This window comes from Podarcis pityusensis (genome assembly GCF_964106645.2).
Source record: "Podarcis pityusensis genome assembly, chromosome: 2".
Taxonomy (NCBI): Eukaryota; Metazoa; Chordata; class Lepidosauria; order Squamata; family Lacertidae; genus Podarcis; species Podarcis pityusensis.
The window spans coordinates 23,406,304-23,846,693 of record NC_138029.1 but is presented as its reverse complement, the minus strand read 5'-3'; the positions used below and the strand labels follow the sequence as shown (position 1 = coordinate 23,846,693).

General features: G+C 43.4%; 5 protein-coding genes and 1 long non-coding RNA gene across 11 annotated transcripts; 3 read left to right on the top strand and 3 right to left on the bottom strand.

Annotated features, from left to right (window-relative positions):
• Nucleotides 1-11,278: 11,278 nt before the first annotated feature.
• Nucleotides 11,279-72,483, top strand: CACNG5 (calcium voltage-gated channel auxiliary subunit gamma 5). Of its 2 annotated transcripts, none has more exons than XM_080995007.1 (6): nt 11,279-11,379; nt 56,044-56,279; nt 58,167-58,253; nt 63,332-63,472; nt 65,865-66,010; nt 70,946-72,483. In XM_080995007.1, the coding sequence occupies exons 1-6, from the start codon at nt 11,369-11,371 to the stop codon at nt 71,201-71,203; spliced, it is 879 nt and encodes a 292-aa protein (XP_080851133.1). In that variant the 5' UTR covers nt 11,279-11,368; the 3' UTR covers nt 71,204-72,483. The 2 variants fall into 2 exon arrangements, with proteins under 2 accessions (XP_080851133.1, XP_080851134.1); XM_080995008.1 differs by lacking the exon at nt 11,279-11,379 and adding an exon at nt 23,876-24,608.
• On the bottom strand, nt 71,439-272,700 carry LOC308471165. 2 transcript variants are annotated; one of them, XR_013982736.1, is made up of 4 exons: nt 271,558-272,700; nt 266,189-266,284; nt 161,504-161,612; nt 71,439-71,548 (listed from the first exon to the last, which is right to left on the bottom strand). It is a non-coding gene; the product is annotated as an uncharacterized lncRNA (long non-coding RNA). The 2 variants fall into 2 exon arrangements; XR_013982737.1 differs by lacking the exon at nt 271,558-272,700 and having other exon boundaries at nt 266,189-267,074.
• CACNG4 (calcium voltage-gated channel auxiliary subunit gamma 4) lies at nt 134,952-228,800 on the top strand. Its single transcript, XM_080994938.1, has 4 exons — nt 134,952-136,142; nt 211,975-212,058; nt 220,923-221,063; nt 226,027-228,800. Exons 1-4 carry the CDS (start codon nt 135,917-135,919, stop codon nt 226,566-226,568), a joined length of 993 nt encoding a protein of 330 aa, XP_080851064.1. The 5' UTR covers nt 134,952-135,916; the 3' UTR covers nt 226,569-228,800.
• On the top strand, nt 251,705-281,308 carry CACNG1 (calcium voltage-gated channel auxiliary subunit gamma 1). Its single transcript, XM_080995078.1, has 4 exons — nt 251,705-252,074; nt 273,216-273,290; nt 277,753-277,890; nt 279,633-281,308. Exons 1-4 carry the CDS (start codon nt 251,831-251,833, stop codon nt 279,857-279,859), a joined length of 684 nt encoding a protein of 227 aa, XP_080851204.1. The 5' UTR covers nt 251,705-251,830; the 3' UTR covers nt 279,860-281,308.
• A 6,440-nt stretch (nt 281,309-287,748) lies between these two features.
• On the bottom strand, nt 287,749-403,091 carry HELZ (helicase with zinc finger). Of its 4 annotated transcripts, XM_080994338.1 has the most exons (32): nt 402,982-403,062; nt 399,674-399,837; nt 376,617-376,844; nt 375,641-375,677; nt 372,400-372,524; nt 369,401-369,457; nt 366,807-366,858; nt 365,691-365,766; nt 363,021-363,219; nt 362,095-362,202; nt 360,430-360,727; nt 355,296-355,563; nt 351,533-351,866; nt 343,930-344,060; nt 342,996-343,175; nt 342,386-342,490; nt 339,192-339,370; nt 337,200-337,318; nt 333,841-333,986; nt 331,469-331,616; nt 330,167-330,350; nt 328,626-328,854; nt 326,008-326,212; nt 320,878-320,929; nt 319,643-319,845; nt 315,095-315,302; nt 310,920-310,996; nt 308,687-309,257; nt 306,847-307,081; nt 304,386-304,896; nt 297,507-297,759; nt 287,749-295,481 (listed from the first exon to the last, which is right to left on the bottom strand). In XM_080994338.1, the coding sequence occupies exons 3-32, from the start codon at nt 376,824-376,826 to the stop codon at nt 295,150-295,152; spliced, it is 5,832 nt and encodes a 1,943-aa protein (XP_080850464.1). In that variant the 5' UTR covers nt 376,827-376,844; nt 399,674-399,837; nt 402,982-403,062; the 3' UTR covers nt 287,749-295,149. The 4 variants fall into 4 exon arrangements, with proteins under 4 accessions (XP_080850464.1, XP_080850463.1, XP_080850465.1 ...); XM_080994337.1 differs by lacking the exon at nt 399,674-399,837 and having other exon boundaries at nt 402,982-403,091; XM_080994339.1 differs by lacking the exon at nt 399,674-399,837 and having other exon boundaries at nt 342,386-342,487; nt 402,982-403,091.
• Nucleotides 403,092-421,885: 18,794 nt separating this feature from the next.
• PSMD12 (proteasome 26S subunit, non-ATPase 12) lies at nt 421,886-435,831 on the bottom strand. The gene is made up of 11 exons (XM_080994789.1): nt 435,612-435,831; nt 432,713-432,772; nt 431,544-431,672; nt 429,554-429,661; nt 428,649-428,753; nt 426,511-426,660; nt 426,239-426,373; nt 424,879-424,991; nt 424,143-424,317; nt 423,459-423,536; nt 421,886-422,332 (listed from the first exon to the last, which is right to left on the bottom strand). The coding sequence occupies exons 1-11, from the start codon at nt 435,717-435,719 to the stop codon at nt 422,123-422,125; spliced, it is 1,371 nt and encodes a 456-aa protein (XP_080850915.1). The 5' UTR covers nt 435,720-435,831; the 3' UTR covers nt 421,886-422,122.
• Nucleotides 435,832-440,390: the final 4,559 nt, after the last annotated feature.

The window sequence follows — 440,390 nt, the reverse complement described above, 5'->3', positions numbered from 1 at the left end:
AAATACCCTGGTGGATTAAATCCTCCTCGAGGGAACTGTTAGTGCTTTTAGACTGAGATGCATGCAGAGGGATTGTTATTTTGGACCTTGGCTCAGCAGCGTAGCGTGGGTTGTCAGCACCCGGGGCAAGGCAAGTAATTTGCGCCCCCTAACCCCTAACCTGCCGCCGCTGCCAGCTTCTTCTTGCTGCTGCCTGGTCTGGTCTGGTGTGGTTCTCTCCCGCACTCAGCGCTGCGCTGGGCGGCCGCTGCACTGTCCCTCCCCCATATAGTCCCTCGCTCTCTCTCTGCACCGCACGCCTGGCACCCACCCCCTCCACAGTGGGCGGCGACCCAGCGGCTCCGATTGGATTTGCACAGCCAGCACTGCAGTGAGAGAGTGAGTGAGCCAGGTAGGGGCAGAGAGCTGCGAGTGCGAGCGCCGCCCCCCCTATGTTGCGCCCGGTGCGGCCGGCCCCCCCCTGCACCCCCCACGCTACGCCACTGCCTTGGCTTATGTAGAAGATAAACTGTCAGATCCATAAACAGATATATGAAAACTCTTAATAGTCATGTTGACCTGACACGCTCAGCAAGCTGCATTTATATAAAAAAAATTGTAAATGGCCAATACAAAATATATCCTTCAGAACCCCCAGAACAGTAGCCTGGGGGCAATTCCTTGTCCATGGAAGGACCACACACTTGTGACACAAATCTCACAAGGAATATAAATAAACACAACTAAGGGCACCTAATCATATTTACCATGTGGCAGTGGTAAAGAAGGGATATTATTTCTCTGCCACCTTTGCATTCTCGGTGTCGAACCAGCATCCCAGTCACTGAGAGGAAGTTCTTCATACTGTGTTGATAACTATATTAGACATGATCCCTCTATTCGACCAACTAAAATAAATTAACTTCAGCAAATACTTTTATAGGACCTCAACAGTGTACAAATAAAACCATATCATCATTCTAATCTAGTCATTACAGTGGTACCTCAGGTTACATATGCTTCAGGTTACATACGCTTCAAGTTACAGACTCCGCTAACCCAGAAATAGTGATTCAGGTTAAGAACTTCGCTTCAGGATGAGAACAGAAATTGTGCTCCGGCGGCACGGCAGCAGCAGGAGGCCCCATTAGCTAAAGTGGTGCTTCAGGTTAAGAACAGTTTCAGGTTAAGAACGGACCTCCAGAACGAATTAAGTACTTAACCCGAGGTACCACTGTACATACATATACACATATTGACTTCCTTTGTTCTAAGACCTCAAATTTTTTACTCTTACTAAGTTGTGTCTAATGTAGATTACTTCTATCTTTATACTTTTTAATATAAAATATAAATATAAAAAAGAAGAAAAAGTACAGTTAGGTTGTTTAAATCCCACTGAAGTCAGTGCAATGTAAGCAACCTAACTGAGTTCAGGCTTTACAGTCTATGACTCTAATCTGAAGTTAATTTATGAGCAATTTATTTTTAGGATTGGGCAGCTTTCCTGAGACACGCTCCTCTGCTGTTCACCATTCCTCACATTTTTGCAGTCTTTGAAATAATACCATATTGCCGGCAATATTCTAGGAAAAGCCATGTGTGCCAGAGGATTTTGTGCTTCCACACACCTGTGACACCAACCTGATTTCAGAAAGCAAAACTCTGGCGGCTTAGAGGTGTTTTCAGCCCACTTCTCTTGCTTCTCACAGCCAGCAAAAATGAAGAAGAAAAGAACTTCTCGCTACTGTGAGGGAATGTCGTGAAGCGAGCCAACCAACCCCAATATGTTTTGATTCCAGCCTGCCACCTGTGAGCAACATTTCACAGAGTCTGATAATATTTATTTGTTAAAACTATTTATATACTGCCTACAATACAATATAAAGGTGGTTTCAACGAAACAAAAACGTAAAATCTCTTAAAATACAACAGCAATAAAATAAAATGTGTACTGACAATGCTCCTTGGTTTAGCAAAAACGTTATGACAAATGGCCGGCAATCAACAGCCAGCAAAAGCCTCAGCATAAACAGGTAAGTTCTCCTATTTTTCCTAACACTTGTACCCCAATATCCTGGAATGTTTTTGCAATTTCAGATCTTTTAATTGGGAGTGGGTGGGTTGGATAGCCTTCCAATCCTCGCTGAGAGAAATGAAGTTACAGGGAACCAGGTAGAGGGCCTTCTCGGTAGTGGCACCCACCCTGAGGGACACCCTCCCATCAGATGTCAAGATTAGTAACTTTGTTGTTGTTTAGTCATTTAGTCATGTCCGACTCTTCGTGACCCCATGGACCAGAGCACGCCAGGCACTCCTGTCTTCCACTGCTTCTCGCAGTTTGGTCAGACTCATGTTTGTAGCTTTGAGAACATGTCCAACCATCTTGTCCTCTGTCGTCCCCTTCTCCTTGTGCCCTCAATCTTTCCCAACATCAGGGTCTTTTCCAGGGAGTCTTCTCATGAGGTGGCCAAAGTACTGGAGCCTCAGCTTCACGATCTGTCCTTCCAGTGAGCACTCAGGGCTAATTTCCTTAAGAATGGATGTGTTTGATCTTCTTGCAGTCCATGGGGCTCTCAAGAGTCTCCCCCAGCACCATAATTCAAAAGCATCAATTCTTTGGCGATCAGCCTTCTTTATGGTCCAGCTCTCACTTCCATACATCACTACTGGGAAAACCATGGCTTTAACTATATGGACCTTTGTTGGCAGGGTGATGTCTCTGCTTTTTAAGATGCTGTCTAAGTTTGCCATCGCCTTTCTCCCAAGGAGCAGGCGTCTTTTAATTTCGTGACTGCTGTCACCATCTGCAGTGATCATGGAGCCCAAGAAAGTAAAATCTCTCACTGCCTCCATTTCTTCCCCTTCTATTTGCCAGGAGGTGATGGGCCCAGTGGCCATGATCTTCGTTTTTTTTGATGTTGAGCTTCAGACCATATTTTGTGCTCTCCTCTTTCACCGTCATTAAAAGGTTCTTTAATTCCTCCTCACTTTCTGCCATCAAGGTTGTGTCATCTGCATATCTGAGGTTGCTGATTTTTCTTCCGGCGATCTTAATTCCAGCTTGGGATTCATCCAGCCCAGCCTTTCGCATGATGAATTCTGCATATAAGTTAAATAAGCAGGGTAACTATACAACCTTTAGAAGACATCTGAAAGCATCCCTGCATAGGGAAGTTTTTAATCTTTATAATGTTTCATTATGTTTTTATATGTGCTGGAAGCCACCCAGAGTGGCTGGGGCAACCCAGTCAGATAGGCAGGGTACAAATTATTATTATTATTATTATTATTATTATTATTATTATTATTACCAGCAGGACCACTATCCTGTCCATTTCACCCAGATCTCTTGTACTTCTGATCACACTTCTAATTTTGTTAGGTACATTCTACAATGAGCAATATTTGTACCCTACATCATCTGCATCTGTGAAATCCGGCCTTTCCTGTTTCTGCCAGCAGCTATGAATAATGTTCCATTTATCTTTTGGATCTTGATATTGGAATAATTTCAGTCAGTAATTGGTGTGTGTGTGTGAATGTGTGTCCTACAATGGCCATGTCCAATATCTCCCTCTTTCCCTCTCTCTCCCTTTTTGATAGAGCCATGTCTGGAAGCATTCTTCCTCTAATCACTGATGTAGCAACCCTGCTTTTTCCTTGTGAGGGAGGGGGTGAATTATCATTACTATTTTTAAAAAAACGGTCCTCCAGTTTCTTGCCATAATTGGCTGCAAAGTACAGTACTTCAAAACCCCACCTTGTTTGCCTAACTAAATTGGTGCAGGTGCCACCAGCCCGGAGAGCTTTTCAGCCACCGATTGCTATGGCAACCCTTCGTTTCAGCTGTTGCCTTTGCCAGGAGCACAGCTATTTATCTCCCCCTAAAGAAAAAGAGGCATGAAGTGTATTGAACTCTCCGTTTACCGTGGGATGTAGCTCAGGTCTAAATTGGGAACAGCCTGCATCTCAGGAAGGCTGTCTCGCTGCCCATGTTCAAAGGACGATGAGCTCCATAGTGGTTCATCAACTGAACGGTGCCACCTTAACTGCTGTGGGAATAATACTGTAAATATCTAGGGATCCATGTTGTGTGTGTGTGTGTGTGTGTGTGCGCGCTTTCTTGTTGTCCCTGCTTCTTTAAACATCAGCCTGAAGCTCAAATAAAACGTGGCATGCAACCATGGGTGATAGTTTCCTTGCAGAGCAAGGGAAGTCACCTCTGATGGGGGCAGTTGGAAGCAGAGGAGACAACACTCCGGTCTTATGCTGCTCCGCAATGTACTCTCTTGCCCACACCCCTTGGGATTTCAAATAAGCACGTGCTGTGGGGAATTTCAGCTGGACGATTTGGAATGGGGAAATGGCACAAAGGGAAAGGGCTTCATGCACACCCACTTTTTGACATGCAGAAGTGACTTCGTTTAATTTCTATACCAGCCTTCATCCGAGGATCACAGGGCTGTTTAGAACATGGGTAGGCAAACTAAGGCCTGGGGGCCAGATCCGGCCCAATTGCCTTCTCAATCCGGCCCGCGGACGGTCCAGAATTCAGCGTGTTTTTACATGAGTAGAATATGCCCTTTTATTTAAAATGCATCTCTGGGTTATTTGTGGGGCCCGCCTGGTGTTTTTACATGAGTAGAATGTGTGCTTTTATTTAAAATGCATCTCTGCTTTATTCGTGGGGCATAGGAATTCATTCATTCCCCCCCCCAATATAGTCCGGCCCCCCACAAGGTCTGAGGCACAGTGGACCGGCCCCCTGTTGAAAAGGTTTGCTGACCCCTGGTTTAGAATATAAAAAACACAAAAATGTGTACCATAGAAACAAAAAGAACCCCAATTACCCCAGTTTAAAAGGATATTGAATGTTTAATTAGCCAAAGGCCTGGGAGAAGAGGAATATTTTTGTCTTGGGCTTAAAGAGATGTAACGAAGGCGCCAGGCAAGCTTTCCTGAGGAGAGCTTTCCATAAGTGGGAAGCCGCCATAGAAAAGGCCCGTTCTCATGTTGCCACTCGCCGGACCTCTTGCAGAGACAGCACTTGAGGAAGGGCCTCAGGTGATGATGGCAAGGGCTGGCTCAGTTTATATGGGGAGAGGCAGACCTTGAGGTATTGAGGTCCTGAGCTGTTTCATGCTTTATAGGTCAAACCAGCACTTTGAACTGGACCTGGAAACTAATTGGCAGCCAATGCAGTTGGGCCAGGATGTTCAAACCATCTTTTCCTGGTGAGCAACCTGAAGTTTCTAAACCATCAGAGGCAGCCCCACATATAACACATTGCAGTAATCTAACTTAGAAGTTATCAAAGCATAGGTGACAAAAGTTAGGCTATCCATGTCCAGATAGGGGCACTTGCTATCAACATGTCTCTGAGTCAAGCAGGCTTCTGTCAGTCACAGAAATAGGACCAGTAAGGAAGTGCCAATTCTATAGGGATGCCATTAACAGATATGGTGGGCAGGATATTTCTCAACCTGTAGCAGGAGACTTCGGAGAGCATAGCCCAAGGGGCCTTGAGCCCCACCTTAAAAAACCACCTGGACCTCCTTTTTTTGAACAACTTGTTTTCCTTTGCTTATAGGGCGGCTTTCCCTTTAAAAGTTGGCCTAAATTTGCATCTACGCCTATATACAGTGGTACCTCTGGTTACATACGCTTCAGGTTACATACACTTCAGGTTACAGACTCTGCTAACCCAGAAATAGTGCTTCAGGTTAAGAACTTTGCTTCAGGATGAGAACAGAAATCGTGTGGCGGTGGTGCGGCAGCAGCGGGAGGCCCCATTAGCTAAAGTGGTGCTTCAGGTTAAGAACAGACCTCTGGTACGAATTAAGCACTTAACCTGAGGTACCACTGTATTAGCATATGCACATTTATGTCACGGTCCTGTGCCCTGAGTGTTTTAGGGTCTAGCAAAGCTCCTGGGCTACCAGCAAGCTTCACCACACCAACTTAGAAGAAGGAAAAGCTTCCCCCCCCCCCTCTATCTTGTGGCTTCCTTCTCAATAGAAGATAAAGCTTGAGGTATTATGGAAAGGACCCCTCAAAACGATGAGGGTCAAGGTATTATGGATGCTTCAGATTTGCACCAGCACAGGATACATATGTAGTGCTAGGAAACTCTGAGTGGCCTTGGTAAGTTCCAGTATTTCACCTCCATCAAAGCAAAATTGCAACTTGGTTCCAAATAGATGCTAGCTGCCAGGTACTTATAGATGCCACCTCCTCACACAGCTGTCTAAAATTAGGCAATTTCCGGAAATGCTGAGGCACCAACCCTTAATTTAGCATTCTGGTGCCTTTGTTATGAGAGTGAAGCACAGGAGAGTGAAAAGTGTTCTATTTTAACAGGGCATAGTATGACTTCCTGTCACACGTTTGCCTTTGTTATCTTTGTGACTCAGGCCCAAACCAGATGTGATGGCTGCAGGCCCATCTCTGTAAATGCAGGTTTGTCCCCGTTACGTATAAAGCAAAGGGCATGAGCTCAATTTATATGTGTAAAAGGCTGTGCATGGTTATGAAGTGCAAGGCCACCCCATAATTCACCTCCCTGTAGTCTCTCCATCCAAGCACTTCCCTCACAACCAGGACACCTTTGTGAGAAGGTACCGTGTGGGCTGTGGGTTAAACCACAGAGCCTAGGACTTGCCGATCAGAAGGTTGGCGGTTCGAATCCCCGCGATGGGGTGAGCTCCCGTTGCTTGGTCCCTGCTCCTGCCAACCTAGCAGTTCGAAAGCACAAAGTGCAAGTAGATAAAGAGGTACTGCTCTGGTGGGAAGGTAAACAGCGTTTCTGTGCGCTGCTCTGGTTCGCCAGAAGCGGCTTAGTCATGCTGGCCACATGACCTGGAAGCTGTACACCAGCTCCCTCGGCCAGTAAAGCAAGATGAGCGCCGCAACCCCAGAGTCGGCCACGACTGGACCTAATGGTCAGGGGTCCCTTTACCTTTACCGTGTGGGCAAAGAGAAGGTTCAGAACCTCTGAGGCCCAAGTCCCTTTTGTCCTTGAAACAGGACCTTCCACCTTTTCATCTGATGTGAATGAGCCTTGCTTTTTCCTTGGCCAATTAAATAAATGCTCATTTATTAACTATATAAGTTCTGGTTGGTTAACCCATTAACTTGCCCATTAAATTTGCATCTGAGTAACAACAATGGGTGGCGTCCAAAAAAATACCAAAAAAATCCATTAGCAGAAGGACTGCTGTCTGTACAACAGAACTCCCCCTCCTTCTCCTCTGACCTGAGGGTTCCCACTACCTCCTCGAGCAGATTTGGGGAGGGTGCAGAGCCACAAAGAGAAAAGATAAGAGCATAGCTGTCAACTTTCCCCCTTTTTTAAGGGAAATTCCCTTATTCCGAATAGGATTCCTCACAAGAAAAGGGAAAAGTTGACAGCTATGGACAAGAGGATGTTCCATTGCATGGAAATCCTTGAGCTAATGGAACCTGCCTGATATTTCTGAGGCAAGGCACCTATTTGATTAAACATTTCCCCTAAATAAGAATGGGTGAGGTATATGCAGCCTGTGAACAAAATAAGGCCCACCAGATTCCCTAATTTGCCCTGTGAAGCAATTTTCCCAGCCACACCTACCTCTCACTCGCCTGCTATCCTGTGCTCAGCTGTGAGACTGGTAAAGCCATGACTCTGGCCCTCTAGATGTGGCTGAACTACAACTCCCATCAGCCCTTGCAATCACGGCCATTGGCCAGGGATGATGGGAAATCAACAACACCTGGAGAGCCAGCAATTCCCCGCACCTGCTGTGGAGGAACAACTACATTCCTGACCGTTGGTTTGGAAGTGCAGCTTGCATCTGGCCTTGTTCGCATTTGGTGCTAAATGTAAACGGTGCTGCTTTTGGCTCAAGGCAGATCCACTCCATGTTGTTGATATGTCAACATAGAAAGATCTCTTCAGCAACAGGTACTTTTCACTCCTGTTGGCTTCCATCTTTGCTCCTCAATCTCACTCTGTTGCGTTCTCACATCCCTTTTCCCTGAGTCCAGTGTAGTTATTTGTGTTTGTCAGCTGGTCCAGGCAACTTTGCTTAGACCTTGCTATGTCTGCTGCCGCATGCTTCCCAGTGCCCTTGGTATTTTTGGGAACTGGCAGCAGGCCCAGCCAGTTATTGGCTCTCATTAATTCCACTCAGAATCATATGGTTGACTTGGGACTCCTTCAAACGTGCAGTTTAGGCCCATGTAGTTTAGCCAACTTTTTGTCCACTTCTTACCAGCCATTTTGATTTTTCTCCCTACTCAAGCTGTTATCCAGTCATACAAATGGCACTCAGCTGCAACCATTTGAAGAGCTGCTGTTGCATTTTAGTGCCAGAATCTAAAGAGCCTTCAGGTCAGAATGTGGTGGCTGGTACTAACTTAGGTGTGTTTTGAGGCTACCATGACGAAAAACCACATCCTCTGTGAGCTGCTTGAGGCTGAGATTCATTTTCATAGACCTTTCCTGCTTTAAACAAACTTGTTTCTATGCAGACAGTGATGGACAAATCAATCAGTTTTGGACAAATCTCTCAGTTCCTTATTTTTCCAGAGGTTCAGTTTTCCACATTTTTGTACACCAGTTTCCAATATATATTGTCCTCATGAAAATTCATTATTATTTTAAGGCATTCCCCCCCCCCCAATCCACCCATGTTCATATGCAATATGATAGTGCATGAAATGTGTTGATTTTACTAATATTTGCATTTTATGAACCCTTTCTCTGAGAGTGTGTGCGTGTTATCTGGTAAGACAGCTGTGTCACAAAATTTAAAGAAGTGTGAATTTCCAAGGATAGCTGCAAGTTGGTTCTCGGGTTGTTTCAAGAAAGTGTGAATTGGGTAGGTTTACATTAACACAATGTATTGTTGCCATGGTCTCAGGGAAGTACAAGATCAGAGTCTTCAACTCAAATGAAAGCATTTCTTACGCTTTCCCCCCAACCATTTTTGTTTTCAACTCGAGTATTTGGGTATAAAGTACACAGAGTGGATCTGAGTCACCGTTAGCCTTTCCTACCCTCAAGTATATATATATACTGCATATATCTTAGATCCATTTTACACCTTCCACAGGGCAAAGCTAGGTTTGGCACCAATCCCGGCTCCCTGATAAGTGTACCTGGCATGATACAAGGGTTTGCAAATTTGTCTTCATTGCATTCACACTTCAGAACATTTCTAGATGTACACTCTAAAACCCAATATGTGAAGAGGCCCTGAGTGACCTGACTTCAGTTTCCAATTTGCACTCATGTTCTGACTCCCCTCTCCACATGCACTCCAAGTTAACAGACTCTTTGTGGGTTATTGAATTTTGTCTGCTGGGCAGATTTTATGTATGGGAAGGAGAAGAATATAGCCAATGCAGTTCCTTCTTTTCCCAAACATCCTCTGCTAAATGGGCTCTCAACAGAGAAAAATCCAGCTGTTTTCCACCACAGGGCCTGCAGAAATCTCTGCAATTAATGATTCTGAGACTGTTTAAGTGTCCTTTCTTTATATGCAGTCAGGTGGGATTAATGTAATTTATTTTTTGCGCGCAAGTGGTACCCCCCAACCAGCCTCCCCCAGGAGAGGAGTCTGAAGTGGAGCTATTACTGCATAAATGTGCAAAGACACAATGCCACTGATGTCCTCCCTGGCTTTCCTCTCGCCCCCTTTTTTTGAACGCAATGCAGCAAGGGACAGAACTGAAAGACGTCGGATGGCAATGTTCTTTTTGCTGGCAATAATGCAGCATCCCTTAGGAAAGCTGGCATCTGCTGACAGCTGCTCTGAAATGCTTATGCTGCAAACCTATCTGACCTGAGCTGCGTGGAGAACCTCCAGCTTAGCTCGGATGGGTACATTCCCAGACGTGCGCCTCGTGGCACGCTGACTTCAGAAAACCCCACGCAAGCACGCACCTTGGAACTGAGCACCGCTTTAACATAAGCCACCTCAGGCAAATGTGGGGGTGGGGGACAGAGAGTTGAATATGTATTGGCAGGGATTGTGGAGAGAGGGAAAGCCCGTTCCAGACAGTTATTGGGAGGAGAGGGAGAGTTCCCAGGGAATGTCTTCAGAGAGGGCAAGGACAGGAGAGGTTCTCACCAGTGGATGCACGAAAGCCCTGCTGCATGGAGGAACTTGAACCTCTTTGAACCTGGTGACCCCATGCCTGTACAATACCCTGGGATCACCACATAACAGCTTATGTACTGACCATGCAATAGGAATTCTGGATAGCATTTGTGCTGCTGCTGCTGCCTTCTGTAGTTTTCTGGTTCAGCAGCCAGGCAGACCACTGAATTGCTGCGGATTTGACATGCCAGCAGGTCACAAACTGCTAATATTGAAGTTGTTTTATAGGTTACAGTGGTACCTCAGGTTACATACGCTTCAGGTTACATACTCCGCTAACCCAGAAATAGTGCTTCAGGTTGAGAACAGAAATTGTGCTCCGGCGGTGCAGCAGCAGCAGGAGGCCCCATTAGCTAAAGTGGTGCTTCAGGTTAAGAACAGTTTCAGGTTAAGTACAGATCTCCGGAACAAATTAAGTACTTAGCCCGAGGTACCACTGTATTGTTTTCTTAACTTCTGATTCTCTTAAATAACCCCCCACCCCCATACAGCAGGCAGGCAGGCTGTTGAGAGGTTGTTTTTTTGTATTGCTTTTTTAAAAAGTTAATTATTCATTGTCCTTTTTTGTGCGTGGGTGGGGTGGGGGGAGAAACTCCAAGTTTGGGTCCTGCTCCACGGTGAATCAGAAAATCATTTCTGCTGACTTAAGTTGCAGCTTCAGAGTTGCGTAACACAACTTTGTGGGTGTGCAGGCAGAAATGTGCCGGCGTGCTTTGAGAGTGACAAAAGCCCAGCCCTCCCACCTCCCACTGAAGTCAGATGAGATCTTTATTAGTTAGTGTTGCTAAATACCATAAATCAATATTTATGTTAGCCTGCAAGAGTCCCCCTGGGAAGGATGAATTAGCATTAAAGCTTTTTGCAATGCAAGGGGGAGAGAAAACATGGTTGCATCAAAGCTCAAAGTGGGACAGTTCATCTTGTCTCCAAGGTGTTCAAACGGCCCCTTTCCAGCCCAGGTCCCTAGGTACTCTTTCGTGTTTGGATTTCAACCCGGCCCCAAGCAGCGACTGCAGTATTTTCCCCTTTTTTGATGCTTTGTGTAGCCATGTCTCCTGTGCTTTGAAGTCTCCTCTTCCATTTGACATGCTTTTCTCCATGTTTCATTGTGGAGAGCTGATTCCAGCAAATGCCCTTTCTCTTTTCAGAACAAACCCAGTTCTTAGACAATGAAAAGGCCTGCTTCTATTAGATTCCTCACCCAACATACGCACAAACAACCATTCGTTTGAGGTAGATACATGTCCACAAGGTAAGTTCTCTATGATATCCACAGCGGAATGCCTTGCTGTCAGGAGTGTACATCAGATTTGGAGGAAAGGCAAATCCTTAAGTGGTTTCTGGCCAGTTTTGGAGATACTCTGGACTTGTTGGGGTCAAACTGTGCTCCCTCTGTAATCATGTGGCTGATCAAAATCAGGGGCCTCTCAAAGTCCTGGGAGCGATTTGGAGATCAAAACAAAAACCTGCAGGCACTGTATCTGCAAAACCTAAAACGTGTCTCTTTCCCCAGGCTTGAAAAGAAGGGTCTGTAGTTTTGAGCCTAGCTTTCAATCAGAGGGAATGATTATCTGAGGGCTCTCTAATCACACTGCTGATATGGAGGGATGTTAAAGTGATGTTGTCACCTTCTTCTTGTGTGCTCTGTGCTCCTTGTTAATTCCGACACAACCACTCCTGTCAAATCAGCCTCGCAGCTGTTGCTTTCTGCAACTCAGACTGGGTTTGGTATGCCTGCAAATGGAATCCACTTCTGTCAAAAACAAAACAGATGTCGCCATTTGTTGATTTCCCCATTATAATCAGGTGGTGGTGGTGGGGAGACATGAAATTCGGTGCTCCGGAATTGGGATTCCGATTCAGACCCAAGCCAAATCTCTGCAACAGTCTGAGCTGAATCAGGCTCTTTTCCGAAGCACTGAATTGCAGTCTGTGCTGAATCGTGTGGTCGGTGCTCAATCCTGGTAGCTGTCTTCCTGCCCTTTATAGAACACATATTATTATTATTATTATTTATTCCACTTATACACCACCCTATACCCGGAGGTCTCAGGGCAGTTCACAACAAGACCACAAAATATAAAATCAAACCAAAAGCAGTAACCCAATAACTCCCGCCCCCAAAAAGCCACATTTTAAAAGGGTGTTGGATGTCAATAAGATCAACCTAAGGCCTGGTTAAAAAGGAATGTTTTTGCCTGGTGCCTAAAGGCAGAACAACTGTAATGTAGTAGTGTACAGTGGTACCTCGGGTTACAGATGCTTCAGGTTACAGACGTTTCAGGTTACAGATGCTTCAGGTTAACAACTCCACTAACCCAGAAATAGTACCTTGGGTTAAGAACTTTGCTTCAGGATGAGAACAGAAATTGTGTGGCAGTGGTGCAGCAGCAGCAGGAGGAGACCCCATTAACTAAAGTGGTGCTTCAGGTTAAGAACGGTTTCAGGTTAAGAATGGACCTCCGGAACGAATTAAGTTCTTTACCCGAGGTACCACTGTACTAGTGAGCTCAGTATGTTTTTTGCCCATCCTAGATTCTAAGGGCAGGGGGAAATGGAATATTTCTGTAAGCCAGCCCAGTTCCCAGTGTTCTCGACAGCTCTCAACGCCAGTCAAGCTATTGTGATGAAGAATCAAAATCCTGAATGGGGCTATGCAAAGAGAAGTAGGCTTGCTGCTTAGTAGCAAGAGATCAGGTTTAGCCCCACCCTGTGGTGTATCGCTTACCTTCCCCCATATAAAGCACTGCCAGGGCCGGCCAGCCCATGAGGCAGACTGAGACAGCTACCTCAGGCGGTAGAATCCAAGGGGCAGCACTGCAAAAGGCACCCTGCCTGCTGTCCCACCACTGCTGGATAAGTCAAGAGAAGCGGCAGTTGTGGGTTCCATCAAGAACTTGCCGGAAGCAGCAGCTGCTTCTTGCTTCTCCAGTGCTACTTTGGATGTCCTGCCCACCTGCTGTGGCTGTGGCAGCGGCTTTGGGGTTTTGATGAGATCTGGCAAGAGCCCTGTAAAAACTCACAAGAGCCCTGCAAGATCTTGCTGGGCTCTCACGAGATCTTGACAGAACATGGAAGCTACACCTCAGCGTGACTTCAGTAAGCAAGGCTTCAGTGCGTGTGTGTGTGTGTGCTCATGTTTCCCATTTTGCCTCAGGTGGTGAAATGGGATGAGCCACCCCTGAGTGCTGCCCTTAGGAACGCAGTTGTGTTGAGGGCAAAACCTGCTGACAAAAAATTCTGCAGCCCCACAGGGTAGAATATCTAAGCAGCCCCTGCAAGCATAGACAGGCACACAGCAAATTACCTATAAGACATGGCTTCCGTGTGGCATGCCCTGTTGTGTCTTGCATCATGAACTTAATCTCCCCACCAGCCTTTGGTGGATTTAACAAAACTGAGCTACTTTGCAGGGTGGTTGAAAAACACCGTCTCTGCTCAAGCGCCATCTCTGCACTATTAACAGTGGGCTACACGGGTGGCGCTGTGGGTTAAACCACAGAGCCTAGGACTTGCTGATCAGAAGGTCGGCAGTTCGAATCCCCACGACGGGGTGAGCTCCTGTTGCTCGGTCCCTGCTCCTGCCCACCTAGCAGTTCGAAAACACGTCAAAGTGCAAGTAGATAAATAGGTACCGCTCTGGCGGGAAGGCAAACGGCGTTTCCGTGCACTGCTCTGGTTCGCCAGAAGCAGCTTAGTCATGCTGGCCACATGACCCGAAAGCTGTACACCGGCTCCCTTGGCCAGTAAAGCGAGATGAGCGCCGCAACCCCAGAGTCAGCCACGACTGGACCTAATGGTCAGGGGTCCCTTTACCTTTACTTACTTTGAAGATCAAACCTATCCATTCTTAAGGAAATCAGGCCTGAGTGCTCACTGGAAGGACAGATCCTGAAGCTGAGGCTCCAATACTTTGGCCACCTCATGGGAAGAGAAGACTTCCTGGAAAAGACCCTGATGTTGGGAAAGATTGAAGACACAAGGAGAAGTGGACAACAGAGGACAAGATGGTTGGACAATGTTCTCAAAGCTCCCAGCATGAGTTTGACCAAACTGCGGGAGGCAGTGGAAGACAGGAGTGCCTGGCGTGCTCTGGTCCATGAGGTCACAAAGAGTCAGACACGACTAAATGACTAAACAACAACAACAACTTTGCAGAGCTGTTGTAAGCCATAGTCTTTTGACAACAGCTCGCATCTCCACCCCAATAATACAGAGGTCACCATGAAGGGTTGTAATTGCATTGTTGTTGGTAAGGCTTTTAAATATATAATTTTATTACCTTTTCTGGAATAAGGTTGAGAGTGCCTGCAAATTAAAACTCATGTAGGCCAGCTCCTCATTGGTGGGGAACCTGTGGCTTGTATTTCCAAAACTTTTTGTGTGTGTACACACACCAGCTGTGGCTTTGTTACCTACGGGGTTCAAATCCATCGTGTCAAATTGCAGCAGTGACGTTAAGACGCAGCATTTCGCTTCTCCAGGCAAGTCGCTGGGTAGCTTGTCAGCCACGGCAAGGGCAGATCATGAATAATGAAGCCAATGCATTTTGAGCCATTGTTTTATTAAAAAGACTTGGAGCGACTAATTTGTCAGATCCGAGGAAACTGCTCATTACCGCACATTTTTGGATGAGTTTCCCCTTTTTTATTTTTGTCCTGGGAAATCTCTGCTCTGCTGACTGGTATTGAAAGCTACAAAACTATATATTTATCTTCTGCGCGGCCTCTCCATTGCTGTTTAATAAATAAAGGCTCTTGCCTACATCCCTCGTGCAGTTGCCAAGGCTGCTGAACTATCCGCCTCTGTAGCCTCAGCTATTCAGACTCTGGAAATGGGAGTGCTTTCAAATGAACAAGACTCTTAATTCCAGAATAACCAGAGACTCAGTCCCTCAAAATTGAATACATAAGCCCCCACAGCTTATCAAAAGCCGGATCCTGGCCTCCATCCTGCTTTGGCAAATGGGCATGCAGGCTGGGACTTGGGCTGTGCCAGGGGGCAGAGCTGACAGAGTGGGAAGGCTTCCATTGGGTCCGCCCCCTGACCATTTAAGCAGCCCACACCTGGGGCACTACGTGTTTGTTCCTTCGTCGGATTTCTCCACCCACTCGCCCTCGGTTTAAGCTGATAGTCAAGGACCTTGCTGTGGCTAGGGTGGTCGCTGTTTTTATGGGGCCAGGTAGGAATTTGTCCACCGGGCAAATTGGCTCTGACCTGGTGGTTTTTTGCCTACCTCACAGCAATCGTCACAACTGGGTTGGGCATTAGGGCAATCCTTTGTCTTGGATGGAGGGGAGGTTGTAGTCTCCACGTGCCCCTCCAAACACTGGGGTATCTCATCAAAGGGATCCGGGGGGAGTGGCCATGTCCGCATGCCCAGGCGGGGCCAGGGCCAAAGGCACTCTCTGTCAGGAGCTCGTCCTACACTCGAGTAGGACCCTGGCAGAGACACATGCCCGACTGGCATGTTCTCTCCCTCCTGGTCATTTGTTTGGGAGCTTCAAAAGCTTTCTTCTGCCCGAACATCACAGCAACCGATGCCAACAGACACCGGCACACTTAGGGATCCGCAGAGTCACCGCAGCTTGCATAACAGACCTCAGCAACTCAGCATTTTAGCTAATCTACTTTATTTACATATAAACACACACAGAGCACTGCAACATGGCTCCCCCTCTCTCTAGCATCAGACAGCAAAGAGAAAGAACAAAGGACAATAGCCCCACTTCATGGAACACAGTAACACAAACATCCTGTCTCCGTCACTTCCCACTTTGTGGAGTTAAAACATACACCGTCATGTGATAGACAAAAATCCCATGACTGCAATCATGGAGCAGGAATTCTAACATCCTCCCAGTCGACGGTCCCTGCGGGGGTCACCCTATTTGATGTAAATCTTAGCGACCCCTGCCTGGATTGACCTACATGTCACTTCCGGTGGGCGGGCCAGAAATATTTCAATTGCTCCAGGCCCAAGCCAAACCCCCTAGTGCTGATGTCGATATGCTTGCAAGTGAAAATATTGCACTGAAAAGTAAGAGCAGGACCCAATTAACTCTCAGGAAGTTTCAGTCAAAAGGTATATGGTTTTTCAATATGGTTTAGGCAGTTTGTTGTAGGTATGGAAGCTAAGCACATTCTAGCCTGATATAATTTGTGTATATGCTATCCCTGACGTTTCCTGTCATCAGAGCTATAGAGGTTCCGGAACTCGCCATGAACTCCTCCCTCATTCTCTTAGAATGGAAAATTCTAAGAAGTTCTGGAACTGAGTTCCGGCAAGTTCCAGCTGGAAAAAAAGCCCTGCCTGCCATTTAAGCGCTCAATAAGCACATAAACGGGACAAGTTTCCCTCATTTTTCCCACTGCACATTCTCTGCTTTCCAACTGCACAATTTTCCCCCAGCTGCATATATTTTTTAATTCAACTGCACACTCAGCCATCCTACCACATGACTCAAATAACACTCCACATGCCAGTTTGACTCCAGGACGAGGGTCAAGTGTACCCTTGGCACAAAATCCACTTCTGAAGGAGAAAAAGGGGGCAGTGTTGAAGGGAAGAAGCCAAGGGAGAAGGGGGAGCTGAAACTCATGGTTAAATTTATTTTGAAATGAAAAAATGGGGGGAAAGGAATTCATCAATATGCAAGTTTTATATCCAATGTATTCATCCTGGGATAATTCCTTTTTACGGAAGCTCTCGGATTTTACCTCTCGCTTCTGCATTCAGATAATTGGAAACCTGAATCGCTCTGAAAAGTTGGGAGCTTCAAAACATGCCAGTCCAGATGGCAGGCTACTATGCCTGTAAGCTAAAGTGAGAGAGAGCAGGGAATCTTTTTTTAACCACCACCACAATACCGAAATGCAAATATATCTACTTCAGTACACAAATTGCCCTTTAAAAATGTGGGTGATTTGGGGGGGGATTATTGGGTGGTGGTTGTTGTTGTTGTTGTTGCTTTGATTGCGCATTTTGTGGTTTTATTCTGTAAACCACCCTGAGACCTCTGGGTAAAAAAAAGGTAAAGGACCCCTGACAGTTAAGTCCAGTCACGAACGACTCTGGGGTTGCGGTGCTCATCTTGCTTTACTGGCCGAGGGAGCCGACGTTTGTCCGCAGTTTTTCCGGGTCATGTGGCCAGCATGACTAAGCCGCTTCTGGCGAAACCAGAGCAGCACATGGAAATGCCGTTTACCTTCCCGTCAGAGTGGTACCTATTTATCTACTTGCACTCTGGGTATAGGGTGGTATATAAATTCAATAAAATAAATAAATAAATTGTGACAAAGGTTACCATGAAATACTGTGATGTCCTCCAACTTGGACAGCTTTAGCAGGGGATTAGACAAACTCATGGAGGATAAGGCTAGTCATGAATGCTGTATCAGGTGGGCCTTTGGCGTGATCCAGAAGGGCTTTCCTATGTCCTTATGACAAAATAAATGTAAGCCAACTTGGATCAGAGAACAGTTAACAGATATGGAGTCATAACCCCAAAGACCTATGAAGTAGAGGACAATATGGTTACTTTTCTAACTCAGGAAGCATGCCCTCCCAAGAATCATAGGATTTCTTCTTAGGTGTATATTTCAAAAATGGTAGATTACAGAGCGGAAATCTCCATTTAGCGGTGCCACTAGGGAATTTTAGATTCTAGAATTAATGGTCTAACTGAAATTGTTAAACAAGCAATTAACATTCCCGCCCCAAACAATTGTAATCCCTTTTTTCATAACTGCTTTGACATTCCTAATATGTCAGAGCAAAGAAGAAACCAAGTGTTTTGCCAGCCAAGTGCATTTTTGCAACGTAGACCGCCATTTTGCTTTTCTCTGCCTTCATCCTCTCCATTGCTTTCAGCAACTTATTCTTACAAATCTGCTTCCCACCCAAGGGTTAAATCAGTCACAGTGATCTGGATCTCAGTCTGCCTGGCTTCATGTTGCATGCTAATCTTGATATTCAAAAGCTCCACAAATTCAGAAGTTCGTGGGAACAGCTTTAAACTTAGTTGGTCACAGATGGGTTAGTGTGCTTTCTCCCTCACTTGGAGTTCTAGTGAAGAACTTGTGGCTTTCATGTGCAATCATTCTTCTGGGTGCGCAGGGTGTTTCAAATTTATTATCAAAACTTAAACATTCACTTATTATCAGGTTGTATTCAAGCTGAACTGTTTCTTGATGTGAGGAGGAAGCTTCATTCCAAACCAGAACCACTTCAGCTCCTGTTGGCTCCCCCCACCCACCATCATTTTAGGTTTTTATTTTAAGTGCCAGCAATCTGGTTCCATCCCAGTTCAAGCAGAGCACATCCCTTTTGTACAGACCCAGCCTGTCCTAAATTGCTCCCCAGGGCCTATCTGCTCCAAACTCTGCCTCCCAACATTATTGGCTCTCCAAACATTGAGACTACGTAATGGCACCCGTCCAGCTGGCCCTAATAATAATAATAATAATAATAATAATAATAATAATAATAATAATAAATTTATACCCCGCCCTTCTCGGTTCAGAAAACCGGGCTCAGGGCGGCTAACAACAAATTTAAAGCACTTAATTGATGCAACAAAAAACAGCTTAAAATACAGTATAAAACGTGCATAACAATAAATTCAGAATTCAGAAATCAATTTGGGGTGGGGGAAATCCATCCAATAAACATTAGATGATCACCAGGGCTAGCTGGCTAAATTAGTCCTATTTGGGCCGGTGAGGAGGAATTCCTCTTTCAGAGGAAGCTACCTTGGAGGTTCTAGCTTTTAGCACCCTACCTGGCAACCTAAATTTTGCTTCCAGGACCATCCACTCTAAGCTTCCTTGATGCCTGGGAGGCAGGGGTTTGTTTTTTTCAGCCGGAAGTCGCTGGAACTCAGTTCCATCACCTCTCAGCCAGTGTGGTGTAGTGGTTAAGAGCGGTAGTCTCGTAATCTGGGGAACTGGGTTCGCGTCTCCGCTCCTCCACATGCAGCTGCTGGGTGACCTTGGGCTAATCACACTTCTCTGAAGTCTCTCAGACCCACTCACCTCACAGAGTGTTTGTTGTGGGGGAGGAATGGAAAGGGGAATGTTAACCGCTTTGAGACTCCCTTGGGTAGTAATATAGCGGGATATCAGATCCAAACTCCTCCTCCTCTTCTTCTTCTTCTTCTCAGGTGGGTGCCATTCCCATTGTAGGAGAACAAGTTCATGATGAGTCCTGGAACCTCTTTTTCTAGAAAAATAGCACTGCTGGGTGGTCAGGAGGAGGTTGAAGTAAGGACCGCAGGAAGTGAGTGGCATAATCTCCCTAAAAACCCTAGTACTTCAAGACTCCCATAAAAGTGCCTGGCTTAAAACCGTCTATCAAAAACTTCACTCTTGTGGCCTATCCCCACAACACCTACTCACTATGGGCCCTACTAAAGCAAACAGTCTAATTGGTCAACGTCTAAAAGATATCGAGCATCAGAACAACCTGGCCACTATAAGGAAATTCTGCCCTTGGTAGGTTCATTTTCCACCTCTCCATTTTGATTCTCTGGTCCCATATCTGCACAAACTTATTATCCCAAAATACAGATGTGCTTTTACACTTGCAAGACTGGATGTTTTGCCATCTGCAGTACTTGAGGGTCGATTCCAAAAAATCCTGCCTGAGAAACGTCTTTGCCCCCTGTGGAGACGGTAGCACCAAAACAGCAGCACACGTCCTCCTGTCTTGCACTCTCTACAAAGACCTGAGGAACGAGAGCTTCACCCCACTCGTACTAACCATCCCAGGGCGCTCAACCACTGCCACAATGTCCTTTCTTCTGTCAGATCAAAATAAGCAGATAACAGCAAAGGTTGCTAGGTTCATAGCAGGGGCAATCAGAATAAGGGCCACTAATTGACGGCTGATTCAGGACTTTAAATTGTGCTCTTATATCAAATTTCCTTTCCTGCGTATACTGTAATGTTTTGCTGTTGCTATAGTTTTATCTTTATCTTTAATCTCCCTAGAAAAGGGACCCCCTGGACACAAAACTCTATGGTGTGAAAGAGTGCGTCGCTCACATCATTTCTTTAAGGTGCAGCCTCAAACTCACTGAAGGACTCTTGCCCCAGATAGAGAGCTGAAATATCTAGAGCTCTCCCTGGACACAACTCCTGATCTTGGATGTAGCTAATATTGTACGCTGATAGTGAAGTTCCCTGGACTGGTTGATGTATGCTTGAATGGCATTTGTTTCTCTTCATCACTGCATTATTCAACACTGCATGATTCACTATTGTTTGCATGTTTGTTTGTTTCATTGATGCATCACCTCCCATGAGGCATCCTGGAGAAAATATACAAAGTCATAAAACATATATAGAATAGCTGCATATATAAAATCAATTAAAACATCGAGTCAGTACTTTGAAGTTCTTTTAGAGCTGTGCTGTATTTTTGTCCTTCCAGGCTGTGATATTTTACGTTTTACACTTTCTATTCTTTTTTCCAAGTTTGTACCTCTTAACAAAATCAATTTAAAAAATATTAAAATTAGCTTGGGGCAATTAAAACACTTGCATCTATAAAAAACTTTCTTTTTAAAAGCCATAAAAACAACAATGGCACACAGAGAAAATCAATACGGATACCAATTAAGATAAAGATTTCCATTTAAAAGACTTGTTGAAAGAGGAACATCGTTGTTGTTTAATTGTTTAGTCGTGTCCGTCTCTTCGTAACCCATGGACCAGAGCACGCCAGGCACTCCTGTCTTCCACTGCCTCCCGCAGATTGGTCAAACTCATGCTGATAGCTTCGAGAACACTGTCCCACCATCTCGTCCTCTCTCATCCCCTTCTCCTTGGGCCCTCCATCTTTCCCAACATCAGGGTCTTTTCAAGGGAGTCTTCTCTTCTCATGAGGTGGCCAAAGTATTGGAGCCTCAGCTTCAGGATCTGTCCTTCCAGTGAGCACTCAGGGCTGATTTCCCTTAGGAATGGATAGGTTTGATCTTCTTGCAGTCCATGGGACTCTCAAGAGTCTCCTCCAGCACCATAATTCAAAAGCATCAATTCTTCGGCAATCAGCCTTCTTTATGGTCCAGCTCTCACTTCCAGGAACGTCCTTAGCAGGCACCAAAAATCAAACAAAAAGGCTGTGCCTGTCCAATATATAGGGGTTCCAATGAGCAGGTATCGCCACACTAAAGGCCTGATTCTAGCATCATGAAGAATTGACATACAATGGTACCTCTGGTTACAAACTTAATTCGTTAAAGAGGTCCGTTCTTAAGCTGAAACCGTTCTTATCCTGAGGCGCGCTTTCGCTAATGGGGCCTCCCGCTGAGCACACACCTTCGTCACACATTTTCCGTTCACATCCTGGGGCAAAATTCGCAACCAGGAGCAGCTACTTTTGGGTTAGCGGAGCTTGTAACCTGAAGTCTTCATAACCAGAGGTACCACTGTATTGACAGAATGGTATCTGCAGCATGCTCACTCCTGCAGAATGCAGGGACTGGTTGGCTATGTAAGGGCTGAGGCGATCCAAGTCCCAAGCTACCGTATTTTTCGCACTATAGGACGCACTTTTTCCCCTCCAAAAATGAAGGGGAAATGTGTGTGCGTCCTATGGTGCGAATGCAGGCTTTCACTGAAGCCTGGAGAGCGAGAGGGGTCGGTGCGCACCGACCCCTCTCGCTCTCCAGGCTTCAGGAGAGCCCCAGCGCCAGCCCCACAAGGTCGGGGGACAGAGGGAGGTGGAACGCTGCCATCCCGCTGTCTCCCGAAGTGGTTTGGAGGCTGACGGCGGGGAGACCCCGCCGCCGGCCCCGCAAGCTCCGGGGACAGCAGGGAGACGCAGTGCGTCTCCCCGCTGTCCCCGGACCTGATCGCAAGGCGGGCGGCAGGGAGAAGAGCGCTTCTCCCTGCTGCCTGCCCCCAAGCTCCGGGGACAGCTGGGAGACGCAGCGCGTCTTCCCGCTGTCCCCGGACCTGATCGCAAGGCGGGCGGCAGGGAGAAGAGCGCTTCTCCCCGCTGCCTGCCCCCAAGCTCCGGGGACAGCTGGGAGACGCAGCGCGTCTTCCCGCTGTCCCCGGACTTGATGTCAAGGTGGGCGGCAGGGAGAAGAGCGCTTGTCCCCGCTGCCTGCCCCCAAGCTCCAGGGACAGCGGGGAGACGCAGCGCGTCTTCCCGCTGTCCCCGGACTTGATGTCAAGGTGGGCGGCAGGGAGAAGAGCGCTTCTCCCCGCTGCCTGCCCCCAAGCTCCGGGGACAGCTGGGAGACGCAGCACGTCTTCCCGCTGTCCCCGGACTTGATGTCAAGGTGGGCGGCAGGGAGAAGAGCGCTTCTTCCCGCTGCCTGCCCCCAAGCTCCGGGGACAGCTGGGAGACGCAGCGCGTCTTCCCGCTGTCCCCGGACTTGATGTCAAGGTGGGCGGCAGGGAGAAGAGCGCTTCTCCCCGCTGCCTGCCCCCAAGCTCCGGGGACAGCTGGGAGACGCAGCGCGTCTTCCCGCTGTCCCCGGACCTGATCTGAAGGCGGACTGCGGGGAGAAGAGCGCTTCTCCCCGCTGCCGGCCCCACAAGCGCCTGGGGGGGAAATAATTTTTTTTTCTTTATTTCCCCCCAAAAAAACTTGATGCGTCCTATGGGCCGGTGCGTCCTATGGTGCGAAAAATACGGCATATAGGACTTCGTACAGCAATACCAACACCTTTAAGCTACCCTGGTAGTTAATTGACAGGCAGTGCAATCAACGTGTCAATTGCTGCCGTTGAAAAGTGTTGTGTATAAGGTGTGGCACGCGGTGTTTTGTCTCTGTCTGTTTACTCACATGTGCAAATCATCACTTGACAACACAGTCTCAAATGATGGACATGCAAGCAGAAAGGTTGTAAAAGGTAAAGGGACCCCTGACCATTAGGTCCAGTTGTGGCCGACTCTGGGTTTGCGGCGCTCATCTCGCTTTATTGGCCGAGGGAGCCGGCATACAGCTTCTGGGTCATGTGGCCAGCATGACTAAGCTGCTTCTGGCGAACCAGAGCAGTGCACGGAAACGCCGTTTACCTTCCCACCGGAGCGGTACCTATTTATCTACTTGCACTTTGACGTGCTTTCGAACTGCTAGGTTGGCAGGAGCTGGGACCGAGCAACGGGAGCTCACCCCATCGCGGGGATTCGAACCGCCAAACTTCTGATTGGCAAGTCCTAGGCTCTGTGGTTTAACCCACAGCGCCACCCGTGTCCCAGAAAGGTTGTAATCCCTGCTTAATTACTACCACCCCAAGCTTTAGTAATGTCCCAAAGTTGCAAAGGACCTGGATAGATTTTGGAAGCTGATTATGCCTTGTAACGAATTTTCAGCCATTTGTGTAAGCCTTCAACTGCGGAGCACGACCATAATTCTAGCATATTTTTGATTATCATAATCACACACACACACAGGGCATGTTTCATCCAAGGTTAGAGAGAGCTAGTTCTCATTCCCTTAACTTCTACAAGAGAGTTAAACATGTGCTTTGAGTATCCTATTGAAATGAAAGGGATTTCTAACTGGCATGAATCATACCTTCGATTCTGTTATTTATTTTTTAAATATGTCTATAGTTTAAATTTTATTTGTTTGTTTGGTATACTGCCCCACTTGCTAGATCTCAGAGTGGTTCCCTGTCGTTTTTTCTTAAAGAGCTTTCACAGATGGGGGCAGGGGCGGGATTTAAAAATGGAAATGTACTCATTTCTTAACAACAACAAACAGAGAGCTCCAGCGGTGGTTGGTTAGGTTAGGATCTCCCATTAAGGACCCTGCTGGTTCCGACCTTGTTGACCTTCAGTGAGGCACTTCCTGGATCTGATGGGGCGGGCGGCAGATGACTTTTAGATGTTGCAGGGCATTCTCCATCAGCCTGCCGGTTATTCCAGGGGGTGGCAAGAGGAGGAGACCAGGGGGGGTCTCCCCGCCCCGTCCGACATCCTTGAGCCTGTTCCAGCCTCCGTCTTCTCCTCCCCTCCGTTCTCTCTGCGTGGAAGCGAGCCCTCGAGCTTTCTGGCTGCTGTAACTCAGCAGCGATGCCCAGGACTCCCCTCCCCTCCGCGTCCTGGGTGCAGCTGCCAAAGAGGCTGCCCAGCCGAGGGAAGCCTTTGTGATTTGGGGAGCGGGGGTCTCTGCAGCAACACTCCCCGCTGCCACCAGCTCCTCCTGCCGGCACGCCGCCTTCGCGCCTCTTCTCCTCTAGGGGGCCCCCCTCCCTCCCGCGCTGGCCGCCCCTCGAAGCAACGCCCCGAGGGGAGGCGGGCGAGCGAGGGATAAAAAGCGCGGCGCTGGAGCAGCGCGGAACTCTGCGCGCCCTTCCAGCGCTCCAGTTAGAGACCCTCGCAGCCGCGCGCCCCAGTTCCACTGCCTCGGATCGGAGCGTCGCTATCCCACAACCTAGGGGGAAAGGGGAGCGTCTAAACTGTGGGGAGCTCGGGTCCTTTGCAAAGGGGAGCTCCGGAGTCACCTGGCGCCCAAAGGTAAGAGCTACTCCCTCTTTGAATCGGCGAGGAAGGGAGGAGGGTGGCAGCCGATGCGTCCTAGGGAGAGCGCGGGGTGCAGGGCGAAGAAAGCTCGGGGCTCTGCTGCTTTGGAGGTGGGGGTCGCAAGACGTTTGTGGGGAGGTGTTCATTGCGCCTTGGCCATGTGCCGATCAGCAAAGAGGACTCTGCGTTTTGTGTGTGAGAAAGAGAGCGATTCTGGACTCCTGGGCTCGTGCGCAACTTTGACTCCCGCTTTGGGTGCCCTCGGTGTTCCCTTGGATGTGGGGATATTCCAGACAACCACAGTTCCCCTTGGAGGCTGTAGGCGGTCCTGGGGTGAGACCTGGCGGGAGTGGAGCGGCGCGGCGTGTCACGGGGACCCCGACGACTCGATGCAGGCGGTTGTCGCTTTTATTGGAGCATCTGCGGAAGGACAGGGTAGCCGAGAACCTCTCTCTCTCTCCTCTCTGGTCCACACACGCATCTCACCCTGTAACGCTTGGCGACTCTGGGGTTTAGCTGAACGTGTGCGCGGTCTCCACTGACCTGCACTTGTGAAAGTTCTGCCTGCGCTTGTGAACCTGGGAGGCTGGTTCAGGTGCGCAAGCCACTGCCTGCTGTTGCAGTTCTTGGGTGACCGCGACTTAGCTGTGGGTAGTAGTGGGGGCTGTGGAATGGTGGTCCCCGGAAGGCAGAGGCAAAGCTGTTTCTTCTCCCACTCCGTCTGCGGCACTCCAATAAGAAAAGCTGCGCTCCACTCACTAGCAGGACACTACCGGTCTCTGAATAGGGATGGAGTCTGGAATCCCTGCAGTTTTTCACAAGTGGTGGCCTTTGAACCTTGACCTCAGCTGGGTCCCTTGCATGGGTGTAGCCAGGGGTGCAGGGAGGAGCAGCTGCCCCTCCCCCAGAATCAAGTAATATAAATACTTAACTGACTAATTAGGTCGGTTCTGCACCCCCCCCCAAAGTCCTACCCCCCCCCCCAAATCCTGGCTATGCCCATGGTCCCTTGGAAAGCTCTCGCCACGTGGCAGGGGTGACGGACTGCTAATAAACAACAACAGGAGAAGCTTCTATACATAAGTTTGTTTCAGGTGAGATGGCAAAAGCAGCACTTGCATTTAGCATCAGCCGTCCTGGGAATGAATGCAGAGTTATTCCACTTTCACAGGAGCCATGCCTGAGAAGGAGACTTCCCAAGAGTAGTTTTGTTTGCTTGTTTGATAGTTTACTAGATTTATGTCCCGCCTTTTAGGCAGCTTGCTACCTAAGCCATATTCCAGTTTATTCCAGTCATTGAAATAATAACATTGCATTAAGTGTAGCAGCGGCAGATCAGCGTCTACAACAGCTCAGCTCCATAACACCAGCTGAATGCAGACCACCAGAAGAAAAAGTCTTTATGGTTTTCCAAACGGTCATGTAGAACATCCCCTGGGTAGGACTGAGAGAGACGCCTGCTTGAGACTCTGGAGACCGTGTAGACCAGGGTTTCCCAAACTTGGGTCTCCTGCTGTTTTTGGAATACAACTCGTATCATCCCTAGCCAGTAGGACCAGTGTTCAGGGATGATGGGAACTGTAGTCCGAAAACAGCTGGAGACCCAACTTTGAGAAACCCTGGTGTAGACAATACTGAATGAGATGCACCAATGTAACGCAGCTTGCTGTGTTCCAAAACAAGGTATCTCCCTGGATATGGTGTTCAAGAAATGCGGGGCCACCACAAGAAAGACTCTGTCCCTGGTGCTCACCAGTTTAACAACTCTCACCAGTGGAACACAAAGCAGGGGCCTCAGATGCCAATCTTACAAGTAGGGCAGGGTGCAGATACAGTCATACCTCGTGTTGCGTTAGGTTCATGTTGGAAGTGTATATTTCCAGGTTTCGCCGCACGCGCAGAAGCGTTCTGCACACTTCGCACATGTGCAGAAGCGCTCTATCACACACTGCTCATACACAGAAGCGCCACTCTAGTTGCGGACTTTTCAGGGTGCGAACAGCACCCCGGAACGGATCGTGTCTGCAATTCGAGGTACCACTGTAGCTTCCTCAGATAGCCAAGCCAGGCTTTAAATCAGCACCTTGTGCTGGGCCCAGAAATAAACAGGCAGTCGATCTAACTGGTGTATAATAGCATGTGATCCAAACACCTGTTTCCTAAAAGCGTGCTAACTGCCATATTCTGTAAGTTTCCAAACCGTTGTTGTGAAGGTGCTTCCAAAGGAAAGCAGAGAGGATCTCCACCGGCCCAGACTGTGCCTCGTATGGGGCCAACTGGTAGAGTAGAACAGTCCTGAGTTCAACAGGACTCTTCTCCTTGCCCTGCCTCAAATAGCATTCCTGCTCCCCATTATTAGGAGTTTTGCTTATGAAGGCTGCTTCAAACTTCTTATGTTTATGTGAATGTGGGCAACTCACCATTTACGCAGGTTCAATGGATGCACGCCCTGCACACGTGCATTGTGCCCAAACTAGGGGAAAAATGGCAAAACAGCCCTAAAAGAGTCCAGAAAGGGCAAAAAACAAAACAAAAATACACAGAAACAGTGCCTAGCAATCCCACAAGCCTTTGCAAGTTCAATCCCAGGAGCCCTTGCACTGACCATTGAAGCCTGTGGAGAATTGGAATTTTGAGCTTGGAAGTTTGGAGGGTAGTGATTGTGGTGGAGTTTGGCATCTCATAAGTTCTGCTGGTTTCTTAAAGAGTTTTTCCAGGGTTTCCAGAGGTTTGGAGGGTGTTTGCAGGCTTTTCCAATGATGTTTCAGATATACAGTGGTACCTTGGGTTACAGACGCTTCAGGGTACAGACTCCGCTAACCCAGAAATAGTACCTCGGGTTAAGAACTTTGCTTCAGGATGAGAATAGAAATCGTGCGGCGGTGGTAGCGAGAGGCCCCATTAGCTTAAATGGTACCTCAGGCTAAGAACAGTTTCAGGTTAAGAACAGACCTCCAGAACAAATTAAGTTCTTAACCCGAAGTACCACTGTTTGTGATTTCATTTAAACACGCGGGGCTTCGGAACGTAACCCCCGCGTAAATTGGGAACTGCCTGTCTCTAGTTGCCACATTGTTTGCTCCATTTATATACCAAAAATTTATTCCTTGAATATCAAAGGTTTTCTTAGTATTAGCATATGGGTTGCTGGGGTGGGTGGCAGTGAACTACTCCTGACACATTTTTGTTACACCAAACACGAGAAAATGTACTTTCACATGTAGGAGAATGATATTTTGGATTATAAATCTGCTAAGAGCCATAAAAATAAACTACCACTGGTACGTGACTAGTTTAGAGGAATGAAGCATATATATTTTTTATCCCCAGAAAGGATAAAATTAGCATAGTACAAGTTTAGGAACATTGGCAATTAGCTGATTGTTTTTTGAATAATGGCCCTTAAATCAATGTAATGTTGGAATGAAAAGTTTTGTGATCTAATATTCTGACCCAAACAGAGGCATGATCCATCCAGTTAAGTACTTCAGAGTGGAAGGTGTGCTCAATGGGGCTTACTCCTCGGTAAGCCAGCATAGGATTTCAACTTTAAACTCCCATTGAGTTTGATGGGGAAATTGAGCTTAAATTTCTCCTACTTACAACCTGCATTTGAGGTTCATTAAGACTGCAGCTGGGACGCGGGTGGTGCTCTGGGTTAAACCACAGAGCCTAGGGCTTGCCAATCAGAAGGTCGGCAGTTCGTATCCCCGCGATGGGGTGAGCTCCCATTGCTCGGTCCCTGCTCCTGCCAACCTAGCAATTCGAAAGCATGTCAAAGAGCAAGTAGATAAATAGGTACCACTCTGGCGGGAAGGTAAACGGCATTTCCGTGCACTGCTCTGGTTCGCCAGAAGCAGCTTAGTCACGCTGGCCACATGACCCGGAAGCTGTACGCCGGCTCCCTCGGCCAATAAAGCGAGATGAGCGCCGCAACCCCAGAGTCGTCCATGACTGGACCTAATGGTCAGGGGTCCCTTTACCTTTACCTTTAAGGCTGCAGCTCTCTACACGCTTACCTGGAAGGAACTCTCATTGAATTCAATAGACCTTACATCTGAGTAGGCTCACTTTTCTCGGCATAATCCCCGTTAACTATTGAATTACTCACTTCCGTGTGAACATACATAGGATTATGTTGTTTTTGGATGAGGAAATTTAAAATATTTCTGTACCTTTAGATCTCACCTCTCTTCCTTCGTGGGACCCAAGCTGTATTGGGAATAACAACTCTCAGCACCATTAACAAGCTCCATCTCCCAGAATTCTTTGGGGGAAGCCATGGATGTCAAAAGTGTACCATAGTGCTTTAATGAAGTGGTAGCCAAACTTGGCCCTCCAGCCGTTTTGGGACTACAACTCCCATCATCCCTAGCTAACAGGACCAGTGGTCAGGGATGATGGGCATTGTAGTCCCAAAACAGCTGGAGGGCCAACTGTGGCCATGGCTGGCTTTAATGTATGCTATGAGCGGCCTTAGCCTTAGACAGGTGTAGACGAATACTAACCAGTAAGCAGTGGCCTCGTGTAGGGAGGGCCAGAGGGGTGGTGGCCCCAGATGCATGGGGGTGCATTTGCTCCTCCCCACCCTGCCAGCCCCATGTTGCTGGGCCCCTACCTGCCTGCAGCCCTTGGCAGGTGCAACACACATGTGTCCAAGGAGCACATGTGAGGATGCAACAGGGACGCACCCTTCCTGTTCATGGCGCATGCCTGTTGCATGGAACTCATGCAGCCCTGCAGCATGGCAAAGCAGTGCGGGGCTGGCGGGGCTGTGTGAGTGCGCCCTTCAGGTGTGTATGCCTGTTTGTGCCCGCCAAGGGTAGGGGCACAGCGCAGCCCTGCACCTGGGCACACGCCAGGCACAAGCCAGGCACGCTACGCCTCTGACAATACGGTAGTCGAAAGGTTGGTTGCTAGTCATTGCTGCCAGTACAGTGGTACCTCGGGTTAAGAACTTAATTTGTTCCGGAGGTCCGTTCTTAACCTGAAACTGTTCTTAACCTGAAGCACCACTTTAGCTAATGGGGCCTCCTGCTGCCGCCACACAATTTCTGTTCTCATTCTGAAGCAAAGTTCTTAACCCGAGGTAATATTTCTGGGTTAGCGGAGTCTGTAACCTGAAGCATATGTAACCTGAAGCGTATGTAACCTGAGGTACCACTGTAGTCACTTAGCGCTGTTTCTGCCACCGGCAAGGTTTGCTGTGATTGCTTCTACGTTCCTTGCTTACACAGGTGTGTGTACATGTGCAGTTGTAAATATCTGCTCATCTTTATACAGAATAATAGGAAAAGCTGTACTGAGGCACGAGCAGCTGGGCGCGGGGGGGCGGGGGAGCGCCCCGCCCCCAGCACCATCGGGGAGGGGGTACTATCACGGCCATCCCCCCAGACACGCACCTGCCACCATGCCGGGTGCCACAGCCCCGCAGGCAGCACGCCAGGTCCCTGCGGGCGGCACTGTTGGGATACTGCTGGGGAGACGGGGGCATCAGGCAGGCCCCCAGCTGGCTCCAGCCACCGGCCGGCAGCCGGATGATCACTGGTCTCCCTTGGAACAGCATCAGTCAATCAGCGACACGAGCCTCAGATACGTTTAGAGACCCATGCACGCTCTATCAGCAGAGTGAATAAATCTTCTCACAGCAGAAGAGGCGGACAGAGCCATGTGTAAGCAGTATTTTACAGCTTTTTATTCAGCAGCAGGAACAAAGGAAAAAACATGTCTGCTTCCCTTTGTCTCCAGCAAAACAGCAGAAAGCAAAAGCAATATACAAACAGAAGTTCCCAGCAGACCGTGCTGGAAGTAAACAGGCATGTGACACACAACAGTCATGCCTGTACCCTTTTAAGGTGGAACGGAACTATATCCTAACAGGCACGCCATGCCCCCAGGACGCACGCCAGCCATGCCCGTGGGTTGCTGGAACTGCTTGGTGGGCTGTAGGTGTGGGGACACTTGGTCCAGCTGCCTGGGAAGAAAAGCTTGGGCAGCACTGGGACATCTGTCAAGGGCCTCTTGCCCATTGCTTTCGCTGCACACTTAGACTAGTATCCCACCCTTCCCAGCCCACCATTGCTTCAGATTCAGAACCTCTACGAAACGTTCCTCCTGGATAAGGCTCTTCAAACTGCTTGGGCAACTTCTCCGATGATATCAGCTTGCAAAATGGATGAGTTTGCTTTCTTTCCCAGAACAAAACAAAACAAAACCCCATTCATCATACTTGGCACTCCTTGGCGCTCTATCGCAACGCCGGTTTGTACGTGCTGGTGTTGCAAGGCGCAAGGTGTCCGCTTATGTGTTTGCCATTCCCCACCCCTCCCAGAGAGAAAAGCATTTTCAGCTGCATTCACAAGGTTAGCAGGCTGACTTCTCCCACATCAGTTCCACTGCTTTTTAAAAATTTATTATTATTATTATTATTATTATTATTATTATTACTGATTTTATAATATCAGCATTCACAAAGCAAAACCTAGCACATGTGTCATTTCAAATATGTTAGATGTGCAGGTTGTTGGAGGTTTTGTCCATTGCAGACCTATGCCCTTCCTCTATAATAGGGTTTCCAAAACTTGGGTCTCCTGCTGTTTTGGACTACAATTCCCATCATCCCTGACCAATGGTCCTGCTAGCTAGAGATGATAGGAGTTGTAGTCCAAAAAGAGCTGGAGTTCAAAAACAGCTCTATAATTTATTTATTCATTTATTCCATTTGTTTCATTTCTATACCGCTTTATATTTTTAAGAAAAATCTCAATGCGGTTTATGGCATATTAAAACATCAACAAAACAAGCCAGAATCAAACATTTCTGAAGAAAGTCAAATATAGAGTATACAGTCAAAGCAACATATAGTCATACCTCATGTTACGTCCGCTTCATGTTACGTCCTTTCAGGCTACGTCCCGTGGCGACCCAGAAGTACCGGTAAGGGTTCCTTCTGGGTTTCGCCGCTCGCGCATGCGCAGAAGCGCAAAATGACATCACGCGCATGCACAGAAGCAGCGAATCGCAACCCGCACAGACGCGCTGCTGCGGGTTGTTCTCTTTTCATGTTGCGGGTACCACTGTAATTAACAGAAAACTGAAATATTATCTTAGATTTCAAAATAAAACATTACAAAGGAGGTCAACTACAGAATGCATATTTAAAACAAAGCTAACCAAAAAGAAATCTTAAACATTTCAGAAAGAAAAAAAAACATTACTAAATGAAGTCAAATATAAAATACACATTTAAAACAGCATAATTAACAAAAGAATAAAACATTGTCATAAGGTGACACGGCTGTTTGGCAGGCACAAAAAGATGGGGCAAAAGAATCCCATAGTTAGGGTTTATTGTCAGGCATAGCGATGTTCCCCTGGTCTCACCAAGAGCCCCTTTAGTAGAGCTGGCGAGTCTGGGCCTCACCCCCTAGGCCAGGTGGAAAGGGCCTTGCATGGAGTGGCCTTCACGACTCACAGCCAGGCGATACAAGAACATAAGAAGACCCCTGGTGGATCAGGCCACTGAACCATGTAGTCCAGCTTCTTGGTTTCACAGTGGCCAACCAGATGCCTATGGGGAAACTTACAAACAGGACCCAAGCACCAGAGCACTCTCCCCTCCTGTGGTTTCTGCCAGCTGGTCTGCAGAAGCATCGCCATTGTTGGCGAGTAGTCTTTTGTGGCCCTCTCCTCCATGAAATGGGACGCGGGTGGCGCTGTGGGTTAAACCACAAGAGCCTAGGACTTGCCGATCAGAAGGTCGGTGGTTCAAATCCCTGCGAGGGAGTGAGCTCCCGTTGCTCAGTCCCTGCTCCTGCCAACCTAGCAGTTCAAAAGCACGCCAATGCAAGTAGATAAATAGGTACCACTCCAGCGGGAAGGTAAACGGCGTTTCCGTGCGCAGCTCTGGTTTGCCAGAAGCGGCTTAGTCATGCTGGCCACATGACCCAGAAGCTGTACGCTGGCTCCCTTGGCCAATAAAGCGAGATGAGTGCCATAAACTCAGAGTCCGCCACGATTGGACCTAATGGTCAGGGGTCCCTTTACCTTTACCTCCATGAAATGGTTCCTTTTAGACGTGCCTTAGTCCTTAATTCCACTGCTTCTAACAAACGGTATCTAAAAGAAATGTGTTAAATGAGATTTCTTGCAGTACAGGTTGGAATTGTTTTTCTTTTATTTCTGTTCATTCTGTTAAGTGCCCTGGGCTCCTTTGGGAGGGAAGAGTCCTTGAGAAATGTAATAACAATAAAATGATAAATCTTGTACAGAACAGATGCTCATTGGGAGCACAGTGGTTTTCACCTCTGTCTGCCTCCCACGATATATACTTGCATATCTATGTGCAGAGACCCTCCAAGTGCCCCTATTTTCCAGGGACAGTCCCGGTTTTACAAAAGCCGTCCCAGTTTCTGATTTGATTCCGGAGTATCCCACTTTTCCTTAGGATTTCCCCATTTTCACTGGAGAAATGGAGTCATGTGAACCCCAAGTAAAGGAGATAAACTATACAACCTTTAGAAGACATATAAAGGCAGCCCTGTACAGTGGTACCTCGGGTTACATACGTTTCAGGTTACACACGCTTCAGGTTACAGACTCCGCTAACCCAGAAATAGTACCTTGGGTTAAGAACTTTGCTTCAGGATGAGAACAGAAATTGTGCTCTGGCGATGTGGCAGCAGCAGGAGGCCCCATTAGCTAAAGTGGTGCTTCAGGTTAAGAACGGACCTCTGGAACGAATTAAGTACTTAACCCGAGGTACCACTGTATAGGGAAGTGTTTTGAGGGAGTTTTTTAAATATTAAATGTTCTATATATATTTTGGAAGCCACCCAGAGAGGCTGGGACAACCCAGTTACATGGGTGGGGTATAAATAAATTATTATTATAATTATCATTATGGACTAGAATGTCCCTATTTTCTTTTTTTTAAGAATAATTTTTTATTAACCGACCAATCACATCAAATCAAACCAAATTACATAAATTCCAAATTACACAGCCGAATTTTAAATTTATGTTGGGGGTACCCATATTTCAAGTTCCGAAGGAGATCCAAATCAACTTCTTGCTCCTTACTGCTGTTTTAATGTCCACAAATCTAACCTTATGATGTTCACAGTACAATCCAGTCCTTTCTTATTGTTTTTCCACATCTCTTGTTGTTATTTTCATATATTTTTCCTTTCTTTTTGTAACCTCTGATAGTCTCCACAAGCTGGTTAGAACAGTTTGTAATCCTGCGTGGATATTATTATTTTTATCCAGTAGCCATATCCAGACGTTTTCCATATAACATCACTTCCATACATCAAAACAGTCTTAGTGTCATTAATCTTCACCAATCTGCCTCCTTTCTCAAAACCTCTGAAGAGATTCACCAGGAATGCAGTCTGAAAATGAGTCCGTTCCTCCTCCTGGCTATAAATCCTTTGGCAAGATGGCGACTCCGAATTAATTGCTGCGCCATTCCAAAAGCTCTTATTGCTTCTCGATCTCCATAAAGCATACTTTTGGTTAAAGTTTATCTCCACACAGACCTTAATCATCCTGCTTGGGTCAGTTCAACCGACGATTCTAATGAGGAGGGGTTCTTGTAAATCACATAGAAGGAAAGTAAAAAAGGTTCCCCCCCATTCAGTCCTGTTGTCAACAAACCCAGCCTTTGGTGTATCTTCATCGTAAAATATTCCTGTTTCTCCAACCCGTCGTCTTCTTTCGCAGATGTCACTTAAATTAGCAGACTTCACTCACCTTCTTCACTTGAAATATGTGCATTTGCTTCTTTTGTAATTAATTATTCCAAATTGCTGCAGCTAGTGCGCGATCAGAGACAGCGTCCAGGAGAGCCGAGGTCCACACGCCTAGGGCCCTCACCCCCTTCTTTTGAATTAGGGGGTGATTTATGGGCACAACAGGCAAGGGCAGTGTTCCCCATTTCCTTGGGGCAACAAGGGAGGCTGCCTACTCCCATAACAGCCTCTTAATTACCCCGTGTGGGTCGGAGAGATGGTATTGTCGACCATCTTCCAATGCGCCCCTAGTGGCCCCCAGGATGTCCCTATTTTCATTGGAGAAATGTTGGAGGGAAAGTGTACTTGCTCTGTCACACATGTGCACAGGTGTGCACTCCCTCTGACACGATTACTGCGTCAGATTATTCGTTGTTTCAACCACCACCATCTTGAGCTAGGGGAACATTTGCCCTACTTCAAAGAGGACAGGCCTCTCTTTGAAGGAGTGTCCAGTTGAAGCATCTATTAAAGATAAAGAACCACTGCAAGGGAGAGCAAGAAAAGCCTTGAAGTGGACACATGGGTAATCTGGAAGCTACACACACACAAATTATTATTATTATTGTTGTTGTTGTTTTTATTTGTATCCTGCCCATCTGGCTGGGTTTCCCCAGCCACTCTGGGCGGCTTCCAACAAAGCTTAAAAATACATTAAAATGTCACACATTTAAAACATTTTCAAAAAACGCTGTGAAAATGCTTTTCAAAAAAAATCATTTTAAAAAATACATTGAATTTTGCATAGCTCATTGTCGCCATCTATTGTCACATTTGTATATCGCACAACACATTTAAAACGTATAATTTGCAGCTGTGTAGCAGAGTCCCAGGTCACAGTCATCTTCCCCATTCTTGGTAAGATTTATTATGCTTCTGTTTAAATCACAGCAATTATTTCTGCATTGGTGTATAGCCATATGAATTAGCATGCACAACATGTAACTAGTCACCCTACTCCTTGCCGTATTTACCCACATTTTAAACCACAAATAGAGGAAAATAAAGTGGGTGGGGATGAGAAATCTGTAGGCTAGCCTTTGAATTGGCATTCTGGCAGGCGTTTGCCTGCTAAGGTCTTATGGTCTTGCTCATTGCGGCTTCTAAATGGATGTTTGCTGTTGGATTCTTTCCATCTCTGATATATATATATTAGTGTACTGTGGTTTTAAAATGTTGCTAAAGAGCCCTGAGTAGTACATTGACTTTAGAAGGGCAGGGATAGTTATTTCTAGATAAACAAAATAAAATAAACAAGGGGTATTCCGTTCAGTCAGCCTTACCAACAAATGTGTGGCCTGGATGTTAAATGAAGTATAAGTAAAATAATGCCATGCCAGGCCATGTGTTTTTAGGCTGGAATCGGCAAACTGCAGCAAGGAGCATTGCAAATGTTGATTTTTGACAAAGGGTAAAAATGGCTTAGAGTTTGGTGCCCACCAGAACTGGCAGGGCTGCTAGGAAGTCAAGGGGGTGTGACTGTGAGGTCACAGGGGTGTGACTGTGAGGTCACAGAGGTGTGGGGAATTGTTCTGGTTTTCTCTCCATCCTCTTCCCTTGCGAAGATGTGGATATGTAAGCATTGCAGTTGTACAATATACCTAGCATCCAACTAAGCGTTTTGTGAAGTGTTTTGCTTTGGTTGAGAGAGGGTTTTGGCTGCCACAATTGCTTCTCTGATTGGAGAAAAATTCTGCCCTTTCCTTACCTAAGACACTTGGTTGTGAGAATTTCTGTCACAATTGCAAGCACAGATTCATGCCACAATAACTGTACAGTGGTACCTTGGATTACAGACACTTCAGGTTACATACGCTTCAGGTTACAGACTCCGCTAACCCAGAAATAGTACCTCAGGTTAAGAACTTTGCTTCAGGATGAGAACAGAAATCACGTGGCAGCAGTGGGAGACCCCATTAGCTAAAGTAGTACCTCAGGTTAAGAACAGTTTCAGGTTAAGAACGGACCTCCAAAATGAATTAAGCTCTTCTTCTTCCTCCTCCTCTTCTGCTCTCCCTTGCCTCTCCTTACCATCACATCCAAGCCATTCTCCAGTGAACAGGTGGAAAATGGCTTGCCTTAGAGAAAGCTCTTGTCAGCTTGACAAAGCTTGTCCCTTCCCTAGCTGTTTGGGCAACCCCCAGAACCAAGTCCTTGCTGGGAATTGCTTCCTTTAAGTAGAGTTTGCTGTGATTACAGGGCCCAGTGAGGAGCTGCATTGACAGAGAGGAAGGAGCTGCCTTCTTGGCAGGGTGCCTTTTGTAAAGGCAGCGCTTTAGACATTGTAAAGGTAACAAAAAACGGAGCTAATGATTTCATCCTACCGCAGGGACATTAACACACAAGGTGCTTGTTCCGCCAAAGCCTCTTTTGTTTCCGTGTTTTCTTTTCCTTTTGAATTCGCAAAATGACACATGTTCCGGCTAATTTTAGTGGCAAATGTGACTCTTTTGTAGGTGGGAATGCTTTGCACTGTTGCAGCAAGGTTTAAATTAAGGCACAGGACTTAACAGAGAGTTGCTGCATACAAGACTAGGTTAGGAGAGTGAGGGAATAATTTATCGCTCAAGAGCTTCCGTTGCAGGCAAGGTGTGGCGTCTGTGCAAGAGACTCTTGAAGCCCAGAGTAGCTTAGGTATTGTTCTTCCTTTGTTTGTTTGTTTCTTCAAAGTAGGATCTTTACAAAGGAAGACAGCATCCTCAAAAGTGGAAGCAAGTAGAAGCTGTAGGGGCTGTAGAACGTGTTCTTCACAGAAAGAAGTGTGTGTATTGCGGACCCAACATACTTGAATATAACCACTCCTTCTGAAAGGCAAACTGTATCCCGAGACAGCTCACTCAATGTAACTTCTTCACAAGCATCTCTTATGAGCAATTATCCCATGCCGTAGAGTGACAGTTCTCAAAATATATGGGGTTCCATTTCCCCAGAGCATGTTGAAGCCGCATGCTTCAGTTCCATTGCACAAGCTAAGCAGATCCGTGCCTTGATGAGAGGCCTTTTGGCAGACCCATTTCAGCTGCTACAAGGACCTCTTCATCTATCAGCAAGAATACATGTGGGCTTTATAGGTACACTTGTCCAGGAGCTGGGATTGGCTGCAGTTCCCTGGCTGACCTTGACAGTCAATGTAGGTGGATGCTTGTCAAGAGTTGCCCATGGCCCACCACCAACCAACTGGAGATACTTGACAGTATCCCATCCCCCAGATAGAGGGGTGCCTGCTTGACATCTGGACGTTTTTGAAGGAGGGGGCCAAAAGGAGTGCAAGAAGTTGTGATTCATCTCTCCAGCTCCTTTCAAGACAGAAGAGTGCTCAGAGACTCCTGGGGTGGTGTCTTTGTTTCCATCTGTGGAGCCACAACCCCCTTCTGCTCCTCTTGGGCCTCACCAGCATCAGACATCTTGATGCTTGTCAGATAAGGAGAAGGAGTAGCTGCTGCAGTAGAAGCTACAATGGCTTGGGATGTGATGGCAAGACTCTTGGAATCTCGAGGGTTGTAGAGTTCACCACTGAATGGCAAATCTGACTTTGCTGTTGTGTGACATAGTGATAGCTTCAGAGGGAGAACATGGTGTAATTATTATAGGTCCAAGTCATGTATAACACATAGTGCTTTCTAACAAATACACTCTTCTTCCATTGTACAGCCACTGATCAAAGCTATATTCCCTCCTGGTAGACACCTCCTCTTGAGCTATCAGCAGGGGGAGTGAGGCAGGGATGGCATGGGGCAATGACTTTCTAACAGTGTGCTAGGAGGACACATGTGGCAAACGTGCCAGCTACTGAGGCAGGACACAGTGAGGATAGACAGCAGATGGTTGCTTGGCTTAGGGCACTTGTGACAAATGCTTCCTTTTCCAGGTCGATCCTGCCAGGGTGACCAGTAGGTCACGGGTCAGTGTCACAAGAGAGGTGGCTTCTGGACACAGCCAAAATTCCCAGGAAAACACCTCTTTGGGTTGTTGCTGTTTTTTTAAAAAAGGAGCAAGCTCCTTACACACGGACCCCTTTCCTGGCTCCCTGCCATTAGGAATTCCCTCTGCAAGCATGCAGAACTGCTGCGGTGAAATGCTGTTGTTTCTGGGTTAAATTCTGCCCTCCTTTTCCACATGCCTAGTTGGCTTCAGTGAGATTAATTTTAAGTCTTGGCCTTTAAATAAGCCATTTCGTTATAAGTAGAGGCATTTCTTGCAAAGGCTTCCTCCATCTGCCAGCTCTTGGAAGTGCCTCTGTTAAATGTGAAGGCCAGAAGCAGGGCTATTTCTGCTCTGTCCCAGTTCCTTGCAAGTTCCCATGTAGCCGTTTGATATATTCACTGAGTTGAACTAATCTCCATCTGGCACAATGTCCTTGCTGCAAAAAGTAGCAACTCCAGCTTTGCTTTTGGCACAAAAAGGTATTTAATCTACCGACATGCTAAGTTTGGCATAAGGCGGGGATAGCTTTGTGATGCAGTATCTTCTTAAAAAGAAGTAAAAGATCGACAACAAAAGAGGCAGAGCAGGGATGGGGGACCTGTGACCCTCCAGGTATTCCGACTCCCAGTAGCCCCAGACAACACGGCAAATGGCAAGAAATGATGGGAGTTGTGGTCTAATAACATATGGAGGACCAAAGGCTCCCGAGATGCCAGAACACAAGAGTCAGCATGAAGCTGATGTTGCAGGAATGATGCGGAAGGAGGTCTCTGAGTGTTAAATTTCACACGGCTCACTAGCTCCTGTACTATTTTCAGAAGAAGCTTAGCAGGTCTCTCCACCCCCTGCCGCCCCTTCCATGGTTGGTAAATATTACTCAAATTTAAGGAATCTGCATTTGCAGATCCGCATGGCTGTTGGTTATGGTTATGGGCTCGTAAACTTATGGTTACAAAAATGTACCGCCGATGTCAAAGCTGAACTTTGTGTAGCAGATGGTATCCATCGAAGCACACTGATTTAGTCATTTTCCCATTCAGTGGATCTCTCTATACCCAGCATGGGGAAACACCTGTCCACAGAGGAGCAAATTTCAGATCTGTTGAGAAAGGAAAAGGCTGTTTCTGCTGCCCCTATGTGGGCCCTATCTAGTTCCACAATACAGTCATACACTGGTACCTCGGGTTACAGACACTTCGGGTTACATACGCTTCAGGTTACAGACTCCGCTAACCCAGAAATAGTACCTTGGGTTAAGAACTTTGGTTCAGGATGAGAACACAAATCGTGCAGCGGCGGCACTGCAGTAGCAGGAGGCCCCATTAGCTAAAGTGGTGCTTCAGGTTAAGAACAGTTTCAGGTTAAGAACAGACCTCCAGAACAAATTAAGTTCTTAACCCGAGGTACCACTGTACCTTGGAAGTCGAACAGAATCCGTTCCGGAAATCCGTTCCACTTCAAAAATGTCAGAAAAACTGAACGACTTCCAGGGTGGCGCCATCGGCAATGGCGGACTCCCTCCGAACTGGAGGGACCAGCTCCGCATGAAACGGGTCTTTTCCACTGCGGCGAAGCGGGGACCCTTCTGGAAATCACAGGCGGATGAAGCCTGTGACCGTGGGACTCGGCGGGCACCCTTAGCGCCCCCCCAACCTGCAAAGGAACCCACCCAGGAACTAAAACAGGAGCGTGCCATGACAGAACAGCTGAGAGATGAGGATTCTGCTGAATCTTGGGCGCCAGAGACGGAAGGAGCTGCGGCCCAGCAGGAATATAAATTTTTGGATTGGACAAATGAACTTGGAAAAGACCAGACTTGGAAAGATAAAATTTGGTTTGGTTTGGAAATGGGGGGTTGGATAGACCCCCCTATACAGGGAGATTTGGACTTTTCGAGTCTGGAAAGGGGCTGTCAGATGTCTGGAGCAGTGGGGGCTCTCAACTTTGAAGGGAATCTGGAACATGTTTTTAAATACTACATCGAGTCTAGTCTGGACTATGGAAAAGGGACTGTTTTGTTGAAAAGGGTCAAAAACATTACCAAGCTGGAGTTCCCACGAATAAAAGGAAAACATGAAGAAGAGCTGTGGAAGGGACATGGAAGAGACTTGAGGGCCTCGGATATAAGATTGCCAGGTTAATATGCTAGATTAATAGGACAAAAAGGACTGACAAAACCCGGGACCAGGAGGAAGGGACGCTGGATGAAGATTGGATTGCTTAAGTTTCTATTTCTATCATTAGGACTGTTTTACAAAATTGATGAATGTTAGGAAAATGTTGAAATGAAATTATTTGGCTCTTATAAAAATGTCTAAAGAATTAGGTAAGAATGTTATGGTTAGGAGAAGTTGGTTAAAATTAAGATTTAAGTTCTAAACTTTTTTATATATAAGATAAGATGAAAATAGATTAAGGTAATGTGAGGACAGAATATTATGAATTATGGAAAGGATTTGCTGTGATTATTATAAATCAGGATACAGGAAAAGGGAGGAGGAGGAGGTCAAGGAAAGAAGGTATTGAAAGTGGAGAATTGGAGAATGATGGTTTTACTTTTTCTTTTCTTTTTTTGTCTTGTTTCTTTTTTTGTGTAATTTAAAAAAAAATTCTCAATAAATATCATTTAAAAAAAAAAATGTCAGAAAATCAAAGTGCGGCTTCTGATTGACTGCAGGAAGCTCCTGCAGCCAACTGGAAGCCACAGAAGCCCTGTCAGATGTTCGGCTTCCAAAAATAGTTGGCAAACTGGAACACTCACTTTCCAGTTTGTGGCGTTCGGGAGCCAAAATGTTCGAGAACTAAGCTGTTCAATAACCAAGGTACAACTGTACTTTTTTCGAGGAGTGCCCAGATTACAGAGAATACAGTCATTACAGAGGGTGGAACTTTGATCTTGTGCAGAATCTCTTCTATCTGTTCTCAATAATATCACAGAGTTCTTAAACAGGACTGTCCCCATCATATGGTAGAGTCAGGCAGTCAATGCAAGGAGGAGCAGCAGTAGGAAGGACTTTGTGTTTTCCCTGTGGCTTCTCCTCTGTCTTCAGGTGCAATGGAGAACATTGTCCTTTTGTCAGTAACAATCAGTAAAATTATTGTTAAATTTATCCTACCTTTCCTCCAAAGAGCTCAAAGTGGCCTACATGGTGACTGGCCCAAAGTCACCCAGTGAGCTTTTTGGCAGAGTGGGAATTTGAACCCTGGTCTCCCAGGTCCTGGTCCAACACTCTAACCACTAGACTACAGTGGATCTAACATTATTTGCTGACCATGAGGATCACGGATGTAATGTGCAAACGTTGCTACTCAGCACTCAGTAAAGAAACAAAAAAGAAGGAAATCTATGGGAGAAAGCAATATCTCTGTTCCTTCTTAGCTGAGTCTTGCCACCGCGGAGGCAACCAGCACACCATGAACTCAAGCAATATTTTTGCCTGCAAAGCAATCCGACCATTCTTCTTGCCGAGAAAAGCAGCAAGGAAGATCAAGCTTGCCAACTGTCTGCTTCCCAGCTGGTGCCAAAGGCTCTTGCTCACAAAGATGACAGATGTGTAGATGAGATTTGCAATGCCAGCTCCAAAGTGTACTTGGGAAATGTAACAAACTGTAAGAAAGCCTTGCCTCTAGATCATTTACACTCAACTCAGGGGGTTTTCCCCCGTGTTCTCAGAGCACTGGTTCTTTGTCAATGTGTAACCTTTTATATAAGGGATGTGGGTGGCGCTGTGGGTTAAACCACAGAGCCTAGGGCTTGCCAATCAGAAGGTCGGCGGTTCGAATCCCCGCGACGGGGTGAGCTCCCGTTGCTCGGTCCCTGCTCCTGCCAACCTAGCAGTTCGAAAGCACGTCAAAGTGCAAGTAGATAAATAGGGACCGCTCCGGCGGGAAGGTAAATGGCGTTTCCATGCGCTGCTCTGGTTCGCCAGAAGTGGCTTAGTCACGCTGACCACATGAGCTGGATGCTGTACGCCGGCTCCCTCAGCCAATAAAGCGAGATGAGCGCCTCAAGCCCAGAGTCGGTCACGACTGGACCTAATGGTCAGGGTTACCTTTACCTTTACCTTAACCTTTTATACAAATATTAAAGTGGGAGCTCTCCTCCCCCCAAGTCCTTGCTAATTTCTATGGCACTTGTCAATGCACAAAGTGCTTTCCAGAGCTTACCCTGATATTACCTTGATTGTCTTTAAAACAGTCCCATTGGATAAAAGTGTGATGGCCTGGGATTCCGATTCTGAGAGTGAACCGGAGGAATCCCAGCCGGCACAGGAGTCCCCGCCTCCAGGGCCGGCTGAACTGGGGCAAGGCCTAGATTCTGAGGAGCCTGCACCTGTGCCAGATCCTCAGGAGCAGGCACCAGGTGAAACCATTCTGGCCCCAGAGGTGCTTGAGGACTCAGTGTCTACAGGTGAGCCTTCCCCGGGGCCCAGTAACCCTTCGGCCTCTCCTGAACTGCAGAGGCTTAGGGCAGAGAGGCGAAGGGAACTGGTTTCTCCCAGGAGGAGTGCTCGCCTTAAGGCCAGGAGAGGCGGGGCTCCTGGGGGCCGGGACCGCCCCTGGCCTTAGAGAAGATAAAGGGCAGTCAGCCCGGTCCCAGGTTGCGGGAGCAACGTCGTCATTGAAGAGCTGTTTTGGCCAGCATCCAGTCCTGTTCCTCCAGTGTTCCTGTTCCCCGCCCGGCTACCTGCTTCTGATCTTCGAGTGTTCCTGTCCCCGCCCGGCTCCCTGTTTCAGACCTCACCTCGCACTTTGTGGACTATCTCCAGGCTAGTGACTTAGGACTGAACTTTGACTACGGTAACAGTAACCTTCCCCCCGGGACCAGCACAAAAAGTAGGCCAGCTGGCCATATTGTCCAAGACCACCTAATAAATGTTATTCTTTAGCGCATAGATTGGTTGAGTCTGGTTTTCCGTATTTGAGTCCACCCTGCTATTTGCTATACCATACTCATTCTCTGTGTATTCAGCAACCCTCCAAATGAGGGACTGCTCACCTTGAGAGACAGTGTGACCCCGAAAATGTTTGTAGATCCAGTGACCCACCCTACCTTTCATCAGATTATATTAGTGTACTAGCTGTGTCTCCTCCTGGACAGAGATATAGCTAAACCAAAGTTACTTATGCTCAGGGGCACCAACTTGCCCCCCACATTGGGGGGGGGGGTGCCTCACGTGACATGTTGCGTCCTGACCCTGCCTAGTTCACCGGTGGGGAATGAGGAGTGTGGAGCTGAGCCTCCTTATGCCTGAGCAATATCAGGTGGGGAGGAGGAGGCAGAGTGGAGCACAGGGTTTGGGGGGGGCAGCCCCTTCCTTGAAAATTTCTGGGGGGGCTGAAGACCCCTCAGCCCCCACTACTCGGTACCACAATATGTGGTAACATATTGGGTTACCACAACATGTTGAATGTGGGGAAGCCTTTGGCCACAATTCAAGAAACTGCAGCTAGGTCAAAATACCAGGCTGTTAACTGGGACCAGATGCTGGGACCGTATCTCACCTGTACTGAAGCATCTTCACTGTCTCCTGGTCCATTTCCAAGCTCAACTCGATTCAGCTGAGTTTTACTCGGAGTGAACCTATTAAAATTAAGGGGCCTAACATTGTCATGTTCAGTAATTGAAATTGGTCTACTCTTAGTTAAACACCACCCCAAAGTGCTGGTGCTTGCTTTTAAAGTCCCATGTGCTTTATTGCCCAAGGACTTGTTAGGTTGTCATGCCCATGTTGTTCATCTGATCACTGAGATTTCAGAATCTCTTCCATGTGCCTCCGCCATGTAAAGGTAAAGGGACCCCTAACCATTAGGGACAGTCGTGGATGACTCTGGGGTTGTGGCGCTCATCTCCCTTTACTGGCCGAGGGAGCCAGCATACAGCTTCCGGGTCATGTGGCCAGCATGACTAAGCTGCTTCTGGTGAACCAGAACAGTGCACGGAAACACTATTTACTTTCCCGCCAGAGCAGTCACTATTTATCTACTTGCACTTTGACGTGCTTTCAAACTGCTAGGTTGGGAGTAGCAGGGACCGAGCAATGGGAGCTCACCCCGCCGCAGGGATTCAAACCGCCAACCTTCTGATTGGCAAGTCCTAGGCTCTGTGGTTTAGCGCCACCCGCATCCCTCCTCCACCATGTAAGGTAAGGCAAATGAGTACCTGGTCAGGTGTGGCGCCCCCTTTCTGGAATGCTGTCCCTAGGGAATCTCTCCTGGGACTTAATATGTTGTCATAGCACCAAGGAAAGATATCTGTATTCTTCCATGTTTGTTGTAACCATTTGACTACTCGGCTACTGTGATAATTTTATCATCTCTCTCTTATTTCCTTATTAGGTTTTATATGATGTTTGTTCTTGGTGCTTTAATGATTTGAAGGCTGAATGTACTGTGTTTTTCTTTTTCTTTTTAAGGTTGGCAGTCCTCAGGGGAATTGGGTGCTGAAGGTACAGGGATAAAAATTTAACGGAAAAATCATGCCTGTGTAAAATTAAATAAAGATTGGGAAAGCTATTGTTGCTTTTGCATGGAACTAGAACATGCAAATGGGATAGTATATTTAAAATAAAGCAGAAATTTATGCTACACAAATTTTATTTACCTCTAGAAAATCTTGTTTCCATATATGGTACACATCAATCCTATTCACTTAACACAGATATAGTCTGTTTTGAGATGGGCAGCTTTTTCAGAAGACGGAAGACATCTTCATGAGCCAAGGGAGGGAGATCTTTAAAAGTTGTCTTTGATGTGAGAATAAGCAGTGTGCATGGATTTGACCGGCACATTCTATGTTCTGCCTTTTGTGAGCAGAGATGTTGCTGAACCAAAGCTAGCTTCCTTCTACCAAGTCTTTTAATAATAGTAACGAATAAGTCTGTTGTATTGAGTTAGCCTTACTCTTTGCTTCCTAGCTCTTTGACCTAGATAAGGTGGCATAGCACAGAGAATAATTTAAGTCAAGGCTCATCTGAGGTGCAGTTGGCTTGATGGAAGCCAGGAGTTGTTCATTTCTATAACTTGTTAAATATATTATGAGCCTAAGAGCAGAAATTATGTCCAGAGGGTTTTGATCTGCCATATTTCATTCTGCTGATTAACTTGAAGAACATGAAAAAAGCAGCCTTTCCCTTTCCCTTTTTACCTTTGAAAAATTTAAAGTTTCGGGGAGGAGGGAACCCAACAAGGTAACAGATGTAATTTGCACTCCCCAGAAGCTTACCTGGGCCTTTGCTTATTGTGAAATTCAAAATTAGATAAGACACTTTCATGTTGCAATTTGTAAACATGTGTGAATAAACACCTAGGAGTTGCCCAGTGAATTGCACATAGCATTTGGGTGTTCACATGAGAATGCTTTCAAAACCAGATTCCTTTTTCAGTCCTGCCTGTATTCATTGGGTAGCCTTAAGCAAGAACATTCTGGTTTCCATTGGCATGCATCTATCTACTAAGGAGCACGAGAGGATATTAGAATTTCAGTTCCAGAATCATTGGATTTTTGAATGACTCTGCTGCTTCCCACTCTGTGCCTCATCATAGTTGACTGGTTTCTAGCACCTTGTGTGTCTAGCACCCAGAACAAATCATTATCTTTATGATGGAGTGACTGGCTCTATTTTATTTCATTTGCTTTAAACAAAAATCTATAGGTGAGGTGCTCACCACTTCATAGAGAGATACAAGCTCCAAGTTCTAGATACTAATTTATTAGAATCATAGACTTGGAGAGTAGGAAAGGGACCCTGAGGATCATCTAGTCTAACCCCCTGCAATGCAGGAATATGCAGTTGCCCCATACGGGAATCGAACCTGCCACCTTGGCATTATAAGCACCATGCTCTAACCAACTGAGCTATCCTGTGCAGGAGAGACAGAGACCCTGGGAGAAAAATAAAAGTTTGTATCTTCAGTGCTCTGACTGCCAATCACTTGGGACTGTTTCACAGCCATTTTTATAGATATATTTTAATCTAATTCTATACATTAAAAAAATATACTTTTTTGTACTTGAAGACATAAATACAAAGGAATAAGACTGTAGCATGACCTCTGACGACACAACCAGAAACGTAGGAAAACATGACTTCATAAAAGATAGCATCTAATAACAATGTTAGTTCTTTATTTACATCTATAAATAGAATATAAACACAATTTGAAAGGAATAAATTAACTGGTATTTTCTGAAAGAGCCTCCGTTTTTAGGATAAGAAAGGACAACGAATCTAAGTAAATAAAATGTGGTGGTCTTGGTGGCTAATAGAGTCTTTGGAAGCAGACTGAGCTGTGGAAATAAATGGAATAAATTAGGAGAGGCAGTTCAGACGCAGGGAGCAAACGTTGATCCTGGAATGTGGGAGTGAAATGATGTATCACTTAGCGAGGACAAAAAACAACAACACTGCAGAAACATTATTGGAAAGTATCTGGGCCATTGCAGATGGTAATTCTTTCACCCTCCAACTATGTGATCTTGGGATGAAGACTGCTTTCAGATGATTAGCTGACAGCCAGTCTGCTCCCCATCTCTCTCCCACTTGACTCTTGGTGTGTTTTTCATGCGAGTTTAGGGCTTTCAGCTTTCTTTCCTGCATCAATGCTTCTCTTAAAGCCTTTGCGTAAAGCTAGCACTTCCAGGCTTGGGTTAGCCAAAGCACTGAAGGCAAAGTATCATTGCTGAATCTCTGTAAGCATTTAGAATGTAAATGAAAATGCCATCCTGACAGTGGGATAGAAAAATCAGTGGATGTGTTCCCTAATTGGTAACTGGAGCACTGGGCACGCTAACATGATATTTCTCTCTTAGGACCCACTTTTTCTTCACACTTAAAGTAGATTTGCGTGGGGCAACGTGGAACTTAACTCTCCCCTAAGTGAGGAGCACCTCAACGGCAGGTTAATGGGAAGGTGTTAAAAATGAGTGTGGAGTAACATGTCCCCCAACACCACAAAAAGCCCACTAGTGCATGCACAAATGCATCTGTTGACAAAGACATTTCATGCAATAGTTCAGGGACCCCTGACCATTAGGTCCAGTCGTGGCCAACTCTGGGGATGCGGCGCTCATCTCGCTTTACTGGCCGAAGGAGCCGGTGTACAGCTTCTGGGTCATGTGGCCAGCATGACTAAGCCGCTTCTGGCGAACCAGAGCAGCGCACAGAAACGCCGTTTACCTTCCCACCAGAGCAGTACCTATTTATCTACTTGCACTTTGACGTGCTTTCGAACTGCTAGGTTGGCAAGAGCAGGGACTGAGCAACGGGAGCTCACCCCGTCGCAAGGATTCGAACCACCAACCTTCTGATCGGCAAGCCCTAGGCTCTGTGGTTTAACCCACAGCACCACCCACATCCCAGTTCAGGGGTAGTCAACCTTTTTATACCTACCGCCCACTAATGCATCTTTCTTGATGGTAAAATTTCCTTACCGCTCACCAGTGCTCAATGGAAGGAGGATTCAGCTTGTGCCGTAGAACCCCCTACTGCCCACCTAGAATCCTGAAACGCCCACTAGTGGGCGGTAGGGACCAGGTTGACAACCCCTGCACTAGTTTCATATTCCTTCTGATTTGCAAACCCTTTTTCCTGACACTTTTGTGTGCTTCTATGGCTATCCCTTTTTTTTGCCTTTGCTGCATTATTTTATCATCAGTAACTGATAAGCAGAATACATAAATATTGTATGTGTGCAGCCTTGCAGATGCACATAGCATTTAAGGAATCTACAAAGAGAAAAGTCACAGCCAGTAACATATTTTTTGTTGCAAGGGGATTGGGCAATAGAACGTGTGGGTATGATTCCACTGGAAGAGCAAACTTTTATGTCATTTGCTTCTTACTTAAAGGGTTATTTTAAGATTTTAAAATACAGACTATAGAAAACAAGAAAGTGTTCTTCTTCTTCACACACTTCCACTTTTTAGCCTGTAATCTTAATCACACCAATGTGATCTTATAAAGCCTCAATTGATCTACTCCTGTCTCTTGTCGTGTGCATGCCCCCTATTGTATTGCCCTTGTTCCCATAATCTGGAGCAGAGGTCAGCAAACTTTTTCAGCAGGGGGCCAGTCTACTGTCCCTCAGACAGCAAACTTTTTCAGCAGGGGGCCGGACTATATGGGGGGAATGAATGAATTCCTATGCCCCACAAATAACCCAGAGATGCATTTTAAATAAAAGGACACATTCTACTCATGTAAAAACATCCGCGGGCCGGATTTAGAAGGCGATTGGGCCAGATCCAGCCCCTGGGCCTTAGTTTGCCTACCCATGATCTGGGAGCCTATGGGGCATAGCATTGCAGGCACCTGAGGGCAGCTTACCTATGTAGCTGATAAAATGCTGCATTTTCAGGACCCTGGATAGCTCCAATCAGACAGTTTCCTCTGTTGAGGGTCTGGAGCTCAAGGGAGACCTTTTATTCCTCTTGGGCCAGACAACCCTTCCCAGATTCTGTCCACCTTCTGAAGAAGTCCCCTGGTCTAGCACTTCATCATCTCTCACTCAGCTCCTACCTTGTGCATGGATTGTGCTGGTGAGCAGGCACTGGGAAGCCCGAGGCCCCTTGGTGCATGATCTCTTAGGAGAATCTGGCTGAATCTTAGGGTTCCAGGTTGGGGTTCTCTAGCTCAAGGGGTTCCTGTTGAGAAGTCCTGGCTTAGGCTTGGTGTCAGGGTCTGAGACTGGGTTTAGCCCCCTCTGTAGTTTGTGTCAATGGCATTCCGTATCTCGCTGGTGCATTCTCCTCTGTGTCAGAGTCCCAGGTTCTGCTCTGATCTCTTGAATTTCTGGTTCCCAGAAGTGGCCTCTATGAAGAACCATTCTGGAGATTCAATTATCCCTTTCCCCCCTCCCAAGAGAGGGTTTTAGATCTGGATGGGGAACAGCAACCATTGTAAGAGACTATGGAGAGAACTGACTCAAATAGATGACATGCACATCAAATAAGACTGCTTAGACAGGGTCTGGTTGCATTGGTCACAGCAGTCAGGGAGTGTTTCTATTGAGGTTTAAGGTTCTAGATTCTTGAATACATGGGTCTACAAAGCAGATGGCTCTGAACACATGGCATTCCGATCACTGACCACTCAATGCACAGATTCTCACAGAAACTCATTTCACATTCTGAGCCATAAACATTTGGGGGGGGGTGATGCCACATGATTCATGATGAGCAGCATGGTGCTGGAAAAACACATTCAGAACTAGGTAGAGCAAACTTCAATGACATCAGTACTATTTGTATACATTAATACTGTACATGTTGTGCTCTCTAGCTCACAGGCAATTTAGATTTGCCTGTACCTGACTTGAGCAAACTACCAAGAAAATTCCTTTTTTTGGCCAAATATTTTGCTTAGGAGAGTTTAAAAAGTGATAGGCAAATCAAGTGGGATGTGCTGAAGGAACTCCCCAAGGAGAAAATCCTCCAGCTACTATTTTGATGGCATTTTAGGCCATTATGCAAATTACACACAAATAAATGGTTATTGTGTTGTTTGATCTCAGATTATGTAGCAGAATGATTGCTGGCTTACCTTAATCCAAGTTTGAGCATTTCACATGCAGCCAGTTCCACTCTCCCTCAAAGTCTAAAAATTGGTGTCTTCCCTGACTGATCTAAGTGGGGCTCATATTGAAGCTATTTTTTATTTATTTATTGCATTTGTCTTAATCAGAGTGGGTCCTTTTAAAGAGCTTAGCTTGAACAATCTTGTATCTGGGCTTCATTGTACTATATTTGTCTATCATGCTCTTGGATCTTTCTGTCTAGCCTAAAAACTATGTAATGAAAGTTACTTACAGTGAAAGCCATAAAGTGCTTAAGCTAGTTTTCTTGCACTTAAGCACCATAAGGGCAAGCCCTATGTGTTAATTATATTCTCCTGTTCTTCTACCACACTCCAGGGCTTATAGGAACCTATGGAAGTTGCACAAACCAGTACCAGCCATATTTGTTTTGAAGAAAAGTTTTTTATTGATTGACATGTGGGGGTGTGCTGAATGGCCTTGCCACCCTCCAACATTCATAGGTACTTGCTTGAAAATTACATCCCTGAAATTGGGCCAGCTGTGCTAAGCAGAAGGAACTGGCACCTCACTATTCAACTCAACTCTTTTGAAATAAGTCTCACTGGTGTCCATGGAAATTGCCTCTTGGGAGAAGGGAACGTGCTTAAGAACTTCGTCGGGTTTATTTTTGAGTGAACACAGATGGGGCTTTGGGGGTGGGGTGCTCCAAAGCTATCAATTATGAGCATACATTTGCAAGTGATTAATTTCAAAAAAAAGTCATCCAGGGTGCATTGACTGTCGCAATTAGCAGATTTGCCAACTGTGAACTTGAAACTTCCCTCTTGGCTTGATTCCAGCTTGCACATGCCAGAACTGAAGAACAGGTCTCTCTGCTAAAAAGCAGCATAGAAATACTTGAAATAAAGAAAATGCTAGAAATGAGGAAAATAGAAGGGTTGGGTCGTAAAAGGAAAGTAGTTTCTAAAGAGCTTACCGCTGAGTGCTGAAACCTTGGGAAATAATATAGAAAAATGTGCTCACTGCCATAATTTGTGTGGGTTGCCCAGTGGTTGCTGAGATCTGTTGAAACTAAGAACATAAGATCATAAGAAGAACTGACTGGATCAGGCCAGTGGTCCATCTAATCCTGCATCCTGTTCTCATTGTGGCCAGTCAGCGCATGGGATTGAACTCTGGTCCTTGAGAGATTAGATCTGTTCGTTACTGCCATAAATGATGAATTTCATAAACAAGGTGTTTGGCAGCATATGTTCTGACTCCTCCTGCTCTGTACTTTCAAAATTAGTCATTTCCCTCCTCTGTTTAGGAACCAGCTCCACGTTTTTTCAACTGTCAGTCCCTCCTCTGTTTTGTTTTTGTGCTCAGCTGTGATTCAATGATATCTTATGTAATGGTATCCCAGAGTAATATCTTCTTTGCCCTAGATGATGTGAAAGTGCCTAAAAGTTAGGTCTAGAGTCATTCCTGAACCATGGTCATCTTCCCAGTTGTGTAATGGTTGCACCCACTGTCAAATATGGTACCCTCCCAATGGTTTGGACTACAGCTCCTGTCAGCCCCAGCCAGCATGACCAAAGCTCAGGTTTGATGGAAGTTGTAGTACAAAATATCTGAGGGGCAAAGGTTTGGGAAAGGCTGATCCATTAGACCAAATGTTGTGGCTTTTGGATCAAGCTCACTGAAGAAGCACGACAACTTGCAACAGTACAGCATGTAGATCCATGTTGGGGTTGACTGACTATTATGATAGATAGATATTACGTTTGTAACAGCCCTATTTGAGACCATTCCTGTTTCCAATCCCCCAGCTCTACCTATAACTGAGGTTGTGAAAAGGAGTTAACGACATGCCTTGACCTACTTACTGCTCCCAGTACATATGGCTTGAATTTTGACCTGTAGAAGAGCTTCTGGCATTTGGAAAGTTCCTTGTTTTTCTCTGCTAAAAAGCCTTCACTATACCTTTGTAGCCTGGAACATATTACAAGGTGCATTCTCATGACAGGGGGCACCCAACAGGCTAAAAGGTGTCCATTCCTCTTCTGAGACTGAATATTGCAGAGGAAAGTCGGTCATGCTGGACAGGCACTTCTTTTAGGAAAGAAACTTGTCTGCCATTACTGATCTTTCGGTTGAGCTCCTCCATCCCAATATGCTCCCAGGGAATCTACAGTTCCTAAGGGATACAGTGGTGAATTGCCACCAACTGAAGGTGCTTTTCAGATGTCCATGACTCGACCTCGTCATGTCTCATTCAGCTAGGTTGCTGTTGATGTGGGCGTGCAACAGGGGTGTGTGCAAGGCCAGGCCTTCCTCAGAGTGCCACCTGTTTGTTCCCTATTGTGGCTTGGTTGTTATTGGGTCAGCTGCATGCAACTGAATTGCAAGTGGGTTGTCAACATCGGACCCAGAAACAACTTGGATCAGCCAGTGCTGAAAATAATAATAATAATAATAATAATAATAATTTTTATTTATACCCCACCCTCCCCAGCAAGACCAGGCTCAGGGTGGCTAACACCAGGTATAAAACAATTGATTAAAATACAACTTAAAAACAAGATTAAAATACCACATTAAAATGCAGCCTCATTTCAGTAGAAACTCAAATCAAAAACTTTTTGGAGATGAAAATGTCAAATCTTCACCAGGCCAACTATCCAGACTGATCCTACATGGGCCAGAAAAAAAGCCAAGGAAGTCCCCAAATAGGAGTGCCATCACAGAAGGAGAAAGGAAAAAGGATAGAGGGGAAGGGGATCAAGTTGATTCCAAGCCAAAGGCCAGGCGGAACAACTCTGTCTTACAAGCCCTGCGGAAAGAAATCAGATCCCGCAGGGCCCTCGTCTCATGAGACAGAGTATTCCACCAGGCCGGAGCCAGTGTTGAAAAGACCCTGGCTCTGGTTGAGGCTAATCTGACTTCCTTAGGGCCCGGGACATAGGTATGCCCTGGTATCCGCGGGGCATACCAGGAGAGGCGGTCCCGTAGGTATGAGGGTTCTAGGCCATGAAGGGCTTTAAAGGTCAAAACCAGCACCTTAAATCTGACCCTGTACTCCACTGGGAGCCAGTGCAGCTGGAAAAGCACTGGGTGAATATGCTCCCATGGCAGGGACCCTGTGAGACGCCTCGTTGCAGCATTCTGCAGCCACTGGAGTTTCTGGGACACCTTCAAGGGCAGCCCAGCATAGAGTGAATTACAATAGTCAAGCCTGGAGGTGACCGTCGCATGGATCAGGTGCCCTGTTTTTCATATTGATAGCAAGTGCCCCTAATGAGCCCCCTCGCTGTTTCACACAGCTCTGTCCTTTAGCAGACAAGCCCTCTGCATCTCCATATAGTCAGAGACACTTAGTCCTGATGAATGTACTGACTGTGGAAACCTTGAGACCTCTGTAGGAATTTCAAGCAGGTGATGTCCGATATGAGGTGAGCTCTGCATTACATCAGCATCAATTTTCTGACTTTCAAAGCTTCCTGGTCAGAGAAGGCCTCTGGTAACTTGGGTTCTACATTGGACCATACGCCCTGCAGGGTGAGGGCTGCCTTCTTGTGTGTTTAAGTACAGCTTCGTAAGTAACTGACGTGACATTGTGATGATTGCTTCTCTAAAGGACTTGTGTGGCTGCTTCCTATTATTTAGGAGAGTTATGTGTTTGTTCCGGCAGAGAAAGGACAGAGGTGCAGCTCACAAACTGCACGTTACACATGCCGGAGTATCGAGACTTTGTGTGCTTTTCCCTGAACCAGTGCCAAAAAGGGCTAATTAACGGGAAGCCAAATGGCAGTGCTAGGAATATATATATTGAGGGGGGGGGACACTACCACAGTAATTTGTCGTTCTACACTGCATTGCTGAGCCCCACACCTTCATAATATCCACGTCAAGAATCCGCCGAGGGAGAGATTTGTCAGAGTCGAAGGCAGCGGGATTTCGAATCTTGTGTGAGAGTTGGCTGTCTCACTGTGCACGTATCACCAGTCCAGTGATGATAAAAGGACTCTGAGCATCTTGAAAGCTTGCAGTGTGGCCTGGCAAACGGCTTCTCTCTCTCTCTCTCTCTCTGATGTAATGGATGAGTGTTCAGTCTCGCCTCAAATCCACAAATTCGCTAGGGACCCAGGCAGCACAATTCTGTGCAGTAAGTCACACTACATTCAACAGGGCTTGCTCCCTAGTAAGTGCCTGTAGAACTGCAGCCTTAGGCAAGCCTCTCAGTACTGCTAGTGCAGGGGTCAGCAAACTTACCGCACCTCAGGCAGGTGTCTCCAGCACTGATTGCATGGCGGGCTGGAGGGCGGGGGAGCACGTGCCCATACACGTGCCCACACACTACAGTGGTACTCAGGTTACATACGCTTCAGGTTACATACGCTTCAGGTTACAGACTCCGCTAACCCAGAAATAGTACTTCAGGTTAAGAACTTTGCTTCAGGATGAGAACAGCGCGGCAGCAGCAGGAGGCCCCATTAGCTAAAGTGGTGCTTCAGGTTAAGAACAGTTTCAGGTTAAGTACGGACCTCCGGAACGAATTAAGTACTTAACCCGAGGTACCACTGTATTTCCGGCACACTTCCGGGTCGGAGGAGCACCGGAAATAGCTTGTGCGCATGTGCACGGGCCTCCTCCGACCTGGATGTGCACCAGAAATAACGCTTGCGCATGCACACAAGCTATTTCCGGTGCTCCTCTGACCCGGAAGTGGGCAGCCATGCAGTACAGCGCCGGTAAGAGTGGGCGGTGGGGGTTGCTGCGGGCCGGATAAATGAATCCCTTGGGCCTTATCTGGCCCATGGGCCTTAGTTTGGGGACCCCTGTGCTAGTGGAAGCCCCTTACAAGGAATTCCACTCACACCATGAGACTTCTTCCCTCTCTAAGCCCCCTGAGTGCATCGTCTAAATTGGCCGGGGGTGGGGAGAGTGTGAGAAAAAACCCCAGAACAAGATAGAAGGGGAAGAGTGGGTAGATTGTTCCAACAGGCAAGCAGAGATACTTGAACTGATGGAGCAATCGGCTTATTACTCTGTCAAATTCCTCCTGATGTAAAGTCCCACCCCTCTTATATTTATATCCTGCCTTTATTCCAGGCAGCTCAAGGCAGTGTATGTGGTTCCCTGCCCCCACTTTTTTAAAAAAATCCTCACCCCAGCCCTGTAAATTAAATTGCAAAGAATCTGTAATCCAGTATTTGTTGGGGGATGATGTTCCCCAAACTACTGAGATTGTATCAGGATATTTAGCCAAGATTTTTAAAGTCAAATCTAAAATTACTTAATTTTATTTAATGGTGGCTATTGAGTCTTTTGTATGTTTTATGTCTTTACTATGTCTGGTTTACCATTATTTTCATGGATGGTTTTCCTCCTATGGTTTTATTGTCTAAATTATGCCAATAAAGGCTGAACAAATGAATGAATGGGGGGGGGGGGGGGAAATAGGCCGAGAGATGACTGGGCTGAGAGTGTTGCCTAGTGGCTACAGCGTAAGCTCTAGTCTTATCCTCTTTCCACCATGCCACACTGGGATACTATTGTAATACTATGACTATACTATGTTACTATATGTAATACTATGACTCCATATGGACCCAGATGTCCAGGCTGAACGATGGGGGTGGAGATGCTCCTTCAGGTATACAGGACCGAGGCCGTTTAAAGGTCAGCATCAACACTTTGAATTGTGCCTGGAAATGTGCTGGGAGCCAATGTAGGTTTTTCAGGACCGGTGTTATATGGTCTCAGCGGCCACTCCCAGTCTCCAGTCTCATTGCCGCATTCTGGGTTAGTTGTAGTTTCCGGGTCACCTTCAAAGGTAGCCCCACCTAGAGCTCATTGCATTGAGCAGGCATAGGCAAGCTCAGCCCTCCATATGTTTTGGGACTACAACTCCCATCATCCCTAGCTAACAGGACCAGTGGTCAGGGATGATGGGAACTGTAGTCCCAAAACATCTGGAGGGCCAAGTTTGCCTATGCCTGGACATGAAGGGACATGACAATGGTGTGCCACATTGATTTTCAACTTATATGGGGCTTTTGTGCTGTTTCCCCACCGATAACTCTGATATCAAAGCGTGCACAGAAGGAGGGAAATTTCTGTTTCATTCAGTGCATGTAATGTCCCCAATTCACTGCTAACAGTTCTTGTATTCTTCTCTGCCCGTGCAGGAGTTCTCTTTTGTCCCGTCGGACCCTGATGCTTTTGGGAATGAGCACCTGTGGCAGAAAGGCCCTGACTCTGCTTAGCAGCGTGTTTGCCGTGTGCGGATTGGGACTCCTGGGGATTGCTGTGAGCACAGACTACTGGCTGTACCTGGAGGAAGGGATTATCCTGCCCCAAAACCAGAGTGCTGAAATCAAGATGTCTCTGCACTCTGGGCTCTGGAGGGTTTGCTTTTTGGCAGGTACTGCGCTTTATTGAAAAGTGAATCTGTTTTTGCTCGCTGTCCCTGTGGCTAGTCATGTCTAGCAACTAATGTTTCTGAGTCCTGTGAGTTGTGCATTTTGATTAAATTTAGAATTAAGGTCTGTGAAATATTCCAGTTATATCATGCATAGATATGTGCACAGTTTTAATTTCCACCACCTTGGGGTGGGGGTGGGGAGAATGGACAGGTGGCCCATTTTGAAGTTGTTGGAATATTCCAGTGAGTCACTGGATTGGTTCACATGTGCAATTCACTATGTGGATTTGCGTAGGCTCAAATATATATATATATATATATATATATATATATATATATACACACACACATATACTGCATGTCTTAATGCAACCTCAGTCCGCAGCCACTCCATTATTATAATAATAATTTATTATTTATACCCCGGCTACTCTGGGCTGCTCCCAACCGAATATTAAAAAGACAATACAGCATTAAACATTGTAAACTTCCCTAAACAAGGCTGCCTTCAGATGTCTTTTAAAAGTCAAATAGTTGATTATTTCCTTGACATCTGATGGGAGGGTGTTCCACAGGGCGGGTGCCACTACCAAGAAGGCCCTCTGCCTGGTTCCCTGTAACCTCGCTTCTTGCAATGAGGGAACTGCCAGAAGGCCCTCGGTGCTGGATCTCAGTGTCCGGGTAGAATGATGGGGGTGGAGATGCTCCTTCAGATATACTGGGCTGAGGCCATTTAGGGCTTTAAAGGTCTGCACCAACACTTTGAACTGTGCTTGGAAACATACTGGGAGCCATTGTAGGTCTCTCAGGACCGGTGTTATGTGGTCTCAGTGACCACATTATCCACTGCCAATGGCTAATGGAGTTCTCCTGCAAGGACATATCTTTGTGTAGTGAAATTTTCCCTCCCTCTCTTCTGCCTGTATGCCCCCAGATCTGATTTTGGGGTTCTCCCAATGCTCTGGAGCAGTTTGGGGGCAAGGATGTACAAAGAAAGGGATGCAAGTGAAAGTCCTTTAGCAAACAGGACAACCCTTAAGCTAACCACACTTGCCTGCAAGTAAGCCCCATTGAATCCAATAGGACTTACTTCTGAGTAGATCTTATTAGGATTGCACTGTAAATCCACCAACAATCAAACCATGGCAGGCTTCGGAAGAGAAATGAGGTGCATACATTGACCTCTGAGCACAATCCATTCATTATACCAGGGGTCCCCAAACTAAGGCTTGCGGGCAGATAAGGCCTGAGGGACTTGTTTATCCAACCCACAGCGCCCCCTGCTGCCCACTGCCTGCTCTTACCGGTACTGCGCTGCGTGGCTGCCCACTTCTGGGTCAGAGAAGCCCTGGAAATAGCTTGTGCGCTTGTGGAAGCGTTATTTGCGCATGCACAAGCCTTATTTCCAGTGCACATCCGGGTCGGAGGAGGCCTGTGCACATGCGTGCAAGCTATTTCTGGTGCTCCTCCGACCCGGAAGTGCGCCAGAAAAAGCATGTAGGCATGCGTATGGGCACACACTCCCCCGCTCTCCAGCCCGTCGCACGATCGGCGCTGGAGACACCGGCCCGAGGCGCGGTAAGTTTGCTGACCCCTGCATTATACTCTTGTCATGAAGATGAAACCTGTGCTATTGCTATATCAGTGGAGTTTACATATTTCTAAGCAATATTTAAAATCGGGCTGCTTGGTTTCTGTTCTTTTACTTGTGATATTTTAAAGGGCCCTTAGCCAAGCTAGACAAGTAAATACACCAATTACACAATTTGCAATTGTATGAATGGTTTAAAAGAAGCAAATAACCATCGCAGGGGATCCTGGTGGGAAGTATGGGGCTTGATGCCTTTGCTCCCCCGAAAAGTGTAAAATGGGCTTTTCCCATTCCAGGTGAAGAACGTGGGAGGTGCTTCACGATAGAATACGTCATGCCAATGAATGTCCAGCTGACATCTGAATCAACAGTGAATGTTTTAAGTAGGTGGTTATCTTTTCTTATTGCGGGAGCAGTGTTTATGTGTGTTCATTCTAACACCGGCTTTTCAGAGACAAGAAAAGAGGTCATGTGTTTTATCTTCAGAAAAGGACTGCATCAAAACATTGTGTATGGGAGAAGCCTTTGTTGTTTGCGTTGCTTCCTGGGTTTCTTTGTCAAAGGAAAGTCAAGAGTTCATGAGCACATGTGGAAGGGAGACAGGAAGCCATTCCAATAGTCCTGCTAGGCTGGGCAGCTGTTTACATCAGCATCACAGTGTGACGTAGTTGTAGATCAATCCTTTCCACTTCAAGCAGCAAAGAGGATAGCAGAATGGTGCTCCTTTAAATTAGAGGGGGCAATAGCATTTTTTTTTAAATTTATTAAAGAATTTCAACATACCAAATTATCAAACCATATTATCACATACATTATTTCTCCCCCTTTCTCCCCCTCCCAACCCTCTCCCCCCCCCCCGACCACGGACTTCCCTCAACTCCTCTCTCTGATTTCTCTGCACATATTATTCTCTGCATGTTATAAAATTGTACTCATCCTTACATTATCTATCCATCATATTATCAACCAATGAATTTGTGTATGTTTATTCAAAACCTGCCAGGGAGTCCAATTCATTTTGTTGTCTTTTTAAATAATTTGTTAAAAGTTCCCATTCCTACTTGAAGTCACAGTTGTCCTTCTCACAATTTATAAGTCAATTTGGCCAGTTCTGCATAATCCATCAATTTCTCTTGCCACTGTTCTTTCGTCAGGATTTCCTCATTCTTCCATCCTTATTCTATCAAGACTCTTGCCGCTGTTGTAGCATACATAAATAAATTCTTTATTTTCCTTGGCGGGTCTTGTCCTACAATCCCTAACAAAAATGCTTCTGGTTTTTTTACAAATGTTGTTTTAAACATTTTTTTCAATTCATTGTATATCATTTCCCATTTTTTTTTCAACTTCTCTACACTCCCACCACATATGATAAAAAGTGCCTTCCTCATTCTTCCATCCTTATTCTATCAAGACTCTTGCCGCTGTTGTAGCATACATAAATGAATTCTTTATTTTCCTTGGCAGGTCTTGTCCTACAATCCCTAACAAAAATGCTTCTGGTTTTTTTTACACATGTTGTTTTAAACATTTTTTTCAATTCATTGTATATCATTTCCCATTTTTTTTTCAACTTCTCTACACTCCCACCACATATGATAAAAAGTGCCTTCCTCATTCTTCCATCCTTATTCTATCAAGACTCTTGCCGCTGTTGTAGCATACATAAATGAATTCTTTATTTTCCTTGGCAGGTCTTGTCCTACAATCCCTAACAAAAATGCTTCTGGTTTTTTTTACACATGTTGTTTTAAACATTTTTTTCAATTCATTGTATATCATTTCCCATTTTTTTTTCAACTTCTCTACACTCCCACCACATATGATAAAAAGTGCCTTCTTTTTCTTTACATTTCCAACAAGTGTTTGAGCCGGTTTTGTACATTTTTGCTATCTGTACTAGTGTTATATACCATCTATACATCATTTTCATGTAATTTTCTTTCAGGAGGGAACAGTCTGTAAATTTTAAATCTATTTTCCAGTTTTTCCCAGTCCTCAAATTGTATATTATGTCCTGTTGGGCAATAGCAATTCTGACACACACACCCATTCTCTAGAAACTCCCGCCACTGCCCACCAATCATGGCTTTGTGTACCAATCACATGCCCCACATTAGCCATGCATGGTAATGGCAGAATGATGCTAACCTAGCCAGCAAACATACAATAGACAATTGCTGTAAACTGATCTCTACGCTGCAGACCACCATGGCAAAGCGAGAAGGAATCTACTGGTAACAGACACTGATAACTGTTCCCTACAGACAGGTGTTTGAATCTCCTTGTAGCACAGAGATAATCTGGAACAACCCCCTTTTTCCATGGAAGCAAGGCACGACCTTTCTATCACAACGTTCAGCTAACTCTGTAACTTAACTGGAAATAAGTATCCATAGAGATAGGGGTAGATGAAAACATCACTTTTAAGCAAACGGATATATTTTTGCATCTTTCCAATTATGATATGGATCAGAATGTAATTAGCTGACAGATTTGGCTGCATAAACATACCAAACTGCATCCTTTAAATGTGTGTTTAAACATAGAATGTGTTTAGAAATGTGTTCCATGTTGAGATAAAGCACAATATTTGTGTACTTTAGGATCACAGATGTGTTTGAGTACATACTGAAATAGGAATTTTCATATGGCTTTTAAAAACAGGGCAGAAATAGATTTCTGTGCACAGAGAACTTGCAGGCACCCCAGGAGAAGGTTCAATAAGTGGTACATAACTCAGGAATATGTGAAGGGCTGTAGGCTATCGGAGGAGGTGGGTGAGATTATGCTCCCATAGGGTCCCACAGACACTGCAAACAATAGAGTTGTATCAGGGTTACTGGGAGGGAAGCAAACATTTTGTAAAGTTGAGGACTGTATGTAGCGATGTTCACACTGGAGCCACAGAAGCTGTTCAGTCTTAAGTTTCTAAGGCAATTTTTTTTCTGTGTTCCAAATGCTTCATTGTGCTTGGGAGCTAATCTCCCCTCTGATGAGTTACAGATTTGATGTAACACATTTAATTATTGGCTTCGGCTAAATTTTAACCCCACCGGTCTACTACCTTTAGTATCACAAGATTGTCTTGAGAGCACTTGGACAGTGCCTCAACTTCCATCAGCCCCAGCCAGCATGGCCAATGGTCAGAGATGATGGGAGGAGTAGTTCGCCAATGTCTGGCAAGCCAAAGGTTCCAGCCACTGTAGGTGGCTCCCAACAGAATATTAAAAGCACGATAGAACATCAAACATTAAAAACTTCCCTAAACAGGGCTGCCTTCAGGTGTCTTCTAAAAGTCAGATTGTTGTTTATTTCCTTGACATCTGGTGGGAGGGCACCACTACCGAGAAGGCCCTTTGCCTGGTTCCTGTAAACTCGCTTCTCGCAGTGAGGGAACTGCCAGAAGGCCCTCGGAGCTGGACCTCACAACAACTCTCTGTGGTAGGTTAGTGTGATGGGACGATGAGCTGCTTGTGTGTAAAATCCAAGTCCCTCAGAGTTTGGTCAAGTTTGCAAACCTCTGTCTGTAATGGAGCCCCTTAAACATGGCTCCGTCAGTCGCTGGCAGATTCCGACAGTGGTTGCTTTCGGAATCGCTTCCAACATAAAAGCTCCTTAACGGAAACACGTCTTCTGGACTCTCTGCGTGACAGTTTCCGACGAGGAGTGGGTGTCCCTACAGGAGGTCCTGAAACCTCCCCACTGTTTTCGCTGGAAGTGTCTCGGAGCCATCCCTCCAGCTCACTTTCCCTCAGCTCACCTCCTCTCCCCCTACTGGTTCCCTCTTCAGCTGCTGAGTCTCTCCCAACCTGTGTGAGCCCTTTCACCTCCCTTCCTTCCGATGGCAGTTCCCTGACAGTTAGGCTGAGAGGCAGTGACTGGCCCAAGGTCAGCCTTCATGGCCAAATGGGGATTTAGACTTTAGTCTCCCAGGTCCTAGTCTGACTCCTTATCCACTACACCACACAAGTTTCTAAGGTCAGACTGTTTGTAACATGGGCATTCCATGTTTGGAAATATCCCACCGGGCGTGGGGTGAATTGGAGTCTAACCGTTTGCTCCCATACCATGGTAGTGATCCAAGTCTACCCCCTGCAAAAAAGGAATCCTATTAGCTAAGAGGAGAAAATATCCTGCACTGTAAGTTCTCCAGGACTTTGTTGGATGAGGTGGAAGAATAGAGCACTGCAAATCTCAAAACTGAAAAGGATATTTTGTTTACTTGTGGGGTGGGGATAACATCTGCATTGTAAATGTTTCAGTGTTGACAGATGAGAAATGATATTTTAAAATGATCTTAGGTTTATCCCATTCCACAAAGTAAGCAAGCAACAGCAGCCAATGCTTCTTCTGAGATCTTTGCTTTGGCCAAAGTATTTGAAATTATTTTTTTAGGAGGAATTCACATAGGCCATCTACCCTTCATCTTTTTTTTAAGCATCTTCTGTTGCTATAGCAATCCATATCTCTGTTTCTGGAACAGATGGTTTTGTATTTTGTGCTCACAAGAGACAAGTAAATAATTTGCAGCAATTAATATTACATTCTACCACCATCTATTTTACAGCTCTTTGAAGAGAGACGTTATAAAGATCAAAAGGTGGTATCCAACTAAGTTTTACTCAAAGTAGAGCCAGTGAAACGAATAGTCCTAAGTTAGTCATGTCTTTAAATTTTAGTGTGCCTACTCTGAGCAGCATCCATTACACCCCAGAGTGCAACTGCTGTCAACATGCATTCATTTGTTTTTGACCATTAGGCATGAGCTAAAGCCACAGGGGGTGATATTTTGCTACAAGTGAGTGAACATTCATCCTGCAATGTCATAAAAATACAGTATAACAGTGCAATCCTATGTAAGTCTACCCAGAAGTACATTCAAAGTGCCTTTCTCCCAGGTAAGCGGCTATAGAACTTGATGGGACTTGCTTCTGAGTGGACATGCCCGGCCCTGTGTTGTTAGTTATTTAGTGGAACACTAGGATATCAGAGAATAAGATGCTTTCAGACTAACAACAGCTAAGAAAAGAAAGGGTGTAAAGTCCACAGAAAGTAGGGGTTTTCAAATTGACAGGTATGTGTGGCCATATTTCACAGAGCTTCAGTTCTCAGTGTGGTATAAAAGTCAGTCCTTCTTCCCAGGGGATTCTGGGAATTATTGTCTCTTGGCAACTCTCAGCACCCTTAAACTACAATTCCCAGCATTCTTGGGGGGGGGGTGAGAGCCATGGCTGTCAAAGTGGTACAATTTAAATATGTGGTGTTGCAGATATGGCACTTATTTCTATTCATATGTGAGGAGCATGCAAATTTAAAATAAAAAGAAAAACAAAGCAAATTATCAGTCACAAGTGCAGAAAACGTTCTTATACACATGGTGTTATTTTACTAATTTTTATAGGGATGCATTGGCCATATTAACCTTTCTCTTGTTATTTCTGCCCATTATATTTTACAGAGATGATTCGTTCTGCCACCCCATTTCCCTTGGTCAGCCTATTCTTCATGTTTATCGGGTTCATTCTCAGCAACATAGGGCATATTCGACCTCACAGAACCATCCTGGCCTTCGTATCTGGGATCTTTTTCATTCTGTCCGGTGAGTTTTAAGAATCTGACATTCTTATTTGCCAACTCCTTAGTCTGCATCTGAAATCCAGTCTTTTGTGTTCACATCTAAGAAGGACGATGGAATCGGGGGGAAAACCAATTAAGAAAGTCAGTGTGTGACAGATTTTGATGTTGTATTCTGTCAGCCTGCTCAGCCCCAGCATATGTCACAGTTCTGCATTTGCCTCAGTAGGGTTCATTCCAAGTATCAAACAGATGATGATGATGATGATGATGATGATGATAATAATAATAATAATAATAATAATAATAATAATAATAATAATAATTTGTATACCACCCTATATCTGCAGGTCTCGGGGCGGTTATAACACAAAAGCACAATATAAAAGCACAAAATGCATAATAAAAGTAAAACATCTCAGGAAAGTGTCATGGCTAGTGTGTCAGACTAGGCCTGAAGAAATCCCCGTTCAAATCCCCACACAACCAAGAAGGTTACTGGGTGGCGTTGAGTCAGTCACTATTTCTCAGCCAAACCTGCCTCACAGTGTTGTTAGAAGGATTAAATGAGCGTGAGGAGAACTGCCTTGAGCTCCCTGGATGAAAGGGAGGACATAAAACGCAGTAAATAAATCAGCTCCCTTCCCCAACTAAGTAAATTGGCTAAAATTGATGAGATGCAGCACTTTGGCTAAGTAGATGACTGTCACAAAAAATGTAAAAGGGTGGGTGTCAGTGCATTAGAGTTACCCTTGTTGTGACGTTCCCTGAGGAAACGCTCTTTACTGAAGCGTGCCTCTGTGTGAGCTCTTTTCCCAAAGGTTTGCAGCCATTCCATGGAGATCCACTTTTCTCCATGGCCCTGTGGCAGTCGTGCCAGATATTCCAGATAGTAGCACGATTGCTGGAATGGACACACTGCAGAAGATGCTTCTGAAAGGCGATGATTTCACTACAGTCTGTCTCATAGTCCCATTTCTCAGCATTGTTGACAGGCCCTTTGTTTTATTTACTTCCTTTCTTGCGTTTGGAGCCCCCTCCACCTTGAAGGTTCATGGCAGCTTATAAAGACAAAATGGGCAATCATGGCTGCATTGCATTGAACACAGTGGGGCTTACTTCTGAGTAAACATATAGAGATGTGCCCTGGGAATCAATGCAATTTCACCATCCTTTCACCAAACCTGCAAACCCAGCTGGTTTTACCATGTTTCCTAAAAGTGCTCAGGCTTAGATTTCGAAGGACAATTGGAGTCTAGCTCTTGCTAACTGAACCCGATAAAATGAGGTGTGTGCATGTACAATGCACGCATGCAAAATATTCTGTGGTGTTTGAACATTTTGCTGAAGCTCCAGACACGGTTTTTTTAAAATCTGGCACAATTCTTTCATCTTATGGTGGCTGGAGTTAACAGGGGATTGCTGGAACTTAGAAATAACCAGCCATCGTGTTTCCATTTGAGAGGAGAAGCTGATGGTTTATTTATAGCATTAAGCGAGTGTTAAACCAGCAGCTGTGAAGGCAGATCTTAAAAGCTTTCTCTCGTATCAAGAGCTTGTAGTTCAGAAGAGCCATGTCTGAGAACATAAATATGTTGTTTAATTCAGCATAGGGTGCTCATTTCTCAGTGAGTGACTGCGGTTGCAGCCTCAGGGTATTGGCCAAGATTGTTACCTCAGGTTGCATGTTTCATCTTAGACCAGCGATGGAGTGTAGGGAAGCTGAGAGGGGATATGTTTATTAGATAATCTTCCTTCCTCACTTTTGTGAGTATAGCAAAGTGCATCCCTTTGCATCTTAAAAAGGCTAGTTTTAGCCTTATAATTTAACTAATCCATGGTCCTTTAAGGCATACATACTGGATCCTCCTGGTATCTCACCCTTAAAACAATAACTACACAGACAATCTTGTGAAAGGTAAAAAATAACATTTACTCCGAATACTTGTTGAAGAGCGACAGATACAGCAGCTTTGTTCAGGCAGGCTTAAAATGGTAATCTGGTTACAAATACATGCTTTAGTCCAGTTTAAAATGGATGGCTCAGACTTAGCATATATTCTCACGTTGCTGGAGTGATGATGAGACATCGAGCAAAGAGGAAGTGCCCTGTCCAGGTGAGATTATATGTATGGCTACAGCCTCCCCCTGACAGGCACAGTGGGAGTATCTCAGAGTTCTTTCTACAGGAAGAACTCTGAGCTCCTATCTAGCAAACATGCATTGTTGGTTTGACTGCATTTGTAAATATCCTATTGTGGCCTTCCCAGTATTATTGGACTCCCCCAGGCAGCATTGCCAATGGGCTGCAGGTTCCCTGATCCCCATCCTTGCCATTGAGGAAACTGATTGGGTGCTTTGGAGTCTTACCCTGTGTGTGTGTATTTGTTCTAATCTCAAACTTTTCTCCACCCCAGGTTTATCTCTGGTTGTGGGGCTCGTTCTGTACATTTCCAGCATCAACGATGAGATGCTCAACAGAACCAAGGACTCCGAGACGTACTTCACTTATAGATATGGATGGTCGTTTGCTTTTTCTGCCATCTCTTTTCTCCTGACAGAGGTAAAGCTTGGCTGCGAGATCATTAGAAAGCCCTGTGCTAAAGATTCTCTGTGTATTTTGATAGAGAATAATCTCAGAGTTTTATCTTGATGTGTCAATAGTCGATGCTCAACATCAGTGTTTGATATCCAGGGATATTTATCATTCTCTGGCACGGGGGTGTAGTCAGAGTGGCCCTGGTGTGAAACAGGCACCCCCAGCATGGTCTGGCCCAGCACTCCTCTCCTGGTGTCTGAGGAACCAATGCTCACAGAGAGAAGCACAAGCCAAGCCACGCTGGCATGGGAGCACCTCCAAGTGCCGCGTCAGCTGGCCAGGCAGCACACAGTTCTTGCATCCTCCAGACTGTTGTCACTCCAACATGGAGACAGGCTTTGCTGCTGATCTGACTTGCAGTAGAATTTAGTAAATGATGTATAACCCTCATTCATCAGCCCCTCCGGAGGTGAAGTGGGGCCATGTTGCTGGTTCCACCCCCAGACATCCATGGGCGGTAGGCTTTGGCTATACATTCATACCTTGGGTTACAGATGCTTCAGGTTGCGCGTTTTCGGGTTATGGATGCACTGAAACTTGGAATTGGTTACTTCCGGGTTTCAGCGCCGAATCACAATCCACACATGCGCAGACGTGGCACTGCGGGTTGCGAACGTGCCTCCCACATGGATCACGTTCGCAACCTGAGCATCCACGGTTTATCAGTAAATCACCCAGGACTGTTATGAGGGGCAGACCGCAATGACGGCTTCAGTCAGCAGTATATCACTGATGAAACTGCCTCTGCCTCAAGTGCACTGAGGGACAAACCAGCTGCAGCCGGGCACTGGAGGCAGAGGACTCAGGAGCGGTGGCGGTTTCATCAGCAACATACCGCTGAGTGAAGCCATCATCACTGTCTGCCCCTCATAGCAGCAGAGGAAGAAACAAGCTGCATCAGTGAGGCACAATAGAGCATGTTCCTCCCGCTGCTTAGCTGAGGAGTGTGCCAAAAGTTTTAGGGAGCTGTCAGGGGCTCCCCAGCTGAGAGAGTCCAGCTCCTGCTTGCACCCGAGCTGCTCAGCTGGGGACGTGTGGGTCTGTCACACTGTTCCCTGGAGGGGGAGGGGGTAGGTGGCTGCGTGCCCCCTCAAGGGAGAAGTTTAAAAGAGCCCCCACCTCACCTCCTGCTGGTGGCAGGGTGTGGGCCTCATTAGACTCCCGTCCTGCCAAGGCGGCCGTGGCTCTCTGATGCTGCCAGGCTCTTGCAGACCCAGCAGCTGCATGTGGAGGAGTGGGGAATCAAACCTGGTTCACCAGATTACGAGTCCACCGCTCTTAACCACTACACCACACTGGCTCTCAGAAAGGAGTCTGGAGGGTGGCTGCCATTCAGGCCATGGTGGTCTGAGCCTGTGACGAGGGGAGGGAGAAAGAGGCTCAAAGCCGCCCCATTCCCAAAGGAGGGGGCAGCTGCCAAAGCCTCATGCCTCTCCTTGGTGGGCAGTGGCAGCACTCTCCTCGCCCATCCTCTCAGCTGCCCCAGAGGCGGACATCCCTTCACCAACCAAGAGCAGAAGGAGGCACCACCGCAGCCGCAGCCCTGAAGGCTCAGTGCGGCTTGGTAAGTGAGGGAGCTTGTTGTGATGGTAGCTTGTGCCGTTTCAAAAATCTGCCCAGGGTGATGGCCCCACCCTGCTTGGGGTGGGCACATGGGGCAGGACACAGGGCACCTCCTGCATGCCACAGTCTGGGCGGGGAAGCTGCCACCAACTCACCTCCCACTCTCCACTCCTGGGTCAATCCTTGTGCAGCTCCTTCATATGCCCCAGTGCAGGAGCCATCGTGGGGGTGCCTGGTCATGCCGCTGCACTTATGTCCTGCTTGTGGGCTTTCTAGAGACATCTGGTTGGCCTCTGTGAAAACAGAATGCTATACTAGTTGGGCTTTTCTTTAGGAGCCAGCACCAGTCAGTGACATAACCAGTAAATTCCAGATTCCTCCCATCCTCTCCCTGCCAAGTTTTACAAAAGCAACACAGAGAAGGAAGCTGACAGCCAGCGCCACCTCCTAGACTGGTTGTAAGGAAGTACACAGGTGAGGGCAGGCCGAGGGAATGTCAAGCTCGATGGAGTAGTGCCCTAATGGACCAACCTCCCCTGTGTTTGCACATGTAGGAAATAACAGATCAGTTGTTCCCTCTGCTCAAAGGTGATGCTCCCCTCTTGCCTACACTGTCACTTGCTTGGATTCTAACCCACCCTCCAAAAACAAGAATGCCTTACCTGTAAACTTGAGGGGGCTGTGGAGCTGCAAGCATCCCTGCTGCAAAGCAGCCCTTCATGCATTTAGAAATCGGAAGTACCTATCTGTTACGGGACACATAAAAAGAATGGGTTTGTCAGGTCAAAATACGAACAGGCTTGGTTTTTCATAGATTGCTTTTCTTCCAGTTATAAATTCATTGCTTCTTTAAATTACATTTAAATCACAAAGTAGTTGGTGGCAAAACACTGGAATAGGTCTGTCCCTTTCACTGGAAAGAAGTGGAACAGGACCACAGGGTGTGAGAAGGGACATTCAGTGTATAGAAACGAGCATGTCCTCCTCAAAGGTGGGTACATTTGCTCAGGCAGGCATCAGCATCCCCATAATCAATTAACCATGTCTCTTAAGTAAAGGTAAAGGGACCCCTGACCATTAGGTCTAGTTGCAGACGACTCTGGGGTTGTGGCGCTCATCTCGCTTTATTGGCCGAGGGAGCTGGTGTACAGCTTCTGGGTCATGTGGCCAGCATGACTAAGCCGCTTCTGGCGAACCAGAGCAGCGCACAGAAACACCGTTTACCTTCCTGCCAGAGCGGTACCTATTTATCTACTTGCACTTTGATGTGCTTTCGAACTGCTAGGTTGGCAGGAGCAGGGACCGAGCAACAGGAGCTCACCCCATCGCGGCAATTTGAACTGCCGACCTTCTGATCAGCAAGCCCTAGGCTCTGTGGTTTAACCCGCAGCGCCACCTGCGTCCCCATGTCTCTTTAGAGCATCCCATTTTGTTTCCCTTTTAGCCCAAACTCCATACATTCCTCCACTGCCTGGTGCAATTAACAGGAGGAGGATGTGGTCTCACAGTACATTTCTGGACTGTAGGCTTACCACCTTCAAGTCACAAGCAGAACCACAGAGAAATCATGTGAGCTAGGCCTACTTATTTATGCTAAGAAGCATTAGCATTATGCATAGAACACAGCAGCAGAAATCCTGTTCCTGTGAAGTCCTGTGTTGCATATAATTCTGCACAATGGCTTAAGTAACACCAGGATAACAGGAAGCGAAACATGTGCTTTTCTTTCACCAACTCAAAGACTCCTGATCCCAGTGCAGCAGCTTCCATTGGCACTGTTGTCCCAGTGGTTTCTTCCAGCTCCTCTTTGGAGCAGTTTTGCTTGATAAGAGTGGCTTGAGTGCTCTGGTAGTGGAGGAAAGAGCCACTCAGATTATGTTCCCCACAGAGCGTGCTGTGATGTCCTTTCACTGTTGGCAAATGAGTACAGTGGTACCTCGGGTTAAGAGCTTAATTCATTTTGGAGGTCCGTTCTTAACCTGAAACTGTTCTTAGCCTAAAGCACCACTTTGGCTAATGGGGCCTCCCGCTGCACCACCGGAGCACGATTTCTGTTCTCATCCTGAAGCAAAGTTCTTAACCCGAGGTACTATTTCTGGGTTAGCGGAGTCTGTAACCTGAAGCGTCTGTAACCTGAAGCGGATGTAACCCGAGGTACCACTGTATTGGCCATAATGTATAGTCAAGGGGGAGGATTGCACATTCCCAGAGAGAAGATGAAGACCATTTGACTTACCAGCCAATGAAAATCCGCCTGCACTACAGACTGAAATAATACGTTGGGACAAGATGTTCAGTTATAACAACTGCAGCTGGGAGCGATATTTCTGAAGTATTAATGCATGCAAAAATTCTACATGTCAAATCCCCCAGCAGCCTCACAACCAAAACACACTCCTACCCTCAGAGGCACATCATATGATATAAGGAAGCTAACTTATATCACTGCTGCCTTGAATCCCATCAGGGAAAAAGGAGGGGAATCAAAGAACCATAGACTTATGGAGTTGGGATCATTCTCGTCCAACCCCCTGCAATGCAAGAATGTGCGGGTGTCCCATAGGGGGATTGAACTTGCAACCTTGGTGTTATCAGCACCATACCCTAACCAACTGAGCTATCTTGATAATAATAATACATTGAGTCAGACTATTGGACCATCTAGCCCAGTCTTGTCTATGCTCTCCAGGGTTCCTAACAGGGGACATTCCCAGCCTTACCGGGAGTGGCCAGAGACTGAATATAGACCCTTCTACCTGCAAAGCAAAGGGACGCGGGTGGTGCTGTGGTTTAAACCACAGAGCCTAGGACTTGCCAATCAGAAGGTCAGCGGTTCAAATCCCCACGACGGGGTGAGCTCCCGTTGCTCGGTCCCTGCTCCTGCCAACCTAGCAGTTCGAAAGCACGTCAAAGTGCAAGTAGATAAATAGATACCGCTCCGGCGGGAAGGTAAACGGCGTTTCCGTGCACTGCTCTGGTTTGCCAGAAGCAGCTTAGTCATGCTGGCCACATGACCCGGAAGCTGTACGCCGGCTCCCTCGGCCAATAAAGCGAGATGAGCGCCACAACCCCAGAGTCCGTCACGACTGGACCTAATGGTCAGGGGTCCCTTTACCTTTACCTTTTTATCTGCAGAGCAGTTTCTGTACCACGGAGCTATAGACCTCCCTCAAAGGCAAAGGCAGCAGCATCCCACAAGGTCCAGAGCGGGGATATTTCATGGTTGGTTTGCCTGCCTTGCTCATCAGCATGTCACATCCTATCAGAACATTAGAACGGTAACACCAGTCCTTCCGACAACTCGAGCAATGCTTTTGTTTTTGCTCTCCTTTCCAGAGCGCAGGTGTCATGTCTGTCTACCTGTTCATGAAGAGATATACCGCAGAGGAGATGTACAGGCCTCATCCTGGCTTCTACCGCCCACGGCTTAGCAACTGCTCTGACTACTCTGGCCAGTTCCTCCACCCGGATGCCTGGGTTCGTGGACGCAGCCCTTCCGACATCTCCAGCGATGCATCTCTCCAGATGAACAGTAGTTACCCTGCTCTACTGAAATGTCCAGATTATGACCAGATGTCATCCTCTCCGTGTTGAATCGAAAGTAACTCCTTCGCCTTTTAGGAATGAAAACCTGGTGGAGGCTGTTGTGTCCTCAGTATGTACTTTTTAAAAAATAAATAAAAAGCCCACTCTTACAGGACAAACCCTCTCCATTTATACAATTAGTGAATAATATTAATTCTTACCTAGAGTTTAAACGGGTTCCCGCAGCGATGCACCTATGCATATCCAGAAAACTACAGTGGAGGTTTTGATCCTGCAGCTGGTCCATATGCCCAGATCTCTTGGAGTCACGAGAGAGTGTGGAAAAGATACAGGATCGTACCCAGCAGAAGCTTGAGACCAGAAAGATACTTGTAGGGTTTTCATAAAGGCAACCTGTGATAAGCAACAAAGGTTTGCGGATTACAATATGTTCACTGTTAAACTTTACCAGAATAAGATGTAAATGTCCATTCCTAGTGAATGATTGTAAGAAAACTGCAGATTGGTACCATTGTCTTCAAGCTGGAAGGTAGAATTTTAGAATTAACTAAAAGTACTTCCTCTTGGCAGTATTTCATTATGAAGTGAGGTTGGGGTTTTCATTAGGAATCAGACAATTAGCCCTCACCAATTATCCCTTTCCATTCCGGTGAGGCTAGTCCTCAATCCAATTTGATAACTTCACGACAAACCCTCTGACATTGCGGTTCAACACGTTGAAATACGGTGCCTGGTCCTCTGCACATGTAAACACAATCTGTTTTTCTGATATCAGACTGAAAATATAGGCTTTGAAGTAATAATGGATCCAAATATAATTTGGCTCATAATACGTGGTCTTAGAGCTGAGTGAATAGGGGATATGATAATTTATGCCCTACAAAAACCAAGCCCAAAGGCTCCATTCCATCAATCAGCTTTAGTTTATTTGCTATTTTCCTTTCTTTAGGAAACCCACTGCAATGGAAGTGCTTGTATTATAACTGGCGCCTCAGGGGATTGATTGGGTCATGTTGGCATTCAGCTCTGCCTGTAAATAAAGTATACAGAAAAGAAAAGTTCATATCTGTATGTTGTATCATGTGTATATTATGGCTAGATTGTTCAGAGAACTGCAGTCAAATGTACAGAATACAGTAAGCTGATTGGCTGCTCTGAAAAATGTAAGTGTACAAAATTCTATGTACATGCCAGTTTTTGTTTCCACTCTGAAGTTATCCTGAGTTGTAATCAAAAAGAATCCAGACGTTCAGTCTGTTTGCAACATATTTGTAAGAATTAATTATGGTAAAAAATAAAATAATGACAAAGATTCCGAAAACACTCAAGCCGTTGCAGCTGGGATGACTGTTCTCATTGAATAACACAGGACCGTGAACAAATACACATATTGGAGCTGGTATATACTTTTTGATCTTACATGTCCAGTATTTCCTTCCTTACTAGATGTGTCAGTTGCTGGTGTTAAATTTGTCTCTGTATGTAATAATGAAATATCCACCAATTTTACTTCCAAGATTCCAAGTTTTCCATCTCAGATTGTGGAATTGAAATGTGAAATTAATTATTCTGTCTTAAAGGTAAAGGGGCCCCTGACCATTAGGTCTAGTCATGACCGGCTCTGGGGTTGCGGCGCTGATCTCATTTTATTGGCCGAGGGAGCCGGCGTACAGCTTCCGGGTCATGTGGCCAGCATGACTAAGCTGCTTCTGGCGAACCAGAGCAGTGTACGGAAACGCCGTTTACCTTCCCACCGGAGTGGTACCTATTTATCTACTTGCACTTTGACATGCTTTTGAACTGCTAGGTTGGCAGGAGCAGGGACCAAGCAACGGGAGCTCACCCCGTCGTGGGGATTCGAACCGCCAACCTTCTGATTGGCAAGTCCTAGGCTCTGTGGTTTAACCCACAGCGCCACCCGCATCCCTCTAAACTCATGCGCAATGGAGCCCCGCCCCCTCCCCCAAAGCTAAAATCCCACTGATCAGATATTTGGTGGGGAAGCGTGAGCAGGGGGATTAATTCGCCACACACACACCCTTCCTCCAAACAGCCAGATTTTACCTTTTAGAAAGGAGCTCTGTACATGCATTTCTGACTACTGAATTGGCGAGTGGAACACTGTGCACAGTACATGTCTGCCCATCCAGCTCTTAATACAAATGCAGAAGCTTCCTGCTAGGAGCATGCACAGAGCTCCTAGACCAAGGGTAGGCAAACTAAGGCCCGAGGGACGGATCCGGCCCAATCGCCTTCTAAATCCGGCCTGCAGACGGTCCGGGAATCAGCATGCTTTTACGTGAGTAGAATGTGTCCTTTTATTTAAAATGCATCTCTGGGTTATTTGTGGGGCATAGGAATTCATTCATTTTTTATTTTTATTTTTCAAAATATAGTCTGGCCCCGCACAAGGTCTGAGGGACAGTGGACCGGTTTGCTGACCCCTGTCCTAGACGGATTGGAACCCTAGTGTAAAATACACTTCTAACTTAGTTTTTTAAAAAATGGGGTTCAAGCCATGAGAATGAAGGAAGGTAACTTATGCTACTTCTTTCTCTCTGGTATGTGGTGCTATACTCCCCTACATCTCTCCCTCTCTTCATGTTAAGAAAAGGGCACCAGCGTTCATCTGGCAACTTAATTATGTGGAAGGACATACACTAGCATTTCCTGGTATGGCAACGCAATATGCCAGTTCTAGCTGTTATCTTCATTTCAAGTCAAGCGCTCGTATATAAACTGAAAGGTCAAGTCACTCCAGCCCAGACTGAAGAAACAGGAGCTATATAGGGCTCCATCAATATACAGGTTGAAATCATTTTGGAATTCACTTTGTTTCAAAATCCAGAGTGTGATTTTGGGCCTTCTAATGTGTGTAAATGTTTTTGACATTATCTCCTTGAAGCTATTCTACTTCTTCCACAGAAAACACATGCTTATTGAGTATTTTTAGGAATGTTCAAGGATTAAGCAGAAAACTCTTAAATAAATTTTATAACTATGATGGAAGCAGGGAACATTTTAATCGGGTACCAGGGCGTTCTTGTACCTCAGTACTAGTACTTTTATTTACCAGCCTTTATTTAAGACAGAGGTGGCCCTCCAGATGTTGTTGGATTGCAGCTTCCATTATACTTGACAATGTTAGCTGAGGCTATTGGAGTTGAGAAACATCTGGAAGGCCACAGGTTCCCCACTCAAGAGTTTAAGAGTTAATTCAAACCTAGCTTGATCCACTACAGATCCTGAAGCTGAGGCTCCAATACTTCGGCCACCTCAAGAGAAGAGAAGACTCCCTGGAAAAGACCCTGATGTTGGGAAAGATGGAGGGCACAAGGAGAAGGGGACGAGAGAGGATGAGATGGTTGGACAGTGTTCTCGAAGCTACCAGCATGAGTTTGACCAAACTGTGGGAGGCAGTAGAAGACAGGAGTGCCTGGCATGCTCTGGTCCACAGGGTCACGAAGAGTCGGACACGACTAAATAACAACAACAACAACAGCTTGATCCACTAGCATGGGGACAAACAAAAGAGGATGCCTTCACCCCAGTGTAGCTTCCCTTTATGACATACACAAGACAACAACAAGAACCCACCAAAAGCATAACTTGTCCTAGCAACCCCCTCCCTCACACACATGCAAACAAAACTCACTGCGGTGAACTGACAGAAACCAATGGGGCCCTGGGCCCCCAAATCTCTCTCACAACCAAAAAAACCCCTAATAAATGAATAGAAATAGAACTTACCCACGTGACACTGACACAAAAGCCTTGATCATACACTGTGTAAAAGAATGAAAGTTTACTACCCCCCTTCTCTCCCCACCTTGGAAAGCCCTGCTCTAGTGTCTCATATCAAAAATAACTGAACTGTAGAAAGGACTCTACGAATTGAAAGCAGAGATGCTGTATGTACTTTTGTAACCCAAAAAAATCTTTAATAGAAGCAATTTAAAAGACAACAACCCTAATTTGATCCATTTCACCATGATTCAGTCCCAGACATCAGAGTTCAGCTCTTCAACATATAAAATTATACTAAAAAAAGAAGACAACTGTGGCTTAGTAGGATGCACAATATTCTTTGTTTGTCAAATGTATATTCCACCTTTCCTCCAAGGAGCTCAGGGTGGTGAAAATGGTCCCCTCCCACCCCACCCTATTTTATCCTCTGTAGGTACGTTAGGTTGAGAAAGAAGGACTTTTCCAAGGTCACCAAGTGGACTTCATGAATGAGTGGGGATGAATCAACATGGATCTACCTAGTCTTAGTACAATCAATACTCTCACTTCTGATAACTGCCAGGTAAGATGGTCTCTGGGTGTTCTGAAACTCCATAATTCCCACACACACACCGCCAAAATCATCATTGGAAGTAAGAACATGAAAACAAGAAGCTGCAAGAGATCCCTTTGGATTCTACACTCAAAATAGCCAGTATGGTGGCTAAATATATGCAAACATCATTATTGTTTTTGAAATGTAAGACATGTGTTAGAAAATATTATTTTCAATCTACTCAGTTTGTTGAATCTGTAAATATGTTAATATCTCAGCAATATGCCTCTCAAAAACATACATGCCCAGCAGTTTGGTTTGCTACTCGGGTCAAGGAAAACAATGGCTTGGGATTTTTGTTGTAAAGGTTTCCTATGTTCTTTGGAGCTACTAAATATTGCATCAGGCTGAAAGTCACTTGCAACCGACACCTTTCTCTCTCTCTCTCTTTTACACACGCACAGAGACAAAAATGAATTCTAACCATTTGGATGACATACGGAGTTCATGACACCAGAAAACTGTTCAGAAGATCAGGAAGGAGTGAAGAAATAGCATGTGGGGGAGACAGATAAGCCCCCAGTTTGAAAAGAAGCTGAGAAGTCTCATGATGAATTGGAGTTTCATGATGAATGCTCTTCTCAGGCTAATGCTACGTGTCATGGCTTTCCACACTGTCATTTTAAAAAAAATACTAATCTTATTTTGAGAGTTTTCAAAACAATATTTTTTTTTCTAGCATGCAATGATCTAACGGAGAAGGCAAGTGGGTGTGGAGTGGCAGAGTACAGATACACACTTGGATTTATTTATTTTTCTCATGCAACAACCCCCCCCCCAGGCCAATGTAAATTATTGCAAAGGTACCAGATAAAATCCTTTTTGTTGTGGAAACAAGGGAATAAGGGCAATTGTTCTTTTGCTCAGTTTGTTAGTTTGTTTGGGGAGGGGGGGGAAACAACCCATGAAATAGCAGGAAAGCAAAACGAATTGTTGAAATGAAGACAGCTCTGTCATTCCCATTGAAATGGGTCTTAAAGTCACAGTAAACTTGCTCATTTGGTTTCAGTGAGGCATCTTCTGCTACATTACTACAACTGAAATCCCGTGTTCCCATGTGAAACTGCTTGGCCTCAGAAGCTCAAAATTCTCAGGAATTCCCAACCTATCCCATTGGCTATTCCACATTTCCTTCATACAGTTGTCTGTGCTTATCTTGGACCAGCATGTCTGAAGTGGCAGATGTCTGTAAGAAGATGCAAGCAAAACAAGCACTCTCTCCTCATCACTGCTCTCTTGGACCCCTGTGCATGGAGATTGTCCGGGTGGAAACAGGGGGGGGCAAGTAAAGTCCTTGATAATAATCTTTGCCCATGGTCCTTTCGATGAATTCAACTTTTGTCAAATCTGAGCAATCTGCCAAGCACCCTTGTGACAACAATGCTTTATTTAGGTTATTTCAGGATTTTACTGTTGCTTACCAGTAATCTAAGCAGTCATGATTATGCTAATGAAATGTCCACCAAAATGGTAGAGCTGCGTATGGAAATGAGGCCTAACTTTCAATAAAGAGCAGCAAATTTGATTTTTTTTTGCCCCAAACTGGACAATGTGGTCCTGCAGTTTGTTGTGTTTCTAGACATTAAGTATGCTAATTTTCTACAACTCAAATTTGCCCTCATTCATTCTTGATCATTTGTTTCCAGGCCTATTATGCATGGCAGTCTTTATTCATTTGTGTGTGTGTGTCTTGATTGCTTGTAGACATGCAAGCAAGTCTGGTCTTTCCTGCAATGCAAGTTCATTTTTTTCGTATGATATTTCCTTAATACGCACACACTTCTTGTTCCCATACGATTTCCCATATCTTTTGTTCTACGCCACAGTCTTAAAGCACAAAACGCTGAGGTAGGCAATAGATCATCCAATGTAGCACACGTTGCAAGTTTCTCCGTACACAGTCATTTACAGGAAAAGGCATTTAACAGGGTGCCAATTCACCAGTGGTACAAAATGGTTACAGCAGTATATATATTTTAAGGGCATTTTATCAGTGCTGAAGCAAAGGCTAGGATAAAAAATGGCAAGAAAACAAGGAAGACTGACAAGAAAAACACCCAACCTCACTATCTTGGCTAAATATCAAACCCAAGTATTTGTAAGAGTTATAGGGTGATCATAACCATGCCTACTCAGAAGTAAGCCCCATTGAATTCAGTGTGAATTACCCCCAGGTAACTGGGGTTTAGGGTTGCCGCCTTAGTTTGTTAAAACTTTATGGAATTCACTTGAAAGCGGAATTGCTTTTTTCTGAAGATAATCCTAGGGGAGCAAACTGTGCCATGTGAAGGGAATAATCCTGTTGGGTTATATCCAACACTGTGTTGCACAAGTGGAACAGATATCCTAAGTTAGTATGCTTTTAACACATCTTGACAACACTGCTGCTCCGCTTCTATAGTATTTTGCTAAGTGTGCGCGTGTGTGCATTTTTGCTGCAACAGCCTCCACCCCGGGTGTTTACTCTGGAATAAGGGCAAGAAAAGAAAAAGAAAGAAAGACCCAAAATGGTGATAAAATATATTGGAAGCTTTAAGAGATATAACACGCCCGATGCATTTTGTTTCACATTGTCCTTGTGGGCAATGAAAGATGCAAACTCTATTTCTATTTTTTTTTTTTAATGATATTTATTGGGGGGGGGAATTAGAGTTACAAAAGAAAACAAAGTAGAAAAAGAACAAAGAAAAACACAAACCACATCCAACAATACAAATTCAAAAAACAAAACAAAAATACACCACAAACATTTAAAAACAAATCCATTATTCTCAACTGTCATTACCTTCTTTCTTTGACCTCCTCCTCCTCTCTTTTTTTGTATCCTAGTTGTTAATTGTTGCAGCAAATCCTTTCCTTATTTCATAAAATTCTGTCATTACATTACCTTAAACTATTTTAAACTTATCTTACTATAAAAAACCTTGAAACTTAAAACTTAAATCTTATTTTTACCAACTTCTCATAACCATAATATTCTTACATAATTCTTTAAACATTTTTACTAAAGCCAAGTAATTTCATTCCAACATTTTTCTAACATTCATAAATTTTATAAAACAATCCTAGTAGTAGAAAAAGAAATAAAAACAATCCCATCTTCATCCAGCGTCCCTTCCTCCTGGTCCCGGGTTTTGTCAGTCCTTATTATCCCATCGATCTAGCGCATTAACCTGGTAACCTTATATCCGAGGCCCTTAAGTCTCTTCCATGTCCCTTCCGCAGCTCTTCTTCATATTTGTAACTGTATTTTCCCTTGTCTCCTGCTCGTTTCACTCGTGGGAACTCCAGCTTAACAATATTTTTGACCCTTCTCGACAGATCAGCCCCTTTTCCATAATCCACACTAAATTCCATGTGGTATTTAAGAACATGTTTCAAAATCCCTCCAAAATTAGGAGCCCCCACAATCCCAGACATCTCACGGCCCATTGCCAGACTTGAAAAGTCCAAACATCCCTGCATAGGGGGGTCTATCCAGCCCCCCATTTCCAAACCAAACCAAACTTTTTCTTTCCAAATCTGGCTTTTTCCAAGTTCATTTGTCAAATCCAAAAGCTCATGTTCCTGTTGGGCCTGTTCTGTCAGGGCACACTCCTGATTTAATTCCTGGGTGGGCTCCACATATTTTCCCACTGCCTATTCAAAATTTCCCACTGCCTGTTCAAAATTTCTAATCGAATCAGCCATTAAATTCGTCTTCTCATGTAGCTGTTCCAGTAGGGCATTTGTTTTATAGAAAGCACACAACAGAGCTTCTGAATACATTGTCCTGCAAGGTCAGATGTCTGTTCCCACGATTGTAATCTAACAGCTGCCAGCTCCCCAAAGTTGGTTACAGTTTCACAGTCTCCCTCTAGGGGGGAAACTTCTGTTTGTTCTTTCTTTTAAAGACAAGTCTAGCAACAAAAGTTTCCTTTTTCAGATATTTTGTCAATATTTGTTCCTTTAAGAAGCGAAGGGGAACAATGGAGTCAAAGTTTCTCTTCTTATAGCTATCTGTCAAAAACGTTGTCTCTGGTCAATGAGCTTCAAAAAAACGTCAGTCCTAACACCCCGCTCCAGGATCAGGACAGTGGAAAGTTACTTTACCCTCACTTCTGCAGGTTTAAACAGTCCAAAAAGATCCCCCCTCTTCTCCTGCTTCCGAAGGGGGGTTCAACAATTTTAAATGATGAAAGTTAATCTTTTACAGGCGATTTTCTGAGCTCTAGTTTGCCATGTCTTTGCTTTAATCTATCTACAAAGAAACGGTAGGCTGACTTCCTGTTTAGACCTTCCCGTTTCAGCGCCAAATTAAGGTAAACTTTTAAGTCCAATTTTCCTTTCTGCTCACAAGTCCTTATTTAGAGTCCAATTGTCCGAGTTTAGGTACTCACGGGTGATTATTTTAGAAGCCAGATTGTCCCAGGAAAAAGGCAGCGCTCTCCGGCAGCGGCTGTGCGGTTTCGCTCCACGGAAGAAGCAGTTGACTCTCAGCACCGCGCCACTTCCCCCTCTTCGCTCCGGAGCCCGTTAATGGGTTCTTTTGCGGGTTGGGGGGGCGCTAAGGGTGCCCGCTGAGTCCCATGGTCACAGGCTTCATCCGCCTGTGATTTCTGAATGGGTCCCCGCTTCGCCGTAGCGGAAAAGACCCGATTCCCGTGGAGCTGGTCCCTCCAGTTCAGAGGGAATCCACCATTGCCGATGGCGCCACCCCGGAAGTCTGCAAACTCTATTTCTAAAACACTCCCTACAAAAGTATTTGTTAACTCAAATTAAATACAGCATCCATAATCATAAAAACATGGCATATCATTTATATGAGCTTAATTTCATGTGAGACTGATCATCCACTTTTCTAGAATGAATCTATGAATAAGACCCAAGTAGCACACTGTTCATTAATCCACCGGGGGAAATTTTACAGTCTCTGCATAACATTTCTACATGAAGGTACATTTCCTGTGATCGTTTTAAAAACTAATCCGTGCCTCATCAGAGTCCCCAAGAAACAGTCTAGAAATATGGTTGTTTGTTGCTTGATACCTTGATTAATATTTATGGTTAGAAAGAGAAGTGCCTTACTCCTTTCAATTTAGCTTTTACGATTCCAATTTAGGCAATAACATGTAAGTAAACGCAAGTTAAATATTTGTTTCTCTACATTAAGAAGACCTATGAAAGAATGATGAGAAGTACTTGGCAGGGCTTTAAAAGTGTGATTTACTGCAAATGTGATCAATACACAGACTGAAAGGAGCTAGCTGGCGTGTGTTTCCATTACCCTGGGTTAGGTTTGCACAAGTTTTCCACAAAAACATCAGCCATATTTATGCAGAACAATAGCATATTCCATATTATTATTCATTATCTAGATAAATAGAAAGAGGCATTTCTAAGTAGGGCACAGCTAATTTGGTGAAACCCTTGTGAAATTATGTAAATTACACACCATCCAACATGCTTCTTGTCTGCACTGGGAAGTCAAACCCTCGGCTTCTAAGGGTGCCATGGTAATGCAAAATGTAGAATTAAGTGTGGTCACCCTATATGAGTCATTGTGACATATATCACTGTTCCTTGTATGACTCCAAAGAACAAAAAACAACACAGTATAGTTACACAACTGGAGGAATGAAAACGAGGGAAATGAATATCATTATTAAGTGCTCCCTATTTTCTCTGAGATCCAAGGGCTATGCTAAAGAGCTTGGCTTTCTTTTGGATGATAGAAAACTGGAGATTTAGGGTTCCTTTGTAGCATTTGCTTTATTTACATACCAAGGTGCCAACACGAATAAAATATTGGGGAGGGGCCAGGGAAACTTCTCCCTGCATAATCAATCACAAGACACAGCACACGCATACCATTTGGATGGCAACATCCATCAACTTTGGGAGGGGCCCTCAAATATTTTATGGGGGAGTGAGGTTGAAGAGACCCCAGCCCCTAGGAGTTGGCTCCTAAGTTTACAGAGACAAATGCACACCCCACCCCACTTTCTGCAACCTCCAGAGTGAAAACTCACACTATCTTTCCCAAATTCAAATTGCAATCTTCCTGCTTCTCCAACACAGTTGCATTGTACAGGTGCCAAACCTTTCTCTTAGCTCTGGGAGGTGTTGCCATCTGAAGGCTGGATTCCTGTCCATCAACAGAACATCTCCAGTCTAAGAAGACATTTAGATTCTTCTGTTTCAAAGTCCTAGCACACATCAGACACCCACCCATTCACCACAATCAAGACTGCCAACTCACAACAATATGGATTTTTTTTTTTTAGATATACACTTTTTTTTTTTGCAAGAAGAAAGTAGGTCACCTTCTCCCCTGGCAAGCTGTGTTCTTTTCATGTAAACACATTTATTGCAATTAAAAATGCAACAGAATCTTGTTTGTATCAAGAGAGAAAACGAGGCCAGAGAAACTAGGTCAAGGCAGATTGAGTAATCTAAAATGCTGGGCTTGTCCATTTGAAAAACTGTTTTCTGCAACTTATGTTAGCCGACATTTTTTTTTTCCAGAAGGAAAGTTGCCACTCCTTTTGGACTGTGACCTCTGTATCTTCCCCAGTCACAAACAGAAAAAACTCTCCATCCTACTACAAAACCGTTGGATCTTGCCAATTTTTCTAAGCCAAGGTGATACTAATGGCAGCTTTAAATATGGATATACACAAGGTTCAAGATAAAGCATATTTAGAACCACACTTAAATTTATTTATTCAAAATATTTAGCTATAAGGAACATAGGACTTGTCAGCCCCACCATTACTCCTTACACACACTACAGTCACATGCCTCTTTTTCCTTCCTCCCCTGTTGATCCGCAATATCATAGCCCGGTTTAGCTGGAGCCACTACTGTGACTTGCCAACAAGCTGGACTTTCTAGGGATTCTCAGAATTATGACGTAATGGAAATTCCGAAACCTTGGCAGACTTCTGAGTAAGGAGATTACTCGCCTTTCCTGTGCTCCAGCTGTGCTGTCAGTCTGCAGCAAAGGTTTTAGATAAAATATTCATGATCTCAATAGATTGCAAAGTCCCGACTCCTACCCATTCTTCAAAAGATTGTTTTGCTATATTGCCAAGAGGTGACATTTATGAATCAAGGGTTCCTTAGTAGTCTTTGGAAAAAATGGGGATAAGCAATTAAAAACCAAATGATTGACACCATGAGAGAGAGAGAGAGAGAGAGAGAGAGAGAGAGAGCGCTATGGGAGAGAATCCTGTTAGTGCTATGGGAGAGAATCCTGCTTTTCCAACAAGAAGGGTATAGCAATAAGGGCTTTTTGACCTTCAGAATATGTGGCAGATGCCAACAGTTTCTTTCCCCATACTGCTTGCACTTACTCCCTGCTCTTTCTCTGGAAGGCTCTTTTCTCTAGAACTGGTGATGCTACTTTTAGGAGACTGGGAACACGTACTAGAGGACCATAGGGTCAATGGTAAGCACCTGCTCTCAATCCTTGCCATCCCCAGGAAGGACTGGTAAAGACTGCCAATCAGTGTAGCCAATACTGAGTTAAATGGGCAAATGATCTGACTCACTACAAGGCATCTTCTTCTTTTCCTTCCATCATTGTGTGATCAAATCTACATGCATGACATAACTCCTTCTCAAATCAGTGTTGCTCCAGTTTCTTTATGAATAAACCTTTAATGGGATTGTGCCACAGTCCATGCATAATCCAAAAGCAGGGAGTAATAACAAGTTATTGTCCTGTTCAGGTCTGATGTCAGAACCCATGGGGCAAGGCAGGTCAAAAGGTTCAGGACCATGGACAGCTCTAAGCAAGCAACTTGCTCCAGCAATGGTTGGGAACAGACCGAACTTTATTAAAGTCTCTGCCCAGGCAATGTGAGGTTCTTCTGGGGAGTCCTGTCTGTCTGTCGCAGGCTCAGTGTCAATGATCTCCTAATGTCCAGCAGCAGACTTGGAGCCATGCACCTGGTCTGGCTTCTTAGAGACTCTGCAGCCTCTGACTCTGAGCCTTGATTGCTAATGGACTCTGGGGTCAGGGCCAATATAGAACAACTCTATTTATTCCAATTTGAAAGCATGGTTCTGTTGTTTTCTTACGAGACAATCTTTTAAATACCTTTCAACCCAAATTCATTGACAATATGAAAGATCTGGTCCAAAGACCATAAGTTGCCCTTCACTGATCTCTACGATTTTTGGTGGTGGTGGTGGGGAGTTCCTCACCAGATTCCTCCCACTGATAGAATTAGTCATGGCTCATCTTAGGGCTAACTCCAGGTTTGAAGAGGTATTTGGTAAAAGATGCTGACTGATCGGCCCCCTCATACCATGGTGGTCCTCCCTCGTGGACTCATCTGGTGACAGCAGCAACAGTAGACAACGACGACACTCCAATTAAGTGACCATTTACAATGACTTGGAACAATGCCAATTGGGTGACAGAGGGTGATGGTGATGGTCCCTGGGAAACAATGGGGTTGTCCAAAGATGTGTGTACTATCACCAGGCCTTCTTCATACCAGACTCATTGCTGGGAATTTATAGGACTCGGGGTATAAAGCCCGCACGCAAATTTGCATGTGCAAATTTAGACCTCTGAGCAAAACTAATATGGCGGATGGCTGTTTTTCACCAGCACTGGGTTTTATAGCCTTCCCTGCCACACTGTAAACATAGTTTTAAAAGGGGTGGTTATGAGCTGAGAGGACCACTGCAAAATACCTGATAGCATATGGAGTTCATATGCATCAGCAGAGGCCTGAACTTTTGTGAGAGCTGGACCATAAAGAAAGATGATCGCCGAAGAATTGATGCTTTTGAATTATGGTGCTGGAGGAGACTCTTGAGAGGCCCATGGACTGCAAGAAGATCAAACCTATCCATTCTGAAGGAAATCAGCCCTGAGTGCTCACTGGAAGGACAGATCCTGAAGCTGAGACTCCAATACTTTGGCCACCTCATGAGAAGAGAAGACTCCCTGGAAAAGAACCTGATATTGGGAAAGATGGAGGGCACAAGGAGAAGGGGACGGCAGAGGATAAGATGGTTGGATAGTGTTCTCGAAGCTACCGGCATGAGTTTGACCAAACTGCGGGAGGCAGTGGAAGACAGGAGTGTCTGGCGTGCTCTGGTCCATGGGGTCACGAAGAGTCGGACACAACTAAACAACAACAACACCTTGGAAGCAACCACACTGTGATTTTCAGTCTGCAAAAATACAAAAACTAAGTTTATTATAGGAAATACATGCTTGATAGTAAAGAGATCCTAGCTGCATCTAACGAAGCTGTAGGTGCAGAGAAAAGCCAGATGATTCTTCTCTCATGGTGGGATGAAGAAGAAGGGAGGAGCAGGAAATGAGGTCAGCAACCCTAAGAAGTCTCAATCTAACATCTGAAGGAAGATCAGCCCAGGCAAAGGGCAGTGAAACAGTTTAGGAAGCTTAGAGGTTCCCCTCTCTATTCTTCTTTCCTCTCAGAGCAATACAAGCCAAGTTGCACTCCAACACTTCCAACAAGACCCAAGACTTGGGCTCCCTGGCCCACCCGCTAATAAATGCCCCTGCTTCATACAGTGTTGTCTGATCATGAATGAACTATCATATTTAGAGTCCACTGTGTCATCCTCTGAAAACCTTCCATGCCTTGCCCTCTGTTGCATGAAGCCAGATTTCCCATATTGCCTGACAGTGTTTTTACAAAAGGTCTAATGTCAACTCAAACATCCACAACTCTTTCTGTTTTTAAATGGAACATTTTGCCCAGCAGCCATCTGACTCCTCACTGACACAGGACTAGCAGCTTGGAGGAAGAAAAATAGATGAGATGCTTTCTTAACACACACAAAAGCAACGCTCCACTAATTTCACTCATCTTATAGTCCCCTTTGATTTGTGTGGATGGCAGAAATGGCTGTAAAAGGCAACTTGTGCAGCAATCTGTGAAGGGCACTGAGGGAAAGCAATTATCTTAAATGACACAATCCTTTTCTTGAAGAATTTTTTTTCTTCATTCTTTTCCATTTGCCTTTTCTATTTCTTCTATGCGTCTCTTGGAAGTAGTTTTTCCTTGTGCTTGTTTTATAGCACCCCCACCTGTGCCTGAAGAGAAACAGCACATCCAAGCCTTTAAAATTCATTCTGAAAGCTGCATTCCAAAAATATTTGTCTTTTCCCACAGCTCTGCTACTTTGTAAGCCAATGCTTTTTCTAAAAAAAAACCATAGAAGCATTTTTTTTAAAACATAGAAGCAATACGTCATATTCAGTTGGACTTACTCCCAGGAAACTATGCACAGGTTTCCAACCTAAACCTTCATAACATGAGAGAACAGACAATCTTCCAAGACCTTAGGCACTACAACCGACTAACACAAGAGTAAAAAAAAAAATTCAAATTGTTTGCGGTGGCAGGGGGTGGGGGTAGCAATGGGTATAATATATGCGTCAGAAGACAAGAGAGTGGGTACAGTCAACTGACTTGGTAAATCACACAGCTGCACCCTATATTTCTTGATTGGAATTTGTGACCCCTTTTCACTTTTAAACTAAATTTTTCTTCATTTGCTTCCCCACCCCCCGTAACCTGCTTGTCATAATTCAGTATATATTTTTGGAAAACAATCCATAAGTAACACTCAGGCAGACATTTCCAAAGGTCCAATGATAATGGCAAATGCACACAATTATCAGAAATATAAAGAAAGATGTCCCTGTGGACTCATAACATATGGGGAGGAAAATACATGTCAGGACCCTTTTGAGTAAAAACCATACATGAGTAAACAATAAAGAAAAGCAGGGATCCAGGTAAAATGTACCCTTCCCAAATGAATGCAGGTCTGCCCGGCTGCCTCCTGTTTTGTATTTTGCTGGGGGGTGTTTAAAAGGTGAATAATTCAGCATGCACCCTTTCTCCACTCATCATGAACCAAGCATACACAGTGCAATGGGAAGCTCTGGGTGACATTTTGATTGCAGGTGTTGGAATCTTGCTGTCAGATGCGATTACTTAGGGCTCTATTGGACCCTGACGCCCACAGAACAAGAATCCTATTTTTATGCCATTCAGATGCAGCAATGCACTCAGTCAACAAAGAACCAGGTTGTTTTCTTTCTTAGTGGGGAGAGGATTTTCTCTCCTCACCATAATATTTATTTGAGGATTAAAATGACCCTACCACCACAAATCTATTTTTTTGGCCAAGAGCATATAGCCTGTCCTATTAGCAAAACAATTCTTGGAGCGGTGAAGCAGTTGACTTTTCTACACAATTTTGGCACGGTGAAATGATCTCCTAGGTGCTGCAACCTATGAGATTGCAGCTCATTACATTCCAGAAAAGCTTCAAATGGTTTGTTGTGTCGGCACATTGGGAGCTTGGTCTTTCGTGACCCGAAAACAAAAAAAATTCGCTGGAAACATGATTCCAAGGCAAGTTCACCATGAGGATAAATGACTCAACCACACCTTGAGCTTGCTCCCAAATATCCAGAAAGCTTATGGTTAGAGGTGAGATCACACAAAAACCTTCCATAAGGCAAGCCCAACCCACCTATTTCAGGATGATGTGGAAAGTAAACCATGGAGATACCATGCTGGAAGCAAAGGTTTTTATCTGGTATTTACAAGTGGGGCCGGCAAAAAAGTGTTGTGGGTTGGCTTGCTTCTGTGTAGGGTTCTAGCCAGACAGCCTTGCCAGCTTCCAAGATTCTTAATTCCCTTTGCCCCACTCTCTGGTTTTGTATTTTCCCATCTCCAGAAGTTAGCATTCTATGGCCACTGAGAATGCCCAGTTGCATCAGGCTGCTTTGGGTCTCCTGCCCTGTGTTTTTTGTACTTCTGAAAACCATGGACTGCCCACAAGACTGTTGATGCCTCCTGCTTGTGCACAGATAGTGCTGCTTTGGCTACACAAAGAATGGACTTCCCTGTTAGACTGCATATGTAGAATTATTATTTTTATTATTAAAATATTTTTATTAGGAATTTCAACATAACATTTTATCAAAAGACATATCATCCATAATTCCCCCCTATTTTTCCCTCCCCCTCCCCAAAATATAACCCCCCTCCCCTCCCCACCCCTCAGACTTCCCTCAGTGCCTCTCTCTGGTTTGTCAGCATTTGTCTCTGCATGTTACAAAATTGTACAGATCCTTAATTTATCTATCTAGATGTTATCAATAAAAAGTTTGTGAATGTTTATTCAAAACCTGCCAAGGAGTCCAGATCATTCTGTTGTTTCTTTAAGTACTTTGTAAAGGGTTCCCATTCATCTTGAAAGTCACAGTTATCCTTGTCAGGTAGTTTATGTGTCAGTTTTGCCAATTCTGCGTAGTCCATCAGTTCCTCTTGCCACAGTTCTTTGGTCGGGATTTCCTCGTTCTTCCATCCTTGTGCTATTAAGACTCTTGCCGCCGTTGTCGCATACATAAAGATATTTTTCATTTTCCTTGGCAGGTTTTTTCCTACAATCCCAGTTTGCATATTTAGAATTACAGTGGTACCTCAGGTTACATACGCTTCAGGTTACATACACTTCAGGTTACATACGCTTCAGGTTACAGACTCCGCTAACCCAGAAATAGTGCTTCAGGTTAAGAACTTTGCTTCAGAATGAGAACAGAAATCATGCTCCGGAGGCGCGGCAGTAGCAGGAGGCCCCATTAGCTAAAGTGGTGCTTCAGGTTAAGAACAGTTTCAGGTTAAGAACTGACCTCCGGAACGAATTAAGTACTTAACCCGAGGTACCACTGTAAAAGCATTTGTTTGCCACCTCATGAAGTTGGCTTTTAGCTCAAAAGTGTTTACCTTCATGCCCAATAGGCATTATGTGTGGAGTTAACAGAGAGACTGTTGTGCTGGAACTGAACACTAACTTTCCCCCTACTTCCCATCTCCTTGCTTAGCTCCACCTAGTGGTAAATCTGGTGTTTATACAGCTACCACTGATGGTGCCAGCTAAAGTATGGAGGTTGTCCAAATAGAGGTACAGTGGTACCTCTGATTAAGAACTTAATTCGTTCCTGAGGTCCGTTCTTAACCTGAAACTGTTCTTAACCTGAGGTACCACTTTAGCTAATGGGGCCTTCTGCTGCTGCTGCCGTGCCGCCATCGCGCGATTTCTGTTCTCATCCTGAGGTAAAGTTCTTAACCCGAGGTACTACTTCCAGGTTAGCGGAGTCTGTAACCTGAAGCGTTTGTAACCCCAAGCATTTGTAACCCAAGGTACCACTGTAATAGCAGTGGTCAAGCCCAATGAACTTTTACGCTTGCCTCAGAATTCAACTTGTCACCACCATCATGCAACCAATGGAAGGCCCATTCAAGTCTTGCAAATTCAACTTCAGAAATACAGGGGATCCTTCCCAAAGCCGCTCCCAGGTTTTTCAACGATAGAGATGCCAGGAAAAAAAGAGGGCTAGAAATGAGGGGCTAAATCCATTTGTTTCACATTTTAATGAATATCTATCTAATCTGCACCTTCCAAAACAACACACACACACATCCAAAATATAGCCAACCATTGAAATTCACAGTTCCTTGAATTTTGCAACATGGTTCTCCAACCAAACAATGTGCAAAAAAAGTGGATTTCAGGTGCACGTGTACATTATGACACATATATTAGTGAAAATAACATACAAACTGCATTCTATTAGGAAAACATGCTGACAGAACTGTGTGATAATAGGAGAGGTACACATAGAAATGCTGGTGAATTTTCACGGGAATTTATTTTTAATGGCAAAGTGATGTGGAATTGTGAAGTACCGGATTTAAGATTGCAAAAATGAGAAACTGTCAATTTCAGACTTGCTCATCCCTAGTGAGAGTTTGCTATGTCCTGAAAAACATGGGCTTATAAGCAAGATCTTCACACCAGGCCTCTTTTAGTCCTTTTTGCTTTGCAACCTTTGCAAAGTCTGCCCTCTGTGCCACTGTGGTCTGCTTATTTATCAGCCAGTAAAAATGACACATAAAATGCCTTTTTAAATGCCACCTTGTTTATCTTTTGCTGGTGTGCCCGTGTTTGGATGAACAACTCTATCCACTGTGAAACAAACATTGTGATTCACCCATTTAGCTAAGAGCAACAGAGTCTCCTAGTCAGATAGCGACATACATATGTCATTTTCTATTGCTGCGATGGATGTGCTTGTAGATTACTGTCTCCATTTTTTCCCCTTGGAGGAAACGCCTCTCTTCGTCAGCAGACCAAGAATATAATGATTCTTAGCACATTCACAGCTTGTTTGTTACACTTGAAACCGCATGCCACAAAGTAGATCACTTATCTGTCTAGTTGGGTTTACAAACTGCAACTGAAATGTGACCGTTCTCCACATCGGAGCAAGTTATTCTAGTGGTGGGCTTCACTGGTTTGCGGGAGGACACAAAGCTGGAAATCCGACCATATCCTCATGCTCTATTTTGTAGTAAATAGCCACATATTTTATGAAAGAGATAAAGAGATTGGGGGGGGGGATTTTTTTTCTGAAAGGCAATAACTCCTCATGAACATAAGGTGGCAGAAGAGTTGTAATTGAAAGGCTCGACTACAGGCAAGCCAGTTTCTAAGGTTTTACAAACGTATTCCCCCCACTCCAAAGAGAATGCATGTAGTATCTTTGTACTGACAGTTCGGTGCTTTCTCTTCAGAAAGCATTAATCTCTGGGGTTTATGAGTTTTTGTTCTCGCGTCTCCAGCAGTAACGGTGAAAAGATAATCTAGGCAGTTGACGCACTGCTCTTCTCTATAAAATATTCCAAACTTCTCCTCACAGCCTATGAAGCAACTGATTAAGCTGTTTAACTGGCATTCATTGGAATGTATCTGTGGATCAATGCTACTCAGCAGTGGAATTATTTGTACATGCTTACAAGCTGGAGCCAGTGCTAGCAAGGAAACATCAACCACCCTACCATTCCCATTTCAGAACACATTGCATTACTTCTCGTAAATATTCCCATATCTGACCAGCTCACCAGTTCCATACCTTCCACGACTATCATTGCAGGCAAATCCAGTGGGTTATTTACCAGGTAGACCTACTGAAGGTACAATACTTGGGTTGGTGATATTGCACTGAGTTATTCCAGGCTATGGTCTGAAGAGACATGAGACCGCCATCTTGCTGAAGCTAAGAAGATCTAGTTCTGGTTGATTCATTGGATGAGTGCCTGTCTGAATGACATAGACACTTTGTCGGGTGCCAAGGAAGAAAGGTGGCATATAAATGTAATAATAAATAATAAATAAAATAAAAACTTTTCCTTAAGAGAAAGGCTTTAACCCTTCTGTTGATAACATCACTATGGATGCTTATATAATAAATAAATATCTACACCTATACTAGGTGCAACTGCCCCTGCTTGCATCACTTGCAAACCCTGTTGTTGTTGTTTAGGTGTTTAGTTGTGTCCAACTCTTCGTGACCCCATGGACCAGAGCACGCCAGGCACTCCTGTCTTCCACTGCCTCCCGCAGTTTGGTTAAACTCATGCTGGTAGCTTCGAGAACACTGTCCAACCATCTCGTCCTCTGTCATCCCCTTCTCCTTGTGCCCTCCATCTTTCCCAACATCAGGGTCTTTTCCAGTGAGTCTTCTCTTCTCATGAGGTGGCCAAAATATTGGAGCCTCAGCTTCAGGATCTGTCCTTCCAGTGAGCACTCAGGGCTGATTTCTTTCAGAATGGAGAGGTTTGATCTTCTTTCAGTCCATGGGCCTCTCAAGAGTCTCCTCCAGCACCATAATTCAAAAGCATCAGTTCTTCGGCCATCAGCCTTCTTTATGGTCCAGCTCTCACTTCCATACATCACTACTGGAAAAACCATAGCTTTCACTATATGGAGCTTTGTTGGCCAGGTGATGTCTCTGCTTTTTTTGCCAAACTCTTGCCAACCTGCTATCCCCTCACACCTCCTTCAAAGCCCTATCCCCCCCCCCCAAAAAACCACATACCTGTCTAACTGCTATCACAAGCTGCCAATCCCCACCCTGCAATTCACCACAAATTGCCCTCTCCCACACAGTGCAACGCTAAATTCCCCTTCCTCGTCGTTTGCACCCAAACTCTTCCTTCCCCCTCACCATGCAGATTGACCAAATCCCAAGATAGTGCAGCCACTTGCAGAGGACAGAAGAGGAGGAAAAGACTGTCTCCCCTTCATTCTTCACTGCTGTCGGACAGAAGTGGGCAGTGGGGCAGGAAGGAATACTTTCATTCCCCTCTGCTTTGTGAGTGGGAGGGGCAGCAAGATCTTGGGCGTGTGCTGAGGTATGAGGGAAGCAGGAGTTGGTTTTTTTAGTGAGCTGTAGGCAGCAGCGGAAGGGACGCATGTGGTGCTGTGGGTTAAACCACAGAGCCTAGGACTTGCCGATCAGAAGGTCGGCAGTTCGAATCCCCGCGACGGGGTGAGCTCCCATTGCTCGGTTCCTGCTCTTGCCAACCTAGCAGTTCAAAAGCACATCAAAGTGCAAGTAGATAAATAGCTACCACTCTGGCAGGAAGGTAAACAGTGTTTCTGTGCGCTGCTCTGGTTTGCCAAAAGCGGCTTAGTCATGCTGGCCACGTGACCCAGAAGCTGTACGCCAGCTCCCTCGGCCAGTAAAGCGAGATGAGCGCCGCAACCCCAGAGTTGGTCACGACTGGACCTAATGGTCAGGGGTCCCATTACCTTTAGGCAGCAGCGGCAATGGAAATCATGGCAGGGAGCATTGAAGGCCTGCCTGGGCCAGCTGCCTGGCTGTCAGCTCATTTGTTGCACCCAACCTCTCAGTCCCCAACTGCCCATTTGCTCACAGCTTACACAGAATAGCCATTCCTCAATCAGGGACTCCCAGATGCTTTGGATTCCCAACTCCCATCAGTCCCTGATAGCAGGGGGAAAGGGCTCAAGGGCACTATGGCGCCCACGGGCACCATAGGAATCAACACCTTCTAGAAGTATTTTAAGGCACGGAAAGCAATCGCTCCAAAAGAATCTGGGCTATAGTTCTGGCTTTAAAATCACGGGTGGCTCCTGGAACAAATTTCGCACCCTTTGTACAACTGTGCCCCCCCCCATAAGTAATGGTACTCGCACTCTGTTCTACCTTAGCCTGATTCCCTTGGGTTCTGCAGCTGGAAGATTCATGAAACCAAAAACCCAAAGATTTATACAAATCAGCCTGATGAATAGGAAGGTTCATGTAGGAGAAAGTGGGCCTTTACCTACAGGAGAGCCAATCCAGTTAGTGCTTTAAGGGCAAACAAAAACCCCAGCATTCTGAATTGTGCTTGGAAACAGACTGTGAACATGTCATAGGCACCCAGCTCCTAGGGGCCCAGATTCCTTTGCCCCCCCCCCAAAAAAAATTGACGGGGGAATAAACCTTCACCAGTACTATGTATGTCCATTGCTAGGATTGGAGGTGGGGCTTATCTGCTCCCCCCAATATTTTATTCAAGTTGGCACCCCTGGAACATGTACGACCATTTCAGAAGTGGTGAGACATGTTCCACAGGCCCAGTCCACCTGCTGTATTTTGATATACAGTGGTACCTCGGGTTAAGTACTTAATTTGTTCCGGAGGTCCGTTCTTAACCTGAAACTGTTCTTAACCTGAAGCACCACTTTAGCTAATGGGGCCTCCTGCTGCCGCCGTGCTGCCAGAGCACGATTTCTGTTCTCATCCTGAAGCAAAGTTCTTAACCCGAGGTACTACAGTGGTGCCCCGCAAGACGAATGCCTCGCAAGACGGAAAACTCGCTAGACGAAAGAGTTTTCCGTTTTGGAGGTGCTTCGCAAAACGAAGCTCCTATGGGCTTGCTTCGCAAGACGAAAATGTCTTGCGAGTTCCTGCGGGGTTTTTTTCCTCCCCCCCCTTTTTCTAAGCCGCTAAGCCGCTTATCTGCTTATCCGATAAGCTGATAAGCCGCTAAAAGCCGCTAAAAGCCGCTAATAGCGCTAATAGCGCTAATCCGCTAATCCGTCAATGGGCTTGCTTCGCAAGACGAAAAAACCACTAGACGAAGAGACTCACAGAACGGATTCTTTTCGTCTTGCGAGGCACCACTGTATTTCTGGGTTAGCGCAGTCTGTAACCTGAAGCGTATGTAACCTGAGGTACCATTGTAACTTCAGTTTCCAGACAACTTTCAGAGGCACTTCCCTGCGGGACACACTGCAGTATTTCAGGCAGGGTATTACTATAATGGGATGTCGGTGGCGCTGTGGGTTAAACCACAGAGCCTAGAACCTGCCAATCAGAAGGTCGGGGGTTCGAATCCCCGTGACGGGGTGAGCTCCCGTTGCTCGGTCACTGCTCCTGCCAACTTAGCAGTTCGAAAGCATGTGAAAGTGCAAGTAGATAAATAGGTACTGCTCCGGTGGGAAGGTAAACGGCGTTTTTGTGCGCTGCTCTGGTTCGCCAAAAGCGGCTTAGTCATGCTGGCCACATGACCCAGAAGCTGTACGCCAGCTCCCTCGGCCAATAAAGCAAGATGAGTGCCGCAACCCCAGAGTCTGTCACGACTGGACCTAATGGTCAGGGGTCCCTTTACCTTTACATTACTATAATGGTGGCCTGGCTATTTCTGTCTCTGCAGAGGCCACCTGATGAAATCCTGGACCCTGATGTTACCTGGGATCTGGCAACGACAAGGGGAAAGAATATCTCTGTGGCACAGTCAGATGAATTGCGCTGTTCCTCTTCCAGTGAGGAGCAAAGACCCATTTCCCTCGTCCTCTCCACCTCGTTGTCAAAATAACATTAGATATAGACAGCAGCAAAAAGAACAGGCAACCCCTAGGAGGCACCTAATTAAAGCCCCTTGAGGTACTTTTATTTCCCATGCCTTTTAATAGGTGATTAGGAGCTGCTGCTTTTCTTCCCTTGCTCTCTGTTTTATATGAGTTGCTGCTGGCTTTTTAAATAGTCTGAATCTGACACAGACTCGTTTCATGCCGAATTTGTTGGGAGCAGCTTTCAACATTTTAAAAGAAAAGCGACCTATTTATATTTTAAACATGCAAACAAAGAAAACAGCCTCACGTCGTCCATCGCGACTTAAAAGGGTCAAATGCTCCCCAATTTCTCCTTCACTCTATCCGATTCTTTTAAAAATAAAATAAAAGCAAGAGTCAAAGCCTAAAAGGGGAAGAAGAAGAAAAAGATACTGAGACTGGAACGGTAGCATCTACCATTTTCTCTATTTACTACACAGTTAGACATACAAGCTAAATGACACTCCCTGAAGTCTGGTCGCATTCAGGTGGAAAGGTTTCCTTCTCCCACTTTTATTCTGCTAGTTGACAACCAATTGATGTGTATTTATATCAGGAAATTGCAGTCCCCGGGCTGTGAGCACAGTGGGAGCAAAATCCTGCCATGGTTCATTATAGTGCTTTCAACGTTTAAAAGATGTTATGCAACAAAAGAAGCCAAACTGGCAATCATGCTACCGTTTCAAGAGACCTCTCTGCTCTATAATTTTTTATATATATTATGAGAGATTGGGCTTGCAGGGGTTTTTCTCCCCCTTCGTGACCTGTCTGGGCACACTATCAGAGAAAGCATTAGAGATATTTTTCTTTTCATGCACTTGTCTGGTGTGTCTGTGTGCCATTGCTTTTCCTTAATATGAACAGATAATTTCTCTCTTTACGAGTAAGTAGAGCACAGGAGGCAGGGGTTTATTTTGTTTTCTCCTTTTGACACTATCAGGTCAGATCTCAGGAAGATGCAGTATGCTGTATATTTATTACCGAATCAAATTTCCTTTGCTTCTGCCTGCAAAAATTTGCCTCCGAAATAATGTGTTCTCTTTTTTTTCTGTACCAACTGTATTCTACATCCCTTGGTAGGCCATTTAAAATAATAATAATAATAAAGCTTGCTTTACAAGGAATTGAAAATGTTTCATAGTTCTGCATTTCCATATGTACTTGTCAAATATTATAAACAGGCAGAAGACCTGTCCTGCTGGGTCACTCAGAGGCCCATCTTATTGAGGCAATAGCCTCCAGTGCTGTTTGTTCCTAGCATCCAGTATCCAGATATACTGCTCCTGCCCATGGAGTCTCCATTTAGTTGACAGAGCTAATAGACAATGAAATACTCATATTCCCTAATGCTGCCTAATCATTAAAAAAAAAACTATACACATTTTCATTTTTTTAAAGGAAAACAATGTCAAAAATAAAAAATCAGTTGAGTAAAAAGTTCCATTTTTGTCATGTGTAACGTTTTTGTGGGATTTAGTACTTTCATGTGTGTAATGTCCATAGGATTCTGGTTCTAAAGCAGCGTTTCCCAAACTTGGTTCTCCAGCTGCTTTCGGACTACAACTCCCATCATCCCTAGCTAGCAAGGTAAGCGGTCAAGGATGATGGGGATTGTAGTCCAAAAGCAGCTGGAGATCTAAGTTTGGGAAACACTGTTCGAGTGTCTCTTTTCAGAACAGCACCTGAAATTATGGAAGTCTGGGAATACAGATATCTATTCATGTGGGGGAAAGAAGGATACATCCATGTTGTTTCTGGTCATATTTTGGGGAACTTTAATTCATGAGCCCAATTTTCTAATGCTGCCCCATCGGATACACAAGTGTATCTAAAGACCTCAGGGTCCTTTTCAGTGCTGTGCAACATTCTCTGTGGGCTAAGCAACCTTCCAAAAGCATTGGAAGCACAAAAACAGAAGGAAAGGGAAGCAATACTGAAGAAGAAGAAGAAGAAGAAGAAGAAGAAGAAGAAGAAGAAGAAGGAGAAGAAGAAGAAGAAGAGTTTGAATTTGATATCTGGCTTTATCACTAGCCGAAGGAGTCTCAAAGTGGCTAACACCCTTTTCCTGCTGGCCATTATTATTTCTCTGCTTCAAAATGCTCCCTGCACTGCAGGGCTGCTGCTTTTGATGTTCAGAAATACCTGGAGCCAAATAGTAGTGACCCTCTGTTTGCCACATCGTTTACAAAATGCCTATACAAGTGACCATGGGATCCTGCAACTCCCAGTTCTGTTCAAGCGCTACTTGGGTGTTAATATTAATATTGCAACCCTCAAGAGTTTGCTGCACTGAGCAAGTAGAATTTGCATCCAAGTGCTGCCCAAAAACTAAAAGCCAGACTAGAAATGGGAGCATAAATAACTTGTTCTGTAGGGCTCAGCACACCCAGCAGGGAAGGCTGCTTACTGAAGAGGCTGGCTAGAAAATGAGTGCAAAAGGCCTTGGTGGATTGAGGGGATGATTATCTCAGAACAGACAGATGACTAATATTGCTAATTCTGCAAGGCTATGTTATGGGCCTAATGTAATTGCCTTGCTGGATTGTGAAGCCACACAAAAAAACAACCACAACCCTATTTCTAAATTCTAGCTATGTTCTTCATCCTGAAATAGTTGGATAAGCATCAAGAACATTAAAGCCAGGAATCCCCAGGAATTTTGATGTGAACCTGTATGCTTGTGAAAATTTTTAACTATTACACACACACACACTTTGGATCAGCTGAAATAGCATTGTCCTTGTGAGTTTTGGGGTGAGTAGGGAATAGGGATGAGAGTGGTGCTGTGGTCTAAACCACTGAGCCTAGGGCTTGCCGATCAGAAGGTCAGAGGTTTGAACCCATGCGATGGGGTGAGCTCCCGTTGCTCAGTCCCAGCTCCTGCCAACCTAGCAGTTCGAAAGCACGTCAATGTGCAAGTAGATAAATAGGTACCACTCCAGCGGGAAGGTAAACAGTGTTTCCGTGCGCTGTTCTGGTTCGCCAGAAGCAGCTTAGTCATGCTGGCCACATGACCCAGAAGCTGTACGCCAGCTCCCTCGGCCAGTAAAGCGAGATGAGCGCCGCAACCCCACAGTTGTTCGCAACTGGGGATCCCTTTAGCTTTACCTTTCGGGAACTGAAGCTCAAACAGTTACACAAATGTGTTTTCACAGGGTACAAAAGCAGCTTTGGAGACTTTGGAGAAGGTTTCATGTTATGGATAGCATATATTGTTAGAACTGAGCGGTGCAGTGCCACCCCAAGACATTTTGCCGCTTGAGGCAAAATAGAAAATGGCGCCCCCTGCCTCCTCCACCACTGCTGCTTGAGGCGACCTGAGGTGGTGGGGGAGAAAAAAGTAGTCTGGAAAGGAGCAGGAGTTGGTGAGGTAAGCAGTGTGCTCCTCAGGGACATTGAGAGCTGTTTTTGACTCCAGTTTAAAGGTGCTGAAGGCAGCAGGGAGACGTTTCCTCTCAGAGGGAGACTGGAATGGCGGCGGCAGCTCCTATCTGCAGCTAGAGCAGGAGCAGCAAATGTGCACAAGGATGGCCCCTCACCTTCCTTTCCAGATCTGCAATGCCTCCCAGCTGTCCCCAGCCTGTCACCTGAGGTGACTACCTTAGGAAGGCTAATGGGCAGGCCAGCTGGCCCTGGAGTAGCAGTTCATATTCTGCAACCATTTTGGAAACACTTTTCAGTGTCTGGCCACTATGTTTGCTTCTCCTTTCAAACTTAAGGAATACGCCACAAAAACAGGTCCATACTGAACTGATTCTGGGACACGCATTAGTTTAACTTCATTACACTAACCAATATTATAATAAATTTATTCTACTTTCCCATTGGTTACTGCTTATGCTGCTGACTCTACTGAAATCTAGGCTGCTTAAAGTACAGTGGTACCTCGGGTTACATACGTTTCAGGTTACAGACTCTGCTAACCCAGAAATAGTACCTCGGGTTAAGAACTTTGCTTCAGGATGAGAACAGAAATTGTGCTCCAGCGGCGCGGCGGCAGCGGGAGGCCCCATTAGCTAAAGTGGTGCTTCAGGTTAAGAACAGTTTCAGGTTAAGAACGGACCTCCAGAACAAATTAAGTACTTAACCCGAGGTACCACTGTATTTCTAATTTTATGTCAATACATATATAAAAAACCATACACAAATACTGTACAAATTCTTGCCTCTGCTTCCCCCCTGGTGCAAATCATCTTTTTGGCAATGCATAACTGGCCATGAGATCTACATGGACACAATGAGGCAATATCAGGGCAGAATTATTTCCCCGTGCTTTTGAGGCATTTGATGTCCCATAGCCATATCGTTCCGCTGCACTTCTTTTTGGCTTGAGAAGACGTATGAAGAAACTAGTCACATCTAATGCACAGTGACTGCCTTATCCGTTGATGGAGCTAGAAGGTAAATGCATATGATTGATGTACAGATGCAGACACCCTCCTAGCAGCCTGATCTCTTTGGGTTGTGCTAAATTATAAATCAAGGCAGAGACCTCTTCTGTCTTGTAAATTTGTTTTGCACAGATGGAGGCAACTCTGAGATCAAGGTGCGTTTGTGTGAGAAGTATGAAGGGAAGGCTGAATCACTCACACCCAGAACGTAGCAAATTGTTTCTAATTCTTAAATGAATAAGAATGGCAAAAGGCTGCAGAGAAATAGAGAACCTCTGCCTCAATATGGCAGCACCAACGTCAACTGTAAACTTGTGAGCAAAGGATCCTAATTTATATATCGTTTTATCTCACTGTGTCCTCTCTCTTTTTGTGAGCCACCTTGAGCATTTTAATGAAAAGGTGGGGTAGACATGTATCATAGAAATAATAAACACATAAATAAATATTTTGCTGATCAAAATATTACTGCAGAGTAGAAAATACTCTTGTTTTAATCATTGGCACCAGCTTTTAGATGGCAAATCTTTCTGATGTAGGATCAAACTGGGTTGTAAATGATGCTCTGATGTGCCGGTGAGTTGAGCCCCATTAGTTGAATGGTTTACACTGAGCCAACTTGAATCTGTTTTGATTCCCTGACATTCAGGCAGATTTGCCACATCTAGATGCAGCACTGAAAACATGCACCCCTTGACATTTACAGACACCGTTGATTTTTAATAGGATCTTTCACTTGTGTGAGCAAATTTTGCATCCTTTTTAAATAATAGATTTTTGGCCCTTGTCTGGCTGCTGCTAATTATTCACGTGCTGGCTCATTTTGAACCTTGCTGAGAAAAGCCTGTGAAGCTGCATTAAAAATGCCTAATGTTGATTTTATCATTTTTGTACAAGCCCACAATTGCTGTCCAGTAAAACAAAACGAAAACCCTAAGCTGATAATGCAATAATTTTTCACTGAGCTAATTACTGGAGTGGAAGATGCAAAGCTTTCTGCCAACTGTGCCTCCTCTGCTGGCAAGCAGGAAGGTCACAAACTGTTCACAGAGGTTTTGCTTCCCTGTCAGCAGAAAGAGGGCAGATCTGTACTTCACTAGCCCATATTTATTCTTTCTTGCAATATAGCTAATGACCTCCTGCTAAGCTAACTTTGCCTATGTTGTGGGTTCTGATTTCTTGTTTTGTGGGGCAGAGGGGTGGGGTAGGGGAGTATTTGGTTCATCACATGATTATTTTTTAATTAAATAAATATTGCCAGCATCCAGTACACTCATCTATTAAATCAGAGTTTCACAAAATAGGCCACCTAAAATTCTAGATAAATATAGACAATTTAGGCACTGGAAATCCAAAGACAATTTATAGAATTTGGGGTATTTTGGTGAGAGGGCAGCCTATTTCTGAAGGGACATTCTGGGAGAAGTTGCAGAATATCCCCTCCAACTAGTTCCAGGCTTCTCAGGTGCATCCCTTTGCAGGTCAGCTGATTTTGAATCACTCCAACATGGAACTCAAGGGTGCCGCATCAACCATCTACAAGCCATTAATTGCCAAAACTATGGGTAGCTGACATAGTTTGATTTTGGTATGGGAAGGGGACCCGGGTATGCAACTTGAGGAATACAAGTGTGATTGCATTTGGTTCCAGAACCCTTTGAAATCTATTTGGGCCAGAATCCAGGAGGCCACAGTTAAAGCTCTCTTGGGGTGGCATGGAGCTCCATGTTGTCTCTTCAAGATTAACCACTCTTCATCCACACAATGCTGGTATGAATGTGGGGTTGAGGGCACATTCCTCCATATGTGGAGGAAATGCAGTGTAACCCAGTGTGTGTGTGTGTGTGTGTGTGTGTGTGTGTGCGTGTGTGCGTGTGTGTGTGTGTGTGTGTGTTTTCACTACCATTTCCATCATAATTGGTCAGAAATTACTCCCCAACCCTGCCTTTGCCTTCCTACCCATAGAAAGTAATGCCAGTCCAACCTTACTGTTCCTGATTTTCAAAGTGGTTAAGGTGTCAGCAGTGAGACATAGGAAATCCTCCTCTCCCCCTTCCCAAGAATCCTGATTTTGTAAAGTTTGGGATATAATTCTCTTGGAGCACCTCACTTATCAGCACTTATCAAACTGACAATTTCAATAAGATTTGGTCTTCAAAAGGGAAGAAATGGAGGCGGTGAGAGATTTTACTTTCTTGGGCTCCATGATCACTGCAGATGGTGACAACAGTCACAAAATTAAAAGACGCCTGCTTCATGGGAGAAAGGCAATGACAAACCTAGACAGCATCTTAAAAAGCAGAGACACCACCTTGCCAACAAAGGTCCGTATAGTTAAAGCTATGGTTTTCCCAGTAGTGATGTATGGAAGTGAGAGCTGGACCATAAAGAAGGCTGATCGCCAAAGAATTGATGCTTTTGAATTATGGTGCTGGAGGAGACTCTTGAGAGTCCCATGGACTGCAAGAAGGTCAAACCTATCCATTCTGAAGGAAATCAGCCCTGAGTGCTCACTGGAAGGACAGATCCTGAAGCTGAGGCTCCAATACTTTGGCCATCTCATGAGAAGAGAAGATTCCCTGGAAAAGACCCTGATGTTGGGAAAGATGGAGGGCACAAGGAGAAGGGGATGACAGAGGACAAGATGGTTGGACAGTGTTCTCGAAGCTACCAGCATGAGTTTGACCAAACTGCGGAAGGCGGTGGAAGACAGGAGTGCCTGGTGTGCTCTGGTCCATGGTGTCACGAAGAGTCGGACACGACTAAACAACTAAACAAACAACAACAGTCTCTTATGTCTTACGTAATGCAGGAGCAGGTCATGCTCCAGCTACACATTCATCCTTATGGAAAGGCTACGTCAGAGAATTCCGACACGGAGACAGGAGCAGAAATTGACAATTTTTGCTTATTTGTCTCTTGTCTGGAATGGAAATCAATCCAGTGAGTAGGACTAGAATTCACGGTAGTTGCTTTCGGTCCACAAACGATTTATTTACATCCCTCCCCCCTCCTGCTGCATTTGTATTGTGTTGCCTTTGCATTGTAAGGAATGACAGGGAATAATGTAATTGTAACACAAGTTATGCAATTGTTTATGTAAGGTACACGAGTTACATAACCTACATGTGTCATTTTGCCACAGTGGACAGTGACAAGGCAGACTGCAGTGGAATGGAAACAGCGCTGCTTTCAACAGCTAAAGTAAGGAATAGAAAGCAATGCCCTCTTAGATCACTACTTCTAGGTCACACCTTCTGACTACATGTCCCCTTCTCATCCTTTTCTTTTTTTTTAAGGGATAAGATGCATTAGTAAGAGTAACAGCGTAATGGCAATAGAAAACTCAGTCTTTTTATAGGCATTGGTATATTGCAAAGAGGATGCGGGTGGTGGTGGTGGTTAAACCACAGAGCCCAGGGCTTGCCGATCAGAAGGTCGGTGGTTCGAATCCCCACAACGGGGTGAGCTCCCATTGCTTGGTCCCTGCTCCTGCCAACCTAGCACTTCAAAAGCACGTCAAAGTGCAAGTAGATAAATAGGTACCGCTCCGGCGGGAAGGTAAACAGTGTTTCCGTGCACTGCTCTGGTTCGCCAGAAGCGGCTTAGTCATGCTGGCCACATGACCTGGAAGCTGTACGCCAGCTCCCTCGGCCAATAAAGCGAGATGAGCGCCGCAACCCCAGAGTCGGCCACGACTGGACCTAATGGTCAGGGTCCCTTTACCTTTTTATATTATACTATTCTTAACACAGAGTTTGGACGTAGGCTTTATGTAGCCTTCTGGTGGACTCTTTGGAGGTAGCCAAAGAGTAGCCTCAGCACACTATTACCTGAAAAGCATACTATATTCCCCGCTCATTAAAATGAGGAGGAGGAGGCAGAGGAATAATAGAATCGAAGAGTTTGAAAGGACCGTGAGGAGACCCAACTCTTTTTGAATGTGAAGCTCAAAAAAAGCAGGGGATAGAAAATGCCATCCTCCAGATGCAATAGTATTATCTGAACATAAGCGAAGCAACTGAGTTTTTTATATGTATAAACTTGCTTTGTGCAGGTCAATTTCATAATAAGACGTGGTATTTCTGGAGCCCAAAAAGTGCATTGACTGAGAGTACAAGATCTATTGACTTTTTAGATAATTAAATGGGAATTTATCTTTTAGGAATAGGAGCTTCTGCTTCTTCTTCTTCTAACTAAAATGGGAGAACTGTAGCATAATTTCCATGAGTGAAGCACACAATGGTATGCCTTGCAATCCACACCATAGATCTGCAGCCAAGGTAATAGTTATAATAGTAGAGAAATGCTCACTCATTTCCATGTCTCTGTTTCAAGGTAAAAAAAAAAAAAATCGACACAAATCAGCTCATGTTACTACATTCAAACAGAACTCACACAGCAGAAAGCAATCTATTTTCTAATGTATTCCATTACCTAAATAGCTGATTAGACCAACAGAAAAGCCACATGCATAATTCTGAGAGAGAGAGAGAGAGAGAGAGAGAGAGAGAGAGAGAGAGAGAGAGAGAATGAATATGTGCAGAACAGCTTAAACTAAAGCTGGAGATTTGATGTGGAAAAGACCACACACATTGCCTTTTTAAAAAGCAAGAAAATGTGGGTTCCCTGCTTATATGTCATAAACCCCTTTTTGAAGATGATAGAATATAAATCCGGATGAGTGTTCATCACACAACTTATCTCACTGAGCAACCATATCAATATACACTCACTGGAATACTATAGCAAACTCCATTTTCTAAGAACTAGTCACAGAACATGAAAAATGCGAGCCTTTGCATAAAATCCCTCTGAATATTAATAAGGAACAGAGTAGAATTTCTCACATACCATCAGGGTTCACAGCAGCTTAGCAGTTATATACTGTTTGCCAATGATGTGCTGTTGAATCACCACATACTGTATGGAAAAGGTGGGCGCCCGACACAGTTTTTAAACAGTGGAATGCAAAAGTCCGGTACATTTCTGCTTTTCCATTCTAAATGGAAATACAAGAACTTTGCTATTCACACACTCTCTTCACAACTGATTAGTATCTATCCAACCGCAAAACAGAAGGTAAGAACAAGTCCTCAAGTTGCAAATTTGATCTTTGGGCTTTAATATTATGTAAAATTACACAAGCATTTACCCAATGATGGGAAGCAACACTCTAACACTGCCCATTATAGCGGTACTTTGGCCAAGAGTTGCCTGCTCTGATAAAGCAGGGAAGAGCCAAACCTGGGAGCAGGACTGTGTATGTGTAACTGGAGTGAATGTAGGTGTCCCTCTGGTTGTTGGGACCGCAGTGCTCACCTGGGCTCCAATGAGCAGGTGGGATATGCCTTCTGGAGTCCATAAAGGAACACAGAGATGTAGGAAGCAGTAGCAGCCAATGAGGCGGCATGGGTGGGGCATTCTTGCTCTCCCAGCTTCTTACCTAAGAGGGTCAAGGCACGGGGAGCTTGGGGCCAATGCAGCACATGGTGCTAGGAATGTTCGATTGGCTCTGCCCTCAAGCGCCTACTAGGTCAACCTCCCCATGCCTCTCCCTTCCCCTCTCCGTTTCAGTAAGTGCCAGTGAGCCACTGTGTTGGGAAGCTGGGAGAACAACAGTACCCCAATACAATGCCTCAAGGGCCACTACTGATGAAAAGATGCCTTATACCGAGTCAGTCTACCAAAATGCAAATGCAACACGCTGGCTAATAACTGTTAGTAAATATGTAATCGGTATGATGTCATTCAAAATATACTAATAAGCCACTTCAAAATCATATATATACCATATAACACATCTCACAAATTATACAAGTAACTGCAAGTTGTTATATGTATCTCAAACAGCCAATGAATAGCGAGGAACGCCAAACCGTCTCTCAAAGAAAGATGTCTCACAAAAGTCTCAAAGAAAGACGTCTCTCCGAAGTCTCAGAAGGACAGTGCATCTGGAATAGTTCAACTGTTTCAGAATAATAGCTGATGAAGACTTTATTCCAAGACAGTTGAACTATTCCGGATGCACTGTCCTTTTGAGACTTTGGAGAGATGTCTTTGAGACTTTTGTGAGACATCTTTCTTTGAGAGATGGTTTGGCATTTGGAGTTCCTCGCTATTCATTGGTTGTTTAAGACACATATAACAACTTGCAGTTACTTGTATATTTTGTGAGATGTGTTATATGATATATATATATTATTTTGAAGTGACTTATTAGTATATTTTGAATGACATCATACCGATTACATATTTACTAACAGTTATTAGCCAGCGTGTTGCATTTGCATTTTTGTAGATTGTCACATTTTGCAACACAGGGGGTTGTGTTTGTTCAGATTATTATACTGAGTCAGAGCATTAGTTCAGCTAATTCAGCATTGTCTATACCAGACATGTCCAACCGGTCAATAGAGATCTACTGGTCAATTGTGGGGCATCCCTGGTCGATCCTGGTTGATCTCATGATCCTGATTGATCTCCCCCCCCCAAAAAAAGAAAAAAAAAGCTCAACAACTTTGGTTCTTCCCCCCAAAAAAGCTCAGCAACCTTGGTCAATCCAATGGGTAGATCACTGCTTTATTTTTTATAGGGAGAGTAGATCGCAGTCTCTTGGGAGTTGGACATGCCTGGTCTATACCTACTGGCAGCATCTCTCCAGGATTTCTGACCGGTAGTCTCTCCCAGCCTTACTTGGAGATGCTGGGAACTTAATTGGGGACCTTTTACATGCAAAGCAGATGCTCTAACCCTGAGCCTCAGCCCTTCCCCTAGGGTTGGACTTGCATGCCTTCTGCAACTTGCATAGGCATCTCTGCATGTTGAAATGAATCGGAGCCTTCAACACCAATATGTGTAATTGTGCATTCTTTCGGCTAGTCTCCATAGACTCTTAGTACAAAAAAAAGAGGAGGAACTTGGTCCTGCACTGTAGGGCTTTCAGACAGCGAATCCACAAGAAACATTTGCAAGTTTCATCTATGACAGACAGTGTCATCAAACAGGATGCATGAAAGATGTAGAGTCGCAATAATACAACAGAAGCCCAGCATGCCTTTATATTAATTTCATAATGTTCCTCACTGCCACCGGTTAACTATTAAGCACAAAGAAGAAGAATCCAACTTGCAGTTCTACAGCCAACACTCTCCCATAGCGCTAGATTTGTTTTTTGGATTTGGGTATATTCTGCCACATTGTATTAGATCAACTGACATACTATGATAGAGGCTAATGCACCGTGCTAGAAATGTGAATTTAAAACAATAAACCATTTCTCATTTGGTTCATTAATCACTGTGGCTGCCTCCAAGAATAGAAATGACATTTTGGGAAATGAGGATCTGTATTAGGTAGAGTGCCATAGAATATTTTTCAAGTACTCAGCATTCATTCATTCAATCCATCCATCCATCCATCCATCGCCCTTTTGCAAAGCTGGGGAAACTGTGGTACTATAGATGGTATTGGACTCCAATTCCCATCAGCTCCAGCCACACTGACCAATGGTCAAGGATGCTGGGAGTTGTAATCCAACAAGTTGAGTGGTACAGGTTTCTCATCCCTGCCCTATAGCAATTCCCAGTATCCAAGACCAGCCAACAAATTGTGGACTTTTCCTTCTCTGCTACTCTGACCAGTGTCATGAATCTTGATATTGGAAACTGATATCTTGGCTCCATTCTTGTCTAACGCAAATGACGACAAGTAGGAAGATGTTGGCTAGTCCCTAACACCAGGGTTTGCAACTGTACTTGAGACTTCTAAGTTTAACCAGTCTATTAAAATATCTGAACACAATACCCACAGATTTGCTCAGATTTGCTTCTGCGGTCTCATCGTAGGTTTCATTCCCAGTTACTGTTGAAGACTACTGACCATGCATAAGGGACAGGACCTGGACAAAGTTTTTAATGCAGAAATATGCAGATAGGACTAGTGTCAGACTTTAGGGGGGCCTTGGCATAGAAGAGCTAATGACACCCCCCCCACTCAACAAGGGCAGGATCCATGCCCACTGTTGCACTTCTCCCCAGGATGCTCCCACCACCTCTCCCCAATCAAGATAGTGTTGGAGTTGTTCATCAAAATCCCTGATCTGGACCTTGTGTAAAAATAAGTGAGCTTTCAGCCCAAAGAATGCGTTTCAAAGCTTTACTGCAGAACAGTCTTGAATCTAGTTACAAGAACAAAATACGAAGTACCACAATTGCACTCAAGCAATGTGGTTTAGTCCTTTATGCAGTTCAGTGAACTTTCCTCTCTCTGGTCCCAGAGAGAGCCTAAGCTTGTTCATCATTGCAGAGCTTTTCAGCAACAACTGCTGCTGCTGCTGCTAACTATCACCGACACCTCAAGTTTGCTCTCCTGCTGCAAAAGCTGCAGCTCAGGTTTCCAGACGTGAGCCATAAGGTAGTGTAACTTATTGAAATGGAAAAACACCAGCCTTCCGCTTTCACCTAGAGTTGAACCTCTTGTTAAGGTAAACTTCTCTTCACAGCATTCCAAATAGAACACAGCATTAAACTTTTAACTTTAACATGCAGGACACCTGCCTTGCTTGCTGCTGTGCATGAGAATGACCACAATACCAACCCCCCTCTTCTCATGGGCTGCCATGCACCACCTTCCCCACTGGGCTCCCAGAACTGTTTCTGTGCCAGGTGGGCAGGATAGCTGCTTTTGAATGGGACCTCAGCTCAGCTCCCATCTGTGGCAATTGACTACCAAAGTCAATTGCCCAAGGTGCAATGCCAGACCTACAGATCTATAAAACAACAGATCTATATAGATTTGTACATCTACAGAGTCTACAGACTCAGTAGGACCAGGGTTCTTGTAAGCCAACTTAGCAATTACTCTGTAAAAAACAGACAGACAAGCTACACTCATTATAACTATAGCCAAACAGCTCCCCTTTTCTGCTTCTTTTTTTAGCCTGAAAAGGCCCATTGGGATGATGCAATTAACAGCAGGGGAGTCCACTCCACCATTATCCCATTCCAAATTGTTTCCCCAAGCAGACAAGGTTTCAAATGATTGTTTCTCCAGTTGCCTATGTGAGAAGGCAATGGAAGCAATCAACAGAGTCTCCTCCCCACCCAACCCCAGAAAATGGGCTGCATAGCCATTTTAAAGCACATCTGCACATTCTTTCTCTCAAAGAATTCTGGGCACTGTAGTGTACTCCTTGAGTAACAATTCCAAGCAATCCTTAAATGATAGTTCCCAGAATTCTTTGAGGGGAAAACATGCTTTGAATGTGCTTTAAAAGTATACTGTGCATGCACGCTAAGTCTCTCCTCCCCCTCCTCCCCCCCCGCAGTGGTTTTTCAAGGGGTGGGAGATTAGAGAAATATTGCTACTACAGTTACATTTGCATATAATGTGAAATTTGTCTCTCAGACATATATCTGCCATAATCAGACTTTGTACAGAACAACAAACCCCTGTGTTGCAAACTTAACACAACAAACAATACAAGCAACACGTAGACCAGTATACTAGATAGCACTGTATGTTTAAGACCATTCACCCTGAAGGACTCAATTCTGAACTGGATTTAAATTGTTTCATTTGATGTTTTTCTATTGTTGTTGTATTGCTTTGTAGCTTTAAATTGAATTACTGCAATTCATTCTCCCTGTAATGAGCGCCACCTGGGAATGGTTACTTATGCTTCAGGTATCATGCAACTGGTAGCAGTGGTTACATATCCACATGACCACTACTCCTTGTGCATTTTTCTAATCTATGGGGTATGTACCTTTGTTGTTCTTATTGTAGTTGTAGCAAATGGATTTTAATGTGTGAAGTTGATATAGTTTTCATGTACACAGGTCATTGTTTCATATTTGAATTCTTTGCAGTTGTGCTGAAGAAGATTCCAGCGAAACAGTCAGATTATCTGGGATCACTGTCTGTTGTTATTCACCTACTACTTCGGCACCATGAACGCCTAAAAAAAGTTTTACCGCTTAGCCCACAGGATAGCATCTATTACTTTGTTTCAACTATAGACTTATTATACTTCTGTGGACTTTCAAAGATTGACAGACATGTGTTCAATTGATTTCAAATATATTAGAGAATTTACAAGTGCACACATCTTGTTTTTGTTACTAAATCATGTATATTATGCTATAAGAATTACAGTGCTATCTAGTATACTGGTCTCCATGTTGCTTGTACTGTTTGTTATGATCAGACTTTGTGCCAGGGAAACCCAATAGGGCTTCTGTGGAACATAGTTTAGTGGTATCCAAAGTCTCCACATATAAAGCTGTTGGCAATCACATGGATATAGCTCTCCACCTCAATAGCTGTACCTGCAGAGGCTTTGTGGGGTGCCTCAGGGTTCTGTCCTCTCCCCCATGCTTTTCAACATCTACATGAAGCCGCTGGGAGAGATCATCAGGGGATTTGGGCTGGGTGTTCATCAGTATGCAGATGATACCCAGCTCTACCTCTCTTTCAAATCAGAACCAGTGAAGGCAGTGAAGGTCCTGTGTGAGTGCCTGGAGGCGGTTGGAGGTTGGATGGCGGCTAACAGATTGAGGTTGAATCCTGACAAGACAGAAGTACTGTTTTTGGGGGACAGGAGGCGGGCAGGTGTGGAGGATTCCCTGGTCCTGAATGGGGTAACTGTGCCCCTGAAGGACCAGGTGCGCAGCCTGGGAGTCATTTTGGACTCACAGCTGTCCATGGAGGCACAGGTCAAATCTATGTCCAGGGCAGCTGTTTACCAGCTCCATCTGGTACGCAGGCTGAGACCCTTTCTGCCTGCGGACTGCCTCGCCAGAGTGGTGCATGCTCTGGTTATCTCCCGCTTGGATTACTGCAATGCGCTCTACGTGGGGCTACCTTTGAAGGTGACCCGGAAACTACAACTAATCCAGAACGCGGCAGCTAGACTGGTGACTGGGAGCGGCCGCAGAGACCACATAACACCGGTCTTGAAAGACCTACATTGGCTCCCAGTACGTTTCCGAGCACAATTCAAAGTGTTGGTGCTGACCTTTAAAGCCCTAAACGGCCTTGGTCCAGTATATCTGAAGGAGCATCTCCACCCCCATCGTTCTACCCGGACACTGAGGTCCAGCACTGAGGGCCTTCTGGCGGTTCCCTCACTGCGAGAAGCCAAGTTACAGGGAACCAGGCAGAGGGCCTTCTCGGTAGTGGCGCCTTCCCTGTGGAACACCCTCCCACCAGATGTCAAAAAGAACAACAACTACCAGGCTTTTAGAAGACATCTGAAGGCAGCCCTGTTTCGGGAAGCTTTTAATGTTTGATGTATTATAGTATTTTAATATTCTTTTGGAAGCCACCCAGAGTGGCCGGGGAAGCCCAGCCAGATGGGCGGGATATAAATAATAAATTATTATTATTATTATTATTATTATTATTATTATTGCTCAAACTTAGGAACTACGGCTACTGCTACCCAGGAAGTGCCTCCAAACCATGATTTAAAACACAGCTTGAATTCAGCTTGCAAATAATTATTTGGTGGATTTATTGGTTGCCAGTAACCACAGTTTGTCCAATTCAGCCAACATGACAAACCATGGTTTGACAAACCAGGAAAGGGAAGAGAAAATATTGTGACTTAGAGGGAAAGATGGAAGCACCTGCCTTAATATTTGAATGGAGATGCTTTCCTAGGAATAAACTTCCTTAACTTTGACATGCCGAACTTTAATTCACCTGCATCCAGGGACGGTGCATCCCGTTTCACTACTTGAAATGAAATAGGAAGTGCGGCCTTCCTCTGCTGCTGCCACTGCTGCCATCGCCACATGCCCTGCCACAGCCGTCATGGGCAGAGTACCACTGCCAATTTCAGGCAAGACTGTGCCAATTTTGGGGGAGATCTTCCTGAAAAGAGTGTGCAAGTTCTTCTGTGATTTCCGGTGAGATCTCGCCCAAATTCTCTGCCACCTGAGGCCGTGGCCTCACTCTGCCTGCATTTCTCAGACAAACCAATTAAACAGGTTCCAGCTGGCTCAGAAACATTTCTGTTTACACATTTCTGTTACACAGCCAGTTTACAAATGACTGCTATTATTTGTGTTCTTCCACCTCCCAAGGCCTACATGTGTGTTTGAAAAGGGGGGCTCGATCTTTAATTAATATTGACTAACTTACTTAGCAACTTGCATAGCAACAGCTAGCACCAATTAGTGGGTTTTAACAGATACACCACATTAAGCTGAGATGGCCAGCTGTGTGATAAAATGAGACACAAGGTGGAATAGCCTTTTCAGTACACTTCCCCCCCATTTTGATATCATAGAAATGCCAACACACATTCAGGATGGAAGCATAAGAGCAGCAAGCTGAATTTTCACAACTTGTAAACATGTAAATTTACCAAAGAAGTGCCCAGGGGAGCGGGTGGTGGCATAGAGGGATAAAAAATTTTCAGCGTTTGGGTTTAGAACATTATGTAGTTTGGAGAGCAGTAAGTTCTCTGTCCCTAGTTATATATAGAAATTATGTGACTGCCAAGAGGGCATTTATTTCTATATTCATGCTTATATTGCTTTAATTCTATTACAGTTTAATTACTTTTTAACTGATTTTATAAGTTTCTAGCCTTCTGTATTTTGTCTGTGTTTTTTGAATTTGTATAAACCACCTTGATTCCCAGTGTAGGAAATAGGTGGGATGATATGATGATGATGATAAAATAAAATAACAACAACATCATCACTAAAGAATTTAGTAGGGACAGAGGAGTTGCCAGCACCCCATCTCAATAATAAAGGTAAAGATAAAGGGACCCCTGACCATTAGGTCCAGTCATTGACGACTCTGGGGTTGTGGCGCTCATCTCGCTTTATTGGCCGAGGGAGCCAGCGTACAGCTTCCAGGTCATGTGGCCAGCATGACTAAGCCGCTTCTGGCGAATCAGAGCAGTGCACGGAAACGCCGTTTACCTTCCCACCGGAGCGGTACCTATTTATTTACTGGTATTTTGCCGTGCTTTCGAACTGCTAGGTTGACAGGAGAAGGGACCGAGCAATGGGAGCTCACCCTGTTGTGGGGATTCGAACCGCCGACCTTCCGATCGGCAAGTCCTAGGCTCTGTGGTTTAACCCACAGCGCCACCTGCGTCCCTTAATAGTCTTCCCCAAAAACATTGAGAGTGATCCTTGTGTTCTCCATTCCCCATCAGTCCATTAGCCTCTGAACCTCCCAGCAATGGCCTCATAACCTCCCCATCAGGGACACAGTCATCTCATAAGCAATCCCCATGATCAACCAACCACTGAATTAATGATCCTTCCCCCTCCAATCCTATTGCAACTTTTCATTGAGCAGAGCAGTGGAATAGTGTAGACATAACAATACTTAAAAGCAAGGGGGGCTGAACAGAAGACCGCCCCTACAGCCTGTCAGGTTATTTGGGGGTCCCCCCAGCATAGCCCATACTACCCCACCGCGAAATTCAAACATTTTCAGTGCTGATGCCGTAATACGATAAAGGAACATATGCCAATGGTTTCTATGACAAGCCACAGCTTCAACCTGCCCCTCCCTCCTTGCGCTCCTTTTACATTTGCCATGCAGAGTGGAAGTATGGAAGGCAAACTCCAGAGCAAATCAGCATCCGATGTGCTGTAGCCTGCAGCCAAACTGAATACCAAACTACACGCCATTTCTGGAAATCCAGCATGGGCTCCTAACAATGTTTTTGTTTTGTTTTTTACTTAAAAACAGGAGGGATGAGGGGATTCCAAAAAATGAGACTAGAACTGTGGCGCTGTGTGATGAGGCAATTAACGCATTCACCCACCCACGGCTGCTATTTGCAAGGCGCAAATACAAGGAACTGTGCTTTTAATACTATAGGGCCAGCTTGGACGGGAGGGTATATTTGGATAAGGAAAAACACCCTCTTCCCAAGCACTGCTGCTCCAATCCAATTCAATACCCCCAAACAGCTGCTGCTTTTAAGTAAAACTAAAAACATTGGGAGATCTTCTGCATCACCTATGGTTTGGCCTTACAGCTATGTCCTCAAGGCAGCTCCTGTTTTCATTTTTGTCTCCCCACCCCCCCCACCCCATTTCCTTGCTCCTTCTTGGCGTTGTCTGTTCCTGTGCTAGTCTTTGTATATTTGTAGTCTTCATATGAAAAAGCAGCACAGGAATCATTTGTGGGTAAATGCCCTAGCCTGGGATATAGTCAGGGCTGCAAAACATTTACATCTGCTGGTGGAAATATAATCAACTCAAGAAAATACATTTTGCACTTTATGAAATGTTGAAATCCTACATTTTTGTTCTACTCTGAGGAGGAAGTGCAGAAAACATGTCCAACATGCTTGCATTTTATTGATTTCAATGGGGGTGTTAATTTGTCTGCTTACATCTTCCCCAGCAAAATCACTGAGGCTTAAAAGATCTTAGCTTTGGCTGAATCTTGCCATAAATAGACATAAACATCAGACATGGGTAATTTATAGTGGGTCTTACTCCCACAACTTGTGTGTCCCTGCCCCCTCCAATGAAGAAAATTATACACATAAAATACTTGCAGGATGAGGGTAATAATGGGTAAATATGTTAATGACACTGATACATTTTTAATGTTCACGGTGTGAAAAGAGAAGATTGTAATCAAGAGTTATGAAAAGCCATGCATCATACTGTCAACCTCATCAGTCAGTGTGTCTTTATGAGGTTGCACAGATTGCATAGTCTTAAAATCTCAATTCATCCCCGTCTCACGAAAGCATAATAAATTAGCATTAAAGTCTAATTGACAAAGTAAAAGATAAACTCATGTGGAATCTACTGAGTAACTTCCCCGTCTCTCTCTCTCTCTCTCTCTCTCTCGCTCCTTTTCTCCAAGAAGGCATAAAAAGCATTCTGCATTCTAATTCCTCCCATGTCAGAATTGTCAGGAACTGGAGAAACCAGTCAGAGGATTTCTTCTGGCTAATGCCACGACCTGCAGGGAAATTTATTTACTTTCTATTTCACTATCCTACTCACGGGAAAAGGTCAGGTGTGTCAGAGCTGGTTAAGGCTTTAAAGGAGATGGGCATTTGTGTCCTGGAAGATAACACAGGGAGGAAAAGACACAGGGTTCTGCACAAAGCCACAACCCCCGCCTTCCTGAGAGCCTTCGCGTCTACCTTAAGTTTCATTTCACTGCCAGAACTTGATTTTGGCAGCCCTATGGTTCCTTTGCTATCCTCATGGTCCCTGTTCTACATACCTCTGTGTCCAGCCAAAACATTCCAGAACATTATAGGCATTCTCCAGCATCTTTAATTCAACATTTTGAACTCTTGCGTTCTGCACTAGTGTCTGGTTTTAGGAGCAACATTTAGTTTTGTATCTTTTATACATTGCCATGTACTCTTAGCATTTTTAGTCCTCGGTTAACAACAGTCCTGTGCTGGAGCCAGAAGCTACTACAAGCTAAGTGCTGTCTTACTCTACAAAGTTTTGCAATTTGCTGTGATGAGGTGCCCAGTTCTGCCTCTACGGTCTCACAGATACAAAACATCGTAAATAAAAACAGCACAGTCTGTCTAAACACAAAGCACACACACAATTAGTGTCTTTCAGAATAAAAAACAGTTTCTGGCAATCTTTTCGGCAAACTTACAGCTGTGTAATTGGTAGACTCATAGCGTCAGCCAATACTCATTAAAATAAGCTTTCCTACCTATCAGCCCTATTTGGTTTGCCTAACTAAGCTGTGTTCCATGATTCTGGAGACTGGGAAGCTCAAATGTGTTACCAATTTTGGAATTTGTCCTCTGGGACAGGATTTTAATCCATTTTGTACTGTTTTCGCTGCACCACAACCACCTTTCATGTTTAAGTCATGCCTTAATGCTTGCGAAACTTGAATGAGCATTAGCATAGTAAGAAACAACCAGTGAACAGCGAGAATAAAGTTAGTGTTATCAGTTGCTGTAACCCATGAAAAATCATAGTTATGTTTTTGCCAATGTTGGCAGACTTTGGCCTTCTCAATCTCAAGATCCAACAATGTTTCACCTGAATTAAAGGGACATTACCATTGCTTCATTATTTCTATAACATGTTTACTTGGGAACAAGATGAACAATACTTGTTTCTTCCATACCTTATGAAGTAGGTACAGTTGACTCCATCATGTGTAAAGGGAACAGACCATTGTGGAGTTCATTTTTTGAGATATATGTTATTAACCCACTGAAGCATGGATGGCTAGGAGTCTCTGGGGATCACTTGCCTGAGAGCGGAAGCCACATATGAAGTCAAACAGTCCAAAGGTCAGGGAATCCAGATGGTGAGAGAGTCAAGGGTCCAGATGGAAAGCAGGAAACAGCAAGACAGGACCAGGAACCACAGGTGTTGTTTCCAGCATCTGATTTCTGCTGAGAGCTTTGTTTAAGAAGCCCAGAGTCAGCTGGTTCTCATCAGTGCCTTCTGCTCTGTGTCCTGGAAGGCTGATCAGCTGCAGCTGGAGTAACTCCACCTTCTCCCTCCTTCAGGCTGCTGTTCAGCAGGTGAAGCTGACTCCTGGCCCATGGCAGCCACAGGTTCTGCCACCCCTGCACAAAAAATCTTCAGTATGACACATCCTGGCTAGGTCCCTTCACAAACTCTGGATTTTCATCAACAATCCTTTGAGTTTCAATCAATCAGCCAACCAAATACTTCTGTCCTATTCTTCTGCTTTCGCACCCAGAGGGACAGAAAACAAACATATGAAAACAGAAGCCCGCACCAGCTTCATAAAATGTTGTTGGCATCCGTCTGTCTCGCGAGGCAACGAAGTGCGCCTCCGGGGGTGAAGTCAAATTGTTGCATTAGCGGCACCGAAGTGACCTCCCCAAAGCACAAGCCTGGACAGTGTGTATGGAGCTCCAGGGCTGCCCAGATGACAAGACTCTGCCCTCTTGGCCTCGCTGATGTGGTCCAACGGAAAGCAGAGCAATGCGTTTGGCACCAGCTTGGCTGCAGGAGTTGCCAGGAGAAGGTGTACAAGGCAGCAGCCAACCATGTTAGGCTCTTCACTTTGGATTTGTGTAGGGTTTGCTCCTTAGCCTTTTCCTCTTAGCCAGTTTGGTGTAGTGGTTAAGAGCAGTAGACTTGTAATCTGGTGAACCGGTTCGCATCCCCGCTCCTCCACATGCAGCTGCTGGGTGACCTTGGGCCAGTCACACTTCTCTCAGCCCCACTCACCTCACAGAGTGTTTGTTGTGGGGGAGGAAGGGAAAGGAGAATGTTAGGCACTTTGAGACTCCTTCAGGTAGTGATAAAGCAGGATATCAAATCCAAACTACTCCTCCTCCTCTTCTTCTTCTTCTTCTTCTTCTTCTTCTTCTTCTTCTTCCAAAGGTATCCCTCTAGGTAGCAGAGGTTTAGGACCAGAGTTTTCCCTCTCCTCGATGGCCTACCTTCCCAGGCTGATGAGTCCCATCTGCTCCTCCTACAGCATGTGCAGAAACCTGCTTCTTGACCATTGGATCCACTATTGGTCTTGTCTGCTCAATGTGCCAGTGCTTGTCTTCTCATGCAGGGGAAGTCCCTACCCTCAGCTGGTTTAGCCAGCCAGTTGAAGCTGCTCCCAGGGTGTGGCCACTGTCACATGCTGACAGCTTCTAGGAGCCACAGGTGCGAGCTGAGTGCAGGATAGGGGCCAAAGGTGAACAAACTATGGTGGTGGGGGGGAACATATCATAAAATACCATCTTTGAAAAAGCAAAATAACCAACAGCGATATAAAGCATTAAATATAGCCAACATCAGAATAGGAAGCAGTGAAAACCTACACAATTAAAAGCCTGCCAAAGCAGAAATGTGTTTGTTTTCAAAGGCGTGTGTGTGTGACAAATATCATTGTATGTGTGCTCAGAGGCACTATGTCCTTTTAAAAAATAATACCAGAAGCCAGTTTCTTCATTCATGCTTCATGATTCAGCACCTCAATGTGCATTTTACTTGCTCTGCTGAGCACCCAGTTTGCTTTTTGCAAAGGAGGACCACTCCCTCCTGACCTGGATAGTACATGTGGTTTGTGGGTTTCTGATGAGACAGATAGTACACAAAAGCCTTTAGTAAAAGCATCTGCTTCTTTCATGAAAATGTTACTGATGATGCATGTTTTTCTTTGCAATGTATAATGCAGCTGAATACTGTGTTTGAATGCGTATCTCCTTCATTGTTTCCCTCAGCAAGCCCATTCACGTACAAAAATAAGAAAATAGTATGGCTTCTTCTTTCCTTTTGGGCTCTGTTCCCCAAAGAACATTCAGATAATTTTAAAGTGCAAGGCTTCTAAGTATGCATTTGTATAGACTACGCTACCCTTCACATTTACAGCACATTGTTTGCAGCGCTGGTTCCTTCGGCATATTCATTTTCATGGGTCTAAGGACCGTGGTAGAAACAATATTCGGGAATGTATCTTTTCATGACCTAAGGCACAGGAAATGAGTAAGCACATTAAAGTCCATGAACCACAACCGTTTTTACTCTGCTGGGTTAGGCAAACCCAGTTCAGCTTCTGTAATTTTGCAAAGTTCCTGCGCGACACAGAATGTGCCGTTTCTGGTTTGTTCCCACTTGGCAGGCTTTCGCAACAGCGCACCTAAATGTATTAAGTTAATCATTCTACTATTCAGAAGCCATATTTGGATGTGGAATTAATCCATCAGTTGTGTTTATTTGTTTCCTTAGGATTGGACATGAATAACCAGAGATTCTGACAGTCGAATCAAACAGCTACATATTTACATAGTCAGGTGGAAACAGTCTATGTGTGGTGGAAAAGCAGTTGCCAAGAAGCATTTTGACAAAGCATTATATCCAGTGCTAGTCCTACTCAGAGTAGACCCGTTGAAATAAATGGGCATGACTACCGTATTTTTTGCTCCATAAGACGCACCCAACCATAAGATGCACCTAGTTTTTGGAGGAGGAAAACAAGAAAAAAAATATTCTGAATCCCAGAAGCCAGAACAGCAAGAGGGATTGCTGGTAACTTACTTTCTTCTTTCCTAATGTAATGGGCAAAGAGTTTATACAGCTTTTCAGAAAGAATATGCAAGGCAGTTCCTTCCAGAGAGCTTACCGCTGCCGGAAAAGGAAATTTGTGGAAGTTCTAATCTAAAGCACCTTGGCTTCTCTGGAATTGCAGCAGAATATCCGTTCAAATCTTGCTTTACACAGCACACCCTTTGCAAGAGCACAAGTTACATCCCCTGTTACTCTTGGGGGATTAATTCAAAGAAGATTAAAAGATAAAAATGTGATTTAGAATTATATCATGAATGATTGAATTATTGAATCATTGAATTTTTGAAGATACATCTTAAATAGGTCTCTCTTTAGCCCCTTGCCCGCGCACAGATTTTGAAGTGCTTTTAGAATAGCCGTCCGTTAACATATCTAAACATTTTAGCACAGATTTAGGTGAATTCTGTCTTCTCCGTGCCAATGGCACACTAGTTGCTTTTTAAAGGTGAGAAGCTGTTCAGCAAACTTGTTGGTTTTACACATTATATGATTCTAGTAGTTTCCTTAGATCTAGGGAAGAAAAACATTTCTTCTGTACAGAAATGGATTTTTTATGTGAATAAAAACAAATGTACTCTAATTCTGCTTTGTTCAGACTTACAAAAGAAAATTCAGTGGGGTGCTTAGGGTCTTGGAGATAAGCAGATCCCACTCCCCAAAACACCCCTTCAGTACTAATTGTCCCCAGTACAGGCAGCTTACACATGTTCAATAAGTGCACAACTGTGTATACATGCATCGCACTGAACCCGGAAGTGACTTGGAAACATCATAAAGACATCACTGAAATGTCACTAAAAGAGTGGAACAGGGGCAGGGCAGGGCGGAATGAAGTGCTTGCAGGATTTTTCAATGGGTTTCATTGACATGTGTGGGGCCTCAGAACATAATCCCCATGTAAATGAGGGGGCTGCTTGTATCTAGTATTTGGAGATATCTGGCACCTGGCAGTTTCCTTTAGCTATACAGTCATACCTTGGTTTCTGAACAAACAGCTTAGTTCTCGAACGCCGCAAACCCAGAAGTGATTGTTCCAGTTTGTAAACTATTTTTGGAAGTCGAACGTCTGATGGGGCTTCTGCGGCTTCTGATTGGCTGCAGGAGCTTCCTGCAGCCAATCAGAAGCCACGTTTTGGTTTCCGAACGTTTTGGAAGTCGAACGGACTTCAGGAACGGATTCCATTCAACTTCCAAGGTACGACTGTAGCTACAAATAGATTGCTACCACCACTACTATAGTTTTTCTCAGAGTAGACCTATTGAAATTAATAGACCTAACCTTAATCATAAAAATGTTGGGCTGGATTCAATCAGCGTAGCACCCTTGCAGAAGCCAGCATAAGGGCTCCTGCTAACACAACAGGGCTTTCATACCTCTCCTCCCTGAATGAGCCCCACATGCCTCTCCCATATCTACTGTGAGGGTTTAAAGGAACCCCTAGAAGAGTGTACAGGGAGAGGAGAGGAGGAATCAATCTGTCTGGCAAGCAGAAATGTATGCACTGACACAATCAGATGAGTGCAAGGTTGAAATCCTCCCAATATTACTGAGTTGCCTTTCATCTATTATCTCAGGGTGATTTATATACAGTGGTATCTCTGGTTACGTACTTAATTCGTTCTGGAGGTCTGTTCTTAACCTGAAACTGTTCTTAACCCGAAGCACCACTTTAGCTAATGGGGCCTCCTGCTGCTGCTGCACCACCGCCGCACGATTTCTGTTCTCGTCCTGAAGCAAAGTTCTTAACCCGAGGTACTATTTCTGGGTTAGCGGAGTCTGTAACCTGAAGCGTATGTGACCCGAGGTACCACTGTAAACACTATTGCATGCCACCCCACTTCCCTAGCAGTGTGAGATTTCAGGGGTTCCAGGCACTTACCTGGGGTTTGGTTTCCTCAGAATGCAGGACTATGGAGACTCTGGCGTCTTTAGGAAATATGGTTTATTTCAGGGGTCGGCAAACTTTTTCAGCAGGGGGCCAGTCCACTGTCCCTCAGACGATGTGGTGGGCCGGACTATTTTTTTTGGGGGGGGGGGAATGAATTCCTATGCCCCACAAATAACCCAGTGATGCATTTTAAATAAAAGCACACATTCTACTCATGTAAAAACACGCTGATTCCTGGACCGGATTTAGAAGGCGATTGGGCTGAATCCAGCCCCTGAGCCTTAGTTTGCCTACCCATGGTTTATTTACACGTATCCGATGGCGGGGCTCATGGCATGAACACCCCAATAAGGTATTGCTTCTCCCATAGCCACAACCTTGGATTCAAGCAGAAATCAAGCATGTCTCTCACTCTTAGGCTTCTGCCTGCTTCTAGCCCAGTTCTCTCTCACACTGCTGGCCTTTGTCTACCAGCCAGGTGAGGGAAGGGGCCCACGCATTTGCCCTCTAGCACAAGGCCACTTCCTTTGTTACTCTAAGGACCCATACTTAGCGGCTATTAACCAAGAAGCTGGCCTAGCAATAATAATAATAATAATAATAATAATAATAATAATAATAATAGGTTTTATTTATACCCTGCCCTCCCCATTCAAGACGGGGCTCAGGGCGGCTAACACCAGGTATAAAACAATTGATTAAAATACAACATAAAAACAAGATTAAAATACATTGAAATGCAGCCTCATTTCAGTAGAAACTCAAATCAAAAACTTTTGGGGGATGAAAACGTCAAATCTTCACCAATGCCAATTATCCAGACTGGTCCTACGTGGGCCAGAAAAAAGCCAGCATTTGAATCCTTGCTGGATCCAGGAATTAGAAGGGATTCAGGCATACAGCCTAACTATCGTCCCCCCCTCAAAGAAACTCACACCAATACCGTAAAACACTAATACTGATATTACTGATCGGCTGTTGTAGGGAGGGCCGGAGGAAGGGTCTATGATTAGAGAACATACCATTCACTCTCCCAAACTAAGCTAAGACATGCTATAATTTTCTGACCAGGGTTATGTTTGCAAAGCTATAGCAACTGGCCTGCAGTACACATGGGTTCACGCACCTCCTCAATTAGGTAGGGATCACATTCAGATGCCTTCTTCTATGCCCCCTTGACAGGATGAAGCCAATTGTATTTGAGGCAATGAGACTGTTGGGGCAGGGATATCTGTAGCTGCTTATTCACCCGTGCAAGTACATAAGTACAATTTCTCCATTCAGTGCATTTAGTGTTTCTTTTAACCTGATCGTTTTTTAAAAATCTTCCTCCTTGCAATATACTTTTTCAGCCATTAGTAAGCTGGATCAAATGGAGGCTTAAATAAAGAGTGAGCTTCTTTTAAGTACAGTCATTAGAGTTAGGAGGGAAAGCAATTATGCATAATGGGGGGAAAGACGCCAAGAATCTTAAACTCACTGACTTGTGAAATGTATGTGGTTTAATGGTTTTTAAAGACATGTTCCATATATAATATGTTAATTGACAGGCCAATTAACTTCATCCATCATTTTTTCCCAATGACAAAGAAGTAAACAGATGGATATTTTACCTCAGAGTGAACAGGATACATCAACTTCTTCAATATTCAGAACCATTCTGTACCTTTTTATAGAACAGTTTATATATCCCTCTGAAAAAACATACGAACGCCATTTGCAACCTTAAAATCTTAAAACAATCATGCCAAAGTAAAGCCACTATAAAATTTCACCGAGAAATGTTTCCAATTTCCCTTTGAATAGCTATTGGTTTAGTGTTGCTGCAGGCATGAGGCACAAACTCCTTTTCCTTCCCCTCCCTTCATGTTAAAAAATGTCAGTTTCTGGCTTTACAGCAAACAGTAGTTTGCCAAGCTTGGACAAAAGGCCTACCATGGTTTACCCCCAAACCAGGAACAAAAGTATTCAACTCCCAGTCATGAGGTGGAGGGAATGAGATTGAAGGCTTGTATCTGCTTGTAATGCTAAACCAGTTTAACACAGCCTTCCCCAACCAGGTGCCCTCCTGATGTTTTTGGACTCCATCTCTCATCAGCCCCAAAAAATATGGCCTGGGATGAAGGGAGTGACAGAGTCCAACAACATCTACAGGGCAGCAGGTTGGAGAAAACTCCTCTAGTTCTCACCTGATTTGTGTGGAATGCAAATGCCTCCCTTTAAAACAAAATTTTATACTTGCATAGTGTTATGCTGAAGAGCAATAGAGACAATATTTTTTTCTGGCCATTTTTGTTTCCTTTTTTTTTTTAAAAAAGGCGGGAAACGGTTTTCAGCCCATGAGCCACATTTCCTTCTCTTTTATGAGGGCTGCATTCCAGTGTTTTTCCCCCAAAAAATTTATTGATTTTCCACATCTATAACGCATATAACATATAAAACATACAAAACAAAACACATTACAATACTACAAGAAACAAAGAAGAATAAAAACACATACTCTTTCTTATATTCATTTTAAATTCCATTGTTGTGTGACTTCCTCAAATCCCCCCTAACCGAATTCCCTTGTAACAGTTCTCCCAGTCATCTTTCTTATTACAATCAGTTCCTTCAATTTACTATCTTCATCTCTTTTCTTATTGTCTTAAATCCATCTTACTATACAACATTCTTATTACAATCCAAGGCCTGTTTAATACTTTCAAGTAATGATAATAATAATAATAATAATAATAATAATAATAATTTATTATTTATACCCCACCCATCTGGCACACACCTTCCTTAGATGTACAGTCATACCTCGGGATAAATACGCTTCAGGATAAGTATTTTCAGGCTGTGCTCCACGGCGACCTGGAAGTAACGGAGCGTGTTACTTCCAGGTTTCGCCGCTCGCGCATGCACAGACGGTCAAAATGCCGTCATGCGCATGCGCGGAAGCAGCAAAACGCGACCCGTGCACACGCAGATGCGCTGTCGCGTCTTACGTTCTGTTCAGGATGTGAACAGGGCTCCGGAACAGATCCTGTTCGCATCCTGAGGTACCACTGTACTGCCGGATGAGTGTTTAATGGTTATTGTATTTATTTAAAAACTAATAAAAATATTTTTTATATATAAAAAAGGGGGTCAGTGAGGCATGTGGCCTAGAGAGCAGCAGTTGGCCTGGGGAGAGTTCTGAGGGGGAGATAAAGGGGCCTGGAAGATTGAACTTGGTCCCTGGGCTGAGGTTCCGCAGCCTTGTTTTCAGAGGATGCACTCAGCATTATTTTCAAGGAACGACATGGCACATGAAAGAGATAATACTGTAGTTCACTTCCACAAATGCTGTGGAAATTAGTAAAGCAAGTTAATTAGAAAAGTAAATTAGCAACGAAGACATGTAATTACCCCTCTGAAATGGAAACAGTTTCTAGATATGAGAAATGACTGTACCCTAAAAAACAATTTGCCTTGGAGCCAGCTAGTGGAGAGGTGATTCTCAGCTGAATACTGAGTTGTGCCCCGGTTCTGGTGTGTGATCTAAGCCTTGTTAAACCTCCCAGGAATAGTTGACAACAGTGCTGTCAATTCCAACATATACGTGTGAATGGTTAAGTTGTCAAAAGGTACAACAGGGTCACGTTTACTTTCAAATGAGGAATCTTTTTTAAAGATGAGCAGATTTGCTAAAAGGCAAGTTGAACAGGAGAGCTAAGAGGGCCAAAGCTCTTCAAGATGGGTGGAAGTTATTTAAAACCATGTCAAGATAGAATGTATACCTAAGATTAGAAAATGTAGCAAAAAGTACTGAAGGGATGCTGGTGTGGTTAACGAGCAGAGTTAAGGAAGCTTCAGAGAATTAGACTTCTTTTTAAAAAGAATAAAATATAATCTGATCCGCTCACCAAATGAGGAATAAATGGAAGAGCACAAATTCTGGCAAAACAGATGTTGGTAATAATGCAAACAAGACTTCAAGGAGCAAACAGCAAATAAACATGAAAACAGACAAGAGAAACTTATTTTACTATATCAGAAGCAGAAAACCAGCTAGGGCAGGCTTCCTCAACCTCAGCCCTCCAGATGTTTTTGGCCTACAACTCCCATGATCCCTAGCTAGCATGACCAGTGGTCAGGGATGATAGGAATTGTAGTCTCAAAACATCTGGAGGGCCGAGGTTGAGGAAGCCTGAGCTAGGGAGACTCTTGTGCCACTAGATGACACTTGAGTGAAACTATTACTGAAGGGAGATTGCGGAGAAGCTGAATGAATTCTTTGTGGCAGCTTTGGCAGCAGAAGATCTCGGACAGATACTTCCGCCTCAGCGACTTATTCCTTTGCGCCTCCCCTCAGGAAGGCACTCAAAGAACCCGTCAAATAGAAGCAATGAGAGATGGCAAACCAACAAATTAAAAACGAACAAGCCAACAGGTCCAGCCAGGGCATCCAGCCTGAAAATTCAAATATGAAATGGTTGGGTCTTCCCACATGAATACAGTGGTACCTCAGGTTAAGTATTTAATTCGTTCCGGAGGTCCGTACTTAACCTGAAACTGTTCTTAACCTGAAGCACCACTTTAGCTAATGGGGCTTCCTGCTGCCGCCGCACTGCCGGAGCACGATTTCTGTTCTCATCCTGAAGCAAAGTTCTTAACCTGAAGCACTATTTCTGGGTTAGCGGACTCTGTAACCTGAAGCATATGTAACCTGAGGTACCACTGTATACGAAACTTGTCACTAAAATCAGCTTCTGTCAGTGCAGGTAGTCAGTGCAACAGATCATCTTTTTGAAAGGGTTTAGGGATGAGCTGTGAAGTTACAGGTTTGATGCTAGAATTCTTACACATATGGACCCTATTCAACTTAGGTCCAAGGTGTCAAAGGGACTGCTAAACACTTATATCCAGCTCGATCACTGAGGTCATCTGTAGGAGTGCTATTGGTTGTCCCCCGTGTTGGTAAGGTTCATCTGACATCATTATAAAATAAAGCCTTTAGTGTAATTGGCCCAGAAGTATGGGGAAAGCGCATGAGAATGGAGGAAAGTGGCTCCTGCACAGATGTGCATGGGAGATGGTGCTTGCTGCCCTGTCCATCCACTGGAACTACTGAATTGAGTTGGCCCCATCCCAAACCAGGGACATGGGTGGCGCTGTGGTCTAAACCACAGAGCCTTGGGCTTGCTGATCAGAAGTTCAGCGGTTCAAATCCCTGCGACGGGGTGAGCTCCCGTTGCTCGGTCCCTGCTCCTGCCAACCCAGCAGTTTGAAAGCACATCAAGGTGCAAGTAGATAAATAGGTACCACTCTGGCGGGAAGGTAAACGGTGTTTCCATGCGCTGCTTTGGTTCGCCAGAAGCGGTTTAGTCATGCTGGCCACATGACCTGGAAGCTGTACGCCAGCTCCCTCAGCCAATAAAGCAAGATGAGCGCCGCAACCCCAGAGTCGTCCGCGACTGGACCTAATGGTCAGGGGTCCCTTTACCTTTACCTTTACATCCCAAACCAAGTACACTGGGAGATTCAAGAAGGTGGGATCCACCCCCTTCAACATGTTGTTGCCAGCCTCATTTGACTTGGGCTACCTGTATGAAAAGGAAGAAGAAGAAGGCCTCCCCTATCCTTGGAGAACCATGGGGGAAGAAGAGAGGAAGCAGTTGGTTCTTCCATATATTTTGTAGGAATTAGGAATGGGCAGATCTGTCCATTTTGGTTTCTCTCAGCGTCTCATTTTTTGCAAATTTAGTTCGCTTCTCTGCATTTCTATATCTATACTTTTTTTTTTTTTTTTTTTAAAGGTCCTCATGGAAACTTGTTAGCATTCTTGTGAACATTTCTCCTACTATACACATCTGGATATGCAATTTCCCCTAATATACGTATTTTAACATTACAATTTCCCTAAATATATACACATTTATTTGCACCCTTTACCCTAATGTATTCATTTTGGTACACATTACTTGGCTGGAGAACTGCATTACGAAGTTTGGATAAGGGTGAATTTCAAAGGATAGCTGCCATTTGGTTTGCTTATTGTAAGTTCGCCTTTAAATGTGAACTGAATCTAATTTCTTCCCCCATCCCTACGCACAACTAAGTCTTATGTGTTTGTAAACCACATACACTGCACAGAAACAGCAGTGGAGCAAGAAAAGATTAGTTGCTCCTCCTCCTAGAAAAAAACAAACCAACTGTGACATATGAACTCACCTGTGGCTGCATTAGGCATTGCCCATACTATTTGAAACCCATGGCATGGTTTGCTTTTTCGACAAAAGTTGAGGTTGTCAGGTAGCTGAACGTTACAAGCAGTAGCCAATTCCAACCAATTTTTAGGCGGCATACGAATAACTAGAATAATCTTTCATCTCTTCCATTCATATCCTTACTGGAAATGTGCTGAAATTGTTAATTTGCTAACTGCTTCGGAATAGCTTATTTATGTCATTACAGAAGTAAAAGTAGTCGAGTCTAATACTGTAGTATGTGAGACATAAGACACATTTTTCATCTCTTTATGCTCACTATAATTATAATAAAGTGTTTAAGGATGATTTATTTCCTAATAAGTGGCATAAAATTAGATAGGAAAGATATCAAAGCCCATAGGAGATGACAATCATCAATTACACTGATGTGCTTACAGCTTCGGGGCATTCTTAGATGTTTAATTCACACATGCACACAGCAGGGACATACAGCTAAAAGCTTGGAAAGGGCACGCTAGGAAGGGGTGGGGGAAAGCAGTGAGACATTACAATCTTAGCCTTTGATGATGGCCAGACTATATCTACATCAAAAGCTTTATTTGAGGAAGGAATGGTTTCTATTCAGGTGGAGGGAGGGGAGGAAAGAGAAGTCCGTTCTTTATTCTAGCAATGCCTTGCACAAAAGTATATTTCAGGAAATTTTCTGGACATATCCCCTTTAAGCTCTGAGAGAAAAGCTGTATATAATATCTTGTTGGGAGATAATTCCACCAATTAATGTGTGACAAATGGCTGAGAGTAGGAGACAGTTATTCTGAATATTTGAAAGTATTTTTTTGCTCTCCTTTCAATACCATAGCCATCTCATCTCTTCTCACACACAGAAAACACTCAGGTGAACAGCAGCAGTCAATGAAGATGAGGCTGCCAGGAAGCCCCCCCCCCCCAAAAAACTAACCAGTGGTCCCATGATCCAGACAAAATGTCCATGTTTGCATGTCATGGTAAGCCATACAGTATGGCAGGCAATTAAGAAAACTTCTTTCCATAGTCGATGGTCTCAGATTTTTTATGTGTTTTTATTATAGATATTATTGCAAGCCACTTTGATATTTTTTAATGACATACTGATGTATACATATTGTTATAAATACAGAAATTGTATAACTTCCCTACATACAAATCAGAATGACTTTTCAATAAACAGCTGCCATCATGTAACTTCCCTGCAAACTTTGTCCAAACAAATCAGGACGAATGCTCAGTAGACAAGTCATCTGCATGTGACCCTAGTTAATTAGAATGAGCTTCTCATTGCCTGCAAAGTTCTGTGCCCATCCTTCTTACTGGCAGAATTAGCAAATACATGCATATTTGCTTAATGTGGATAATTTATATACAGGTCACAAAATTTCACTTCCATTGGCGCAAGCTTAAGCTGCTCTGGCACAGATTTCTGACTCTTTCCCCCCCAGCACAGAGTACACAAAGCCCTAGAGTATGTGCCAAAACGATGAATCCAAATCTCTAAATTAGAGGGTTGTGGGTATATCCTGCAATAAAAGCAGTGCAACCGGTTAATCCAGAACAAATTTGAGGAACATGGCCAGCAGCATTCCTCAAGTCAATGGTCTTCAGATATCTATGGTCTTAAAAAGTATAAGCTTCCTAAGAAAATACATCGATCAGTACAGTATTATCAATCTTCTTATTGCTTCAACATATTGAGATGCCTTGATAGGTCTGGGTTTGGAAAGAACTAGCTGTTTGTAAAGGGACGCGGGTGGCGCTGTGGGTTAAACCACAGAGCCTAGGACTTGCCCCACGACGGGGGGAGCTCCCGTTGCTCGGTCCCTGCTCCTGCCAACCTAGCAGTTCAAAAGCACGTCAAAGTGCAAGTAGATAAATAGGTACTGCTCTGGCGGAAAGGTAAACGGCGTTTCCGTGTGCTGCTCTGGTTCGCCAGAAGCGGCTTAGTCATGCTGGCCACATGACCCGGAAGCTGTACACCAGCACCCTCAGCCAATAAAGCGAGATGAGGGCCGCAACCCCAGAGTCGGCCATGAGTGGACCTAATGGTCAGGGATCCCTTTACCCTTTACCTTTAGCTGTTTGTAAAACGACAAGTCTTAATCTATGACATTATTAAGAATATCAGTGCAGAACTCTGGTTTGGTAAGAATTTTTCACATTTGAGATGGGCCCATTGGTAGAGCACATGCTCTGCATGCAAAATATCCCAGGTTCAATCCTTGCGGCATCGCCAGGTAAGGTTTGTGGGTACTCTTTGGTGAGAGAATGCCAGCAGGGATTTAAAATCACAAAATAGGCAATGTCTTAATGAGTGATATCTTACGTGGCTGTCGTGCTCCTTTGAGATGGACATGTGAAAAGTGTGTTTTATTTCGGGGTTAGGGGTGTACTTACTACTGCTGTTTTTCATTGAAGTTTTTGGTTTTATTTTTAAGTTTTTGCCTTGTATTCTATTTTATAATTGTTAGGAATTGTATATTTATTTCTTACTGCATAAGCCCAGACACTGAGGTCCAGCTCTAAGGGCCTTCTGCCGATTCCCTCACTAAGAGAAGTGAGGTTACAGGAAACCCAGCAAAGGGCCTTCTCAGTAGTGGTGCCAGCCTTGTGGAAGGCCCTCCAATCAGTTGCCATGGAAATAAACAACTATCTGACATTTAGAAGACATCTGAAGGCAGCCCAGTTCAGGGAAGTTTTCAATTTTTGATGTCGTATTGAGTTTTTATTTGTTGGAAGCCGCCCACAGTGGCTGGGGGAACCCAGTCAGATGGGCGGCATATAAATAATAAATTTGTTGTTGTTGTTGTTAGTTAGTTTTATTCATATATGTTGTTGTTGTTTAGTCGTTTAGTCGTGTCTGATTCTTCATGAACCCATGGACCAGAGCACGCCAGGCACTCCTGTCTTCCACTGCCTCCCACAGTTTAGTCAAACTCATGCTGGTAGTTTCGAGAACACTGTCCAACCATCTCATCCTCTGTCGTCCCCTTCTCCTTGTGCCTTCCATCTTTCCCAACATCAGAGTCTTTTCCAGGGAGTCTTCTCTTCTCATGAGGTGGCCAAAGTATTGGAGCCTCAGCTTCAGGATCTGTCCTCCCAGTGAGCACTCAGGGCTGATTTCCTTCAGAATGGATAGGTCTGATCTTCTTGCAGTCCATGGGACTCTCAAGAGTAGGTGGCCTAAAAATATTTTAATTTTTTTTTTTTTAATCTGCTCCAGAGGATTGAACAGTACATGAGGGGAGAAGAAAGGAAATCATTGTCTCTGGCAAGCAGGAATGCTTGTGCTGATGGAACCATCTCCTTGAATTGCACCCAATGACTGCACGAAGATTCTTTTTGGTATGGTGTTTTACCAATGTTTGTGGGAACCTGGGTGCACTGATGCTTTGCTCGAACTCACGGGGGCTTATCTGAGCAGTGCTAAACCTTTGTTTAACCTTATGTGTGGCCACAGCCTTTGTGTTATTTCTGCATATTTCCCTGTGGTGATCTGCAAGTTACTGCATATGAGATGGTGTCGAGAAATAAGGCTGAAGTCAAATTCAAAGGCATGTTTTGAATCAAAAGTGCCGCACATTGAACGAGATAAATGTTAATCAAAGGTCAACCACTTCAACAAGAGGAAAGACTATTATCAAGCTGAAACGTGGAGTATCTGTGTTTGTAAAAACCTGTTACAGATTCTGTCTGCTCTATGGAGACAGTATCATTATAATTTCTAACGGAGCTCCACTGCTAACACTCCTGCTCTCTGATTCAGACTCAGATATGGCACGTTGCCATAGTCACTCAATCTAAATGCGTTTGCCAAACTGCAATACCTTTCATTCATATTATTTGTAACTCAGAGTAAAGCCCTGATTGACGTATGACTTCACTGCGCTCAGACCTCAGAAAAGAAAGATGAACAACACTTGAAAATTTCTTCCACGGGGCTCTGCCGCATGACAGACCTTTTCCTGACACTCCCCCACCTCACCCCCCAAAATATACAGCTTCATTAATGTGTGACTCCAAAATTCCAGATCCCCCCCCCCAACTGATGCCAAAGTTTTGCGGTAGCTTTGTGCTGCGACTCTGCATTTTGGGCCACCACCACCCCAGACTGAATAATTGACAAAGCAATTAGGAGTCACAAGTTAATGCCAGAAGTTCCAATGTTGCCTGATTGACTCCAGAAGTGGTGTGCTGATTTTGTGCCGTTTTATGCCGCAAGCCCCACTTTCTGCGCAGCCCCCCAAACTGAGTAATTGACACACAAACTGTGGGCCATAGAGACACCCCAAAACCCAGTGTTGTCTGATTGACTACAAACTGGTGCAGCTGGGGTGAACTGGGATCAGCTAAGATGAACTAGAGAACTAGAGAGCTGGGATGAACTGAGATGAGCTGGCAAGATGGCTAGAGAGCTGGGATGAGCTGGCTAAAGTGCTAGATGTCTGGGGGCCCATCTATCTCGACATCTGGGGGCCTATCTGGGCCCAGCCAACTAGATGTCTTGGGGCCCAGCTGCCTAGACATCTGGGAGACTGTCAGGGGCCTGGCCAGCAAGATGACTGGGGGCCCAGTTGTCTAAACATCTGAGAGATCATCAGGGGGCCCGGCCGTCTAGACAACTGGGGGTCCAGCCATCTAGATGCCTGGGTGCCTGTCTGGGGCCCACCAGGGGAGCTGGTCATCTAGACATCTGGGGGCCCAGCAATCTAGATGTCTGGGGCCCCAGCTGGGGGCCCACCTGTCTAGACATCTGGGAGTCCGGCCATCAAGACATATGCGGGGCTGTCTGGGGATGCTCTGTCTAGACATCTGGGGGCCAGCTTTGGGGCCCTTCTGGGGGCCTAGCCGTCTAGATGTCTGGGGGCCAGTCTGAAAGTCAGTATGGGGGCCCGGCCGTCTAGACATTAAGCACATCAGGCTATATTGTTCCAGCAATTCTGTGAATGATTCCTGACCCCCTTAGCCCACCTCCACCCCCATATCACAAAACACCTGGCGGCAAGAGTGCGTTTACAAATTCTTCCTTCCCAAGTGTAAGGTTCTCGTTTGGCCCTTGGGACTTTCCGCAATACACAGCGCCCTTCCCGCTCAATACACAACTTTGGCCTGGCTGTGATGTTTCTTTCAAGCATGACTATGCTTTCCACTTAACTGGCAGGAGACAGGGGGGTTTAGTGTAGGAACCTCTGAAATGGAGCACCCTGTATCAAACACAAGAGTCACATTTGATGCTCAATTCCTTTCTCCCCCTGCCTGCCCCCACTACCCTGAAAGTGGCCTCTGGAACTTTGCCCAGAGGCAAGAACAGCCATCAGGGTGAAAATGGTTCTCTATTCCCTGGGATTATGGTGTGCCTTTCTCTGGTATGAGTACAGATGAAGAGTGGCCCCTAATCTTTGTAATAACAGCCCAGCAAAGGGACAAATTACCACTGAGCTGCACCCACCATTGTGAGGGCTGAGGCAGTTGATGATGATGCCTCCCCAGCTGTTGCCATTGGCTGTGGGCTGCCTGTGATGTCACAAAAGCCAGTGGCAGTTGAGCGGACCCAAAGGGTAAGCCAAGGCAGAAGGCTTTCTCTTTCCCAAAGAGAAGACAGTGGGCAACAGCTATGGCATTAAGCTCTGGGTGGTCTCCTTCCACATCAGACAAGGTGAGGTGACCATCTATAGCAGCAAGATGCTATGGAACAATGAGAAGGTACGTTCATTTGCTTTGTGGGATTGTGGCTTGAAGGTAGCTGATCTACGCAGTCTGAAGCTAGCTGGTGCCTGATGGCGGAAAGTGGCAGATACTGGTGGGTGGAAGCCCGTGGAGTTCGCATTTGGATGCTGCTGGATGCTGCAAGGCTGATATCTGTGGGTGGAAGCTGGATTAAATTCACCTTTGGAATCCTGTTGATAGAAGCTGTGTGGATATTTGTGCGTTGAAGCTGGGGCTTGTATGTAAGCGAACGAGAGTGGCTGATGAGTGGAATGTGTCTGCGTGCGCATGAATGGGGAGTTTCAAATGTGCTTGAGGTGACTCATGTGTCTGGGTGCATTCAGTAGCAAGTGGAGGTGCCTGTGTGATTCTGTCAGATGGTAGATACCCCAACCACTGAGCCTGTGGTTGGCCTTCAATGATCTCTGAAGTCTGCAAGGTTTCTCTTGAGAACACACATGGAAATACGGAAGAGAATGGCACCTGCAATATTCACCTTTCAGTGATTGCTGAAGAGGCACCTCATTACTCTGGCTATTGAGACGCAAGTTGTGTTTTCATAGAATCATAGAGTTGGAAGGGACTCAATGGTCATCTAGTCCAACCCCCTGCAATGCAAAAAACCTAAACTAAAGCATCTATGACAGATGGCCATCCAACCTCAATAGGCCCACCATATTCCTGTGACTGGGGACGTGGGTGGAGCTGTGGGTTAAACCACAGAGCCTAGGACTTGCTGATCAGAAGGTCGGCAGTTCGAATCCCCACGATGGGGTGAGCTCCCGTTGCTCAGTCCCTGCTCTTGCCAACCTAGCAGTTCAAAAGTACATCAAAGTGCAAGTAGAGAAATAGGTACCACTCGGGCGGGAAGGTAAACAGTGTTTCCATGCGCTGCTCTGGTTCACCAGAAGCAGCTTAGTCATGCTGGCCACATGAGCCGGAAGCTGTACTCTGGCTTCCTCAGCCAATAAAGCGAGATGAGTGCTGCAACCCCAGAGTTGGCCACGACTAGACCTAATGTTCAGGGGTCCCTTTACCTTTTATTCCTGTGACTGTAATCTAACTGCTTTTAATACTTGGTTTTAAATTGTTGCGAACAACTTTGGGATCTGATAGTTAATAAATTTAATCACCATCATCAAATGGAAGGTCAAAGACACCAATGAAATACAGCTAACTCATACTCAGTTACTGGATTCCAGACGTCACAGGTCAGACAACACCGTCTTCTTCCCTTGTTGCAATTTTTTACAGCTTCACTGCTTCCTGACACATGGCACACTTTACGAACTAGTTCAGTGGATTCTCTTCCTCTTCCTCTCCCTCTCTGCTCATTTACCAAAGAGATTTCAAAAAATTAGACTCTACCGCTTTTGCATCCCCTTTCTTCCAGGACTGAGCAGCTGGAGGTCATCTTTCAGCTAGATTTTCATAATCCTCAAGTACAGTTATGTGTGGGGAGCAAGGAAGCGTCATTATCATTTCCACTCATTTTCTGCAATTGCTCCACTTCTCCAGTTGTCTTGGTAAGGCACCGCTTGTCCCTTAGAAAACAGGCATTTGCAAAATGTAAATGAAGCTATCCCGTCTCTTCACATGCAGGGCACTCTCACCTCAACTTGGAAAGCATCCAGTCCACAAAAGTTTGCATAGGAAGACCTTTGCAAAGTTTCCAGAAGCAAGCACGTAAAGGGTGTGCTATGCTGAAGGCAAGGTCATCCAGCATTAGGCATCTCATTCAAATGTGGAGTATGGCAGCTGCCCTTAGTTGTGAAGCACATTACAGTGGTACCTTGGTTCTCAAACGCCTTGGTACTGAAACACCGAAAACCCAGAAGTAAGTGTTACGGTTTTCGAACATTTTTTGGAAGCTGAACATCTGATGCAGCTGTTGTTTCCAGGGTGCCTGCACCAGTCAGAAGCTGTGCCTTGGTTTTCAAACATTTTGGAAGACAAACAGATTTCCAGAACGGATTAAGTTTGGTGCTTTTGTTTTTGCTATTTATTTTGCGTTTTTTGTTTTTGAGGCTCTTTTGATTAATTTGTTTTTGTGAATGTGTGGAAACTAGTTCAGCTACTGATTGATTGATTGATTGATTGATTGTGTGACTGCAGAAATGGATAAAAGCCCCTCATCCAAACAATGACTATCATCGGTGCAGGTAAGAATTTATTTATTTTTTTAATTTTTATCATCTACAATACTGTCTTGTTTATTTTATAGTACAGTACATTAATTATTGCTTTCATTTTATGGATCAATGGTCTTGTTATATAGTAAAAATCATGTTAAATTGCTGTTTTATGGGTTGTTTTTAAAAGTCTGGAACGGATTAATCCATTTTGCATTACTTTCTATGGGAAAGCACGGCTTGGTTTTGGAACGGACTTCTGGAACGGACTAAGTTTGGAGGAGAACTCAACTACCTGTAGTTTCTTTCGCTATGTAAGCTATGGGGAATGTTGCTTCTCAACGTCCTGATTTCAGACTAGCAGTATTCCTTGTTTCCTTATGTTGCATTTAGTAAAAGAATTTCTCTTGCCGACACCCAACTTGCCTCTTGCTGTATACATACCATGCATCTAAAGCACAGCACTCACCCTGCAAAGAATCCTGGGAACTGTTGTTCACTGCTCCCGGAGGTACAATTCCCAGCACCCTTAACAAACTACAACCCGCAAAAAGTCTTTGGAAGAAGTCGTGCATGATACCAGTCCTAAAGGATCTGCGCTGGCTCCTGATACGTTCCTGAGCACAATTCAAAGTGTTGGCGTTGACTTTTACAGCCCTAAATGGCCTTGGAGCATCTCCACCCCCATCATTCAGCCCAGACACTGAGGTCTCCCTCCAAGGGTCTTCTGGCAGCCCCCCACTTCTCGAAGTGAAGTTACAGGGAACCAGGCACAGGGCCTTCTCAGCAATGGTGCCCTCCCTGTGGAACGCCCTCCCATCAGATGTCAAGGAGATAAAGAACTACAGTGGTACCTCAGGTTACATATGCTTCAGGTTACAGACCCTGCTAACCCAGAAATATTACCTCGGGTTAAGAACTTTGCTTCAGGATGAGAACAGAAATTGTGCAGCAGCGGCAGCAGGACACCCCATTAGCTAAAGTGGTGCTTCAGGTTAAGAACAGTTTCAGGTTAAGAACAGACCTCCAGAACGAATTAAGTTCTTAACCCGAGGTACCACTGTATATAACTTTTAGAAGACATCTGAGGGCAGCATAGGAAAGCCTTTTAATGTGTCATGTTTTATCATTTCTTTATATGTGTTGGAAGCTGCTCAGAGTGGCAGGGGCAACCCAGCAAGATAGGCAGGGTATAAATATTATTATTATTATTATTATTATTATTATTATTATTATTATTATTATTGGTGTATACACAGTGGGTGTTATATGTATACAGTGCACTGTTTTGAAAATGAAAACAGTGTACCAAATTGGCCACTAAGTGCCAACAGCCAAGCACACCTGCTTCCTCTCAAACTTTTAGCGCAATTGTCTTTCAGTTGGAAATGAGCAGTGCCCAGGCACGGTCTAGGAGCGCGTCAAGTCCCGCGCCTGAAGGAGAGTACCCTTTCCAAATTTCGGAGTCACAACGGCGCAGTCCTGAAACAGTTTCCTCGAACTCGCCGAAACTAGGCTGCCACCTGTTTCCTGAAAAACTCCCTCCCTTTCGCAGGGGGGAAAAAATCCTTCCTCTTACTTGCCCTCTCCCTTTATGTCTCCTCCGCCTAGAAAGATTTCCTTCCGTCGACTCACCCTTAGAGGCGAGCGCCTCGAGGGCTGCTCTTTGGAGAGGTGTTGACGCGCGCGTAGCCAAACTCGCGCTCGCTTCTCACCCCTCCAGTCGCGCGTGGGGGGCTTTTTGCCCAGCGCCTGTGGGGCGGGGGGGGGGAGGCGGAGCCTGAGCCGGGGAGGGGACGCCTCCCGAGAGCCCTCGGAGACGCCCCACCTCCTCCTTGGCGGAGTTGAGGCGGCGGGAAGAGGCGATTTGTGGCGGGTGCCGCCGTGCGCGCAGCACGCTGGAGAGAGCGCCCGCGGCCAGGCGAGGGAGCGCCCCGACCCCGCGCCGCCCGAGGGGGCTTGGCGGAGCAGCCGCTGTTCCTCGCGCCCCCGGAGGCGGAGACCTTTTGGAGGAGCACTTTCTTTCTTTTCTTTTTTTCTTCTTTCCTCTTTTTCCTTTCGGGCCCCTGGGCGCGCCTTTCGCCTGTCTCCTCGCCCCCTCCCCTCCGCCCATGTCTTGGCTTCCTAGCTGCGATCTGCGTCGATGGAAGGAGGGAGGCGAGGGGGAGCCGGAGGAGGGGGAAGAAGGAGGGGAAGCCGCCGCTCGGGCGCGGTGGGGGGAAGGCAGTGCTCGGCTGCGTCTGTCTCTTGCCGCTGCCCCCTGAGCCCGTCGGGGGGAGTATGAAGCACCATGGTGTGGTGCGACCGTGGGGTCCAGTTGCTGCTGACCACGGTGGGTGCCTTCGCCGCCTTCAGCCTCATGACCATCGCCATCGGCACCGACTACTGGCTGTACTCGAGCGCCAACATCTGCAACGGGACCAACATCACCACGGACGAGACGTCGCCAAGCCAACCCAAGAAACTCAAGGGGGACCTCACCCACTCCGGGCTCTGGAGGATCTGCTGTATTGAAGGTAGCAAGCCGGGGTTGGGAAGGCTTGAGCTGTGTGGGGCGTGGTGGACGGAGGGTGGAGAGGGCTCTCGGCTGCTGGTGTGCGTGCGCGAGCGCGCGAGCGCGCGTCGCTGGGAAAGAGCAGGCGTCGCGAAACAAAGAAAAGATTCGGGGAAAGTGTCCAACTTCCGCGGCTTGGAGTGGCGGGCGAGAAACAATGGAACGCTTTCACTCGAAACAGGAGGCTGTGCGGACGGTTCCTGGGAGCGTTCGCCGTTTGCCAGGCGAGGGTTTGGTGCCGGCAGTTCCCCAGCCACATCCTTCTCCTCTTTCTATCTCTCCCCCCCCCCCCGACGCCGCGCGCCCTAGTACACACCCTCCTCTCCTCCACACACCCTCCCCTCCAGATGCAGCCGGCCGCAGCCGAGTTGGTACCTCTGATCTGATACTGTCTGGGAGGGAGGACGTTGTTGCCTTGGCAACCGGTGTCTCTCTGATTGCTATGGGAACCGGACATAGGGAGGTGATGCTTAGCCCTGGGTGTCTGCTTCTCTCCAACCCAGCGCTGCCGAGTCGTTACCCTTTCCTGGGGCACTTCAGCTCACCCGGGGAGGGAAAGAAAGGCAGGAGGAGGAGATCGGGGTTTTTCGAGGGGAAAGTGCCTGTGTGTGTGTGGCGGGGGCGGGGAGGAGGAAAGTATTCCGGTAGCACTATTTTCTGGGGTTGTGAAAGCAGAACTGTCACTTTATTTGTACATGCGTGCCTGTGAACTAGACGGAGGGAGAGCGGTTCCTCCCGCCCTTCTAGAGTACATATCTGGGACTTACAACAGGGCTTTCTTAAGATGCCTGCTTTCTTTAACAGGTCGATGTTTTAAAGATGAGAGTAAATAAATACAAAACAATCGTTTTAACTTAATGCCGGGCTAGTTCCAGGTTATGGGGGTCTCTTTATCAATATGCCTTTCGGGGGTCCCCTGTCTTCCCTGCTACCTTCCAATCAGTACGAATTCCCCCACCTTCCTGCCAAGTGCAGGTGGCAGAGAGGTGCCCATTCTCTCTCTCTGGGTTGCATGATGGACAGGAGAGGATTGGGCCCATGGCACTGCCCAGAGAGAGAGAGAGAAAGTGGAACTTGCTGTTTCAAACCCACCCACCCCACTGCCACACACACACTCTCACACACACACACGGTGCAACAACACCCACCATTATAAAGCCCAGAAAGAGAGATCAGATAATAAGCCAATGGGCAGATGGAGACGATCACTCACAGAGCTGCCACCTTCAGCTTCTCCCTCTGAGTGGCATGTTGGTTGGGATGGGCCAGCCTCTGAGTCAGTCCGCCAGACTGTGCTGCCCAGAAAGGGGGGGGGGTGAGTGAAGAAGAGGAGGCTGCCGCCACAACTGCTCCTCTCACTTGCCTGAGGAGCACCCCTTCTGGGCAGGGCAGCAGCGAGGATTGGGCTAACTTCTGCCTCTCCCAGGTACACGGTGAAGGCAAAGTGAGAGGTCGAGGAAGCAAGATGTCCTTTGCAGCTGGCTCTCATCCTCACCCTCTCTCTCTCTCTCTTCGGGTGGCACAGAGGGGAGGAATGGGCCCTGTGGCACCACCCATAGTGTGTGAGGGGAGCAGAAGCTGCGGCTGGTTTGGTTCTGCTTTTTCACCCTATTCCCTCTCCCCCCCCCCCGGCAACATGGGGAGGGGGGGTGCAGCTTGGTGCTGGTGGACCCAGTCCCTACTTCCTCTTGCCCAGAGGGAGGGTGCCAGTGAGTGAGCAAGATGGCTGCCCACAGCCAATGAACGAGTGAGTGGAAGCCATGGCTACACCATCGCATACTCCCCTGCCTTTACTCCCTGGGTGCCACAGTTGGGAGAGTTGGGTTCGCTGGATCAGCCCTCACCAACCTGAGAGAGCAGGAAAGTGCAGGTCAGCTGGCAAGAGGGTGGGGCACGAACCGCTCCTCTCCCTTTTATACCCACACAATCTGCCTCTAGGCAAAGCGTGGTGTGGTGGGGGGCTGTGGCCAGGAGGTCCAGTTGTCTGTGTTTCAACATGGAGATAGAGGGCAGGGTGAGCAAGGAAGAGGCACTGACAGAGCAGCCACATTTTTCTTTGGCTTTTGTGTGCTTTCTGGACAGCCCTATGGGCTCCCAGGCTCCCTGCTAGGCTGCCCAGAAGTGGGCAAGCAGCAGAAAAAGCCCATATCCCTCTTGATCATATGTTCAACACCAGTGCTCTCTTAGCTCCCTCTGCGCACTGAGGCAAATCCAATCCATACCATTGTACTTCCCAGAGGAAGAAGCTAACCGTAGCTCTTCCTTCCATCCTTCCCTCTTTTATGGACACTGGGGTCCCAACTTGAATAAAATAATGGACGGCCCAGGTAAGCCCCACCCTGCATAATCAATCACGTAACGTAGCGCATGCACAACATTTATCAAATATTACATTGGTACTTTGGGTTACAGACGCTTCAGGTTACAAACTCCGCTAACCCAGAAATAGTACCTCAGGTTAAGAACTTTACCTCAGGATGAGAACAGAAATCATGAAGCGGCAGCAGGAGGCCCCATTAGCTAAAGTGGTACCTCAGGTTAAGAACAGTTTCAGGTTAAGAATGGACCTCCAGAACGAATTAAGTTCTTAACCCGAGCTACCACTGTATATCAGAGGGACTGATGCGACCTCGACCCCTAGGAGTTGGCTCCTATGATGAGCACGTGAACAGCAGAAACCTGCCTCCTGAATCTGAGCAGGAGGAGAAGGAAATGGGGAGGAGGGTGTGCGTTGCTGCTGCAGTTGGCACAGAGACTCTTCCCCACCACCATCACCACCACCCTTTGGGTCCCATATTTCCCAGGGACAGCTGGTCCAGCGGCCAACACAAGTTGGGTTCTCTTGAGAACCTGGAGCCTTCAGCAGCCACCCAGCAGTGCCTACTACTCCTAGATGCCACCACCATTGACTTATAACACAGAGTGGAGAAGCCTGGAATCTCAAACACTCAAATCCAGGAGAAGCCTGGAATCTCAAAAACCTTGCAATGAGGCTCTCCAGGTTTGCTTGCACAGAGATAACCCCCGGATGGTCAGGAGATGCTTCTTACAAGGAAACACATGGCATGTTGAGGAAATACAGCATTGACAACCCGTGCAAGCCTCACAGAAGCAGCATCTGCTAGCCAGATGCACAAGCCAAGCACCTGACTCTCTGGAAATACGACACATATCCATCCATACTGCGTGAAAGGGTTCCTTCTTGAGGAGACGCCACACCCCAGCAGCCCTTAATATTTCTCCCCTGTTAAGAGAGGGATGACAGATAAGAGAGAAGCTTAGAAGGGAAAGCTGTTGACTTTTCACTTGACTTTAGCTCATGGAGTGGAGTGCGCTGGGGGGGGCAGCTTTCCTTTCCACGCGAACGCACTTGCCATATCAGCTTCGGTGCACCTAATTCAGTCGTTGCAACTTAGCGCACACAAACTTTGCAAGCCAGGTCCCCCAGCTTATTCTAAATGACAGACGGGTAACACAGTAGCACAAACAAAGCTAGGAATAGTTCAGAGACCTTTGTTCATTTCGGGAGGAGGCTAAGTTGGGCTTCTAAAGCGCTATTCATGCTGTGTGTTTTTCTGCAGTGATTTAGAGGCATCATTGATTCCTGAGCTTATTTATTCAGAAGCGACATTTGCTTCAGCTGAACTTTATACCTAGGAAGCATGCAGTAGGGTAGTAGCCTTAGTCTACAGGATAAATGATTATTCAGGCTGCATAAAACCGAAAGCTTGTGATTTATTCAAGAATGCTGCATTCTATATATATACAAGTTTTGATTTAAAGTAGAGATGGGTGTATTTCTGCATGCTTACCTTCTTAAGTAGCCCGGTTTTCCCTTGCACTTTTTGTGAAAATTCAGGGAGACCTACCCCAAAGGAAATTCCCCCCAACTCTCCCTGCTAGTACCCTCCTCTCCCCAGTCATACCCCGTCAACAATGAGGGAGGGTGGTGTGGGGCGATTAAGCAGTGGAGAGATAATTTATAAGACCTGAGCACAGGAGCGGAGGAAGGGGGTGCGGTGGGGGTGGACTGCCCCGGGTGTCTTCGCTGAGGGGGGGTGACATTTGGCGCGACACCCGCCCGCAACTCCCAAGTCTACCCTGAGCCGTCGGGGGAAGGGGGGAGTGGCGCTGCTTTGCCAATGGCATTCCCCCTTCATTTTGACAGCTGGGAGAGACTTCAGATTCACAGGCGGGTGGCGTGCCAAATGTCTGCCTTTGGCAGCTTGCGCCGCCCCTGGCTGCAGGGCGCGCAGGCCGCTCCATGCACTCAAGCGTCTAACCTGCACCTGGGAGGGCACCCTCTGCCCCCCGCCCCCCTCAGAGCGCGCCCACCTTGGGCAGTGCGGGCATATGCTCTGCCACTGCCTGAGCACACTTGCACTGCATCAGTTGTGACTCCGGAGTCTGGGAGTTTCTTGTGTCCAGTATACCTGAAGGAGCGTCTCTACCCCCATTGTTCTGCCCGGACACTGAGGTCCAGCGTCAAGGGCCTTCTGGCAGTTCCCTCACTGTGAGAAGCGAAGTTACAGGGAACCAGGCAGAGGGCCTTCTCGCTAGTGGCACCCGCCCTATGGAACACCCTCCCATCAGATGTCAAAGGAAAAAACAACTACCAGACTCTATTTCCCAGCTCCTAGTTGCAACTGATGCTCCTAAGGAGCACCCAAGTCTTGAAGAGACCCTCTGCTTCTACAGAAACTCTCCACACTTGCCCTTTCTGAGGCCACATCAGCTTTGCTGGGATAAGTTCTGGGAGAGGGCAGGCAATGGAAGTGGAGAGCACCTGGCGATGTGGAATGCTGGTGCTAGGGCCAGTCGTTATCTGCGATATCCAGATTCAAGGGAATTTGAGTTTGGCTCATTGTTTTCACAGTTGGCAGGTGCCATTTCTTAACAACCCCCCCTGCCCGCCAGTCCCAAATTTCAGTGAAATCACACAGCTGGAAGATAACTTGAAATTCCAGTCTGGAGAGGGAGGAAGAGAGATTTTGACTGGATATGATCGAATCTCAAGGAACCTTGACTGTTGAGTGAAATGGAAATGTGGCGTCGTTTCTGTGAATTCTTGCCTTTATGGTAAAATGAGAAGTTATCCAATGGGAGTCAGCTTTGTCCTGGGTCTTGCCAGGTTGGAAACAGCCAGGGCACGAAACCAGTTCTAAGCTTCAGCTGCAGTCACTCAATAGCAGCCAACAGATTGTACAGAGTCAGGGTACAGGTTCTAGTGAAACAGACAGGCTCTGTGTTAGAAACTCATATATATACAGTAATCTAATCACCAAATGGCGCCTGACTCTTTTAAGGTCATATGGTGTGTGGTGTTTTGTTTTTTGGTCACAATATTTTCCCCCAGTAATGGGTAAATATGACATCAACAGTAGAAATTCAGTCTCCACAAACATCTAAACAAGTTAGACTTCATTCAATTTCAGAAATGTCTTATTTGCAATTCAGATTTGGCAAACACTAGATTATTATTTTTAATGCTGCAATTCTGTGTGTGCCTTCTCAGAAGTAAGTCCCATTGAGTTAACTGGGGCATACTCATGGGTATGTCAGTAAAGGATTGCAACCTGATTTATGGATTTGGTAATGACTTACTGCAAATCCGTTATATTTCTGTGTATGGGGTTGTTAGTTTTGCAGCCTGGTCCTAGCCATGTTTCTCAGAACCAAGACTCATTGATTTCGATGGGACTTCGCTTCTAAGTATGTATACTTAGGATTCTGCCATGCACTTATTTTCACCTGCAGATCCATCTAAAAGATAAAAATACTGCTTAACGGCTGAACATTTCTCAGACTACATGATAAACTGATATTGACCTGGATAACAGCAGGAAATGCAAGTTCATTTCAGGCCAACTGACATTTTCTGTTTAAGTGCTTCTTATCCTCATTTATAAAATATTGGTTCGAAAACTGTTGCATAAAAAAAAAATTAACCAAAGGATTCCCAAATGTTTTAGTAAAAAAGATGATATAACAGCATTATAGAATGGTCTCTGTTTTCAAATGCCCAACCTGGTTGGTTTTCCTTAGATGTTAAAATTTAAATAATCAGATTTCCTTTCTGTTGGGGTTGATTTGCTCTAGTTAGTGCTACAAAGCCTCAGCTATAGCTACACCTGGATATTAGTAGCCTGTTCCCTAGCCTGTCTAGTACTGAGTTCCCAAAGATGGAAATAAGAAACTTAGAGGGCTGCTGATAAATGATTTTTACTTATAATTTGGCAGTGGTGTTTCTCTTAATAACTAAGAAAAATGCACTTGCCACTGCCGTCTATTCCACTAAACATATCTACTTTATGAGTAAACTTGAGCAGTAAGAAATTTGCTCTAAGGGCCAAGGATCCAACCTGCCAGATGAGATACTTCCGTCAGTCCAACAGGCTACCAAAAATCTGACCAGCAAACCAAAGAAAACATGCGTTCAGATGTTTCATTCAAATTAGTATTACTATGAATGTAGTGAAATACAGGTCCATCCTTTCTCCTCAGCCAAAGATGCATTCTGCTGTCTCAAAGGCGCAGTGTCCTCTTGAAGGATATTTCCGGACAAGTGTTTCCCAAATTTGGGTCTCCAGCTGTTTTTGAACTACAACTCGCATCATCCCTGACCACTGGTCCTGCTAGCTATGGTTGATGGGTGTTGTAGTCCAAAAACAGCTGGAAACTCAAGTTTGGGAAACACTGTTTTAGGAGAAGGTAGAAGTAGCTGCTGTCCATGGTATCTCCAAACATATTGAGATCTAACATGCTTTCTTCATTGTCTCCTCCCCAGCCAATCTGAACCCTGACTGAGTAGACTTAATGCTAACTTACAGCATTAATTACCAGCTAGTTTGGGACTAAATACGGGTGTTTGGGGCCTGTGCAGTCCTTGGGGCACATTGTTCTGGGCTTCAGTCTGCTTCCCAGGTTTTCTAGCAAACTTGACACAGCTAAATCAGCATGGCTCCTCTAACAGAAGTGTATTTAAGAATGTGATGTTTACATTTAAGAACCACATTTTAGCCATGATGGTTGTGTACTGCCTAATGCTTCTGAATACCAATTGCTGGGAAAAACAGGAGCAGGGAGTGCTCTTGCGCAAAGGTCCTGATAGTGGGTTTTCCCACATGCATCTGCTTGGCCACTGTGACAGCAGGATGCAGGATTAGACCTGATCCAGCATTGGCCTGATCCAGCAGGCTCTTCTTGTGTTCTTAAATTCTCGCACCTAGTCACGCTGCAAAATCTTCACAAAACAAACCCGCAGTTGTAATTCCTCCCTAATATTAGCTAGGCCTATCAAGAGTGGACAGGAGAGGGGAAATTAAATTTTCCTATTGAGATTTTGTTCCTACTCCCCCCCCCCTTTACATTTTATGTCAAACCACCTAAGAAGCATCTACAGTTGAAAAGCAGCTCATGTATAAACTGTGCTCCTAGCCCGGGAAAAAATTATTTTTAAGCCAGAGCTAAAATAACCCTAAAATAAGTAGGTGTTGACAGTATACATTCATGTAACCTTAACAAGGGGTGATGAACTTTTGGTCCTCTGGATCAGGCATCCCGAAAATCGGCCCTCCAGCTGTTTTGGGACTGCAATTCCCATCATCCCTGACCACTGGTCCTGTTAGCTAGGGATGATGGGAGATGTAGTCCCAAAACAGCTGGAGGGCCGAGTTTGGGGGTGCCTGCTCTAGATGATGTTGGATTTGGCCTTCTGTGGCCTGGTAGCTACTGGGCACTGGCTACCATCCTCTTCAGAGATGTTTTCAAGGCGTTCCATCTTGGAGTTTAGATCAAGCAGATTTAGGGATCCTGACATCTCTTGACCAAACAATCTACCTCATAGGCAAGGTCTAAAAAAGTGCTGAGAAAAAGCTTGGAGTTCTGAATTTCCTTCTCAAACCTCATCCGTCCACTGGGTGACAGTAGGCTACCAAGGTATCTTTAAAGTCCAGCCCCTCTCCACCTTTAGGATGCCCCATTTAAGGGACTCCCCCTGGCCTCTGCTGGGTACCCTACCACCAGCCAGCGCTTCCACTCCTTTGGTGAGCTGAGTGAAGCTGAGGCCAGCTTAGATGGCAGATATGGGCAAGAGGTCTCCCTTGCTCAGTCCACCACCACCAACCCTCAGCTTGACACTAAGGATATTTGGACTGCTCTGTAAAGTCCTAAACAGTCTGGGGCCTTTGTACTTAAAATGTCGCTTCATTTCTTATACCTCTGCCTGATCTTTGCGACTGAGATAGGTCTGCCTGTGCCTGCCAGCGCCACTTTCCTCAAGAAGAAATTGTGCTTTTAGTTTGTGTGGCACCAGAGTTATGAAACTCCCTGCCTAGTGAAATCAAGCTGCAATGAGTTTTAGGTGCCAACTTCAGACTATTGGCTATTTCGGCAGGCTTTCTTATGAAAATGATTTACTGCTTTTATAATCTTCTTGTCAGGTGACCCTTTCTATACTTTGTTTTCTTTCTTGTATTTTTGCTTTCATTTAATTGTTTGTTTGTTTGTTTGTTTGTTTGTGTTGGGATTTTGTACACTGCAGATATATGTTTTTTACATGAGTTTGCAGTCTTGAAATGAATAAAATTATGATGATGGGACTTGTATTCCAGCAACATCAAGTTCCCCACTGCAGCACTGCTGTCGAGACTGTCACCATCAGGAAATGGGTTCCTAAACAACATGCAAACCTGTTGTTTATTTGTTTCTTATATATCCCGCCTTTCCTCTAAGGAGCTCAAAGCAGTACCTATGTTTTGACCCCTGTGTTTTGAATAACATCCTCACAGCTACCCTGTATGGTACTTTAAGCTGAGATAGGATGGCTGGCTGAAGGTCACACAATGAATTTCATGGTTGAGTAGTGATTTGAACTTGGGTATCCCCAGTCTACAAAGGCCTAACTAGGGTCCCTTGCACCCTTGGCCACTTGTGACCAAGTGAAGATGCCCAGGTACCAGGTTGACATGTGGCATCTCAACCATCTGGAGGTGAACGCCTAGGGATCCTTGGATCTGGCCTGCTTTCACACACCAGCAACACATCTTGCAGAATTCTGTTAGTTATATTTTATCTGCACAGTCACAACAAATTTCAGGAACCAAAATTCCGCGTCAAAAAATACGACTTTTGAACCGCCTGTTCCCCAATTGGCAACTAGACATTCCATTTTGGCGACTAACCCTGGTTTAAGGAGCCATTTGGTGCTTAGCTTATATACCTGAGTTTCTAACACTGCTGATAGGAGATTTTTGCACATATCCCTGGGCCTGGGCCCCCCGACAGAGGCTGGTTTCACCAACCCTTAGGTTTGCCTCTGCCAGTCTGACCCTTCTGACCATTACACCACACTTGCACTCATGAATCCATGCTGACATCATTTATTTATTCCATTACTCACTTTCCATGAGGCATCCCAGAGCTGACATGCAACTTCGATGAGACAGAACACCCTTAATTACGCCACATATTAAACTGTATTGGTTGTGCTAGCAAATACAGTGGTGCCTCGCAAGACGAAAAGAATCCGTTCTGTGAGTCTCTTCGTCTAGCGGTTTTTTCGTCTTGCGAAGCAAGCCCATTGACGGATTAGCGGATTAGCGCTATTAGCGCTATTAGTGGCTTTTAGCGGCTTTTAGCGGCTTATCGGATAAGCGGATAAGCGGCTTAGAAAAAGGGGGGGGAGGGAAAAAAACCCGCAGGAACTCGCAAGACATTTTCGTCTTGCAAAGCAAGCCCATAGGAGATTCGTTTTGCGAAGCACCTCCAAAACGGAAAACTCTTTCGTCTAGCGAGTTTTCCGTCTTGCGAGGCATTCGTCTTGCGGGGCACCACTGTAGTGCCTTTACAGTGACATCCTATGCAAATAAGCCTCAGTGAGATCAAGTGGCTTACTCCCAGGTAAGTATGTATAGGATTGCAGCCATAATATATCATTCAGTACATCCCTTTAGAATCAGGGTGCAAACTGCAGGTTTGGAATGCTTAATGGGATGCTTATGAAGCACATTTAAAACTAGGAATCGGCCATTAACAATTTTCTATATTATTTTTGATCAATCACTGCATAGACCTTTGCATACTACGCTGGCAGAAAAAAACAATGTTCAATATGAAATTGACCAGAGGAAAGGCAAAAACCTTTTACTTTTTTGCTACCTGGGAGCCCACTCATGGAATACATTAAGCAGCATATACAAGGTCTTCATCTTTCATCTAACTTCCATGAGAATGTGGAATGTTACCTGAAGTGGCTTGTGCCCTCTGCCATTTGGACTCTTAAATTCTCCTACTTTGGATATCCACAAAAGCTTTTCAAGTGCTTGTTTTTCTGTGCATGGATGGGAGGGACTTGCCTGTTTCTCTATAGTTGCTTTCTCATGAAAATCATTTGCTTTTAATAATTGCTGGGTCGCAATTAGCCATTTGAACTGTCACTTGTTTGGCTTCCTTACCGTGCCTTGATCAGAACATCTCTGACCAGACGATGTGAAGCATAAATGGACAACAGGAAAGCTTATGTAAATTGTTTGCTGATAACAGTTGCAAAATATGTCTGACACTTGCAAAATTAATGCCTTGCCGCTTGTTTATGTTGCCGAGAAGTGGTGCAAATTAGTTTACGTAAGCAGAATTCTGGTGTATGTAGAATGTCTGTAAAAATGCTGCCAAATTTGCATCTGTGCTGGACAATTGTCAACACAAGTGCAAAGTAGTTAGTAGTCACAGTTCAAAGTACTATATTGGCACAAGGGTGTGTTTGGCTTGATGTGGTTCTTATGCACTTATGAGGAATTATGCCTTGAGACAGTCAAATAGGCCTTGGCACAACATTCGGTTTCCACAGATGTTCTAGTTAACTAAAAGTAATTGCTTGAACAAATGTTTGTGACAAGCTAATGAAATGGAATTAGCAGTAAAGGTGATCCCGTCAAGCCATGCTTGTAGATCTGCTCAGCCAAATAAATTCCAGGGAGCTTCTCAAGTATTTACTCGGCAGCAGTTATAAAGTCATAGCTGCCCACAATAAAATTTCAAAGAAAAGAGCAGCTCCCAATGAAATTCTGTTTTGGCTAGATTAGGGATGTGACTTGACCATTAACAAGTATTTATTTCTTACATTTATATCCCACCTTTCCTGCCAAGGTGCCCAAGGTGGAGTTCATCCCTCCCACCATGGTATTCATACAACTGCCCTGCAAAGTAGGTTAGGCTGAGAGACAACGATTGGCCCAAGGTCACCTAGTTGAACTTTATATTAGAGGGGAGGGGGGAATTGCTTTGATGCTTTGGATAGCTGGTCGGTTCACCTTGGTCCACTTTGGGCAAGATCCAGTTTAATTCAGACCAATGTGGGGGCCTTGATTTCTGCTCTCCCCCCCCCCCAAAAAGACCCAAATATCTCCCTCGTATGTAAGTGCAGATTTGAAATGTGCTGTGTCCCTTGGCTTCCATAAGGCTAAACAGAGGCTGTACCTCAGCAGTGGGGTGGTGTGTGAGAAAGCCCATCTTTCACCAGTGATCCTGCTGCCCAAAATATAATTCCCATGTGTCGTTGTGGCAAGGGATGCTCCTGAACAAGGGTAGGCAATGTGGTGCCCTGCTTTGTGTTCAAAGGGATTTTTATCCAGGTACGTCTGTATAGGTTTCCAGCCTAGAAGTCCAGACCAGAATCAGCAAGTAAGGACCACCACTGAAAAGAGTCTGTCTCTTCTGCCCTCCAGATTAATTCACTCTGATGGCAGGACTGTGAGCCGAGCCTCTGTGACTGATCTTAAGGACCGGGCAGGTTAATTACAGGTGCAGATAACCTGGTCCAAACCATTTGAGACTTTAAATTGGGCCCAGAAATGCAACCAGTGTGATAGCAGATGGGTTGCCATCACAGTGGTACCTCGGTTTTTGAACAGCTTAGTTCATGAACAACTTGCAACCCGAACGCTGCAAAACTGGAAGTAGGTGTTCCGGTTTTCGAACTTTTTTTCGGAAGCCGAACATGCTCCGTTTTGAGTCCCCCCGTATTTCCTGTTGCGCTGCTAATTTGTGTCCCCCCCTATTGTAATTCAAGCCTTCCTTTTCCGTGTTTCCTGTTGCGCTGCTAATTTGCATACCCCTTGTTTCCTGTTGCGCTACTAATTTGCATCCCCCCCATTGTAATTCAAGCCTTCCATTTCCGATTGCAATGTTCTGAGGTGATATTTGGAGCTTATATTTGGTGCTTTTGTTTTTGCTATTTATTTTGCGTTTTTTGTTTTAAGGGTTTTTCAGTTAATTTGTTTTTGTTACTGTGTGGATCCAATCAGCTACTGATTGATTGATTGATTGATTGATTGTGTGACTGCGGAAATGGATAAAAGCTCCCCATCCAAACAATGACTATCATCAGTGCAGGTAAGAAAAGAAATTAATTTTAATTTTTATCATCTACAATACTCTTTTATTTATTTTATAGTACAGTACATTGATTATTGCTTTCATTTTATGGATCAGTGGTCTCGTTAGATAGAAAAATTCATGTTAAATTGCTGTTTTGGGGGTTATTTTTAAAAGTATGGAACGGATTAATCCATTTTGCATTACTTTGTATGGGAAAGCGTGCCTTGGTTTTGGAACGCTTTGGTTTTGAAACGGACTTCCGGAACGGATTAAGTTTGAGAACCAAGGTACCACTGTATCACTCTTCAATGTGTAGGCTCCAGAGAGCATATTGCATAGGATAGGGAAGGAAACACACAACAGGAAGGGAGGCTGAAGAACAAAAGAAAACATAGAAGCAGCAAACGATGCGGAGACAGGGCGGGGAAATGCACAATGTGCAGACATCATGACAAGAGGTAAGTGATAATGAATTGGAGAATATGTTTTCGAGGGCAGCCTTTTGCCCAGCATAATAATAATAATACGAGATTCTGCCCTAATTCCATGAAAATGGAAGTCACAAGCAGGATCCGAGGAATCCAGCCAAATGCAAAGTACACTGGCAGTGGGCGTCCCACAGTTTCTGCTCTTTGTACACATGCTGCTGATCACGCCAGCTGTGCCAGTTTAAGCCGTAGATCATAAGAAAGAAAATGCTAATCTGACAAAATATTACATCTAAAAGTCACCAATAAGGCATTTTGCATACATATGTGTGAGCTACTGTTCTAAAACAAAAATCACTTTTTTAAAAAAATCCCCTACCCCTAGGCCTTACTTTACTAAGGGGTCCTGAGAACCCCAAGCTATTTGAAAGTCTCAAGAATAAAGCTGAAGAGGCAAGGAACGTCCCACCTTAGAAGTGAAGACAGGCCCCAAAATCCAGTTATTCTGGACAACAGCCATAAGAGAAATACAGTGGTACCTCGGGTTAAGAACTTTATTCGTTCTGGAGGTCCGTTCTTAACCTGAAACTGTTCTTTACCTGAGGTACCACTTTAGCTAATGGGGCCTCCCGCGCTGCCGCCACGCGATTTCTGTTCTCACCCTGAAGCAAAGTTCTTAACCCAAGGTACTATTTCTGGGTTAGCAGAGTCTGTAACCTGAAGCGTCTATAACCCGAGGTACCACTGTATGCAAAGTAACTAAGCAAGTATTAGTAATCACCCCAGAACTGGCCCTACTAAACATCTTCCAAGACAATAATGCCCACTCACGTCACAAAGAACTGATAACCCACCGACTCTCAGCAGCCAGAAACATCATAACCAGACACTGCAGAGACCTGTCAGGAGTAAGCATGGACGAATGGTACCAAATAGTATGGGAAACAGCCCTACTAGAAAAATTAACCAATAAACTGAAACTGACACAGGGACAAATGGAAGAAGACGCTTTCACCCAGGTATGGCTCCCCTTTATCACATACACAGCCCAAAAAGACAACGACAAGAATCCACCAACAGCATACGAATCAATATCATAGAATCATAGAGTTGGAAGAGACCACAAGGGCCATCGAGTCCAACCCCCTGCCAAGCAGGAAACACCATCAGAGCACTCCTGACATATGGTTGTCAAGCCTCTGCTTAAAGACCTCCAAAGAAGGAGACTCCACCACACTCCTTGGCAGCAAATTCCACTGTCGAACAGCTCTTACTGTCATGTATGGCTAACCTGATCCAAAAACACGCACCCACCCCACTCACACAGCCAATCACAACCAACCAACCACACCCTAGGCCAACCCGAACCTCTCTCACAACCAAAGGAACACAAGCGAATAGCAAAGAGAACCTGCACAAGCGATGCTGACACAAAACCCCATTTTATTATGCTGACCCCAACCCCACTCACCATTCCCCCCTCCACCTCTTCCCCCGTTTTCTTCCTAATGTAACACTAATGTCTTAACAGATCTGTAGGAAATGTAACTTGAAGAAAGAGACATTGCACGTACTTTTGTAAACCAATAAATCTTTAATAAAAAATACAAAAAGAAGTGAAGACGGGCGTAACCCCTCACACACTCCCTCCTGCTTTATGCTGCCTTTATCGTAATGCCCTCCAAGCTCTCTGCAGCCAATGGTTGTTTCCCAATACTCCTCAGAGCATTTAAGCAGGAAAAGCTGCAGGCATACCAAAAGGGGATGGTGTAGACATTTTTAAAAAGCAAAGGAATTGTCTACAGCATTGTCGGCAGCAGCACAGAGTTGGAACTCTGGGGGCGTCTGTTCCTTTGCAGAAACAAAGGAACGTTGGGTCGTTGGGTCGATGACTGTTGTGCCCATGTAACATCGTCATACAGCATAACAGGGTGAGTGATAATGTGACAACAGGAGCAGCTAACACACACCTGATGCAGGTGAGGCCTTGGCTGAGATAACTTGTTATTCCATGGCAGTGGGTTGCATCCAACTTAAGTTCTGTTCAGAGCAGACCCCCTGAAACGAATGTAGCCAAGTTACTTTGTTGTTGTTGTTTAGTCGTGTCCGACTCTTTGTGACCCCATGGACCAGAGCACGCCAGGCACTCCTGTCTTCCACTGCCTAGCCAAGTTACTTACGTCCATTAATTTAAATGGGATTAATGTTAGATTACAATCTCAGTGTCTAGGTAAGGGAACCTCATGCGTGTGGTTCACAACATGGTTCCTTTCCAAGCAGATTCTCCCTGCTGTGAAGATGCCATCCAGACTGACCATGGGGAAAACTGCTGCTGTGGTGATGTGTGGATCGAATATGGGTGCAATGGATTTGAAGTGCAGGGGCTTTTTGGACCAGTGGACACATTTCAAATTCTGGGAGTGCTAGAGTACCAGTCAATAAACAGGTGCTGTGTGAGGGCATGGCATAATACAAAATTAAGAGACAGCCACCCCTGGCAACCTTATCTATGTTCTGCTATTCTGGATTGTAGAGATGATGCAATATTGATTTCAAACACACAAACATTGTTACTGTTGCAGTCTAACAGCAGCACAGAGCATTCCACGGTATACAAGGTGGCCACGCTCACTCTCATTGAACATAAATCATTTAGAAAGTATTTTGCATATTTTGCCACATAACTGTCTTTCTAGGAGGGCTAGAGATTTACTTTAAAAGAAAAAAAGAAACCTCAGAGTTTAGGATACCTGCCTGGGACACCAATGAAAACCTTTGCAGATGCTGGATTGGCAACCCAAATTGTAATGCAATGGTTATAAAATCTTGTCATGTTGATCTTTTTGCTGTAGACCCCTGGACATCTGTTCTTCAATACCTGCAGACTGCAGAGAATTCTGGGGCATGTTCTTGGGTGCATTCTAAGTTGACATGGGGTGGTAGGTAGGCTTGGGCTTTGGGCATTGCTCTTGTTGTTTAATCGTTTAGTTGTGTCCGACTCTTCATGACCTCAGGCACTCCTGTCTTCCACTGCCTCCCACAGTTTGATCAAACTCATGCTGGTAGCTTCAAGAACACTGTCCAACCATCTCGTCCTCTGTCATCCCCTTCTCCTTGTGCCCTCCATCTTTCCCAACATCAGGGTCTTTTCCAGGGAGCCTTCTCTTCTCATGAGGTGGCCAAAGTATTGGAGCCTCAGCTTCAGGATCTGTCCTTCCAGTGAGCACTCAGGGCTGATTTCCTTCAGAATAGAGAGGTTTGATCTTCTTGCAGTCCATGGGATTCTCAAGAGTCTCCTCCAGCACCATAATTCAAAAGCATCAATTCTTCGACGATCAGCCTTCTTTATGGTCCAGCTCTCACATCCATACATCACTACTGGGAAAACCATAGCTTTAACTATACGGACCTTTGTTGGCAAGGTGATGTCTCTGCTTTTTAGGATGCTGTCTAGGTTTGTCATTGCTTTTCTCCCAAGAAGCAGGCGTCTTTTAATTTCGTGCTCTTAGGTCTTCATAATAAAGCACAAGCCTTGGAAGACACCGAGGGTGTAGTGATCAGGTGGGCTTAGTTACAATTGCATATATTGCAATGATTATTATTTTTTAACATACTGTTTGGAAACTCCCAACAATACAAATCTGCTCTGTCGCAGAACTATACAAAAGGTATTAGATGACAGAAGATGTAAAGCCCCAAACTGCCAAATGGCAATTGAAGGATATGATTGTGTGCCACTATACACAGCTGATTAAGGAGGAATATAATATTGCAAAGAAAAAGACTAAGCCCCTGCTAAACCCACTAAGGCATATGGGAAGGAAAGAAAGCAGCTTTTTGCTCTCTGCTGTTTTATTTATTTTATTTTGTTTGTTATTTAAAAAAAGTTTTTCATCTTCCATAAAAAAAAATTATTGCCTTGCTTGGTTTTTTTAATTGTATTGTTCAGTTGCACTCCACCATCCAGCCTTGGAAACAGGTGCCAAGAAGGGATACAAGGAAATGATAAGAGTAAACAAAAGAAGCAAAACATTCCTGTTGTGTCTTAGAATTAGCGCTTTGCATCTGAACCATAGCTCTTTAAGTCTAGGCAAGATTCTATTGGTAGGAAAAGAAAAATGCTCCAATTGTTCTGCTGCTCTCAATAAACAAAGCTGAGCTGAAAACTATTGGGAAAATGCAGCTGCCTCATACTGAAGCAGTGGGACAAACTAGTTGGGGTTTTATGGGCACACATGACTAAAATCTCCTTTGAACATGTATCTACATGGACATTAGGGTTCCTAGAGCCCAGCTTAGATGCAAGGTGTCTAAACACCTGGTGTAGTCCCAGACAAGCAATGCTGGTGTTCCCTGCCTCCATTGTACTTCTGCACCATAAAAACATAATAGCTTTGCTGGATCAGACCAAAGGCCCATCTAGTCCAGCATCTGGTTCTCACAGTGGCCATGCCTATGGATAGTGCACAAGAAGGACCTGAGCACAAGAGCATTCTCTAAACTTGCAAACCCTAGTAAATGGTTTTCAGATGTTCACTACTTCCAGTACAGCTGTCATGACTGTTGTATGGCAAGTACTGTACAGTGGTACATCTGGTGATGAACTTAATTCATTCTGGAGGTCCGTTCTTAACCTGAGGTACCACTTTAGCTAATGGGGCCTCCCGCTGCCGCTGTGCCACCACCACGCGATTTCTGTTCTCATCCTGAAGCAAAGTTCTTAACCTGAGGTACTATTCTTGGTTAGCAGAGTCTGTAACCTGAAGCGTCTGTAACCTGAAACGTCTGTAACCCAAGGTACCACTGTACAAAGTTTTCCAAGTGTGGCCACGCTGCAGATTTGTACAGCGGCATTCTGTTAGTGGCTGTTTTATTATAAATCCCTTTCCGAATGACCCCTCACATGGAATTCACGTTTTTCCCACTTGGCTGGCATTTTCATTGAGCTACCCACCATGGTCCTAAGTTCATCCCTATTAAAGTATAGGTGAGGACAAGGGTTTTTTTTTAATTTTTTGGGGTTTTTTTGCTCCAGTATGCATTCTTCACACTTGTTTACATTAAACTGCATTTGCCATTTCAATGTCCATTAATGTAATGCCCAGTGTGAGTATATCCTTGGGGAGCCCCTCACAAATCCCCTTTTTGTTCCCTGAACAACTTGGAGTCATCAGCAAAGCTGGCCTTCTCCCTGCTCACTCCTAGCTCCGGATAATTTAGAAACGAGTTAAAAAGCATCAGTCCCTTAGGGGACCCAACTCTTTGGGGATCCTCCTTTATTAGAACAGTCCGTTTATTTCAGTGGTTCCCAAAGTGGGTGGTGCCGCCCTTTGGGGGGCAGTGGGACTCCCTCAGAGGGGTGCTAAGAGGCAAGTAGATGGAAGGGGCCATTGGAGGCATAAAGGACTATCAGACTTTGAAAAGCTGGTATCGCCAGATCAAGTTCATCCATTTTGTTAAATTGATTAAACTAAATAGTTTTAATTGGATTTTGAATAGATGTGCCTTTAATTGTTACTGTTTTGTGTTCTTATCTTCCTAGTGAGTCATTCAAACCACTCTTATGAATAATACTTTTTTTTATAGAGCAAAGGGGCACTGGGGATGAGTTTGTGGAACCAAGGGAGCAGTGACCAAAAAAAGTTTGGGAGCCACTGGTTTGTTCCAACACTCTGCTTCCTGTTTTTGATTCCTAAAGGGATCTGTCTTGCTATCCCAATGTAGCTAAGCTTACTGGGGAGTCTTTGATGAGGGACTTTATCAAGAGTTTCTTGAAAGTCCAGGTGCACATCAACTCTGTTCAAACAACTTTCCCAACCTATGTCATGGTTAGAAAGATGCTCGTTCTATATGTTACTTTATATTTAAGAACCATGTTGCCAGGATTGCTAAACTTTTGCTGTTATTAGCCTTTAATATAAGAATTTTCAAACAGAAATCTAGTTATGTAAAAAAGGCAAAGGACCCCTGACAGTTAAGTCCTGTCGCAAACGACTGGGGTTGCGGCGCTCATCTCTCTTTACAGGCTGAGGGAGCCAACGTTTGTCCACAGTCAGTTTTTCCAGGTCATGTGGCCAGCATGACTAAGCCGCTTCTGGCGAAACCAGAGCAGCGCACAGAAACGCCGTTTACCTTCCCACCGGAGCAGTATCTATTGATCTACTTGCACTTTTTGGCATGATTTTGAACTGCTAGGTTGGCAGGAGCAGAGACCAAGCAACAGGTGCTCACCCTGTCACGGGGGTTTGAACCACGACCTTCTGATCGGCAAGCCCAAGAGGCTCAGTGGATTAGACCACAGCGCCACCCACGTCTCATGGTTATGTAGCCCTTGGTAGAACATGCAATGGTGGTGCTATGAGAGAGAAATGCTCATTCAGCGCAGTCACGGGCCCATAGGAAGCGAACGAGCCCCCCGTCCCAACTACTGAGGGTGGGGACTTCGGTCTTTTGCCCAGTTTTTCATATGTAGTCGTGCTACTGCCAATCCACTTACTCATGTGGACTAATGCACATTTGTCTTCAATCAGATCGCAGTCCTTCACGCTCTCTCTACAAGACTGCTCATGCTTAATGTATATTTTTGTTTGTCCTGGTGTTCTTTCTGTAGTCTGCTATCTTGATTTCCCATGTCTCCTGAACTGCCATGTACGTTGCCCAGCATTTGGTCCTGTTTTCTCAAAATACGCTTGTTTGCTTCTGCTTTACAAAAGCATACAAAGCAAACAGATGGTTGTAGTCTGTGTTTTCATTCAGAATGGCATTCTGAATTATATCAAAGTGACTATTGCTGGTCTGCACTGGATCTGAGGAGTCTATGAATAGAAATGCTTTGTTCTTTCCCAATATGACCACCGCTTGATTTCTTGCCAGCTGTAGCAGCCCCTGGATGAAATTAACGGATGTTAATGAAGTAGCACGTGATTTCTGTAACTTAATTTGGCCCTAATTCTCTTACATCAAGTTACTAGAATGAGCAGGCCAGTTTTGTATTTTCTCTTGTTGCTTCTTGTCGACATTATTCCCCATCCCACCACCCGTGTCAGCAGTAAGATTTGTGTATCTTTAAGGTGTAGACTTAGGGTTGCATCGACATAGCTGTCTTCACTATGGCCAAAAACCTGGAGGGTGGTTGGCAGAAATCCTTGTTCAGACTTAGTGGAACCCACTGTATCCAGCTCTAGTGTTGTTGTTGTTGTGGAGATTTGTGCATGTAGACTCTGTGTAGAGAGATCACTCTGCAATAAGCATTTATATGGCAAAGTGAGGGGGTGCATGTACCAGCATCCCTGAAAGGAATATGTGTTACTTTTTGCTTGTCCTATGTGCAATTGCTATTCACACAGACACCACAGGTACCGTGCTTGCAGTGTATGTAAACCTGACAGAACAGACAAGATGTGGCTATAGGCTGATGCCAGCAGCAGCAGCAGCAGCAGTTCCTTCCATTTTGAGTCTTCTTCTTTTTTGGCGATCACTCATAGCCGAGTAAGATTGTCTTCCATGAACATGGTCTTAACACTGAGTCCGTAAGTGACTGTGGAGGCCAATTCTGGATCCACACATTCTTCCACAGTGGGGATCATGGTGAGGGTTTGCCAAACGTGCCTTCCTCTTAGCACATTTCTCCCTTTTGTCCTGAGTTCAAGCGTCTTCAAAGTCCATGATGCCTTTGATAAAGGCTGTTCTCCAATTGGATTACTCTCAGGCCAGTGTTTCCCAATTGTCAGTGTTTATACTACTTTTTTTTTAGTTTTGCCTTGAGAGAGTCTTTAAACCTCTTTTGTTGACCACCAGAATTACGCTTTCCATTTTTAAGTTCAGAATAGAGTAGTTGCTTTCGAAGACAACAGTCAAGCATCTGAACAACATGACCAGTCTAACGAAGTTGATGTTGAGGAATCATCTCTTAAACACTGGTGATATTTGCTTCTTCCAGTACACTGGCATTAGTTCGCCTGTCTTCCCAAGTGATATGTAGAATTTTTTGGAGACACCATTGATGGAATCTCTTGAGGAGTTGGAGATGGCGTTTATAAGTTGTCCATGTTTCACAAGCATACAGTAAGGTTAGTAGTACAATAGCTTTGTAATGTCCTGGTCCTCTAACACTCTGCACTTCAATCAGGAGAAAGCTGCACTCACAGAGCTCAGGTAATGCTGGATTTTGGCATCGATGTCATCCCTTGTGGAAAGGTAACTGCCCAGGTAGGAGAAGTGATCGACACTTTCCAACGTTACACCAGGAGACAGAGTTCAGAGGAAATGTTGAAGGAAAGTAGCAAATGAGATAAAAGAGTAATTAATAATAAAAAGAAAGCTCTTATAGGATGGAGAATTGATAAGGCACAAGTTGAGTGTGAAAGGAGAAGGAGGGAAGTAATTACAGGAGATGAGTAATAATACTTGGAGAGGCATGTGGGGTTGCGAAGGGACAAGATATAAAAGAAAAAGGTTTTCTCCCTTAAAGCCTCTTGATTAGTAAATTCTGCCTGAAATGGGGAGGCTGACTCGCAGTATTTCCAGTGCAAATGTCCATAGTTAGCCTGGTGAAGGCAGAGCTGTGAAACTCCTCGCCACAAAGAAAATGCAGCACGAAAGCGTTCGGCATTCTCCAAAGATGGAATAGCTATCAGGAGAAAGTGATGTCAGTAATTACCCAGCTGATTATACCAAACTCTGCCTCAGCCTGCTATCTATTCTGTGACTGGCTTTGTCCCTACACCACCATTTTGTGGCTGGTGAGCCTCAGTAATTTTCAGACGTCTCAAGTGAGCCCAGGGGGTAGGAAGTTTTGGAACCCCTGCATTATCTGACATTTAGCCTGCATTTGCTAATGGCATGGCATTATTGTCTTTAATCTTAATGACAGCTCTGTCCTTCCAGATGTTTTTGTAAAATGAACTTATCTCTCCAGCCTCAAGCTGACACCTTCTAACCTAAGTAGGCCCCATTCTTTTCAAATTTTGCCCATAAAATGAACTTTCCAGTACAGTGGTACCTCAGGTTAAGAACTTAATTCGTTCCGGAGGTCCGTTCTTAACCTGAAACTGCTCTTAACCTGAGGTACCACTTTAGCTAATGGGGCCTCTCGCGCCGTCGTCACGCGATTTCTGTTCTCATCATGAAGCAAAGTTCTTAACCTGAGGTACTATTTCTGGGCTAGCTGAGTCTGTAACCTGAAGCATCTGTAACCTGAGGTACCACTGTACTGCATAATCATCACCACTGCCTTCTTTTTTGTGCCTTCATCCCAAAGAAAGCCCAAAGCAGTTAACATACTGCCAATTTTTTTTTTTTTTAAAATCCTATGGCATAATGCAAACAGCGCTAAGCATTATTTGACAATTCTGTTAATACCACAGCCATAAAACAATCAACAAGGGGAGAATGAAACAGCCACCCCTATCTTAGCTAAAACGCACATTTACACCCTCACTCCAGCAGCCAATACATGAAACTGTTCAGCTTTAACGTCAGAGATGACAAATCCACCCCCAAGCCAATGGATTAATCAATAAAGGTAATCACACAGAAACACCATACCCAGTTGGTGTGGTCATCCTGAACTTGCCAGAACTCAGTTCCAGCCTCTCTCAAGTGGGGACCATTGCCATTCTAAGAGAATGAGGGAGGTGTTTGTGGTGAGTTCTCTTTTTCTAGAAAAACAGCATTGACCATACTCTACTGACAGGGACCGTGCTGAGAAGGACTGTACTGAGGAAGAATGGTGGGAGCCCCCCCTCCCCCTGATCCTGATCCTGACCCTGAATCTTCCCAGGAGCAGGAGAGCAGTATAGATTTGGAACAGTGGTTTGCAGAGGGGCATAGTTCAGAAGGGAGAAGCTGGGAAATATTGGGTGGGGAACAGCTAGCAGAAGAAACACTAGAAGAGAGAGAGTTAACAGATTCGCAGACTCTAGATAGTTCCACCCTCCTTCTCCAAGGACAAGGAGAGCTCAGAAAGTGTCAGAACAGAAAACACAGAGGCCCCAAGCTCAGATGACTAGATGTAGGAGTGACGTACATTAAGAGAGATGGAGGGGGAAGTGAACTTAATTGGGAGCACCGCCATTCTAGTTAGATGCTTTCTTTGGTCCTTCACTGTGTATATTAAAGAAACTAACAGGTAAGAATTCCCTTTTGCATGATCTGCTCATTTATGGCCACAGGGGAGGAAGCCGATTCACTGAAGTCTGACATCAACCCCCCACCCTGATAGGAAATATGTTCTCTCAGCCACAGATTGATAAAGGCAGAAAAAGAGGAGGCTGCTCAGAAAGAGAGCCCTCCTGGATCAGGCCCATCCAGCCCAGCTGTCTGTTCTCAGAGTGGCCAACTAGAGGGAACCCACAAGCAGGACATGGGCACAACAGCACCTTCCTCACTTGTGTTCCCCAACAACTGGCACTGAGAGGCACAAAGAGGAGTCAATGATAGTTTGCACTATCCTCATGCCAGTCTCATAGATCACGGGTGTTAGAGGCAGCGGCTCACCAGAGCCCAGGCACGAAAGTCTTAGCCGCTCCCCAAAGCCGATGTTTCAGATGGCAGAGGCAGCTTCTCCTACAGGCATTCTAGTTGTGCCTTGTTTCTATTCCGGCTTAAATGCCTCCACACTGGACATATACGTCCACCAGAATCGTTTCCCAAGGATTTATGATTCAAGGACTTGTGATTGAAATATCAGTTGAAGTTTTCCCCCTCTCCTTGCCTTGTCTGATCAGGATGATCTTGAGGCAGGGTGAGAAAGAGAAGGAATGTTATTCTAATCTTATTAATGAGTATGACTTTCCTCCCACCCTTCTCCCAAGATTAAATAATTAAGGCTAAATCCTATGCACATCAAACTACCTTCTGAGGACATTTGCATAGGGGTTGTTGGAGTAGGAACTTGACTTTGGGCATGCATCCTTAGAGCTAAATGAGTTTCATCTATCTGTGCCTTGTAGTATGAAAGCAACTTACAGGACAAGGATGACAAAGGCATAGGAAGGAAGGAAGGAAGGAAGGAAGGAAGGAAGGAAGGAAGGAAGGGAACGTTCCCTTTTCCTGAAGACTGCTGATTCGCTTTTTAAATTTTGACGGTTTTCTTAACTTGGTTCCCGTATTTGCACATGCCACTCCGTTATGCCCTTTGAATTGCTCTTATTTAACTGATCTCATTGGATTTGAGATGAGGAGCATTTTCAAAAGAGGGAGCCAGCTTTGGAATTATGTTCCTTCTTCCCATCAACTTCTCCACAGTTGACCAATAATGAAGATTTCAGATCAGCTCTTTTTCTGCTCACAAGCCTTAAATAAAACGTTTTGCTAAGGATACGGATGGTTGAACATTTACTCTTGTCCCAAATTGTAACGTTCAATACCGTTAAGATAGCAATTCTGTTGTCTTTGCTTCCCAAAGGCATAGTCTGTGAATTATTGCATTGAGATATTAGATAAAAACTGTGCCGGGTAACAATTAAAACACAAAACAGAATATTGCTCAGGGGTGTCATGCTTAAGTGAAATCAAATCTAAAATGAAACATATCACATGCAAGTTTTATGGCTCAATGAAAGACGCTAATTACCGTCGCCAGCAAATTTCTGGACTATTTTAGTGTGCGATTTTTCTTTCTGCATCAATTCCTGCTATTTAAACTGATGCTCCTATTGAAATTATTTGTTTCATTTATGAACTGCTTTCCACGAGGCATTCTGAAGCAATTCTCAGTGCAACAAGATATATACAACAAAATTTATTTTAAAAAAACAGTTCAAACAATTGCATATATCAAAGCAATTATAACTATAAAAACAGGTTAAAACGACACATGTTGTTGTTGTTTAGTCATTTAGTCATGTCTGACTCTTCATGACCCCATGGACCAGAGCACGCCAGGCACTTCTGTCTTCCACTGCCTCCTGCAGTTAGTCAAATTCATGCTGGTAGCTTCAAGAACACTATCCAATCATCTTGTCCTCTGTCATCCCCTTCTCCTTGTGCCCTCCATCTTTCCCAGCATCAGGGTCTTTTCCAGGGAGTTTTCTCTTCTCATGAGGTGGCCAAAGTACTGGAGCCTCAGCTTCAGGATCTGTCTTTCCAGTGAGCACTCAGGGCTTGTTTCCTTAAGAATGGATAGGTTTGATCTTCTTGCAGTCCATGGGACTCTCAAGAGTCTCCTCCAGCACCATAATTCAAAAGCATCAATTCTTCGGCAATCAGCCTTCTTTATGGTCCAGCTTTCACTTCCATACATCAAAACGACACATACATAAAATCAATTCAAATCCAAAACAGGTACCAACTAAGATAAATATTTTAGAACCGTAGAACTGTAGAGTTGGAAGGAATCATGAGGATCATCTAGTAAAACTTCTCTGACACACAGGAATATGCAGCTGGCCCATGTAGGGATTGAACTCACGACCTTGGCATTATGAGCGCCACACTCTAACCAACTGAGCTAACTGAAGCTTGGTGAAAGAGGGATGTCTTTAGCAGGTGCTGAAAAGATAACAGAGAAGGTACCTACCTGGTGTGTTATGTGAAGGAGATCCAAAGGGTAGATGCCACCAAACTAAAGTTCTGACATTGTGCAGAGTAGACCTCATCGTTGGATGTTGTCTGCATGATGCCCTCCCCTGCAAAACACAATGATGGATTGGGTACATAAGGAATGAGATTATCCTTTAGTTAGCCTGGTCCTAAACTGTATACAGTGGTATCTCGGGTTACATACGCTTCAGGTTACAGACTCCGCTAACCCAGAAATAGTACCTCAGGTTAAGAACTTTGCTTCAGGATGAGAACAGAAATTGTGCTCCGGCGGTGCAGTGGCAGTGGGAGGCCCCATTAGCTAAATTGGTGCTTCAGGTTAAGAACAGTTACAGGTTAAGAACGGACCTCCAGAATGAATTAAGTTCTTAACCCGTACCACTGTATGGCTTTCTACACCAACACCTTGGGCGGGGGGGGGGGGGGAGAGCCCCTGAAGATTGCATTAATCCTTGGCGGTGAGGTTAAATTCTTACAATTTTCATAGAGGCAGGGGGCTTACCATTACAATTGAGGTGGCTGGTTTTTTAAAACTTGCCAGTGCTTTCTTTTCTGGCAAGGTTTTCAGCATATGCTTAACTGTTAAGCGTGCAAGATTTGAACGTGGACAGGTTTGGCATCAGATGACATCAGTGGAAAAGACAATGTCATATATGTAGGAGGACTGGCAATACTGCCCTGGGGCTGTTTTGCACCTGGAGGTGCAAACAATGTGTGCACATAACAAAGTTATTAGATTTGCAGCACAATTTATGACCGCCAATCATTTCAAATCGTGGCATGCATAGGAAATATACGCAGCTACAACTGAGTGGAATATGCATACACAAGGAAGTGGTGTGTGTGTGTGTGTGTGTGTGTGTGTGTGGTTGGTGTTGTTGTTGTTGTTGTTGTTGCTGCTGCTGCTGCTGCTGTTGCTTTTCAAGCACTGATGCACACCTGTTTTGGCATAGAACTTAACCAAGAAGTGTTTTTTTTTAAGCCCTCTGTTAAAATAGGCACTAAATTCAACAGACATCAAACATGCCATTAAGCACCTGCCTGACAGATGCAATACAGGATAATGAACGTGATGGCTCCCAATAGTAAGCTTCTTCTTCTCTCTCTTTTTTACAAATATTCTTGCTTGAAATGGACTAAGAACCAAGTGAGACTGTTGTATGTCACCAGTTTATAATTAAAATGTAGCGCTTGAATCTCAATGTATTGTAACCTTCAATTAGCCAGCACGACCCAGCTTCCGGCTTTACTTCCCACTGAAAAGCAATGATAACAAGCTCACATTTATTATCAGAGTGGGTTCCCCCCCCTTCCTTGAGCAGTGCATTGAAACATGCTCACATCTGAGCCCTTTCACTGAAGACATTTTTTCGCTTCAGCAGCTTGGCATGCCGTACAAAGGCTTCTCTGATTTTTAGCGATGTTCACCTCCTCCAGCATAAAAATGATTTCTGTTTCACTATACAGGCATATTCATTCAGTGCCCAGGTGCATGAACTACCCAAACACTAAATGGGTCATTAACTGTTTTTATTACAGCCTAATAACCAGGGGTTTCTTACCAAATTGGGCATTAGGTTATAATCAACAAAGACAGAAGATACCTGCAGCGTGAAGGAACCGCCTGCCAAAATGCAAGGAAATTCCCTGCAAAGTTCTTTCGTGCCACCATTTCGTTAAGAGAGAATGACAAAGGGAGCCTGCAACAAAATGTTGCAGTGTGGTTTAGGATTCCATCCAGTCTCTTCCATTCCCCCAACACCGATTTTCCATTCTCCACACTGCCCACCCACCAGTCAACCCATACCCATTGAGCATCCTCAATCTTCATTGAGCTGTTTGGGCAATCTCCATCTTTAGGGTTTCTTTCTAAACATTTTGGTACCTCTGCAGACCTTGGGGCCTCCTCAGGGCTGCTGATACCTCTGCGTATCTGGTGCCCTATTGGCTATGTCAGCGATCATTCACAGCCTGAACACTGAAAATACAGGGATCGGTTATTCCTACTTAAAATGAATTCCTAATATCAGTATTTCTGTTCTAGCTAGTGGATCAACTAAGGCTGCAGTTCTAAACCCAACTTACATGAGCATGCCAACTTGAATAAAATCAGGGCCGTCTTTAGCAAAGATCCACCCAGCGCCCCCAATATTTTTAGTGGGGCCGCTCAAAGTTGTTGAGCTATTGGGGCAGCTCAAGGTTGTTGCGCTTTTAAGGAGGGGAACAGCGAAAACCGCTAACATGAAGAAATAAAAAAGCGGCAGCAATAACTCAGTTTTCCCGTTTTTGCGATCATGTGGAAATGAAAGACACCACTAGGGGATGGCGCCGGATACATTGATTCTGCAGCTCTTCCGCAAAAGAGAACAGAAATGACCCATCGACCGAAATCAGCCAGGGATTTCGGTTAAGAGCTTAGGCGGCTTCAGTGGCGGGTGCTCCCCCTGAATTCAACGCCCGGGTGCACCGCACCCCTTGCACCCCCGGGTAAAGACGGCCCGGAATAAAATACCGGGGAACCCAGGTAATTCTTCATTTGGCAACACTGCATGAATTAAAAGAAACTCTTAAGCAATAAACCCTTATGGTCCCTAAATGTGGCACTTGCTGCTGGAAAGAGCTGGGTGGAGACTTGCCACGCCTGCCCCTTGATCTTCACCCCAAATGACTCTGATTTTAAGGCTGCAGGCTGCTCTTTAAAGCAGGGGATGTGAGGGGGGCAGAAATCATTTTGACCTTTAAGATTTAAAAACAGAAAAAACCTGACTTGTGCTCTCCTTTTTGGTTCAGTGAGTGATGAATGGAGTGGGTTAAAGTTATGGATATGCTGGGTTTCATTCGATGTTAGATTTGCAGAGGATAGGAGAATGACCTCTACAGCACATGCCAAGCGGCAGCCATCTCTCTTAATTGCATTTAATAACTAACCATGGAGAAAATTACACTTTACTGAAAAGGCCAAATTCACTCTTGGCTTAACCCCATTGATACTGGGGAAAATTATACACAAGGAAGAACTCAGCCTGAAACTCTTCCTTCCTTATGCTGATGGCCAGCAGGTGACCTATAGTAATCTGCCTCGGAAACAATATATAGGGAGGAGTGGGGCGGGTGGGTGGGATCACACATGCTTTTAATGGCAAGACATTTTTATTACCATCTCCCATGCAATGTGGAATTTCAGCTCTCTAGTGCTGTGAGATGATCAGTCAATATTTATACAGCAGCAGTGTCGAGACCGTGTTAGCACATTTCGAACCCTACCTTTCTATTATTCCAAAGGAGAATTTTAATTTTCCTCCCTGTGTTGCCTCGTATCATGTACTCTGTATTTATGCTATCTGGAGAACTACCCTCCCTCCCTCATATATGTAGCATGGAACAATGAAGATGTCAAAATGATGCTCGGGGCATTGGGGAAATCTAATTCTTGAAACACCACTCTTGTTGCCATGGAGGAAATGCGCTCAATGGTGCACTGTGCTTCTTTGCTAGCCAACAGGGTTAAAGGGCACACTGCCTCCTCTCCACTGCACCCTTGGTTTCTCTGAACATGCTTTGTCAATGCATCAGGGCATAGTAAGAACATGTGCTATTAATTTAATTAACAGGGGGTCCATATTTTCCTAGGGTGGGGTGTTTTATGGTAACTGGATGGAAACTGCAAAGTAGAGATTCTCGTTCAGGATAGTTATTATGGAAAGGAGCACCAAAGGGGATGCTTATTTAGATTAGTGCAAACAATACACAACACACATCTTTTGATATCTTTCGTGTTTTTGTTGTTGTGTGGAAAATACTAATAAAATTCATTTTAAAAAAATAGATTAATGCAAACAGTGTTAATGTGGAACCTACGTGGGCATTGATTTGGGATGGATACGTTGACCCCACAGCATTCCTGCAATAAGATTTGGGTTTTTAATACCCTCACTTATCAAAATGGAAACCTATCATTTTTGTTTGTTTATTTAAGTTTTTGTTTGTTTGCTTACTATTTTTAATACCGGTGTGTGCAAAATAAACAGAACCTTTTTTCATATCTGGGATGCTTTTGAAACATGACCCTAATCGAAAGAGAGAGAAGGGTGTTAGGAGTGGAGAGGGAGGAAAAGGGAAAAGTAACCTTTCTAATCTTTTAAAAACCGTTTTTAAAATGTTGCTTTCTTGAATTATTTATATGTAAAGTATCCAGTTCATCGTTTCACAGGGAAAACAGCGAGGAGAGGTGCTCCATTTTGCACGGGGCATGAAGGAATTCTTGAAGCATAAAGCCTGTTGTGAATTTGTATATGTATATATATTTTAAAATGCAGAGTGGAAGGCTAATAGATTGTAAAGGCTTTTTACACTGTTTTGAAATCAATCTTTTAATGGCTGATATTCACAATATAGGCTTGTGAATATATGTGGGGTTTTTTTTCAATTTAAACACTATAGGTGAGAAATAATTTCCATATTCCCATGCACTGTTAAAAAAAAAGTGAATTTTGGAGCTTCAGAATCTTGTAGCTGGAGGTTATTGCTGGCTGCTTGGGCTCCAGAGAGCAATCTGCAAGGCATTCTCAGATGTCAAGAACTGAAAAGGATGTGGAAAGGAGGAATTTCCATCCAATCAGCGGAAGACTTTTATCTGTATCATTGGGCAGCCTCTCTGTCCAGCCTGATGTGGATGATCCTTGGGGTGCTGCCTTATTACTCCCATGCTAGTGATGCCCTAATATGGCATCAAGGGATGGGGGTGGCGCTGTGGTCTAATCCACTGAGCCTCTTGGGCTTGCCGATCGGAAGGTCAGTGGTTCGAATCCCCGCGACGGATTAAGCTCCCGTTGCTCTGTCCCAGCTCCTGCCAACCTAGCAGTTCGAACGCACGCCAGTGCAAGTAGATAAATAGGTACCACTGTGGCAGAAAGGTAAACTGTGTTTCCGTGCACTCTGGCTTCCATCACGGTGTTCCATTGTGCCAGAAGCTTAGTCATGCTGGCCACATGACCCAGAAAGCTGTCTGTGGACAAACGCCAGTTCCCTCAGCCTGAAAGCGAGATGAGCAGCGCAACCCCATAGTCACCTTTGACTGGACTTAACCATCCAGGGGTCCTTTATCTTTTTTTTTTTTTACTTTTAGTATGGCATCAAGTGCACTTTTTATTTTAAATGGCCCTCTGCAGACTCTTAGCATTCCCAACGCAGGTTCACACATGCTAAGAAGACATGACTTCAGATTCTCATTGAGCCACAAAACTCTGCGGCCCTGGACAAATCTCACAGGGTTGATGTACTGTAAGAGGTAAACAGGAAAATCCATATATGACCTCCCACCCTGCTCTCCTCAAAGGAAGAGTAAGATACAAATGGGACTAGGACAAATTATCCCAAGTTCTGATGCTGAACATATGTGGGTTTTAAAGCCATTGAAGTCTAAGCACAGACCAAGAGCTGCATGCATGGTTTATCGCTATTTATCGTGCATATGTAATATGTTCAGCACATCACAGCATTTATGGTTTGTTGTTCGTTAACAGTTTTGTGGTGCATGCTGTTAATTGTTCACTTTATGCAGCAGTGAATTTGAGGTGGTTGTCCAAGTAGCGAGGTTTGGATTTAAACCCAGGTTTGGTACTTCAGCTTGCATGCCTACTTTCGAAGACATTGGGTGGTAGTCAACTAAATTTTACTCAGATTAAGCCTGTTAACATGATGAACATGACTAAGTTAAGTTAATTTCAGTGTGCCTGCTCTGAGTAAAACCTAGCTGATCATGACTCATTATTTAGTGAAAATGGAAACCTGCCAAGTCTAAACACAGTTACTTCGATTTGTGTATGTATATGTTGCAATGCTTGATATGCTCAGCACTAGCTAGTCTAGTCAGTGCTACATTGAGTAAAAATCCTTGTGAATTAGGTCCATGCACACATCAGCTCTGATCATGTGTGTTGGGGTTAGAAGGATTTCCATTCTCTTCTTCAGCAGATTAATGCACTGCCAGAGCTGATTCACACTTGCATTATTTAGGCCTAAATTATATATTGTGTAGGTGGTACAGTGGCTGCTAAGAAATAAAACTGCATTGGTTGTAATGCTCTGCATATAAAAGGTAAAGGGACCCCTGACCATTAGGTACAGTTGTGGCCGACTCTGGGGTTGCGGCGCTCATCTTGCTTTATTAGCCGAGGGAGCCGGCGTACAGCTTCCAGGTCATGTGGCCAGCATGACTAAGACGCTTCTGGCGAACCAGAGCAGCGCACGGAAACACCGTTTACCTTCCCACCAGAGCGGTACCTATTTATCTACTTGCACTTTGACGTGCTTTTGAACTGCTAGGTTGGCAGGAGCAGGGACTGAGCAACGGGAGCTCACCCCGTCACGGGGATTCGAACCGCTGACCTTCTGATCGGCCAGTCCTAGGCTTCTGTGGTTTAACCCACAGCGCCATCCGCGTCTGCATATACTAGCTTCATTAATCCATAAACTAATCTGCCATCCCTTGAGTCCAAATTTATTAAGAGTGAATCATATCTACTCACAGGTTTTTATCAACATTTTCCAGAACATAAAAAAAGAAGTCTCCTTCCCCCACCCCAACCATTTTTTCTACCTGCTGCCCTCTCTTGCTCTCGCTTTCAGTTGCCTTCACTTGTCCTCAATAAGGTCATCTTTTAGCCAAATTTGATTGGCTCTGTAGAATCATGAAATCATCCTTTTAACTATGTGATTGGTTGAGATCACTCCTGCTACGGATCAAGGAAGCAGAAAGAAGAAGCCTGAGAGTGGAGCAGAGCACCAAAAGGGCTGAAAAGGGGGGAATATTAAGATAAAAGTGGTTTTCGGTGTTTTCCCTAGCTTTAAGTAACATCATCTTTTTAAACAAAGGAACTAGTAAATTGCAATGTTTAAGAGGCTTCACTTTGGATATCACATTGCACTTTCCTCAGCCAGTTAATAAATAAATCACCACTTATTTTGCTAGAGGGGTCAGTGCCCATGGTTTTTAATAAGCAAAACAAACAAGAGAATAGGGCAGGGGAACATTGTCATCCTGGCATAATCATGTTTTATACATTTTCATTTTTCTTTCTTCCCCTGAATATTGCAAAATCACCAGTGTCCAACTGTACTATGTCCCACAAAAGCCTGTAAATGCATAATTAAGGCTGCCACTTAAACATTTGCCTTGTTGTGCTTCTAAATATTAACACTATATTCTTCTAATAATAGGCTCTGGGCACCACTCCAGCCACATCATTGCAAAAACATTTCAAAGCATTTGCATGCTGCTGTTGCTCAGATCAGCGTCTGGTGCTACATGTGCAAATTCCTGAATTTGCCGCAGATCTTTTGGAAGGAATTCAACACCATGCCAAGGTGGTTGTTCATCAGGATAAGCGTTTCAGCATTCTGGGTGGAGTGTTCTTCCCTCTTCTCCCACCCCTGTTCTGTTCCACAGATTCTCCTGACACACAGACACCCGAGCCAGTGGCCTGGGAGGAGGGGAGGAGGAAAGCCCCGTTTTGTAAACAGATGTCTTTGCAGAGGGCTTCCACTGGTGGGACTCTTTAGCTGAAACCTGCCCTGTGTCCTATGTCAGTGGATTGTCCTGAAAATAATATGTGCTTCTATAGAAACATAGCTTGTGCAGAGCAGCTTAGTGGGCCTTCCTATAAAGAGATACAGCTTTAGCTGTGAAATGCAACGTGAATTGTTAGAAGCTCAGAATATGCCTCATCACAAGGACCCTATGCAAGTATTCTGGAACGCCCTTCCATCAGATGTCAAGAAGATAAAGAACTACAGTGGTACCTCGGGCTACAGACGATTCAGGTTACAGCTGCTTCAGGTTACAGACTCCGCTAACCCAGAAATAGTACCTTGGGTTAAGAACTTTGCTTCAGGATGAGAACAGAAATTGCACAGCTGCGCGGCGGCAGCAGGAGGCCCCATTAGCTAAAGTGGTACCTCAAGTTAAGAACAGTTTCAGGTTAAGAATGGACCTCTGGAACGAATTAAGTTCTTAACCCGAGATACCACTGTACACAGCTTTTAGAAGACATCTGTATCAGAAAGTTTTCAATTTTTGACGTTTAATTATGTTTTTTATATGTGTTGGAAGCTGCCCAGAGTGGCTGGGGCAACCCAGCCAGATGGATGGAGTATAAATAAATTATTATTATTATTCATTTAAAGGTAAAGGTTCCCCTGACCATTAGGTCCAGTCGTGGACGACTCTGGGGTTGCGCGCTCATCTCACTCTATAAGAGCCTCTAAGCCGCTTACAGAAAACTATAAGACAAAGGCACAGCATGAAAAACACGTCCATTATAGTAAAACCATTGCAATGATCCATAAACACACCTAGAAAAACTTCGGCAGTGAAAAACTAGTTAGCAATAAACAGCAGTACATGCATCTCAGTCTGTCAAATGCCTGGCACTGAAAATATATTAACAATGGCCTACTGGTATATTACACTTTTAAGTGTTTAAAAACATCTCTTGGGAAGCTGCCTTGGATTAAATAAGACCATTAGTCCATCTAGTTCAGGACTTTGGACAGGAATCTTTCCAAAACATACCCGGAAATGCCAGGAATTGGACCCAGGACTTTCTGTGTAGAAAGTATGTGTTCTGTCATCAAGCCATGACCCCTCCCAATCTCACAGACTGTAATTATTTTGGTGAGGTCTTCTCCTCGGTGGCCTTGACCTCGTACATTCTACCCTGGTTGCTCAGCCTGTTCTCTAGTGTGGCCTCAAACCAGTCTCTGGCTTCCATATCATATCATTATCCACAACTTTCCTATTGGACTATCTTAGACTGACGACTTCAGCATGCTTTCAGCACAGCCTCCTCCTGCTTTCTGTTTCTGCTAGATCCTGCTCACCATCCGTTACAAAGCTGTAGCTGAAATAAAAGCATGAGCACCATCTCACCACAAAAGAGAATCCACCCAGCACTCATGGGAAAATGTGGTGTGATCTCTTAGAGCAATCAAATGAAATGTTAACACACAGCATGGTAAAAGTCTGTGATTCCTATCAGGACAAGTGGCTTGTTGTTTACTGTCGTAACAATGGTTTTCTCAAAACTGTATCATGAAAATAAATAAAAACAGTATCAAGAAGAAGAAGAAGAAGTAGTAGTAGTAGAAGAAGAAGTCCTGTATACCTGAAGGAGCGTCTCCACCCCCATCCTTCAGCCCGGACACTGAGATCCAGCACCAAGGCCCTTTTGGAGGTTCCCTCATTGCAAGAAGTGAGGTTACAGGGAACCAGACAGAGGCCCTTCTTGGTAGTGGCGCCCGCCCTGTGGAATGCCCGCCCTTCAGATGTGAAGGAAGTAAGCAGCTATCTTATCTTTAAAAGACATCTGAAGGCAGCCCTGTTTAGGGAACTTTTTAATATTTAATGCTGTATTGTTTTTAACACTCGATTGGGAGCTACCCAGAGTGGCTGAGGAAACGCAGCCAGATGGGCGGGGTATAAATAAATTATTATTATTATTATTATTATTATTAAGAAGAAGAAGAAGAAGTGCAGCATCTGTGTTGCTTATACTGTTTTTGTTTTGGTTGCTGTGCTGTATAGGAAGACAGACATATACATATGAAACAGACAATATTAAGAGGAAAGCATTCCATCCTACTTGTTCATCTACATGGATTTTTAAACATAAGTGGAGGCTGGTTCAGTAGGGGAAATGAGACAGTGCCCCACCCTATGTCAGCCTGTCTTCAGCCATCTTCCCACCTGCCTACCGTCTCACAACCAATCCAAGGCATGGCACCGCCTGCCAGCTTCCTACTGCTTAGTGTCAATGCTGGATGAGGAGAATACCAGAGATAGTTGGCTCTGCTTGCCATTGGTTCTGCCTTAGGGTTGCCACCATTGTTCTGGCAAAATACAGGATAGGGCAGGGCAGGGCAGTTTCCCCCCTCACTTGGTGTTGAAGTGACTCCAAAACAATCCAGTAACATCTATTGCAGCCTAACAGGATGGTCCCTCTGGAATTTGTCACACACACATGTGCACGTGCACACACACACATGCACATGAATTTGCAAATCTGTCTATGCTTGGCTTCCTGGAGCTTAAATACATGACCTTTCAAGCATCCTTTTGAACAGATTCATTTGGAGAGGATCCGTAACTTGGCAGAAATGGAGAGAGACAGAGAGAGAACCTGAAATACAGGACAAAACCGTATCAATACAGGACGTAGCATTCTACATTGTAATGCGTGACAATCCAGTCTTCCAATGGGTGCCAGCCACCACTGGGATACATATGGGTGAGTGGGTGTTCATATATGGTATGAAAGAGCATTGAGTCACATAAGCTCCACCAGTAATTTGAAATGGCACAGCCTAAACATAGGTTTAGTACCCCAGTGAGTATTAAGCCTTCAGACCTTCCCTTTCCTTGTCAAAACTGCTAGGTAGTAGATGATCCTTCAGGATGCTGGGAGCGTTGCTCAAGACAAGCCTGATTTTGCATCTCAGCACAAATTCCTCCAGACAGCTGATTCAAAACGTCAGTAATCACCCACCATCCCTAATTGTGGCCACGGGTACAGAGAAGAGGCGGCCATGTCAGTCAATGTTGTTTGATGGCCGTGTGCATGAGGTGTCCAAGGCCCAGCAATGACATTTTCCATGCAGCATTGAATCACGAAACGGGACATCCTGCCCGCATTTCCCTCATCTCATTTATTTACTCCGCATCTTTTCTAATACTCATTAGTTGAACTGCACCTCATTAGACTGTGAATTATAGATACTTGCTAAACCCTCACCAGCAGGATCAGCTCTATGGGATCAATTAATTGGGAATATGCTTAGTTTCCTGATTAACTTAAACCCATGGGCATATTTATTTGCTGTTCAAGGAGCAGTTTCCTAAGGCATCATATTTGGGAAATGGGATAATGTTTGTTTTAATAATTGTAATGAGGGAAGGACCACCATAAGGGGAAGGAAACAGGGGCTTTGCTTCCAGCACCCTTGCACTCTGTGTGTGTGTGTGTGTGTGTGAGAGAGAGAGAGAGAGAGAGAGAGAGAGAGAACACAAACCAGAGAGTGAGAGAACCACTCTATCACTGTGAGGCAATGTTTTTGCACAGTCCTCACAGTGAGTTCCTGATGGAACTAGGTCATCAGCAGGTATCAACATGAGACAAGCAGTTTTCAAAACTGATGGCTTCCCACCCCATGTTGGATAACGACTGAAACATTTTGGAAGATTTTCACAGCTGAGAGAGAGAGAGAGGGAGAGAGGGAGAAATAACCTTGCTGCTGAAGAACTGATAGTCTTAATCACACTTAATTACATCTTTTAAACAAAAGGTTGTCGGCATAAGGTGTTTGGGATGCATTTATTTACAGCTTCATATGATATGGGATTCTCCTGGTTGCCTTAACTTTCTCAGAGGTCAAGCTGTTTCCAGGAGAGTGAGCTAAGCTCCCTTTTGCTGGTGCAAATCCAAGCTAGTTTCTTGGGGTTTCAATAAATCAGCCTGTGTACTTTAATGGCAGGATGCAACTGTTTCCTTACATATGCAGCTGTAAACAGAAAGCTACTCCGAGTTGTCAAAAAACATGACGAAAAATGGAATAAAATGAATGTTAAAGCTGAGCAGCAACCTAGAATATATTCATCCATTTATCATTTCTGAAGTTCCTGTCTCTCCTGTTTCTGTGCCACAAGGCTTAAACTGAAGATTTCCACCCCCACCCCCTTTATATTATGTTTACTTTTCTAAGAATAGATCTCAATTTGTGTGCATGCAGAAGGACAATACCGCTGAAAGAGCATTTCTTTTAGCACACTGACTTATAGTCCAGTGTGCTTCTTAGACCAACTTTTAAACTTTTAAAACACACTTTGTTGAACTGGTAACACACACACACAAAATTGCAGCTTGCAGGTTGGGATTCCTTTGGAAAATCTCCCAAGGAAATATATTTATAGTTCAAGCCTCAATCTTAAATAGTCTCTTGTATCTCCATCTTCTGGGTTGATATACTAAGGAATTTAATGCAGATAGGAATCCAGAAAGTAGTATGGGATATGGAAAGTTACTGGCTGAGCAGAGCCTAGGGTTGAATAGGCAAGTGAGACCAACTGAATATTAAATACAACAGACCCTTTATGCCTGAAGACTGCAAGGACAGAGACTATAACTTTAGAGAAAAGTCTTGACACATGCGGTATTTCCTGTGTCTGTTGACTGGCTCAGAAATAATGGCATCAGCTTGATTCATTGCATTGGATTCAAAGGGGAATTGGACTTGTCTGAGAGGGTGCAAGGCGTTTTAATTAGAACAAGTTAAAATGGGGTAGGCAACCTAAGGCCCACGGGCCAGATGCGGCCCAATCGCCTTCTCAATCCGGCCCGCAGATGGTCTGGGAATCAGCGTGTATTCACATGAGTAGAATGTGTGCTTTGATTTAAAATGGATCTCTGGGTTATTTGTGGGGCCTGCCTGGTGTTTTTACATGAGTAGAAGGTGTCCTTTTATTTAAAATGCATCTTTGGGTTATTTGTGGGGCCTTCCTGGTGTTTTTAAATGAGTAGAATGTGTGCTTTTATTTAAAATGCATCTCTGGGTTATTTGTGGGGCATAGGAATTCATTCATATTTTTTTTCCAAAATATAGTCCGGGCCCCCACAAGGTCTGAGGGACGGTGGACCGGCCCACGGCTGAGAAAGGTTGCTGACTCCTGAGTTAACCCACCCTGTGGTAACTTATCCAAGCTTTGTAATGCAAGCCAAGCACTGCCATCTCTGTTGACACTGTTGCTGGAGTTAAGAGAAGCATGGCAGGATGTTCAAAAGCATTGCTGTAACAAGGGTAACATGTGCAGAGATGCAGCTGTCATACGGAGTGGGTGTGAAAGACAGGCCTTCCTAGATCTAAGCTGCACTCTAAGAAGGCCCAGCACAAAGTTGCACTCTTAGGTGTGGTGCTAAGATTTTTCAGTACCGACAACTGAATGCATATTGAACAGGGATGTGTTTACTTACATGTGAGCACACTGCTACAAAGGATCATAAAATCCACTCTTCCTTTGTTGGTATGTCCTGAGATTTCCATTTAGTAGCAATAGGAGTGGATTTGTAAATTAAGTGAGTATATAGAATTGGCAAAATTAACTTCAATTATAAGATATCAATCAAATCAAAAGTTAAGAATGGGGTGGAAGTATTTTGAAGATTATATGTCAAAATATTGATCTAAAAATGACATGTTAATAGGCTTAGAATAAAAAATGTAAGCAATAACAAAACAAAGAAAGAAAGAAGGAAAAATCAGAATTTAACAAAAATAATTTATTATAGAATGCAAGGAGGAAAAGGTAGAAAGAAATATAAAGAAGTTGAATTGCTGTGGAGGGAAGTAGAGGGTGGGTGGTGGGTTTTATAATTAGGTGTATAATTATGCAGCTGTTGTAATTTAGATATTATATTTTAAATGAGGGAATCGTTGGGAATTTTGGTTATTATGTATATTTGTTAAGTTTCAATAAAGATCTTTGAAAATTAAAAAAAAAAATTATAGAATTGTAGAGTTAAAAAATTGTAGAGTTGAAAGGTGCCCCAAAGGTCACCAAGGTCCAACCGCCTGCAATGCAGGAATCTCAGCTAAAGGATCCACGACAGCTGGCCATCCAACCTCTGCCTAAAAACCTACAGCCTTCCAAGGGAGACCGTTCCACTGTCAAACAACTCTCGCTGTCAGAAAGTTCTGCCTGATGTTTAGTTGGAATCTCCTTTCTTGCAATTTGAAGCCATTGGTTCGAGTCCTACCCCCTAGAGCAGGAGAAAACAAGCTTGCTCCCTCTTCCATGCGACAGCCCTTGAGATATTAGAAGATGGCTTTCATATATCCTCTCAATCTCCTCTTTTCCAGGCTAAACATACCCAGCTCCTTCAACCTTTCTTCATAAGGCTTGGTTTCCAGACCCTTGATCAACTTGGTTGCCCTCCTCTGCACATGTTCCAGCTTGTCAATATCCTTCTTAAATTGTGGTGCCCAAAATTGGACATAGTATTCCAGGTGTGGTCTGACCAAGGCAGAATAGAGTGGTACTTTTATGGTATTATTACTTCCCTTGATCTGGACACTATATGTCTGTTGGTGCAGCCTAGAATAGCATCAACTTCTTCTTTTGCTGCTGCTGCTTCATCACACTGTTGACTCATATTAAGGTTGTGGTCCACTAAGACCCCAAGATCCTTTTCACATGTACAGCTAGCAAGAGAGGTGTCCCAGATCTTATATAGGTGCATCTGATTCTTCTTGCCTAAGTGCAGAACCTTACATTTGCCTGTATTGAATTAAATTTTGAAAATAAGCAGATATGAATATGGTCAGCAAGCTGTAAGGGAAGCCAGCAGGATCTCTGCATAAGATACAATCTTGCTTTTAAAAAGAGAATTGAAGGTGCTAATCTTACAGTCTTTTACACAGAGGCAGGTTAGGAATCAAGAAGCGGTGGCTACCTGAAGCTGTGGATTCACATCTCTCCCTGTTGCAGGTGATTACAATGGAGCTAAATTCTAGTTTCTTACTAGAACAATAGCAAAGGAACAAGGGACCATTCTTCAGAAGAAGGAATAATAATTTGGATAAAGACACATATTTCCAGGTGGCATTCCAAAGAAGCTGGTACTAACCAAATCAGGCACATTCAATTATTTGCTGGCAGGTTAAGATTGTCGGTGCAGAACAGAATTATATTTCGAAGAATATGCAAGATTCCAGCCCAGTATGTTACCCACTTTCTACCGAAGAATAGTTACTTATTCATGAATACATGCCTGTTGCAGTGGCTGGAGAGTTAAAAATTCCTGCAGAAATTCTGCCTTTCCTTTGCCTACGTAATGGCCAGTTTCATACATATGGTTTGCATACTTGATAGGATACTGCTCTCAGAATAACTTCATTTATATCTTATGTTTTCAATCACACTGCAAACCATCTCATGGGGAGAAGGTGATCAGCAGCACAGTCTGGCCAGCATACTTTCCTGTAAATACCTGTGTTATTCTGGGGAAAGATGACAGGCCATACTCGCATCAACCATGTTCAAGAGGCAAATTATCCCTACACTGATGCTGGACCCCGTGGTGAGAGAGTAACGGCCTCTGTGAGTCACTGCAGTAAGTGGCCACACGCCATAATCTCTGACCGCAACTTTTAGAAAAGGCACCATGACTTTGGAAAAGTTGGGTAGACTTGATTGTTATGAAGATTTAAGGCCAAAGTCTGGCCTACTCCTCACTTTCATTTTTCTACATGGAGAGCTGGTTGTGGGAATTACAGCTAGAAATCCACAGATGCTCACCTCTGGCGTGTGCAACTTTTAGTCTAGGAAAATAAGATAGATCAGAGAAGCCTGGGAAAACTTGTGCCATTTTCCAGGCTTAGGAGATCTTACTGAAACATCATACTAGGCCTCCCAGGCATTGTACTGGACCTCAGGGAGAACTGAAAAACAATGAGGCTGCTTCTAGCGCACCAAACTAGATGTGATGTTATAAACTTCTTTTCATTCATTGTGCACATTTTTTTTAAAAATGCAAACAGCGTTTTAAAGGGCTGGTGACAATCAGGATCACAGCAGGAGTGAATGAGAACTTTAAGGGGGAAACTTCCTCTGAAGCTGCTGTTTGTGTTGTGAATAAATCCCCTTTTAAAAAGGTAAAGGACCCCTGACAGTTAAGTCCAGTCGCAGACAACTCTGGGGTTGCGGCGCTCATCTCGCTTTACAGGCCGAGGGAGCCGGCGTTTGTCTGCAGACAGTTTTTCCGGGTCATGTCGCCAGCATGACTAAGCCGCTTCTGGTGCAATGGAACACCGAAACCAGAGCAGTGCACAGAAACGCCGTTTACCTTCCCGCCAGAGCGGTACCTATTTATCTACTTGCACTTTTTGGCGTGCTTTCAAACTGCTAGGTTGGCAGGAGCAGGGACCGAGCAATGGGAGCTCACACCGTCACGGGGATTCGAACCGCCGACCTGATCGGCAAGCCCAAGAGGCTCAGTGGTTTAGATCACAGTGCCACTCGCATCCCTAAAAATCCGCTATACGTACTGCATTTTGATGCTTTCAGGGTGTTTCTGATTTCAGATCAACTTGAGGGCCATGTCCCCACTTCTCATTAAACCAGCGAAAGAGCAGAAGGGTAGATACTGGTCATCACAGTACCTAATTATATATGAAAACGTAATGCAAGAACCATATGACAGAAGGCTGTGAGGACCGCTTCTTGCAGTGTTTTTCCTACCTGGTTACCGCTGTTGTTTTTTACTCGCCCTTCTCCCCAAGGTCCCAGGGTAGGTTACAACATCAAAGCACAATATTGAAACAGTTTGGAAATAGTTTAAGACAACTCACAAACACAGAAACAAGGTGTGTCCTAAAAACACATACATCTCAAGTGTCAAAAGCCGGGGTAAAGAGTAATGCCCTCTCCTGGGCCGCCACCACCCTTGAACTTCTGAGGATGGTGGAACAATCAAGAGGGCTCCCTTTGATGATGCTAACACCCAAGATGTAGGGAAGCAGGTGTTATTTCAAGTATTTGGGTCCTGAGTCATTCATGCTTTAAGCACTAATGAAATCACCTTAAAACAGGCCCGAAATAAACTGGGAAGTAATGTATCTGTTTTAAAACAGGGGTTAGTTGAGATCTAATGGAACCCCATCCAATAATCTGGCTGCTGCATTTGGGACCAGTTGAAGTTTCTGAGATGTCTTCAAGGGCAGCCCAACATGGCGTGCATTATAATAATCCCAGACTTTGCCAATAGTGCATTGCTTGTGCCCTCAAGGAATCTTCATTCCCAAAACTGGGTTCATCCACTGGATGAACTTATAATCTTATATCTGGATGAATTTATACTTATATCACCTATAGAAGGAGATCTGAGGCTGCTCAGTTACATTGAATTACTGTACCCGTCTTCTGGGAGATTCTGACCTGAATAGCATTAGAGATCCTAGCAATAGCACGAAAGATTTTTCACAAGCTTGTTCTTCAGAGACAAGAGATGAAGTCTTTATAACTCAGCAGGTGATGTGGCATAGGGACCTTTGTGGCTTAAACAACTTTATATATCTTTATAGCTCAACGTTTTTAAAGCCACCCTATGGTGTAGGATTTAAAAAAAAAAACAAAACTTGCATTTTCACTGACCTTTGGACCTGGTTTTTTTGTTGTTCCCATTTGATATCTGGATATCACATGTGGCAGATAGGAAAGACTTTGAAGGTGGAGAGTAGAGAGAAAAGCACTTCCAAGTGCTTTCTCTGTCTACTAAAAGCATCTTTGAGGGTCACAACTCAACATGAAGCTACAAGAATCAGCAGGTTTATCGAAGGTATTATTTTCCCAGCATAGGTGACATTTTGATTCACACAAGCATTCACAGAACCTCTCCCTAATACCAAAACCCCAGAATTTATAAGTTCTGGCATTTTTATAATCACAGGTTGCAACTACCGTATCCTTGGAGGGGGGTGGATGGATCCTGCATTCCCTAGGCAGTGGTCTGTGGGGCTGAAAGCATTTGTCCCACAGATTAACACCCTCGCAAATGGCCAGGTCCTGTAATAACGCTGGAGCCATCTAGCACCAGTGTAAGGAACAGATGCACTCAGAAGCGGAACCACTTTACGTGCCAATATTTACATATGGAAAACAAAATGCAACATTTCAAGATGGAGCACCTTCTTTCGTACAACCTGGCAACATTTTTAGTGAGCCGTCCCAGGGGAGCACAAGCTGGACTTGGTTTTCTTTGGTGGGGAGATGATGGGAGACTTTACTGCAGCATGTGTGCGTCCTATTTATTTACCAGTGTGCCAGCGTAAGCAGAAAAAACAGCACACATTCCTACAAGGCAGCAGATCTGGTAGCCAGCAGTAGATTCCTAGGCAGAGGCATTCAATGCCTTCAGCCAACCCTTTCCAACTCTGCTTCTATCTTCATGTCACCTTGCCAAACTCTGAATATGGGTCTTTCTCTACACACACACAGCTGCTCCCCCTCCACTCCTTAGTTGAAGAGAGCAGGGTGTAAGCCCTTCCAACTGCTCTGGTGATTTTCCTGTTCGAACTCACAAACTGCACACACTCTTCTTAAAAATGTGACCCCTTGAAGGGTTTCATCTCTTAAAGTTACCCTGTCATTGGGCGATCGATCCACTAAGATCACTGGAATAGGGAAGAGAAGCAATGCCCAAACAGTTTCGAATCTCACCTTCTATTTCAATTCGTGTGGCAAGCTTTACATTTTAAATTTTCTCTTCCGGTCTAATGTTTCTTATCTCATGCTAATGCAAGGAGGAGGGCAGCCCCATTTGTAGCTTTTTAGTCTTTTCGTCCTTTTGGTGGTGGTGGTATTTCTTCGCTTGGGTGGGGAATTGATGCCAGCCAGTGTTTCCTCAACCTTTCAGTCCTGTTGTTCTGTTTCCCCTCCAGACCCTAAACGTTAGGCAAACTTTAGAACAGTGTTTTCTGTTATCTGGGCCTCTGAGCTGCAAGACTTCTCTTTCCAGCAGTTCTCAAGTGGCAGCCTTATCTCTTTCAATTTCCATTCTCACCATTGTCCTCTTCTGGGGCCTCTAACATCTCCCACTAGCATCTCCTTAAGAAGTCTTGGCATAGCATTATGCTTGTTTAACTCCTTACCTTCAGCTCCTTTCGGGGGGGGGACCCCCTTACCTACTCTAGATCAGGTGTCAGCAAACTTTTTCAGCAGGGGACCGGTCCACTGTCCCTCAGACCTTGTGGGGGGCCGGACTATATTGGGGGGGGATGAACGAATTCCTATGCCCCACAAATAACCCAGAGATGCATTTTAAATAAAAGCACACATTCTACTCATGTAAAAACATGCTGAATCCCAGACCGTCTGCGGGCCGGATTGAGAAGGCGATTGGGCCGCATCTGGCCCCTGGGCCTTAGGTTGCCTACCCCTGCTCTAGACCCATTCTATCTTTATTATTTTACACTATAATCCTTTTTGAATGTGTCCTTCTCACAAACATTAACTCTCATGAACAGACATCAACAGACCATTCTGTAATGAACCAGCAGAACACTCAACAAAACAAATCCTAGTATTTTCAAAAGATAGCTCTACTGTAGTTGAAAGCACAGAGATACTTGTGCTCTTTGTTTCTCTCCACCAGTACCCAGCTTGCATGGCCTTGGACCAGTCAATTCTCCATTGTTTCCATTTCCTTCTTGATTGTTTATTTCCTTTGTTTTCAACCTTGCGTTCTTTGGGCAAGATACCTTTTACCCAGTGCTTTTTTCTTGGGGGAAAAGGTCTGATACCCTCTTCCCCCCCTTTTTTTTGTCTCACACACTCTCCTGTCCCCCCTCAATTAATTCAAGCCCCACTTTGCGTACCCCTCTCCCTTCTCCAACCTCTCCCCCCTCACCTTGCCCTGCTTGCTCTTCACCCCCCCCCAGCATCCTGCCCTCCCCTTGTCCTCCCTTCCCCTCCTCCCAGCCGCACCGTCTGTGCTCGCCTCTACAGCTTGCCCCAGCCACAAAATGGAGGACGGCTGTGCTTACAGCAGAGGCTGCTGCCTCCTCTCCCTTCTCTCTCTCCCTCCCTCCCTCTCCCCTGACCCACAGACATGGAAAGAGCGAGCAGAGATGAAAGGGAAGTGGCACTTGGGGTTTGCCCAGCCGCTCCCGGCGCAGCGAGGCAGTGGCATAGCAGCTCCTCCAGCAGGAGCGAGTGCTTTGCGGGGCAGCCGATGGGGAATGGTGCAACCTGTTGGGTGAGAGCAGCAACTACAGTGGTACCTCTGGATGTGAACGGGATCCGTTCCGGAGCCCCATTCGCATCCTGAACAGAACGCAACCCACGTCTGCGCGGGTCGCGATTCACCGCTTCTGCGCATGACGTCATTTTGTGCGTCTGTGTATGCGCAAGCGGCGAAACCCGGAAGTAATCTGTTCCGTTACTTCCGGGTCGCCGTGGAACACAACCTGAAAATGCTCAACCTGAAGCTACTTTAACCCTAGGTATGACTGTATAGTCCCTTTTCCTTGCCACTGTCGCCTCAGCCTCCTGCTTTTTGCAGTCCCCTTTTTAGCCACAGTTGCTTGCTTGCTTGCTCTCTCTGCACCACTGTCCATTTACCTAATCGCAAGATTTGTGTATCGTTGAGCACTACCAGGGGTTAATTCTGTTGGGGGTTTGGAAGCTTCCACAAACGCCTTCATTGAATCAAGTTTTCTTATAAACAATGGAAGGAATAACTTTTCTCTAGCATATAATATCTTTACAAGACTGCATCCTTTCTTTCTTTTTTTCAATATATTTTTATTAGTTTTAAAATATAAAATTATAAAACATACCACACAGTTCATCACAAATACCCTCTTATTTGACTTTCATCAGCACCTCTGACAATCCTCCGTCTTAATCACTTCTTACGCATTTCCTAACTTAATATTGCCTTTACATTTTTAACACAACTCATCTCCTTCATTTTTGCAATATTTCTAAAATTAATCCTCACAGAGCTTCTTGCAAACCTACAAATGTCGTCTGGTCATCACAAATACTTTTCAAATAATCCGTAAATTTACTCCAGTCCTCGGTAAACTTCTGGTCCCGCCGGTTTCGCATCCTTCCCGTTAGTTTATCAAGTTCCACATAGTCCATTAATTTCATCCTCCATTCTTCAATCATTTGTAGTTCTTCTTGCTTCCATTTTTGGGCCAATAGTATTCTTGCTGCTGTTACTACAAGACTGCATCCTTTCTTAAACAATACAGTGGTACCTCTGGTTACATACTTAATTCGTTCCGGAGGTCCGTTCTTAACCTGAAACTCTGAAGCACCACTTTAGCTAATGGGGCCTCCCGCTGCTGACACGTCGCTGCTGCGCAATTTCTGTTCTCATTCTGAAGCAAAGTTCTTAACCTGAGGTACTATTTCTGGGTTAGCGGAGTCTGTAACCTGAAGCGTATATAACCCGAGGTACCACTGTACTGCTATCTCGTCCCATCCATTGACTCCCTTACCATGCCCCACTGTTATCTGGGTGTTCTGTGAGGAGTCACTGGTTCAATTCACACCATGCATTTAAAGCACTATGATGTCGCTTTGAATGGTCACAGAGTTTGCTAAGGGCGCTGAGAGTTGTTACAAGATTCCTATTCCTCTCGGACAACTACAGTTTCCAGAGATCCTCGAGAAGAGAGATTAATTGTTAAACTTGCTCTGGGAATTATGGCTTTGTGGTGGGAGCAGAGTGTTTCATAGCAACTCTCAGCACCCTTAACATACACCTCCCAGAATTCTTTGGAGGAAGCAAGGAATGTTTAGAGTGGTATCACAGTGTATTTAAACGCATTGCGATAGAAGAAATATTGGGACTCTGGGTGCATTGACTACCACACAGGAAAGAGCAAGCTTACCTATGTTAATGGGGAACAGCCGTGGTGTCTGATTCTGAGGGGTGTTTGTTCCCTTGTGCCTTTTGTTACTGCCTTCTAAGCTGCTTGGCAACCTATACTTTCTCTACTCTGTGGTTTCAGCATAATAGTGGATGAAAAAGCATTGAAAATAATAGGTTAACGTGGCAAATTCATCTGGATTTTGAAAGAGATCCGTATGCAGCATATTAAATTCCTGCAGAATCCAGCACACTGATCTTTTCTGAAAGACCATATGGGAATTTTACCCCCAACATAATGGTTCTATGCAAGGTTTCTTTTCCCCCTTATGTTTTCTTTCACGCTGTTATGTCCTAATATAGCTCTGCTATGCAATTGTCTTCATCTCTCATTTTCATATGGGTCTGCACTTCAACTCAGCAATAGCCACACTGAAGACAGAACCAGCATGTTTCTCGGGAACTTAGGGATAGAGTATTACACCTTTCCCTCAGTAGTGTAGTAGGAAATTCAGAACTGCAAGGTCCCTTCATTATAGTCACAGCCACACCGTCTGACAGCCATGCAAAATTGTACAACCTTCTAAGATAATCTTACAATTATACAATAACAATAATTAGGGAGGCATTGCAACAATTAATGCAGACCTCCATGTGTTGCCCTTCAGCTATAGTGGGGTAGGAGAACTGGGGGGGGGGGCGGGGAAATCACATCTGGCAACCAATGCACCCCTTTGGTTTCAGGTAGAACATGGGTAGCTGAGTCTAAAAAGCCCAGGAGACAAATTTTCACGGCCCTCTAGCGGCTATGGTGGCTCATTTACCAGAAGTAATGTATTTAGTATTAACACCAAACAAAGCTTTCTAGAGCAAAATGCACACAGGTGGCACGGTGGTCTAAACCACTGAGCCTCTTGGGCTTGCCGATCAGAAGGTCGGTGGTTCGAATCCTGCAACAGGGTGAGCTCCTGTTGCTGTGTCCCAGCTCCTGCCAACCTAGCAGTTTGAAAGCACACCAGTGCAAGGAGACAAATATGTACCGCTGCGGTGGGAAAGTAAACGGCGTTTCCGTGTGCTCTGGCTTCCGTCACAGTGTTCCGTTGCGCCAGAAGCGGTTTAGTCATGCTGGCCACATGACCTGGAAAGCTGTCTGTGGACAAACGCTGGCTCCTTTGGCCTGAAAGCAAGATGAGCGCCGCAACCCCATAGTCACATTTGACTGGACTCAAACTGTCCAGGAGTCCTTTACCTTTACCTTTACACATCAGGAGGCTTAGTTTGATCAGAATTGAGGATACCCTTCCAGAGTTAACACTAAACACATTAATTAAGCCACCATAGCTGCTAGAGGGCCCTGAAAATTTGTGTCCCAAGCTTTTAAGACTTGTCTACCCATGTACTATCTGAAACCAAAGGGGCACTTTGGTTGCCAGATGTGAAATATATTGGCATTATTTTCAGCTTTCCTACCCCACTAAGGGATCTATTTTTCTGTGCACATACTTGGGAAATGATTTGGAATGCTCCAGTATCTTCTTCTGGAGTGAATTAAGTTGTGTCTCTCACGAAGTTCCATTGCATGTAACACAATTCTCTCGCCAATCTCTTGAAACCGAGGCACCTTGCATTTTCAGTGTTCCTAACGGCTTAGCATTGGAGCACACTGCGGCTAAATACCTCCTGTTTCATGCTGATTGAGCGCTTCTAGGAAGCTGGAGGCAGGGACCATGCGACAGAAAAAATAGCAAGTCTTTGACACCCCGCCCCGCAACTATTGCATGACAACTCCCCCCGTTTTCATGGTGAAACAGTGGCTATACTTATTTCAGAATCAAAATAATTTACAGCACCAGCTCTTTATTCTGGGGCAGTAGCCACAACTGTTAATGTGACAAACTTGAGTGTGTGACTGCCTTTGTGCCCTCCTTGTAAGCACATATAACAAGAGGCCTTCTGGATCAGACCACAGAGCTGCCATTGCCAACATGGCAACCTCCCAAGTGTTTTGGACTACAAGTCCCATCATCCCTGACCACCGGCCATGCCAGCTGGGGCCGATGGCACTTGATGTCCAACATATCTGATTGGAGAAGACTGTCATACATCAAGCCCAGCATCCTATACTAAGGTCGCCAGAGACCACTTCTGGTTGGCTACTGTTGGTAACAAAATATTGGGCTAGATAGAAGCTGGCTTCACCTAGCAAGTTCTTTTCTGTTAAGCTGTGCTTGATTATATTCTTGCAAATGAATTAGTTATCTGTATCAACATCTAGTAATGTAGCAAATGCATGCAAGTGATCGCTCAAACTCGCAGTATTCTGTGTCAATGAAAAACTGATCTGGTGCGTGTGCTTTGAATTCCAATAGCTCTGCACCCTGATAAACATGCCTTTTTTGAGTGGGCTGGGAATTTGGAAGTCTGCTCTTCTGCTGACTGATCCCAGTAAGTCTGTCTGTCAAGACAATTAGGAAGCAACAGAGTGAGGGGGATGTGCCCTGAAAGAGTATATGTGCTGCTGTTAGTCTCAGCATGTGGAAACCTGAGCATTTCATGTGCAGCCTTTCTATGGAGAAAGGAAATCTGTTATACGTTGAAACTACAGTTGCTGCAAACTTGGAGAAAAGTTTGGAGGAAGAACTTTTATTACCCGTACATCCTTGCATGTATATTTATTTGTATGTTCCCCCCACTCCAGTCTACCTGACCATCTCTTACTAACACAAGCCAAGCTAAATAAGATTTGTCTGAGAAAATAAAATGGGGCGCATGGTCTAAGCAAGCTATGGGGAGGAATATTTGTTGATTTTAAAATGACATTCTTTTTAGATTGTGAGGTGTTAAGCATTTGGTTAAATGTTATACACTTAATTATATGTTCTTTCAAATACAAGAAAAGGGGTTTTTACGAATTCTGCACAAATTTAGGTGGACCACAAACTATCTTAACAGGAAGCTGTCCACAATACGCCAGCAGAGAGAGATGTATGAATGGGATTTTCTTTCAAAATGGATAGATCATTCTGCTCTTTCCGAAGGAGCCAAGCACACACAATATACATTAAGTGAAAAAAGCACTACATGATGGCAAGAGGGTTGTGGCTGGGATTGCCCACTTCTTATGCAGGAATCCAAAGCCGTTATCCAATATCCCATAGGCACTGTGCTGCATATTTGCAGGAGATCAATAAATTCACATAACAAAACTAGGCAGTGACCATTAAAAACTAGGTTGATTCCAACTATATGTAAGTATACTTTACCTTCCAATATACAATATGGAATCCTGCTACTCTGAATTAATTCATCAGGAATAACTACTCCCTCTGACTGTTCAAGCAATCATTATCATGGACTCCAATCACTGCATGGTGATTGGAAGGAAATCCATCATCCATAATCTTACCACTCTCAAAAAAACACAATCACACATGCCTAGAAATGAGAACTGTCAGATACTGTAAGAAATCTCAGTCAAGTCATCATTTCAGGTCAACTGATTTATTATATCTGCATACTTTTGCCCATAAGAAAATCAATTAATTGAGTCCAACTGCAGTCCTGTAAGCCCCATTGAACTCATGAGTGGACACGCGTCTAAATGCACTGCAAGTGACAATGTGACAGCTCTAATTGAAGAATAAATACTGTACCCTGTGGTAATTTTGTTATGAAGGGTGGGATAGAAATGTATTAAATAAAGACAAGGATAATTTGCCACTCTTCCAACTTCATTTATTTGAGTTCAGCGCTGTTGTTGTTTAGCTGTGCTGATGCCTCACAAAAAAGTCATGGAACATTCCGGAATGGTGAAACCTGGCTTTAGGAAAAGCACACCACAGATCTCCACACGGCAATCCTATGTTGATGAGCCCCATCTGCCCTTCATTTCCCTCTACAGCATGTTCAGAAACCACCTTGACCATTAGACCTGTTGTTGTTGTAGTTTAGTCGTTTAGTTGTGTCCGACTCTTTGTGACCCCATGGACCAGAGCACGCCAAGCACTCCTGTCTTCCACTGCCTCCCCCAGTTTGGTCAAACTCATGCTGGTGGCTTCAACAACACTGTCCAACCATCTCGTCCTCTGTCGTCCCCTTCTCCTTGTGCCCTCAATCTTTCCCAACATCAGGGTCTTTTCCAGGGAGTCTTCTCTTCTCATGAGGTGGCCAGAGTATTGGAGCCTCAGCTTCAGGATCTGTCTTTCCAGTGAGCACTCAGGGCTGATTTCCTTAAGAATGGATATGTTTGATCTTCTTGCAGTCCATGGGACTCTCAAGAGTCTCCTCCAGCACCCTAATTCAAAAGCATCAATTCTTTAGCAATCAGCCTTCTTTATGGTCCAGCTCTCACTTCCTATTGGCCATACATCAAGCCCAGCATCCTACACTAAGGTAACCAGAAACTTCTGGCTCAATCCGACAGAACCTGTCTTCACATGCAGGGGAGGTATCTCACTCAACAAGGGTTTGAGACCCCTTGGCTACTCTCACCTGGTTTAGCCAGCCAGTTGAAGGTGTTACTTGGATGTGGCCGCTATCACATGCTGACAGTTTCTAGGAGCCACATGTGAGAGCTGAGAGCAGAATGGGCACCAAAGGTGGTCAAGCTACCCCAGAAGGAGCACAAGAGTTAAGACCCCCTGCCCTAACATGCCATACGCCCCAAAGTCTCTCCATAATATATCATCCTTGTTACTTTTATCAAATATGAAAGCATTTGCTAGTTGATTCTGGCACAAAAGAATGCAAGAGGAGGGACTCTTTATAAACACTTTGTTTTGAACTTGCAAGTGTTTCTTTCCGTGCATTACTAATTTGCGGCTAAAATAGACTGATTCCATTGATTAGTTATATTTATTTGTCATCTCATAATACAGGTTCTCTGGGTGGTAAGTACAATCAGTTCTCATTTCAGAGGCATTAATGATGATTGGGGGGACTGCTCCAGATTAATCTAATAACTGTGGAGCATTGCATTTCTTAGTTTGTTAGCAAACAACATGCAGACCCAGGAACAGCATGCTTAAAAGCAATGCTCTGAATCTGTAAAGGGGGGGAGGGAATGCATCCAATGAATAATTAAAACTAAAAGGGCACATGCTGCCTTTTTGCTGCCTTTTGTTCATATTTGGAGCACCAGAGCTTGCAATAAAAGTCAGCAAGGACTTCAATAAGTGCTGTTCCTTAAAAGGAGGAGGGGGAGAGAGAGAACTTATTGGCCATGTGCGGTCAACTGTTGTTTCACTTGTTAGCTTTCATGGTTTAATTTAACTGTCAGGCTTGGGGAATTAAATGCTTCAGCTGCAGATTGTTAATTAGCATAGGCCAGGAACACCTAGTGATTCACGACGCTATGAAAAAAAAGCACGGGGGGGGTCATCACAGAACAGTGGGATATGGCATATTCACGCACATTTCTGTACACACGTTCAGATCGCAAGAGGCAGCCAGATAAAAGGAAAAACCCGAGATCAAAGGCTGCCATCTGGTTGCTCCTTCTCCACAGGCTCTGCCAATCTGCCACATTGTCTTGAGCTTTCCTCTTTCTTATAGCTATTAACAACTTCCTCCTTCTCCCCAAACATCAGTGAAATATGGCCGATGTGGATTTCATAACGTGGTAAATGAATGATGAGCAACTACTGTCACAGCCACACCTATACCCAATGCCCTGGATAGTATCCCCATCATGCAGAATTCCTAACTAGATGGAAGTCTAGAACAATCTGCTTATAAAAGGTTTTTTTTTTAAAAAAAACTTGTTTAACAATAATAATAATTTATTATTTATACCCCGCCCATCTTGAAAAGCAGAGACATCACCTTGCCAACAAAGGTCCATATAGTTAAAGCTATGGTTTTCCTCTCCCCCATGCTTTTCAACATTTACATGCAGCCACTGGGAGAGATCATCAGGAGGTTTGGGCTGGGTGTTCATCAGTATGCGGATGATACCCAGCTCTACCTCTCTTTTAAATCAGAACCAGTGAAGGCGGTGAAGGTCCTGTTTGAGTGTCTGGAGGCGGTAGGAGGATGGATGGCGGCTAACAGATTGAGGTTGAATCCTGACAAGACAGAAGTACTGTTTTTGGGGGACAGGAAGCGGGCAGGTGTGGAGGATTCCCTGTTCCTGAATGGGGTAACTGTGCCCCGAAGGACCAGGTGCGCAGCCTGGGAGTCATTTTGGACTCACAGCTGTCCATGGAGGCACAGGTCAAATCTGCATCCAGGGCAGCTGTTTACCAGCTCCATCTGGTACGTAGGCTGAGACCGTATCTGCCTGCAGACTATCTCGCCAGAGTGGTGCATGCTCTGGTTATCTCCCGCTTGGACTACTGCAATGCGCTCTACGTGGGGCTACCTTTGAAGGTGACCCGGAAACTACAACTAATCCAGAACGCGGCAGCTAGACTGGTGACTGGGAGCGGCCGCCGAGACCATATAACACCGGTCTTGAAAGACCTACATTGGCTCCCAGTACGTTTCCGAGCACACTTCAAAGTGTTGGTGCTGACCTTTAAAGCCCTAAATGGCCTCGGCCCAGTATACCTGAAGGAGCGTCTCCACCCCCATCGTTCTGCCCGGACACTGAGGTCCAGCTCCGAGGGCCTTCTGGTGGTTCCCTCACTGCGAGAGGCCAAGTTACAGGGGACCAGGCAGAGGGCCTTCTCGGTAGTGGTGCCCGCCCTGTGGAACGCCCTCCCATCAGATGTCAAAGCGATAAACAACTACCTGACATTCAGAAGACATCTGAAGGCAGCCCTGTTCAGGGAAGGTTTTAATATGTGACATTTTAGTGTATTTTTCATCTTTGTTGGAAGCCACCCAGAGTGGCTGGGGAAACCCAGCCAGATGGGTGGGGTACAAATAATAAATTATTATTATTATTATTATTATTATTATTATTATTATTATTATAGTAGTGATGTATGGAAGTGAAAGCTGGACCATAAAGAAGGCTGAAGAATTGATGCTTTTGAACTATGATGCTGGAGGAGACTCTTGAGAGTCCCATGGACTGCAAGAAGATCAAACCTATCCATTCTGAAGGAAATCAGCCCTGAGTGCTCACTGGAAGGACAGATCCTGAAGCTGAGGCTCCAATACTCTGGCCACCTCATGAGAAGAGAAGACTCCCTGGAAAAGACCCTGATGTTGGGAAAGATGGAGGGCACAAGGAGAAGGGGACGACAGAGGACGAGATGGTTGGACAGTGTTCTCGAAGCATGAGTTTGACCAAACTGGGGGAGGCAGTGGAAGACAGGAGTGCCTGGCGTGCTCTGGTCCATGGGGTCATGAAGAGTCGGACACGACTAAACGACGAGAACAACAACATCTGGCTGGGCTTCCCCAACCACTCTGGGCAGCTTCCAACAAAATATTAAAATTCCGTTATGCATCAAACATTAAAAGTCTCCCTAAACAGGGCTGCCTTCAGATGTCTTCTAAAAGTCTGGTAGTTGTTGTTCTCTTTGACATCTGGTGGGAGGGCGTTCCACAGGGCAGGTGCCACTACCAAGAAGGCCCTCTGCCTGGTTCCCTGTAACTTGACTTCTTGCAGTGAGGGAACCACCAGAAGGCCCTCGGTGCTGGATCTCAGTGTCCGGGTAGAACGATGTGGGTGGAGACGCTCCTTCAGATAAACTGGGCCGAGGCTGTTTAGGGCTTTAAAGTCAACACCAACACTTTGAATTGTGCTCAGAAACGTACTGGAATAAGTAAGTCCTGCTAAGAACTTAACTTTAGTGCCTTTGTTGCGCTTCATCCTTGAGAATCGGAATTAGGGCAAAAGCCGCAATTCAAGGCATTACATAACATGGGTTGCCATGTTGCCTACAGATGTTGGACCATAACTCCCAAGTATTTGTCACGCTGGATGGAGTTGGTGGAGATGTAGGTTGCGATCCTAGACATCTCTATTCAGAAGCATGACCAACTGAATTCAAAGGAGTTTAGGATGGCAGGTGCAGTCCAGAAACATCTGAAGGGTGCTACCCTTGTGGTATAGAGTGAGTCCTGGAAAAGAACATTCTTGACCTCATCTTTTATGTTAGCACTTGGCAAGGAAAGTTGTTAGAAGGGAAAGGCATGTGAGTGAGGGAGAACATGTCATTCTACCTGGTGTTCTTCAGAAGCTGACTGTCCCTTGAGACATGTCAATTTGGACTGGGTGTTTTCTGGGTGTTCTTTGCAGTGCGTCCAGTCCTTACAAGCCACATACAGGACAAAAGTAGGTGGAACACATCTGCTCAGCTCAAGAACTAATCAATGTTAAAGATCAATAATTCTGCCACCGCATGCCGCATCATTATCTTAATTTTCATATCCTTATTGAGCACTACCAGTTTATGGAAGCAGGAGCACAGAAATATCAACACGCTTTGACTATATTTTAGTAACTGCCTCCGATTATTAGCTACTGTTAATGTATCAACTGTAATCCTGTGACAAATCAGAGGACCACTTTACATCTTTCTCTCGTCCACAGTCCCTTTTTAATGCTTGTGTGTGTATTGAACTTTCAGGAGCTATTTGATCCCTGTTTTCTTTTTTCCTGCACAAGAGTAATCCAATTGCTGCTGCAGAAGAGGGCAGATTTGGCATAGATTCCCATGAGCTAGGCCAGTAAGGAGATTTAAATCCCAGGCTGCCACATTGGTTGGTTGGTGCCGTTTCACAACGTTGTTTTCCCTCGCAGAATATCTTGTGTCATTTCTAAGACTATGCCCCTTTTCGGTGAAAACGTGTTTTGTTGTGCATTACGTCAATTTCTACTTAAGCCCTCTTGTGTGCCCCAATAAGTAGGTGGAGTATAAATTGAATAATAATATTAATCTACAGAAAAGGCACTAGTGAACTACCTGATTATGATATTTGTGTGGGGGGGTTGTGCGCTTAGCACAGCTCTCCAAGGGTTTGCAAACTTTTAGCTCCCTAGTTCTGACTATCAGCATCAAGCTGGAAGCTTGAAAACCATTAGTTTCTTCCTGCCCCTTCCTCTAACTTTAACCCACCTCTCTTCATCCGCATTGTGCCATCAATCCCCAGGGATTTTGCCAACAGGAACATAAGACAATGCCTTAGATCCAAAATGAATGGAGGCCCCAAATCAAGGTCATTGCATTATGAATCCAGACTGCATATTGAAAGTGTTCCTTTCAATTAAAATGATTTATGGTATGACAGCTTCCTCTGACTTCTTGAATGAAATAAACCTTTCAGAAAGGGCTGGTATCTGGTGATGGATTGCTTAGGGCTGGGGAAGTTTTATAGGAATCCAGAAGGATCCAACCCCTTCCTAATCCAATGATGAATGTCCTTCTACATGTTCTTAAATTTAGCATCCCCACGGTAGTCTGTTACAAACTGCAAGCATATATATATATATATATATATATATATATATATATATATATTTGCATTTTTTGCCAGAAGATGCAATCCTTGTAACTTGAAACTGTAACCAACCCTTTCAGTAGGTCATGCATTTTTTAAGCCTCATTTTCTAGAGTTCTATTGAATATATTAAATAACTTTCCCCCCCTTGCATATTTTCCCCTTTGCATGTTTTTACCATTTGCTGTTTCCTTATTCTGACTACATGTCGTGATGCTGGATCTTAGTCAGGGAAAGCAAGAGGCCCAATGGCCCTGGGACCAGGCACTGAGGGAAATCCAGCAAGTAGGTAAGCAGAGAAGGCAGCAAGTCCACAGAAGAGCCAAGTCTAGCAGCTGCAGTCAAGACTGACAAGCAAAGGCCAAGCTTGAACTAGGAAGCATTGTTTATCCCTGTATTGCCAAGGAAATTCAAGAAGCTGCTAGGGAACAGGGGGCTGAGCATCTATGGAAGCAAGAGATGGCATCTTAGACTGAGAAACCTTCAGCTCTGTAGCTTATGATGGCACATCACACAGAGCATAAGAGAACACAACCAGAGGTTCCAAAATCTAGCATCAATAATTCCCCAAACTATACTTCACCAAGTCTAAAGGCTCTAAAACTATGTATTTGTTTAGGGGGGAAATTATAAGCCCCTTTTAATGACCCATCCTCCCTCACACTACCTCTTGAGTACAGTGATACCTCGGGTTAAGTACTTAATTCATTCCGGAGGTCGGTTCTTAACCTGAAACTGTTCTTAACCTGAAGCACCACTTTAGCTAATGGGACCTCCTGCTGCTGCCGTTCCGCTGGAGCACGATTTCTGTTCTCATCCTGAAGCAAAGTTCTTAACCTGAAGCACTATTTCTGGGTTAGCAGAGTGTGTAACCTGAAGCGTATGTAACCTGAAGCGTATGTAACCCGAGGTACCACTGTATATTTCCGTGTATAATATGATGCATTTTTACTGGAGTGAAATGATAAAATTTTGGGGTCGTCTTCTACACAGATAGTGCAGGGGGGGAATGGGCGACTGGTGGCAGCTGCCAGCTGGAGATTGTCAGTGGTGATTGAGTGATTGGTGTCTGAGGCAAGGCGTGCGATTGGCAGCGGCGGTCAGGTGAGTGAGCCATTGTCTGCAATTCCCCCCCAAAAAGCTCAGCAACTCTGGACAACCCCCCCCCCCTTTCCTTATTTTCGAGTCCCAAAAAATAGGGGTCGTCTTATACACGGGGGCGTGTTATACACGGAAAACTACAGTAAGTCTGGAAGCAAAGTGCATACACTCATTTATTTCAGTAAGCCTAAGCATGCCTAACTCTACATAGGATCTGTCTGTGACTTGCTTTGGGGAGACCCATGATGACCTCATTAGCAAAGTCTGCAAAAGGATTTCATAAGAAGACTGAACCTCTAGGATTTTAGGGAGCGGTTCCTGGAAAAGGTATACAGTCATACCTCGGTTTAAGTACTTAATTCGTTCTGGAGGTCCGTTCTTAACCTGAACCTGTTCTTAACCTGAAGCACCACTTTAGCTAATGGGGCCTCCTGCTGCTGCCACGCCGCCGGAGCACGATTTCTGTTCTCATCCTGAAGCAAAGTTCTTAACCCGAGGTACTATTTCTGGGTTAGTGGAGTCTGTAACCTGAAGCGTATGTAACCCGAGGCACCACTGTACTAGCTACTTGAAAGAATGATAGTTGTAGCATTGCAGCATAGACAGAGGGAAGACCTATGACTACTGCCTCCCATTGCATTCTGAGTTCACCCACCAGACGGCTGTTGCTTCCAATGGTGGCAATGCGCAGGTGTGGCTTGTGTACTCTGAGCTCAGTACATCCTGGCAGGCAGCAGTTGCATAATCCCACTCAGAATGTGCTGCTGGGCAGGGTGGACGGAGTATCGTCTACAAGCACCCATGTATGGAAGGAGACATTTTGCTTGGCTCTGAGCTGCAAAGCAGGAGGTGGAGGCAGATGGCTTCAAGACATGTATGAAAACAAAAGAAAACAAGGAAATGCGAAAGTAACAGTGCGCACTGTGCATTTCAGAAGGTGGCAAGCCATGACGGGTGCCTGAATAGAGAAAACAACGATGACTTCTGGAACGACACAGCTGTCAATTCATTTATCTTTTCTTCTGAAGAAATGATGGGCCTTGATGCGGGCTATAGAGACAAGCCCATCAGATCATGGGTGATCACCATATTAATGAGAGAGAAGGGATGAGAGTCTGGAGGACATGAAACCAAATGGATGACAGCCCATCCCAAAGGGAGGGAGAACTCCAGTACTGCTGTCTCAGTGGGTTCGGGACACAGTTTGACAGCATGGAAATAAACACGGATTGTCACTCGAAGGATATGGATGCTTCATCAAGCAAGGAGACTACCACTCGTGGCTTCATCAGACAAAGTTTGATATTTCAGGGTTTTCTTATACGTATCTGGTAGACTTGCAGAAGGAGCAGCTTCTACACAAAATAATAATGTGGATGCAATCAGACATAAAACAAATCCGCCTTCAGATACTAGTGAGAGCATGTTTCAGTCTCCCAGGACTCTCTGTTGAGGACATAATATAAAAAGAGTGCTGATGGATCACCCCAAAGGCTTAACTTAATCCAGCTTTCTGTTCTCTCAGTGGCCAACCAGATGCCTACAGGAAGCCTTCAAGCAGAGGCCAATGCCACACCATTCTCCCCACTTGCGCTCCCCAGCCGCTAGTATTGAGAAGCATTCAGCCTCTGATACCAGAGGCAGTATGCAGTCATCTTGTTATTGCTCTTTAACAGCACCTGTTAAATTAGCACAGCAAGGCTACGAATACTGCATTGCATTTTACTGCCATTGTGAATTTGCTTTCCATACACATCAAAGGATTGCACAGCATTGTGAGAGGCTGCACATCTTTCATTTCATGGTCATTTGAAAGCACCGGTTACTATTTTTCTCTTTGCCTACGTGTGCATAAATAGTATTTGTAAACCATAATTTGATCATGCTTTTTACTTAATGGATTTTTAAAACTGGAAAGTTCTTGGTTTTTTGTTTTTTTTTAGAAAAAGCATTTTTAGTTGTTCTGAAAATATTTTCCAGTAGACAGGTGAAGCCACACCAAGCTCCTTTTACTTTTTATCCTATGTAACAAAGAATTTTAGCAGATTTGACAGTGGTTTTATTGCATACTGAGTGACTGTCGATGTTTTTGGCTGGTGCCATGGCCTTTGGCTAGTGCAATAAAGTTTGGTGATGGTACCAAGCTCCTTCATTTTTCCAAATTCATGGAGCACGTGCCCTCCTTTGCAGGAGGCGCCATTCTCATGTACCTGGAACTGTGATGAAAGGATATGTTCATCCCAGGTCTGCTTTCTCAAGTACTGGAAGCCACACAGTCATAAGGCTCTGCTTAGTGTCAGAATGCAACGCTGAAATCAAGTTCAATCCATTCCTGGGTCTAAGAACATAGATATATCTTTTCCATCCAAGCAGTGAAGAGTTACAGGTCCCTTCCAATGCTTACTAGGAAGATCAAGTGATGAAGACTCCAGGTGACAGGGACTGGGCAGAGGAGGAATGGTAGAGACCGCCTCCCCAGCCTGACCCTTCCAGAGAAGAAGAAGACAGTTCAGAATTGTTGTTGTTTAGTCGTGTCTGACTCTTCGTGACCCCATGGACCAGAGCACCCCAGGCACTCCTGTCTTCCACTGCCTCCCGCAGTTTGGTCAAACTCATGCTGGTAGCTTCGAGAACACTGTCCAACCATCTCGTCCTCTGTCATCCCCTTCTCCTTGTACCCTCCATCTTTCCCAACATCAGGGTCTTTTCCAGGGAGTCTTCTCTTCTCATGAGGTGGCCAAAGTATTGGAGCCTCAGCTTCAGGATCTGTCCTTCCAGTGAGCACTCAGGGCTGATTTCCTTAAGAATGGATAGGTTTGATCTTCTTGCAGACCATGGGACTCTCAAAAGTCTCCTCCAGCACCATAATTCAAAAGCATCAATTCTTCGGCGATCAGCCTTCTTTATTGTCCAGCTCTCACTTCCATACATCACTACTGGGAAAACCATAGTTTCATTCATGGATCACTGCCTTGCCATGACGAAGGGGCTTGAATAACTCAGAGAAGCTATGAGCTATGCCGTGCAGGGCCACCCAAGATGGACAGGTCATAGTGGAGAGTTTTGATGAAACGTGATCCTCCTGGAGCAGGAACCGGCAAGCCACTCCAGTATCCCTGCCAAGAAAACTCCGTGGACAAAGTTCAGAATTACAACAGGGGTTTGAGGGAGATCACAGCTCAGAGGAAGATGAGGGGGAAAGCCGGGAAATAATGGGAGAGGAGAAGGAGGCAGAAGAAGCACCAAGAGGGCAACAGCTGATGGACACAGTGGCTTTAGAAAGCATTCCAGACCCAACCCCACTCCCAGAACCCAGCAAGCCTTGAAAGTAGTAGAGCAAAAAGCTCAGAAGCAAAGGGCCCTCAACGCCACCCATAGGGGAGATGATGACGAATGAGGAAGTGGGAGGAAAAGCAGGTGGGGAGTCACTCAGGACACGCCATTATTCTAAGAGGTATTATTCCAAGCCTCTCTCTGTAAATATTGACTAAAAAGCAGGTGGTAAGGACTTTTCCTTGTCTTATCTGCTCCTGGCAACCTGCGGCGGGGATTGTTTCCTCTGCCGCCTGACACCAGGAATATTATGGGGAATAGAGTGTTTCCTCCATCAACAAAAAGCTGTTGTATCAACAGTTCCTATCAAGTTATAGACATGGAGGGAGCACAAAAAGATGTTGAATCAGAAGGGGGAGGAAAGACCCATTAAAATGGTGATATGATAACAAAAGATCCTGAAGGCAATCTTTGAAGAATGAAAGCATAGAAGGAATAAACCAAACGTATCCATTAGAGAAGGTTGGCCCACGCATAACATGGCAAGCCAATAGGATGCTCTCATCACATTTTGGGTGTTGTCACATATTACAAACATCTTTCTAAGTGTGAAGCTGCTTTGAACGTATATCAATTACATTGCCAGTCCCTGTTAAGCAAGAGAATATCCTTCTGCAATCATGCTTATGGCAACATTGGTCCAACTCTGAACCAATGCTGCCCATGGCACAATTGCAGAAAGAATAATCTTTCGATAAAGCATGCATTAGCAGTGTAATGTGATTTGTGTTTTTAGGCCAAAGAAGCAAGTACGGATCAGCCCAAAGCTATTCCATTTTTAGTAAAGGAATGACTTCACTGCCCAACCATAAATATGTTTACTTGGGGGATTGCCTCACTTAATCCAATAGGACTCAGGTCCCCAAAGCCCCCAGCTTTTATTGATGGAATGGTATTAATATCAGTTGCAAACAGTACATTTTTTTAAAAAAAGGATGTGCCAATCAAGAAAAGGACTGGGTCTTTCCCATGGAGTTCATTAACAAGAAACTTGAAAATTTAGACATACATGTGCTTCTTTCTTTTTTTTACAATTGATGGTGCAATTTATGTTTTCCTACTTAAACTCAAGCATCCTTCCAATATAAAAATTCAAAGTGTGAAGTGGCTCTTAATTGCAGGTTAGTATGGGCAAGGCTGTAGCCATATTGTTTTTGCACTATTTAAGTGACTGTTACTTACGGTCAATTGAATCAAACAGTGTTAATTTTAATTTAGTGTGTTTTCTTTTTGTATTGAGGGGGATAGAAATCAAAGGGGTTGCCATGCTTCAACTACATAAGCTGGTAGAGCATTAAAGAGAACAGGGAACTCATGAGCAGAACACATTATGTATCGCTTTTATTGTGTTTTATTGTTATTGCTGTTGGCCTTATTGTACACTGTCCTGGGATCTGCTTGGACAAAGGGCAGTGTAGGAATGTAAATAAGCAATGGATCTGCGGCCCAGAAAGTTTACTCAGAAATGAGCCCTATTTACATCAGTTGGACTTTCCCCAAGAACAAACAACAGAGGCTGCTGGCAGCTTAAAAACTAACAGATTTATTATGGCATAAGATTTCAAGCTCCTGCCATAACAAATATGTTTGTCTATAAGGTGCTACAAGCCTCTTCATTGTTTTGATAACACAGACTAAGGCGGCTACCTTTGTGGAAGTTATTCTCAAGTGTCTGTTGGATTTCAGCTGTAGCCTGTTGCTCTTTATGTCTGTGAGAGTTGTGCGTCCGAGATAGGTAAAGGACCCCTGGATGGTTAAGTCCAGTCAAAGGCAACTATGGGGTTGCGGCACTCATCTTGCTTTCAGGCCAAGGGAGCCAGTGTTTGTCCACAAACAGCTTTCCAGGTCATGTGGCCAGCGTGACTAAACCAATTCTGGTGCAACGGAAGACCGTGATGGAAGCCAGAGTGCATGGAAACGCCGTTTACCTTCCCGCCGCAGCAGTACCTATTTATCCACTTGCACTGGTGTGCTTTCGAACTGCTAAGGTTGGCAGGAGCTGGGACAGAACACCCCATCGCAGGGATTCAAACCGCTGACCTTCTGATCGGCAAGCCCAAGAGGCTCAGTGGTTTAGACCACAGCGCCACTCACATGCAGCAGACGTGCATCCGAGATAGCAGGCACAGCACTTGTGAAATATGGAGTTACGATCTTAGTCCAGAGAAAGTAACAACAGTAACTGAGTTTTTCAGATTTTTTATTTTTTTTAAATGGACTATAAACTCAAAACTACTTTAAGCTCTGCCAGAAGCCTTAGATTCTTAATTGGAAATACATAAACCAGTGTGATATACAGTCATACCTCGGGTTGAAGTAGCTTCGGGATGAATATTTTCGGGTTGTGCTCCACGGCAGCCGGAAGTAACGGAGCGCATTACTTCCGGGTTTCGCCGCTCACGCCTGCGCAGACGCTCAAAATGACATCATGCACATGCGCAGAAGCGGCGAAACACGATCTGCGCAGATGCACAGACGTGTGTTACGTTTACTTCAGGATGCAAACGGGGCTCCGGAACGGATCCTGTTCACATCCAGAAGTATCACTGTAGTGGTTAGCCCAGGACTTAGAAGACCAGGGTTCAAATTCCCACTAGCTAAGAAGCTCACTTGGTGATCCTGCGTCAGTCACTGTCTCTCAGTGAGGACAGAATGGGAAGGAGGTGAACTATGTTTGCCACCTTGAGCTCCTTGGAAGAAAGGCAGGATATAAATATAATTAATACATTTAATTTTATTTTAATTTCATTAAGAGGTGACATTTGCCTTGCCAGGATATGGAAGTGTGAGTAAGTCGACCAGTTTCCAAGGGATCATTTAGTCAGGTGCTAGCTGGTAAAGCCTGGTGAGGAGAATTTTACACTTCATGCAAAGAAAGTGCAGCAAATAGTTAATAAGCATTTGATCCAAACCATGCAAATAATTGTCCTGAACAAACAGAAAAACCAATGGAGGAGAACAATGCATTCAAGCAGAGCAGGTAGGCCTCGGCTGTGCACACACCATAGGTTTAAAGCACATGACTTCCCCAAAAAATAAATAAATCCTGGGGTCTGTAGTTTGTTAATGGTGCTGGGAATTGTAGCTCTGTAAGGGGTAAACCACAGTTCCCATGTTTTTTTTTGGGGGGGGGTTGTTTCATGTGCTTTTAAGTGTATGGCCTTTAGGTAACCTAACAGATAATGACTCCTAAAGGTAAAGGGACCCCTGACCATTAGGTCCAGTCGTGACCGACTCTGGGGTTGCTGCGCTCATCTCACTTTATTGGCCGAGGGAGCCAGCATACAGCTTCCGGGTCATGTGACTAAGCCGCTTCTGGCGAACCAGAGCAGCGCACAGAAACACCGTTTACCTTCCCGCCGGAGCGGTACCTATTTATCTACTTGCACTTTGACGTGCTTTCCAACTGCTAGGTTGGCAAGAGCAGGGACAGAGCAACGGGAGCTCACCCCGTCGCGGGGATTCGAACCGCTGACCTTCTGATCGGCAAGTCCTAGGCTCTGTGGTTTAACCCACAGCGCCACCCATGTCCCTCAATGACTCCCAGGGCTGAACAAAATTTATGAAAAAAGTAGATATACACAGTGCTGTTTTTCTAGAAAAAGAGCTGCCGGAACTCACCATGAACCCCTCTCTTGTTCTCTTAGAATGGAAATGGTGCCCATCTGAGAGGTGCCAGAACTAAGTTCCGGTGAGTTCCGGCTAGAAAAAAAGCCCAAGGTGTACATATGTAAAAGAGATTCGCCCTCCTTGTCAGCATGAGCCAATTTACAACTTTGGGAGTCAGAAATGACAAAGCAATCATATCCAGTAAATGAGGCAAGAGATATCTCTAAGTTCCATCCCACTGTGCTACAATGCAGCCAGGCTGGACAAAGTGAGGTGTTAAAGAGCATTTGAAGTAAACATTTTTTATATACATAAAAAGAAAAGAAAGATGTGAAGGGGAAGATAACAGGGGTAAAGATATAATAGCTTCTGACAGTGAGCCCTTGTGGCAGAAAAGGCTCACAAGGAAACATTCAGCTGAAATGAGAGGAGGCAAGCTTCTCAACCCCTTCTCAAAGACCCGATAGATCTGGGAGAAAAAGATTATTTCAGAATGGAATGTATCAGAATTAGAAATGGATGTACAACGGAGGTCAGAATTCCAACATGGAATGCATTTTCTAATAAATGGGGCAACGGAAGAGACGAGATACAGCTGAATTCTGAGCTTTGGTGAATCTGGTTTAGTGTAGTATAACTGGGATTTTATGAGATCAGAATAAAGCACTGCAACTCGATTGCTGGCGCCCAGGGTGGGGATGCGCATGCACACACACTGGGGGTGCCAGGTGAGTGTTAACCCAGCCCTCACCCCCACTGGAGCAAAGTGGGGCTGTGCTGAGCCGCTTGCCTACCCACACGGAGTGGGGAGCCCAGCCGGCCAACACAGCCCTGTGCCAAGCCACATTGGGGGCGCCTGGGAGCACCTGGTTTGTGTCCCCTCAAAAATTGTGCACCCAGGGCCATGGCTCCCTGGCACCCCTCATGCCACACCCCTGACAGAATGAATTTTGTTTGCACCACAAAACTTTCCATCCCTTTAAAGCCCTAAACGGCCTCGGTCCAGTATATCTGAAGGAGCATCTCCACCCCCATCGTTCTACCTGGACACTGAGGTCCAGCTCCGAGGGCCTTCTGGCGGTTCCCTCACTGCGAGAAGCCAAGTTACAGGGAACCAGGCAGAGGGCCTTCTTGGTAGTGGCACCCGCCCTGTGGAACACCCTCCCACCAGAAGTCAAAGAGAACAACTACCAGACTTTTAGAAGACATCTGAAGGTAGCCCTGTTTAGGGAAGCTTTTAATGTTTGATGTATTACGGTATTTTAATATTTTTTTGGAAGCCATCCAGAGTGGCTGGGGAAGCCCAGCCAGATGGGCGGGGTATAAATAATAAATTATACTATTATTATTACTATTATTATTATTATTACTACTACTATTATTATATATTATTTATTGTTGTTATATTATATCACAAATCTTATATATTATATTATATCCCATATATATATATATATATATATATATATATATATATATATCCCAAATCTGCTCTGGAATATGGTTGGATTCCACCCACCACCAATGCTGGCACACTTTTTCCTTCCACGAATTTTCCTTTCTGTGATATCATTCTACCAAACCCCAGGACTAGCTTTTTTATATATAAAAAAAAAAAAGTTGTGCAGATGAATTTTAAAAGTCAGGGGTGACAAGGAAGCTACTGAGAGGAATTATCGCAGGATAATCATTGTGCGTGTGCTCACTTTTAGACTGAGGCTAAAATCAATAATCTCATTACATGCAATGAGCCATGACGGGTTTCTGCATAGGCTGTCTCTTGATGTGTCTTCAGTAAATGGAAAGCAAGGTTCCAACATGCTAGGTGGGCAATGAAGTATCTACTGCAAACACCCCCAGTAAACGCCGCTCCATTTACAGAAGTTCCAGCAAAGATAATGAAGGTCTCAGAAAGACCCTGCTGTTCATGCTGCCTGGAATCAACCCAAGACAATGATGAATGCAAAATGAAGTAGGTCACATATAAAAAGGATTTAGTTCATATGCAGCAGATCACACTCTCAACTTGAGGTTTTTAAGACAAGCAAATGCTAGGCAGATGAAATGATCCTCTGTCCCTTTTAGGTGCAAAGAAATAGCAGTAATATATAGGAGGACATGACAAGTGTAATTGGTTTTACTAGTGAAAAACCAATTAACACCTCAAGACAACCAACAGACACAATGCCCTTCCCACAATCTACTGTAATATTGTAAGTGTTTGTTGGGTTGCAGTCAACCAGCAGTTAAGGTAAACCATCATAGAATCACAGAACTGTAAAGTTGGAAGGGACCACGACAAACATCTCGTTCTACCCCCTGCAATGCAGGAATCTTCTGCCCAACATGTTTCGAACCCATATATAAATGACTCCTTTACCATAGGTATTATTGAAAGTTCTGAAACTTGTGGGTTTGTGTCATCATCATCATAATTTGTATGCCGCCTTTCCATATCTTTCCACCACACCCACAACATGAAAAGAGTTACATAATTAAAACCATGTCGTCATAAGCAATAAATAAAATATACCAAAATTCAAAGTGTTGGTGCTGACCTTTAAAGCCCTAAACGGCCTCAGCCCAGTATACCTGAAGGAGCGTCTCCACCCCCATTGTCCAGCCCGGACGCTGAGGTCCAGCACTGAGGGCCTTCGGGCGGTTCCCTCATTGCAAGAAGTAAGGTTACAGGGAACCAGGCAGAGGGCCTTCTCGGTATTGGCACCTGCCCTGTGGAACGCCCTCCCATCAGATGTCAAGGAAATAAGCCGCTATCTTGTTTTTAAAAGACATCTGAAGGCAGCCCTGTTTAGGGAAGTTTTTAATATTTAATGCTGTCTTATTTTTTTAACACTCGATTGGGAGCCGCCCAGAGTGGCTGGGGAAACTCAGCCAGATGGGCGGGGTATAAATACATTATTATTATTATTATTATTATTATTATTATTATTAAAAGCACACAACTGTAATTGAACAATTCCCACATAAATCATTATAAGATCTAAAAATAAAGATACAGAAAACTAATATCAATTAACAACAACAAAACTCCCAACAAAAACCCCAAAAGCACATGTGCATTTAGGTTGTTCTTTACTATCAAGAAGACGAAGTCATAAAGGTAAAGGTAAAGGGACCCCTGACCATTAGGTCCAGTCGTGGCCGACTCTGGGGTTGCAGCGCTCATCTCACTTTATTGGCCGAGGGAGCCGGTGTACAGCTTCCAGGTCATGTGGCCAGCATGACTAAGCCGCTTCTGGTGAGCCAGAGCAGCGCACGGAAACGCCGTTTACCTTGCCGCTGGAGCGGTACCTATTTATCTACTTGCACTTTGACGTGCTTTCGAACTGCTAGGTTGGCAGGAGCAGGGACCGAGCAACGGGAGCTCACCCCGTCGCAGGGATTCGAACCGCCAACCTTATGATCAGCAAGTCCTAGGCTCTGTGGTTTAACCCACAGCGCCACCCATGTCCCTTTAGACAAAGGCATAATTCCCTCTTATTTCTAATATTTAGAGGAAGTTGGTGTGTATGCAGCCCAATGGCACTGTCCGAATATGAGGGATGTATTGGAAGGTTCAGGGAAACATCAAGAATTGCAGGAGAATGGTTTGTTTTAAAGAGTGGGAAACCCACAAACATTCTAGCAAGCAGCAAGTGACCTCAGAAGGCTAGGAAACCCGGGGGGGGGGGGAGGAAATTGAATTGTCTATTCTGGAGCAGGGCACAACCAACTAGGGCAATATACAGGAGCTCTCGGTGCTGCAATATTTTATTGCAGCTCTGACCTGTCAAATAAATCCATCATTCAGGATTAATTTGAAGTTGTGTTTGATGCACTTTTAGGAGAGGGTGTGTAAACAGTTTTTGCTTTCACCAGGAATGAGTTTGATTTCCGTAAGGCTAGAAGATTGTTTTTAGTCATAATAAGACTTTACAGTTTTCAACTTTCATCAATCGGTTTACGGAACTAATATGCACGGCTGCGTATGAGCTCAGGACAGCGTGGAAATATTATGCCACCTCTACAATCTAACAGCAGGAGGGTTTTCTGTGCAAAGGGGTATTTGTGCAGGTGTGTGTTTACATGTACACAGACAATATAAGCTAAATTGGTTGGAGAATGGTATGCTTTTTCAGAGAAATGATGAGGTAGAAATACTGAGGGTGTGTTTTAGGAGTTGCTAGACACATTAACTGACCTAGCAGAACCTTTGTGTAGTCGAAAAAATAATAATACAATGCTTTGTGACAGGTAAGTGTTGCTTTGGTAATGTTATGAAAAAGCATTACATAACATTATGAATGGGGAGGAAATTCAGTCTGTTTTGCCTTTTAATGTGAATCGACCTAATTACAGCTTCCTGAAACAATGTGTGAACTGAAAAACAGCTTTGAAATTCACACTTCTCAGGATTTCTTGCGATACAGTTCTCCAACCAAAAACTATACCAAAATATAATGAATTGAAAGAGATGTTTAAAATAACATTTGTAAAACAAAAAAACCCAGAAGCTTTTTTTCTAGGAATTATAGGGATAAAACTACCTAAACAGTATAGAAATTTATTCATGTATGCGACTACAGCGGCAAGAATGTTATTTGCCCAAAAATTGAAAGACGTAGTCCCAGCGACAGAAGAATGGATACAGAAACTTATGGACTATGCAGAAATGGCAAGACTTGCTGGAAAAATAAGAAATCAAGATAACAATTTTTTTTAATAAAAGAATGGAAATGGTTTACTGAATATGCACAAATAAATTGTAAACAGATAAGGACATTGACAGGATTATTGTAGTAACCTCCAGTTTCATAAGAGTAAACAATTAAAGTAGATGAATAAAGTAGATGAATAAGTTGAGTTAATTTAGAATATGCAGGAAATGATAAAATAAACTTAAGGAACCACAGAAAGAGGAGGAAGGAAGTCGAGTTTTGAAATGTTCAAATGACTGTAAAACTATTGAAATGTATATAACTGAAAACCATAACTATTTTTAAAAAAAAAAAAAAAAAGATGGGGCGTACTGTATACCAAAATGCATATGTTCATAAATATGAACTGCATTATGTTAGGGGGAATTACATACAAAATGTGTTAGAGGGGGGAATTCACATTAAAATGCTGATGAATTTTCAGGAGGACTTAAATTAAAAAATCACAAACTGATGCAGAAATGTGGTGAATCGGACGTAAAAATGGAAAAAATGGGAACTAGATAAACTATGACTGACAGATTCAAAATGGTTTGTCCAATTCCCACATAGTGCTGTAGCACTTACTTAAATGTTATTATTTTTGATGAATGGAACAGCCACCAAAAAACTTTAGTCCTAACAAAAAACAACAACCACAAAGTCTCAGATCAGATAGGAAGTATTAAAAAAACACGATTAAGCTAAACAAAATTGCCATATACTTTTTCGTTGTGTAAACTGTGCCTGGAGGGGCTATTATATGCAAGCCACCGTGTGTATGCAAGAGATTTGTTACTCCAGAGGGAACGAACCACTTCAAGCAGCAAAGACTCATAATGTTGAATCTGGTGTCTGCCAGTATATTTTCTGTTGCTACCTGGTGGCAGTCTGCTTCATTTTAATTAGGCAAAAAACCCAACACATAGTAGCAGATATCTTGTTTCACATGGAGCTTCATGCTTCAGAGAAGAAGCAAAGCCCACCCACTAGGAAAATGTATAATATATCTTTCAGAAGGTCTCATCCTAATTCAGACCCATAAGCAATAAATAAAATATATCAAAATTCTAAGTGTTGGTGCTGACCTTTAAAGCCCTAAACGGCCTCAGCCCAGTATACCTGAAGGGGCGTCTCCACCCCCATCGTTCAGACTGAGATCCAGCGCCGAGGGCCTTCTGGCGGTTCCCTAATTGCGAGAAGTGAGGTTACAGGGAACCAGGCAGAGGGCCTTCTCGGTAGTGGCGCCCTCCCATCAGATGTCAAGGAAATAAACAACTACTGTATCTGACTTTTAGAAGACATCTGAAGGCAGACAAGTTTAAGGAAGTTTTTAATATTTGATGTTTTACTGTGTTTTTAATATTCTGTTGGGAACCGCCAAGAGTGGCTGGGGAAACCCAGCCAAATGGTCGGGGCTATAAATTAATAATAATAATAATAATAATAATAATAATAATAATAATTAGCAATGTTTTGTGCCACTGCAAGCCCCATGTGTCTTTAACAACAGCTGCCACCCAGTACCTTTCTTTGGCACTAAGGAGAAAAGGCTGTTGGCCATTACAATGGCAGTCACTGCTGCCAGCGGTCAGGGAATTGGGAAGAATTCCAGCACCATAGGAAGGAGCCAAAAGGTTGCCTTGCATGTTTCTGGTCACCTCTCCAATCAAAATGGGAAGCGTCAGCCTCAAATCCTGCCCTCAGTCAAATATTAGAATGACAAACACATCAAGAACAGACAGTCTGTAACTCCCAAACACTTGTCGTTCTTCTCACTGCTGCGCTCTGTTCACCCCCTGACGATTTCCACAATCATGTCACCAGCATCTGCAGGCTGCACATGTACATTGTCTGCAAGCCCTCTTCCTTCAGCACCGATTGATCAACCCACTAATCTCAGAGCCCAAGGGACGGGCTAACCGGGGGAGCAGCAAGCAAGCTTGTAACAGCACAGGGCTGTATATCTTGTCTCGTGAGGATCAGATGCAAAGGAATCCCAGCATTTTTGCATCCACATAAGCGAGACCTCTTTCAAGTTAGCCTTCTTGGTGAATCACCAGAATGAAGGCACATGCTCAGTTTTAAGCTTCAGCTTGTATGGTATCTGACATAACAACAGAAAGAAAATTAGCAGATCAAAATCTAATGACTGCAAGAGTAGAAGGCAGCTTGCCCAACCAAATTTTCTCTTGCCCTCCTCCCTCTCCCACTCCTTGAGAAGCTCCTCCAGTAGGTTGGAGACGGTCTTCCTGAATGGTGTGGACTGTACTGTTATGTGGCTTGCAATGAGAAGGGGAAATCGCCTGAAATTGGGTAGGAAAATCCTGTACAAGCAGAGCTCTGCAGCTGCAAGATTCCTTTGCCTGATTTCAGGGGATCTTCCCCCTCTCATTCAGCCCCAACAAGACAGCCCACACTGTTCAGGTGGACTCCCAATTCTCTGGATAGGCTCTATGAGGGCATCTCTCCTAGGAGCTGCAGATGGGGAAGATATTGATTTCAATAAAACATTGATTGTGTGAGGTGCCTTCTGCTTGCAAAGCCATAGGAATCAATCCAAGGTGCTTAAATATTTCAATCCAACTCTGTAATTGCAAGAAAGTGCCAGGGGCTCCATTTAGACAGGGCCATCTTACCCATAGCCGCTAGGGGTGCGGGGCACCCGGGTGCCAGGCTCTCAGGGTGCCAGGCTGAGAGTCCAGGGCCCGAGAGTTGAGTCCGGGGAAGAGCCTGCCCGTCGGTCGGAGCACCGTGATGGGCTCTTCTGCTGTGCTGCAAGTTCGGGGGCGACCGAGGCAGCAAGACGCTGAGGCAGCCAGCCAGCTCCGCCCTCCTGCGCACCTGGGACTGGACAACCAAGGGGGGCGCCAGGCGGATATTTGCACCCTGGCACCACATATGCTTAAGATAGCCCTGCATTTAGACATGATAAAGACCTACAGTTTATAGTTACATGAACAAGCCTCAGGCTCATCAGACGCTTTCCTAAATTGTGTTCACTCTGAACTGTGGTTTACCGAAAAAAGCCAGCTGCAAAACATTGCTTATGAAGATGCCTTTCAATAAACCATAGTTATAATTAACCACAGTTTAGGGTTTGGACTCAGTGCTAACTGCAGTTAATTGAAAATGGCTTCCAGTCGCCTCGCAGTTGCTCCATAGGCATCCAAGGAAGGGGCGGAGCCTCCTGTTTCACCGCGTGAGGTGAAACTTTCTGGTAAAATGCTACTTTGTAAAGCTAGGCCTCAAAGACAGAACATGTGCAGATAAGCAGCATGTGGACAGGCACTTGAGTAAGTTTCACAACTCACAGGGTGCCAGACAGCAACTGGCTGATGGCAACCACTTATCCTCTGTGTATTTTTCCTCAAGAAAGCTTAATTTCCTGCCCTACGCAGCAACTGCCTGCTTTGAGAGCCTCAGGACCAAATCAATGTGTGTTTTGCCTCCTGATGTTCTCTCCCCTTCTCCTTTCCACCTCTGGCAGCTGCCTTCACCCTGACCACCTACGTTATTAAAGCCGCCATGCGATGCTTCCAATTTGTTCACGGCACGTTCTATGGACAGCTTGAATCACCTGGCGCATGGCTTACGTTGTAATGACAGCATTAAATGTCTTCTGACAGAGTCTCACAAAACTGGCACTCAAATCTAGACGCTTAAATTAGAGCCCATCTTAAATAACAGCGGGAAAGGAGCAGTCTTCCTCCGCATGAGATCAGCAAGGAGGAGAGCTGCCCAAAGGAGGTCTGCTTTGTTACGAGCTGAAAATGCACAATTGTAGCACAAGATTGTGGTGGAAAGGTGAATAAGGACTCTGAAGACCGTAGCAGAAAGTGGAGAAGATGGATGTTATCATGGACTGAATGTCTTAAATAGTGTTTTTTTTTGGGGGGGGGGGGTTGTAACCAACAGATGGAAAATTGGAAGTCCTTTTATCTTTTTTAAAGGTTTCTTTTATTTTGTCTCTTTATTTCCCCCCACCCTTTCTCTCTCTTTCCTTTCTTCCTCTCGTTTCTTTCTTCTGGTCTTTAATTTGAATTCAGCCTGATCTTTTATTTCCCTTCTCTTCCCTCCCCCTCCCCTTTTATGAAGATCACCCGCTCTGAGACCCCACAGCTAATTCTCCCCTGGCCTCCTCGCTGGCCCAAGTAGGACTAATTCAGCCAGCTAGTCCTGGTGATTATCTAATGCTTATTTCCCCTAAATTGATTTCTGAACTTTGAATTTTATTGTTATTCATGTTTTTATACAGCATTTTATGCTGCTTTTACAATTAAGTGTTTTAAATTTGTTGTTAGCCGCCCTGAGCCCGGTTTTTGAACTGGGAAGGGTGGGGTATAAATAAAAAATTCTTCTTCTTCTTCTTCTTCTTCTTCTTCTTCTTCTTCTTCTTCCTCTTCCTCTTCCTCTTCCTCTCCCCCCTCCTTCTGTTTGTTTCCCCTCTTTGTATCTTCCTCCCCCCCCAGGGGTCCTATGCTTTGGTCCTTTTTTAAGGTCCAGGAATTGTATACTCATGGGGGGTGGTAGATGGTTGATGGAGGGACCCTAAGTTGGTAGCAGCCTTGTCTCTCTCTCTCTCTCTCTCTCTCTCTCTCTCTCTCTCTCTCTCTCCGAACTGTGCTTCGTGTCCTCTCCCGTGACACCTCTCCTTTTTCCTGACATGATTTTGCTGATGGGTGATGGAGGACAATGACCGCTCCCCACTTAAAACGGGGGGCGCCCTTTGCGTGGATGCGCGCAGCCCCTAGATCTGGAGCGGCTCCAACAGCATAGGCTTGGTTTGCCTTCCCTCAGGTGGGATACCTGGAGGTCTCCGCCTACCTCAGTCAGTTGTCCAATCCCACCTGGGGGAAGCGTTGCCAAGGAGACCAGGCCAGGTAGGGGAGGGATTACCTGCCCACACAATAGAGGGAGGATCTTACCTGGGAATCCTCACTTGGCTCCAGAGCTTCTCCCACCCTACCCACCCTCAGTTAATGTCTTATTTGCAGGTTAACTTTTCTTCACAGGTTTTGCAGGTTAACTTTTCTTCGCAGGTATGCGGGCGCTGCTACGTTAAGGTCGCTGTTAAAGGGCCGGAAATGAATTTCCCTGCATTGGCAGGTTTCGCCTTTCCCGTAGCAAAACGTCACAACTTTGGCGGTATCAGGCCTTGGGCGGAATCCTTTAGTCCATCTTCCTCTTTGCGGCGGCGATACCAGGGTTCCCCGTTAAAGGGGTTTCTGAAGGGAGGCTTTGACCGTACGCCGAAAGGTAGTCATTGCTCTCCCCTGTGGCGGCGGCGTAACGGGGGCGGCTATCTCTGCTTGAACATATGTTCTCCAGAGCCGGCCCATCCCCCCCCACACACACACACTGGATAACCCTGATGCTCCCAAGGTCCCCGGCTGGGGACTGGGGAGGGAGAACGCCCAATGCCTGAGCCAAGGTCTACCCACATTTGAAATTTAATAAAGTTGTGGCCAATTTAATCCCATAGCACGTTGTCATGAGGCGTTATTCCACATGACGGGGGGACCGCGCGGGATCTGGGGACTCCGCCTGTCCACGCAAAAATGGGAAGAGGTGCACTGAAGGGGCTCCATAAGTAGGAAGGAAGCAGGTGCTGCTAGCTGCGCCCCTGAGGTGGCATCCTCCTTTGGGCTCCAGCCCCTCAGGGTCCCAGGCTTGTGGCACACCTGTACACCTGTCATGTGCATAGACCTGGGCCTACACATCCCTTTTGCAGATGTCCATACTAAACATGTGGATATCAAGAGAGTGTGGCTAGCAAGCAGGAGTGTCTTGGTGTCAGGCAGGGGCAGGGTATGGCAAGGGACTCGATTTCATATATACAGTGGTACCTCAGGTTAAGTACTTAATTCGTTCCGGAGGTCCGTTCTTAACCTGAAACAGTTCTTAACCTGAAGCACCACTTTAGCTAATGGGGCCTCCTGCTGCCACCGTGCCACCAGAGCACGATTTCTGTTCTCATCCTGAAGCAAAGTTCTAAACCTGAGGTAATATTTCTGGGTTAACGGAGTCTGTAACCTGAAGTGTATGTAACCTGAAGCGTATGTAACCTGAGGTCCCACTGTAATACACAAAGGAGGCTGCAGTCTTCCAGAAAGACACATGAAACATGTCTCTGCGCAACTTGGGAGAGACAACTTTCCATAGTACCATAGTGTAGGGGGAAAGTATCGCCCACCCCTATGGCTGTTGGCATGCAATGGGGAGGGTGAACAGGTCACTTTGGGGTTCTCTCATTCTTCCAGCCTTAGGTTCGCCTCTCCACATTTCTACATCAGTTTTGTTTTGTTTTATAAAGGCTCCTGAAAATTCAGCAGCATTTTGGTATGCAATCTTGCCTAAGGTACAGTTTCACAAAGCCTTTCACCCTTACGTAACATGTTTTTGTATGTTGTTTTCACTAATATATGCATTTATTTATTTTTTGCACGCTTTACGCTAAATTCAAAGGTTGGCGGTCCTTGAGTTCCCGTATTGCTTTGGAAAATGCAGATCCTGTAACTTTGCATTTAAATGTGAACTGAATTCAACTTCCCCTCTCTCCCTAGTCATGCAAATCCAAGTGATGCAGTTAACAATGTGAAAGCAGGAGCGTAAAAAGGAAAGGAAAGGAAATGTGAAAGCAGAACTAGATCTGGATGAAAAAGACAGAGCTACTCTCAGAAATTGCATCCTCCCTTCCCCCATGGAATATGTAGGTGTCATGATGGACTAATTCAGCCCAAGATCCCAGCCTTACAGAAACCATTTTATGCAAGCTTTAACTCCCCTTGGTTTGTTTAGCAGGGGACAGGGAAGGCATGAGTCAGGCCTCTTCCAAGCAAGCTCCAATCTGTTTCTTTTGTGTTTTTCTTCTTTTCCAGGGATATATAAAGGACACTGTTTTCGAATTAACCACTTCCCTGAAGACAATGATTATGATCATGACAGCTCTGAATACCTTCTCCGTAAGTGAAATATCCAGCATCTTAATCATTGCCATTCTAACTCCATCTTAAATCAGTTTTATACACTGAAAATGCATAAAGGAACAAACCTAAGTTGTTGGACTTTTCCCAGATGCCCGCAGCACTGAATGGGAATAGGATTCCAATAACTTGGAGTAAAGGTAAAGGGACCCCTGACCATTAGGTCCAGTCGTGGCCGACTCTGGGGTTGCGGCGCTCAACTCGCTTTATTGGCTGAGGGAGCCGGTATACAGCTTCCAGGTCATGTGGCCAGCATGACTAAGCCGCTTCTGGCGAACCAGAGCAGCACACGGAAACGCCGTTTATCTTCCCGCCGGAGCGGTACCTATTTATCTACTTGCACTTTGACGTGCTTTCGAACTGCTAGGTTGGCAGGAGCTGGGACAGAGCAACAGGAGCTCACCCCGTCGCAGGGATTCGAACCGCCGACCTTCTGATCGGCAAGTCCTAGGCTCTGTGGTTTAACCCACAGCGCCACCCGCATCCCTTTAATAACTTGGAAACATGCGACCAAATATTTGCCTGGCTACTTTTAAACAAGGGGCAAATGGGGCTCGTCAACCTGGGAAGGTAGGTCATCTAGGAGAAGGAAAACGGGCCCTAAATCTCCTCTGTGTTGTGGCACATCTTCAGGTAAAGAAAAGGCTAAGAAGTAAACCCTACACAAATCCAGAGTGGAGTCCCTAAGACGGTTGGATGGTGTCTGATATGTCTCCTTCCAGCAACTCCTGCAGCCAAGCTGCTGCCAAACGTATTGCTCTGCTTTCCTTTGAAGTGAGGCCGAGACGGAGGTCTTGTTATCTGGGCAGCCTAGGAGCTCCATAAACACTGCCCAGGCTTGCGCCCCAGGGAGGTCACTTAGGGCTTCACCCCTGGAGGTGCACTCCATTGTTTCTCGAGACAGATGGAGGGCAACAGATTTAGAACAATACGCATCATTCACCCATCACTACTACCTCTGTCTCTCCTCACATAATGTTGTCTGTTTAGTCTGGTCCCCAGATTTCCCTCCTGCCCTTGTATGAAGTTTCCCCCTCCCCGAAATATCTCCCTGAGTTCATAGTAGCATTCTTTGCGCCTACTATTTCCTCCCAAGTTTCTGCTCCCACCATCCTTCTTTCCCTCAAATCCTTGCTTCCACATGGCAAGTTATTTCCCGGGCCAAACAGATTTTTCACTTCCCGCACAGATTTGTTAAATATTTTTTCAGCATTCTGCCACTGACAGCTTCTGCTGGAGGAGATAGAATGTTTGTGAACATTCCACAACACCCTAGAAGCTCGACTTTTTATAAATAAGGTAGGAGGAAAGGAAGTGGCACTTAACAGTTGATAGCAGATGTCATTTTTAAGCTAATTGTATACAATAGTTACAGCTCCCATAATACCGATGCCCCAAGAGAGCACCAAAGGCGCTTGGAAGGAGGGGGATAATAAACAATGAAACTGAAAGATGTCCAGATAAATTCTAACAACTCTAATTGTGTATCCAAGTTAGGACAGTTACCAAATAATCTATTCCATCTCCTTAGCTGCTTAAACTTGTGTGAATGGTGAAATGCAGTCCCGTTTATTTGTTGCCTTCTAATTCAAGTTTAATAATGAGAGTAAGATGCTAATTAACAAAAAATATATAATGGTCATTTTCTGTCTTGCTTGGATCTGAGGCTATAAGTGTATGGGCAATGATATGAAGGGAATAACATGCTGTGTCATAAAATTGAGGATATTGAGGGGAAGAGACATATAGCACACAGATCAGCAACCAGTTTGGCCTTGGGCCACTAGTCCTTATGAATGCTGAAAAACAGAACCACGTGCTTTCATTATGCTTTCAAATCACTCTTCCGAATTCAAGATGAAAGGATAGGACAAAAACTGAATTTTAAAGCGGAAAAAGAACAAACTCTCCTGCCTGCAGATATCCTATTAAATTCCACATGTTCCAGTCAATAACTGCAGTAAAAACTGCCACTTAAGTACAACCAGAAAGATTATTCTTTTGAAACAGGGGAAAAATACGTTTAGAAAATTAGAGATTCCCTAACTCTAATATTCTCCCTTTTCCATGCCAATTGATATAGTGCACATGTTGAGCAATGGGAGAACATTTGCCTTTCCTACAAAACATCCAGACTCAGCTCAAGTTGATACCAGGTCAGCTGAGAGTAAATTTTAATTTTAATAATAGGAGCAAAAAGCTATCAAATTTTGATATGTGCTAGAGAAAGATGGTCGTTTCTTCAGAAAGCTTAAAAGCAGTAAGATAAGAGGCATTAAGAGACTAATTTTCCTGTTCGTTAAAAGTCTTCCAACGTCCTCTTTCATCTATCTACAAAACAATTCAAGATGAATCACAACTGCAACGCCTAGCTGATTCTCTTTTCGGGCACACAATGGCCACCATAGATTCTAACAATTTATTCTCTTCAGTGTACTGGAATAGACATTCATTATGCACAGTACCTAAAAGCAGCAAGTTCTGTACTGTAAAAGGCAGGAGCAGGTCCTTTTAGTTTAGCTAGGCCATATATTAAAACGAAAACAGAATAATCAAAGTACAGTTTTATGAAATTATTATTTTCTACAGCATAGTCATTCCGCTATTATCTCTGAGGACCAAACTGGGTATGACATCTGTCTCACATACTTAAACTTATGCTGCATACAATCGATCTTTACTTTTTATACACTGAATAGCTAAATGAGGGGAGGCGACCATGTTGTGGGGCAGAGAATCAGAATGCTCCCGCCCCATGGACTTGTCTATTTGTGATGGGAGAAGAGCTCCTATTGGCCCTAGACCAGGCATAGGCAAACTCGGCCCTCCAGATGTTTTGAGGCTACAATTCCCATCATCCCTGACCACTGGTCCTGTTAGCTAGGGATGATGGGAGTTGTAGTCCCAAAACATCTGGAGGACCGAGTTTGCCTATCCCTGCCCTGGACACTGATCAGTGGATTACAGTCTCCTTATAATGTCAGACCTGGCACTAGGCACTTGAATCCAGAGCACAAAATTGCTATGTAAAGGCCTTGACGCAGTTTTCCATTTACTATTTCTTGTATTAGTTTACAAGGTCCTTAACAATTTGGGTCCAGGATACTTTAAGGACCACCTGACTCATTACATCCCTGCCGGATCACTGAGGTATTTGGGGGAGTCACTGTTGGGGATCCCCCCCCCCCCACGGCTCAGTCATAGCTGTTCAGGTTTGCATGAGTCATAGCTGTTCAGGTTTATGGAACTCCCTTCCAGCTGAGGTCAAATAGCCCCTCTCCTCGCTGAACTTCACTTATTTTATTGCAGCGGGCAGTATAACGGAATTCTGATTTTCTAGTTTTAACCAATTTTTATCTGTGGACTCAGCTACATTAGCCATGCTACAACGCTATAACTGCATTATAAGCATGCTACACCAGATGGTGCCGTAGAGCACAAAACTTTGTCTACGCAGTTTTACAAAGAGGTGGTTCCCCCCCCCCCCCTTTTGTTATAATGGTTTAATTCGTGACTTATTTATAGTGGGGCTTTCCCTGAGTGTAGATCCAGCCTGTATTGCATTGAGTAACTCAAACACTTCTTGGGGACAACTGCAATTAAATGCCGTGTCAAGATCCATCAATAATGCTGGAATAATGCACAGGTGGAACATTCTTTCATTTTTATAAATCCATATTATTTGTAAAATGATTGTTTCTATGAGTTAATACTTTACTATCCCTTTGGAGCTGTCCTGTTTCTTTGCATTTTTGTTCTTCTAGGCGCTGACCCTTTGTGGTTTAAAAATCTGATTCTTTGCTTTCTTTCTTGGCACTTTTTGGGGGTTAACAAATCAATAAAATCTTAAGCAAAAATCAATCAATGCTTCTAGCTAAATAAAACCACCAGTGGCAGGTGGAGCTGTGGTTCATATGTGCACAGGAGCATAAGGAAGATATTTTCGTGCCCAAAATACATCTGGTGATGGGTTTGTTTCCAAGCAAATGGCTCTCCGTTCCCTTGCCTGCAGAAAGATTCGGCCAACGTTATTGCAATGTTGCACTGTGCTTATTAGACTGCAGCGTGATATCTGAAGGAGCCTGAGTAGAAGTGATGATAGTGGACATCATGGAGACTGAGGCCAATTGCTTCTTTGTGGTATACAGCAGGTGCAGCTACACTGAAAACAATCTTCTTTCAATTGTGACCAGCCTATCACTAGCTTTAAAGAGCTACCTTAGCAAGCCTTGATCGCTAATCTTGCCTTTTCGTTGTAGCCTGGAAGCAGAGTGGAATGTGCAGCTGCCACATTCTGCCACAGATGTGTAATGTACACCATAAGCTTTACTGGGACATTTACTGGAGTGTGATTTGCACACACACACACACCATGTCATTGGCCATCGATACATACCAAAATATCTGCCCTGCAGCTGTTTTTAGAAGATGTTAGCCGGTAATATGCAACACACACACACACCATGCGCACACAAGCAAGAACTGCAAACCAGGATGGGGAACCCCAGTTGTGGTTGTGGCCCTCATCATCCCCATGGAAAACTGGAGCATTTAAACTGCAGGAGTTATGGGTTGCTTGCAGAACAGGAACACGGCTCCATGTTTCTGTACCCTCTTCCCAAGAGGCATAATGAATAAGTGATTCTAAAATGTTTGCAAGAAGGAGGAATGGAGGAGGAAGGGCTCTCTTTACATATTCTGATGTTTTGACGTTTTATTACCAGTAAGGAGAAACATGTCAGTGCCACACATCTGAGTTACTTGTGAGCTGATGTAGACAGACTCAAAAGATTGAATTACTATAAGATTCAGTCAGGATCGGGGTTCAGAATTTTGCATCAGCGCTCACAAATGCTTTGTCCCCACTCACTCCTGGTACTTGGACACACTCCTGTTGCATCCTGGACTTTATTTTTCTCGTAATTATGTATGTGCCGCACGCAGAGTCACAACCAGAAAGCAATCACTACTATTATTATATTTATTAAGTACCTAAAACCTCCAGGTGCTGCACAAAGATTAAAACAGTTAAGCAGGATTGCCCGGAGGCTCACAATTCTGATTTCCATCTCTTGCACAAACGTTTTGACAGCCGTTATAATACTTCGGGGGCCCTTAACTCCATCCTTCAGGACAATTTTGATATGACGGGAATATTAAACATGGTTGAACATCCCAACAGTTATTAGTAGCAGAAAGCAATGGTGTCTCTCTCACACTATCCGTAGGAAGGTTTACCCCAGCCAATGCAATTGTCTAATACCACTGGGTGATAAGAAAACCGCAGCCAACAGACTTGTTTCAAATGAAATCTCCACCACTGTTAATCCGTTTATGCAAGCGACACGTAGGGTATTTGCTTTGGGTCATGAATATGAGCCCTAAGGGCTCTCTGGTTGACAGACAACCTGATTATAATGCAATATTCAGACACAAAACCAATGTACAGCGCATCACCGGGCTGCTTCCTCTTAGGATGTTTGACCATTTACAATATTTAAATATAGCCATGCTGTATTTAGAAAATATATCACCTGTGGAATCTTAATTCTGGTGGCCCTTTGTAGATTTCAGCCTCTGTGTCCCTCGCCATGACAGGTGTAACTAAATATCTATGATATTCCTTAGCATGCATATCCTGCTGTGTTGCTACCAGAAGGTCAACAGAATTATCGTTGGTATTATCACACACAGCAGTTGCCATCTTTCTACATAACGATCGAGGCATAAAATAGCCCTGTAGCCAAACTAGCCCAAGGCCATTTTCAGCCATTTTATGGTACCCTTGGGCCTTGTGTGCCCAATACATTTCCACCCTGGTTGCAGAGCCAAGATGTGAGTGTGGCTTAGCCTCCGGGTAGTTGTGCGCCTTCCACTGATGTACTTCACCTGAAAACCAGTGAGCATTTACCGGGGTAAGTACAGCTTGCCCTTTAGGATAATAGACACAAAGACTCCAATTGCCCCATGGTAAAATCCACCCAAAAGAACGCTGTGAAAAAGCGGCAGAATATCCTCAGGAGTATTGATCCCTCTTGTTATGGTCCCATTCCTAGGCTTGAGATATATTTTCTCTCATCCTTCAAAGGATGCTGTCTTGCCCTCTGCCACCTTTTCCCGTATCATGAATCCTCACTGCAATTCATTCTCTCTGGCTTTCTCTCTCACACAAATGCATTCTCATTCTCCTTCCCTCTTTCTTTGCCTCCTCTTTGGTCATCTCCAGTTCCTTTTGCTTTCAGCCTTTGAGCAGGTAAAGGACCCCTAGACAGTCAAAGGTGATTATGGGCTGTGGCACACATCTCGCTTTTCAGGCCAAGGGAGCCGGCATTTGTCCACAGACAGTTTTCTGGGGTCATGTGGCCAGCCTGACTAAACTGCTTCTGGCACACAGAAGACCATGACAAGTGCCAGAGTGCACCAAAATGCCTCTAAGCACACACACCATCCTCATGCTTCCATGCCCTCCAACATGCCTCAGATGAAAATAATAATAATAATAATAATAATAATAATAATAATAATAATAATTTTATTTATACCCCGCCCTTCCCAGTTCAGAAAACCGGACTTAGGGCGGCTAACAACAAATTTAAAACACTTAATTGATGCAACAAAAATATCATAAAATACAGTATAAAACATGAATAACAATAAATTCAGAATTCAAAAATCAATTTAGGGGGGGAAATCCATCCAATAAACATCAGATGATCACCAGGGCTAGCTGGCTAAATTAGTCCTATTTGGGCCAGCGAGGAGACCATCGGAGAATTAGCTGTGGGATCCCAGAGTGGGTAATCTTCATAAAAGGGGAGGGGGAGGGAAGGAAGGGGAATAAAAGATGAGGCTAAGTTCAAATTGAAAGCCAGGCGGAATAGCTCTGTCTTACAGGCCCTGCGGAAGGAGGTTAAATCCTGCAGGGCCCTGGTCTCATGGGACAGAGCATTCCACCAGGTCGGAGCCATCACTGAGAAGGCCTTGGCCCTGGTGGAGGATAATCTGACTTCCTTAGGGCCTGGGACCTCTAAACTATGATTATTCATGGATCTTAAGGTCCTCTACGGGGCCCTAAGCCACAGGGACATTTCTCACTCCCCTGCAACCGATCCCCCTCAACCTCCCATTCTTTGTGGTCCCACCTCCCCTGCTGCCACCGCAGAGCAATTTCCTATCAAAAGAAGGGCGAGTGCCACCACCATTTCACCAACAGGACCCAGCACACATGCCCTCCGCTGTCCTGACAAATAGAAAGGGGCAATATGCAATGCGAACGCACAAAGCATTTTTTAAAAATCAAGACTCCTTATGCTCCACTCCTCCTTTCTTCCTGCCAATGGCGATCCTGCCCCTCAGAGCCAGCGTGTCATGTGGGGCTGGGCCTCAGCGGCAGCGGCCTTTGCTGCTGTTTGCCCGCTCTCTAGTAGCCAAGGGAGGAGGCCAGCAGCAGTGGCCAAGGAGAGGCAATGGGGATCTTCCCTCACAGCGCCAGGTCATCCCTTTTCCTGAGCTCGGCGGAGGCAACACTGGCGGGGAAAATAGGGGCATTGCGGGATCAAATCCAAAGCCAGGACGGCTTTCGTAATTCCAAGGCTGCCCCTGGAAAATCAGGGCATTTGTTCTGTTCACTGAGGCAGAAAGGATCTGGCCTTAAAAATAAAACACCGAAATAAGAGACTGGATAGAATTACCGTATATTTTGCTCTATAAGACTCACTTTTTCCCTCCTAAAAAGTAAGGGGAAATGTGTGTGTGCGTTATGGAGTGAATGCAGGCTGCGCAGCTATCCCAGAAGCCAGAACAGCAAGAGGGATTGCTGCTTTCACTGCGCAGCGATCCCTCTTGCTGTTCTGGCTTCTGAGATTCAGATTTTTTTTCTTGTTTTCCTCCTCCAAAAACTAGGTGCGTCTTGTGGTCTGGTGCATCTTATAGAGCGAAAAATACAGTAAAAAATAGAGAACAAAACGAATCTGTGTAAGTATGGACCTAGCAACAACTGAGGAACAGATGATCCCAGTTACGGTTCAGAAAGGAATTGGAGCAGCGTGGGGCACACACAAAAGACGCACATGCACCAAATGCTCTTTTTGCATCTTCAAGCCCAAGGTGTTCTGGCTTTGTTACTTTTGCAGAGGAGATGAATAGAGAGGGTGCAGGGAGATTCCAGGACAGCTGTCATATAGTCAGCGAGCTTGATTATCTACATTCACATGTATCAAGTGGCAGCTCACAGTCAGTAGCCCTGCTCATACATTTTTCATGCCTCTTCCCTGCATTAATTTGTGGGTTATTCTTTATAACCTCTCTAGCTGGTAGCTTGCCAGAATATGTTTCCACACAAGGCGGCTTTGGAAAGCTGATTATGGTAATGACCCCAAATTTTCCGGCAGAAATGGCAGAGTGCATTAGAAAAACTAAACGGGAGGCGCATTTCCCCTTGTGGAGACTCTCCAATTATAACCCTGGTCGTTCCCCTCAAAAGACCATGTTTATCCAAAAACTGTATCAGACTTTTAAACTTCTGTTGATGCGTCTACCGTGAATTCTTTCAACATCCTCTCTAACGCTTCTTTTGCAGATTTGCCATTTGCAGCTCATTTTAAGGTAGTCAGTGTTTCAAGGTGTGTTTAATACATTGTCTTTGGTTGCCTTGGCAATACGTTTTAAAGGATGGGGTATAAATCTTAATTATAAATAAATGGTCCACAGGGATAGCTGTTAACATTTCCAATTGCCACAAAAGCGCTTCTGCTGCTTCTTCCTCCTTTTTCCCCCGTAAGGAAACAACAAAGTTGATAAATCATCTCTTGTGCTTTTTCATTTCTCTCCTCCCCGGGTTTCAGGTATTGTCCGGGCCTCTAGCGTGTTTCCGATTCTAAGCACAGTATTACTGTTGCTGGGAGGTCTCTGCATCGGAGCTGGGAGGATTTATAGCAGCAAGAACAACATTATCCTCAGCGCTGGGATTCTTTTTGTTGCAGCAGGTAGGTCATCATTTATTCATTTTATTGATGAATCGCTTCCCACGAAACGCCTCAAAGCGAGTTAACAATAGAAGAAAGCACGATTTCTGTAGGCCAATGAAGATTAAAAGCTAGGAACGGAAATCTCCAGTTAAAAGGCTTGTTGGAAGAGGAAGGTATTCGATACACTTCAAGAAAAGGCAACAAAGATGGTGCCTGTCTCATAAGTAATGGGGGGCGGAGGTCCCAAAGGGCAGGTGCCGCCACACTAAAAATCCTCTCCCTGTAGCAAAGGATCCCTGAGGAGATTGTATCTTCAGACAGCCCTTTCCTGCATCAGTTGGGTGATCATCCCTCAGTGATCAGCTGGGTTTGTAGGGAGTGAGGGGATCTTTTGGGTATCCTGGTCTCAAGCTGCATAAGGCTTTGCATACCATCACTAATGCACTGAATTCAGTCCAGGAACTAACTGGCAGAAATAATAATAATTATTATTATTATTAATGTTATTATTTATACCCTGCCCATCTGGCTGGGATGTCCCAAACACACTGAGCGGCTTCCAGCACATACAAGAACATAATAAAACATTACACATTAAAAAGCTTCCCTATACAGGGCTGCCTTCAGATGTCATCTAAGGGTTGTCTAGTTACTCATCTCCTTGACATCTGGTGGGAGGGCGTTCCACAGAGAGGGCGCCACAGCCGAGAAGGTCCTCTGCTTGGTTCCCTGTAACCTCATTTCTTGCAGTGCGGGAACTGCCAGAAGGCCCTCGGAGCTAGAGCTCAGTATCAGGGCTGGATGACGGGGTGGAGACGCTCCTTCAGGTATACAGGGCCAAAGCTGTTTAGGGCTTTGAAGGTCAGCACCAACCCTCTGAATTGTGCTTGGAAATGTACTGGAAGCCAATGTAGGTCTTTCAGGACTGGTGTGATATGATCCCAGACTGGCAGTCACATTCTGGATTAGTTGTAGGTTCCGAGTCACCTTCAAAGGTAGCCCCATGTAGAGAGCTTTGCAGTAGTCCAAGCAGAAGATAGCCAGGGCATGTACAACTCTGGCAAGACAGTGCACAGGTAGAGGCATACCAGATGGAGCTGGTAGACAGCCGCCCTGGATACAGAATTAACCTGTGTCTTCATGGACAGCTGTGAGTCCAAAATGACCCCCAGGCTGTGCATCTGGTCCTTCAGGGGCACAATTACAAGTCTTTCTGCAGTGGCATTGCATGGTGGTGATATTCTGGCCCACGCAGAGTGCATTGCTGTAGCCCAACCTGAAGCTTACCAGAACATGGACCAAGGAGGACCTAAAATACATATTTTGCCTTCCTTTTAATCAAAGGTGTTAGAGAAGAGAATGCAGCAGAGAAGACCAATAACAAGTGTCTTGCAATTACTTACCTTTTTTCCCCCTTCCCTGTTTCTTATTATTATGATGTGAGTCCCCAAGAGAATGGAGCATTCAGTGCAAGTCTCAATCTCTTTTGTCTTAACAAGCAGACCACCGCAGCTCCTCATTAGGCGAGAGCTCAGAGATTAGAACATCTCCCGCTCGTGCTAGAAGTGACCCTAAATATCAGGGTGCTTATTATTCTAGGAACACATCGCTAGATTTTTTCAGAGCACAGGGCTTTTAACATACACCGCGTGGGTGTACGAGCTTCGCCTCCAGTTGCCGGGGGCTTGAGAAATCTCCCTGGATAATTACGTAACAGCAGTGACTGACACACATAAAAGAGAGGATGTTATTCCTCACCGTCCCCAACAAGGTGCTTGTGCATCTGGGCTTGGCTGTCTCCTCCGTGATTTGCCGTGTGACACACTTTCCAAACGCAGCAGATGGGTCACTGTTTATCAGACGATCTGACTGTGCCCGTTTCATGGATTTTCTTCGCACGGTAGTATGGGCAGGGAGGGGCTGGGGGCTGCTTTCTGCATTTGTATTTACTATGGAAAGGCAGCACGTGTCTTTGCAAAGTTTCTACAGTGAAACATCCTCTTGGGGCCAAATTTCTATCCATCCTTCCCCAGGCCATGCTCTGACAGATGGAGTGAGTAACAAGAATGCAGCTCTTGCAATATATGCAGAGAAAGAAAGCAGTCGAGAGTTTCTCCTGTGCAAAAGCATCACCTTATTTTTGAGAAGAATTTAAGAAGCACTTTAAACATCTGCTGTGACAGATTCAAGATACAGGGTTCATTTGGGCAGCTCAATAGCCCACAAGCCTGATAACACCAAGATTGCAAGTTCGATTCCCATACAGGGCCACCTGCTTATTCTTGCAATGTAGGGGACTGGACTAGATGGCCCTTGTGGTCGCTTCCAACTCTACAATTCTATGATTCCAAGCCACACATTATCCTCCACTAGCTTCTACATATCCTGCAGCCCAGTCAAATCAGGTGGGCAGTGGCTAGAGTTGCTGGACTACAATTTCCATCATCCCTAGCTAGCAGAACCACAGGGGTGATGAGAGTTGTAGTCCAACAACAGCTGGGGACCCAAGTTTGAGAAACACTGCCTTATAGCTTGGTCAGGCTACCTTTGAAGGTGACTCGGAAACTACAACTAATCTAGAATGCGGCAGCTAGACTGGTGATTGGGAGCGGCCGCTGAGACCACATAACACCAGTCTTGAAAGACCTACATTGGCTCCCAGCAGGTTTCTGAGCACAATTCAAGGTGTTGGTGCTGACCTTTAAAGCCCTAAATGGCCTTGGTCCAGTATATCTGAAGGAGCGTCTCCACCCCCATCATTCTACCCGGAAACAGGTCCAGCACCGAGGGCCTTCTGGCGGTTCCCTCACTGCAAGAAGTCAAGTTACATGGAACCAGGCAGAGGGCCTTCTTGGTAGTGGCACCCGCCCTGTGGAACACCCTCCCATCAGATGTCAAAGGAAAAAACAACTACCAGGCTTTTAGAAGACATCTGAAGGCAGCCCTCTTTAGGGAAGCTTTTAATATCTGAAGGGCTATTGTATTTTAATATTTTGTTGGAAGCCGCCCAGAGTGGCTGGGGAAACCCAGCCAGATGGGTGGGGTATAAATAATAAATTATCATCATCATCAAGTGCAGGGCATCAGTCAAGGTCTTCTTACGAAGTAGGCAGCAGGTCCTGGGAGTTGTGGGGGGAGCAGAAGTGGCAGCTCCCCAGCCTAGCCATTCCCCTCCATTGTGGAACAGGTGTGTATGTGTCGTATTCAGCCTGAGGCATAAAGCCAACTCTTAGGAGCCGATTAGGCAAATGATTAGGCAGGGCAAGGCTTACCTGGCTCCCCCATATTTTGTTCAAGTTGGCACCCCTGAATGTAGGGTGCTGTCCCATTGCCAGTGATACAGTGAGGCTGAACGGTCAGCCTGATTGTCTTCTGTATGTGGAATTGGTGTGGGGGCAACCCAGTCTACCAAAACTCAGTGTTGTCTACCCTGACATGCTGTAGCTCTCCAGGGTTTTTTCAAGCGAGGAGTCTTTTCCAGTGCTACCTGTAGATAATTATTATTATTATTATTATTATTATTATTATCTGTACCCCACCCATCTGGCTGGGTTTCCCCAGCCACTCTGGGCGGCTTCCACAAAGACCAAAAATACACCAAGATGTCACACATTAAAAACTTCCCTGAACAGGGCTGCCTTAAGATGTCTTCTGAATGTCAGGTAGTTGTTTATCTCTTTGATATCTGGTGGGAGGGCGTTCCACAGGGCGGGTGCCACTACCGAGAAGGCCCTCTGCCTGGTTCCCTGTAGCTTTGCTTCTCGCAATGAGGGAACCGCCAGAAGGCCCTTGGCGCTGGACCTCAGCGTCCGGGCAGGACGATGGGGGGGTGGAGACGCTCCTTTAGGTATACTGGGCCAAGGCCATTTAGGGCTTTAAGGGCTGTTTAGGGACTGGGACGTTTCGCATGCAAAGCAGGTGCTCTACCGCTGAGCTGCAGCTCTTCCCCCTGGCCTACACCTTTGCCTCGGGAACCAAAACAAACCCAGCCAAAGATCCAGGAAAGACAGAGGCTCTCAGCTGACGTTTTGGGATCATCGCTGCTCTGAGGGACTATGGTGAAAAGCAGAGAGTGTGGGAGAAGAGGAAGGGACATAAAGGCCCTTTGCTGGATGTTGGAAGCATCTGGGTCACCAACTTAAGAGAAACAGCCCAGTGGGGGAATGTGGGAAGGTTCGCTTGCGAGATGAAATCCTTTCAGTGAGCGGACAATGGATGGTTGGAGTAGATATCGGCAGTGCAAGAATCAGCAGTGAAAAGACATGTGGAGTTCTCTGGAGGATGACTTGCAATGTGCTTGGGAGAAGGTGTAAGCTCACTGAGTGAAAAGCCGTGTTTTACTGCCATTATGTTTTGATTACCGTATTTTTCCGTGTATAACACGCCCCCGTGTATAAGACGACCCCCAGAGTTGTTGGGCTTTGGGGGAGGGGAATTGCCGGCAATCGCTCACCTCGCAGAAGCAACCAGTCGTCTGCCCAATCGCCCGCCCAATCGCCACAGTAGCAGCCAATCATCAGCAGGCCTTGCCGCAGCCACCAATCACCCGCCCAATCGCCGATGACAATCTCCTGCTCGCAGATGCCACAAATCACCCGTCTCCCCTCTGTGTATAAGACATGTATAAGATGACCCCCAATTTTTAACATTTTTAACAATAAAAAAATCATCTTATACACGAAAAAATACGGTAATTTTAGTATGTATTCTGTGCTTTGATTGTTTTTAATATGTATTTTGTGCTTTGTATGCTGTAACTTTGTGCTGTTAACAAGGTATAGGCGGTATATACAAAATAAAATAATAATAATAATAATAATAATAATAATGGGCCACCCATGCAACAGATTGCTGGTCGTATATTGCTTCACTCTGGTTAAATCGTATCCTTACCAACCCAAGGGCTTGTGATGAGGATAATTTTGTTATGGAAGTATTCTCTCGAGCTGGCTAATTTCCCTCTTTCTTTCTCCCTCTCCAGGATTAAGTAACATAATAGGAATCATTGTCTACATATCCAGCAATGCAGGTGATCCTAGTGACAAGCGGGATGAGGACAAAAAGAACCAATACAATTACGGCTGGTCTTTTTATTTTGGAGCCTTGTCTTTCATTGTGGCAGAAACAGTTGGCGTCCTAGCTGTGAACATCTATATTGAAAAGAACAAAGAGCTAAGGTTTAAGACCAAGAGGGAGTTCCTTAAGACCACTTCTTCTTCTTCCCCTTATGCCAGGATGCCAAGCTATAGGTACAGGAGAAGGCGGTCCAGATCTAGCTCTCGATCTACAGAGCCTTCTCCATCCAGGGATGTTTCGCCCGTTGGCCTGAAAATGGCAGGTTCCATTCCCATGAACGAAATCTCCATGTACACGCTCTCCAGGGAGCCCTTGAAGATCACCACGGCCGCAAGCTACAACATGGAGCAAGACGCAGGTTTTCTTCAAGTTCACAATTTCCTTCAAAAGGAATACAACGAAGGACTTCATATCAACATGGTCAACAGGAGAACAACGCCTGTTTGAAGAGGGGACCGTTTGCTTTTCTTTAAAACTACAACGCGAAGCAAAATCCAGACCTTTTTATACGTGAAAAGCGTGTATTTTTTAAACAAAAGCTCTTGCATACCTCAAGAGAAAAATCATACGGAGAGGTTGAAGAGATTCTGAAATGACCTGAAGATACGGAACTATACATTTCTAGCTGATTTTTATAATAAGCTCTTTCGAAAAAACAAAATTTGTTTAAAGTTCTCAGTGTCACCAAAAGGGAAGAAAAAAAAAATTAAAATCAGCAGCTTCTTTCCCTGCACTTTTGTAGTATGTGTAGTATAACTTGTGAAACGGAAAACATTTTAGCTATTGTAAGGTTCTGAATTTTTCAGTGTGGGCTCCCCCCCCCCAATAATGTTGTCTCTTAGTATAAACCCAGAACCATCACAAACGCTGCCTAGTGCTCTTGTTTCCTTTAAGCTGACAAAAGAGGGAGGGTTCCCCCCCCCTCTCTCCTAGAAAAAAAAAAAAGGCAGGGTACCTGAAACGAGCATGAGCTGTGAAACTGTAGCATATCATTTTTGCTCTGGACGGATTCGAACATTGCAGAACTCTTGACAGGGAACCAAATACCACAAAAGTCATTTTGAATCACAGTTCTGCTATTTAGCCGGGGGGGGGGGATAAGTCCGGGCTCTTAATTAAGCTGTTTCTCTCCATATCAAATCCCTGTGGAGAGTGAGTGGCTGAAGTAAGATTTGCCTGAAATTGGCCTGGTAATGTGAACTTTATTTCCCTTACTTCTCCCCCTGCCCACCAGACTGTTAAAACACCCTTTTGGATTTTGTACAACTTTTTGGCCTATTCACACTTGAGGAAATATTATTTTTTAGATGAGGAAGCTCTTTTTAAAATTATTAATCGTAATAATAATACTGTGCATCGCCCACCCCATCCGTTAATGCGCACGTGGTTGAAACCGATGGCTACCTAAATCCAGCTTCACAAACAAGCAGGCATAGGAGAATCAAACTAGAATCCCATATAGTCAAGGGAAGAAGAAAAAAAACTGCCTTTACTGAATCAGATATTGAGCCTATCCAGTCCTTTCTAGGGTCTTCTAGATTCCTCCAGCTCAGCTTCTAAAATTCCCAGCTGTTAACATACTGAATCATGTAACAAGGCATCTAGCATCATTGAGCTGTAGCCCCACTTCAGTCATCAGTGAAGTGCTTAGAGACCGCAATCAGAAAACCCTCTCGGAAATTACATCAGTGGCTTAAGCAGTTAACACAGACTAGTACCGCTGCAGCTTTACTGAGGGAAAGTAGACTCTTCCCCATTCAGTTACTGGGCTCCCATGCAAGGCCTTTTAAGATCACTCTTGAATCCTTTTGTGCTGAGTTCTGTCTCCACTTTGTAGTAATATAAGCTGACTCGGAACGAGGCAGTTTTAGAAACATTCACAGAGCTATGCTTGTTTTTTCTATATTGAGCTACTTTGACAGCTCAGAGATGCCTTTTTTAAAAATAAAAAAAATGAAACAAACTATGACTGAAATGAATGTCAGGGTGGCGGTGCATCTGAAGAGCATAAAAATGCCCCACCGGATCAGGCCAAGGTCTGTTGACTTTAGAGTTCTGTTTATCACAGGCTGGCAATGCCAAAACTAAGGCACGGTGAAGCTATCCCAGGTGGCTAGTCCTCAGCACTTAATAAATCAGAGAGGTTTCTTGCCTCTGACCATGGAGATTCCATCTAGATATCATGGCTGAAAGTCATTGATAAGACTGATCTGCCGTGAATTTATCTAATCCTTTAAAAACGAAAGCCATCTAAACGAGTCGCTGACACCACATTTTCTGGAAAAGGATTCCCTGTGTCAGTTTTCCTGTCTGTCAAGAAGTGCTCTCTCTTGTCTGTCCTTATCTATTTTCATGTTTAAAACAAAAAGGAAAAAAAAAGTCTCTTTGCAGGAGGGGAGAAGTAGGTTTCATGGTTTGTTAAAAATGCTAGAGATCTGTTTGTATACATGTCTATGCTTTCAAATGATAAATTATTACTTTCTTTGGGAGGCTTCTCTAAAAAATTAAATAAGGCTTATGATAAGGGTAGACAAGTACGTACAGAAGCAATTTGTGTCACTCGTGTGTCATACTTAAGTGCTTACTATTTTATACCTCTTCTAGTCATTGTATTTTCAAGTGCGAGTTCCCTGAACTTCCCCACCCCCATTGTGTTAATAAACTAACAAGTAGAATTTAGTCCTCATTTGTATTTGCTGTAATTACAATATCCATGTTTATAGATATTATTTCCTTTCCAAGAAAGAGGCTGACGTAGGCTTGTCTTTCTAAAGTTTTTCTGCATTGAAATGAAAACTCACAGTGTGAAATTCAATGGATTTTTTTTTAAAGAGAGAAAAGAAAGAAATATACAAAACATATCCTGCCAGTGGGAGTGTTTCTGTTAACGTTTTAGTAGAATCTGCAAAATCACACACACACATATATTTATATCTGTCCCCTTTCTTTTTCTCTATTGTCTAGTGAAAATCTTGCCCGGGTACTCCAGAATTCATTTGTTGACCACTGTGTGTCTAACACGAGCAGTTATTTGTCTATGCTGTTGTTATTATTTATTGTATTTTTGAACTGCCCTTCCTCAAACAGAGACTAGAGTGATGTGCCGCACAAGAGAAACAACAAAATTAACATCAGTGATTAAAACAGATGCAAAACTAAAATACTCATAGAGTAAGACACAGGGTAAAGGTAAAGGTAAAGGTAAAGGGACCGCTGACCATTAGGTCCAGTTGTGGCCGACTCTGGGGTTGCGGCGCTCATCTCGCTTTATTGGCCGAGGGAGCCGGCATACAGCTTCCGGGTCATGTGGCCAGCATGACTAAGCCGCTTCTGGAGAACCAGAGCAGCACACGGAAACGCCGTTTACCTTCCCGCTGGAGCGGTACCTATTTATCAACTTGCACTTTGACGTGCTTTCGAACTGCTAGGTTGGCAGGAGCAGGGACCGAGCAACAGGAGATCACCCCGTCGTGGGGATCCGAACAGCCGACCTTCTGATCGGCAAGTCCTAGGCTCTGTGGTTTAACCCACAGCACCACCTGCGTCCCATGTCCATTAATATATGTGAGTAAAACTTAGCTGAACATCACCGACACTTTACAATGGTGTTCAGGGCAAATATTACCATACCAGACTGAAATGACATGGGTGAATAGAAACGTCTTTAGCTGACATCTAAATCCCAACAACAAATTACATAACCTTCTTAAATTCAAAAGATTTCAATCCTAAATATCGCTCAAGATGTCATGAAACGCAACACACCCAAAACAGTCATTGCCTGATTTCCTTTTACTAGAAGGTCATTCAAATGATCAAAGGAATGTGGGTGTTTTTTTCCCAAATGGAGAAATTCTCAAAAATCCCCAAAGTTTGAACCAATGCCAATGTTTCTGGCTAAATGCTATTGTGTTGGAATTCTGGGAAACACAAAAGATTTGGCTGGTGCATGCTTCCCTTTGGGGAGAAATTGTACAATTGCAACCTTTCTGTTTCATTTGCAACAGCGCCTTTCCAATCCAATACTTGAAATAAGAGCCATTTGGGAAACCCACTTTGGTCAATCAGGGAGGTTTTAAATGATCAGCCTTGCTCCTATCTCAAAATTGCCCAACGGTGACACCGGATGGACAGGAACATTTGAAAAGTTGACTTTTACATCTTTACTTTTTGTCACATGTTGGGGCGGCATTTTCTGTTCCTGACTGCATCCTGATTGTTAACTATTGCCTACAAAGGAAGGTCACAATAGTTAAAGCAAAGAGAGCAATTGCCAGGTGTTAAAATAATCTTCTGTATATTGTTAACCTGTTTACAGTATCTTCCAGTACAGTGGTACCTCGGGTTAAGAACTTAATTCGTTCTGGAGGTCCGTTCTTAACCTGAAACTGTTCTTAACCTGAAGCATCACTTTAGCTAATGGGGCCTCCTGCTGCTGCTGTGCCGCCGGAGCACGATTTCTGTTCTCATCCTGAAGCAAAGTTCTTAACCCGAGGTAATATTTCTGGGTTAGCGGAGTCTATAACCTGAAGCGTCTGTAATCTGAAGCTTATGTAACCTGAGGTACCACTTATAGATAATGTATTGTTGAAAACCCTCAGGGTTGTGAGGTTAGCAGCTGACCAATATCAAAAGAAAGGAGGAGGGGAGGAAGGCTAATTGGAAATATTATTATTATTATTATTATTTATTTATTTATTTATTTATACCCTGCCTATCTGGCTGAGTTTCCCCAGCCACTCTGGGCAGCTCCAGCCACTCTAGGCGACATCTGAAGGCAGCCTTGTATAAGGAAGTTTTAAACATTTCATGTTTTATTATGGTTTTATAATTGTGGGAAGCTGTCTAGAGTGGCTGGGAAACCCAGTAAGATGATGATGATGATGATGATGATGATGATTTATTGAATTTATATACTGCCCTATACCCAGGGGTCTCAGGGTGGTTCACAGAATAAAATCAAGATATAAAACCACAAAATAGCTAATAAAAATAAAAACAACAACCCAATATCCCCCACATTTTAAAGAACACATTTTAAAAGGGCATAGGATGTAAATCAGATCAACCAAAGGCCTGGTTTAAAAAGAACGTTTTTGCCTGGTGCCTAAAGGTGTGTAATGAAGGCGCCAGGCAAACTTCCCTGGGGAGAGCATTCCACAGCCGGGGGGCCACTGCAGAGAAGGCCCGTTCTCATGTTGCGGCATATAAAATTATTATTATTAACCACAAAATCCGATAAATTCTATCCTTTTTAGGGAGATATTTCTCATTTGGGCAAGCTATGGGTGATTAGCTTGATATTTGATCAAAGGACTTATGATTAACCAATATACATTTGTGTGAGTGTAGAAGACTTCAACCTCTTCTGGTAATCCTGTTACTGAAGATTGTCAGCACAGTGGCAAAACCTGGCATATAGCCTGTCACTGTCAAGTGGTCCTGCAGGACTGCACAGATAAAGTGCAGCTCTTTGGTGGTTTTGCTTGATAATTAATTGATCAGCCTCAAGTGAATCCTGTGGTCCTTGGATTGCATCTGCAGCGACAGGCAATGACATTTTTTTAATTAAAAAAAATACAACATGTGATGTTTTTTTGAAGAAGGTTGTCAGTATTTTCCCTTTCTGCACTTTGTTTTGAAATGACTTGATTCCTGGTTTGGTTTGGTTTTTCTTTTTTTGGGTTGCGAAATATTAGGTTTGTTTGAGAGGTCTATATGAAGTTGGCGTTCTTTCTCTTTAGAACATTCAGCCCAGTGCGCAATGTTTACAATGGTACCTCGGGTTAAGTACTTAATTCGTTCCGGAGGTCCGTACTTAACCTGAAACTGCTCTTAACCTGAAGCACCACTTTAGCTAATGGGGCCTCCCGCTGCTGCCGCATCGCCGGAGCACAATTTCTGTTCTCATCCTGAAGCAAAGTTCTTAACCTGAAGCACTATTTCTGGGTTAGCGGAGTCTGTAACCTGAAGGGTATGTAACCTGAAGCATATGTAACCTGAGGTACCACTGTATTTGTTATCAGGCCTTTGCAAATGGGAGAGAAACTACAAATGGCTCTTTTATTGATAATCTTTTCATGGTGGCTCACATTGACTTTACAAACCCTTTCAAAAGCGGTAAGGAACTAACTGCCAGGTGTGTGATTGTATGAGGATTGGTGTAGGAAATATGTTGATCCCACAGGGTAGTCCCATAATGCATTGCAGCACCTTCTTTGTGCTGCTGGTACGAAACAAAGAAAAGGGCAGCGTATTTTCAGACCTGCTCTAGCCTTTCCAAGACCTCGGTGGCATCCGAACAGAAGTAATAGTAATAATAATAATAATAATAATTTTTTATTTATACCCCGCTCTTCCCGGTTCAAAAAACCGGGCTCAGGGCGGCTAACAACAAATTTAAAACACTTAATTGATGCAACAAAAAACAGCATAAAATACAGTATAAAATGTGAATAACAATAAATTTGGAATTCAAAAATCAATTTAGGGAGGAAATCCATCCAATAAACATTAGAAGATCACCAGGGCTAGCTGGCTAAATTAGTCCTATTTGGGCCAGCGAGACGACCAGGGGAGAATTAGCTGTGGGATCCCAGAATGGGTAATCTTCATAAAAAGGGGAGGGGGAGGGAAGGAAGGGGAATAAAAGATCAGGCTAAGTTCAAATTGAAAGCCAGGCGGAATAGCTCTCTCTTACAGGCCCTGCAGAAGGAAGTTAGATCCTGCAGGGCCCTGGTTTCATGGGAGTGAGCATTCCACCAGGTTGGAGCCATCACTGAGAAGGCCCTGGCCCTGGTGGAGGATAATCTGACTTCTTTAGGGCCTGGGACCTCTAAACTATGATTATTCATGGACCTTAAGGTCCTCTGCGGGGCATACCAGGAGAGGCGGTCCTGTAAATACGAGGGCCCTAAGGACACACAAGCCAAATAGTGGTCGGACTTTCAGAGACAGATTAATGTTGTGAAAGCATGTATGTATACCGTTATTATACAGGGGAATCAGATGTTCTTCAGCAGCATGCCCAATCCCCCAAAATCACATGAGCCTCCAGCCCACAGTACTGGCAATGCAGTTTTCAAAACTTCTTACTCCTGGCAAGAGAGCATCTCACCTAGGAAGACCCATGCCTCTCAAACAACTGTGAGAAAGATCGGGAACACAGGAATGGAAAGCCAGGGGGAGCTGGCTCATCATTCCTCAAAAATGTTCTATGCTCAAAAGCCAGCGCTTCCAGTACAACCAAAGTTAGCTGTGAGCGACTAAGTTGAGAACAAGGGAACCTGCATTAGGCACTATGACTTGTTTGTTTTGCTGGTTGGAAAGGAAACTGGTCACAACAATGAACTTTGGCTGAGCCAGGGCAACGTACATATTAACTAAAGTGATCAACATCTCACACGTCCACACTCATGTAAGCATCCTTCCACCATGTTAGCAACATGGCTTGATATTGCAGACACCTTAGAAACCCCAAGCTCCAGGGTTCCACACTGTCTGAAAGCTTCACCCTCTCTACCTTCCATCCGCGCTCATCTCCAAATGGAACAGCATAGCCATTAATTCCAGCACATGCACATACAGCTAATGTGCCATAAAACCACGATTCATTTTGTTTTTCATTTCGTAAGGATATTTGTCTTTTTCTTGTGGTATTGTAATTGCCAGTAGTCAACTTTAAATATACAGTGGTACCTTGGTTTAAGAACAGCTTAGTTTATGAACAACTTGGATTAAGAACGCTGCAAGCCCGGAAGTAGGTGTTTTGGTTTGTGAACTTTGCCTTGGAATAAGAACATGTTTCGCTTCTTTTTGAGTGTGTTCCATTTGTAAATTGAGTACCCCGCTGCTATGGGAAAGCACGCCTTGGTTTAAGAATGCTTTGGTTTAAGAATGGACTTCCGGAACAGATTAAGTTTGTAAGGTACCACTGTATATGATTTGCATCAGATATCAGGACAAACAGAACTTTAAGTGGGCACAATTTTTACTCCATGTCTCTTATTGCGACCAGGATTTTAATAGTATTGGTTCCCTTGGAAAGTGTACATTGCTACTGTCGCAGCTCTGCTGCTACTACAGTCATACCTCGGGATAAATATGCTTCAGGATAAGTGCATTACTTCTGGTACTTCTGGAGCACGTTACTGCTCACGCATGTGCAGATGGTCAAAATGACATCACGCGCATGTGCGGAAGCGGCGAAACATGACCCGCGCACGCGCAGAAGCGTCTTACGTTCTATTTAGGATGCGAACGGGGCTCCAGAATGGATCCCGTTTGCATCCCAAGGTACCACTGTACTACTATTGAGAAAGCACCTGTGATTCGAGTGAGGTTCTTGGTATTGGTCCCCTTTGCTACCAATGCTGTTGTGACATAGCGTCTCTGTAGAGATTTTGACCCAGAGAAGAGCTTTTAGATAACAGCTTCAATGCAAAAAAAGCAAGAGCCTCACAACTAGTTCCGTGTACTCAGATGAGCTTTGGATGTGATTTTCAGAGGCAGGAATGCACACCCACACACCCAATCACCGGGTTCCACAGAGCAAACCATAAGCAGTTTCCAAAGCAATCTTTGTAATGGCAACCACTGCTCAAAGGAAAGAAGTCAAAAATTCCACAGGGTATTCCTAAACCTTGACTAAACCTTTGATCCGGCATTAAAGATACGAGCAACAATTTCCTATGCATCCTATTTCAGTAACTGGCTTGGGGGCAGGAGCTACATATCATTCCTTGAGATGCTCAAAAGCATCCAAATCTTTTGCTGGACCAACCCTACCATCAGCCAGAGTGAGGTGGCCAATTCAAGCGAAAGAAGCTGGGGAGTGGAGAAGTGGTAGTGAAGTGTTAGGAGGACAGAGCTTTGTGTGTCATGCATAACATGTCCTGTGCTCCCTAAACTAGCCTATGACCCTCAGATGAAGTGGAAGACGTTGTCCTGCCGCTGGTGATAAACTCAAATTCCACTAAGAATCCAGCTGGCTTCTGTATGTGGAACCAGAGAGACACGCTATAGTGTCTGCCTCAGACGACGAGATATCTTGGGCTGCAGCCCATGTTAGGTGGCCAAGAGAAAGCGTGGTCTTGGTTAAACACGCTGAATAATTTCATTTCGGTCCTTAGATTTACATTCGTTAAAAGCAAGATGATTTGTTGTCTGCTAGCCAAATCCTCTTATTTATTCCCTACCCCAGCATATGAATGATTGGATGAACCACGTTTTTTTATTCACAGCAACATCTCACACCATATTGTTGCATCAACACTCTGGGGATGTGACTCTTGATTGCAGACAGGAATGCCAGCCAGCACAAACATTTAGGGCCAGACTCCTACATGTTTGCAGTTGGTTGGCAGTGTTTCTTTCCTTTTTTATTTCTAAAGATGTAAGGTGAAATTAGAAGGTCGGGGCTGGTTGGAGTTATGTCAAATTTTAGGTAGTGTGCCAGTCACACTGTGTGGACTTCAAAAAATTGTTACTTATTGTCATTATTAATCATTGTAAGAATCTTGCCATTTCCTATTACAGTGGTACCTCGGGTTAAGAACTTAATTCCTTCCGGAGGTCCGTTCTTAACCTGAAACTGTTCTTAATCTGAAGCACCACTTTAGCTAATGGGGCCTCCCACTGCCGCCACACGATTTCTGTTCTCATCCTGAAGCAAAGTTCTTAACCCAAGGTACTATTTCTGGGTTAGCGGAGTCTGTAACCTGAAGTGTCTGTAACCTGAAGTGTCTGTAACCCGAGGTACCACTGTATTATGAAGTACTCGAGATCACAGAGAAAAAGAACACTCTATAGAGTTTGGTCACCCATTGGCTCTCATTGTAGGCAGAGCAGGAAGGAATGAAAATGTGCCACATGTAAGGTTAGAATCCAAAGTGAGCCAGACTTCATTTCCATTTAAAATCAGTGCAAAGTGGTTAGAATATGCTAGGGCTGGACTAGAACACCCTCAGGGGTCCTTCCAGCTCTGCAATTCTATGGTTCTATGACTGGTGCAGTCCTGGTTCAAATCCTCACTCTACCATGAAATTCACTGAGTGATGCTGGGCCCATCTGTCATCCTAGCATAACGGTAGTGAAGATAAAATGGTGGCTGGAGGACTCTGTACTCCCACCACTCCTTGGCAGAAAGGTGGGACACAAATAAGTAATAGTCATAACCAGTGCTATTTTTCTAGAAAAAGAGGTGCCAGAACTCACCACGAACGCCTCCCATGTTCTCTTAGAATGGGCAATGGCGTTCACCTGAGAGGTGCCAGAACTGAGTTCCAACTGGTCATTACTATATTAAGGCCCATTTACTTTGTTGGGACCTGTGACCAATTCAGGACAATATTCAACTAAATTCTTGCACTAGTCCAAGGATTAGTGTGCCAGCACCTCTGTGCACAGGCTCTGTGCCATCCAAAACTGCTCCAGAGAGTTGGGTGAAATGCCCAGAACAGGTTTAGGGAGTTCACAGGGAGGAGAATGGGAGAATGTTCTATTGCAGAAGTGGAAACCATTGTGCTGACAGAACGCTCAGCATAGTGCTACGTTGACTACAACCCTTAATCCTGACAGAAATTACATTTCCTATACAGTGGTACCTCGGGTTAAGTACTTAATTCGTTCCGGAGGTCCGTTCTTAACCTGAAGCACCACTTTAGCTAATGGGGCCTATTGCTGCTGCCACGCCGCTGCTGCACGATTTCTGTTCTCATCCTGAAGCAAATTTCTTAACCCAAGGTACTATTTCTGGGTTAGCGGAGTCTGTCACCTGAAGCGTATGTAACCTGAAGTGTATGTAACCCGAGGTACCACTATATAAAGGTAATTTCTAGGCAGGAATGTGTATTTGCCAAGATGCCTGGAGTATCATCCACTATGAAAACAAGCTGTTGTTGAGACCGTATGATAACGTATACAGTGGTACCTCAGGTTAAGAACTTAATTCGTTCTGGAGGTCCGTTCTTAACCTGAAACTGTTCTTAACCTGAGGTACCACTTTAGCTAATGGGGCCTCCCGCTGCTGCCGCCAGTGCGTGATTTCTGTTCTCATCCTGAAGCAAAGTTCTTAACCTGAGGTACTATTTCTGGGTTAGCGGAGTCTGTAACCTGAAGCGTATGTAACCTGACGTGCCTGTAACCCGAGGTACCACTGTACATTTGCCTAAGCGGAAAATTGCATCGGGGTGGGGCAGGGGTTGATGCCATGTGTGAAGCAGTCCTAAGGACAATTGTACACCATGATCCATTTTGTGAACCCAATGCTCTCGTACAGCACATCTGGCACCAAGGTGCCGGGGACAACTGCAACATTGATGGAAACAGGCTGGGCACATCTTTCTACTGCTAGCATGTGGATGTCCCAGGAGAAAGGGCATTTGCTTATTTATACCACACATTTCAGTCTGTGCCACATGGCAGTCAAAACCAGCAGCAAGCGCATCAGCCACATAGGTGTGGTCGAAAGGAGCACCAAATTGCATTGCGTTCCGCATTTTTCTGTTGCATCAGATTATTGGGGAGATTCCTCTATTGTTCTTCCTGTCATGTTATCCACAAGGGCTAATCTGTTGTTTCCCCAAAGGCTACAGTTTCCTTTCCAAGTTCTGGTGTGTTGTTTTCAATGTGCTTCGGGGATTCCCCCCCCCCATATCCCCAATATAACCACAATGTGTGTACTGTGATTATTTTTTAAATAAACGTATTTTAAAATGTATTTTTGTCTCTGTGTGTGTGTGTGTGTGTGAAAGATCAAATATTTAAATAGCAAAATTGTTTGAAGCTGGGCAACTCTGTGTGGCAAATTTCTGGCAAAGAAAGTGTTTACTCTCTCCCCCACCCCCACCCCATTTCACTTTTCCAGGGTCCCTTTAAGAAGGGACATTTTAAAGCAGTTGATTTTTCATCCCGAAGTAACCTTCGCTCTTACCCGATCAGTTCCAGTCAGCATGGCTGTCCAGAACGAATCTGATTTTCAGCTTGTCGGGTCATGAAAATTAAGACAAAGTATCTCCATATCTCAGCACCCACCCATTTTCCCCTCACAGTTTGTTGCTTGGACTATTTTTAGCTTCAGCATGTGTCTATGAGACAGGATGGATGGAGGTTTAGCCTCAGTGGCACTCAGTAGGCACATGAAACCTTTTTAATCCAGTTGTTTGCTTCCCTGAGCAGCCTGCCACCACTAATTCACAGAACAAATCACAGAGGTGGAAAATTCAAAGGTCATGGAGTAGAAGCACCTCACAGTCACGCAGGAAGAACCAATCACCAGTCTCAGCTCACTTCTTCCTTCCAGACCATAAGTTGCATGGATCTAAGATCAGCCCAGACCCTTCAAGTGTCCCTATTTTCCAGGGACAGTCCCGGATTTACAGAAGCCGTCCCAGTTTATGATTTGATCCCAGAATGTCCCACTTTTCCTCAAGACGTCCCTATTTTCATCGTAGAAATGTCAGAGGGTGTGGAGTTACGCAACCCCTGAGCCAAAGAGATAAGTAACTACACAACCTTTAGAAGACATCTGAAGGCAGCCCTTTTATCGGGAAGTTTTCAATGCTTAATGTTTTAGTATGTTTTTATATATGTTGGAAGCCACCCAAAGTGGCTGGAGCAACCCAGTCAGATGGGTGGCGTACAAACAATACTATTATTATTATTATTATTATTATTATTATTATTATACAGGACGTCCCTATTTACATCAGAGAAATGTTGGCAGTGTGGGATGTAATCCACTGGGAGCAGTCAAATACAACATTCACTGTTTTCCTAGACTGGACATGCAAGGGAATGTTTGGTCCAGCCAGTTGAAACTTCCTGTTCCTCTTGGCCTGGAGCATCTTTCCTTGCATGTGACTAGTGGGTAGGGATGACCTTTCCAGACCTGGTAAAAGGACAAGGCATGCTGCCACTCTCTCTCTTTTCCATCTTCCTTTCGTCCTGTGAACTGCTGGACTGCTAGTCACTAGGTAAATCTCCCTTATGGGGTAAACCTGTTTGTATATGTTTGAAACTTTAAGCCTAAAGCCTGACTTCAAGGATCATCACACTGTGCTCTGCCTGATTGTGAGTAAACTTCCTTTTTATTGCTTATGAATAAGACTGCGGTCTCTTTATTCATTTAGGAGGCATTCAAGGGGTCTTACCAGGAAAATATTAGAACACATTTCAATCTGGACAAGCCAGATTGAATTGCGTATTGTCTTAAGAAACTCACACAAGTTTGCAACTAGTTTGCTGTTGTGTAAAGGGGAATGCACTCTGCTAAGAAAAAGAACTTGCTAACGCAAGTTAGGAAAGATATTAATAAACCATGCATCTTCTCCTGCCACATTGAAAATTCCCACAGGAGGGTGTGTCAGTCTGCTTAGATTCTAAGCACCAGCATGCTTTCTGAATGGGGTCGGTAGGTGGAATTCAAAATCACACTATGATGGATTTTCCACCTGCGCAAGCACTGCAGCTTGCCAGACGGAAGTATCCTGCCTCTCTGCCCACACACCCTTCCGGCAGTTCTTCCAACTCCCCTCCCCAAGTCAAGGAAAGCCCTTGCATAGGGCTTCTGCTGGCAGAGCTCATTAGATGAATCCCCCCCCCCAGTAAATTCAGTAGGTATTAATCCCAGGTAAATATGGAAGGGAATGTTGCCATGCAGCCTCTAAATTATTTACTCCGGTCTCAAAGTCAGCAGGAGTGGAGCGATTCCAGAGTAAGTGGATTGCTGATTGCTCTCTTGGACATGCACTTACCTTTCGGCATGTGTTTAAACCATTTAATGAATTGGACTTGCCCAGAAGAATATTTGCAAATACTGAGAGAATTCACAGCGGGTCATTAATTTCCTGCGAGACGGAGCAAAGGGCGGGGATTTGGCCTAAGACATCTCATTTAGCATTTTCTTCAGGAGAGAAACATAATTGCATGTCACACGCACAGCTGTTAAAGTTCAACTAATTATATCCCCCCTCCATGCTTCCCAACAGGTACTCATTAACCGTATGTTTATATTTGACGAGGTATTGATTTTTAAGTGCAAGCACTTGCCAATAAGAAAAAGGCAGCCGCCGGAACATTAAACTGTCATTTGCTAGTGAAAGCTTTCCAAGAGATCAGCAGCTGCCATTTTCTTCCTTCTCTTGGCTTGTTTACACTTCAGAATAGTACAGTGGTACCTCAGGTTACATACGCTTCAGGTTACAGACTCCGCTAACCCAGAAATAGTACCTCGGATTAAGAACTTTGTTTCAGGATGAGAACAGAAATCGCGCCGCGGTGGCACAGCGGCAGCGGGAGGCACCATTAGTTAAAGTGGTACCTCAGGTTAAGAACAGTTTCTAGTTAAGAATGGACCTCCAGAATGAATTACATTATTAACCCAAGGTACCACTGTAAAAGCAGAGACATCACCTTGCCAACAAAGGTCCGTATAGTTAAAGCCATGGTTTTCCCAGTAGTGATGTATGGAAGTGAGAGCTGGACCATAAAGAAGGCTGATCGCCGAAGAATTGATGCTTTTGAATTATGGTGCTGGAGGAGACTCTTGAGAGTCCCATGGTCTGCAAGAAGATCAAACCTATCCATTCTGAAGGAAATCAGCCCTGAGTGCTCACTGGAAGGACAGATCCTGAAGCTGAGGCTCCAATACTTTGGCCACCTCATGAGAAGAGAAGACTCCCTGGAAAAGACCCTGATGTTGGGAAAGATGGAGGGCACAAGGAGAAGGGGACAACAGAGGAGGAGATGGTTGGACAGTGTTCTCGAAGCTACAAACATGAGTCTGACCAAACTGCGGGAGGCAGTGGAAGACAGGAGTGCCTGGTGTGCTCTGGTCCGTGGGGTCACAAAGAGTCGGACATGACTAAACGACTAAACAACAACCACTGTAAAGTTGTTTTGTTTGTTTGTTTTTGCTTCTGTTACAGGGTGGGAACCTTTTCTTTCCCTCGAGAGCCATATTAAGTGTTAAGTTGTGGGCGAACATAGCAGACACAGCGATTTCTCCAAAGCAGCTCTTTATTTGTAAGCTGGACAGAACTGAACAGCAAACAGCTCAGCCGGCCTGTTTTTATAGGCAGCCGGCTGTTGACAGTGTAGCAACAACAACCCAGGGTTTCCCGCCTAAAATAACTGACGTGGACCTGAGTGAAAACTACATACACAATACTCCTGGTGGCCAGGGCGAGAACTTCAGTACATAACATTAAGTTTTTTGGGTAGGGCAGAAGCTAGCAGTGGGGAGTGGGAGCAAAGCCAAAAGTGGATGGGGCCATGTCCATTTCTCTCTCTTTCCGGCATCCCCATCTCCATCCCTCACTCCCCCTCTCCGCCTCTGCAATATGCAAGGAGTTACAAAAGCAAAAACTGAGGATCTGGCTAGAAGAAAGCAACTTGTTTTCGAAAAGGCAAGCTCTCCACTTTCCATCTTTCATATACGGACCATCCTGTTGTACAAATGGCTGTCCCAAGAACAGTCTTCAAATGACAGCAGAGAGCCTCCACCAGGAATGTGGACAGGTAGCGCATAGTTTACATGTGATGGTGGTGCTCCATGTGGAACAATGGTACAGTTGGTGGAAAACCTGTAGAAGGACAGATGACATCTTGGGACAGCCCCATGGCTGTCATGGCAGCCATGAAGTCCTGAACTCCTCCAGACAAGGTGGCCTCAGCAGGAATGCTGACTTCCCCTACAAACCAGCATCATGGTGAAATAAAAAAATTAAGGTCTTATATATATAATAAATGTTCATAAATGTACCAAGCAAGCACGTACATAAATATATAAACCGCATGTCTGAAGCAGCACAGGAAAACAGCCATGAAGCCATTTTGGCTCCCAAACTGACCAAATGTTTTCTCTGCAACGTCAAAGGAAAATGGAAAAGCCTCCCCATTGTCTTTTCCTTCACAGATCCTGTCCTAAGGGTATGTCTGTGTGTGAATAGGGTGAGCCTGTGACCTGGCTCAGGAACTAAGTATTTATCATTACAAAAGACTGGCCAGGCTCCTCAGGGTATCCATTCAAGTAAGCATTAACAGGTAACCCGTCAGACAGGAGGTAAACAACGCGCTCAGATTTTTGTTGTAGACCACCCCTTTTTGAGATGTATGTATGATGTTTCTAGGGGTGGTCTGGGACTCCAGGGTGGGCAATTTAAAATGTCTATATAAGGGCGGGCACACCTGGGTTCTGGGTCATCCTCCTTCTCCTGCGTGTGAAGGGGGCACCCTGTTGCAACAGTTCAATAAAGATCAGACTTACGAGCTGCTTTGCTTCTCAATATTCTCTGGTTGGCCTCTGTTCTCTTCTCTGACCGATGGACTCTATACGGGCTCTTGTGTCCCCCATAAGGGAATAAGGGCAGATTTTCATTTATTACAATGGGAATAGTTAGGACTAGGTGACAGGCCACATCTTATCAGCTCAGGAAGGGAGACTACTGTGCAGCAGAGCAAGGAACATGGAAGTATGGCGGCCACAAATTAAATAAATCCCCTTCCCACTTCACACCAATTGTCTCTTTCATGAAATATTATTATATGATGAATACAGGAACTATGAGCAACAGGAGAACTTAAAGATTATAGTAGTGTTGTTATAAGAGATAGCAGATAGGGTTCAGCAGAAAGAGAAATATAAACCCCGCGGAAAAGAGGGTGGGAAGTCAACAAAAATAACAAAGAAAAAATGTATTGAAATGTATGTGTTGCATTTTTGGAAAACTTAATAAAAATACGATTTAAAAAATGTGTCTTCCATGGAGGTGAGATCTCTGGAGTTTGCTGCGTAATTATATACACTACGCAGATGCATCATTTGAGGGAAAACATTTATTAACTTTAATAACAAGTGATGCCCACTAAAGACTGGCAGAAGAAGAAAATTACTCAGAACTCTGTGGCTTAGAACTGCGGCAGTACAAAGCACAGTATTACAGCCGTTTGCATTAATTCCAAAAGGATGGAAGTCCCAGAAAGCAACACTTAAAAGAACTCAGCGCATCTGAAATTGAATTAATTTCACACGTACCCCAGGTAATTTATTCCGATACAGAAGGAAATCTTGGGCGGGATTCCTGCATTGTTTGGGGCCCTCATTCTGCCGTACCAAATAATGTAGTCAAGCCCATTGAGACGGCAAGAGCTGATCAGGAACTGCTAGCGTGATTGTTTGCGAGTAATGGAGAAGGCGCTGACACCAGCCACAGCTGGAAGGAATAACTTACAGTGTAACTGGTAAGACGTAATTAAACTAAAAGCAGATTCACTGGCAGCCTATTTTTCAAATGCTGAAAGCTTGCTTGAGAGCAGGCGCGCTGTGCCTGCAATTGCAACACACATTAACACTGGTGTGCCTTGACTTGCAAGGAACCTGAGCGTTTCCAGCATCAAGGACCGTTAAAGCAGAATGAGCAGGAATGTGGCTCATAAAACCGACTGATGTCTAGAAAAATTTAACAAGAGGCTAGTTCAAAAGGAAATATCATTAAATCTTTAATGCGTTCTTGTTCTGCTTCAGACTCTACTCCCTTTAGGGTTCCCCCACCCTCCGCTTCAGCTTCCATGAAAACTCTTAGCTGCAGTTAAGAAAAAGAAAAAACAGGAATGTAAGCTGCCATAATCTCTCTCCGTGTTTATCTGACATGATTCCATTTTTATGCCTCGAAAGGCAAGGGGATGTTCAGCCACTGGAAACATCAGTTTTTTTAGCTAGGGGGCAACAGATTGTATATGCATTCATGGCCATCAAGAGAAAGGCCTAAGCAAGATATAATATAGGCTACACCAAGCCCTGGTAGAACTGGCACGTCACCACAGCGGAAGTGGGCAAGGCCCATTTGCAGCATGAGCTAATTGGGATCAGAGTTTTGGGGCTACAGTGCAAGTTACACAGCAGCAGAGGGTCATAAGAACTGGGCAAATAAAAGCCCCTACAAATAGGCTAAAAAACAAACAAAAGAAACTATAATCCCAATTTACAAATTGAGATATCTAGCAAATAAACATTTTGCCTAGGGACAACACATAAATACATATAACTGTCAAATTAATCTAGGAACTTGCATGGCAAGAGGCAGGGAAAAAATCATTTTCATTAGCTGTGTCGCAAAGGCCAGGACCATCCCCACCCCTCACATGGAGAAGAAACATTCTGCACTTAGAACTTTTATGTAAATATGCATTGAAAAGCACTGGGGAAATGTGAATTTCACAAGTGCACACAATTGTAATCTGGACTTTTCATGCTTCCATGAAGAAAAAAAATCCACACCAAACAGGACAGGGCAGAGCTCATATTAAGAAACAGGATGGAACTGGGCTGCTCACCCAACCTCTGCTCAAAAGGAGAAGTGCTAAGAAGTTTAGAACTCTTCAACATAGAAATCAGATGGGTGGAAAAGGGACTACAGTGGTACCTCGGGTTACATACGCTTCAGGTTACATACGCTTCAGGTTACAGACTCCGCTAACCCAGAAATAGTACCTCGGGTTAAGAACTTTGCTTCAGGATGAGAACAGAAATCGTGCAGCCGCGGCGCGGCAGCAGCAGGAGGCCCCATTAGCTAAAGTGGTGCTTCAAGTTAAGAACAGTTTCAGGTTAAAAACAGACCTCCAGAACGAATTAAATATGTAACCAGAGGTACCACTATATTACATATTTCCTGAGATCATAATAAAAACTATGCGACAGCATTCCTTATGAAGCATCTGTCGGTCGTTCATTCTAACTTTCATTTGAAATACTTACGGGGAGGAAATAGATACTTGAAACAGAGTGTTTCCAGGAATCCTCTGAGAGCTGGCATTCCCATTTCCACTGACTGTGATGGGAATGAGTATCCGCTGCCAAACTATGCTAGGGTTCTTCTGATATTTGAAACTGGACTTTTCAAGACCCCATGGTGCAATCAAAATGGCTTAGTCTCCAGCTTGGCTTTGCAAACTCCAACACAACTTGGTACCCATTGAAGACCATCATGTATATAGAATACTTATTTATATATATAAAGGCTGGGGAATATTAAACTTAGCGATTTATTTTGAGGCACTCCAGCTATGCTATTTGGCTCACTTCATCTTGAAGGATGAAGGCGTCCAATAAACTCACCTAGAAAGTGCCCGATGGATTCACCTAGGAAATCACATCTCCATTGTTCAGAAGCAGGCCTAATTGGCTGCATAAAGTAGATAAGAGATTCACTAGAACAATGTTAAAAATCTGGGTAATAAGGAAAGAGAAGCTGGCTCCAGCAATATCTCTTCTGATGCCCTTAAAACATCTTTCTGATTTTTATAACGCATGCAGAATCCATGGCTTTGAAGGCTGGAGGAGCCAGGGTCTCTGTAGGTTGGTAGACTTCTGCATAGTGGCAGTCCTCTAATGGAATTACAGCAGAAAACAAAATTACAAGGTATCTCCATGCTTTTGTTATTGCGGAGAAAGCTTGTTTCTTTCTTAAATAAAGACACTACTGAACAACTGGTCTTAAGAGATCTAACAATTTGGGGAAATAACCTGCTAATGAAGATAGTAAATGATAAGGGACAATATCTTTATTATACAATGTTGTATTGGACATAGTTAAAAATGTTTGGGGAAAGGACATTGAGTGTGAAACAAAGGAGAAACAATAGGGGCTGTGGGTCAAACCCCCATTTAAGAAGACTCAAAAGCAAAGTGTGCATTCGCCCTCTTAGTTTTTAGTGTTGTATTTGCAGGGGTTTGCAGGGGTTATTTTTGTAGAGCGGGGAGAATCTTGGTTGTTCCATGAAGCCAGTCTCATTCAGTTTAACAAGAGGGCTTAAAATATTGAACAAACCTGTCTGGAATGGCAGGCAAGCTGAAAATCAGATTTCAGCCAAGTGTGAATGGAAAATATCTAAATTATTTAATCTCTAGAAAATTAGGATTGATGAAAGATGTGCCAACTCAACCTTGGCAAAGGAAACGCTGCTGGGACCACTGTCAGAAAAGTGAAGCTCTGACAGATTGTGGAGGTGCTGTCTTTTCAGGTGCCTTTAAAAAACAGGGGGCTTGCTTCAGTTGCAAACTTGTGCTAACCCTTAGACAATATGCCGTGGAAAGAAGAAAGAGAGACGAAACTAAATATTTCTGGCACCTTGTGCTAAGCTTCATGTGTTTACCAAGTTTCACTAATGCAGAAAGTGAAGGTGGATTTTTGCTCTGTATAACAGTGACAAATCCTGACTCCTAAACTTAGATTGAGTGTCTTGGAGGGATTTGATACTTGCCCCAAAAGAAACAGGGTCTGTACAAGGCTACACAAGTGAAAGCAGGAGTCTGAAATGCTTTGTGGCGCCTGGGTGATTCAGACATCAAAGAGATACTGCAGACAGGTGTCTACTAAAAGCAAAAATGTGTCTCCAAGCACAAGCAGTGCAGTGTGCAGGGGAAGACAGAGCAACGACAGCTCTAGCTTGTGATAAGAGGGAAAGAATTTACAAAGCCCTCCAATCCCTGTGTTTTGGGAACAAAAGCAGTTTTACAAGAGCAAAACATATGTCTCTAAGGTTAAGGAAGATACCAAGATGGGAAGGGTAGAGGTTGGATGGAGAGCTCTATTGGTCAAGCTTCTAAACAGAAGGTATGGTTTTACCCAGCAAGTGAATCCATTTTAGTTCTCCCCAGCTCAAAATCAACTTTAAATATGCCTGGTACAAACATCCCTAGACTTATTTGTCTGCAATTTGGCAGGTTTCTTATGCAGAGGCACCTCTCTCATGCCTCCAATTTCCAGACCAATTATCCATGAAACACTAGGGCAGATTCAGCAATTGCTTTTTACACCCCATAAAACTGTAAAGGCTGCCCTCGTGAGAAAATCATTCTAGCTATCCTTCTGCAATTTGGCAGGATGCATGCGGTCAGAAGGAGTGACCTTGCATGGAAATTTCATTCAGTTCTACCCCAAAATTTAAAAAAATAAATAAAAAGTTATAGATGTTTCCCCTTTACAAAAACAGCTTTTGAAGATCCCCAACACAAAAGCCCCTGGACCTATCTGCCTGCAACTTGGCAGGCTTTATCCAGTCTGGAGGGGCCACCTGTCACCACAAGTGAGAGATAAACAGCTCACTTCAAGAAAGAGATGTGCACTCCTGGGAATGGGCCAATGTACACATTCCATACATGAATCACATGAATCCCATAGTACAGATGACAGTGCCAATTAGCTGATTTGTCACAGGGAGCACATGGCAAAACAAATATCCCTAAATGATGCTAGTTAGTAAACCAAAAGAACGTGGAAATCTCTCAATTGTTGCAGGCCAATCTGGTCAGTGTGGAAATGATTTGTTGTTGTTGTTGCTGTTGTTTAGTCGTTTAGTCGTGTCCAACTCTTCGTAACCCCATGGACCAGAGCACGCCAGGCACTTCTGTCTTCCACTGCCTCCCGCAGTTTGGTCAAACTCATGCTGGTAGCTTCAAGAACACTGTCCAACCATCTCGTCCTCTGTCGTCCCCTTCTCCTTGTGCCCTCCATCTTTCCCAACATCAGGGTCTTTTCCAGGGAGTCTTCTCTTCTCATGAGGTGGCCAAAGTATTGGAGCCTCAGCTTCAGGATCTGTCCTTCCAGTGAGCACTCAGGGCTGATTTCCTTAAGAATGGATGCGTTTGATCTTCTTGCAGTCCATGGGACTCTCAAGAGTCTCCTCCAGCACCATAGTTCAAAAGCATCAATTCTTCAGCGATCAGCCTTCTTTATGGTCCAGCTCTTAAAATGATTTAATTGTTTTCAAATCAATCATAGTCTAGAGTCAGCAAAATCCACCCATTGAGTTGTCCTACGGGAATTTTTATTAAGTCTTTGTGGCTTCAGTAATGAAGGAAAAATCACAAATTCCAACAGCTCACAACTAAAGCATCAGATTAAAACCTGGATAATCTCACACATGAACGTAACTCTGCCTTTAAACCAGTTTCCCCCAAAAACTGTACCTAGGAAACTTGCAGAGTGTATACCCTTACTGTTTTGGATTGTATTGTTACAAAACTCCAGGTGATTCCTTCTGGAATAAGTTAAAATGAACTGAACAATTTGTAATGAGTTATTTTACACAGTTTGGGAATATAAACAAATATTTTGAGCAAGCACAATTGGTACAATTGGAAAATACAAACATATCCCTTCTTGGCCTCCAAACCGTACCCGAGATGTTCTCTTAATCTCTGCTCATCAGCTAAAGTTTTCTGTTGATATAATCATTCTAGCATATCTCAGTGCCTCCTGTGTGACATTTTTAGATTTAAGAACGACTTCTGAGAGCATACTGGGTGTTGTAAGAGGGAAAGCTACCACCCTAAGTAGGGCAGAATGCCTTTCCAAGACAGAGTATGGGAAATTGCAGTCAAATATAACTAGCAAGCTTAGGGCTAGTTAATGCATGAAGGGGTTAAGACCACAGCATGATATTCCTAGACTCAGTTAGGTCATACCCTCTCACCTCCAGGGAAGAAGGAAGTGAAGCTTCCTTTGCTCATTCTCTTCCAGCAGGTGAAGCTGACCTGGCAACATGTCTGGGCTTGATCACTTCAAGCCCAGACCACACGTTCAGAAACATTTTTCTGTATTTTGTAAGCCCAATATTTCTGCCTGTGTTCTTTTTGCTGCTGCATGGAATAACACATGAATCTGACCTTTGGAGTTTGTAAGTAAAGCATTTTACCTTACTAATGACGTGGTCTGTTCACTGTGAGAGAGATAAAGAGGAAAAGTGCTGTAAGCAGACGAAACAGAATATAAAAGGTTTATATTTAAAAGCTTATAATTCCCATGCTTCACTGTCACTACATATTTTGTAATTTTAAAGCTCTGTTGGGGCTCTCTTACTGGAGAATGTGTTCAGCCCCACACCTTGGATCTAGGAATCCAGCCAATTCTTTTATTAATGAACTCGCATGGGATATCTATTTTCCACCGCACACAGAGCCCACCTTGTGACTCATAGCAGGAGTTTGAGTTATGAAATGGGAACAGTTTTCCCTGTCTTGTGGAAAGCTCTTAGATCATCAAGGCAATTTCTCACAATTTGCGTGACATCTTTTCTGTGAGTGAGATGTGGGGGGGGAGATTAAGCTTTTTCTTCTTCTTTGTACCTTTTCCTTCCTTTTATCTAAAATCACAGTCACCTCAGCCAACACTTCATGCTTTCTTATGTGTACTGAAAGCATAATCCAACTGAAATGAAAGAGCTGAGTCATAGGCATTGTTGCTTTCTACAGCAGTCTTGGTGGTGAGGGAATGGTGGGGTCCTGTCCCCCCCCCCCCCGGTTACTAGTTCTCCTGCACTAGATGGAGATGGAAATTAACTGTCTTATTTGATGTTTAATTGTGGTGATAATTATATACAGTGGTACCTCAGGTTAACTACTTAATTCGTTCCAGAGGTCTGTTCTTAACCTGAAACTGTTCTTAACCTGAAGTACCACTTTAGCCAATGGGGCCTCCTGCTGCAGCCGCGCCGCCGGAGCACGATTTCTGTTCTCATCCTGAAGCAGAGTTCTTAACCCGAGGTACTATTTCTGGGTTAGCGGAGTCTGTAACCGGAAGCGTATGTAACCCGAGGTACCACTGTATTTCATTTACTTACTTACTTACTTACTTACTTACTTACTACATTTATATACCACCTTTCATCCAAGGCAGTTTACAATTTGTACTACTAAAACAAACAAAAGAGTACAAACTATCGGACAATAGAGTTTTCTCACGAATGATATGCACTCTCTGGTTTGGGCTTCTCCTCTACTGCCTCCCCTCAGGGTCTTAAGAAGGTGAGGGTGGGATCACCCAAGCAATTCCTTCAGGACACTGACTGTAACTTTAGGAGGTACCATATTTTTCGCTCTATAGGACGCACTTTTTCCCCTTCAAAAATGAAGGGGAAATGTGTGTGCATCCTATGGAGCGAAGACGCCATAGCCCCGCGACCCTCTCCCGGCTGGAGAGGTGACGCGCGGCTATGGCAGGAGCCTCTTTAGCCGCGCGCCACCTCTCCAGCCGGGAGAGTGCGCACGGGGCTAAAGAAGCCCCCCGCGACCCTCTCCTGGCTGGAGAGGTGACGCGCAGCTATGGCAGGAGCCTCTTTAGCAGCGTGCCACCTCTCCAGCCGGGAGAGCGCGTGCAGGGCTAAAGAAGCCATAGAAGCTTTCCGCTGCTCCCCGACCTGCTCTTTGGGGCTGGTGGTGGGCTTCCCCCCGCCAGCCCCAAAGAGCAGGTCGAAAGGAACCTGAAGCCTGGAGAGCGAGAGGGGTCGGTGCGCACCGACCCCTCTCGCTGTCCAGGCTTCCAAGGTAGCCGCCTAAAGGCGACTGAACGCACCTTAAACGGCACCTTGTTTTAGAGGGGGAAAACAAAAGGGGAAAAATTCTCCCCCTCTCTGCGCAGCGCCTCCTGCCGCTTCGCTGAAGGGGCGCTGGGCAGAGAGGGGGAGAAATTTTTTTCCTTGTTCTCCCCCCTCTAAAACAAGGTGTGTCCTATTGTCCAGTGCGTCCTATGGTGCGAAAAATACGGTAATTGTATCTATGCTACCTGGTTCCTCTTATGCATTCCTTTAAAAAGGTAAAGGACCCCTGACAGTTAAGTCCAGTCGCGAACAACTGGGGTTGCGCGCTCATCTTGCTCTATAGGCCGAGGGAGCTGGCGTTTGTCCGCAGACAGTTTTTCCGGGTCGTGTGGCCAGCATGACTAAGCCGCTTCTGGCAAAACCAGAGCATCGCATGGAAACGCCGTTTACCTTCCCGCTGGAGTGGTACCTATTTATCTACTTGCACTTTGACGTGCTTTCGAACTGCTAGGCTGGCTGGTTTTTATTAACTCATTCTTCTTCTTCTTTGAAGAACTGGAAGCAGAGGGAGCATGAAGATGGATTTGAAGGCTGGATTGCCACGTGACTGACATTTGTGGCAACCCCTAAAGAGAAGGAGACCTGAGTAGGGCGGGCGGGGCCTGAGCACAACCCCACATTTTGCACAACGTCTTCGGGAAGGGCAATGGAGCTATGCAGACTTGCAGCAGTTAGGGGATTTCCAATATCTTTCATGACTCACTGCTGCTCCCTAGGAATACCAGAAGCACAATAAACTGCGCAAAAATTAGCATGCGTGCACACACACACACACACACACACACACACAAAAAACACACAAGAGTCCACCATTTGAATGCAGGTTCCTAGTGCTGAATATGAATTAAATTGACCGAGAAGCATTATATGATATAAATCTTAGTCGTAGTAGTAATACATTAGCACAGAGTGTATGCGTCATCCTGGCACAGAGCTACAGAGGTGGCTATTCATTGCACAAGTCAGCTTCAAGTCAGCCTGTAGAATTCGCAACACAAATCCCAGCAGGCATGGGGCCGTAACCTGAGCAGAGCCACTTACTTCACTCATTCTGTGCATTAATAGAAGCCTCACTCACACCAGCCAGTCTAGGCATCTAACCCCCTGATATATCTCAACAGCTGTAGGTATGGCTGGCAGCCTGTCTTTCCCAGCCCCCAACTTGCTCCACTTTGGCATCGCAGGGCTGACATTTCAAAATGCTTTCAGACACCAAGACTTTGGAACACTCCTCAGATATAACTCACAGTCTTCCTTGCCACTGGCAGCTGACCATCCAGAAGTAAGCAGTAGCCACAGCATTAACTAAGCATCTAGGCATAAGTTTTCCAAGCATGGCTGAAGGCAAGACTTGCAAAGTCCGGGTGACTTTTGCTATTATTTTGATAGGCGTCGCTTTAATGTTTACAGCCGTGGTGACAGATCACTGGGCTGTCCTGAGTCCTAAGGTGGAGGAGTACAATGCTACTTGCGAGGCGGCTCACTTTGGACTATGGCGGATCTGTACAAAGCGGATCTTCATGAAAGAAAATGAGACGGACAAGGAGAAGGGTTGTGGGCCAATAAGCCTGCCAGGAGGTATGTGTCTCTGTTCACTAAATAACCACCTTGACAAAGCATTGTAGACTACTGTATATTACAACATCGAACCAGATACGTTTTAGAAAGTTAAACAGCGTTCTGGGGAAATGGAATCAGAACCACCTCTTTTCTTTCCAAATTAGCCCAGTCGTTTTCTTCATGCTTCCTTGAAATTCAGTCTGTTGCTTTGGCATATATTGTATAAATCCTCACTCCCATGCTCATCAACTAGCCTTTATTTTTGTAAACTACTTTGAGGTTATTTACAATCTAGCGGTGTATAAATTTTATTAAACAAACAAACAAACAAATTGCAGGGGAGGCAGAAGATGAGAGATATTTTCTCCTGGTTCTTTGGTAGTATGAGTTCAGTGAATCTAGTCTTACAAAGCTGGCATAAATCCTTATTCAAGAGATTATAACAAGGGCTTGGTCTCCATAAAAACTCCAGTATATCAAACCCAGCACGGGAGTCGAAGAACGATGTCAAAGGTACAAAGTTAACCTATACTTAGAAGTTAACATCAATAAGTTTGATTACATAGCAGGAAAACACAGGACCATAAGCCATGGATCATTTCACTGCAGGATAACCATTCAATTTAACAAGCAAAACTTAACCGCATCGCTGGAAATAACTGCAGTGAACTCCATACATGCTTCTGAATGCATGACAGTAGAGAGCATCATGGATGCAAAACATAAACAGTAGTATAGCCATCAACTTTTAGTGATGATTTTAATGTTTTGAATTTTTTGGAAACCGCTTAGAGGTTTTAGAACCAGCAAGTGGTATACACATTTTGTTAAAGAAATAAAAAGTTCATATATTGCTACTCTTGACTTGCCTTCTCAAGACGGACAACAAGCTTGGTCAATGCATTCATGTGGAAGGGGAAATTGCGGAAGCAGGCTCTTCTCCCTGCTCCCACATGCATTTGTCCATGTTCTGAATAGTTTCTACATATGTTCAGTGGTTACGTGCATAGAAATGTTGTGTGGTCATATGTAGAAGCTGGTGTCTGCATTCCTTTGTTGTGTGGGTTCTGTCTGAATCTTTTATGTTTGGCTTGTGGTGGACTTCAGGAGACAGAAGAGCAACGTCCAGCCACTTTTGATTGATGGGGTCTGTGTGGAGAGGGTAACAACGTTCAGATTTTTGGGCATTGAATTACAAGAGGATCTGTCCTGGAGTGTCAACACAAGGGGGCTTGTGAAGAAGGCGCAGCAGAGACTGTACTTTTTGAGAATACTAAGGAAAAACCATCTTCCGCAGAAACTGCTGCTTGCCTTCTATCACTGTGCCATTGAGAGCGTGCTCACTTATGGCTTATGAGTGTGGTACGGAAGCTGTACTACCCAGGACAGGATGGGGTTGTGCAGGGTTGTTAAGGCAGCAGAGAGCATTGTTGGCTGCCCACTCTCCACCTTAGAGCAGATTTATGCCACAAGGTGCCATAGGAAGGCACTGGACATAGTAAAAGATCCATCACATCCTGGTCACTGTCTCTTCGAGCTCTTGCCGTCGGGACGGAGATACAGGACGATGAAGACAAGAACGAGCCGTCTTAAGAACAGCTTCTTCTCCAGAGCGATCTCGGCCCTGAATGGGAAGCCCGGACTTTGAATGTCATCTAATCTCCCTTGCTGTATTATACTGTATTGTTTAATTAGTGTTTTTATGGAGCAGTCAAGTAATTTCGTTGTCCCCGAAGGGGGCAATGACAATAAAGATATTATTATTATTATTATTATTATTATTATTATTATTATGTAAAGGATGGAGCCGTTTCATATAGGTTTCAAGGCTGACATTGGACCCTTTACTGAATGTCTTTTGTTGAAAGAAAACACGGGCATGCAGTCCTGTTAGTTCTCCTGGAGCTCTCAGTTGCTTTTAACATCATCTGCCCTAGTATCCCCTTCTGGAGGGGGTGGAAGGGACTGCTTGAAAGTGATTCCACTCCTACTCAGGTAGCCATTTTCCAGAAGATGATCCTGGGAGATCACTGCTCAACCCTTTCGCAGTTGCTACGTCCTATTCTTTCTTTTTAACATCTATATGCAACCAGAGGGAGAAGTCATCCAGAGTCTTAGCCTAGATGTCACCAGTGCGTGGAGGTCACCCATTCTTATCTCTTTTTCACAAGGTATGGCTGTGCATGAGTGTGGTAATGGACTGGATGAGGACCAACAAACCAAGACTCAATCCAGGTTGATGCTTTACCCACCCAGGTGAACAATGTTCAGCCTTTTCTAGATGGGAGTTGTGCTTCCTCTAAAGAAGGGTTTCCTAAACTTGGGTCTCCAGCGGTTCTTGGACTACAGCTCCCATCTTCCCTAGCTAGCAGGACCAGTGGTCAGGGATGATGGGAACTGTAGTCCAAAAACCGCTGAAGATCCATGTTTGGGAAACCCAGCTCTAAAGCACAGGTAGGGAACCTCCACTCCACAGTCCAAACTTGGTCCACCAATTTTGCTTCTGAGGCCATTTTCTCCAAACTATGTCCACCTATTCCACCCCTGACATCGTATGTTGGGCAGGTAGATATGGAGTCCCCAAAGAAAGCTGGATTGGACATCAGCTGCAAACTTTGACAGGCCAATCACCTGACATCATTATGACATCAAGGTGCTGCCCACATGTCAAATTTGGCCCATGAGGTGGGGTGCGGAGATAAATATCTAGCTCACTGGGCCAAAAGTGTTCCCCACTCTTGCCATTAATAGTTTGATACCAGGTTACCCGAAAGACCTCCTTCTCCTGTAGGTAGAAGTTTAAATATCTTCTTTGAAAGCCCTGCTCTGGGTGTCCTCACTGAATTAAGTCCTCACTTAATTAATTAAGTGGTTTTGTTGGTTATTGTTGGAACAGCCTTGCCAGGGAAGCTCACCTAGCCATACTTCAGTGGTCTTTTCAGCAACTTCCTAGTCACCCACACATTGTAAATAACTTGCAACCTCTGCTTTTGCTTTTAAATTATGGGGTTATGGTGAATTCCATCTTGTTGCGTTTATGTACCCCCTCGCCATTCTAAAAGTTTTATGTTTTACTTTACTTTTTTATTATTATTCATTGTAAGTCACCCAGAGAACTGGGCAACATACAAATGCCATTGATAAATAAGGCTTCCACTCCCTTTGTGCCTTTGTGAATTCATTTTCTCAATTCGCTGTCTGGAAGGAATGAAGGGCTCTCTAAAGTTCAGCTGCATCTGACCAGCAGTGTCAAAGCAGAATGAATATAGATGCTATGGTTTCTGGAAACAGGGGCCAAGGAAGCATTGCCCCTGTGGCAGTCTGTGCATGATGGGAAACGATACCATGCTATGGGAAAATATTGTGAAAAGAGAAGCCTAGAGATTTGGGAGTGAATCAGGAAGTGGGGTTTTCAAGCACTGGGCAAAGCAATGGCATGCAAGGAAAAGCTTCCTTTTCCTTTCATGGAAGTGTAGGAAAGATTATTTCAGCAGGTGTGTGTATCTTTTACCCATGCATCACAAGCTGCTACACCTGCCAAGACTCCCTCTCCTACACAACTATAAAAGGTGCCAAAGCTCTGTCTTCCTTCTGCATCAGGAATTGTAAAGTGTTTTGCTCAGGGCCACGACAACGTAGATGCAGGCCTTTACTTAGCCTCTTGAAAGCTGGAACCTGTGATCCAATGCTCCTTTTGAAACTGAACAGCACCTTGCGGAGATAGCTGTGACAAAAACAAGAAGCAAAACTCTGGCAGGGATCGCCACGCTGCTCCCTCTGCCCTGCCTGCCTGCCTGCCTTCTTTGGAGCCCAGCCATAGACATTGATATGTTAGCCTTTCAGTAAAATGCCATATTTTTTGCTCTATAAGACTCACTTTTTCCCTCCTAAAAAGTAAGGGGAAATGTGTGTGCGTTTTATGGGGCGAATGCAGGCTGCGCAGCTATCCCAGAAGCCAGAACAGCAAGAGGGATTGCTGCTTTCACTGCGCAGCTCTTGCTGTTTTGGCTTCTGAGATTCAGAATATATTTTTCTTGTTTTCCTCCTCCTCCAAAAACTAGGCGCGTCTTGTAGTCTGGTGCATATTATAGAGCGAAAAATACGGTAACCATCATTACACAGAGTACCTATCATCTTGTTTCGTTCAGTAATTCTGACCACGGTTTGCATTGCCTTGGGAGGCAGGTAACGCACATCCTATCAATGCAAGATGTTTATAATTCTGGCAAAATGTATAGATCCAAGGCACACTCTCCTTTGAAATGTTGTGGCATTCATCATATGAAATTTATTGGTGGGTTTATTATTTATTGCTTTTTATAACCTGCTTTCGTGAAAGGGCCCCAAGAAACAACCATTTTGCGTGCATTCAAAGCATGCGTGTCTGTGCATGCGCAGGCTGTTTTCAGAAATGGAAGAGGGCGGAACAGGCGTGGAACAGGGCAGGGCGCAGTGGGCTTATGTGCACTCTGCCAACACACGCAATGACCCAGAACGCAACCCCTGTGCAAATCGAGGGTTGCCTGTCCATATAACATTAAAACAATAGCTAACAATATCCTTGAAGGCTAAAACATGTAAAACACAACCCATATATCTCAATAGCAGTCGAGATGGCTGCAGGTAAGCAAGCAAAACAAACCCTACCATTTCAACACCAAACCTCGGCCCTCCCAAAAGCCTGCTAAGAGATGCATTTTAATTAGTCAACAAAATGCCATTAATGTTGCTGAATGATTCACCTGAGACGCAAGGTAATGCTACAGGCAAGGGGCCACCACAGAGAAGGCCCTATCACGCCCCCTAGTCCTTACTTACTAGCAGGGTGAGGTCATCTGCTGATCTTAATGCCTGGGCGGGTTGATTCAGGGGGAGGCATTCATTCAAGTATTTTGGACCAAGTAAGTCATCATACTTACATTGAACCAGACCCAGAAGGTAATTGCCAACTGGCACAATTCCTTTAAAACAGACTTCTCTTTCCCTACTAGTGCAGGCATAGTCAGCTGATTCAAAACTTCCGGCTCAACTTTCTGCTCCATCAACTGACACACCCTCCTTCCCAGCTTATATCTGATGCCTTTTATGGTTTTTCTTGCCAGGTTTAGAACTGGTCTGGGTGTTGCTGTTTTTTATTATTACTACCGTTACCATTACGGACCCAGCATCTGACTCAGGCTCCAGTCCTGTGGTGTGATTTCTGAAACCTAGAAATTTGCGCCTGAGACTGAGCTAGAGATGCTGGCTTAAGGGAATATCCCACAGCACCTCTTCCTTCTTCTATCGAACTTACGGAGACTACAGCTGGCCTCCAGGAACAAAAGTTCCTACACAGAAATTGACTAATCCATTATTTGCTTAGAATCTGAAGGAGACGGCAGCACCTTACATGCCAGAAGAAAAAGGGACAGTCAAACAAAACAGCCCCTTGCAAGTTGCCCATGTTACCCACTGGCCTGCCAACCATGCTAATTCATAGCACTCATCAACATGTACCGAGTGGAGGATTAAATATCACACACCCTAAGAGTGCTCCTTTATAAACTAGATCCCGCCTTCATACTATTCTGGAACACTACAGTCGCATGGTATTGTATAGCAACGCAATGATTTTTTTAAAAAAGTTATTGTTACTATTTTACAGTTACAAATATTCAACACAGCCTAGGACCCTCATACCTGGTATGCCCCGCGGATGACCTTAAGGTCCACAAATAACAACACTTTGGAGGTCCCGAGCCACAAAGTGGTTAGATTGGTCTCAACTAGGGCCAGGGCCTTTTCAGTACTGGCCCCGACTTGGTGGAATGCTCTGTCACAAGGGACTATGGCTCTGCAGGACTTGACATCTTTCCGCAGGGCCTGCAAGACAGAGCTGGTCCGCCTGGCCTTTGGTTTGGACTCAGTCTGACCCTTATGTTTCCCTCCCCTTATGGTTTTGATTTATGGGCTACTATTAAAATGAGGCTGCATTTTAAATTGTATTTTAACCTGTATTTTAATAAACTGGTTGTTTGTTAGTTTGTTTGTGTGTCCTCCCCCCCCATTATGCTTTATTGTAACTTTATTGGTGTTAGCCGCCCTGAGCCCGGCTCTGGCCAGGGACGGCGGGGTATAAATAAAAATTATTATTATTATTAACACAAATTCCAGACACCAAGATCTTCATAGATGAGGCGGAATCTCACAGGGCGGGTGCCCCGCCTACTCCTGCCACAAGAGAAAGAGAAGCCGTAGCGGCGGCTTGTGGCGAGAGCTCACAAGTGCTCTGAAAGATCACACTGGAAGCCGCTGCTTCTGCACGACCACAGTTAGCAAGGCTTAGGCAGGGGGGCAGTGCCACAGGGGTCGGGCAGAGGGGTGGAGGCAGGGGCAGCACATTCCTGTTCTGCCTCTGGTGAAGTGGGATGGGCCACACCCAATATAAGAGCACAGCAGTTCCTTTCAGACTATTTCGATTGTTAGTTCCACGGAAGGGGAAAGAGAGCTGCAGTAAAACATATTTTGTCAAAGCTGAGCACGTTACTGAAGCTGGCATTGCATTACGAAATAAATCAAAGTAGAGACAACTGTTTCATTAGGATCTAATAACCTAGCAACAACAAGCACAAAACACACAACCTTGTTTCAAACAACCAACCTTTTGCCTGGAATTATGTGGCCTATCTAATGTGACCAGGGACTGGTAGGAACTTAAAAAAAAAAAAAAAACTGTTAAGATAATTGCATGGTTTCCTATTCATGTTTTAACATTGCCTTTTCCATTGTTTGTACGCCTCTGATTAGCGAGAGAAAGCTAGTCAGAAGACAAATTGAAAGCTTGCAATTTGCTGGCTGGAGAGCTAACAGATGATTGCAAAGCTTTCAGCACTTTAATTTAATTTTGCAAAGCACTAGATGCCTTGATAGCACTATAAAAATAATAAAAGATAATCATTGGGAGTAATAAATTACTGCGTCTGCCATTCAGAAGAAATGCGAGAATTTCTGAGAGTCTCAGATGGCAGGAAGCGGGGGGGGGGGGGACCCAGAGTGGTTATTTACAACCCAGTTTAGTAAAATCCCAAGAATGCCCATCAAATCTCTCTACAGACATGCCTCCACCCCCCAGTCTCAGTTAGACACCATAAATTCTAGTCACACTGCTCTGACTTAACTCACAATCTCTATAATTGTCTATTTGTTTGCTGTGCACATTTGAAAGGAAGCAGAGGGGTGTGTATAGCTCAGCTATGTTCTATCTGTGCTGGCATATGCTGACATCCATCACAGGCAGCAAATACACTTGGGCTGCACTGGTTATGAATCTGTTTTATTAAGACAGCTGGTTATTTATGGGCTTTAAATTTAACCAGCAATGTGCAGCGGAGGTAGGTCCATGTGCTTTACCCAAGCTCGCTTTTTGCAGAAAGGAAAAAGAAAGGACCTATATTTCAGGTAGGCTTTAAGCAAGCGGGTAGCGCTGTGGGTTAAACCACAGAGCCTAGGACTTGCCGATCAGAAGGTCGGTGGTTCGAATCCCCGTGACAGGGTGAGCTCCCATTGCTCGGTCCCTACTCCTGCCAACCTAGCAGTTCGAAAGCACGTCAAAGTGCAAGTAGATAAATAGGTACCGCTTCGGCAGGAAGGTAAACGGCGTTTCCATACGCTGCTCTGGTTCGCCAGAAGCGGCTTAGTCAGGCAGGCCACATGATGAGCTGTACGCCGGCTCCCTCAGCCAATAAAGCGAGATATGCACCGCAACCCCAGAGTCGGTCACAACTGGACCTAATGGTCAGGGGTCCCTTTAGCTTTACTTTTATGCTGAAATGTGATGGCAAACCAAACCACTAACAGTACAGTGGTACCTCTGGTTATGAACGCTTCAGGTTACCAGCTCCGCTAACCCGGAAGTAGCTGCTCCTGGTTGCGAACATTGCCCCAGGAAGCGATCGGAAATCACGCGCTGGAGCTGTACGGACAGCGGGAGGCCTCATTAGCGAAAGCGCGCTTCAGGATAAGAACGGTTTCAGCTTAAGAATGTACCTCCAGAACGAATTAAGTTTGTAACCAGAGGTACCACTGTATATTGTAAACATGCTCTAACAGTAACTTAACCAAGGTCCATCAATATGCATTTTAATAGCAAAGCAAGCCACTTGACAGGAAAGAAGAGTGTCTTTTAAGAAGGCAATACTCCTTCTCATAAAGTGAAGGTAAAGGGACCCCTGACCATTAGGTCCAGTTGTGACCGACTCTGGGGTTGTGGTGTTCATCTCGCTTTATTGGTCGAGGGAGCCGGCATACAGCTCATGTGGCCAGCATGACTAAGCCGCTTCTGGCAAACCAAAGCAGCGCATAGAAACACCGTTTACCTTCCCGCCGGAGCAGTACCTTTTTATCTACTTGCACTTTGACATGTTTTCGAACTGCTAGGTTGGCAGGAGCAGGGACCGAGCAACGGGAGCTCACCCCATTGCGGGGATTCGAACCACCGACCTTCTGATCGGCAAGCCCTAGGCTCTGTGGTTTAACCCACAGCACCACCCGCGTCCCACTCCTTCTCATAGAGAACCTTAATTAAGAAACAATGCCGTTTGTCATCTTGAAATTGCTAGGACATCCCTATTTTCATCAGAGAAATATTGGGATGTGCCTATTTTCATCAGACAAACATTGGAGGGTTTGCTACTACAGTATTACTACCGGTAGTAATACAGCATTGCCCTATTTTCACTTAGCAAATGTTCCTTCGATATCAACCCCTTCAATAATGTATTAATCAATACTCAGTTCTATTGACTATTTGTGAACTTTTCTGTTATTGGGGGTTGGGGGAATGGGTGACTACAGCACTGGCCGTTTGTTCCTTTCCAAGGAAGCAATTTTCCAAATCTCAACTCAAAAGTAAATATTTTGGATGTTCATTTCCCCTCCCCTCAAAAACTTAGGAAACAAGTGAAGTTGAGTTGGATACAACCCATTTGATCTTAACATGGGATCCAGCCTCCCCTTTCCAATTAGAAGTGAGCTGGTAAAATTTCAGGATGCTTCTGGTGGGCTGTTTATTGGCACAATACTGAGTTGCTGAATAACTGAGTTGTTGAACAGCAGAATTATCCCATCACTTTTCTAACTGCAAAAGTGATGGGAAATTGCCCTGGAAAGTGTGGAATAATAACCACTAGCTGGCAATGCAAACTTCCATGCGAACATTATCAAAATGATTGCTCAATAAACAGGTGATGTTGTATATCCTCAGTGTACATTTTGTGCATACATATCAATATGAATACTCAATGAACAGCCGGTCTGGAAGCTCCTTTCAGCAAATCAAAATATGCTCTTTCCAAATGACGCTCTTTCTTTCTCCTATTTTCCAGTGGCAATAGCAATTTGCATTCCAACAAATAAAGAGCTCAATAGATACAACCCAGGCTTTTCTGTCATCAGCCTAGATGCTGTGTAGAAGCTTTAATAGGATGAGCCCCAGCAACAGGAAACCAAGGTGCAGTTTTAGTTCTGTATTCTGACCAGCTTTTATTTCATTAACATGGATGTGTTTTTGTTTTAAAGATTTTGCAACTCGTCCCGAGATCCGCAGATAATAGGCAAGCTAAAAATACTCTAAAATAAATGAATAAATAAAATTTGCTCCCGGGGAAATGAGAAAGGAGGTTTGCACATAGCCATGACTCAGAAATCATCAGCAGTCAATTCTGAAAGAGTCCATGGCTCTACAGCCATAACCTGGGGAACTTTACACAAACAATTCCGCCTGGGCCCCTTGTTTTTCAAACGGCAGCCCCCTCTGTCCAGCACAAGTTGAAAAATAGATTTTGGTGTGGCAAATAATGTAAGCAAGGTGCATAGAAAGACCCGGTTAATATGTGCAAACCCCTAGAGCTGTTATAGCATAGTGGCTACGAATCACAGAACTGGAAGGAACCCTGAGGATCATCTGGTCCAAGCAGGGATCGAACTTGCAGCCTTGGCATTATCAGCACCACACTCTAACCAACTGAGCTATCCAGAAGGTCACAGACTAAACAACACGTCAGGAAGCCTTCCAGTCTCATCTCTGCTGTGAACTCACTATGTGGCCACTTTTTCTCAGCTTCAGTTTCTGCATCTACAATATGGGCGATGCACACTTACCTTACATGGTTGTTGTGAGAACTGCAGCTAGAAAATGCATGTAAATCGCTTTGATCACTTGAGAGCACTATAGCGAGATTAAGCATTAAGGAGTGCTTCAAGTTATGATCCATGCATGCCAAGGTGATGCGCGATTAGAATTCCATGCCTTGAATGGGCTTTGGTATTAATTAATTAATTAATTTTATAATGAATGATTTTAGAGTGTTGTTTGTGCTGTACATTTGTACTGCTTTATTGTTGTTAGCCGCCCTGAGCCCGGCTTCGGCTGGGGAGGGCGGGATATAAATAAATTTTTTTATTATTTATTATTATTATTAGCTGAGATGGGAAACAGTGGACTTTTTACAATGCTAAAACCACCTCCAGAGTCACCAGCTATGTAGCTTTTTTGTGCCATTTTCAAATCATGGCCAGCATATATATACAAACACACACACACCCTACCTATCTACAGACAGAAGTTGTCTCAGTATTGGTGACTGATCTACAAGTGTCCTGCTCATGTGGATCTTTCTCTGAGACCCAGCTTGCCAATTTCCATGCATACACCAAGGCCCTGTACAACTACGAACCACAGTCCTGTGCGCTAACTAAATTGGCAATAAAACAAGTGACAAGGTACCAGCCCAGTATAAAAGGATTTGCACAACTGGTTCAGATCACTGCAGAGATCGTACTCTGTCTGCCTTTCATCCTCTGACAACTCGCTGCACAAAATAGGATCAGTATAGGCTTGTGGTGATCCAGCTCTGTGATTCGTTTAGCCATGTAAACTTGGATAATATTCCTAGTGGCAACAAAGAACAACAGTGTATGGAAAGTTTTCATCCATTAAGAAATATATTCCCTATCGGGGGCATAACACAACAAGCATTTTTTTAAAACATCATTTTTAGCACTGGTAGAAACTGAAGTGTCTTCATTCTGATGAGCGATAAGCGATTCTGTTCAAGAAGATAGTATTCCCAAGTGCAGTGAGTCACACTGAAAGTGTCTTCATAACAAAAGCAGGTTTATTCTACGACTATTTTTCTAAACCAATCAGTCAGGCATTCAGGACTGTTCTGCTCATTTTGCCAGAACAAATGCAAATGCATAATGACCCTGTTAATGCTCATGATGGAGCAATGTTTGCCTGTCCTAGTCTTAAACTGTAGGCTTCACTCTTTAACTTCAGAATGTGGGAACCTGGCCCTGATACATTGCAGCTTCCAGTGAACTATAATATTATTGACTGGTAAGATTAAGAGATTGCATGCTAATGTAAGTAAAAGGTAAAGGGACCCCTGACCATTAGGTCTAGTCGTGGACGACTCTGGGGTTGAATGCTCATCTCGCTTTATAGGCCGAGGGAGCCAGCATACAGCTTCCAGGTCATGTGGCCAGCATGACTAAGCCGCTTCTGGCGAACCAGAGCAGCACACGGAAATCCCATTTACCTTTCCGTTGCAGTGGTACCTATTTATCTACATGCACTGGCGTGCTTTCAAACTGCTAGGTTGGCAGCAGGAGGGACCGATCAATGGGAGCAGGGATTTGAACCGCCGACCTTCTGATCGGCAAGCCCTAGGCTCTGTGGTTTAGACCACAGCGCCACCTGTGTCCCGGTAATGTAAGTACGTGCTCTAATTCGAAGTGTGTAGAATAATACTTATTCCCCCTTATAACTACCTTGGTCCAACGATCAGTAAACTTAGAATCATAGAGTTGGAAGGGACCCCAAGAATCATCTATTCCAAACCCCTGCCCTGCAGAAATCTCAACTAAACTTGGTAAACAAGTAAACAAGCATGTAATTTAATATTAAAATAGAGGAGAGTAAATACTATTGAGGGACGTGGGTGGCGCTGTGGGTTAAACCACAGAGCCTAGGACTTGCTGATCAGAAGGTTGGCAGTTCAAATCCCCGTGATGGGGTGAGCTCCCGTTGCTCGGTCCCTGCTCCTGCCAACCTAGCAGTTCAAAAGCACATCAAAGTGCAAGTAGATAAATAGGTACCGCTCTGGTGGGAAGGTAAACGGCGTTTTCCGTGCACTGCTCTGGTTCACCAGAAGCGGCTTAGCCATGCTGGCCACATGACCTGGAAGCTGTACGCCGGCTCCCTCGGCCAATAAAGCGAGATGAGCGCCACAACCCCAGAGTCAGCCACGACTGGACCTAATGGTCAGGGGTCCCTTTAAGTACTATTGAACCCAATGGGGCTTAAATCTGAGTAGATATGTATAGGATTGCACTGAGCAGATACATGTAGGATTGCACTTAGGTTGGTTTCTCCAACAACACACATACCAATAAAAATCTAATTATGATCCTAATTTTGGGACAGTCTCTGTTCCTGAGACTGTAGAGGATGCCTTTGGGGTTTTGAAATGCTAGTGAAGATAATATGTCATGATGCTTTGCTTAGTCTGATAACTAAATGCTATTCATCATAATCATCGTCAATTTATTATGGTCAACAGGACCAGAAATAAAATATTTTTTCAACTAAGCCCTCTTAAGCAAAGGAAATGGATTTCTGATTTGTGCCATTAAATCCACAATATGATTTTTATTTTATTTTTTTTGCACTTAGGTATATTGATTTGTTTGCAATCCATCTTCCTAAAAACACAGGAGATTAACCATACAATAGGCAACTGAATTTCACTTCCTTTGTGTATGAATTGGCTTTCAAAATGGCTATGCTATTTTAGTAAGCTAAGCAAAGCGTTGCAAAAGTAATGTCATGATAATCAGTCATGATTTCTACAGGCACGAGCTGAAATCCAAATGGCTGTTTTCAGTGCTGTCCTAGGCATGTCTACTCACCGAGTCCCGTGGAACTTACTCCCAAGAAAAGCAACAGAGGATCACAGCCTTAAGCTCACACAAGGTCCTTTGCTCAAATGCAGTGGAATTTCACAAGCAGCACTCGCACCCGCTGCCATGCCATACTACAAGCTACTTTTGAAACTCCACTCCGTTTCAGAAGCAGCAGGTTGTACAAGACAGACATACTGTTCTTAGGGGACAGAGGGCGGGCTGGTGTGGAGGACTCCCTGGTCCTGAACGGGGTAACTGTGCCCCGAAGGACCAGGTATGCAGCCTGGGAGTCATTTTGGACTCACAACTGTCCATGGAGGCGCAGGTCAATTCTGTGTCCAGGGCAGCTGTTTACCACCTCCATCTGGTACCCAGGCTGTCTTGCCAGAGTGGTGCATGCTCTAGTTATCTCCCACTTGGACTACTGCAATGCGCTCTACGTGGGGCTACCTTTGAAGGTGACTCGGAAACTGCAATTAATCCAGAATGCGGCAGCTAGGCTGGTGACTAGGAGTGGCCGCCAAGACCACATAACACCAGTCCTGAGAGACCGGCATTGGCTCCCAGTACATTTCCGAGCACAATTCAAAGTGTTGGTGCTGACCTTTAAAGCCCAAACGACCTCGGTCCTGTATACCTGAAGTAGCGTCTCCACCTCCATCATTCAGCCTGGACACGAAGGTCAAGTGCCCAGGGCCTTCTGGCAGTTCCCTCCCTGTGAGAAGTGAGGTTACAGGGAACCAGGCAGAGGATCTTCTCAGTAGTGGTCCCTGCCCTGTGGAACGCCCTCCCAACAGATGTCAAGGCAATAAGCAACTATCTTACTTCTAAAAGACATCTGAAGGCAGCCCTGTTTAGGGAAGTTTTTAAATATTTAATGCTTTATTGTGTTTTTAATATTCGGTTGGAAGCCGCCCAGAGTGGCCGGGGAAAACCAGCCAGATGGGCGGGGTATAAATAGATGATGATGGTGGTAGTGGTGGTGGTGGTGGTGGTGGTGGTGCACAGGGAAATAAATGCATCCTAAGAAAAAACAATAGCATCCTTATTGTTTGACAGAACTAGGAGAATAGGAAGCCAGAACATTAATCCATCTAGCTCAGTTGGATCCTGGCCATTTTACACACATAACACCCCCAAATCAAATATTTTCACTTGTCTACAGCCACAGTCTCATCGTATTTTACCTTCGTGTGTGAAGAACTGGTCTGCTTCTTACCACCGCAAAATCAGTGTCGTTTCCCTTGTTGTAATTGGAAAAGACGATCAAGAAGGGCAACTGTCTAAACCGAAGCAGAATGCTTTGTGTTAAGAAATTAAAACCACACGTCTGTTTTGCAAACAGTACTGCTTATTCAGTTACCATAAATCAACCGAAGTACAGAAGATTAAATGTTGTGCTAAAGAACTGCATTGTCTCTAAACCATAATTATTGTACCCACACGAGCAGTAATGCACATGGTAGAGTGCCATCTTGCACTGAATAATTTCCATGTTATTCCATATTAGCAATTAATTACAGTGCTTAAAATGCCATTGCTCCATAAGCTAGCTGAAAGAGTATTTCTGATGTAAGACACCCAAGAGGATCTTTCCAATCACTTGGAGTTGCCTGAAACAGATGTTGCGCTCTCCTCCTCATAACTTTGTTCTTGTCACACAACAACCACTGTTCCCCTAGTCTGACTCATGGGTGCCCAGAACCCAAAACTGGCACAATACTGTCCCATGGTGGAGGAGCACCAGTGTATTCATGAGGGATGATATAACGGTAAAGGACCCCTGGATGGGGTTGTGGCGCTCATCTCGTTATGAGGCTGAGGGAGCTGGCGTTTGTCCACAGACAGCTTTCTGGGTCATGTGGCCAGCATGACTAAACCGCTTCTGGTGCAACAGAACACCGTGACGGAAACCAGAGCGCACAGAAACGCTGTTTACTTTCCCATTGCAGTGGTACCTATTTATATATTTGTACTGGCGTGCTTTCAAACTGCTAGGTTGTCAGGAGCTGGGACAGAGCAATGGGAGCTCACCCTGTTGTGGGGATTCGAACCACCGGCCTTCTGATCAGAAAGCCCAAGAGGCTCAGTGGTTTAGACCACAGCGCCACCGACATCCCAGGAGGAATGATGTACCAATAGTTCTCAGGAAAGCCTGGCACTCAAAGGCTCTGCAGGGTGATTATAGCATGTTAAGCCATCATGTAGAAAAGCGAGGGAGGCAGGGAGAAAAATATCCATCCAAACATGCCTTTTGGTGCAGTTAGGTAAAGGTAAAGGGGCCCCTGACCATTAGGTCCAGTCGTGGCTGACTCTGGGGTTGCGGCGCTCATCTCGCTTTATTGGCCGAGGGCGCCGGTGTACAGCTTCTGGGTCATGTGGCCAGCATGACTAAGCCGCTTCTGGCGAACCAGAGCAGCACACGGAAATGCCGTTTACCTTCCTACTGGAGCGGTACCTATTTATGTACTTGCACTTTGATGTGCTTTCGAACTGCTAGGTTGGCAGGAGCAGGGACCGATCAACGGGAGCTCACCCCGTCGCGGGGATTCGAACCGCCAACCTTCTGATTGGCAAGTCCTAGGCTCTGTGATTTAACCCACAGCGCCACCCACGTCCCTCTTTGGTGCAGTTAGGGACCACAAAATTTAGAGCTGCCTAGCCTACAAGTAGGAATGGAAGAAGCAGTCAGTTTCAGATCTCTCAGTTTCTGATTGTTCAAATCTTAAACTCTCCACATTTCTGCAGCAATTTGCATTAAAATGGAATCTCATTAAAATTCATAAGCATCTGTCCAAATACACACATTTTTGTATGCAATTCTGACTAATGTACACCTTTTCTTGCAATTTCCCCATATATTATACAGTTTTGTATGTTATTTTCACTATTATATCAATTTTTATGCACCCCCCCCCCCAATATTCTGTAAACATTGTTTGTATCTGAACTGTATCACAAAATTTGGTTAAGTTTCAAAGGCTGGCTGTGTTTCAGTTCTCATGTGGTTTCAGAAAGAGCAAATTTGATAATTACCTTTAAATGCAAACTGAGTTGAATTTCCCACCCACCTCCATCCTTACCTGCAAGCAAGAAATCCTGGACAATAATCCAAAGGACACCTGTTTGCTGCAAGCTTCATGCATTATTGTAGTGGAATTAAAAGACAGAAAACATGGTAATGCCACCTGTAGTCATTTTCTATGTAATGAAGGTATTACAGAGAACCTGCCTTATTTGTTGCAGCTGTGTGCAAACAAGTCATTGGCCTATTAACAAACAAAATTACTTATTTAAAAAGTGATAGAGCTGTTGTTGAAAAGCTTTCCTCCTTTGCCTCCCTGGTAGCAAGCATGCACTGCAAATGTTTAGCTGTCCGTGCAGCGGATTTTTATTATAAGGGAATAATTCGTTTCTGAATTTAATTAGATGCGGAAGTTTTATCTCGCCCAAGGACTGAACAAATAAAACTGCTACTACGTTTTAAGAAGCGCAGCATGACAGAACACACACTCCACAAATCATGGGAACACAGGAGCTTCCCATCCCTGTTCTTCTTGCAATTTAGGCACAGAATGAACCACTTCTCATTGCGTGACCACAGTGTAACCCTGCCTGCTCCACAGCAAAATTCCCTAGGCAGGTATACTACATGGTCTCTGGCATGCATTCCACAAATTAGGACATATACCAGTAAGAGCACATACTATAAATATTTAAAAATAATTAAATAATGAAAAGAATGCACAACACGCACGCTCAGAAGACCATGCTACAACAACCAGTTAGTTGCTAACTGAAAAAAGTTTTTGCCTGCTGGCGAAACGAAAGCAGATAGTGGGGGCAGCCCAGTTTCCCGTGGAAGGGTGGAAGCAGTTTGGGAGCAGCCACCAAGAAGGCCCTGCCTCACATCCTCACCAAACATGCCTGCGAATGTGGCATGATCAAGAGAAAGGCCTCTGCAGAAGATCTCCGAGGCCAGGCAGGCTCATACTGTATAAGGAGATGTGTTTCTTCAGAACGTTCCACTACAATTTATCGGTGTTAAGACTCTGCCTTCCTCTTCAGCCCTATCTTTGTCAGAGGGGAAAGTGCTTAGAAGTTGGATTAGTTCTTGCAGGTTTATGAGGATTTGGTTTTGGGGCTCACTAGCTTGGGGAGGAGGTGTGCGATTCCTCAGGCTCAGGACAGGTGGGGGTCACATGCCTCGTCAAAACCAGAAGGTATAACAGGCCTGCACGTCCTGGCCAGGCCTACACATCCTGCGTCCTGACTAGGTCTCTGCATCTTGGCCAGGCCTCTGCATCTTGGCCAAGCCCCTGCGTCCTGGCCCAGATGACTGTGTTCTAGCCAGGATGCAGGACTTGAAGATGAACTAAAAACAGGGACAATCGGACCAGAAATTATTAAAAGAATGGGAATGCGCTAAAGAGTATATGAAAAAACATTGTTCTGGAGTAAGCATATCGGTATGTAATGAATGATGCTTTGCAGGGTTAAGGAAAAAGAAAAATGATGTAAAAAGTATAAAGACAGAGGTAATCTACATTAGACACAACAATTTAGAAAGAGTAAAACTTTTGAGGTCTTAGAACAAAGGAAGGAAGTCAATATATGTATATGTATGTAATGACTAGATTAGAATGAAGATATGGTTTTATTTGTAGGTGTGTGTTTTTTCTTTTTTTCGTTTTTTCTTTCTTGTTTGTATAGTTTTATTTTGGATTCGATGTTTATAATTTTTGTTGTAATTCTGCATTGAAAGTTTAAAAAAAAGAAGAAGGATTAAAAACAGAATGTAGCTCCAGAACCGTGAGAACCGTTTCTTGTTGCAGAAGCAGATTGTTACACCCCGTGCCAGATTTATGTATAGGCTAAATAAGCTATAGCTTAGGGCCCCACTCTCTTGGGGGGCCTCCAAAAAAATTTAAAGGAAAAAAACCTGGATGTACATTTCCAAAATATAAGATAAAAAAAAATAAAACCTACATACAGCAACAGTGTTTTGTGATGTGTAGGCTCCTGTGATGTAAGTAATCAAAATGTAAGTAAACAAAAAACAGCGACAATTTGTTGTTGACGAAGGACAGCTGGACATAAAAGGGGCCCCATTACGTTCAGGGCCTCATCAAATCTAAATCCGGCCCTGGTTACGCCAAGGTATGAGAAACTGAATTTCTCTCTTCTATGCAGCCCTAAAAAGCACAGGGCCCCAGCCTCTTTCTGCCACTTTATACATTTCCATCTTCTCTAGAGCAGGAAGAAAAGAAAGCAATAAATGAAGACCCACCAGCGGTAAAAGCCCAAAACTTTCATTACAGGTTACAGGGAACCAGACAGAGGGCCTTCTCGGTAGTGGCGCCCACCCTGTGGAACGCCCTCCCTTCAGATGTGAAGGAAATAAGCAGCTATCCTATCTTTAAAAGGCATCTGAAGGCAGCCCTGTATTGGGACGTTTTTAATATTTAATGCTGTATTGTTTTTAACACTCGATTGGGAGCTGCCCAGAGTGGCTGGGGAAACTCAGCCAGATGGGCGGGGTATAAATAATATATTATTATTATTATTATTATTATTATTATTATTATTATACAAAAAGCAGCTCCCGTGTTCAAAGGCCTAGTTCTTGGCCTTTCCTAAAAGCTTTGCCAACTCCTTTAACTGATTGTGGGTTCTATCCAATTACAGTGGTACCTCGGGTTAAGTACTTAATTCGTTCCGGAGGTCCGTACTTAACCTGAAACTGTTCTTAACCTGAAGCACCACTTTAACCAATGGGGCCTCCCGCTGCTGCCGCGCCGCCGGAGCACGATTTCTGTTCTCATCCTGAAGCAAAGTTCTTAACCTGAAGCACGATTTCTGGGTTAGCGGAGTCTGTAACCTGAAGCGTATGTAACCTGAGGTACCACTATAAGTCACTTCTGCTCACACATTAGAACTTTCTCTCCACACACACACACACCCCAAATTTGCTCAGGGGTTTCCTGCAACCCTCTGGGGCCAGTTGAGGGCAGTGTAGGGGGCACATAGAGGCCGAACAACAACAACTTCATTAGATCCAATCTATTATGTCTGTTAAAATTGTAATCACAGTTTCGTAAGTTCGTACTTGCCCACAGACTTCCCCAAAAGGCCTTAAACGAGTTAGTGTGTACTTAGCTGTGTCATCTGTAAAACAGGACCCTGGAGGACTGTTTCAAAGATGAAGGACAGCAGGCCTGCAAAATATTATTAAAATCTTTATACTTTGTACCATGGCCTCTCAAGCAATAGATCATAAGGTTACCTTTACAATACTATTAAATATTTGTCACTTCCCTAAGATCTAGAGGTGGTGCTGCCCAGATCTGGATTGCTTTGGAAGGAGAGATCTCTTGAGGATTATGGCATTTTGTAACATATAGGGAAATGTTTAAGGTTTTGTTATGTTTTTGTATATGTTGGAAGCCGTCCAGAGTGACTGGGGCAATCCAATCTGATGGGTGGGGGTACAAATAAAATAATAATAATAATAATAATAGTTGTTGTTGTTTTGTTGTTGTTGTTGTTTACTTACATACATACCATTAGAGGATAACTGGAGGCAAGTGGCATAAGGACTTCTAGCTGATAGGAGACCTGCTTCCCCCCAGCAGATCCCTAGAAAGATACAGGCTTCTTCTAAAACAGGGGTAGGCAACCTAAGGCCTGGGGGCCGGATGCGGCCCAATCGCCTTCTCAATCCGGCCAGCAGACAGTCTGGGAATCAGTGTGTTTTTACCAGAATAGAAAGTGTCCTTTTATTTAAAATGCATCTCTGGGTTATTTGTGGGGCATAGGAATTCGTTCATTTTTTTTTTCAAAATATAGTCCGGCCCACCACATGGTCTGAGGGACGGTGGACCAACCCACAGCTGAAAAAGGTTGCTGACCCCTGTTCTAAAAGCTCTCCTCCTTTCAAGATTCTGCCGTTCCTTCTCCACAGAGATATTAAACTCCCAAGGCAGGGAAGGATGAGTAATCTTCCACAAACAGTTCTCACATTCCAGGGCGATCTTTCAACCCTTAGCTTCTGCTGAGGAAATACCAACCACTCATTCATCCCAAACCTTTGACTGAAATTTTCCAAACAAAGATATGGCTGGCACGGTTTGGCCAACATTCGTAACTATACTTCCTGTTATGTTAGCACCAGCCAACTGTTGCTTGCTGCAGTCTTGTGATCTTGCACAAAAGGAGCAAAAAATTCAGAATAGGTAACATAGTTTTGCTATACTTGGCACCTATAAAGCCTCAAATTAAATTCTTGATGTCTATGATATCGTGTAGAGAAGGTCTAGGAAATATCTTTGCCTGACATCTTAGAGCAGTGGTCCTGTTAGTTAGGGATGAGGATGAGAATTGTAGTCCAAAAATAGCTGGAGACCCAAGTTTGGGAAACACTGTCTTAGAGCACGGGTAGCCAAACTGGTGCCCTCCAGGTGCTGCTGGACTACAACTCCCATCATCCCTCACCATTAGCCATGTTGGCTGAGGCTGATGGGACTTGGAGTCCAAAAAATCTTGATGGGCATCATGCTGCATAAAACCTGTGATAGAGAGCTGCTACAAGTCGGAGTAGGTGGGGAAGTACTTAATGAAATAGCATGCCTCATTAAAAGGCCCTTTCCAAGAAGAAGAAAGAGAAAATAAAGGAAGCTGCCACTGTATACATACTTACCTTGAAGTAAGTTACTTATGAGAAAATGTAATATGACTGCACATTGCGTTATTTAAATCCTTTGACTGCTTCAGCAGACCCTCCAAGTGACCCTCCAGACACAGTCCCAGATTTACAGAAACCATCCCAGTTTCTGATTTGATCCCAGAATGTCCCACTTTTCCTCAAGACGTCCCTATTTTCACTAGAGAAATATTGGAGGGTATGCGACCCCAAAGCCAAGGAGATAAGTAACTATACAACCTTTAGAAGACATCTGAAGGCAGCCCTCTATAGGGAAGTTTTTAATGTTTAATATTTTATTATGTTTTTATATCTGTTGGAAGCCACCCAGAGTGGCTGTAGCAACCTAGTCAGATGGGTGGCGTACAAATAATAAAATTATTGTGGTGGTGATGATGATGGAACAGGATGTCCTATTTTCATCGAAGAAATGTTGGAGGGTATGCTTCAGCATTCAAGGGGGGGGGGGAATGTGCCTTTATCCATTTGCCTTTTCTTTTGTTTCCCTCCAGAACGCAACTGTTCCTATTTCACACACTTTGTCTCAGGAGAGAGCACAGAGATTTTTGAAGTGTCAACACAAAGAGGTAAGGAAAAACCGGTAAGGCGGCCATCTTGTTCTCACTACAATATGCCTCACACAATAAATGTCCAATTCAGGAGGCATGGAATGTGACTCCTCCTAAATACAGAAAGACAAAATGGGCTGCAATGGGAGGCTTTCCAGGGATACGATTGGATAACACAGTTCTGTGGAGTTAGTTGAAAATTCATATGGTGTAGCTACATAAAGGTTTAAGCTGCAATCTTATGCATCCTTACGTGGCAGCAAGCCCTATCGACTCCATGTGGCTTCCTCTTGAGTCGACATGCAGAGGATTGTGCTGCTAACTGGACTTTCTAGAGCTGGGGACAGGGTTCATAGTCACAAGTAAAATTTTGTTCTTAATAGTACTGGAAAGCCTTTCCCCCTCCTATACCTGTGTTCTTACTACACAACATATTTTGTCTCACTGTATCTATAGTGTTTAGCTATCTTACTGCTGTTATTTTGGATTTTTAAGGTCTTTTCTTGCAATAAAATTATTTTTAAAAAATTAAAAATGTTCCTCTTCTTTCTATCAGCAGCCAATATAGCTCACTCAGTCTTGAGAATGGGGAAGGGACCCTCCACAGTTTGTTGATGGGGATCAACCTGTTGACCTTCATTATCTTTTTCAGTAGTAATATGGCATCATTACTGCTAAATTCAAGTACTTTTACTATGGCTATCTGATAAAAACTGCCTTAACTATACACATGGGTAACTTTTATTATGTTTCAGAATAACAATATTTTAGGGTGGTATTCTTCTCTTTTTATATTTTATTTTATTTTATCTTATCTTATCAGATCTGTGCTTCTTCCTCCACGCCAGCCCAACATCTTATTTCTTAATTCTTCAATACTATATATGTTAGCATGATGCAAGCAAAAAAATGTTTGCAATTTTTATACAAATCACTGTTTTAAACCCCATGAAAGCTTGTTGCTGCTGCTGCTGTTGATAGTAATAATAATCTTAATAATTACTATAAAAATACTAATAATAATCTGAAGAGTTTCCTTCAACCTTTATGCTTTAAATCATAAACATTCTATGCATAAAATCTGGATTTCTGCACACATTTATTAGCTGTTTGCACACTATTAGAGGCATCCATTTGATCTCAAAAGCATGTCTATCCCATCATTATTCACTTCAGAGGAAATCCTCAGAGTGCACTGCTAAAAAAGTTTTGTTTTTTTAAGTGCACAAACCATCTCAAATTCATTTTTCAAAGATGTTCAAAAGCATTTCAAATGTATGTCAGCCTATCCCAAGTGGAATCAACCTGTATCAGGGCCAAACTAGATATGATGGCAGCAGTTTAAACTGGAGGGTTACGGAGGAGAAATGTGCTCAGTTCACATTTTAATGCAAACCTACCTTATTTGCCCACCCCAAGCCAACGCATGAAACAAAACACAGTTGTCCTGTTGTCAGGCCTCGGGGAAATGGCTTCCTCCCTCCCTTTGGCCATGGATGAGAAGAACAAAGCAAAAATAGTCTCCTCCGAGTTAAAGAGATTTTAATGTTCACAGCGAAAGAACAAGAAGTCCATTCTTGGGGGAAAGGTGCTTCCAATTAAAGTTTCCACCCACTTCACCGCGAGCCACTCCCGTCACTTTCTCATCTGGCAAGCCTTATCTGCTCTCCATGACCTTGGACTGATCGGTTGGACACCTTCCAGCGAAAGGGAGTCTGTTAATTCTCTCTCCCCCTGTTCTTCTTCTCCTAGCTGTTTCCCACTCAGTTCTGCCCAGCTGTTGTCTTCCGAACTATGCCCCTCTGCAAACCACTGCTCCAAATCTATACTGCTCCTGGGCAGCTTCAGGATCCTGGTCAGAAGCAGGGGGAAGGCGAGGTCCCCACCATTCCTCATCAGAGTAGCTCCCCTCAGCCTGGTCGCTGACACCTGTGTAATGTGCATGTCTCAAAATTTTGCAGTGCAGTTCTTCTAACCCCCCGCCCCCCCACTACTTGACAAAAATACATCTTATAATGTATGTTAGGGGAAGGTATTCACAAAAATGCATATATCTAGTGAAAACAATGTACAAAATGCGTTGTATTGGGGAAACCTTGTTTGCAAAACTATGTGCATATTTACAGGATAACAGATACAGTCATACCTCGGGTTGAAGTTGCTTCAGGATGAGCGCTTTCGGTTTGTGGTGACTTCCAGGTTTCGCCACTTGCGCATGCGCAGACGCTAAAAATGACATCACGTGCATGCACGGAAGCGGCAAATCGCGACCCGTGCACGCGCAGACGTGGGTTGTGTTCACTTCAGGATGCGAATGGGGTTCCAGAACAGATCCCGTTCACATCCTGAGGTACCACTGTATGTGCAAAATAAAAATGCATAAGGGTTTTTGGGCAGACTCTTATTAGGAAACTGATGTGGGGCAAGCTGAACTTTTGGGGAAATGAGTAACGGACATGGACAAACTTGCTTGGTGCTTATTTAACACACAGGACTGCCCAGGTAAGGGGACTCCGGCTGCAATTGCAAAAGTGGTCGCCAAGTGGGGAGGGCAGAAACCGCCCACTGTCAAAGGTCTGCCTCCCTCAACTTCTTTGCCTCCTACAGCTCCTCTCCCGTGGTGCTTTTCTCCAAACTTAGGTGACTTCCAGTCCCGGAGTTCCTCTCAAGCCCTTGAGGAGAAAACTGGGGCTGTAAACTGAGGCAGATGGCTGGGTTCTGCACCTTTCACTGGGGTGCCATTTTTGCTGTTAAAATCAGACGCTGCCCTTTTTCCCCCTATGTGATATGGGACAGAAAAACATGAAGGAAAATATGTAATCAGAAAACAACAGATTAAAGTGAAACATGTTTGCCATTTTGCAAAAATCAGTGTACTTATATTGGAGCCAATTAGCAGGAAAATAACCTTCAAGATTTCTCCTAGATTGAACAAACGGGGAGTGGGGCATTGCAACACTTAAAAACAACATAGAAGGCAAATATCAGCCACTGTAATATTAATGCATGGCTGTGCGTGTTAAATATTAAATATATCTGCAAACTAATGCAATATGTAAACAAACCTCTGAATTATTAAATTAACATATCCATCCTTTCCTTGCTCAGACATTGGCTTGTTTGTTTGGCTTCATAACATAAAACATACTTAGCTTAGCTATGCAGCGCAAGAGTGCTGACCTAAAGCCTTGGCTCAAAGAAAACAGAGCTGTAAGTGAGATCGGAAGGAAATGTCCCAATCCTGAGCAATATGAGCTTCTCAAACTGCAGATAACTCCAGTCCTGGTCGGACTGCACTGCCAATAAGTTTCCAGGCTCAATAGACCTATACAACATTGTTGTTGTTTAGTCGTTTAGTCGTTTAGTCTGACTCTTCGTGACCCCATGGACCAGAGCACGCCAGGCACTCCTGTCTTCCACTGCCTCCCGCAGTTTGGTCAAACTCAGAACACTGTCCAACCATCTGGTCCTCTGTCGTCCCCTTCTCCTTGTGCCCTTCATCTTTCCCAACATCAGGGTCTTTTCCAGGGAGTCTTCTCTTCTCATGAGGTAGCCAAAGTATTGGAGCCTCAGCTTCACGATCTGTCCTTCCAGTGAGCACTCAGGGCTTATTTCCTTCAGAATGGAGAGGTTTGATCTTCTTGCAGTCCATGGGACTCTCAAGAGTCTCCTCCAGCACCATAATTCAAAAGCATCAATTCTTCGGCGATCAGCCTTCTTTATGGTCCAGCTCTCACTTCCATACATCACTACTGGGAAAACCATGGCTTTAACTATACGGACCTTTGTTGGCAAGGTGATGTCTCTGCTTTTACAGTGGTACCTCGGGTTAATAATGTAATTCATTCTGGAGGTCCATTCTTACACAACCTTAAACGGCTCAAGAGGAGGGAGGCCAAGAGGCAGAGATTAATCCGGCTGGGAAAGCGGCATGGGTGTCTCCCCCTACTGTTGTGACAAGCTCCCCTCCCCCCGTCTCCCAGAACCAGGAGAGGGATAAAAAGGGCAGAGGAGAAGTTAGATTCATGCTGATTTTGTCTCAGATTGCTTTAGGAAAACCTGGAGAGAAGGGGACTTAGGCAGCTGTTAGGAGGCAGGGACCTTCAGTCTGAGCGACTGCCTCACTGGGGCAAGACCTCCCGGAGGTAAGTTGCTATGCTCATTAGGCCTGACACTCCTGTGCAGATCCTATTTTTGCTAATAAGGAGTTAACTCCAACTTTCTTGGTGTGATATGCTGCTGGCTTGCTCTTGTCAGATAGACATGAAATGTCAAAACATAAACTATCAATTAATGAATGAAATAATAAATGAGATAACAACTGCACATGGAAAGCCTTGGACTGTCATAAGCCTTCACCACCACCACCACATATTCTTAATGATTTTTATTTGCTTTAAAGGAATTCTGCAGGACCAATGCGGCTGGAAGAGTTGTCTGAAGAGAGTCATCATTTTTTCCCTCTGTTTTGTCTTGACAGAATACAGCATTTCTGCAGCTGCCATTGCCATCTTCAGCGTTGGCTTTTCCATCATCGGAACTATTTGTGTCCTCTTATCCTTCAGGAAAAAGATGGATTATCTCCTAAGGCCAGCTGCTATGTTTTACACCTTTTCAGGTAGATCATCACACAAGGGGGTAAATGGATGCAGATTTCATGGTGTGATTCAAATTCAGGGGAAGATAGGGGGAGCAGAATGTTGATAAAGATTGAAATAACGGAGGGGGGCAGATTTGAGTGGCATGCCAAAGAAGGAAACAATTACTTTCACCTGGGAAAGAAACATACTGAGCTAGTTCATTGCTCTTAATTTCCTCTTGGTGTAAAACAGAGACCACATATTGGGCTCCATTTGTAAATCTGCCTTGTCATTGCATGCTGGTTCTGCTAAGCGTACTCAAACTTCTCAGGATATGTTGTGATTGTTTATTCAAGCCTCTTGAAGTCCTTAGTTATGTGCCTTTCACTTCCCTGAGCAGCTAAAAGTTACCAAAGTTTGCCTTCTTTCTTGGGAGGAGAGCTTGGTCTTGTCGTAATATTTCACTTATTTGCAAATATAGAAGTGGAGCACAGGTAGAGACAAGCAGCTTAAGACAACCAGCAAATCCACTAATCTTCATCAGATCCCCAGAGAGCCACTCCAGCATCCCAAGATACCTGCCAGCCTCCAGCTAGCTCTCTGTCACCATCTCTCCTCTTGTCTTAAATGACAGCTTCTTGTGTTCCTTTTCTCTCTTGCACAGATGCTCTCTCTCTCTCTCTCTCTCTCTCTCTCTCTCTCACACACACACACACACTTCTCTTAGCTCAGTGATGGCCAAACTTGGCCCTCCAGCTGTTTCGAGACTACAACTCCCATCATCCCTAGCTAACAGGACCAGTGGTCAGGGATGATGTGAATTGTAGTCTCAAAACAGCTGGAGGGCCAAGTTTGGCCATCACTGTCTTAGCTGATGGGCGGGGAACACCTTCCTCGGACTCTGATGGGTCTCTCACACAATCCTCCATTCCTTTAAGGAATTTTTTTCCTGGCCTTCCTGAAGAAAGAAAGAAAATTTTGCTGGCAAAGGCTATGGCCAGGCCAGCCTTCACAGCTTTTGTTGTGTGCATGCATACACATACACATGTGGCCTGTGTGCATGAGCACACCCAGACTCACAAACGCACAGAACATGGAGGATAAGGCTGTTGAAGGCAACAAATCATATTGGCTGTATCCCACTGATCAGAGGTAAAGGTAAAGGTAAAGGGACCCCCTGACTATTAGGTCCAGTCGTGACCGACTCTGGGGTTGCAGTGCTCATCTCGCTTTATTGGCCGAGGGAGCCAGCGTACAGCTTCCGGGTCATGTGGCCAGCATGACTAAACCGCTTCTGGCGAACCAGAGCAACGCACGGAAACACCGTTTACCTTCCAACCAGAGCGGTTCCTATTTATCTGCTTGCACTTTGAGGTGCTTTCGAACTCTAGGTTGGCAGGAGCAGGGACCGAGCAACGGGAGCTCACCCCGTCACGGGGATTTGAACTGCCGACCTTCTGATCGGCAAGTCCTAGGCTCTGTGGTTTAACCCACAGCGCCACCCGCATCCTGATCAGAGGTAGCATGCCTCAAAATGCCAGGTGCTGGGGAACAACAGCGAGATGATGCTATTGCCTTTATGTCTTGCTTACGGGCTTCCCATAGGCATCTCTGTGACAAGCAAGTGGTGCTGGACTGGACATTCTATTCTATATTCCAGCAACGGTGGGCAATCAGAAAGAAGACGTTGGATTCAGCTAAGCCCAAAACCAATTAAGATCACGACAGCGAACCCTGTTTGTCAGCTGTTTACAGCTTTTCCTTTCTTCCCTCCCTCCAGGCTTGTGCATTATCATATCCGTGGAAGTCATGAGGCAGTCTGTCAAAAGGATGATTGACAGCGATTACACGGTCTGGATAGAGTACCACTACTCGTGGTCCTTCGCCTGTGCCTGCGCCTCCTTTGTCCTGCTCTTCATCTGTGGGATTGCTCTGCTGCTCATCTCCTTGCCTCGCATGCCCCAGAATCCCTGGGAGACTTGTATGGATGCCGAGCCAGAGCATTAAGCCACTCCGGGCTCGGATTGCCACTTAAGTAACATCCTATCCCCCTGCTCTGAGCATGCATACGGAAAGGTCAGCTATATATATAGATATTATAAGAGGCCTCCAGGAGACAGTGTAGGATGACTGAAGAATCTGTGGAGAACACTTGTTTGTGGAATCGAAGGGGGAGGTTAAATACAAAGCATCGTTCATTTAAAACAAAAAATAAAAGTGTTAAGATTACTGGCTCCGGAATCGTGTACAAATAATTGTGCTCTGCGGCACTATCAGTTTGTAATATGCCCAATGTAGATGAGGAACGGATAGCATTAATCCACTTGAATGGAAATGTGCATTTAAGAGAGCGCTTTTGTCCATTTTTTTACCCCACCCAGCTTCCATAAAATATGAGGGGGAAGCAAAAAAATACAAGGCATATTCTTGCCTTCCTCTGTGAGTTAACCATATTCTCCATCTCTATCACTGGATGAGGACTTGATTGGCGAATGACTGTAAATAATGTTACAACTAATCTGTGGAATGTACGACATCATTAAGCGCATAACAATAAAAAAAAGATTTTGGATAATGTCAGGGTGGAAGAGTCTTCCTAACCACATTACAAGCACCTTGCTGTTTAATGTCAGCTTTTGTGATTTTATTTGAGCTCAGTGAGACATCTTGACTGGGGGAAATGGTGAAATCACGTTTAAAATTGTATTCTTAGGATTGGAGGGCTGCAAGCGATCTCCTCCAAATCTAACTTTTTCTAACAAACTGACCCCATATACTCCACATCATGCAGTGTAACAAAGCAGATCACCACGTTTCACCAAGGAAGAGGTGCCACTGAGAAGACAGAGAATAAATGTAGGAGGCACTGAAGAAATGACTCTTTCAAAAAGAAAAAGAAACACACACTTTTAGGTTGATGTTCCTTGAACATCATCAGAACAAAATGTTCAGGGCATTATTCTTTATTTAAGCTCTGAAAATATCTCAAGCCCTGCCTGCCCCCATTTTCAAGGGACATAGAACACAAACCCGGTTTTAGTTTTGACATACAAAGTCCCAAACAATTTAGGTGCAAGCTATCTGAGGGAGAACTTTCCTCCATACTGACTGTTATGTACTGAGTTGAATAGGATCCAAACTGCAGCAGTCTGATTGGTCCTAGAACAATAGGATCCAAATTGCAGCAGTCTGATTGGTCCTAGAACAATAGGATTCAGAATGCAGCAGTCTGATTGGTCCTAGAACAATGCAGCAGTATGATTGGTTGGCAGGAACCACCCAATCATGCTCCAGATATAAGTGAATCCACAACCTGATTGGCTTACAGTAGAATTCCAGAATTAGCCAATCATGTGCAGCCCATTGTGTAAATAATGTATATAAAGCAGATACTTTGAGGGGACTTTCATTCATTCCTCCTCACCACTATGAGCTGAATAAAGAGCATGAAATCACTTTGTGACTCTGAGTATATTTCACTGACCTACCCAATCACCGAGGTTTTCCAGTGAGGCCTTCCTGGTTGCCTTACTACCTTGAGAGAACTGTTTGGTGGTAATGCAGTAGAGGGCCTTTTCGGTAGTGGTGCCCTTGTCAGAATGGCCACTCCATTGAGTTAAGGCAGGCACCAACTTGGATCACATTTCAGTGTCTGCTAAAAAATAAATAATGTATTCCCTCAGGCCTTTGATGGATATTAATGCCAGTTTAACTTATTAATATATTTGCTTTGGCCTAATGTTGGCTGCTTTGTTTTTTTCAGTAACTAAATGTTGAGGTAATATTACTGACTTTTTTGTACATCACCATATCCTCCAACATTTCTCCGATGAACACAGGGGCGTCCCATTCCATAAGGATAATTTTATTATTTATACCCAGCACATTTTACTGGGTTGTCCCAACACTCTGGGCAGCTTCCAACATATATAAAAACATAAAACATTTTTTTAAAAAACTTCTCTATACAGGATTGCCTTTAGACGGCTCGGGGGTCAGAAAACTCCATACCCTCTAGCATTTCTCCAATGAAAATAGGAATGTCCTAAGGAAAAGCGGGACATTCCAGGATCAAATTAGAAACTGGGACGGCTTCTCTAAATCAAGGATGTCTCTAGAAAATAGGGACACTTGGAAGGTCTGCATCACTACTACCACCTTGTGATGTTTACATGAATAGTGGTATGGAAATAGTTTTAATAAGTAAATGTAAAGGTTGGGATGTTAGTAAAGAGGTTTCTAAATCTGAGCCCTACCATTGTTCTACTGGGCCACACAACTTCTACAAACAGCAATATTCAACAATCCTTTATCAGGCTTAGCTGCTTTCCTCATTTTCCCAAAGGCTACCTCACGACATAACGAAGCTGCCTGTCACAATTTGTAAAGGGATTTTTCGCACATATCTATTTATACTGTTGGAAATTTAATTTAATTGCTACTATATCTAATTATATGGAAGCTGAACATTTATCCTGACTTGATTGAGAGAGACACAAAACTTTCCCTAAAAGGTAAACACAGTATCTTTAGCTAGAAGCTCAGTAGCTGTATGCAATATGAAATCCAATTTAAAGTGGGTTCCCTAATGTCCCTCTATCACTTGTCCTGGCAGAAAACCAGAGATTCTGACATAGTCAATATATGCATATAGTCATTTATATGTTGCGTCTCTGCCCAACTTCAAATTGTGTCACACTTCATTTTCATTAGTATAGCTATGTGTCAGCTGAGGTAAAAGAAGGTTGTGTGTTTGTTCCTCTCTACCTATATTTTTCTAAGCAACTATCTTGGCTTGGATTTAGTACTTTAAAGAGAGATTCAATGTAGAGTATACATGATGCATACCCTCCAACATTTCTCCGATGATGATAATAAGATTATTATGAAATAGGAACGTCCCTATTATCTATACCCCTCCCATCTGACTGGGTCACCCCAGCCACTCTGGGCAGCTTCCAACATATAGAAAAATATAATAAAACTTTTTTTAAAAAAAAAAAACTTTCCTATACAGGGCTGCCTTGTCTTCTAAAGGTCATATAGTGTTCTAAAGGTTGTATAGTTATTTACCTCCTTGGCTCATGGGTCACATAACTTCAAACCCTCCAACATTTCTCTGATGAAAGTAAGGACATCCTACCGTTTTCTCTGATGGAAATATGGATGTCCTAAGGAAAAGTGGAAGGGATGCGGGTGGCGCTGTAGGTTAAACCACAGAGCCTAGGACTTGCCGATCAGAAGGTCGGCGGTTCGAATCCTTGCGACGAGGTGAGCTCCCGTTGCTCGGTCCCTGCTCCTGCCAACCTAGCAGTTCGAAAGCACCTCAAAGTGCAAGTAGATAAATAGGTACCGCTCCAGTGGGAAGGTAAACGGCGTTTCCATGCGCTGCTCTGGTTCGCCAGAAGCAGCCTAGTCATGCTGGCCACATGACCCGGAAGCTGTACGCCGGCTCCCTCGGCCAATAAAGCGAGATGAGCGCCGCAACCCCAGTCGGCCACAACTGTACCTAATGGTCAGGGGTCCCTTTACCTTTACCTTTTAAGGAAAAGTGGGACATTCCAAGATCAAATCAGAAACTGGGACGGCTTCTGTAAATCTGGGACTGTCCCTGGAAAATAGGGATACAGTGGTACCTTGGGTTACCAACACCTCAGGTTACAAACACTCCGGGTTACAGACTCCGCTAACCCAGAAGTAGTACCTCGGGTTAAGAACTTTACCTCAGGATGAGAACAGAAATCGTGTGTCGGTGGTGCGGCAGCAGCGGGAGGCCCCATTAGCTAAAGTGGTGCCTCAGGTTAAGAACGGTTTCAGGTTAAGAACGGACCTCCGGAACGAATTAAGTTCATAACCAGAGGTACCACTGTACTTGGAGGGTCTGCATGGTGATGCCAGGTGACTTAATAGGCGGGTGGTCTTGCCCACTTGTAAAGGTTGGCCTGTGGGGGGGGGCAATAGCCAAGGAGGGCGGAACTCCTTGTGCATCAGCTGATTTGCAGGAAGTTCAATCCTGCTTTCTATAGGGTTCAGTGCTCCTGCCAGTTCCCTGTGGGGAACTCATTCAAGCATCCAAAGCAAACAGAACTGAATTCCCCACCCATCTGCTGATGCACAGGGAGTTCAATCCAGCTATATTCCTATCTGTCAGACGTGGGCAAGATGGGTGTGAATTGGGGGAACAGTCTCACTGGTCAAATGCGGAGGCCTGGTGAGCCAAATTTGGCTCGCACGCTGGAGATCCCCCACCCCTGAAGTAGATATAAACTCCTATCATCTCACATACTGCTCTAGTAACTTCACCTGTTCCCTGGTAGACCTTGGCTACTTCAGAGGAAGGAATGAGATAGCTCACATTTTGAAGTTTAAGAGAATAGAGAAAAGAAAGTAGGGGAAAGAGAACGAGGAAGAGAGTCTTCAAAATTCCCAACACACAATACTTAAACTGCTGCAGATATGGGGCGTAAACATAAAGAAAATTTTGGGGGAGAAAGCAAGGAAATGGCAGCTGGGAGTCTACTGTTATAGTTAATTGCTCACTTGAGATGTTGTGAGCCATTTTGGGCATGATTTTGTGGGAAAGTGACATACAGATAAACAGATGATGATGATGAAGCTGCCAACAAGTTCGAGTAAAAGCTGTAGCAGCTCAAAAATTATGAGAATATAGGAAGCATCTATTGTTTTGTATTGGTTGAGAAAATGGTGGAAAGCAAGACCCCATGTATATCAATGGATTCTGCCCTTTTTGCCTAGCCCTCCTTATTGATTTCCATCAGCCAACAACTGCTTTCTAAAATTCCATATGGGATTTGGTTTCCTTGAACGGGAAATTAATCGTCTCAACTAGCACAATTATACACTTTATAGGACAGCAACTCTTAGTATCTGACAGGCAACGCTACTAGATAGACTTGTTTGTATGCCCAAGGCATGCTGGGGCACTAAAAATAAGAACTAATGAACATGTTGACTGAATATCTATGCAGCCTTTGGCTGCGGTCGGGTCTAATTTTAAAATCACTTGAACACTGAGAATTTCTTAAGTACAGCTGTTTACAGGCAAAAGAATGAGGCGAGGAGAAAAATTCTAATGGCAATAGTGTGATATCTCAGAGCATATTACGTACTTGAATTGTGTGCTGCAAAAATTCCAAGCCTTTCCCTCTCGTAGTCCTTTTTAATGACTGCTCCAGTCATGTGATCAGTCATGTGCTTTGTCATCAGCCAGTTTTACTTTTGGTGACTCTGATACTTTGTCCCTCCAGCGAGGTACACGGAACCATCACAGAGATATATCAGGAAAACTTTTATATTTTTATATACCGGCAAATCTGCTTTTGCTACCAATGCACACTTGTCAGGGAGGCCAAGCCCAATCCCAACTCACAGGTGAGAGAATCTGGGAAAGCTATGTTTGCAAATACATTTGTCATGTGTGTACATGTACACATAAAGCATTTGATCAGGATACCCTTTGAAAACAGAATTGTGTGAAGTAGTTCTCAACATCTTTCATCTCTCAGTTCAACAGGCCATTATAATTATAATAATGATGATAATAATAATAATAATTTTATTATTTATACCCCGCCCATCTGGCTGGGTTTCCCCAGCCACTCTGTGCAGCTTACAGCACATAAAAATGGTGAAACATTAGACATTAAAATTTTCCAAATACAGGGTTGCCTTCAGGTATCTTCTAAAAGTCAGATACAGTGGTACCTCGGGTTAAGTACTTAATTTGTTCTGGAGGTCCGTTCTTAACCTGAAACTGTTCTTAACCTGAAGCACCACTTTAGCTAATGGGGCCTCCTGCTGCCGCCATGCCACCGACACACGATTTCTGTTCTCATCCTGAAGCAAAGTTCTTAACCCGAGGTACTATTTCTGGGTTAGAGGAGTCTGTAACCTGAAGCGTATGTAACCTGAAGCATATGTAACCCAAGGTACCACTGTATTTGTTTAGTTCCTTAGCATCTGATGGGAGGGCGTTCCACAGGGTGGGCGCCACTACCGAGAAGGCCCTATGCCTGGTTCCCTGTAACTTCAACTTCAACTTGCCACAAATTGTTCTACTTATACCTATCCATCCCCAGACTAGTTATTGTTGCCCTTCTGCCTATGACAATGTAGTGTGTGTGTTGATTCTATTTTATTACTTTCTATTTTATTATTTTATTATTGCTCTACATCAGCTAGAATAAAGGTTTAGCAGTAAGGAATTTCAGGCTTACCCCCTTTAAGAGGCACTATTCTGTCCCAAGACTAAGGCGCACAAAATCTGGCATACTTCCTTGTTCTTCGTTCAGTTTCCCCATCTCACATCATCCAGGTTAAATGTGGCCATGCTGAACCGGGAAAGTCTGTGCTCAAAATGTTAAGGGGGAAAACAGTAAGGCTTTCTTGGAGAGGGGACGTGTATCATTCAAAATGGCTATGTGGAGGAGCAATTTCCTCCAAATAAATGAGAATTAGGCCTACCCAAAGCAATTATCTTACTGAGAAATTCATGCTCATCTCCCATACACAACAAAGAACGGCCATTCCTTTAGGATATTCCTAATGACTGCTTGGCTGCTCCAGTCCATACCCACACAGAAGGATCATCCTTGAGGTGAACCACAAAATTCCATTGCCACCATCGCTCCAAACATTATCTTTATTGTTATTATTAATAATAATATACCATTTATACCCCGCCCATCTGGCTGGGTTTCCCCAGCTACTCTGGGCAGCTCCCAACCAAATATTAAAACACAATACAGCATTAAACATTAAAACTTCCCTAAACAGCGCAGCCTTCACATGTCTTTTAAAAGTAAGATAGTTATTTATTGCCCTGACATCTGATGGGACTCAAGCACCACTACCGAGTAAGCCCTCTGTCTGGTTCCCTGTAACTTCACTTCTCGCAGTGAGGGAACCGCCAGTGTGCCCTCGGAGCTGGACCTCAGTGTCTGGGCTGAACGATGGGGGTGAAGACGCTCTGTCAGGTATATAGGACCAAGGCCATTTAGGGCTTTAAAAGTCACTTTGGAGTCACTCACTTCTTAGCCGTGATGGCTGATCTATTAAAACAAACGGGGCACTGCAATCTTAAGTCTGCCCTCACACAGTATCTGCTTCTCCTGCCTTCTTACTTATATCCAGTCCAGGGGAGTATCACTGGCTCTCAGGTGCCTCCTTAACCTGTTGTTGCCCTTGCACAACCAGGAGGAGGATGGGAACCAAACTAAAACTGGTTTAGCTCTGTCCTTGGCTCCTACACTTGGCCACCCCACCTTCTCCCATTGCTCAACATGCAATTATTTTGTTCCCAGGCCTGCCATAGACAGGGATACGGCACAGGGCACAGAAGAACCAGAACATTATTGTTCCCATCAGGCTGATCTATACTTAGACAAGCAGTACTCAGTGAAACAGATGCCCTTCTAAGTCACGGAAGAAAAAGCAATGGGTTCAGGGACCTCTGCACAATTTGTAGTCAATGCTATTTGGGAGTGCCTATATACAGTTCTGTTTAACAGCTGTGATATGTTTCTTGGCAGTGAAGCGAATGCTTGTAACATTATTAAGTACTAGAGCAGATGTTAAGGCATGGTTCTGCATGTCAGTGCCATGTTGAAAGATGCATGAAATGGGTTTATTTTATTGTGAACACCCCAGAGGTTGATAAGACCTCTCATAACAGAGAACAGCTGGACCAACTGCTTGCAAACATAGCTTCACTTTGCCTCTTCTTCCACTTAAAAGCAAACAGCAAAAAAAAATCATCTCCCCACAAATATTTAGGTCTCAATTCAAACAACTGCTCAATTCAAACAACATGTATTATCGCTGGGAGTTTTTTCTGAGACAATCCATCAGCATGTACAGCAAACATGATGCACTGGTAAATTTCAATATTATTTATTAAAAAGGCATTTTTATTATAAATACATTTTAAATGTAGCAGTAAAATACATTTTTGTGTTACCATTAATCTTTAAAAATAAAGAGTGCACCAAGACAATCATTACACTTGAAGATACTGTAAGACCCAGTCCTCCACGCAGTTTACAAGGAATCGCAAAAAAACAAAACAAAACAAAAACTTGGTGAAACCATTTCAAAAGCACCTTCTGGATTTAGCAGTCTTGACCACTGGTGGACAGTTAATGCAATTTGTGTTCTGAAAGGTTTAGAACATTATTGGTGCTTTGCAACTCTTCTGAGCTACGTCTGAGGTTTCCGCTAATACTAGATAGTACTAACTTTTTAATATAAGGCCATATTCTTTGCTAAAGTAAGCCACGTTGAGTATCATTTGCAACACAACCACCTCAGTTATTTCACCGAAGATATTTATCTTGCCTCTCAGAGAATGGGATTAAATTGGAGATAATCTGTATTCAAAAGAGATCGTTTTTCTAACTCCCTTTTACTAACAGACCCACATGAAAGGGGAATTTATCCACAGAACCACAATGGCATCCCAGTTACAGAGCCTCAGGTACACCATTATCTCATTAAAATCAACAGGGTTTAAATTGGCATAATCGTACATTGTGGCTGCACAAAAAATCTTCTCATTAGTCCTAAATACCTGGCCGTAACAGCAGTAGTGAACCTATAGGCATCCAGATGTTGTTGAACAGCAACTCCCATCATCCCTGAGCACTGGTCATGCTGGCTGGGCTGACAGAGGTTGGAGCCCAACCACATCTGGAGGGACTCAGGTTCTCCACGTCAGGGCTACCTTAACAGTTTGTGGGTGGCAGCATTTTGCCAGTGGCAGCAAATGAAGAGGGTAATGAGCAGCAGCTCTTGTCATCTCGGGCGTATTATGAGGGCAAGAATGGAGCCAGGGACCCAAATGGAGAGAATCATGATTGCAGGGCCACTACCGTGTGAATGGGATACAGATTAGCAAGGGCTAGGTAAGAAATACAAGGGCAATGGTGTATTTCTTTCGAGAAATGCACCGGAGACCCAACCGAAAGGTAGCTTCTTCCAGAAGGAGGGTTTTTAGTTAGCTGTGCTGATCTAGAACAAGAACAAGCAGGGTCTGCCTGTGTTGCATAGTCCAATCTAGAGACTGTTGCACACACACAAAAAACCTGAGCTAGCTGGTATCTTTCATGGTAGCTTCCCTCCCATTTCCAAGGCATGACAGAATTGCAGGCACGTGCACCTCGCAGAGGTGCTTCAGGAGTTTTGACAGATGCTTGTGCCAACATCTGCATCCAACTTTTCCAGCAGGATGAAGATATGTGCTCCCAGACGTTCCATTTCACCATATAATCACCCGTAGGAATGGGTGATGAGCTCAAACCTGGTGAGGAATGTATGGCAGTACCCATTACGTGGTGCTTCCATATAGAACATATACATGTTCTGCTCCAACCACTATATGCCCCTTTGAAGCCACCATCATGGCCAAGTGCATAGGCTATGCTGACTAAATCCTTCAGCAGCCGTCAGGTGATCACCTTAAAGCCTGCCGGTTGCTTAAACTGGGCTGTTGTCTTGCAAATGAGCCTCCCGGTTACTTCTTTACTTAATTCTCAAATGGCTTTTATACGATGACTGCATTTACTAAAGGCAAAAGTGACCGGCCTAACCATGAGGCAATGTATTTGCTTCCAAAAGCAAAATTGATTTCCCCCCGCTCAGCCTCCCATCTCCATCTCTATACGCCGTTAAACATTACCTCAGTTTTAGCTAAGGCCGGCCTTGAAGGTAGAACTTTTTTGTTTTTAGTGTGTAGATTAAAGAGGGTTTATTATTTAATACCGGGTTTAAAAGCCCAGAGTGCACTATAGGAAAACGAAGAATTTACTTATTAGACTTGAGCAGGGCAACTGGCAGTGACATACTGCAGAGGAGGGCATGGCGGTGGGGGGAAAGGTATCTAGAAAAATATATAATAAAGAATAGGTTGAAAGAGATTTATGATGACGTCATGTGGTGTTACACTGCAGTGTATCAGAGCATGAGCAAAACAAAACAAAAAAACAAAACAAAATGGACGTATGAGCAACTCCACATCTCAGACTAATGGCTGCTGTCAAATTCAATGTCAATGGCTAAGTAGGTAGTATGCATACTGCAAGAAAAAAAGAGGGTAAATATCTGCAGCAAACACTAATAAAATATAAGTGGAAGGATATTCAATCTTACATCGGGAGAGAAATGCAATGCCCACTCCGCGAAGATGGCCTGCCTAAATAGGTACATTTCTACTGATATGGATGGGACAGGAAGCAGATTCAGAATTCACCATGAGTTGACTCCAATGAAATTGCCTGTGCAACAGGGCTTTTTCTTTTTCTCTCATTCTTTCTCTATTCCCCCACCCCCACCCCCCAAACTGTTCTGGGTGTTCCCTCAACCCTCCAGAGCAGTTCTGTGAGAGGGGAGAAAAGAAGTCCTGTTGTGCAGGTGGAAAGTCCTATTTTAATAGGACAACTTCATTGGATACAATCTTCACCACACACATTTTATCCTTCACATTTAATTTAAAGCTGAATCCTAATAGAAACCATTTTGCATTATCTTGGAGCAGCAAGACAAGCAGCTCCACTTAAAACTGCAGTGCAATGCCAGTAAACCTTATTTTTCACCATGTTCTCAAATACACAAACACACCTTTTGAGGGATACACTACTAGATTCAGAACTGTTAGCACAAATCCTCACAAATCCACATTTTAAGCTACTTTTGGGGTCTTCGTGACAAGGAAACTTGAGTACAAAATGCTTGGGCTGCAAGTCTACAAACAAGACAGATGTTCCCAAATGTAACTTGTCTAATTCGTATTTGTCTAGTAAATGTTGCAATTTGATAAGGATCAGATTTTGATCAAATAGAACAAACCACATCAGCTCTGTCCTCACAGCATTATGGGGGGGGGGGGGATTAAGGTTTGAGGCTCTAGTGCAGTAACTCAGTCTGGTAGTGTTGAGCATAACATGAGCTGGAAGACAGGCAGTCAGAAGAGTCATAGGTAGGGGTGTTTGAACACTGATAATTTTCCTGGAGGAATTCGGGAAGATGAACAGATTGCGTAGACAAATGCTAAAGGTGAAGGAGGCAGGAATATTTGGGTGTTATAACCATTAAATATTAGAATGAAAACTCCAGCTATAACTTTGGAAGTTTGGATTTCTTCCAGAGGAAGGTTTGGACAAGTATAACAAACAAAACCTCATTTTTTTCTTACTTTTATCATCGGCTCTCATGGGACCTATTCTCACACAAATGCACTTATTTAGCAAAAATAATGATGCAAGAAGTGGGTCTTTTGCTAAATTTGGGGTGTCCATCAGGAAGAACAGGAGACCTAAGGTGGACATTTAATACAGAGATCACCGATCACTCAGGCAGATCCTGCACTGGGATTCTCAGTGACAAATATGATGCAGTAGTATATGAAGATTGGGGCAGGATCAGGTCGATTAATATAGAGTAGGTGGCAGAATCAGGGTAGCTGGCCATTTAGATGAACCAAGGGGAAATTATAATAACTAAGTAGTAAAATGGCTTCTGGGCATGGAAGAAGAAATAAAATAAGAGACTGAGGATCTAGGATTTATCCAATACCATAATGCAATTAAATGAGACTGATAAGTTAAATTGCCGTAACATCAGGAACCCTTCAAGATGCTTCCTGAAAAATGAATTCTCCAGCAAGAAGAAAAATACTTACTTTACCTAATGTATCAAATATAATGTTGACCAGCAGCTTTTCCTTTTAAATATTACCAAGCCTAAGTGGGTTACATTTGTAGTTCCACTAATGTATTCTAAAATTCTCTTTAAGTGCAGCAATATATGGCATGCTCCTATTAAAATAAAAGATGCTCGTTCCCATGACACTAGTATATTTTGTTTCTGAAAATGTGAAATGAAATAATGGTGGAAAGCACTATTCCTTTTTGGGGGGTGGGCAGGGGGAGAAGGGACTATGAAAATTATATAAGCTTTTATGTACTTAGGTACAGACCTAACTACACAAGAGCTGTAAACTGTAAAAACACCAGGATCGTTAGAAATTTTATTTCACAGTAATTGACAACATGTATGCCTTTACTAATGGCCTACTCCTGACAAAAGACTGGCAATTCCATGAGAACTAAAATCAGTGAGAATGCTTTTAAGCAGAATTTGTCCAGTGGTAAAACTAAACACCAGCAATCTGAGTATATCAGATCACTGGAATGGTCTGGAGCTTTCCTACCTTTGCAAAGCCAGTTCTATTTTCGAAACTGCTATAGCTCTGAATCTCTGGAGAAAACTGTATTTAACAACTCAGAAACATCAGTCTCACCAAGGTCCCCGTATATGCCAAGTCTGACCGAAATCCACAATCTGTAAAAAAAAAAAATCTGATGCGGAGTAAATGGATTCATTTTGTAGCCTCTTACTCATTTTAATCTCTGGAGTCTGAAAAGATAAAATATCAGTCTTCCAAACGCAGGTATACGCTTCCGACAAATGTTTAACAATAAGGCTGGGGTGGGGGGGTGAAATAAAAGAAAGAAAAAGAAAGCATGTGTGTTTTTAGAAAGTTGCTGTGATGAAAATACCAGTGTATGACAGTTTAAAAATGAGGCCATCAGATGTCAACAACTGTTCCTCAGCTAACTCACAGATTGAAGTAAACGAACAAGCAAAATTTATTAGTTTAATATTTCAGGTAAGGTGAACAGAATAATAAAACTCTATATAAATGTGTGATTTTGAAACCCCTGAAGATATAGTGCTGACTTGAGTGAGTGCATTTGAGCTCTAACTAACCTGCTATCATCATCGACAGGGGTAGGCATCTTGGGACCACCACATGTTCTGGAACACAACTCCCATCAGCCCCACCTAGTATGGCCAAAGATGATGGATTCAGTTCAAAACATCTGGAGTACATCAGGTTGCCTATCCCTGGTTTTGTACGTATCACCAACAACTCTTTATTGTGTCCACATTAAGTGGGATAAAAAGACAACAGTCCTGCCTTGGGTTGTGAGTGGGTAAATGTCATTGCCTTCAATAGAATTTGCCACGAGTAACCAGGGGCAGAGTTGGAACTCAGAACTTTAGGAGGTGACATCAGATATAGCGTCGTTTATTTCAAAGGGGCTAACCCTGGTTTATACCAACTGAGATACTATCATTATCAATCTAATTTCATTAGGGCCATTGTCTGCAGTACTCAGCAGACCAAAAATACTAATGATAATGATGAAAGCTCTCTTTAAGATGCAGAGAACTTAGCCTCTGGAACTTCCTGATACTGTGAGCTCAAAGTGTGAAGCAAAATTGAGCAGGGACATTCTCCTTCACTTTTTTGTTTGTTTCTATACCGTTAAGAAATACAAGTTACATAGCCATGCAGCTTTTATCCTGCATTTCTGAACCACAAACCCGGTAACCATTCAGATATTGCAATGCATTAACTCAGTATGCAGATCTCTTATAGAAAGACCCTTTGGTGAAATCCCAACTTACCTGAAATCAGTAAGAAAGGTGATATTGATTTCAAGCCAAGCTGAGATTTCACCACAACGATTTACAAAAAAAACCCAACAGGGACAAATGGATTGTAACAAGAGCAAATATCAGATTGAATACAGCAGCAAGTACAGTAGCTCAGCAAAAAGGCTCCGGGTTAATTCCCAATGTTTTCAAAGCTGTGGGGAGCTGTGCCACCTCAAAGAGAACACACACTTTTAAAAATGATACTATTGAAAATATTACTCTCGCGTCTCACAATGGGAAATTAAAATAAATTAAAATATTGATAAAAATTAACGTCCCCGATCAGAGAGATCTTTTCAAGTGTAAAGGAGGACAAGGGCCTCTGTAGAAGCTATAAAAGATACATCCCTTACTTCAAAAGTATGAACAGTGTACAAGACCACAACCTGAAAGGTAAACATTACCCTAAAATGTTTTTTTTTCTCCAAAATTTTGTTACATATTGCTGTATAATTCTTTATAGATTTCACTTTCAATATATAGTGGTAAAAGACCAAGATTGTGGAAAACCTCAGCAGAACATACAAAGATAAAAACAACCATATGGATTCACAAGTCCTCCCCCCTCCTCCCCCCTCACAACTTGACTACCCAAAATTTTGGATTAATTTGGATACAGCTTTGACAAACATAAAAATCTTCTTTAATGATGTTCCTCAAACAAAACAGTTAGCAAAATATCTGAAGATCCGTTGTATAATGTCACATTTAATGTAAACATCAAATAATGTACCAAAAGGTTTTACTGAGGTGGGGGCAAGGAGAAATAAAAACTTAAAGCGGCACAATTCTTTATACCACTAGAGAAGCCAAGAGTAGGAGAAACCAGATTACAAGCATTTACACATGCATAGTTGGGAGGGGGACCCAAATATTTTACTAAATTCACTCAATTTTTTTTAATAGTTATTAAACTACGAAGCACCCAACATAGCAAAAAAAAAAATTGTTTTTAATTTCATGATTCTTTTTTTTAAAAAAATCTATCAAATTAATCTTTCCAACAAGCTAAATTTAGCAGCCTGTCCAAAAATAAAATGTGCAGGATTTTTTTTGTTTATTTTTTTTTTTTTAATCGACAACTGCTTTACTCTGAAAAGTTAAAAACGGTGGTGTGCGGGTCTGCAAAGAAGGTCTTCACTTTATCCTACAGTCAAAGGAGATTACTATACCACATCATACAGGTTCTAAAACTATAAAAGTTTTAGAATGCAGCATCCGTTCACAGAAAGTTGATAAAACTGAAAGTAATTATAAGATGCTGCACCTTTATTTTAAAAAAAAAATAAACAATTTAAGCAGACATAACATACATTTGTACATTAACTGGCCATTTCTGGTACAGAAACCCAGCATAGTATGCTAAATGTTATTGAATAAATGTAAATGCTACTTACAATTCTTTTTTAAATACAATTTAGACAACTTCTTTTTAAAAAAATTATATATATATTTTTAAGTTGCACAGTTAACTTTTCAGCTGCTAGCTTTAATGCAACACATATATAATGTTACATTTTTTTTCTATTTTTTTTAAGTGTGTGTTTTTCTAGGGAAATTTTTTCAAACTTCTGACCCACATGGGGGGGCAGGGGGAGAGAGAGAACGGAATATAATTTAAAAAGGTTAGCTTCAAGTCTAGCAGCAAAGCAATTAAACCAAGATATATTTACTAATATAAACAAAGAGAAATGGTGGCAACTGCATAGGAAGCCCCAACTATCTTAAGTCTACTGACACAAATAGAAATTAAAATGTTCTCTACAAAAATATTCTGATTATTTAAAATAGGAGTAAAAGCCATTGCTACCTGATGAACTACCTAGACTAAGTTCCTGAAACAAAGACAAAGGATCGCTATTCTTTTTTGCCTGCTCAGGGGGCGCTTTGGGCTTTGGTGGCGCCCTCAGAGCACTTGCGTAAGACATGGCCGGCTTGTTCGCACCAGAGCTGGGCTGGCTGTTGCTGTTGGATTCCACGATCTGCTTGTTGGGCATGAGGGGAGGGAACTGGCCAAGATGCTGGAGCATATTGTAATTAAAAGAATTGGACAGCTGGATGTTCTCAACTTTCATCGGTTCCTCGGGCGGCTTGGCGGTCTTTGAAGGAACTGGAAACAGAAAGCAAAAAAAAGAAGAAGGTAGCCCCTTTTAACATCTCATAGACTTTTTGCGCAAAAAAGAAGCAATGGCATCTGGATTTGAGGATTGAAGATAATGTCTGTTTATAGAAAACAGATATGTGGCGTGTTATATTGGAGTAGACGAAGTGAATACTGTTTTTATACAATAACAATAATAATAATTTATTATTTATACCCCACCCATCTGGCTGGGTTTCCCAGCCACTCTGGGCGGCTTTCAACAGAATATTAAAATACAATAGTCTATTAAACATTAAAAGCTTCCTTAAACAGGACTGCCTTCAGATGTCTTCTAAAAGTCTGGTAGTTGTTTTTCTCTTGAACATCTGGTGGGAAGGCGTTCCACAGGGCGAGTGCCACTACTGAGAAGGCCCTCTGCCTGGTTCCCTGTAACTTGGCTTCTTGCAGCAAGGGAACCGCCAGAAGGCCCTCAGCGCTGGACCTCAGTGTCCGGACTCAGTGATGGGGGTGGAGACGCTCCTTCAGGTACACTGGACTGAGGCCATTTAGGGCTTTAAAGGTCAGCACCAAGACTATGAATTGTGCTCGGAAATGTACTGGGAGCCAGTGTAGGTCTTTCAAGATCAGTGTTATGTGGTCTCGGCGGCTGCTGCCAGTCACCAGTCTAGCTGCCACATTCTGGATTAGTTGTAGTTTCCAGGTCACCTTCAAAGGTAGCCCCACAGTAGTAGTCCAAGCAGGAAATAACCAGAGCATGTACTATGGCGAGACAGTCCGCAGGCAGATAGGGTCTCAGCCTGCATACCAGATGGAGCTGGTAGACAGCTGCCCTGGACACAGAATAGACCTGCGCCTCCATGGACAGCTGTGAGTCCAGAATGACTCCCAGGCTGTGCATTTGGTCCTACAGGGGCACAGTTACCCCATTCAGGACCAGGGAGTCCTCCACACCTGCCCACCTCCTGTCCCCCAAAAACAAACAGATGAAGAATCAGATGTTTCTGAATCTTATTTTCTATCTTTCTCTTTTAACCTTTCTTTCTTTCTTTCTTTCTTTCTTTCTTTCTTTCTTTCTTTCTTTCTTACTCTCTCCTCCCGCTCTTTTGTGTTTTTATTGTATGTATATAAAAGTGTGTATACAACATACAAAATAGTTTTAAAAGCACAGAAGAGAATGGACCATGTTTAGGCATTATGAGGATGAGCAGGCATGAACTATGCACACACGCGCTCCTGCTTTCACTCCTCCTTTGCGCACAAGGTGAATACGTTGAAAGCTTCTGTTCAGTTTTAAACAAACAGCAGTTTCCAGTAACATCTGAATATGGGAAACTGTTGCTTGTCCAAACAACAGTTAGGTTGCAAACCAGGGTATTAAACCATGGTTTGACTGAACCGACGAGTCAACTGAAGGGGAGACCTCATGAGCCCAAAGTTTGTGCCTGCTTATCTTTTTAATGCTAACCCATGTTTTGGCATTAGGTCTAAGCCAGGCCTGAATTGTGTGCATCACTGCCTTATTTCTGTACTGGAATGCACAATATTTAATCCACTTCAGTAAGCAGCAAATTATCTTACAAAAGAGCAAATGACAGGATACTATATTTGTAATATGAAATTGGTCCCAAAGATAAAACATCTGTTTTCAATGCAGAGAAAAAGTTGATGCATTTTATTCTGAGAATATATTTTGCTAGCCAGAAATAGTACAGCAACTTCTTAATGAGTTGGCTTAATAAAATGATTATTATTTCAGGAGAGAGCCTTCTCGGTAGCCGCACCTGCCTTGTGGAATGCACTCCCTTCAGATATCAAGGGGAAAACAACTATCTGACTTTTAGAAGACATCTGAAGGCAGCCCTGTTTAGGGAAGTTTTAAATGTTTGATGTTTCATCGTGTTTTTAATATTCTGTTGGGAGCCGCCGAGAGTGGCTGGGGAAACCTAGCCAGATGGGCAGGGTATAAATAATACAATTATTGCAATTAATATTATTAATAATACTTTAAAATGATGAGAAAGCATCACTTACCCAAGAGTTCTCTTGGTGGGACTGCTCTATTGGAACCATTGCATGGAATGTTCTGATATGGGGCTGATGAGGTGGAGTTTACCCACAATTCAGGGGATGAATAATTGAAAGAAGATGTGTTACTATGGTCCTGAAGCTCTTTACACTGTCCAAGGCTATCTTGAGGAGCATTTATATCTTCAGAACAAGCCTGGGCTGAACTAGATGAAATTCTTCTTTGGTACAACGGCCTGCCTGGTCCTCTTGGTTCATACTGCGTAGAAGAAAAGCAAAGAGGAGAAGAGAGGTCACTTGCATGGAACCTGTGGCAAATACCCTCTCTGATTCTCAGAGAGCCACTGTGGTGTAGTGGTTAAGAGCGGTGGACTCGTAATCTGGTGAACCGGGTTCGCGTCTCTGCACCTCCACATGCAGCTGCTGGGTGACCTTGGGCTAGTCACACTTCTCTGAAGTCTCTCAGCCTCACTCACCTCACAGAGTGTTTGTTGTGGGGGAGGAAGGGAAAGGAGAATGTTAGCCGCTTTGAGACGCCTTTGGGTAGTGATAAAGTGGGATATCAAATCCAAAAACTCAAAAACTCTCTCACTCAGTACTTACATTCTGAAATCACTTTAACGGGAATACCATGAGAGTAGTGCTAGTTTAAATATATGGTTTTGTGACAGTACAAAAACAGACAGAATGCAAGTAAATACCACTGAAATGTCTCAAGGTTAAATATTAATGGTGGCAGAAATAAAATATTTATTTAAATCCCAAGGTATCACCTTGCAGTGTTCATCTCCACCCCACAACCTTGACAATGACTTATTGATTCCTAATCTCTCACTTTGTCTTGCAACCATTCTTTTTTGCTACTTCCAAGCTTGCCTTTTACAACTTCCCTCCAGGGTGCAATTGCGTGGAAGTATCTGCCAGTGGCAATTTCCTTCTACTTTCTTGGCAGTTTTGGCTCATCCATACTGGTTTAATTTATCCCATGAAAATAATTTCTAGGTAGCACAAAGCACACAACGTAACAAAACACATTATTTTGTTTTGCGCACGCTTTTCATTTCCACACAGGGCTTCTTTCTCTGCCATTTCTCTGTTCTACAGGAGAAGGTAAAGGAAGCAAAAGGAACATAGAAATAAAATGTGATTTTGCTTTGATGTCGTTTGTGGGTAAGATAGCAGCTGAGGGCACAGGGGAATATTTTTGCTCAAAATATACTTAGCTAATTTTCAGTGACATTTCATGAACTTGTGACGCCTTGTTTTTCAAGTAACATGGGTTGATGTACTTGATTGCATAGCATTTTCATCTCCTTTGTGGTTTTGTCAGTTTAGAGCAGCATGAAACAAATCATCTTTTTTTTTTTTTTTTTTTAGTAATTCCTCTTTAAGGTTTACCTGAAGATTGATGATTTGGCAATTATGAGGTCTTGTGTCTGGTGGTAGTTTCCATATGTAAATGTTACCCAGCACATTGTTCAAGAGGGTACCTACCCTCCAAAATGGCTTTTGGAGAGGTAGCTGCAGAGGGGAGAAGATTATGGGAAACTTTCCTTCCATGGATTTCCTTACATTAATTTATCTTAGAATCCAAGACAATATTGCCAGTTTTCAAATGTGTCCCGTCACATATTCAGGGAAATTTGGCTGTCTTGAAAACAGTCCAAAAATTCCATCTGGCCCAAAATAAGGGTGTGATGATATTAATGGAAACTGGCCGATAACAGCACATTCCACAAGGCCTTTGTTATCTCCATTGGCTTTCAGTCAATTGGCAAGTACACTTCAAAGTGCTTTTAAGCCCTTGTTGCTAGAATGCCTGAAGGATGGTCTGCTCTCATATATACCTACTTGGCCCTTAAGATCTTCACTGGAGGCCTTCTCCAGATTCCCCGTCTAGTTAGCTGAAGCAAGAAGTTGCAAGGAAGAGGGCCTTTTTCATGGTGACCCCCTAGTTATGGAACACTCTCCAAAGAGAGACTACCTCATGGTTGTGGTGGGATCTTTCTAACCCAAGGTGAGCACCTTCTTGTTCTTTCCTTTTAGTTATTACTATCAAGGCCCCCCCCCCTTTATTGGGTTATTGTAGTGTACTGATTGATTTTATGCCAAATGAATCCGATAGGCTTTGATAAGGTTAAAGAGAACTATGGATTCAAGACCAGGTTTACAAATCAGCTGCACATGCAGACTGAATTCAGATTTACCGTATTTTTCGCCCCATAGGGCGCACCGGCCCATAGGGCGCACCTAGGTTTTTTTTGGGGGGGGAAATAAAGGGGGGGAATTATTTTCCCCCCCCAGGTGTGGGGCTGGGGCGGGGGAAGCCCGAGCTTCCCCTGACCCCAGCCCCCAGAACAGGCTGCTATCCGCAAGCCGTGGGAGAGCTGCGCGAAGTCTTGCACCGACCCCTCTCACTCTCCAGGCTTCAGCGAAAGCCTGCATTCGCCCCATAGGACGCACACACATTTACCCTTCATTTTTGGAGGGGGAAAGTGTGTCCTATAGGGCGAAAAATACGGTAACTGTTTTAAATGTAAATGCCATCAACACTTCAGTACTGGGTTCTTTATCGAGAGAGATAAGAGAAAAAACTAGACACAGACACAGGCCATGTTTACATGTGATGCTAAACTGCTGTTTAGTGTTCCTTGGATGAGCCCCAGCAAGTCTGAGTGACGCATCAGACTAGCACGATGCCCATTCCAGCTGCTGCACAGCAGGACTTCACCAAAGTTTATTTTCAGTTTTAAAGAATCTTGGCTTAATATTACATCCAAACAAGGAATCCAAGCTTAGAACAACTCTTCTAAGTTTCATTACAAGCCAATAATAAATTATGCAGCTGGCTTGTTAAACTAACCATTGTTTTATCTGTGCCAGGATCCATGTTTTGGATATAGCAGTTAGTCAATATCCTTTAAAAGTAGATGTAAGCTCAGCTGAAGTGAAGAGGGGAGGAATGCAAGAATCAGTGCATTTAAAGATACAGTGGTGCCTCGCAAGACGAAAAGAATCCGTTCCGCGAGTCTCTTCGTCTTGCGGATTTTTTCGTCTTGCGAAGCAAGCCCATTAGAGGTTTAGCGCTTAGCGCTACAGTATTAGCTGATAAGCGGCTTAGTATCAGCTGTTAAGCGGCTTAAAGATCAGCTGATAAGCGGCTTAGCATCAGCTGTTAAGCGGCTTAAAGATCAGCTGATAAGCGGCTTAGCATCAGCTGTTAAGCGGCTTAAAGATCAGCTGATAAGCGGCTTAGCATCAGCTGTTAAGCGGCTTAAAGATCAGTTGATAAGCGGCTTAGCATCAGCTGTTAAGCAGCTTAAAGATCAGCTGATAAGCGGCTTAGCCATCAGCTGATAAGCGGTTTAGCAGCTTGGGAAAAAGGGGGGGGGAAGGGAAAAAACCCTGCAGGAACTCGCAAGACATTTTCGTCTTGCGAAGCAAGCACATAGGAAATTCGTTTTGCGAAGCACCTCCAAAACGGAAAACCCTTTCGTCTAGCGGGTTTTCCGTCTTGCGAGGCATTCGTCTTGCGGGGCACCACTGTACTCTTATACCATACCATACCACACTATACTATACTATACTATACTATACTATACTATACTATACTATACCAAACGCCTATAGGAAAAGGATATCATAAGCGTTTTAAAAACAAGTGCCAGAGGAATAGAAATGCTGCATATCTTTTTAATGGAAATTTAGTTAACTGGGGCCTGTTCTGTAAAATCCGAAAAGCTAGCAATGACACCAGTAGTTTCCCAAACTTCGTTCAAGGGCATCACACTTACAACTTGCAATGTGCAAGTGTACAATTAGCATCTTTTCTTCAAAGAGTCTTTTCATTGCAAACTATGTGAGATCTGCACATTAATCTGTTAAAATAAGTTAGAATGTGACCGAAAGCCTTCAGCTAAAAAGTTTAATAAGTGCAAGGCAGCTAGCATTTCAGGACTAGAGGATTCTTTTAACACAGATTTCTACAGACCTATCTTGCCAAGGGTTTATTCACATAAATAGTTTCCTAAAAATGTATACTCATTTGACTATCTCAACATGGGAAGGGACACGGGATTTTCATCTCTAGCAATATCTCCATTCAAATCCCAAACTTTTTTTTGCTTTCCCTCCCAGCACAAGGTGACAATGCCCTAGGGAAAGAAGTGAACTGAACGAGAAAGGATAGGAACTTCCAAACCCTTCATTTCTTAGATAGGAGAATTTCTGTATATTTCATCCAAGACATGAAGAACAAGCTGATAAAGGGCAATAAAACATATTAGGGATGTTCCAGAAGAAACAACTATAGACATGGTAGCACATTTGGTGGGTATGGGCAGCTGGGGTATAACAAATGGGCCTCACAGGATTGGAAGGAGGGGGGAGCTGCATGTGGCCCATAGGCTGGTCATCTATAGATTAGGAAGAAGGGACTTATGCACCTTGACTTGGTGAGGAAGGATGCCACTTTCTGTTCTATCACTGGCAGTAAGATGCCCTTCTAATGTGACTTCAGTCTCTGTCAAAAGTGATCTTTTATTAAGAATCAAAATACCTATGCTTTTGAGTACAGTCATACCTCGGGTTGAATGTGCTTCAGGTTGAGCGCTTTCGGGTTGCGCGCCACAGCAACCTGGAAGTAACGGAGCATGTTACTTCCGGGTTTTGCCGCTCGCGCATGTGCAGACGCTCAAAATGACATCACGCGCATGCGCGGAAGTGGCAAAACGCAACCCGCGCACACGCAGTTGCATCTTACATTCTATTCAGAATGCGAACGGGGCTCCAGAATGGATCCTGTTCGCATCCCGAGGTACCACTGTATTAGAAGGCAAAAAAACCAAAAGAGAACAGTAATATCTTATTTCGAAGAGCCTGATTCTAAACATAAAAGCAAATATTTATGTGCAGAAGATTTGTTCCTATGTCTGTCAATCAGCAATTTCCTGGTCCCCAACTGTGTTTCTGAAAGAGCCCGAAATTAATAGGATTTGTAGCAGTTATTTTCCTAGTTCGCCCAGATCAGTATGTATCTTAAATGTTTTTCCCCTTTATGGCTGATGCGGAGTCCCCAGATGAGGTGCAAAACAGAGATTTAAGGTTATTATAATAATAACTCGGCATCAAAACAGCACAGAGATGTTCTGGCATTCATGATCACAAGCTGTGGTCCTGATAATTTTCTTTGGTTCTAATCAGCACAATTAGAATTCATCATAATGGCACAGCATCTTATTCTACAGTGTATGCCAAGTCCATGAAAAACCTCCGCAACCTTCATTAGCACATAGTTCCTAGATACTAAACACTAAACACTAAACACATGCTGCAATTCATCACCCTCAAACTAAGCAAGTGCAATGGGAAGAGTATAGAGTACAGTCATACCTTGGTTCTCGAACGGCTTAGTTGACGAACAAAACAGCTCCCGAACACCAACAACCCGGAAGTAAGTCTTACGGTTTCCAAACGTTTTTTGGAAGCCAAGCATCCAACACTGCTTCCGCTGGAGTGCAGGAAGCTCTTGCAGCCAATCAGAAGCCGCGCCTTGGTTTGCAAATGGTTTCAGGAGTCGAACAGACTTACAGAATAGATTAAGTTCGAGAGCCAAGGTACCACTGTACTAGAGGCTCCCATAATCTTCCAGTGGTGGCAATATCACTGCATAGAACTGGTACATTAATTTTACCGAACCTGAACAATAAGGATAATACTGGGGAATCTAGTTGAACTGGTCATCATTGGCATGCACCTAGATATAATTATGTAGTCATAACCAGCTTCCATTCAGTTATCAATCTCTTGCCTTGCTCATGACCCTTGGAATCTTGACTTCTAGGCCTTGTTGGCTGCTGAGCCTCTAAGGCTGCCGGCCTGAATAAAAGACCTTTTCCTTGCTTTCAAGTAAGAGTCACTGTCATTGTGTTTTGGGATGGGAGCCTGTCAATAATAAAACAACCACACTGGGGGGTTGGATACAAAGAAGGCAAGAGGAAAAGAAAACAGCTATCAGTATTCTTCTACCACTAGAAGCAGATTGCTATAATGGGCAAGTTCTGCCACAGTTCTCAAGCTTCCTCAAGCCTTATGTGACCAAAAGAATATATTTGAATTTAATTTCACTTTTCTACACAGAGCTCCAGTGAAATGGTCCTTCCATGACCCAAAGATCTTTCACATGCAGAAGTACATCTTTGAACCTAACCTCACTTTTATTTGTTAATCATACATTATCCAAACAAATGTGTTTTATATTGCTGCCAGGACATGCTCAATTAGGGCTTGAATGCACAGATCAAAGGGATGTGCTTTATGATTCCAACTGGGGGCTGATCCTCACTAATAAGATATTGACCCAAGTAACATGTCCTGATGGTATTCTTTTCTGATTTGTTTTGTTTTAGCTTAATGGTTTGAACTATATTAAATCTGGATATTCTTTTGAAATAGTAAATTGCTTTGAAATAATGTACGATGCATATACTCTTAATAAATAAGATATTAGTTTGCTAATTTCTACAAGTTTCATTCAGCCGGACACATATCCAAAATCAAAATTGGAAAAAGAAATTAAATTGTATACGTGAGGGTAGCTTTTCATATCCTGAAAACAATAATCACTATCCAGCAATCCTAGGAGACGTGTATTAAAGATAAAAATATAGTAACTGTTCATAATGAAATTAAAGTGACAGCAGCTGGTATAAAACCCTCAACAGTGGAATCCAGAAAATGATACAAGACCTTGCCTGAAGCCATCTATTACGCTAACTCCCTTTTTTTTAATCAGCTTGCATTTGCTACTATTAAATCTATTCACTATTCATTCTAAACAGACCTCTAAACAGGAAGCAAGCATGACCAGCATCGCAGCCCACGTACCTCTTCTAAGCTGTGCAGCGAAGAAGCAGACACTGCTCGCGAAGTGAGGGAGTTGAATGGTTCCTGACCAACTGTGTGCTGATGGTTCTGTATTTGGATAAAAGGGTTCTGCTGCGATCTATGAGGCAATGGAGGTATACCGTAATGAAAGCCTTGCCCCATTAGATGACTCTGGTGTAGATTAGCGTAAGTCCATGATCCATCAGGCTGCAGGTATTTTAGGGAAGGCGGGTTTATGTGTTCCGATGGCATTGAGAAAGGGGGATTGTACATTTGAGGCAGATGCTGCTGAAATGCTGGGTTGTTAGATACTTCAATGTCTCTGTTCTCTGAGAAGTTAGGAAAGTGGCCACTGTGGTTTGAATTGCACGAAGGGGAAGGGAGCGCTGGTGGGCTTCTGGATTGTACTTGTCTATATTGCAAAAGTCTCGACTGAGGTGGCGGCATTTCAACTAGGTCCCTGCTTTCATGTTGATCGCGGTGTGATATTTCTCGGAGAAAATCCTGGAGCCTACGTTAAGAAAATAATTATTGTTCAGATAAGAAATGAAAGGAGTGTAAAATGTTATCGCATTCAAGAGAAATGGCAGCATTACAGTGGTACCTCGGTTCCAGAACGCCTCCGTTGTCATACGTTTCAGTTCTCGAACGACAAAAACCCAGAAGTAAATGCTTCCGTTTTTGAGCGTTTTTCGGAACCCAAATGTGTGACATGGCTTCCGCTGACTGCAAGAAGCTCTTGCAACCAATGGGAAGCCACGCCTCAGTTTTCGAACGTTTCGGAAGCCAAACGGGCTTCTGGAACAGATTACGTTCGAGAACCGAGGTACCACTGTACAAGAATCACAATACAATCTACATTTAAATGTAGTTATCAAAAAATCTGGACCCGGATCTGGGGGCGTGCATAGGTTTTTTAAAGCTTTTTTTCAGAAATTCTGAACAATGAAAAAGAAAAACAGTATCAAAAGCAGAAAAACAGTCTTAAAGCAGTGGGTGGAACCATTAGAAATCTAGACAATAACTTGTAAGGCATTTCTTGTTTAACTGAAAAACTGCAATATGTTTAGGCCAATACAAACTGTCTGTGCTGGGGTTATACAACACTTCTACGAAGTAGCACAACCTCCACTTTCACATGAGAAACCACATGTTTGAAAGTGCCCCCACAAAACATATCCTGCTGCTAAATCCAACCTTTCATTGGAGGTAGTGATTTTCACACGAAGCATGAAACAACTCACTCTGTGAAAACTCCCAAGGATGTTACCAAAACCAAAATTAGAACCATAACATGATTTTTAAAATAAAAAGGGGTGAGCACATAGTGCAGTTGCTTTATGGGAAGAAAAGTACAGACTCTGCCGTGGTAATCCAAATACAGATTGTAGCTGAGTATGAATGGTAAGAGACTGGCTGGCTTTATATGTATACAAATGCATAACAAGTATTCCCTTTCTCTTTGTTTATCCTTTTTTTTGCTTCCAAAGGTTCAATTTGCAAACCCTCTATGGATTGTCAACCCATCTGTTTGATATTACCTGGCCTAAGCTCTTGAGACATAAAGGCTACGAACAAAAAAATTATTCTAGTAAATTTCAACAACGCTCCTTTTCACAGGGCAAGTGAAGTTGATGCTTTCTTTAATGACCCGCAAAGTTGTTGTAGTTGGCATCTGCCTGCAAAGCTATCTCAATCTTATCTTATCTACTATTTATAATGTGCAAATGGCAGAAATTCTGATATATCTCAGCAATATATTGTTTTCAGTGCCAGGAGACTTTTAACATGTTACTACTGTACTGTAGTATCCAACGCCATAAAAGAACCACCATTATTCTTAATGTGAACATTTGGGATGCTACTATAAAGAATGACAGGCTTGATGCTGTGTACAGTGGTACCTTGGTTTTTGAATGCCTCTGTAGCAGAACATTTCAGAACTCTAACGTCTCGGTTTTTGAATGTGCCTAGGAACTCGAACAGAAAATGCGGCTTCCATTTTGAATTTTCTGTATTGAGGCTTCTGTTCTGAGAATTCCGCTTTCGGTTTTTGAATGTTTCGGAATTGGAATGGACTTCCGAAATGGATTATGTTCAAAAACCGAGGTACCACTGTACTGAGACATCACTCTTCTCCCTGTCTGGTTCTTATTTAATCCTTGCCCCTCCCCAGTGCTCATGGTTCAAGTGCTCACTGTCAAAACCATGTTTGTGAAGAGAGCCACAGCACTCTCAGCCCTTTTTTGAAGTCAATCCCATTCAAGCTAGGCACCTGAAATGAGCCTCCTAGAACTGGACCCTAAGAATTAAGAGTTTCTGGATTCCAGGAACAACTTGGATACCTCCTTGTAGCATGGGATGGGCTAGGCGGAGCCTTTCACCTCTAGGGCAGAATGAAAAGTGCCCATGTCCCATTTCCACCTAAATGCTACACTTTGAGAATTCTTTCCACAATTACCTTGAATACGTTGCCTCAGTTTCATCTTCTACATTGTTGGCAAGTTTCCAGTTTGCCCTAACTGGCTGCTGATGCAATCCAATTGGCTGCTGAGAAAGGTGGGATAAGTGAGGATGGTGATGGTGAGAATAAGGAATATTGCCCTGACTGAGATAGGCGTTATGCTCATTCCATTGCTGTAGTCTTGCTTGCTGTTGCCTTAAGGTTTCCAAAGCTAAATTTCCATGAATACGATCTGCAAAACATTTTTGGGGGGAAAATTACCCAGCTTCTGTACTGAAGATGCTTATGTCAGAAAACTTCATTTCACAATATCATATGGCAATTGCACAAACAATATCAAAACACCTTTGGTACCAAGTTTGCTTCTTGTTGTACCTTTGACATAGTACTACACTGAAATATATCTTACCTGCCCTGTGTCTTGTTAGGGCAAGGCAATATCTGGTTTTCAGCATTGTGATACATCACCAGCATTGTGATATGCCAATATATCACAGTGTCTGAAATAAGAATGGAGCTATGTAGAGGCATTGGCCGGCTTCACGGTTTTTCCCACATTGTGATGTTTGCATAGCACACACACACGCATCATGATTTGCGATATATTGCCAGGTCAAAAATTACGTAACCGATACGATGTGGACTTCAAGCCAGTTTGGGACAATATATCAATATATCACCGAACCCGTGTGTGTGTTTACATAAATGAAATCCTACACATCTGATATACAGTAGTAATCTAAAATATAATATTACAAACATGGTGTACAAAAGGGGTCTCAGCATCTCTTTATTTTACAGTAACCTCTCACAGGGCCAGTTCAAAATGAGCATACTCTCTCCCACCCTTCCCTGGTGTATGTGTTAGCTTAAGCACTTTGACTGCAGTCTATTTTATTCATGGATTATTTAAAAGCAGTACATTTTTAAACCACTTGCTATATTTGAAATGTGGAAATGTGGTTTAATTAGTGGGTGGAGCAATAAATGTCAATTTCCCCTTTGCACAGTAGGCTAGATTCTACACACAGACACAAACCCCTCTCTAGCCTCCATCTAGGCAAGCAACAGGCATGAGCAGAGTAGAAGGACACATTTCAGACAGGCAAAGACACTCAAGGGGGATGGAGACCAGAACCAGCAGGAGGTGTGGCCTGGGGAGGTCCATATATAGAGGCTTGGCACGTGAGGTCCAGGGCCTAAGGTTCTCCACCCATGATTTGAAGCATTTATAATCCACCTTTCCTCAGTGAGCTCAAGGCAGCTAGCACAGCAAGTTCAAACAATAACTCAGCCATTTTAAAGAAGAGTAGGCTAATAATGATAACTACAACAAAGTACTCGAAAACTGTAGAACAGTTAAGATTTAAAAATACACCCACATATACACAAAGCTCATAAAAAATAGGGTAACCACAGCAACTGAAATCACTTGAGAATGAGAGGAACCATTTATGGCCCATTTATGGCCAGTAGTGAGGGGATAAGGTCATTCTCCTTCAGGAATGAGTCCCAGGACCTGAGTGCAGCTGCTGATAAGGCCCACTTGTCTTCCCATGGCTTGGCATCAATGTGCCTAGCACAACAGGAAAACACAATCAGGAGTTTCAAATGCAAACACCACAGAACTCTTCAAGCAAAGGCTCCGCAAGCATGGCTGATTTTCCTGTCTTTTGCCCTCTGGACAGAAAGGGAGGTAACTCAGTACTGAACGACACTGAAATTCACAGTGCTACCGAAAACAACAAATGAAGCCCAAACCCAAACATAAGCATAGTGTTCAGTTTAGAACAACTGTGTCCCGTTTGGGTCTATGAAACGTGGTGGCGATACCTACCTAATTGCTCTCCTATAGGCATCCCTGGAGGATTCTCTTCAATGAAGTGGTTCAAGTGAGGCGGCAACATTGGGTTGTGCTGCGCAATGGGTCTCAGAGGGTTACCGACTTCTTGTAACAGAGATGGAGGGTGCTGCTCTGAAATCACAGTGTCTACACCAGGGGAGTGAGGTCTGTGTGGGACTGGGTTTTTAAAGAATGACTGGTTGGGGCCCGTTTGATAGGCTGGGGAAAGCTGTGAGGGTGTCTGCAGTGGCTGCTGATTTAAATGATTATGCTGTTGGGCTATCTGGTTCTGCTGTGGATCCATTTGGTTTTGCTGCTCAGACAAATGATTTTGCTGTTGACTCAAAGGGTTCTGCGGTTGTTGTAAAGGGTATGGCTGCCTTGGAATCTGGGGCAGGTGCTGGAAGTGGCGATTAGGAACAGCGTACTGAGCATGTGGAGGGGTGAGGTGAAGATTCAGCTGCCGGGGGTTAAGATTATCTTTGCGGTGAAATTTAGAATTAGGATAAGCAGCGGTGGGACGCAACTCCGGGCTTCTATTTTGGGAATTTGCTTCTAAGTCAACCTGGAGAAAATGACAGAAATTACTTTGAGTTAAAAATCATTTAAGAAAACATAGCCAACAAAATCCCTGCAAGCTGTATGACTGTACCAAGCAAATTACTTTTAACACTTTAATTACTTTCACACTGAATTAGGCATGTGAAATCTAACGAAGGTGGGAAGAACAAGGTCGTAAGTGAAGAAAGAGCACCGTAAAACTTATATATTCTCTTCTTTATTGTGTAACTAAAAACACATTTCACTGATAATTCTACTTGACTTGAAACTGCCTACATGTATTTTATGAATCTGAACATTTTTCTATGCTAATTTTTTTTTTATATAGCTACTTTGGTAATTATATGTTACAAAGACCAGCGGCAGTTGTGTCCTTCTAGTTTTAAACTATGGGCGGTATTCAGCTAACTAGTCCCACTAGCAGAATCCTTCACTGAAAAGTTTGCACTGAGTGGAGAATTGCCATAGTGCTATATTGAATTCCTTCCTTAACATCCAGACCTTCTCATCACTGAAATCCACCCCAGCAACTACTTTTTGTAATATAAATGAATAACCAGCTGCTTGCTTGTGATCATATTTAACTTAGTTAAAGACAAACAACTCTCAGGTTCCATGCTTTTTACCTGTGCTTCTAGACAAAAGCACCAAATATATAACCAAAAGGCAATTATTTATCTGCAAAGCTTAAGCAATTTGCTTTAGGTCATCCCACTCAGTTAATGACTTTGTTCCTAAGAGTCTATTCTCCCACCATTTCCATCTGACAATATTCTTCTGGGGGCTGGGGAAGCTGAGGCTTATTTGAATTACTCATACAAGTGTGAGTATTTACTTGCTCTATAAGTTGAAAGGTTAATTAAAATACTGAAATGTATTAGGTTGGATAGAGACCAAATGAATGGGCGCTTTCTCTTTGAGGAAGTGAGTTGGATCCATCAGAGGCACCTTGTGCTCAGGGCACTCGACTGTTCTAGAGGATCCCTCAAACTTTCAGAGCAAATTGGGAGCAGAGCTGCAGGAGCATTCGCCAATTACTTCTAAAATCAGCAAATCTCATGGTTGGGCAAGCACAAATATTTTGGACATGATTTAGTGTTGTTTTTTAATTTAAAAAAATCAGCACTAAGTAATAGGGAACTAAAACATAGATAAAAAATAACAGCACAGAAAAGTTAAAGAATAGCATCTGTCAAAATTCTTGCTAACCTTTTTTTAATGCTAGCAAGTTTTAAAGAGTGGCCTACAAAGCCTTTCTAGTCTGGACTCATTATATATCTGATGTAAATTCTGTAAGGCACGGAAGGCCAATTTTGTAAGGGAGAGAATCCTGAAATATTCCACTTTTTCAAACATAGATCAGCCAATTAAGTAGGCTGTATTATATGTAATGTTGAAGTTCTTCGTAGAAAAAGGGAGTCACCTGCCCATTCTCCATGCAAGAATTCCTCTGCTGAATCAAAAGTCTTCCATGGATGGAAAGAACCTTATGGCCATCAAAAGTGAAGTCTACACTCAACACATTACTGATTTGTTATCCCTAGTGTCCCACCTCTTCTGTGTATTGATTCATCTGGGATGACCTCCTTTCTGTCACTTCATGTGTTATGGGAAATGACTAGTAGCCCATATAAGAAGACAAGAAAGAAAAATAAAGACCACACACCTGTTTGGCTTCCATGGGTTTCTTCTCAGGCGTCCGGATTTTATTGAGTTCAGGTCCAGCACTAGGTTCATTTTTACCTAAATATATAAAATACTTACTTACCAAAAACAAAATTAAAGCATTTTCATAGCTCAGATGGGATGATACCCACCCATGGACGCATTAAGGAATGATGGTATTTTATCTTCTCTTGTTGCTGAAGCTGATAATCATTAAAGAACTCCGGTGTTTTATATTCTTCTCCTGCTGCTATTAATCATATACAGTATTTCGTATTCCAGAACATAATTATCCTTACACAAATAGGGCACTTGCATTTTATAAGACAACACATAGGTGACAATTCAGAAAAGCTAAGAAAGCTTTTGGGGTCATATGCTTGACCCATTTCAGTACATGAATCCCTGAAGAAGACCATCTGTGGTCCCTGTTTCATCCATATACACGTGGTTCCTGTTAATATCCCTAGCCACTACATAGCTGAGGATTTGAGAAACTGAAGAAAAGTTCAGGTCAATTTTTCCCCCCCATTTCTCCATGAGCTGGAACAGAGATGACTATCTCATTCTCCTAATTATATAGCAATTACTCATTAGCATAAGCCTCTGGCTTTTGTAACTTTAATACAGAGAGATAGGAAAGACAAAATGTTTTCACATTCTCTTACTGCTTGAAGATTTCCATGCTTTGTAAGATCATATTAAGAAAACAGATTAATTTCTTAGCATGGTTTGAAATTAGGAGGCTGGAATTCTAGTTGTTTGTAGATTTAGGAGCAAAAAATATTATTAGTATGAGTTGTTCAAGACGAGTTTTTGTAGATGCTTTCCCTTTAAAATCTTTTTGATTTTAAGATTTTCAGAAATCCTTTTATCAGTGAGCAAACAAAGCTGTACTTTCCTGCCCTCTCCCTGCCAGGCAATACTCTAAACATACCCTGCATGCCATGATAAATTGGTCAATTGCCTGCCCTAGATAGAGCTGAAATCCTGCTGAAAAGGAAGGTCCTGAATCTGGGGGTACTTCTAGATTCTAGATTATTACTGGAGGCAGAGGCCACAGCAGCCAGAAGGGTGTTTTATCAGCTTCAGCTGCAGCCGCTTCCGGACCAGGATATGCCAACTAGAGAGGTCCATGCATTAGTGAATTCATGAAAGTGCACAATTTCAGCTCCTTTCTCTGTATGAAAATCTGCTGCAAGATGATCATAAGTATATTTTGGGATCAGGCAAAGGACTCATCTAGGCAGCATCCTGTTCTCACAGTGGCCAAGGAGATGCATATTCGAAGGCTGCAAGCAGGACCTGAGTGCAACAGCCCCATTCTGAAACCTTTAACTCTTTTAAACTAGCTGCTTACCTTTTATTCAGGACTTCAAACATTATTTTTAAAAGTTCACAATGCTAAGTTTCATCTGCAGGAAAAACCAGCCTTGAAGTTTAATTGCTCGTTCTTTGGTGCTTGGTGATATATTGAGTAAATAAAGAATTAAATCTGACTTGTGTGAAAATAAAGGCCTCTTGTGCTTCTTAATTTATAATAAATTGGTGGTATTTAGCACCTTTCACAGACAAACCCAAATCAGAGTTCAGGGACAGACATTTTCTTCAGAGAGACAGAAGATTGTGTTCAGTGAATTTTCACAATATTTCCTTTATCCTCCCCCAGCTGCACTATTAAAAGTTCAGGAAATTTAACTTCCCTGTTCAAATATATTTTTCCAGTGTATTCTGTCCTCTTCCACTATGGAGATTACTATGGAAGAAATTAAGGATGGCACGTCATATTTGCTTCTGGAATTATCCTTGCTTTCATGAATCTAAATTAAGTTTCTTCTCTTGACTATATCCATGAACTAGTTAGTGTCCAATTAACTTTTGAATAACATCTTTGCCAGGCATAACACTGTGACAGCTCATATGTCTACGATATTGGGGAATACAAGAAGCTTTTCAGTTATGCACCTCAGTACCCTGAGCTCTCAACACATGGATAACTCTGCTTTTCAGAGATTTAATGAGGCAGATTTTTGAACTGCATAGCTTTAAGGGAAGTCATCCTAACAGCACAAATGGAATCAGAGCAATTTCAATTTCGATACAGCTCTCAGTCCTTCAGCATTAAAAAGCTGTCTTGCTCTGAAATAGATTTTATGCTAATGATATTATGGAGTTTTGTGCTTATTGTTTCATAATGGATATGTCAGATTTGTTTTTCCAGTTTGAGCCAAAGCCTGCATTTTGGAAGGCAATGGAGCTACCAACACGGGCACGGCAAGCCCTATTTGTCATTTTTATTTAGAAGTGGTTACTTTATGCAATTTTCATAATAATGTATCTATTGTAATCCAGTGGCGCTGGTGTGCACATGGCACCTCTGATGCCCCAACAAATGGCTGATGCACACATGCAGGGATCAGGGAACATTATGCAACAACAACAGAGAATCCCACTGCTCATGTAGTTTATTTTCCAACTTACAGAACAGGGCAGCAGCGCCTGTGCATGCAGACGTCTATGTGCACATCATAGCCCCAGTGATCATTCATGGTCATTATCTGACATTTGGGGACATTTTTATACCATTGTCCTTAAAAAAAAAAAGCCTCTGAAAAGATACTTAGGTTACAATTCTGAGAATGATATGCATTGCTAAATTAATTACTGCTCTAATGGTGCTGATGGATCCTGTCCGTAAGAAAAGATTGAGTATACTGCAGCAGCTATACTTCTGCTGAAGGCCTGCTACAGGATTTCAAGGCTCACCCTGTATATCATGGGACACCTTCCTGCAACATGCCACCATTTGCTGATTTTTCCTTTCCCTGTTGTATTGCAGGGGAACGTAGAGCCACTAAATTTATTTCATGTTGCAACTTGGAAAATAATAAAAAAAGATGATCCATCTCATACCACCTTGATGCTGCTGAAAGAGTACATTGGTACCTTGGTTGTCAAACTTAATCTGTTCAAAAACCAAGGCGTGGCTTCCAATTGGCTGCAGGAGCTTCCTGCACTCAATCGGAAGCCGAGGAGCCACATCGGATGTTCGGCTTCTGAAAAATGTTCACAAACCAAAACACTCACTTCCAGGTTTGCGGCATTCGGGAGCTGATTTGTTTGGGAGCCAAGACATTCAACAAGCAAGCTACCACTGTAGTGTTCTTTCTGGACAAAAGGATAAAGGTAAAGGGACCCCTGACCATTAGGTCCAGTCGTGGCTGACTCTGGGGTTGCGGTGCTCATCTCGCTTTATTGGCCGCGGAAGCCGGCGTACAGCTTCCGGGTCATGTGGCCAGCATGACTAAGCCGCTTCTGGCGAACCAGAGCAGCACACAGAAATGCCATTTACCTTCCCGCCGGAGCGGTACCTAGTTATCTACTTGCACTTTGATGTGCTTTCGAACTGCTAGGTTGGCAGAAGCAGGGACCGAGCAACAGGAGCTCACCCCGTCGCGTGGATTCGAACCGCCAACCTTCTGATCGGCAAGTCCTAGGCTCTGTGGTTTAACCCACAGCACCACCCGCGTCCCTTTACAAAAGGATAGCAGCTGCTTAAACTTGAACAGGGGTGGGGAACCCATGGTCTGCAAGCCAGAGATGGTCCACTTCAACAGACTCCCTGGGTTCCCTCCAGTAGGGAGCAGCTAACAGAGGAAAGGGCACTGATGTTGTACAGAGAATGTGAATGCAGCTTCCAGCTTTGCGATAAGACCATAGAAACACTGCTGGGTGAGGCCAAATGGCCGCTAGTCGGCATCCTGTTCTCACAGTGGCCAATCAGATGCCTAGGGGAAACTCACAAGCGGCACCTGAGCACAACAGCACTCTCCTCTCTGCTGTGATTTCCAGCAACTGGCATTCAGAAGCATACTGCTTCTGACTGTGCAGGTAGAACATATCCATGGGGGTTAATGGCCACTGATAGCCTTATCCTTCATCAATTTGTCTAATCCCCCTTTAAAGCCTGCCACACTAATTCATTAGACAGCCATCCTCCCATAAACTATAAGATATGACACCGTATTATATGCCAGTCTTCACTGGAGTATATTTAAGTAAAGCTGAAAATTCCACGTCCCCCAGAATTAGCAAAGTATTTAAGAATGAAGTGTACCAAGGTGGAAGCACGTTGCCCCGCTTTAAGAATTTGAAAAACAAAAAACAAAAACTTACTGCTTCGATTTTGTTCAAGTTGCTCTTTATCTGAATGTTGAAGCTGCTGTTGCCCTATACTAACGGGTGAGTGATGTCCAAGACCATAGGGTATAGGAGACCCACGTCCATGTGCTTGTAACATATTCACATTATATGCCATGGCTGCTTGATGAGTAATGATTCGAGGGTCAACTGCAAACCTACTCTGATATCCTGTCCATGGTACCTATGTGATAAATAAATATGAACAGTATTGTTTACATCTTTGTAAGCATGCACACTTGGAAAAATATACAGTACCAGGGAAAACAGAAGATCCATTTAATCTCCCAAAATAACTAGCACAAAGAAATGAGGGGGGGTGTACTTTCAAAAGTCAAAGGGCACATTTTGAAATGGCAAACTCATTTGGTAACCTAATATAGTAGTACCTTGGTTCCCGAACAGCTTGGCTCCTGAACAAATCGGCTCCTAGACATCGCAAACCCAGAAGTAAGTGTTCCAATTTGTGAATGTTTTTTGGAAGCCGAACGTCTGTTTCAGCTGTCGGCATTGTTTCCGGGGCCAATCAGCCAATCAGAAGCCGCGCCTTGGTTTGCGAATGTCAAACAGACTTCCAGAACAGATTGAGTTCGGGAACCAATGTACCACTGCACAAGCAAGCATTCTTCAAATCAACAAACCTCAATAGTGGATGAGTGGCAAGTCTAGAGGCCCTGACCTACCTCAGTTACCTCTGAGGGCATTTACCCCAGCCTAGCTGCCACTCACATTTACAAGCCTGCACCCACTTCTTCCAATATGGCAGGTTTGGGAACTGCTCCCTCACTGGCATTTTCCCTGCCTCTCAAAACTGTTGATCCTGGTCTGGTTGTTTCTCTGGGAGATGTATCCTTGGTTCACTGGCCCTCACTGCCCTTGCTAATAAAGGAAAGGTAAAAGGACCCCTGACTGTTAGGTCCAGTCGTGGCCAACTCTGGGGTTGCAGCGCTCATCTCGCTTTATTGGCCGAGGGAGCCGGCGTACAGCTTCCGGGTCATGTGGCCAGCATGACTAAGCCGCTTCTGGCGAACCAGAGCAGCGCACGGAAATGCCGTTTATCTTCCCACTGGAGTGGTACCTATTTATCAACTTGCACTCTGACGTGCTTTGGAACTGCTAGGTTGGCAGGGGAAGGGACCGAGTAACGGGAGCTCACCCCATCGCAGGGATTTGAACTGCTGACCTTCTGATCGGCAAGTCCTAGGCTCTGTGGTTTAGACCACAGCACCAACTGAGTGCTAATAAAGGTGCCTTAATATTGAGTCAGACCGCTGGGCCCATCTAACTCAGTCTTCACTGACCAGCAGTGGCTTTCCAGGGTTTCTGGAAGAGTTCTCTCCCAGCCCTACTTGGAGATGCCAGGGATTGAAGATGGAGTTTCCAGTATGCAAATCATGCACTCTGCCACCAGCCTGTGCAGCTCTTCCCTTCCTACACATCCGAGCAACCTTAAGGGATATTTTTTTACCACTGTGTGCCATTTGCCGCCGCTGTTTTACTTCTGGCTAGGTCAGTCATAGCCCAAGTAGCGCAGCCCCTAACAGAATCCAAATTACAGTTTTATTTAATCAATTGAAATAATTTTACCCCACTCTTCAGTCAAACAAAGGCTCTTGGAGCAGGTTGCAGATCAACAAAAGCAAGGCAATCCCTGCTCTCAGGCTTAAAGTCAAAAAGGTGAAGTTGTCCACTTCTGAACCAGATGATGTATGGGCTGATATATATGGCAGTGAAGTGGTACAGCTGTAAACAATCTGGTTAGTATATAGGGAAGCCAGGATTTGGAACTCATGCTCTCTCTTCCCACAGCCTAAAATGGGTTTCAGATCCTGGTCTAAGGATACTTTTAGTCAGTGCTTTTTTTCTGGGGGAACACAGGGGAATGCATACCCCTAAACGTTTTGTGAATCTAAGTTTGGCCTCATTGAGGGGCAGTATTTCAATATGAGTAGGAAAATGAGAGTACCCCTACACACTGTTTTTAGGAAAAAAACACAGCTTTTAGTTAGCCTTGACTTTGGTTCATATTGTTGAAGAGCAACTATCCCAGTGGGAGGTTACATACCAGAGGGTAGCTTACTGTCTTTTAACCACGGTTAACAAACCAACAGCATTACATCTACATTGGCCCCTAATGATAGTAGACAAAAACGTTCACTGAAGATTTGCTTTAAAATATTCTTTCAATCTTATTAAACGGTGGTTTAAAAATCTTTTGAAACCTTCACAGATGGTTTGAATCATCTGTTCCTTAAAATTAAAATCAGAAGAACCACAAATAATTGTGAATATATTTCTTTGTGTGATATCTCGCCAAATATAAAGACACAGGTAGTAATAATGTATAAGCCCATCCACCTAACAGCCTTTTAACATCGCATTTAAATAAATACAAATATTTGATTATTTTTGTTTGATATTAATAGAAAGCAAGATTGCATTACAAAGATGCAGCTGCTAAGCTGCATATTTCATTTAACTGTAACCATTAAATGCTGCCTTCTGGTAACCTAGTGGGGGGGGGGAACTGCCTCTAAAATGAATGGAAGCCAATGGTCTTGCTATGCTAAAGAAAAATGGTACCAGATGGACTGAGCAGGAGTATCTCCAAATAGAAGTTCATAGCAAGCCCCAAAATAGAAGTCATGAACAGGATTTCACAAACAGAGATCAAATGGAGTGTGCATTTTATATAAACACAGAGCAATCTTGATTTATTTATCCTTGCTGAGTTTAGCATTTTGAAAACCGGGAGTGTCAGACCTCTCCCTATGCGGGCATGGGGGCACCAAAGCAAGTGAAGAAACAGGAAAATATTATAGGTGCTTGGCCTCAAGTATACAGAGGGAACAGGAACAGAAATGTTTAAGGCATGCCCTTCAGATGTTTTGTAATACAACAATGCCCATCACACCAGCCAGTTCAGGGATCAACGGTGGCAAAACTGAGTGCTATTGATTCAATCAACACACGCAGAACTAATTCAGGTGGCTGACCTGCCAATAGTGACACTCCAGGGTTCTGTTCAGTTCCTGTTTTTAAGTGACCCCCCAAGACTTAACTGCGGGTTGAAAAGCAGTTATTCTTTGGCTTATGCACTCCTCCCAATTTTGTCAAGCATACACCAAAGTTTTGAAGTTGACAGCATCGTGGGCATAGTCCATATTACGCCTTACCCTAGTCTTGTTCAAATGCAAGTGTAGAAGAGGAGGCTGGGGGTGGGTGTTATATGCGAGCCTAAAGCCTGCTTCAAATCTATTCTGTATGCAGTGTTACATCTGCAATAGCTCAGAAAAGGATAATAGGTTTTTATTTCTCAAGTAAAGAAGTAGAAAGAAACCCCAGGGACAGACCTAAGTAATATATCCAAATTTTCTATCACATCCCCAGGAGGCAAATTGGGCGCAGCCCATTTGATGCCATTTTTCGACTCCTGAAACAGTCCAGGGAAGGGGTTGACCATGGCAGGGGCTTCTGTTTTCTCTTCCTCTAAAAGCTGCTGTCTCTGCCACTGGCTCCCAGAGGGCTGATGAGAAAGTCTCAGAACAAAAAGTTAACATGGCTCTGTTTTCGTTAACAAAAAATATTATAAAGGATCATCTAGTCTGAACCATGGGTAGGCAAACTAAGGCCTGGGGGCCGGATCCGGCCGAATCACCTTCTCAATCCAGCCCGCGGACGGTCCTGGAATCAGCGTGTTTTTACATGAGTAGAATGTGTGCTTTTATTTAAAATGCATCTCTGGGTTATATGTGGGGCCTGCCTGGTGTTTTTACATGAGTAGAATGTGTGCTTTTATTTAAAACGCATCTCTGGGTTATTAGTGGGGCATAGGAATTCGTACATCCCCCCCCCCAAAAAAAATATAGTCCGGCCCCCCACAAGGTCTGAGGGACAGTGGACTGGCCCCCTGCTGAAAAAGTTTGCTGACCCCTGGTCTGAACAGAATGAGCTCCTAAATGTTAAAGTTACTGATATATCAAAACAATATATCAAAACTGATACAGTGGTACCTCGGGTTACATACGCTTCAGGTTAGAGACTCCGCTAACCCAGAAATAGTGCTTCAGGTTAAGAACTTTGCTTCAGGATAAGAAGAGAAATCGGGCTCCGGCGTCGCGGCACAACAGGAGGCCCCATTAGCTAAAGTGGTGCTTCAGGTTAAGAACAGTTTCAGGTTAAGTACGGACCTCTGGAACGAATTAAGTACTTAACCCGAGGTACCACTGTATATCAAAAGTTACTGATATATCAAAACAAAGTAAAATTTACTGGTTAAACAATTGGCCTTAGAAGGATTTTGCTATGAGCACAGCCCTGAGCTGAAAACCTGGCACCTCCGTTTGCAGCTTGTAGCCTCATTGTGCCTTGGGCACTACCTAAGTAGTTCTAACTTTGAAGAATGTGGTGGTTAATTAACACTTTCTATGAATATATATGTGCACTGTAATATTTTCCCCAAAAGCCCCGAACAAGCATTTTCAAATGGAAGAGGATGTCATCAACATGAAAGGGTATACTTACGGGCAAAGGCACAGGCATGAGCATATTTCCTCCATAAACAGCAGGTACATAAAGAATGCTTGTCCCAGTGTGAGGATCTATCCTTTGAACTGGACTAGGAGATTTCCCAAGGTTGGGATGAGGCCCAGAGGGAGGGGGAGGAGGGGGAGGAGGAGTATAGGCTCTGATAGGATTTCCAATTAAAACAGAAGGATTGGGCTGAACTGGAAAATAAACAAACAAACAAAAATCCAACATGGATGTGAAGGTTATGAACTCTCCCCAATACTTCATCAATATTTTGCCCAATACTTTGTAGAAAAAGTAGGTTCCTGTTGAAAATATAGCTAGCATTTCAGCGAGGTCTTTATTTTCTCTACAGAGTTTATAGAATTATCTCAACTATTATGTGGACTTTAATAATCAAGCTAGATTTGAAACCCTGTTTTTTCCATCAAAGCCTTCTGGTCTTCTGTTGTCATATTCTTTGATAGTATTTTCATTTTCTGCTGGTTAATCTTAAAACCTGCTAATATACCAAGCTCTTTTCTATCTCTTTTTTTCTTCTCTCTCTCTCTCTCTCTCTCATTTTCGTCATGTTTTTATCTAACTTAAATTAATGTTAGACAAAAAAGATATGAGATTAAGTTTTGTATTTCTTTTTATAAAGTCTAATAAAATTATTATTAATGATGATAACAATAATAATAAAGATAACTGGGCCACGCTAGTAACCACCAGGTTTAAACAAGGCCATAAATCAATATGCTTGACATAAACACTAAAACATACTGATAGGCTATTCAGATTTTATCCTTCCTCACTAGAAGGATTTCTGAGAAAGACAGAAAGGGTCTTGATCCCACTCATTCCCCACTCCTCCCTCTGTAAACACATTGCAAGAGGAAACAAATTGAGGGGTTCCTCTATTATCTGTGTTCTGGATCTCCACCCATCCTGTGAAATTAAAATTCCTTCAGTTTTCTTTCTGAGAATCAGGGAAGATGCCTCAAATGCTATGGGATATTTCATTTGGTCACTAATTCCTTATCCCCACAGGGAGGGAGGGAGGGAGTATGGAAGCACAACGCTTCCTTATGACAATCCATGCGGAACATTCCAAACAGGTCCATAGATCCTTATTCTAAGATCCCTCCCTTTCACCACCCAAAAACATTGATTTCCACTGAGAAAATAAGCAGATCTGAAACCAATCAGCAATGATCCCCACCAACAATAGTTCACCAGGTGCTTACCAATTCCATCACTTTGAAAATGGTCGTTCTGATTATGATGGTGGCCTTTCACCTTAAAAAAAAAAATAGCGATAAAGTCATTCTAGCTATATAGCTTAGTTATAAAGATTGTATCCAGCTGTATCTCCCTGCTTATGGAGAGTTGTGGACTTGAGATATCAATATTAATTTATATAAAGCACACAGAGGCTCAATAAGTGATAGAAGCTATACGTATTACACAAAAATGAAAGAATAAAAATGAAATAGGTTACAAGCTTGCAACTGAGAAATTGGTATTTTCTAAATAAACTAGAAACTAGTGTGATAAATTAGAAAATTTAGCCTTTTGAATGCACAAGTGATTAAGCGAACTCGAAGGTGAAACTAGTATATCATGAAACATTTAGTTCTGCTTCATAATAATAATAATAATAATTTATTATTTATACCCCGCCCATCTGGCTGGGTTTCCCCAGCCACTCTGGGCGGCTTCCAAAAGAATATTAAAATACAATGATACATCAAACATTAAAAGCTTCCCTAAACAGGGCTGCCTTCAGATGTCTTCTAAAAGTCTGGTAGTTGTTGTTCTCTTTGACATCTGGTGGGAGGGCGTTCCACAGGGAGGGCGCCACTACCGAGAAGGCCCTCTGCCTGGTTCCCTGTAACTTGGCTTCTCACAGTGAGGGAACCGCCAGAAGGCCCTCGGTGCTGGACCTCAGTGTCCGGGTAGAACGATGGAGGTGGAGACGCTCCTTCAGGTATACTGGACCGAGGCCGTTTAGGGCTTTAAAGGTCAGCACCAACACTTTGAATTGTGCTCGGAAACGTACTTCAGTAAGAACTAGATAACTATAACACTATACAAGAAATAATACTGACTTGGGCTTTCCTCCAAAGTGAATTAATTAGATTTTATTAATTAAATGAGATAATTATATTATTCAGGAAGCACCTCAAAAGACAAAACTTTAAGTTCTGATAAATATTTAGAATCTACCCAAGGGTAGATTAGAGATAACTGTACAAAATTTTATTTATTGTCCTTATATGTTGCGATTTGGTTCAAGTTCCTGCTATGCCACAATGCTTGTTAGGTGATCTCAGTCCAGACACTATATTTTAACCTAACATTTCATAGGATTGTGGGGTGCCCTGAGGATTATACAAAAATATCATAAATATATAAGTAAATCCATACAAACTCATGCAATCATTTTAGAAACTGAAGAGAAAATTCCATGTGATCAATTTAATATCTCAGAGACAACAGAGAGCACAGCCACCCCAATCTCTCAGATGATACATGAAAGAACAATAACAGGTATCTAACTGAACACTGTTGTAAAATATTCTCCCTATTATATGAGCAGATTTTGTCAAGTCAGAAATATCTAATATTACTCACTTTCTGAGCATATTTACACACTACAGCTGAATATGTGCAGATGGCAAGACAAACCAATGGCCAAATGGTATAATCTAGGGTGCCTATGTCAGAGGCGACTCAAACATAAAAGTCAGAGGTCATGATGCAAATAACCTCAGATCCATAGCCATCTTCTAAATAAGCAATATATCTGCTGTTCATAGATAACAGTGTAGAAGTTACTGACGCCTGCTTATCAATATGTGGCCAAGCATCAAATGTGAAAACTCACTGACACTTAAGAACATGAATTTCCCAGGGAAAGGGCAAATTCTAACCAATTTTGCAGCAATCTGAACAAATTAATCAGTACTCTGTCTATAGACAGGTGAACTACAAATAAAACGGATTAAGAAAAGATTATAAACTGTTTCACTACCTATTAAACGAAAATAATGGTTTGTTAGTGTTCATAAACTAAGAAAGCAAATGATATTTTCAAAGACCAGACACTAAAACATTATTTAATCTGGTATTGTGATTTCTTTACACATGTATGGTTTATTTAACAACTTTTGCCATAAGAGAGACTTTGACATTTGTTTTGCCACGTTTATCACAGTCACTTTAAAATAGCTTTATTTCCAAATGTAAACAGCAAGTCTGTGAACAAATGGATTTGAAAGCCTGTCTTGTTTCATTGTTTTATCTGCATCTAACACTGCACCACCTGGTGATTTTTTTTAATGCAGTTTTGCTCTTCAAAATAGCCTTGCAGAGTTCTATGCCTGTGGTCACGCAGCGATTTCTGGATCAAACAGACTTATTTTAAAAGTGAGTAAAAGTGTTTTTATTTTTAACCCACCATGCTCTGACTTTTATCTACATTCAGCTTGATTCTTTCTGATTTGCTGGCTGCAGCTACAAAGAAGGGCATTTTGGGATTAATTATTCTACAATTCATATTACAAATATTTCACTGTGTTTAGATTTGCTACACATTTATAAATAGGTCACTACTACCTGGGCCAAGATAGTCTCTTTTGATTGTATATTACTACCTGGCACACATCTTTCACTTCTTTGGTACCTGAGTGCAGCAACATTTAAAGTAGGATTTTGCAAACTTGGGTCTCCAGCTATTTTTGGACTACAATTCCAATCATCCCTGACCACTGGCCCTGCTAGTTAGGGATGATAGGAACTATAGTCCAACAATAGCTGGAGACCCAAGTTTGGAAAACCCTGGTTTAAAGTATTGGCTTGCCTTTCCAGTAATTAGAACAGTAATTAGAACTAAAGCCCTATTCTGACTCTTATGATAGTGACACCCTGGCAGGTTATCTGGTTAATGTAGGATTGGAGATTTATATATAAGACTGGACACCACAAGATGGTTTCTATGAATACCTTCCATTTAAACACAGACTTATTCTTTCACTACTCTGGCTCTAAGCTTTTCTTCTTGTTTCCTCAAAACTAAAATATATTACATTATACAGTAACAGAATGGCTTTTACACAAACCCAGAAGGCTAGTTAACAGACTTAATTAACCTACTGCAAGTTTCCCACTTGTAACGCAAGTCTAGATATGGGAAGGGGCATTCATGGGTATAGGAGAACTAAACCATGCATCTCGCCAATCCTATTAATACCCCTGCTCTGCATTCTCTGTTATCGCAAAAAACATAGGATGAAACCCACATTTTTGTGTAGATAACATCCAAGTTTGGCTCTCAGGTTCTATGTTACAATTCAGGTATACTAGCAACTTGAAAGTTTATCATTTAGCATGTACTTTTTATGTACTGTTTCTCTGTCAATGAGAAAAGAAAGAAAATAGGTCTGTGGGAAGATTGTAGGTTTCAGCAGCTAATTTCATGACTAACTGTACCCTTTAAAATAATTTTCTTTGTGTCTCAGAAAACCAGTTTTTATTATGTTACAATGCATGTCAGAAATATTATGAGATTTTATCTTCTAATTAAAAACCAACATGACAAAGTTCCAACTTGTACACCTTACTGAAACTTCTGCAGAAATGGAAATTGTATTAATATGGACCTTGAAAATGAAGAGCAATCTTTGGACATGCAGTTTCCTAAAAGGCTAACATTTCAAAGCATTATTAATAGGTTTTAAAAGCTTCATTATATTACAGAAAATAATGAATTTTGATAAATGAGTATTTCTAAATATTCCTTTCTGCGCTATCAAATAAAATCTAAAAAATGTAAATGAAAAACAGTATGAATTTGAAGTTTTCATGTAGATGTTAACTTGTGACAAAAACATAACATTTTGAGAAGCCTTCTTGTAAAATGGGATTGTTTTCCAAGGATCTAATACAACTCGTTTTAATTATGCCAGCAAACATGGTCAAGTAATAAGTCTTATTAATACCCTTGACAACTAAATATAGAATATAATATTATTCTTCATAAACACAAGGAAGGGCAATTGTATGGTTTTCACAATTCCTGCCACTACCAATTCTCATAGGAGCATTTTATTGTTACAGCCTTTTAGATAAATATGTTTGGCTTCCCGAAGAACACTATACCAGTGCAATAATGAGTAAATGGTAAGTGAATTCTGCACTGTAACAGTTTTCTAGGCTGCAAGTAACCATTGTTATTAGTATCATCTCCTGCAAAGTGTAAAGTACTGAATTATACTTTTCACATCAGTTCTAACAGCTTTTGGCTGACTTATTGTCCATACATTTTAGATAGCTGCTTTATATCTGGAGCAAAAAACTATTATGTAGTAACAACTTTATTTTAACACACAGGGTGTGTATGTGATGTTAAGGGAGGGGCAGTACTGAGAAGAGGCAGGAACGAAGATTTGGAGATATGCTTCAGAGGTCCAGACAATTTGGAATGCAATTTGGTCGTTTTTTTATTTTAGTTTATTGTTTTTAATAAGATTATGATGCGGATATGTTGATTGGCTGTTTTTATTGGAAAATCAATAAATATTTTTATTTTTTTTTAAAAGGGAGGGGTAGTACCTCTTGTGGGGGAGGCTCCTAGAAGCTGTCAGCATGCAACAGCAGCCACACCCGGGAACGGCTTTGACTGGCTGGCTAAACCAAATGAGGGTAGCCGATGGGTCTCAAACCCTTGCATGCAAAAACAGGCTCTGCCGGAATGAGCCGTTAAGACCAGTAGTGGGTCCAATGGTCAAGAAGGTAGTTTCTGTACATGCTGTAGAGGGAAGTGATGCGGATGCAGATCGTCAACCTGGGAGAGTAGCCCATCTAGGGAAAGGAATACTCTGATCCTAAACCTCCACTGCCTTGTGGGATATCTTTGGAAGAAGAAAAGGCTAAGGAGTGGACCCTACACAAAGCCGGAGTAGAGACCCTTGTACATCTCTTTCCAGCAACTCCTGCAACCCAACTGGTGCCAAACTTATTGCTCTGCTTTCCTTGGAACCACATCAGTAAGGCCTTGTAATCCGTGCAGTCCAGGAGCTCCATAAACAATGCCCAGGCTTCCGCCCTGGGGAGGTCAGTCAAGTGCTGTTAATACAGCAGTTTTGACTTCATCCCTGGCGGCGCACTCCATTGCCTCTCAAGGCAGGTACATGCCAACAATTTTAACACATCCGGTCATATTAGGAACTCCTCAGCCCAGTATCATTTCTACTCTTTGCTCACATAGGGAAACAGAACTACCAGTTTTGCCCATGCAGCCATACAACTTCTCAACAAGTACCCCTATTGAGCCTTGCAAGCTCTTAATAGCTTTCTTCCAGGTAAAACTTTACCTTTGGTGGCGACTGTTGTGGTTTGTTAGCGTGTGATGAATGCTGCTGTCGCAACGCCCGTGGGATAAATTCAGGAGCCAGCGGATTCAATACATAGGTTTTCTTTAACTCCAAAGCTTCCAGCTGAGCCTTGATCTGATCAAATGTGATACCATGAAGACTTTCATTTTCATGACAAAGGGCAATAAACCTTTCCCAAAATTTCCTAAAGAAGCCAAAAGAAAAAGAATACCTAAGTTGCTTGTTTGCTACATACAAATTTTACAAATTAAGCCTTGAACCCAGTACTATGCTACGCTTCCATTAGTCACTTTGAATCCAGTACTATTTGATTATGAGACAACCTAGTATTGCATGCTTCTAAAATAATAAACATCAGCATTCAGCCATTAGGAAGGTTTACTGACAGCGTTTCTCAAAACATATTATGTCACAGAAGACTTAGTGCCAGAACTCCTCTAAGGTTTTTGCCTTTGCTAATAGACACTTCAGAAATTGCATGCTTGTACTAGGACTGTAACAACTGAAACATGCTCCTTATCTTAAAAGAAACAAGTGCCAAACAGACCCATCTAAGCTGTTTTTAGCATTTAAAAAATCTAATGAATATACAGACATATTTTATTTTTATAGCTATTACAACAGATTTGTGCCTCACTTTCAATGTAGCCCTAGCCATGCCTACTCAGAATTAAGCGCTACTGAACTCAATAGGGTTTATTCCCAAGTAAGTGGCGACAGGCTTGTAGCCTGTGGTGGCTAATTCTGTTTTAACAAAAAAAGTCATTTCCTTTATAATCCTGTTTAGCTTAATGAAAAGTATGCCTGAATCCTCCAGCAATACTTTTCAACAGGATGTTATCTACAACTGACAGAAAGAAAAGAGAGGCATGCTAAAAACATTTTTTTTGTGATGGAGAAATAATCTAAAACTGAGGTTCACTTAAATATATATGCTTTTTAAAATATGCAACCCATCTAAATGACATTATTTTAGTAAAAATGACATAACTTGAATAGAATCTGCTTATAATAGATGGACAAAGTAGGTAAACATAAAGCCTCTATTTCATGACGTCACTGTGCATATGTATTTGGTATGAAATGAAAGCACATTCCCAGTTTTTACCCTACAATGAAGATCTCATGTGAGGAAAGAGAGATTACCGAATTCTCTTCCATTTGTGTTTTCCCAGTAAATTCTCACTGACCACAGTTTATCCCTTCAATGGAGGCCACAGTTTTCTATTGATGATAATTTAAATTTCTGCCACAAACAAAACCTTAGGCTAGTGTATAAAAGATTTTAAAATGTAAATATATATATTAAGAAACTAAGTATATGGAAGCATATTTTTGCTTCCATGAGACCAAGAAAAAGATCCCCTTGCTCTCACATACAAATCTCCCATACTCTATCGCTCATGTTCTTCCCCTCACAAAGGAGAAACAGCTGGTGATTAACCCAGTCCTGCTCCTGGTTCTTACTCGAATGTCGCAGCTCTGAAACAGTAAGCTGAGATATGCATGAGCCTTTTTCTCACACATGGAGCCCAGCACCTCATACAAGGGAGAAGCTGCAAGACTCCACTTGTGAGCAAATGCCTCATGTGTATCTCAAGATACAATCTTCTGAATTGGGCCATTCAGTTCGGGAGGGGAGGGGAGAGAATGCGGAGGTAGTCAGTGAACAGATTAATCTTTTCAAATGTTGTGCACATACCCCTGCCTATGATTTGTTAGTTTGTGAAACTGTTACTAAAGAGTAAAATCCCTGCTACTTTCTCCCGGCGTGCTCCTGTCCCTAAGAGAGGAGAGATGAACCTGCAAGCCATTACTTCGTTTGCAGGCTCCATCCTAGGCACTGGACTTCACCCTTTGGGGACAAAACAGCACCATATAGCTTCCTGGTTGCCATGAATGAACAGAACCAAAAGTATTTCAGTTGCTCTGATGTCATTTGGGCTCTTTTGCTACTGTTCTGGCTTATGGAAATCAGAAAGTAAAAAGATGGGGTTTAACTCAGTCTAGCTCTGCAGATTATCAACTAGGGTGTAGTGTTACAAAGGTATGCCCCTTTGTTTTTTAGACCAGATTGGGAAATTATAGTTATTAAGCTTTGGAACAAGGCAGGTTCAAACTATTTTACCTCCATCTGAAGTCTGAAGCTGTACAGTTCAGGAAGAGCTTCATGATGTGTATTATCTATAATGTGTATAGATCAGTTCTGCCTTTCACTTACTGCTGCTAATTAAATTTAATCAGCAAAACGCTGCTGACTTAGATCTCATTGCCAGGAATCTATGTACAGTATTAGGCCCAGAGTGCGTTGTTGGAGCATATACACTGGTAGAAGAGATGGCAATCCCTTAGTTATTAATGATAGGCCCTAAACTACAGGCCAGGAGAGATAGAGGGTCAAGGATGCTGCTTTCTCTAAGCCTCAAAATATCTGAGTAGGTTTGGAAAGTCAGCAAAAACCAGCCTAGTGGGGAACAGCACACATATAAGCATGGCAATGGATTTATTAACTACAGGCCAACTGTCCATTACCAAATACACAGTAAAGTTTTCATCGGTCCTATTCACTGTTTGTTCACAGCCCACATTTGGTGTACCTGCATCTTCCAATGGAACACAGAGCAATAGGGTCTCCCACCACAGCTACTAGGGACTGCGCTCTTGTTATGGCTGTGTTGAGAAGTTTGTAATTGGACAAAAAACCATAATCCAAGTCTTCAGTTGAATCTTCCAATAAATGCTCCTTCCGTTTTATTGGTGTTTGCTTGTGTTTGCATGTGTGCCGTGTTCGTACCGTGCTGAGAAACAACACTCGAAACTGCTTTCCTGAAGAAGAGGGAAAAGTCTGAGATAATTTTAGCCAATTTCTTTGCTGGACATACAACCATGTAATTCTGGCAATTGGATGATCAGTGCTCAACTAAAAGGCTTTGTACTAAAAAAAAAAAAAGAGTTTAAACGATTTGAAAATGCATTAGTAATATCCAGAATCGTTTACAGGTCAAAGTCTTCATTTTTTACTCTAGCAGTAATTATGCTTGATCTTTTTTGGCTTTATACCCTTTATGCTTCACCAGTAACATCTATTAAATGTATGTGACATTAAGTTCACAGGTCTTTTTTTAAAAAAAACATCCCCATTATTAATCTTAGCCATTAAGCCCCTCTAAGTTGGTAAAAGACAGGCCATAATAGGGCAGTTAACAGTGATAATTTGGCTGCGGCTGTTATTTCTACTGCCCATCAATTAATCTTCACAATAATTAGTTAGTCTGTGAAACTGCAAAGGAATATACTAATTTAGAGTTCAACCATAGGACTCCATATAGGAATACAGGGCTATGTCTGTCAATCCATTTTCAGGAAAAGGCTAAAACTATTATGAAGCTGCAGCCCAAGAAATAACAGGGGTTGCTAATCTGTGGCCCCCAAATGTTGCTGAACTATAATCCCCCTCACCTGCAGCCACCATGGCCAATAGTCAGGGAAGGTGATATCTGGGTGGCCACATGTCAGTCACCCTGTTCTAGTATATTTTTTATTTATAAAAATATTTATAAACCACCCACTCATAAAATACCATGTCAATGCACAACAATATATGCAGAATATGATGCATGCATGGAGCATCAGACATGTAGAGGCTTCCAAATTTTCTTCTTTTAGCAGAGGAACAATCTACACATTAAATGGGAATCTGTGTGTGTGTTTGTGTGTGCCCTTGTAGGGGAGAATAGAAAAGCCCTCTACAGATAGGACTGGGGAGCATGTCCCATGCAGTTACGCAAAAAAATGAGTTACTGATTTGGTATTCAGCGACAGGGAACTATCTGGCAATAAATTGTGAACCCTGCTTAACACTGACACTATACAGCAGTTACAACTTGCAGACCATGTTGGAATAGTACTTCCTATATATTTAGCTATGCGTTAACTGTAACTACGATCTAAATTACCTAAATTCTTTTATTATCGCCAGGTACAAACATGAAGTAAAAGCTGCTTTATGTTCAACAGCTATTAGGGTTGCAACTTAAATAAAACATCAGATAAAGTAATGTAAGCTGCTGACAACTTTGAGGTCATTTCAGATTCTCTGCCAAGTTCACAGATCCTTAGATATACAGGTGCTACTTACCCTGAACATTTAGCACTCTTTCAACACTGACATCAGACAATCTTTTTTTCCGAAGCTCTGCCCGAATTCTGAACACTTGATCAGCATATGGTGTTACAACACCTATGCTGCCGTCATCCAGTTTTCCCCAGGCTACAGGCCACTTTCTCCTCAGTTCTTCGACACGTTCTACAACTTCAAACACCTTGAAGGGGAGGGGGAAATCATGCTAAGTACTGGCTTTTTCTGGTCTGGTATAAATAATTTGGATAAAATCTAATACTGTACTTCAAAACAGGTTTTAACAGAAGCATATATATTTTCATGATCCTCCCCCATGATCTTAACACGATAGTTTGTAGGTGTCTCACCGCAATGATGGATACTGTATCCATGATTGCTTTACATAAGCTATTAGAAGGGCTCATGAAATTAGTAAGTAACCTAAGCTACTTAAAGCTAACAGTCACTTGTTGAATTAGATAATGCTAATGCCTATTTATGGATTTTTCATTTTTCACTACAGATTTGTTTTCATTCATACAGTACTTTGAAATGTGAAATAGCACACACCAAACACTGCATATTAATGGGTCACAGGACACTGCAGGTGGCCTCTTTATGGGTCAATACAACTGTCTTTATTTCAAAATCACTGAAAGAACATTGCACAAATGTTCCGGGTAACAAAGCTGCACACATTTGTCACAGATTGTTTTTGTAACACGCAGTGGCGTAGCGTGGGGGGTGCAGGGGGGGCCGGCCGCACCGGCCGCAACATCTGGGGGGGCGCGCTCGCACTCGCAGCTCTCTGCCCCTACCTGGCTCACTCACTCACTCTCACTGCAGTGCTGGCTGTGCGAATCCGATCCGAGCCGCCGGGTCGCCGGCCACTATGAAGGGGGTGGGTGCCAGGCGTGCGGTGCGGAGAGAGAGCGAGGGACTATCTGGGGGAGGGACAGTGCAGCGGCCGCCCAGCGCAGCGCTGAGCGCGGGAGAGAACCACACCAGACCAGACCAGGCAGCAGCAAGAAGAAGCTGGCAGCGGCGGCAGGTTAGGGGTTAGGGGGCGCAAATTACTTGCCTTGCCCTGGGTTAGGGGGCGCAAATTACTTGCCTTGCCCCGGGTGCTGACAACCCACGCTATGCCGCTGGTAACACGACACTACAGCAAGCACTCTCTATTTTTTGGGTCTTAGACTAAGACAAGGAACAAGTCATTATTTACAAAAAAAAAAAAAAAAAACACTTTCTAGAACAGATTAAGTGGAGTGAAAATTATGATTATCGAGAAAGCAATTAAAGGTGAAACCAAAGTGCTACCTCTGCATTGTTGTAAAAAGCAGTGCTGTTTTTTTCTTGTACATCTTCTCCTCGTGCCGTGAAGAAAGTCAGCGGGTAGAAATCCTTGTGCGCTGGCTGCTTTCCACTTGCCATCAATTTGCCCTCATAGAAAAGTTCAGATGTGTAACTGCAATGAAGTAAAACGTAAAGTAAAATATGGAAGCTATGTGCTGCTTTAAAAACTCAACACCAAACAAATGGATAAATAAATAGAAGAAGGTTTACAATGAAAAACGGCTCCTTCCCAAGAATGGTATGGGGATGGCAAAAGAGGAGGGAGAAATGACCTATAGGTCGTTGTGCACTTCCATGCCTCTCCCACAAAAAGACTGAATGAGGCTGAAGAGGAGGCAGGCAAAGCTTATTTCCCAGTTTGCACTCCTTTTTCCCTGTCCCTGTGGGAAGAGAACTCTGTTCCTTCATTCTCCTGCCCCACGAAGCAGGGTGTTGTTCCTAGGTAGCAACCAAGCCATTTTACAGAAGCAGAAGTAAAGCATACAGTGTCACAGAAAGGGAACATCCTCATGTGCCTAAATTTCCTTTTCCTACCCTGGAAGATAAATGCAAAAACAAGAAGGTGGGGTTTCTGTAAAACTTGTTTCTGATCAGGGCTGCGGAGTGCCGACTTTTTAAAATAATCATTGGACAGATTAATTTAACTTCTACATATAAATTAGGATGAACAATCTATTCCTATCCAGTGAGAATGCGTCTACTGTCTATGATACAATATTCAAACGTATTTTAAACAAAGAGCACCTAAGACAAGAGTCTGATATATTACAAAGGGCAAGAGACAAAAGACACTGATAACTAAATTTGTATTAAAGGGTATTTAAAATGTACACATTAATAAGGCATGATGTTTAAGATAAGAAAAATCGAACATGACGGGTGATGTGGAACACATGCGCATCTTTTTAGCTTTTAAGCGCACCATGAATCTTGTGCAGAATTCTCTGGAGCTTTCCAGATTCTTTATGGCATTGCAACATCAAAATTAATTAATTATCATACGGCCCATTATGATTGCTAAGAGCTTTGACCTCCCCACACACACAACACACTCATTTAAAGACGTTTATAGTTGAATTGCCGAAGCATTTCTCTGCTCATATTTTTAACTGAGAAATAAATGTCTTTATCAATAAGGCCGTTAGAATTCACATAAATGGTGAAAGCAACTGCTTTACAGCGAGTAGCAGCCAGTGGGGCAGCACAGGTGCTGCTCACCTGCCTTTCGAACACTGAGCGTGGGGGAGAGGGGGAGCCAAGCACAGGGGATGAGGCGTGTTTTGAGTGTGGGGTGTGGGTAGCCCAATGGTACCCTTCTGCCACCACATCCAGACCAAACTTCACTCTGCATGTTCCCCCCCAAGAACCAATGGTGATGCTTGGTGTTTGGAATGCCCGTGAGCATTGTCACACCACCTGTGCCACCCCACCAACTGCAACTCTTTTCTGTGTCACCCTGTGCATGACTACTCATTGAACTTAACAAGGTTTACTTTGCGGTGGGCATAGGACCGCAGCCTCTTGTGCAGGCATCAGCAAACTTTTTCAGCAGGGGGCCGGTCCAATGTCCCTCAGACCTTGTGGGGGGCCGGACTATATTTTGAAGGGGGGGAAATGAATGAATTTCTATGCCCCACAAATAACCCAGAGATGCATTTTAAATAAAAGGGCACATTCTACTCATGTAAAAACACGCTGGTTCCTGGACTGCCCACAGGCTGGATTGAGAAGGCGATTGGGCCGGATCCAGCCCCCGGGCCTTAGTTTGCCTACCCATGCTCTTGTGTCTTCACTTTATCCATGGAACAAATAGAGCCCAAATAGTGGATTATAAACATAGTCTCACTGATGCTTACACTCTCACTTTCACTTGTGAGTTGGATACACTCCAAACTGATTTGTCCAAAATCAACACATAAGTAATATAAAACAAAACCACATACTGTACAAGCCATTAAATTTTTTTTTTTAATAAATCTCTTCCACACATCAAATGATTATCAGCCAACCAAGTCTGAACTTTTTTGGAAGCTTAGTGCATTTTCTTTAGCTGCATCAGCTAGACCGGTTTTTGTCAACTTTCTCAAAATTTGGCTGCAGCTTTGGTAGTACCAACCACAATTAAGGAAGCCCTGATAAGTCATTCTAAGCTTCACAAAATAATGTTCTTATGTTCATTTTAACATAAAAACTAGTGTTTTATTATAATGGAAGTTCTAGAAGAGTGTTTTCAATTTGCGACTGCAATGGCAAAGGACTTTAAAAAAAAAGTTTTCTATTAGACACTTGCATCAGCCACGCAAAAAGTGTGATACAGTGAAAAAGTTCACACCTACTTGATGATAGCTTCATGGGAGCGATAGTTCTCACACAGCAAGATCCTGCAAGGAAATTCTGCAGGGTAGTGTTCATAGAGACGGTCAAGTAGCGAGACGTGAAGATTTCTCTCTCTGGCAAACTCACTGTAGACAAAAGGACTAAGCTGCATCAGAGAAAGAACGAAAAGAAAATGTTATTTATGAGCTTTATAACTGAATGATCGTGTCTGTGCACAACATGATCTCATGCTGTGTTGCAAAAGATCAGGGAAAAACTAACTGCAAATCCATAGAAATGGCATTAAGTGTCTTAAACTAAAGTGAAGAAACAACTAAGATGACACTTTATTCATAGCTTGCTCCCTGTACCCACAGGCAGCAAAATAACATGATTATCAACGTCTGCAGCTCTCGTAGCCCCAAAGCAAAGACCTGTCTCAGTCCAAATCTAAAAACCTGAGAATCGGGTGCCTGTATTTGGTTACTATATATATTTCATGACAAGACAAGGCAGCCCAGTCCTAAAGCTACAAGAGGAACAAGCTGAGCACATGCACACTCTTCCTTGTTTAAAACAACAACTAATTTCCTCATTTCCTGTGGCCAAGAGAGAAGTACTGGATAGATGAGGGCATGTTGGGGGCTCCTATTTATAATCTAGCAGCACACCAGAGAGGGAACGCTCTCTCCCAGGTATGCCCCAAGGCTCAACCCACAAAAGCCAGCCAGCGAAGCTGATTCATCCCACTGGGCCAACGCCAGTCTGTAGAAGGCCAGGCAGCCACTAGGATCATGCATCCACTAGCTTCCTGCCACAGATGAGGTTCTCTACCGAAGCCAACCTCACAACATAGCCTCATCCTATGCGACGGCATCGGGCTATTACTCTGACCCTTCTCTGTCTTTAATAATCATTTTCACCTTTCCAATTGCCCTCTTTTTGAGTTCCGATTCTGTTGCAATTTTTTATTCTACGTGTGATATGACTGCTCTTTCCCTCTGAAATATATTACTTTTATTGAAATTAAGCTAACCTTCTGCAGTTCTGTGATTCCTGCCTATTTTATTTTTCTTATAGTAGCTTAGCAATTCTGTCTCCCTCAAAGACCACACCATAGAATTTTATGCTTTTGTCCTTTTCACATGTGAGCTTTCGCATCTTCACATTATTTTTTTCATGTGGGATTTGTGCTCCATGCTTTCTTTCCTATTCATCTTTGCCTGGTGATTGCCTATTTGCCACCGTTTCCTCTCTTTTTATTATTCACATGCACTTAACATCTCTTCTTTCTTCATTTCCTACTCTCAGAGTAATTTTAACATTTATGTCAATTCCACTTCTAATATAGCTATTTAGCATTCTGGTGGGGCTACCTTTTGATTCATCACTAGTGATCATACTCTGAATCTTGTTCAGAGTTACCACTTCGTGCTTTTTTCTGTTGTTGTTAAAAAAAGTGGTGGTAGTACTCATATATCGATAAATTGTAAAATCTGTTTCCCACACTCCCCTCTTCCCGTACTTCCTCCCCACTTCTTTACTAAACTTGTAACAAACTTATAATAATTTATTCGTAATTATTTAAGGTCCTCTTTTGAAACTGCAAAAAGGTCACAGGCAAAGTGTTCAATCACCATGAATGAGATACCTACGTACTTTGTCTTTCTTCCTAAACGAGGAGAGAAATATATTTATACAGTGGTACCTCTGGTTATGTACTTAATTCGTTCCAGAGGTCCATTCTTAACCTGAAACTGTACTTAACCTGAAGCACCACTTTAGCTAATGGGGCTTCCCGCTGCCGCTGCGCTGCCACCACATGATTTCTGTTCTCATCCTGATGCAAAGTTCTTAACCCGAGGTACTATTTCTGGGTTAGCGGAGTATGTAACCTGAAGCGTATGTAACCTGAAGCGTATGTAACCCGAGGTACCGCTGTATTTAACTGCACAAAATGCCACAGCTCATCAGCTCAGAGTTTTTCTTTTCCTAGTTCACACATCCTGACAGAGTAAATGGAGGAAAGTCAGCTAAGTTCTGATGATTCCCATTGTGGAGATCACACACACAACATGATGCTGTTGCTATCTAGCAACAAGGAACATTCCCAATTTTAGGGAAATAATATACAATGGCTTGTATACATGCACATTGAATACACACACCATACACAAGGCAGACCACAGACACAGATGCATTCCTCTCTCAAACACACAACACATATACAAAACCAAACATCTCTCTTTCTGCCCAAATGCATCTCTCTCTCACAGCCCACATGCATACTTCCTCCTTCCCCTTCTCTCTCTCTCTAACTCTCTTTGTTCCTTGACATGACATTGCTGTAAAAAAAGTTGTTGGTATGGAGTAACAGGGCGTGCCAGGAGAAAAAAGCCCTGGTTACACTGTACTGCTTATTTCCAAACGGCTTACTCTGCCTTAATTCATCAATTTTTTTGTTTTTTTTTTAATTTGTTCTCCTCCATTTCCCTTCTTTCGTTTTCTATTCTTTCCTTCCAGCCATCTGATTCTGCTGTTGCTATTGTTTCTTCCACCATTTATTTTCAATCTATTTGTCCTGCTAACCCGCAGCCATGATTTTGATCTTCTCCCTAACAAGCACAGGTGTATGCTTTCTTGCTTCATTCTCTGCTAAAGATCATTCTTTTCTCCTCTTTGATTGATTCATGCTTGATGTCTGAAACCTTCCATTTACTTTCAGTTCACTTCTTTGGTCCACTCCTCTTCCTATTCTAGCATCTCTCCCCCTGTCAAGGGTTTTGTTTCCTTATCGGTGAAAAGCAAGCAATAAATATTGCTTCTTTTTGAGTCTGACACCGTATCAACTTTGATAATTTTTCTCATCCTGTCGCCTTTTTACAACAGAAAAACTTCAACCGTTGTCAACAGTTGGTTTGTAAAGGCACGTATGTACAATTGAGAAGTCCTACTCCCCATCTCAAGAGCTCAGTGTTAGAGTCTGACAAGTATTATTACATTTTAGTATAGAGAGTTGCTTTGACCAAACTGCGGGAGGCAGTGGAAGACAGAAGTGCCTGGCGTGCTCTGGTCCGTGAGGTCACGAAGAGTCGGACACGACTAAACGACTAAACAACAACAACAACAACATCATAGAGAGTTGCTAAGGCTGAAAGGAAGTGGCTTGCCGAAGGCCAACCAGTAAATTCATGGCCAATGTAAGATTTAAAACTGAGACTTTAAGACAAATACTTTAATTTTTTTATCGCACCACACTACCTGTTGGAGTGTTTGATGCAAGAGCTGCTTTGTAATCTGCAAATATACTTTGTTGGTAATTTTCATTTCCCTGAAGAAAAGATTTATATGAGGTAAGTTCAAGAATACAGTGTCTTACTTGCATATGGTCTCCAGCCAAGACAATTCTTGTATTTTTACTTGCTAATGCTAGAGGCATTATAGTCTCGCACTCCATTGCCTGTGCAGCTTCATCTAACAGAATATGTGTAAAAAACCCTATAAAACAGAAACAGACAAAATGTTAAGTAGCAAGTGATAAAAATGGTGCTAATACTATCAAAACATTTAGATTCAGGACTGTGAACAGACTGAAACCTAATCAACACAATTGATGTATCTTGTAAGATGGCTGATTTCGGCAAGTTATTCTCAGTAAACAGAAATCTCCTCCAAATCTATCCCACCAAAGTTGAGATCAAAGGTAAAGAGGTAGAATAATTTAGACCAGTGTTTCCCAAACTTGGGTCTCCTGCTGTTTTCGGGCTACAATTCCCATCATCCCTGGCCTCTGGTCTTGCTAGCTTAGGATGATGGGAGTTGTAGGCCAAAAACAACTGGAGCCTCAAGTTTGGGAAACACTGCTTTAAACAATCAAGAGTGATCTTCTGGCAGAATTTTATCCATGAGGATTTCCTGGACTGTGTTAGAATATGTTTCTTATAATAAACTATTCATCCTTATCTATGGTAAAATCTGCTCATAATGTTATCTCTTCTACCAGAAACACCTTGTCCAACAAAGGACATTTTCAGAGTAGAAGGAAAGTATCTTTCACCTGTGAAGGAAATACAGTTGGCACTTACCTGAAGAGTAGTTTTCCATTGATAGCACAAGGTCATCAGGTTGGTTGGGCACTGGCTCTCACTGAAGGAGGGAACTAACTGGATTATGAAAAATGCCTACTTTCCAAAATGTTCATCCTGCCTTCAACCAAAATGTAGTGCCAATACTCAACCAACCTGGTAACCTTGCTCTGCCAATAGAAAAACGTGGTTCAGGCATAAAACATTTGTTTGTTTATTAGTTTTTGAGAAATCACACAACAGGGATGAGTACAATAGTATAAGTTTCTATCCAGTGTTTCAACACTTATGATTATGCAATGAGCTTTCATTAACTAAGACAGAAGAAAAAAACTGTAGACTATTCTTTTTAATTGAAGCCTCATACATTTTTATCTCTTGTGAACAGTTGTATGCAAGTACTCACACTAGCTTTGGAAATACAGTGGTGCCCCGCAAGACGAATGCCTCGCAAGACGAAAAACCCACTAGACGAAAGGGTTTTCCGTTTTTCGATGCGTTTCGCAAGACGAATTTCCCTATGGGCTTGCTTCGCTAGACGAAAAAGTCTTGCAAGTCTTGCGATGTTTTTCGCTTCACGCCCCCCTTTTTCTTAGCCGCTAAGCCGCTAATAGCCTTTTAGCCGCTAAGCCGCTAAGCCTTTAATAGCCGCTAAACCGCTAAACTGCTAATAGCGCTAATCCGCTAATAGGGTTGCTTCACAAGACGAAAAAACCGCTAGACGAAGAGACTCGCGGAACGGATTATTTTCGTCTTGCGAGGCACCACTGTAGTTAAATGGGCTTTATATTTGTCTGTTTTGTCACGTGCATATATGAAGTAATAAAAAGAGGTCCTTGCTCTCCATACCATTGAGTACAGGCAACTCCCGGTTTAGGCACATCCAAATTACGCATGATTGCACATACGCGCAATGCGCCAAACCCGGAAGTAGCCCAAAATGTCACAGAAACATCACAAAAAGGGGCAGAGAGGGCTTACGCCATAGCTGTCAACTTTTCTATTTTCTTGCGAGGAATCCTATACGGAATAAGGGAATTTCCCTTTAAAAAAGGGAAACATTGGCAGCTATGGCTTACGCATGCCCTGCCGATGCATGTGGGGGTCCAGAACAGAACCCCTGTGCAAAACAAGGCTTTATACAGATAAGAGACACGGAACAGTCTGGGCCCAACATTAGTTTCCCACTTCCTCCAATTTGCACAGAAAGTCACACAAACAAATACATGATTTTTAAATCACAAAGAGAGGAATACTAAAATACTTTTTCATGTACATTTCCTCACCAGGTTTAAGATCCAGCTGACATAAATATTGTGAAGTATTCAAAGTAACCACTACTACTCGTTGTTTAAGAACATCTTCTTTCTGGGGCATCTGAAAGGTGGAATGTGTGCTTGAAATCAAACAGTATTGATGCACAACTGGGTGAACAGTCTTTACCCAGCGATTTCTGAAATACACCCTGTAATAGAAGAAAATATCTTAATTTTTGCCCAAAATTTTGTTTTGGAGGAAACAAAGTAATTTTTTCAAGAGTAAAACAGCCATAACTTTCTTGTTTTTTCATATGTGTGTGTGAACGATTGTAAAATCAGCTGAGTGCTTTGGTGTATCATGTCACACAACTGACTGTATGCTAAAAAATGCTTCAACTCCATTCTTTTAGCATGCCAATACCACAATCCTCTAATAAATCTGTTTTTCAAATACAAGTGGGTAATCCCTTTGCCTGTAATATATCAACATGTTTTGAACTACTGTAAACAGAAAATAATTGGCTTGTTTACGTGACCTTAAAATAGTAACCAGCTACTCTTTAGCTTCAATCCAATTCCCACTTACCTGACAGTAAGATCCACTGAACTAATGAGTGTTATTGCTGAATGGACATGTGTATGATTGCAGTGTTCTACACTTAAATGCACAGCAATCTGTATTTGATTCAGTCAGAAGCAGTGTTGTCAGCCATCTCCTGTCTAGTTTTTCCTCATCTACTCCACCTTTTGCTCCTTCATTCATTCTCCTTCTTCCATCCCTCAAGCCCACTTTACTTCCTCCACCTCCATTCACCTCCTCTTTCTGCTCCTTGGTTACTGTAGTTAGTTCACTCCTTTCTACACCTGATCTTCTCCCTCCTCGCCTTCTCTTGCCACTTGTTTTTCTCACTTCCACCTATTTTTTCATTGAAGGATGCACTCTATATACAGAATAACTAGGTCCAATAATGCCCACAGCCACCTTCAACTAAGATAACTGGCATTCTACAAGCCAGGGTATCTGATGATCACCCTCAAAAGAGCAGGCAAATGTTCTTATAGGCGAGGTGATTAAACCGGACCCAGAAGAATCCAGAGAACCAGTAGGTTCAAGGACTAAAACTGGGGTGACCCGGATTCAAATCCTCACTCAACCAATGAGTGAATGGTGATCTTGGGCCACTCACTCTCTCTCAGTCTAAACCTACCTCACAGGCTTGTTAGGAAGATAAAGTGAATGAGAAAGAACCAGTATGCTACAGAGCTAAAGGGGAGATGGGATATAAATCTATAATCCTTCCAACATGGGATTACAAACATTCAAAAGCAGCTGTCAGACTCTGTGGATCACTGATTAACAGGGACAATTGGCTGGATATTCCAAATCCAGCAACTCCTGTATGTTTCAAATTGAGGGGGAGCTTATTGGTCCTGAGATATGGTTAATTATGCTCTGGAGACATGGCGGGCCATGATGTGCAACAAAGGAGTCTATGATTCTCAACAAAGGGCCACACGACCATTAGACTTGGGTGCCTAGAAGCCTAAGTGATCAGAGAGAGTAATGGAGAACAGAACATTGAGCTAGGAGGCTTTTGGAGTTGACAGGGTGGAAGAGAAAGGAGGAACTGAATGTAACATGAGGTGGTTAGATTGGTTGCAAAATGGATCTCTAGGTGTATCTCTATTAGAAAAAGCACAGTGTGGCACAAGCAGCGTACATGAAGTTTCACTGGACCGTTGGCCCATCTTGCCCAGTGCTGTTTCTTTCAAGTGGCAGCAGCTCTCCAGAGTCTCAGCTATTTCTAGTCCTGCTATAGGAGAACACTTGAACTAGAAATGTCAAAAACTGAACCTGTGACCACCTGCATACGGAAACATGTGCTCTCCCGCGGAGCTCTGGACTCTCACAGAGAGCAGGTGTGCATCGAACAGCATGAATTTGCACAAACAAATGAGCCAAACCAAATGCTAAAGAGGAAATAAAAAAAGAATCTCAGGAGTGACTAGCCAATGGGACTTCATGAAACTGCTCATCTAGCCCCCCAGTTCAGCTGAGTAGAACAAAACAGGTTTCCCCAGGGTTATCTTTAGGAATGTATGTAGATCAACATCTTGTTACAAAAATCCAATTCTTGGCGCATGTGCTCTGTTCAATCCCCATTCTTGATGCAGAGGGAGAAGATGCCAAGATTTCTTTTTCTAAAGTACTCCCCACCTATGGCAGTCAGAATGTCAATTTTCAGCTGTATTATCTAAACATATCCAATTGTTTGATAAGGATCACTAAGTGGGATTTCTGCTCTTGGGAAGGGTTTGGATTTAAAGTCTCAGGACAGCTCTGCCCCCTCTACTTTCCTATGGAGTTGTAGAGGAAGATAGTATTGTAATTCCAAGGTAGTGTCAAAGCAGGAGATGAAAATGTGTGCCAGGAGCCTAGAGCTGGTATTAAGGTAGCAACAGGACTAGAGCAATGTTGTCATTTCAGATGAAATTTTGTCTAATTTTATATACGAAGCATTTCCTTCCATGACAGACTATTGCCTTGACTACATGCAGAGGTCAATCACATTTTAATAGCAGGATTTGCAGCCTAAATGAACTCTCGGCTTAAATTAAATCTAGTCTTAAGCAAATTTCTAGGTATTCCAGATACAAATATACACAAAGTCTTCCAAGGGGTCATTTTTGACTCCACAGGAAGGAATAAAATTATCTTGTGTGATTTTTCTTCTGCTCATTCTCCTAATATCTATGACAAGTTCATTTAACACACAAACGGCTTGATACTGAACTAATTTTGTATGATGTTAAAAAATATATTGCTTCTTGTCTCAGCCATTTGCTCGAAATGTTGCTCTGATTTTAAAAACACCATTAACCCCCAAACAAAATCCAATTAGTACCTAATTTTCTTTAACATTACGCCTTAAAATTACACCTTAGTAGCTTTTTAGAAGACCATATCAAAATTTGTTCAGTTAGAAAAGCACATATATCCACATATGTAAAGCTTAAAAAAGGATGTCTTTATCTTTAATGGACGAAACAAAAACATGTTGACTTTGCTCCAATTTGCATTTTAGTTACTGTATCAAAGTTACGCAATATTGTTTTTAAATGCCAATAAACTTAAAAGCATTGAGGTTTTTAAAACTATTTCGAATAGACACCTTTTCTTAAGATATTGTACAGATACGTAATAAGCCTTAAAAAAATACCTGAGAGGTCTCGCCTGGGGATTGCCTGCTTCTACATATGGATGTAAATAATCCTTTATGTAGAGATCAGCAGCACTATTAGAATGGGTGCAAATGAGAATCCTGCTGGAATAAATGGTGCAAATAAAAAAGCAATGAAGAAACAGAAAATCATTCAAAAGCAGTACAAAAAAAAATAGTGGCCATCTTCCTCACACATTTCTTTCAGTGAAATTAGTCTGCAAATTTTATGGCTTAATGATGCTTCTAACTAATTTCTGTGGGAAGATTTAAACTTTCAACATAGGGTTTTTTTATAAAAAAAAACATTGTACACAATCCTAATGTAGCTTTAAAATAAAGACAGCTATTAAATTCTACACAGTGCACAGCTTTCTAAATATACGGCAATGCATTTGTTCCACATGATGCCAATTTTAATTCATTCTTCTAAGGGGAGACTACACTTTTTACTGTTGAGTTCTTTCCTGAATATATATATACATATATATACAAAACAATGATGGATGGGGGTTTTTTTAAGCTGGATGGAGATTCTATACTATTAAACCTCCTCTTAAAGTTTGGCATTTGCATTCCAATTAAATATCTATATATCGGGCCACCTCACCTAGTATCCTGCTGTTGGAGTATGTGCTTGACTGCCTGAGCCAAAGTGAAGGTTTTGCCTGTCCCATAGGGACCGATGATAAGAACAGGAGGCAACTGTATTGAGAGTGGTGTTGTGATAGCCAGAACAGCCTCTTTCTGCTTTGCATTGAGCCTAGGATCCAACTGCTCATCCCACTGTCTGTACAATAGAAAGCAGACATTTAGCATCGCCAAAGCATCGTGGTTTAGAAAGAAATTACTACTCAAAGACATGCCTGAAAGAAAAATTACCGTATTTTTCGCTCTATAAGACGCACATTTTCCGCTCCGAAAATGAAGGGGAAATGTGTGTGCGTCTTATGGAGCGAATGCAGGCTCCTTGGCTTCAGCGATAGCAACACGAAGCCTCCGAAGCGCAGTGGGAGTGCTGCACTCCGGAGGCTTTGGGTTCCTTTTGCTGAAGGGTAGGTGCCCCTTCAGCTAAGTGGGAGGCGAAATGGAAGGGGCTCCGTTTCTCCTGCCGCTTCGCTGAAGGGGCGCTGCGCAGAGAGGGGGAGAATTTTTTTCCTTGTTCTCCCCCTCTGAAACAAGGTGTGTCCTATGGTCGGGTGCGTCCTAGAGAGCGAAAAATACGGTAAATCAACCCCACATTATTATACCGTTTACACACTCTCCTAACATTCAGGATAAATAGCAAAGGTAAGCTGCTTCTGCCGTAAGAATGCAATTCATTACAACTGACTTTTGATATTAGAGAGAACAAAGAAAGTTTCCTGTTTCTAAGGTTTCTAGGATAAGTTTACTTTCCTGCTATATCACTTCATGTCCTGTTCCTGCACCTACAGAAGGTAGGTATTTCTAGTGTAGATGCATGTATGAGGCACCTGCTACAAATAATGCAATATAATTTAAATATACCAGAGACCGGTATGAAACTGTTTGCATTTTTGTACCTGTTGGGGCTCCAAGGTATTGTGGGCGTCATGCCGACATCTGGAAAGAGAATACTGTTGTCCTTGATCCTGTCCAAGGCATAATGCATTTCACAGAGGGGTAAGCGGTTTAACTGAAACTGAAGTTCAACCTACAGTACATACAAAATTAATAAATGAAAAGGTATGCCAGAAAACAGGCAACTGAAATAAATAGTTTTAGACTTGGGCTAAACAGAACTACTGCAATCACATATTCCAACAAATTCACAACACCTAATCCTACAGATTAGATCAAAACCTTTCCTAAATGCTTTTATGTAAACTTAAAAAAATGGAAAGCCCAAGAGAAACATTTTTGTAATAGTAATACAATTTGTGGTTTTGGCTACTATCCTGTATACATAGTTGTACAAGTGGTGTTTTTTTTAAAAAAAAAAAATAACTCAGACCGTGCATTGGTAAATGAAATACAGTGTTCTCATAGAAGAACTATAGCAAAGGTCAGTAGCAAAGGTCGTCAGTCAAATTTTGGCAGGTGGCAAGGCAAGGAGTGGAGAAATGGAGAAATGGGGGTGGAAAAGAAAAGAGTGGCAGAAAGTGAGAAAGAAAAGGGGTGGCCTCACCGACCTTTGTCTCTGGCCCCATCCCTGATGGATTACCTTTGAGCAATGTCCACCCCTGGGTCTACAAAAACATATACAGTGGTACCTCGGGTTAAGTACTTAATTCGTTCCGGAGGTCCGTTCTTAATCTGAAACTGGTCTTAACCTGAAGCACCACTTTAGCTAATGGGGCCTCCTGCTGCCGCCACGCCGCCAGAGCACAATTTCTGTTCTCATCCTGAAGCAAAGTTCTTAACCTGAGGTAATATTTCTGGGTTAGCGGAGTCTGTAACCTGAAGCGTCTGTAACCCGAGGTACCACTGTACTGACTACTGACAGAGTCAGAATATCCTTTTAAAAATACAAAGAACATGACACATAATACAGCATGGTCCACTGATAGCAAAACTGCAACATAAGCCATCATATACACAACTAACCCTCCAAGGAGGATAAGTCAGCAATAAGCTGCGGAAATGCTATGGAAAGGTTGGGAACAGAGTGAATTAACCATTCACGTTCAACACCACAGAAGTGATTTCTGGCTGAGCACTAGCTAAAATTTATTTTCTTCTCAATTACTGTATACTCATAGCAAATAACAAACCCCCCCAAAATATTACTAGACTTCAGCAATGTTTCAGCACAGAACACAGCATCTTAACCAGAACCTATGTCTGAAAATGAACAATAAAATTAGTTCAAACAATTGTCTTACTAACTAAGCAAATAATGACAGACATTTTCATTGAAAAAAATGGATTAATGCAGCTCAAAGCCTTGGGCAGGGAGTTAGTCATGAAAGCTAGAAATGTGCACAGCTTTAATTTAACATTTGTGCTTATGACCAAAAACAAAAAAAAATCTTCCAAATCAAAGTGCTGAAAGAAAGGTTGATTCTTATGCAAACACTACAATCTAAAATCTCTTTAATTACAGATTTCTTATTAATTGCTATACCCAATACTTCAATATACAGCAACCATACTCAAATTGTCAAAAAAATAACAGTGAAAACTCTAGCCCATGTTTGAGATAGTGTATTAGGCGACTTCCAGAGGGATGTCATTACAGTTGCAACATGAAACAAGAGGCTTGTGACATCTTAAAGGCTAGCAGATTTATTGTGGTACAGGTTAACTTTATCAGTATTTTCCTCTGCAGGCAAACAGATTAGAGGAGATAAGAGAGAAAGTATAAAGGGAAAAAATGCAAATAGTGGAGGCCAAATGGTCATGAAATACAAGAGGTACAAGTCTGACAATTTAACGCAAATAAATAAAATAAACACAGTGGTAATTTATAAACAGCAGTAAGAGATGATAACACATGACTTAGAAGCAGTTCTCAAACTAGTAAGGTACCATGCAAGTGGTTCCCAATATTATCTCTACTCTGCCTTCCCCCCCCCCCCAAAAAGAAAAGAAAAGACAGAGACGGAAACTCTTTGATGAGGACCAACTTTATGAAAAAGGTTAACAGGGTCCTGGGCAGCAATTTTCATAATACAATACTGGTTATACAACTCCAGCATTGAATGAAAACTGGCCTGCATTTTTCAGGTGGTCCATAGGGGCAGGGAGAGTTTGAGAACCATTAAGCTAAATCCAATTTATTTTTGTCCCTTCTCACACCGTTTCTCATCTGGATCAGGTTGGCATAGTTTTCCTTCACTGATCCTGTATTTAAGAATCAGTGCTCAAGGAGATTGCGAACCAAAGAAGCATGCCCACATATAGTTTGTTGTTTATTTGTGGGATATCTCTTCTAAGTCTGAATTACAGACTTACTGAATTACAGCATTCATCAATGTCTTCTTGTTAACCACGGAAGTATCCCCCATAACTATTAGAATGACAATAGTTAATCTATTGATTAAAGTTGAAACATAAAATATGTTAAGGGACCAAGAAAGATAAAACTCTATTTTATTAACCCAAAAGAAATCAAGAATTGTTGTTAACCGTTAGTAAGGCTCAAATATTTGATAAATGCACTAAACCAAACATTAAAAACTACCACACAATACCAAAGCAGACTGTGAAAAGGAATAATGAAAAGGCAGTGTGTGAGGTTGTCAAACCACACAATGTACTTAGCAAAAATAAAAAGAACATGCTATGCACCACAATTCCCAAGAAATATAGTCAGAGTAATAGAGTGTGCGGATAAAAGCCTTGGCTTTGTTAGAAAAGAAACCCTTTTTTCCCAAAACTATTATCCTAACATTAAAAAAGAAAGAATAAAGGTCTTTCCTTGGTTAACTACACCTGCAGACAAGTACAATTTGACACCATAAAAAGGGTATGGCTGCAATTTAAACAAAAAACAAAAAACCTTTATACCGTATTTTTCGCCCCGTAGGACGCATCTAGATTTTTTTTGGGGGGGAGGAAAAAAATTATCCCCCCCACAGGCGCGGGGCTGGGGCGAGGGAAGCCCGAGCTTCCCCCGACCCCATCCCCCAGAACGGGTCCCAGAGCACGCCAGGGAGCGCAGGCAGCTCTACGCAACCTTCGGGAGCGCGGCGCAAAGCTGCGCCGGGCTCCCGAGGGTTGCGCAGAGCTTCCTGAAGCCTGGAGAGCAAGAGGGGTTGGTGCACACCAACCCCTCTCGCTCTCCAGGCTTCAGCAAAAGCCTGTATTCGCCCCATAGGACGCACACACATTTCCCCTTCATTTTTGGAGGGGGAAAAGTGCGTCCTATAGGGCGAAAAATACGGTATTTATTTAATTCTTTTTTCACTTTCTCCCACTGGCTTTGCAAAGTCCTGCCTGCCTCTAAATAAATACAAAGTTGACACAACTTCTTAACATAGAACCAATAAGACTTGTATGGGAAGGTCCACACAATGAGGACCAAAGGAAATATATGTAAGAAACCATATTTGCCCCCCTCCAGTTGCCCATCCCTACTGTAAAACATAATGCTCACTGAAATATGTTGGTGTCTAATAAAATGGAAGAAAGCTATGAAGAAGTTAAGCTTCACAATAACTTGTAAGAGAAAACTGACTTGACAGGATAAATGGCCCATCTAATTTTGTATTCCAGTAGCATTTCCTGATATAGTCAATTAGTGGTCTTGATTATTGTTTTTAGAAAATAAACACAACCCAAGTGCCCAGTGGCATAATCAGCATTTAGGCTAATTATGCACCTTAAATGAAAACATTATGATTCTTGCATAATTTTTCGGCAGACTGATTGGAACGTGACATTGGTGATATCTATTAGTGAGAATGAATTTATTTCCACCTGCACTTGTGGCCTTCATTTGAAATTATTTCTACTAGACAGCCAACGTCAGCCACTTTACACCTACAGAAGCTATATGATGAAGAAAGCATTTAATTCAGTTGACTGAGACTAATTCTTTAATGGTTAACCACAGGATGTATTAAATTAAAGGCATCAAATGGAACTATCCTTGCCAGGAAAACAGAAAATAGCACAAGGTTTTGACTTCAACCAATGCCAGACTGACACTAAAATGTACAGAGAGCTGAACGTTTATCATATTCCCAGTGCTTATCTGCAGCTAGTATCAGCACTCTGCAGTTCTATGAAAGATAGGTTAAATAATATTAATAATAATAATAATAATAATAATAATAATAATAATTTATTATTTATACCCCGCCCATCTGGCTGGGCTTCCCCAGCCACTCTGGGAGGCTTTCAAAAAAATATTAAAATACTGTAATACATCAAACATTAAAAGCTTCCCTAAACAGGGCTGCCTGCAGATGTCTTCTAAAAGTCTGGTAGTTGTTGTTCTCTTTGACATCTGGTGGGAGGGCGTTCCACAGGGAGGGCGCCACTACCGAGAAGGCCCTCTGCCTGGTTCCCTGTAACTTGGCTTCTCGCAGTGAGGGAACCGCCAGAAGGCCCTCGGTGCTGGACCTCAGTGTCCGGGTAAAACGATGGGGGTGGAGACGCTCCTTCAGATATACTGGACCGAGGCCGTTTAGGGCTTTAAAGGTCAGCACCAACACTTTGAATTGTGCTCGGAACCGTACTGGGAGCCTATGTAGGTCTTTCAAGTCCGACCGCTCCCAGTCACCAGTCTGGCTGTCGTGTTCTGGATTAGTTGTAGTTTCCGGGTCACCTTCAAAGGTAGCCCCATGTAGAGCGCATTGCAGTAGTCCAAGTGGGAGATAACCAGAGCATGCACCACTCTGGCGAGGCAGTCCGCAGGCAGATAGGGTCTCAAATTGTCAAATCTAATTTTACACCAAAGGTGAATAGTGTCATTCAGCAACATCTGGAGGTCCACATAAGTCACATACACCCTTACCACTGGCCTTGCTCGCTGAGGGTGATGGGAGTTGTCATTCAGCACCATCTAGAGCACCATCATTCAGCACCATCTTGAGGGGGACACTTAACCACTCCTGTTTTACACAGACTGCATTTCTATCTTCTATGCATTCTCTAGTTTATCATTACCATCTAAACAAACAGTTTTTGTTTTAGAAGAACTATGCTATCCCAATTGAGTGAACTGGTTAATACATGAAGCATTAGTAAATAGTTTATACTGAAACACGTATCACGGACCGCAGTCCCTAAGGAAGCAACTTTATTGATATTTTTTATACATCACCTACTTATTTATTTAATCAATTTTGTTTTCTAGCACATACCCAGCAAAGAATCCTGGCATGGTTTTACAAAAAGTTTGAAAACAAGCAGATAAATAAATAGGATATACCAATTAGTTTTAAACAGTCGTCAGAATGATAAAGCAGTGAAAGCCACAGAGCAGACAGTTTAAAAAATCATCTACCCTACTTTCCCAAGTTTAGGATCTTCACTAACTTCTGAAAGTTGAGGACAGAGAAGGGATGGGGGAAAGAACATAAACGGAAGAAGTTATAAAGAGAGGTGATATATCTGCTTCTCATTTCCATTAATTCAATGGATGGAGCAAGACATCTTCTACTGATCATAGAGGTACAGACAAGATGAGTGTAAAAGGCATTGTCTTGTTTAATTTGCACCAAGTCCATTTAGGGTTTTAAAAATCAAAACCAACGCTCTAAGTTTTGCTCAGAAACAGATTGGGAGCCAGTATAGTTGTTCTTGGACCAGAGCATGTTCCTTTCATCTCACTCTCAAAATTAAGTTAATGTTCTGATGTTGAATTAACCGAAGTTTCCAAATATACAGCACAAGCTCACATGGAATAAGTAACTGGTGGTTTATGAAGATGTTGCACAGGGAAAGAATCTCAAAGAACATGTTTTGAGGGGACGTCTTCAATCAGTTTAGTGTGGTGTCTCTACAGATGCCCCCCAAGATGAATCTTCACTTTATTTATTTTTTTAAAGTCTCAATTTATGATCTCATAAAAGGAGTTTGTGGGCCAGTGAAAGTCAAAACTGCTTAGAACCAGGGGCTATGCTATAAAGCACCAGGGGCTCCAACTAAATTGCAGAGTCTCAATTTTATGTCATTTATATGATGAGCATAAAAATGGCCCCGTTAGAAGCAAAGTTGAAAGACACGGGTGTGATAAAGATCAAACATTTAGGATAGAAAAGTAGTGATTATTTTGAGATGTGAGCGTGAGATAACCACAGGCAAAGTGTGTGTCCACAATTCTTCAGTGTGAGTGACACGTCCTGCAGCTGTGACAAGGGAAGCTATTTCGCAAAGGAACCGCACCACTGGCAACAGGTGACTGGAGTCTATTGGACTATGCTCTCTATTTTTGTCATGAGCAAAGTTGGTCACACCACCATCCATCATCATTGCACAATAATGTCCACCTTCTGAGGTGGGGTGGAAGTTAGGATGCAATAATTAGGAGGATAATGGTGAATGCTCCCTTAAGTTAGGTTGTGATAAATGCCCTCCAGTGAACTCACCCTTAGCATAGAAGAGGCTGTTAGACACATTGGTTAGAGCAGTTTCAATCAGTGGAGATGACTGAAGCCAGATTTGTGGGGGTCAAAAAGAGTTGGTGAGGATAGGTCACAGCCACAGGAACAGACAGCATGTTTAGTGATTTGGGAAATAAAAAGGAAAGAGGGAAACAGAAAGAGTTTGGCTTTAAAAAGAGCCCAGAATACATGCTACTTCACAGATGTATATCTACAAACAACGTAGCCGGTGGCTCCACAGTCCATAAGCATTCTTCTATGAGCATTAAGAATTCAAAGGGAATAAAACAAAAACAAAAAACCTCTGCCTTTGTTGGCAAATACTGATGCTGAAACCTTGAGGAAACAGAAGCGCCCAACACATCAATTTTAGAGTAAGAAATTTAGATTCATTTAGAATTAAAACTAAATAAAATGCACAATTTAGACCTTTTTAAAAAAAAAACACTGCACTGTGTTCAATTTAGAAAATCAGGCATAAATACTAAATGAATTTTTTATATTATTCCCAGTATAATAAGATAATTTCAAAATTCTGCCAGTCCTATCCCAATGAACTGCAGAAGATGAAACACTGTTCGTAATGGCTGGCATCAGAAGTGTTGTTGCAAAATCCCCGGCTAGGCATAATACAGTTTTCTAGATGGGCCCACAACCAGGTGTTTTCAGCTAAAGTTGGAAGAGAGGTGTTCCAAGCCCTCGTGGCTATCATGTTGGCAGTTCTGCCTTGCTCTCTATTCCTGGCCACAGAAACTGCAGGCGTGGCTTTCACAGGTGCCCTTCCTGTTTACACTGAACTGCACCAAGTGTAGTCAAGGAAAATGGATCCTGTACCCCATTCTGTAATGCTTAATTGCACCAGTAGAAGAATCATAGAGTAGGATCCTACACATTTCTGCCCCCAGTGCATAGAATAAGCCCTATGGCAAGTGACCATAACAATGTAATTCCTTTGTTGTGTCACAAACTCCTGGTGCAAAATTAGACGAGGCATTGACTTGCTCCTCAGTTACGCTTATAAATTAGTATGAGAGTCAGGTATGTCATGGCTGAGGTTGCTGAGATACCTACAGTTATGAAAGGCAAATGCAGCTGAAAGAATACATCAGAAATTTCCCATCACACATACCTGCATTTCACAATCTGCTCGAAGATTAAGTTCTTCACAGCATTCCCTGGATATTCTCAAAAATATATACTCCTTTGTTTTTTCTTCAATAGCTGCTTCATACACCTTTTCTTTGGTTCCTTGGGTCAGTATTGACTTCTCTTTAGTGACTGGCAATAAATAAACAGCATTGACTTTGGTCATCACCAGTCGTCCTGCCAAAGTGTCTTCAGAAAGTGTTTCAGTGAGTTTAAATCGTCCAAAAAGCTGTCCATTTTGGGCATACTTTGCACCTCCAGAAACACCGGTGAGCATGAAGTTTTCTACAATCTGCAATTGCACTTTTATGTTGAACCTAAACCAGAAAGCGTACAGTTAGTTCTGAGGGTGAAATGGTACCCAGCAGAGAAAACAAAATGAAAACTGAAGGCCAAACCAGGGCTGAAGTGGAAGGTCCATGTTCAGGATCTCAAAGAAGTTTTAAAAGATGTTAAATGGGTGTGGAATGTCGACAGGGGCTGTGACACTGAGGGATGACAGGCAACAGCCCCCTGCAACTCTTTCCTATAGGCTATTTTCCTGATTGAAAGCATATATATCCCAGAAGGGCTATCCCACCAAGATGCTCCAATGCATGAGGTGTGCAACAAAATGATGCCTCCCTCATTCCATGTACAGTGGTCCCTTGGTTCTCAAATGCCTTGGTACTCAAACAACTTGAAACCCAAACACTGCAAACCCGGAAGTAAGTGTTCCGGTTTGTGAACTTTTTTCAGAAGCCGAACGTGCTCTGTTTTGAGGGTTATGCTTCCAATTTGAGTGCCACACTTCCGTTTTGAGTGTTACGCTGAGGTCTGTCTGTTTTTGCTATTTATTTTGCGTTTTTGTGACTTTTTTTGTTTTTGTGACTGTGTGGAACCCAGTTCAGCTACTGATTGACTGTGTGACTGCAGTACATTGTTTATTGCTTTCATTTTATGGACCAATGGTCTCATTAGACAGTAAAATTCACATGAAATTGCTGTTTTATGGGTTGTTTTTAAAAGTCTGGCACAGATTAATCCATTTTGCATTACTTTCTATGGGAAAGTGCGCCTTGGTTTTGGAACGCTTTGGTTTTGGAACAGACTTGCGCAAACAGATTAAGTTTGAGAACCGAGGTACAAAAGCCAACCAGGCTGGCAGATGAATCTAACAGTTGCTGGCCAGTCTTAATATTAGGCAGAGTAAAGTGTGTTTAGGGATGGACAGAAGCAGCAGACACTGGATGGCAGACAAAGCCCCACCCAAATTAACCCATGGAGAAAACTTATAGGTACAAATATGTACCTCTAAGCTTTCCTTTAGAATACAGTGGAACCTCGGTTCTCGAACGTCTCCCTTAACGAACGTTTTGGAACCCGAATGCTGAAATCCCAGAAGTAACTGCTTAGGTTTTCGAATGATTTTTGGAAGCCGAACATGCTACGCAGCTTTCATTTTGAGTTTCCCTATTGAATTGAGGCTTCCACTTTCAGTTTTCGGTTTTCAGAAGTTTCAGAAGTCGAACGGTCTTCTGGAACAGATTACATTCGAAAACTGAGGTTCCGCTGTACAATACAACTCAGGAATGCTAGAAATAAGAACAGGAAAGTAGCAGAGGGTACATTGTTTTTAAAGCCCTCAGATTTGTCTGCCTGAGTGAATGAAACATGCTATATAAGCTATAAACATATAATTTTGGCATTTTCAGAACTGCGGGTGCTCCCTCTTCGTAGATAATTTTTAAATACAGTGATCAACTGGGGAAGGGAAACAAGGGAGTGAATACTGGAAACTGAGCACACTGGCGCTGAAACTAAATGGCACCACCTTATTAAACAAAATGCACAATTAGTTTACAATAATTCCAATACTGTATCCATCAGTGGCTCCAACTATACTGCATAAATATGTCTTAGATTAAGCCAGTTGAGGACTGTATCCAACAGTCATACCATTCACACAAGAGCATCTGTGTGACAGAAGTTCTGGGCAACAGAGCTTCTTCTCCCTCTCCTCTTTCTGTGAACCCTCCTGAAAAAAAATTCTCCGAAGTTGGGGTGAAACCCAGAACAGATTGGGAGGGTGCAAGGAGTAAGTTCTGTTGCATAAGCAGAAGTCCTTGAGCAAATGGGACTGCTTCACTGGATGCAAACCTTAGCTTCTCTCCCAAATATTTGATCAGAAATCCTCTATGTTCTGTATTACTCATATTTTGAATCGTTTGGTTGAATTTTAGAGTAGCTGCTTTCACTCTAACACTTAAGGGTCTGTTGCTCAACTACTCAGAAATGCAATCCTAACTGGCACACTTTCATGCCTGCTCATAAAATCACATTAACAAAAAAACACAACAATTAATTCTGAGGCCTTCATCCTATAAATTTAAGCTCAATATAATTTATTCTTTACTGAGATATAATCCGCAGATAGTGAGACGAAGAAATGGCCTCTGTGTTCCTTAAAATATTTGGCTTGCTTCTTGTGTGAACTGTGATAAAATGTTTTTCTAGATGATAGAAAAAATGTACAGTGAGCACAAGTCAGTAACTGAGTCAGTGAAGCAAATTAGGGAAATGCTCCGGCACATCACATCTGAGAGAATGCAGTGGTTACATTTTTAATCATGGGGCTAGAGAGACGGTAAAAAAACTTTCTCCATTTATTTGGATAGGTTATCGTTCTAACATAATGCTCTATGCAATAATACTGGAATTTTCCCCCACAACTTAATTGTATTTAGGCATTGGAACATAAATAGTACCAGTAGCCAGTAAAATGCAGAATGAATGAGAACTCGTCGTCCTGGACCACATACTAAATGACTGATTAACCAGATTGACTTCATGTGAAGATTCCCATTCATGAATGATCTTTGGAAGTATGTCATTCTGACTGAACAGGCTAATCAAAATGTTCCCTAAGCAAGTCCAGTGCATTATAATACACGCAGAGAGACAGAAGTGTGACTGCAGTTCTGAATCCCATTTTTCCATGTAAAAGAAATCAAAGAAAATGCCATGTTAATGTGTCGTATTTGATAAGATATAGGGACACAGGTGGCGCTGTGGTCTAAACCACTGAGCCTTTCGGGCTTGCCGATCGGAAGGTAGGCAGTTCAAATCTGCACGACGGGGTGAGCTCCTCTTGCTTTGTCCCAGCTTCTGCCAACCTAGCAGCTCGAAAGCATACCAGTGCAAGTAGATAAATAGGTATGGCTGCAGTGGGAAGGTAAATGGTGTTTCTGTGCACTCTGGTTTCTGTCACGGTGTTCCATTGCACCAGAAACTGTTTAGTCATGCTGGCCCCATGACCCAGAAAGCTGTCTGTGGACAAATGCCGGCTCCTTCGGCCTGAAGCGAGATGAGCACCGCACCCCATAGACTGGACTTAACTCTCTAGGTGTCCTTTGCCATTTACCTTTATTTCATAAGATAATGATATATATATATTTAATGGCACCATTTGATCTTCCAGAAAGCTCAATGCACTGCTCAGATATTTGGAGTCATGTAGCAGGTGTGGGAAAAGTTTACTCAATGAGGATAACCTACCTCCAAACAACATCTTAAACATATTTTTTCATATGAAGTCATTATACAGCCAATAGCTGTATAATAAAATGCAATTTTCTTGACTATGGGAAAATTTCCCCAAGCTCCAATACTCAATAGTTAGAAGGAGTAAGAAAGCAATGATCTGTAATGTCAAATAAAGTAGCAGTATTGATCAATTGACAAGTTTTAGTAGAAACATTACTTACTTGCTGACTTCTTTATATTGTGCTATTTCTTCAATATAAAGGAGATCATGCAATCGTGACTGATAGTTACTCTTGGTCAATGATTTATCCAAGACAGACTGTGTAAATAACTGGTCAGCAGACAGAGGAATTTGGTATCTAATCAGAAGGCTCTTATCCAATTCAGTAGTATCATTTGGCTCAAATTCTACAATAGTCTTAGAAGTGGAATCCCAACGTTTGGCTGTAGTTAGTAATTGTTGTCGTGCATTCATCCGGTATTCAAGATCTAGATGCAGAGGGATAAATTGAGAAAGATAATAACTGGATACTTTTGTCTCACATAAATAGGTAAATGGGTACTATTATGAAGTTTGTGACACCTCATGAATATGTCACAAAAACATACACATGTAAGATGGGAGAGACAACATACATGATTTCTGCTAGATGCCTAAGTGACATGATTTGTCCCTTCAAGAAAATTTCACAGCTCGTACCCACTGGTAACATCATTTGCATCTTAGACATGGTAGTGGATGCTCTTTGTTTATTAAAGGAGAATACGATTAATATAGAAGATACATTCTTTAAAATGAGCTTTCAAAAGTAAAGATATTCAAAAAAGTTCAGCCAGCACCAGAGGAGTAGCAGAAAATTTAGGTCTGTAAGCTGTATGTATGTACCCATTTCTGCTTTGTTAATCTCTTACCCCTTCCTTAAGAAAAAAGTAGATCCCACTCCATTGTCACAGGCAAGGAAGACTGCAATATGCCTATTTTGTGGGCTTTTTATATATTCCTATGCTTTTGTGCTGTAGTTGTTGCTCCTTGATCTGTTTTAAAATTAACTAGTATTGAGAATTCTTGCCAGCTGAAATTAAGATGGACAGGGAACTTTTAGAAGATAAATTGATTCAACCTTGGGGGAAATTGTGGGTTACATTTTGTGTTTGAAGATTTTGTTTTGTTTGTTTGTTTAAAGACAGTAAAGGCAAACATACACAGTTTACTGGCATGATGGCTGTGGTTAGGCACCTTTTTACATGAAGATCAAATAACAGTTCCTAAAAGACCACAGTGATTCACTCTGAAAACAATTTAATTCACACTGAATAGTTATTTGCATTGCAACAACTATACAGTGTATTCAGTCTTCCTGCTTTGGGCTGTAAGTATTCAGATAATCTAGAAAGAGCAATTCATGAACTATGGCATTTGCTTCACATCTTTGCTCCAGCGATGCTGGAGATTTAAATCTATTGTACATAAATAAAGAACAGGATGAGCAAGAAAACACCTGCAGCTCTAGCCAACCCAGATTCAGAATACACAAAGGTTTCACTTAGCTGAATAATTAGTGCTGCTCATCACAATGATTTTAAAGGCCATGCCTCAGTGCAGGTCAAGGGTAGTTTGACATGCCACACAATTCATGGTACATAAGCCATGAATAAGATGACAAAAATTAAGGAATCAAGAACAAAACATTGTGCTCTAAACAGAGAGGAAAGAGAACAATATTCAAAAACTGAAACAAAATCAAGCATACAATCAACATTGTGTGCAGCTTTTATTTTCCTTCAGCATTCTGCAGGAAACGATTTCCACTATGAAACTAGCCAGCTCTGAAGCTCTTGAAGAATGTAAAATTAACAAGTTATCCTGAAAAACATACCAGACTAGGTCTGTAAAACAAGGATTGATGGTTCATTTCTCCTCCCCTTTATGTTTCAACTCAACTCAAATAACTCAAATTGGAATTTACAACTAAGCAAACTACTTGGGAGGTGGAGACTTAAATATTCCTGTTGCCTGGATTCAACATACAGTAAAGAAGTGATGATCTCATTCATCCACAACATGCAAAGAACATATTCTTCAGTTATCTGTCTCCAACTTAAGAAAATGAGTTTTGCTCTGGGATTTTCTACATAATATCTTGGTCTTATCTAGGCGGCGACACTACCATATTTTGGAGCAGCAAAGAGATGGGAAAAATAATTAAGATGGTATGATATGGACAGGAAGCTAGACATATACAGTAAAGGTAAAAAAGGCAGGATAACAATTTAATATGAGTTCCAAGCAAACAGCTCCCATATCTGGAAAACATTTGCTGCAGCATCCTAACGTCTTTGAAATACGCATCAGAGAAAGAAGGTTAGAAATCTCTGAGCCAACCTGTAACATAAACACTCGTTATTTAAATATATCTGGGATCAGCATGATCCTCTAAGAATTGAGCTGCTGGAGCTCTAAGAAAGGCAATATGGTTACCTATAAAGAAATTTATAAGGAGAAGAAAATGTTCTCAAGCAAAGAAGGCTAGCAGTGCAATCCTAACAATGTCTACTCCGAAGTCCTACCAAATTCACTGGGGCTTACTCTGGTTGAGTTAGAATTGCAGTGTAACACACTACCGAACATTCATGATTAAAACTGATTGATTTCAAATACTTGGTTGTTTTCAAATGTCACAAACAAAAATGGCTAACTAGGGGTGATGGGGGTTGTAGTTCAACAACATCTGGGGACCCACAGGTTGAGAAAGGCTGGGACTCTAGACATTAAGCTATGATATTAACATAGATTTGAGTTAGTAAATGCTAAGTGTATGTACGCAAAAAAAGGAGAAGAATGTGCCTAATCCAGTTAACATGAAAAGAACTGCAACTAGCGTTGTCATTGCTCCATTCTGCCCTTGCCATGCAATTCCTTTGTCCACACATGATTCATGCAAGACCTTGTACAGCACACCACTATCTGGAATTGTTGCAGCAGTACTGCACCTTGACCCAGAGAACTACACTGGCACAATGATCCTAGCACTTGATCCTCTTAGTCTTTCTTTTGCTAGATCTTTATCACTGTTCACACTAGATAAAAAAAAAATCTGCCTGCATCTCTTGCCTGGTATTTGTTTTTTTAGATCTCTGTCAATAACATACTCCCCCACCTTTACTGGTAGTTTTTTTTACTAAGCAGCAGACAGATACTTCTTTTCATCTTTCCTCATAAATCAAACAAATTCAGTCCCCACTCACTTTTTCGTTTTTCCTATACACATGAAAAATTGTTGACATCCTTTCTAAGGAAGAATATGAAACCTTGCTTTGCCATTTGCAACCAAGGTGCACACAGACCCATAGTATATGAAGAACGCTATAGTCATGGCAACATGCAGTTCAACCGTAATGTGGCATGAGAAACTAATAATGACTTCTCTATTTTTTGCATTAGTTTTGCACAATTAGTGACTAGCTGAGATCTGAGCCTTCTGTTTTGTCCATTGCCTCCATTTCACCAGCAAAAGATGCTACTTGCCAACACACTTTTCAAAATAATCAATACTTTTTGGGTTACATGGATAAACCTTTGGGTTTTTAAACATCCTTATACTTTTAATCCCTTTCTAAACATGTAGCAAGATAAGTGTGTTCAAGGCACAAGTCAAATGTCACTGAAGTCAAAGGACATCTATGATTGAAATATGCTTTGAAAGATCACCAATGTTATATAGATTTCTGTCAAAAAAACTTTACTAGCTACATTTTTTTCCTAGCAGTCCAAGAAAGATACTGCAGCAGTCCAACCATTTTCTTAAAGGTTCAAGACCTTTAAGTAGCATAAAGCTCAAATTGCTTTGCATCTACGTACCAGAAAATGCAGGTTCTTGTCTAAACTGTCTCACTCCATGGCTTAATCCAGAAAGGCCTTATTGTATGTGCCTTCCTTAACTTCTACCAGACTGATGAAGAAGGAGGGTCAAACTAATGTGCAGGCATTTTTTATGATAGCCCAGTGATCATTTTACTATTACAATTTTTATTTTAAACAGCCAAGAGTTGATAATGATGATGGAGGTGGAATGATGAAGGAGGAAGAGGAAGAAGTCATAGTAGTACTTGAGGAAAAGTGATTTGACATGGAGAAATAGTGAGGGGTCACAGCCTTTCTGCTCCCCATCGAAGCTTTCCTCCATCCTGCCACTTTTACCTGCATCTCAGGCCCATGTTAATCACGCAGACAGGTATGAAAAACCAAAGGGTTGGGGGACTTTCAGGGTAAATGCAGCAGATGGATACAAATTTAAACACACCTCTTCTCTACTTTAAAAAAATGCTTTCTAAATACATTTTACAGTGGGTTAGCAGCTGTTAGGCTAACATTACATGAGGCTCCACTGTAACATGTACTTTGGCCCACATACCAGGCCCTTTTCCATGATGACAGCACACTTGTGGAACTCTTATCTCCAAAGAAGTCTGCTATGCATAACCCCTATGGACGTTCAGGAAAACTGCTAAATACTTTGTTGTACTCTGCCAGGTATTCAGCTCTGACCAGTTACTAACACTGATGTTACTGACTGCTGATGGTTATATGATGTGGTTTCATTTTATAATTAATTTGGGGGTATTTATTGCGACTTTACAATAAAGTTGGCCTGTGCTGTTTTGCCCTGTGGTTGTTTTTTCTCTGACATGGCTGAAGGCCACATCTGCCTGAAAGTGTTTCCTCAAGAGATTTGCCTGGCTCTTTCTTACAATGCGAACCTCTGCTTGCCAACTTAAGAGCCCCACTGAGTTCCTTACTATCATTTAGGCAGCTGATAAAAGGTTTAGTATTCTTAAAGGGCATTTCCCTCTAGCTCACTGTATAGTGCTCAGTGTTTTTAGCTACTGCTGCTTAGTTTATCTGGCTATGGCTTTTGGATTATTTTTAAGTTTTAGTTCAATAAGTTCTCATTTTTTTCTGTGCTTTGTACTCTGTTTTTAGTGCTATTTTGACGAGACACACACACACTTTTAATGGCTTAAACAAATAACCTAAAGATCATTATTTCAATCCCACTATATAGTTCTCTACACATTAGAGACAGCTAAAAGGAAAATGTTTTTTATTTCTCTGCCCTAATGATATGGTAAAATATAACAGGCATCTGAAAGAGAAGATTACAACAAGATCACAGCTTTGGATAAAAGAGAGAGCTACATATCTGGAGAAGGAAAGTTCTGAGACTTTTCAGAGTTAGGAATGTGCGTGTAACAATACTACAGCCACATATATCATCCAGGCAATTTACAACAACAAAAAATATGTAGCAAATTTTCCAACAAATGAGTTTGTTAACAAAACCATGCAAACAATACCTTCTGTTGAAGCAGCATCAATCATCACTCGTTGCATCAAAACTGGTTCGGTTCCAAAATCAAATACCACAGTTTGGCGAAATGTCCCAAAGATTTCTGTGCTAAAGGCTATGCTGATTTTGTACACCGAGTGATCTATTCCATTCTGGGCCATCTTTCCTCCTATCCATTCCTGGCAGTTTTCTGGGACTGCTTGCGATACCTGGGTAGTGCTATCTCCTGCAGATATTGCTGTGATACTGAAATGAGGACGATGCGCATCATAAAGCAATGCCACCCGATACAGCATTCTTGCAGGCTATGGGAGAACAACAAAAGCGTATAAATAACTGGTGTTGTTGTGCTTTTTAAAGTATGAAGATTGGATGAACTTTGATAAGACAAAGGACAGAATGTGGCGTCCCAAACCCTTGCCATCACTTTTTAATATTTATTTATTTATCAAACTTATATGCCACCTCTATCTTCCAAGGATTATCAAGGTGGTGTACGTGGTTCTCCTTCTCCCCGTTTCATCTTCACAACAGCCCTGTGAAGTAGGTTAGGCTAAGAGATTGTGACCAGCCCAAGGGCACCCAATGAGCTTCATGGCGGAGTATGGATTTGAACCCTGATCTCCCAGGTCCAACGCTCTAACCATTATGCCACACCAGCTCTCACTTCTGCCAATTTTAAAAAAACCAAACTTTTCTTTTTTAAAAAACAAAACAAAACAGGAATTAAAGACCAAAAGAACTAAAGTTTGGATACTTTTTATTTATTAATTGGGGTGGGAGATAAATGCTTAGAACGACTGCCTTTAATAATACATCCCATTTGTATAGCATTTTCTACTGTTCTTAAGTGCTTGACATACAATAGTCAAGTAAGCCTTGTAACACTAATCCTGTGGGATAGGCCACGGGCCATTATAACAATCTCTATATTAGAAATGTGGAACAGAGGCTAAGAAACAAGTTTGTCCAAGACTACCTTCTCAGTTCATTGCTAATGTGAGGCACTGCATTGAACCAGCTCTCAACCCTCATCTCTGCTTTGTTCCTACAATATCGACAAAGTTCCACTACTCCACAAAACCTAAGTTTCCTTTCCAAACCTTATCTGACTCAGTGGCAGAAACAACAAAATGATAAATGTTAAGGCTGAGGAAAAGGTGGGATCAGCACATTTTGCAACCAGCACAGATAATGTTATCACCAATATATACATAGTTGCATATTTGCATACTTAAAGTAAAAGTAAAGGGACCCCTGACCCTTAGGTCCAGTCATGGCCGACTCTGGGGTTGCGGCGCTCATCTCGCTTTATTGGCCGAGGGAGCCGGCGTACAGCTTTCAGGTCATGTGGCCAGCATGACTAAGCCGCTTCTGGCGAACCAGAGCAGCACACCGAAACGCCGTTTACCTTCCCGCTGGAGTGGTACCTATTTATCTACTTGCACTTTGACGTGCTTTCGAACTGCTGGGTTGGCAGGAATCTGCATACTTACGTACATGCTTTTAGCACTACAACAGTCACAGAATGTGCAGATTCTTCATTAACATGGCATACCCCCCCCCTCCATGTGAGTGTGTGCATTACAACAAGAGAAGGTGCTGAAATTTTTAAATGCAAACTTATTAAGGGCAAGCGATACTTTCAAAGTACAAAAAAAAAAGATCCTACCTTACATGTCAGAGCAAACGTCCACATCTGTTGTGATTTTTTGGTGGTGACAGTAACTGACAGTTCAGGGCTATGTTCAACTCTCACGCCATCTAGGCACTCACTAAGCTAAAGAAAGGAAAAGGCATCACATAGGGTAACAACACTAGGGTTGAAAAATAACTCTTTAATTAAGGACCATTCCACAAAAGGAATGGCCCACCTGTGAATGACCATTTTAACCAAAAGTTGAAGTCATAAATTGCAATACCTATTGCTTTGTTTATATTTAAACACACATACACCCCGAGGAAGAACTCAGTTCTCATCACCATGAATTTAAAACAAACCACAAAGACAGCAGGAACTTCCTCCAGCTTACCTTGAAGTAGGCATAGGATTGCAGCCATAAACTCTTCTTAATTGCAGAACTGAAGATCGCTTGGTATTGTTGTTTTTTAATTAACAGAAAAATAGTTACATATTTTTGCTTGGTACTGTGCGAGTGAATTAATTAACCAAGCAGGTCTAGTAGAGAGCGCCAAAATCAGGCTCTTCTATTCATTTGAAATAAGAATATTGAGATAGAGCTGCCAGTGACAAGCTTGCCCATCACTTTGGGGATAAAAATCATCTGCCACCATGGTGAGTTGAGTCACTCTTTTCATACACTCTTACACAGGCAACTCCCCGTTTGCGTGGGGGTTGCATTCTGGGTAATAGCGCACGTCAGTGGTCACACGTAAGTCCATTCTATCCCCATCCCCTTCCATGGCCGAAATGATGCACGTGTCAGCAGTTGCACATCAACTGGACGTGTGCAAAACGGTTGTCACCTGTACTATTGTTTTACTGGTTTTATGTAGTATTTTTGTTTTAATTATATTGTTTTTATGTTGAGGGTTTTATAAACGCTTTACAAAATAACCTTTGTCCCGCCCCCTTACCACTTTCTCAGGAGATAATGAGTTCATCCATTTCTCGATCAGGGATTCCATGTAACTGCCTAAACATTGCTTGTTTTCCTTCTGCTGTTTCAACCTTATCAAGCGGGATGCGTATCGCTTCTGCCATTCTGTTAGCTCTTCCTGGGAATGTGCTGAAGTACACTGTGCACCATACCTGCAGATTCCTTGCTCTAAAAACCTACACAAAATAGAAAGGACAATCAACCCTTAAAATTTAAAATAAAAGGTTGTTTTTTGTTTGTTTTCCCCATTCGTAACTAGTTCCATGTACCCAAGAAGGGTCTGAGCCAAGGTTCCTTGAACAGCACCTGCCACCAACGTTTCGTGGCTTTCGAAACAGAGGGACATTCAAAAGTAATTACTGTCTAAAATGTATAGACTGCTTTTGGAATGGTATACAAAAGATGAACAGGTTAAATCTGTAATGATAGACTGGGCAAGGGATCTGGGGCATAATATTCAGCTTTCAGATTGGGAAAGGTTATGGAAAACTGATTTGAAATTCTTGGCATGTTGTACACTGAAAAAATTATATGAAAATGATGTACTGGTGGTATTTGACTCTTAGTAAGTTAGCAAGAATGTTTAAGACAAGTACAAATACACGCTGGAAATGTAAACGTACATGTGGTGGACATGTAAGGTTATAAAAGCATTTTGGGAAATGATATATAATGAATTGGAAAAAATGTTAAAAAAAACAAACCAGAAGCTGTTTTACTAGGAATTGTAGGTGCCAACATCCCAAATGAAGAGAAAAGACTTTTCATGTATGCAACAACAGCCCCACAGATGCTACTAGCCCAGAGACGGAAAGAAGACAAAGTCCCTACCAGAGAGAAATGGCAAACCAAGCTGTTGGACTATGCCGAAATGGCAAAACTGACTGGAACAAGAAGAACAAAACTTCAACAAAGAATGTGGGAAATGTATAATCTATCTAGGAGACCACGGTAAGCATATGAAAACATTAAAGGTAAAGGGACCCCTGACAAAAGTCCAGGCGTGGATGATGCTGGGGTTGCAGCGCTCATCTCGCTTTACAGGCCGAGGGAGCCAGAGTTAGCAGGATTTTAATAACACTTGTAATGTAGAGAATATCATGGACAATATGGAAAGATATAAAATATGGATTATGAAATAATATGCAGTTGAGAGGGTGTACAATCTGACCCGAAGACAGGGGTGCCTGGCGTGCTCTGGTCCATGGGGTCACGAAGAGTCGGACACGACTAAACGACTAAACAACAACAACAACAATCTGACCCATGGAGGTGAAGGTGGGAAATCCAGAGATTTGGAGAAATCTCAAAATATGGATATGTAATTTGGATTGTTATACATTTATATTTGTAAAAGCAAATAAAAAATATTATAAAAAACACAAAAAAGTAATTTGTGGCATGGCATAAGGGCCTGCTGGTTAAAGCAAATGAAGGCATGCCCAAACCAATAGGCATACTTAAAAAAGGCATCTGGACATTTAAGGAGAGTTCTAAAGGAGCCAGATAACAGGTAAGCATGTTGAACAAAATCATTTCTTGCATCAGCTCTCCGACAATTGCAAAGAACTATGCAACATCACTATTCAAATAACATTCTGAGTAGATTTGCTAAGCAAGTAGCACAATAGGTATTTCTTTAAAGGACATTATCTCTCCTGTTTTCTTGAATGATAGTGACACCAAGTGGTCCTTTCTGTTTACTTCAGGTTCATGTTAGTACAACAGAAACATCTGGCAAGGCACAAATCAAACATTTACATCCTTGCCACTCACTACCAATGGGTTTCTCTGCATTTTTTACATGACTACTTTTCTCAACAGAAAGTAAAAGTAAAGGGACCCCTGACCATTAGGTCCAGTCGTGGCCAACTCTGGGGTTGCAGCGCTCGTCTTGCTTTATTGGCCTAGGGAGCCGGTGTACAGCTTCCAGGTCATGTGGCCAGCATGACTAAGCCGCTTCTGGCAAACCAGACCAGCACACGGAAACACCGTTTACCTTCCCGCCAGAGCGGTACCTATTTATCTACTTGCACTTTGATGTGCTTTCGAACTACTAGGTTGGCAGGAGCAGGGACCAAGCAACGGGAGCTCACCCCGTCGTGGGGATTCGAACCACCAACCTTCTGATTGGCAAGTCCCAGGCTCTGTGGTTTAACCCACAGCGCCACCAGCGTCCTATGTTTCTCAACATAGGAATTTCTTTATCATTGCCTACCATCTGGATGCACATTTTATAAACCATTTATTTTGGAGCAGCCCCATTGGGGTCACACCCTATGTCTCTAGGTGGCACTGCAATGCTGCTGATTGCTTAGCCCTTGCATTCAAACATTTGGGCTGACCAATTAAAAGCCCTTTTAAACCATTTACCAATAAAGTATTTAAAGGGAGTAGCATTGTCTATTCAGTTGTTTTGAAAATGTCAAAATGAAAACAATTTCTCCTATAAATCATATAAAATATTAATTACCTGTCAAATCATCTTAGATATACTGCCAAAATAGTAATGGAAATAGTAATGACGAAGTTACAATAGGTGTCACCCTTTTAACCGTGTGTTTCTATTCTATATGTTTCTCTAGTTTTTATATCTTTTAACTATGCTGATAAATACTGAGAGATGTTGAAACAAGTATCACTTTACCTTCTGCATAGTGTGTACTCCTCACTACTTGTGACTCCCCTGGGCGGGGGTCGAAATTGCCAGCCATCCTGAGATCCTGTCACATAAATACAATATCTACGTTATTTTTCTGGTTGTGTCAGGAAACACACTTGGGCTATTAAGGTATCAGTCTCATAACCGATTTTGTGCTGAGCCAAACGACAGGCAGCCTAATGCAATTCATATACAGTGGTACCTCGGGTTACATATGCTTCAGGTTACATACGCTTCAGGTTACATACTCCACTAACCCAGAAATAGTGCTTCAGGTTGAGAACAGAAATTGTGCTCCGGCGGTGCAGCAGCAGCAGGAGGCCCCATTAGCTAAAGTGGTGATTCAGGTTAAGAACAGTTTCAGGTTAAGAACAGACCTCCGGAACGAATTAAGTACTTAACCTGAGGTACCGCTGTAATTACATTCCTTTGCAAGCAGGAAAAGCCAATGGCCCCTTGTTCAACAGCAGAAACATATGAAATGTGGAATCTAGTGGCAGGTGGGTCAGAGGGAGCTTCTAATAACAGGAGTCCTTGTGCTGGATCACTTTCCATCTCTCTCCTTCTACAGGAGAATCTCTGACTTTGCTGCCACCACTTTCCCCTGCTATCACTGAAAACTCTGTCAAAATGCTTTGCTGAGGATTCAGGGACAATGCTGAATGGGGCGGGATACAACATGGGGTCTCAGGGCTAATGGGGAGACGATAGAAAATCAGTTGTCACTACTTGATTTTTGGTGACCTCCCCCTTCTCCATAGCCCCCACCCTCCCATCTCACAGTCCACCCACATAGCAGTGCCCTCGGAGCATTTTCTGGGGGCTCTCCCTTACAGGGAGAGAACAAAGCAGGGAGAGAACTGAGCAGGGAAGTCAGCATCTGCCTTTCCCATTTGGTGGGAGGATCTCTGGATCCAACCTATTACAATCCAGGGCCTCTTGATTACAACCTCATGCTTAGTTTAAAAAATCACATTAGAGGCCACTTCCTAGTCTTTTATAATAATTGATCCCAAATTGTGAGATAGCCACGGTTTAGCCATCAGTTGACAGACAATTGTAATCCCTCATTCGGTAGTTTCAAAAGCTATTTTTATTTACCTTCCTCCAATTCTTCTACATGGTATACTGAGGGCACTTTACCAACTGCTGCCTGAAATCATAAAAAGAAAAAAAAATGCTGAGCACATTAAGTCAATCAATAAAGAAATCAAAATTAATTTCAAGTATCATTCTGAGTAAGGTAAAGGTAAAGGAACCCCTGACCATTAGGTCCAGTCGCGGACAACTCTGGGGTTGCGGCGCTCATCTCGCTTTACTGGCCGAGGGAGAAGGAGTACAGCTTCCGGTTCAAGTGGCCAGCATGACTAAGCTGCTTCTGGTGAAACAGAGCAGCGCACGGAAACGCCGTTTACCTTCCCGCCAGAGCGGTACCTATTTATCTACTTGCACTTTGACGTGCTTTCGAACTGCTAGGTGGGCAGGAGCTGGGACTGAACAACGGGCGCTCACCCCATCACAGGGATTTGAACCGCCGACCTTCTGATCGGCAAGCCTGTATCAGTCTGAGTACTAACTATAAAAATGTAAACATTAAATAAACTTCAGTTTTACTGTTTGAGGGAACAAATATAAATTTAGGTTTATAAAGGTAATAAATGTTAAGCCTGCTGCTTCAAGACTATGATTCAAACCATGTTTTGTTCAGGCCAGGTTTATAATCCTGGCTCATTCACTAACCATAATTTAAAGTAACCAGTGCTTCCTTAAATTCAGACATAACTGGAAACTCTGGTTAGCTCCTCATGGCTGAGAGGTGAGGGAGCACTGTCATGTTAACACTAAGCTATATTTTAGGATTGCTCCCAAACCTGCTCATTCTGCTAATTATTTGTGCTACTAGCGTAAGTTTGAAACCTAATTCTTTCTAAAGTCAGGACTAGTGTCAGAGATCAGTAAGGGTGGTCCAAGTGCCCGGGGGATCAAAAGGACCCACCACTGATTCCACCATCAACCCGGTTCATTTTACTTAGCACTGTTAGATGGTTGGATAGGGAGGCAGCCATAACCAGCGGCGGCAGCTGTAGCAGCACACATGTGCTTACATACACTCACTGCTGTGATGCACTTCAGAGGGCTGGTTTGATCAGAGCAGCCACTGATCCTGCAACTTGATGCTTTATCCTTTGCTACAGTGATAACAGTCACTGCCCGTCCTCAGCACTGCTTTCCGCCACCTGTTGACCTTGCCCAGTTTGTGTGGACAGAAGCAGCGTCTCTGTTTAAGTCTGGAGCATATCATGATCATTTGCTTTTAACCCAAATAATCTTTGGTGGGAAGGAGTGCTTGGACAAACAGGCAAAGAAATCTGCTTCTTTGGTCTCTCACTCCCCTAAAACCTTGGGAAAATGACGGAGGTGGTAAGAGATAGAGGGAATTGTCTCAACAGAGATGGAAAAGCGGACGAGTGTGAGACACATTTCGTTGTCTAAATAGAAAATTTCTGAGTTTACCTTGGAAGCCTTTTAAAATCTCCCTGGGGATGCAAGTGAGAAGTGGTCCATTTTAAAATAGCTAAGTTTAGGAATCAGGCTGTTTATTCTCAAGCAAAATGCAGCAACTAAGAAAGATCTTTTAAGCTTAGGTCTCTGTGTGATTTTTTTTGTTTGGCATGTTGCAAAACATTTGCCATAGGAAAACATAAGAACTTATTTTTTCCCCCATTGGAATGAATTGAGTTTAAATTTGCTTAATGTTGGCTGAATCAGTCCCTTATACACTTAATATTCATTTTTACAGCTTCCCTTGGGTAGGTAGACTGTGCAGCATATGCAAAAATAGATCCAATTTCCATGTTTATTTTGATGAAGTACAGTCATTACAAGCTAATTTGATTTCATGTGGCACACATTTCTTACAATATGCACCCCTCCTTGGAGACTTACCATGCCAAGTTAAAAGTGTGAGAAGAACAGGTTTCCTGACATAGTAGCAGTTGTCACCACCAAGGGTTACATTCATTAGAAATATTCACCACGCAGCAGTGGGAATGATTAAAAAAAATCACCTCTGGCTTTAACAAAAGTGAATGTGGGAAATGGGCCTCCAAGGCTCTTTCACAAATGCAAAATCCACCAGACTACTTCTCTACATCTGATGACCCTACACCTGATTATTGTGGTAACTGGCCCAGTTGGAAAGCATCATGTGTGGTGGGGTGATATAAAAGCTCTAAAGAGTTTTACTTGAATGAGAGGAACCTCGGTTAGAAGACGAAGGGGTGGCCTAAAGAGGGAAGAAGGATGTTTTCGGAGCAGGGGCAGTGCCAAACAAGACACCAAAAGCTTGGTGCTGATACACTGTTGTCCAAGGGCCTACAGATCCTTGGGACCGACCCTGGCTAAAGACAGGCTAACAGTGGGTGATTAATATTAGACAAGGAATCATTTACTACAGATGAAGATACAAAATGTTCTCCATCACATTGCAAACCACAAAAAAGCAATTTCTCAGCTTTCTTGGGTCTGTCTTTTTTAGCAGAAAACAAATATAAAAGGATAAAGAAAATCAACAGGCTTTAAAAGAGGGTGGGGTGTGAAGCTGGTTAAACTGTGCTAATAAAACTCAGCGCATAAAGTCCAAAGTTCTGTAAAGGAAATATATTTATTTATTCCAGTATCATACATAGTCTTACCTCTGTTTCAACAAGAAGTGTTTTCAGCCTCGTCAGATCTTTAGTTACCATCCCGTTCTGCCAAGAAAGAACATTATCACATGCTGTCCATTTGTCAACTGCAAAAACTGTTTTTTTAACCATTGTTTACAAGGTTAATAAAACTAGTTTTGAGAGCTACTGGACCATAAGAACACAGTATCATATAAAAGTCCTACAGAATCAGGCCAGTTAGTTTATCTAGTCCAGCAGCCTGTTCTCACAGATGCCCACTTGAGATTCCCAGCAAAAGGCAGACCACGATTATTGGTGGCCTTGTTTATAACAAAACATATCTTACATATTTGTGGTCACTACAGGACAGTTTAAAACTGAGTGAAAATACACTGTAAGTGCTGGCAGACTTTTTCAAGGGGTCCAAAACGGGAAAATGCTATTATTATTTTAAAATCCATGGGAAACTTTTTAAAGCATGGGAAACATTTTAAAACTTAAAAATATGGAGAGAGAAATTATATGGTCAGAACGTATGTCCTAACACTTTTACTACAGCCATTCTGTTGGGCAGGAGTTTCTTTTTATTCCTTATAAATTCCTTCCTTCTTTTCCAACCATAAACATGTCTGCAGTGACTCTCTTAAAAACAACTGATAACACTAATACTTCAGGACAGCTGAAAACTACAGACCTGGAGGCTGGTCTAGCCAGTATTACCTGGTGAACCTGATATGAGAGGAACAGAGCCTTAACTTCCCTGTGCAACTCTACCCCCCTTTTCTTTCCACTGAAGTACAACGTACTTCAAAGGCGAACCTCAGACCAAAGGAGCTGCCAGATCCTTTCCTAGTAAAGGAAGCATGCTAGATACCAACAGCTAATCCATCCATGCTAGTGAGATCAAAACAGAACTTTCCCATATGAAAACGATCAATACAGGGCAATTCAAAAGAGGAGTGGAGAATCAAAAGCAAACAAACCACCTAATCCAAAGCCCATGTAACAGGGACATGTTTTTCCTTTTTTAAAAAATCACTCTTCCATTAGCTTTAACATCTCCTCCCACATTGATTCCAATGGGAAAGGAAAGGTGTCAGGTCCATGGCAGATGTCCTTTTTACCCCATTCCAGGAGTGTGCAAGTGGAATGGAAGTGCTTCTCCTGATCTGCCCCAAGATGCCCTTGGAAAACCTCTTTGTTTTTCGCCTCTACCATGAGAGCACCAATGGAAGAAGAGGGATAGCCACAGAGGTTTCTGTGGCTGCAACCTCTGGTGCTGCCTATGGATAGGAAGATCTACACCTATGGCCCAAAGACACCCACTTGGGGACTATTGGATTGCAATTTATAGAGATTAAGGCTCCCCGTGCCTTGCGGAGGCTTTGCGCAGCTAAGCCAGAGCTGCGCAGCGCTCCCTCTCGCTGTTCTGGCTTCTGGGATAGCCCGTGAAGCCTGCATTCCCTCAATAAGACGCACACACATTTTCCCTTACTTTTTAGGAGGGAAAACGTGTGTCTTATAGAGCGAAAAATACGGTATATAACAAACACGTGACAATCCATGCAATTTTTTGGTCTTCAGATTTTATCTTTGATTCTAACTTCTTTTTTAGCACAGCTGTTATGTTTTAAGCTGGTATCAGTAAATCTTGCAAGGTTATGTGCAGTTATAACAAAAAGTGTATGCTTAATATTGTTTGTATCAGCCATAGCTTTAAAAACAAACACACTTTCTTTACTTGACAATGCATGTGTCCTGAACCTGTGTGTCCTGCTAGAATGTGTTTCATAAACATCAGCAAAAGAGCAATGAATCCTGATGTAATCTGCTCACAGGAGTCAAATTTATGAACAAAAAAGAAAACTTCCTTAGTCTTTCAAATATAAGTGGACCCAAAGAAATAAGATAAAACACATAAACGGTTTGATTCAAATTCTTTTTTTAAGGTGGAAGTTAAAGTTTTAAGACTGTGGATTTATCTCTTGCTAATGAATAAGCACCTGCAAAAGAAAACCGAACCCCTGGCTTTTGAAAGAAAATTAAACAAGAAAAGGCTTTCAGCTGTTTATTTTTTAAAAAACAGAACTTCATTATAGCTTTCCTATATTGCTTTCCTATACCGAGTTAATTTTATGTTAACATACTTTGGATCACTCGTCAAAATATTGATCCTATTAACTAATTACCCTATTAACATACTGCTATGTAAGAAATCCAAGGGAAGTCAGTATGTCTGAAAGAGCCATGGCTATGTGGATTTCACCATCTCCAGTGCAGTTTAAACCAAAAGAAACTGAAGGCTGACACCATCCTCTAGTCTAGACTCAGCGTAGAAGTGGATGAAGGTCAGAAGGCAGAAGTAAAAGGCCTAGCACAAGCATAGGCAAACTCGGCACTCCAGATGTTTTGGGACTACAACTCCCATCATCCCTAGCTAACAGGACCAGTGGTCAGGGATGATGGGAATTGTAGTCCCAAAACATCTGGAGGGCCGAGTTTGCCTACGCCTGGCCTAGGAGCAGCGGAGAGATTTTTGTAGACTCCTTGGTGAAAGCTGGGAAGGAGTATTTGGCCACTGCAAGCAATACCACAGGATGCAAGTCTTGAGCAGTCTGTCAGCAGCAGGCAGAGGCAGCTAGTGAAGTTGCTGCTTGAGTGCTACAAATCAATTACCTTTCCAGTCAGAAGCCAGAATACAAGGAGAAGCAAACTCAGGTGGCCCTCTCACATGCTTTACACACTCATAATCTTAGATGCTAGAAATAAGGATAAAGGACTTCCTGCAGCTCTGGATCCAACCCAATGTATTTGTTACATGCAACAGCTGCCAAACTCTGTTGGATCAGAGTCGTGGATATAACTGGGAGTCATGTTTCACTTTATCTATAAACATCCGCATGCATTAATATATTCACTAGGGCTCAGCACAAATAATTTAGTGCTGAAAGTTACTGACATAGCCCCTTCGTTACTAGATAAAGTATATTAGTTCAAAAAACTAGAGATAATCAATTGTCACATACCAGTGATTCACCCATCAGTGATTTAGAAAGAGCGTTCGATACAATCTGCAGCTTCCCTTTAAGATGCATGCAGCAAAGCACTGCACGGAAAGTGTCATCTTCCTTGTCCAGTCCTTCTCCCAATACTAAAGTGAAAATCATATTCCATTATTCGCCACCAATTATTTACACCAGTTTTTTAAGGCACCCCAACTTGAACTACATCACAGAAGTAAAATTAAGTGGGGGTTTTTCCAGAAACATAATCTTAAAATATCCTCCCTCATTTTCCACTCTGTGGTTTCCTTTTGCTCACATTTTATGTGAAACTTTCTAGCTCTGCTTTGAACTTAAACATTGTGCTATATCTGGTCAACATTCCGGGATGGTAGGAGTTGTAACCGTACATCATCTGGAAGGCAACAAGTTCCCCATCCTCATCTTAGGAATTTGTCCTGCATAATTTCTGTCCTAATGAAGAGTACTTCTAAAATTCCACTGCTCTTCTACACGCTTTTTCCTAATTGAAATTCATTTTCAATAAAGGAAGCACAGAATACATTTCCAATGAACTGCATCTGAAGGAAATAATCAATAACCTATTTACGCCAGAACCAGTCCTAATCAAATCAGCATTGTGTATTTTCTTTATGTAATGTCTGTACTGGCTTAATTTTAATAATACAAAATTAAATCTTGACATGAATTTTGTGCTCCCAATGTACAGATACTGGCAACGTATTTAACAACAAAAGCCACAACTGCAGGAGAGATAGAGATACAAAGCTTTAATTAATATCCTATTTGTATTATCAAAACATAACAGCATCATCTAGTCCAGATATCTTCAATCTTTTCAACATGCATTTGGAGACCCATTTCTTAATCTTTTACCATATATTTCCATGGTAGTAGTGCTTCTGTCCATCTTGGATCAGACCACAGACCAGCGGTGGGTCCTGACCCACCAGTTGAAGATCAGTGATCTAGTCAACACTGATGTATGTAACTCTCTCAACGAATTAAGTGGGATTTAACAGTGTTTAATGTAGGGCTGGGTCATCTCCCTAACATGAACAAAATCTAATTAAAAAATGGAGAGCACCATACTCTTTGTTCTTTGGTGCTCTTTGTCCAAAATATGTTATGAAATGAGACAGGCAGTTCTTGTTACATTTTGGAACTGACATAAGTTAAGACTAGGCTATCCAAACTGGCACCCTCAAATACCTCCCTTTGCTCTCCCATCATTGAGAGTAAAAGAAACATTAGCAGAGTAGTGAAATGTTTTTGAGTTGTGGAGAGAGGGAGACAGAGACAGAGATCAACATGTATATATTAATTAAATTTATCATCCTGTTTCTCATCAGAGCCAACCATTTGCCATAAAATACGGAGAATCAACAATACACTTGAACAAACAGGGACATTCAGAACGGGGGGGGGGGGGGGAGAGAAAGAGCCTCTGGAGTCCTGGATCAGAACTGAAGGGTCACAACTCAATCTTAAAGCACATGCTTTGCAACCAGTAGATCCCAAGCATTGTTAGTACACCTGGGAAAGACCCCTGCCTGAAATCTTGGGGAGACACTGCCAATCAGTGTTGACAATACTGAACTAGATGGACCAATAGTCTTAAGGTAACTTCCTATATATGTTCCTATATGTCTCCTTCCAATTCCATGCTTTATTGCATAGAGCTTTCAGTCAATAGCACTTACTGATACAGCATGTCTTGTAACCAACCCAATGTAAGTAAGTTTTCATATTACTAAACCTCAAAAGAGCTGCCTTTTAAGATAATGAAAGCTGCCACCTTTTGCAAGGAGGAAAGGATTCCCCCCCCCATCTGAAACGACTGTAATACACAAAAACCAAAACAACACATGATTCCCATTAAAATTCCTCCCCATCAATTTAGCTTTAGCTGTTTAATACATGGGTGTTAATGAACCTACCTCTCAAGCGAATTAAAGCTCACAGCATAATTATTTAATGAGGAGAGTCATTTAAACAAAAATCCAAACCTCTGAACAAAGATTGTTAAAGGCAACCATGTCAGAATACTGTAGAATAAATAAGCATGGCAAGCAGGATCACCAGAAATGCAAATTAAGTCATTATTATTATTATATATTGAAAGTTACCTGGCATCCATATGCAGCTATGTCAAGCTTCCAAAGTGCTTCCCATTGCTAAAAGCTAGTAATAGAGAAGCTGCACTATTCTGCATAATCTACCACAGGAGGTGGGAAGTCATAGTCCTCCATAGGCTGCTATACTTCAGCTCTGCAGCCAGCAAGGCCAACAATCGGGGATGATAGGAGTTCCAACAAAACAAAACCTGCAAGGCCACAGGATCCCCACCACTGGCCTACAGGGCAATGTGTCTAAATACATACTTTAATTCAACTGACTCCAGCATTTTGTTGTATCAGGTTGAGAGTTAACAGCGATACTACTGAACCTTGGAGCACAGCAGGTAGACTCAACAACCGAGTACCGTATTTTTCGTCCTATAGGGCGCACCGGCCCATAGGACGCACCTCGTTTTTTTGGGGGGGGGGAATGAATAAAAAAAAATTATTCCCCCCCCCCAGCCGCGGCTGCCACCCCAAGCCTTGCGCACACTTGCCCGAAGCGCGGGCAGCCCTCCGGAGGGCTCCGCGTGCTTCAGGCAGCAGGCTGCCGCCCCAAGCCTCGCGCGCCCAGCGGGACCTCCCGCCGGGCACACAAGGCTTGCGGACACTTGCCCGGGCTGCAGGCTGCTGCCCGCAAGCCTTGGGAGCCCGCGGGAACTCCCGCCGGGCTTGCAAGGCTTGCGGATAGCTTCCTGAAGCCTGGAGAGCGAGAGGGGTCGGTGCGCACCGATGCCTCTCGCTCTCCAGGCTTCAGTGAAAGCCTGCATTCGCCCCATAGGACGCACACACATTTCCCCTTCATTTTTGGAGGGGAAAAAGTGTGTCCTATGGGGCGAAAAATACGGTACATTTTAAACAACAATTAGGATTATGTTCTCATAACTCTACTTTAGAGAGTGCAAGAAGATTGCTGATACTTAGAGAACATACTCTGTGACGTACTGCACGATTTCTCTTTGCAAAGTGGCAAATATTGTTTTTATAAAGCTCACAGCAATACTTCCATTTTGGACAAATCCTTTTCTCTAGAGAGCCAGATTTGAAGTGATTTCTTAAAGCTTAAAACTCCAAAGAACCAACCACATTGCTATAAGCTGTAACAAAAAACTGCGTTTTCATACCGTGCCTGCAGTCTTCATCTGCCTTTCCATAGTTTTTCTGAAAAAAGAAAAATATATATATTGTTAGACACAGCATAAGCAATAAGTACATATTTGCTTATGAATTTGTTTAAGGCAGCAGTTAAACAGAAACGTGATTAATTCAGCAGCACTCTGACTGTAATCCAAGCACAGCCAGGAGTATGCAAACCTCTCTGATTTCAGTGAAACTCTCTATGCACCCGTTCACAGTTGGTAATCAAAACTGCAGCTCAAATCTTAAATACAATCAGTAAATTCATTCTCCACTTGGGGATCCCTAATGCAGCCAAACTAGCACCACACACAACCTCGACCCCCTATACACACACACCAAGGAAGATATCCACAGACTTGCAGAACCCCAAAGGTTTGCAACAGTACAAAAATCAATAGTCCTACTATTTGAAACATTTGCCCCCATTAATAGATCAGATCTAAACTGCACTTAGGTTTAATCTCGAAAGCTGCTCTATGCAGGCAGTCTTGAAATTAAATTTGAACCGGATGTTAAGCAAACAAACACCTATTCGTTTCATCGGATACCTGCGGCACACCCACCCTGTTCCCTAACCTTCCCCCCCACCCCTACTCAGGCAATGCAAACCCACTTCATCCACCTTTCTAACCTGAAACAGTGTCTCTCTCCAGCGACGGCACAACACAAATATTGTTTTAAATAAGGCAAAATAAAGAACACCCGTCCGTGCATCTTTTACTTTACCCAACAAAGAGGGCAAAAAAACCAGACCGTGTATGCCCACCTTCCATGAAAGCTAAGAGCGCGAGGACCAAGTATGTCTCCCCCTCCAATTATGTAGCCAAGCAGGTAAATAACTGACTGCTAGCTCTGAGCAGCAGGATAGTGTGATGTCAATAAAGGCTTTTCGATTTCCACGTACTCATAGAATAAAATCAAATTATTTTCACTGGATTCGATTGTAAACATCACACTCACGAGTTGCAAAGAAGAAGCGATTCTATAGAGAAGGCTCTCAATTTTGATGCGGTCGATTTCAGCCTGACACGCTTCTGGGAAGTGACTGGGAGGGTACCGGCTGAGGGAAAAGAGGGCCTCGGTGCAGTGCTTCACCGCCACTTCGTAATCCTGCTGTCTGAGTGATTCACATGCTTGTTCACATGACTTCTCTGGTCTTCTGTCTGCCATGACTCAGCGGCAGAAATCCTAATATGAATCAGGAGGGGTTTCAAATGCAGGTTAGCTTTAATACAAAAAAACGGTCTTTCAAAACACACCTACATTTTCCAAGTGCTACTAACTGGCCCCCATCGCTATCCCAGGGTTCTTATATTCCGCTTGAGCCTCTGCTGCATGCTAAATTCCTGCCGTTTTCCCCCACAGCATTTCTCCTTGCACTTTGCATCTGTTTCCATTTTAAAATACTGTTATCTGTCTCCATAACTCTGGAATGAGTAGGTGATGCTCATGTCCCCTTTTACTGCAAACATCAACAATAGTACCTCACGAGAAACCATTAGCTTTGCATTCATTTGCTTTACATTGGTTTGAAGTGCCACTCAGAGTTAATGTTCCTCTTGCAAGGGCAGATTTCTCTACACCTAAAGACAACTTCTATTATAACAAATGGTTTGGGGGAAAACACCACCGCCACATTTGCATTAGGTGTTGTTATAATGCTACCCGCTAACAAATCTTTCCTTGTTTTCTCATGTTATCAGCCATAATGGTATTTTATAAGAAATTTATATCGCAGAGGCACATCTTTTCAGGGCTTTACACTGAAGTGGGAGTGGGGACTTGTTTGTCTTCACAATGTTTATCAATTATGTACTATTTTTCTAAAAATGTTGATTTTTCCAACACTTCAATATATGTGCCTTTTTACCTCACCAAAACATCCCAATGCCTGAGTTGGCACAGCAAATGGGGCTCTGTCCCAGCATTGAGTCAAGGCGCATAGCAGCCAAGACCAGCCAGGTTATTTTGGCACCCAGGAAAGAAATCCCACAACCACCTCTTCATGCAAAATAAAGTAATTATAAATTAAATAACTAGCCATTTTGTGGCATCCAAAATCAGCTGCCTGAGGCAGCTTCCTCACCTTGCCTAATACCCAATACTAATCTTCAACCGTAAGCCAGCCCTGGTGTAACCTGCATTCTGGCGCTAACATATTAAATCTTCATATTAAAATAAAGCAAAGCTTCAAATTCATTCATCTTCCTATTAAACTTTGCACCCTATGTTTGTTTCTGTATTTGGTAGAAAATCCCACTAAGACAAATCTTCTAAACTTATTTACCCTGGCCTTTGACACCCAAGGTGCACATTTTTAGGCCTCACCCTTTCAGTGACTGTAATTCTTTGTTTCTAAAATGGTTTTTAATATTTTATTTTAAATTGCCGTTACCTGCCCTTGGACTTTATGGTGAAGAATTTAACAGTAGTAATAATAATAGTAATAATAATAATAATAATATGCTTTAAATTAAAATTGAGGCTAATAGATAAACCAACTTAATACAAGATGCATTTGAAAATATGTTCTGCTCTCTGTGGAATAAAGGATCTACACAAATGTAATGCTCTTGATCTCAAGAATTGCCAACAGGACTAATCATCATCATCATCATCATCATTTATTACTTATACCCCACCCAACTGGCTGTGGTTGCCCAGCCACTCTGGGCGGCTTACAGCACATAAAAAATGGTAAAACAGCAGACATTTAAAATTTCCTGATACAAGAAAGGTCACATGCTGTCTCTCCCCTCGTCTCTTTGCCCAAACCAGTCTTACAAAGCAGTACTATGAATGTTTACTCAGAACTAAGTCTCACTATGTTCAGTAGGGCTCAGTCCTATATAAGTGTACTTAGGATTGCAGTCTTCAATCCTGGATACCATTTTACCATTTCTTTTACGGATGAGAAAATATTTATATGTAACTACATTGGTACCTTGGGTTACGAACTTAATTCGTTCCAGAAGTCCGTTCTTAACCTGAAACCATTCTTAACCTGAGGCACGCTTTCGCTAATGGGGCCTCCCGCTGCCACCACCGCACGATTTCCATTCTCATCCTGGGACAAAGTTCTCAACCCAAGGTACTACTTCCGAGTTAGTGGAGTTTGTAACCCAAAGCGTTTGTAACCCGAGGTACCACTGTAATACAATTTTTTCAAACAACTCTACAAATGATTTACTCAACATAAACATATGTGGACATTTGTCTCCAAGATTTATGTCAATAACAGGCTACTATTTGGTTGTAAGTCGTTTTGGTTGCCTTGAACAAGATAACAAAATTAATAAATAATGATCATAATAATTACTGTGAAGATGTCCAGACGCTTGCCTCCTAACAAGTGCTAATATCCCACCCCCAAATTTTATTTAAAACAAAGATAAAACAACTACATACAATCAGAGCATCATCCCCGAATACTGTACTGTACTCCACAGAGCTTTGTCAAAGGGTATATGCTAAAATCGTCACACAAACCCAAAATGATACATAATAACCTCCATCGCTTGGACTATTGTCCGCAACTAAAATGTTATATTGTATCAGCAGCAGTGCTAGTCTACAGGGTTTATACAGGAAGGAGAAAAAATAATAATTAAAATATTTAAATACGAGTGCTTCATGCAAGCCAAACTGTGATGTAGACCATATGCATCGTTCTGACATATGCCTCATTGTTTGTATAAACTATAAAATTGCCGCTGGTGCCAATATTAATACTTGATACCAATACCCGATACTAATCTTCAGCTGTAAACTATAAGCAGAATTGCCATCAACTTTCAACACAGTACTGAGTACTGCACTTCCCTGTTTCTGCCCACACCAGTGTGTGAAACTGAGTTGCTGTGGGTGGGGACATTTTAAGCCTTTCAGACATTCGTTGTAACATTTGCACTGGACATGATGGCTTGCTCAGTGATTTTTGTTTTAAATGAGATGTATTAGTATTACTATTATTATTTTAAATGCATATACTGTACTGCCCTTCATCCAAAGATCACAGGGTGGTTTACAGTATAAAAGCACAAAACATATAACACAACAATAACCTCCCCAACACATTTAAAAGGCCATAGATTGTTTAATCAGGCGAAGGTCTGGAAGAAGAGAAATATCTCACACTCCAAAACCACCATGCTACAATGTTGTTGTTATTTGGTATTATGGAGCTACAGTACTATTGTACAATAATGCTAATTTTAAAAATACAGTAGTATTAATGAAAAATCTTTCCATTCATGGCTACTTTAGCAACATGGTGAATGACAGTGGCTAGAAAAGCGGGGGGAGGGGGCTTAATTGTATGGCATTCCAGCCCAGTGGTGTTATAGTGCTATACTCTCACATTCCATTTTATTTTAGCAATAACAGAATAGGATCTTTCTCTGGCATAATGAGCCTTCCCATTATTTTCCTCCCCCTGAAGTCCCCTGTACACTTTTTTCCCCTTTTCCGCAAAGCACTTAAGAGGCTCTATTTATAATCAAGCTGCCTTGTCCTTGCCTGAGAGCCTAGGTGAAATGGCCTCAGTTCCCGAGGTGAGAGCTGAGGCAGTTTCACCTAGTGTCTCACAAGCTGAGGCCAATGCAGCTTGTTTTTTTTCAACATTGTGGTACAGCGGTGCCCCGCAAGACGAAAAACTCGCTAGACGAAAAACTCGCTAGACGAAAGGCTTTTCCGTTTTTTGAGTCGTTCCGCAAGACGAATTTCCCTATGGGCTTGCTTCGCAAGACGAAACGTCTTGCGAGTTCTTGCGAGTTTGTTTCCTTTTTCTTAAAGCCGCTAAGCCGCTAATAGCCATGCTTCGCAAGACGAAAAAACCGCAAGACGAAGAGACTCGCGGAACGGATTAATTTCATCTTGCGAGGCACCACTGTATATCGCCACACCGCAATGTTTAGCTGGCGATAAACGGTGATGTTGAAAAGCTGATATTGCCCAGCTCTAGTAACTGCATGCCATTTCTTACAAACCGTGACAAGCTCTCAAGTGCCTTTTTATTGCAATCAAAAATGGGCATACTTGGTTGGAAAAATATACTTCATTTGTTTCTTTTCAGAACAGTTGCAAATCTACCGTTATACAAATACCAATTCTCTGAATGTCATGAATATGACATGCATTTAAGTTCCCTATCAATGTAATGCAATCTCCTATTACAGTGGTACCTCAGGTTAAGTACTTAATTCGTTCCGGAGGTCCGTACGGAACCTGAAACTGTTCTTAACCTGAAGCACCACTTTAGCTAATGGGGCCTCCTGCTGCTGCCGCACCGACGGAGCACGATTTCTGTTCTCATCCTGAAGCAAAGTTCTTAACCTGAAGCACTATTTCTGGGTTAGCGGAGTCTGTAACCTGAAGCGTATGTAACCTGAAGCGTATGTAACCTGAGGTACCACTGTACCTATGTTCAGAAGCCAAAAGGCAAAAGTTTAGAAGGCAAAAATGTGTCTTTTCCAACCAGCCCTTTGGTTTTTAATTATGTGGCCTCCTTCCGTGGGTGGGAAGTCTCAGCCCTGCTTTTTATAAACATGAATGTGTTTTACTCTGTTTTAGTTTTATGTAGCTTTTAATGAATATTTCTAAGTTGCTTTGTGTTACTTCTTATAACAAAGATGACTAATAATTTCAAATAATCGTTATAGTAACAGCCATTCTCACTTCTTACAAACACTGATGTTTAGTGCTCATTTTGTATGAAAGCACAAAGCACTTCCTGTAGTATAATGATCAAGCTAACTTACAATCCAGTTTCTGAGCCATGCTTCAATGCTATTTATTTATAGTCAGATTTTAAAATGGCCAGAATATTTCTGGCAAAAAAATAAAGAAAACGCATGAACACAACTATTTGCAACAAAACGAACTGAAATCAATTCCTGCACGCCTGTTGAATTTCACCTTTGAATGAAGCACCAAAGAATTTGCTTTGTAAAAATGCTTGTAAATGAACCCCCTGCTGAAGAGAAATAAAAACTTTTAGGGGAAGTGTTAGAGGAAATTGTTGGTTTTTGTTACGTAAACATTTAACAATACCTTTTTACAGCCTGTCTGGGTCTCATGCACATCTACAGTTCAAAGGCATTAATGGGAATTTTTATTTTTTACTATTCATTCAAAGCTTGCCAAATTATTATCTCCTTGATCGAACTGCAGTTTAGGAGAGAAGTATGGCTGCTGGTGGGAAATCACATTTTCCATAGGAATCTTTGGATCATTCAAACTGTGGCCTAGAACAATCCTGACAAAGTTCAAAGCAACACCAGTTTTTCTTTATTAAATTGGAAAATGCTTCGGAAAAACCACAGTGGAAACAATGGGGTCAGTATTCATCTTTTAAAGGGTTTACCTTTTGAATACCCTATGTCATCCCACCAGTAAACCAAACGGAAAGCATTCACATCTGGTCAACATTTTGTACTGCAAAATACCCACCCACTCCCATCAAAAGATAAAATATTTCTTTCAACAATATCTCTAAAGCTCTATACTTTGATACGTTTGTTCTCATCACTCTGTCAGTTGCAGATCCTATTGTCTAGTTGTCTCATACACTAAGTTGTACATGGATAAGGAGACAGGCTGATGGTGGGGGAACGTCTAGCCTACAAGCCTAATTCGGCTTGCCAGGTCTCAGAGGTTGGTCCACCAAGCCATTTTGGGAAAACCACACCTACCTCCCACAGGCATGCCATTATATATGAAGTCAGGAGCAGGGAAGTTCAAGCCACGGTTAAAAGAATGAAAAATTAGGAGCACATGCTTAAGTATGCGTCCGATTCTTACATGCACACCATCTTAAATTCAAGCCAGGATGCAAAAGATTTTCCTTCACAGATGCAGCTCTTTGATAGACTGTGGAAGACTTCGTCAACAAACAGCAACCATATATAGCTATCAAATAAGTTCAGAACTAAATTTATTCTCAGGGATCATTATGGTAACTGTTCAGTTGCGAGTCATGGTAAAAATATCTTAGAAATTAAGCTCAGCAACTTTAAAGGGCTCTCCTACTTTTCAATGGGCACTATGTAAAAAAATAAAATAAAATCATTTTATTTCTGTTACCCTGTGCATAGCAAGCTGGAGTCTTTTTGTTTCAGCTGCCCAAAGACAAAACAAAATTCATATCTCAAGGAAAAGACACAAGGTTTTTTACTTATCTTACAGAGTAGTAAAAGGGAAATTACAGAGCTGAACAATGCTGAAGTTTCGTCAGATAGTGTTAAAACACACACAGCAATTGAATAGGTTTCCCCACAGCAATGCATTGTGTGAAAAGAAAAAATGCAAATATAAATGGCCATAATTTCAGTTGTGACATTTGGCATAATGCATTAATATTAACTCTATGAACACATTTCCAGTTCTGGCTTTGAAATGGCACATTTAGGATCTGGCTTTAAAACTACCTAGGGCTGATTCAAAGACAACAAGGAACTAGCGACTGCTAATGAATTAGTCACCACTGTATAAAGGCTTATGCCAATAGGCCACATTCACACAATATGAAAAAAAGAGTGGAAGGAAGGGTGTAAGAATTCTATGACCAAGTGTTTATTTGTGTAAGCCCCAGTTCACATCAAATATTTTACATGCAGTGAGTGAAGGTATGAGAGTCCTAAGGCTTAATCCACATGTATAACCTATGTACATAGGACAAGCCTCAGGATCCCATTTATTAAGTACTACCTGACTGTAAAGTTCCTCCCTGCAATTATGAAAATCATTCTAGAATTCCCTCTAGGTAGGAAAAGTTGCTCAATGAGAAGGGTAATAATATGCTAGTTGACCTCTAGCAACTAATGCTTCCTCTCTGTAGAATATTTGATATACTAGGCAAGTGGCGGTGTTCTTGTAACTTCCTTTTGCAAACTTCAAACCACACGCCAGAACTGAAGAGCAAGACAGAGCCATGGGCAGCTGCACATGCCATAATCAACTTAATGCTGCTGGCACAACTACTTATTGGCTCTTTCCTCCACCCTTTGCCTTGCATCAGCCAGAACTTCTGTTGTTACGAAACAGATAAAGCAAAACCATAAGACTGGATTGCCCACATGCAAATAAAACCCACTAAGCAATGTTAGAAATGCCAAATACCCTATCCTGGAATTATGGCACATGAGATGGTTTCTCATTATTTCTGTACCATATAGAAGAGAATCAGACACTTTGCACCTGCTTGCAGTGGTACCTCGGTTTACGAATTTAATTCATTCCAGAAGTCCGTTCTTAAACCAAAGTGTTCTTAAACTGAGGTGCACTTTCCCTACTGAGGCCTCCCGCTGCTGGTGCCCTTCCACTGTTCGGCTTCCGTTTGTCTTCCGGGGCAAAGTTTGCTAACCGGAACACCTACGTCCGGTTTTGCGGAGTTCGTTGTCCAAATCATTTGTTAACAGGACCATTCGTAGACCGAGGTACCACTGTACTAGTGGCAGCAATTTTAATCTGATTCTATATCGTATATTTTCAATTGGATATTTTATTCTGGTACCTTTGTGTTGTTTTCTTTGTGTTGTTTTCTCAGTTAAAAGATTAAAACATAGAAAACTATTTAAAACTGCACATACGTTATCTTCCAATACATAGGGTATAGGGTAGATCAAAAATATCAGAGTACCTTTGCACAACTTGCAACCCACCAGGCTGAAAACAGCCTACCCAAAGTATGCATGGCTGCCCGTTCAGGAGATGGGTAAACCTCTGCTGCTGCTAAAAGACAGACAATGCCATAGAGAAAGAAAGAGCAACCCCTCTAATATCCCAAGGAGGAATTATTCACAGAGAAGTTACAAGTAAAAGCCACTTGGTAGTTAAGCAAGGGTCAGCAAACTTTTTCTGCAGGGGGCCGGTCCACTGTCCCTCAGACCTTGTGGGGGGCCTGACTATATGGGGGGGAGAGAACAAATTCCTATGGCCCACAAATAACCCAGAGATGCATTTTAAATAAAAGGACACATTCTACTCATGTAGAAACACCAGGCAGGCCCCACAAATAACCCAGAGATGCATTTTAAATAAAAGGACACATTCTACTCATGTAAAAACACACTGATTCCCGGACCGTCAGCAGGCCGGATTTAGAAGGCGATTGGGCTGGATCCGGCCCCAAGGCCTTAGTTTGCCTACCCATGGTTTAGTGCTTAGAGTAGCTGAAGAGATCCTCAGAACTGGGACTTGCAGGCTTTAGAGTCTTTCAGCAATAATAGGTACCACAAAGTGTAAACAAAAAGTAAATTGGCTGGTGTGTAGGGGAAGACAAGGAAAAATAAAGTTGTTTGTGTCATTCCTCAGTAGTCACAGAGAGTCCTGAGAATGGAAGGAGTTGTTGGCTGAAGATAAAGAGACACATATACAGTGCCCCCCCCCCGTCCTTTCCCCCATCTCAGACCACTGGAAACTTGTTGAAGAACTTGGTGGGCTATTATTGTACAAATTGTAATGCACTGTGCTAGATGCTGTACAATTTTAAATGTATTTTTACAGACACACCACACACTACCTTAATGAAGCTCACAGACCACCAGTGGTCCATGGACCACTGTTTGGGAACTCCTGGGATAGTATAAATATCACCCTCTTCTGGACACACAAAAATCTGTTTTTTAAAAAATAATTTCATGGTTGGATAAATGGCTCAGAAATAAGACAAAAATAAACATGCAAAAAGGAACATGTGCAGAGTGGAACCAGAGTGAGCATTTATCATTTGGAAAACCACACACGGTTATGCACTACTGCAACACAGCACAGTAATGGTTGATTTGATTCAAAAACTCCATTTTCAAAGAATATATAACCATTTTAGTACGGTAACATGCTGCTGGGATACATTCACATGAAGAGTTACTTCAGTTTAACATGTTCTCAGCATGATTTGATTCCTCTACTGTAGCCCACAGGGAATGGCTGCATCTGCAACTTTCTGTACCCAACCATCTTCCTGGAAGCCCTCATGAGTTTCCTGACCATAGCTGCAGTCCTATACACACTTGCACATAAGTCCCATTCTCTCACACACACTCTCTCTCAGCCTCAGACCCTGATCTACAATAGCAGCATAACTTTCAGAGTTATGCTGTAATTTATATTCCACTCTTCTGTATCAATATATACTTGGGGCAGTTCCCAAGGATTTGAAAGGCAATAACAAAACTAATCGTAGCAACAAAACCAAAAATAATGTAGCTGTTGTAAAAATTACTTAGATGATAAATTGAAGTGTGTGTAGCACTCTAAAGTGCTACAGAAATGATAAATATAAATATAAATGTACCCTGCAATCTGGCTGGTCCTCCTGCTATGGTATGGTGTCAATCGAGATACAACAGCTTTACAATCTTATATTTCCCATTTGTATTATTTTAATATGCTGTTTGGAAGGAAACCTATTTGGTTTTTCTTTTCTCAACAGAAAATGGTGTGATGAACTGCAGAAATATATTGACAGGTCTTTTAAAAATACATGTTTACCAATATAGTATAAAACACTCATAAGGCTTAATTTTGCATCTGTACCCTTGATGCCCTTTCTTCTTGCAGCTTCTTATGGGCCCCACAGATTGTTATTGGTTGTGGAAAGGAAAAACACACTGAGTGCTTCTCACTTCTGTGCTGTCTGTGCACTTTTTCCAATCTAAGAGAAATCCTGAAAATATATTGGTGAAGATTGAGTAGCTCTGTCTGAGCCTTAGGAAATATATATTGATCCTTACTGACCTTCTGACCTTTTTCAAAATACTTGATTTAATTCTTTAAGTGAATTGCTGCATTCCACTGTCAGAGCACCATATGGACCACAGAAATATCTTAAATACTTCTTGAGACAAGTGATTATGGTTCTTTTGCATTCACTTTAGAAAACATAATGGCATGCCCATTTTTAATTTAAAAACTTCACTAGAGTATATATGACTGTGGCTGACTGACAACAGCAATAAATCACTACCTAAACTTATCAGTCTTTCCAATCAATGTTTTCAGAATGAACTGCATGAACCTATCCCTTAAAATGTATCACAATGGAGGGTTTGGGAGGAAACCATTGATTGAAATAAGAAATATGCCTTCAAAGTTGAGCCCTTGGAAAAGCACAGCGCGCACCCCAAAATCTTGAAAATAATAGCTGAATAATAGTAGAAGTTATGGCTTGTTAGGGAATTAAAAGTTCTAAGAAACTATTTGGCTGCTTAAATTACCATCCTTCTCTTCCAAGCACTCCAATAGGTAATAAACATTTGCAAGAAATGCAGTGGGATGTATCCAACAGTGTCCTTCACACAGACGGAAGGCTCTTTGGTCCAGTGGAGGCTTCATTCTGTGGAAAGGGGACACAATTTCTGCAGAGTCTGCCTCCCCACAGTGGGCCTTTTCCAATTTATTTCCAGTGGGTCCCCCCTTTCACCTTCCAGAGTTTTGAGGAGTGCAAAAGTCACACACATGCCCACAACTTTTACAACACCCTTCAGAAAATACAACATGAAAATCAGCTTAAAACTCAGTTTCTCCAGTTTTGCCGAAAGTTGGCTCTCCCAAAAAATGCAGAAGAGGGAATGCAGTTTCCTTCACCTTCCTGATGTAATATCTATTTCTCCACCACCACCCATAGCAAAAGGTTTTGGGGGGAAGTTTTGGCCCAGAACTGCCATTTATTGCACACCATAGCAGCTTCCCCCACTCCCCGTGAACCAAAAAACAATCAAAATACTTCAATACACATAAAACACACACACTGTATGATCCCCAGTGTGAGCAACAGCTGTGGTTCTGGTAGAAACCATTGCTCATGTGGTTCAAGCAAAGAGGATTCAAAGATAAGATGCATGAGAGATGAACTCTGTCAGTAGTCACACAGCGGCAGGGGGAGGTGTTTAAAAGCCCTTTATCCAATCAAGGAGATAAGAAGCTAAACTGCATAAAGGGAGCAACGTGCCAAAGCCTATGTTGCATTTTACACTGGTAAAAACTTTTGCCTACATTTTGTTTCATGCCAGTCAGTCAATGCCAAGACCGATACTACTGTGATTTTCTTCGTATATATGAAGGTGACTTTTGCCACCATCATTATGTCACGGTGGGGACGGGACACACTACCAAAACACAACAAGAAGCAAGTTGCCAGTGGCATGTTCTCACACACTTCTGACAATAATCAGAGGTGTCCTGAGCCAGAAGAAATAGTCAGATGCATATAGAGAACTATGTCTAACTTATGTGCATATCTTCCACAGCCTTGAGAAAACTATTAACAGTTCATCAATCTCCTAAGTTATTGGCCACAAAAGATGGCAAAACCTGGCCAACTGTAAAAGTAAATGCAGTCTACTGAGCTTCATACCTGCACTGTGACAGCGGTAACAATCCTTTCACCAAGCTGCACCCACAATTCTCTGTTGTTAGTGGGTCATATGATGTGGGGGGAGCTTAACAAAAATGGAAGCACTTTTAAATACACAATACGGTGGTACCTCAGGTTACATATGCTTCAGGTTACATACGCTTCAGGTTACAGACTCCGCTAACCCAGAAAGATTACCTCGGGTTAAGAACTTTGCTTCAGGATAAGAACAGAAATTGTGCTCCGGTGGCGCAGCTGCAGCAGGAGGCCCCATTAGCCAAAGCAGTGCTTCAGGTTAAGAACAGTTTCAGGTTAAGAACGGACCTCCAGAACAAATTAAGTACGTAACAAGAGGTACCACTGTACTGTTAAATATGTCGTGAAAGCTTTAACTTTTTTGGTATGGCTTTTCTAAGTCTACCAGAATTCCCTAGGTCAGGAATGATTATCCTGTGGCTCTCCTATCATTGGACTTCAACTCCCATCATTCCTGAATCCTAACCATTGACCATACTGGCTGGAGATGATGTGAGCTGATGTCCAACAACTTACAGTTCCCCGTCCCAGCATTAGTTCATGCTACTTTTGCAAAATAGCCATCAGTGATCATTTCCTTACCTACCGCACTTTAATCCACAGTCATACAAACACATACATAGGGTCCAAGATTGCAAAATATACTGAAAACATCTGAATGCTTCCAGTAGGGTTCACTTTACACAAAACAACAATAAAAACAGACCAGTTTCACAGCACTTGAAGATTTTTTTATTCTAATGGTTGATATTGCAGCTTGTGAAGGAAAGCAGTACACTACATGCCCATCGTAAAGCAAACTAACAAAAAACCTGTTTTCTTTGGAATTGGTAGGAAATTGGGCATTTGCATGGGTATTACCAATAACATTAGTATACCAAGTATATAAAAAAGAAAATAACAGCTTTTAGATATTTCAATTAGTGTCCCAATAGAGTAGTTATCATTTATTTAAAATGCAAAGGCAATTCTCTTCAAGCCCCGTAGTGAGTTACATTTTTACAAGAAAGAAATATTTGACAAGGAACATATGGAAAATGCTTAAAGAGTTATTGCATATTATCCTCAACAATCCTCAACAATCTGCTTTTAGCCCAGTGGTTTTCTAAGCTTCCCCCAAATACACAGTCCAAACCAGGAAATTTATCAGCTGCACACTCCATGCATTTGAAACTTGCGTCCCACCCAGAATATTTTGATTTAATCACAGCAGCTAGGAAGGGTAGGGCAGAGAACTTTGAATGAAAATAGTGCCTGAATACAGTATACAAAAGTCCCAAATAAAACCTATGCTGCTGATTCTTTAAGCTGAAACTACTCCAGTAAGAACTTCTGGGCAAGGTTCTCAATTTAGTGCTACAAAATGTTAAGGAAACACAGTATTAAGAGTTAACTTCTCTCTCCTACAGTATCATGTACTTTTACCTGTCCTATAGTCACATGTAATCTGTGCCATTATTAGTCTAGCAAAGATATTAAGAAGGTATGACTAAATAGGTAGACATATTCCTTCTTACTTGGTCACATTAAAACTGCATCTCAGATGACATCTTCTGAGCAAGGATGAAAGTGGAAGTTGAGAATATCGAAAGGAGTTGCTCCTCCAAATGCAAAGCAAAATTAGCCAATGCAAATCTACTTCTTGAGCAAGGGAGTGGGTGGTGCTGTGGTCTAAACCATTGAGCCTCTTGGGCTTGCCGATCGGAAGGTCAGCGGTTCAAATCTGCGTGACAGTGGTGAGCTCCCGTTGCTCTGTCCCAGCTCCTGCCAACCTAGCAGTTCGAAAGCACACCAGTGCAAGTAGATAAAACAGGTACCGCTGCAGCGGGAAGGTAAACGGCGTTTCCGTGCACTCTGGCATTCGTCACAGTCTCCCGTTGTACCAGAGGCAGTCTAGTCATGCTGGCCACATGACCCAGAAAGCTGTCTGTGGACAAACACTGGTTCCCTTGGCCTGAAAAGCGAGATGAGTGCCGCACCCCATAGTCACCTTTGACTGGACTTAACGGTCCAGGGGCCCTTTACCTTTTAGCTTACTTCTTGTACATAATTTGGGAAGAGATAGGTAAGGCAAATTAGCAACCCTACTCTAGCCTTAAAGCACTTGCTGAATTTTTTTCAAGCATTGTCATACTTTTGCTGGAAACTGGCATGGTGACATAGCAAGCACCCACAAGCTTAGTGTTGCCATAGTTCAAATGTAGCCAATATGCTGCCCTCCAGATGTCACTGACTACGACTACCATAATTTCTGACCATTAGCCATGCTGTCTGGGGCTCGTGGGAGGTGAAGTCCAACAACATCTGGGTGGCACAATGGCTACCCCTGCCTAGTTAATCAAGTTCTGACTTATTTTGTAATGCAACTCATTGCCCAATGAATAGATCAGCAATTTGGTTTCCTAGCTTACTTTTTTCCAACGAAGTTTCTAGTCTCTGTCATTCGAGAGATATTAGGCAAAATATTCTTCCCAATTGCTCAGCAAGAAGAAAGCCTTGCTCCCTCCTGCCATCATCCTTGCCAACTGGTGAACGTCACAGCAACATATCTTGCTTTATATTTACCTCTGTTGAACACACTGATCAATGAAGAAGATATAAGCAGGATTTCAATTGGCCTCCTTATCAATAATAGCAGATTGGCAAGGGTTTTAATTGGATTCAATACAGAGCAGCACAGTGTGAACAGCTTTTCCCTAGATTGATCTTCAAAAAGAGAAAGTCCTCGGTGTAACATAGTGGCACGTACAGAAGAGTTATTCCCTTTATTACTGCTTCACATAGTGCAAATGAAAATGAGAGGAATGTTTCGGGAGGCTTGGCTCCTTTAAATATAAATCAGAACAACTGGTATGGGACTATTCCTTTTATAGAACCCAGTTGCAAAGACTCATTTTGCCAAGTCTCCCTAACGTGCTATACACCCCCAAATACACTGAACGAGTGGGGAAGTCATGATCCTACAATTGTTGTTTAAATACAACTCCCATCAACCCAGACCATACATCAAGGTGGTTGGGGCTAGTGGAAACTGCATTCCAACAATATCTGGCAACAGGTTCCCCCATCCTTGCTCTAAAGTGAGAATCGGGGCCATAACTACAGTGGAATGATGGGTGCAACCACACACACACAAGTGTCTATGGGGCACAGCAAGGGCTAAGACAAGTCATCCAAGTAAGCCAACAACAGAATTGTGTATGAGTGGGGGGGGGGGGGATGCAAAGGGATGGAGGCAAGGAAGTATGCTTCAGTCAGCACTGTATCTCACACTTAAATGAATTACATCCACCTGAGGACTCCAACTATAACAGTCAACTTTGCTGAACATGAACTTGTCAGAACATAAAAAAGATCAACTGGCATCCTGCAATCCTCATTCCTAGCATCACATCAAAATCACTCTTAAGAAAATCCTTTAGACACCAATATATAGATTTTTGTGCATGTGTAGAACTCTTGGAACTGAACCCCTGCATAAGATGTGATCATACTGTCCTAAAAGCCAGCTGCCATGAAACAGAGACAGTTAAGTGGTGAAGTGTATGCAGGATTATAGAAGTATGTTGTTCACAAGGACTAATTCTTATTAGCGTGCTAGCAGCCTGCTAATCCCTTCCCCCACTAAAAGTAGAGTGCAAACAATTAAACACACCAACAAATCGAGCCCACATTAGAAGCATCTCTCATCTTTTATTTATTTTCTACAGTTTCTGGTTGAAGGCGTAATTAACTTCTAATGTTATAAAAATAATTCAATCTTCATTGCAAGCAAACTTGCAGAATGTTTTAAGACAAGCAGCTTGGAAATACTATAAAAATTCAATACTACAGCTTTGCATTTGTAAATGTTGCATAAAGGAGGGGAGCAACACTTTGCTGTTTAGCTTAAATCCCTCATCAAGCATTCCAGATTCAAAGTCTAGAGACATACTTACAAAACATATTTCAGAATGAAGACATTTACTGCCCTCCCCCAAAAAAAATTCTTAAAGAGGATTATTACTCTTGTATTTAAATCCAAAACTTTAGAAAGTTTTGTGGGAGGGAATCCCACTAACTCAAAATGGAATCAAAATCCAGTTTTGAAAAGGAGCACCCAGCACAGTGATTTTGATTCTACCTTCAGGAAACCCTTTCCACATTAGCTTTTCTCCCGAGGAATCCCTATTATTAGAGGATTTTGAGGCATATCATAGTGTGCAGTGTTCATTATGGTACATACCAGGCCTGCTGGTCCTTGCTTCTGTCCTGTGTGAACACGGAATATGCCCCTACAGCTGCATAGTAATGCTGAGCAAGTTGTGTCTCTGGGAGTACTGACCTTCATTACTTTTCCCCTGATAAGCTGCCAAAGGATTTCAGACCTCCCTAGACTACACTTTGAAAACCATTGCCCTATCAGAACACATACAAAACATGTCTCTATCAACATATTAACACTACTGATTCATCTGGGTAGTACTTATGAAATTACCTGTAACTGTAACTTATATAGATAAGCTGGTTTCTTCTGAGGTTTCTTTTTATATCAGTAGGATGGAGAATACCTATTTATTATGTCAGATTTTATCAACTACCTCTACCAGGCATGTTCTAAGTCCGTTTCAGGGGCCTAATGCAGCCCACCGGTCGGCTTAATCCGGCCCCTGTGGCAGTTTATTTCCTGGGGTAAAATCCTAAAAAAACCTCAACTACTTCAATCCTTAAAAAAGGTAAGTAACTTTGGTCGGCCCTTTGGTCAGCCCTCACAGCCCATCACTTCAACAAATCACTTCAACAAATCTGGCCCTCTTTGGAAAAAGTTTGGACACCACTGCGTCTAAACGAACCCCGCTGAATCATCAGAACACTTTTCCAGTTACATGTGTTTAAACCTAAACATGGTCAGCTGGACAGTTCTTCAAAATGTTGTAGAATATTGGGGAAAATATTATTGGAGATTTGAAATAGAGTTTTGCACCAAAGGGACATACTTCCATGATAGCATTACAAGTCTGAATTTTTACAATATAGTATGAGGCAAATATAGCATCCAGCACAGAGCTAGACTTTTACTCCCAAAACAGGTTGTTCTCAAACGGTGGCATACTGCTCACAGCTAGTCTGGTTTGCGTATACTTTAACAAATTTACTTCTACATTATGCCCATTCTATATGAAGCCAATTTGAAAAGTTTCCAAGTTAAAACTCTGCTTCTTCTGTATTTAGTGAAGCTGTATTACACACTCCAACTAGCAGTGCTTTGTCTGACAAATTGATCAGTGACACAACACAAGTGCAAACCTAGCAAACCTACCTGTTACTTACCAAAGCTTCCTGATTACTTCCCCCAGCCACCAATACATCAGTGTGCACTAGGAATTGGAAAGGAATTCAGCATATCCCCTTTAATATTTTGTTGTGGACCCAGATGCCACCTGAAAATGCACAGCAGTATGTTTCCTCTGAAGCTGGGTAGAACAGAAGTACAGTGGTACCTCTGGATGTGAACGCGATCCGTTCCGGAGCTCCGTTCGCATCCTGAAGCAAACGCAACCCGTGTCTGCGCGTGCGTGGGTCACGATTCACCGCTTGAGCGTCTGCACATGCGCGAGCAGCGAAACCTGGCAGTAACGTGATCCGTTACTTCCGGGTCTCCGCGGAGCACAACCCAAAAATGCTCAACCTGAAGCATATTTAACCCGAGGTATGACTGTATAACTGTCCACTGTCTCTGAAATCTTCATAACCCTTGTATTGCTGAACTAACAGTTCAATGGAAAAGTAATTTTCCAATGAACAAACATTTCTATATTCAGTTATGATAGCAGCTAATAAGTACAAAAACAAATATACTCATCTTCTGCAGCAACCAGTTTTCTTTTAATATAGGGGTGCTCAAAGGGTGTGACACACCACATTGGTGTGGCTGAAGAGAATGGCAAGTGTGGCAGGAAGATTCAAGGACAATCAAAGAAAGATTTTAACATTTCAGTGTTGTGTAGTATAGTAATATGGATAGACATATTTTCAAAATGAGAGGAAGAGCAAGTGATACAATTCTAGCTGTGATTCAGAATCACCACTCAAACAGGGAGCTGAAGAAGACTCGTTTAATTGGACACCAGTAGCAGGCCAAAGCAAATCTCCAAAAAAGAAAGTTTGTCAACAATATTTGGATAGCTATCTTGTTTGTATCCTTTGCTCCCACACAGGCTACACATGTCCTGCTCAGAGTAGGCTAAATGAAATTAATGAACATGATTAAGTTAGAACCATTAATTTCAACAGGTGTGCTCTACGTAAAACTTAGTTGAATACCACCCATATACGTAACTAGAAATCCGGAGCATGTTCCTCCAAAATAAAGAATATGAACTTTGCTTAATACCGTATTTTTCATCCCATAGGACACACCGGCCCATAGGACGCACCTAGTTTTTTGGGGGGCACCTAAAATTTTTTCCTTTATTCCCCCCCCCCCCAAAACCAGGTTGGGGAATCCAAACCAGGTCGGGGAACAGCGGGATGGTGGCGCTGCGCCTCCCCGCTGTCCCCCGAGCTTGTGGGGCTGCCCGATGTCTGCCCAAAGCGCGGGGCGCTCTGCTTCAGCGCTCCCCGCGCTCCGTGCAGCAGGCTGCTATCCGCAGCCTAGGGAGCCCTGCGGGAACTCCTGCAGGGCTCCCTAGGCTGTGGATGTCTGCCCGAAGCGCGGGGCGCTCCACTTCAGTGTGCTCCGCACTCCGTGCAGCAAGCTGCTATCCACAGCCTAGAGCCCCCTGCGGGAACTCCCGCGAGCTCCCCAGGCTTGCTGATAGCTTCCTGAAGCCTGGAGAGTGAGAGGGGTCGGTGCGCACCGACCCCTCTCGCTCTCCAAGCTTCAGCGAAAGCCTGCATTTGCCCCATAGGACGCACACAGATTTCCCCTTCATTTTTGGAGGGGAAAAAGTGCGTCCTATAGGGCGAAAAATACGGTACTTCTGGCAATTTGAACATATACAAGCATGCAGATCAACCATCCTGCTTCCCTTGTCCTTTCACTGTTTACCCACTAAATCTCTTGGAAGTATGGTCCTTTTATAAACAGGCAAGATCACGAGACATAGTCCCCAGGCATTGCAAACCCAAAGATTACACAACATTCAGCTAATTCAGTCTGTTCTCAATACCAGATGTATTTCTGGAGACTGTATCATAAAAAAATCACAGTAGGGCTCGCAAAGCTAACTTAGATCACTTTAAAAGACAGACCTATTTTACGACTCAGCAAAGGACTTCAGTTTTAACACAGCCACGTCTATTCCTTTTGCAGGTAGCGAGACTGACAGATTAACAACCTACCCCCTGCGTGTAACTGTTAATGCTCCCTTGATCTCGAACTTACTCTGACTTTACAATTCTAAATACATTGATTTATATCCAGAGATTCCCATGAATGGAGTTCTGCTCATAGATCTCCCACTGGCAGAAGCAAGCTAAACTATGGGATTCGCTCCCAAAGGAGGCTGGGATGGCCACCAAGTTGAACGGCTTTTAAAAAAGGACTGGAAAAATTCATGGAGGATAAGAATATCAATGCCTTCTAGCCTGGGTGTTTATGTTCTGCCTTCCACAGTTACAGACAGTGTGGTTCTCAAGACTAGTTGCTGCAATGAGGAGTGCTTTTGTGTTCGGGTCTTGCTTGCATGCTTCTCATAGGTATCTAGTTGGAGACTATGAGAACAGGATCCTGGATTAAATGGACCATTGGCCCGACCCGGCAAACTCTTCTTATATTCTTATGTTACATTCTCTAGGAAAAAATAAAGATTCCATAGCAGAAAGTCAATAAATCGTTGCATGAGCAGACTTTTGCTCATGCAATAGGACTTTACTTTCTTCTCCTCCCCACTACAGCCCCAAATCTGGTCTTAAGAGTTCCCAAATCCTCTGAAGCAGACAGGGGTGTAGCATGGGGGGGAAGCTGTCGGGGCAATTGACCCGGGCGAATTTTGGGTTGGGCGCATGCTGCTCACACCGCCCTCCAAGTCAGCCCTGCGTGGCTTTGTGAGGCTGGGAAAAAGCACACAGGGAGGGGAGCATGAGAAGGGCCTCAGCCTGGCAAAGGAGAGGCTGGGATCAAAGGGCGCATAACTGTTGTGCCCTTCTCACACGCCCTCCCCGAGCAGCTTTGCAAGGAGCGTTTCCATGGCGGGGCACAGAGGGTGAACGGAGCCCGCTGCGCTAGGCAAGCCCTCACCACCGAAGCGGCAGTCTGGAGCAGCAGGCTGTGTTCGTCCTCTGAGCCCCGCCATGGAAACACTCCTTGCAAAGCCGTATGGGGAGGGCGCATGAGAAGTGTACATAGCTGTTGTGGCGAGTGCTCCAACAGCGAGGGCTGGCCATGTGCAGCTGGCTCCTTCACCCTCCGCGCCCTGCCCCAGGCTCCATGGGAACATGCTCCACCACTGGGAGCAGATTCTGATGGCATGCACAGGAGCTGCAGGGAAGAGGAAATCCACCTGTATGCACTGAAGTCCATTCTGCTTGTTTGTGGACACCTTTGCATACGACCCACTGATTCACTAAAGCTTCTCCTGCATGGTTTGTTTTTACACACTGTTCTCTTTTTTTTGTTTGTTTTAAAGTGCTTTGATTATTTTTAAGTAAAAAAGTTTATGATTTTGGATTCCAAGAAACTTGAGTAGAAGAGAGCTTGCAAAATAAATTTTCAGCTCCCTGCACTCCTTGAATAAATTATCCAGAGGGTCAGTAGCCCCCTTTGAATAGCATGGGATGCAGTGCAGTGGCTGCTGGGAAAGGACAAAAGTGGTCAGTGGCATCTTCCACAAAGTTCCTTCCACTTGTAGTTCTGAGCATCCATGCCTATATAAATGTAATAATAATAATAATAATAATAATATTCAATTGTGTGAATCTTCATCTCAGCAAGCTTCTACAAGTCCAGCTTCCCGATGAGGGCAACAGACAAAGTGAATTTCTAATGAATTAGCAGAAATGTGGACAAGCTTTTTTATTTAAATGCCCCACTGCTAACTTTAAATACTGCAAGTACACACATACTGAAACATGCTAATATATCTGAAACATGCCGATATGTCTGTGTGTGTAGGTATGATGAAAGGGTATGCATATTTCTGTGGCACTCACTTTCTCACACGCACGTAATCAGAGAGAGCATGTGTCATCTTCATTTATCTGTCAACTTTGAGCAATTGTACAGAGTGTGCACAACTTGCCTTCTTCCCCCCCTCAAAATATGAACTAGTCCCTACCAGTAGTTATCTGACATCTGCTTGGCATAGGCTACATAAAGGTACAGATACAGGGACCCCTGACCGTTAGGTCCAGTCACAGACGACTCTGGGGTTGCGGCGCTCATCTCACTTTATTGGCCGAGGGAGCCAGCGTACAGCTTCCAGGTCATGTGGCCAGCATGACTAAGCCGCTTCTGGTGAACCAGAGCAGCGCACGGAAACGCCATTTACCTTCCCGCTGGAGTGGTACCTATTTATCTACTTGCACTTTGACGTGCATTGGAACTTGCTTTTTTGTGAAAAGGTTGAAGACAGCAGTAACAGCTGGAATTACCAATGGATGAAACAAGGCCTTGTTTTGTGTCTATCACCAGCAAGATACACTGTGAAAGGTGAGTGAGCAATGTGTCATGAAGGGAAAAAAATAGGGCAGAGGGAGGAAAAGCTATGAACACCATGTGTTTTGTGTATGGAATCCCTGAAGTGGCTGCAATGGCTCAAATGAAGCCAGAACCTCAATGAAAATGCAGGGTGCTTTCATTATCACATTTCCAGAATAGCAAAGAAGTGTCAGAGTATATTAGGATGTGACTTTATCACCATCCACTTTGAGATGCTGAACCTGTTTAATTCCTAGATAGATATGAATAGTATAAATAGTTTGGAATACAAATATAACTGAGCTCAATGCGAAGCTCAATGTAAAGCAGTAGCAGGTCTATTTTAACTCTGTTTGAGATGTTTGAATTTTTTTAAAAAAGATCAGATGCATGAACCAGTAACATTTGTTAAAAATTAAAAACTAAAGATTAATGCCCAAAATACTTCTACCCTTTCTGAGATAACATCGCAAGCTATTTAAAGCATTTTTTTAAAAAAATCTAGACAAGACTTGGCCAGTCAAGTTCACCACACATTGGGAGGAATTAAACATCGCACTAAGGTGATCCTTTTCTAAATGCAAGCGTTTTTGCTTGCTCAATGGAACAACCTCTATCTCCTTTCTCAGCATGCTGTTCTAGGAGTAAAGTAAATTGTGAATACCAGTTTACTTTATTGCTCAAAGACCTTTCTAAGAATACAACACTGATTTTGACTAGCTGTGCATTTTCTCCTTCCTTTCCTAGCCATTGAAAGAGAAAATGCAATGGAGGTGCAACTATACACCTACCTTTTCTGGCAGGAAGATGGGGACTGTGTTTCCACTAGCATGTGGTGGAGGGTGTAACTACCATGAAGCATGCAGCCATGGCAGTAAAGTATAGGCACTATACCTAGCATAGGCAGAAGACCACATCAGATTTTTTTCATCCCACCATCCAACCAAAAAAGGCTTCCATGTAGGCTTATAAATCACTGCAAACAAGACAATATGAATAGGATTCATACAGAGATGGCTCTAGATACTGGGCCATCTAACTCTAAACGACTTTGGACCAAAATACCTAGCAGAATACTGCCCCTAGTCAATCTTTATGACCTCCTGAGAAGTCCCTGCTAGTTATTCCCTGACCAGCAGAATAGGTAAAGGTAAAGGACCCCTGGACATTTAAGTCCAGTCAATAGCGACTATGGGTATGGTGCTCATCTCCAGGCCAAGGGAGCCGGCGTTTGTCCACAGTCAGTTTTCCAGGTCATGTGACAAACATGACTAAAATGCTTCTGGTACAACAGAATACCATGACGGAAACCAGAGCACATGGAAATGCCGTTTACCTTCCCGCCGCAGAGGTACCTATTTATCTACTTGCACTGGCATGCTTTCAAACTGCTAGATAGGTTTCCTGCATCAGCAGCGGGTTGGACTAGTTGAACTTTGAGGCCCCTTCCAACTCTCTGACTTTGTAATACTTAGTTCAAAAATTAATTCCACCCATTATGCTATACACTGAGTTGTAGAATAGATGTGTGTGTAAATAAAAAGAGTTGTCTTGAACTATATTCAAAAAATGACAGACAAGCCTCAAATTGGTGCTTGGTAGAAAAATTGTATTGCAGCAGAGTCAAAACCACCGTCTGCCCAAAGGTGATCAGAAATCTTCATCAGGGTAACGAGATAAGATATTATCTTCCTACAAAGATTATTTCCTTAACGTGCAATCCTGTATCTGTTTATTCAGAAGTACAATTGTGTTCAATGAGGCTTACAGCACAATGCTATGAATACCTACTCAAATTCAAGTGCCACTGATTTCAATGAAGTAAGTAAGTTTCGTATTATAGCGTTACTCCCTGTTTAGTATATTGCAGCCTTAGGTACCTTACTCTCAAGGGATTCTTCCTTCAGGAAAAAATGTATCTGGTTATTCTCCCCATGGAAGTTTACAAATTGAAATACTTGAGAAAATTTATAGGTTTTACTCTGCCAAATTAAAAAAGGATCCTACCAAACACCAGTTTGAGGCCTGCATCTCTTCTTTTGAGTTCTTTTCCTTTTCATTCATTCTTTCTTGAGCTGCATTCAGGCATCTACTCTGTTGCTACAAAGCAGCCAAAGGGAGATCTGCCTGATGGTCCTATATCTATGGCACAGATGGGGTACTTTCTTACACTGGAAAAAAGATAATAAAATATTAATAATATTTAGCATTTACAAAGCACTCTTCACAGACATTATCTCAATGAATTCACAAGGGAGATCAGCACCACTATACCCATAACACAGATGGGCATAGTGCTGGGTGGAGCTAATGGGATTGGTGAAGGCTGATCTAGCAAATGCATGGATGATTGTGGGGGCTGTCACCAGAATTTTTTGTATGCTATCCATAACAACAACAACAACAATAATAATAAATTATTATTTATACCCCGCCCATCTGGCTGGGTTTCCCCAGCCACTCTGAGCGGCTTCCAACAGAACACTAAATTATCAACTGCAAGCCACTTTGAGGGCCAGTGAGTGGTGGGAAAGTAGCATACAAATGTTGTTACAACAGCCATCAACTTCCTCACTGATTCACCACTATGCATTTGGCGCACTGTGAATATTTTCTATAAGCCTAAACCAGATCCACATGAAAGTTCACTGCAAATAAGGCGTTGCTTACATAACCAGCTCTGCTAAGATTAAAGTCCTTCAGACCATAGATTTCATTATACTTACGTTAGCCGTAGTACAATAATTCTCAAAAGTGGGAGGATTACAAGGAAGATCAGCAACAGAGGGTATCAGCAACAACCATGAAGGCATTATGGCATAACAGCAGAATCAACTACGGGTGGGACCATCACGTGATTCCAAAGACATCAAAGGAATTCCATTAGTAGGCTCCTTAGCTTTAAGTCTGGGAACTGTTGAAACTGTTGTTTGCTGACATAGGTTTTCTAAAAAGAACTAATTACCTATCTAAGCAAATACAATATAAAAAGTTACAATTTTTTTCAGTCTTTGCTATATTCCAGCTCTAAAAGTGCTTAACTTAAAAAAAAAAAAATCATTTATCCACTAGAAATTATGTTTACCATTTACAATACAAGATTCTGGACCCTGGGAGAGAGAAAATGTTGCTTGTATGTATGTAACAATAAAAGCCAGCTGCTACACAACCATGTCTCCAAATTTGTAAACTGCTTTGAGGTTTGTTTCTTAACAGTCATGTAGAGAATAGATTTTTTAAAATAAATAAGCTGCACTTTTACTAAATGAAGAATTGTAGAATAAAATATACAAAAAATAACTGCTATGGTTTTGGGCTTCTCCTCAAATTAAAAGGTTTATTTCCACAAACTACATGGACATTCAAATTCGATACCTTTCTACTCAGATCACTGAATTCACTTACTTCCTTGAAAGTGTGTGCTGAATTGCACCCTTTATAAAGTGAAGAGCTTCATTCACAGCATTTGTGATCACAGCATATTTGACCCTGCAAATAATATCACTCTAATATTCAGTCAAAGTTACTTTTAGTACTGTACTGAAATAGTAATTCTTACTTTTTAGGCTGTTTCTCAGGTGTGGCTTCGGCCAAGTTACTCAAAAAGCCATTTTCTCCAGTTTGCACTACACTCACAAGCATATTCCCTCCTTGCTTAAACTATTTCACCAACATATCCTTAATTTCAGACACACATAACTGTGAAGTTGTTTTGAGTTCCTAGCCTGAACAGCATTCTGTTATTTCTGGTGGCTAAACTATGTAGTAAATCCTGGCAGGCCTTGAGCCCAAAATATAGCTTCCACTGGAAAGAAAATTCCTTTCCATAAGCTATCCCAATCCAGGAAGTTACAATCAAGGTTGTTGTTTTTTAACATTGTATTTCATAAAGCTTAGTTCTCTGGGGCAACATCCTATGTTCATCATACTCAGAGCAGACCCTTTAAAATAACTGACTTAATTTACTTAAAACTCCCTTGATTTCAATGGGCCTATTCCAAGTACAACTAGTAGAACTAATACTGGCCATCAACTTTTGTGCAAGCAAGTCTAGTTGCAAAGGGGAGGCGTGTTGCCAAAAAAAAAAAAAAGTACCTTGCTTTAGTTTAAGGTGTATCAAAATGCTAAAAATTAATAGTATTTGAACCACCACAGAAAAACCAAGCTTCTGTGACACAGACCTTTTTTCCATTTGAAAATCTCACTTGCTTCCATCGACATTTTCACTTAGGAAAGGGTGCAAGGTCACAACTTTCCCTTACTCCCCACGCCATTGATCTAAGCACGGCCTGCGCTGGCTTGCCACGCCATTACTTTTCCAGGCACCCACCTTTTGCCTGCTTACAAAAGAACCGATTTCCCTGCCACCCCAATCTCCGATTTCACCATTGCCCGTCCCAACCATCTCCGAAACAGCAACCCATTCAACCTCTCGTGCGTTTCTTTTCTTTCTTTCTTTTAATCTAGTATTTATTTCCAACTTCGATCATGGAGGGGCGGAGAGTGGGGGGGGGGAGGGTGTGGATAGGAGGGGAAGCCTCCCGTTCAAATCCTGGAGTCCTTGTCCTCCCTGATCAGCTCCACAAAGACCCGGGTTGGATCCAGACCCCCCACCGCCCACCCCGCACTTTGGAGCGCCGTCCATTTAAACAGGGAAAAACGGGCGGAGAACAACGTCGCTCGGCAGCGCCCCCTGGCGCCGCGAGGTTATTATATCGCGCATATACCGCGCATATAAACCGCTTTTTCTTGGCCCGTCTAGTTGAGCCCTTGGGTCCCCGCGAACCTGAAGAGTTGCGTGTGGGCTTTTTTTGTGTTTTGGTTTGTTTTTTTTTAACTACCCCCGCCCTTTAAATAAAAGCTTCCACGTTCGCCGGCCTGAAATGCCCCCCTTTTAGCTGTTCGGAAAAGCAAAAGATCCGCCAAAACACGCGCCCGCCCGCCAACACGCACCCCACCCATCGGTGCGTGGCTCTGGTTTCCTCAGCTCGAAGGTCCCGCTTCCCCCGGAGCGGCCGGGGCTCGAACCCGCGGCCCGCCTCGCCCCTCACCGCCCCCCTGAGGCAACCGGGACCCCCGAATGGGAAACCAGCCCCCGAGCTGCTGGGCTCCGGCAGGCCCCTCCGCGCCCCCAGGGCCCTCTCTCTCGCGCCGGCCCCGCTCGGCCTCCGGCCTCCTCGCTCCGGCTCCCCACCCCCCAGACCCCGGCGGACCCCGCCCCAAGCCCCGGGGCCCCGCCGAGCCCCTCGGCCGGCCCACGCCCCCCTCCTCGCCCTTCGCCCTCCCCGAGAGGGAACGGGGAAGTCCCGGCTTACCTGTCATTGCTTTTCTACGCCATCTTGGATCCACTTGTCAACGTCCTCGCAGGGCATTGTGGGGAAGGAGGGAGGGAGGGGGGAAGAGGAGAGGGAGGGAAGGAAGGAAGGAAAGGAAAGGGGGGGGGAAGCTCTCTTCTTCCCTCAGCCCCGTCCTTCCCACCCCCCTCTCTCTCTCACACACACACGCCTCACGGCGGAGAAAAGTTAAGCAAGAAGGGGGAAGGTCGTGCTTCTGCAGAATTGCTTGCTCAGCCATAAGGGGAGGGGGGTGAGGAAGGAGGGAGAGGCATTTGATGGAGGGTGGAAGGCAAGGTGGTTGGTATTATTATCATTATCATTGTTATATTATTATTATTATTATTATTATTATTATTATTATCATTATCATTATCATCATCAGTGCTTCTTCCCCTAAAAAGATGTTTAGGGGAACTCTCATTTTGACTCAAGGAAATCACCATTTTATAGTTCAAATCGGGGGAAATAAATACAGTGGTACCTTGGGTTGCAGACGCTTCAGGTTACAGACTCCGCTAACCCAGAAATAGTACCTCGGGTTAAGAACTTTGCTTCAGGATGAGAACAGAAATCGTGCTCTGGCGGCGCGGCGGCAGCAGGAGGCCCCATTAGCCAAAGTGGTGCTTCAGGCTAAGAACAGTTTCAGGTTAAGTTTGGACCTCCGGAACGAATAAAGTACTTAACCCAAGGTATCACTGTACAGGAAATGGACAAAAGTACAAAGATTCACAAAATGATTAGGGGTAGGCGTACCACTGCTTCCCCCCAGAAAAAAACACTGAACATCCTTTTTTAATTATTATTATTACTATCATTATCATTATTCTCTTGGTTATATTATTATTATCATCATTTAATTTTTTTATTATTATCATTATCATTGTTATATTATTATTATTATTATTATTATTATTATTATTATCATTTAAAAAAAAATTATTATTACTATAATGATCATTATTTTATTTATTATTCTTATCATTATTACTGTTGCTGTTGTTGTTGTTGTTACTTGTGCCATTTTTCTAGAAAAAGAGGTGCAGGAACTCACCACAAACACCTCTCTCATTCTCTTAGAATGGCCCACCGGGAAGGATTGCCGGAACGGAGTTCCAGAGAGTTCTGGCTGAAATAAAAAGCCCTGATTATCATGATCATAATTTCTATACTGCTTTATACTTTAAAGAAAAAAAATCTCAAAGCGGTTTACATGGTATGGTGCAAAGAAAAGTGAAGCAAGCAGGAGGAGGGTTGTGCTCGTGTGGGGGTAAAAGTAAAGGTAAAAAAGATAAAAGACCCCTGGACAGTTAAGTCCAGCCAAAGGTGACTATGGGGTTGCAGCGCTCATCTGGCTTTCAGGCCAAGGGAGCCGGCGTTTGTCCACAGACAGCTTTCTGGGTCAGGTGACCAGCATGATTAAACCGCTTCTGGCGCAACGGGACACTGTGACAGAAATCAGAGCTCATGGAAACACTGTTTACCTTCCCACTATTTATCTACTTGTGCTGGTGTGCTTCCAAACTGCTACGTTGGCAGGAGCTGGGACAGAGCAATTAGAGCTCACCCCAACTGCTGACCTTCCAATTGGCAAGCCCAAGAGGCTCAGTGGTTTAGACCCCAAGACCACACATACAAACACCACACACTGGGGATCCATGTTGCTTACTCAGCCATGTGGGGGGGACGAAGTGGTGAGGTGGGAGTGGAAGGCAAGGTGGTTGTTTTTTTAAAAAAATATTATTATTATTATCATCATCATCATTTCTATACTGCTTTATATTTTAAAGAAAAAATCTCTAAGCAGTTCACATGGCATGGTTCAAATAAGTGAAATTAAAAAGGTAAAGGTACCCCTGACCGTTAGGTCCAATCGCGGGCGACTCTGGGGTTGCGTCGCTCATCTCGCTCTATAGGCCGAGGAAGCCGGTGTTTGTCCACAGACAGCTTCCAGGTCATGTGGCCAGCATGACAAAGCCGCTTCTGGCGAACCAGAGCAGCACACGGAAACGCCGTTTACCTTCCCGCCGGAGCGGTACCTATTTATCTACTTGCACATGACGTGCTTTCGAATTGCTAGGTTGCCAGGAGCAGGGACAGAGCAATGGGAGCTCACCTAGGCTCTGTGGTTTAGACCAGAGCACCACCTAAGCGGTTCACATGGTATGGTGCAAATAAGTGGGGTTACTGACCCCAAAGCTGGCTGGTTTTGTTTGTTTGTTTTGCAGGAGATTCTTTTTATTTTTTAAAAAATTGGGTTTTTTTGTGAGAAAGAGAGGGCAGAAAACATGAAATGGTTGACCTGTGCCACTCCCATCCCATAAGCAGCATTGTGGAGTAAAAGGCAGTCCACAGTCTCGAGAAAGAACAAATCTTGGTCTGTGGGTCACATACAGTACATAACTGACAAAAATCAGAAGGTTGTTTCCGTTTTGGCAGCACGTACAAGATTTATTTATTATTTCCAACATTAAATATCCTGCTGCGACAATTTGGTCAGCCCTAGTAAAATGCTGTGCTTTGTACACATAATTAGTTATTCATTGGATTCAACTACGTTGCACAGGAGTAGTTAAAATTCTATATAAAAATTAGCGACATTTTCCATAAAATGTACAGAATATGATTTGTAGTAGTTATAGCTGATGGTGTTTAAAGCAGAGTGATAAAAATCATAGAATTGTAGAGTTGGAAGGGACCACTAGGGTCATCTAGTCCAACCCCCTGCAATGCAGGGAATTTTCACCAACGTGGGGTTCAAACCCACAACCCTTAGATTAAGAATCACATGCTCTACTGAATGAGCCATCCGATTTAACTCACACAGCCTAATATCACTACTGTTTTACCGTCTTGGTCACATCAACACCATACATTTAAATCACATGACTTCCCCTAGAGAATCCTGGGAACTTTAGTTCATCAAGGGTGCTGGGAATTGGAGCTCTGCAGGAGGTAAAATACAGCTTTGCGGGGGGGGGGGAGCCATGTGATTTAGATGCTTTCCCAACAAGCTAAGTTTATTTTTTTTCTCCCAGTCTGCATCTGGAAATGTTTTTAAATGTTTACCATCCTGGACTCCTTTGGGAGGAAGATAGGGTATAAATTTAATAATTAAACAAATGTGTGGTGTGGATTTGACTTGAAAGAGTTACCTGTAGCCATTCTTCAACTTGCCATGGATGAATAACAATTTCTTGCATATTTTCGATTTAACTCCAAAGTTGGCTTCGGCTACAAAGTCATGCAGTGGAGAGTGTCAACTATCAGTGCGTTTTTAAAGGATATAACTCACTTGGGCTTTACTTCTCAGCTATAATAATATAACCAAGGAAAGGGGGGAGGTGTTGTCCCAACACATTCCATTAAATTTTGATTGTTTTCCTTTTGAGTAAATCTTCATAAGATCAGACTGCAGTCTTTCAGAAGTGAAACACATAATTTTTTAAATTTTATTTTTAAAGGAGGGGGGTTACCTCTGAAACCAGCATAACGTTGAACAATTCAAACACCGGGCACATTTTTAAAGCTACACCAACCTTTGAATAACTGACTCTACCAGCATATCTAATGGCTGCATTGCTCATTTGGGCAATCAATGCACAATTACAGTACAACCCTCTATCTGTCCATTCAGAAGTAAGTTACACTGAGTTCAGTCAGGCTTGCTTCCAGATAACTGGGTATAGGATGGCAGCCTTAATGTGCTGCTGAGATAAAGGCAGTTGTTTAAATCATGTGAGCTCGTCACTGACCTGTTCAAAAATGCCATTGGGGTCCATTTCCTAATCAGTTTCAAAGTAAATGTTTTTGTTCATATACAATTCTACAATGCAGGCAGGAGTGCAGGTGAACAAAACAATAAAATCAACCACATTGTTGCAAATACACAGTTTACATGCTGTTCACTCTTGTATGTGGCCATATTTCCTCTTTGACCATCATTTGCTACTTTATAACCAACCTTTTGCTACATTCCTGTTTATTGATCATTATCCTTCTTTTACTTTCCTTCCCTCCCACACACACCTCTTATCCCCACCTTTCCTTACGGTCTATGGAGGCAGTAGTCTTTCACCCCTTCTCACGCTTCTGCCTTATATATCTTCCAGAGGGGTAAATACCACTGTTAGTTTGCAATGCAACACGAAGAACAAAGAACCTCATATCATCTTAAAGACTAACACACATACAGTGGCACTTATTCAGGTCTTATCCTCAGTTGCACGCAAATATACATCCAGATATATATGCACCTTGGGGGTGTAAGCAACGTGGTCAGAAGGAAATAAAATGCAAAAAGTACACCTAATTCCATTAGAACTTGAATGCATGCAAAACAAGCATAGTGACCCTTCCCAACAGGAATCTTGCTCTGCTCTTATCCAGTCCCATTCCAACTGCAGTCTCAGACCATTCATTTTTTCCCATCCTGCTATGCAACTCTGATAGTAAAGGTAAAGACTATGCTAATTTCTTTTCCTTTCTATAACCCCCCCTTCCAGTTCTGAACATAGCTGTCAACTTTCAGATTTGAAAATAAGGGATCAGCAGCCTCGAAAATAAGGGATCAGCAGCCTCACCTGTCCCAGGGACAGTCTACGGGATATCTAACAATCCGGGATAGCAGCAGGAAGCAGCGCTGGAATAAGGGAATTTCCCTCAAAAAAATGGGAGGTTGACAGCTATGGTTCTGAAAATCCAAATTTTGTGACTGGGATAACTTAAAACAGAGGCATAAATTCAGTGTCTGATTATTTGTCAATGCAATGAATTAAATACCGTAACTCACTGTGGACATTCTTTCTTCTTTGGTGATCACTCATAGCCGAGTAAGATTGTCTTTCATGAACACAGTTTTAACAGTGAGTCCGTAAGTGACTGTTGAGGCCAATTCTGGATCCACACATCCTTCCACAGTGGGGACATAGGTTTCCAGGCAGGAGTCAATCACAGTGAGGGTTTGCCAAACATGCCTTCCTCTTAGCATGTTTCTCCCTTTTGTCCTGAGTTCAAGCATCTTTTAAGCCCATTACACCTTTGGTAAAGGCTGTTTTCTAATTGGAGCACTCGCAGGCCAGTGATTCCCAGTTGTTGGTGTTTATACTACAGTGGTACCTCAGGTTACAGACGCTTCAGGTTACAGACTCCGCTAACCCATAAATAGTACCTCGGGTTAAGAACTTTGCTTCAGGATGAGAACAGAAATCGCGCTGCGGTGGCACAGCGGCAGTGGGAGGCCCCATTAGCTAAAGTGGTACCTCAGGTTAAGAACAGTTTCAGGTTAAGAATGGACCTCCAGAACGAATTAAGTTATTAACTCGAGGTACCATTGTACAGTGGTACCTTGGTTCTCAAACTTAATCCATTCCGGGAGTCTGTTTGTCTCCCGAAACCATTCGAAAACCAAGGCACAGCTTCCGATTGGCTGCAGGAGCTTCAAGCGGAAGCCGCGTCGGACATTCAGCTTCCGAAAAACATTCGCAAACCAGAACACCTACTTCCGGGTTTGCAGCATTTGGGAGCCGATTTGTTTGACATCTAAGCCGTTCAAGAACCAAGGTACCACTGTACATTATTTTAGATTTGCCTTGAGAGGGTCTTCAAACCTCTTTTGTTGACCACCAGCATTGTGCTTCCCTTTTAAAGTTTGGAATAGAGTAGTCGCTTTGGAAGACTATAATCAGGCATCCGAACAACACAACCAGTTCAACAAAGTTGATGTTGAAGAATCATCATTCTGGACATAAGTGCTGATTTACACTCAGAGCTCACTTGCTCTTGCTCTCACTCACAGCTTTCACCTGGGCCCTTTGACTCCTGAGACAAGTTGCCCTCCATTCTGTTCTGTCTTCCTTTCTCCTAAGAATAAATCATATAGGTTGCCACCATATCCCCTAAGGGACAATTCCCTTTGGAGTCACCCAACAGTGGTTAGGGAATATACACTCTCCTCTAGAACTAGGGTGTCAGGTTTCACTCTGGCACTGAGGATGTTATCAGTTCCTCAGTAGTGGGAACTCTCATTGGGGTGATGGCACACTGCAGTTGTGCTTGTTGCTTCTACAGTTCATTTATACACATAGCTGCAGTATTCCAAGTGCAACTGCTAAGCTATCTAGACCAGTAAAAAATACGGGAGGGGTACAGCATGAAAAAGGGACGTGGGTGGCGCTGTGGGTTAAACCACAGTTTACATGCTGTTCACTCTTGTATGTGGCCATATTTCCTCGCTAACCATCAATTGCTACTTTCTATCCAACCTTTTAAGGGACGCGGGTGGCGCTGTGGGTTAAACCACAGAGCCTAGGCCTTGCTGATCAGAAGGTTGGCGGTTCGAATCCCCGCAATGGGGTGAGCTCCCTTTACTGGGTCCCTGCTCCTGCCAACCTTGCATTTCGAAAGCACGTCAAAGTACAAGGAGATAAATAGGTACCGCTCTGGTGGGAAGGTAAACGGCGTTTCTGTGTGCTGCTCTGGTTCGCCAGAAGCAGCTTAGTCATGCTGGCCACATGACCCGGAAGCTGTATGCCGGCTCCCTCAGCCAATAAAGCGAGATGAGCGCCACAATCCCAGAGTTGGCCATGACTGGAGATAAAAGTAATGTTTTACATTGCTCTAGCTTTCAACAAGGCAATTTTTGCAAAGCCTATTGTTCTAAATCATGCTTCAGGTAATCAGTTTCAATTATATGGAGTTCAGTTACCATCTGAGCAAACAACAAAGTGGTTATTCATGACCCGGAAGCTGTACGCCAGCTCCCTCGGCCAATAAAGCGAGATGAGCGCCACAACCCCAGAGTCGGCCACGCCTGGACCTAATGGTCAGCGGTCCCTTTACCTTTACTTTACAGCATGAAAAAGCTCCCAGATTCAATCTTGGGCATCTCCAGTTAGGTCTGGGAATGCTGCTTGAAACTCTGGAGAGCCATTGCAAAGCAGTCTCAACAATACTGAGTACCACATGTTTGACTTGGCATATAAGGCAATTTCCTTGGAGTGGCAGTGGCTCACTAAGAGTAGGGGTTGAGAACCTGTGACTGTCCTGAAGTTCTCAGACTGCAGCTCCCATCAGCCCCAGCCAGCATGGCCAATGGCTGCATATGATGGGAGTTGTAGTCCAACAGACCCTGGTGGTGCCACAGCTTCCCTAGTCCTGCTTTAAGAACTCGGGCATGGTTATATTTCCTCGGTTAAGCTTAGATCAGTTTGCTTTACTCTATCACCAAGCTAAGTATATGACCCCACCAGATTTAGAATGGCGGATTCAGATACAGTGGTCATTAATAAAGGCCTGAGTTTAAATAAATGTAAATGAACCAACCAAAGGCTGGAATCTTCAAGGACCCTTATCTAGTACAATTTAAATCAATGTGATTTTCTTTGAACTAAATGTGTTTGGGATTGAGATGTGAGCATGTAAGGTCAGGCACACTCCTTGGCTACCATCCTCAAACTGCTCCATTTCAATAAACCCTATTGATTTATCTGGAGCGTGGGGCTTGAGTGCAGTGGTTACAGATTGGGACATAACATTTAATTATGAAACGGGCACGTGAATAAAGAATGCTGTAGACTTTGATGGTTGTAAAGCTGTTACCCACTGCCACTTCTTGGACAGCAATTATTTTCAAAAGATTTATTAATTCTTCTTCTCTCACTTTAACAGTCCACAAAGCGTCGGTTTTATAGCCTCGCCAAAAGTTTGAAGATGGCACAAGCCAGTGTGGGTCCCTGTTCCAATGGTTTTTAAATACCCTTTTTCCTTGTTTATATTTAATATGTGTATGTTAAAAGGTAAAGGAACCCCTGACCATTAGGTCCAGTCGTGGCCAACTCTGGGGTTGCGGCGCTCATCTCGCTTTATTGGCCAAGGGAGCCAGGGTACAGCTTCCTGGTCATGTGGCCAGCATGACTAAGCCGCTTCTGGTGAACCAGAGCAGCGCATGGAAACGCCGTTTACCTTCCCGCCGGAGCGGTACCTATTTATCTACTTGCACTTTGACGTGCTTTCGAACTGCTAGGTTGGCAGGAGCAGGGACTGAGCAACGGGAGCTCACCCCATTGCGTGGATTTGAACCACCGACCTTCTGATCGGCAAGTCCTAGGCTCTGTGGTTTAACCCATAGCACCACCCATGTCCCATGTGTATGTTAACTTGAACTAAAAGGATATTTAAGTTTGTTAAGCTGGGCAAATTTTTTTTAACCACTCTGTTACAGTGAGATGTTCTGTTGACATGTCCAAGAGACAACTTGGCTGAAAGAGTGTGGGTGGGTTTGTATGTGATATTTTCTAATATTCTTCAGCAGCTGTGCCAGATAATCATTTGGTTCCACACACCTTCTCAATCCCCAGAGAAGTCAAAGAAGCCCTGCCAGGTATCTTCAAACTTACCCAGATCTTTTATTTTCATGTAAGTACCTTTCCCATCAACCAAAAGCATCCAGAAGTCACAGGACCAGCAGTTTATGCCCAGTCCCATTTGAACTCTGGTTTTTGCATGATCAGCATCTTAAGCATTTCAAGGTTGTTATTTGTACGCTTTAAGATCTCGTGCTTATAGCAGTTCCTTGTTATATCAAAAAGAAAATAGTAAATCCTACACCAGTGAGGAAAAGCACAGTGTCTGCTAATTGCAGTCTTCAAAATGCTGAAGTCACTGGAATTATTTTAGATATATATAGTTTGACGATCTGATGTTAACTGCATTTAGAAATGCAGAACCAGACATTCTAAAAAGTATTTTAAGTTAAATATGTCTAATGAGAAATGGAGTCGAATAAGCATTTTCAATTAAAATGTTAACATTCAGAATATGCTTCTTATTTCTATGGGCTATAATCTAACACAGAGTATACTTGAGCCCATAGGTATTTTTTCTGTTTATTAACCTTGTTTTCTGTTATTCTAGTTATAGATATAAATTTATTAGAAATGATTGAGCATTTTATAAGCACTACGTTTATCAAATACAATATCTTAATAAAAGATTCCTTCTATAAATATACTTAATCTCTCCTCCTGAGGTTTCCAACAGCTGGTAATTTGAGTATAAAATACAGTACATTAAAACACTCCCTCTAGTCTGTGCCATTTCATATTCCAAGTGGGCTACGGTAAAGGCCTCAGGCGCTTCAACTTCTTTCCCTTCCCCAGTCATTGCTACTGTCGTTTAATTTGTTTATTTTTAAAAGTGTCTAAAGGAGACCTTGTCCATCCAAAGTATTAGGGGGAAGGGTGTTCTAGGCGCCAAGATTGCTGCTCTTTATCTCTGTGCTGTCGATAGCAAGGCAAAGTCTCAGACATGACAAAGCCACGGTGGGGGAAGGTGCGTTCTCCCAAGTGTGTAAGAGCCAGTAAACTTCAATGGAGCCCTGCAATTATTTGCCTTGGAGAAGCACAACGCTGCAATTTGCTATTACATTGGTACCTCGGGTTAAGAACTTAATTTGTTCCTGAGGTCCGTTCTTAACCTGAAACTGTTCTTAACCTGAGGTACCATTTTAGCTAATGGGGCCTCCCGCTGCTGCCACGAAATTTCTATTCTCATCCTGAAGCAAAGTTCTTAACCCGAGGTACTATTTCTGGGTTAGCGCAGTCTGTAACCTGAAGCGTCTGTAACCTGAAGCGTCTGTAACCCAAGGTACCACTGTACTACTATTCTACAGATGTCACTTGAAATTTTCACAGCAGGAGAAAATGCATCACAGAACACCTGAAAGAAAAGGTATGCATTGGCTCTCTAACACAACCACCGCACCACATTACAAGTGAACCTGCTCAAAATCAGGGCCGGATTTAGGTTTGATGAGGCCCTAAGCTACTGAAGGTACTGGGGCCCTTTATATGTCCAGCTGTCCTTTGTCAATAACAAACTGTCACTGTTTTGTGTGTGTGTGTGTGTGTGTGTGTGTGTGTGTTGAATATATGCTATATGGTAATTTATGGAGCTAATCGGCATCTAAAGAATGTAGGCACCCTATATATAGAAATGAGCAAACCAGTGATATTTGAGGGAGCAGGCTAGCAGGCGGGGCCCACTACTTACATCACAGAAGCCTACACAACACAAAACACTGTTGCTGTTTGTAGGTTTTATTTTTATTTTTTTATCTTATATTTTGGAAACGTACATCAGGTTTTCGCCCTTTAATTTTTTGGGGGGGGTCCCCCAAGAGAGTGGGTCCCTAATCTATAGCCTGTTTAGCTTATATGTATCCGGCACTGCTCAAAATATTTGACAACCTACTTGTATCACTATGCAGTGGTACCTCGGGTTAAGTACTTAATTCGTTCCGGAGGTCCATTTTTAACTGGAAAGTGTTCTTAACCTGAAGCACCACTTCAGCTAATGGGGCCTCCCGCTGCCGCTGCACCGCCGGAGCACGATTTCTGTTCCCTTCCTGAAGCAAAGTTCTTAACCCAAGGTAATATTTCTGGGTTAGCGGAGTCTGTAACCTGAAGCGTATGTAACCTGAAGCATACATAACCCAAGGTACCACTGTATTGTGAGGCTTGAGGTAGCGACAGGACACACAGTTAAAGGAGGTGGAAGAGGAGTCTTTGAGGAGAGGCAAAGGGGTGGAATGCCCCAACTTTTGTAAAATGTTTGGGAACTAATGTTGCTCGTTTTAATGCAAGACCCTGAAAATACAGAGGTACCTCGGGTTAAGTACTTAATTCGTTCCGGAGGTCCGTACTTAACCTGAAACTGTTCTTAACCTGAAGCACCACTTCAGCTAATGGGGCCTCCTGCTGCTGCTGCGCCGCCGGAGCACGATTTCTGTTCTCATCCTGAAGCAAAGTTCTTAACCTGAAGCACTATTTATGGGTGAGCGGAGTCTGTAACCTGAAGCGTATGTAACCTGAGGTACCACTGTACACATGTTATCCCTACATATCACATTTTGGGGAAACCTTTGGCCCTCCAGACGTTGCTGATCTAAAACTCACATCATCCCTGATAGTTGGGCCATGCCTGCTAGGACTGACAGGAATTCAGCAAAATAAGGAGGATTCAAGGTTACCCAATCCTGCCTTGCAAAGTCAAGATACACAGTAGGGCAATGTGACCTATCTATTAGGACTAACCAAACAAACATAATGAACAAGCTTTTAAGAGCTCTGAATCAGGCCGGATATTAAGCAAAATTAGGCGGCAGTGCGGAGGAGAAAATGTTGGGGCGGGTGGGAGCTGGCATAATATTAAAGCCCAAACATATGCAGACTGAAACAGGCTTCAAATGGATTCCACGAATTGTTGTGCTGCCTTGGATTAGATTAGCTTCTGCGAAGTGCTGAACAGATTTTCAAGTTGTCCTGTGGGCTCTTGTAACAGAGGAACAAAAATGGTTAGTTCCTGATCTCGCAGTTACTCAGATCTGCCTATTCGGAACACGCAGGTCCTGTAGAAGTCATAGAAAATAAACAGAGAGAATATGTTTGCAAAGCTGGAAATTAAATTTTAGTTCATCGGTAGGTAAAAAGTGAATAGAAACTGTTAACAACTTGGACCAAAACCTAGTGGTTGGTGGGTGGGTGGGGTGTGTGTGTGTGTGTGTGTGTGTGTGTGTGTGTGTAGTATTCAGGAGTTTTTCTTCCTTCTAGAAACAAAGGTTTGCAGGTTAAGGGTTCAATGCTGAAATGGCAAAACTTAGTGGAAGAGTAAGAAACCAAGAAGAAAGAACTTTTAACAAAGAATGGGGAAGATCTGTAGCTTACCCTGGTGAAAACTTGAGATTCCCGACCCCTATGGTTGTAATTCGTGGGCAGTCGTTTAATTTTATCTTGATTCTAATTTTTAAGCTACATTTTAATCAATTGTTTGATTGTGTTTTAATGTATTTGATATTTTATGTTAGCCCCCTTTAGCCCGGTCTTGGCCGGGGAGGACGGGGTATAAATAAAATTTTATTTTACTTTACTTACTTATTTGAAAAATCATTGCAAACAGCTAAATTCATTAGCAAAATTAATTTAAAGCAAGCGGTTAAATGTATTTATTAAGGAAAACATAGGGAATAACTAATAACTGGAATTAAGTGGGAGATGCAGTAATGAAAATGAAAACATAAGAAACTACAGAAGGGGGGACGGAAGTCAAACTCTGTATTTTTTATTGGAAAGTCTGATTAGTGTGGATGATTGTTAAAAATATCAAAAAATAAACAAATATTTAAAATAAATGAAAAATAAATAAATAAAATAAAACACTAATCATTCTTGGCGTGGAGGGCAGAGATTTTCATTTATTTTATTCTGCTGCTGCCACTGTTGTATAAATATTCTCACACCAGTCCAAAGAACCCTGAATACAGCTGCAAATGATAATCTCTGCACAGTCACCCGTACAACAGATTTTGGGATTACAGGAACCGCAAAGTAAAGCAAACTCAGAAGTGGGGCCAAAGTTCAAAACGTTTGGGAAAAAACACTGCTTTAGAAGGGCTAGGCTGTCCCAATGGCTGCAATGCTAAGCATGCTTATTCATCATTTCCTATTTATCCCAATCTTTCCCCCAAAGAGCTATAGGTAGTATTTGGTTATTTATTTTTATTCGCATATTTATAATCTGCACTTTCATAAAAGAAAAGAAAATCACCAATAATAATAATAATAATAATAATAATAATTTTTCTTTATACCCCGCCCTCCCCAGCCAAGGCCGGGCTCAGAGCGGCTTACAAGCAATAATAAAAACAAGTTGAATGATTACAACTTAAAAACAAAATTAAAATACAACATTAAAATATTAAAATGTAGCCTCATCGCAGGAGGAGAAGGAAAGGAAAAAAGAAAGAGAGGGAGGGAGGGACTCAAATTGGCTCCAAGTCAAAGGCCAGGCGGAACAACTCTGTCTTACAGGCCCTGCAGAAAGAAATCAGATCCTGCAGGGCCCTGGTCTCATGAGGCAGAGCGTTCCACCAGGCCGGAGCCAGTGTTGAGAAGGCCCTGGCTCTGGGTGAAGCTAATCTAACTTCCTTAGGGCCCGGGACCACTAGGTCAAAAGCATTAATTAAAACATAATTAAAAGCAGCAATGAAACAACAAATCAGTACAGATTGCTCAACAGGAGAAAATTGTGTATTTATGGTAAAGTATTGCAGGGAATGTTACTGAAGTTAATTTAGCTCTGCCACTGTGATGTAGTGAATGGAGCATGGCACAAGGACTGGGGAAACAAAAGTTCAAATTTCCATGCAGCCGTGAAGCTAACTGGGTGATCTTGGTCCACTCAACAACTCCCAGCCTGGCCTACCTCACAGGGTTGTTGAGAGGGATAACATGGTGCAGAAGGCACAGTGTATATCACAATGAGCCGCCTGGAGAAAAGGCTGGATATAACTGGAATAAGGAATGAATCAAGGAATGAACATGTATTCTCACACCAAACCTCTGAGCTAGGCTAGTCTGAGAAAAAAATGATTGTTCCAATGTCAACCAGTAAAGTTTGTGGCTGATCAGAAATTTGAAGCTAGGTTCACATCTAAAAACAACAACAAAAACCAGGATTGTGGGGAGCATTTTAGAACTAGAAAAGATGCATAAAGGGCAACACATAATTGTCTGAAATTTGCAACAGCAAGATGGAGCGAGAGCTACTCACTTAAATGGCTTTTAATGGGGGATGACAGTCTGTCAACATCAGCCACTTGCCATGTGTGCGATATCCAAAATCTCCAGGACCAGCAGTCCTGGGGAGCAACAGCAGGAAAGGTTATTGCCTTCAGGGCTTTCTGGAAAAGGTGTGTGGTTGGCCATTGTAGAGGAACAGAATTCTGGACCGATCCAGGTGGACTATTATGTCCTGTGCATCAAATAATAGATGCAACAAACTTTAAAATACAGACATTCAGTACAAAACACCTTGCTATATAGAGCGGCATGATAAATCATCGCTGGCATGGGGGGGAGATGGGAAGCTGGAGGGAGTTAACATAGAACGGATAGCATCATGATCTTTCAAAGGAATGAAACTGAACTCTTTAAAGTCCTGGATGATGAAGAAAAGAGTGCTTCAGGGTAACTGCAGTGTTGAAACTTGTTCCCTTTTATCAGTTTAGGGCAGTAAAATTATAAGTGAGTGTTCAGAGCAAGGCTGATCTTGGCGGCCGTTTAAAAGCCTTGGCTCCATTGCCAATTTACTCAAAGTGAGAACACACATCGCCTTAATTAAAAGAGTTTTTTAATTATTATTTAGGAGGTTTTGAGGTACGAAAGGATCGCAAAGCCTTTTTATTGACAGCACAGCGTTCTTTTTTTAATTTCCATATGCTTTAGTCTCTTTTAAGGAGAATGTGATCATTTTATCAAGAGGGCAGAGTGTGTACTTTTTTTCAAATATTAGCTCATTAAGTAAAGAGAAATGGTCCTTTATATTAAATGTGCATACCAAAGGCACAACTCCTGGTTTCTGCACTTCTTGAAGGCATCTTAATTTTTAAAAAAGAAGAGTTTGTTTTCCTGCTTGTGTTTTACATTTATTTTCCTGGTTCCGACAGCCATTGAGAATGGCAATTTACTGTTGGACCTATTTGGATCACTTAAAGGTAAAGGGACCCCTGAACATTAGGGCCAGGCGTGGCTGACTCTGGGGTTGCGGCGCTCATCTCGTTTTATTGGCCGAGGGAGCCGGTGTACAGCTTCCGGGTCATGTGGCCAGCATGACTAAGACGCTTCTGGCGAACCAGAGCAGTGCACAGAAACGCCGTTTACCTTTCCGCTAGAGCGGTACCTATTTATCTACTTGCACTTTTGACGTGTTTTTGAACTGCTAGGTTGGCAGGAGCAGGGACTGAGCAACGAGAGCTCACCCCGTCGCGGGGATTCGAACCGCCGACCTTCTGATCGGCAAGTCCTAGGCTCTGTGGTTTAACCCACAGTGCCACCCGCGTCCCTTACAGATCACTTATTATTTTTTAATACTATGGCATCACATCTGCCCATAGGCCAGTCCTACTATTCACATGCAGCTGTCGTCCTGCTTGCAAGCTTCCCGTGGGCATCTGGTTGGCCAGTAGAAGATGCTGAACCTCATGTCAATGTCCAGATCTGCCAGGGTATTGCATTCATTTTAACAGGGATATAACAAGAGTGACTTTGCAGCCCAATCTGCTACATGCTTTATTATGAAGCAAGGAGGAGCATATTAATCAAGAGAAATTATGATGTTTAGAATCATCACTTAATTCCATATGAAGTTTCTAACAAGAATTCTTTCAAAGTGTTAATTCTATCATGCAATAGCAAGCTATCACTCAGCTTCGGAACACATTTTAAAAAGCAAAGCCTGACTAGCTTTTCAGATACCTTTTAACTGAATAACTTTCTAAAGAAATGCCTGAACTGATAGTATAATTTTGAAGTCTTGCTTATTTTCTTATATTTTACTCCAAGAAGACCCATTTTTTAAAAATGTGATCCCATTGAGATCCCAAAATGAAATTTTGCATGTAGCTCTTAGAAATATTAAATATCATCATTTGAAGTCTTATATATTGTTATATTTGACTCCAAGATCCATTTTTTAAAAAAGTGATCACATGGAGATCCCAAGATGAAATTTTGCAGGTAGCTCTTAAAAATATTAATCAATACTTTTTTTGGAATTGTTAAACCACGTTGATTTTTAATCACTTTTTAAATTTTGTAACTTAAATTTAAAATTTAAAGTAAGCCCACTATGTGACATATCATATTAAAACCCATGAAGTTCTGAAGAGGTTGGTGTTTTTAGTTTTGACGTATCTCAATTCTGCACTGAGCTTTTTTGTGTAGGCCAAAATTGTCATTTTTTTTGAATTTTCAAATCCTCATAACTCTCAAACAGGATGAGATAAAAATTTTAAATTGTAGATTTAAAGTTAGTTTTGATCATTCAACAAGTGTACAAAATATTAAGAAAATTGGATGACATTAGGTAAAAAAGTTGGATCACTTGATTACCCATAGAATGAGTATACTGGAAATAAATTTAAGTGCCCCTTGAAAACATATTAAGCGGGTGTGTGTGTGTGTGTGATATTGCTCATATCCCCAATTCCAATTCCTCCCTAAAATAATCTCTTGTAGATTCCACTAGGAAAATGTACCATTGCTAATTGTTCAATCAAACATTCACGATGCATTCAAAGTGATTTATCCCTAGATCTGGGGAAAGCATAAAACACAATTATCCTACATATCTGCCTTTGCGCTAAAGTGAATTAAGGATTGCCAACCATAATCCTACAAAGGTTTACACAATTTTGCCCTTATAAAGATGGGCTTAGTGGTGCACGAAACACCGCTGCTGAACACTTGATCAGCTACCAAAGAAAAAATCCCATTTCTGCTGTATACAATTAACTCAAATTTAAAACGAACCTTTTTTGTCTCATTTCCCCATCTTATTGTATTTAATACACCACCCTTTCCTTCAGAATTTTAACTGGTTGCATCGGAAATCAAAATGAGTTCCACTTTAGTGTTTGGAAGTGCTAACTTGAGTCAAGTTCCTTCAGTCCTTGAAGAACATGAATAAAGTGGCAACACTGGTTATGTACTTAATTTGTTCCGGAGGTCCGTTTTTAACCTGAAACTGTTCTTAACCTGAAGCACCACTTTAGCTAATGGGGCCTCCTGCTGCTGCTGGAGCACGATTTCTGTTCTCATCCTGAAGCAAAGTTCTTAACCCGAGGTACTATTTCTGGGTTAGCGGAGTCTGTAACCTGAAGCGTATGTAACCCGGGGTACCGCTGTATATAATAACCATTTCAGTCCAACTCTTGCAGATATTGTCACATATAGTTACTACAGAGGTAAGCGTGAACGGAGTTTTCCAAAGGCAATTTGTTAATTTTAAGTCCCACCAAATGCTGCTATTTTGCCCAGGCTGCTTGTACAGTCAGCACCTCCCCGAACCGTAAAAGTGCTGCTTTTTGGATCCAACAGGTTGTAGTAAGTGGCTTATGGTTATACTGGTTTCCAATTATCATGAGAAGGATAAAGGACATATGCAAGATACTGAAGCTTTGCCCATGTTCATTGGCAATTGCATTTACCCTCTTGTTGGCTTCGGTTTCTATCAAGAATCACCACATACTTTGCAAAACCCACAGGTTGAATCTGAAGTTGACCTCCCGCTTACAGACGCTGTTTTACGACTCACATGACATTATCAGGCAAGAAGAGTGAAATCAAGTCACTGAGCTGCTTGTGGTGGTATAGAAATACTTCTATATACAGTGGTGCCTCGGGTTACATACGCTTCAGGTTACAGCCTCCGCTAACCCAGAAATAGTACCTCAGGTTAAGAACTTTGCTTCAGGATGAGAACAGAAATCGCACAGCGGTGGCGCAGTGGCAGCAGGAGGCCCCATTAGCTAAAGTGGTGCTTCAGGTTAAGAACGGACCTCCAGAACGAATTAACTACTTAACCCAAGGTACCACTGTATACACATTTATACACAAAATTGCTAATGATCTACCTATTTACACTCTCTGCAAAAGTGTGTGTGGTTCATTAGTAATGGCTATTTCCCTCCTGGTCACAGTTCTTTAGCCATTTTCTTTAATAAGGTGTGTTGCACAATGAACATACTGCTCAGTTCCTCATTCAGTCAATGGAATAAACATAGAGCAGGTTTTGAAGTTGGGCGAGTGTACTTCTGCTCACAAAAAAAGGCTTTCAGTTTCACCTACAGAAATCCCCCCCCCCCGTGTTGTGGGGTGGTCTCCAAATTCTATGGTTTATATTAAGGGTAGAGAGCTGGAGGGAGGAAAGGAAGGTGCAGCCCCATTCTACATTGCTCTGCTCACAGGCTGAATTTGATACAACCTATACTATGCCTAAGATGCCTAATATTATGCCTAACAGCAATCAGCTTCAGAAAGTTGGAGGGCCTTCTATTAACTAAGTGGAATGGACTACAGCCAAGCAAAAATTCATGCTGGTGGAATATTTTTAACGCTGTGTTGTTATACTGTTGTAACCCATCATGGGACCAAGAGTTTCTGAGGCACTTACAGCACCGTCCTAAGAACTTTCAAAAACTTTAACGGGAAAAGAATTCATTTTACATCCAAACGTGGCTCATCTAGTTTAATTAAAAATGACATATCCTTATAACAGACATATTTGTTGAACATGTTGTATCAGACACTACTTTAGGGACCATAGCCTAAGCTATATGGTTTTTCTTCAGGTGGAAGTCTAGAACAGAAGATTAAAACACCGGCTTCACTAATTCACATTGTGCTTTCATTTTAAAGTCTTAAAACAATCTAGATCATGGGTAGGCAAACTAAGGCCCGGGGGGCGGATCCGGCCCAATCGCCTTCTAAATCTGGCCCGCGGACGGTCCGGGAATCAGTGTGTTTTTACATGAGTAGAATGTGCCTTTTTATTTAAAATGCATCTCTAGGTTATTTGTGGGGCATAGGAATTTGTTCATTATTTTTCAAAATATAGTCCGGTCCCCCACAAGGTCTGCTGACCCCTGATATAGACAGTTATCAAGACAAGATGAGCCACCTGCAATTATGTGGTAAAATTACTCAAGTGTTAATGTAGCAAAGATACAAGTCAAACAAAAGACATTTATCCATAGGAAATTGAAAATAAGGTACAACTTGCTCCATGCTGCCTTTGTTAGGTCACATTCTGCTATAAAACTACCATTCCACAACACTGGAATAAAAATGGGAATTCAGTTCCATACCTGACATTTCTAGACACAATGGTACTTAAGGTTAACACTGAAGTATAATCTTGTTACATTTCTTTATAAAAGAAAATATTACAACATACTTATACACCTGGAAGGGTAAGAAGATCATAGAGATAGACAATGCAAAAATATTTGCTGGACAAATGAGGGCAAACTGGGATAAATCAAAGGCCATTTCCATTACACAGGCAATACAATTTTATTGTGTTTTTCCATCAATTGCAGCAAAAAAAGTGTTATAAACCAAATGAATAATCAAAGGAACTTAATTCTCAACAATTCTTCAAGAGAGATTATGTTCTAAATTTCACCTGGAGGGAAGAGATGAAAAAACCAAATATGCAGTGGGATAAAGTCTTTTTCTATAACCAATTCAATGCCTCCCTAAAGCATTAAGGCCACTGAAGCACCTTACTGCAAGTTATGTATCATCTCCTCTTTGGCAATGAGATGTGTAGTTTTATTAACTAGAGCCATCAGTGAATTGAGCTTGTGAGACCAGTCATTGAGCAAGTTATTTGGGTCCTTGGGTCTCTGAAAGTTGATAATTCCTGCCAGCCTATCTACTTTTGCAAAGATGGTCTTATTCACCACTAAGTTGGACAAAAATTCTTCAGATTCCTGTAAAGCAAACAAACAGCACTGAATTAGGTGATAAAATTTTTAAAATTGCTTTGAGTGACATTCTATTGTCTCTTAGGGGAATTCTTCAAGAGAAAGGGGAGGATATAAATATAAAACAAACAAACAAATAGAAACATGACAAAGATATCCAGACTTTGATTTTGTTCCACCGAAATGAATACATTTCAACTTCATTGGTCTGGCTATCTCGTTCTTATTTCAAACAGTTTTTTAAAAATTGTGTCTCCAGCGATGCAACTATATTGAGTATTCTCAAACCAAGATGTAGTACAGAAGAAAAGTACTATTGCATGTCAAGGAAATCTTGTGTGACACAGGCCAAAGTTATATTTGATAACAGTGTCGCAGAAAGGTTAGCTGGTTAAGAGTGCATTTGAGATCATGTAATTCCATATAATGTCTTTTGCAACAGATGTTGAAGAGCAGGTTCAACTAAAAAAATCGAACAAAAGTGGTCCCCAAATACGCCCCCCCACGAGACCACTTGAAAATTGTTGAGAGTCTTGACAGACCACTTCAAGAGTTTTCTGCCTGTCGTAGCAACTGCAAAGTGCTGTGCTAGATGCGGTATGATTTCTTATAGTATTTTTAAAATGCTCCTTATATTTCTTATATTCTAAAGGTAAAGGAAAAGGGACCCCTGACCATTAGGTCCAGTCGCAGTGCTCATCTTGCTTTATTGGCCGAGGGAGCCGGCGTACAGCTTCTGGGTCATGTGGCCAGCTTCTGGGTCATGTGCTCTGGCGAACCAGAGCAGTGTGCTGAAACGCCCTTTACCTTCCCGCCGGAGCGGTACCTATTTATCTACTTGCACTTTTGACGTGCTTTCGAACTGCTAGGTTGGCAGGAGCAGGGACTGAACAACAGGAGCTCACCCCGTCACGGGGATTCGAACCGCGACCTTCTGATCGGCAAGTCCTAGGCTCTGTGGTTTAACCCACAGCGCCACCCGCGTCCCCCATTCTTCTATCCTATTTTACTGTATTTACTCTAAGCGCTCTTCACAGGCACATCGTGGACCACCTGAATGAAACCTGCAGGCGGCAGTTTTGGAAACAAGAGGATGATACAAAAGCCCTCAGCAATTCTGAGAATCCCTTACATCAATTGATAAATCCAGAAGTTGTGCCATTCTCTTCATGGTGATTCTGGTGTAATATTTTGCCATTATTCTAATATTCTAAAAGAAAAGAAGAATAGAAGGTGATCAGAAAGTAGCAGTTGAAATACAAAAAAATAATATGCTGTAATGAAATCAAGGGCTGATGTAGCACAAGCCAAGCAATTATATAGTTTTGGTATTTGAGCTAGTATGTAAGACACTCTCAGATTACACATGCACACAGCTAATCAGAAGGGACTATAAAATAACATAAACCTACCTTAATCCCCAGTTTCCTAAAATCTTTTATATACGTATACAGTAGTACCTTGGAAGTTGAATGGAATCCGTTCCGGAAATTGGTTCGACTTCCAAAGCTTTCAAAAACCAAGTGCGGCTTCATATTGGCTGCAGGAAGCTCCTGCAGCCAATCGGAAGCTGCGGAATCCCCATCGGACGTTCGGCTTCCAAAAGAATGTTTGAGATATTATATTGTTATACCACACACACACACACACACACACACACGGGTCTTACACTTTGCTAGAATGTGTTAACTACATCCTGACTTGAGCAGTAGCTCCCGACACTTTTTTTTAATAAAACATTTTATAAACAGGATGATTGTCAGAAATAGTATTCCTCCTAGTCCTAACTTGTTGCTAGAAAGCAGATTGAACTTACATGCTCCACAACTCGGTTTTTTAAATCTTTCCATCGCTTTTCACCTTCCTCTGTGTAACCAAACACATCTGTTGCAGGACTTTCTAGAGAACCTTCCCTTAATTCTTTTCCATATTCCTCAACCAGGGTAGTCCAACGCATCAATTCCATAGTGGTAAATAATTTTAAAAGATCTCTGGGGGGGGGGGGGGAGAGATAAAAAAGCCTCAGTAAATTGTTGGTTGACAAAGTTGTTCTGCTTCACCTTAACATAGTAGGTTTGCCTTTAAGATTTCTGCCAGCATTACCAATGTATTTAACACAGCAGTTTCTTTTTGATTATTAATATATTAGAAAAATAATTCAGAGAATTGCATTTACACAGTATACAGAAATGTATGTCCATGTTCACTGCAGAATGTACTTCAAGGATGCCAGTTCTGATTTGGTTTGTTATAAATAATATGTGAAAGTTTGTGAATGTAAATCCCTACTTGTATGTGCAATAGCAGGGTACAAACGCCTGAGCCATTTTACAAATTGTCAGTTGGGGGGGGGAACAACCTGTGGCCCTCCAGATCAGCCAGAATGGCCAATGGTCAGGGATGATGGGAGTTGCAGTAGTAGTCATAGGTTCTCCACCCTACCTTAAATAAACATCTTGACTAGCTGGCTTTCACAACATTTCAAATGTCACACCAAATTCTACGGGGATAGTTTCTCAGTATATTAGCATGCCAACAGGAAAGCTACATACTTGTACTTAGGAATGTCTTCTAGTTTTTTATCAGTGCTTATTCTGTGTACCAGGTCAGACTGTTCATTGTCATAAGGTGACAGGATAACATAGAGAACAACACTCTTCAGTGCCTGTTTAAAAGAAGATAGGAAGAAACTTGATTTTGTAGTTGAACAAGAGTCAGCAATGCAAGAAAGCAAACAAACACACAAAGCTGAAATCACCAGCTTGATCAGAAGACAACCTATGAATCTAACTTTCTGTAATTTACGGAGGGCTATAGCCAATGGCTACGCAAAGAGAAAGTAAGAGAATGATTGGCTGCATGAGCTAACACCTGCCTTCGCAACCACTGGATACAACCCAAGGTACTAAAATTGACTCCACCTTATGGGATCACACAAGCAGGGAGCTGCAAGATGTTACATCGGTCATCAAATCCAATCTTGTGTTGCAAACAGGAATCTTATTTAGAACCAGCATTTTAAAATTATTATACATCCCTTGCTCTTTAGGGACATTCTAGATTTTTTTTTTAAAAATGGAAGTAATGATTCATGTAAGAAAAGTAACATGCAAACAATAAAAAGGCAGTCTTGCATTTAAACGAATTCCTTCCTTTGGAAAGCTGTAATGTAAGTTAGCTGGCATTAATTCAGCCCCCACCCACAATCTGAAATAGGACTATACTGTTTGCTTGATCTGCACACTTGAATTGGATGACAGAGATTTTTCAAATATTACCAAAGCAAGGAAGATAATTCAGGTGATGCTGGTTTCTTGACACTAGTGCAAAAGTGGGAGCAGACTACAAGGAGTTCTTGCCTCCTTAGCAGCTTTCTACATCTCAAATGTATGACAATCAGGCCCATTTCAGATGCTTACTGAGTAGACACTGCAGTGGATAATGGAATGCTGAGAGATCCTGCCCTCTCATTAAATTATGCAGGCAAGGAAAACAGATATTGTGTTAGGTTCATGATGCATGGGTTAAGGCTGGGATTGGCTAATTGCCTGCTTCTTCTGAAGTTGCAGTATCAGCCTGTGAACTGTCTGAACGTAAGTCTTCAGATGTTTTCTATATAGTCTGAATGGAATCTACTCCACTGGCACAGCTTTAGCTATAATGTAGTCAACAGAAAATAATATTATGGCTGTGACCAATTGATTTGTTTTGGGGGGAGGGGGTTCTCACAAAGAAAACTAAGCCACATGAAGAAATTCAAGAAAGTGAAATCTTGAGCACAGTGCAGAACAGCAGCCCTCTCCAAAACAATAGCAAATGATAAAAAAAGAATGTTCCTTTACGTGATATTTTTTGCAGACAATTGAACAGGTTACAGTGTATTTGCTACTTTCTCTTTCTGTCTTTTTTTACCTGCTGCCACTTTTCACCTTCAGCCTGGATGCAAGGAGTATCGTAAATGGCTCTGTAGTGCTTACAAATGGAAAGGTAGGAACCTTCATGTTGATCCAGTTGAATCATTAAATTGTAGTATTTCAGTTTTAATTTCTGAAATGTAACACAGTGTCAGGTTAAACACAGAAATGGTTGTAAAATTTCCCCAATGTGACAGAGAAATCCATTTAAAACATGCCCATAACACCCCCTAAACCAGCTTAGTATAAGTTGTCCACCACCAGACTTACTTCTGTGTTTTCTTCCTGGAAAAATTTGGTGTTAATTTTTTTGCTAATAATTTGAGTTCGGATATAGTCTTTCACAGCCAGACAAAGCCTCATCTGCTCCAAGATGAACTCCACACGTTCCTTCTTCTCCATTGATCCATAGGTTTCCACCTAAAATTCAGAATGTATTAATACTTTATAGACCGATATGCAAAACTAAAGCTTGCAAGGTACAATTATCCATCAAAGCTGTCTTGCAACTAAATCATAAGTGTACAGAAAGATGGCTTCTGTAGACATACAAATACAGTTTACATGCCAGCATTTATGCTTCAGTTACTATACTTTAAATTTTTAAACTTCAGGTACTGCTGTTCTTAGAAAAACTTTGAAATTTAAAAATCTTGGGCTGGATTCAACTGAACTGTTGTGCTAGAGAAGAAGCCAGTTCAACAGAACTTCTCCCCCACCAAGCTCCATGGGAGGGCTGGGAGAACCCACAGAACAGTGTATGGTGGGGTAATACTAATAAGTCTTCTTCTTCTTCTTCTTCTTCCAAGCCCATCTGGCCGGGTAGAAGGGAGAAATGCTTCCACTGACAGAGTGATCACCTTACCACAACACTGAATTCCACTCCCTGATTTGTATTTATTGTTGATCTGCAGATAACTTGTTTTGCATACCCTATTTGCTGTACATATTTCCATAACCAGACTTCTATTAATTTGTTTTCATCAGACATTTTTCCAAGTCTTGACATCAAATTGACATCAACCTTTAGGAATCTAAAGATGTTTTACCAGGCCTATTATACTAACAGCTCACAAGAAAAATACACCCCTGCCCCATAGTATTCAAGTGATTTAATTTTTATACTGCTTAATATATAAAAAATTAAGCAATGTGCAGAAAACTGAAGCAAAAGACAACTGAAAATATTACAAAAAAGTTACATTAATGCAAAGTTGCTATTAATATAATTCATTTTCCTTCTGACATACCCTCCGGGTTCTCACCCAGGGTTCAAATAAACTCTCAGAATGAGAAGAATTCCTGGAAACAGCAGACATCACCCTAGTCTCTCACTCAAGTCTTGCTTTTTATGGGCAGCGCAAGTTGTACTGTACCTTTTAAAATACAACTGGATAATAAAGTCACCTGACACCATTGCAGCCAATAGCTGAAGGGTGAAAGCTTTTTCAAACTGTTTAAGAATAGCAAATAGCATTCTGTGATAAAAGCAATTCAATAACTAATTCCAATTTTTATCCATTTAAGGACAGTAAACTAGAAATTTGTAATAATTGTACTAGAAGTTCAAATGGTTCAAGTACATTGCAACATTTAGCATTGGGGGGGCAAAATGTACAGTGGAACCTCGGTTTTCGAATGTAATCCGTTCCAGAAGACCGTTCAACTTCTGAAACGTTTGAAAACCGAGGCTCAATGGGCGGTCGGCAAAATCCATTGAAAAAATGGAAAAGCACGCAGCGGAAGCCATTCAATTTCTGAAGTGCGTTTGAAAACAGAAGCAATTGCTTCTGGGTTTGCGGTGTTCGACTTACGAATTGATTGGCTTCCGAGATGCTCGAAAACCGAGGTTCCACTGTATTAACGATTCGTTATCTGTTTAAATACAGTCTGCATAATTCATATAGAGAACCTTTATTGGTTCTGGTTCTTGACAGAAATCAGTTTAGCACATCAGCCCAGAAAATGAGGTTATAAGAATATTATTAGAAAGCTGGCAATCTTCACAGTGACAGCACCTAAGCTTTGCAAAGATTTCTACAAAGTGTGCAAAACAGTCCCGACTGAATTTTCCCATTTTTCAGTCTTGCTGCAGCGTTCGTGTACACACACTCAAGCTCCATCCCAAACCTTTCTAAATAGTCCCACCCACCCCACTAGAATGCAGTGAGGAATGGAAGATGTCAGGAAAGCCCCATTGTGTGGATCCAGCCTAACATATAAATGCACTGCTGTAAAACATATTCAAAATACAAAGATAGTTACCAAAAGCTCCTGGTTTGGTCATTTTTTCCATTTCTACTACAGTGACAATTGAAGCAAGATTTTTTTAAAAGTGTATTTTAAAAAGGGTTAAAGTTGCAGTACTTCAAACAATGTCATGTATTCGAGCATATATGCTCCTTCACCTGAAGTTCTTGCAGAATTGAAGCAGCTTCTTTCACGTCACCACTCTGCTCTTTTATTGTTGCAAGAGTATTGGTCAGCCGAGCTCTTTCAATTTCAACATAGATCTATAAAAGAAGCAGAAAGCATTTAACTTTATGCAGTATGTTTGGCCCACACAAACACTGCATGATTTGCCTCATCATCACAAACTATTGGCGGGGGGGGGGGGGGGGGAAGCTGGCGATGGCACTGCTTGCAGCCATAGGAATGGGCCTTTCTTTATGGGCCAGGAGAGAAGGGTCCCAACTTCCATTCCACCACAGTGCAGCAAAGGGCTCCTGGTGATGGGCTCTTACAGGCCACAGCACTACTGCTACCAAACCAAGGGCTGCACTCTCACTCAATAATCAGGTCAGCCCCCTCCTAACTCCCCCATGTAGGGCTCATCCATGGTAAAGCAGCATCCCAGGATCTGTCAGAACACAATTAGGAAAAATTAATGCCCAAGGCCAGGCTTCCTCAACCTCGGCCTTCCAGATGTTTTTGGCCTACAACTTCCATGATCCCTAGCTAGCAGGAACAGTGGTCAGGGATGATGGGAATTGTAGTCTCAAAACATCTGGAGGGCCGAGGTTGAGGAAGCCTGCTCAAGGCTAACAGGGAAGACCTTAGACAATCTTTTTCGTTGATTTCTGTGGGTACTCCAAATATGACCTAGAAAGGTACAACTCATAGGGTGAGATCCAACATCACACAAGTGGACCTTTGCTTGTGTAACAGGATTTCTCCTTCTGCTCTTCCCTCTGCAGTCCCCACCAACAATCGGTTCTGGAGAATCAACAGGAGCTGCTGTTTTAAGATTCAAGAGTGTATACAAGGGAGTCTTGAAATAAGTGCACGGTTCTTTAAAAGGAAAAATACTTACCTTTCCTTCCGTAACCATACGCAGTGTATCAATTAAACGCAGTTTGATTGGTAGATCTGTGATCTCTTCAACGTAAGTACAGCATTGCTGGACCATTTTAGCAACAGCCTAATACAAATAATGAGAAAACTTGTAATCCTATGCCAACATAGCCCATTTATCTGAACACTATTTTTTATGCTGTTTCATACCTGTCAAAATGGAAAAACTTTGCAATTAAAAATGGTTAGCCACATTTGATGTGAAAAGGGAGTTACCACTAACTCTTTGCTTCTATACTTAAGATATAAACCACAATGAGCAGACAGCTCTCATGCAGGATTCAGCTCAAATGCTTCCTCCCATTTTCTCACTTTAGCAGCTTTGCTCTAAAGGTGCTAAAACGGATATTTAGTCTAAAAGACATTTTATGCAAAACAACAGAACTTGCCTATATCCTATAGTGACTTCCACTAGAAGAACTCCTTGTTTATTTCTCAGTGACCAAAGCTTGAGCTCACAATACAGTTAACATAGGCCTTTATGTTATATACTAGCACAGTATGTGGCTTGTTGTTGTTTAGTTGTGTCCGACTCTTCGTGACCCCATGGACTAGAGCATGCCAGGCACTCCTGTCTTCCACTGCCTCCCGCAGTTTGGTCAAACTCATGCTGGTAGCTTCGAGAACACTGTCCACCCAACCAACCAAGTGAGCATGCCTGGATGGTATTGAACACTTTGAGCCACAGAAATATTGTATGTCTTTTGTACACTATCATTTATTTTAATCCACCTTCCCGCAAATAGATGGTCAAAACAAACTAACATCTATATGAATAGTCATCATTCATTAGAACAAGTTTACTTTTTAAAAAAACCCTTCATTTTTCAAGAAGCTTAAATAGCTGAGAAAATAGAGGTTTTACTTCTGGATACAAAAAGTATCAGTCTATCACGCCCGTCCCGTCCCCCCCCCGCGCAACCTCCAACAGGATAACAAATTACCTACACATAACTCTAAAACACATACCTAATTTATCTGTAGAGATTAAGCCGTTTGTTAATCTAATTCAACAGTAATAATTTCTGGAAGCAAGTGTATCAAATGTATGGATGCACACATATTAAACACATTTCCCACACTAATTGTGGCTTATATCCCTGTGGTGTTGCTCAAAAATAGGCAGCAAGTCTTCCCAATGAAGGAAGGGGGACTAAACAAAAGGCAGCATAGCATGCTCTTGCCACAACTGTTGTATGAACAAAGTAGTCAAGCATACACCATCTAGTAACATATAATGTGTATGTTACAAATTTAGGACATCTTCATAAAGCAACCAGGGTTGGAGGGCCTGCAGGACTACAATATTTTTTTGGGGTGGGCCCTTGGCCACAGGGGGAAGAAGAGAAACTCCCACTGAGCAAGCAGGCTGGCATTATTGGATGTTGCTCTAACATATATTCACTCCAAACCTATGCCTTATAAAGCATTTCTGATAAGCCCAAAGCTTTTTTATTGTCTACATTCAGAATATGCATGCATTATTAGGCTATTTTAAAAGCTCATTGCCAACTTCACTCTATAAACCACAGCACAATTAAGATGTTCTATTGACAGTTGCCAGGATATTAGTGGCAACTAGTATTATCAAGAACAGCAGGGGAAGCCTCCAGTGTACTTGCCACAGGAATAGTGAATTATTAAAAAAACCACCAGCGGCACAGACACAACTACCTTTTTCAAAATGACAGCAGGCTGCAACTTTGTGATACGCAGCAACAGTGTCACGGATGAGAGCAACTGCTGCAAACTGCACAAACCCTCTGCCCGCTACTCTTCTCCTGTAACCCTCCTTAGGAGGCAGTAGGTGCAAAGACACTTTGCAGGAAGACTAGGTGCCTCCTGTTGTTGGCTACAAGGAACAATGAATGATTACCAAACTCAAGAGATAATATATGGACACAAGGTTTTGAGCACCCCACACTTCTTATGGCTTAACACAATCTTACCTGCTTTAACTGACTTCTCCTCTTTGACAGAATAATAATATTTTCATTAAGAGCATCCCAGTCTTTAGCATCATAACACATTTTCACTACAGCAACCAGAATGCGAGATGTGGATATCATATCAGAAGCCTAAAAAACAAAAGTATATACTTAAGCACAGACGTTTCTACAGTGTAAACACAAAGAAAGATTCCTGGCACTTCCAAATGGAGTTGCGCTACCAAAAAAGTCACTAGCTATTAATGGAAATTTGTCCTCAACCTTGTAAGACAAGTTGAGGCCCACAAGTAAGAGGGAAATCTGGGTTACATAAAGCAAAGCTAAGGATCAATTCACTGTCCTACTACTCACATCAAGTAAACCTACCAAAGAGGAATAGTACCAGTGTGCTAAAAGAACAAGGAACATCTCCCTTTTTTTATTCCCACCCACTTATTCTTTCTTCCCGAAGAGCGACTAGCAGTATTTGAACATGGGGCTCTTATCTAATGCAGCAGCTTCACTGGCACAAGTGACTTCAGTGCATACAAAGGAACTTCCTTTCCTGTCCCCTCCAGCCCCCCCCAATCAGCTGTGGAGCAGATCTGGGGGGGGGGTACATGCGAACAAAAGGGTATGAAAGTTCTGTTGTGACAGTGCAACCTCTCTGGTGCAACACTAGGCACAACACATGGTCCTGTAGGCTGTGGTAACAAAGAAAAACTTTTTTGCACCCTCTTGTTTCTGCAATCATAGTTATTAGAATGAATAAAAATCCCCACCATTCATATGCATGCATTGAAAGTCTGGGAAAAGACTCACCATTTTAACCCTTGCGAGAGAGCCAAGTACAATAGGATGGCTAAAAGTAATTAAGGGGTGACAAATTCATGCTAGATCATGGGTAGGCAAACTAAGGCCCGGGGGCTGGATTCGGGAATCAACGTGTTTTTACATGAGTAGAATGTGTCCTTTTATTTAAAATGCATCTCTGGGTTATTTGTGGGGCATAGGAATTCGTTCACCCCCCCCCCCAATATAGTCCAGCCCCCCACAAGGTCTGAGGGAGAAGTGGACCAGCCCCCTGCTGAAAAAGTTTGCTGACCCCTGTGCTAGATGATATATTCCATAATAGGGGGCTTTTAAAATGACCTTTTAAAAAGCAATGTTATTCAGTATGCTATACTTACAGTTCGAGTCTGTTTTTCCAAGGAAAGCAAAGTCTCAATTGCTTCTTGAAGCCTTCCATCCTAAAACACAAGAATAAAAGCGGAGTTATTTTAAGCCGTCCTTATTGTACAGGTTTTGAAGGTAACAGGGCCCAATCATGGCCAAATGAGTCACGGCCATCAGTTAATTGTGGTCACTTCCCACTACAAACTAGAGGATTTAAATACATTGCAAAATATTGTTTTGTTGATTTCAACTGGAATTAGACTACAATTCTAACCACACTTACCCAGGAGTAAGCCCCACTGAATTCAACAGGACTTCAGAATAGGACTGCAGTTAGTCATAACTAGACCAATCTTTCTTAAGAGACTTCTAGAAGTTATAAAAGGCTACTGAAGCCAAGTCTTCAGCCATCATTTATCTAGGTAAGTGTTATCAAAAGCTATTTTGTGATGTACGGTATTCATATACCGTGGTACCTCAGGTTACAGACACTTCAGGTTACAGACTCCGCTAACCCAGAAATAGTACCTTGGGTTAAGAACTTTGCTTCAGGATGAGAACAGAAATCGCACGGTGGCAGCGCGGCGGCCCCATTAGCTAAAGTCGAACCTCAGGTTAAGAACAGTTTCAGGTTAAAAATGGACCTCCAGAATGAATTAAGTTCTTAACCCAAGGTACCACTGTACACAAGAGGAAATTTATGGACATAACTGCAACCCTTTTTGCCAGATGCAAATTGGATCCCTGACTTTTTGAAAAGCAGTGAACATACTCCCAATTTGCCTGGAATTAGCTAGTTTTCTAACTTGGAAGCCTTGTTGCTTAAAGGGGAAGGTGCTGCTATGAGAGAGCCCTGTCACTGCCTATCCTGTTCCCTGTGTTTAGTAGAAATTATGGTAAGCAAATGAAGCTCTACAGTTACTCAGTTGAATCCTGAAGCAATAGTCAGTTCCTTCATTCCCACTAGGGTGGCAGAAGGGTAACCTGTCCTTTAACCACCTCAGAGGACCAGCAGCCACAAATTTATCACAGCCCAAGAACAAGTCCAGCTACAATTGCTACTTGCCCTGTTTGCTGGGAGAAGACAGCAGACTAACAGTATCCCAACCAAGAAAAAGAGCAGTGGAGAATAATAACAACAACAATAATTTTATTGTTTATACGCTGCCCATCTGGCTGGGTTTCCCCAGCCACTCTGGGCGGCTTCCAGAAAATATAAAAAGAATCCCAGTGAAGTAGTGGCAATACTTTGGAGAATAAATGATAGGAGCATCATCAGAAAAATAAGTTCTGAATTAGCTATTTTCACTCTAGAAATTAAAGCCACTATATTGCTTCTTGTACTATTGTCATAAGAGCCCCAGTACTATTTATTAGAAAATGAATAGAAAATACAATAACTCTCCTACAGAAATAAAAGGTGCATTCACTCCTCCTTTGGTATCTCCTGTAACTATAGTCAATGCAGATTTGCAACAAAACTAAAGGACCATTCTAAACAGTGCAGCACACACCATGGAGTTATGTACCTTCAACAAATGGTTCAGAATCATCTTTATTTGCATCAGCCACTAGCCAAAGCAATATGGTTTAAAAAGAGCAACAGAGGTTTAAAAGTAGACACAACTCTTAGGAAGGACACTAAAGAGTAACTTTGCATTGGTTATGTCTCTCAGGATAACCATAGGCCAGGCATGGCCAAACTTGGCCCTCCAGCTGTTTTCGTACTACAAGTCCCATCACCCCAGTTAACAGGACCAGTGGTCAGGGATGATGGGAATTGTAGTCCCAAAACAGCTGGAGGGCCAAGTTTGGCCATGCCTGCCATAGGCATAATATTGGTAACATGCACTGCTCGATGCAGCTTTGACCATGGCTGAAAGCGAGATAAAGCAATCCACAGTACACTAGCGGCTTTATCAAATGCAGCAAATATTTGCAACACTGCACATTTTGAGCTATGTGTTAATCAAGTTCCAAGAACAGCACTATAATCCAAAAGAAGATTTGATTACTCCTGCTGCCCTGATCTATCAAATACATGTCTACTCCAGACAGTCGGTGGGGCTGCATCCTTATTCCGATCATCACTTAACTATACTGTAGTCGCAATCTCTCTCCCTCCGTCTCTTTGCCTATTTCCATTCTTCCAAGCTACTCGGGTGCAACATTTTAATTTGGGGCGCAAGAGGCTGTCCCGGTGACACAAAGCTATCGCGACCAGCACAGCCCCTTAACTGAATACATTGGTACCTCAGGTTAAGTACTTAATTTGTTCGGGAGGTCTGTTCTTAACCTGAAACTGTTCTTAACCTGAAGCACTTTAGCTAATGGGGCCTCCTGCTGCTGCCGCACCGCCGCTGAAGCACGATTTCTGTTCTCATCCTGAAGCAAAGTTCTTAACCTGAAGCACTATTTCTGGGTTAGTGGAGTCTGTAACATGAAGCGTATGTAACCCGAGGTACCACTGTATTGGGAAGTCTCCCTTGTCCAAAATACGGGGTGGGGCGCGCGAAATGGAGCAGCTTCATCCCGGCTTTGTACCGCAAATGTCTCTCGGATTGTGCTGCGGGGGAGCCACATTCTGCGGCCGCCCCCTTCGCCGCCCAAATTTGCATGTCCCTTTCGCAAAAGGAGCCTCCCGTGTGGCCGCAGCCGCCTGAGCAGGGGAGGAAAATGGGCCCGTGACGATACAGACCTTCGCAACCATCGTGCCATCCTCGGGGGCGCCGCGGCTTCGCCCAACGCCGGCGACCCCCTTTCCCGAGCGCCCTCCCACCCGCGCCGCCGTCCTCCCTTGGCCGGACGGCGGCGACCTTCCCCTCAGGGCCCAGCTGCCGCCGGCTCTGAGCGACGCGGCCTAGGCCGGCCCGCCGCGCCATGACTCAGCCCCTCCTCGGCCCAGTCCCTCACCCGGGCCATCTGCTCGCACTCGGGCAAGCGCTGGTCCACGGTGGCGCTGTAGTCCACCTCCATTTTCACAATGCGGCCATCGGCCCGCTCCGCGTCGCCGTCCGCCATGCTGGGCCCGCGTCCGGCTCCCAGTCTCCCGCAGCTTCTTCACAGGCAAAAACCGCTCGCTCGGTCTCCCTCAGAGAGACACAGACACTGACTCACCGGAACCGGAAACCCTTAGGCGCATAGGCGCTCACAAGGACAGCTATCCCCGGAGGACCCCTCCCTTTCCCAGCTCTGCTCTGAGAAAAGAGCAGTAGCAGCACCAGGCACTGCGGTAGACGCCTAAAGCGGGCTCGGCGGTTCTTCCCGCCTCGAGTGATGGGGTCCTTCTTCAGGGTGAGAGGCGGAGGCCGAGAAGCCGGAGATGAAAGCTGAGGCGTTTGAAAATGCCCCATGGGACACTTTTTTATTTTTTAACCCCAGTAAACTGACATCAGCTGAGGCACAAGCTGCTGCTAATAATGATAATGATGATAATAATAATAATAATAATAATAGTAATAATAAATTTATGCACTTCAGTGGCAAAAATCAGTAGGTATATTGGGATTATTATTATTATTGTTATTATTATTAGACCCAGGTACTTTTGATGGACAAAAGTTTCATTGTGTTTTTAATATTCTGTTGAGGGCAGCCCAACCAGATGGGTGGGGTATAAGTAATAAATTATTATTATTATTACAAAAAGAAAATTGTCAATGGCAAGCGGTTGGAAATTTGAGGAGACCGCTTGCTACCATGCCATCTTCCAGAGAGGCTTCATTGTGCAACCTGTAAAAAACCCCACAATGAAAGCACCCTGAGTTCAGGAAGGATGTTAGCCGTTCTAAAGTCTTGTCAGACGGGCTACTTGGAAGGAAAAGGTTAGGCCTGCTTCTGTTATTATTGAAGGCCTTGCTCGTTTTCACAAATGAGGGCGCTGGGAAATGCCCTGTTCTGTTCTGAATATGGACACTCGCCGTCCCCAGAGTGCCCCACTGAAACAAATCGATTACGGTGGTACCTCGGGTTACATACGCTTCAGGTTACACACTCCACTAAGCCAGAAATAGTGCTTCAGGTTAAGAACTTTGCTTCAGGATAAGAACAGAAATTGTGCTACGGCGGTGCGGCAGCAGCAGGAGGCCCCATTAGCTAAAGTGGTGCTTCAGGTTAAGAACAGTTGCAGGTTAAGTACGGACCTCCAGAACAAATTAAGTACTTAACCTGAGGTACCACTGTATTATTTTTATTTGAGTCGTTAGATTTACAGTATATATAATCGAGGATGCGGCTCGGTTAGGCACTTCGATTTCAAGGGGTCTCTGAGGAAAATCCAAAGAGCCTCGCACTTGTCTTGGTGACACATCACCTGTTCCAAGTGCAAGAAATTCCCATGTCAATTCCTGGCAACCCCCCTGGGTAGGACTGGGAAAGGCCCTTGTCTGAATTGTTCTTAATCATGGTGACAGTACTGAGGTAGACAGACTAAGACTGCTTCCTAGGTTCCTAATCGGTATAAGCAGTGTTTTTTGTTTTTTGCATGCCTAGATAGATACAGGAGGTTCCAGTGGCTAGGAACGTGCTGTCCCGCTTATACTATGCTGCTGCGCATGATAGTCCTTGGTTCAGTAACGAAGAGATGAAAAGACGTCGGAGCACGAGAAGTTTCACACAGTGGTGTAGGTAAGGTACACCACACAGATTTCATACATACCACTTACAATCCATTTGCACTTCCCCTCCTGCTGGATTGCATGTGTGAAAGGCAGAAATGCAGTTTGAAAAGCTCTCATGTGAGATTTCTGGGGTTCCAGGCTTGTTTACGCAGGGTCTGTGTTTCCTTTTGAGAATAAGACATAGAGGAGACTGTGGTGTCTTTGTGATATATGGTTTATTTACACATATATACAACCTGAGCCTATGATGGAGGGGTTCGCAGCATTAACTCCCCCAAGAGGGTCTTGCTTTTCCCGTAGACACAACTATTAAAACCGAATCACAGAATTGTAGAGTTGGGAGGACCCTGAGGGTCATCTAGTCCAACCCCCTAAGCCATTCCTCTCTCTAGATTGCTGACTTTAACAGCCTGCAACCTCCCACCTCCCCCACATCCAGCCCACTTTAAACCTCTAAACCCTGACTTTTGTTCTTCTAACTAACTCTGAGCTGAAGGAAGAAGGGCCCCCTCCCATTTGTTGTCTGGCACACAGTCCCTTCTCATTTAGCTTTCCTACTGGCCCATTCCATTCTTAAGGAAATCAGCCCTGAGTGCTCACTGGAAGGACAGATCCTGAAGCTGAGACTCCAATACTTTGGCCACCTCATGAGAAGAGAAGACTCCCTGGAAAAGACCCTGATGTTGGGAAAGATGGAGGGCACAAGGAGAAGGGCAAGACACAGGACAAGATGGTTGGATAGTGTTCTTGAAGCTACCAGCATGAGTTTGACCAAACTGCGGGGGGCAGTGGAAGACAGGATTGCCTGGCGTGCTCTGGTCCATGGGGTCACGAAGAGTCAGACACGACTAAACAACAACACTGGCCCATTACCTTCCTTTTGTCTTCCAAATGGTCAATCACCCCAGGCAATTTCCTGATCAAGAAACAGGCATGGCTTAACATTTGCCTTGATTAAATTCTAACCCCTACTGGACCCAGAAATTTGGGGGAATCTGGTACCCACAAACCCCTAACAATATGTTAAAACTGAGTTTGCTAGACTTGACAAAAAGGGAAGTTACTTCTTAAGATTATAATCTTAATATAATTATAATCTTGTTCCTATTTATAGTTTATGATTATTTTAATACTGATACTATCTTGTACACACACACACTCTCTCTTAATGCCTTGCTAGCCTAATCCTGTTTACAGTCATACCTCTTGTTACGTTTGCTGCATGATACGTTTTTGCAGATGCGCAAAATGACATTACGCGCATGCGCAGATGCAGCAAATCGCGACCTGCGTGTGTGCAGACCCGGGTTGCGTTCCTTTCAGGTTGAGAACAGGGCTCTGGAATGGATCCTGTTCTCAGCCAGAGGTACCACTGTACTCAGTATGTTTCTCCCAAGTGTGTGTGTAGTGTTTCAGCCTTATTTATCCAAGCATAGTAGTTAAATGATAAAACTGAATGGATTTGTAAGCTACTTTAGTGCTTGTTTGTGAGAGCTTTTCCCTGTCTTTTTTGTTGCTTTCCTTTCTTAAGGGAAGTAGGAATGTTCTTGTAGTTAAAAACATATTACAGTGGCAACTCCTTTAAATGGAGAGGGCAAAACTGCCTGTTATAATATCCAAGATTCTAACCACATTCCTGTGCCTTGTTTTTTGTTTTTTCCCCCCAGCTTTGAAAAAATGTTCAAGTCTTTGGCTTTCTATTTCTTTGCCAAAAAACATACGTTAAATTTATGTGGTGGTTCTGCTTTGCAATTTCTTGACATTAGTGTAATCTACTGATTTTCTTTACAAGCTTCAAGGTCAAGTTTGATGACAATTCTATTTCACTTTACTACTCTGTTGCCCATAGTAACATAAACCTGTATAACCTGACCAGTAAAGTCCTTGTAAGGTTAAGATACTGATCTATGCAGAGATAAGCTTAAACCTATTAATTTCTGTATGGGCTCAGAGTGTAACTCTGCTTCATTCTTCACTGCCTGTGCCAGAGTACTGTAGATATAAATCAATGACTTGAAATAATAATACATCAGATATTTTTATTTAAATTGGATAATTAATTGCTAATAATTTACTGCTGCATTTATAGTTGATATATACAGTATATTTTAAATACTGAGACAATTTGGCTATTTGTGTTATTTTTCTTTTTAATTACGTGAGTTTATTGTTACTATTAATAATTTATTTATTACTCACCCTTCACCATAAGATCCCAGGACAGGTTACAGCATTAAAACACAATATAAAACAATTTAAAACCACTTCCAACCATAAAAATAAGGTGGGTCCTAAAAACATACACCTCAAGTGTATGAATTTACTGGCAGATGATGCGTATTTGTTTTTCAGTTTCGAAACTGCTGTGAGAACCTTGTATGGATAGCAAAATGAAAGATTTTAAAATAAATCTTTAGTTGCAAACTTCGTTGGTCTCTAAGGTACTACTGGACAATTTTTGATTTTTTAATTTATTTCAACTGTGTCAGACCAACACGGCTACCTACCTGAATCTAGAAGCTTTAATTGTTAGCGCGATCGCTTAGTGTGCATGCTTGTTCAGAAAATAAAAGATAGCTGAAACTTTATTTTAATCTTTATGGACTCTTTCCTGATGACCTTGAGGCTGTTACTCCTATATCTGCAAAGTTGTGCATAAAAAATAAAGTTAAAGAGTGGGACCTTTCGGTAACCAGATATTACAGGTAATTGCCGAACTGCCATTTTTGCCGTTTTATTCTGTTAAATCTGATTGTGGTCTTCCTATTTTGTCAAATTTTCTGTTGGCACAAAGAGGAATGCATTTATTGTTGAAATTTGCAAGCTATGCTCGTAGCATATTTAGAGAGAAGGAAATATAGTGAAATACCTTGTAAAACCATTGTTCCTTATGTATTATTTTGTTCCCTTTATAATTTCCTTGGGAAAGATTTTTGAAAGAAATTCTTGAGACAATTTCATGTTGATTTTAACAGCAGGGAGAAAAATCTGTTGCTTATTGGTTGATATATTAAAAATGAAGTTTCCGTAAAATGCTAAAATAGATTAATATTACCTCAACTTTCTAAGCATC

Coding starts and splice junctions, on each gene's coding strand:
- CACNG5 (XM_080995007.1), top strand. Junction 56,280..58,166: donor GAGGGTTTGCTTTTTGGCAG/GTACTGCGCTTT, acceptor TTCCCATTCCAG/GTGAAGAACGTGGGAGGTGC. Junction 58,254..63,331: donor ATCAACAGTGAATGTTTTAA/GTAGGTGGTTAT, acceptor TATATTTTACAG/AGATGATTCGTTCTGCCACC.
- PSMD12 (XM_080994789.1), bottom strand. CDS start 435,719: ATGGCGGACGGCGACGCGGAGCGGGCCGATGGCCGCATTGTGAAAATG. Junction 426,374..426,510: donor TCCAGGAAGAAAACACAGAA/GTAAGTCTGGTG, acceptor GTTACATTTCAG/AAATTAAAACTGAAATACTA. Junction 422,333..423,458: donor TTCTGGATTTATCAATTGAT/GTAAGGGATTCT, acceptor TTTGCTTTACAG/GAATCTGAAGAATTTTTGTC.
- CACNG1 (XM_080995078.1), top strand. CDS start 251,831: ATGGCTGAAGGCAAGACTTGCAAAGTCCGGGTGACTTTTGCTATTATT. Junction 252,075..273,215: donor GCCAATAAGCCTGCCAGGAG/GTATGTGTCTCT, acceptor GTTTCCCTCCAG/AACGCAACTGTTCCTATTTC. Junction 273,291..277,752: donor TGAAGTGTCAACACAAAGAG/GTAAGGAAAAAC, acceptor TTGTCTTGACAG/AATACAGCATTTCTGCAGCT.
- CACNG4 (XM_080994938.1), top strand. CDS start 135,917: ATGGTGTGGTGCGACCGTGGGGTCCAGTTGCTGCTGACCACGGTGGGT. Junction 212,059..220,922: donor CAGCTCTGAATACCTTCTCC/GTAAGTGAAATA, acceptor CCCGGGTTTCAG/GTATTGTCCGGGCCTCTAGC. Junction 221,064..226,026: donor GATTCTTTTTGTTGCAGCAG/GTAGGTCATCAT, acceptor CTCCCTCTCCAG/GATTAAGTAACATAATAGGA.
- HELZ (XM_080994337.1), bottom strand. CDS start 376,826: ATGGCAGACAGAAGACCAGAGAAGTCATGTGAACAAGCATGTGAATCA. Junction 372,525..375,640: donor AGATGAAGACTGCAGGCACG/GTATGAAAACGC, acceptor TTTTCACTTTAG/TATTGGGAGAAGGACTGGAC. Junction 360,728..362,094: donor CGTTTGCTCTGACATGTAAG/GTAGGATCTTTT, acceptor GTTCTCCCATAG/CCTGCAAGAATGCTGTATCG.